The sequence below is a fragment of the Pleurodeles waltl genome, chromosome 1_1 (genome assembly GCF_031143425.1).
Source record: "Pleurodeles waltl isolate 20211129_DDA chromosome 1_1, aPleWal1.hap1.20221129, whole genome shotgun sequence".
NCBI classification, from domain to species: Eukaryota; Metazoa; Chordata; class Amphibia; order Caudata; family Salamandridae; genus Pleurodeles; species Pleurodeles waltl.
In genome coordinates this window covers 864,236,828-864,724,414 of record NC_090436.1, presented here as the reverse complement: position 1 = coordinate 864,724,414, position 487,587 = coordinate 864,236,828, and the positions used below count along the sequence as shown (strand labels likewise).

The 487,587-nt window shown below is 44.4% G+C and overlaps 1 protein-coding gene across 1 annotated transcript; it reads right to left on the bottom strand.

The window, feature by feature from the left end:
* Positions 1-9,050: 9,050 nt before the first annotated feature.
* SLC28A3 (solute carrier family 28 member 3) lies at positions 9,051-290,263 on the bottom strand. Its single transcript, XM_069229756.1, has 18 exons — positions 290,137-290,263; positions 215,569-215,649; positions 167,399-167,481; positions 136,685-136,776; positions 128,978-129,167; positions 127,060-127,204; positions 117,101-117,214; positions 101,166-101,243; positions 83,208-83,288; positions 69,972-70,052; positions 60,488-60,613; positions 55,196-55,326; positions 53,626-53,794; positions 43,006-43,203; positions 34,849-34,930; positions 29,144-29,242; positions 22,944-23,070; positions 9,051-10,454 (listed from the first exon to the last, which is right to left on the bottom strand). Exons 1-18 carry the CDS (start codon positions 290,200-290,202, stop codon positions 10,334-10,336), a joined length of 2,064 nt encoding a protein of 687 aa, XP_069085857.1. The 5' UTR covers positions 290,203-290,263; the 3' UTR covers positions 9,051-10,333.
* Positions 290,264-487,587: the final 197,324 nt, after the last annotated feature.

The window sequence follows — 487,587 nt, the reverse complement described above, 5'->3', positions numbered from 1 at the left end:
CATCCCACCTCGGAGAGCTTGGTGGTCCAAGCCTCTACTTCCCATGGTGCCTCCCCTTTTGCTTCCCCGGATAGGGAATTCAAGAGGCTGAAGATGTTTTCTTCCTCCAGCCTGGCATTGAGGTCCATAAACACCTCATGCCTATTGGGCTGTTTTCCCCCATACGTTATGAGATACGGTGGCGCAGGTGCTGCCTCAGGTCCTGGAGGGCGTACGGGGCACTCTCACATGCAGTCAAACATGGGAGAGATGCAGCCAAGTTTACGATCAGGTGTGGCTTGGACACGACGGACTCACTGGGAAGAGTGATTTCATCAACAGTGGCCCTGCCTGGCTTCGTACTGCTGGCTTTTCGGGGCATGTCCAGTCAAACCTTATGGACATGCCATTCGATGGGTCTCACCTTTTTGGTGAGAAGGCAGGCTCGGCGCTGGAGCGTTTCAAAGATTCTTGGGCTACGTCCAGGTCAGTGTGCCTCTCAGCGACCCCTCGTGAACAGTCTGCATTTTTACCCTTTTGAGGCTTCGGAAGGGGCACAGTACCATGCCACCCACAGACCAGCTACCGTCCGCCGTCAGGTCAGCATCCTCTGAGGGGACGAGATCGTGGTACCTTCAGATCCAGAGGGTCTGGCCAGAGGTTGACCACCAACCAGTCTCCTCCTCCACAGCGCCCAAGTCCTCCTAGTGTGATTCTGCAAGACCACACACATCCAGTTGGAGGGAGGGTTCAATTTCATCTCCCTCACTGGCAGTCCATAACATCGGACAATTTTTGCTCCGTGAGGAACTTACGGCTCTCTTGGCCAAGGGAGCTATAGAAAGGGTCCCGATGTCAGAAGTAGGCAGTGTTTGTTATTCCCGCTACTTTCTGATTCCCAAAAAGAACAACGTCTCCCAATTCTAGATTTGCAGTCGTCAATCTCTTCCTCAGAAAGGAGAAATTCAAGATGCTCACTCTGGCTCAGGTTTTGTCAGCTCTACATCAAGGAGACTGGGTGGTAGCGTTGGACTTACAAGGTGCATATTTTCACATCCCCATCCTGCCTGCCCACAGGTGCTACTTGCGGTTCAAGGGAGGCCACGAGCATTTTCAGTTTGCTCTGCTCCCTTTTGGCCTCACCAGTGCCCCTCTGGTGTTCACCAAAGTGATGGCAGTAGTAGCAGCTCATCTGCGCAGGTTAGGGGTTTCAGTTTTCCTCTACCTCGACGACTGGCTGTTGAAGGCTCCCTCACCCCAGGCTATTGTCACCCACCATCAGACTACGGTGAACCTCCTGCATTTCCTGGAGTTCACTATAAACGTGCTGAAGTCACACATGACTCCCTCTCAGAAGCTCCCTTTCATTGGAGCTGTTCTGGACACAGTGCAGTTTCAGGCTTATCCTCCCGAGCATCGAGTCCAGGATATTCAGGTTATGATACTGATGTTTCGACTTCTTTCCTGGATTTCGGTGAGACAGACTTTGAGGCTGTTGGGGCTCATGGCCTCCTGCAACCTGTTAGTTAATATGTCACCTGGCATATGAGGGCTCTGCAGTGGGACCTGAAGTTCCAATGGGCACAGCATCAGGGGAATCTCACCAACACGGTTCAGATCTCAGAGGGAACCGCAAAAGATCTGCACTGGTGGTTAGTGAACTGCGATTGGGTCAGAGACAGACTCCTCTTCCTTCCCCAACCAGATCTCACAGTAGTGACAGATGCATCACTTCTGGGATGGGGCGGCCATCTGGGAGAGGTGGAGTTCAGAGGCCTCTGGTCTCCTTCAGAATCCAGACTCCACTTATTGGAGCTTCAGGCGATCCATCTGTCATTGAAAGCATTTCTTCCTGTTGGAAAAGAGAAGATGGTGCAGGTGTTCATGGACAACACCACCGCACTGTGTTACTGCAACAAGGAGGCTGGTGTGGGGTCATGGACCCTTTATCAAGAAACCCAACATCTCTGGACATGGCTGGAACAACAGGGCATAACTCAGCCATTCAATGGCTAGTGGATCACACATTGGTGTCTCCATCCAGAGGAGGCACAAGGGCTCTTTCAGCAGTGGGGAGATCCTTGGTTAGATCTGTTCACCTCCGCAGAGAACACGCAATGTCAGCAGTAGTGTGCGTTGGAGTTTCCAAGGCGGCAATTGCTCAGCTACGCTTTTTTTCGCAAGAGGAGTTCAGGCCTCCTGTACACCTTTTCGCCCATACAACTTCTGCCCAGACTTCTCAAGAAGATCAAGAACGACCAGGCCAAATAATCCTGGTGACTCAGGACTGGGCACAGAGAGTCTGGTATCCCGAGCTTTGGAAAATGAGCATCGATCCTCCAATTAGGCAGCCTCTTCGGGAAGATCTCCTGTTGCAGCAGCAGGGGAAGATTCTCCACCCAAACCTGTCAACTCTGCTCCTTCATGCATGGAGATTGAGCGGCGACAGTTGACTGGTTTGAACTTACCTCCCGAAGTCGGTAAAGTTAAGCTGGCAGCCAGGCATCCCTCCTCTAAGACGGTATACGCCTGCCGTTGAAAGCGCTTTGTAAATTATTGTACAGAAAGAGCTATTGATCCACTTTCTGCTTCTCTTTCTGAGATCCTTCTCTTTATCTTATCTCTTGCCCAGCAGGGCTCTGCCTCGGGCACTCCCAAAGGCTATCTTTCCACTTTATCCGTGTTCCTTTGGCTGCCTGATCAGCTTTCATTATTCAAATCCCCAATTATAAATACATTTCTTAAAGGGCTTGTACATATGTTTCCTCCTACGCCCTTTGTTATGCCTCAGTGGGACTTGAATCTAGTCCTCACTTTTCTTGTGTGCTGCCTTTGAGCCACTGCAGAACTGTCCCCTCCTGCTGCTCACTATCAAAACAGTCTTTTTAGTGGCAACAACATCTGCCAGGAGGGTGAGTGAGATGCAAGCTCTTTCGTCCAAGCCGCTGTATCTCACCATGTTTCCAGACAAGGTAGTACTCAGAACTCGTGCTTCTTTCCTCCCCAAGGTAGTGACTCCATTTCCTCTGGGTCACAACATCACCCTACCCACCTTCTTTGCTCCCCCGCATCCCTCTAAAGAGGTAGAGAGACTCCACTGACTGGACCCAAAAAGAGCCTTGTCGTTCTACCTTGACCACACAAAAGGGTTCCGGATGGATAACCAACTCTTTGTGTGGTACGTGGGAGCAAAGAAGGGTCGGGCAGTGCAGAAACAAACCATTTCGCACTGGGTCATTCTCTGCATTAAGATCTGCTACACACTGACCAAGAAGCAGCCTCCCAAGGGCTCATTCCCCCAGGGGCAAGGCTCCTATCACTATGCCAGCATATCTGTTGAAATGCGGTCAAGGTCAGTAGAATGGGGTAGACACCATCAAAGGTGTGTTCTATGTGTTTGTGTCTGGGACAAAGATTTTCCTTCTAGCTTGCAGTTCCAAGCCAATGATGGGCAACATGCTTTTTTTGATTAAACATAGCTGGCCAAACTGGAGAAGGCAAAGATTTCCAAAAAGGCCATTGGTATGACCCTGCACGTCTCTCCTATTTACCTTACTTGAAACCAAAAGAGCCTGATGAAGATCACATCTGTCTGGACATGCCTCTTGTCTACAGGTCAACTACATAGGAGTTTCACAAAACACCTATTCCTAGTGACATCATTTTCATTTTGCCGATTGGCCGCCTACTTTCTAGGTTGAACTTTACACTGAGTTACCTTTTATTGCCCTTCACTCTTTGTCAATGTCTTGTACCACATTTGTAAACCTTGTAGGCCTGAGGCCATGTCAGATTGAAATTCAGTGTTCCATACATTGTGGAGATCTTCCAGAATGATGTGGATATTTGCCCCCATCCCCCCCGAGGGCAGAAAGACGTTCCCTTTTTTGGGGGATGGGGCATGGCCATGTCCATGATGGGCAGCCACCACCGATACAAATAAAAAAAAGTAATTCATGGTGTTTTGTGGGCTTCCCCAACTAATTAGCCCCATCTACCTCTCTCTAGGGGGGTAGAAAAACTGTTTCCCTATTTTGTTGGGGGCGTTGGCATAGGGGGCATGACTATCTCCATGCTGGGCAGTCCCCACTGGTACAAATACAAATAAAAGTAATCTTTGGTGTCCAGGGGGATGTCCGCCCCTTTGGGGGCCACATGGGGGTAACTGCCCTCATCTGACCCCGCCGGGGGGGGGGGCAGGCAGAATGTATATTTTTAGGGGGTGAGGGGGCATGGCCATGCCCATGCTGGGCAGCCCCCCAACCCTACAAATAAAAAAACAAGTAATCCCTGGTGCCTAGTGGTTTCCTGCCCTCATGGGGGGCAGATTAGTCTAAAAATAAGGCCAATCTGCCTCCAGGGAGGCAGAAAATGGCCAAAATAAATAATCACCCTATAATAGGAAGAAGGCCCTTGCCTAAGGGGCCACTCCCCAAATTATTTTTTTGAACTTTCTTGGTGTCTAGTGGTATTCTGCCCCCCTCCCCCGGGGGGTAGATTGGCCAACAAGTAAGAGCCACAATTAATTCCCAAATATTGGGAGCAGCCCTTCCCTAAGGGGCAACTCGGTCAGCTCCCCTTTCCCAAAAGGAATCCCTGGTGTCTAGTGAAGTGGATCTCTGCTTGGGGATCGCCATCCTTGGGTGATCCCCAAGCAGAAATCCACTTGGGACAGGTACTACTGGAAAGGGGAGATGCTCCCCTTTCCAACAATACCTCTCCCGTGTGCTTTGGTGCTCCGGGGGCTGAGATACCTTCGAGCACCAAAGCAGTGAAAGTGAATGAGCCAAGCAGCTCATTTCACTTTGACTTTCAATGTCATGATGTCAGCGCGCCATGCGCGTGATCTTCATTACACTGGGAAAAAAATGCCTCAGTGGGTGGGGAAGCTCTTCCTCAGCTCCTGAGGCAAAAAAAGGAAATCCCTCTGCTGTTTACAGCAGAGGGATTTTGCACTTGTGTGATGAGGATGGAATGGGTCCGTCCTCCGCACACAAGCACCAGTGCATGAAGGAACCATTCAGTCATGCGCACTGAAGGGGTTAAAACAGTAGGACCATCGTGCAATGCATTGTCATCAAAAGGAACTGGAGGCTGTGGTCACTCCTGCTTTGAAGTCCATTTACAGTAAAAAATAGTGACAAACAATTAATAGAAGCCATCCTGTCTGTAGAAAGCCCCATAGGCCTTTCAAAGGGTCCAGAGCACATGCAGTGGACAGGATGTGAGCATGATGGGGTCATCCCAACAAAAAACATTAATGTGTATCCATCTGTCAGAATAGAGAGTGCAGGAAAAAGGAGATTCCTCTTTCCTATGGAAACACAAACTGCTGGGAGTATGCAATGGTAGCAGATAAGAGGAGGCGCATCTTAGATCTAAGCTAAATAGATAATGTAATTTACAAATACATACTGTGCTGCATCTTGGTTTGGACAGTCGGCCAGCAGGATAATAATTAACCGAGCCATGTGAGGAGTGAGTGAGTGAGCTGACATGTCCTAGCAAGGGCCTCCAGCACATAAGTGGAATATGAAATCAACTCAGAAACAAACCACAGTCCCAGCGTTATCATGAGAAATTGGAGCAAGAAAAAAGAGCAAAGGGACCCTCACATTACCTGTTACATAAGGACAAAGTACATGTTAACATTCAAGATGTTTGTTTGTGTCCTTCACCTTTGACATACCTGGTAGACTTAACTGCATTCTCGTGTATGTTTTTCAAAGTTCTTACATGCAGCCCTCAAGGAACTTTGGGCCATCTGTATAAAACTTATTTGGAGGTCATAAACGACCCGATTTGCAGAATGGGGCGGTTTGTGACTGCAAAAAATATTTTGAAGTGGTCAAAAGACAAATTGTGAATCAGTAACTTCTTAGCGAATCGCAATTTGGTTTTGCAATTCGGTATGTAGAAGGGGCAAGTTTAAGACGTCCCTTCCAAATACTGAATCGCAGTGGTATGTCGCAAAACATCAAGGTCCATATTTAAAGGAAAATGATGGAGCACAAAGCTATGCCAAAATTAGCAGTGCTGTGCTCCGTCATTTTCACAACACAGGGATGCGCCGTATTTAATTGAATATGGTGCACCCCTGTGTTGTCCCCTGCCCTTGAGCTAAATTTAGCTGCCAGCGTCAACACATGCATACTTGCGCCATTGTGCAAGGATGTCTGTGTTGAGGGGTTTGATTGTTTATTTCTGGGAAGGTGTCCCTTCCTGCACATAAATAATCACTAATGGAGATTTGACACTTATGTGTGTGCTGCAGAATGCAGGACACACAGAAGTGCCAAAGCGTCATTTTGAAATGATTGTTTATGTGCAGGAAGGGACACCTTCCCACACATAAACAATCATGTCTGGCATTTTGCTCTTTCTATGCGTGCTGCAGAATGCAGCACACATAGAAAAAGCAAAAAACGAGGAGGAATAAAAGCATTCCTCCTCGTTGCGCCTTGCTAACCACACCAGGTAGGGTGGCGTTAGATTTTGGTGCTGCCTCAGGTTTATGAAAACTCATAAATCTGAGGCAGATTCAAAATGCAATGGGTGTTGCTGTGGCACACCCACAGCAACACCCATTGCATGCCCCTTCCACGCAAAGGGCTGCGTGTGACGGGGTCAGCCAGTGGTCCCACAACGAATGCCAACTCTTAAAAAAACAAAACTCAAATGTTGCAATTTTGGACTTTTGAAATGCATCCTGTAGAAAATGGGCTGCATTTGAAAAAGACATAATTGCTCTATGCAAGAGAAATCACAGAGGTGGTCTGCCGGCCTCCGCAGGCCACCATTCTTGTGATGGCTATCATGCCTAATGGCTTGCAAACAGCAACTTACCTCATTAATATTCATGAGGTAGGTAGATCTGCGATCCACTAGAAACCGCTAACTAAATATCTTAAGGTTTCTTACATTAGGAATTGCGACTTCTTATTTGTGATTCAGTAAGAATCAGAATTTGGGAATCGCAATTCCTAAATTTTGTACATCTGGCGTCTGGCCCCAAGTCATTTGTTCACAGATCCTGTTGTAATTTGCCTTACTCATATAACCACTGTACACATGGCTGGAGCAGGATTCAAGTGCCAACAAAAGAGTGCGTTTTCATTATTCTTTATTTTACAATATGTTCTGCTTCTCCGCATTGCTCAGTACTGCAAACATCCTGTCCTTAAGGCTACATTCAAAATGTTCAGCGCTGTCAGTGATTGATTGTGTGCTTTGAAATAAATTGCTCTCCTGTTTTACATAAACATATACATATTTCTACCTTCTTGACCATCACCACCATTTCCAAGTGTCATGTCAGCGTCCTGAACAATAATATACTTCATTCATTAACACTGATGAGACTGTGATTATTAAAATGATGGTATAGGTTTACTTTCACTCTACTATAATAGTTCCAGTTGGCGTTACACTGCTCGTTCACATGCGGACAACATTGGAAGCATAGGCAAGCTAGATTTAAAAAAAACAGAAACACAAATAATTACATTCTCCAAAGTGCTGTGGATTTCATAAGAAAATGCATAAAATTACTGTAACAAAGCTGTTTATAAGAGTTAAAACCATAATATTCAGATTCTGTTACTGACCTACAAAAACATCGACAACAGATAATCGACTACACTGTGTTGTCATTAAGGTAATAGTTAAAAGGTAAGTAAATATAGATTTACTAATCTTACCTCCATGTGTATTTAACTTGAGTACAATTGATTCATGGATCACGAAACATTACTGAGTGGTGCAAATACATGCCCTTGGTAGTAAGTATGGCAGCACTTGGTATAAACAATGTGGGGCGGTTGTGTTGCATTCGGTTTTTTAAAGTGTTGAATTTTGCTATGTTATGTTTTTTGTGTTGTTATTTCACTTTATATATTGTCATTGTCTTGTTTCTGTTGTTTACTTTGTTCGACAGGGAGCTGTATATGCAAGTTAAAGGCACTTAAAATTTGGGGGCTACCTGTGCCCAAAGTGTGGCAAACATGTATATGATGTTTTCAAGAAAAACACAAGTTCAATGCGTGTTTTCATACAGTGAGAACATACGCAATGGGTAGTGCACTTCATTTACTTTTTTTATCTGGAATGGATGAATAAATTCCCGAATTGCTATGATGGATTAATTTAAGTGACAGCAATCTCAAATTTACACCGAAAATCAACAAAAAACTAAAGGCCTCATTTACAAAAATCTGACGCATCAGCTCTGATGCGTCACATTACTTGCACTGCCCTGCACCCCTAATGACGCCGTGGATGCACTGTATTTCCAAAAGCTCAGAAATTCTGACGCATCAGTGGCACTAAAGCCACACATTGCAGGATTAGCGGAAAAAACATGACACTACACCAGCAACATCAGGAAGGCTCCCATGTTAAAAGCCCTGTGTCAGTTTAACGCCTGCTCCAAGTAGCATTAAAATTCAGCAGCAGTGAAGTCACAGAACAATGCAGTGAAATGTTGTAAATTTTACTGCGTCATTTCTGTGTCTTTTTACGTGGGAATGCCTACTTTGCATACATTTTACCTGGCGCAGGTATAATGTGGCGCAAGGCTTCACAAACTGGTGCAATGGTCCCATTGCATCAGTTTGTAAATGTGGTGCACTATAGGGGACTGCTTAGCATCACCGCTTTGTCAATAAAAATTATGCAAAGATGGCTTTAAGGGCTTGTAAATAAGCCCCTATGTTTTCGGACATTTGGATTATGAACATAGAAGACAAATTGGTGGTGGAATTATTTGTTAAATCAACTGCCTGAACACCCCAAGAGTTAAAAAGTAGGCACTGTAGGCACTGTTTCATATAGATATATATCTATATATTTAGAGCTATATATTTATATATCTAAATAAATATACATATATATATATGTATATATATGTATATATATATATATATATGTATATGTATATATGTATATATATATATATATATATGTATGTGTATGTATATATATATATATATATATATATATATATATATATATATATATATATATATATATATATATATATATATATAATAAAATAATAGAAAACAACAGACAGGCTTGTGTCTGGATCCCATTCATAAAGGTAAACTTAGGCCAGAAGTTTAGGTTTAGACATGAAGCTTAAGGGCCCAATTCACAAAAGTAAACTTAGGCCTGATGTCTGAGTTTACGTTTGTGAATTGGGCCCTTAGATTTCAGGTTTAAACTCAGACTTCAGGTCTAAGTTTACCTTTGAAAGACAATGTGGTAGTAACAGCTGCTCAGTCACAAGCCTGATAAGTGCCACATATATGGTTGCCAAAAACTCTAGCAAGACAGTCTGTTGTGATTTCAGTCTTCCTGACCTCCCTCGAGGGTGCAGTGTGTACTAGTTTTTCTCTGAGAATAGTTTGGGTGATTTCATGTACTCATTAGATGCATTTAGAATATGGAAGAGACCTAATAAAATTTCTGTTTCCATTATTCATGGGAGGTGGGGGAGTTGTAGTGTAAATCTATACATATATACAAAACATGTCAATATTAGTTAATATTCCACAGTTGATAATTTTTTAGGTCAATATTTATGATCTTGATATTCAGATATACAACCACCATGCAGCTTGTTTTATAGAGATTGGGCAAAAGAAAATCATCCAGTTTCTGAAGAAAGTGGTAAATCATGAAGAGATTCCACGTTTTCTCCTTCATCTCCCATCCTTGTGGTGAAGGTATTCAGCCCATGCATTTTCCTAATTGAAAACTTCTTCCAGTAACACCAATTGTCCATGAACATCAAACTCTAAATCAGGCCACTTTTAGGCAAAAGAGAAAATATTAGAGGTAGATCACAGTAGAGTGTTTGCACCATTAAGAAAATGGATTAGAAGGGGTAACAGAACCTCATTATATTATGAAAGGCATTCCTAAACGTTTCTTTGAAGACTCTCTTTTAGCCTAACATTCATCTCTTTGAAACAAGTCTCTGTCTCCCTGTCTGTCCGCTTCTCTTCCTCTCTGTCCGACACTCTGTCTCTTCCCATCTCTTGCTCTGTTGCCTAAATAATAATGCAGGATCCACAAGACGCAAAACTAACATTTTATGAAAAAAGTCAGTTTGAACATCCATCCACATAGTTCTTTATTTATTTCTGTGTCAAAGTTCTTCTTGATGCTGCTCTCCACCATGTGACGTAAGTAAGGCATAGCTCAGAAACAATTCCTTGAATGGCTACATTTTCTTTCTTTTAAAAAGGCTTGCATTCTAGTTCTGTGCTTTCTTTACAACAGTCCAGCTGCATGAAGTGAAAAAGACTGGGGCCGGCCATCTTGTTCCAACAAGTAATGCTCATAGAGTCTATACAGTGAACCAACTGCAGTTTAATGAAGGAGAAGGCACCATGAGGCAACATCCTGTTAGGGAGGCTGTGCTGTAGTTTCCTCCAAGAGTAAAGCTTGTTGGACTGCTTGCAACCGTGCTGTGGACGATATAAATGTAGTGCATTAGAACATAAATATGTGGATAAATAGATTGACAGATGAATTGGATCGATTAACTACAATTTGGGTCCAAGAAAGCCTAGTGTCTGGAATTGAACTGACTTTTTGATAACCCAGAATTCTTATTTTTTTGGTGAAAATGTAATGCTGGGCAGGCTGCCAAATCATGATGTCACACTCACCATTTTCTGTTTTTTCACAAGCATACCCATAAAGTTAAGGTTGTTCATGCAAAACAAAATACAAATGTCACTGATATGCAAGCAGTGTTTCTCTGTGCATGGGGCATTGTTTGCATTTTGGTAACTGTCTGTGGCTGACACTCCCTGCAGGGTGGTCCAGTACAAGTAAAAAAGAAGATATGCTCTAAATACCAATGATCTTCTTATGCTGAAATACCAGCAATCCTGTGGCAGATGGGTTCCCCATGGAAGATCCAGCTAAGGTTTCACCTATGGATTCCCAAAGCTTCCCCTGAGTATAAATGAAACAATTTATGGCAGATGCCTTATCCATCCATCATACTCTAAACTGAGTCCATTATTCTAGAATTCTGTTGTGGCCAAAGGTGATTTTCCCCCGCCTCCCCAACCTTATTTCCCACAGAATTACATTTGATTTCTTTAAAACATTTAACACCTTATCATTGTTTTTTGCATCATTGATTCAAATACTAGACAACTAGTAGTTTTGTTGTGTATACACCAATTGCACAGATGTGCAAAGGCACCCTTTGTGACAACTGTGTATGTCTGAGGAGTTCCCTTGTCGGCAGTAAGAACTCAGCTGCAGCCCAGATCAAGACTGTGACTATTTGCCTGAGCAGCCTTGTAGTGCTAAATCCCAACATATGGCTTTTAGCTGTGATGATTTGTACTAGTGTGTGTTAGCATCTATCACAACGTATTGGCAGTAGAGCCAGGGTATATGCCAATAGTTGAGTGTTACCAGTTTTTATTATTTGTGAGTTTGGAATTTTGAGCTTGAAATATTTGTGAAGGGAATGAATTCCTGGCTTAGTAGGTGAAAGGGGAGAGGAAGTTGAGAAACAACAGCATCAACAGGCCCTTAAACTGTCTTAAGAACAAAGACCTTCATAACTGGAAAAAGAAAACCTAGAAGAGCAGTCAACCCTTCTTTCTTGTCTGTATGCACAGTGGCATAGTGAATGGAGCTCTAGGCTCAACAGAACTGCTCTTCTCACATATGTGAAGTGGCAGTTATGTTACTTGTGAGGATATCTGCCTGTGTTTTAGGGCCACAGAGCTAAAGTTTCTTAAATATCAGGTGAAAAAGTAGTTTCGAGTTTGGTGATTCAGTGGGTAGTCAAGTTAAATGGATTGAGTTTTTGTTTTAGTTTGATCCACAGGCCTACTGACACTATATTAGCATGAAGTACATTCTGATATCAACGTTTAAGGGCACTTCTTAGTACTTATTCCCGATGTTTTAGAAGGGGACTTAACGTGACAGAGTCAAGACTAAGCAATGTTGTTGGAGAGTTCACCCAGCACTGTGTGAAGCCATGCCCCCTAAATTTCAGGAATCTGCTAGGGTGACATATCATTGGGTGTGCTCTATTGTTTACAAGGAAGCCCTTCTCAATGACATGCAGATAGATTTAGTGCAACCACTCAAAGGCTGAGAGTGATGGAGATAATGAATGGGCAGCCCCTGTGTACTCAAATTTAATTTAATGGGTTGGGTCCCACAGTACCTTGGCTGGTCAGGGAAATGTCCCTGCATGTGAAAGAATCCAGGAAAGAAGAGGTAGTGGGTCTGAAGAGAAACACGCCATGAGAAAGAGAATGAGAGCTGTCCTCGGGTGACACTTAAAAAAACATCCACTGAGATGCTGAGAATGTTAGCAGATTGATGTGCGCTCCAAAAGTGGCAGTTGGAAGGATAGTTTGCTCCCTAGTTTTCTCAACTGGGGTGAAATAGGGCCCTGATGTGACAGGAGAGGAGTTGAGTTTGCCAAGTGGGTGGGGTTGGAGTGAGTTGCAGAGGATGGGGTATTGTAGTCCATAATTTCCACAAGTGGTGAAGAGTGTGACACTGAAAGGTTGTGTTTGTGAGGGACTAGGACCCATCTCAGGTAAGGCCTGAGTGCACTTCCTTAGAGGGGAAGGTTCAGGGACCTCTGTAAAAAGTAAGATGTAGGATGACGTTGTTATCTGCGGTGGTGTAGTCAATGAAACTGATCTTACTTGCTCTACAGGAAAACGTATCTTGGGCCTGGAACTATAGGTGCTGGTTCTGTCTTGGAGCAGCTGTCTGGGTTGACTGGGGTGCATTTATCTGAATTTCCCAGCAGGGCAGACTTTTATAGAGCCCCAGCTGAATATATCACCCTAGAGTGTCCTGATAGAGATACCGCTGTGGAAAACGTAGCTGAGTAGGCAAGTTATTCAGCTTCATGGTGGTGTCCTTGAATTGCAGGTTAGTATCAGGGTCTGCCTTCTAACCTAAATGCCCTTAGGGTCACCTGAGGATCAATGAGACTTACAACCAAAGGACATGGTGATCTAATTTGAGTGTGGGATGATGACCAGTGACTGCTCTGTTCACAAAGGGAATTACCTATGATCCATCTCATGGTATAACCCCTGATATTGTTGTAGTGTAGATAGGTGTGCATGTACAAGTAGCATGCAGCTTAGGACATCGTCCAGAGACCATGATGAGACCTTTGGTGCCTCAGACATCTTCATAGTTACCTGATTGGGAGCAGTTGATCAGTCTCTAGTTTTGACTTAGGAGATGATGAAGATTAGACTAGGAGGAGGGTGCAATTAGCATGAGGCTTGGAATGCCCAACCAGATGTCACCCAGAGGCACCTGGCACCCCAGAAGTCTCTGAGAGGCTGGCAGCCTAGGAGAAGAAATGTTTCCATGGGTACATCTCCTCAGGTTATACATCTGTGAGTTATAGGAGGTTGTTAGCAGCTTAACACTGAAGATCCCCCTGCCAAGGTTGCCTGGACAAATGCAGTATTTCAGGATGGTTTTATGAAGGAAGGGGACTGAAGCATATCCTCAGACTAGGATTTCACAGTCTTCAGCATGACACTCAGAGTAGCAAGATGGTGAGCCTCTTGAGCTTCCCTGTTTTAGGTAGGGGGCACTAGGCCATGTCCTGTCTGAGTGGGTACCCCTCAGAAGATGCTAAATATTCTCCTTTGTGAATAAGTTAGCCCTTCAAACTCCAAAATGGCAGGGATATCACTTATCCTGTGTTCAGAGGAATGTTTTAAAACCCAGGGCATGCCCAAGACAGGACCTTTAGGATATAGTGATCTCACTTTTGAGAGTAATGATCGCATGGTAAACTGCACTTTCAGTGCCGAAGTGGAGGTTCCTGATGCAGCTGGTCCATGACTATGCTGTCAATATTCCTCTTATGAGATGGCAGTTATGAACAGTTTTATGTTCTAGGCTAAAGGAGTGGTCTTCAAAGGTGCTTTCTAGGTACAGTGACCCTGCCTGTGAGGTGTCACATACACCTGAGGGTAGACAGGTTCCGAGATTCCAACCTGTAGGATCCACCTGTGGCTCAAATTGTCAGAAGTGAAGGTGGGGAAATAGACTATGTGCCTGTCCCTTTACTGGTATCTTGTTACTGAGAAGTAGCGTACTCTTGTGCAAAGTGTACCTAAGGGGCCCACACTAGTCGTGGCATGGCACAAGTAATCCTTAGGTGACCCTTAACATACACAGAGAATGGAACTGGAGTCTAAGCAGTTTAGTGGCCATGAATGTTTACCAACAGGTGAGGGAACAGTGTCCTCATACCTGGATTAACTGATTTCAGATTGGATGTGAAGATATGGAGAAAGGCCACCAGCATGCCTCTGGAGAAGGGGACTGTGCCTTGAAATCTCTGTAGCAAGCTGTAGCTTGTTGATGCTTTCCTCACCACAAATGGCCATCATGTCTGTTTGCTCGAGGCACTTTTTGTAACTAGAATTGACTTTGATGGCAGTATAATGAAGACAGAAGGACTGGCCTTTTACCTGTTGCTTTCTAGGGAAGGTGGCGGTTGGTGCCTGCAACAAGTGGGGGGGCATAAGCCCATACATGATATTGCACTCAAGCAAGCTTAGTGAGTGTGACCAAACCTTTCAGAGCTAGCTGCTTTTGCCCCATTAGTCACAAATTGGAAGCACAGCAGGTGAACTTTGCCTTTCATCCTCCCAAGCTTAATACAATTAGAACTACTGCACCAGCCTATCTTTCAGACCTGGCTACAAGCAAATAGTGTGCCTGCTAGAGTTCCTTCACACATTGACCAACATTACCAGGCCTTGACCCACCAGTCCAATTACTTTCACCTATACACATTATTGATGCACACACACTCACCCACACTCAACAGTTCTCTCACCCTGACCCTGTTTCTTCCTTTACTTAACGACTCACATTCACACAACTACCTTATGCTTCCCACTGTATCTCACCCACATCAAATAACCAGTCACCCATAGTTATCCACTAACTTAGGAGCCCTCTCCAAACAGCACTTTTGGACAGAGCTGTCAGGTACTCTGACACAGAAAGATGTGCACACTTGGGAGGACTACATACTGGCCCTTTAACACCTGTCCTACTGGCAGTGCTTAATCTGTAAATAAAAAGGTGCTTGTGCTCAAAGCCCTCCTCTTCAACACGCGGCTCTTGCAATTAAATGTGTGAACATGGAATACTGAGGCGGCGTAATACTGAAGCCATCTCGGGCCTCTTCAATCCATTTAAAGCCACTCCCTGCCCCTGCTGCTCAGCCTTGCAGCTTTCTACTTTCTCCCACTGTGACGCATTTTCGTTTTTCCCTTCATTCGTTTTTCCCATATGTGTCTTTTGCTCGCAGCAAATGCTTGAGGCTGAAGAATAAGCTCCTGCCCTCAAAAATAAGTGCCGGTGCTCAGCACCGGAAACAACAAGCACAAATGAAGCACTGCCTACTGGCATTGGTAGAGTGCTTGGCAGATGGAGTGACTCGCCCATTTCCATAAAAACAAAAGAACTACATGTAGTGGTTTTGCTAATGCTGGTTTTATTTCCCTTCAAGACTGTATTTCCTTAATGTGAACGTGAAAAAAGTAGATGCCCCACCCTCCCATTAAAGAGCTATAATATGCGGGGGGAAACAAGCACCAGGAGACATAACTATTAAGCAATTTACACTCACCACATTGTAGATGGAGCGAGAATATGAAATAGTTATGGAAATGGGAGAGAACAGATTTAGAGTTTTGTTTCTCTACACGCGGACACTGAAAAATTCCAACTTACTTGTGATTTTCAGACTGTGCACTGCACGGTGTATTAATTGAAACTCTGAATGAGTTTCTTCTCAGCTGTTGCACGCACAAAAGAGAATATAACGGTGACCTCAGCGCCAGCTTTCCTATTTTATTAGAGAAAGGGGTTTGGTTAAATAATCTGGTTAAATAATCTTGCATTCCCACCCCATCCTCCGAAAGATGGTAAAGGTCGGTGGTAAAAAGGGCACAACATGCAGGATGAGTGGCATGTAGATTTCTCTAATACGGGCTTGAACGTAAAACGCCCAATGCTTTCTATTATTGGAGATGCAGGAGGGAGGAGGAGACTGACATGGGACATCACCACGCGCACTAGAAATACAAGGGCTGTGCATGGACGAGCCCTCTCAGTGCCGGAGCACTACGTTCAGACATGCGCAGTTTGAAAAGCTGTCAAACTCGCTCAGATCGACGGTCAGGCGTACTGAACATGTGCTCATTCTAATCTCACTTTGATTAAGTGAATGAAGCCACAAAATGCCAGGGGCTTGGCCCCAACACCCTAATGCAAAATCCGCCACTGGAAGGTGGCCTACCAGCCTCTCCTGTGTTTTTAAATTGACTTGCCTATTCCCTACAACAGGGCCTTTCACCAATCCATGTGGATCATGGATGTTGCATGTGTGTACATTACTTGTATTTGTAGAGAATGCTTGTAGCAAGTGATTTATTTGCCTGTAGGCACACTTGGTTGCATTTTGTGTTTACTACATTCTAGAGGTAAGTTTGAGATGCAGACGGAAAGCCCCGACAACAGAGCATTTTGAAATAATAAAGAATTTAGTCATAATGACATCTTTCTTTTGTTTCTTTTCAATAACAGTATCTTCAGACATTCAAGGTGCAATGATGGGTACCTGCTTCACTTCTGGCTATGCTTACTTGTTCATGTGCTGCTACGAGGAGTAGGTGGTAACTTCATGAACAATAGAGTGACAGCTACTGGCAAGACTTTATCCAATGCATTGTTCCGCAAAGCTATTGCAGGAAATAGTTTCCAGCATGCAATGAGTGATCATCCTAACAAGCTTAAGTTGGTATCCCTTATGGGGACCTCCTAAAGGCTAAGCATAGCTGCAGTGACACTAAAGATTTTGAACAAGAGCAGACCCCATGCTGGATAAGTTCAAAGAAAGGAGTTATCCAAAATCGGTCCTGGATAAAGCACAGAACAGGGTACAAATCTGGAAAATAATTGTAGAATTGATGTATGAAAAAAGCTTACAGGAGTAGAACAATGAATTTATATTCATTACTATAGATAATCATTGTTCCAATAATATAATGAGATGTTAGAAAACAATGGAACATTTTGTGATTAGATCTTATCATAGGTATCTGTATCAAGGAACAACCCAGAATTACATGTAGAATGAGCAGATCAGGCAATGTCCCAGAATTACATGTAGAAGGAGTAGATTACTTTTGACCAGTAATGAATTTCTTATTTTACTGGCCAAACGTAATGTAAGTAATACATTCTCTGTTAACAAATCCAAAACCATGGGCTTTTTCAGATGTAACAAATGCAAAGACTGTCACAGTAGTTCCACTATAAAAATGTACGAAGTACTGTGTGACTCCAAGCTAAAAGAGATGAGGAAATTCATCACATGGAACTCTGATTTTGTAGAGTACACAGTGGTCTGCCTATGCGATAGCACATGATGACAACCATTATCCTGTGGCAAGGCAGTTTAAAGAGGAGCATGCTGGCAACTTTGAACTTTTGAGATTTGATTTTATTCACAGGATCATACTCCAAATCAGAGGAGGGAATTGAGAGTTGTTCCTGTGATGCTTGGAATCACAGTATAGAATTACCAGCTAAGTTTTCAGGAGGCCTTAACATTGAAGAGATGAGTGTACACTTCACGTTGAATTGGTAATTCATGAGAAATAATATTTTTTCTTGCAGGCATCACATTGCAAAATAATATGGGAATGACAATCAATCAAATTTTGTTTTAGTGTGCTCTCCTGGGCCCTATAGAGATATATTGCCATGTACTGGAAATATCCACATTAGTAGAGTTGGGCCTGATTGGCAATGTATAATCTTCTATTTTTTATTACTATCAATGGCATTTTTCCGGTTACTTTATCTCTGCTTTTATTTATATTCCAATTGATTTGGTGATCTCTTTTGTTGGGTAGATAAAGCATAACGTTAGGTTTCAAGTTGTGATATTCTTTTGTGTCAACTGAGCTATGCTAATTAATGCGTTGCCTGCTGGTGACTTTTCGGTTGCATTTTTGCTATGTCTTTTAGTTAGAAATACTGTTTAAATACTATGCATATCATCTTCTTTATCCATGATCGAGGCCTGTGTGCTGAAACTTTTTGGGTAACGCATATCCTTCTGCCCCTTTTTGTATTTTATGCGTTTTTGCACTGTGAGTGACTCACCAGTGGTTCCTTTGCATACAAGTAAATGGGTCCTCACACGTGCTCTGGCACACTGTTGTGGGCCTTCTTTGTGAGGGGTGGAGTTTGGATCTATATGCACATACATGCGCCCAACCCTCTATGACGGCCAACCTCTGCCTGGCCTTCTGTATCCATGCTGCAACAGATGTTCAACCCTTGCTGTGTATGGCCTCTGGCCGTGAGCAGCAGAGCTGGATGCAGGGTTTGAGCCCCTGTTCCCTTGCTACCACAGGCATACAAACTGCTTCTGCACATGCCCTTCAGAGCCCGGTTCCAGATCTTCACTTTAAAGTACAACTCAAACCCACATGAGCGGGGTCTGGGTGTACTAACCCTGCCCCTTTTTGCGCCCTTTCAAAATTTGTATCCATGACATGGGAACCAAATCATGAAATAGCAGCCACAGCATTTCTTCTAATTTTGCAGTTAGCAAATCAGATCCTTTGAGATCCAAGGAATACATTTTGATCCACTGATTTGAAATGGCCAGTGGGAGAAAAGGCTTCCTCCTCCAATAAGATTTGAGCATTTTTTTAAATTTTGGATGTGAGGATATCCAAGGATCATTAACGGTCCCTGGCGCAGTGGGAGTATTCATTAGGTGAGGAATCCACAGGTAGTTGTATCCATCAGAAATCTAGACACTTTCCTAAAATGTAGCCTCTCTAATCCCAACCTGGGCCCCTCTTTAAATATGAATTCCTCAAAAACAGCAGAGCGGATTTACACCAATCCAAAAAAAGATGCACTTCCTCAAGTAAAGTTCTAACTTCAACTCAAATGTGTTGTATTTTCCTTCACTCATTTTTCTTTTTCAAAGAGAAAACCTTTCTATAGGAAGTAGCAGTGAAAGAAGAACTGGACGGTGATGATAATGAAGGTTCAAGATCACCCTCAGAATCTACTGTGTGGAAGCTTTTCTCTGCCTGCTGAAGAAAAACGATAAAACTCAGGAGGTGGCAAACAATTGAAAGATAGCTTCAGAACCCACTGATGACCAAGCATCTTCATGCATGGCATTAACAACTGTTCACTGTAGAAAAAATGAGTGAGTTTATGTGAGGCAGAGTGTGGCACATGGCACCACTGTTGGCAATATGAAAAAAACTTTATATTTTGCTGTGGGGTTCACAGATAGAATCGATATATGCTTTCACAATACACCATATGCACTACCAACCCAATACAACTGCAATATGTTGGTTGGAATGGAAGACAAAAGAGCAACAAAGCCAGTGGAAATCACCACTCTGACTCATCAGTTCTACTGGGCATGTACGTCAACCACTCGTAGTGCTTGTCTAAAATAGCTACGTCAATTAGTCCCCATGAATTATATTGCAGCCGACTCTCTTCCCTCTCTTGTTCTCCTTATATAAATTGTTTCCCCTTCTATCTATCTATCTATCTATCTATCTATCTATCTATCTATCTATCTATCTATCTATCTATCTATCTATCTGATTGTCTGTCTGTCCTCAGATTAGCTCTATAACTCGTGAAGTGGGATATCAGATCTTTCTGAAAACTGAAAACAAAATAACAGTTTAATGACCTAAGTATAATTTAGCCTATTGCTTGTGTCACTACTAATATAACAGCTACCTTTAATAGCAGCTACTCTTTCAACTCTTTATGCATGTAACATCAATTTTTGTTTAAGACTTATATGGAGTGAAATATAAAACATGAATCTGTATTGTATTATCTTGCTAGTTATAGTAATTACCATCCTTGAAATATCAATCCTTAAAAACAATAGACACATTGTAAAAAAATGCAAACGCCTTGAGCTTTAAGGATACTGGGCCAGATGTACAAAATAAGCAATTTGCGACTTGCAAATTGCGAGTCCCTGCGACTCGCAATTTGCAAGTCGCAAATTGCTATGCAGTACGGTGTCTCAGACACCGACTGCAACTCGCAATGGGGTCGCAATGACCCACCTCATGAATATTCATGAGGTGGGTCGCAAATTGCGGCCCCATTGCGAGTATAGGCACTCGCTAACATGGAGGCCTGCTGACGTCAGCAGGCCTCCATGTTAGCGACCTGCTGTTTAATAAAGCAGTTTTTTTTTTTTTAAGTGTAGCCCGTTTTCCCTAAGGGAAAACGAGCTGCACTACAAAAAAAACCGAAACCTTTAGTTTCGGATTTTTCAGGGCAGGGAGTGGTCCCTTGGACCACTCCCTGCCCTGAAAAAATAATATGGGGTCCAGTCACAAAGGGGAAGGGGTCCCATGGGGACCCCTTCCCGTTTGCGAGTGGGTTACCATCCACTTCAAGTGGATGGTAACTGCGACTCGATTTGCGACCGCATACGCGGTCGCAAATGGAGTCGCCTACCACTCCGACTCGCAAATAGGAAGGGAACACCCCTTCCTATTTGCGAGTTGCAAATGCATATTGCGAGTCGGTAACGACTCGCAATATGCATTTGTGCATTGCAAACCCACGTTTGCGAGTCGCAAACGGCGATTTTCGCCGTTTGCGACTCGCAAAAGGGTTGCTACATCTGGCCCACTGTCTGTTAACAGTTAGCTTTCCTCTAAGCCTAGATAGAGAGAATGGATATTAACTGCTGATGGCTTAGCAGTATTAACTATCTGAGAGCTGAAGGGAACAACTGGCAGTACAAAGGGCAGCTTTAATACATCCTTTTTTGATTTGGAGATGCCAGGAAGACATATTCAGTCCCAGGACCATCCCAGACAACCAGGCTCCAGCCACAGTAGAAGAGAAAACCCTGTCAAATAAGCAGAGAGTTCATCTAAATAGGAGACAGGCACAGGGGCTGAATCCAGGCAGCCCTTGTGGTAGCTAGGTTTTGCCTTCATAAAACAGGGACTCCTTGGCAATGTTATAGTTTATTAAATGGGATGTGCTACAAAAAGACGGGAAACTGAGAGAAAATAGTTAGGTGTGGGTGGGATCATTGCACTTCCACCACCACTTCCTCAGAACATTTCTGGACCTGGGAAGACTCCCCTAAAGAAAAAGGCCCTACTGGAAGAAGACTGGTGCTGGACGAATAAGGGGCTGAATTTCAGAAAGGTGGTGCTGCATCCAAAGCAGTGCCCCTTTTGTTGCACCTCTTAGCGCCCCCCTAGCGCCACCATGTGTGCACCGTATTTAACATACGGCGCACCATGCGGTACTTAGGGAACTAGTGTCAAAACTTTTGACACTAGTTTGGCGCTTTGCAGGATTAGCACCAAAAATTTTATTGCTAATCCTGCAAAGCATTGCGGCCCATTGAAAACAATGGTGTGCCTCCTTTCAATGCCTGCTATGTGCAGGCATTAAAAATGCAGCTAAAATAGCGCCAAGAAATATTTTTGATTTAATTGCGCCATTTTCTTGGCCGTCCTAATGGGGAAACGTCCCCCACTCTTGCATACATTATGCCTGGCGTAGGCATAATGTGGCACAAAGAGTTATAAAGTGGCGCAATGCATTCATTGCGCCACTTTGTAAATATGGCGCAGCGTTTTGCCAGAATATCGTTAATTAGCGTAAACAAATGACGCTAATGTGACAATATATAGTGGAAGGGGCTGTTAAATCCGCCCCAAGATTTACGCAAGGGCTCCTGAATCCTGCTGCCATTGCTCTCCAAGGGTCAATTGAGTGGCCTCCTGTTTGTCTGTTTCAGGGGCAAAAAATGCAGAACTCATTCCCAGAGGGCCCAGCTAACCACTGAGGACTGGATCCTGCAGGAGACCTGGTTGGACAAAAGTCCATAGGTAAAACCTTGGACCAGGGACACACTGCAAATCTATGCTACCCGTAAAGCGCACTAGGTGGCTACCAAAATACAGGTTTGTACTGCTTAGCGCTACTAGTGCGTAAACCAACAGCTTCACTAGGATCTAGATGATGATATATCTGACTTCAAGGGAGCCTTGCCGGCCTCAGCCTTGGACCTTGCTCCACTGGAACATTTCCCTTCCGTTTCAGAGACTAGGTCACAAGGAAAAAACTTTGACCAGGATGACCTGCTTGGTGTAGCCGACCTCTGCTATATTGTGGTCAGCCTGAAATCGTGCCTCTGTCATGATCAACCATGTAACTTTAGATTAGAGCTTTACTTTTTCTTGGTGCGTTTTTCCTTTAAACTTTAAAAATTCGTATCTCTAGGTTCCATCGATGTAATTTAATGATCCTGGTGTTTCCATACTTATTAAAATGTTCTCTATTTTTCAAAATTAGGTTGGGAATTTTATTGTGTTGCATACCTTACTTTAGAGTTGTTGGTACTGCTTGTCTTAAAGAATTATTTTCTAGGGATTGTGCTCTTTGTGCTGTAGCTACCTGGGTTTGTGCAAATATTCCCTCAAAATTGTGTTTTGACCTAATCAGAGTGGGTTTATTGATTTGGCAAAGGTACTCACTACCTACATTTATAAACCCATTCCTGACAAATAGAATATTACACTCTGTGCATCCGCATATACTACACTTATATAAGTATGCATTTTTATGAGGAGTTTGGAATGGAGTTATGAAGTAGGGGCTAACACAAATTGGGTTGTTGTATATTTCTGAAGAAAACAGAACAACACTGGTACGAATAGAAAGCAAAGGATTTTAAAGTTGTCCAGACAAGGCTTTGAGATTTCGACGGGCTGTAGAGTCAGTGTGAAAGTGTTGTGCTTCCATTACTGGAGCTCTCATATTGTGTGGCGAGGTTAAGAATGGAACACTTGTACCTGTTAAAAAGGTCCAAACAGCAGCCGACAAGTTCCGTAGAATTCAATGGCAAACTGGATATATTGAAGTCAATATTTCCCAACATGGTGTTGCATGCCTCCTCCACAACAGGCGGGGTCAATATGCCTAGAAAAGGAATGGACAATAATAAGGAAAATAGTGACAAGACTTTGATGTAGACATATTTATTAAGTCAAAATGCAATATTTATTTGTAAATTTGTTCAAGAGAGCTGAGTGATAGCTACACCTTCTTGGTGGGTTTTCAAATTCCCTTTCTGTGTTAGACACCCTTGAATTAGACAAATCAGGGGCATGTACCGAGGTCTGTGGATAACTTGTGTGTTTTCAGTCTGAGGCAGCCAAATCATAAACCAAACTCTCAGGGCACGAATCCAGGACAAATGAGAAATGGATGCAAAAATAGTAGTTGTCAATAAAAATGTTTTCTTTTTTACCACAGGCCTTCTTTTACTCTTTAAAAGAGAATTAGAACCTTTCTAGTCAGTAAAGCCAGGTAACATATATCAAATACTTCCCAGGGGGTGGCAGCTATTTCTACCTCCTCTGAATTGCACTGTAGAATCAGTGAAGCTGTGTAGATTATCAGATGAGACTTTAGTTCCAAGCAATTCATCAGCACCATCTGAATACTGTACGGCCATAGTGGCGCACTGGATATCTAGTGCCAGTGTAGCCATCACATCTGACCTTGTGGGCCCTTTGCACCGCTAGTTGGTGCACATTAGAATTTCAGCCGGATTTTAAGGCTGTAATAATTTTGGAGAGGGCTGTGGACGTACCATAAAAGAGGGTGGAGTCTGCTGCTTCCCCTTGTCCCTTGCGGATCACAAGATTTCTCTTCTGAATTTTGGGATATGGACATACCATAATGGAGTGTGGAGGCTGCTGCTGCTGGTATACCACTTCCTGAGCAGTTCTCATTTAGCAGGCATCACCTCACCAAGTTACACTTTCCTATGCACTTGCTTTAGTGGTATTGGGATTACACCTGAAGCAATGGTGAGCCATTGTGTGGGCCCGAAACCCTTATAAAATCACTGATTGACTTATTTTGAATTGAGACCTACGGCCTTTCATTTGCAAATTTGTCCTTAGGGCATTGTCAAAATATGTCAGAAAAGTCTGTTTATTTACACGAAATGTCAGTAACATGAGCTGTGACATTGCTTCAATTTAAGTCAGTAACTATATGCATCTATTTATATGAAAGCTTTCATAAAGTGTTGCATGATGTTTTTGGCTATCTTGCACTGCATTACAAGGAGTAATGTGCCACGTGTTCCTGGGCATTCTATGTGCTGCACGTAAATAGAGTAGTTTAGTGGTAAGCCTTCATAGAAGATTGTAACACACTATGGCCCAGATTTATGTGGGCCTAGCACCATTTCAACACCACATTACTGTCATTTTTTTTAAGCTAATGTGGAGTTGGAAGGCCAAAAACGCCACACCATATTTACAAAGTGGTTCAATGCTATGCAAGGGGGGCATTCCGGCGCTAGGTGGCCAAAAAATGGTGCAAAGAAATCTATGAGATTTCTTTGAATCATTTTTATTGGCATTTTTTAACATCTGCTAAGAGCAGGCATTAAGAAGAGGCTTCCATTGTGTTCAATGGGCCTCTGTGTGCTTTGCAGGAATAGTGTCATCATTTTTTATGCTAATCTTACAAAGCGTCAGTTTAATGACGTTAGTCCCCCTGACTACGTCCCTAGTGCGCCCTATTTTAAATATGGAGCACACATGGTGGTGTTGTGGGGGGTGCAAGAAAAGTGGCGCCGCACTAGGTGCAGCACCACTTTTCATAAATCTGCCCCATCTATCTACTGGACAGGAATGGTACAAATCTTATATTTGGTTAACATTATGTAACTACTATACTATGGCCAAATTATTTGAAGTTATCAATAACCAAAACACGAAGGTAATTATTTTATTACCATTTTACTGCTTGCAATAGGGAAATGCCTACATTAATGAAGGTTTATGTACATTGGAAAAGTATATAGTAAATTGAATTTGACCTACTTTCACTAGAGAAAGTAAACAATCAGTTGCTCTACTTTACAAAGGCAATACATGTAACTGGGTTTAAGACAAATTCAATTTGTTCTATCTCCCATTCTTAAAACACGGCATGATACCGGAATACCGTTAAATATTGTCTGATAAAAATAGTGTCTTATATAAGTAGTGCAAAATGTATATGATCAGTACCTAACCAATGGTGAAACATTGTGCAGTGCATCATAAGGGACCAATGAATACAACATAAATCAAATAAAACATAAAATTAAGGGAAAAGGAAAGGTATGCAGAGTCAAAAGTTAAAAAACATGCATAAACGGGCAACAACAAACAGCCTACAGAGAACGTCTTATACAGGGCGATGGCAAGGAAGGCTTGAGTAAAGAAGAATACTTTAGATACTTGCAAAACAGAAGCACTGTCAAGCCTAATATCTTAGAGCAGGGTATTCTAGAGGGGGTAAGAGGATAAAGAATAGGCCTCTACACCAAATGTAGATACTGGAATGATCTTATCATTGGCTAAGAATACATTAGCCATTTGCAAAGCTTGATGTGTCTATAAAAGGTCAAGCACCACCTCTTCTCAGTGCTCAAGACTTCACGACAGGAAGGACGAGGAAAATATTCTTTTATACTGCTGGGAAAAATATTTATGCCTAATTTGCTCTGTTGTTCCTCCGCCCCCCACCCCAATCGGAGATTGGCATGGAACAATCGGAGTTTTAGGTCTTCAATTTTTCCCTGTAATTTCTTACAGACCGAATCAGTTTCTTTTTTAGCAGGCATTTTAACACTGTGTTCCCCCCTCTACCTTAGCACCACTTTTTTGAGATATCCAGATGTCTTTGATCAAGACCATTCAAATTAAGGGGTATATTTATGAAACTGAAGTTAAGCGCATCAAGTCACTTTCCTGCGCTGCGTCACAGGGAAAGGCCAGGAATGCACTCTATATAAGGCAAGAGAGTGCATTGCTGTCCTATCCTCTGTCCTGCACTGAATGGGCTGCCTAGCACCAACGTATGCATCCTTGCACGGTGGTGCAAGGGTGCCTGCGTTCCATGCAGGATTGTTCCTGAGAGGCTTTAGCCTCTTTCTATGTGTGCTGCAGAATGTAGCACACATACAAAGAGGAAACAATGAGGAGAAATAAAGATATTTCTCCTTGTTATGCCTCACGTGGTGAGGCATAGGTTTTTGACTTATTTCCAGGTATACCACTTCTGGTAAATCTGAGAGGGTGTCAAAAACCATGGATTTTGTGTGGAAAAACCATGCAAACCCATGGAAACACCTCCCTGGGGCAGGATACTGCAATGCATTTTGTGCTGCGTTGCCTTACCTGAGATTTATGAAGCCACTCGGGACCATGCATGGTGGACTTGCGTGGCTTCATAAATCTCACTTAAGGTGGCAAACACGATGTATCATAAATATGGCCCTAAATTTGAAATTCCCCGGTTCCTTTTTCAGAAGTTCTTTGGTTTTGTCTATTTGTCTCTCATGTGTAGGAATATTTTCTAATATTTGAATCAGGAAACTCTGTAAATGCTGATCTCTGGGGTGACCTGATGGACCTTGAATGAGTCCCATTCGGTGTCAACAGAGTGCCGGACAGTCAGCAGGATCCTTCAAATACATAGCAGTAAATGGGGAAGGGATCCTGATGTCACCAACGGCCATGCACCACTTCCAGGAGAGTTAAAAGCAGTAGTAGGAGATTTTCAAACATTTAAATTATTGGGTAGTGGGCATGTGCTTTCCCTACTGTAGTTTCCTTACGAATAAATTGATCTAGAGAAATATTTTAGAAGCAAAAGTAAGAGGACTTTTTGGCTCTTATGAGTTATTAGAAGTGTTCAGTGGGTGATCATTTTATATAGTTTTTAATTGATTAACTCAATAGATGTTGCTACCCCCCTCCCCAGTATACCTTGCAACCATTTAGTTCCACTCATCTATATCTACACTTTGCGAACACTTTCTTGAAAATTGAAAATCTTGATGTGTTTAGCTAAACTCTCTTTTGCTAACTCTTTTAGTTTTCTTTTAACATGGTCTATAAAAAGAGTTACTATTTTTCAAATAACCTTTGTAGAACACACTGATTTCCAAAGTTTCACTTCACAGTATGAACAAGCAAAATAAAGAATAAAATAAATAAATTAGGAAGAACACAAAATGGCCAACAGCTAGAGGAACACTTAGGGAAATATTTACATTACGTGGCGCAGCGCAGCCGCTGCTCCAAAATTGGCAGCGGTGCGTCACTTCTAAGACGGTGCAAGAATGGCTGCTTTGTGGGGGAGCTTGTTTTGTGCAGGAAGGGACACCTTCCTGCACAAAAACAATCTTCAATGGCAATTTGCTCCTTCTATGTGTGCTGCACAATGCAGCACACATATAAAGAGCAAACAACGGGGAGAAATGAAAGCATTTCTCCTCGTTGCACCATACTAACACCACCCCTGGGGTGGTGTTAGACTTTGTGCTGCCTCAGGTTCATGAAATCTCATAAATCTGGGGCAGCGTCAAAATGCAATGGGTGTTGCTGTGGAACGCCCACAGCAAATCACATTGCATTCCCCTTCGACGCAAAGAGATGCATGTGAAGGGGTCGTATATATAAGGTGGCATTGAGCCACAAAAAGTGGCTTATTCGCCGCCTCGTAAATACGGCGCAGTGCACAGTGCCATCGGGCCATCCCAAAAAGTAACACTCTGGTGGTGCTAGGGATTTGTAAATATGCCCATTAACACATTATGAAGACAGTTGGAGCCAACCCCTTAGTATACATGTACAACAATATTACAAACTGGGAACTGGTATAGGTCTCTATTTTAAGAAATAAGCTGAAAAATAATCAATAATGGTATGTATATGCATGAAGTTGGATTTTAACATTTTGCATAATTACAACTTTAAATTAAAACAAGCATTGGCAAAGCCAACAGGTATCGCCTTGATTTTTTCTTTTGCATTTTATCTTACTAACTGGATCATAAATATTAGAAAAAGGTTATAATAATGTTAGTTTTAAATTTGATATACCATTAATAGTTGTTTATGTTGTGATGTATGTTGAATTAATATCCCAGGGTTCCAAACTCGCAACTTTTACATTATTTAACATGGCATTGTATTAGTGTATAGTAATGAGTAGTTAGAGTGCCACTGCTCCTGCTGCACCATTCAAATCATGCCCCTTAAACTGCAAGGTAACCGCAATTGTGACTGCCTGTTTAGTAGTAAAATGTAGCAATATTTGGTGTTTAGAGGAGTTATGACATTGTTTGGCCCCAGTGGCACTGCACTTGCTGCACCATTGAAATCATGATCTTAGTCCCTGCAAGATAACTGCACTTTTGACTGCCTGTTTAGTAGTAAAATATATCTCATCATGCGTTAAATCCGCTTTAGAGGTTTCCAGTGTGAATTGGCCGTAATAAACACTTTAAATTGCCGCAGAGCACCATATGCTAAAGTGACACATACATTCCAAAAGATGCTTTCCGATTTTGTTATTTGCTATTTAATAAATATTGACTAATGCTGCCTCCCAGAAAAAAAAAAACCAAGCTCAATTACTAGCTCAGCAGCTTGTCAAAACTCAAGCAGTCAACAAACGAGATGCATGACAAAGAACAGAGAAGATCGAATACACTAACAGGTAACCAATCACTAAAAACTGGAAGATGTACTTCAGCCATGCTCCATGAGACGGCCAAAGCAGAACATATAGCAGAGCAGAAGAGCAGGAAGTGACCTGCTAGCCAATAAAAAGCAAGTAAATTCAAGGGACGTTGAAGCGGCTTTGGAATGAACAAATGGGAAGTTCAGGTAAGTAAGGGGCGACCTGGGAGAGGATTGTAAGTCCTTTTAAAACATTTTTTTTTTTTAAAGAAAAGACTTCGGAAGCTCAGCACAAGCGATGTGCAAGCGAAACCTAAAATTAACTAACAAGCCAAATTTATGACAAGGCCTTGAATTCTGTCATCCACTTGCAAATTGGGGACAGGGCCTCCAAAGGATTAAGGCACAATGGAATTTAAGGATTATCTCAATCAACACTAATCACATTATTTGTTTTATCTAATGGTTCATCAACAAACAGAAAGAAAGAATTAGAAAGGTGTATACATTACCTGCTATACAGGCAGTCATAAAACAGGCAACAGTGCCAGCAATCATTGCACGGATAGCAGCACCGGCAATATCAGTTTTCCTACCAGGAGCCATAGATGCTGAAAAGTAAATGGGATATAGCAAAATAAGTATATTGATATAATTTTATTCCTAAAGTGCTACACATGCATGTCTAACCCTGCCTCAGATAGCCACCTATGACAGCTGCATAGACATCTAAATAAGCAAGCACGAATTTACAGCAAATACATGCACTCAAAGCAGGAGGTGGTTGCAAACTATTTGATCCCTAATTTACAAGATTTAGTAAACTATTGTGCTGCTTGATTTAGCAGTGTATTGGGCAGCAGTTGAGTAGATACCCACATCTGATTTTGTTTGCTTTTTATTTTCCAGTTATTTTTTACCTCCTTCTGGCCTAATAGGTAAGGTTGTGTTCTATGTCATACACCAATATGACATTTCGAGCATGACTCTCAAAAAGCCTGATAATATCATTACAGGCTTTCAACAAACTAGTATGAAGGGGGAAAAAGCAGCCATTAATTAACAAGCTCGGTAATTTGTTGCACTGGACCCCAGTGTAATTTACCAACATTGGGGCATAATTCAACAGTGGCTGCACGTTCTTTGCTTTCTGTGTGCAGTAGCCGTGCAGTCTGCCAGGAGGTTTTTTTATTTTCTGTTCCAGGACGGGCCCAAAACACAGGGGGAATTTAAAGGGCCATCAGCTCTCCTTTTGTTCAAATATAATCCTGGCTATAAGCTTTCTGCATTCTAGCACCTAGAGGCCAATGCAACGGGGAAACGAGCTACTTAACAAGTACTTAAGAGAAACTACGATTTGGAGGCAGCTTTTTGACTTTGTGCAACCTCAATATGTAAGAGATGTTAGCAGTTGCTAATTCCTTATTGTTTATTACTTCTATAGCACTACGAAGTCCCATTTTAGGTTATAAGAGCACTTTATATCACACACACTCATAATACGTTGACAATAATCATACAAGTGCGTAGTGTAAAATAAAGTACTGGATGTTACAGAAGAGAGATGGTATCAAGGTGTTGGAGTCATACATTGTCTTTACTGGTAGGGATTATATGCTAAATTGTACACCTAGGTGAAACACAAAGTCAAGATTTAACGAGCATTTACAATGCAACGGGTCTCGCGTTTGCTCATGTTAGAGCTGATCGCGTTGTAAACTCCTAACCCGACTTTTCACCTATCGGGCAAAAGTGCATTTATGTACACAACCCGAAAAAGTGAAATTAACTATGTAAAGCGCTCGACTTCTGCCAAGCGAGATCGCGCTCATAAATTAGAGAAAAATAAGTCTACGAGCCCGATGGAAAACAGCGAGCCTCGCATGTTTTCTGTACTTGGTCGCTGCGCTCGAGGAGGGCTAGCCACCGGAAAAGGCATGACGTATGCTTGCCTTCGACTAATGAAAGCAAGCAGATTTTATTAGGCAAGCCCACGAACCAATAAAAATACTGACGTGAAGTTGACAGGGCTCCGAGCCCTTTTCTAAATACAAAAGCGTCTCGCTGTGATACGCATGCGCGAGCGCATGCAACGCATGCTCGACCCTAAAAAGTACAGTACTGCAGTCCTTTGTTACTACCCAACCCTCCCTTTTTAGAAGCCTTTTAATAACAGTTTGAGGTAAAACAGTAACGATCTAAACCCATGCCTTTCAGTTTGCACGGAGGTGTTTGATGGCGGTTTAGATCTCACAGTGCTATATCAGAAGGATTGCAGTTTATGAACTGCAAGTAGTAAAAGGATCTGTGTCAAAAACAGTGCCCTACCTATCTGCATAACATAATAATCTGTCTTCTGCATGTTACCCGTTGTGCTTTGCAGGAGACACATTAACCGACTATGCTACTTTATGAGTCAAAACTATGACTAAACAAAGCACAGATCTCTCCAGCAAGTGCTTTAACCACCAGAGTTATCTCACTATTATTATCATTATTTCCTGAGATTTACTGGGAACACAAAGCTATCTTCACTAGGTGCTTTAACCACATAAGATATTTTAAAATGCAGACTTTACAACCAATTAAGCCAGAACTGATTTTCTGTTGTAGTTCTCTTGAGGTCAATTTCAGTGTTTTAAAAAATCTATTTTTTTAAAAGGCTGATATTTATGGCCTTTGTGAAGCAGGGCAGTGCAGCAAGTTGCTTTACTGTGCTGCCCTGCGTCACAGGGAAAGGGCAGAAATGCATTGTATCTATCCAATATGGCCCATCCCTTGCCCTTCCCCCTGCGCTGGCACCGTTTCAGCAGTCTAGCGCCAACCCAGGCACCCTTGTTCCACAGTGCAAAGCAGTGCTTAATTTGTGCTTGTTCTTTCCGGTGCTGAGCACCGGCACTTATTTGTGAGGGCCGGGGCTTATTCTTATGCCTCAAGCATTTGCTGCGAGCAAAAGACACATATGTGAAAGACGGAAAAAGGAAAAACTAAAAAGCATCATAAAGGGAGAAAGTAGAAAGTTGCATGATGAGCTGAAGGGGCAGGAGTGGCCGTAAATGGATTGAAAAGGCCCGATATGGCTTCAGGATTACACTGCCTCAGTATTCAGTGTTGGCAGATTTAATTACAGCAGCCTCGTGTTTAAGAGAAGGGCTTTCAGCACCGGCACCTCTTAATTTACAAATTAAGCACTGGTGCAAAGGTGTCTGCATTGCATGGTGCAAGGGTGCCAGCATTGCATGCAGGATTGTTTGTGTGCCGGAAAGGACACCTTCATGCACCAAACAATCCTGAGAGGCTTTTTCCTCTTTCTATGACTGCTGTGGAATGCAGCACACATAGAAAGGGGTAAAACCGAGGAGAAATAAACATATTTCTCCTTGTCATTCCTCTTTTGGGGAGGCATATTTTTTGGGCATATTCCCAGGTTTACAAGTTCTTATAAATTTGGGAATGTGTTAAAATCCATGCATGTTGTGTGGGATCACCCTGTCAATGTCCATGGAAATGCCTCCCTGGCGCAGAGTAATGTATTGAAGCGGTTTGCGCTGTTACATTACTCAAGATTCTTTAAGCCACGCAGGGCAATGCAAGGTCGCCTTGCATGGTTTAATAAATCTCAGTTAAGGTTTGTGCTGCTCTTGCACCAAGAGCAATGCAAACCAAGCCATACATTTGGCCCTAAATGTACAAGTTGACTGTCAGACTGCTTTTCATGACTCCACCCCACTTTTGTTGCCCAGAGTAAAGTTTTTCTAATTCCAGCACTGGTTGGCTGTATTTCTTGTATCTACACCCTGTCCCTCCCATTTTCCAGACAGTACATATCCTTGTGATTCTGACAATGGGTGTCTGAACATAAACGAGTGACAAAATGGTGCACCTCTGGAGAGTGATGTAAACCTCATTCTTCAGCTGTACCTCAAAGGAAGCCAAAATTGACAAAATGTGGTGAAATAAACAAAAATACTGAAATTCATATATGTCCATCTTCAGCAAGAACAAAAATGATCTGTTCCAGGTAGAATGTGCAGCCATGGGTGGCATCAATTGTGGAAACATCTTTGAATGCTTCCGTACAATTTACTATGATAATGCCTAATACTCTGGCAGCTGGTGCAGGCTGTGTTTGGGAAGAGTCAGGGGACACTTACCCTGCTCACCTCATTCATTCTGTAAAAAAATAAAATAATCATGGCTGTTTTTGCTGTAAACCAACTGGTTACCTTTGAAACTGATAACCACAGTTCCTACTGAGTGTGGCATAAGGTCCAAGCACTCCTTATTGCTTCTACAGGACTTTGTGTATGGAGCCAGATTTATATTTTTGAGTACACGCCTAATGCTGATATACCATATTATCTGATATGGCAATTCCTACAACAGTTCAAAACAGCAGCATCGCTAACATGAATGCCTTGAATCCAAATTATGTTAATTTCATACTCTTTGATAGTGTTAAAGCCACCAAGATGGCCAATGGAATTTTCCCTGCAAACGAAGGGTCATATTTATGAGCCCTTCTACGTCGCTCTTGGACCGCACAATGTGGTGCAAGAGCAATGCAAATGAAAAATAAGATTTATGAAGCCACGCAAAGCATCCTGTGTGGCCCTGCACGGCTTCATAAATCCTGAGTAATGTAACACAGCGGACATCGCTACACTGCATGGTTCTGCTCCAGGGAAGCATTTCCATGGGTTTTTGGGTAGGTGTCCCAAGCAACATCCATGGATTTTGACACTTTCCCAGAAGAACACATAACCTGGGAATGTGCCAAAAAGATAAGCGTGACCAGGTGAGGTGTAATGAGGAGAAATACCTTCATTTCTCCTTTCTTTTATCTCTTTGTATTTTCTGCAGCACACACAGAAAGAGGAAAAGGCCTCCCGGGATTGTTTTAGTGCAGAAAGAGGCACCTTCATGCACATAAACAATCCTGCATGCAGCACAGGCCTTTTTGCACCGTGTGCCTGTGTTGGCGCTTGGTGACGCATTGTGACCAGCACAGGATAGGAATGAGCCATATTGCCTTACATACAGTGCATTCCTGCACTTTCTCTGTCACACAGTGCAGCGCAGCGCAGCACAGTGACTTGCTGCACTGCAAAGCTTGACTTGGCCATAAATATGGCACAAAATGTGGTGCTCTGAAGTCATGAGTTCGAATCTTGACAAGGCTAGCTTATGCTTTCATCTTTGTGGGGTCAGTATATTGAGTACCATTTTTTGGTTAAGAATACCATCTGTTATCACAGCGTTTAGACATGGCTGAAGTACTGAACTAAGGGCTTGATTTATACTTTTTAGCGCCACATTTGCGTCATTGTTTGATGCAAAAGCTGCACAAACTTACAAAATGCAATTATATTTTGTAAGTTTGCACCGCTTGTGCGTCACAAAATGACGCAAATGCGGCGGTAAAAAAGTATAAATCAGGCCCTAAGTGCCATATAAAAACAAGTTGTTACAGAAGGACAGTTGCATCATTTGAATTTATGAATATTTGCAAGCTATGCTGAGTTTCCGTTATCCAAATGTTTTCGTGCTTACTTCAGTTTCTTTACACCGATATCTATTTGGAAGTGGTATTGGAACTGGAAGAGGTATTTTCATTGATATCCAAATTAGACTGTTTTATGGCGCTATAACAAAAAGGCAATGTCCACCCTCGTTAATATGCCATCCCTTGAATTATTTCAGGTTGAAAGCCCTTTTTTGACCTTTGCTGATCATTTACATTCTCGGCCTCCTAATTCATGCCAGGTAATCATTGCCAGTTTTCCCCCTATTCATCGCATGTAAAAGACATGACTGAAGCCAGCCCGACAATCCAGAAACCCAGGCCCTTTAAGTCAAGCTCTTGTGTGCTTCATTTGAGTGGCAATTGGTACTGAGCAGGTTTCAGTTTAAGATCAGGATTAGCATAAATCAAGAGACTTGACCCTCACTTCCAGAGGGCTTGGAGGTATGGAATAAAAACGCTGCTTATTAACCTCAAGAACCCACTATCACAATAATGCAATCTCAAGTCGTTCAATCACAAGGAAAGACGCGCTGCTCCCACCACCCTAAATACTCTCTCACAGTCTGCTGATGCTGGCTGTTAACTTGGAAAGTAGCAACATCTCTCATATGAAGTAAGTGGCAGAGAAAATTGCTTCGATACTTTACTTATACATAGGGTTAAGATGCAGGAGAATGATATAGGCCTTACTTAGTCCTCCTATTTGGATTCCGAGGGAGCCAAAGTTGGCAAATCCGCAGAGTGCATAGGTGGCAATGGTTTCAGAACGTACCTAAAAACATGAAAAGTTCAATCAGGTTACTAATTGTATTTAATTTTAATTTAAAAAAAAAAAAAAAGTTTTACATAGTCTGAAAAAAATCAGCTAGTCACATTTTTGTATCCATTGTGTGATCACTGTGTGTAGAGAGAGAGAGAGAGAGAGAGAGAGAGAGAGAGAGAATGAGAATGAGAATGAGAATGAGAATGAATGAGAGAATGAGAATGCGTGTGTTTTGAGAGCTGAGTGAGGATCTGTTGCCACAATATTTCTACACGTGCCTGAGTTTTTCTGTCATACTAGGGTAGCCACTGAAAACGAGCTGACTAAACTAAATTGCACTGAAAGAGAGAAAAATGGGAGAACGGCATAAGTAACGACTGGCAAGCAGCAGGGCATGGTGGATACAACTGAAGACAGAGGGACTGCCTGTTCACAAAGGAAGACTGTAGAGTCCTTTAGGTCTGATATTTAATAAAAAATATATTCTACTCTGCGCATACTCTAAGGAGCTTTGGATCACCCTTATTCAGCCACGGGTTTTTTTTGGCTCAGGAACTTCAGCCATTGGCTTGAGTCATTCTCCATCACATCTTTGATCAGCCCACAGGAGTATTGTACTCTCACTCTCTTTGTATTAGCTCTTTGGATGTGTGCTTCCGCCTCTATTGGAATGCACAAGGGACTATTTTACATAAGTGAACGCTCCCATTATGAACTGCTCATTCATATCATCGAACTAGCTAAAAAGATGCCCTATGTCTGATGTAACCCTTCACTTGAAATGTGTGCTCATAGCTCACATACATAGTGTACACGTTGCGGATATGGAAATGTACACAAAGGATCATGGGTATTCGGGTGTTCTCAGCTATGTGCAAAGGTTGTAGATCTATTGACAGCAGACAGGGGTCTTACTAGCTAGAGGTTATTTAAATACAAAAAATGATTCACCAATTGAATGGGGCCTGCATGTTCTCTTATTTAGACATAAAGAAAAGCTGCCACCAGCTGGAACTGGAGGAAGCGCTGTGCCACATAACAACCTTTATAACTCACTAAGGCTTGCCTTGGTGCAAGCGTCTCAGTTTTGATGTTTGCTCAGCAGCCAAGGTATTCTAAGAAGAATACAGCCGTTTTTCCAAGGCATAGTCAACTGATTGACCTAGAGTGATGATATATTAGCCTTAGTCTGCCGAGCCCTTCAGGATTATAGCCTCATGCTCAATAGAGCAAAATCCCACGTTGGGGCAATCGCACTGAAATTCTAGACCGCATTTTCTTTCAGAAAGAAATGCGTCCAGACCTGAATAAAGTCTCAGCCCTGGCCCTGCCTTGTCCACCTGCAAATGTCTCAGCTATTCACTCCTTTCTAAGTCTAGCCAGCCACAGTGCATGACTGACTGTGCATCATTCAGTACACCCTTGTGTGAACTCACAAAGAAGGGGAACGTCTTCAAATGCTTCTAGAAGTGCAAAGCAGCATTTAGGAATATACAGGTAAGAATGACCGAGGCAGGAAATGTAGTATATTTGACCCCTCCTCACACACTAGGTTGGTAACTGATGAGAGTTCTCCTAGATTAGGGGCAATTCTTGTTCGAAGATAGACTCTTAATGAGATGCCTGTAACAGCCTCACATGTTTAGAGACAGCCTACTCAAGGCAGAAAAGGGAAGCTTTGAGGTAGTGTAGACCTGTAAAGAATTATTGTCTGTTTATATTTGGTAAATCTTTCACAATCATCCCCAATCACCAATGACTATTCTCCATTTTTGGAAACTCCACGGTAAAGAAATACCACAAATAGAAAGAGGGGGACTTCGTCTTCAGGACTAAAAATTTTAAATACTACATTTTCTCAGCAAAGACAAAAACCTGCTGATTTTACCTCCAGATTTCCCATCATCATGCTAAAACTTGCTGCTTCCATGGCTAAAGAATACCTTCACTATGTCGAAAGACAGGCAGACGTTGGGTGGAAAGCAGAAATGGGAGTTCAACACTAAATGACCCACCATTATGTGCAGCAGCTGATCTCTCAGAGGTACAAAGGTGGAGAAACCTGTAGATGGTGGAAAGGGGGAGATGTATGAAAGGAGGTTCTTGTTGACTTCTTTGGACCAATTGCAACTGTCCAACACCTGCTCACAGTCAGTGATATATGTTCATGCTTCCCTGAGGTAGTAGCTGTGACTAGCACTGGTCCCGATTTAGTCATATCTGTGACAAACAAAATTATCTCCATATTTAACATTTCTGGGGTGATGAAGTCACATAATAGCACCCTTTCTGTAGAAGGTAATTCAAACAATTTGCTTCCAGAAAATAACACTGGCCAATAGCAATATTTTGACCTCATGTCAATGGAATTGTGAACACGTGCACCCTCAAAAATGGAGTGCAAGTTGCCAAGGTAAAACGCTGCTCAGTTTGTGAAATGCTTTGCCAAGTTCTACATTATTATAGAGATACTCCTCATAGTATGACAGGGTGTCTCCTTCTAAATTCATGTTTGGGAGAAACATTCACACCAATCTCCCTCACCTTCTTAAAGAATCTAACTCCAGACTACCCATGGGGTGCAATTCCGAGACGCTGCCCTGAAAGACAAAATTAAGTGCTATGGTCATGCGTCATGTCAAGCTGAGACTTTATGTCTCTTCCAAGGATTAATTGTGCTTCTCTTAGCAGAATAAAGTATACAAAAATAATGTATGTAATGCTTGAAATAATCTCAGCTCGTGGTAATGGCAGTTCGGGCTGGATTTCTCTCATTGGAACAGGACCAAGAAAAATCTGCTTAAGGCTGGGTCCAAACTGAGAAGACATGGGGGGTTATTCTAACTTTGGAGGAGTGTTAATCCGTCCCAAAAGTGAGGGTAAAGTGACGGATATACCACCAGCCGCATTACGAGTTCCATAGGATATAATGGACTCGTAATACGGCTGGTGGTAAATCCGTCACTTTTCCGTCACTTTTGGGACGGATTAACACCTCCTCCAAAGTTAGAATAACCCCCATGGTGTCCAAAATAACAATAGATTGGGAGCACAGTGTGATTACCAGTGGCTAAGAATAATTCAAGCATTCCATCCACCTTTTTGTACACCTTATTGCGTTCTCCTAAATAGGACGGTATGCCCAAATGTGGGTCCCATCGACCCTGGTTCACTGGAACCAAGCTCTTTCTGGCTGATGAACCATAACTAGGGTGAAAACGGTCCTAGGTTGCCTGTGTTTTGAATCAGGGAGGACTTGGCAGTTCAAGCTGGACTGTTTTCACTGGAGCAGGATTAGGATTTATTTGCATAAAGATGGGTCTAAACTGAGGTGACATGGTGTGCAAAATAACAATAGATTGGGATGTGACCCAGAGTGATTACCAGTGACTGAGATTAATTCAAGTTTTCCATTCATCACTATTTGTACACTTTAGTGTCTCTGAATATAAAGCATTCACAAAGATGACCCCTCATATGACTCACAAGTATGCATAATTGCCAACAATCAAAGGATAAAGTATCACTGCTTAGTGAGATGGTCACATTATTACTCGCAATTCCTCTTACTTTCGGGGTGTATGCTGTGACCCTTTTGCCCTGTTATCTACTGAAAAATTATAATTTCTCGGATAAAACTGCAAGGAGCAGACTGCTTTTGATATGATCTTTTCAAGCATGCCTGTTGGGAACTCCAGCAATCGAACACATAATTGTTTATCAATATCCTCGCCATCACATTTTGACCCTGACCTTTCTTCCCATCTTTCTTCCAACTCACCTTTTTTCTCTGAGTCTTGTTCCACCACTACCACTATACTTTGTCTTTAGAATTCCTTGCCCATCAAAGGAGATTCATCAAAGCCCCTGAACTACGTCATCACAATTATGGACTCACAAAAGTATGGGGATGCTCTGTGGGGGGATGTAGGGCCTTGGGCTCCTCGCCTAGCTGTTGCATCTCCTTACTCTTGCAAGGAGATGTGACTCTGGTCCATGCTGGAAAGGAGGCACACAGTGGGAGGCAATGAGACTGGCGAGGCAGAGCATGTAAAGCAGAGAAATGAGAAGATGCCACCATCTGTTCTTTCATTCTTAATGAAAAAGATGCAAATACAAATGTTGTAAATTACCTTTCGGATGAGATTACATATCCTATTACCCTTACTATTTTGACAGAGACAACTAGAAATGTAGTACTATTACTTGGTTTATATAATTATATTTAGTTTGGGTTGTTATTTATTGGTATGAATAATATGAGGTTGTAAGCATTGCATTTGGTATGAGAGTTATGACTTGTGCAATTTACTGCTTGTGGACCTAACCGTAAATTGTGAATTTCAGATTTTCTCTTGTTTAAATCATGATCATAACTGCACTTTGGATGAACTTTTGTGATACAAAGTACACCCAAATTGCAGTCATGGTTACCATATTTAGACTTGAACAGCGGGGGCTTGGTCACTGGCCTATCTGGTCTTGCACTCTGCTTAATTTTCTGTCTGCCAAATTTCATGCAGATTCATCAAACAGTGCCAAAGTTACTAGAGGTTTAAACATTTTTGTCCTGATAAATCTTTCCAATACTTTTTGGTGGATCCATTCAACAGAAAGCAAATTATGTTAAATGTCTCTCAAATTGTGTACATTTACTAAATAGTACCAAATAAATTAGCAAGGACACTTTTTTGACACACCATTTATTTTGCCAAATTTCATGCAATTTTGCTCAAACGGTGTGAGAAGTATTTGTAAATCAAACATACTTTAGCTCCACCTTTTACTTTGCTGCCCCCTTAGGATCTGCATGAAACATGAAAAACTGGCACTGGGTGTAACTTTCTATAGTCCTGTCACAATTGTTAAATCTTTATCAAACAGTGCTAACGTGTAAAAACAAATGAAAATGTTATTGCCACGCCAACATTTAAATTTATCCTTGCCTTACGGACTGGTACAAAACATTACATAAAAATAGAAAACCAATCCGTCCAAGCTTCTGCCAAATTTAGTGCCAAACATTGCAAATGTTATTAGCAAATTAACACCCCCCTTTTTATTTGCCTCCCCTTGATGAATCTGCACAAATTTCACAAGGAATAAATGTGCTAAGTCTACTAAATGTTGTACAGATTCATCAAATGGTGCCGGAGTTATTAAAGAAATAAAACAATTTGCAGATTCTTCAAACAGAAACAAAGTTATCATCAAATTCAAATTTTATAATCCTGCTCATTTAATTTTGCTCCACCCCCTTGATTGACTGCCACAAAATATGGCATGCCAATAGAAAATGATCTTTTCAAGTTCCTGATAATTGTTTTTGCCCATTCGTCATGCAGTGCCAAACAGATTTGCAGATGAACATTTTCTTCAGTCCCCCCCATCTTCACTACCTTACAGAACTACCCAACTTTGGAAATACCAACACCTTAAGGGGCGTATTCATGGGATTATGCAGGGCAGCACGGTCAATCACCGTTCTGCGCTGCCCTGTGTCAAAGTGAAAGGGCAGGAATGCTCCGTTTCTACAGTATAACGCTCATTCCTGTCCTCCTCCCCCTGTGCTGGTGCCCTTTTAGCTGCCTAGCACCAATGCATGCACCCTTGCACCATGGTGCAATGATGTCTGTGTTACATGCAAGACTGTATTTGTGCAGGAAGGGACACCTTCTTGCACAAACACAATCCTGGGATAAACTTTGCTATCTTTATGTGAGCGGAAGGGGCGCATAAATATGCCCCTAAGTGCTAGCCAAATTTCGTACAAATTAGCCATGGGGTGTACAAGTTATAAGCAAATAAAAAAGATGGCTTTTTAGCAGGCAAGATACACAAAAGTGTTACCCTTTGGAACTAACCCGGCACCTTTTTCAAATGCTGAAACCTCTAAAACTATTGAACTGATACCAAACCAACAAAGTCATTATTTCACTTTCCACTTGCATGAGACGTTTGGTGTAAATCTGTTCAGCTTTTCTGGATGTACATGTAGGCAAATTTTACCTCGTGAGTTCAAATGGGAAAATACGTCTTTTTTGATCCCCTGTATTAACTTTTATTTACTGTACACCAAACTTCACAAAACGTGGCATGCCGGTCCTTAGCTGATTATGCTAAATGAGTGCCAAGTTTGGTGGAGATCTGACCATAGGGGTTAAAGCTAAAATCAAAACAAACATGCCTTTTCAATGTGATGTGCGGCTGACCCAAAAGTAAGAGTACCACTGTATAATAAGTATATGCATGTGTAGAGTGTAGTATACTTTTGTTAACTTTGGTGAGTGAGAGAAAGGCCATGACTCATGAGAGCAAAGCCTCGAGTGGGTGATGATGATGTCACTCCTTACCCTCAACATCCATGTGCATCTGTAAATATGATTTATGCCATGGCATTTTTTATGTGTATTTGAAATAAAAATGGTATTTAACCAAAACCAGGATGCAAGAAGTTAAATGTATGCAATCAGGAACAATCACATTGAAGACACCTCCTGACTGTTAGGAGAGTTACTTCCAAGTGTGAAGTCATTGTAACATACGGAAGAAGATCTGATTAATGACTGACCTCTGTACTGATGCCTATTGGCCATCAGAAATGGGTTCCCTGCCAATACTATTAGCTTCAGCTACAAGTTTAAGAGCGAAAATTGACAATAACCTCTCTCTAAAATGCTAAATTTGTTCAGTAGTGTTCAACTGCATTACCAACAAAAAAATTATAAGAGAGATATCTGCATTTACAGCACTATTTGGCTGCAGAATGGATTATGCCAGTTTTTTTATACTTGGGAATTCCTAGATCTCCACTAAACAGGCTACCAGTTGTTTAAAACTCTGCAGCCCATCTCCTCATTAATGCTCCCAAAAGATCACACACAGCCTTTCCTTAAACAACTTCACTGGTTATCTATAAAACATAGAATTCAATCTAAGGTCCTTTGTATTACCTTTGAGGCGCTAATGGAACTGCCCCAGCCTTTATTGCAAAGTGTGTGAGCATATAACTTCCAAATCGTCAACTACACTTGTAGGGGTATAGCTTAGCCAGTGAGATTCGGGGGTGTGAAACTCAGATTCCCAACTAAAAAAAGCAATGGGCCACAAGGTGAATGTGTGAGGTGTCACTGTTTTGGTTGGATTGTACCCATGGTCAATACTGATTTGCATTGGGTGGGCCTCTGGTCCTGATTTAGAACATGGTGGACAGGTACTCTGTTGCAATGGTGACAAAGTAACCCATCCACCAAATTCAAGGTCTGCCTGCCCAATTTTGAATTGGGCAGACAGCAGGGCAGACAGCAAGTTTTACGCTGATGCAGTAACATTTGCAAATTTTCCCTGTCAGGGTAAAACTTCCTTTAACAGCCCGACTGAGTAGGGGCCATCGAAAGTAAGCCATCCGACCTTCGCCATAAGTAGAGCTTTTTTTCACACTCTGTCATCCCCAGGTGTAACCTGATGGTAAGAAACAGTAAAAAAATGAAAACTGACCTCTCTCCTTACCACAGGAGAAAGCTGTTGTGGGGGGCATTTATTTTTCAAAAACAAATTCCCAATTTGCGAGTTTGTTTTTGGAAAATAAAAAAGTTTGGAAAAGTTTGACAGCCAGCAGTCATGTTTTGCAGAGCCGCCTGCTGAACTATTCCTACATGAACAGCCAGGATGGCGGTTCTGGACAATGTATAAAGATCTCTACCGGACTGGCAGACATCTATTAATTTGGCATATGGAATTAAGGCAGTAAAGTCCTCCGCCATCCTGCCTACCTTTACTCCCTCTGCTATACCCTAAATCAGGCCCTCTGTCTATGGTGGCCAGAAGTGGAGCCTGCAGTTTTTCGGTTTGTGCCGTCAAACTCTGGGACACACTCCCAGCAGCCTTTCGAAGAGAGACAAATTTGCATTCCTTCAGACGTTGATTTAAATCTTTGCTTTTTAAACACATGTGTGTATGTGTAACGTTGATTTTGACTCACCCATCTTTTGTGCAAAAATATTTGAGTAATTATCAATTAAACATACATTTTGTATTCTAACGCACAAAACACTGGATAACATGTCTAAAAATGTGCTACTTACAGACATGTACTGTTTTATCCCATCAATGTACATTGGACCCCTGTGTTTTCGGTTTGTGATCAAAGCAGCAAGGTTTTCATAAGCAACAAACTCATTGAAGAAAGTTTTGTATCCTATTAGCTTTCCAACGATAAAGCTGTCTTCCCAGTCCACGCCCATCATAAAGGAAAATGGCATGAAAACATATGAACAAATGACCTGCATAATGGAAACAAATAGATTCCTGAATTAGAAAAATTATGTGTAACATACAAGATCTAATTCAAGTATAAAATATGTTGTAATAATAAGTACATGCCTTTCACTGAAGTGTTCTTGCTTGACAATAAGAAATACAACAAATATATGTGCAATATGGACAGTAAATCAGACTCATGGTGGAAACATATTGATACTGCCTTAAGACACCAATTGATACCGATTTTATAGTAGATCACATGATCCTGATTGAGTGATTAAAGGAAGTAGGAGTTCAAGGCAGGGCACTGGACTGGCCTTCTTCACTTGTAAAGAATAGAACTTTCCAAATTATAGAAAATTCATGCTTCTCTGATGTCATGTCTTCCAAGTGCGGTGTACAACACAGCTAAGCCCTTAGTCCCACTCTTTCTAGTATCTGAAATTTGTCCCCTGGCAGGTATCGTCAAGGAGTTTGGGAAGTCCATAAAGACTTATGCGGACAATACGCAACTAGTGGTCTCTTTGGCTAAGGGTTCGAACCTGGAACATCAACAATTAGCCCTGTGCCTGTAAAAAGTTGCTAGACGGATGGCATTTGTTGCCTAAAACTAAATGGCGACAAAACGAAGTTAATAATTCTGGGGAACAACCTAGTCCCGATGACGGGTATACGCTCACCAGACTGTCTGGAGAATCCTCCTGTCTCCAATTACCCTATAAAGCATGTGGGAATGTGACTAGTAAAGCTCTGATCATCAATGCCGAAACAAATAAATTGGCTTCCACTTGCTTTGGTCTATTAAGAATGATTTGTAAAATCCTGGGAATGCATCAAAATGCTGTGCCTTCCAAGTGAGGCATAACAATGGCAAATATCATCATTTCTTCTCGGTATTTCCTCTTTCTACGTTTTGCAGCACACTCAGAAAGAGGAAAATGCCTTCAAGGATTATTTTTGTGCGGGAATGGTGGCGCAAGGGTTTGCAAAGTTGCACAATGCATGCACTGCACCACTTTGCAAATCTGGCGTAGGGGAAAGGCCACCTTAGCGCTGCCTTAGCATAAAATAATTGAACTAAGGTAGCGCAACAGGCATGTAAATATGCCCCTAAGTGAGGAGGTGAAATTTTCAGTTGGATTGCCCTGGTTCCTGTATCTGACCAACACTCCATCCTGGTCAGCCTTAACTTTTGACTTTGACCTGGACTAGCGTGACCAGATTTCTGGAGCTAGAAACATCTAACACAGAAAAAATATATATCTATGGTTCCCTACATTTGATTCCATCACTTTGGTGTCTATTTTCTCATTAAATATGTCTCTATTTTTAAGTATTGAAGTGAGATTTTTATTGTGTTGTGTTCTCTACTTTTGAACTGTTTTGGTACTGCTGAATGCTTCACACTTTTCTCCTAAGTTACGCCTGTCTGCTCGGTACTACAGCTACTAAGGGTTGAGCTCAGATTTAAATTATTGATACCTAAATGGATCTAGTCAGTACTAGTGTCATTATTATTTGAAGAGTACTACCACCTACTAATAATCAACTTTATCACACACACTCTATGACCTACAACCACACATTCTCTGTACTATTCAAGATTGCCTACAATGGCATACAACAAGAGATTGTGATCATTGTTTAATTTGTGTATGGAATGCAAGCAATGCATGGCTTGCAACAATACAGTTCTTTTAACTCAGTCATGTCATTCTCCGTCTTGCAGTTCTTTGTTAATTTTGCAACAAGTAATCCAGATATACAATAAAAGGAACACGTAGCGGCCACAGTGTTAAAACAGAGCATTAACAACAACAAAAGGTACAAGTAAAGGGCACAGTGTAAAACGGAGCCTAAACAAAAAACATGTACTCCCAATGTACATTACTTTAGGTATGGTATGGATTGTGTTGGGTGGATATACTTGGTACAATCAGTACACTTTGTGCCACTAACATGCGACAAATATGATCTGTGGTCATCAGATCCTCAAGAATGGTCACCATAAGCACACGTTCAAACACCATAAAACAGGTAAATGTAAATCATTTTTATTGATGATTAATTTAAATCATTACACTATGAAAACCAACACTGAGTCATAATTTAAAGATAATTGTGCAAATTAATTTATCATTTTTAATGATAAAAGCCAACAACGATATAACTACATACAAAGAGCAAACGTGCAAGAGTTTTGTGCATGTCAATTTGTATTTCCCAATATTGGAATTGATGGGCATCAGTATTAGATTTTGAGTCTGTAACACTCTGGGACATTTGGATTGTGAGGTGATATTTCCTTATGGTCCTTGGTGCATCAGGTCAACAAGCACTTTTTGTCCAGACAGAAATATTTAGTCACCTGACTTGCCAGGACAATAGAGTCTTCACCGAGCCAACAAATATCAGCTTGCCTACAAGCGCCCACTTATTGTTGTAAGAATGCAAGTTTCAGTAGCTTTCTTCCTTGGTTTAACAGCGCTGAGCATGCACATATTATGTGAACTACAGTCTCTTGTACCCGCATAGGCGACAGCTTTAATTATCGGTCAGCTGTTCCAGGAAGGGATAAGATCTTTTGTTTCGAACTGACCAAAATGAAACATAAACTGGTGCTTTAATGTCGGTGAAAAATTGGTTGTTAGGTAAGCATGGGGCTTTAAATGCTGATCTGAGGAGATATGCGTGGTGTTTGACTGTTAATGACATAGCTTTGGCCGAGGTGTTGCTTATCAGTTTGAAGGATGCTCTTTTTATGATTAGGGCCCAGGCTTCCCTTAGTCCAACAGCGATAATTGACATCAACTGATACACTCCCGATAATTATTTAAGTTTTTGCTCATCTGAGACTCTATTTCCTGTCAGCACAAGTTGTTCAGGAAGCCTTTTTCAGAGGCACAGATGGTCCAGCATAGCTTTACGAAGGCACTCATTATTTGCAGTTCTTGGGTCATTAGGCCAAATTCCAGACATATGTGGGCTTGGGAAACCAGCCTTGGCAGGTGGAAGATGAGTTTATAAACATTTGTTTTAAGAAGGTTTAAAAAAAATGCTTCTTTTCCATGGGTGATTTCCAGGTCATATGAAACAGTTGGTAGAAGCTGTGCTGCCATTACTGTAAGCAGATTTTCATATGGTGGACAGCTTAGCTTCTTTTGCAGCTGACCAAATGTAAGAGTTAGGGTGTGTGTTTTGCCCTGCATTGTGGCAAGGTGCTGTATAAGGGTCAGATGGCACTCTATCACAGCTCCAAGGTATTTATAGCAACTTACAATGTCAATACAATTGCCCTTCACAAACGAGCTGGGAGATTTTTTTTGAGTCAACCAGGAGGATCACCGTTGTTTTTCCTAGATTCCGCTCAAGGCCTTGCTGCTCAATGTACCCAACCAATGCATAGATTAATCTCTGTTGGCTGGCAGGAGTCTGATTTAATACAGCTATGTTGTCAGCATATTGCACATGACCTATTGTGTCTGTTGCCAGTCTTGGTGGTAAACTCTTCTTTTGTGCCAAGTGTCAATCAAGGTTTGCTAAATAAGTTTAACTAAGCAGAGGGCCAAAACCCATCCCTCCTTGAGGCAGTTCTTGGTTTGGATCTTGGATGTGACCACGCTGCTGTTACCTACTTTAACCTGTATCCATGTATCGCTGTACATCGCAATGACTGAGTTTAACATTTTGTTAAGAAGGCCCCATTCTACAAGTTTTACCCAGAGGCGGGCTCAGGGAACTCTGCCAAAGGCTGATTTGAGGTTGACAAAGAATGAGCATAATTGCCCCCTTTGTTGTTTTGTCTTTTCAGCCAGGATGGTAACTACTGACAGATTTATTATTGTCCCCCTGCCCAACCTGAATCCTGTTTGAGGTTTTGGAATTAGCTAGTTCTCATTCAACCATGCCTGAAGTTCTTGGAGTACACAAGAGGCATATAATTTGGCTTCAACATCTGTTAAGACTATTAACCTGTAGTTCCATGGAGATGATTGACTGCCATTCTTATATTTTGCAGTAAGTATTCTCCTTCTCTATGCGGGTGGGATGGCATTGGAGCTATGAATCCTTTTGAATAGAGGTGTTAAATATTTAGCCCAGAAGTTAACGTCTCGCTTAAACAGGGTGTTGAGAAGGCCATTAAGGCCTGGTGCGTCTCCAGCCTTCAGTTTTTTAAATATCTGTACCAACTGATTTGCATCTGTTAGTGGTTCTTTGAGGTTGTCTAAATGATTAAAGCTATGTGACATTGACTGGATCCTTTGAATGGTCAAAATATTTGAACATTCAGTATACTGTGGGTGTAAGGAGATGTCTGCTGAACTCAACTGATGTTGGGATTGCCTTCCAATGATATCAACCCTTGATATCCCTACATTACTCGTGTTCAAACTTTTACCGCTGATGATTTCACTATCTGGGGGTGAGTACATGGCATGAATGTGGGACACCCAGGCATCCTCGGAGATCCTTGCATTGATGATTTTGTCCCATGGCCATCTTGTTTATCTCACCACAAAATTGTTTACTATTGGGTTACTATTGGGTTGCTTACTCTAAGAGCTTATTCCATATTCCTTCCTCACAATTTCTTTTTGCTTTCCATCTTGCTATTTTGTAGGTTGTTCTTAGCTGCCCCAATCGGGATTTATTTAGCACCTTGTCTTTTTTATCAGTCTGGGTTAGCCCACTTACTTTTCTATTCATATGTTCCTATTTTTCACGCAGCTGATTTGTATACAAAATCTGACTTTGAGGGCTTAAAGTAGCAAGATTTTCTTGTTGATTTGAGTTAACCATTGGGCAGGTGGGCAGTGCGATGAGTAAATTCCTTATTAACTCCTCCTATGTATGCTATACTGCTTCTGTCGTGTTTCTTGTACCCTGATTAGTATCTACTAGGGTATATATCAGTGACATGATTTGTTCCATAGCCATATCCCTCCATTTGAGTCTTCTCAGGTTTTGATAATAAGGATGTGAGTTTAAACCAGTCATTGCCATTGGTTGATGGGACACAAATTATATTTAAAATCTTGGGGAAGATGGTCTCTTTCAGGAGGGGGGTCAATTTGGAATGGCCTACCAAGGAAAATTAGTCAATGTTTATTAGTGTGTAATCAACAATTGAGCTGGTCTGACTACTGAGAAAAGTTGTTGCTGATGGCTTGTCTTCTTTGAAGTTGCTGTTCTGTATTTTTTTTAATGTTTTTCAAGCCTTTTGTGAACATTGAGGAATTGACTCATCTTGTGATTAGTCCTGAAATTTAGAATTTGACCATTCATGTTGGGTTTCTTACCTTGCTGTAAACTGAAGAGATTATCGATAGCTGAGCTTTGAAAGAGTCCGATATTGAAATCACCAGAAACTATTCGGTGCCAATTTTGATATACATTTTGGAGACTCATGATTGAAGTCACAAAGGTTGTGATCCTCGCTTTCTTATCTGAATTGTGTGACTGAATTTATAAGTTTAGGAGGATGAGGGCTTTGAGATAGCTTTGCTGGTCTTTGGTCTCTAGCCTGGTGGCCTTCAGCCACTCATCCCCCAGTTCAATATTTTCCTGTGACCCCCACTTTTTGCCAGATATCTGATGCTAACCTGACTGAGTGTGTGCTGGGATCCTGCTAACCAGGACCCAGCACCTGTGTTCTTTCCCTCAAACTGTACCATTGTTTCCTCAATTGGCATACCTCTGGCACACAGATAAGTCCCTTGTAAAAGGTACCAGTGATACCATGGCCCCTGTTGACAGAGAGGGTCACTAAGGGCTGCAGCATAGATGGTGCTCTCCTAAGGGATCCCTCACCAAACACATGCATACTGCCATTGCAGATTGTGTGTGCTGGTAGTGAGAAAAAGGTAAAGTCTGTGGCTTAGGCAAGTCACCCCTCTAACAGGCCTTACAGCCATAAGGCAGGATGCACTATACCACTGGTGAGGGCATAGCTCCCTTCTTAGACATTGGAAGTGCAGTGTGGCCATATTAAGGACATGGGCTGGGAGTTGGTCATTATTAACTCCACAGCTCCAGGAAAGCTTCACTGAAGAATGGAAAGTTTGGTATCAAACGTCTCAGCACATTGCATGTATTGTAAAATGCACACAGAAGGCATCTTTGAGATGCCCCCCATATTTTCCCAACCCTCTAGTGTAGGGCTGACTGGTCTGTGCCAGCCTGCCACTAAGAGACAAGTTTCTGACCCCATGGGGTGAGAGCCTTAGTGCTCTCTGGGGTCAAGAACAAAGCCTGCTCTGGGTGGAGGTGCTTCACCCCCGCATAAACTGCAACACTTGGTGGTGAGCCTCAAAGATCTCAGGCCTCCTGTTACAGTGCCCCAGGGCACTCCAGCTAGTGGAGATGCCTGTCCTCCCCCACCCTGGACCAAGCCCCACTTTTGGCAGCACGTCCGGTAGGAAAATCAGGTAAAAGAAGGAGAGTGACCACTGCAGCTAGGACCAACCCTAAGGAGTCCAGAGCTGAAGTGACCCCCTCCTTGTAGAATCCTCCATCTTGTTTTGGAAGAGAGAGACCAATAGTGATAGGAATGTGCCCCCCTCCCCAAAGGGAGTGGGCACAGGAAGGGTGTAGCCACCCTCAGGGACAGTAGCCATTCGCTTCCGCCTTCAGAGCCCTGTGACGCCCCTAAATCTAGTATTTAGGGGCACCTCGCACCTTTCTCACCAGATTCCTGGTGACCTCAAGAAAGAAGAAAGAAGAAGGACTGCAGAGCCGACCCCAGCAGTGAAGACTCCAGATGACAACTGACTTGGCCCCAGCCCTACCGACCTTTCTGCAGCTTCAAGACTACTGCTACAAAAAGGCTAAGCATCCTGCAGGACCAGCGACCTTGGCAAAGCCCCGGAGGACCTAGCACTCCAGAGGGCAGCAGCCCTATCCAGAAAAAAACTCCAGAACTGCACCGAATCCGCAAGCTCTGTCTACTCTGCACCCAACGCGCCACGGCCCGAGTCCAGGTGGCCCACCAGTCCAGAGAAGGTCCCCAGGCAATTCCAACCTCGAGTCCACCCTGGGGTGACACCTCCTGGCCAACACAACGATGCCTGCAGTCTGAATCCAGAGGTCCTCCTTGACCGCAACCAGATCTGACGAGGAATCCTGTCGTCTAAAGGTACCTCTGCACCCACAGCCCCCTGGCCTGGGGGAATCCCACCAATGGTCCAGCAACGTCCAGCGGGTGCCTCTCCTTCCTGTCCAGTCTTTTGCTCCTGGACGTAGCCTGCAACATATTTGTGACCAAAGGGTTCCCCCATTGAAAAGCATTGGGTGCCCAACGCTGTGTTTGCGCCCTGCACCCGGCTGCCCCTTTGCCACTGAGGGTGTATGTTTGGTGCTGACCTGTGCCCCCCCAGGTGCTGACCTAAACCCCCCCACGCCCTCTGTCCTGAAACCACAGGTACTTGCAATTGTGTTCTACCGAGCACCCCCAGTCCTCATAGTACCTCTGCACCCGGCCGGCCTGCATTGCTGGTGGTTCACTTTTGGGGGTAACCTTGAACTTTGACCTGTGGAAATCCTAACCCCTGAAGACTGGGATCGTAAGTCGAGTACTTAGATGTTAACTGTGCTAACACTTTTTCTCCCTTAGCACTGCATTGGTTTCTATGAGAAATTGCACTGTGTCAATGTTTGAAAATTGAAAAGTGAAACTTACTTGGAAACTGTCTTATCTGCAAAACCTAAACAAAGTAAATTTGATACATAAGCTTGATTCTTAGTTACAACTGTACTTACCTGCAACAAAGACCTTTTAGTTCTATTAATAAAGTAACAAAAATATATTTTTGCTATATAAAAACATTGGCCTGGAGTTAGTCATTGAGTGTGTGCCTCATTTTGTAACTGTGTGTGTACAACAAAATCTTTGCACTACCCTCTGATAAGCCTAACTGCTCGACCACACTACCACAAAACAGAGCATTAGTATTATCCACCTTAGCCTCTGTTAAGCCTCTGGGGAACCCCTGGACTCTGTGCACACTTCACTTCATTTTGGTATAGTAGGTACACAGCCAGCTTCCTACAGGGGCCCCTCGGCCCCTACTGATGTGAGTGTGGGGGGAGCTATAGCATATTTTGCAGAGGGGGCCCCCTCACAGTTTGTTATTGTTACGCCACTGATTATTGTGTTTTCTTCTCCAAGGGGTGAATAGTATGTTACCTTAGAGATCCTTTCTCAACAGATTTTACAATGGTTAGTTTAAGAAAATGGAAACAGGTGTACTGTGATGCAGCAGACATATAGGGTCATCTTTTGATCAGGAAAGACCACTGGGTTCCATAGTAAATGCAGGTCTTTGGCTCAAGTGTTTCCATCATCTGACAAAGTGTAGCCTCTTAATGCCCAGCTTGGCCACTTATACTAAAGCCTGGCCATCATATCCTGAGGTGTGGTCATATTATGCCTGAGTGAAACCATACGGCCTTCCTACAATCCACAACTGTTAGTTATAGCCCAAGGGAGTGTGACAAATCCCTGCTTAATCCCACACATTGTTTAAACAGTGAAAATGTTATCCTTGCCACAATACAGGAGAATCCTAAATTAACAATACTCAAGCAAAACCAGTTGGCTTAGAAAATATACAAAGCTCTCCATCTCTACAACATTTTTCCCTCAGTGATGTGAATCTCTCATGGCCTCATGAAATTCAAGGCCAACCCGAAAATACACCTTTTCACACACACCTCTTCTGGGCTGTGTCCCTCAACAATGTCTCAGTTAAATAACACTATAACACGTGTGCACTTGGTGTACTTCTGCCATGTAAATACTTTGCTTTCTGGATTGACGGAAACTCTACACTTCTGATCTGGGGTTTACATCATAAAACTGTGAGTAATTAATGCCCTCTTCTGCAGTGCAAGCTTACTGCAACCACAATCAGCCATCTTGCACTAATGTATTGCAAATGCCACCATGCTCTGTCTCCACCTGCTGTATAATGTCATGCTCATACAAATGTATATGTACTTTTACTTCTAAGCAAGGTCACTTTTTCCATCATCAGCCTCTTTGTACTACTGTAACAAGGATGTTATGTAGTACATCAAATTGAAGGTAGTGTGAGAAAATACTCTAGGAAAGGGAAATATTTACGTGGAAATGTAGAGAAAAAGAAAAAAATAAACTACAATATTTCACATTTCACACAGGAATACTAGAGGGAAAATTATAGAAATCATACTTCTCTGGTGTACAACTAGAGGGCACACCTGTGTTTGCTTGTTTCTAACTTCTTCAGGAATCCAGCCCTGTCACCGAAAATATAAACTGGTGGATGCCCTCACCACATAAAAAAAATTATGTTATTTTTTTGGGATGCTATACTGTCTGCTCATGTATTGTAATTTTGATTCATTTCAGCTTCTTTGAAACAATAAATAATCACGTGCCTGCTGGGAATCATTTACATTTATGATGCAGTGAATCACAAGAAAAACTAATAACTGATACACACTGGTACGACGTTTACATGAAACAGTTCCTTCCAAGAGTTTTGAGGTGGAGACCGAACTGAAAAATGCAAAGGACATTTCTAATTTTTTTGCCAGAAGCTGGATCCACTGCATCTATCCTACATCTACTTCACCTTCTTTACCTTTTTATCATTAGTTTGTTCTTCATTGTACTGACATGTTTTTCATTTATTATGCATAACCTAATAGTACCAATTAAATGCATTTGAATAATTTATGATTAATGAACTGTAATAAACTAGCTTTTAGATATTTTGATTCATTTTATCATTTATTTTATTACCTAAACCATAACATTTAAAGTGTGTACTTCATTTATAATTAATTTACATTATTAAAGTAAACCTAACTTTTGAATACATAATGAATTTAATATAAGAAACTAACTTTGAGCTTTAAATATGAATAAATATTTATTTTCGTTATTAAATGAACCCTAACGTTTAATTAACTTATAGCACTAATTCATGCTACGTTTTAAAAGTTATTTTGAACTAAGATAGACATAAAATACGTAAATAATATATCTGAGGGACAAACCCTCCAAAGTCCCCTATTTTTTATTTAACTTATAATTAATGTATTTATTAATAAAATTATATGTCATTGTTTTAATTGTTCAAAGACCCTTTACTTACAAGTTGTTTGTTACGCTGGTGACATAATGGCCAACAATTTGACCCTCACTGTAGTTGTCTTCATGATGTTGCTGAGTTTACATAGTTTACATAGTGATTTTGCCTGCTAGAAATGCTGACGTTGTGTCCAGACCCACTTTTATGCGCTATATGAACCCAGGAGCTTAACCCGAAAATGGATCAGCCCTCCAACAGTGGGAGAGACAATCTTAATTTAGCATCCCTTTTCCAAAGAAAACCACAAATATATACACATTATATCCACATAATATCCGTTCCTGGAAAACTATGATTTTTCACCTCAAAACTCAGTTGTGGATAGTCAAACATGTTTCCCAGCCAGGCCAGGACCGCATTGAAGAAGGCCAGCAGAGACAGGAAGGCCATCAGATTCACAGCAATGTTTGCCACAAGAGGAATTGAAGCAGAGGCTCCGAGACTGGCTGCTTCCAACAGGTTTCTTGCATCTCTTAGTGGAAAAAAAAATCACAATGACATTGAGGAAGCAACACTTGACTAGGCAGCCATTTGTTTTTCACTGACAATTTCTGCATATTTACATCATTTGGTGAATTTCGGGAGTGTCTATTAACAGGAACAATTGTTATTATGAAATATATTTTTAATATGCCAGTTACTCACAGACACGTTCACAATGCAACCTAAAATGTTGGGTTTTGCCCACGATAAACAAATATGGTAATTAGGACAGCATTAGGAGAAGTAGAAAGTATTAGTCACTTAATTAAAACTAGTCTAAACGTTACTGCTGAATCCCTTGCGGATCCTTCGCAGATAGTTATCTACAGTACTTCACAGAAAATAGGAGTATAAAGCAAATAATATCCTTTTGCAAAGCTGGGTCTAATTGAAGTACAATCAGACCAACCTTAATTTGTTACAGTAACACTACCGATCAGGTTTTTTGCGTTATTTTAGTTGAAATTATGCATCACACAGAAAACTACATGAAAATTACTCTTAGGAAAATATAACATCCAAATATGTCAGATAATGAGAAGCAAACACTTCAACAAAATTAATAAAGTTAAATGTTGCTGTTACTACTTGTTGCTGTGTTTACAGAAATGCAGAGCCTCCCATAAGTGTAAAGGGGTAGCTGTTACTCGTAAGTTAACATATAGCTATACAATTTAAGGTAAAAGGAATATCCTGAAGAAAGGTTCATCTCTCTGATATGGTCAAAGTATGAAGAAAGAACCTTAAGAACATTCAGTTTGTGAAGAGTATCTTCAGCTTAACTCGAACGTGGACTGATTATGTACAATCCTCAAAAAAAGCAGGGCTAACATAATTTCCTACATTAAATGCAATTTCCCGGAGAATTGATCTTTCCTCCTTAAGTGTAATTTTCTCCAGCGGAGAACCCTCCAGTGAAAATTACACTTATGGAGAAAATTATGCCCCAATTGCTTTACAGAGCCTCATGTGTTACCACCCTTCTGTAGATAAGGCCCTTGACTATGACTTCATCAGTGTTTGAAATCACACAGTGCAGGTCACTGGCTACCAAATACACCTATGAGGGTTTTGCCAGCAAGAACATTGTTAGGGATCCTTAATATAAGCCAGTTTATACATCTGTTTTTTTAAAATACCTCTAGGTGGCAGAGCTGGGCATACAAAAGCTCTGAAAGAGATTATATCCGACGGTACAAATGACTGCTAAATGAGTCTCACAGTAGCCAATTAAATAAAAGATCTTAAAACACGACAGATTTCTGGTGAAATCCCCACCAAGGACGCTAGTGACCGATCACACAAAGGCACTGTAGGCCACCACATTTACAACAGTGGAGATGGCGTAGAAGCAATGATCATCTCAAGAGTGTTTTTATTGTCTACTTACCCTTTTTCCAATTTCATGCCAGAGTGAAGAGTTACTTTGGTTGTTTGGGTTTCGGGCCAGAAGAGTTTAGAAACAGCTAATGCTGCTGGCGCTGACATCACTGATGCAGATAGTAAATGAGAAGAGGAAACCTGGAATTAACAAAGGGGGGAGTTGATCTTTATACTTTGCAAAAAGAACATTTTAAACCTATTTTTAGATCTGACCTTAGCTGTTTTACCTGACAATTTAAAAATGATATATGATATACTGTCTTTCATATCTTGCTTTAATCCATCAAATCATATAGCACTGGGCAATTGGCCAGTCCACTTCAGGTATTGGCTCTCCTTTGTGTGGGTGACTGCAATTTGTTTACGCACCATGTGTACTCACACCACATACATGTCCCCTTCATTGCTAGAGCTTGTGGGTCAATTTGTACTGTCTTTATAGACTATGTAAATTGAGTTCTCTCTTTAAGTATTTAAAATTGTTTTTTTACTTCCTCAAGTGCCCAACCCCTTTCCAAAAACTGCTACTTTCAAGAAGTTCACTTATGCATGCAGATGTACTGGCAGCTACCTTTGAATGTTTTTGCCATAAAATATAACCAGTAACATTGCAAGGTGGCTGCCCATGCATGTGAATGCGCAATAATGCATGGACGCCCATCTTGCAAAGTGTTTGTCATACTCATACTTCATCATTCTTTGTACCAAGATAGCAAACTTATTGCTTTCCTAACTTTCGTCCTCTTTGAAATTATAAGGTCATTATGAATCATATCAATGGAACCTATCTTTGGAAAAGCCAAAAAATCTGCAGTCAAGATCAGACCATTGGCGTTTCCTGTGGTTCTTATATGCTGTTTTAATGTATAGTTCAGGATGCTTGGTGAATCAAAGTCTGAATGTGCCTCTCCACAGTACAGCAACTTTGAATGATGCATTAATATTACAAAATGCTCTCATCCATTGTGGTCCCCTGCACACAGGTATAGAGGAGGCAACAACTTCAGCTTTCTTGCCCCATCCTTCCCTCTGCCTCTTACTAACTCCTCCCCCATAGCAGACTTCCAAGTGGGGCTCTGCTAGCACTATCCTCCTACCTTCTCCAAGATGAACTCCCTGGAAAATTACTTTATAAACAGACCCCTACCCCCATGATGTTCTAAACCACCTCTCCATGCACCATCCATCCCTATTTCTCCTGAGTTCTTATCCCCAGTGACTTTTCTTTCAAAAGAAATGGACACTTTGTCCCAAGAAATCTCTACTTCAGAGACCACATTCAACTGTGGTTACCACTATACCCCTCACATACTCTTCATTATCTGAGAAACAACTCATGTGGCGAAATTATACTTAAGAACAACCATGACACTAGACGCAACAGAACAAACCCTGCACTGGATGATAAAGTAAATCGAAAGCTATGCTAATTTAAACTTTGTCAACAAACAGCCATTACCGACTCCAGGATAGTTCCAGTATACCCATTATCCAGAACCACAGACCTCGCCTTCCATATCCTCCACCTAAGAAAAAGGGATCTACGGACCTGATTCAGATTCCAACTGATTGCCCAAACTGCACTACTTCCAAATCGACTCATTCAACTCTTACTTTGTATACTGTACTAGCACTCCTTCTCTCCCCTCATTTGTTCTATTCTGAGCTGTGGCCGTTAAATAAGAAATGGTGGTGATGGATCTCCAAATTACTTCAAATTACAAAATTTCACTTCTTCCAATACCTTTCTCTTGAAATTTGGAACAACAAGGCCTCTAGCCTCAGAATGAACATCTCCCTCCAGGAGAAAACAACACTTTTGTTGAGGAATGCTTGGAATTTATACCAGCAAAGCTTATTCACACACAGGCTCTTGTCTTCTCCGGGGGCTTCAATCTCCAACTGGTTGAAGATAATAAAAATGTGTTCTCTTCTTTTCTCTGTGAAAACGAACCTCAACCACACTGTCAGAAACCAACTCATTGCAAAGGTTCTATTTTGCACCTCATTTTATCCAAGGACACACTTTTGAACAGTCTTGACCCCATTCCAGTATACAATGAAATCCTTTGTCCAACAGAAAACATCAGGTCAATTTAAGAGAGAAAAATAAGGATTCTATGGCAACAAAAACACTGATACCAACAAATCTGACAACAATGCTTGAGATTTCCTTTGTCCCCCTCCCCCCCCCCAACTTTCTGAAGGGGACATTAATGCCACAGCAATGGGTTACAATCAATGCATAGAATACCTGATTAAATAATATGTTCTGCTGAAAAGCACAAGGAAAAGTCCTAAATCTTCTCTCCCCTAGTACTCAAAGAAAGTTTATGCTGAAAGAAAACATCTGACTTTTCTTGAGAAAAACTGACGACAAGCATCCTCTCCCTCTAGTCTCTCTGCTTCCAGGCTTGCCACAAGTAACTACACATCTAGCATCTGCAGAGCTAAATCTGATCACAATAAATCTATGCTTCAAGCTACTAAAATGTGTCCAAAGCTTTTCTTTGATATCATTGAGCAATTGCAATATTTGCTCTTCAGCAGCACGTCCTCCATACCAGCTACACAATGTGAAGAATTTCCAATCTGTTGCAGAGGGTGTAAAGACTAATGAGCAATGGCTTCCACCAAGTGCCACCATCCCACATGAATGTAAATAAATCACAAAGCCCAAAGGTCATGGCTGCACTTTGACACAGACTCCGAGTCAGAACTACTTAAAACATTTCCTCCAAGCAGAGAACTTCAGGTTTATCAAATTAATTTTCCTCCAGTTTCTTCACTTTGTATTCAAATAAAGTCAGTTCACTTCATGGTAGCGGATTGTGGATTCCACAATATACACAACAGTTTCCAATGTCCTCACAGTGCTTCTTCTGTAAACTGGGAATTCTTCCAGTAGCCAACAACCTTCTTCTACTCCAGAAACGTGACACTTCCTGGTTCCCCTGCAAACTGCAGGCTCCCATGGCAGACCAAGACTCCAAAGTCCCCAGGACTCTGTTCTTGAGACTATCTTTGGCAGTTATGGGCAAGTGACTTTGGTTGTAACGCAAGTGGATTTTAAAACACCTTTTCTTATATTTCCTCTTTTTCTCAGGGTTTCCACTTTGCCAAACTCTAAATGAGGGGTCTGCATAAATGCAAGTGACACCATACCTACTTAAATAAAACCTACATATCATTATCAAAAGGAAGTACTCTGAATGTGTATGTGTAGTTTAAAAATTAGGAAATTATTTTTGTCAGCATGCGTAATTAGCATTTCTCCTGCTTCAGATATACGCACATCATACTTTTAAGGTGATTCATTTAAGTACTTTTCTACGCTTCCTTTCTGAAATGTCTTGGTTACTCTACATCTCTGTTAATAGCTAAGAAGCTGCAAAACTCAATGAATCCCAAATCACTAAAGCATATTTAATTGTATATTGGAACGACAGGTTAATGAAATGTACTCATAAGTAAAAACAAATACTATGAAACAGAACCGGGCTAAAGGCAGGAAACAGTATATGAAATACCATGTTTTACTGCTTTGATATACACATTAATCTAGCTGTGACAACATCAAGAACCGAGAAGTTAAAAATGTTAAGTTCATATATACAGTGCAATGTAGTCATCCCAGTCAAGGCAGACCAAAGGAATTAAACACATTAGTCGAGGGATTAATGGATTAGGAAAAGCAGGACAACAGATGACTTTGTATGAAAAGACAAACAGCGCATTGTCTGACGGCTGGAACACCCCTTGTCACTTGCAACTTTCTTAGCAGTTTCATTAAAATGCCGGGACAACCGCAATGGAACTAGTTTGAACCTACATCATTGGTTGACTCAGTCTCTTTGTTATTGAGCAATTGTAAATAATCTGCGGTAGTTTGATAGAAAACTGCCATTTCACATCATCCTGTAAATCTCTCACAAATCAAGACTTTAGTAAAGTAATGGGCCTGATGTGGACAACTTTAAAATAGATTTAGAATGGTAGTCATATTTAAAAATGTGACCATACATTATAAGGGCTCACCAGTAAAAAGGCTTGGCATCTGTTTCCCGCAGGACCTCCCGGGATCAATCCTGTTACTGCATGGTGGCCGTATTGCCATGAGCAATTTTTGGCCTGCTCAATGCTTTCTTCATTGAAATGAGCAATATCACAGTTTTGTACTTACTGATGAGAAAAACCAAAATGTAATGTTGTTTGGACACTGTTTACCTGTGCAAATTCCTCTATGTAATACCCAAAAGGATTTGCAAATGGTAAATCTCAACTCCAAGATCAATTTGTGCCCAATTCAGAATCTGGAATTGGAAGTAAAAAACATTTGTACATGAATAAACATGCAGCATAGGAGTCAAAATGAGCCTGACTGGGAGGTTTTTGAGAAAATATGATGTTTATATCAACTGCACACTTGATAAAGAAGATTTGGGAAACATACAATTTAGAAACATTGGTCCTGATTCACACAAATAGCAACAAAAAAACGTACAGAGATTTCTTACCAACCTGAATGGATTTTCTTTTGGTTTAAGAAAACTCTCAAAAGGTATGCATGGAAAACTGTGCCAATTCGAGTTGTACTCTTGAGAAAGTCATGTCACTTTTTTGCCGTATCTTTGCCATAATGTGTAATTTTATGGTCTGTCAAATTCCGCTTAAAGGAACGAGAGCACTGCTGTACAATAGCACATTTTGTGTTTTTTCCTCCTTTGAGAAAACATTTGTATTTTGCCCTACACTCCAACAAAATCTGAGGATGTTCTCTTCTTTTCCCCTTCCCATCCTGGAAGGTGGGTTTGTTTAGCACGTCATTTGTGTAAACTGGTGATCATTTCCTTCGGAGTCAGAGAGAGTTTGTGGATGCTCACAAACAGACATATTTCTCTGTGTTTACATTCCTAAAAGGGAAATCACACCTAGATCCACCGACTCTCCACTCCTTCCATGTAATGTATTCCTGTGCAACATAACATGACTGTGAGGCTGTATCACAGAGGAGTAAATGAATCAATACCTGCAATGTCACCTTTTGTGAATGCCTTGCCACCACAGATCCAGTACTTGTAAATCATAGAAGTACTATTAGGATCGAAAAACCGCTTTGTGAATCTGGTCCAACGTAATTGAACCTTCATTACATGGAATGCTTCTCTTATGACGCATCACAACAGTAAGTTTGGTACACTACACACACAATTACTTGAATCAGCATAAATTATTACGAATTAATTTACGATATGTAGAAACACATTGGAGAATACAGACATATGTTTTCTGTGCTTACCCCGAAGGAAATATATGCTCCTAGCACACTTCCCGCGATAGTAGAGAATCCTGCTGTCATGACTGCATGTATTTCGGACTTTGTGAGATCGTTTAGATATGGACGAATCAAAAGAGGGGACTCAGTCTGAAAATGAAAAAAACACATATTAAAGCTTTTTCGACAACGTCTAGCAACCCCAATTGTTCAGAAAAGCAGTACCATTGATTGTATCAATTTGCCCGAAAGAATAGGACGAATCCGTCCACCCATCCGTTACCATTCATCAACCCGTTTATCTTTACTGCCATTAATGTATCTATTTACTTTATGGAATTATCTGACCATGTGACAAGATTTACTTTGGTAAAACGAACCTGGAGTTTGAAAAATTATTGGACAACACCAATCACAAATTCACTGCAAAATCATCACAGTTCCTATGCTCAACCGTTCCTTTTCTGAGCACTACTGTGAGGAGGAAATTAAGGCGCAATTAAGCTAAATCAACGAGGTGGAGACGTGAACAAATCGTTTCAGAAAAATGAAGATGGATTTATATCATGGTTCAAATCTACCACCAAGGCACTCAGTGAGACTTCCTGATCCCACAACGCAAGATGACAAGCAGTGATTTTATTTCTGCTCCACTGATTCTCTATATCCGACTACATATTAGAGCAACTAGAACGGTAACCATGACGGGTGAATGATGTCGATGGTTGATGGTGCTTTGTCACCGCCTACAGAGCTCTTGAAAGAGGCCTCTCAACCTCACTTCATAGAATCGTATTCACTCCAAGTGCACATATGAGGTGGACAAAAGGAATAGCTCATATCACCGGAAGAAAAGAAAGAGCCCGAGTTAAAATCCTATACGATGAAGGTGAAACGAATTGGCCAAACGCAGTTGGAATATATTGTGGCTCTCATTCACACTAGGAACACTGCCTAAGAATCTTAGATAATAGTTTTCTTCAGCTGTGACCACTGACGTGGCGAGAGCCCTCATGTTGTAGGCTTAGGGCCCGGTAGTCCATGACTGACAATATTCCTGTATTTTTTGGCTAAGGACAAAGTCAAAGATACATGCACCCAACAAAAGATACCATTTACATGCAGCCATTCCACTTTACGTGAAATTGGATTGTGCCAATCGTGCTGCACCATCTGTTGTACACATATTCTATTAATTTGTCATTCATATTGTGTCTCCAGAGAAACCAACATTTACCATTCAGTTCTGATCCTGGGGAGACTCTGCGGACTATATGCAGAGCTGAATCACATCAACTGCATTGCAGAGCCCAGGGGACAGAGAGCAAGGATACCATTGGACAATTTGGGGTTCAGTATGTACCCCTGACTGTAATAATCAAATAGAAAAAAAACATTACCAGCCACCCCCTATGTTTGGTGATCAAACTGACTGTTTTAAACCAATCAACGGTTTCATGAAAACTATGGCAAACTATTATCATACACATTGATATGCAAATATCCTTAAATTGTTTGAATCACCAAATGTACTATGATTTGCTCTAGAAGGGAGGTGAAACAGGCTACAGCATTTTCTCTGGCTCGTAATAGAGCCGGCGGAAATCTAGTAGCCTGCAGGGTGCACCAGCACCCTCGTAATGTTCACTGTCTGCAAAGCCCATCTAAACTGAATACCTCCATTAACAGATCGCTCATCAAAAAAATGTTGATCGATTAAATTTTGTCAAATGCAGAAGAATCTCCAAAGGCCAATCCCTTGGAAAGCGGATGGAAAGAGCTCTTTTCTCTGAGATCTCCTACTTTTAACAAGAAAATAATCTACCCTCTAATCGACAGTCTGGGTTTGACTCAGACACAGGATAAGCACTGATATTAATCTGGAATAATTTAACATTAACACTGGACAAAAATGGACATGCAGTTCTATTACACCTTGACACTGTCCTTCGTGAGATGCTAAGTAGACTAGAAGCTTGTTGCACAAGGAAATATCCCAAAATTGATTTTCTCCTATCTTACAGGTAGGCAATTCTGAGTAACACCTCTCCTCAGCTCCTCACAACTTTGGATGCAATGTCCAACAGGGCTTAGTTATTTCATTACTCCTGCTCAACCCCTAAATCACCACCTTACCTTACCGGAACTGATAAGCTCATTCAACCTCACATTTGACAGCTTATCATAAAACTTGAAAACCATTAGGACCTAGACAGCCTTCTATTGATCAATGGATGATGAGAAAGCATCTTAAACTAACCTAGAACCAATACTCATCGTTCCCATCCTTTTGGAAAAAGACTTTTGGTAGAACAGCATTTTAAGTATAGCGGCAAAACTTTGGAACTTCTTCCCAACCAAGATATAATTATACAAGAACAGCAGAAATTTCTGGAAGAAAGTGAAAATCTGTTCTTCCTGACAAAAAGATGCAGAACCAACCTGGAGGACAGGCATCAAAAACTAAGTGCAAAACAGAACACCCAGCCCAAAAGTCAACCAACCCCAATAATGCACTATACTAAGATCAGCTGTAATCGTTGCAGGATGAATGACCCTTATTATCTTTTGTGGACCTTGTTAAAACCTTTCTAGCCCAACTGATGGCTACCAGAACAGTCCAGTGCTTTGCTGTCTAAACCAGGCTTGTATCTCCATTATAATAGACAACCCACAGTCGGAAAACCATTAGCACACCTAGACTGGCAGGCAACAACCTTCAGTCCACCTAAACTAATGTCACTCAAAACAAAAAAGGGCAGACATTCAATGCACGAAGATGAGATCTGCAACAAACAGCTGACATCTCGAGAGTTTTTAACATAGTCCATCTCTGTAGGTCTTGCCCACTTTCCATATCATATTAAAAACTGAGCACCCAAAAGCATTAGAACCTATTAGAGAACTACAGAAGCTTGCATAAAGGATGACTGTAATTAGGTCCATCCGGGATCTCTGTCCTCCCTCTTCTCTCTAGACTACAGAGTGGATGTCCTCACTGGGGTACCCATAACAGGAGCCTATAGTACATCATCTAAAATAACAATGGTCTCAACATGGGACCTAAAGAGAAAATTATATCAGCCTGCTAAAATTATCTAACCTTGCTCTAGTTGCACTCATTCTTTTCTGTATCTTATTACTAAATAGTGCACCCCCCCTAAAAAACAGAACACCATTGCCGTAGCCACAAACATGACACGAATATGTTTGACCGCAAACAAAACACCCTTTCAACCAAGCACTCCTCCTAGGTGTTGTGCTGCATGTGCAGCAGTGCACTCCAGCACCTCACAATTTGGTATGAATTCCTGTGTAAATACAATTACAATTAGAGGATGCAATATTCCATGCAGCACACCTTAAGGATTCAACAGTTCACACTTTCAGTTTAACACTTACATGTCCCTTAGCTTAGATATTTGAACTTCTCAGTGTTCAAGTTAATTTGTAAACAAGAGATAGAAAGCTCTACACATTACCTGAGAATGAATCATGGTGAAAGGAATATGTTATAAAGGATCTACCTCAGGAGTGTTCAATGTTCATGGACAAGAATTGATTAGTTTTAGATTTTTGGGATAGCCACATTAGATACAAAATTTCATAGCCATTGCAGTACCACTACAGAAGGTCAAAGGTTTATGTTTTTATGTTTCGTGTACAGCACAGGCTTCACTACGGGTCCCAAATGAAAAAAAAAACATTAACAGATTAATTTCCTAAAGCCAATCATTACTAACATTAGCCCTATTGCTGGCATGGGTGGAATACTGTAATATATAGTCTATACCAGCTTCCTTGTCCCCATGTTAAAATATTAACTCCACTTCAGGAGAGCAGACTGCGCATGGAAAAAGAGAAGATCACACTAAGCCATCAGTAAAAGCCATTCACTGCACCCAGTGGCCCCCAAAAGTTAAAATTTAAATTATGAGTGTTAGACTTTTCATCCTTGGTGTGGTCTCCCTTAACTTTTTGCCTCTGTTTTCCAGGTTGTTGATGTGTGCAGGACTCTGATTTTGCTGTTTTTGTTACTCTGGGCACTTTACCACTGCTAACCAGTGCTAAAGTGCAAGTGCTCCTTTACAAAATGTGTATCGTAATTGGCTTATCCATGATTGGCATATTTGATTTATTAGTAAGTCCCTAGTACAGTGCACAAGAGGTGCCCAGGGCCTGTAAATCAAATGCTACTAGTGGGCCTGCAGCACTGGTTGTGCCACCCACATAAGCAGCTCTGTAAACGTGTCTCAGACCTGCCACTGCAGGGTCTGTGTGTGCAGTTTTAACTGTAAATTCGATTTGGCAAGTGTACCCACTTGCCAGGCCTAAACCTTCCCTTTTCTTACATGTAAGACACCCCTAAGGTAGGCCATAGGTAACCCCCAAGGGCAGGGTGCAGTGTATGGTTAAGGTACGACATATAATAATGTGTTTTATATGTCCTAACAGTGAAATATTGCTAAATTCATTTTTTCACTGTTGCAAGGCCTGTCCCTCTCATAGGTTAAAATGGGTGCTACCTTGAAATCTGATTACAGTGTAGATTCCCTTTGGGAGCGGATGGACATGTGGAGTTTGGGGTCTCTGAGCTCACAATTTAAAAATACATATTTTAGTAAAGTTGATTTTGAAATTGTGTGTTTGAAATTGCCACTTTTAGAAAGTGAGCATTTTCTTGCCTATACCATTTCTGTGACTCTGCCTGTTTGTGGATTCCCTGTCTGGGTCAGTTTGACAGTTGGGCTGGTTGCACCTCACACTAGACAGTGACACAAAGGGAGCAGGGGTGTAGTCTGCATTTCCTGATGAGCCATCTGTGCCAGGGGGGAGGGGAGAAGTGGTCACATACACCTGAAAGGGCTGTGCCTGTCCTCACACAATGCAGTCTCCAACCCCCTGGTGAGTGTCTGGGGTCTGGCCTGGGCAAGGCAGGATTTCACAATGAAGAGAGACTTTGCTTTGAAGTAGGCCTACTTCAAAGGAGAAAATAGGTGTAAGAAGGGCACCCAAAACCACAGACTTGAGAACACTTCTGGAAACCAAGAGGAACCTCTGCCTGGAGAAGAGCTGAAATGCTGAGGAAGAAGAGCTGCCCTGCCTGTGAATGGGCTTTGTGGAGCTATCCTGCAGTTGCTACTTCTGCCAGAGTAAGACAAAGACTGGACTTTGTGTGCCTTCAATCTTGTGAAGATCTCCAAGGGCTTGATTTAGAGCTTGCCTCCTGCTGTTTGAAGTCTCAGGGACAGCAAAGACTTCTCTCTGCCAGCACCTGGAGTCTCAGGAGAGACTTCTACTGTGCCCTGTAGTGCCTATCCAGTTCCTGGGACCCTGAAAAGGAGAAGCTGGCAGCCTAAGAGGATCGACGCGCCGCCGGCTTCGCGGCTGAAAATCAACACTTGCCTGCAACGCGACCAAAGAATTGATACACGAACCTGGAGAAACGACACGCAGCATTGCTGACGGAGGCTGGGGAGATCGCAACCTGTGCTGCGTGGTTTTCGTATCATTGTGTGGCTGGATTTCCAACGCAAACACTGCTGGGTGTGTAAAAACAACGCAAGGCCTGCCCTGACCCGAGAGTGCTGACCGGATCAACGCATTGCTCTCCTGCAGAGAGAAGAAACAACGCGCTCGACCCGACGAAAGGAGGAACGATGCAAGGTCTTGCTCGTGAGTGAAATCGATGCATCGCAAGCCTTTTTTGACGCACACTACCCGTGCTGGGTTATTTTTGACGCACCTAAGGTACATTTTCACTTTTGTTTAGATAAATATTTCCTATTTTTCTTAACTTGTGTTGTGTCATTTTGTAGTGTTTTCATTAAGTTACTGTGTGTGTTGGTACAAATACTTTACACCTATTACTCTGAAGCTAAGCCTACTGCTCGTGCCAAGCTACCAAGGGGGTAGGCAGGGGTTGGCTGAGGGTGATTCTCTTTTACCCTGACTAAAGTGAGGGTCATTGCTTGGATAGGGGGTAACCTGACTGCCAACCAAAGACACCATTTCTAACAATGAGCACTATGCACAAGGTTTAATAGAGTAGAGATGCTTCCTACCTCCAGAAAAAGGCACCCTACTATCGTTTAACCAAGGTGTTCAGATCATCAGCTTCCAAAGCGATCATCACAGTACGGCCACATTGGAAACCAAGATCAGCCTTTGGTTGGGGTCAAGGCAGTCAATTCAGCTCTGAAAGCAGCCCTTTACCCTGCGGTTTAACAGGGAAATGCCTGGGTTGAAGAATGACCAGTCCAGGCCAGCCTTACTCCAAGGTTTAAATGCCAAAAATATAGGCGGAGTCCCTTGATGTTCAAGGTGAAAGATTATGAAATACATTGAATCTGACAATGAAATGTGAACCCACCCACCTTTGATTAAGGAAGTTTTTACCACTTATTTAGGGATAATCTTGACACAGAAAAGGACAGTAACAGACCGAGCAAAGGCCACACCGTAACACTGAGCATGCAACCACAACAGAACGATCTAGCATCAAATCCACTGCTTAACAACAGCAAAGACCCAGGAAACACAATAAAAGAAATATTGTTTGAGTCTTTGACATCATGCAATGACAAATTAACACAAAATAGAGTAATGAGAAGAACACCAGTCTTGATTAAAATACCCCCATATTGTGAATGACCAAAGGTAATTTGTAGTACTCCTTGTTGCACGTTTGACTGCAACAGCACCGCATTACAACCAGCAGCCAGTGGCAATCCCTCTGGACATTGCTTATATGCCTCCTTGTCTGTGACTCCATACCTGAACTGCCGTCTGTTTCCATACTCTCCTTAAGCCTGCCTTTCTGACTACAAACAGGTCAGAAGCCTGGTTTGAGCATACTCCCTATTAGTCTTTAAAACGTGTTCCTACTCTGTTTCCCCACATTTGGCTGTGGTCACCTTTCTTCAAATGTTAGGCCAAGGAAGTAAGTAAGTAAGTAAAGTTCATTAATGCATAGTTCATTAAAACCATTAAATATTGCATATGCATAAAAGGAACTATTCTAATATTGGCATGCTTACAAGATATACCCACTGTAATATTTTGATAAATGTTTTAGCTAGACGATGGAAATAAGACCTCCTTAACAAGCGAGGCAAATCTAAAATTAAACACAGTGACCCAATGTATTAACGGACTAAACCTGAGCCTTTGGGAGACCATGCCTGTGCATGTTCAGGCTGAAAGGCAAGCAGCTTATTATAACTTGCACGAGTGGAGTACTCCGGTTTGTTATACTTGAGTTGGTTGAATTGAGCCAGAAGCACCAACACAAAATTGTGCTTTTATTCTAGTAAATCTAGAAGGAAAATACTCATTTAAAAGTGCCAGCTAAAACTTAGAATAAGGTGACCGGAGCTAGCCGGTCACTAAAGTGCTCAGGAGAGAAAAGTCTGTCATAATTGTTCAGTGCAAAGTCAAAATGCTCTCTATGGGTAAAAAAAACTCAATGTTAGCTCATTGGAGAGGAACGACTTGGTGAAGTCCCTCCTAGGTCTCTAATAATTGGGTGACCAACTCTTTAACATGCAATAAAAATTTGGCAGCTCTAGCCGCTAGCTGTATGTTATGCCCATTTAAGAGCATCATCACGGCTATGCAACAAAATCTAATACTTAGAGCTTTCAATGGGGGACATAATTTCTTTCTCATGGGCGTAACCACTGGACAAATACATAAAAAATGTAGAACACTTTCAATCGACAAACCACAAAGGTGGCAAGAAAGATCTGACCAAGTTTGCTTCCACAATGGGACCAGATGCTTAGATGGAAAAACTCCCATGTGGAATTGGAGAAGGAAATGTTGGATGGTGCCTGCAAGATGAGTCGTAAACTATGGCTGGGGGTTCCATGGAGTATACTGTATATTTGGGAAACAAACCAACCGTGGCATTGTCTCGTCATGTCTGCTTTATCTGGTGCCCAAGAATAGAGTTTAGAAGCCTTGTTAGTGATTTTTGTGAACAAAGGAAAATCTATATTGGTATCCCATATTTCATGTGAGTTTAATTTGGTCAAGTTTTGCCTAAGTACAGATAACCAATACGATCTATCATCTGGTTGCAAACCCATTTCTATCCAACATAAAGTGGCCAGCGAGTCAGCAGGAGCGGCTCTTTATTTCCAGCACATTTTTATAATTGCCCCCAACGAAACGGAGCTTGATGGAACAACCCAGATTCCAGCCTCACCTGAGCTTGTGATAAATGCTTTGGTAGATGGAAAATAGACTTAAACAGGACTGACTGAAGCCGATTAAGCAGATGGGCATCATGCCCTTTAAGTAACTTCAAGCCATAGGTGAGCTATGGGAGGAATTTCGCTCTGATAACCTACAAAAGATAACTCTGCGATGTGCCTGACTTCTTTTGTAACTGTAAAAAGGCAAAGCATAATTTGTGGGCCAACCCTCGTATTTGCAAAAGATGCTCTGTATATGATAGGTTCGTGTCCAGGGTTATTTCAAGATATTTATAGTACTTCATGTTCACCCTAGGCTCTAAGTACTGTAGGAACGTAGCTTTGACCTTACTTACCCTGTAGCCTGTCCCCGTCTAACAATCCCCCATCCGCCCTTGGCTGCAGCATTCACAGCAACACCGGTGGTAAAAGTTACTACCTGATTCAAGACCTCTTCTGCAGGATTACCCTTGCTCAAAACGTACTGCCCTTATCCTTTGGCTGAAGATAATGTCATCAGAAACCAAACACTCTTAAGTAGCTGCATGGTGGCATACAAAACTATACGTATACCAATGAACCAACATCCATCATCATACTAATCTATCGTCAATCATTGTCAACCATCGTGCGTCATCCATTTATCTTCCATTCCATGATTTGTATTGTGGACCTAAAGTGGGTCACAAACATACTTCATAATTTATTCTAAATTATCATAAGGCACTTCACCTGCACAGGCTAAATCTCCTGAAGGCACTTTGTTTTGTACACTTTGCCTATGAGTATTACTAGATTCTCGTTCTCACTGCACATAGGGTGATTCCTATAATCCTGACCATCAACGCCCACATGTGGCTAAATGGTTTCTGGTTAAGAGTAGAGAAATTAGGCTGATTCTAGAAAAGCATTCAGAACACTAGCACAACTCCATCTGGACGTTCATCTTTCCAATGTCGTTAGATTTATCACCATATTCAGTAAGAATAGATTGAGAATAGTTCAAGCACACAGAATTTCAGTGGTTGAAAAGTAATGATGCCAATCTGTGCTACTTAGTCACAAACTTCACCTGGCTCCAGTGTTTGGAATACAAATTTGGAGCTGAAACGTCAGGAAAATCTGAATGACAGGGAAAGTACTAAGCAGTTTTCAGTATGTGAACATGTGCTGTATTATATATGTATTTTAATTTTTACTTAAAGCATAATCGAGTAACGATCACTTAAGATATTCCAAATGATTACTTTATAACACTGTATGTAAGAGAAGTTGTAACAGATTATTGCACTATTCCCGTGACTTACCTGTCCCACAAATATGTTGCCTGACGCAACGAGAGACTCCGTCGGGGAGGTTCCCATGGTAACCTGCATTATCCAGCCAACCTTTGAAAACATGAAAACAAGTGATCCTTAATTTTGTAACCAAGTCACAAGCAGCAGTAGGCAACATTACAGACCTAAACTGAAAAAGTGCACAACTTCTCGCACCCTGACATTGTGCGATCTTAAATGATTCCTGTAAATACTATGAAAGAAGATTTTTCTGGGTTGAACTAGTCAGTACCTTGTTAGGATGTTAGTTGTAGTATGGGGCCCTAGGCCCTCATGCTGGGAAGTAACGTGACGCAGACACAGTGGTAGAGTATTACTAACTGGCCTCAGGCACGTGCGCCCGGCCCCTTTTATTGGCAGGGTCACCTGACTGGTGACGCCTGTGTTGGGTGGGTGTGGGGTGCACATGTAAGACCAGCCCTCAGCAGAGTGGCTGGCAGAAACACTAGAACGAGTCCAGCTGGACTCTACATCCCTCCCAAACTTTATTGAGGAACCAAACAGAAGTCCAACCTGTAAAAAAAACAATAACAAAGCACCACAATCAGTCTCTTGGCCTCGAAAAGGCAGACTGCAGAATTGCAGTGGACATGGTGCAGCTGAGAGCACCTGGACACCTCCGCACGAGTCCATAATTTAACCAGGTACAGCTGGGCACGAACACTGTGTGGATGAAGTCCAGATACTTCAGTCGCTTATCCACGACCTCACAGTTCGCTGGATATTGTTGATACGGTCCTGCCTGGGCTCATGTGGTCAAAGTCTATTTACAGTTTCTGATGCGGGTGCATCTGGGTCAGTGGGGAGTCCACTGTACACAGTTCTGGACGGCATTCTGACTCTGGAGATTGTCTACCTCCTAAGACTGCATATGACGTGATGGCCTGGGGCGCCTGGGAGTCCAGCGGCAGAGCAGCAGCAGTCTTCCCTCTTGGGCCAGACCTCCATCAAGCAGGAGTCTCCTCGAGGCCCTTTCGCGGGCTTCCACGGGACTGTGTGGACTGTGCTTGCCTATCTCAGGCCCAGCAAAGACATCTCAGAGGAACAGCCTACAGGACCACATCCTAGTCTCGCATGGAGCCACAAGGGTGGTTGATGCAGGGTCCGCTTGCTCGAGCCCTCTGGATTCAGGTGCTCTGGCCATAGTGCAAAGTTTTCAGGTGACCAGTCTCTCGATATGACACCTCCGTGCTTCCGGATGCCTGACGTGGAGCTGCCTCAGATGCATTCTCTATCAGCGAGATTCCGCTCTCACAGGAATTCGTTGGAGGCCCTTGTTCCTGGATTGCAGTGGGACTGCGTGGGCTGTGCAGGTCAACGTAGGCCACGCCAAAGGAGTCTCTCTGAACTCCCAACAGGGCCACGTCCAAGTCTTGTGCAACCCCAAGGGTGGGTGGTCCAAATGATCTGGTCTGCTCTCACCGGCAGGTGTCTGGTTCACGGGGCTCATGCCTTGTCAGCGTCGGTTCTTGTTGCTGACTGTCTCCACTCAGGTGGTGCTGTGCTCCTTCTATGATTGGGCGATGCACCTCCTCATGATGATGATGATGTTTTTTCATCCTTTTGCAGATCAAACAGGTGGCGGCGGCTTCATCGGCGGAAGGACCACTTGATGGACGTAGTGGCCACTGGCGGGTCTTGTGTGGCCTGTGCAGTCGGAGTTAGGGGTGTCATCGCAGCCAAGCAGCCGGTGACAGGTGACAGGACCGTCACACTGCGAAGCGTGGGGGACCACCCACATCGCTGTCTTCAGTGACGTCTGCTCACCCCGGTGACTGTCTTGTACTGATGGGTACCTTCTCATCTGCTTGCACGAGTCCTCAGTTGTGTCACTCTACTCCTTCTGCTTGCACACCTGTGATGGAGTTGATCTGTGGTGTGACCAGTCTGTCACACTCCTCTCCTCATTTCTTGTTGGCATCGTGCCACTCTCTCTTCTCCCTGGTGTGGTGTTGTGCCACAGGTCGCATGTTGCGGCACATGGACCTTGCACTGCACCTCTGCTGGTACATCTTCCTCTTTGTCCTCGACGTGGCGTCGTGCCACAGGTCTCATGCTACTTCACACGGACCTATCACTGCACCTTCGCTGGTGCATCTTCCTCTTCGTCCTCGATGTGGCATCGTGCCACAGGTCGCATGCTGCGTCACATGGACCTACCACTGCAACTCCTCTGGTGCATCTTGCTCGGTCGCAGCCTCTCACAGGCTGAGTCCTGCGAGTAGGACATGATCTGCTCTTCAGGCAGACCTCTCCCGGTCTGGTCCGTTCCCGGATCCTCTTGGTGGACCTCTCCGTGGCAGGAGGGTCCCCGCTCTCTTCCTCCTTCTCTTCACTAGAGGGCGCCACTCTTGCACCTCGAGGCTGTGCTGTTGCAGCGCTCACTCCTGCCATCTGCTCTGGCAGGGTCGGTCAGTTCAGATGACCTGCTCACTGATGGGCCAATGGTGGCCATCTTCCGTCGTTGTGCGGCCAGCTGACATGGCCTCTTGTCCCGTGCGTTACGTCACGCTCTCGGGTACTCTCTCCATCTTCACGGACTTTTACCCATGTCGTCACATTCTCTGGCGCAGCTCTCTGTGCATGCTGTGCACGTGACATAGTCTCTTTTTTTTTTCTCTGGGCGTCCTGTGGTAACACCTGCCATGTCCCTTTCTTGTCCTGCAGTGATGTCCATCATTGCTGGGGCATGTGGTGTTCTTTCGGCGGTGGCGGCGGACGGCCGCCAGGGGCTGCGCAGACCATGCGCGCTCTCTTCGTACCTCACGAGGCACTTACGTCCATTCCCCACCGTTGCAGCTTGGCTGGGACAGCTGCAGTCTTCTCCTTCCCTTTTGCAGCGTCGCCCGAGTCGCTTCCTTCTTCCACGCTGTTTTCGTCTTCTGCGCCGTTTCTGTCCACGGGCGCACTCTTGGTGTGGAGCAGTCACTTTCTGAAGGTGCCGCTGTAAACTTGCCTTCATCCAAGCTTGTTTTCCTTTAAAACAGAAATAGGTTGCAGTACCAACTTTGGCCACTGGATGCCAGTAGTGCACTTCTTTTCTAGGTTGAAGACAAGTCTTTCCTGTTACCGGCCTCATTTGTTTCAACAGATGTCGGTGAGGAGGGCATGCTGCTGGGAAGACTTTGTCATGCTGGTGGGGGCTGCAGGTAAGTGTCTTTTCCTTTCTTTTCCACTTTTCTATCTTCTTTTTTTTTTTCAAAAAGGTTTATTTTTTTTCTTTTAGCCGCGTTGAAAGAGGCAGTCAGACACTACGAAGTTCAGTGGGGGTTTTGGGGGCTCCGTTTTGCCAACATCTTGTTTGGGTGGGGGCGGCCCTGGGCATAACTTATTCAGTGCGCGACAGCACCATGAATTAAAAACGAAAACGGGAAAACGGCCCCCGTCGTTTTCTTTATTCCTGGTGCCCGATCGCACCATGTGCTTCACACGCGGCCGCAGCAGCATGACACACGCTGCGGACCGCGTTCTTTTCTTGGGGGCGACTGGCCCCGCCCATATTTTCGTACTTTCACTCTTCTTCGCGGCGCGCGACAGCGCCTTCAGCCCATATACTGCGTGGACCCAGCAGCCTTATCTCACGCTGTGGGCCGCGCTCTATCAGACTCTGGAGGGGGGGGCGGGCTCAGGGCATTTTTCCTCAGGGGCACGGGGGAAAAAGCAGCACTGCGCGCCTCGCAGCGCTTCAATTTTTTTCGGCGCCCGCAGCCGTTCTGGCTGTGCTGCGGACTCTCTGATCGGCAGCACTCACCCCCTCACTGTCACCGGTGGGGCTGGGGCTGCGACGGCCTTCCATCTCCTTCTTCCTCCACCGATTGCTGTGTCAGAGTTCATGTCTGCAACCACGTGGGGTTGCAGATCCTAACCTTGTCGCCAATGTAGTATGGGGCCCTAGGCCCTCATGCTGGGAAGTAACGTGACGCAGACACAGTGGTAGAGTATTACTAACTGGCCTCAGGCACGTGCGCCCGGCCCCTTTTATTGGCAGGGTCACCTGACTGGTGACGCCTGTGTTGGGTGGGTGTGGGGTGCACATGTAAGACCAGCCCTAGCAGAGTGGCTGGCAGAAACACTAGAACGAGTCCAGCTGGACTCTACATCAGTGGCCCGAGAAAGACACGTCTGGGAGCCTCTGAGAACAAGTTCAACTGTAATACCTATTTTCTGCGCAGTCGAACCCTCACGAGGCCAAACATTATTAAATATTCACATACAAATCATTCGGGTTGTTTAAAAGTTACAAAAATCAGCAACTTTAAAAACAAGAAATTCCATTGTGCTTTATTTCAGACTTCAATCAACACTGGGTGTCTCGAGAGAAACCTCTCCCTTCCTCCATGTTTTATCTTTGCAAATACGTAATCAACGGCTCAAAGAAGTGTAGTTAATTGATTTTTAGTTATTTCAGCTGCTTGTTCAAAACCCTCTAGGCCAATAGGGTGTATTTTCACATAAAAAACACCCACAGCAATTAGCAATTCCTTGCTCGGCTTTTAGTTATCAAAGATAAAACTGCATTAGTTTAATTGAAATTCAGCAATCATTCCGTTATGCTTTTTTTTTGCAGACAAAAAAACGCACCAATTAAAGATAGAAAACAGAAATGGCGGCATGGCGGCCTCTAGTGGATCTTTTGATTAGTTCGCTTTATCATATTTTCTCGTTTTTGTGTGCTATCAACAAACGGAAGCCCTGATTTAAGAAAAGTGGTACTGCACTACTTTTCTTTCGCCCCTTAGCGCCCCCCTAACACCACCACGTGTGTGCCGAATCTAAGATACGACGCACCATTGTGGAAGTTAGGGGAACTAGCGCAAAACTTTTGACCCTAGTTCAGAGCTTTGCAGGATTGGTGTGAAAAAATGTGACGTTAATCCTTCAAAGTCCATTGAAAACAATAACTTGCCTTCTTTTAACGCCTGCTCTGAGCAGGCGTTAAAAATGCCGAAATAAATGACGCAAAGAAAGAGATTTCTTCATGTCATTATTTCGGCCCCCCTAATGGGGGAACGCCCCCTTTGCATACATTATGCCTGGTGCAGGCATAATTATAGCGTAAAGGGTTACAAAGTGTTGCAATGCATACACTGCACCACTTTGTAAATGTGGCACAGCAATTTTGGACTCAGCCCACATTAGCGTAAAAAAAATGATGCTAATGTGGTGCAAGGAGGCACTAGGGGCTCTTAAGTCAGCCCACAAATGCACATATGGATGTCATTTAGGGGTCTGTCTTGCCTCTTGCGACCACTAGCACTGCGTTTGTGACCCCTGGTCTCAGAGGTAGCAAAATCAGTGCCAGTAATAGAGGGGCAGCTCGTCCTTAAGGACATTGGTTGGGGCTGCACCCTCCTTTTTTGTCAATTTATTATTATTCACTATTTGTGTAGTAAAAATGGAATACAATTAGCTGGAATGTGACCCTCCCTAGCAGTTGAGGTAAATAAAAAATGCTTTTAAAATTATGATGTGGCATGCCTGCTCGTAAGAAAGTGTTTATTTGAGAGTGTGTGTATGTGTGATTGTGTGTTTGTGTGTAAGCTAAGTTCAATGTAAAGAAAAACTGATAAGCCCAGTTATTTTCTCAGCCCCACAGAGTGTAGACTTTTCAATGCAAACATATGTTTACATTATTTTTGTCAGAGGTTATAGATGCAATAGATGGCGCCAGGCCGCTATCTTTGGTTTCTAACTTTGACTGGTGCATTTCTCGTGTACAAAATGCTCAGTGTGATGACTGCTGAATTCCATTTTAACTAACGCTGTTTTCTATTTGATAATTTAAAGCTGAGTAATTATTGTTAATTGCTATGGGTTTTATGAAAGGACCGTTTATTGACTTAGATGGGTTCGAAAGAGCAACTGCAGTATTTTAGATCAATTAACTAACAAATCAATCAACTAAGAGTTTCGATTTGAAATGTATATATAGTTGTTTGATCCATTGGTATGCTTAAGCGTTTGTTTCAGTAAAATACTAAGGAAGGAAGAGGTTTTCTCTCGAAACTCGCCCTGTTGATGTGAAATGGTCATTAACTGTTGCAAGATTTTCCCAGGACAGTATGTTGTTTTATCTTCGATCTCAGTCTTGCAGTACGAAATGACGCTAATCCAGCGTCATTTTCTGGGTGCAGATTAATGGAAATGTTGGACAACGTTCTCAAACATTGTTGAATCATATTTTAAACTTTTAGAAACATAAGTGTCCAAAAACATCTAGAAAAGGCTCAAGCTGCACAATTCGTGGGGACTGGGGCCCAGCTTATTGACACTTCCCATTACAAAGAAGTGGCCACCAGACCATCCCATCTCACTTAAATGGGTTCGAAAATAAAACATATAAACGTGGGGCATGCACCCCTTTCGAAGTATTCAGAGTACCTGACATCAAGTAGTCTATTAGCAGCTCCCACACTATCTCAATGCTGAGATATTCCCTCCTGACACTGGCCACTGTTTCCATAGCTAATATGTTCCAGAACTGTATGTCTCATTGCACAATTGTGTGGGGGGGCAATTTGTGAGTTTAGCTAGGTTTAGACAATCCCAGATCAGGGCTCGAATGCCCTTAGCATTTGGTCCGGGGGTCACAGCCCTATTATCAATACCTCTGAATTCTTTGGCAAGTGGTACCCTAGCACCTTCCTAATTGCCTCAGAATCTAGGGCCAGATTTAAGGGAAAATGATGATGCGTGGCACTGCGCCAAATTTGGCAGCGTCACTCACCGTAATTTTCACAACGAAGAGGTGCGATGTATTTAACGGAATACGGCGCACCCCTGTGTTGCCCCTTGTGCTGTCACTGAATTTAGCTGCCAACGTAGCAACCCTCGCACCATAGTGCACGGATATCTACGTTGAGGAGGAGTTTGTTTTTGTGCAGGAAGGAACACCATCCTGCACAAAAAAACAATCTTAAATGGTGAGCAAAATGCAGCACACATTGAAAGAGCAAAAAACGAGGAGAAATGAAAGCATTTTCCTCACTGCGCCACTCTAACGCCACTCCTGGGGTGGCGTTAGATTTTGGCACAGCCTCAGGTTTACGAAAACTTGTAAATATGGGTCAGCGTTAAAATGCAAAGGATGTTGCTGTTGCGCGGCCAGAGCAACACCCATTGCACGCCCCTTTCACGCAAAGGGCAGTGTGTGAAGGGGCCGTATTCACAAGGTGGCGTTAAGGCACAAAAAGTGGCTTATCGCCACCTTGTAAATACGGTGCAGTGCATAGCACCACTGGATAGTCACTTAAAGTAACGCTCCGGTGGCGTTAAGGGCTCTTAAATAAGTCCTCAAAGTATTCCATTTAAGGAACTTCCACCAGTTATGTGGTACGTCCCCACTACTTCCACGCTTCCTTGAACAGTTTGGGCTAGTATTTTGAGGAAATGGGATGTACCTTGTCCGGCATGTAGTAGCATCAACTATACATCAATTTGCAATTCCCACAATTTCCCTAATACTGACACAGATAGAGCTTTTGGGTGTGGCAGCCCATAGATGTTTCCACCTTTTGGGAGTGATATCCATCACTTGTGTGTTGCATGAGGGTACTAAGGAAGCCACTGCATCTGTGACGTGGTGTGGCTTGTTTTTTTTCTTAAAAGTTATACCAATTGTAAAAGTCCATCTGTATTGGATCTCCTCTTCAGAACCAGCTTATAAGAGAGACTTCTCTGGAGCGTGGAAATGGTATATATTGAAACAGGATGTACAAATAACCTTGGAAAATGAATAGTTCTAGTCTACTTCAATATTGCCTGCCTCTCAGGGTGGGGGTCCACAGCGCTCCGTCTAGCTAGCGCTAGGGCAGGCTGGCCGTACTCTTCAAGGTGAAGGAGAGTAGAACGGGGTTAGGGTCCGTGTAGACTTCCAGACGGGACACTGAACACTTGTGGCAGCAAAACTGTGTCCCTGGCTGGGGAATAACTCTCCTGATGCCGGTGAGCACTCAGTCTTGCTGTCAAGCCTGCCCCACTGTTCTTTACCCTTCGCCTAGCATTTATGGGTGCCTGCAAGTACTTCATTACTCGGGTGCAGGCGGCCCTCTCCTCCTGAATAACCGCAGCACTGAGCGCGACGCCAGGATATTCTCCTCCACCTGTGCTGTTTTATGGACTGGAGCTGTTCGTCATATTTTCTAGGGCCCCAAATAAAAGCACATAAACCTGCCTCAATCGCTGAAAAGGCGTGTTGGTTAATAAACAGGCACAAAATGAAACTGATACGGAGACTTTGGTAGTAAATTCATTTTCACCAAATTACCTCTGCCTACTATTGTAATGGGTAATCTGTCTTTTTGCCTCACTAGCCTTATTGAGCTCGCTAATCATGCGTTATAATTAATCTAAAACATTTTATGTATACTTGGACTAATATTGATCCCCATGTATTTGACCAATGGCTTGGCATTGTTGTGCAGATCATTTGTTGTTATCTTAGTTTTAGCAGGCTGAAGTGCCTAGACAAACTCTAATGCCATCTCCTCAACAGCTCGAATAGCCTTGTCACCATCTTTAGAAAATATTGCGATGTCGTCCGCGTAGGTAGCAACCTTCACACCGACTGCAGGGAGACACACTGCACCGATTTGCTGTTTGGTTTTCAGTAGTATTAAGGAGGGCTCTAGATATAAAGAGGGAGACATCCGACAATCTTGGCAGATTCCTCTCTGTATTGTCGTGCTTGCTGCAATGTCCCCATAATACTAAAGCTAGCTGTAGGTTGGTTGGTTTTGTAATTTTTGCTCTAAGGAAATTGATTTGGCGCAAAAATGCATCTGCCCTAATATTAACCACAGATACTCCCAGGAAACACAGTCAAATGCTTTCTCGGCATCTAGTCGGATGATACTGGCCTGTTGCCTTTGTACACTGACCCCAACAAGCACAGTTATTGCCATATTTGTATTTGTTGTGGTATTCCATTCCAGTATACATCCATGTTGTTCCACAGAAACCAGAGTTTGTATGACACATGATAATCATTTGGCAAGTTTGTATGACACATGATAATCATTTGGCTTATATTTTTTAATGTATTTTGGCAATTGAATTAATCAGGGAAATAAGCCAATAAGATCCTCTAGAATCTGCCAGTTTCTTTAAAAATATTGACATCATGGTTCCTTTGCAGACTAAAGTGACCGGATTACCACTGTATATTCTGTTAACAACCCAAGTGAGCAAAAGGAGTATTACAACCACAAATGTTTTATAAAACTCTGCAGGGATAGAGTCCAATCTAGCTGCCTTGCCAATAGCCAAGGTTAGTATGGCTTCGGTTCCCTCTTCTCTAGAGAATGGGGACTCAAGAGAATTGGGCTCCTGACAAGAGATTTGATTTAGAGGAATTTTTCCAAGAATGTAATAACATCAGATTTGGAGCACACCTCTTGCCATAAATATAATTGCGCATTAGGGTGATAAAATGAATCAACAATGGCATCCACCTCAGTCTCTAATACCACGCAATCTTTAAACTTAGGGGCAGATTTATATTTGTTTTGTGCCGAATTTGCGTCATTCTTTTTTTTATGCAATATCACAGCAAAACTAACTATATAATTATGCTTTGGTGCTAGACCCGTCTAGCACCAAAGTTATGGAGTTAAAGTCATTTTTTTGGATGTGGAAACCTACCTTGCATCAGTGAGATGCAATGTAGGCATTCCCGTGCAAAAAATGACTCTATGGCCTTAGCGCCATATTTAACCCTCCAGTGCTAAAATCACGCACAGGGGGATGAGGGGTCCAATAATGGTGCAAAGCCTGCTTTGCACCATTATTTAACGCCTGCGTCAGGGCAGGCATTAGGGGACCTGTGGGCCTATTTCCATGGTGGAACACCATGGAATAAGCCAACAGGTGCCCTCCTCAGGTCCCAGGGACACCACCACCCACACCAGAGGGACAGCGGAGGATGGAGAACAACATCCCAGGTAAGTACAGGTAAGTATTGTTTTTTCTAAAGTGCCATTGGGGGCTTTGGGGGCCCTGAAATGGGCCCCCCTACATAGCACTGGATGCAATGGCCATGCCCAGGGGACCCTGATTCACTGTGCTGGTCATTGGGGTGGTGGGCATGACACCTGTCTTTTCTAAGACAGGGGTCATGTGGTATGGATGGTTTTGCGTCAGAAAATGACGCTAGGCTGGTTAGAGTCATTTTTTTTACTATAACCTGCCTAACGTCATTTTTTGGTGCCTACCCTTTGCGCCGGCTTGCACCATTCCATAGATGTGGTGCCTGGCTGGTGCTCAAAAATGGTGCAAGCCGGTGCTAAACTTTTTGATGCAAAACTGCGTTAGTGCAGTTTTGCACCAAAAAGTATAAATATGCCCCTTAGTGATATAAGATCTTGCCTGTTTCTCCGTAGTGTGTAGCACAGGTATCAGCCCCACAGTTTCATTGTACTCGTACACTGACATGTGGTGTTGTAAAAACTGTTGAGCATTCTTCTCATTGAATGCTCTAGTTATTTGAGTCCTGGCCCAAAAAGTATTAAAATAGATATTTCTGCTATCTAAAGATTGACTGTGAATTGCTACCCTACGTTTTTGTTCAACCCCTCTGTCTTTTGTAGTAACTGTACGGCTTCATTTTCTTTGTTTTTTTTTCGTTCTACAACAATATTGCTAGTTATTTTCCCCAGCATTGCAGCATTGACAGCATCCAATACAATTATGGGTGAAGCAGAATATCTATTAAAAAGGATAAATTCAGTAATCATCCCATTCGTGTTCCTTAAAAACATTTCTTGGATATAAAAACTAAAGCTTCTTTAACTTCCTGAACCAGGGTATAGCTGCTGCTCTACAGAATCCTCAAATTCGGCTACTGTGCACTTTGGGCTTGCCCATCCAATGACTTGACTTCAGGGATTTGAGCCCGAATCTGCACCTTAGGTTGTGTTGCTGCGAAGGACATGTGGAGAGGCATTCTAAATGTATATCCAGATTTAGATTTGAAGCTACGTTTATCTCTGGCTATATTATTTATTTTTTCTTTTATGAGATATTCAGCGTAACAGAACAGTAGGAGGCTTAACAATTTGATGTGTAAAAAGTTAAGACAACATGAGTATTTCTGGAAATAAAGAACTGCCGTTTATTTCAAGTAGTACTTCTGGGATCCTTTGTGAATACTGTTAAAATCAGAAAATAACTCAAAGCATAGGAATAAGTCTACAATACACATTTCTGACTTTATCTTACTAGGATTTTGATCATTATTTCTTGTCCAGTTTTTAATAATTAGCCAAATTAACTAAGTGCTATCCTGTTTTTATCATAAATCATTTACTCTTGTATTTGCTGTTTCGACTTGTCAAAAGCAAACATTGATGGGGTCAACTCTGTTGAGTAAGTTGTTATGTGTGGAGCAACAGAAACTATTTTATATGTTGCAACAGCTGACAACGGTTTTATTCTTTTGTGCGTTTTCAAGTTTCATGTCAAAAACTTGTGTTTCCTGACAGGCTGCGAAAGAACAGGAACGGTGGTTCCATTGCCAGTGTCTGAGTGGTGCATTCCATACATCCACAATCTACATGACTGTTTAGAAAGCGTGGGAAGTCCCCAAAGGGGGCACAGAGAATTCCACATTTACCTTGCACACCTGCGGCTTTGACTTTGACTTAGCAGTACTCATAGCTTAAATGTGCCTGCCAAGAGTATGTGAATACCCACAAATTAAGAAATGTGTGGATATTCTCCTAATTAGACAACCTTGCCCTGTAAACTCGTAACCACCCTTTCAAAGCAGATTAGCTCACACTTAGGCCCATATTTATACTTTTTGATGCATATCTGCACGAGCGCAGATTTGCGTCAAAAAGTATATCGCCGGCTACCGCCATTCCAACGCGCCAGCCGGGCATCATATTTATGAAATAACGGTAGCCGGCACTGCGGCCTGGTTAGCGTCAAAATAAATGACTCTAACCGGGCAGCAGAGGCGTAGGGAAGACTGGGGGTTGTGCATCAAAGAATGGTGCAAGTCAGGTTAGAGTCCAAAATATTGACTCTAACCTGACTAGTGTCTTTTTTTGACGCACAACCCCCACGGAAATTACTCCTGTCTTAGGAAAGACAGAAGTCATGCCCCCCTGGCCAATGGCCTTGCCCAGGGGACTTCTGCCCCCTGTACTTCCCCTGGGCATGGCCATTGGGCACAGTGGCATGTAGGGGGGCCCAAGTTAGGCCCCCCCATGCCACTTCTACGTAAAAAAAAAATACTTACCTCTACTTACCTCTACTTACCGTAGATGGGTCCCCCCCATCCATGGGTGTCCTCCAGGGGTGGGTGAGGGTGGCAGGTGGTGTCCCTGGGGGCAGGGAAGGGCACCTGTGGACTGCTTTCATGGTCGGAGACCATGGAAATGAGCCCACAGGTCCCTTAACGCCTGCCCTGACCCAGGTGTTAAAAAATGACTCTAGACCGGTTTAGAGTAATTTTTTAAGGCCCTCCCTCTCCCGTGGGTCATTTTTGCACAGGAGTATAAATAAGGCACAAATGCCTTTGAGTCATTTTTTGCCCGGGAACGCCTACCTTGCATTTCATTAACGCAAGGTAGGTTTCCACGGTAAAAAAAATGACTCTCACTCCATAAATTTGGCCCTAGATGGGTCTAGCGCCAAAGTATAAATATGGCGTTAGGTTTGTGCAGAATTTGCGTTAAAAAAAATTACGCAAATCTGGCGCAAATGGAGTATAAAGATGCTCCTTAGAGCCTTATTTACAAGACCCTTGCATGGCCGGTGCGTCACTTTTCTCCATATGAAAAGTGACGCACCGGCATCGCAAGGGACTTGAAAATAAGCCCCTCAGTATTACACTGAACTGATCTAATATTATGCTTGAAGAAATGTGAATATCAAACATGGCTTTACAGTCACAAATATGAGTTTTGCACATCTAAGTTTTACTTAGATATATGATTAACTTTGTGACTTGGATGTTGAGAGATTACTTTACAATAGGGAATCTTCCTGTCCAAGGAAAGCATGTATCTCACATACATTTATTTGACAAACACTGTATTATGAATCTTTTCTCTTTTAGTGATGTACCTTGTTTACCTTGTCTAATAACTATTCTTCACTTTATTAAGGATGGGTGATGAGAGGTGCAATAAGCTAATAGCAACTGTAAGGCAAACATCAAAACCATGTTTTTATGTTGAAACTGAATTAGAGTCTTACCTTTTTAATGAGCCACTGCATAAATCCAGTGTAGTACATCATAGACATCACAGTACTGAAGAATACTACGATTGGCAAGACCTTGAAAGCAAACACAATGAATGATAATGAACTTATGTTTGTGTCAATAAAAATGTTATCAACCCCTATAATGACAGCAGTTTTCGTATTGCTGTTAGAGATCAGGGGAATTGTATTATTTTAAATAGTATTATTGTTTCCTTCTAAAAGCCCTCACTAAAATGTATTGGATTTCTAAGACTAATCATTCCCCTTTTATAGATGACAGATGCAGTGGAACACATGCAATTTTTTCCAGGTGTATCTCCTCCAACAAATTTCAGAATTCAATTGAAACTTTTCACATTCATGAATACATGTTTATTCTGATTAGCAGGAATATGTATTTACTTGTATCATCCAATGTGAACTTTGAAGCGAAAGAGCACAGTTAAAGTTTATGATTATCTCCTAGTTATGTTACTTAATATATTGACTGTTGTAAGGAATGTGAGTCATGCACAAGTAATAGGTCCACAATTACCACATCACTGTGTAACAAGAACCTCATTGTAGTGCTTGACTGTTTTGGGTTTGTGAAGCAGAACAGTCCAAGGTCTACTCAGGGGACCGGGTATAGGCTAGTAATCATCATTCTCCGGTGCACAGTAAAAGCACTCTATAAATGACTGGCCAGTCTGTACTTTTTCTTTAGCACATACACTACTAAAAACTCTGCATATATACATAATGTATGTGGAAATACCTTGGTGACATGCTGAAATCACGTTTGACCCGTAAGGGGTCATGACCCCCAAAAATCACAGTACCCTCCTTCCATACCATAAAGCACATTACCATTTGGGAGTGTGGCACTTTCAGTAAGAGAAGCCTCTTGGCCTTTTCACTCCTACCACATTAAAAGATTAGACTCAAAAGTTGAAAAAGACATCTTTCCATCACTGACATCTATAACCCTGTTTCACTGCAATTATTATTATCGATAAAGCAGTGCACTACTCATGAAAAATCACTGTCAGCAATACATTTATATATAAAGCATAACATGTGTCTGTGTCTTTCTTAAACCACTTTAGGCTGCAAAACATGCAGCCACAGGACTGACTACTAGGGTCACTACACTCCCAGGCTGTATAACAAATGTTCTAAACTAAGGCTGAAAACCAAAGTCCCTCTCTTTGGCTGGAATTCTCACACACCACTCCAGCAAGAACCATAAGCGTGCAGATCAAAGAGACATATACAAGTTGAGGATTGTGATGGTGATTTTGTGCCAGGCCAAATATGTCATCACACCTGGAGCTTGGAGGACAGGGACAGACATCTGGAGCCAAACTCGAGATCTTGAAAATAGAGATTTCTTTTAATGCTTGCTTGGAATAACTGGGGCAGTTGAGGATGGAGCTGAGATGTGGGGAAAGCTCTTCTCAGTGCACCGATGGTTCCACCATGATGGTTTCTGTGGTGAGAGGGAATGTGAGATTCTGTTCTACCTGAAAGCAGTTCATTACAACAAAAACTAGGCAACAGAGCTTAAAACATATGGAGGCAGGCGATAACCCTGGATTTGCAGTCCTACTTGCTGAAGGATCGTCATCAAATGTTTTTTTAATCTTTAAAATGCTCTGCTTGACCTACTCTCTGGGAGACCAGAATTGAACTTATGAAAAAAGATGCCTTTCCTGCAAGTTGTGCCTTTGAGTCCCTTCTTAATTGTCAAAGGATTGTTAAGAGAGTTGGCTTTGCCTTTATCTCTGCTTCAAGGAGGTTATTCAAAGAACTAGACACACTCGTGTTTTGCTGACCCACAGGTTTGTCAAAGTTAGAGTCCTGCCAGTGAATTCCGCAGGATCCTGTGGAATTGTGCCAGGAGAGTGTGAATAGAGGGAGCTAAGGCCTGCCTGGAAGAAAACCAGTGGACCAGTGACAGACTCTCATTTCATTTTTTATGCTTTTCCCTGTAGTTGTCTAAAGCTCAGTGAACAAACAAAGATGTTGCTGCTCCACTACAATCCTAAAGACTACTATAATTGTACTTTGTGATCTGTACTTTTACTGGAGCTGTGAGCAGGCCCTGCCACTGAAGCAGGGGTCAGGGGTCTGAGGAACCACAGCTGAAGATGAGAGAATTTTTCCACCAACAAACTAGTTCTACTAGACTTTCTGGACCCAAGCTTCATCGAAAAACACTCAAACTTGATGACTTAAAGTTGTTAGGTTTTCCTATTCAAAGCGCTTTGCCACGAAGTTCAAGGCTAAATGAGGATCATTCAACTGACTTATCTGACCTTGTGCAGTGCTCCATAGTTACAACTTCCAGTCATGTGCTGCTGAGGATTTCCAACCTTCAGACATCCCAACCAACCAACCAACCAACCTTTACCACCAACCTTTACCCATTTGCCGTCTCTCAGTTGTAGTCCTCAAGACTTGCCTAGGCCTCAGCCTATCCCAGCCTACCACTTTCAATTGATAACAGATTTTTGTTTCATGTTGTTTTGCATTGAATACTTATTGTTTTGCAATTCCTTTTAACCTCTACATTAGATTTGCTTTATTTTTGTGGTATATTACTCAGTAACTGTCTATATGTTTATCTAAATTGCCTTGGAACTTTTAGGGTCTTTATTGTTGTTATTATTTTGGTTAGTTGCTGACCAAGAACAACAGGCATTTCTGTCAAGGAAAGGTCTGCAGGCTGAGCCTGCCCGAGAGCAGTTACCATGGACAAGACAGAGATCCCACACACAAACCACGTTACATTTCGGGGTCAGGTTGCTCTGGCTTTGTGGACGCCCACTCACAGCTCACACCAAGACTATGGTCTCCCAACCCATCGCTAACCAATCTAATTCCCAGCAAGTGACACGTTTCTAAGGGTGTGTGTGCACAGAAGAAGGAAACAAGTGGAACTTCAGGGAAGCATTATCAATTTTGCAAGCCCCTTGAATCCAGTTTAGTGTTGAAGGTTTATTAGGAAAAATGTCTTATGAATATTAACTATTTTTGTAACACACATTACAAACTAAATGGCCTCCGAATTATCTCACTATTCTTCTGCTTAGGTGTCATTGATTTATCAACCTCACAAGGAAGAAAGTTTAATCTTCCCTAAAGGGACTTGAATCTCAGCTACTTTCGCTGTTGCAGAAAAGTTTTTTTTTTCTATTAACAGCGGGCCAATGGCAAAAAGTCCCTCTGTTAGAAACATCATCAGTTCTGCTAAGCTGCAGTATTAACTCCTGCAAAGATGGTGGCAGTTCATACCCCTATCTAGAGCTGCAGATCAGCAACATACTAGGCTGAATTAGAACTGTGAAAGATCCCTCCCACCTCCACCTCTTGCATTGGGAAGGCTAGACAACTTCCACGAAAAAGTGAGTTTAGTATCTGCCCATAACATACTGGGAATCCCCTCTTACCCAAGCATGTTAGAGACACAAGATATGTGGGCCCTGACACTATACCACCTGTTTGAGGTGTACTTCTCAATATCTATATTAAATATCTCAAATCCCACCGTCCTACCCAGACTCAGGTGAAATGTCATATAAGTGTGTCCACACAAGAAGTGCCAGGAATGGGAAAGCCACTTTGAAGGAGTAACTGCTACGCCTACTGTAACGAGCTCAGACTGCGTGGCTGTGGATATACATCCGCCATCCTGCTGGACGGAAATTCCACCAGAAAATCTCAGCCTCTGCTACTAAGTATGCTTTTGGCAATTGGTGAAAATAGCGGAGCTTTTTTTGACACTGTCATTCAAAGGTTTTGTTAAAATGTACATATATGCGTATGAAGATGTGTGAGGAAATGTGCAGACGACGGTTCAGGGAACAGCTGAACATGCATGTATGGATTTTATTTCTCTGTGTGGGGGCAAATGGAGCAGGAAGCATGAATTAGGCAGCTTTGTCTCCCTAGGTCTATCAGTTTCCCACAAGACAAATCAAAAGTCACATTAAATAGAAACATTGTTTGAAAATAATTATCAGTAGCACAGTAGGCAATGGTAAGGTAAACATTTTATTGTTTAGTTAATTAAAACCATAACAATTTTTAAAAATAAACGCCAGATAAATAGATTGGTAAACACTTCGGCAAACATTGCCCTATTGTATACATTGTTCTTATAGAAATGCACAAAACAATAGTACAATGTGCAAAGGGAGTGAGGTAAACTTCAGCTTTGTTTGTAAAGATTTCTGGAACATACAGAACCTTTGCCTAGGTAGATATGTCCTCCGTAAAATAGTACATAATACAAAGCTGCATAATAAACCCAGGGTGCATTGTGCTAGGTAGAAGTATCACGCAAGCGCCTTTCTTATATCACACCTTGGAGAGACTTAATATAAAAACGGTATCAAAATATCAAGCAACCAGGATGAATTCATACTTCATTCCTTAAAAGCATGGCTTGCAACATGCTGGCCAAAGATATCATACCAATTTCCTTTTTATGCTACGACACCTTGATCTATAAAACAGTTTCAATATAATAAACCCAAGCTGCATTCTTATACTGAGACATAGGTATTACTTCTTAATTTAATTCAATATAAGAGGAGAGGGCTTGCCACTCATTGCAATGTGAGGCGTAAAGTGCATTGTGCTGGTCTTTCCCACTATATTCTGGCAGCTGGCAGTTCATAACACAAGCTAAATATTATTAAAGTACAAAAATGTAAAAATGTGCTATATATCTTTTTAGAAGAACTCTGAAAATTAGAGATTTAAAAGTGACAAGGAATTCGAATTCAAAATTCTTGGAGTTAGCTGCAGATGTGTCTCACTTGAGCATGCAGCAACTGCATTTTGACAGTTCCTGATAACTAAAGTACAAAATACAGGAATCAACCAATAACGTCTCTAACCACACAAATCTTTGCATATACATACTATATGCGACAATGATTATAGTTTATGCTTGCATAGCTTACAATGTTCTGGCCTCAGAACTAGTCAGATGGCCATATTTGTAGACCTTTAGGGGTATGATTCTGCATCTTAACCTGATAAGGTCATTTTTCAAGCCCAGATTCAGATGAGAAGATAAATAAGAGGTTGTTTCATTACACTGATAGAAGGAAATACATAGATCAGTGTGGGCCTTTGTAGCCAAGTCTTGCATTTTTCATAAGCAACTTGGCACATAATCTTGGTGAAGGTTCAGTAATTTCATCAACACCCTTGGCATGGTTAGATTTTTTGGCATACGCATTCCATGCCAACTGACTATTCTGCTTGCTCGACCAAATCAGGCCCCTTAATGAGCAGGAGAAACTGCCTTAAGTGTGATACAATAGTTTAAAAATCTATTTTTCCCCATGATTGCTTACTTATTTAGATTAAATTCCAGTCAAATTTGTGAAGACAGGGTTTTATCCGGGAACTGTAACAAACTTCTATAACAGTGGAACTGGGCCTTATCTAGCCAGGGACGAAGGCTATCTTTAAAAATCACCCAACTATATGACAATGTTGGGATGAGCTTAGAGTCAATTACTCAACAAATTGCCATCAGATCTGGCCCTAACATTTGTTTCAACAATTTATTGAAACTGGTGATCATGGCTGCCGCCATTCCCTTAATAGCTTCAAGGTGTGCATGCTGTGAGCCACGTTGATTTAAGTAACGCCCAGGTATTTGACGCTAGATACCTGCTCAATATTGGCCTGATCCAAAGTAATCTTATTTTTTTTTGCTTTCTTTCACCCAAAGACCATCATTTTTGTCTTTGAGGCATTGATGGAGATCTTATTTTCATTGCAATAGTGAGACAAGGCATTCAACAACCTTTGCATGCCAACTGCAGTATGATCGATAGTATCATCTGCATATTGCAGACACTGCAGATGACAGCCCGCAAACATAGGTGGGAAGGCATTCACTCTAGGAAGAACATTATTTAGGTTGGCCAAATAAAGATTAAATGATAATGGAGCCAATATGCACCCCTATTTCAACTCTTGATTGGTCCAGATCTTTTGCATCATTCTATTCGCGGAGACCTCAACTCTCATCCAAGTTTTAACATACAAGCAAATGATGGCTCGCATAAACAAAGACAGGATACCCAAATTATGAAGCTTTCGCCAGAGCCTTAATCTATCCACTTTATCAAAAGCGGTAATATAGCCAATAAAGCTGGCATATAATGTTGGCCTTGCTTTTTATTTGCTGCCCCAATCAAAGAAAAAAGGATCATCAAATTATCCCCTGTCTGAACCCAAATTGTGTGATCGGTATTAGTGCATTTATTCAGGCCCATTCTTCAAGCTCTAAATTGAGGGCTTTTGCTTAGCATTTCCCATCTATGTCAAGAAGGGCTATTAATCTAAAATTAGCTGACTGATCACATGAACCTTTTTTGAGTATTGGGGATAATTTTGATCCACTCCAGCTATTTGGAATCTCGTTTGTGATTGAACATTTCTTGTATAATTGACATAAAAGATGCATCCAAGCTTCTTGTGCCACTTTGAATATTTTGGCTATAAGCCCATTGGGACCAGTGGCTCCTGCTGGTCGTAGAGAAGCTATAACTAATTGCAAATTATTCTTTTTATTCCACTTACTCTCCCCTTTAGTCCACTCATCTACGTTAGGCTCCGTGCCCAGAGACCAGGGCACATATTTAAACTTTTTGTGCAAAACTGATGCAGTTTTGCACCAAAAGGTTTAGCACCGGCTTGCGCCATTCCTGAACGCCAGCCGGGCGCCAAATTAATGTAATGGCACAAGCCGGAGCTAAGCTTGGGCTAGCGTCAACTAATATGACGCTACCCTGGTAGGGGTGGTGGGAGAGGAGATGGAGGTTGAGCGTAAAAAAATGATGCTAGGCTGGTTAGAGGTAAAAAAAGTGCCTCAAACCAACCTTGTGTCATTTCCTGATGCACAACCATCAATAAGAGATGACTCCTGTCTTATAAAAGACAACAGTCATGCCCACCACCCCAATGGCCAGCACAGGGGACCAGTGTCCCCTGGGCATGGCCATTGCACCCAGGGCCATGCAGGGGCCCCTTGTTAGAGCCCCTAATGGCACTTTAAAATAAAATAAAAAATACTTACCTATACTTACCCGGGATGGGGTCCTCATCCTCTGGTGTCCCTCTGGTGTGGGTTGGAGTGTTTCTGGGGCTTAGGGTGGATACCTGTGGACCCATTCCATGGCGTTTAAGCATGGAAATGGGTCCACAGGTCCCCTAGTCTGACCCAGTCATTAAATAATGGTGCAAAGCAAGCTTTGCACCATTATTTAGCCACTCCTCCCACCCATTTTTGCACGGGGGATAAATATGGGGCTATGGGGATAGCACAATTTTTTAGATGGGAACGCCTACCTTGCATCTCATTGACGCAAGGTAGGTTCACGCATCCAAAAAATAGTGCAAAATCCAATATTTTATGATAAACGTGTCTAGCGTCAAAATATAAATATGGAGTTGTTTGTGCCGAATTTGCGTAAAAAAATTATGCAAATTCGGTGCAAACAGAGTATAAACATGGTCCGAGCTCTCCTCCCACTTGTTGCCTCTGTTTGTACCTTGTAGGTTAGAGACAACATTCTCCCAGGTAACTGCTGATATAGAGGGATGCCCTTTCAGACAGATCCCACTTGACCTCTGCTGGACCAGTCTCCAAAATTTCCTTGAAACCTAATACAGCTCCGCCCACTGTTTTTCTTCTTTCTGTTTTGTCAGCATCCATAACTTTGCTTTGTATGTCTTCTTATTTTTCTTATCTCATCAATAAGTGCACTTGAGTTATTAATAGTCTAGCTCCTTCTCAGGCGATTGTTCAACTTCTGCTTGTGCATTCTTAATTATGTGGATGAATGCTAGAGCGGGCATGCCTTGGGTGAACATGGGGGCATATCTGCACTAAAGCAGCACTTTCCTTGCGCCTCTTAGCGCCCTCTACTGCCACCATGTGTGTGACATATCTAAGATACGTGCACCATGGTCCAGGGTAGGGGGCAAAAGCATCATTTGTATTGATGCTATTGATGTACTCCGCAGGAGTAGTGCCAAAATATTGGTGCTACTCCTGCAGAGTACATAGGGGCCCATTATAAGTAATGGAAGCTCCCCTTTAACGCCTGCTCTGAGCAGGCATTTAAAGTGCATAAAAAATGACGCAAGGAAATCTGTTAAATTTCCTTGCACCATATTTAGCACCCCTCCCCAATGGGGAACACCCCCTTTGCATACATTATGCCTGGTGCAGGTATAATGTAGCACAAGGGTTAGAAAGTGGTGCAATGCATGCATTGCGCCACTTTGTAAATATGGCGCGAGGATCTTTGCCTCTTTGGGCAACATTAGCGTAAAACAAATGGTGTTAATGTGGTGCATGGTATTGAGAGGGGCTTATAAATATGCCCCATAATGCTTTAGTAGATAGAGAGAATTGTTTTAACAATGCTGTAGTCAGAGTATGCCACTGTGATGAAGAAGCAACCCGACCTGTAGGGTCTGCCATGAGGAATTTCTTTAGTACTTCGACATTTTCAATTGGTATGTCGGTGCTCCACTTCATTCTGCACAGTGAGCTCACATCATCTTGAGCACCAACTACCTTACCAAGGGCCATCTAGGCATTCGCATCAAAAGGGAACAAACGAAGATAGCATGATCACTGATCAGGTCAAGGATCACCTCAAAGCCACTCACTTGGTTAAAGTGCTGGACCTAAACTCAAACATAACCTATTAATGATGAATTATTTAGCGGGGTGAACGTACAGGCTGGAAGAATATCAAGAGAACTTCTACCACTTAATGTCCTCAGACCTAGTTGATTAAGAAGAGTGGGGAACTTCTTCCCTGCGACATCATTCTTGATTGTACCTGATTTAATTTCGGGAATGGACCAGGCAACGTCATCCTCTTAGACCCAGATTGATGGCCCACCAGAATCAAGAAGAAACATGTTGAAGTCACCAGCAAGTACCCACATAGTCTCTAGATATGTCTCTCTTATGGTATTTGCCACTTCCACCCCAGCAGTTTTTTCCTTTGGTTGCTTTGGGTTGATATACATAACCATATGATGATATGTAGCAAGCCCCTAGGATTTTGTTTGATAGGTGACACTAGTTTTATAATTATATAAGCTCCAAGGCCATTGGGCAAAACCACTATGTTTGTTGGCAGAGTTGTTCTGAAGTAAGATTGAAACCCCACCTGAGGAGTGACCTCCCTTGGTGGATGGTTCAGCTGGTGCAAAGAATTTAAGTTGTCCAGCCACGCTGTTGGGGCTAACTGACAAGTTTCCTGAAAACAGATTATGTCCTTCTTCCTGATGTTCTGGAGTGAGTCATCATTGGCTGACAATGTCCTTAAGCCTCAAATGTTCCAGGAGCGAAACAGCAGTGTTGTTAGATGACTGGGCAGATAGTTATAAGAAACCCAAATTCTTTGGGAACCAGGTATTCAGTACAGGTGTTTTTCCATTCGGAATTCCCTTTTGTTACTGGAGAGATAATTTATGACCCTTAGTTGCTCCTCCGCCAGCCTTCTGTCTTCTGCGCCTTTTGAACAGCGAAAAACTGAACTCTTATGAGGCAAGCTGAGACAGGTTTTAACCAAGATCCAGGGGTACTTTAGAGGAAACGGTTTAGTAAATGAAATGCCCCATTGTGACAATACATTTGCATGCACCTCAATCTTTCTAAATGTCTCTGAATGGCCAAACTGAACTTTAGTGGCCTCTCTTGGGTTGTCCTGGGTGCCAAGAACAAAGGCAATATGCCTGATCTCTTTTGATTCAATCCTATCTATACCAGGGAGATATCGGAACGCGCGTCTCCACCCTGAGATTTCTATTGACCTTTTGCGTCCCTGAGAAGGGGACTACCACCTCCAAATGTAGCTACTGGATCCTCTTTTCCAATCCACCCCATCTCACTCTCCTTCAACCCTTCAGCTACATGGGGGGGGCAGACATTATTTAATTTAATTGTTTTGTTTAGTCTAAGTCCGGGAGAGCACGGGATGCTGGGGGCCCATCGAATGAAGTTTTTTGCCTTGTCATTTTGAGTCTGAGTTTGGCATTCTTTAGAAGATCTTAATGACTCAGATGCTTGCTTACCTCAAGGAGCACCATGAAAGCTTGAAGCACTCTCCACTGGGGACACCATGAACACCACAGACTCCCCAGGGCCTGGGTGTGGATACCGCACAGGTCTGTGTAGATCCGCAAATCCCAGTCTGAACTCCAAGCTCCGGCCTCTCTCCGCTCCGCGCAAGGCTCCGCTGCCACAGCCAATGAGCTAAGAAGCACAGTGTTTTTTCAAGGTGTGACTGGCTGCTTTGTGTTTAACTGTTTTATTAGGGCAGAAGTCAGAGCTTTTAACTACCTTGTTATCAAGTTTTTGTTTCTGTTCATGCAGACTATATTTAATAAATGCGCTCAACAATACGTGCAACATTTTGTTTTTGTTTGGCACATTTTGGCTTGATCTGGCAGTGGATGATGTACTGTTTACAGAAGGTTGTGTTTCGATGTGGCTTTCCCTGCATAGTAATTGAACACCTTGTATACTTGTTAGCACTCCAGTGCGATCAATATTTTCACATACACTGGCAATAATATCCTAAGGCTTCAAGTCGCACAAACTTGATTTTTACTCAGCCAAGAAGGTCATTTTGCTGTTTTCGTTCTTATGTTTGCTGCTGAATGCAAACTGCTGCTGTCCACCTGTCTATGTTATACAGACAAGACAGCTCATTAAACTGTGGAGTGAGAGAATCTTAGTAAATTAATACATCAGCACCGTGTGCAACCTGCACGTGCTAGCGCAGGAGTTTTAACAAGAAATATTAATGAATATTCAGGTATCCTGAGTATTGAATTGCATAGAAAATGTAATAACGTAGGGAAAATAATGCATGCATTTGAAAGTGTAACCACAAAGAGTGGCCGCTAGTGTTTACGTAGTGTACTTATTAAAGCCTCACATGTTTTAATAACGTAGTACTATGTCATATTTAGGGTTGTGCATTACGTATTAGCTTTATTATTTGAAAGCCTTGACTTAGCGGAGGTCTTGGCCTAGTAGCAGAGCCTCATGTCAAACTGCATTTCTTAAAAGCGTCTAAAATAATGTCTGCCTAAAAGAATTAAACTGTGATTTTTCACTGTGCTGTCATAATGTGTTCATAGCTGAAAGTTTTCTCATGAGAACTGCTTACGAGAAGATGTTGTTCCTGTTGCATGCAACAGTATAAATGTAACATGTTTAAGACTGACTTTCTCAGGAGAGAACAATAACCACACTGACTGGAGTATAAGCTGCAACAGTATTGTTACCTGATGAGCCGGATTATGAGGACATTGCTAAGGGGACCAATCGTCGACATGTGAACCTTGTGCTAACGGAACAGTAAAATTGGATGTTTTAATATTATTGGATAAAGTGTAAACGTCGAATCCCTGGACCAATAGGGAATAGGGAAGTAGTTTTAGGAAATCTAACTTAACAGGACTTCATGAAGGAAAGACCACCACTTTCCCATTCTGAGCATTTTCCTAGCTGCCGTGAGGCCAGTATATTTTGAGCGTCTTGACAAGAGACTTTGCTTAATTTTAATGCTTAAAGATTTTGCCTTTTTGGAACTTTGCCTGACGCTTTGCTGATCAAACTTATGTCCTGAGGACGAAGACTGACTCTGCTTGCTGATCCAACTGACGATTAGGTATTAGACAGTAAAACTTTTGTCATGTCTATTTGCTTTTCTTTCTAGGTACCAACCGCAATATTTTGATAGAGCCATAGTTAAATGTTTTCCAAATTTGTGTTGACTAAATTGTTTTGCATGTAGGCCAACATGCTGATGCTAATCCAATGTTAGCTGAGAAGTTCACTAATGAAACCTGCTATATGAAATAACAATTGAGATCTCTCCTTTGCTGAAACTAAATGTACGTGATATAATTTGCGCAGATATTCTTGCTATTAATTTGCACCATAATATAAGAATGTGTTGTAGCTCAAGCCTTGATTAGATTGCGTTTCTTTAGGCGCTTCGGACAGCCAGTGTTGTTTCCGTATGTTTATCACATGATTTTGAGATTAACTTACGTGACATTAGCATTGGTAATATAGGGAAATAAATATTCTAACTTTTACTGAAAGGTGTGGTTATTCATGAGTGAAAGGTCACTGTGCGTCAATTACTGACTCCTATTGATTACTAATGCTATTGATTACTGTTGATAAAGGATGTTAATAGTTGACAATTGATTTTTGATGTGTGATGGTACAGGACTTATATGGTGGGAACATCTCAAGTGTTGGTCAAAAGGTTCATCAACCTATTTATCCCCCCCAGTAAGTTTACTTATTAAGGTCTGACATGCTAACACACGTTACAAGTCTGAATGCTGACAGGCCCAGCTCCGCAATTAATTGCATAGAAGTCAATAAAATAGATCTCATTGAAGAGAGTAATTGTTCAATTTCATGAATGGGTTACATTGTTTGCTATCCTGCTTGTACTTGTAATGTGCAACTACTCACTCAATCAGTGATGAAAGGCACATATTCACTATTCTCTCCAGTCAGCACTTTGTTTAACCTAAACACTTAGCTCGCTGAACGCAAAGGAATGATGTTTACTATCTGAGACAATCTCTCCCAGAGACTAACATCCAGAGTGACATATTGTTTCCACTGATTACTTACTGGCAGGAAGTGGAATGATATTTTTCACCTGCTGTTACAGAAACGTTCAGCAAGCTGCACCTGTCTTAAAGTTTTGTGCCCAAACCAGAAAACAGTTTGGCTAGGTTCAATGAATGCAGAATATCACAAAGGCTTTGATGGGTTGAATTTTGGGCAATCTGTTTTGCCAACGCAAAACCACCAGCCTATCATATTCCAAATATGTGCTAAGTAAGAAAGCATCATGAGGCCTCTGCTTCCCGCCTGCCATGTCTGGGTTTGGTGTGGACTTTAAATCCGCCACAGGTCTCCACATAGCCATGGCTGCCTCCTCCACCCCAGGGTCAAGAGAGGCTGTTGTTTATACTTAAGCAAAGACATGGGCCCAATGCCAGACCAGGGCTCTCATTTGGAATTTTAGTGGTCAATTTCACTGACCACCAAAGCCCAATGCGCCGGATGACTGCCAGTGCTGGCGGTCAGCAGACTGCCATATTATGAGTGCTGGCTGCTTTCCGCCATTAGTAAGGCAGAAAGCGGGCAGCAGTTGGGCTGGTGGTTGGCGCTACAGAGGCGGTTTCCTCGCCAGCACCGCCACGCCAGCAGGACTCTGCCTGCCGTATTACAAGCCGTAATATGGCTTGGCAAAGTCCAGCTGGCATGGTGGTGGTGGTGGTGAGGGAAGACCGCCAGGACCCTTCCCCTCCCAGAAGTCCACCTCGACTAAGAAGGTAAGTGGGCATCCAAAAAGAGGGAAAGAGGTCTGTGTGTTTGGGTGCGTGCGTGTGTAGTTGCAGAGGGGGGGACTGAATGCGTGCATGTTTGCGAGTGAATGTGAATCTGTGTGTCCGTGTATGTGTGCGTGTATGGGGGTGTCTGTGTGGATAAATGCGAGTGAGTGGGGGTGTCTGTGTGGAAGAATGCGTGCGCTGCATGTGTGTGTATGTCAATGCATGCAAGCGTGAAGGGGTGGCGGCTTTGAGTGTGTGGATGAGTGGGGGGATTGTGTGGGGACATGGGTGTATGTGTGTGGCGGGTGCGTGACCACCAGGGTTTTCGTGGTGGGGTGACCGCCATGGAAAGCCTTGTGGTGTGCAACCTTGTAATCTGGACGGCAGGCTAAGGCCTGCCACAGGGTTTGGAGGTGCTCACCACCGGCCACGGCAGTGCGACTGCACTGGCGGGCCAGGCGGGGTTGTGGAGGCTTGGCATCTGCCAAGCATCACAACTCTTAATGTGGCAGTCTTTACCGTCTGCTCCACGGTGAAAGGACCGCCACATGACAGTCTTGTAATGAGGGCCCAAATCTGTTTTTCCAGTGTCTGTCCTTTCCTGAGAGTTTGGATACCTCCCTGAGAAGGTGGACCTGTCTTCCTGATTTTGCATAAAGAGAGGGTGAGCATTTATACCTAATACTTTGGAAGCTGACTTTTGTTCTTACGCTGCTGGCCACAGGCGTGCCCGTATAAACCTGTTTGTAGCATGATCAGCAGACCACTTTGATAAGCACACGTTTCTCATGAACTGGAAGTGGTCAGACTAGTTTTCACTTCTACATTTCATTCTGAAACAACACTTCATGTATTTATTTATTTTTAATTTGGTGTTTCATAAGAGCCAAACACACTGCCCCATGACCGCTTCACACCACACATTTGTCCATATGTGTATACGTGTATGGTAGGTCAGAAAGTTTTGGTGTTACCATCAGCGGACTCCAAAGTTAACATTTTAACATTGCCAGAGAGTCAGACTGGCCCCAAGAGAAATCAGGCAATGCCCCACAGGCTGGTCTGAGGTCTGCTGGGCAAGTTTTTACTGTTCATTACCCTGGTAATAAAACAAGCATTGCCTGTAGCAAGATGAAATCCATGCAGTCTTCCACACCTTGCCAAACACTTATACAGTGTGTCTTTACAAGTTCAAAATTACCCAATTTTCTAAACATAGGCCACTTTTTTTATCCCATCCAATTCTCTAACGAGGGGCACTTTTATTTTAGTGCCTGGGACTATTTTCTGTCCCCATCTGACCCTGGCCAGAGATAGGCTGCTAACATGGACATTGCCACAATCAAGTTAATGGTGCAAGTATATCTCCTGAGAACCCCCATTTAGGCCCGTTTTATCCTCACTATATAGATTCCCCTGCATACAATCACATACAGTTAGGAAAATGTGTGGATTTTTGTTTTCTTCTTTTTCTGGATCATGGCACCTAAGCAGGCATTACTGTTTCTGCTGGTATGCTCTTTCCCACATTTAACGAACTCTGATGGAAGATTTTGGCCCATATTTATACTTTTTGACGCTAAACTGCGCTAACGCAGTTTAGCGTCAAAAAGTTTTGCGCCGTCTAACGCCATTCTGAAGCGCCATGCGGGCGCCGTATTTATGGAATGGCGTTAGACGGCGCAATCAGACCGGCGCTGCCTGGTTTGCGTGGGAAGAAACCACGTAGACCAGACAGCGCCGGCGTAGGGGGAAAATGGCGCATGGGCGTCTTAAAATGGGGCAAGTCAGGTTACGTCGAAAAAATCGTCTTAACCCGACTTGCGCCATTTTTTAACGACGCCCATCCCCCATCAACATGACTCCTATCATTGGAAAGATAGGAGTCATGCCCCCTTGCCCAATGGCCATGCCCAGGGGACTTCTGTCCCCTGGGCATGGTCATTGGGCATAGTGGCATGTAGGGGGGCACAAATAAGGCCCCCCTATGCCACCAAAATAAAATATAAAAAATAAAAAATAAAACTTACCTGAACTTACCTGAATGTCCCTGGGGTGGGTCCCTCCATCCTTGGGGGTCCTCCTGGGGTGGGCAAGGGTGGCAGGGGGGGTCCCTGGGGGCATGGGAGGGCACCTGTGGGCTCATTTTGAGCCCACAGGCCCCTTAACGCCTGCCCTGAGCAGGCGTTAAAAAGTGGCGCAAATGCGCCGTTTTTAGCCACGCCAACTCCCGGGCGTCTCTTTTGCCCGGGAGTATAAATACCACGTAAAGGCCTGGGAGTCATTTTTTAGACGGGAACGCCTCCCTTGCATATCATTAACGCAAGGAAGGGGTTCACGCTAAAAAATGACGCACATTCCGGGAACTTTGGCGCTATTCGCCTCTAACGCCATAGTATAAATAGGGCGTTAGTTGGCGTTAGTTTTGCGTCGAAATTGCGTCAAAAAAAACGACGCAATTTTGGCGCAAACGGAGTATAAATATGGCCCTTTATGTGGAGTCTTGGTGAAAGGATGAAGTAAAGAAGTTTGGAAATTGCCCTCTCATATAACTGCAGTCAAAAGACAAATCCAAACACATGGGTAGTATGATCTTATGTACCCCCCCCCCCCCACTGCCACTCTGAATGACACATTCAGAACACATTTCCCTTGAATGAGCCTTGCTTAAGGACGGTGTCTGAGGAGCCCATTGTCGTATAGCAGGGGATTAGCCTTTGCACCAGCCTGCAGACCATAGACTGGGCATAGAGCTCTTGATTGTACAGGGCACAGACATTTGAGAGTGTAACCCTAAACCAATGGCACTGGTTTTTATACTCTGACTGTTGTTGGGCTATAGTTGTCCTTTCTAGTCTCATGTCACTATCCTTGGTTTTCGTACTGAATGTCTTTTTTAAACTTTATTTTTATCAATATTACAACATGGCATCCCGAGGCAGAAGGGCTGAAATGCTATGCAAATATTCCACCCACTGAGGGTGGAATGTTCTAAATTAAGGATAGAGTAACAGAAAGCCATGTGCCCTGAGGAATTCTGTTGTCTTCTATGACACGCTCAGCATTCCATTGTTCTAAAGAGCCTTGCAAACATCAAACACATTGTCAGAGGAAGCATAATGTATGCATAATGTTCTAAATAATGCCATTATAATCTCCTGGCCCTAATGCTTATTTTCAAGCGGATACTTTCTTTTGGGATCTGTCTCGGACATATTCATTTCAGATGTACACTGATAAGCAAACATTACGTAAAAAGCAACTCCCCATAACCAGTGGCGTAACAAAACTTGAGGAGGCCCCCCTTGCACAGTACATGGACGGCCCCCATTCTGGACTCATTCAGGACCTCTCAGGCCAAAGTATTGTGCTGAGGGGCTCCCTGGAGCTCAGGCCAGCCCCCCCACCACACCGCAGGGGCCTTTGTTACACCACTGCCCATTACGTGTATGGAAGTACTTTCTTGTTAAACCATGTATGTGCATGAACCCATCTCCAATGTGTCATCTGTAGTGAATTTCTGTCCTTTTGGATGCAAGTTTCATTAAAGCCCTCCTTGTGTACGGCATTTATGTGTCACACAACCTCTTGGTACCATTAAGTGACTTCTAAATCTAGGCTCTGATTGTACTTGTATGAATATCCTGATTTCAGTACTTATTGATTTGTACGTATTTCTACTTATAATTGCCCTGACTTCAAAGTCACAATAGTCAGTTTCTGCTTTTTGTGGGATCAAGGCTTGTGGTACTCAGTTTGAGAACCAAGACCACAACCAGTTGTAGATGACTTAAAAAGTTGTTAGCTTGCAAAGCACAGAGGCTGTGAAATGTTTCTCCATTCTTTCACCACTTGTAATTACAGTAGAAGTGCATTGTGTGCTCACTGTGTCTGTTCATCCTGGTGACCATCGTCTTTAAATGACCTACCATGTATTTGGTGTATTCTGTATTTGGTTCTTAATTGTAGAATACACCCCACATAACATTGAGGACTGAGTTTGATCATTTTAATGTTTGAATGGATCTTAAAACTCAACTGTTTTGAAAAGGGTGGGCATTCGTGATATTCATTTTCTCTTTTTCATAGAGTTGTCACATGACCCTCAAGATCAGTAAAGCGTCTCTGTGCTTTACTAAGTAAAGTTTTATTGCCCCTGAAGCAAATTAAGTTTAAAAATTGGTGATGCACAGATTAGTTTCAGTAGTCCACAATTCTTGTTATATATATTTAAGTAGAAAATATCATAGGTTAGACAACTAGCTGCTAATGAAGCTATCTATAAATGCCGATCCATAAATATTTACTGTGAATTTGCAGTTTCTACATTACTGAATCGAAGATCACCCACATCAATACATTCTCAAGGTTTATCACAAAATCTACTAGTTTTTTCATTGTATTGATATTCCAGGCTTCTACTTCTAAGAAAATAAAAAGATCTTCAATACATATGATTTCACCTTTGAACTTGAAACAAAACATTGCACGCTGATAACTGCAATCAATAACATTTTGTGTGGACCTTACCTTGAAGGCAAAAAAGTGATCCATATATTTGTCACCAAACACAAACTTGGCACCTGTGTCAGAATACTCCAGAAATGTCTGATGAAAAAACAGAAGAAATATAATTTGAGTTTCAAGTTTTTCTAGAAAAGAGGTCTACCAATGATTCTGGCAAAGTGTTAAACACAAGATTCCTCTCTATAAAAAATATGCTGTTTGCGAGGCAAAACAGATGTTTCCAAAAGACACCAGCACCCTACGTTCCCTATTTGGAGGAAAATTAATCCAAGAAAAGTCTTCACATGGTCAGAGCAAATAGAGACAAACTTCGAAAGTGCTACGTTAAGACAAGGCAACTCTTCTCCTCTAGGGCCGCCTGCTCACAGATAAACATTCAACCACATTCTCTGACAACGCTGACAGAAGCAATTGTTGTTGCAGTCAGAGTATGTTTAAAAATTACTACCTTTCCATTAGTTGTGTTATGAGCGTTACCATGTACACACATTTGTAAATTTTGCATGTATTGATATGATATTTGTTGCCTCTGAGCTGTAATGATTCTAGCCCTTCATTTCCTTCCTTGCTTGTGACATGATCCCATAGATAATGATGTTGCAAATGCTTTAGAAGTTCTATTGTAAACTTAGTGAACCACTTAAGCACAATGTCTTCAATAAAACAAATTCATGAGGTTAAGGGATGATAGGTCATCACATGCCCTTTTTGAACCTTAATTACCACAAACGTCTCTGGGTCTCTTTTACTGTGAGTGACTGCTAGGCCTGTCAACCTCAGGGTGGCCTTCCCTTAAACATTTTGCCTTATTCCTCTACTTTTACTGATCTCGTTTTTGTTGGCCTTAGGACTTTGCACACTTTACCACTGCTAACTAGTGTTAAAGGTCTTGTGTTATCTCCTCTAAACATGGTAAAATTGGCTTACACCCCATTGGCACATTTAATTTACATGAAAATCCCTAGTAAAATAGAACTTCATGTACCCTGAGCCTGCAAATTCAATGCCACTAGTGTGTTTGCATCACTGATTGTGCCACCCACTTGAATAAGCTTTAAACACGTTTCAGACCTGCAGCCTGTATGGGCAGTTTTGAAGTGCCATTTTGACCTGTGAAAACAAACCTTTGCCAGGCCTAACTCTTCCTTTTTAATACATAGTAGTCCCCCTAGGGTAGATCTAAACAGCCCATAGGGCATGGTGCAGTGTATTTGAAAAGTTCTTTTAAAGACACTTTAACACTTTTTACACTAAACTTTTAACTTTTTCAAGCCCTGTTAAGGAAAAACACTTATAAATTCGTTTTTCACTATTGCAAGGCCTGTCTCTCTCTTAGGATGACTTTGGGTTAACTTACAACATTTAAAAAAAGGGTTAATTGTCAATTGGGAACAGGTAGGAATCTCAAGGTTGGTGTCCAAAGAATCTTAATTTAAAGCCCATTTTAATTGTAGAGGCTTATTTTGAGTCACAGTTCTGAAAATACCACTTTTCGAAAGTTGCCATTTTGTTTTCCCAACCATTTGGTGCCTGCAGTCTGTATTTTGGGTAACATGCCTAGATATAGCTGACAGTTGGTCTTTGTGTATTGCTCCCAGGCAGTCGGACAGAGGGGGAATAGTTGTTGGCAGGATGGGCTAGCTCTGACTTGATGAGGAGGACTAGCTGTCACCTACCACACTTGTGCTTCACAAAGGCTTATCCAGCACACTCAGAAAGGATTTTGACAGTAGTCTTTTGTGTCCCCAGACAATCTGGGGCCAGGCAGAGAGGAACACAATTCCAAACACCTCTGGTTGGTAGAAATCTCCAGTAACTTCTCTAACCTGTGAAAGGCTCTGATGGCTTGCGGTCCAGCTCTGCAAGAGGGACTGCTATACTGCTCCACTGCTGCTCTGCTGCCCTACTACTTGAGTGACAAGGACCTGCATCTTGAACCCAGACTCACCAGAGTGAAGTCAAGGGTTACTTGACTGCCTGATCAGAGCCTCAGGGATAGAAAAGGCTCAAACCACCTTGAACCCAGCACCTGGACACTGTCTGCTGTGAGTCTTGCCTCCCCCAAGTGGTGCCATCCCAGTCCTTGAACCTTGGAAGTGGGCTTGAACATACTTTGCCAAATCAGCTGTGGTCCTGTGTGCAGAAACAATGCAGGGTGACCCATCTCCTGCCCGCTCTGCGTCTGGACCATGGTGGCGTGATACATCCCCACCGCTACACCTCACATTGCAGCTTGCAGTCTCCACTGAGCCACCGCTTTGTGATGCATCCTCAGTGCAGAGTTTTGAATTGCAAGCCGCTTGTCGACAGAATCCTTGATGATGACGCAGAACTTCACATCGCAGCCCCCAGCTTCTTCGGAACTGATGCTGCATGAAGCAACCTTGATGCTGTACTTGACTCACAAGCCCCTGTTGACATCCTCCTCGATGACAACGCAGGACTCCACACCTCAGCCCGCGGCTTCTCAGAACCACCACTGTGTGGCACACCATCAACACTGGATCTCGCAACACTCTGCAACCAGGATTTAAGGTACTTTGTTCAGCAGACCTAACTTGGTCCATGTACTTGGCCTGTGCTCCATCGCAGTCAGCCTGAACTTGCAACTTTGTTCACAGCTGCTTCATTTTGTTTCTAGGCACTATGTTTACTTAAGTCTTTAAAACTGTGTATCGCCACTTGAACTGATTGGATGTTTGTCATTTTGATCTCAAATTATTTATTAACGTTTTCTAAATTGGTTTTGGACTTTTTCTTGTGTTGTGTTTTTGCTTTATTATTGTTTGAAGTGCTCCAAATATACTTTACACATTGCCTCTAAGTTAAGCCTGACTGCTTGTGCCAAGCTACCAGAGGTATCACAGGCAAGCACAAGTCAATTTTGGGTTTACGTGTGACTTCACCCCGACAGAAATTGTGGTTGCTGCTTTGAGTAATGGTTCACTCCCCTCAACCAGTAACCTAATTTTCAACAGTGATGCTTTTTGTCTGATCACTTGTGCACACCCACCTGAAAAGTAGCATTCTATAATGCCCATACTCTTTTCCTTCCATTCTTTAGCCTTCGTATGAATAAGTCATCTTTGTGTACTTAAGCTCTGTCTTTAGGTTTAATCAATTCAAAGTCAAAAGTACTGTTCTTTGTGCCTAGAATCATTTTCTTGTGATGGATATTAAAACTAAAATGGATTTCTGGATTTTTTATGCCATCAATGCAGAAATGTGTACCTTTATTTGGCAAGGAAGAAACCATGGGTAAAGTTAACAACTCTCCTGTTAACACAGGAAGAAGGTGGTCTGACGCTCCCATGTTTAAATATAGCCGCTCTTTTGAACTGGCAGATATTTGCCTCCAAGTGACCTTTAGTGCGGATAATTACTATTTGAACAATATGTTAAAAATCATGGAGACAGACCCGCCTTCTTTTTACAGATCCCTAGATTACCAAAGAGAACTCGATAGAAGACCCCTATAGTTGTGACAGACCACTTTAATTTAATTTGGCAAGAATACAAACTCCCTAGATTGCACCCACAAATAAGGCTCGATGATTGTGCAAGGTTGGGGTTAAATCTTGGTCGTTCCCTGATAAATCGGTGGGCAGCAGCAGGTTGCGTCAGGCTTAAAGACTTTTTTTGCAATAACCAATTTATCTCATGGGCAACTTTAAGACAGGAGCATGTATTGGTAAGCCCCATACTTTTTTTGTTATTCCTAAATAAAGCATCTTTGCTCCAGTTATCCAGCGGGTTTCTCGTTTATCAGGAGTGGGGAACTGGTATCCAGTTCTACTCCAGAGCTTAGGCCCATGGCTAATCTCGATCCATTTGAGTAAAATAGCAGCTAGTTCAGGCCATAAATATCTCTACCTCAATGGAGCTATTGTAATCAGTATAGCGGTAAAGCCATTCTAGCAGCTAATTTGAAGAGAATGGCATTTTTTGTAAATGTATGATTTGTTATACCCCTGATAGAATTAAGCAGATGTATGGTGGTGCAGAAGCAACATGTTTCCGGTGTTGGAGGGAAATAGGGGATTGGTGTCATATGATATTCACTCATCCTAGATTGTCAGGATTGTGGATCAATATTTATAGAGAAATTAGGAAGTGGGTGGGGCAAGAAGTGGTTCCTGATCCATCCTGATCCAGAGCTTCTTTTTGGTATTACTTCCAGAGCAAACGGAATTTCCACTGAGCAAAACCAGTTTAGCTTCATAGCTATTCTAGTGGCAAAATCTCTTCTTCTAGCAAATTGGAAGTCGGCGGTTGTACCAACAGTCGCTCAGTGGTATAATAAGATGGATAGGGTAGAAAGTCATGAGTATTTATATGCAAAAAAAAGTAGGTGCTATTAAGTGGGTTAGGAAAATTTGGACGAACTGGGACTAAGGGGGCAATGGGGATATTAGTGGCAACTGGTACTCACACAGAGAAATAGCAAGTGTTAAGTATGGGTTTAGTAGATGGCAATATTAAGGGTATGAAATAGGCAAAACATAAACTATTGGGATTAATTATATATAAACTGATATGTTAATTGACTATATAAGATGTTCTGTTGCATTTTTTAATAATAAATACAATTTTAAAAAAGAAAGAGGAAAACACCTCCTGTGATTGTTTTTGTGCAGGAAGATGCCCCTTCCTGCACAAAAACAATTATCCCCACAACGCAGGCACCCTTTCACCATGGTGCAAGGATGCCTGCATTGGCGCACAGCAGCAATGTGTGCTCCAGTGCAGGGGGAGTGGACAGAAATGTGCCTTATCTTGTAGAAAGGGTGTATTTCTGCCCTTTCCTGGTGGCTCAGGGCAGCACAGCAAGGCACTTGTTGCATCACCCTGTGCCACGGGCCTTGTAAAAATGGCCCTGGGCCTGCAATAATTCTCAAACTAACACACACAAAAACACCTGGGTCTTAGAGAAGACAACCTAGCTGAAAGGGGATATTCCTTTTTAAGGACGATTTCCCTCACCCACCAGAGGTGGCATGCTTCATCATCGGGAATCTCCTCTCACAGTGACAGCTGATCACGGTGCTGGTTACAACTCTGTCACTGAGAAGTAGGATCTTTGTACTCTATTCTCACTATTTCTTCCTGTCCTACAGTGTGTCACCTATTGACATGTAGTGACCCTGCCTGTACTGTTTTTGGGGCATGAATTGTTATGCATGTTTACAACCAGGTGCTCGGGCTTTGGGTGCATTTTTTATCAATTACATATAATACGACGAACAGTGGCTATATAGTGAACACCGCACACTTAAACAATTGGAGTATCTTAAAAAAGTGTCATTATTACTCAGTGGTACTAGTTGATTAACCTCATATGGAGGAAAGGCTGAGTCAACATTGCTCTGATTCGAGTCTTGGACTTGCAGGTGTCTTGGGTAAAGTTCTGTTCAAAACGTATTATTTTATTATTCTGGACAGCCTTCAAACTGACTGAAGGACAATTTGGAGAACCACAAAGTGAACATGGCGTGTTTGCAGCAGGTGTAGAGACAGTTTATCCCTGTGGATGGTCAGTATTTTGGGACAGTCGGCTGAGACATAATGCAAATGCCTGCTGCTACGGATGTCATTTTTTTAAGCGTTTCCAGTATCTAATGAAGCCTGCTCTGCAGTGTGGTGTTTGAGGAAGCACATCTTAGAGTGGACCCTTAAAGGTTCTTCCCCAGACATTTATATTATGCTGGGTGGCTGTGGGAAGGGTGGCTCTGTTTGGTTAGCCAGCCTGTGACGTCTGGTAAACTCATGACCCCATCAGGTTGGAAACATTGAAGGGGCCTCACAAAGCACACTGCTGAGAGGATCCTAATCCACCCATTCTGTGAGTTTTAGGCAGAGGGTGAGGTGTATTTGACAAATATGTGCTCTCCAAAATTTCATGTGCGTCTTGGTTGGTAAGCTGTCATGAGTGTCTGTAAAGTAGTCAAAATGTGCACTATCAAGGCAACAACAATGTTGAATCTTCAAGAGTTGAGCACTCGGCAAAAGATTATCCAAATGACGCAAGTATAATAAAGCACATTACTAGTGCCATTGATAACCTGTGGTATCAAAGACAATTTGAATACAAAGTGACAATCCAGTCACAAGCAAACATTTGGAGATGGAATGAGGGCTCCTGAAGAGTGGCCATTAAAATGAAAATAAAGAGTGACATAGATTTTTTGAGGCACATCTATTTTTGATGTATCCAGTTTGGACATGTGGAGGCACTCCATGACTTGACAAAGATTGAATGGTTTGTGGCCACTCCTATTTGTTCTTGGATTGGTAGGTACCTATACTGAATTGCATGGTGAAGCTGTTGATGAATGTGAGGAACACTGTATAGCCAATCAAGACAGTTAATGATAGTACCAACCACTGTGGCAATCAGCAGGAGATGTTCATAAACCTGGAGGGTTAAAAAGCCATTTTGCCTGATGTTAGACAAGAAGGAGGTGATCCAGTTAAAAGTTATAGATCTGGGGGCATATTTGTCATTGAGTTGCATCACACCTGTGCCACGAAAGGGGCCCAAGGACACCCTACATGGCCCTGTAGGGCTTGATAAATCTAAAGTAACGCAACACAGTGCAAATTGATGTGTTGCGTTGGTCTACCCCAGGGAGGCCTTCCCTGGGTGGAGCTTGGACGTTCCTATGCATCCACCCATGGATTTTGGCCCATTCCCAGATTTTCCATTACTGGTAAGCCTGGCAATGTGCCAACATGTGATGCCTTCACAGGGGAGGCATTCTGCAACACACATAGAAAGAGGAAAATGCCTCTGAGGGTTGAACCTTCCTGCACAAAATCAATCCTGCCTACAATGCAGGCACCCTTGCACCATGGTGCAAGGGTGCCTGGGTTGGCGCTAGTCAGCCAAAGGTGCTCCAGTGCAAGGAAAGGACAGGAATGTGTTGGTTTGCTGCGCTGCATGAAAGTTTGATAAATCTGCCCCCTAATACCTCAGTATGTTGAGAGTCTTTCAAATAGCATTTTGCAGTCAATGGTGTTGAACCCAGGTGAAATGCCAAGAAAGATGTGTGTACATGCCTCACCCTGGATCAATACATTGAGCAAGTCTTCCCAGTGGATTTAATGGGCTCTTGGTCCAGTGCAAAGGATAAAACCAGACAGGAAGTTTTTGTGGGGAATGTTAAATTCAAGGCAATTAGAGACTTGAATGATTCCTCTAGTTTGAGTACTCTTCTGAAAAGAGAAACAAGAGGTTGGTTTATAGTTGGCCAAGAAGGCCAGTCTTGGGTTGGGCTTCTTCAGTAGTACGATTCGGTGTGCACGCTTGAGCTGCAGGGGTCTTTCCTTTTTTTGGGAGAGACACTGATTAACTTAGAATGAAATGTGTGAGGCTGGGTTGGCATGGATTAATAGCTTTTGTTTTACAGGTCTGGGCCAATGAGGCTGCTGGCTTTAATTCACAGATTATTGGGATTATTTCAACCTGTTGGACATCTGATGGATTGATGGACTGAAGAAGGCCAAATGCAGTGATTTGGCCTGGACTGTATTTATTTATTTTTTCTTACATTAAGCCACAATATAAATTCTGGGATGGTTGATGCCAGGTAGGATGATGACAATGACAGGGTTGTGGTCAGTTTGTGCTAAACCTTTAAGAGTAGATTTTGGAATTATAAATTGGAAGTAGGCTTTTTTATTAGTGAAGTGCAAGTTTGAGGCTGAGGTTCTGTTTATATATGAGCCGTTGTGATAGGACCTGGTAAGCAACCATACCAGTAATGCTGCTAAAGTGCTCGATGCAGCAGGTCTTCACCTGGTTGGGGAGCCCATCTCATCCGCGGTACTCCATCATGATGCACATGAAGACACATCTGATATCATTCAGAGTACCTCTCCCTCCTTTTAAGACAAACCTTTTTTGTGGTGATTGACATTTCTGCTGGTTTTGCCAATGAAAGTCACTTGTTTCTGAATGTGTATCCCAGTGGCATTTTACTGCTATCTTCTCATTGGGGATTTCAAGCTATTCTGGTTTAAATTTCTTTTTTACCAGGTATCTGTGTGACGTTTTCTATTTGAAGCTGTCTAGTGTGCAGGTTTTTGTATTACCACTCTCCTCTAAATCAGTTCTGGTATTTGTCTATGTAGTGTCCACTAAATACATGCACATATGTGTGACACATAGTATGGCACTATAATAAGCTACACTACCTACCTTCTTTATATGATGCTACAGTTTTCTGCTTGCACGTCTGCCACAGTGTTTACCTTGTGAATAGCAAAGAATCAGCATTCTGCGTTTGCTCCAAAATTCAGTATCGTTCCTACATCACTAAAAAGTGGCAGTTATATTAGGTAGACTTAATACTGGGCGTACTCTGTCTAAATGCTACCAAACATCACTTTCAGAATAACTGGGATGGCCCTGGCCTTCTGGATGGACACAGTCAAAAGAAACCATCTCGCTTTAAGATGCACAATATTTACAGCCTCCTAGCAGCTGCCTTCAGCTCCCCCCCGCCAGCTAGTACACAGCAGTAGAGATGGAGAGCAGCAGAGTCCCTACCAGTGTCACGTGCTACTGTTCACAAAACTTCTGTGTCATAATAAAATTAGGAGATGACAGTTTTGTTTATAAAAAGCTTGCTTAAGGTATTTAGGGTATTCATCCATTCCATGGTAGTCTCCACAGTCCAGCTAGCACACATAAAATGCCAAAAGCTTATGAAGATTGGGGGACTGATTTAGAACTCTGGAGGCAGCCAGACTGCCCACCAGGTCAACAGAGGTCAGGGGCCTCCTTTTCGTTGGTGGAAGACAGATCACCATATTTAAAAATCCCTGTCAGGCAGATGGAGATGTCAGTAGACCTGCCGCTATCCTCCATTGAAAACAATGACGCTTTAGAAAGTGGGCACCATGTTTAATGCATCCACTCTGCATAGTTGTATATTTTTCAGTAACAAACCTCAAAACCATGAGGCTTTTATTGAAAATTTAAAAAGTATGATCCTGTTGTGTTGGGAGTGTTCAACAGTGTGTGAGCGTATAATCCACTAGATGAATTTCCTCCAACATATTGATAGTATCAATGAAAGGATTCAAATAGTGGAGTCTTAGGGTTTCCTTCCAACATCTGAAAGAATTTCAATTTATTGAAGTCTATTTGAAACCCTAAATTCAACATGCAGACATCTTGAACAGTGATAAGCTCATGAACAGTGAGAAAATACCACTCATTAAATTCAAAGAGGTCCGCAAACAAACCTTCCCTGATGCTAATCTATGTTCCTAAATACGGTACTATATTTCAACCTTCATTAATGAGCAACTACCTCTTAAAAGCGTGGAAGAAACAGAAATCAGACCAAATAAGCAATGAGATTGTGAGGTGAACATGAGGATCTAGGTTCTTCAAGAAGGTTATGTAGCTTTTTTGAAGGACTGTCAGTTTAGGAGCAAGTTTCATATACAATTTAGTTTGTGGCTTCTCAGGATAGTTGAATGGAAATGAGTCATAGTGACGTATGACTGCATCGTTTCGCATGCACTTGCCGCCACCACCCTTTCACATGTGTATGCAGCATTGTTGTGGGACCAGAAACAGAAGCACTGCACAGACTGGGAAACTCACAAGAGCTGTTTGTCAGTGACAGTCCTGAGAAATTGTATCTGGACATGGCATCGCCCAATCACCTTCTTCTAGAGCAGTGGTTCCCAACCTGTGGTCCGGGGACCCCTGGGGGGCCACGAAGCCTCCTCAGGGGTTCCATGACTGCTTAGAAAATGAACTAATATTAACAAATTAGGTGCCCAGCTTTCAGTAATGACTCAGTGGAGGGGTCCCCGGTTCTAATAATGATTCGGTGGGGGTCCCTGGGTTCCAGTAATGATGGAGTGGGGGTCCACAGAAGTCAAAAGGTTGGGAACCACTGTTCTAGAGTTCTACAGGTCTCATCTGTCCCTCTCCCTCCCTTGATCCCTGACTGGTGCCCCATGGTGGACTCACTGAACAATGGTCTCAGAGCACAAATGCAAGAATTAATTTAATGCGGAATCCTTGGTCAGTCCTCTGCACATTTTGTCCTGTTAGATTCTTTCTGCCTCAGACAGGGATTATGTTTGAGGTGTGTCCAAGCAGTGGTCTCTCAGAGTCAGACGTTTTGCTGAAGTAGAATGCAGAGAGACTAAGGGGCATATTTTAAATTTTTTGATGCAGGGCAGCGCTGCAATCCCTCTTGCTGCACTGCCCTGAATCAAAGAAAGGGGAAGGAATGGGCCTTATCTACAAGATATGGCACGTTCTCGTCCCTTTCCCCTGCGCTGGTGCACAATGTGATGCCATATGCCAACTTAGGCACCCTTGCACCATGCTGCAAGGGTGTCTGCATTGCGGGGATGACTGTTTTTGTGCAGGAAGGGACACCTTCCTTCCCAAAAACAATCAAAATAGGCATTTCCTCTTTCTATGTGTGCTGCAAAATGCAGCACACATAGAAAAAGGAAAAAATGAGGAGAAATAAAGGTATTTCTCCTCGTTGCGCCTCCCTTAAGGTTTTCGATGCATTCCCAGGTTTACACATCCTTGTAAATGTAGGCATGGGCAAAAGTCCTTGGGTGCTGTGTGGGAACACATATCGCAACACCCATGGAATGCCTCTGACGCAGTCAGGCAACTCAGCGACTTGCGCTTTGTTGCCTTACTCCATATCTACAAGGTAATGTAAAGCCTCGCAACGAGACTTTGTGTGGCCTTGTAGATATGGGATTACAGCCTGCACTGTCGGTGCGTCAAAAAAGTGACAAACCAGGGGCGCAAGCCACTTGTAAATAAGGAGAGCCTTTCACAACCAGTGAAATCATTTTTCATCTTTCTAGCGGCATGCTTCAACGATGCAAACCGTATAACTAATGCAAGGTCAATCAAGGTGTGCATGTGTGGGAAATTTGTAATGATATCAATTAGCCATCAATGGGTTAACCTCTAATTTAAAAGTTTCAAAACTACAGAGGCCAACAAATGCAGTTAATTAATATGTGTTGCAACATCAGCTAGTAAAGGAGAAGAGAAAGACTCACAGTTTGATGTTTGTGCAGGAAGTTTTGTCTCAGCAGCAATATGTAATTCATTTTAATTACTGGGAAAGTCAGCAGGTGGGGCTGGAGCACGTTTAGAAGTTGGGATGTGGTTGTAAAGTCAGTGCACCCGCCCAGTTCACCAAGCCCTACTAATATTCATTCATTTTTTACAAAACGCCTTTTTATTTCATGAAGTCCCCAGAAAATGCTTTCTTTGTTAAATTGCAAGTATGTTATGCCACCTAATGGAAAAACTTTATAAGTATGCCTGCTTATGTAAATTTTGTCACAATGAGAATGTTACGTGTTTTAGAAATATCGATTCAACCTTTCATGGTTTGTAAAAGCAGCTCTGTAAGATTTCCTAAAAGAGAACACTTCTGCTTGGTACTGGAGAGCAAGGCCTGTGTACTCCCCTTCCTATTTCTTAACTCTCTTGTGGCTAACCCAACAGCAGGGTTGGCTGCCCGGCTGGGTCCCAGAGCCTGACGTCAGGGCAGGGTGGCATACTACACCACTGTTTAAGAAATGCCGCATACATCACCCAGAGAAAACAAGTGAGGAACAAAAAAAGTTTCTTCAGAGATGGACGTTTGAGAAAAAGTGATCACAAAGGTGAGAGATACTTTTAGACTAGTTGCTCCTTATTTCAAAGAGGACTCAAATCCTAAAAAGCGAAGGTAATTGAGACGATAAATGTTAAGTGTGCTATTAAAATGATCAAGGACTTAAAATAGAATTGTATTAAGATTGGTTAATAACATCATAGATTCATATGTGGTAAAGGTTCCACTAACTGTGTTTATGGCTTGCAAACAGTTTCGTTTGACTGGGCCAGCCTGTAGTGACATAAGCTAGTTAAATGTAAATATTAACCCTTTAAGATGGATACGAAATCTGCAGAAAAGCGTTGGAACCAGGCAACTAGGACAATACACCAGTCATATAAATTGCTTCTTGAATTTAAAAAGAACTGGTGTAGGTGCGATTGATGTCATGTTGATAACAACAAGCAGCAAAGACACTAGAATCTTCCAGAAGTCATTTCTTTGGTCTGACTGGGAATGGAATTAACGGCAGAGAGAGGAACATCATTCTGGAGAATTGGTGTGAGTATAGTAGTGATTTATTTAATGGCACAAAGATTGCACAAGAACTGCAGTAATCTTCAGATGAGCCAGCAACAAAGACAAATCTAGCATCCAGCTAGTGGGGAACAGACTATTCAATTGTCTCATAACCCAAGAGCTGCGGATCCATCTGGGAGAGAAAAACAGTTGTGTGGGTGTCCTGCCCTTATTACACATGCAGCACACTTTTCCTGTTTGTGTTATGGAACACCCTTAAATAGGCGCGGCATGCACAAGCAGGGAATGTGCGCCCTATTATAGGGAATGCACTTCCCTTTGGACAGCCACAAACTTGTGCTACCCTGGTGGCAGCTCGTTCAAGTGAAATACAGCGTGACTGCTTCAAAGCTGCTCCGGTTTCACTGTGCAGACAGCAGCCTGCCTGAGGTTTGAGGAGGAGTTAAAGATCCCCTTGCAGGCAGGTGTAGTGAATGACTGCACCTGCTTGCAAGTGGATGTCTGGCAGGCCCATGGGACCCCCTTTCAGTCTCCAGAGGCCTGCCATCAGTGGATTCAGTGACAGAGCCCCAGCCTTTTGTGGCTCACGTTCAGTGTGGCTCCTGACTGCTTCTTAACCTTTGCGCTGGTGCCCATAATACAGTGTGGGCACATAGGGAAAGAGGTTCCCCCATTTGCATGTTGCCATGCCCCCATGCAAATGAGTGAATGGAGTCTTGAGGTAGCGCTGGTGCCACATGTTTGCCAGCGCTATAACTCTTACAGAAGTGGCTGCACAAGCGTCTGAGGCCCCTTCTGCAATAGCAAAGTGCACTGCTACTTACACCACAAATTACAGCACTCATGACATCTTTGATAACATCAGTGATAATGTTACTGTAACGTTTGCAATAAAACTATTGAGGAGAAAACTGTGCATGAGGGGACACAAGTTATAGTTATCTCAGGGCGCTAGTTATAGTTCTTGAAGTAACTATAACTATAACAGGTGAATTTTTATTGAATATATATATATATGTGTGTGTGTGTGTATGTATTATATATGTTCTCCACCAAATGACGAGAAGTCCAACACGGCACTCACAGGAATCCTTTAGATTCTTCTTTATTCATTAAACAAAGATTGAGTTTACCCAACACCAATATATATATATTTTTTTTTTTTTACACCCACAATCAACAATGTTTTTGTATGTTCAAGGCCAAAATTACTGTCCACTAGATTTTTTCTTGATATTTTTGTCATTTCCATTATAAGTAGAGGAACACCATACTGCAACAAACATTAAAGACATTGGCAAAGCCAACAGCTCTTACATAGGAAGACATTGGCAAAACCAATAGCTCTTACATAGGCGCCTCCTATTTGCTTTGCCAATGCTTGGTGTCATTTGGTAACCCTGAGTATGAGTGTTTTTGAGTTCACGCAATAGCTATTAGCTATGCCAATTTCTTTGCTTAAGGGTGGGATACGAGTTGTAGCTTTGTATCAAGCCAGAAATAAAACTCCAGAGTAAAATGTTTACAGTGTCTAAAGGTGAAGTTAGCTAATTCATACAACTTGTCTGTCTAGGCCAACAAAATTGGCAAGCTATTATGCGACAAACACCACAAAACTTAAAATAGTTGATACCTGCCAGACAAACACATGCCATTTTTACATTTTTGAGCAATCTTCACTTTTAATCAACATCACTACACATTCTGGGACTTGTAGTTCCAAGTTTCCATGTTGTTTAGTCTCAAATTAAAAACTTAAAACATGCAAAGTGTCGAAGGAACTTGTCACATGAAAACAAACACTTGATAATGATTCAGCACACCAAATGCAAACATTAAATATAGAAGCTCATTAAAGGCACCGATTTTAAAATTAAAATGTGCTCATTCCTCAAAAGATTGTGGCCGCTTGTAATTGATTTTCCAGTATTCAGTGGTAAGAACCTGAAACCAATTCTTCTCAGACTCAGGTCAAATCTCGAGTAATTGGAAAGACGCTTCACATAAACACCATCTGATCTGTACACTTCAGTGAAACCAGTGCTGCTTTGTTAGAGGTCAACAACTGCCAAATCCTAATGCTGGCGCTGTGTGAAATTCAGCATCATAAATTATCGGGCAATGCACTGCGCTCAAGGGTGTAGCTCGGAGGTGGACGGCCTGATTTCAACCTCTTCTGTGCAAAAGGCCCTAACTAGGCCCTAGAAAAATAGTAGGAAAAAGTGCTATGACACAGCAAATGCTGATCGTGTCATAACTCTTTTTTTTCTCATGATGGGTGATGGGATTGGTGGGTCTAACTCAGACAACAGGAGAGCTGAAGGTGGGAAGGAAGAGCAAACAGTGGCAAGGGTCGGGGGTAGGAGGGTAAGAAGCAACACGGCCAAGGGTGAAGGGCGGGAGAGGAAGAAGCAAGCGAAGTGGTGGGAAAGGAAGAAGCAATGAGATTGGAGGGAAGAAGCATCAGGGGTGGGCAGGGAAGAAAAAATGGGGGAGTGAAAGGGGAAGAAGCAACTTAAGAAGCAACACAAACAGGAAGAATAAAGAAACTAGTACCTCAATCACAGTGAGCGGTGGATGGACAGTGAAAGGACACTAATCAAACTAAATCAATCAGTATTTGGTCCATGCTCCAAATGAAGGAACAGAAGTGCCTCAGCAAGCGCTTCCCATTTTCGAGTCAGCAAGTACGAGAGACAATAAAGCCAACAAATGGTAAGCATTGCCCGAGCTCCAAGCCCCTTATAGTAAACAGTAAACAATACATCTTACAAGTAACAGCTCACAAGCTATCTGCAGGTGAGACCTAAACAATCTGAGTACAAGAAAAGAAGGTGCGTGAGAGAGGCTGTGCTTCTGCAAGGAAGATGAGAGACATAGAACGTTGTGAAAGAGAATGGAGAGAATAGTTGCGGTAGGTAGCAAAGGCTCAGGCATGGTTATTCACAACCATGTTATAACAGCAGTGAAAACAAAAAACCTGCTTTTCCACTTCTGTTACACTACCAGGGCAAATGTTTGCTTGTCCTGTGTTCCCCAGTCTCGCCTGGGTACCCAATGACCCAGGAGAAGCATTGGAATGGCAGCAACCTCCATTTTCCTGCCTCTCTCAGGTCTTTAAAGAAATAAGGGAGGCAAGAGATTGTTAGTGGCACTAGTCTTTCCAACCACTGTCTGTATTGTCAGATATGATTTTGCCGAGATCATTAGCTGACATCGAAATTAAAACACACCTCCCAGATGGCCACTGCCAAAGTGGTTGTGGATGGGGAGGGTGGGGGACAGGCACAGAAGGTAGGACTGTAGGTGACAGGACACCAGGTAATTGATAGAATTTGGGCTGAGGAGAAGAGGACAATTCCTTGAGGCAATTTGAAATATTCGTGCAAAAGACTGAGGGGCATATTTAGGATTTTTATGGTTCAAAAGCAGAGCAGCAAGTCGGCTTGCTGCGCTGCCCTACGTTACAGGGAAAGGGCAGTAATGTGTCGCATTTATCCAATCCTGCACATTCCTGTCCTTTTTCCTTGTGCTGGAGCCATTTTTCCAGCCTATTGCCAACACAGGCACTCTTGCACCATGGTGCATGGTGCCTGTGTTGTGGTAGGATTGTTTTTGTCCAACAAATTTTCCACATTTTGACCAATTTGCAGCTGCATCCCTAGACAGAGTGAGTGGCACCATTATCCCCATTCTTTTACTGGCGAATGAGGGTCTATGGACATACTTGTCCATAGATGTCCTTTGACTTGACTTTGCTTGACATTTGTCTAATGAAAAACATACCTGAACTTGCATCCCGAGCCAATCAAAAGCATCAAATCCTGGCTTTGTTCTTAGAATGATGAGACCCAAAATGAACTGTAGTCCTATTCCCCAAAACACTGGTCTCCAAGTAACCTGTGCATGAAAATAAAACGGGTCATCAATTGCAAATGTGAAGTAAACTGATGTCAGCACACATTCTGATTAGTAGCAATAACCACCATTGAAGATACATGTTGGGAAACTCAAATAGTGTCTCTCTGCTTCATTATGAGATGGATATCATACTATGATGTGCACAGAGGGCCCAAATCACAATGCAAGTCCTAAGTCTATGGAAGTGTCAAAAGTATTTTGGCAATTTCTCACTGTTCAACTGACTTACAAAAGTCCCACACAGTTGCAATTGTAAACTCCAAACTTCAAAAGTTGTTCCCATGCGTGTTATTTACATAAATCCTGACATACTCCTCTTTCTCTAACTGTATACATACAAACTTCTGTACCATGGCTTACAGAATTAGACAGTTTTTTAAAACAATATTTTAGTTGTTTTTCTTTTCATGAAAACATTTTGTATGGGACTCGGGATCAGATTAGTGTCTGACATAAATATTGTGTACCACATAGTATCTACAAAAATATTGCCCCACCTACACCTCAAAATACGAAATATTTGTAAACAATACATAGGAAACAATATTTCTGCCAGGTGATATCAATCACAGCTGGCCCATGGTGATTTCTATACCTTCACAGGAATCGTTGTCATGGCAGTTCCTACATGCTACAAAAGTATGGTCCACTGCTGCGTCAGTTTTGATGGCTGTTGACCAAACTTTAACATAGGTTTTACTTTAACAAAGTTTTTGTTTTTCAAAAGCAAACTCCCAAAGTGGGAATTAAAAACAAATGACTAATGATCCCTACACCAATTGAGTTTTGTCTTTGGATGTAGAGGTCATTATTTTATTTCTCTTTCTCACCACCAGGTTTTACGTGGTGGTGATGAACATTTAAAAAGGACATCACAATGCGCACCCTAAATAGGGCAGGTGGTATAATGTCTTATCTCTGACGGTCCCTATTATGTTGGGAAGGCAGAGGAAGTTTTCAGCTGACCGTGCCAACAGGGTCTCTGTTGGCAGAAAACTGGTGGTCTGCCCAACTCTAAATGAAGTGGGCAGACCAAAAGTTTGGCAAACAGGGTAATCTGGCAAATTTGTGACACAGTACTGTTAGAGGATAATTATTAGCAGAGTTAAGTACATACCTACCACTAGCAATAATGCCTCCAAGACAATGTTAGGTCCAGTCAAGGTCTCAAAACATCAGCCACTGGCTCAACCCCTGGTAGCTTGGCAGTGAGCAGGCAGGCTCAACTTCGGAGACCAGTATGTAAAGTATTTAACTACACCAATACAGTAAATAAGTACACAACAGATAATACAAATTCCACACCAATTTATAAAAATAAGAAATATTGTCATCTTTAAAATGACACCAAAACTATAAAAATCCAAAATAGGGAACCAGATATATGATTTTTTAAAGATTAAAGGTGAAACTAGTGCTTAGAAACAAATGACGCTCAAAGGGTTAAAAAAAAAAGATTGCACTCGACTGGACACAGTCAAGAATTCCAGCCATCTGCAATGTAACACTTTTACACTTACTTCCAGAAGTGTTTCTTGATGCAGGAAAGTGGACCACAACCCCAATCCAAGGTTCCAGAATCTCGGAGTTTCTCCGTGGTACGTTGGGACTACAATTCCCACAATGTACCTTGCTGTAAAAGTCCACTGAACGCTGCCCGGCTGGGCTCTTCTGGCAGGAGTTGATGCAGGTGACTTTTGGTAGCTCCTTTATACCTGTCGCTTACAGGGAGTCCACTCGTGAATCCTTTAGAGGCCAGGCAAAGTCATCTTTCGTGAATCCCAGAGTGTGCAGCAGATGCAGTCCTTGTGCGTGCAGTCCTTTTTGGTACCCACCAGGGGTTCAGCAGGGCAGTCCTTCTCTTTCTTCTTGTTTCCAGGCAGGGATCTTTGGGCATCCACAACTCCAATCCAAGGGTCTAGAAGCTCTGAGCTGGTCTGTGGGATGTTGTAACAAAGTTTCCCAGAATGCAGTTTGTCAATTTCTCACTGGAGGCTGTACAGCTTGGGTCTTCTTGACAGAGATGGTGCAGGTAAAGCTCTGTTAATCTGTTGCTTTCAGGGAGTCCAAATTTGCTAGGGCTGTTGTTCCAGTGTGCAACAGGATCAGTACTTCGGAGTGCAGTCTTTGGGGATGCAGACCAGGGTTCCAACAGGGCAATCCTTCTTCTTGTTTTTTCAGGTGGCAGATCTGAGTTTCAATGGAGCTCAGATTCATTTAGTCAATCATCTTGGGGGACAAGCAGAGGGCATCCCAGTCCAATGCGCAGAGAGCCACCTAAAAGCATCACAACTTCCTCCAAACTGTGGCATTTTCTTGTCCCATAAAGCACTGCACTTTAAAATCCAAGATGGAAGATCTTCCTCCTGAGAAGCAAGACTTGGTTAAACCAACCTACTGGTGTGGCTCATTTCCATTAACACTCCCACTCCAGACCATCTGCATATTTCTTTCCTGGGCCTGCTATCTGTCTGTGGGGTACAGGGTGAGAGTGCAGGCTGTCCTGCTTCCTTTGAAACCCAGTTAGATCTACCCAGCCACCTTCCTGGCCTGGCCTCTACAGCTAAAGACCTCCTGCCATCAGATAACCTCTGCTCAATGCAGGCCTCTTGTCACCTCATCAAAGCAGCCTGGCTAATCTTGTTAAGACTGCCCAATCAGGAGATGTCACTAGCAGGCTGGATTTTGGCTTACAGAAAAGAACGTCTTATAACTTCCTCTATTAGTTATGATACATTCAACAGTGACAAGTTTTTAGATGTAACATTACCAACCCTTTGAGTCCTTTCATGATACATTCAGCTCCTTCCTAGCAATACTTATGCTTATGTGAAATAGTTGTATGTTATCCTATGGAGATATGTATCTACAGTTTATTTAGAGCACTGGCCCTGGCCTTGGTTAGCAGAGCCCAGGGCACAGTCTGGGTCAATTACCACTGGTATCAGTCAGACAACATGAGGGTGAACATGCTAAAAGGATTATTGCCTCACAAGTACCCTGTCAGCCAAAGCCTATATCTAGCTCCAAGTACTTGGAAATATCTACAAACGTATGACTATGTTGATGTTCATCTCATTTGGACTGCATGTGGTTTTACCCACCTTCAACAACCCCTGTGAAGGCTACATTAACTCATCTAGCTGGCACTTATGATTAAGAAGTTACATACATGGCTGGATTACTAAATACATTGTGATGATGTTGCAAGAAATGGTAGGAGAGAAGTTGTCATATTTTTGGGCTATTTGGTATCTATTGTTCTGACGAACAAAGGGCAACATGATGAACGTTTTTGCCATGGCCACTCTTTTTGAAAATGATGATATAAGATCCTTTGATAAAGTGATGGAGGAGAGCTGGTTTACCCTGTATACTCAGGGTTGGTATATTTGGGACTGTTTTCCTCCATATTTATACTCTGTTTGCACCGAATTAGTGTAATTTTTTTTACATCATGCATAATTAACTGTTAATACCATCTTAACCAAACTGATTATGAATAGGGGACTGGGATTCTGGTTTTGGAGAGCAAAATCACCTGAATGTAGTGGTGGAATAGTTAAGATGTACTACAATGCAACGAGGAAGAAGAAATGTGTAAAAATTAAGTCTGTTTATCTATTAGACCATTGATTTCCATTATATCATACAATAGACAAAGCTAACACCCTACAGAAGGCTCTAATTAGTGGAGTGGAAATAGCATCTTTCCCTATTTAGAAAACTTTGTGAACTTTATTAGACTATTGAGTAATACTATACTATGCTATGTCAATATAAAATCCTACAGATGGATTAGATGAGTACAATCGAAATTATGGGCCTGATTCTAACTTTGGAGGACGGTGTTAAACCGTCCCAAAAGTGGCGGATATACCACCTACCGTATTACGAGTCCATTATATCCTATGGAACTCGTAATACGGTAGGTGGTATATCCGCCACTTTTGGGACGGTTTAACACCGTCCTCCAAAGTTAGAATCAGGCCCTATGTCTTTCCTTTTTTAGATAACATTCTGCACTTTATTAGATAAAGGCACTTTATTTGTCCTCTTTCAGTTGAACTCCTCTTTTACATCAGTTTGTGGAGACCAGAGATTGTGTTCTCCTTTTTAAAAACTAGCAGTATGTAAAATTGCCTTTAAGCCCTACCCACTTGCCCACCCATATACATTAGTAGTATGCAACTTCTTTCCTCCCTTTCCCCATGATGATGGACAGCTTACTTGAAGGTCCCCCAATCGTGTCTTCCTCCATTTTTTGAGACACGTTATTGATGCAGAGGAATATGATCACGCCTGCACCAAACAAAGAAGCACTTACTTCTGTAAAGTACAAATCAATCAAGTGTGTTTTCTCTGCAGTTCACCTTAAAAAGTTATCTGATGAAGATGCTTGAGGAACAATCACGCTGGCAAAGTTACTGACACACAAGGTCACTGGAGACATTACCTTGGTATCCTTTACTCAGTTGTAGTGTAGGAGAAGAATCTATACATTTATCCAATGAGGTAACACTTACTGATTAGCCAGTAGAAAGTACTCCAGGTGGGTAAACATTCTGCAAAAAACGGTGGCCTCTTCTTGGATAAATATGCAGGGCAAGATTTATTCTGGCACGATGCTCATTTCAAAGAAATTAAACCTTAACGGGAAGCACTTGAAGATATAAACAAAGTAGGTGCCCAAGTTGAAGCTTGACTTCTGTAAAGTACTAATCACCCTATTTTTTTAAGCATGCCCAAGGCAAATCAAGTTTTTATTCTCCCCATTTCCACCTTGAAAAGTAATCTGTAAACCTTGATGGAGGTGTCTGCATTCCTGCTTTTTTCTAGTGCAATATCTCATGTAATGAATGTGACGAGTGAGTTCTTTTTTGTCATCTGCTGCTGAGACTAGAGATCGTGTTCTTTCTTTTAAAAACTACAAGTATAAAAAATGGCCTAGTAGCCCGCCCTTTTGGCCTCCCCCCATATACATTAGTGATATGCAACATCTTCCCATCATTTTCCCAGGATGATGGACAGCTTACTAAAAGTACCCCAGAGAGCGTTTCCTGACGATTTTGTAAACGCGATCATCAATAATTTGACTACAAATGTTATCGTGACATTATAAATGGTGTTATAAAAGATGTCATGAGTGCTGGGGTAAACAGCAGTGCCTGTTGAGGGAGCGTGTTATAGTTACCTTAGTGCACGAGTTATAGTTATTTGAATTAACTTTCCACATTTAAAATGTGAACCTAACTATAATGTCCTGTAACCTTTGTTTTTTTCAGTGAATTCCTAATTTCCTTTTGTAGTTCTGGGGAGGTGGCAGTTCCTGGGGACTGTTTTTCATTTTTTTTAAAATATTGCTGGCAACCAGGTTGCAGGGGTGCGCAGGGCCCCCCTCGATTAGATTATTGTAGATAGAGTCCTATGGAAGTGGTGGTCCCCAGGACTTCGTAAAACCCTAGGAGGGGGTCTTAATGTGCCTCCCTCCTATTTTGCAGCCCACATTGCCCTTGGGACCTGTTTCAGCCTGGCGCCATAGCATTAATAAATGCAGAAGACCGCATTATTTTTAATTCACTGTGAAATCCACAGATCCAGTCGCAGATTTAAAAAACCTTTAAAGTCTTCAGGGGGAGGGGTCACAGGGAAACCCCTGGACCAAGACTAGGGGGTTCTTAGGTATATATACCCTGCCCCTTTTTTTTAATCTGATTTTTTGGGGACTTGGCAGAAGGCAATCAGATCTCAGCAGATGATCTCTCTGGATCTGTGGCCCTAGATACATTTCCTTAGCCTTCAAAATTTCAAGAACTACTGAACAGATTTACACCAAATAAAAAAAGGTGATCTGCTGACCTTTTTGCCAAATTTGGTGTCATTTGGTGTCATTCTGCCTGGTGATTCGGGCTGCAGGTGTGTCAATAAAATATATGGGAACTAACATGGGAAACGCACTTTTTTTGACCCCCCCCCTTTTTTCTTGGCCCACACATTGCGAAACAAGACCGAACCTGACACTTTTTTGGAAAATTTGTGGCCAGTCCCTGCAGCCAACCCCCCTAACCACCCAATCCCACGCTGCGAACAGCCTTTGTCCATGCTCAGCGGGAGTTGGCCAAAGGGCCTGTTGTCTCTTTGGGTGTGAGAGAGTGTCTCTGGGCATGAAAGTGACTGTGACAGTGTCTGTCTGGGTGTGAGAATGGATGTGAGAGGGTCTATGTAGGTGTGAGAGTCAGTATGAGAGTGTCTGATTGCGCCCCAATATATGAAAGATGCATTCACCTCCACAGAGGACTTCAGATCATTTTTCAACATGGAATAGTGAGTAAACACACTTGTTTTGCCTTCGCCAAGCCCAGGAGTTAGGATTGTTTGTCCTTTCCAGAAATGAAGCTTCAACTGTGGCACCACTATGTTTATATTTGTAAGTGCTTGTTGCTGAGGTTTAATTTCTGTGAAATGATCATCATGGACAGAATGGAAGTTCAACTGCGTCTTTATCCAACAAGAGTCCACAGTTTTCACAAAATGTCCACCCAACTGGAGCAACTTCTACTGGTTAGTTATTAAAAGCCAAATTGTTGGGTAAATATGCAGTGTAGGAGAGGGAGGCCGCGCTCCTCCACTCTACCCACTGATTTTGGCCCTGCAGGCCCCATACCCTGGGGCCCTCTACAATTCCATGGGGTGGCTGCACTGCCTGGGCTAGGCCCAGGGGACCCCATCCCCTGGGGCCCAGCCTTCAATAATTAGAGGAGGGAGAACCCACATGCCCCCTCCCCTGGCCGATTTCAGCCTGAGGACCCCATCCCCCGGGGCCTGGCCTTAAGATTTTTTTAGGGATGGAGCGGGCCGTATGCCCCCCCTCCCCTGGCCGATCTTGGCCCTAAGGAATCGATCCCCCAGGACCCGGCCATCTCCCCTTGATGCACTCAAGGGCACCCAGTATGCAATGGGACGTCCCGCCTTGCAACTGTGTCCTCTGTTTCTCTGCCCACATCTCTGCAGGCAGGGAAAAAGGGGAAACCTGCACTTCCAGCAAGTCAAGCAAGAGGTGTTTGACAACTCTTGCTTGCTGGAACTGGAGTGTTATTCTCTGACTTGGCGGGAGCTGTCAAAGCTCCAGCCAAGTCAAAACAAACAGTTATGTCTTGAGGGTGGGCAACCCGGGACATAGCAGGAGCTGGCCCTGGTGGGTGGTGGTCCCCTGAGCCATCCATGGCTCTTCAAGGGGGACTGCGTGGCCCCCTCCAATATTAAAATTAGCTCTGGGGAGGTGGTGGTCCCCGTGGGTCTGCAGCGGACCCCCTTCATTATGTTATTTTTCAGCCCTGAGAAGGTGGCGGTGCTCGGGGCTTAGGGGGGCTGATCAGCCCCCCTTATTGTGAATAAATTGCCCTGGGGAGGTGGTAGTCTCTGTGGCTGCAGGGAGACTGTTAGACACCCGCATATAATTTACTGTTAGCCCTGGAGAATTGACGGTCCCCTCACATACTTTTTATTTAAGCCTCAGGTTGCTGTGCCTGGGACTTGGGGGATCCTTCGAACCACACCCCAGTATAATTAAGCAATTTTTCCTGGAGGAGTGGTGGTCACAGGGAGATAGGGGGCGACAGCCCACCGGCATGCTATTAATTTAAGCCCTGGGGAGGTGGTGGTCCCTGAGGCATAAATAAGCCCTAGGAGGAGGGCCCCGGGCACCCCCTCCATATTTTCGACATTCCCCTGGATCTGGCCCACCCGAGGCTTTCTTAAAACAAGTGCAGGTGCTTGTTTTATGAAAAATGTTTCACTGCAGATTCACGACCCGTCGCAAATTCACACCAATTTCTTCTTTTTAAAAAGCACTTTTTTGCCCTGGAGAGTCCTTCTGGGACCTGGGCACAAGAGCTAAGGGGTCAGGATGTCCCTACCCTGGCCCCTTTTCTTATTTTTTTCCTTTGGTGCTGGGACTTCGCAAGATGGCTTCCAACACTTCCTTGTTGATGTGTTGGCAGCCAATCAGATCTCTGCACAAGATCAGGAGGGTTCGCTGAGCCTTCGCACCCCTATACATACAAATTCGTTTTTTACTTAATGTTTCAAAAACTACTGAACGGATTTACACCAAATCACAAAAATGTTGCTTTCTGAGCCAAGCGTTAGCTTTCTGCCAAATCTGGTGTAAACCTGCCTAGTGGTTTGGCAGCTATTCCTGTTCAAAATCCTTATTGAAATTAACATGGAGAAAACATGTTTTGGCCCCCATCCTTTTTCTCTGCCCCCCGCTCAATGGATCACCCCAAAACTTTATAGAAAGCAGCTGACATGAGCGTCATATTTTTTGGGAAAATCTCGTAAAGATTTGTCACCGGGCACCAAAGATATAGGCAAGTAAAAATGCTTTTTCTAGAGGAACTAGCTCCCAACTATAACTACCTAGTGGCGACTGTCACTAGGCAATATATATATATATGTATAATAACTTTGGCGCCTTTGGATGACTTTGCAAAAGACCTTTCAAAAAAGGTTCATACACTTTGACTCCTTCATAGAAAGTCTTAAGCTCATCCATCAAGCAAGGGTTCAACTTCTCAAAGTGATCACAAACATGGTGGTCTACTGTCCCCAGCAGGTAACTATCTGTATGATGACAGAAAATTGTAGTAGGTTGCAATCCGCAACCTAGCTCATGAATATTCATAAGGAAGGTAGAGTATTGTCCGAACCATCCTACTGGCAAATAGGTGAGTTCACACATTATCACTAGCTTTGCAAAACGTCCACGCAAATGTTGCAACCCCTTTTTGTACATCTGACAGTAATACGTCTGGATGTAGATCCATAGAAACAACCTCCTGCTTTTTTTTTTTACATAAGCACACAGAGAAAAAGGAAACAAGCATTTGGAATGCAATGGGTCTCATATTTGTTTGACTTAGGGCTATTAGAGTTGTGAAGTCCTAACCGGACTTTTCTTACCACATAAATTGAAAATGAAAAGCAATACAGTTTTACATAAGCATTTAAAGCACTACGCCATGAGCGTGAAGAAGCACACAAAAGGAAAGAGAGGTTCGCTCACAGTCAAACGTATCAGCAGTTATGCAATTTTCTATGTAACAAGGTCGATGTCATGCAAAGTGCTCGACTACTGCTCAGTGAGATTGCACTGCGTAGGAAATAAAAAGAAAAAGTAGCCCAGAAGCCATGCGGAAAACATGGAGCCTTGTATGTTTTCAGTAGTTTACCAGTGCTCTCGAGGAGGGCTAAACACCGGAAAAGGCATGAGGTATACATGCCTTTCATAAATGAAATCAAGCAAATTTTAAAAGGCAAGCCCACGCACTAATGAAAGTGACAGGTGTGACATGGGCCTGGTTAAAAGCCCACAGAGAGATTGCAACAGGGGCCAGAGCGCTTGCGCCCCGACCCTAAAAAGGGGGCATGAAAGAAATACATAAAGGGCTGTCGGTAAAATTAACAACTTTTTGAAGAGTCCAAGGGAGGAATTTAGTGACAGGTAGTCAGTGGGAGGCATGTAAATCAGAGTGGAGTGTACATAACACCCACGTGCACACAAGGCCAAGCACAGGCACACACACACTGACAATGTGGTTGCAGAATAAAAATATACCTCTAATGCCAGGTAGCTCCTATTTTGTCGAGTAACTCTAGGGTAAGTAATAACGAGTTCTTATCATGTCGGGCACAATTGCTTTTTGTTTTAGACGTCTATCTTTCAAAGTATCGTAAGCCAGACAGTCTGAGAAGACAGCCTTTTTCTTAAGTACATTTTGCTAAGGACGAAGAATAAAACACATATTTGATAAGGTACTCACCCTGGCGGGATGCTTAGAAAACACCCACATTATTAAGACATACATCACAATGCCTCCAAATGATATCAGCTGATTAGCACCCATTCTGGCCGTATCGAAAATAAGCCAACATATCACTGCAGCTATCAATGCTATATAGATAATCCTAGAAAGAAGAAAATAAAGGAAATGCAGTTACAAAATAAAAATATTCGTTTCACGCTAATTCCTACAAATCCATACATGTATTTATCAGATATGGTTGAGAACAGTGAATGTCTTGACTGATTTGGTTCATAATATAACTTGTTTAGACACATACAACGATTGGTTCTGTAAATACTTATCTTCAATGGTGGTGAGATTTTCTATCGTGGGAATATGGGAAGCTGACCCAGATGGATTATAATAAATAGTACCTTTCCAGTTTCCAGGAGGGAAGAAGTTATCAATGCTTTATTGTCTGGATGCAGCATACTGGCAGTGTTGCCATGGACAGACAGCTATATTTTGACCAGTGGTGGCAGTGTCTGACCTCTCAGGCAGAGCACCTCTCCACAGACAACCCAGCCCCAAACTATCCCCATGTAGTTTTCAAGAGGTTCCCATCTAACCAAGGTACCAACAACTTGCTGCCATGCCAACACTGAATGGTGCTGGGTTGTGTGAGGTTAAACTGCCTGTGAGAAGCAAAGTGTAGGATATGTATGGGAAGCCTGGAAAAGATCTCAGTGGTGAACAACGCTGCAGTGTAATCATGCTGAACTTTCAATTTGTCCTTTTATGGGCAAAGCTATTTTGATTGTGAATCAGGGAGTGACTAACAATAACGATAAGGGCTAGCATTTCAATTATAAGAATTCTAAGCCTTTATCATGTAGATATTTGCTTCTGGAATTCCATCTATGTCTACTTTGTTCGGTACGTCAATGTCCCTGGACCATAAACATATTGTTGGGATATCAAACAGAGTTTCAAACCCCAGCTCCGGAATATTGTACCTCAAAAGGTTATTACTAATATTTTGTCTATCAAAAGCATGCCACTGGTGCATCACCTTTGTCAGAACTGTGTATGAGGATTGTGGTGAGTGGCAGACACCTATTTTAAACAACGTATACCTGTCCAGTTCAATACTAGACATTAAACTTTTTCTAAGTTCTCACAGTGTGTTCACATAAGGGAGCTGAAGCACCACAATGCATCACTTTTTAAAACTATGGCCCATATTTATGGGCGTTTGACACAGGGCAGTGCAGAATGTCACCTTGTTGCACTGTTCTGTGTCAAAGCTAAAGGGCAGAATGTGCTGTATCTATTCAATAGGGCTGTATGATCCTGTTTTGCAGCCTAGCACTAATGCAGGCACCCTTGTACCATGGTGCAAGGGTCTCTGCATTGTAGGTAGGATTGTGTTTGTGCAGAAAGAGCCACCAGAATGCAGCATACATAGAAAGAAGAAACCATGAGGAGAATGGAAGGCATAGGGTGTTGGTGCATCTCCAGGTTTAAGAGGTCTTGTAAATCTGGGATGTGTCAAAATCCATGGGTGTTGCAAGGGAGCGCCCACGGAATGCCAGTGGAACACCTCCCCAACACAGAGTAAGGCAACACAGCAATTTGTGCTGCCTTGCCTTACTAAATATATATGAGGCCATTCAAAGCCACGCTGAGTGGCTTTACATGGCCTCATTGATATGATTTCAAGGTTGGCACCGCTGTTATGTCACAAAATTGGCGCAACAACAGCAGATGGCCTTGCAAATATGCCCCTAAATGTCACGCTAAAACTGTCAAACAATGATATTCTATTTTTTTCATATAACAAATTAGGTGGGTCTGCACACTCTGGGTCAGATAAACTTTTTAAACATTTGTAATTTTGGGGGGATTTTATTCTTTGCCCAATCTTGAAGAAATTAATATTATTTTCACTTACCATTTTAGCCAAAACCAATGTTGTTTTAGGAATTTCCCACAGGGAGAAAAACACTTCACAATTCTTCTTTCATATTTGTCCATGAACCAGTCCCAGAAAATGAAGAACAAGGCCAGAAGAGTTAATATAAACAGAGCTATAGCTCGCCGGAAATTCAGGGCACATGCCGCAATCACCAGAGCAAAGAAACCTGCAAGAGACCAGAGAGATCTTGAGCACTTTAAAGAGGATATCGCTGTTGTACCAGTATTATTAGTCCGAAAGTTGCTATTATTTACACAGATGGGGCTATTCATTAATATAGGAGGCATATCATGATTTATTTCACATTTGTATGTGTCATGGTTCCACCAAGAAGAAGGTGTCACTGTGCTTTACAGAGAAAAAAATGGAAAATGAGACTCCTTACACTCGACAGAGCGGTAAGCTCTATGGAAAAAACACACAACAATAGTAAGACAAATTCAAACAAAATCACAGTCAGCACACTAAAGAGGGAGAACAAGTAGTGGTGAAGATGGACAAGATGGCAAATAGGAGTAGACAACGGGTCAAAGAAGTGTCTTAGCATCGGGAAACCTGATGTAAATGTATTAGGGCAAAGTGTCTTAAAGAATGATAGAGCAAAAACGAAGGAAGGACACTAAGGGGCATGTCTATTAAAGACTTGTTTCTCCCTTCCTCCACGCAATGGGGTGCAAGAGGGACACAACTGTTAAGTTAGATTTATCAAGTTATGCAAGGTCACTTTGCCTGACGTTGCCTGGCTTGATAAATCCAGAGTAATGCAACACAGTGCAAATCACTGGGTTTGTGTTACTCTGCCCTGGAAAGAAGTTTATAGAGTGGCATTTGGGTGTTCCCACGTTTTAATCTATGGATATGTAGTGCATTCGCTGGTTTACCATTAGTGGTAGACCTGGGAATGCATCAGAATCCTAAGCCTCCCCAGGTGAGATATCTTTATTTCTCCTTGTTACTTCCTCTTTCTATGTGAGCTGCATTCTGCAAGGAAGGTGCACCTTCCAGCACAAAAACAATCCTGCTTACAACGCAAGCACCTCTGCACAATGCTGCATGGGTGCCTGCTTTGGTGCTAGGCAGCACATTGAGAGTCTGTGCAGGGAAGACAGGAATGTGCCATCCAATGATACGTACAGTGCATTCCTGCCCTTTCCTTATCTCGTAGCGCAGTAAGGTGACTTTCTGCACTGCGTGATTTTTTAGTAACTATGCCCCAAAACACTGAAGGAAGCAGGGGACACTGCAAGAGAGGTCAATATAGTCCAACAGCCAGATCAAGGAAAAGAAAGGAAGTGATGGAAGATTAGATGGAAAGAAATTAGATTTCATGAATTCTCTTAGCTTCCTCTGATGTTTTACAATAAGTGACAACAAGACGAAATTAAGGTGAGAAACATAACATGCACTGGACAAATGTTCTCGCCTTTGGGACCTATTGGCTTTGACATTGACTTTTGTCGAGGCCAAAAGAAAAAATAAAGGTTGAGGATGTGATTGCTGAGGTGCCATGGTTTTGTATTTGGGCATATACAATGATGTGCAGGTGCATCACTAGGTGAGATTCAAGCATCATTTTTTTATTTACTGATCGGAGATGGACTGTTAAATTTAAAAAAATGAAATTGAAGTAGTGAAAGTTTTTCTTTTTTGAGGTGGTGGCGATGTTTGCAATTTGCTGCCTACCCCCTTAAAAAATAATAAAAGATCAAATAATAAAAACGACCATTCAGGTTGGGGAAATGTGGAGCAGGTAGCGGAGAAGCGATGAGGAAGAGCAATACAGACGGCTGGTTGAGAAGTCCATGTGTGAGAAAGCAGCATGGAGTGCATGGGAGTTAGGGAGTTTGATGAGGGGAAAATCACACAAAAAAGAGCTTGCAGCTCAAGGCAGACAGCAACATGGAGCATGGGGTGGTGGTATTTCATGGGTGGAGAAGCACATAAGAGAAAGACATGGAAAACACATACACTCTCATGGAGTGTTTAAGCAAAAATATAAAAAGTAGTTTCCTCAAAAATGAGCAGCTGAAGGAAACAGGTCAGCAGAGTCAAAGGGTAATATGGAGGATGTACTTTAGGGAAGAGACAAACACAGAATGGAATAAACAAGATGAAGAAGGAAGGGCATTGAATTAGGATTCTAAACTGTGTCTTTTTCGGATGCTTCCACTGACATTACAGAAAGAGCTCCAGAAATCAAGCATTTGTCATAAGTATTTGCAAAAACTCTGTAATCTGAAATGTTTGACAGGTAGGTGTCTGATATATAGACATCAGAGGCCTTATTAATATATGGCGCACTTCCCATGTTTGTGCCATGATGCACCTTTCAAACGATGCTCCGGGTGCAAACAGGGACAATGTGCCCTTTTACAAAGAATGCACTATCCCTAGGGAAACCACAAATTGGTGCTGCCCTGGGGTTAGCACATTCAAGTGAAATACGAAGCGGCCGCTCCAAAGACACTCTGGCCCATAATTATACTTTTTAAGTGCCGCATGTACATCATTTTTTGACGCCCATGCCCCAATGCAAACGAGGGAACCCCATCTCATGATAGCGCTGGCACTACATGTGCTCCAGCGCTATTAGTATTATAGTAGGAGATACAGCAGCGTCTGTGGACTTTTCTGTAATACCAGGGTGCCCCTGGAGTGCACAAATCAGGCACACATGCCTGTTGCACCCCCAGGGCACAATGTATAATATGGCCCCAGATGAGCACCAGAGAACTCTATACTTTCAGTGAATATAATGAATAACTGGAGAAGATCAATTTACTGAGTCAACAAATTGTGTTTTACAACAAAATACTCTAGGTTGTAAAGTGGAGTCTATATGGAGATGGTATTGACTGTGATTGTGAGAAAATATATTATTTACACTTTCAATGTAGCACTATTACAGACCTCCAAATTTGATAACACGATATTCAGTGGAGCAGTTAACTTACTAATCATGTGTGAAACCTGTTATTCCTACTTTAAAATGTCTAGTGGCTGTTCAGTATACAAAAATAGAACATGTGGTGCATTTGTTTCTTAAGTGCAGGTTTAGCTTGAGTGTCAGAGTTTTGGGTAGGCTTTGACATGAAAGGAATATACTTTATCCGCCAGTCAAAATGTCTGTCTCAAGGTAAACCTTTTCTTTGGCTTCTTGGAAGATTCTCCAAACCTTAGCATCTAGAAACATGATATCACTTACTCATAAATACTCATAAAGTTTATTGCTACATGATAAAAACATGTTTGTTTTAATCTAAATTCATTTTAACAACATTTTGGTAATAATATGGCAGCTTTGTGGCTTTGTCAGTGCTTGTTGTGTTTTATCCTGTTTTGCAAAAAATTGTTGTTGAAGAAGCAGCTATACCCTCTTCAATTACAAAAAATAGCAGTGGCAAAAAAAACGTTAAGTGTATTTGTTTTTTATTAAGCGCACATTGTCACGTTAGTCCAGGACACTGCAAGCAACTACTTTGTGTGTTGATGTACTCCTTGCAAAAGGGTAGAATGCCATAACTCACAGTGAAGTTAGAGGATGACTGAAGCAGACTTGCCCAGCGGCCAATGCTGTTGTGGGTCGAAGAAAAATGTGAATTACATAAAAGATCAATGCATCAGGATGGCTGGCTGAAAGCACCTAAATTATATTACGCATATACTTTTAGTAAAATCAAAAGATCATGGCCAACACAAGACCTAACAAGCATTTACAATGCAATAGGTCTCGCATTTGCTTGAGTCAGCGCTAGTGGCATTGTAAATTCATAATTGAACTTTTCCTGCCACATAAATTGGTAAACCCTGCTTCACAATTTGGTCTTTTTCTGCCACATAATTCCAGTGTCGCTGCATATAACTAAATCACTTCCATTTGCCTTCTTCCTCTATCTGTAGCAAAAAATGAAAATGTTGCCATTTAGCATCCCATTTTGAATCAGCTATGCTACTTCGTAAAAGTTCAAACCGAATTATAATCTTCCAGCCTTCATTTCTAAACATAAAGGGAATTATACTTTTGTGTATTTGATAACAAACACTAAAGCAGCAGCCAGGTTCCAGTAAGAAGATTAAAGAAGGATGAAAAAAACACGAAAAGATTAAAAAAATTGTTCCAAAGTAGGTCGTGGGTTGCCGGTGAAAGAACGTACTGACAGTTGGGTGCATGTTCTTTGGGAAGCCCCTTGCCTGAGGTGTCATAATCTGAAGTGATGTTGCAGGCAGCAGCTTGAAGCTGCCTGGAATGCAGATGTTAGCAGGCCTGTCACTAAGTTTCCTCAACACTTATTTATCTCAGTCTGTTTCAGAGCAGAAATGCAGGTGCTGAAGACGTGCTCGGGCTCTGACAACAGTGGTTTGCAGAGAGATAAAGATTGTACTTAGGAGATTCCTATTTTAGCCAGCACACAAACTTGCATGCCATCTCCTCATTTGACCTAGACACACGAAGGCCTGCTTTTTATTCACAACAAATGTGGTTTCATTTCAAATGGAAAGATTTTCCACAAACTGTAGTGTCTTTAAGATCACATGTTCAGAATCGCATGGATTTATATCAATTGCTATATCTATTAATACACCAAATTGTGTGTCTTATGCTGGATTTGCCGACTTTAAAAGTCCAACCTGCGAGTGTGTGTGCAGTTTTGTGCAAGCATCTGTGGTGGTCACCTGACATCGGATGCTCACGTGTGCAAAGTCCTAGTTCCCTACCGTTAATTCATAACAGGTTTGAACAAGTAATTAAATAAAAAATGGAGGCGGTAAACATAAAGCATGATGTGCCGCGCTTTAACAATGAAAGGAACTTGAATGCTTCATGAGCTCCACGGAAAGGTAGTAGACAGGGAGCAGTTGTGTCACACTGACTAGTGCTGTTGACTTTGGAACTGAGGACCTGGATTTGAGTCACAGCATTGGCTCAACATCACTTAATCTTGCCATGCCTGCAAAAATTGAATTTGCCCTTGAGTAATGTAGCTGGTACTTATGTAAAGCCTCCAATACGTCCAGGTGGAGTTTGGGTTACTTAGCAAACAAATAATTAATTAAAGACAGCTTGCAGGCCCACTTGGAAAACAGAGTCCAAACCAAGTAAGGGTGGAAGCCAGGCAGCTGAGAGAAAGCAGCGAAAGAGGGTGCAGAGTTAGGAAGAGAAAATGTCCCCTTTAAAGGGAGTATAGTTGTTTAACCAGCTATTTATGATTCCTCCAAATGCTATAGCTGGAGATCAGTAGGTACAAAGTGTAGGGCCCACCTATGTTTTTACAAATGAAACTAGCACTTTTTTAGCATGCTCTAACTTCGAGATAACAGCAATATTTCTTTATCACATGACAAAATGCCTTCTTACTTGCAGGGTGGCAGAGCTGCATCATGAGCACTGGATCATATTTCATACATATAACATGTAACATAGAATGAAATAGTCCATCAGTGGGTCAAAAAAAACATAGTGTTGCTGATCTGACTGATGGTAATGTAACTGAGGACAGTACTTGTCAAGCCCAATGTACAACATGCAGCACCCTGACACTATGAACTGTAATACATAGTAGAGATGTTCTAATTTCAGCAGAACAGGTGTGTCTTAAGGGTTATCCTGAATCCACTATAGTCGTTAACAGCTGCAAATAGAGCAGAAGTTTGTTCTAAATAGAAGGTGTGTTAATGTAACGAGAGCACCCACCATCTCAGGCTCACTGAAATCCATGGGACAGAGCATAAAAGAGAGGAGGCACTAAAAGGGTGTGGTTTAGAAACATAGGTAGACAATTATCTGTAACGCTGATGTCAGCCAGACATGTGAAATGCAGTATGCACTTATATTCTAGATGCTTGGTCATAGGAAGCCAGAGGAGTTTTTAGCGGGATTTGAAAACTCTATGAGATTTCATGAAGTTGTAAACTAGGAGCACTACCATATTCTACACTATCTGCAGATTCTGGAGAGAGCAGGTAGGAAGACACAAGAAACATGCATTAAACATGCATTGAATTTGATGCTGAGTTTGATTGACAGGTTTGCCCAATTTCCAGATTCAGTGAGTATTGTCATCATATGAAATCACCCCTGCCACATACGCCCTAATCATAGTAGCAGAACACTGCATATAAATATTTGAATAAAACAATATTGAAAAAAATTGATGCCTGCAGAATCCCACATATCACTGCTGAAGACTTTGACCAGAAGGGGGCAGAGCCAGAGATTGAGTTCTTTTGGAAATAAATTAGACAAACCATACCCCAGTTGACCCTTGTAGACCTATTGTCTCCAAGAATGAAAGGATCATCCTTATTGTAGGTGGCGGATATATCAAGTATAATAAGGCAAGTGTCAATGTCCTCCTCTACTCCCTTTCTGCAGTCATCCAGGACAGTGGTTAAAGTTGCTTCCATGCTCATTGTAAGGTGAAAACCCATATGGCTGGGGTCCAGAAAATGCTGCTCTTCCAAGTCAGAAGCCGGAATAGGATTCAAGGTACAGAGGTAGACCTTTTTTCTGTATTCTGATTTCTAATTAGGTAAGAGGGTGCATGATTGCCAAACACTGAAGGTCTATTATCTGGAATGCTGCACTACCGGATGCTAGTGCAGCATGTCAGAAATATATTGTGTCTGTGTGACACCGGCCTATAATAGCCCCCTCCTGGCACATGCACAAGACAGTCAGCTGAGCCCTTTTCTGCTGCTGTGTTTATATTACAGCTTTCCGCATTCAAACAAACAGTCTGTGATATCATTTGGTTTTTTTATATAAAAGCTGTAATATGCCAAGCAATTAGAAGAAGACCGAGGCAGTGGATTAAAACCATGGCGCCCTCTATGGGCGAGCAGCCTGATCGGCTTTCCGTAGGATCTTAAATAGAAAAATAAGCTGTTTCAATTGGATGCAGACACGGCTCGCGGGAGGGAAAAGGGGCGGGCGGCGGATGGCGGGGAGGCTGGGGGTAATCCAAAAAAATAAAAATAAAAGAAGAATAAAAATAAAACGTACCTTTTTCCCACGTCGCACTGCACCGCTCAGTCGCTGCAGGCACAGGCTCCCAGCCTGCCCTGTAGCCAATCCTGACACTGCTCAGAGCAGCGTCAGGATTGCCTAGGGACACACAGCCCGGGCGCTTTCAGGCAGACTGGGAGCCTGTGCATGCTCTCTCCAGCCCCGCACTGTGTTGCTGGGCTGGAGAGAGCCTACTGCGCATGTGTGTTTGGCGGGCTAAGCATACATACTGAGAGGGAGTGCTGTGCACCCCACCTCTGTCCCCGTCACGCCTGTGGCCCGTACACTTTTATAGTAAAAACATAAGACAGTAAGTCACTTCTGACAAAATACGTGAAAAAAACTTCTGCATATTTGTTTGTGAGTTATTAGTTGAGCAACATAGCCGCTAAAAGGAGTTACTGACTCTAATTAAATTGAGTTCCGTTTGTCATTTTTTCTCAAATGGAATACAGTACTACCAGAAGAACACAGAATAAGAGACTGAATAGCTCACCAGAGTCTGCTTTAGATTCCTACTCATCACTACCTTACCCGGGGTCAAGCCATTCTGTGAACCTCATTGGAAAGGTCGGTGCCAAATTCTGCAAAGTGTGAAACTCTGTACAAGGAAGGCATTAGGGAAAATAGACGATGCACAAGAGAAATACTTCTAGTCTCCTGTCTTGATAAAGTACCTGCTATCAAAATTGTATAGATAATTCGCCGGATGATGATTTTATGCTTCCGGAAGAAATCACACACTGCGTCATACTTCTGCTCCAGATACCTTTGGGAAACAAGAGAAAGAACCGTCACCAGGAGAAATAACTGATACCTGGAAAATCAATGGAAGGCAATGGAAGGTACATCAATCAAAGAAGGCAAACCTGTTCCTAGCATTATCGTCAAAAATACCAAATGAGACATTTCAGGGACAAACATTCCACCTCCCCTCCCGTCTTTGCACTGCTCGCATCTGCATTGTAAAGAGAAAGGCTGGAAGGTGGACGCCAGTGTGCGTGAGAATTCGCATTTGGAATGAGGAATGTTTCTCTGTATGAGGTATTTTACCAACAACAGTGAAAAAGATGACAGTAAATAGATACGCAAGGAGGAGGAGGACACTGTTTAATGGAAAAGCAACGTATGCCTAAAAGTCCCATAAGCAGGTAATAACTATTGACTGAAAGGTATCCTTGGAGACAGCGAGGCCTCTTCCTCTCCCACAATGCTGTTGGAACAGGCAGCACATGCTCTGTAAGTTTATAAACTAGGTTTCGACATAACTCACGTAATTCCATGAAATTATGCTTGAATTACGCAAGAAGAGTAATTCTGCGTTTAGTGCTATTTCTTAGCGCAAAAATGATCCACTCATGTTCAAAATGGACGCAAGGATGCATTTTGCACTAAGAAAGCGCTAAACGCAACAAAACACAAATAGCGAGTTAAATGTGCTCACGGGGTTGGATTTTCCCCCCAATTTAGTACCAACATTTAGTACTATTGTTTTAGAGCAAACTGCATTATTGCATCCAAAATGGACTAGAGGATGCATTTGTAACTTACAAAACAGCAGGAAACTCAATTACTCAAAATGACGCATAGGGGAGTAATCATGTAATTATCGGTAATTCTGCATCAAACAGTAACATGTTATTATGGACATTACTTCAATTACCCTGGCATAATTGAAAGACTGCCAAGACCTATGATAAACCGCACTAGGCTCTGACTTGCAGAGAAGATCCCATAGTTCCATAAGCTATTGAGGATAAGCAAGAGGACTGGAATATTTTAGACATTGGTATATTTGTCGATGTTTTCCTTCTGTCAAAATGGGTCGATCCCAAGGAGCAGTGGAAGGCAAATTAGATTCAAAACTAGGCCATAACTAATTTACCAAAAGGCTCTTCTTATCATTTATTCAGTGAATATAATTAAAATTACAACACTAATGTACCCAACGAAACACAATAGAGAAAATTACTTGTATGAAGACTGACCATGAACTGTCTAAAGAAGCAAAAGACATGCCAGATTAAAAAAAAAAAATCAAAACTTAGAGTTATTTTGAATAAGTAACAAAATGCTCTGCAAAAGAAAAATAATTCCTGCATAAAATGTTTATGTCGAGCAGACATGATAGAAATGTAAAATAAGGCGACCATGCAACTGTGCCGAGTAAGTTAAAGTGAGACTGCCAATAAGAGAGCTCAAAGCAATGATATGATTAAAAATGGGCTCTGGCAACAAAAGAGCAACTGTGATCTGAAAAGAACCCAAATGAACTGCCCAGCAAAAAGACCTGCAAAAAGAGAACAACAACTGACAATATTCCGAGTCCATTCATACCGTTTTACTCAATGCAGATCATACAGGCCAAATTTTGACATCTTTTAATACATAACATTCGGTACGCACGGACTGAGGAAACACGATGTTACATAAAATAAAAACACACTTCCTTTGCTTTTCATCCAGACATTTGCATTGTTAAAAATAAAATACTATAATAATCTGCAAGTATTTATTCACTTATGTAATTTTTTCATCAGAAGAAAAATAAATAATTTAAAGTACATTGCATAAATATATGCATTTTCACATCGTTCTTCTATACCTATCAGGATGAAAACATTCACATTGCCAACAAGGTACCTCCTTTGCCCTTCAAATGTTACATCTTATTAATAAAGGAAACATACGGAACCCAGTGTTGCAGTGTGTCTTTAAAAAACAATATTAACATGAAAAGCTTGCAAAATATTGTGTGATGAAGCTGCATAGAAAATGTCTTAACATTGAAAATAATGCACGCGTTTGAAATGTGCCCACGGGGAGTGGCTACCAATGTATACGAAGACTAATGGAAGCTGTTAATTCTGAATTAATTATGTACTAATGTTTTGAATTTGTATTAGCATATCATAATTAGAGTTATGTATTACAAGTTGCTTATTAATTAAAGGGCCTTAGATTAGCAAGGGTCTGGGCCTAGTTGCCTTGTCTCATATTAAACTGTATTTTTTCTAACGTGTAATGTGCTGTTTTCCTGAAGGACACCAAGCTGCACTTTTCCAGAAGTTATGTGTGTGTAGCCGTAGTAAATTCTTTCTCATGAGAACCGACTTGTTCAAGGAGACGTTCTTGCTGAATGCAACAGTGTAATTCGTAACATGTGCAACGTTAGCTGTAGTAGGAGAGAACAATGGAGACACTGACTGGAGGGCAAAGTGTAACTTTTCTTACCTGACATTCCAACCGATGAAGACGTCAATAACATAGACCAATCGCGACATGAGAACTGTGGTTTGTGGAAAATTCTGGCAAGATGCGTGAAGGATTATTGGACAGAGATAATGATGCACCAATTATTATCCAATCTGGAGTTAAGGGCTAATTAGGCAGTTTTGATTTAACGGAATGACCCAAGAAGCTTGGCGCGCTGAAACTTTGAGACTCCACTTACTTCACAGAGACTTTAACTCTTTTGCTTTGTCCTGATACTTTAAACCATCCTCTACCCGTTCTTACCTGATACTTACTTCACCTCCATATGAGGGAAGATCCTATTCCTTAGCTATGCTATATCGAGACTTTGCCCCGTCCTATCTCTGCTGATGGTGAACCGACTGATGTCCTGAGGACGAAGACTGACGCTGTTTGATGATCTGTTGGATTGGTAACTATCTGATGCAAAATTGTAATTGTCTGTTTGCCTTTTCTTTCTAGGTACCAACTGCTCTTTTGATAGAGGCCATAGTTTAGATGTTTTGCAAATTCATGTTTGCTAAAAATGTTTTGCATGAAGCCCAACATGCTAATGCTAATTTGAGGTTAGTTAAGGTGTTCACAAATATCCTACGCAAATTAGATAAGTGACTGAGTTCTTGCTTTGTTGAATCATGTAGTACTGAGACTTTTCTAAGTTGCTTCATATTAATGACGTGTTTAATACTGAATGAATATTCTTTATGCATTGATTAATTTGCGTTCTAATTGCAAATCTGAAGAGTTACTAATGAGATAAATTGCTAATGAGATTAACAGAAATGACATTAGATTGTAACTAATAGGGAATAAATATCCTAACACATAACTAAATTGGTGTGGTTATTCATAACTGAAAGGTCATGGTGTGTTCAACTTATTGATTCTTACTAAATGTTATTGATTGGGTTGCTTATTAGTCATTGAAATTATTGATTGGTTTATTGATCTATTGATTTGTGATGCCAAAAAGACATCTCATACTGGGAAGTCCCAGAACGTGGTCCAAAGGTTCGTTGACCTAAAGGCGTCTCCTTGTAAGTTTTCTTACTAAGGCTCTGACGTGCTATCAGTTTTTGGTAGCAGAGGTGATGGTTTGGCCCTTTGGGGCCCTAGTAAGAAGGATTGTGGGGTGTGATAATAGTTTTTGGCAGCAGTGCGGATGGTTTGGCCCTTTGGGGCCCCAGTGTGAGGGACTACGGCTTGATAGAGTTGATGGTTCAGTAGGTCTGGTAGAAATTGATGGGCGTGGTTTGGAAGTAAGCAAGGTGTATCGGAAAAATTGGGTTTGGGAAAATTATTCCTTTTTCAATAATGCAAATTGGAGAGATGAAGTCCCAAATGACTTTCTCGGAATCTCGGAGCTTGCTGAAGGAAGTTTGAATATTTTCTCGGCGTTCCAGTGATAGTGTGAATTAAGTAGGTTTTGCGTTTGCACAGCTTATGCATACCGCAGGTGAATTGTGAATTTTGTGAGGATTTTAGGCAAGATGATGATGTTTTAGTAGGAGTGTGCGTACTCCGCAGTATGAGAGTAGGGAAGTCAGCGAACTTCATGTGAGTGTGGCGCTTTGTGCTAAAAAATTGTCCACTTGGTTGTTGATGATGTACGGATCCTGCGTGGTCTAAGACTCGGGAGTATACTGATAAGTGTATGAGACACTTGGTTTATGATGTAAAGTTTATTGCGCGGTTTAATAGGTAGATGGTGAAATCGATGAGTCGAGTTTGAGTCAAGGTGAGTGAATGAAAACTTCGATGGAGATTTGGTGAGTGTAGGAGGCTGGACTGGCTTGTAGTGAGTACCAAGGGGTACTTGCACCTTGCACCAGGCCCAGTTATCCCTTATTAGTGTATAGGGTGTCTAGCAGCTTAGGCTGATAGATAATGGTAGCTTAGCAGAGCAGCTTAGGCTGAACTAGGAGACGTGTGAAGCTACTACAGTACCACTTAGTGTCATATGCACAATATCATAAGAAAACACAATACACAGTTATACTAAAAATAAAGGTACTTTATTTTTATGACAATATGCCAAAGTATCTTAGAGTGTACCCTCAGTGAGAGGATAGGAAATATACACAAGATATATATACACAATAGCAAAAATATGCAGTATAGTCTTAGAAAACAGTGCAAACAATGTATAGTTACAATAGGATGCAATGGGGAAACATAGGGATAGGGGCAACACAAACCATATACTCCAAAAGTGGAATGCGAACCACGAATGGACCCCAAACCTATGTGACCTTGTAGAGGGTCGCTGGGACTATTAGAAAATAGTGAGAGTTAGAAAAATAACCCTCCCCAAGACCCTGAAAAGTGAGTGCAAAGTGCACTAAAGTTCCCCTAAGGACAAAATAGTCGTGTTAGAGGAATAATGCAGGAAAGACACAAACCAGCAATGCAACAACTGTGGATTTCCAATCTAGGGTACCTGTGGAACAAGGGGACCAAGTCCAAAAGTCACAAGCAAGTCGGAGATGGGCAGATGCCCAGGAAATGCCAGCTGCGGGTGCAAAGAAGCTTCGACTGGACAGAAGAAGCTGAGGTTTCTGCAGGAACGAAAAGGGCTAGAGACTTCCCCTTTGGTGGACGGATCCCTCTCGCCTTGGAGAGTCGTGCAGAAGTGTTTTCCCGCCGGAAGGACGCCAACAAGCCTTGCTAGACGCAAATCGTGCGTTTGGCGTTTTTGGACGCTGCTGGGGCCCAGGAGGGACCAGGAGGTCGCAAATTGGACCTGAAGAGAGAGGGGACATCGAGCAAGACAAAGAGCCCTCACTGAAGCAGGTAGCACCCGGAGAAGTGCCAGAAACAGGCACTACGAGGATGCGTGAAACGGTGCTCGCCGAAGTTGCACAAAGGAGTCCCACGTCGCCGGAGACCAACTTAGAAAGTCGTGCAATGCAGGTTAGAGTGCCGTGGACCCAGGCTTGGCTGTGCACGAAGGATTTCCGCCGGAAGTGCACAGGGGCCGGAGTAGCTGCAAAGTCGCGGTTCCCAGCAATGCAGCCCAGCGAGGTGAGGCAAGGACTTACCTCCACCAAACTTGGGCTGAAGAGTCACTGGACTGTGGGGGTCACTTGGACAGAGTCGCTGGATTCGAGGGACCTCGCTCGTTGTGCTGAGAGGAGACCCAAGGGACCGGTAATGCAGCTTTTTGGTGCCTGCGGTTGCAGGGGGAAGATTCCGTCGACCCACGGGAGATTTCTTCGGAGCTTCTGGTGCAGAGAGGAGGCAGGCTACCCCCACAGCATGCACAAGCAGGAAAACAGTCGAGAAGACGGCAGGATCAGCGTTACAGAGTTGCAGTAGTCGTCTTTGCTACTATGTTGCAGGTTGGCAGGCTTCCAGCGCGGTCAGCGGTCGTTTCCTTATCAGAAGGTGAAGAGAGAGATGCAGAGGAACTCTGATGAGCTCTTGCATTCGTTATCTAAAGTTTCCCCAGAGACAGAGACCCTAAATAGCCAGAAAAGAGGGTTTGGCTACCTAGGAGAGAGGATAGGCTACTAACACCTGAAAGAGCCTATCAGCAGGAGTCTCTGACGTCACCTGGTGGCACTGGCCACTCAGAGCAGTCCAGTGTGCCAGCAGCACCTCTGTTTCCAAGATGGCAGAGGTCTGGAGCACACTGGAGGAGCTCTGGACACCTCCCAGGGGAGGTGCAGGTCAGGGGAGTGGTCACTCCCCTTTCCTTTGTCCAGTTTCGCGCCAGAGCAGGGGCTAAGGGGTCCCTGAACCGGTGTAGACTGGCTTATGCAGAATTGGGCACCTCTGTGCCCAACAAAGCATTTTCAGAGGCTGGGGGAGGCTACTCCTCCCCTGCCTTCACACCATTTTCCAAAGGGAGAGGGTGTCACACCCTCTCTCAGAGGAAGTTCTTTGTTCTGCCATCCTGGGCCAGGCCTGGCTGGACCCCAGGAGGGCAGCTGCCTGTCTGAGGGGTTGGCAGCAGCAGCAGCTGCAGTGAAACCCCAGGAAGGGCAGTTTGGCAGTACCAGGGTCTGTGCTACAGACCACTGGGATCATGGGATTGTGCCAACTATGCCAGGATGGTATAGAGGGGGCAATTCCATGATCATAGACATGTTACATGGCCATATTCGGAGTTACCATGGTGAAGCTACATATAGGTAGTGACCTATATGTAGTGCACGCGTGTAATGGTGTCCCCGCACTCACAAAGTTCAGGGAATTGGCTCTGAACAATGTGGGGGCACCTTGGCTAGTGCCAGGGTGCCCTCACACTAAGTAACTTTGCACCTAACCTTTACCAGGTAAAGGTTAGACATATAGGTGACTTATAAGTTACTTAAGTGCAGTGTAAAATGGCTGTGAAATAACGTGGACGTTATTTCACTCAGGCTGCAGTGGCAGGCCTGTGTAAGAATTGTCAGAGCTCCCTATGGGTGGCAAAAGAAATGCTGCAGCCCATAGGGATCTCCTGGAACCCCAATACCCTGGGTACCTCAGTACCATATACTAGGGAATTATAAGGGTGTTCCAGTAAGCCAATGTAAATTGGTAAAATTGGTCACTAGCCTGTTAGTGACAATTTAAAAGTAATGAGAGAGCATAACCACTGAGGTTCTGGTTAGCAGAGCCTCAGTGAGACAGTTAGGCACCACACAGGGAACATATACATGCACACCTATGAGCACTGGGGCCCTGTGTGACAGGGTCCCAGTGACACATACATATAGGCCACAAACCTATGAGCACTGGGGTCCTGACCAGCAGGATCCCAGTGACACATAACAAACATACTGAAAACATAGTGTTTTCACTATGAGCACTGAGGCCTGGCTATCAGGATCTCAGTGAGACAGTGAAAACAGTGACAAACATCCTGACATACACTCACAAACAGGCCAAAAGTGGGGGTAACAAGGCTAGAAAGAGGCTACTTTCTCACACAACCCCCCCCCCCAAACGAAGGACAATAAGGCTAACCTTGGCCAGTTGAGACTTTATTGTCTAAGTGGTGATAAGTAGAGAGTAGCTCTGCAATAGACTGGTTACTCCCTTTATCATCCACTATATGGTTACTTCCCTGTGGGGATGTAAACCACCCTGTTTGAAGTTTTTTAGCTAAGCAACAATGTGAAGATGTATTTTCAGAGTTTCTATCAGTAAGTTTTAGTTTAGAGCAGTGGGAATTGTCCACTGAACCTATTTGTAGTGATGGAAATGCCAGACAGGGATGCTGTCTCAGAAAAGCCATAGCTGGGCAAAAACTTTGTCCATATGGCTGGAAGAGAGAACAGGGATGCTGTTTCTCTTTGGTTGGAGCAGGGCAAGGATGCTGTCCTATGAGCTCCACACTAGGGCAGGGATGCTGTCCTAAGTGTTGTGAGGCAGTGCAGGGTTTCTGCACTAAAGTTTCTCTGGGAGGGTTGGAGGGATGCTCCATGTTAACTAAAATGGTGCTCTTTTTCTCACCAATGTTAGTTATCCCGCAGAGAGGTACTTCCACCTCAGGGAGTACAGCTTTGCCAGCTGATGATTCCCTTGGAACAGGTGCCACCCCAGGAGAGGTTTCTCCCACCACAGGAATGGTATCCTGAATGGTAGGGTGGTTAGGGGATACTGTGATACCCTTTTTACCTGTTGATGGAGAGGGATCCTGAGTTTTCAGGCCTTCTCTCCTTTGCTTTTTCATTTCACTTGAAATGAGAGGGAACAATTCCTCAGGGATGCCCAGCATGGCTGCATGGGCATAAAACTCTACATCAGCCCAACCTGAGGCCTCTAGGTCATTACCTAAGAGACAGTCTACAGGTAAGCTAGGTGATACCACCACCTGCTTAGGGCCAGTAACTCCACCCCAACTAAACTGAATTATAGCTAAGGGAAGAAACTTAGTGGAGTTATGGACATCAATAATTTTATACTGTTGTCCAATGATGTGTGGATCAGGGTGCACTAGGTTTTCAGTCACCAAAGTGAAACTGGCACCTGTGTCCCTGTAGGCCAAGGCCTCAACACCATTTATTGAAACTGTCTGCCTGTACTTATCCATTGTAAGGGGACAAGCAGCCAGTGTGGCAAGGCCAATGCCACTAGGTGTGACAGAAACTGTCTTGGGAGTGACTACTTCAGTTTCTACTATGGACCCAAAAGTGAACCCAACTACACCCTTAACTTGACTGTTGCCAGCAGTCCCACCACTAGTACCACTACTGCTAGGGGCACTAGAGCTTGATGTATTAGTGGTGGTAGGCTCAGGGGGTTTACCTGGACAGGACTTATCCCCTGGCATATGGCCTCTGTTTTTACACACAAAGCACCAAGGCTTTTTAATGTGTGCAGGTTGAGAAGAAGAGGAAGAATTAGTTTTATCCCACCCTCTGAAGAGTGTTTAAGATTTGAAGTGGGATCTTTGGTTTTACCCTTATCCCCATGCTTATCTTGAGATTTTTCACCATCTTTCTTCTTATTGCCATCTTTGTCACCCCCTGTATGAACTTTTCTGTTCACCCTTGTTCTGACCCATTTGTCTGCCTTCTTTCCCAATTCTTGGGGAGAGGTCAGATCAGAGTCTACCAGGTACTGGTGCAACAAATCAGACACACAATTATTAAGTATATGCTCTCTCAGGATTGTGTTATACAGGCTTTCATAATCAGTAACTTTACTGCCATGTAACCACCCCTCCAAGGCCTTCACTGAATGGTCAATGAAATCAACCCAGTCTTGTGAAGACTCCTTTTTGGTCTCTCTGAACTTTATCCTGTACTGTTCAGTGGTTAAGCCATAACCATCCAGGAGTGCATTCTTAAGAACTGTAAAATTATTGGCATCATTTTCTTTCACAGTAAGGAGCCTATCCCTACCTTTTCCACTAAATGATAGCCATAGGATAGCAGCCCACTGCCTTTGAGGGACATCCTGTACAACACAGGCCCTCTCAAGTGCAGCAAACCACTTGTTAATGTCATCCCCCTCCTTATAAGGGGGAACTATCTTGTGCAGATTCCTGGAATCATGCTCTTTTGCAGGATGACTATGGGGAATACTGCTGCTGCCACCATGGGTATCTAAACCCAACTTCTGTCTTTCCTTCTCTAATTCAAAAGACTGTCTATCCAAATCCAGCTGTTGCTTTTTAAGCTTCAGTCTGGTTTGTTCCACCCTCAACTTATTGAGTTCCCTCTCTAACATTCTGTCATCAGGGTTGGTGGGAGGGACATTTCTAGAAACAGAGCTATGATGGGAATGAACAGAAGGAGACCTGTCCCTTACAGAAGCCACCCTAACAGCTTGGTTTACAGAAACATTACTACCAGTATGGTGAGAATAAATGCTTTTGCTATGATGTGAGACAACACTATTTATATGGTGTGGCTCATCATCATTACCATCTATGCTAGATTGTCTAGTAATGGGCAGGCTAGGAAGTTTCTTTCCTGAATCTTTTCCTGGGGGAGTCCCTGAATCAGATTGAGAACTATTAGGTACTTTTTCAACAGATGGGGCACCTATGGCCTTATCCTGTTCTCTAAGCATGTTAAGTAACAGTTCCAAGGAAGGATTCTTCCCTACACTCAAACCTCTCTCTATACAGAGACTCCTTGCTCTTTTCCAGCTAAGGTTGTCATATGCAAGTTTGGACAGATCAACACTTTGGCCTGTGCCAGACATTTTTTAGAGAGAGTTAAAAGTGATAGAAAAAGAGAAAAAAGTTTTCAGAACTTTTTGGAAAGACAGAAAAAAACTTTTTAAACTTTTAAGAACTTTTTGAAAGTTTAGAGGTACTTTTCAGCACTTAGAAAAGAGTGAAAAGAGGAAATGCAAAACTTTTTGGCTATGTGTATATACACTGACCTTGTTTTGTATATTTTTCTCTTATGAAAAGTACAATGACAAGAGTGGTAAGTAGTCTCAAGCACTTATCCCACCACTGCACAACCAATGTAGGAGGCTGGACTGGCTTGTAGTGAGTACCAAGGGGTACTTGCACCTTGCACCAGGCCCAGTTATCCCTTATTAGTGTATAGGGTGTCTAGCAGCTTAGGCTGATAGATAATGGTAGCTTAGCAGAGCAGCTTAGGCTGAACTAGGAGACGTGTGAAGCTACTACAGTACCACTTAGTGTCATATGCACAATATCATAAGAAAACACAATACACAGTTATACTAAAAATAAAGGTACTTTATTTTTATGACAATATGCCAAAGTATCTTAGAGTGTACCCTCAGTGAGAGGATAGGAAATATACACAAGATATATATACACAATAGCAAAAATATGCAGTATAGTCTTAGAAAACAGTGCAAACAATGTATAGTTACAATAGGATGCAATGGGGAAACATAGGGATAGGGGCAACACAAACCATATACTCCAAAAGTGGAATGCGAACCACGAATGGACCCCAAACCTATGTGACCTTGTAGAGGGTCGCTGGGACTATTAGAAAATAGTGAGAGTTAGAAAAATAACCCTCCCCAAGACCCTGAAAAGTGAGTGCAAAGTGCACTAAAGTTCCCCTAAGGACAAAATAGTCGTGTTAGAGGAATAATGCAGGAAAGACACAAACCAGCAATGCAACAACTGTGGATCTCCAATCTAGGGTACCTGTGGAACAAGGGGACCAAGTCCAAAAGTCACAAGCAAGTCGGAGATGGGCAGATGCCCAGGAAATGCCAGCTGCGGGTGCAAAGAAGCTTCAACTGGACAGAAGAAGCTGAGGTTTCTGCAGGAACGAAAAGGGCTAGAGACTTCCCCTTTGGTGGACGGATCCCTCTCGCCTTGGAGAGTCGTGCAGAAGTGTTTTCCCGCCGGAAGGACGCCAACAAGCCTTGCTAGACGCAAATCGTGCGTTTGGCGTTTTTGGACGCTGCTGGGGCCCAGGAGGGACCAGGAGGTCGCAAATTGGACCTGAAGAGAGAGGGGACGTCGAGCAAGACAAAGAGCCCTCACTGAAGCAGGTAGCACCCGGAGAAGTGCCAGAAACAGGCACTACGAGGATGCGTGAAACGGTGCTCGCCGAAGTTGCACAAAGGAGTCCCACGTCGCCGGAGACCAACTTAGAAAGTCGTGCAATGCAGGTTAGAGTGCCGTGGATCCAGGCTTGGCTGTGCACGAAGGATTTCCGCCGGAAGTGCACAGGGGCCGGAGTAGCTGCAAAGTCGCGGTTCCCAGCAATGCAGCCCAGCGAGGTGAGGCAAGGACTTACCTCCACCAAACTTGGGCTGAAGAGTCACTGGACTGTGGGGGCCACTTGGACAGAGTCGCTGGATTCGAGGGACCTCGCTCGTCGTGCTGAGAGGAGACCCAAGGGACCGGTAATGCAGCTTTTTGGTGCCTGCGGTTGCAGGGGGAAGATTCCGTCGACCCACTGGAGATTTCTTCGGAGCTTCTGGTGCAGAGAGGAGGCAGGCTACCCCCACAGCATGCACAAGCAGGAAAACAGTCGAGAAGGCGGCAGGATCAGCGTTACAGAGTTGCAGTAGTCGTCTTTGCTACTATGTTGCAGGTTTGCAGGCTTCCAGCGCGGTCAGCGGTCGTTTCCTTATCAGAAGGTGAAGAGAGAGATGCAGAGGAACTCTGATGAGCTCTTGCATTCGTTATCTAAAGTTTCCCCAGAGACAGAGACCCTAAATAGCCAGAAAAGAGGGTTTGGCTACCTAGGAGAGAGGATAGGCTACTAACACCTGAAAGAGCCTATCAGCAGGAGTCTCTGACGTCACCTGGTGGCACTGGCCACTCAGAGCAGTCCAGTGTGCCAGCAGCACCTCTGTTTCCAAGATGGCAGAGGTCTGGAGCACACTGGAGGAGCTCTGGACACCTCCCAGGGGAGGTGCAGGTCAGGGGAGTGGTCACTCCCCTTTCCTTTGTCCAGTTTCGCGCCAGAGCAGGGGCTAAGGGGTCCCTGAACCGGTGTAGACTGGCTTATGCAGAATTGGGCACCTCTGTGCCCAACAAAGCATTTCCAGAGGCTGGGGGAGGCTACTCCTCCCCTGCCTTCACACCATTTTCCAAAGGGAGAGGGTGTCACACCCTCTCTCAGAGGAAGTTCTTTGTTCTGCCATCCTGGGCCAGGCCTGGCTGGACCCCAGGAGGGCAGCTGCCTGTCTGAGGGGTTGGCAGCAGCAGCAGCTGCAGTGAAACCCCAGGAAGGGCAGTTTGGCAGTACCAGGGTCTGTGCTACAGACCACTGGGATCATGGGATTGTGCCAACTATGCCAGGATGGTATAGAGGGGGCAATTCCATGATCATAGACATGTTACATGGCCATATTCGGAGTTACCATGGTGAAGCTACATATAGGTAGTGACCTATATGTAGTGCACGCGTGTAATGGTGTCCCCGCACTCACAAAGTTCAGGGAATTGGCTCTGAACAATGTGGGGGCACCTTGGCTAGTGCCAGGGTGCCCTCACACTAAGTAACTTTGCACCTAACCTTTACCAGGTAAAGGTTAGACATATAGGTGACTTATAAGTTACTTAAGTGCAGTGTAAAATGGCTGTGAAATAACGTGGACGTTATTTCACTCAGGCTGCAGTGGCAGGCCTGTGTAAGAATTGGCAGAGCTCCCTATGGGTGGCAAAAGAAATGCTGCAGCCCATAGGGATCTCCTGGAACCCCAATACCCTGGGTACCTCAGTACCATATACTAGGGAATTATAAGGGTGTTCCAGTAAGCCAATGTAAATTGGTAAAATTGGTCACTAGCCTGTTAGTGACAATTTAAAAGTAATGAGAGAGCATAACCACTGAGGTTCTGGTTAGCAGAGCCTCAGTGAGACAGTTAGGCACCACACAGGGAACATATACATGCACACCTATGAGCACTGGGGCCCTGTGTGACAGGGTCCCAGTGACACATACATATAGGCCACAAACCTATGAACACTGGGGTCCTGACCAGCAGGATCCCAGTGACACATAACAAACATACTGAAAACATAGTGTTTTCACTATGAGCACTGAGGCCTGGCTATCAGGATCTCAGTGAGACAGTGAAAACAGTGACAAACATCCTGACATACACTCACAAACAGGCCAAAAGTGGGGGTAACAAGGCTAGAAAGAGGCTACTTTCTCACAGTGAGTTCTAAAGTGCACTAGAACAATAATCCATTGACAAGTTGAGAGTAAAATTTGCGGGTCAAATTTTGCTTGCGAGTGCGGGATCTGAGAAGGAGAGAGTAGCGGCCACGGCTAAGCAAAATCTCTGTAAAGTTCTGAAGCAATTGTGTTACCCTTTTCTGTAGTAAACCGGCAAATTTGAGTTTGTTTTGATTGGTGCTCGCATTATATTGCATTCCTTTTGTGTGAATTTGAGAGTGGGAGGACAGGCCGCAAAACTTTGTCAGCCGCTGTGTGTGTGAGTGTGACGTTATTAGAGCCGCGCTGGGATAGGTTGGTTAGTGAGAAGGGTTGAGCATGGATTGACAGCCGTCCGTGAGAGGCAATTGGTTGAGAAGGTAGGCGAAGAGAGTTCTGGGAATTAAGGTCACTTCCTGATTCGATTGTGGACAAAGTAAAAAATGAAAATTTTCAAGGCTTTAAACAGCGCTTTGAGGGGAGACGTATATATCACCGCTAGTGTAGGGGAAGTTACACCACCAGAGGATACACCAGCTTGTGCTGTAATGAAGGAAAAGAGTGTCGTGCCATCTCTTTGGCTAAAGCAATGGTGCAAAGCTACAGAGAAAGAAGGGTGTTTGGCGTTTCCGGAGCACGGAACGTTCCATTTGAGGATTTTGGAAAATTTGCGGACGGTGCTAAATGAGCTAAAGCCACTTCCGAGGCCAGCACAGTTAGCGGCGTTAGTAATTTGGGAACTGAAGACAATACGACAACAGCAACAGAAATTTGAGAGGAGGATGAGGAAATTAGAAAAGACACTAGCGGAGGCTAGGTGGGATAGTGCACAGAGTTTGGAGGAGAGAAACAATAGACGGAGTCAGGCTGTTTCGAGCAATAGCTCAAGAAGGTCAAGACAAAGGGGGGAAAGCCACTTGTAAGACTGACAAAAGTCTTTCCAAAGACAAAGAGGCTAGGAAGCCCTGGTCAGAGGTAGATGACTCAGACGATGATGAGTTCCTTAATCAGTTACTGAATGATCGACCACCGCCATATGCAATAGATGGCAATAGACCGAGTACTAGTACATGTCCCGCAGGTTCGTCCCAAGAGAAGGTGACAATGAATCTGACACAGGTTAGTCCTGTCTCGACACCAGTTCCGGTGCAGAGTAGTTTTAGCATGTCCACAGCCCACAGTACGCAATCTCAGCTGCAACCACCACAGAGTCAGAAACTTTACCCCGATGTTCCAGTCTTAGAGACTACAACGAATCTGATGGTGCCGACAGAGCAAGTATATGGAGGACCAAAGTGGATTTAGACTTATCCCACTCTATCTTTACTGCCCCAGGTACAACAGCAAATGATTCTGAATTATACTTCGGTCACGGGACTGCAGTCAAACATGGCACCAGTGATGAACCAGAATATGGGAGTTAGTCCCCCACAGGGTTTGGGGAACAGGCAGACGCCGGCCGCCATATCTTTGCCCATTACAGTTGGTCCACCAGTACCATTGTATGTGCAGGCAAAGCCTAGTGTATGCGATCAAGGGGTAATGACTCAAGAGGTGACAAGAGGAGGGTTCGTAGGAAGCTCCCAAGGAACGACTCCAGTGAAACCGACATTTGAAGGATCTAGAACCCTGTTAGACTTCAGTCCGATTGGGGCTCCTCCAGAGGCCCTGAGACAGACAGGTTCGAGACTACTGACTCCACAGGTCTCGAGTGTGAATATACTGCAGACACCTTTAGCGCAGGCTGGGAATATCTCATTACAAGGTTTAACAGCCCAACAGCTGACCGACTGGCTAGACAAGCTTAATACTCCCCAGACTGCTCTTGTAGCTGCAGGGAGAGCGGAAGGAGAAGAACACCTGAATTTTGTGAGGTTGGCCATGGAAGCAAATGAACTTTTTGGTGGGAGCATGGGAGTGAACAGGTTAGAGTCATACACGGAAGCAGAATTGAGATACTTGTGTCCAAAGATAACTAGAGAAGTGAGCAGGGTGCACCAGAGGTTGGCAAACTTGGCAGATAACTATGGCATAGATTTAGAAAATACCAAACATCTGAAGAGGAGTTACAGGTTAGATTTTGAGCCTAAGGATTTTGAACACATGAGGTCTACTGGGATGAAGGCACACCTCAAAGAGATTCTGCAGAGCGCACAAGTTTGGGGAGCCTTAGAGAAGTGGGAAGGCAGATGGGCGAAGAAAAGAGACAAGAGGAAGAGTGACTGCTTGGAGCAGCCAGCAAAATCCTTACCGGATACCGGTACGGTAAAGATGTTACCAATGAGAGAGACTGCCGGAGGGGTTCTTGTCCATGTGCCGTGGACTAGAGGTGATATTCTGTCATTTACAAATGACTTTCCTAGGCTGAGGGAGAAGCCAATAGAGTGGCATCAGCAGACGGACAGGTTTGTGAAGCTTGCGAAATGCCTTTAAGAAGACCTGAATACTCTCTTTGAGATCATAGTTCCAGCTGATTAGTGGCTTGAGTGCAAGAGGGGCGTGGATTGGCCGACCGGGGAACCGGCAAGGGACAGAATCACAGGAGCACCGTCTTCTGAGGTGATGAAGTATTACTATAACGTGATTGAGTTTCTGAAATCAAGTTTCCCCGAAGAATATTGATTGGCAAAAGATTGATCGGACGGCTCAGGAAGCCAAGGAGTCGATACATGCCTAATGTGAGAGGTTGTTGAAGGCATTCAAGCACTACAGTGGTACAGAGGTTGTTGAGGCGAAGGACATGAATCACCTTGTGTTTAGATTTGTTGAAGGGTTGAGACCTGAGATTAGCCAGATGATTAAGAGTCACTTGATTTGCTAGCAAGCAAAGCCAATTGACGAGGTGTTGCAATATGCGAAGTACTGTAGTGATGAGATTGAGTTAAAGCAGAGAAGGTTGAAGGAGAAAGTGATGGTGATGCAAATTAAGGCAGCCCAGTCAGGGATGCAGGGAGTTTGTCTACAACAGATGGTGCAACAGCCGCAAGGAAACAGAATGTTTCAGCGCAAGTGAGAGGTAGAGGTCGAGAAGGTTTTGTGAACCGAAGTCCAGATTTGAACACTGTAGGAGTTCAAAACGATGTACAGGGAATGAAGAAGATGTTACCTTGTCATGCTTGTTTGGTCGTTGGACATTGGAAGCAGGAATGCTCGATGATGGTGCAGGAGGGTATTGTTCAACAAAGCAATGATGTCAGTCCATTCCAAAATGTGGAAGGACCAAGGCTGAGAGGTCCTAATATGAATTTTCAGAGTAATGCGAATCAAATGCAGGGTTTCCAATTTATGCAGCAATTACAAATGCCGCGTATACAGCCGATGCAGTTACAACAAATGCAACAGCAGGTTCCTATGGTACCTAGACAGCAAATGCAAGTGCCTTTAGGGCCAATGGAACAGCAACAGGTGATGCTTCCTCAACAGGTCACAGACCAAAGGATGAGTCAAAATAACACAGTGCAACAGTACCCATTGCATGGTGAGAATGGAATAAACGATGAATGGTCGGATGAGAGTTCAGATAGTGAGGAGTGTAGGCTTGCAGCGTCCTTAGAGGTAGGCCAGAAAGTGCCCTATGTTCAGGGGAAGGTAATGGGTCACAAGGTTTCATTCTTGGTTGCCGCAGGAGCTACACGCCCTACGGTCAGAAGTGCAGAGGTTCCGAAACTGCCCGTTTCTGGACATACAGTTAAGGTAGTGGGAGTAGCAAACCAACTCCTGACTAACACGATCACAGATCCTGTTCAGGTTGAGCATGGCACTTTCCAGGGATTGCACCGATTTGTGGTTTTCGATTCAAGTCCTGTGTCCCTACTGGGAAGAGACTTAGGGCCATATTTATACTTTTTGACGCACAACTGCGCCAACGCAGTTGTGCGTAAAAAATGTTAACGCCATTCCAAAGCGCCATGCGGGCGCCTTATTTATGGAATGACGTTAGCCGGCGCAGCTGACTGGTGTGCGTAAAAAAAAATGACCCACACCAGGCAGCGCCGACGTAGGGGAAAATGGAGCTTGGGCGTAAAAAAATGGGGCAAGTCAGGTCTGAGGCAAAATATTAGCCTCAACCCGATTTGCGCCATTTTTTTTTACTCCCAACCCCCATTGAAATGACTCCTGTCTTAGCACAGACAGGAGTCATGCCCCCTTGCCCAATGGCCATGCCCAGGGGACTTATGTCCCCTGGGCATGGTCATTGGGCATAGTGGCATGTAGGGGGGCACAAATCAGGCCCCCCATGCCACAAAAAAATAAAAAATAAAATACTTACCTGAACTTACCTTAAGTTCCCTGGGATGGGTCCCTCCATCCTTGGGCGTCCTCCTGGGGTGGGCAAGGATGGTAGGGGGTGTCCCTGGGGGCATGGGAGGGCACCTCTTGGCTCCTTCCGAGCCCACAGGTCCCTTAACGCCTGCCCTGACCAGGCGTTAAAAAATGACGCAAAAGCGGCTGGACGTCATTTTTTTTTACCCGCCCACTCCCGTGCGTCATTTTTGCACGGGAGTTTAAATAAGGCGCACATGCCTTGGAGTCATTTTTTAGACGGGAACGCCTACCTTGCATATCATTAACGCAAGGTAGGTGTCCACGCTAAAAAATGACGCAAACTCCAAGATCTTTGGCGCTAGACGGGTCTAACGCCAAAGTATAAATATGGAGTTAGCTTTGCGTAAAAAAAACGACGCAAATCCGGCGCAAACAGAGTATAAATATGCCCCTTACTGTGAAAGACAAGGTGTTCAATCACCTGTTCCAATGAGGGGATTTAGGTCCAGACAAACAGTGATGATGAAGGAGAAGAACAGGTTTCAGAGCCTGAAACTGAGACCACAGACGAGGAATATCCTCTGATTAAGTTCTTCCCGATGTTCACAGTGGCTGATCTCCCAGCAGACTTGCAGGGAACAGTCCAAGAGAAGGTGTGGGACTTGTCAGGGAAAGAAGTAGGACTGATAAAGGGAGTAGAACCAGTTAAAGTCAGTGTGAAGCCAAATGTTGCGTTTCCCCAGACACCGCAGTATCATATGGCGCAAGATGTCCTTTTAAAGGTTGCGCAATTAATTGCAGACTTTGTGAAACAGGGGGTCTTGAAAGAAGTGATGAGCAGTTCATGTAATTCACCGATAATGGGACTGAGAAAGCCTTGTGGGAAGGTTTGAATTGTCCAAGATTTGAGAAAGATCAATGACATAGTGGTGAAATGCTGCCCAGTGGTGCCAAATCTGGCTGTGATCATGTTTCAGTTTCAATGCATGCAGAATGGTTCACAGTAACTGATCTGTCCCAAGCGTTCTTTTCTGTGTCTCTTCATGAGGACAGCCAATTTCTCTTCAGTTTTAAATTCCTGGATAAGGTTTACAGTTGGTGTCATATTCCTCAAGGGTTTTCGGAATCACCTTCCATATTCAATCAAATATTGAAAAAGGATTTGGAGTCATTGGAGTTACCTTTTCAAACGACTCTAGTGCAGTACATTGATGATTTGCTGATCGCTTCCAAAACGAGGGATGAGTTCAAGTATGATTCGATTGCCTTACTGAATCACCTGGGAAAGAACAGACACAAGGTGTCCCCAAAGAAATTGCAATATTGCCAGAAAGAGGTGAAGTACTTGGGTCATCAAATTGAGAAAGGGTTGAGGAATTTATCCAGGGAAAGAGTGACTGCACTATTACAGATGAATCCCCCAACAACACGGAGAGATGTTAGGATGTTTCTAGGCATGGTGGGTTACTGTTGTCAATGGATCCAACATTTCTCAGTCATCTCCAAGCCATTGGTGAGACTGACAGTCAAAGAGGGGCCGGATGTGATAGTGTTGGGAGAGAAGGAAATGAAAGCGTTTACCGAGTTAAGGGAAAGCATGTGCAGGGCTCCAGCTTTAGGTATGCCTGATTACACGAAGCCTTTTGTTTTGTTTTGTCATGAACGTGATGCATGTTCTTTGTCTGTTCTGACACAGGTCCATGGAGGTGTAAACCGACCAGTAGCAGATTTTTCAGCTACGTTGGACCCAGTTGCAGCAGCCTTACCGGGTTGTCTGCGTGCAGTAGCAGCAGTTGGACAAAGCCTCACACAGTGTGAAGGCACATGAAGGCACAGTGATGGGACATCCTCTAACAGTCATGGTCCCTCAATCAGTTGAAATCCTGTTGACCTGTACCAAAACGCAGCACATGACAAATGCAAGACTGACTAAACATGAAACTATTATATTGGGGTCACCAAATGTAACGTTAAAAAGATGTAGTGTTGAACCCAGCAACTTTTCTTCCAAGTGAAAACACAGAGGTTGAAAATGTAGAAGATGTAGAACATGATTGTCTTGAGGTAACAGAAATGTGCACCAAACCGAGGCCTGATATTAAAGATACCCAATTGGAAGAAAATGACCAAATTATCTTTGTTGATGGCTCATGTTTGAGAGACTCAGTAGGAGTGCTGAGAACCGGGTATGCTGTATGTACGATTTCTGGTATCCTGGAAGCGTCTTGGCTTAAAGGAGTATATTCTGCTCAAGTAGCTGAACTGGTTGCTCTTACTATGCTTGCCATGCTTCTGCCCAGTTGAGAGTGACTATCTATACTGATAACAGGTACGGATTGGGAATTGTCCATGATTTTGGCTAACTGTGGTCACAAAGGGGTTTCTTGACCTCCTCTGGTTCGCCAGTGAAAAATGGTGAGAGAATTAAGGAGTTGTTGCACACGATTCAGTTACCTCATGAGATTGCCGTGGTGAAATGCAGTGCGCACCTGAAGTCACAAGTCTTTGTTTCAATGGGAAATGGATATGCGGATCAAGTTGCAAGGTTTTGCGCATTGAAATGTATATCGTTTAAGGATCAGTGGGAATTGTTGCCTGAAAAAGAAAATGAGAGATGTGCAGGTTACGCATTCAGGGTGATTGATACGTTAGAAGAGTTGAGATTGTTGCAGGGACGTGACAGCAAAGATGAGAAGCGTTCTTGGGTTAGGATGCAATGCGTACAAAGGCCAGATGATTTATGGGTCTCAGACGAAGGAAAAATGGTCTTGCCGAACAGTCTTTTGTCACAATTTGCAAGGTTTTACCATGGTCAACCACATATTGGGAGGGATGCCATGATCAGGTTGTTCAAAATTGACTGGTTTAACCCGAAGTTCAGACAAGCTACAGAAGTGATTTGCCATAGGTGTGTCATCTGCCAACAGATGAATGCGGGAAAAGGAACGGTGGTGAATTTGAGCCACATTGGGAGGGCTGGAGGTCCATTAAGCAGAATGCAATTGGATTTTATTGAGATGCCCGTGTGCGGAGGTTTGAGATATGTGTTGGTGATTGTGTGTATCTTTAGCCATTGGATTGAAGCGTACCCTACACGCAGGAATGACAGCCTCACAGTAGCGAAGCTGCTGCTTAGGCAATTGACATCACATTTCAGTTTTCCGATCTCTTTAGAATCAGATAGGGGAAGTCATTTCAACAACAAGGTGGTTAAGCTATTGTGTGCAGCATTGAACATTGAGCAAAAGTTGCATTGTAGTTACCACCCTGAAGCATCAGGACTAGTGGAGCAGATGAATGGTACCCTGAAGTCGAGAATGGCAAAAATGTGTGCAGCCACGAATTTGAAATGGCCCGATGCATTACCTTTGGTGTTAATGTCAATGAGAAATACACCTAACAAAAAAACAAGATTGTCCCCTCATGAGATTCTCATGGGCCGAGCTATGAGACTGCCCGCAGTGCCTGCGAATGCTCTTGTGAATATCACGAATGATATGGTGTTGGACTACTGCAAGGGTCTGGCTGATGTGGTCTGCTCTTTTTCTCACCAGGTGAAAGCTATCACCCTGCCACCGATAAATGATCCAGGACACAACCTGAGGGCTGGTGACTGGGTTGTCATCAAGAAACACGTAAGGAAGACGTGTTTGGAGCCACGTTGGAAGGGGCCATATCAAGTGATACTAACGATTACTACTGCTGTGAAGTGTGCAGGAATTCCGAACTGGATCCATGCCAGTCACCCGAAAAAGGTGACGTGTCCAACTGATGAGGAAGTTGAGTTGTTGAAAGTGCCAACAACAGAGAAGGAAGTCTCAGGGCCGGAGAGTGATAGAAGGGGAACTGAGACAGAAGGAGAGCCCATTGAGGACGGCTTGGTCACTCCAGTAAGAGACGAGGGAGAAGGGATCCAGAGGGGTGACGGTGAGCCTATCTCAACTGAGGCAGCAGGAGAGCCTAATCAGAGGGAGGTTCTCACAGAAGCAGACGGTTATGGGAATGAGCTAGAGCATTTGACAGACCAAGAAGGCGAAGGCGTTGAGGTGGAAGAGAGTCAGAGTATTCAAACTCCTCCTGAGCAGATTGCAGGTCCATCAAAAGAAAACACCATAGAGCCAAGAGAAGGCGAAGGGTTGCCACAGGAAAGATCAAAGGCCAGAGAGACACTGAAAGGAGACAAGTGGCAAGAATTGCAAGTGAAAAGGGGAGAAGTAGTTGTTCAAGATGCAATAGAGGAAGAAGTTGATACAAAAAGGAGAGAAGATCTAAGTGAAGGAGAGTTGCAAGGTGATCGCAAGTTGAAAAGAAAAAGAGTAGCAAACAGAAGGTACGCAGGTCCTGAATGGGCATATGCAACGACAGCTGAATGGCAACAAGAGTTCTTGGCGTTTTGCTTTGATCGAGAAATTCCAGGTCAATACTTTAGCACCTGAATCTGGCTGAAGAGACTGAATTGGTGTAAAGATCGAATTAAAGTTGAGAAAACGAGAGCGAGAATTTACCGGATGAGACTTTGAAAACCTGAATTGACTTTTGAAAAACGATTTTGACAAGGATTCTGGGAGTGAAAGCTGTAAATAATTGCTGACGGAAGATTTTCGCTTGTTTTGACTTTGCTGCGAGAAAAAAAAAAAAGGAAGGGGGAAAAAAAGAGAAAAAAATGTTTCAGTCTGACTATCCTTTTTTGTTTGAATTAACCATCCCTCACTTTCTGATTCTTTACAGCTCATGGCTAACACTAGGCAGGATAATAGAGGGAGTAGGCGTTGTAAATATTTGGGTGTTGGTTGGGGTGTTGTGTGTGTGATATTCATTATGGTTGTGGTTGTGGGTATGACATTAATGGATAAGAGTGGGACTAACAATGCTACAATTCCTGAAACTACCAATGCACTAACAGCTTGGGAGAAGTTTGAGTTGGATACGAAATATTTGCATGAGGAAACTAACGCAAAAGGGGAACTTTCTACTAACGTTTTCTATCGCTTTCTGAGTTAGTATGTTGACACAATGGATGCAAAGGATTGCTTTGTGTGCACACAGATTCCTGTTTCAGTACAAGAGGGGGTTACCTATCATAGTTTGCTACTAACTTATGGGATAAGTTGTAGTCTGTTACTAACAAGATTCTATAATCAGGAAGAGATTCAATACTTTTACTCAAACTATGACCTTGTGTTTTCTTATGTTCCTATAATAGAGGTTCTGAGTGGGGTAGCTAGGTACTATAGTATAAAGCTAGTTAAAGGATTCTTTGAGCCGACATTAGCGATTAGTACATCTTATGCACACCGTAATAATTTGACATGCTTGCTTACACCTGTAGAGAAAAGTTTTTTAGATCACACGGAAGATAGAAGTAGGGCATTAAAGGGTAAATTAGAGAAAGGATTGCAGCAGCGGGCTTTTGCTAGTAGTAAAGGTTGTGGTGCAATTAGAGAACAAGGGAAGTTAGCTTTAGATGCACTACATGTAGGGAAGCTTTGCATATCTAGGCCAAAATCATATTTTGACAATGTGTTTGTGGGAATGAGTGAATATAAGCATGTGTTTTTGTTGCAGAGTAAATGGACGTTCATGTTAAATGGACAGGATCCAGCGATCCCAGGGATCTATTACATATGTGGACTTAATGCTTTTTACCGTCTTCCAAAGGGATGGTATGAGACATGTTATTTGGGGATAGTTTTCCCAAAGATATATCAACTTGACGATTTGAAAAGGTTTCCGAAATTGTCTGAATTACATCGTACCAGGCAGAAGAGAGAAACTGCTGCTGATGTAGTAGGAGACATATTTGGGGTGATAATTCCCTCAGTGGGAGTTATCTTAAACTCCTTAAAGATTCTAAAGTTGTCTACTATTGTGGATAACATACTGACAAATTTTTCAGGGGCTATACTCCTGATGGATACTGAACTTGCTGCTGAGAGCGCTATGACTCTTTAAAACAGGCTTGCTTTAGACATTCTTTTAGCGAAAAATGGTGGAGTTTGTAGGATGCTTAATGAGCGTCATTGTTGTACATATATACCAGATAATAGTAATGAGATTAGAAGTATGCTTACTAATTTGACTAGGGATAGTACAGACTTGAAGGAATTGAAAGAACCAGGTGTTTGGGAAAAGGTTGGGAAAGGATTTGCTTCAGTGGGAAATTGGCTTAGTAACATTTGGCATGGGATATTGTCTAAAATAATACAGGGATTATTGATTGTTATAGTTTGCCTATTTGGATTGTGGGTGGCATGTAAAATTAGTAAAAGAATAAAATTGAAGATGGCGGCAAATAATAAGAGGAGGGAAGAAAAACAAAGGGAAAAATTGTATAGGGCAAAATCAAAGCGGAAGCCAATAAGGGAGGAAATTGAGCTGACAGAATTTTAGGATGTAAAATTTGTGGGGAATGTTTTTGTGATGACAAGAGTCATCAGAGGAGGGATTGTTGGAGTGTGTCTGTAAAATGCAATATTAACATGAAAAGCTTGCAAAATATTGTGTGATGAAGCTGCATAGAAAATGTGTTAACATAGAAAATAATGCACGCGTTTGAAATGTGCCCATGGGGAGTGGCTATCAATGTATACAAAGGCTAATGAAAGCTGTTAATTCTGAATGAATTATGTACTAATGTTTTGAATTTGTATTAGCATATCATAATTAGAGTTATGCATTACGAGTTGCTTATTAATTAAAGGGCCTTAGCTTAGCAAGGGTGTAGGAAGTTGGCTCTGTATGCACTATTTCAAAGTAAGGAATAGTATGCACAGAGTCCAAGGGTTCCCCTTAGAGGTAAGATAGTGGCAAAAAGAGATAATACTAATGCTCTATTTTGTGGTAGTGTGGTCGAGCAGTAGGCTTACCAAAGGAGTAGTGTTAAGCATTTGTTGTACACACACAGGCAATAAATGAGGAACACACACTCAGAGACAATTCCAGGCCAATAGGTTTTTGTATAGAAAAATATATTTTCTTAGTTTATTTTAAGAACCACAGGTTCAAATTTTACATGTAATACTTTAAATGAAAGGTATTGCAGGTAGGTACTTTAGGAACTTTGAATAATCACAATAGCATATATACTTTTCAAATAATTCGCATATAGCTATTTTAAAACTAGACACAGTGCAATTTTCACAGTTCCTAGGGGGAGTAAGAGTTTGTTAGTTCTTGCAGGTAAGTAAACCACCTACGGGGTTCAAGTTTGGGTCCAAGGTAGCCCACCGTTGGGGGTTCAGAGCAACCCCAAAGTTACCACACCAGCAGCTCAGGGCCAGTCAGGTGCAGAGTTCAAAGTGGTGCCCAAAACGCATAAGCTTCAATGGAGAAGGGGGTGCCCCGGTTCCAGTCTGCCAGCAGGTAAGTACCCACGTCTTCGGGGGCAGACCAGGGGAGTTTTGTAGGGCACCGGGGGGACACAAGTTAGCACAGAAAGTACACCCTCAGCAGCACGGGGGCGGCCGGGTGCAGTGTACAAACACACGTCGGGTTTCCAATGGAAATCAATGGGAGACCAAGGGGTCTCTTCAGCGATGCAGGCAGGCAAGGGGGGGGCTCCTCGGGGTAGCCACCACCTGGGCAAGGGAGAGAGCCTCCTGGGGGTCACTCCTGCACTGGAGTTCCGATCTTTCAGGTCCTGGGGGCTGCGGGTGCAGAGTCTTTTCCAGGCGTCGGGATCTGGGAGTCAGGCAGTCGCGGTCAGGGGGAGCCTCGGGATTCCCTCTGCAGGCGTCGCTGTGGGGGCTCCGGGGGGGCAACTCTGGCTACTCACAGTCTCGTAGTCGCCGGGGAGTCCTCCCTGAAGTGTTGTTTCTCCACAAGTCGAGCCGGGGGCGTCGGGTGCAGAGTTGCAAGTCTCACGCTTCTGGCGGGAAACGCAGTTGTCTTGAAGTTGCTTCTTTGGAAACAAAGTTGCAGTCTTGGATGAACAGAGCCGCTGTCCTCGGGAGTTTCTTGGTCCTTCTAGAACAGGGCAGTCCTCTGAGGATTCAGAGGTCGCTGGTCCTGGGGAAAGCGTCGCTGGAGCAGTGTCTTTTCGAAGTGGGGAGACAGGCCGGTAGAGCTGGGGCCAAAGCAGTTGGTGTCTCCGTCTTCTATGCAGGGTTTTTCAGCTCAGCAGTCCTCTTCTTCTTAGGTTGCAGGAATCTGAGTTCCTAGGTTCAGAATTTAGGGGTGTGTTTAGGTCAGGGAGGGCAGTAGCCAATGGCTACTAGCCCTGAGGGTGGCTACACCCTCTTTGTGCCTCCTCCCAAGGGGAGGGGCTCACATTCCTATCCCTATTGGGGGGCTCCTCCATCTGCAAGATGGAGGATTCCTAAAAGTCAGAGTCACTTCAGCTCAGGTTGCCTTAGGGGCTGTCCTGACTGGTCAGTGACTCCTCCTTGTTTTTCTCATTATCTCCTCCGGCCTTGCCACCAAAAGTGGGGCTGTGGCCGGAGGGGGCGGGCAAATCCACTAGCTGGAATGCCCTGTGGTGCTGTAACAAAGGGGGTGAGCCTTTGAGGCTCACCGCCAGGTGTTACAGCTCCTGCAAGGGGGAGGTGATAAGCATCCCCACCCAGTGCAGGCTTTGTTACTAGCCACAGAGTGACAAAGGCACTCTTCATGTGGCCAGCAACATGTCTCGAGTGTGGCAGGCTGCTAAAACCAGTCAGCCTACACGGGTAGTTGGTTAAGGTTTCAGGGGGCACCTCTAAGGTGCCCTCTGGGGTGTATGTTACAATAAAATGTACACTGGCATCAGTGTGCATTTATTGTGCTGAGAAGTTTGATAACAAACTTCCCAGTTTTCAGTGTAGCCATTATGGTGCTGTGGAGTTCGTGTTTGACAGACTCCCAGACCATATACTCTTATGGCTACCCTGCACTTACAATGTCTAAGGTTTTGCTTAGACACTGTAGGGGCACAGTGCTCATGCACTGGTGCCCTCACCTATGGTATAGTGCACCCTGCCTTAGGGCTGTAAGGCCTGCTAGAGGGGTGACTTATCTATACTGCATAGGCAGTGTGAGGTGGGCATGGCATCCTGAGGGGAGTGCCATGCCGACTTACTCGTTTTGTCCTCACCAGCACACACAAGCTGGCAAGCAGTGTGTCTGTGCTGAGTGAGGGGTCCCCAGGGTGGCATAAGATATGCTGCAGCCCTTAGAGACCTTCCCTGGCATCAGGGCCCTTGGTACCAGGGGTACCAGTTACAAGGGACTTACCTGGATGCCAGGGTGTGCCAATTGTGAAAACAAAGTACAGGTTAGGGAAAGAACACTGGTGCTGGGGCCTGGTTAGCAGGCCTCAGCACACTTTCAAATCAAAACTTAGCATCAGCAAAGGCAAAAAGTCAGGGGGTAACCATGCCAAGGAGGCATTTCCTTACAAAGGGTCTGGGCCTAGTTGGCTGGTCTCATATTAAACTGTATTTTTTCTAACGTGTAATATGCTGTTTTCCTGAAGGACACCAAGTTGTACTTTTCCAGAAGTTATGTGTGTGTAGTCGTAGTAAATTCTTTCTTAAGAGAACCGACTTGTTCAAGGAGACGTTCTTGCTGAATGCAACAGTGTAATTCGTAACAGGTGCAAGGTTAGCTGGAGTAGGAGAGAACAATGGAGACACTGACTGAAGCGCAAAGTGTAACTTTTCTTACCTGACATTCCAACTAATGAAGACGCCAATAACATGGACCAATCTGCGACATGAGAACTGTGGTTTGTGGAAAATTCTGGCAAGATGCGTGAAGGATTATTGGACAGAGATAACGATGCACCAATTATTATCCAATGAGGAGTTAAGAGCTAATTAGACAGTTTTGATTTAACGGAATGACCCAAGGAGCTTGGCGCGCAGAAACTTTGAGACTCCACTTACTTCACAGAGACTTTAACTCTTTTGCTTTGTCCTGATACTTTAAACCATCTTCTACCTGTTCTTACCTGATACTTACTTCTCCTCCATATGAGGGAAGATCCTATTCCTTAGCTATGCTATACCGAGACTTTGCCCCGTCCTATCTCTGCTGATGGTGAACCGACTGATGTCCTGAGGACGAAGACTGACGCTGTTTGCTGATCTGTTGAATTGGTAACTATCTGATGCAAAATTGTAATTGTCTGTTTGCCTTTTCTTTCTAGGTACCAACTTCTCTTTTGATAGAGGCCATAGTTTAGATGTTTTCCAAATTCATGTTTGCTAAAATGTTTTGCATGAAGCCCAACATGCTAATGCTAATTTGAGGTTAGTTAAGGTGTTCACAAATATCCTACGCAAATTAGATAAGTGACTGAGTTCTTGCTTTGTTGAATCATGTACTACTGAGACTTTGCTAAGTTGCTTCATAATAATGACGTGTTTAATACTGAATGAATATTCTCTATGCATTGATTATTTGCGTTCTAATTGCAAATCTGAAGAGTTACTACTGAGATGAATTGCTAATGAGTTTACCAGAAATGACATTAGATTGTAACTAATCGGGAATAAATATCCTAACACATAACTAAATTGGTGTGGTTATTCATGACTGAAAGGTCATGGTGTGTTCAAATTATTGATTCTTACTAAATGTTATTTATTGGGTTGCTTATTAGTCATTGAAATTATTGATTGGTTTATTGATCTATTGATTTGGGATGCCAAAAAGACATCTCGTACTGGGAAGTCCCCGAACGTGGTCCAAAGGTTTGTTGACCTATACGCGTCTCCTTGTAAGTTTACTTATTAAGGCTCTGACGCGCTATCGCCTGCAACAGTCAGGCAGATGAAAACGAATTCCCTCATAAGTGAGTTCAATGGCAGAATTAGAAAATCTATAAAGATTTATTACAAGAATTCAAGCGGTACAATACAAAATGTGTAAAGTGCAAATGCATAAAGTAATCGTCATGAAGACACCCAGCAATAGAGCAGTACTGAATAAAAAGCAAATCATAAATATTGTCAGTCCCAAAAGAGCCACAAAATCAGTAAGAAATCGTCTTCACTAGTAGCATCCGAAAAGTCTCTGGCTCACCCCCAAATTTGTTTTTGTTTTTAGTGAAATCTCCTAGAACATAATAGAAGCCTACAGAATCATTGTGATGTGAGAAAAAGAAATACATTCTCAGCAAATCAGAACATTGAATTAAAGATTGTCATACAACCTTACCACCCAAGTAGTATCCCACTTAATGAATATTGATTCTTCCCCCTCCATGCTTCAGTCATCTGGAGATTTCAGAAGAAACTAGCTACACAACAACAGTGAACTATTGGGAATGAATGCAATACTGCGAGCAAGAGGAAGAAACTTTAAGAAAAGTAACATTACTGTGCCCATGCTAGAAAATCTTCTTCAAGAACAGTGTCATTCAGAAATAAACAAACATGACTACGTACAGTCAAAATAGGAAACAGTGAACAAGCAGGATAAGACATCCATTTTGAACAACTTGGGGTTGAGGCCTTATTGAGCCATAGTTAACATAAGCCAAGAAAATGCACTTAACAAGTCACAACAAAATTGTTTCAAAGGCAATAGTACCATATGCAAATACATATGTGTCTTTGGGTATAGATTACTATTCTGCACATTGTTAATAAATATTAACCTCACAAAATCTTCTACACTCAGTAGTGTGCAAGTTCCAGTATATGGAGGAAGATGTGAAAAATCATAGTAGGCCAGGACAACCAAGGTCCGAACTACAGCGGGCCTAGGGTACTACGAAGGGAATCATTGGGGAGGGAAATCACAAGCTGAAGGGGCTAGTACTAAGGGTGAACTTTCAGAAAGGGAAACAATGTAGGTGTCAGCGCTCAACAAGGTAGGACATACCACTGCTAGGGAGATGACTGGTTAAGAGAGTGTACCTCCAAAAACCTAAAACAGGTACCTCCAAAAATAGCGGAAGGAAGGAGCGTGAAGGAATGGGTCACCAAGGGTTGAACCCTCCAATCATATGTGTACTTAAAACAGTCCTGGTATAAAAGTAGAGTAGGCAGAAGCAAATATAGCAATAGGCACATCAAAAGCAAATGGTTGAGTAAGGGGATTGAGGGGCTTGGCAATGGAAGGGGGTGACTTCAGACTGGGTTGGAAAAGCAGACCGAAGGTGAGGTGAGCAAAGAGGTGGGAGCTAGTTGTACCAAACAAGGAAGGGAGATGGAACCCCCTTCATAATGAGGTTGGCAATCAGTGAAACACGAGGGCAGATAAGTAGGTTGTTGCCCATGTGGACCGAGTATGATGCCGAGCCAGTTTCAAGATATGTGGCAATTCTGGAAACAATGGCCATCCTGGAAAGGCACATGACAGAAAAGAGGACACATTTTTTCAAAGGGAGAGATCTGGAGCAGAGGCTTCCATTTGGGGTTGCAGTGATGGAATATTTTTGAGCTGAATTGGAGCAATGTTACTGCTTCAGGGAGAGACTATGGTGCCCTTAACTAATGTACTGTTAGCTGTCATCTTGGCAAAAAGGCAGAGGTAATCTAGGCTACTTAGATTATTGTAATAATGAGAAGGGTAATTACTTTTTTCAAATTATCTGACCTACCTCTCTTGTACAAAGGGGTATTTTCTTTCAAGTCTTCCTTTGGCCTCTATGGGTGAAAAATGTTCGCATCCCAGTACAGTGAGACATACATCACAATGAGGCAATTTTCCAACCATTATGCGGACTTATAACAAAAGCATGAATGGACAGAGGAGGTAGGAAGGGCTGTACCATTATCGTTCTTTTAATATAAAACTAAGGTTTAACTCAAATAGCTATAACATAGTATAAATTATAACAATAATCTATCCTCCTATACGCCTTAAACTAAGCATTACCCTTTCTTGCGTTTGAGTTCCTCATCGTCATCTTCCAATTTACTTTTAGGGAGGTGATCCTCAATATAAGTCAGAGAAACTGGCTGCAAAAAATCCAACAGGAAATACAGTGAGCACAGTGTCACAACAGAGAAGGCATTGCACAATGTGGGTTTATATAGATACAACCACAATTCTTGCTACCAATGTTGCATAAAAATTACGTAAAGTGCAAAGTTGTTCAACAGCTGAAGTACTGCACTGGAAGAAAATGTCAAAATTATCAACAATGTTACTAATTTTAATATGAGAAGCATGCGTAATTCATTCTGAGAAGTAAGGTTCAACACCATCTGTAGTCTTGCTACTCACATAACTATTCACCAGACTAATCACCTTTGCAGCTTTCACCTCTGTAACCTTTTCTGAGGACCACACACTTTCTGTTACCATTTGAATACATCCTCTAGTTATCTTGGAAGGCACATGCTGCATAGCAGAGCACCCTTTTTGCTTGATGGCATTGTTCGCATACATAATGGATGCATGGGCGTAGGAAGTGTGGGGGACGCTGGGGATATGTCGCCCCCTAGATTTTGAAGTGGGGGGGACAAGGTGGAGGGGACGAGGGGAATCTTCACCCTTATAAGAGACACTCCCTCAATCCCTCTCTTATCACCACAGGGACATATGGTAATTGTTTTAAAGTAGTTTCAGAGGCTCCCCTGCTGTGCTGCAGTGTCTTAGTGAAGCAGCGCAGCAAGACATAAAGAGAGGCAAATCATCATCTGAAAAGGCCCTCAGCTGACACCCGAGTTCCTGAGATTTCCTCTTAGCTGCAAAACAACATTTTGAAAAGGAGAGGGGCTATATAATGAAAACAAGTATGCACTGTTTTCATTTAAATTGTAACAAAATTGGCAAACCTTTGATGCTATATCAACTTTTTATAAAAAAGTAATGGACATTTTTTGGGGGGGTTCCAGATTGTAGAAAAGGCAGTTGGTTTTATAGATCCTTGTGCCTTTCTTCACCAGCTTCCCTTCTGTCTAGGAGGCACATATTAAGTCCTAGTTTTATATTTTTCTTTGGGATCTTTGCAGCTCTATTTTAACTTTTCTAGAGGCAATAATATAAGTACCCGAATACAACCAAATTGCATATTGAGCTGGGCAGGTCACTAAAAGCTTGAGCCAGGTATGAGCCAAATGCCTGGCTGTGAATCAGCTCGAGGTCCTTTTGGAACCTCTAGCCCAAACCGAGCCGAGCTTTCACTTGAGATGATATGACCTCACAGCTACAACTGCTGACTATGTAACATGGGGAATGATGTTTGACTATTGGCCTCGGCTCCACATCCTGTGAACCCTGGCAAATATCACTGTGCTGAAAAAAATAAAACATGTTTCACTGTTTGTCTCTTGTGAAGAACTTGTCTGTCCTTGGGCAAAGTTTGCACTATCTAGAAATGTCCAAATTAAAATATGAAGTCTGTCTGCCTCCTGAGCTTTAATCTCATCCTGTAAGAATTACGTCCAAAGGATTACCCTTTGATGTCAGAAAGAGATACGCATCTAGTTCCTGAACTGCTCAGTGTAAAACTAATAAATCTGGGATCAAACCCAGCTTCCATAAATTCTATGATCCTAGGCAACTACTTTAGTTCACTAAATCTCCATTTTGTTCATTGTGCCCATTAGTGGATGCAAAATTGTAGTCCTACTTGTATGTTTGTCAAATGTCCCGGGTTTAGATTTTCAAGATGTGGTCACTTTAACCAACCTTTTTTTAACTGTCATAACCATGCTTTTTTGACTGTCTGACCAGGCACTAGTAATTTAACTGACTGTTCTGAAGTTCACTCTAGCCTTGAACCCTCTGCCTTTTTATTTAGACTCCAAGGCTTTGCACATTATTTGTGTGCCTGGTTGCCCACAGGATCACCATCCTGTGCCACTGAGGACAAAAGAGGAGGGCGCTGTTTGCTGTCTACTCTTTACTGTCTGCAGCCCGCCAATGACGAGACCTAGGACCTCCACTTGGATACCCCCCCACCTGGCAGAACCAGGCTCTGTTTCTCTAGTGCCACAGGCCCACCTCAGAAACAGCCCTACCAAGTTTCCTACATGCATGTGTTATAAGCTGCTTCAGCCTAGATTTTTTCTTTGAATTGTGAGACTTGTAGTCTTGCTTTTTAAATAATAAAACCAATGCTTTTAGTCCAAGAATTCAAATAAATAAATCCTGAATGGAGCAGTCATAATGCATGGGAAAGTTGGCAGCTATGTATCCTGACCTGCTTGATACTTCAAAGCCACGTTTCATACTGAGAAAGAGGACAGTGTGCTGCCCAGCCCAATACCTGCATACCACTGCCAGGTAACAGATTGTTAGAGTGTAACCATGCACACTCCAATGACATGTAAAGTTTAACAGAGACAGCAATGCAGTCCTTTTTATACTTTTCATTTTTCAGTGCATAAAAGCATGGGAACTATGATCCTGACTACAACGGAGATGGGTTCAGAGTTGTAGAAAAAAATAACATCATATCATTTCATCATTTTGACTTATAGATAACTTGTGAATATTTTATTTATAGACCCAGCTGCCTTGTTTCTTGTTTCTAGCTTAAACGGATTACAAGATACTAGAACTGCAGTCATACAAATCACCGCGCAGTGGAAAGCTGTTCGCAAGGTGACCTGTCAGCCTTTAGGTTGCATAGTCTTCTATTTGGCTATTAAACGGGTACTAAGGATGTCACACCTTTGTAAACATGTCAAAATAATGAAATCATACCATCACAAAATGTGCTGCACCATGCCTTATAATTTGCCTTTTATTGCTGAATAATTGAGTAAACCATGCCACAAAATGTGGTGCTCTCCACTACATAATACCAGTGGCTCTGACCATCGGTGATAACTGCATCTAAAACATAATGCAGACACCTGGAGTGAAAAATAAATACACGATCAAACAAAATGTGTAAAATGGATTGCTCTAGTAGGAAAGCTTAGGGACAGATTTACATAAAAGTGGCACAGCATGGTGCTGTGCCAAAATGGGCAGCGCCGGCCTGTGTCACTTTAGAAATGCAGGGATGCACCATATTTAAGGGAATACGGCGCACTCCTGCGTTTCCTCCTGCGCTGGCGCTAAATTTAGCTGTCAGTGCCAACGCAGGCATCCTTGTACCATCGTGCAAGGGTGTCTGTGTTGAGGGGTGTGATTGTTTATGTGTGGGAAGGTGTCCCTTCCTGCACATAAACAATCTCTAATGGCGCTTTGGCACTTCTGTGTGTGCTGCAGAATGCAGCACACACAGAAGTGCCAAAGCGGTATTTTCAAATGATTGTTTATGTGCAGGAAGGGACACCTTCCCGCACATAAACAATCATTCCTGGCACTTTGCTTTTTCTATGCATGCGGCAGAATTCAGCACGCATAGAAAAAACAAAAAACGAAGAGGAATAAAAGTATTCATCCTCATTGCGCCCTGCTAACGCCACCCCTGGGGGTGGGGTTAGATTTTGGCGCTGCCTCAGGTTTATGAGATTTGATAAATCTGAGACAGCATCAAAATGCAATGGGTGTTGCTGTGGCCTTAACACCCATTGCACACCCCTTCCATGTACAGTGCTCTGTGGGAAGGGACCATATTCACGGCAGCTTGTAAATACGGCGCTATGCTTAGCACCACAGGAGCATCGCTAAAAGTGACGCTCCTGTGGTGCTAGGGACCTATAAATATGGCCCTCAGTTGGTTAAAAAATGACTTTCGATAGCTGTGTGTATAACTGGCTGGTGCACTGGGGACTACTGAGGTGTGTATATAGACCTGTGAGGTCCCAGCCTGATAGAGAAAGCATTGTGAATATGTAGGTCAGTTAAAAATATATTAACTATAGCGTAAGATAGGCTCTACACGCTACCACAAAATGTGCAAAAAAGACTTAGGGGAAAATTTACTAAGGCCCATATTTATACGTTTTGCCACAAAACTGCGCAAACGCAGTTTTGCGGCAAAAAGTATAACACCGACTTGCGTCATTTCAAAGCGCCAGACGGGCACCACATTTATGGAATGCCGCAGGCCGGCAGTCAGGTTGGGCTAGCATCAGAAAAAAATTACGTTAGCTGGGTGGGAGTGGTGTGACGGGTGAAGGAGGGTTTTGCCTCAAAAAATGACACTGGACTGGTTAGAGGCAAAAAGAAATGCTGTTAACCAGCCTAGCATCATTTCCTGACGCAAAACCATCCATACAACATGACTCCTGTCTTATAAACGACAGGAGTCATGCCCACCAACCCAATGACCAGCCTTGGGGACCAGGGTCCCCTGGCCATGGCCATTGCACCCAGTGCCATGCAGGGGGGCCCATGTCAGGGCCCCCAATGGCACTTTTTTTTTTTTTTAAATACTTACCTATACTTACCCTGGTGTGGATGGGGGCGTACCTGGGGCTTGGGGTGGGCACATGTGGGCCCATTCCATGGTGTTTCACCATGGAAATGGGTCCACAGGTCCCCTAATGCCTGGTCTGACCCAGGCGTTAAATAATAATAATAATAATAAATAAAGCATGCTTTGCACCATTATTTAGCCTCGCCTCATTTTAGCATGGGAATAAATATGGGGCTATGGGGTTAGCACCATTTTTCAGATGGGAATGCCTACCTTGCATCTCATTGACGCAAGGTAGGTGCATGGATCAAAAAAATGGTGCTAACACCAATATCTTGATGCTAGATGTGTCTAGCATCAAAATATAAATATGGAGTTAAGTTTGTGCTGAATTTGCATTAAAAAAATTATGCTGCAGGATGGCGGACCCCATCCCAGGTAAGTAAGGTAAGTAGAGGTAAGTATTTTAAAAACTTTTTTAAAGTGCTATGGGATGCCCTGAAATGGGGCCCCTTACATGGCACTGGCTGCAATAGCCATGCCCAGGGAACCCTTGTCCCCTGTGCTGGCTACTGGGGTGGTGGGCATGTCTCCTGTCTTTTATGAGACTGGAGTCATGTGGTATAGATGGTTTTGTGTCAGAAAATTACGCTAGGCTGGTTAAAGACATTTTTTTTGCCTCTAACCGGCCCTGCATCATTTTTTGGTGCAAAACCCACTTCTCCCATACCTCCACCCGGCTAAAGTCATTTTTTTTACGCTAGCCCACCCTCTGCGCTGGCTTGCGGGATTCCATAAATTTGATATCTGGCTAGTGCTCTGGAATGATGTAAGCCGGTGCTATATTTTTTGCCACAAAACTGCGTTTGCACAGCTTTCCGCCAAAAAGTATATATACGGGCCTTAGCGTCTCCTACCTACGCCCTTAATTCCGCCAGTTTGACAAGCAGACAATCCCATTCTAGAAACCCATATTCAAATTAATCAATGTGTCCATTTGTAAAGTAGTCAAACACTGTATTAGTGGGGCAGTGGTGCCACCTTGTGCACACTCGAGTAAAGCGCTATTCGAAACCTTATTGCAGAACATACCACAGGCTCGGCTCATCAGAACTAACTCGAAGTCAAAATGTGTGCAGAACACAAGTTACTTAAAGCCTGCTGATTTCAAGAACATATGTTTTAAAAGAGGAAAGAACAATGTAACTATTTTGGTATGATAATGTATCAAATAATACCAGGGGACTGGGCTATGACGCACTATATGAAAGAAACATCGTGTGACATGACATCACATTGTAAGCACATGCACACTATTCACAAAGACTAAACTAGTCATAAATGCACTTTTACAACCCAGTTTACCTTACCTACACCTGCTAGGAATTCACAAAAGGATTCCAGTCAGGATTAGACACATTTACGTCTGCGCAGTTGTCAGGCACAAATGCAGCGCTCTCCACACAAGTAAATCCCACATAAGTGGCTATTCCAAAATGGAGTTGGAAAGGTATGGACACCCACAAATTTGGATTCTGGTCCACATTCTACTCCGCTTCGTCCCCATTCCGCCCTGAAAAAGATGGGAGATTTACTCCACGCAAGGGATGGCCTAACACAGATCATCTACACGCGCCCTCCATTTGCTGGAGTGTAGGGTGAGGGTTTCTGTGCAGAGAAAAACTTTTTGGGGGGCAGAAAAGGGTGTATTTGCACATAATAAACCGATTGCCTCTGTGTAGAGTTTTCTGCTCTGGAGAACTCTGCATAGCCGGCAGGGACCTTACTGCAGGCCCCTGCGGTGCAGGGGAGCCTCAAACCTGCCAGGGAACCCCAACACTTCAAAGGGGGGCCTACTCAGCCAAAGGCCAATGGATATCTCTAATGGACAGGAGACTCTGGGCCGTCATCATATCCTGCAGGTGACCCCGTCATTTCTGGCTATGGCACTGACAGCCAGAATAGGATCCTGCTAGAAATGTCACATGATTATTCCAGGAATAAGCATGGAAAACTGCACCTGTTAATATCCATGGTCCAACCTTTGTTAACTTGTTGTAGATGAACACTTATAGATGTACTACGGTGTTAATCGGTTTTTAAAAGCAGTATTATTTGTTAGACAGCAGTAGGGTGGTGGAAGTTGAATCAGGTGCTGCTTTGCTACTTGTAGAATGGTTAGGTACTCTGATGACGTCTGGTATTTCTTGAATTTATGTGTATGGTCTAATCACTTTCTTTCTTATCATTATCATTTTACATTATTACCACTTACTCCATATTCAATTACAAATGCGTTTCATTTTATTGATTGCTCTGAAGAACATTCCTGACGTAAGTTGTCAGCTGTGGTCTGGGACTGTGGTATGGCCCCGAGAGATAGTAAGCTCTGCTGTGGGGCGAGTGTTTCTTCAGTTAAGCCATCAATCAATGTCTCCAAGCATCCCACGAGTGCGACACATGCTTAGCTTTAACCCCCAGGAGTAGTGAGGTGCACCTGCACCCAGCAAAACAAAATAAATGCTTATTTTGGACTGGTGGTTTCAGGTGGCAGACTCTGGTTCTCTTGTTTGTGGACAGGACATTGATCCAGAGTAAGCAAAAGAAGGGGGGGGGGGAGAAAGAAGGAGGAAAATAAATATAGTAAACAGTGACAAATGGAGAAAGTAGGGATGAAAATTAACTCGCTCAAGAGTGAGATAAAGTGTCTAGAAGTGTTGGGTAGTAGAAAAAGAGGCATGAGGTAGAACTAAAACAAGACAGTCTTGGCTTTAAGGACACCCAAATGCTGTTCTTGGGTTTCTAGGAAAAACGGGGGGCTCCTGTATGTATTTTTTTCTTAATTTATTCATTGTACAAATTAAGAATTGTCTACACTTAACAGATGCTAATCACGAAGGTAAATTTGACCAAGTGTAACTCTACATGTGTAAAGTTACTTAAAAGTATGAGAGTAAACTTACATGTGTAGATTTACTCATGTGTCCCTTTGTGAATAGACCTCCCAAAGTTCAATGAGCCAACCTAAGGGATCAGCCTATAGGGATATGTATGTATTCTTTTCCATAATCCAAATACACACTAACTCTTACAATGGGGGTGCTCACAGCGGAAATAAAAAAAATGAGATTCCATTGGGGAGTGAACGGGGGGAACTCACTGTTAGTGGGAAATGACCTATATGACCTTAATGTTCTTGATAGGCTCCTAAATGTTCAACATATGCAGGAGAGTCCACTCTTCCCCATCTAAGCTAAGCCACATTCCTAGCAGCAGACTCCTTTGAATGGTTGCAGTGTCTGCCCAGTTCACCCATGATGGTGAAAGAGAGAGAGACTTTGTTGTTTTGTAAGAACATACTTGATATGGCCATCATGTTGACATTACGTTTCATGTTCCATTTTCTTTAGGCTCAGGCCTACATTACGAGTTCCATGAAGTGGTGCCCTTGTGGGGCAACACTGTTCTGGGCAACTCCAAGTGATCCGGTGTTTCTGGACCCACAATGTCTGTGGCAGAAAACATTGGGCTGGAGTTGTCGGGCAGAGGCACACCCTGCCATTAGCCTGCCTCCTTAAGCACTATGGTGGTAGCAGACAATACCCTCCCCAAAGAGCCTACAGTCTCCACCTCATCCATGCTACATCCACCACATCCATAACCCTCAAGGCCCCTCACCAATATTTACTACATACTAAGAGCAGTTCATAAATATCCACGATAAATTCCCCCGACTCGAGAAAAACATGGGTAGAAGGACCCAGTCGTTTCTGGGCCAGTAGGTTATTCCTTATTCCAGTGGATTTAATTTGTAATCCATGTTAATTCATGTGGAACTACAAGCCAGAATCATTAAATATGGTCCAGGTATCTCTCTGTGGAAATAATGAGGAATTCATCATGAACCCCTAAGAGTTCTGACTCTGATGACTGTACACCCACGTCTGCCAGTATCATGTTTTCTAGATCTGAAATCACTTTGGAAATGTTAAACAATAGAAACATTTTAGAGGTGTGTGCTGCAAATTAATTCTGACCATTTAGTCCACCAAGATTTTTCGCTTTTGATCACGATTTTTTTTGGTCCTTTACACTGGGTTTCACTCAGTGTAATTTCACGCAGTGGCGGCCGGCAGCTTTGGGAGGGGGGCGGGCGGGGCACACACACACACACACACAAACACACACACACAGACTCATTCTTTCACACACAGACACGCACGCACGCACGCTCATCCATTAACAACACTCATACCATTCAAACATGCACGCACGCACCAAACATTCATTTTACAAGATCACACACATTCATTCTTTCACACACACACACACTTACCTTTAGCCTCCAGGTCCCAGGAGGGTTGGGACTGCTGCCTTCCCTCATTGGCTGACCTTAGGTCAGCCAATGAGGGAAGGCAGCAGTCCCAGCCTTGTCACAGAGTGGGATGGGGTCAGTGAGACTGCTGACCCCACCCCACTCTGTGACGAAGTGTCACTGATTGACACTCGCCCTGGGCACTTCAGGGCTTAAACTGAAGAGCCCAGGGAGAGTGTCAATAGGTGACGCTTTCCTCGTCACCCATGGGAGGGCCTCGAGGCACCTTTGCTGGGCGAGGAGGTCACGCCCATAGGAGCTGTGATCTCCTCAGCCCAGCAAAGTTCAGCTCAGGCAGCCAGGAGTCTGCGCAAATCGCGCATGTCTGCTCCTGGCTGCCTGACCTGAGCATGAAGAGTGTCTGTCAGGCTGACCTTTGTTCAGCCTGACAGACACTCTTCATGGGGTGGGGGGGCGTGGCCCCTCCGCCCTAAAGGATGGGCTGCCACTGATTTCACTGTAATTGGACTGAGCCGGTTTACTGCCACTGTTCACCTTTTAAAATAAGGCTGCTTCAGGGCAGGTAGGTTAAGAGTCACTGTGCTGGTTACATGCCGAAACATGTGTAAACAAGTGTGCAGGCTGCACTTGTGAGACTACTGTCATGCGTAGCCTTGTAATTGCGCACATGTAGCCTGACACAGAAGGGACTCTGCAATAATAGGTACTGACCTAAGGTAGGCGTTATACTATTAGTGGGCATTTATAGAGTGATCAGTAAGGTTTACTGGAAAATCTGTAGTGCTTTCACTGTATTATACATATAGGTGAAAATTGGTCTTAAAGTGCAGTTTTTGCTCCATTTAGGCCTATACAGTTCAACAACATATAAAAAACTGGGGTAAAACATGCATGTCAAGAACTGTCATTTCTCTGGCTCAGCTCATATTCAGATATCAGGCCTTTTTCCCTCGTGCTGGGCCAAGTTAATTAGTCTGCTCTCCAGGAGATGGAACAAAAGCCTCCCCACAGGGGCAGATCTATTATGGGTCAGATGTGGTTTGTGATTTCCTAATAACGAATGTTTCTGATTCACGACACCTAGTGCAGCGCCACTTTCCTTGCGCTCCTTAGCGGCCCCCTACCGCCACTGTGTGTGCCGTATCTAGGATATGGCACACCCTGGCGCAGGGTAAGGGGCAATAGCACCATTGGCGCTACTCCTGTAGAGTACATAGGGGCCCATTATAAATAACGGAAGCCCCCTTTTAACGCCTACTCTGAGCAGGCGTTAAAAGTGCCCTAAAAAAAGATGAAAGGAAATCTGTTAGATTTCCTTGCACTATTTTTTCAGCCCCCTCTAACGGGGAAATATCCCCTTTGCATGCATTATGCCTGGCGCAGGCATAGTGTAGCGCAAAGGGTTACAAGGAGGCGCAATGCATGCATTGTACCACTTTGTAAATATGGAGAGAGGATTTCGGCCTCGTTGGGCCACATTAGCATAAATAAAAAATGACGCTAATGTGACGCAAGTTGGCACTCGGGCTTATAAATATGCCCTTCAATGACTTAACTCCAGACCAATTGTTTTTATATAACAAAAATAACTTTTGTTAATTTATTTCTAGAACCACAAGATTCAAGTAAGTACATAAATAAATGTTTCACACATGTATCAATACCATGTTAATTGGAAATGGAAAATTGTACAGTTTTTGAATAAATGGCAATAATCTGTTTAAAAAGTGGGAAGAAAAGTTAGTATGATTTGAAGGTAAGTACACGACTTACAGTTCTAGTCTCCGGGGGCTAGGAAGTCCACAGGTTGGGGTTCAAGTTAACCCCAAACACCCACCACCATCAACATACGGCTGGCCGGGTGCAGAGGTCAAGGATGAGGCAAATTTAATGTGGGCTCCTATGGAGACTGGGGGCACTCGGATTTAGGTCTGCCTGCAGGTAAGTTCCTGCGTCTTCGGATGGCAGACCTGAGGGGTTTAGATGAGCACGGGGAGGCCACAGGTTAGCCCCTAACACACACCCTCAGCAGCCCAGGGGTGGCCAGGTGCATGGTGCAAACACAGCATCGGGCTTTCAATGCTTTCCTATGAGGAGACCCCAGGGGTCACTTAAATGCTGCAGGCTGGGTCCAGGTGGTTGGTTTGGGAGAACCACAGACTGGACAAGTATGAGGGCCACCTGCTGAACATTTCTGCACCAGATGTCGCGTTCCCCAAGGCCAGGAGGCTGCGGGTGCAGTGTACCTTTTGGCGTCGGTATCTTTGTCCAGTGCTGTCGCGGTTAGGGGGAGGTCCTCTGGATTCACACTTCAGGCATGGTCATGGAGGACAGGAGAAGTCAATCCAGGGTAAACACTTGCTTGGAATTGCCTGGGGATCCTCTCTAGTTAGTTGGACCACCTGGACACGGACCGTGGGCGTCGGGTGCAGAGTGGTTAGGACTCACGGATCCAGCGAGGCTCTGGAGTCCTTGGATGTTGTTTCTTCTTGGAAATGGCCGCTGTCCACTGGAGTTCTTGGTCCTCTGTGAAGCAGGCAGTCCTCTGGAAGCTTGGCAGAGGTCACTGGACCTGCAGGACACATCGCCTTCTTTTGCAAGCTTTTGAAGCAGGAGACAGGCCAGGAGGACTGTGGCCAAGTCAGTTTTCATCTTCCTGTTTCTCTGCTGGGGTTTAAGCTCAGCAGTCCTTCTTCTTTCTTCTTGTGGGGTCACCAGGAATCTGATGAGTTGGGTTCAGACGAGCCCTTAAATCCTGGATTTATGTGGCTAATGGCTACTATCCCTGAGGGTGGCTACACCCTTCCTGTGTCCACGCCCATTGGAGAGGGAGATACAGACCGAACTCTATTGGTCCCTGTCCTACAAACTAGATGGAGGATTTTGCAAGGATGGGGTTCACCTCAGCTCTGGACACCTTAGAGGTGGTCCCAGCTGAGGTGGTCACTCCTCCCTGCTTTCCCTAATTTTCCCGCCGACTTGCCACCAAAAGTGGGGCTTTGTCTGGGGGGGGGGGCAGGCATCTCCACTAGCTGAAGTGCCATGGGGCACTGTAACAAGAGGCTTCAGCCTTTGAGGCTCACCACCAGATGTTACAGTTCCTGCAGGTGGGAGATGTGAAGCACCTCAAACCAGTGCAGGCTTTTTTTTCTGGTCACAGAGAGTACAAAGACTCTCACCCCATGAGGCCAGAAACTTGCCTCTTAGTGTCAGGCTGGCACAGACCAGTCAGTCCTGCACTAAAGGGTTGGTTAAAATACAAGGAGTATCTCTAAGATGCCCTCTGGCTGCATTGTTCAATAAAGCCCACATTGGCATCAGTGTGAGTTTATTGTGCTGAGAAGTTGATACCAAATTTCCCAGTATTCAGTGAAGCCATTATGGAGCTGTGGAGCTCGTAATGACAAACACCCAGGCCATACACTCAATATGGCTACACTGCACTTACAATGTCTCAGAACGGACTTAGACACTGTGGGGGCATATTGCTCATGCAGCTATGCCCTCACCTGTGATATAGTGTACCCTGCCTCAGGGCTGTAAGGCCTGCTAGAGGGGTGACTTACCTATGCCAAAGGCAGTAGTTGGTGGGCATGGCACCCTGAGTGGGGCGCCACGTTGACTTTGCCGTTTTCTCCCCATCAGCACACACAAGCTGCAAGGGCAGTGTGCATGTGCTTGGTGAGGGGTCCCCCAGGGTGGCATCATAAATGCTGCAGCCCTTGGGGACCTTCCCTGACCACTGGCCCCTTGGTAACATGGGTACCTTATACAAGGGACTTACCTGGGTGCCAAGGTTGTGCCAATTGTGTAAACAAAGGCACAGATTGTGGGAAATAACACTGGCGCTGGGGTCTGGGTAGCAGGATCCCAGCACACTCTCTATCAAAGTGGCATCAATATTAGGCAAAAAGTGTGGGGGGGAGGTAACCATGCCAACAAGGGCACTTTCTGACAGCCACCATGTATGCTCCGTATTTAAAATATGGCGCACCATGGCGGCAGTCGGGGGACTAGCGTCACAGTTTTTTTACGCTAGTCTGGTACTTTCCAGGATTAGAATAAAAAATTATGATGCTAATAATGCGAAGCACTCAGAGGCCCATTGTAACCAATGGGAAGGTGTTAAGAAATGCTGATAAAAATGACGCAAAGGAATCTCATGGATTAATTTGTGCCATTTTTATGGTCCCCCTACTGCCGGAAAGACCCCCTTGCATCCATTATACCTGGCGCAGGCATGATGTGGCGCAAGGGGTTATAAAAAGTGACGCAGTGCAAACAGTGTGTGACTTTGTGAATATGGCGCAAGGTTTTTGCCCTTCCAACGCCACGTTAGTGTAAAAAAAATGACGTTAATGTGGTTTAGGAATGGCGCAAGGCCACCATAAATCTGGGCCCTAGTTGCCATATCCCAGTGAAGGACTGCCAAAAATGTATTCTTTTCAGCGAAGACAAGGTCTCCCATTTATGCATGCGATTAAGCAGTTGGGTAATATTTCTACCTGCCAAAAAAGATGACGCAGCCTACATGATTTCTACCATTTCACTACTAAACCCAATGCTGTTTGCTATTAACACACTGTCAGATAAGATGAGAGCGAAATGCCCAAAAATAACCGGGTCCATTTACAAAGGAAATGGAATCTCCAGTAATAAAGTCTAGTACACAAATACAACTTGACCAAGTGGTAAATATTGACCACCTCAGTAGAACTGTTGTGACTAATCTGACACTTTATAAATCTATAAAAAGCAAGAGGAAGTGAGATGAATGTAAGTCTACAGTTGATCCTTCTTAAACCTATGGTAGAAAAAAGAATGTTGTACATCTCTAATGCAAACAAACACAAATGATGGTTGGAATGCGGAACCAATCAAACATTCACTCACAGTCACAGATCTGGGTTTAATCTATCAATTATTTTGCTCACCATGCCACCCCAGTTTGGACCCAGCCATATGCAAATCAGTCTTGACCCTGTTCCCCATGGGAACAGTCCAGCCCAAACTGCCAGGCCAGGTCTTCCCTGGACTGGAAACAAGCATCCTGGGACCAGTTTCAGGGTATCACCCTTCATCAGCCAGTGGCATAGTGAGCCCAGGGCCCACGTCTGAGCATACCTGGTGCACTTAGGGGGACAACATTTGTCGCACTAAGAAGATCTCAAATGGGCACAGAATATTGTGGTTCACCAAGGTCTTTTTTAAATGGAGACCAAAAAAGCACTCATAGTAAAGGGTGTGTTTCATCTTAGAGCATGTTCCTCACCAAGACCCAATGTCTGAGGGAGGATCATGATGTGCTCCTCTGATTTTGTTGAATTAGTGTGAGCTGACTGGGGGTTCACAGCCACTAAGGTGCCAAAGTGAAATACAGCTCCCCAGAATGTGCTAGTGGTCATTTGAAGAGGCCAGAGACTAAAACTGTGTAGTGATAGGTGAAATAATCTTTATTGTAACAGCAGTAACACAAGGTCAAAAACCATGAGGGCTAATAAAGACCCTCTATTCCATAGTAATACAGTATACATTTTTAATGCTCTAACAGCTGCATCTGAAGATAATGGACATAACTCTGGAATAGGCACTATGGGCCACATTTACAAAGTTTTTGCACTAGGTTTGCATCACAAAAGTGACGCCAACCTGCACAAAACATCTTTTGTTGAATTTACTTTCCAGCTCAATGCTTGTTTGCATTGAAAAGTTCCCTAAAGGTAATGCAAGGCAGCACAAAGCACTGCTTTGTGTTACTCTATGTGAGAGAGGTGTTATATGGGTGGTACATTGGCATTCCTGTGCTACTACCCATGCTTTTTTAAGCAAAACACTATCTACTAACAATAGTATACTGGGGTTTACACCAAAAAATAATGCCACTTGAAGCAGGCGTTAAAAGGAGGAAAACGTTTATTTCTACTTTCTTTTCTGACTTTCAATGTTTGCTTATCTATACAACATGCTACTAAGTAAGAAATGTTTTACAGTTTATTTAAGCATAATATTTTGTACTGGAAGGGTACCTATCTTGTAAAAAACCTATGCTAGACTGTTGCAGACACCCTTGGACTATGATGCAAAGGTGTGTGCGTGGTGCTCGGCAGCATGATTGTGTGCTGGCTCTAGACAGAGAGCCATATTGTTGTAGATATGGCACTTTCCTTCTCTCTCCGTCAAGTAGTGCAACTTAGCAACTTTGGGTGCTGCGCCATGTTGTGTGACAGGATCATAAATCTGGCCCCATGTACTTTTTAACCTACCCACGCTAACGTAATAGACATATTGATCAGGTTTTGTGAAGAACACAAACAAAATGAAATGTTGCCAAAGTAAACATATATAATGCTACACCCTTGGCAAATTAACCTGTAAGAAAACTTAAAGGTACAATTAATTGACAATTTGGATTAGTAGGGATCTTTGAATCCAGTGGAAATAGTTTCAGGGCTAATCATAACATTTCTATAGTAATGAACAATTATTATGATAACTTTGTATAAGGTCTGGTCATGTGACAGTGTTTGAACCATATTTTGTCTCACTGCATTATGGTTTTGTGGAAGAGATAGAGAAGGACCCTTTGGCCAAAATACTTCGGGCAAAAGTGAACTAAAAACTCTCATACAAAAAAGATAGATACTGCAGTTGGGTGTGGCTATAATTACATCTGTCCCCACTTGAGTTCATCATTCAAACCAGTCAGGTGTGTATATAATTTAAATATCATTGTTGTTCTTTAGTAAACAAATTGTGAGTTGTTGAGGACTCACCCATCCTTCCTTTAGCGAGGTAATTTCCATACACTCTTGCAAAAAGAGTGCCCTTTTTTAATTACTCAATAAGCACCACTACTGTAGGCAGCAGCATGTCTTTGGATTCTGGAATACCATTTAGGAAGAAACCACACACAGTACTTACCTATATCTGGTGTTGTTTTACTGAACACCACATGTTGATGCTTCATAGGGTACGTATGGTATGTGTGCATGAGTGTGTGTGATCAGCTAAGTTGATCAGGGTTTCCTGCACTAGGAGGGATACTGGCAATCTTTAGCATGATCAATGGTTATTAATATGGAAACGGTTTACCTACCTCTCTAGCCTGGGAACTAGGTCAACTGGATTCAAAATCTCCAAATAACCCACAGTGTTGATTGATTAACTGTACTTTATTTTTTCTTCCTGACTAATCAGCAAATACAGGAACAATATGCCTGTTTACTTTGACAACAAGCATATTCAATTTACTTAATTTGGTTTGCCTCATTTAATGGCCAATACATTTTACCTCCAAGAAGGCCCTGCAAATAGCACACTAGCCGTTTGAAATCTCTGTGTGCCAGAAAGGACAACGGCCAGTCCTAACAGAAGCAAATATCAAAGCAGGGGAAATCATGTAAGTATCCCTGGAAGCAAGTTACATTAAAACAAAAAAGTTAGGATTGTGTTGATACGAGCAACTATACTATCATGGATAAACTAGTTGAAGTTGTCTTGATTTGGGGTTGCCAACATAGTGCATTGCTCAATTACCAGGGGGTTGGAGAGGGCGCCAAGAAGCTTTTAGAGACTATAGTCCCTGGACATGCATCCTCAGCACGAGGATTCTGCTTAGCTACAAATAGGAAAGAAATGTAATTCTGAGTACTGTCGAAAGCATACATAGTTGTCTGAGAAAGGAGGATGTTCCAAATGTCCATCCTTTTGCCTCTGTGGTGTGCACCACCTGAGCCCCAAGAGTTAAAAGGATAACATTGGTGAACACTTAATGGCTATCAGTTAAATTTCAGAACGTTCTAAAGGCTGAGCTCTTCTACCTCGTTCCGACTCAAAGGCCCATATTTATACTCTGTTTGCGCCAGATTTGTGTCATTTTTTTACGCAAATTCGGCGCAAACTTAACTCCATATTTATACTTTGGCGCTAGACCCGTCCAGCGCCAAAGTTATGGAGTTTGAGTCATTTTTAGTACGTGAAAACCTACCTTGCGCTAATGACATGCAAGGTAGACGTTCCCGTACAAAAAATTACTTCAAGGTATGTACGCCTTATTTATCCTCCTGTGTCATTTTGAAGCACAGGAGGAGGCGGGCCTTAAAAAATGGCACCTAGCCGGATTTGCAACGTTTTTTAATGCCTGGGTCAGGGCAGACGTTAAGGGATCTGTGGGCTAATTTTCATGGTGTCTGACCATGGAAGTGGTCCACAGTTGCCCTTCCCTGCCCCCAGGGACACCCCCTGCCACCCTCATCCACCCCTGGAGGACACCCATGGATGGGGGGACCCATCTACGGTAGGTAGAGGGAAGCAATTTTTTTTAATTTTTTTTAGGTGCCATGGGTGGCCTAACTTGGGCCCCCTGCATGTCACTGTGCCCAATGGCCATACCCAGGAGAGGGGACAGAAGTCCCCTGGAGATGGCCATTGGGCAGGGGTGCATGACTCCTGTCTTTGCTATGACAGGAGTCATTTCCATGAGGGTTGTGCATCAAAAAATGATGCTAGTCAGGTTAGAGTCTTTTTTTTTTACTCTAACCAGACTTGCACCATTCTTTGACGCACCACCCCCAGTCCTCCCTACGCCTCCGCTGCCTGGTTAGAGTAATTTATTTTGACACTAACCAGGCCGCAGAGCCGGCTACCGTCATTCCTTAAATATGACGCCCGGCTGGTGCGTTGGAATGGCTGTAGCCTGTGTTAAACTTTTTGACGCAAAGCTGCACTGGCGCAGGTTTGCGTCAAAAAGTATAAACATGGGCCAAACTCCATAACTTTGGCGCTGGACAGGTCTAGCGACAAAGTATAAATATGGAGTTAAGTTTGCGCCGAATTTGCGTAAAAAAATGACACAAATTCGGCTTAAACAGAGTATAAATATGGGCCTCAGAGTGGCAGTCATCAAGCAATACCACATCAACTGAGCCATCAGCTACACTGTGGAAGAAAAGGTCAGAGAGAGAGTCATTCTTTTCTTCCTGTCCCATATCAGTTGCCATGAGCAGAGTCATTCAAATCTGACCTTTCAAAATAGGGTTTAAGGTAGTTCACATGAAGCACCCTGTGGGGGCTTCTGGGAGTGCCAATGTTGACCAAATTGGTAACCTCACCATTTTTCTCTACAATTGTGTGGGGCCCACTCCACTTGTCCTGGAGTGCCCTGAGAGCCACAGGCTCTAGGACCCACACTTTCTGTACTGGCTGGTAGACAGTTAAAACAGCCTTCTGGTCATGCCATTGTTTCTGTAACTCTTGGCTGGCCTGAACATCTTTACTAGCCCTCTTCATGTACTCAGCCATCCTTGATCTGAGGCCAAGCACATAATCCACAATGTCTTGTTTAGGGGGCTTGAGAGTATGCTCCCAGCCTTCTCTAACCAGAGTAAGGGGTGTTGAAAAAACGCCAACAACCCTTGGCAAAGGCAAAAATTGCAGAAGAAGAGTTGCAGAGCTGCTGGGGACCAGGGAGGTTTGAGGGGACTCAACCCAAAGAGGGGAGTCCCAGGTGACCCTCAGCAGTGAGAAGAGACAGACATCGAGGATGCAACCCCCAGAGGCAACTCACACGCAGCAGGTACAAGAGCTACAGTGAGGCCCACTCAGCACACTTGGAAAAGAGTACCACGTTGCTGGAGCAGCAAGCAGGAGCCTGCGCATTGTAGAGAAGAGTATTGGAGGCTGGGGCTACATGGAGTCTGAAGGTTCCTTGGAAGGAGAGCCAACAAGCCATGGTAGTTACAAGAGTCAGAGTGCACTTGGGTACTGTCCTGCAAGGATAGGCAAAGACTCACTATTTCCCAAGTTGGACAGCCGGTAGAGGGGACTGAGGGGACCTATCAAGACTACCACTTGTGTTACAGGATCCACACAGAGTTGCAGGTGAGAGGATCCATGCTGCTGGTTGTCGATGAAGTTGGTGCCTGCAGATGCAGAGGAGTGATTTGTTCACTCCAAGGGAGATTCCATTTTGCTTCCACATGCATACTGAAGGCTTGCCACCCTCAGAGCATGAACAGCCAGGGAAATGTTGCAGTTCCTGGAAGGAGCCGGAGAAACAATGTTGCAGAGCGAAGTCATAGCTGGAGCTGCAGATTGTAGGTTCCTGTGAAGTCCAGTTATGGTTCGAGTGGCCAGAAGTTGAAGTACACATTGCAGAGGAGTCCTGCTGGAATCTTGCACATCGAATCTGAGGACCCATGCAAGAGGGAGACCCTATAGAGCCCTAAAAGTGGAATTGGTCACCTAGCAGGGTGACCACCTATCAGGAGAGGGCTATGATGTCACCTGCCTGACCTGGCCACTCAGATGCTCCAAGGTGCATCTGTCCACCTTGGATTCAAGATGGCAGAATTAAATGGCCACCTAGAGGAGTTCTGGGCACCACCCCTGGGGTGGTGATGGACAGGGGAGTTGTAACTCTCATTTCTATTGTCCAGTTTCACGTCAGAGCAGGGACTGGGGGTCCCTGGACTGAGCAAGGAGGGCACCAAATGTGCCATTCAAAGTATACCAGTGGCTTGGGGAAACTACCCCTCCCAAGCCAGGTAACACCTATTTCCAAATGGAGAGGGTGTTGCCTCCCTCTCCCAAAGGAAATCCTTTTTTCTTTCTTCCTGGTCTTGAGCTGTTCAAGCAGCAGGAGGGCAGAAACCTGCCTGCAGGATGGCAGCAGCATGGGCTGCCCGGAAAAAACATGCACACTGGTAGGAGCAAAGCTGGGGGTCCTCTAAAGATCCCCCAGAGTGCCTGGAATCACACAACCAATACTTGCAACAGTATTGGGGTATGATTCCGACATGTTTATACCAAACATGCCTAGGTTTGGTGTTACCATTGTGTAGCTCGCCATAGGTAGTGACCTATGTCCAGTACACAGGTAAAATGGCGTATCCGCACTCACGAAGCCCAGGAAAATGGAGCTGGAGTTTTTGAGTGCACCTTTGCTCTTGCAGGGGTGCCCTCAAACACATGCACTTGTACCCTGTCCCCTGGGTTAGGAGGGCCTGCCATAGGGGTGACTTATAGTGATCTGGTTCAGTGGCTTGTAGAGAAAGGGTTAATGCACTTTTTCACACAGGCTGCAATGGTAGGCCTCCAGACACATTTTGCATGGGCTCCCTTATGTGGCAAAATACATGTTGCATCTCCTGGGGAATCTCTGGTGCCCCAATGTCCTGGGTACTTAGGTACCATAAAATAGGGACTTACATGGGGGCACTAGTAAGCCAATTGTGGGGTGCAGAAAGTCAAGGACAACTACATTTAGAGAAAGAGAGCACAGTCACTAAGATCCTGGTTATCATGATCCCAGTGAACACAGTCAAAACACACTGACAAAAAGTACGGGTAACCATGCCAAAAAGAGGGTACTTTCCTACACATAGGCTTTTCGTGCATTCCCAGGTCTACAACTTTTAGTAAATCTGGGAATGCATCAAAATCCATGAATGTTGTGGGGAAACACCCATGCATTGCCCATGGAAACGTCTCCTTATTGCAGAGTAATCCAACGCAGTGATTTGCGCTGCATTGCATTACTCGAGATTGATGAAGCCACTAAAGGGCACGCAAGGTGGCCTTGCGAGGCTTGATAAATCTCACTTTCAGTTGGGTCACTCATGCACCACATTGCATGGTGCAAGAGGGAGGCAAAGGGCTCATAAATATGCCTCTATGTGATGCCAAGGAGGGAGCTTCAAAATCTATGAGCTTCTTAAAACATACCAACCCCAGGTTTTGAAACCTCCCAAAATACCATTTCTATTCAGTGCTTCTAACAGCCTTGTGTAATTTTAGGTTAGCTGATAGCGATTTCAATTCAGTTACACCCATCCAGTGGAAGTTTGCTAATATATAACCAGACTATTTACCTCCTTATCAACAAAGCTAGTAAATAGAGATCCTGGTAAGGGTTGTTTGACTTTCTCTAAACAATTCAAAAATGACCTGAGTGGTCAAGAAGTCTTTGCTGATTCTGATCCAGCCGTCAGATCACAGGCCAAAGGCATAACTACATAAGCATACCAGGACAACCAGAAGAGGAAAGAGGCCACACAAATGTTGAAGGCTACATAATAGAAACAATCATCAGCAAATCAAAGAGGTCTAGATATTTGCATGGTAAAATTGATCCTTCATTGATTGGCAAGCTTTTGTAAGTGTTTGAGTGGATAAATGAGTGAATGTGAGACTGCATAAATGTATTGGTGACAATCATTATGCCATGAATGTTCACATTATGTCTGTAGAGAGTAGTACCTACCCCATTATCTGCTACATTCAACACCACATGCATGCAAATAAGGAAGTGTGGCCCATGAGAAACACACAGGCGGCCCAAATGACAATAACATTAACTTTCTATTACAAACATGAATACACAATTGCTAGTTGTCCTCATGCCTAAATCAAACTCATGACACTACCTTTCATCACAGATGTTCTGATGTATTATGTTTTGGATTTCATGATATTCTATTGATCTTTGTCTAACACTTCCCATACACTTCACAGGCCTGAAGCGCTAATGCCTTTTAAGAATGCCAAAAAAGTCCCCGTTGAAGGCCTAACAAAATGTAACTATACACTGTCACACAATACAACAACATAGAAGCACCACAGCAAATCGCACCACAACAGAAATGCAGCAACACAATTATTATACAAACCGACAAAGCTCAAGAACGCAATGCATCCAAGCACAACACAAATACAAAACACACATGCATTGTTGTGTTGTTATGTGGTTGTTGTATTGTGTTGTATTGTCCGTTGTGTTGTTCTACTGTTTTGCTTTTGCATTATTTTTGCAAAAGTGTGCTGTGTTATTGTGGCAAGGTGTTTTGTTGGTGTCTTGCTGTTATTGTGTTGTATTGTTGTTGGATATTATGTTAGTGTGATTTGATGATGTGTTACAGTTTTCCATTGTGATGTTGTTCAAGTGGTTGTATATTTCTGTTTGTAGTGTTGAGTTGCTACTATGTGGTTTGGTTATCCTATTATCGTTATGTATTGTCTGTTGTCATGTTTGATGTGTTGTAACGTTCAGCTATTACAGTTGTGTTGTGTGTGTTGATGTCTTCTTGTGTTGCGCTATGTTATTGTTGTGTTTTTAGTTTTCTTTTGGGTGGTGTGATTTGGTGACTGTGTGCAGTGTCCGTGATATGAGAAGGTTGTACAGTGCTCAGGGAGTAAAGTGGTAGTGTAGTGAATGGGTGGTGGAAGATAGCAAGACACTTTCAGATGAAAGTCTAAGCACATTGTACAGTAATTGTTATGTTGCCATGGGTTTTGATGTTTTGTTGGGCTGTCATTATAGTTTTGTGTGTTTCTGTTTTCTTGAATTGTGTGTTGTTGCTTTGTAATATTTGTATTGCTATGTTCTTATTGTGGTCTATTGGTTGTTGTATGAGTGTTGCATTGTCAGGTTCGTGTGTTTCAGTTTTGAATCTTCTTGTGCTCTTGGTTTGTTTTTTTGTGCTGCTTGTTGTCTTGTGTCTAGTTTCTTTATTATGTGGTTGTGTTGTTGTACTTTTTGTGTTGCTGGCATTGTGTTGATTTATTATGGTATTGTGCTCATATAAAAGTGTATGACCTTTGCCATTGCTGTACCCCAACTGCAATTCACCTGTAGTGTGGGTTTGCAGCACAGTGTTGGGGTGGTACAGCACGGGTAGGGTAGTTGGGTGACTATGATTGGGCATGCAGTGTAAAGCATAGTAGGAATGTGGTGTAAGTGGTTTGTTGGTGGGAGTTCCTAAAATAGTGCTGTTGCGTAATAGTGCATTAGAGAGGCTGGGGGTGTAATGGTGGAAGTTTGGTGCAAAGTGGAAGACTTTGGCAATGTGATATTGGTGGATAGTACTACAGTTCTGTTGTGTGGTAAATTATTGGCAGAGTTGCAGTGCAGTGACACCTTAAGGTTGTGACCTCCTGGATCAGAGAAGTTTTGTAATGGTGAATGGTGCATGGTGTATGTGTTTGGTAGTGTGCAGTTTCAGTGCTGTGAGGTGGTGTATTAGCTGGGGTGTACTTGTGTGATTGCTATAGGTGGTGACAATATACTTTCAGGTGATAGTGAAGCATGAGAATGACACTACAGTAGTGGTGTATGACAGTGTGAGGGTCCTGGGTGGTAGTGTGTGGCTGTGATGTCCTTCTTTATGATGGGGAAATGATAGTATACTGGTGAGTTTTTGTCTGATCTTAGGGGTGTGGGAGTAGGTCAGTGCTGAGGTGGTGGTTTGGTAATGATGAGTTGGTAGTGCGGTACTAATGAATGGAATTGTGATGCCTTTGGTTGGTAACACAGAGCAAAGTTGGTAATGACATGGCGGGGTTGGTAATCCTTTGAGATGCAGTGATTATATGCTGGCCTGTATGTGACCAAAAGTATGATGATTCATTTCAGTTTTTAGATTTAATATAGTCCCTGTTTATGGCTTATTCATTGTAATGAAAACACCCCAGACAGAGCTATACACCTAAAAGTCAATAGAAAATGTTGAGAAGGAAATACTCATATGAATCACCCTTGTACAACTCTGACAAGCTCTCAGCAGGCAGACCGCTAAATGAATAACATTTCCTAGCATCAATCACACAAACGTTGATGGGAGGAATGCTTGAAAAAGTCCAACCACTGGCGATCTCTTGTTTGTCGCTCAATGTGCCACTCTTGACTCCCTGCAGAGTCTTGATCCTGGTAGGAAAAGGACTGAGAAGGTAGTATCAGGCCACACCATCCTCAAAACCATCTGCATTATTTACAAAACCACATTGGCCTGGGCCCAAGCCTCTAGTTGACAACCTCTCCCATGGCTTTGCAGCCACACCATAAGAGTGGGGACAAAGGGGTTTTCAAAAGAAAAAACAAGACTTCATGCCTTCCCCATCGATGGACCCAGGATCTTAAATAACATCCCTGTATCCATCTGGAACACGCCAAACATTTTCTAATTTAGGAAAGAGCTGAAGACACACTTTTCTTTAAACAGCACCATGATGCAGTAACAGGTCACAAAGCAACTTACCCTTAAATTACTACTTCTTGTGTCTTTGCCTTGGCCCTTTACAGCATTGCACTGCCATTGACTAGGTTCATGCTATACCAATATCATATACAAACATAGAAACATCATGTCATTTTTTAAAAAGGGGGGGGGTCATTTACCACAGGCCTGCCATTATATGACGTATGGATTGTACCCCTGACGTGATGTACATCTCTTGGCATGTCCTGCACAGCCATGTCCTGCACAGGTCATTCTGGGGTCAGGAGCCTTCATGCATGACACAGTTCACCAGATATAGACTGCTATGCATTTAGATGAACATTAACGAAGTCCCTACGTGCTGTTCAGTAACGGGGGAGAAAATGAAGTGTAGAAAATTAAATACACGTTATCAGACTAAGCAGATTTCAACTTTCACAGGAGTGGTGGGGAGGTGAAGGGAGTCCTGTGCACACCACGCCATTTGACAGGTGCATCAACTATAAATATTGATCGTCATTGCTGTAATCTGAGCAATCCCTCCACAAAAAACAAGCGAAGTATGTCTGTGCAGCTGTATAGTCTGACTGCAATTACAAGTAATGCCTTTACGACCACTCTGGAACCAAGACAGAGACTTTACAATGAAAGTCTCTGAAAATCATCATTTTACAGAGGGTATGCCTTTATCCCGAATGCCTTTACTACAAAAATGTAAGTATGTTACAGGTAAGTATAGTAAGTATAAACCCTTTTTTAAAAATATATAATGGGTTTATACTTACTTATAAAATACTTACATTTCAGTTGTAAAAGGATGCATGCTAAAGGCATACGCATGATAAAAATGTATAAAACTCTATTAACCCACAACCCCTAAACCCTAAAAATACCCTTGCCATTCCAAGACATATACCCACCCTAAAGCATAGAAACACCCTTCCCACCCAAAAACCCATATCAACCCTAAATCCTAAAAAATGACCCTTATTAACCCAAAACCTAATCTTACCCTAAACCATAAAAATACAGTTGCCATCCAAAAATCTGTACTCACCCTAATATATATATTACATATATATATATACAAACACGCACATATACACTTAATACTTTCCTGTAAAATACTTACAAAAATACATGTATATTTCATACCACGAGTATGCCTTTACCATTCGCGTCTTTACTTCGAAATTCTGTAAAGGCATCCGTGGTAAAGGCTCACGTCGAAAAAAAAAAATTGTTGTAAAAACAGTTGTTGTAAAGACTATTTCGTTGTAAAGCCTTCGGAGGTGTAGGAAAGTACCATCTTGCCTGGCATGTTACCCCCATTTTTCACTGTATATATGTTGTTTTAGTTGTATGTGTCACTGGGACCCTGCTAGTCAGGGCCCCAGTGCTCATAAGTGTGCCTGAATGTGTTACCTGTGTTATGACTAACTGTCTCACTGAGGCTCTGCTAATCAGAACCTCAGTGGTTATGCTCTCTCATTTCTTTCAAATTGTCACTAACAGGCTAGTGACCAATTTTACCAATTTACATTGGCTTACTGGAACACCCTTATAATTCCCTAGTATATGGTACTGAGGTACCCAGGGTATTGGGGTTCCAGGAGATCCCTATGGGCTGCAGCATTTCTTTTGCCACCCATAGGGAGCTCTGACAATTCTTACACAGGCCTGTCACTGCAGCCTGAGTGAAATAACGTCCACGTTATTTCACAGCCATTTTACACTGCACTTAAGTAACTTATAAGTCACCTATATGTCTAACCTTTACCTGGTAAAGGTTGGGTGCTAAGTTACTTAGTGTGTGGGCACCCTGGCACTAGCCAAGGTGCCCCCACATTGTTCAGGGCCAATTCCCCGGACTTTGTGAGTGCGGGGACACCATTACACGCGTGCACTACATATAGGTCACTACCTATATGTAGCTTCACAATGGTAACTCCGAATATGGCCATGTAATATGTCTATGATCATGGAATTGCCCCCTCTATACCATCCTGGCATAGTTGGCACAATCCCATGATCCCAGTGGTCTGTAGCACAGACCCTGGTACTGCCAAACTGCCTTTCCTGGGGTTTCACTGCAGCTGCTGCTGCTGCCAACCCCTCAGACAGGCATCTGCCCTCCTGGGGTCCAGCCAGGCCTGGCCCAGGATGGCAGAACAAAGGACTTCCTCTGAGAGAGGGTGTTACACCCTCTCCCTTTGGAAAATGGTGTGAAGGCAGGGGAGGAGTAGCCTCCCCCAGCCTCTGGAAATGCTTTCATGGGCACTTTTGGTGCCCATTTCTGCATAAGCCAGTCTACACCGGTTCAGGGACCCCTCAGCCCTGCTCTGGCGCGAAACTGGACAAAGGAAAGGGGAGTGACCACTCCCCTGACCTGTACCTCCCCTGGGAGGTGCCCAGAGCTCCTCCACTGTGCTCCAGACCTCTGCCATCTTGGAAATAGAGGTGCTGCTGGCACCCTGGACTGCTCTGAGTGGCCAGTGCCATCAGGTGACGTCAGAGACTCCTCCTGATATGCTCCTTCAGGTGTTGCTAGCCTATCCTCTCTCCTAGGTAGCCAAACCCTCTTTTCTGGCTATTTAGGGTCTCTGTCTCTTGGGATTCCTTAGATAACGAATGCAAGAGCTCATCCGAGTTCCTCTGCATCTCTCTCTTCACCTTCTGCCAAGGAATCGACTGCTGACCGCGCTGGAAGCCTGCAAAACTGCAACATAGTAGCAAAGACGACTACTGCAACTCTGTAACGCTGATCCAGCCGCCTTCTCGACTGCTTTCCTGGTGGTGCATGCTGTGGGGGTAGTCTGCCTCCTCTCTGCACTAGAAGCTCCGAAGAAATCTCCCGTGGGTCGACGGAATCGTCCCCCTGCAACCGCAGGCACCAAAGAACTGCATCACCGGTACCTTGGGTCTCCTCTCAGCACGACGAGCGAGGTCCCTTGAATCCAGCAACTCTGTCCAAGTGTCTCCCACAGTCCAGTGACTCTTCAGTCCAAGTTTGGTGGAGGTAAGTCCTTGCCTCCCCACGCCAGACTGCATTGCTGGGAACCGCGACTTCTGCAGCTACTCCGGCCTCCGTGCACTTCCAGCGGAAATCCTTTGTGCACAGTCCAGCCTGAGTCCACGGCACTCTAACCTGCATTGCACGACCTCCTAAGTTGTTCTCCGGCGACGTGGGACTCCTTTGTGTGACTTCGGGTGAGCACCATTTCACGCATCCTCGTAGTGCCTGTTTCTGGCACTTCTGCGGGTGCTGTCTGCTGCTGAGAGGGCTCCTTGTCTTGCTCGACGCCCCCTCTGTCCCCTGCCGCAATTGGCGACATCCTGGTCCCTCCTGGGCCACAGCAGCATCCAAAAACACTAACCGCACGATTTGCAACTAGCAAGGCTTGTTGGCGGTCTTTTGGCGGGAAAACACTTCTGCACGACTCTCCATGGCGTGAGGGATCAGTCCTCCAAAGGGGAAGTTTCTAGCCCTTGTCGTTCTTGCAGAAACCTATGCTTCTACTGTCCAGTAGCAGCATCTTTGCACCCACAGCTGGCATTTCCTGGGCATCTGCCCATCTCCGACTTGCTTGCGACTTTTGGACTTGGTCCCCTTGTTCCACAGGTACCTTCGACTGGAAATCCATTGTTGTTGCATTGCTGGTTTGTGTCTTTCCTGCAGAATTCCCCTATCATGACTTCTATGTCCTTTGGGGAACTTTAGTGCACTTTGCACTCACTTTTCAGGGTCTTGGGGTGGGCTATTTTTCTAACCCTTACTATTTTCTAATAGTCCCAGCGACCCTCTACAAGGTCACATAGGTTTGGGGTCCATTCGTGGTTCGTATTCCACTTTTGGAGTATATGGTTTGTGTTGCCCCTATCCCTATGTGTCTCTATTGCATCCTATTGTAACTATACATTGTTTGCACTGTTTTCTAATACTATTACTGCATATTTTGGTATTGTGTACATATATCTTGTGTATATTTGCTATCCTCATACTGAGGGTACTCACTGAGATACTTTTGGCATATTGTCATAAAAATAAAGTACCTTTATTTTTAGTATATCTGTGTATTGTGTTTTCTTATGATATTGTGCATATGACACTTGTGGTACTGTAGGAGCTTCACTCGTCTCCTAGTTCAGCCTAAGCTGCTCTGCTAAGCTACCATTATCTATCAGCCTATGCTGCTAGACACCCTATACACTAATAAGGGATAACTGGGCCTGGTGCAAGGTGTCAGTACCCCTTGGTACTCACTACAAGCCAGTCCAGCCGCCTACATTGGTTGTGCAGCGGTGGGATAAGTGCTTTGAGACTACTTACCACTCTTGTCATTGTACTTTTCATAAGAGAAAAATATACAAAACAAGTTCAGTGTATGTACACATAACCAAAACGTTTTGCATTTCCTCTTTTCACTCTTTTCTAAAGTGCTGAAAAGTACTTCTAAACTTTCTAAAAGTTCTTAAAAGTTTACAAAGTTTTTTTTTCTGTCTTTTTAAAAGCTCTAAAAACTTTTTCTCACTTTTTCTGTCACTTAAACTCTTTCTAAAATGTCTGGCACAGGCCAAAATGTTGATCTGTCCAAACTTGCATATGACCACCTTAGCTGGAAAGGAGCAAGGAGTCTCTGTATAGAAAGAGGTTTGAGTGTAGGGAATAATCCTTCCTTGGAGTTATTGCTTAACATGCTTAGAGAACAAGATAAGGCCACAAGGGCCCCATCTGTTGAAAAAGTAGCTAATGGTTCCCAATCTGATCCAGGGACTCCCCTAGAAAAAGATTCAGGAAAGAAAATTCCTAGCCTGCCCATTACTAGACAGTCTAGCATAGTTGGTACTGATGTTGAGTCACACCATACAGATAGTGTTGTCTCACATCATAGCAAGAGCATTCATTCTCACCACAGTAGAACTGATGTTTCTGTTAACCAAGCTGTTAGGGTGCCCTCTGTAAGGGACAGGTCTCCTTCTGTCCATTCTCACCATACTTCTGTTTCAAGACATGTCCCTCCCACCTACCCTGATGACAGATTGTTAGAAAGGGAGCTCAATAGATTGAGAGTGGAACAAACCAGACTGAAGCTCAAGAAGCAACAGCTGGATTTGGATAGACAGTCCTTAGAAGTAGAGAAGGAGAGGCAGAAACTGGGTTTAGAAACCCATGGTGGCAGCAGCAGTATTCCCAATAGTCATCCTGCAAAAGAGCATGATTCTAGGAATCTGCACAAGATAGTTCCCCCTTATAAGGAGGGGAATGACATTAACAAGTGGTTTGCTGCACTTGAGAGGGCCTGTGTTGTACAGGATGTCCCTCAAAGGTAGTGGGCTGCTATCCTATGGCTATCATTTAGTGGAAAGGGTAGGGATAGGCTCCATACTGTGAAAGAAAGTGATGCCAATAATTTTACAGTTCTTAAGAATGCACTCCTGGATGGTTATGGCTTAACCACTGAACAATACAGGATAAAGTTCAGAGAGACCAAAAAGGAGTCTTCACAAGACTGTGTTGATTTCATTGACCATTCAGTGAAGGCCTTGGAGGGGTGGTTACATGGCAGTAAAGTTACTGATTATGACAGCCTGTATAACTTGATCCTGAGAGAGCATATTCTTAATAATTGTGTGTCTGATTTGTTGCACCAGTACTTGGTGGACTCTGATCTGACCTCTCCCCAAGAATTGGGAAAAAAGGCAGACAAATGGGTCAGAACAAGGGTGAACAGAAAAGTTCATACAGGGGGTGACAAAGATGGCAACAAGAAGAAGGATGGTAAGTCTTCTGACAATTGTGGGGACAAATCTAAAAATGAGTCTTCATCAGGCCCACAAAAACACTCTGGTGGGGGTGGTGGGCCCAAATCCTCTTCAAATCAAAACAAAGAAAATAAACCATGGTGCTATTTATGTAAAATAAAAGGCCATTGGACAACAGATCCCAGTTGTCCAAAGAAAAGCACCAAGCCTCCTACCACTACAACCCCTACTGCTACACCTAGTGTCCCTACTAATAGCATTGGTGGTGGGAGCAAACCTACTAATAGCCAATCCAAGGGAGTAGCTGGGCTCACTTTTGGTAACTTAGTTGGGGTTGGTCTGATTAGGGAGACCACAGAGGCTGTGTTAGTCTCTGAGGGGGCTATTGATTTAGCCACCTTGGTTGCTTGTCCCCTTAACATGGATAAGTACAAGCAACTACCCCTAATAAATGGTGTTGAGGTTCAGGCCTACAGGGACACTGGAGCCAGTGTGACTATGGTCATAGAGAAACTGGTCCACCCTGAACAACACCTACTTGGTCACCAGTACCAAGTAACCGATGCTCACAACAACACACTTAGCCACCCCATGGCTGTTGTAAATCTCAACTGGGGGGGGGGTTACTGGTCCAAAGAAAGTTGTGGTAGCTTCAGATTTACCTGTAGACTGTCTATTAGGGAATGATTTGGAGACATCAGCTTGGTCAGATGTGGAGTTGGAGGCCTATGCAGCAATGCTGGGCATCCCAGGGCATATTTTTGCTTTAACAAGGGCTCAGGCCAAAAAGCAAAAAGGACAGGGAAGCTTGGATCCTGGAACAATGGACCAAGTGCTCCCTAAAGCTAGGGCTAGTAGAAGTAAAACACTTCCTACTATCCCTCCCTCTACAGTGGATTCTACTTCTGAGGAAGAAGAATTTCCACCCTGTGCAGAACCTACACCAGAGGAGCTTGAAGCAGACACTGCTGAGCTTTTGGGTGAAGGGGGGCCTGCCAGGGAGGAGCTGAGTGTGGCACAGCATACCTGTCCCACACTAGAGGGTCTAAGACAGCAAGCTGTCAAACAGGCTAATGGGGATGTCAGTGACTCTCACAGAGTTTACTGGGAGGACAACCTCTTGTACACTGAAGCAAGGGATCCTAAACCTGGAACTGCCAGGAGGTTAGTGATTCCTCAGGAGTACAGAAAGTTCCTCCTAACTCTAGCCCACGACATTCCCCTAGCTGGACATCTGGGACAAATGAAAACTTGGGACAGGCTTGTTCCCTTGTTTCATTGGCCTAGAATGTCTGAGGACACAAAAGAGTTTTGTAAGACCTTTGAAACCTGTCAAGCCAGTGGCAAGACAGGTCGCACCCCAAAGGCACCCCTTATTCCACTGCCTGTGGTTGGGGTTCCCTTTGAAAGGGTAGGGGTTGACATAGTTCGCCCCCTTGACCCTCCTACTGCTTCAGGCAATAGGTTTATCTTGGTGGTAGTGGACCATGCCACAAGATATCCTGAAGCAATTCCTTTAAGGACCACTACAGCACCTGCAGTGGCAAAGGCCCTCCTGGGAATATTTTCTAGGGTGGGCTTCCCAAAGGAAGTAGTATCAGACAGGGGACGCAATTTCATGTCTGCTTACTTAAAGGCCACGTGGAAGGAGTGTGGTGTAACTTACAAGTTCACTACACCCTATCATCCACAAACAAATGGACTGGTGGAGAGATTTAACAAAACTCTCAAAGGCATGATTATGGGACTCCCAGAAAAACTCCGCAGGAGATGGGATATCCTTTTACCATGCCACCTTTTTGCCTACAGGGAGGTACCCCAGAAAGGAGTGGGCTTCAGCCCCTTTGAACTCCTCTTTGGACACCCTGTTAGGAGTCCACTAACACTTGTCAAGGAGGGTTGGGAACAACCTTTAAAAGCTCCAAAACAAGATATTGTGGATTATGTACTTGGCCTCAGATCAAGGATGGCTGAGTATATGAAAAAGGCCAGTAAAAACCTTCAGGCCAGCCAAGAGCTCCAAAAGCAATGGCATGATCAGAAGGCTGTTTTGGTTCAGTACCAACCAGGGCAGAAAGTGTGGGTCTTGGAGCCTGTGGCCCCAAGAGCACTCCAAGATAAATGGAGTGGACCCCACATAATTGTTGAAAAGAAGGGTGAAGTCACTTACTTAGTTGACTTAGGCACTGCCAGGAGTCCCCTTAGGGTGCTCCATGTCAATCGCCTGAAACCCTACTATGACAGGGCTGATCTCACCCTGCTCATGGCAACTGATGAGGGACAGGAAGAAGACAGTGATCCTCTACCTGATCTCTTCTCTTCCACAGAACAAGATGCTCTAGTGGAAGGTGTAGTTTTGGCTGATTGTCTTACTGCTGAGCAGAAAGACCATTGCATAAATCTCCTGGGTCAGTTTTCTGAACTCTTCTCTACTGTCCCAGGTACCACTTCTTGGTGTGAGCACACTATAGATACTGGAGACAGCTTGCCTGTCAAAAGTAAGTTCTATAGGCAGCCTGACCATGTCAGAGACAGCATAAAGCAAGAGGTGCAGAAAATGTTAGAACTGGGAGTGGCTGAGCACTCTGAAAGTCCATGGGCTTCTCCTGTGGTACTTGTACCAAAACCTCATTCCAAGGATGGAAAGAAGGAAATGCGGTTTTGTGTAGATTATAGAGGTCTCAACCAGGTAACCAAAACTGATGCTCACCCTATACCCAGGGCAGATGAGCTCATAGATACACTGGCATCTGCCAAGTATCTAAGCACTTTTGATTTGACTGCAGGGTATTGGCAGATCAAATTATCAGAAGATGCTAAACCTAAAACTGCATTTCAACCATTGGAGGCCATTACCAATTCACAGTAATGCCTTTTGGATTGAAAAATGCACCTGCCACTTTTCAGAGGTTGGTGAACACAGTCCTGCAAGGGCTGGAAGCTTTTAGTGCAGCATATTTGGACGATATAGCTGTCTTTAGCTCCAGTTGGGATGATCACCTGGTCCACCTATGGAAAGTTTTAGAGGCCCTGCAAAAGGCAGGCCTCACTATCAAGGCTTCAAAGTGCCAGATAGGGCAGGGGAAGGTGGTTTATCTGGGACACCTTGTTGGTGGGGAACAGATTGCACCACTTCAGGGGAAAATCCAAACTATTATAGATTGGGTTCCCCCTACTACTCAGACTCAGGTGAGAGCCTTCCTAGGCCTCACTGGGTATTACAGGAGGTTCATTAAGAACTATGGCTCCATTGCAGCCCCTCTTAATGACCTCACATCCAAAAAGATGCCTAAAAAGGTATTGTGGACAGCTAGCTGTCAGAAAGCTTTTGAGGAGCTGAAGCAGGCCATGTGCTCTGCACCTGTCCTGAAAAGCCCTTGTTACTCTAAAAAATTCTATGTCCAAACTGATGCATCTGAATTAGGAGTAGGGGCAGTCCTATCACAACTTAATTCTGAGGGCCAGGATCAACCTGTTGCTTTTATTAGTAGGAGGTTGACCCCTAGAGAAAAGCGTTGGTCTGCCATTGAGAGGGAGGCCTTTGCTGTGGTCTGGGCACTGAAGAAGTTGAGGCCATACCTGTTTGGCACTCACTTCATTGTTCAGACAGACCACAAACCTCTACTTTGGCTAAAACAAATGAAAGGTGAAAATCCTAAATTGTTGAGGTGGTCCATATCCCTACAGGGAATGGACTATACAGTGGAACATAGACCTGGGAGTAGCCACTCCAATGCAGATGGACTCTCCAGATATTTCCACTTAGACAATGAAGACTCATCAGGTCATGGCTAGTCTTATTGTCCTTCGTTTGGGGGGGGGGGGTTGTGTAGGAAAGTACCATCTTGCCTGGCATGTTACCCCCATTTTTCACTGTATATATGTTGTTTTAGTTGTATGTGTCACTGTGACCCTTCTAGTCAGGGCCCCAGTGCTCATAAGTGTGCCTGAATGTGTTACCTGTGTTATGACTAACTGTCTCACTGAGGCTCTGCTAATCAGAACCTCAGTGGTTATGCTCTCTCATTTCTTTCAAATTGTCACTAACAGGCTAGTGACCAATTTTACCAATTTACATTGGCTTACTGGAACACCCTTATAATTCCCTAGTATATGGTACTGAGGTACCCAGGGTATTGGGGTTCCAGGAGATCCCTATGGGCTGCAGCATTTCTTTTGCCACCCATAGGGAGCTCTGACAATTCTTACACAGGCCTGCCACTGCAGCCTGAGTGAAATAACGTCCACGTTATTTCACAGCCATTTTACACTGCACTTAAGTAACTTATAAGTCACCTATATGTCTAACCTTTACCTGGTAAAGGTTGGGTGCTAAGTTACTTAGTGTGTGGGCACCCTGGCACTAGCCAAGGTGCCCCCACATTGTTCAGGGCTAATTCCCCGGACTTTGTGAGTGCGGGGACACCATTACACGCGTGCACTACATATAGGTCACTACCTATATGTAGCTTCACAATGGTAACTCCGAATATGGCCATTTAATATGTCTATGATCATGGAATTGCCCCCTCTATACCATCCTGGCATAGTTGGCACAATCCCATGATCCCAGTGATCTGTAGCACAGACCCTGGTACTGCCAAACTGCCTTTCCCGGGGTTTCACTGCAGCTGCTGCTGCTGCCAACCCCTCAGATAGGCATCTGCCCTCCTGGGGTCCAGCCAGGCCTGGCCCAGGATGGCAGAAGAAAGGACTTCCTCTGAGAGAGGGTGTTACACCCTCTCCCTTTGGGAAATGGTGTGAAGGCAGGGGAGGAGTAGCCTCCCCCAGCCTCTGGAAATGCTTTAATGGGCACATTTGGTGCCCATTTCTGCATAAGCCAGTCTACACCGGTTCAGGGACCCCTTAGCCCTGCTCTGGCGCGAAACTGGACAAAGGAAAGGGGAGTGACCACTCCCCTGACCTGTACCTCCCCTGGGAGGTGCCCAGAGCTCCTCCAGTGTGCTCCAGACCTCTGCCATCTTGGAAACAGAGGTGCTGCTGGCACCCTGGACTGCTCTGAGTGGCCAGTACCATCAGGTGACGTCAGAGACTCCTCCTGATAGGCTCCTTCAGGTGTTGCTAGCCTATCCTCTCTCCTAGGTAGCCAAACCCTCTTTTCTGGCTATTTAGGGTCTCTGTCTCTTGGGATTCCTTAGATAACGAATGCAAGAGCTCATCCGAGTTCCTCTGCATCTCTCTCTTCACCTTCTGCCAAGGAATCGACTGCTGACCGCGCTGGAAGCCTGCAAAACTGCAACATAGTAGCAAAGACGACTACTGCAACTCTGTAACGCTGATCCAGCCGCCTTCTCGACTGCTTTCCTGGTGGTGCATGCTGTGGGGGTAGTCTGCCTCCTCTCTGCACTAGAAGCTCTGAAGAAATCTCCTGTGGGTCGACGGAATCGTCCCCCTGCAACCGCAGGCACCAAAGAACTGCATCACCGGTACCTTGGGTCTCCTCTCAGCACGACGAGCGAGGTCCCTTGAATCCAGAAACTCTGTCCAAGTGACTCCCACAGTCCAGTGACTCTTCAGTCCAAGTTTGGTGGAGGTACGTCCTTGCCTCCCCACGCCAGACTGCATTGCTGGGAACTGCGACTTTTGCAGCTACTCCGGCCTCCGTGCACTTCCGGCGGAAATCTTTTGTGCACATTCCAGCCTGAGTCCACGGCACTCTAACCTGCATTGCACGACCTCCTAAGTTGTTCTCCGGCGACGTGGGACTCCTTTGTGCGACTTCGGGTGAGCACTGTTTCACGCATCCTCGTAGTGCCTGTTTCTGGCACTTCTGCGGGTGCTGCCTGCTGCTGAGAGGGCTCCATGTCTTGCTCGACGCCCCCTCTGTCCCCTGACGCAATTGGCGACATCCTGGTCCCTCCTGGGCCACAGCAGCATCCAAAAACACTAACTGCACGATTTGCAGCTAGCAAGGCTTGTTGGCGGTCTTTTGGCGGGAAAACACTTCTGCACAACTCTCCACCGCGTGAGGGATCCGTCCTCCAAAGGGGAAGATTCTAGCCCTTGTCGTTCTTGCAGAAACCTACGCTTCTTCTGTCCAGTAGCAGCATCTTTGCACCCACAGCTGGCATTTCCTGGGCATCTGCCCATTTCCGACTTGCTTGTGACTTTTGGACTTGGTCCCCTTGTTCCACAGGTACCCTCGACTGGAAATCCATCGTTGTTGCATTGCTGGTTTGTGTCTTTCCTGCAGAATTCCCCTATCATGACTTCTATGTCCTTTGGGGAACTTTAGTGCACTTTGCACTCACTTTTCAGGGTCTTGGGGTGGGCTATTTTTCTAACCCTTACTATTTTCTAATAGTCCCAGCGACCCTCTACAAGGTCACATAGGTTTGGGGTCCATTCGTGGTTCGCATTCCACTTTTGGAGTATATGGTTTGTGTTGCCCCTATCCCTATGTGTCTCCATTGCATCCTATTGTAACTATACATTGTTTGCACTGTTTTCTAATACTATTACTGCATATTTTGGTATTGTGTACATATATCTTGTGTATATTTGCTATCCTCATACTGAGGGTACTCACTGAGATACTTTTGGCATATTGTCATAAAAATAAAGTACCTTTATTTTTAGTATATCTGTGTATTGTGTTTTCTTATGATATTGTGCATATGACACTTGTGGTACTGTAGGAGCTTCACTCGTCTCCTAGTTAAGCCTAAGCTGCTCTGCTAAGCTACCATTATCTATCAGCCTATGCTGCTAGACACCCTATACACTAATAAGGGATAACTGGGCCTGGTGCAAGGTGTAAGTACCCCTTGGTACTCACTACAAGCCAGTCCAGCCTCCTACAGGAGGCTTCCGTGGTTTCCCTGGCGTTATTAAGTCTGTTTCTCGCTCAATTGCACAGAAGCCAAGCCAATCTTTTTCCTGTGTGGTAAGCCCAAATATTGTTAGTTGCTGAACTCACCCTAAATTTTGGAATATTTATTTATATACGTTGCACTCACACTGCGAAATGGCATTCATAGGAAATTAAGAGTTGTCATGAGATCCTAATAAATCCCATTGAAGTCCTGCCCCACGGCGAGCGCCTTGGAGTGCTCTTGGGACAGAAGTGCGATTGTCGTATGATGCATGAGGCCAGCATGTAAACGTGGAAACGAATGCAGGTTTCGCCCTGATGAGAGGAGCCTGACGTAGGTGATTTAGGCCTCCTCAGACAGCCCGTCAAGTGCTCCAGACTGATAAATCCTGGACTCTGGAGGGCTACAGGAGGAGCGTCGGTCTGCGGCTGGCTGTGAGGTCGGTTCTGCGCGCTACCCCATTGACAGACAAAGTAGCTGCTCATTTGCAAACATTTTGGTACAAAACAGGAAATGTTAAGAGAAAGAACAAAACACCACCTGGCAGACTCTTTGGCCTGAAACTACTATAACAGGAACAGAAGCAAAGTAGCCCTTGGCTTCGTATTCAGTCAGAAATACAGACAGTTTTGCCGCCTCTGCTCCATGCAAGACAGGGCACGAAAGCTCCCTTTTATATTTAGGGTTACCTCTGATTTCTGTAGGTTTAGCTAAGGAGGTATTGTAGAAATAAAACGTATTTTCGAAAAAGCTCTTAACTCGGGATGTCAATGAAACGAGTCAAACAGAGGCCTTATTTTAGCTTGAAGAAAACCAGATGTGACACAGCGGGTACAGTGTCTAGAAGTAGGCGCTACCCACCCATGAGAGTCTTTGCAGTATATAAAATTCCCCATGAAAAGGTGAAGGCGCCATTTATCTACCAGTTAATTCGTTCACTATGAAATATTCATTATTTCGCTTTTAAATGTCATTTTAAATGGAAAAGTGTTATATTTCATTATGAATATGGCATGAAAGCTCTGTTTAATGTGTTTCCTTAAAGGGTGTTAATAAAAGGGATGAAACACTTGAAAAACCTATTTGGGGAAATTTAAAAGAATGGCATCCAACGGATGCAAAATGTAATCATTAAATTGAAAACAATTGTTCAACCCTCCTAACTCTTGTAGCAAATCTGTTTTAGCAAATAGCACAATGCAGATTTGAGCAGTGCTTAGTTTCTAAATGGAACAGTGCCAGTTCCCAGCCCTGGTCAGAAGTCCCGGCGGTGCAATTAAATGTCAGCGCCCCAAATAACAAATGAGTTCACCTCAGGCCTCTTTTCTACTAATCCACTCTCCTCCTTTATTTCACTCTTGCACTCCTGTTTCCTCCCTTTGTAGTGGAGTTTCCGTCTTTCTCCTCCTCCTCTTTCATTGCAAGTTTCTCCTTATCTTACTATTATTAAATATCTGATGCAGAAAAAATAAGTGCCGAACCCCAAAAATAAGTGCCGGTGCCCCCACCGGCAACCACCACCTCAAACTAAGCACTGGATTTTAACCCTATTCAAGACAACATCCACGTCATGTATTCTCGAATAAAAACTTTCTATGTTGTAACAGCCTCTCTGTGGTGAAAAACTGCTTTGCCCACTCTAGGATGCGTGTGCAAGGGAACTCAAGAGTACCATGGAGGTGGGTCTCTATAAAGATATAAAGCGCCAAGAAATCAACATGCAGACAGGTTATTTTAGGGAGGTATCAAAAATTCACCTTCTATGTACGTACACATAGGTTCTCGACACCCATGTGTACAGTGAGGTTTGATGGTGTTAGTGACCCTCCAACCTTCTCCTCCTAGGGGCAATGTGGGCATTTCATTTCTAATCCTTGCAAAGAAGAACAAAATACAAGTAATATTCTCTTGTTCAGAAAATGAGCGCCCGTGTATTAGGCAGAAATAAAAACCATCTAGGTCAGAAAATACCCTTGCCTGATTTTGATTTACTCCATCACCTGATGATGCAGGTCTGCCAATGCGTAGAGGAGGGCAATCTCTGGGGAACGTGCAAATCAACACTAAATTGGGGAACAGCAGCACATGGTTCGACTGCACCCTGACACCATCTTCCAGGTGTTGAGACACAATACCGGAACGAAAAGTATTGCAGGACTAAATATTGTGTCAACAATATTTAAGGCAAAAGTATTGTGAAGGTAAGTTTCTATAGATATGCAAAGTTTTACTGTATACAGCTCCACATATATGTTCATTGACAATATATGTATCTTCAAGGTGCGTGGATGTGGAGTTAGGAATAGTAAATCTATACTCACCTTCATAATATTTTTGTCCTCGATATTTTTGACATGATATCCTACCCACACATATTTTTGGTTCCGATCAGTGCTTAATTTGTAAATAAAGAGGTGCTGGTGCTCAAAGCCCTTCTGTTAAACACATGAAATCTGCCAGCACTGAATACTGAGGGTGCGTAATCCTGAAGCCATCTCGGGCCTCTTCAATCCATTTATGGCCACCGCTGCCCCTTCAGCTCATCCTGCAACTTTCTACTTTCTCCCTTTATGACGCTTTCTAGTTTTTCCTTCTTCCGTCTTTCTCATATGTGTCTTTTGCTCGCAGCAAAGGCTTGAGGCTGAAGAATAAGCCCCGGTCCTCACAAATAAGTGCCGGTGCTCAGCACCGGAAGCAACAAGAACAAATTAAGCACTGGTTCCGATTTTTTGTCAGTGCTCCTTCAAAGGGCATGCGACTCATCTGTGCACACAGTCTATGTTGAGACCCAGCAGAGTAACCGAGCGAGGCCCGTTTAGGGTTATACAATTTGATCATGTTTTCCCATCTTACTCTGTACATTACCCATGCAAGTCCAAATAATAATTTGGAAATTAGTGATAAAATGTTAACCCTCTAAAACTATAATTGATCATCCCCCAAGCATTAAGACAGGTATAAAAACTAAGGAGGGGGGATAGGCTCATCCCCCACCCTGAATCTAGCTTCGAGTCAGACTGAAAGCAGTGGGGAACAAAAAGAAAAGCCGAAAGTACCAATCTACTGCAGGAATGCTTCATCCAACCCCAGAGGTATGACAGCTCCTTCGCCTCAAAACCCAAACCACAGCGAGCAGAATGATTAAGACTTTGAGCTGCTACACAGTAACGCAAAATTATACAAAAGTCTTGAAAGGGTATTTATTTTGCAGATACTTTCATGTACTAGAAAAATGTTCTTTTTAAGCGCAAAATAAACTTTGTTTTGCTTTATATCACTTTGCTTTAAAGGAGTGTTATGTGGGTGGTACTGCCAGACTGGGATTTGCGTTAAAAAAAACGCATCCCTGAGGCAGGCACAAATTTGAGCTATATATTAATTTTTCTAACCAGTTAACACACTACATACGCGCTGCACTGTGCAGCGCACATCCGGAGTATGAGTTGGTTTAAAAATTGTCTCGCCATAGGTTTTGTACTGGGAGAGTGTAATTCGAGTACCAAACTGATGCTAGACGTAATACAATAGTGCAAAGGTGTGCGTGTGGTGTCAGGCAGCCTGTCCGTGCGCCAGTGCGGGGGGGGGGGGGGGGGGGGGGAAGCAGCAACAGGTTATATTTAGTAAATATGGCTCTGAGCTGCTCTGTCCCCGTTGCACAGCACAGAGCAGCACATTTGGTTGCTTAGCTGCGTTGCGCTATACTTAAGTACATCTGCTCCTAGGTGTTGACTATAAAAGATCCGATAGCCATCCAAAACCTCTTGTAGGTGACACTGCACCGAATGCCACGAAGTCACAGCGACGAACCACCATGTGCTGATGGGCGTGGGTCTAAATCAACTAAACTGTAAGAGGGTTTGGAAACCACAAAACGACACGGATTACTAACAGTGGGTGTGTTTGTCTGTATAGATCAATGTAGGAAATCAGTTCAATGTTTGTCACAAAGACAAACAGTGAAAGGTGCATTGGCAGAGAGCAATGAAGCCATTTTTTTGCACTTTGTGTGCAGCTTTGTTGCTTTAAGGCAGCCATGTGAACAAAGCGAGAACAGTCTAATCTAAAACACACACACATTCGTTTAACCCAACCTTTGTTCCGTTTGTTGATTTAAACGAGGAGAGAGTGGATATAACTAGAAAAACCACCGGCACTCGACTCTGATCAATAATTAGCCTAGCTAAAAATCAATTTTTAAATAACAAAAGTTCCTGGTAGTGGACACTCCCTACCACGCTGCACTCAATCATCATTTGTGGGAAAAGTTACACGTAATAGTTCTGGTAAAAAAAAACAAAAAAACAAAAAAAACTGTCTGATTGACTAATAACCTTTCCCAAACAAGGTCTGTATTCCTTTCCCTCATCAACCAAATTTTACTACCAGGGCATCATTTTCTTAGAGGTTAAGGAATGGAGGTGGTAGAGGGCAGGGAAGGGCGCGGGAGCATCAGCCGGCATCACAGCACTGATAGGTTGCTGGGATATTTTCGACTGTGACGAAGGACCTCACCCAGCAAGCCAGCACAGTAATGGACCCCTTGCCGTGGATGTGGACCGCCCACTGAGGCACAAGTGAGGCACCAATGACTGACTAGGCCTTTACCACAGTACTCAAGCACCCCAAGCTAGCCCAGACACAGACCACGGACCATGGGCTCACCTCCGCATCACGAGGTATAATTTGTGAGTACTGGGATACGCACGTAATTCCATTCCAGGAATGTGGAAAGCTTGAATTCTCAAATGCTGAAGAAAGGCACTCCGCCAGCAGGTGAAGAAAAAAGGAAAAGTGAAAAAAGCACAAAGAGAGGAAGCTCAAGTTTAAGTGAAAGCGGGCCAGTGTAACCCCTTCTGTTCAACAAACCTGATATTATAATTATGAGTAATAACAAATCAATTATGTGTGGATTCTTGCCTAAAAAGCATCACTACAATCCTTAATGATGACAAGAGTGCCCACACAGTACAAGCTGATAGAAACAAAAGCGGCATGAAACAGTCCGTCTTTAGATGTGACCTGCTTTTTTGATAAAATCTCTGTAAGAAATTGGGTTATTAGTCGAGAAGGGTGAAAGCCCCATTCAAATAATAAACTCAATCCTCCTGAGGGTGCACCAAAAAAGTCACAAAATAAATCTGGGTTTATCTATGCTTGTCACAAAATCAGTCATGCTTGCCTTACAGGCAATGTGTAAAGTATTTATGCAGCACTCAAACAGTAATAAAGTCAAAAGGCAACGCATGAAAAATCCAAAACCATTTTAGAAACAGACAATTCCAATTTAATAAATGAAATGATACCAAATAACAGAAATTCAGCCAGTACACCCGAAGATATGATTTTTAAAAGTTTTAGGTGAAAATAGCACCAAAAAGCACAAAGCACCACTCACGGTCAACTGGTTGCACAGAACTGGGGCAAAGCCACAAATTCAGGCCAAACCGATTTGGAATGCAGGCCAGATGCAGGGACCAAGTTCGTTCCTCTGGAGAGTTAAATTCTGAAGTATGGACGAGGAGGTGGTGTTTGTTTTTGCAGGGGTTGCAAGGAGCACATTGGGCGTAGCTTGCGGCTGCTGCTTCAGCGTGAAAAGCCATTCAATGCTGTAGCTTGGCACTGGCGGTAGACGTAGGCTGTGTCTATAAAGTGCAGGTCTCGCAGGAGTCTTGCATTGGTGCTTGTCATGATGGCTGCTTTTGGCACAAAGTGCAGGTACCGCTGGAGTTTTGTGTTTGTTGGCAATTTTGGTGTGAAGAGGTCACTTTTAGGTCGTAAGGAGCCCACAACGTCTGTCTCTTCACCTTTTTTTTATGATGAGTGTACTCTGAGGCTTTCAAAGGTTCCAAGTCCTGGGTGGCACCTCTTCCGAATTCAAAGACACTCCAGCAGAGGCAGCAGCAAGGCTCAGGCAGGCCCAGGTAGGTCCAGCTGGAGGGAGGCCTCTTGAAGCGTGTTATATCCCTGTAACTCAAACAGGAGGCCAACCAACTGACCCTTGGAGTTGCTTCTGGGAGGTCTTGATTCAAGGCAAGCAGGTCCAATCGTCCTTCTTCAGACAGCAGGACAGTCCGAATCCTCCACAGGTCCATGGCTGTTTTGATAAGAGGTTCTGAAGGTGCTACTTTTATCGGTAGTACCAGACTGGTGGTTGAGGATGTCTGCTTTGTCTAATATTCCTCTTTGCTGACTTTGGTTCTAAACTTTCTAGGATAACAAAGGTCAGGCAGGCCTGGGTGTGAGCAGTATTATCAAATACATCACAAATGCACAAGTTTCTTTACATTTTAGGGCGTAAACACAGATGATTCATGCATTTCATGCGTAATTCTCTACTTTAAAATGAGCATGGCAAACATGGTGCCACAAGGCATTGTGTAATAAAGTGCAACAAAGTGGATAAAGTTCCACTGCATTTAAAAACCGGGCAGAAAAATAGAAAGTCTAATATGGTATGGCAATCATCAGTACTGCTTTTCTTGTTGGTCCACTTAGCACAATAGGTTATAATAGAGAGACTCTGGTACTTGAATTGGAGGAAGAGTTTCCAGGCTAAAGGGGGTGGTGATCTCATCAATCGTCATCTGGTATTTTGGCATGATTCTAAAATTCATAAACTCCAGGATAAGGGAGCCCTCGCTACTCTGAACCAATTCTGCATCAACATACTTCTAGTATGCTGATTTGATCAACATTCTGGAGATGGAGCCAATTTCCTCTGATGTCACCCAAAACCTCTCCATCCCCAGCTTCCTAAGCCTAGCCCTAACATGCTCAAACCATGGAATGTCCTGGGTCCTAGGTAAGGCCAGGAGGTCCCGTCGGGGTTCCCTGTATGCTCCTAGGGCAGGAGAGGTTCATTTCCTGTACAATAAAGTAAAGGTCTAAGCTCAGCTTTCAGAGAGATTTTCTTGAAAGCCAGATCATGTTATAGTGGGATCATTGGTGTGCCCTTTGGGAAAGAAAAAAGGGACGTAATGAATCTGTTTTCTGCTGATGGTAAAATGCTACATTTTGCATGGCCCCAGATTTTAGCACCATACAAAACGGCTCCTGGTGCTTTTACGTTATTGATTTCTATCACTGGTGCAGCCTTCTTAGAAAGAGTTCTAATAAAATCTTTGTTACTTTTGTCGAGCAGTGGGCCAGCAAACAGGCCGATTTTTGCACCTGCATGGACCATTCTAAATCTGATGTCAGCCTTCACCCTCAAAGCATCAAGATTTGAGACCTGCTCAATTAGGTATGCATCCAAGTGCAGTTAGCATTTATACTTCTTACTTCTAGCATGATTAAAGGTCATACATTTTGTTTTGGAACCATTAAGTTCCAACCCAAGCTCATTACAAAAAATGTTAAAATCATCCACAACTTGCTGGAGTCCCTTGCGTGATTTGGAGATCAAGAGAGTGTCATCCGGGAAAAAGCAAGACAGGCACTCTCCTGCCTCCCACCTTGGGGGCATCACAACTATCTCTGTTCAGCTGATTCACTACTACATTACTATACAGTGAAAACAGAGTGGGGCTAGGACCCATCTCTGCCAAACACCCTTCTGGATGCTTATGGGAGAGGTCTTCTGCCCCATATCCCCCCACCTGACTCTTGCTTAATTATCTTCATGCCAAGATTGCAAGTAGGTTGGGCAGAATTCCCATCTTATCTTACATGGACCATACCAAAGACCTGGGGATCAAGTCGAAGGCTGTACATAGGTCAACAAAGGTAACAAAGAGAGGACCCATGTTGACCGTTGCAGTCTTCCAAATAGAAAACTGAAAGGGAAGATTTGATCAATCATACTGGTACCACTTCTGAACCCTGTCTAAAATTCGGATAATACATTTTTTAATTTGATCCAGCCTAGACAATGTGCCAGAGCTTACCTACAAAAAAATCTTCTGTGAGGTGTCTATTAAACTAATTGGTCGGTAATCGCTTAGGCTGCTATACTTTCCCTTCTGATAAATGAAGATGATCTCTGTGGTGTACCAGGTTTCAGGGATCTGCAGGCCATTCAGAATGGCATTAGGAAGATAGTTCATGCAAGGACACCAAATTTCAAGATTGGATTTAAAAAGCTCATTTAGGATCCAATCGGCACCCGGTGCTTTTTTCAATAAACTGGACCTTATTGCCTCTTCAGTCTCTCCCAAATCAAACACTAGAGTATTAGGTTCTTTTAGTTTAATAACCAATTAGGGATCAATGCCTGTCCGTGATACACCAGCCTCAAAACCATATAGATTGCTGAAATGGAGTACCCAATCCTGGGGTCGCACATGGTACCCAACAGACTTTTTATCACCATTGACCTTTTCTGCAAGGGATGCCCAAAAGCTAGCATTATCCCTTGCCATAATGGCTTGAGACAGCCCATCCCAAAGTGCATCTTCTCAAGCTTTTTTTGCAATCTTCAGTTCCTTTTTGTAATGGGCCCTTCACTGCACCAAGTGTGGCCTATTCTTAGATCTGGCTGCTGCAAGTAAATGTGATTTGTCCATTCTGCCGTCTTTGGAATACCAAGGGGCCTCGCTCTGTTTTTTATGCCTCCGCTTAACATCTTGCGCCAGGAGGTCCCTTATAGTAGTGGAAAATGACTCATGAGCCTTTGCCAGGAGACAGCCTCTATCCTCTAGGGCCAGATTATTCAAGGCTAAAACCATCTCTTTGGCTGTAGTAGTCACTATCTCCAGGGTCTCCAGATGTTTTTCAACCCATCCCCATGTAAAGCTTTTTCCATTGTTAGAGAGTTCAATGTCCCCGACTTGTCAAGATCCCTGGATTGGTGAAACATTACCAAAGGTGCCCAATAATGACAGACTAGGGGCATTATGATCACTGTCTGTCCTCTCAGTGACCACCATGTCCAGCTCGACAAACCAGCCTTTAAATTAATTAAGAAATAATCAATGCAATTAGTATGGCTAGGCCCATTGAAAATGCATTTGCCTTCAACATCAGATTTAGGGCCTGATTTAAACTTTTTTAGCGCTGCATTTGTGTCATTTTTTTATGCAAAAGCGGCGTAAACGTACAAAATTCAATTAGATTTTGTACGTTTGTGCCGCTTTTGCGTAAAAAAATGAAGCAAATGCAGCGCAAAAAAAGTACAAATCTGGCCCTTAGTTCTGACATTTGCTGCTCTCAAATCAAAGTTTATAACGCAAGCAGCTGTGCAGCCCTCAAAGACCATTTTACAGATGGCAGATCTCTTAGGAGGGACTCCCCATTTTGTGTCTTCTTCAGCTAACATATCCTGATAGAATGGTATAAGGGGTTCGAAGGTGGAATTCATGTCACCTGCCACTATCATCTCCCCATTACCCTTATAAACTGAAAGCAAATCCTCTAAAACGCTTATGGCTTGGAACTCTTCTTTTTCCCATTGACTCGATTAAACACATTGATCAACACTAAGGAGTTGCCACTGCAAAAGTCTACCCTTACAGCAAGCACATCCTATGAATTAGTTGGTAAAACTCTTACTGTACACTGTAGTTCTGTCCTCACCCATGTCTTCAATTCCCCCAAAGGTCTTCCCTTAAGTGACCCTATTGCATTAATACAGAATGAGGTATACACATTCCTAATCATAGGTACAACACTCCATGTCACCTGAAAGAGGCAGATGACATTTTGATCTATTAGCTGCCCCCTGTCTGTGTCCCCCCAGTTTGTTACATATTTCAGCCACATTCCATGACAGGATTTTTGATGGTTTAGTAACATACTCAACGAAAACTTCCTTGTCGCAAGGGACATGAACCCCTTCCTGTGCAGGAGGCCTGTTTAGGCCTTTGGGGGCCATCAAGAGAACGGTTCCCCCATTCGACTCCAAGGAATTCGATATCCTGATGCCAGTGTCAGGGCTCCCTTCTCCCATCACCCCCAGGCTTGGCTTTCCCTTGGGCTCTAAGTCCAAGGCCCATGCCCACCCTGGGCTTTACCTGGGAAATCTGCAATGGAATTGTGTAGGAAATCTACATCTCCCAGCCTGCTGTGCTAACCTGAACCAACGCCTTTGAATCTGAGGATGTGCTGCATTACAGGATCAAGTCTGTTTCTAATTTGGATTTGAGTATTAGCCCTACAAATCCTACAAGCATCCGTAGTAAAAAAGCCATCAACCACATTCTGGTCCCTCAAGACCACTCTCACTACATCATAGGGGAGACCAGAGATCACAATCCGCTCAACTCTTAAGATGCCACTCTTAATAATTGAATGACGCCCCTTTACTTGCCTAAATGAATGGGTGACTTTATTGGTTAGAGAGTCCTTATCTTCCTAGTATCCCTCACTACCCTTAGGAACTTGATGCAGGAACATCTGACACTGTTCTGAGTGGTGTGACCTATATACATGATCCCCCAAGTCACCTGACCCTTTCCCTAGGTGACAAATTGAGTGATATGGTTGGCGAAAGTTATGGTAGTCTTTGGACTCCCATCATTGTTCCTTCCTGTACATTTCTAGGTTTGTCAAGCGGCACCTCGTGCTACTTTTCTCCATCAATCAATCTCCTCCCTCCATGTTCATGCCACTGCATTTGTAATAGCTCACCAGGTCAATAATTTGAATTCTTTAGTTGGGTAGGCAGAGCCATAAGAGCCCTTATTTCATTAGCAGCTTGGGAATTTTGTGTTATTTCCGAGTGCACTTAAGGAGGTGGGGGTCTAATGCAAGGATGTGTCCCCCCTCCCCTCTGAGTCTTAATAGACATGTGGGTCTTTAGGACCCCCTTAGGAGAATTAGCCTAATCTATTTTCCCTCCTAGGATCTTAATAACCAACCTCAGGTCTCAGACCTCGTCCCTCAACCCCTCAATTGCCTCAATTAGTTTTGCTATGTCTGGGGAGACATTATAAGATGGGACATGCAGAGAACAGCAAACCTATTTTCACAAGGAATGTCTGGGTTAACCAGAGTCACTACATTCTCTTCAAAGTTCTTGGTTTCATTGCTACAGGGCTGGTCAGGACCCAGAGAGTTAACAGTAAGGGGGGAGGTCTGAGTCAAGGCCTTCTTCTTTCTGAACATGTCAGGAACACTCCTTTTCAGCCTTTTGCCCTTTGCCATGGGGTGGTGGGTTTGTGTGAGGCAACTTTGGCTGAGTCATCTGGGGGATTAAGAATCTCTTTGACTTCAACTAAAAGGCTATCAAATCTATCCATAACACAGTTTGCTCCACTGAGCTGAGGCCTTTGTTTGCAGTCGGGGGGCCATTTACTGACTCTACATCCTTTCTCTTCCCCACCACAACATATATTATAAGCTAGATAAGTAGTCAAATGCCCAGTAAAAGAACAGTACCTTGGACACGAAGTTAAAGGGGTGGCCCAGCACAGCCTCCTCTTTGTGATGGAGTAACTTGTCTGCCAAATTTTAAATCAGGTCCTTAACCAGGAGCGGTGCAAAAGTAAGTTGCTCTATCTCACAACAAAATTTTTGAGCAGTCAGGCCCAAAACATTTGAAAAGAACTGCCTTTCAATCAGGAGCCTGTGAGGTTTATAATGCCAATCGGAAACATGATGAGGCTCCTGCAGACTGAAAACATGGCCCGGTTCTTAAGCAGCAGTGAGGCTGGGGCGCTACGACAGACCCGGCAGTCCGCTTAGCCTATTCTGCTTCTAGTAGCCATGGAGTGCTGATACTGAAGCCGTGAAGAATGCAGATACTTGGAAGTAAAGGGAGGTTTTCTTGTAATTTCTGGTTCCAATACATACATGGCTAATTGCCTGGTCTGTAATTTGGTAATCTGTATTTGTTAAAACAATATATAAACATGTTGTTTTTGTTTTGTAAAATAACCAAAATTCCAAATCTTGAAACAGAAAGCCAGTCCTACCTTATCATTCGTCACCGCAGCACCATTTTCATGGGTCCTGTTTCGAAATGCATTGTGTTTCTCCAAACTTCCATCATCATTCTGAAAGATATCCAAAGAAAAAAAGTCAGGTCAGAACTAGGAGCTCTGTCTACAAATTAGGGCCCTGATTTATAGTTTTTTTGCGCTGCATTAGCGTCATTTTTTTATGCAAAAGCGGCGCAAACGTACAAATTACAATTGGGCCTGATTTATGAAAAGTTTGTGCCGCCTCAGCGTTATTTTTTGATGTAAAAGCGGTGCATATTTACAAAATATTGTATTTTGTAAGTTTGTGCCGCTTTTGCATAAAAAAAATGCTGCTAAGGCCGCGCAAACTTTTCATAAATCAGACACAATTATATTTTGTAAGTTTACACCGTTTTTGCGTAAACAAATGACGCAAATGTGGTGGAAAAAATTGTACAATTGTATTTTGTAAGTTTATGCTGTTTTTGCGTCAAAAATGACGCAAAGGCGGTGCAAAAAAGGTATAAATCAGGGCCTTGGATTGAGTTAGTGGACCTTATTTTCCTTTAAAACACTACTGTTTAATGAGAAAATTAAGCTTGAAATAACAGAACTCTCAAGCCTGCAGGCCCATGCAACTACATAGCTATCTTTTCACCAGTCATAACCCTTTATGGTGTACTCTTATGTTCCTGGTTAAGGCTCCCATACTTATGTGGTCACACGGTGCTAGGTCATCTCTCATACCACACGCCGCTAATTGTGTCACAAGTAAAAAAAGTCACAAATCAAGTGGCAAAATTCAAATAGCAAAGGTATGTTACTTTGTAATCACTGACGAAAGAGCAATAACATTTGTTCAACATATGAGTCCTACTTCTTTGTCAAGGACATACAAAAACAACATTAAACAAAAACCTGCCTATTAATGGTATTTCTGTGAATGTTTGGTCTTTCTCCTGGCCTAGGTGTGAATTGCTTCAGACCTATTCTGTCACTAAAATGTTTATGACTCAGGCCCGAGAGTAAGCATTACCTACTCCTGGAAATCCATGAGACACCAGGATTTCTGAAGTAACTCTGTCAAGAGTAATACCAAGCCACTTCCTTTTCAAGCTTTGATCAGAAATGAGCATCTCAGGTTCACATAAGAGACTCTCTCCCATTGTGGTGATAATGTTTCCAAAAAGATGAACATAGTCATCGAACAAGATGTAGAGCAGTAATCATTGCAGGGGAGATGAAGTGTGAGGCAAAGATCAAGTTCAAAGAGTTATAATAAGTGGTTGTGTCTTATTCTGACATTTAGGGACATATTTATACTCTGTTTGCGCTGAATTAGCGTCATATTTTTTTACGCAAATTCAGTGAAAACTTAACTCCATATTTATATTTTGACGTTAGACACAGCTTATGCCAAAATATAGGACTTTGCACCATTTTTTGAATGTGTTAACCTAGCTTGCGTCAATGAGATTCAAGGTAGCCGTTCCCATCCCAAAAATGGTGCTAACACCATAGCTCCATATTTATCCCCGTGCTAAAATGAAGCACGGGTGGGAGGCGAGGCTAAATAATGATGCTAAGCTTGCTTAGCACCATTATTTAACGTCTGGGTCATACCAGGCGTTAAGGGACCTGTGGAGCCATTTCCACGGTCAGACACCATGGAATGGGTCCACAGGTGCCCACCCCACATCCCAGGAACACCCCCGCCCACACCAGAGGGACACCACAGGATGGGGGACCCCATTCCAGGTAAGTAGGGTAAGTATGGGTAAGTATGCTTTCAGTAGTTTTTAAAGTGTCATTGGGCCCTAACTTGGGGCCCTCTGCATGGCACAGGCTGCAATGGCCATGCCCAGGGGACACTTGTCCCCTGTGCTGGCCATTGGGGTGGTGGTCATGACTCCTGTCTTTCCTAAGACAGGAGTCATGTTTTTGGTGGTTGTGCGCCAGGAAATGGAGCTAGTCTGGTCAGAGGCATTTTTTTGCCTCTAACCAGGCCAACCTCAGTTTTTTAAGGCACAACCTCCTCCTTCCCTACCACCACTCCCACCCGCTAGCGTCGTTTTTCAAGACACTGACCAGGCCTTACAGGCGGCTTGCACCATTCAATAAATATGACGCCGGCATGGCATGCGTCTGAGAATGACGCAAGCTGGCGGTAAAGTTTTTGACACAAAACTGCGCTAGTGAAGTTTTGCACCAAAAACTATAAATCTGGGCCTAAGTGTGAATTACTCACCTAGAAACCATGGCGCTGGTTCTCGTACCTCTCTCCTTCAGTAAGCATATCTTAACCTTGGAAATTCATGACGTGTGGACAGTAAGACTGAACTACTTACAGAAAAGGCTTTGTGATGCATTTTGAGACGGTGGATTCAAAATGTCAACAATGATTGCAGCCTATACAGTTAATTCCCCTGATGCCCTTGAGGTTATGTGATTGAAATATGATGGTAAAGGAGTCAATAATGACTCATTCCACTGGCAGCTCAAGAAGAGCAGAATTGTTTGGTTTGTTTGTCAGCAAGATCAAGAGTTTGTCTCAAATATTCAGACCTGCCAATTCAATGTTATGGAAGAGTCAAAAAGATTTAATGTGGAATGGAAGAGTCAAAAATATTTAATGTGCAACTTACCTACACCATTACACACTCATTGGAGACTATACCTATTGTCTCCATAATATTCATCAAATGAGTACAAACTTAATTTCCGATCTAATGACGCAAATTTGTTGATTAGAGAAAATTGTTCAACCATTGCTGCTCCCAATGTTTCAAAACACTGTATGTATATTTGATATGCATCTCATGAGTGGGATCCTGAGGGATTAGCTGAGTGCCTATAGCCTGCACTGCAGCATTCTGGAGCACCCCCCATGTTTAATACCAGAATGCGCCCTCCAAAACACCCAACATTTTCCACTGACTCAGCCTTGAGTCCAGCCCCGAGCCCCACATGGTACTATTGTTGGAATCTTAGCACGATGAAATCCAATTGGGACGCAATACCAGAATATTGAAAGAAAATAGACATGTGGGACACGACACCCACTGCCGAAATCTTTGTGCATCCTGAAGGCCACAGGTTAGTTCTCCAGCAGGTCCATTGAGCCTCTCATCCTTCTGAGGGCGATAAATAACATTGACTTGTGTAGCAGCAGGTTCCATTAGAGCGCTTTAAGGTGTAAATGATAAAGCATTTCATTAGCAGCACGTTTTTATTAGTTGATTTTAAGCTAACCCGACATTTTACTCTTTTCAAAAGCTTTGTGACAGTGTTTTCTAAGCTTTTCAAATGTACAAACGCCAGTTAGCTCCTGAATTGTTCATGTATCATGACACTCCCACTCTCTAGGTCGCTGTCGACACTGGCTTCATTCAGTGCACACGCTATGTTTAGGCTCCAACTAGCAACCCATTCCTTCAGTTCCCTCTCATCACCTACATTATATCAGCATAGACCAACGTTTACCAAAATGCCAAGGGTAGCCAAACTTAATTCATGTTACCCCTTCTCCAGATTACTTCACTAGGATAATCCTTGCCCCACCATTAGCATCTCAAAATCCTGCTCCTTCCTGCTAAGTCAAAGGAAGGACATGAAATACACATTACAGAGTTATAAACAGTTTTGTCAGAGATGCATCTTGTCTGGCCAGTGCTTTCTTGAGTTCTGCGACTAGGGGTAGCCAGACTAAGCCCAGCGGTTCCAAGGAGCAGGAAGGTGGAAGCAGCGGCTACCACTGGCTAATTGTAATTGACATCCATGCCTCTTAGCACTTAACTGCTCCACATCCCTCCAATCACAGATTACCAACTACCATTCACAGGCTGTCCCAGCTCCACATCACCAATGACACTATGTAGTCTAAAGAGAAGCGAACAGAAGAGCTACAGATCTATATGTAGGCCCATCATGACTACAGATGTCACCAGGGGCTGTTCCTCCAGTATCGGATAAACTGCTTCTCCAGAGGCTCGTTCACTGTTGGAAAGGTTACTTACCCTTAGGCCACTCATTGAAGGCTTAGAATGCTGCTCCTCTAGCCATGACCGTCCACTGCTTTGATGAGCTAAGACTGTTGTCTCAAAATCTGCTCAATTAGCTTAATTCATCAGCTGATAGTGTGGAACCCTGCAGGCGTCGGAGAGCTATACAGCTCCAAACAGTTGAAAAAAATATTATAATCTGCCTAATTCCAATCTCTAAATTTATTCAGGGATTAGTCAAACTTCTATTGAATTCAACAACCTGCTGGAGATTTTTAACACAACTGACCATCAATCAAGATTTTCTCTCCATCTTCACACTACTCCTGGGTTTAGCGGGAAACATCCTGGAAAGGTTCACCTGAATCAATGGCCGATCAGCATCGGCCTGTCCAGATGAGTTGTCAAATATTCTTCCACTTAATAATCACATAAAGCATACCACAAAGTTCCAACCCCTTTCCAGTGATATTCATTATCAGCGGTAGACCTTTAAAGCACACTGAGGATTCAAGGAATTTCACATTCATGAGTACACCATTTATAATCAGGTCGACCTACAGGTATGACTAGTAGATGATACTCACTATCTCAAGGCTTGCCTCTCGCTTGTCCAAACAGGGATATATCTGTATGAGCTAGGCCAGACATAAAATTGATCACAAGGCTCCATACTGGCACAATTCAAAACAACCAAATAATTTAAAAGAACGACTGAGGGATATGGCAAACGACAATCTCCTAATGCAGTCTTATTTAAAGACAACTCCCCTAGAATATTGAGATCTATGATACACAACAGTGGGCTATATATTTAGGGCCCAGTTAACACATGCAAATTTTGACCCAAAGTCTACGTTTAGATTAGAAGTCTAAGGGCCCAATTCACAAAGGTAAACGTAGATCTGAAGTCTCAATTTACCTTTCTGAAATAGGCACTTAGACTTCAGGTCTAAACCTGGATTTCAGGTCTAAGTGTATATTCGCGAATTGGGCCCATAATGTACATATATGGAGCTCATGCCTTAGAAAACTGTATTGCAGTATATTTGTTGAATTGATGACTGAAGGCTTGTGCCTTAGATCATTATGTATTGTTTCATGATTGATGTCTTGGCACCCAAAACTAAGCAGAGCTCTGACACCTTGACATGGTCTTGGAAATAAACAAATTACACTCAAAGAAAGCAAGGGGAAAAGAGAAAGAAAAGAGTACTTTGAGGAAAGGGAAAAAATCAGCGATGCAGAGCAGGTCTTGCTGTTGCTCCGGCTATGAGGAAATCTGAAAACTGGGAAAGTAGTAGATTGTGGATAGACAGATGACAGGAAAAGTGATAGTAGTTCAGGAAATAGATGGTGTTTCTTAAAATCAAAATACAAATGGATGACCAGAAGGACAAACATTACCAGGTGGGTGCAACATTGTTCTGGTTCTGCTCCGCAAACAAATTTGTGTTTTTCACAGTAGCAGTTTTCTTCCAGTGAATGGGACTCATTTGTGTGTTTTCCAAAAGATGGTCTGCTGTGGCAAGTATAATGACGCTGCATGTAACTAGATGAAGCGTGTGACAGATTGTTAGGAGTTTGTCTGCACTGTGTGCAGATTCTTTGACTTTAGAAAAATACAGCTGCTAAACTAATTTTTGGAGAGGTGGGTTGACAAGCGGATACGCTCAGAAAAGCATTTTTTTAAAATTGGTGATGACTGCCCAATGAGCACAAAGGGTGTGGATCATAGTTCTTGAGCACTTATATAAAATTAGTGTGCTTTCTTTGAAGTGGCAACATGATTAATTCCCCCACTGACTTTATATGTTATCCCTGTGAACGCTCCACCCTTTTCCCACTTTTTTACAAATGGAACAAGAAATTTCCCATCTAAAGGACCATCCAACACACAGGCAGTTTCTCCTTGCCTTTTTTTGTGAAGGTGAAGAATGCTCAGCTATATATTATGTTTTCAAAAACATTTAGTCATAGCTATACCAAGGCTTGGTGAGCAAAATCATTGCCCATCGAAATATAGAAGCAATAGATGGGACCTCGTTAAGACAGGATAGATAGAAGTTCAAGATTTATACTGAGAATAGGTACATATGGAATAGGCTTCCTATAGATGTGATCCTTACCCCTATTCTGAAATCAACACACAGTAAATTCTGAATTGGGGAAGGTAGCCATATTTTTAAAACTTTTTTCCTTTGTGGGAATATCTTTTCTCCATGGAGACACCCCTTCCCGCCCAGGAAGTTTGGGAGTGTTCGGTCTTTCTTCTTACCCTTTAGGAGGATTTACTCCAGCCTTTTGAAGGAGGCACTCTCTGGCCATTTCTAGGGCAGCAAAGTAGTAGACAGGAGTTTAGTCTGTGATAGCCCAAAAAACACACTCAGGAGTTTGTGGGCATTCACAGATTTACAAAGCAAAACGTTTGTTGATTCGCTCACTTTGCACCCCTTCAGGAGGATTTTCTATTGCATAATTGTAGAAGGGTACAAAAGTGTACACTAATACAGTAGTAGGTTTATTTACACCCAATAGGTATCCTATTATGAACACGTGACAGTCATAAATCTAGCTATAATAGGCTCTAAATGTACCGTTACGATTGAAAACGGCTTGGTGAATATCGCCCCAAGAGTTTTGCCATCTTGCCTTTCCAGCAACAATAAACTAAGCTAGCTCCAGCTGGCATTTATTTGGATGAAAAACACAGGGGGAAGCACTGAGGGCCTCATTTATAAGAATGTGACGCATCATCATCATCGTTGTCAGATTTCTTGCGCCTACGGCACATTCCTTAGCAACATCATCAATGCGTTGTATTTACAATACAGAGCTCCATGGCGCACGTTTTCACTGATGCGTCAGAATTTCCGACGTATCTGTTGTCGCTAAATCGACATATTGCCGGGGTTGTGTCAGTCAACTGATGCAACTCCAGCAATACCAGGAGAGTCCCACAGGAAAAAGCCCTGCATCAATTTAATGCCTGCTCTGAGCAGGAGGTAACAATTTGATGCAGTGAAGTCATAGAGTGACGCAGTGAAAAGTTGTAAATTTCACTGTGTCTGCTCTACATGGCTTTTTCTGTGGGAATGCCTACCCTGCATACATTAAACCTGGCGCAGGTAAAATGTGACACAGGGCTTTACAAACTGACACATTGGGCCAAATGCATCAGTTTGTAAATACGGAGAAGTGTAGTGCAGTGCTAGCTCCACCGCTGTGTCAAAAGAAATGACACAGAGGTGGCGCAAAGGGCTTGTAAATGAGGACCTGTGTTTTTTTTTATCACAGGCTGTCGTTCGTAATGGTACCAAACTTTTATAGGCTTGTAGTTTTCTCATGACATGTTTCCGAAAAACTCAAAAGCATGATAAAAGTATTTTTTAATTAAAATATAAGAAACATGTTTTTTCTTGTAAAAGGAACATGAAAATTCGAAAATCTAAAATAATCTTAAGTTCTGTAACTGGAGCTCAATGTCTCACTGGAACTGCTTGCATATCCCTTTAGCTATTGATCAAAATATTAAAACCAGATACAAGAATTTGTAGTACTATACTTTTCTATAATAAGGAAATGGTCAACAGGCTATTTTTCCCAAGTCCCCCTTCCATAAAAACAATGGGAAATTATTTTCAATATAATGCCATTTTAAATGTGATAGATTTTTTTTAACATGGTATGTTCCACCCCACCCCCCCCCCCCACTAATGTCTCTCTATAAAAGCACTAAGGGCCCAATGTACGAAGGTGCTTATGTGTAATAAACATACAAGTGCAGAGTCTTCGCACCTGGGGGCGGAATCTCTGCATGGTGCAACAGTGCACTGTGCGTAGACTCTGCCACGAGTGTGGAAACTCCTCACTAGCGTAACTTTACTACATGTAAGTACCTTTGTGAATCGGGCCATGTGTGTGTGTGTGTGTGTTTTCTTAAAATGCTTCTGATCATTAGAAGCTGATTTCTACAGTTTGTCTCAGAAATGTTCACTTCTGCGTGCTAATAGTGCTAGGTTTCATGCATATTTTCATTCCTTCTTTCCTTTGTGTTTAAAAACATGCATTTAATAATAAATAAACACTGTCTTCCTAATGCTTACAATAGAGAGTGAGTTTAGTGATGGATCACAAATCTACCATAGGATCCCCAGTTGTTTTTTTTGTAACTTTAGAGTTTGACCTTTCTTCTGTTCTGAGGTCTACCATCTAATCAAGAGGCCTCGGTCACTGCAAGTTCAGTTAAAATGCAATTTCATCTAGGGAGGTCTTTGTTAATGCTGCCTGTCCTGACATAGTGTCGGGGCTTTAAAACAACACGTGGGTGTGAGTAATATTAATAATTGCAAATGTGTAAGGTAAGTGCAAACATACAGACTGTACTGTAAAATTACATATATGATCACATAGTAATTTGTGAGATACAGTATTTGGGGAGTTATTTAGAGTTTGGTGGATATAGAATAGCCACTAACAATTGGCAGAGTTCCAGTGTGCCCTATTTGAGCGCATACATGGGTATACAATTGGTGGTGTATACATGGGTACAAAGACAAGTGTTTATCCCTTCTTCCTTAAAACCTCTTGCCAAGCCTTAGACCCCACTTTTATTGCATATAGGTCAACCCTTATGTAGGCCCTATGTAGCCCATAGGGCAAGGTGCCATGTAAGTGAAAGGCAGGACATGTACTTTTAAGATTTACATGTCCTGGTAGTGAAAGACTCCCCAAATCGTTTTTCACCACTGTGAGGACTACTACCTTCATAGGCCAGCACTGGGAATTCCTTAATATACTTTTAAGCTGCGATTCCTGATCAGACCTGATCAGAAGGTAGTAGCCACATCATGTTTCATATCATTGGAATGGTAATGATAAATTCTCTTTACTGGTAAAGTCAGATGTAACATTACTATTTTAGAAATACCATTTTTAGAATGTGGGCATTTTACTGCTCTTACTGCTCTGTGTGCCTTGCAGCCTGCCTCTGATACACGTCTGGGCTAGGTGGCATCGACACTTTGTGATTCCCTCTACACAGCCACAAACACAGGAAGAGTGGGTGTGACAAAGGACTCATCTACATTTATCTGCATTCTAATGGGCCTTCCTGGGCTGAAAGTGTGGAGGGGAGCTAACACACTCCAATAGGGAAGTACCTGTTACCACACAAAGGGCTAATTACCCCCTCCTGGCTGTGTGGAGCCAGAACTAGAAAGAAAGAATCTCTGTGCACTTCAAAGACCCTCCTTTGAAGTCCCACCACTTCAAAGGCACCTTTGGGTATACGTGCAGGGTCTCTGACCATATCCAATCAGTACACTGCTGGACTTGAGAAGAGCTCTGCTGAAGTAAAGACTGCTGTGCTGTAAGGATGCCCCTTTGCCTGGATTGACTGTTCAAAGGAACTGTGTCTCTGCTTTGCTGAGCTGCCCTGTTGCCTGCTGATCTCTGCCCTGTGGGCAAGGACTGGGCTCATCTTGCTGAACTCAGAGAGAATCCAAGGGCTTGCTGGCTTTCCCCCTTTTCTTCTGTAGTCTCAGGGACATCAAAGACTGCTGCAACTCTCCTAGTGGTGCTGGACATTGCCATTTGCGAGCCACCTAAGGTGTCTGTTCTAGACCTGGGCCTCGGAAGTGGGTTATGCAGCTAATTCATGCAAAAAAACAATGCATCATCACCATCGCACCGGTTGGTACCAATGCATTGCCCCTTCGACGCAGAGGCTGTTTGATGGCAGCGGATTCACAGCCTGCATGGCCTAATGACATTTCTTTGTGCGGCTTAAAAACAGTGCATCATATTCACTTCAACGTAGTTCAACGCTGATGCGGGACCCAACTGTAATGTTGAACAATGCATCTATCCAACCTCACTGAGCGGAACCAGTGCTTCCTGCCCTCTGCGCTTTGCTCTATCAAAGATACTTTTTCAGTGGACCCTGCGTGAGTTCTGTAGCTGGCCTACCCTCCATTGCTGTTGGCTGGAACTTTGAATTTGCACCAGTCCCTCATGACATGAAGTAACATTTTGACCGCTAGAGACTTCTAAGCACCATTTTAAGTTTAGTCTTTAAAAGTTCACATCTCAATTTCCACTGATTTGTTTTGGTCTTGTTTTACTCATATAAATATTCTCTATTTTTCTAAACCTGTGTGAAGTCTTTTTGTGGTATTTTCATTGTGTTACTGTATGTGTGTGTGTGTGTGTGTGTGTGTGTTGCACAAATCCTTTACACGTTAACTCTTAAGTTAAGCCTGACTGCTCTGTGCCAACTCTGTGAGCACAGGTTCATTTGGAGATTGTAACTGACTAACTATGACTAGGATTATGGCCTGTACTAAGGCATGGTGCATACCTCTGCAAACTAGAGACCCAATTTCTAACAGCAGCACAGATAGAAAGAGGAAGAAACAAGGAGAAATAAAGATATGTCTCCTCATTACATCTCACCTGAGGAGGCATATATTTTGGGCGCATTCCCAAGTTTACCTGTTCTTGTAAATGTGGGAATGCATCAAAACCCATGGATATTGTGTGGGAGCACCCACGCAACACCCATGGAAATGCCTCCCTGGTGCAGAGTAATGTAACACAGAGATTTGCGCTGGGTTACAGTACTCAAGATTTATGAAGTCACGCAGGGCCACACAAGGTGGTCTTGCATGGCTTCATAAATGTCATTTTTCATTTGCATTGCTCTTGCGCCACGTTGCATGGTGCAAGAGCGATGCAAAGAGGCTCATAAAGATGCCTATGTGTCTTAGTGACCTATAGATACACTGCATGCCTTTTAGTCACTAATAGTGTGCTCCACTATGCCAAAAAATAAATTGAACTTTAAAACTCTTTGTTTTTACTGAAAACTGTTATTTTGCGGCAGACTAATCAACAAATCAAACAACTACAAGCAGAGGTGTCAACTCGGACTAACTTCAGTTCCCATTCACACCCCCTCCAAGTGCCCTTCTTGTTGTCTTAGACATCACATTTCTATGCATACGCCGCCTCCTGAAGAACAGCTCCCTCCCAGTGCTTTCCTTTCCAGCTATAGGCACATCAAATTGTTTATGGTATACATATTCTAACATTATATGAGTAGTTGAAGGGTTTGCAATTTGGATGGACCAGATTGTTGAACATCTATTCAAGATAGGTATTTTGTCAGTGGGGACCGTGTGGTTACAAATTTCCTGTCTGTGTTCTTGAGGTCATGTGTTAGTTTCTCATAGGGTAGGGGTTGCCATAGTTTTCAAAATAATTGCATCAGAATGGCCGTGGTTGTTTCTTCCAGTAGGGAGCTGGTAGAGTTCTAGCAGTTCCCAGTTAGTGCCACTAAAGGATTTCATTATAGTAAAGGTGAATCCAAATTGTTTCACCTGAGGGCTTAGAAGAGCCACCTCTTGGTCACCTGGCACCGCTCTCCTCATAACTGCTTTAATAAAGCTCAGAATTTCTCTTCCAACAAGATTTTATACCCCAACACACTAACAGGATATGCAGCAGAGTCCAGTGGCCCTGACTGCAATATCAGCAGGAATCCAGGTATTAGACCTGACACACACGGCTGGTAGTCCCCCCATACTTTTTGCCTTCACTGCACCTATCCTGCTGAACTTGTTTTTATTGTCTTTAGGACTCTGTGCACTTTATCACTGCTAACCAGTGCTAAAGTGCTTCTGTCTTCTAGTTAAAACATGGTACAATTGGCCTACACCTAATTAGCACATTTACTTTATTTGTAAGCCCCTGATAAATAGTACTACACGTACCCTAGACCTGTACCTTAAATGCTACTAGTGGGCCTGCACCACTCATTGTGCCACCCGCCAAAGTAGCACTTGAAAACAAGTCTCAGTCCTGCCATTGCAGGATATAGTTTATTGTTAAAGGAGCCATTTTCAACTGGCAAAATAAACTTTTTGCAAGGCCTAGACCTTTCTTCTTAATATGTAAAAATCATGTCTAAGGTAGACCCTAATAGCTCCTAGGGAAAGATGCTTTATATTTAAAATAAAGGGCATGTGTACTTATATTTTACATGTCCTGGCAATGAAAAAGTCCTAAAATTGTTTCACTGTGGTAAGGTCCATCTCTCCTTTTGACTAATACTTGGTTACCCTATGACATTTAAAAGGTGCCAGCTTTGGATTAGGAGCAGCTAGAGATATGCGGCTTTGACTCACATTGTAATTTACAATCCTTTTAATTTGGAAAAGTCGGATTTTAGGTCACAGTTCTGAGAATGCAACTTTTAGAAAGTTGGCCTTTCTTGTCTCAGCCATTGGTACCTTCTGTCAGTAACCTGGGTCACATGACTGTAAATGGCTCTGCTGTTATGGTTTGTGTATTCCTCCCAGACAGTGACACAAAGGAGATTAAGGCCCATATTTATAAAATGTTTGTGCTAACTTAACTCCTTATTTATAGTTTGACGCTAGATCTGTCTAACGTAAAAATATTGGAGTTAGCACCATTTTAGGGAGCACCAAACCACCTTGTGTATCATTGCGACAATGAGATGCAAGGTAGGCGTTCCCTTCATAAAAATGACGCTAGCCCTCCAGCGCCATATTAAACTACCTACGCTAAAACCACGCACACCTAGAAAGCGGACCCCAAATAATTATGCTAAGGCCGATTAGCGCTATTATTTAATGCCTGGTCAGACCTTGCGTTAATGTGCAGGTAGCCCATTTTCTTAGGGAAACACCCTGGATTTCACCATTGTGTCCCTATTTTGGGCACATAGATGCCCACGCCAACCCCTAGCATCACCCACACCCCAGTGACAATACAGTTGGAGGGAGCCCATCCCAGGTAAGTTAAGGTCAGTATATATGTCTTAATATTATGTGCCACTGGGGCTCACTTACATGTGTCCCCTTGGCTGGCACTGTGTATGTTGGGGTTGTCTTGGGGACACTAGTCCCTAGAGGTGGGCATTGGGGTTATGGTAATGACACCTGTCTATACTTAGACAGGAATAATTTCTTGGCTCCTTGTGTGTGAAAAAACAGATCCTAGGCTGACTAGCGGCTGATATTTTCCTGCTAATCTTCTTAACACCATCATATTTCATGCCGCTAGCCATTCCTTAGTGCCATTGTGCATCATTTTATAAACATGGTGAACAGTTGACTCTAAGGAATGGCGTTAGCTCACGCTAAAATTGTTGGCGCACAACTGCACTAGTGCAGTTGTGAACCATTTTTCATAAATATGGGCCTAAATGCAGGCAGTATGGGCCATCCTGCAGGTAGCTGGGAGCGGAGCTGTATCATGCCCCATTTAAACTTCAAAGGCCTTTGCCTTCAGCACACAAAGGAACCTGACACCAGCCTTTTGTTACCCCAGACAGTTTGGAGCTTTGAAATGGCAATGGAAGAACATTGCAGAAACAGATGTGGAACACAAAGATTGGCACCAGAAATACATGTTGGACCACCAGAACCCTCCTTCAGATCATTTTTGGACCTGTGAAGACTCAGAAGAAGGGCTGCTCTTCTGCTGAAAGGACTGCCCGGCTGTCCTGCTTCTGGGACGACCAGCCTACTGCCCTGCTGCCCAGCTGCCTGCGAAAGGAAGACTGGACCTGCTCCTTGAACCCAGGACCTCCAGAGTGACTCCAAGGGCTAGATGGTAGGCCTCCTGTGTGAGCTAGAGGGACATAACTGACTTCAACCTAGCTGCCTGCTGCTGTTGTGGCTACCGAAGTGAGCAATAGCTCCCAAGAGGTATGTCCAAAGGTCCTGGACCCTTGGTGTAGTTCTAAGGTGGCCTTCTCCTACCAAAATCTAAAAACTGGGACTCAAAAGGATTTTCAGCAAAAACTGCTCCGAGAAACGACAGGAGACCGGGACCTAACTGCAAGCCAATTAGACTAAGGTGCATCGCCAGTGGGATTGACTTTGCCACAGCTTCTGCTATGTTCTTCTCCACAGCAACAAATCCTCTTCAGTGGGACCACCCAGCAGCGGTATCCAGATTTATGGAGCCCTCTTTGGCTACAGCCTGCAATCTTGTCTCACTGCGTGAATTCCAACTCCAGAAAAACGTCAAAGTCTGAAGGTAGAAATTCATCACGCTCAGCAATGACCAGTACCCCATAAGCGAATATGACATCCTCAGCATGGAACTCTAGATTCTCCCACTCTAAGCTTTTCCTACCTTTGTCACTGGCTTCACTGCAATCTCATCTAGTGGCTTCCTGTTGTCGACAATTGTCCTCTGGTACAGCCTGATGCCTTGCCCCACTGAAACTCTACCTTCTCAAGAATGTATTCATTAATTTTGTCTAAGTCCAAAAGTGAGCTGATACAGGGCCCACTCCACCCCTTGAATCAGACTTGTGCTCCATTGTAGTCAGTCTCATCTTTTGACTTTGACCTGGTCTTGCACAACAGGATGCCCGCGGTTGGCGCTTTGATCTTTTAGGCACTGAATTTCACTAAAAACTTTAAAAAATAATTACTTATTTTCTACTGATTAGATTTAGGGGGTCATTCTGACCTCCCCGGGCGGCGGAAGCCGCCCGCCTGGCGGGAACCGCCAGAAGACCGTACCGCGGTCGAAAGACCGCGGCGGTCATTCTGAGTTTCCCGCTGGGCTGGCGGGCGACCGCCAGAAGGCCGCCAGCCCAGCGGGAAACCCCCTTCAATGAGGATGCCGGCTCCGAATGGAGCCGGTGGAGTGGAAGGGGTGCGACGGGTGCAGTTGCACCCGTCACGATTTTCAGTGTCTGCTTGGCAGACACTGAAAATCTTGGTGGGGCCCTTTTCCCACACCTCCAGTGCTGTTTTGATGGGAGTGGACAAATATGCTTGGCTTGATCTATGGTGTTTCACCAGCCACAGGCGATCCCAGACAAAATCTTTCTGCCGCTGCCCTGTCCATGAATGCCCATTTGTTTCCACCTCTACCGCCATCCATTCTACAATAATTCTTAGGTGGGCTGCTCCCTAGTATGTGATAATGTCAGGGCATTGAAGGCTGCCCACAGTTTGTGGGGATTTAAGAACCTTGATGCCCACTCTGGCTCTTTTATCTTCCCATAATAAGCTGATAAGGTCTCACTGGAGACAAAAACTGTTTCCCCGGAAAGGGAACTGGTAGCGATTGAAATAAGTTTAGTCCTCATTTGTTAGTTAGCTCCACACCATTTCTCCACTGTCTTAGTATTGCTAAGGCCTAAGTAGCTAATGGAACTAGGCGCCCATTGAAACAGACAGCTCACCATCATCCAGTCTGCTCTCTCCATGCAGAATCAGATATAAAACTTCAGATTTCCCCCTATTTACCTTGAAGCCTGAGAATTCATAAAAATAAGCCAAAATAGACAGCACAGGATCGGTAAGTGTCAACAGGACATCATCAGCAAATAAAGTGACCTTACATTGCTAACCTCTAAAGGTTATCCCCCTGACTCTCTCAGCTCTCCTAAGGGCAATCACTAATGGAGAGGACAAGGAACAACCCTGTCTTGTATCTCTCTCCAGAACAAAAAGCTGTGAGGGGATGCCGTTAACTAGTGTCCTCATTTGAGGTGTTTTGTAATTGGCTTGAATTCAGGCCGTAACCTTAGAGCAAAGTTTAATCAAGAACAGAGCTTCTAAATATTGTCAATTGACCTTAACAGTTGTGTAATGATCGTACTGGTCTCTGTGGTGCTGCACAATCTACCCTAGGTATCATTGGCAGGGAGATAAAATCCAGCATCAGGACCTCTCTAGCCTCTTTGCCTGAGGTCCCTATAGAGTGCATATGAGAAGGGGCACATTTTAGTCATCAAAGCACCACCCCAGCATTCAAGTGTTTTCAAGGTTGTGTCAGAGTGAATACCAGCCTCCATTCATCACCAGGACTGCCTCTTGGTGCTATCCTATACAAGGCTTGGGGTGGCCAGTACCACGTACATGCATTTCAGAATTACCGCCAATACCTCACCAGCTCGTAGAGGCTTGGTGTCCCCTACCCCCCATAGAGGCTTCATGTTTATGTGGGGTGGGCTTGTGCCATGGCTGTCAACTGCTGTCCAGTGTACAGGGTCAGGAGGATCTCACACTCTACCCATCGCTCTTTTCCTCTGCTGGTCAAAGTCGGTCATCATGCATCTCTGGGCTCACCACTTCCTGAACTTCTCCAAGAAGGCTCACAGTGCCTGGGGTTAAGCTCTACCCCTTGAAGGCCACCATTCCATGTGCAGTAATGAGAATCTGCTTGAGGCTCTGGTTGGGAGCTATGGTCATAGGACCAGACGGGCCACTTACACCCCCTCAGGTTACACACATTCATGGCACCAGAACGGAGAGCTCCCAAACTCACCTCTGACTCCTGGTTTCCTTGTTTTGCTCACGGGTGCTCTGCACTCCTCTACAGTGCAGGCTTCATGTAGCATCTTAAATAGCTCCCTCTTGGCTGCGAATGGGGCAAGTGGTGTCTGTCACTCAACTGGGGGTTTGGCAGCTTCATAGTGCCCCACGTCTTTGCCAGGCAAGAAGGAGCAGACTCCCAGGCCTAGGGCACGGACCCACAGAGCTCTGCACCCCTCTACCCTGCCATCTTGTCTCCTCCCCCAAAACTCAAAACGTTTAAAAGGTGGCAGCAATTATTGTCATTTGTGACTTTAGCACATTGGTAGTTTTGCCTGAACAGCATAAATCCTAAAATAGCATAGGAATATCTCCTTTACTTTTAAACATAGGGAACTTTAAAGATGTAGGCCCTTATTTATGAGCTGTTGATGCAGGGCAGCACAGCAAGTCACCTTGATGCGCTGACCTGTGTCAAAGGGAAAGGGCAGGAATGAGCGGTATTTAAGCAATGCAACACATTCCTATACTTTCCCCCTTTGCAGGCGCTGTTTTGGCAACCTAGCATGAATGCAGTCACCTTTGCACCATCATGCAAGAGTGTCTGCATTGCATGCAGGATTGTTTTTGTGCATCAGGGGCACCTTCCTGTACAAAAACAATCCTGGGAGGCTTTTTCCTCTTGCTATGTGTGCTGCAGAATGCAGCACACAAAGAGGAAAAAACAAGGAGAAATATTGATATCCCTCCCTTGGGGAGGCGTAAGGTTTTGGTGTATCCCCAGATTTACAAGGTCTTGTAAATCTTGGGATACGTCAAAATCCATGGGTGTTATGTGCGGTTACCCAATGCAACGCCCTTGGAACGCCTCCATGGAGATTTGCGCTGTCTTGCCTTACTCCATATTTAGGCCATTCAAAGCCGCGAAAAGTGGCTTTGTGTGGCTTCATAAATATAACTTAGTGGTTTGAACCGCCGTTGCGTCACAAAAGTGATGCAACAGTGGCACAAGGGCCTTGTTATTATGGGCCCTAATATCATTCTCTGCAAGAGATGTATCGCCGGAATAATTGCATCTTGACGACTAAGCGTTACCACAGCTTGTATCAATATCCACACTGTGAGGTCTGTCAGCTCCAGGGTTCAAAGCATTACCAGGACAAAAGGGAAAGAAGAAAGGGTCCAGCTATTTGGAGTTAAATTGCTTTAACTGCATACCTGTGAATGGGCAATTCGTTCACATTCTGTTCACTAAAGAGCCCATGCCATCCTCATTGACTCCATTGATTTTCAGAGGCCTGCTGTTATGAAAGTACAGAGATACAACAAATAATGTCTTCTCTGTGGATGGAGTGAGAGGAAGGTTCAGGCTTGGGAGAGTTCTTTTGAGAAAATGATGCCCTCCATCATTTGTATCTGTCCCAGACACCATCTCAGAGCATGCTCTGAAAGCAAATGTCATTAGACCTCATTTGGGTACGTTTGGGAACGAATGTAGTATAGAATGGAAAGTCTTAGGCAATGGCATTGTAGGATTTAGAGGTGAACCTGAACGGAAGAATGTTCTGGCATTGTCTCCCCTATCTACCACCTTCCTACTTTTTACTAGTATTTATTCTCTTGGTGGCTTGTTTCAAATGGAGAAATTAGTTGACTGATTTGGCTACCAGCAATGTGTTGTTTGAGTCTGCTGTTGATAGTCTGCTTTACCTGCTGGAAAACTAGCCCCTGGAATCTTTTTTGCTTGAGAGGTCCTGGGAACGCAGATGGAGCTTCTTGAATGTACAAGTAGAAAATGACTGTGTCTGGTCTGCTAAGCTAGTCTGCTGTGGACTGCTGGGCCCTACTGGGGAATTGATTTTCCTAAGACATTAGTTGATGGAGATTGGAGAAGATACTGAAACAGATGAAGCCTGAGACCACTCGGTTTACTGTTAAGATGGGATGACTTCTATGAAATTGATTACAATGAAGGAACACCCCAACAATTCTTCATTCAGAAACGTTGGCTCACTGGGATCCTGTCCTGTTTCTTTAGTTATGTTTGAGATGAAATGCCATTACTGTATTTAAAATTTTTAACAAGGTTTTCGAACAGAAGCCTTTCTTGAAATGCACATACATAACCTTCTTAGACATATGACCACTGGAAATGCTTTGGTCTACGCTTTAGGAAGCCTGCAATAAGTGCTAACCAAGATCTCCCACAAAACCAGTTCTATCTCATTGAGACCACACTTGGTGCCACTATTGATTTTCTAGAAAAAAAAACAGAGGGAAGCTCAGCTCTTCAAGCCTTGTACATTCATGAGCTGGCCTTTTCTGTCACCTTGCCCCGCAAACCGATGTCCATAACTAGCCAAAGAAGATTGTAGGATGCTTGCAACCAGTCAGTAACCTTCCTTAGATATAGCCTCCATGTTGATCCCTCCAAGGTAAGTAGGACAGGCCCAATACATTTCCCTCCTTCCTTTTACTCCCTGGTGCAACCACTACCCTATGCAGATGCCTTCTCTTGTCCCACTGTCCTGCTCAAATGTAATCTTCTTGAATCCTTGTTGGCTCCTCTCTACCTGTCTGGACATCAAAAACGTGCACAACTGTGCCAGCCCCACAACTGCCAGATCACAATGATGTTACAACAATTATGCGCCAAGCCCAAAGCAAGCTGGCATAGTGAACAGAAAGGGCCTCATTACAACTTCGGCGGTCCTTTCACAGGACTGCCAAAACCGCTGCAGGCAAAAGACCACCAGTAATGGGGATCTTTTGCCTGTCATATTAGGAGTGTTCCACTGGTCCAGCGGAACACTCACCACAATATTGACGCCGGCAACCGCACCAGTCACACCAGCACCAGTCGCACATTTCAGTGCCCGTAATTCGGGAAGTGAGATGCAGGATGGGGCTGTGCATGGGGGCTCCTGATGCCCACAATCTGGTAGCCTTTCCACCATGGAAAGGCTGGAGATGTGAACTCGTAATCCCCCAGCCTCATAATGAGGCCCAAAATCTAGATGTAGTCATAGCGTTTCTACCCTTACCAGGCCCTGACATCCCTATCTGAAGTACCACCAAATAAAAAGGGGGTAAGAAAAACTAAAAGATTCAAGTCATCATTCTATTTACAAGTCATCGAAGATCAGGACATCTGTGATTTGTCTAAGGTGCCGGCTGTCAAACTTCCACTGTGAGGTGATGTTATATATATTTATATATTGCTATCTATCTATATCTATATCTATATCTATCTATCTATCTATCTATCTATCTATCTATCTATCTATCTATCTATCTATCTATCTATCTATCTATCTATCTATCTGTAAAGAAATGGCTCCCTGTTGCAGTTACCCCCCACTTTTTGCCTGATACTGATGCTGACTTGACTGAGAAGTGTGCTGGGACCCTGCTAACCAGGCCCCAGCACCAGTGTTCTTTCACCTAAAATGTACCATTGTTTCCACAATTGGCACAACCCTGGCACCTAGGTAAGTCCCTTGTAACTGGTACCCCTGGTACCAAGGGCCCTGATGCCAGGGAAGGTCTCTAAGGGCTGCAGCATGTCTTATGCCACCCTAGGGACCCCTCACTCAGCACAGACACACTGCTTGCCAGCTTGTGTGTGCTGGTGGGGAGAAAATGACTAAGTCGACATGGCACTCCCCTCAGGGTGCCATGCCAACCTCCCACTGCCTGTGGCATAGGTAAGTCACCCCTCTAGTAGGCCTTACAGCCCTAAGGCAGGGTGCACTATACCACAGGTGAGGGCATATGTGCATGAGCACTATGCCCCTACAGTGTCTAAGCAAAACCTTAGACATTGTAAGTGCAGGGTAGCCATAAGAGTATATGGGCTGGGAGTCTGTCAAAAACTAACTCCACAGCTCCATAATGGCTACACTGAATACTGGGAAGTTTGGTATCAAACTTCTCAGAATAATAAACCCACACTGATGCCAGTGTTGGATTTATTAAAAAATGCACACAGAGAGCATCTTAGAGATGCCCCCTGTATTTTACCCAATTGTTCAGTGTAGGCTGACTGGTTCCAGCAGCCTGCCACAACCGAGACATGTTGCTGGCCCCATGGGGAGAGTGCCTTTGTCACTCTGAGGCCAGTAACAAAGCCTGCACTGGGTGGAGATGCTAACACCTCCCCCAGGCAGGAGCTATAACACCTGGCGGTGAGCCTCAAAGGCTCACCCCTTTGTTCCAGCACCGCAGGACACTCCAGCTAGTGGAGTTGCCCGCCCCCTCCGGCCACGGCCCCCACTTTTGGCGGCAAGGCCGGAGAAAATAATGAGAATAACAAGGAGGAGTCACTGGCCAGTCAGGACAGCCCCTAAGGTGTCCTGAGCTGAAGTGACTCTAACTTTTAGAAATCCTCCATCTTGCAGATGGAGGATTCTCCAATAGGATTAGGGATGTGACCCCCTCCCCTTGGGAGGAGGCACAAAGAGGGTGTACCCACCCTCAGGGCTAGTAGCCACTGGCTACTAACCCCCCAGACCTAAACACGCCCTTAAATTTAGTATTTAAGGGCTCCCCTGGACCTAAGAATTTAGATTCCTGAAACTACAAGAAGAAGAAGACTGCTGAGCTGAAAAACCCCTGCAGAGGAAGAACAGAAGACACCAACTGCTTTGGCCCCAGTCCTACCGGCCTGTCTCCTGCCTTCCAAAGAACCCTGCTCCAGCGACGCTTTCCAAGGGACCAGCGACCTCTGAATCCTCTGAGGACTGCCCTGCTTCAAGAAAGACAAGAAACTCCCGAGGACAGCGGCACTGCTCCAAAAGAACTGCAACTTTGTTTCAAGGAGCAGACTTAAAGACCCCTGCAACTCCCCGCAAGAAGCGTGAGACTTGCAACACTGCACCCGGCGACCCCGACTCGACTGGTGGAGAACCAACACCTCAGGGAGGACCCTCCGGCGACTCCGAGACCGTGAGTAACCAAAGCTGTCCCCCCTGAGCCCCCACAGCGACGCCTGCAGAGGGAATCCCGAGGCTCCCCCTGCCCGCGACTGCCTGAACTCCATTTCCCGACGGCTGGAAAAGACCCTGCACCCGCAGCCCCCAGCACCTAAAGGAACGGAACTCCTGTGCAGGAGTGACCCCCAGGAGGCCCTCTCCCTTGCCCAGGTGGTGGCTACCCCGAGGAGCCCCCCCCTTGCCTGCCTGCGACGCTGAAGAGATCCCTTGGTCTCTCATTGAAAACCATTGTAAACCCGACGCGTGTTTGCACACTGCACCCGGCCGCCCCCGCGCTGCTGAGGGTGTACTTTTTGTGCTGACTTGTGTCCCCCACGGTGCCCTACAAAACCCCCCTGGTCTGCCCTCCGAAGACGCGGGTACTTACCTGCTGGCAGACCGGAACCGGGGCACCCCCTTCTCTCCATTGCAGCCTATGCGTTTTGGGCACCTCTTTGACCTCTGCACCTGACCGGCCCTGAGCTGCTGGTGTGGTAACTTTGGGGTTGCTCTGAACCCCCAACGGTGGGCTACCTTTGACCCACACCTGAGACTTGTAAGTGATTTACTTACCTGACAAAACTAACAAAAACTTACCTCCCCCAGGAACTGTGAAAATTGCTCTGTGTCCACTTTTAAAACAGCTTCTTGGGTTTTATGTAAAAAGTATACATGCTAATGTAATGATTCAAAGTTCCTAAAGTACTTACCTGCAATACCTTTCAAATGAGATATTACATGTAGAATTTGAACCTGTGGTTCTTAAAATAAACTAAGAAAATATATTTTTCTATAACAAAACCTATTGGCTGGATTTGTCTCTGAGTGTGTGTTCCTCATTTATTGCCTGTGTGTATGTACAACAAATGCTTAACACTACTCCTTTGATAAGCCTACTGCTCGACCACACTACCACAAAATAGAGCATTAGTATTATCTCTTTTTGCCACTATCTTACCTCTAAGGGGAACCCATGGACTCTGTGCATGCTATTCCTTACTTTGAAATAGCACATACAGAGCCAACTTCCTACACTATCTATCTATCTATCTATCTATCTATCTATCTATCTATCTATCTATCTATCTATCTATCTATCTATCTATCTATCTATCTATCTATATATATATATATATATATATATATATATATATATATATATATATATATATATCATTGTCTGACGTTGTTCCCATCCCATCCAGAGACAAATATTCCTTGTTTGGATGTTTGGACTATAAAGTGTGGTACTGTCTCTGGCTATGATGGTATGGAACAGCAGTTATTACTCTCCTATAACTAAAACGAGGATTAGGAATGTTGGTGTGATCATAACATCAAGCTTGGAGTACTCATTGCAGGCAAACTTATCAAGAGTGATCAATGAATGACTGAATGCATCAATCAGTACTTCTATCGCACAGCTAGTCACCCATGGGGTCTCAAGGCGCTGTTTGAGGGTGTGCTGGTTAACAGAAAAGCCTGGTCTTGAGTTCCTTCTTGAACTGCTTCAGTGATGCCATCTGTCTGAGTTTGAGAGGTAGCGTATTCCATGTCCGGGCTGTGAGGTAGAAGAAGGATCTTCCTTCTGCTTTTTCGGATCTTGGGAATGGCTGCGAGGGCAAGCTGGGAAGAATGGAGTTGTCTGTTGGGTACGTAGGAGGTGAAGCGGTGGTTGAGGTAGGCTGGTCCTATGTTGTGTAGTGCCTTGTAGGTGTGTATCAGAAGTTTGCAGGTGATGCGCTTGTTGACTGGGAGTCTCTGTAGGTCTTTGAGGTGGGAGGAGATGTGGTTGTGTCAGGGTATGTCCAGGATGAGCCTGATTGCTGCATTCTGGATTTGTTATAGTCTTGATTGCAGTTTCTCTGTGATGCTGGCATAGAGGGGCATATTTAAGAGCCCCTAGTGCCACCAGAGCGTCACTTTTCATGATGCTCTGGTGGCGATATGCCCTGCTCCGTATTTATAAGGTGGCGTTAAGCCACTTTCTGTGGCTTAAGGCCACCTTGTAAATACGGCCCTTCACACACAGCACTTTGTGTGGAAGGGGCGTGCAATGGGTGTTGCTGTGGGTGTGCCACAGCAACATCCTTTGCATTTTGACAATGCCTCAGATTTATGAGTTTTTGTAACCCTGAGGCAGCACCAGAATCTAACACCATCCCAGGTGTGGCATCAGGGTGGCACAATGAGGAGAAATGCTTTCATTTCTCCTCTTTTTAGCTCTTTCTTTATGTGCTGCATTTTGCAGCACACAGAGAGAGAGCAAATCGCCATTTAAGATTGTTTTTGAGGAGGAAGGTGTTTCTTTCTGCAAACAACAATCTCCCCCTCAATGCAGCCATGCTTGCACTATGATGCAAGGGTGGCTAAATTGGCGCATGGCAGCAAATTTAGCCTAGGCGCAGAGGGAAGCACAGGGATCACCATATTCGAGTAAATATGGCACATCCCTGCGTTTCGAAAATGGTGCATGACGCAGCGCCGCCCACTATTATTTCCGTTGCTGTAGTCTAGTTTGCTACTGATGTGTGTGTGGGTGACTGCCCTCCTCATCTCAATGGGGATCCACTTGAAGATCTTTCAGAGAAGTTGAAAGGTGTGGAAGCATGACGATTAGACGGCGTTGACTTGGTGGGTCATGGACAGAGAGGAGTCCAGGATGATGCCCAGATTGCGTGCATGGTTGGTGGAATCGGGAGTGTTTCCCAGTGCAGCCACCAGGATTTGTTCCAGGTGGAAAGGGTGGAGTCCATTATGAGGACCTCCGTCATGTTTGAGTTGAGTTTGAGGCACCTGGCTTCCATCCAAGCTGCGACTACTCTCATCCCGTTGTGGAAATTTCTCTTGGCCTTTGCTGGGTTGTCGGTCAGGGAGAACATCAGTTGCGCATTTTCCGCATAGGAGACAATATTTAGGCACTGTTGTTTGATGATCTTCATGAGTGGGGCATGTAAAATTTAAAGATTGTCGGGCTGAGTGAGGATCCTTGTGATACCCCGCAGCATGTTTCTTTGTGTTCCGATGTGAACGGTGCTAGTCTGACACTCTGTGTTCTCCTGGTGAGAAAGGATCTGATCCATTTCAGTGATTTGTAGTGGATGCCGGCTTAATGGAGTCTGGCACAGAGGATGGGGTGGGAGGTGGTGTCAAATGTGGTGGACAGGTCAAGGAGGATGAGTGTGGCTGTGTCTTCGTGGTCCAGTATGGCACATATGTTCTCAGTGGCTGCTAGGAGTACTGTTTCGGTACAGTGGTTGCTCCTAAATCCAGATTGGGGTGGGTCTAGGATGTGTTGTTTATCTAGGAATTCGGTGAGTTGATGATTAATGGCCTTTTCCGTTACTTTGGCTAGGAAAGTGAGCAGAGAGATGGGTCTGTAGTTCTTCAGCTCCATGGGTCGGCAGTGGGTTTCTTGAGTAGCGGGTTGATCTGGGAGTGCTTCCAGTCAGATGGGATGGTGGAAGTCTCAAAGGATCTGTTGATAGTCTGGTAGAGTTCTGTTGGTGCTGACCAGGTTGCAAATGTGATGTGGGCACGGATCCGAGAGTGCTCCCGAGTGGATGGAGTTCATGAGTTTCTGAGTTTCCTCTGTTGTGATGGGGGCTGGGGAGTTCAAGATCTGGCGTGATGAGGGGGCTGTGGTGGTGTTTGTGGGGGGTGCGGGCTAGTTTTAGTTCTTGAAGACTTTGTAAATGTCCTGGACTTTCCGGGGGAAGCAGATGGCGAGGTTGTCGCAGAGGTCTTGAGAGGGATGGCTGAGGTGTCTGTCCTAGGGTTCGTGAACTCTTTGACAATGATGAAGAGCTCCTTACTCTTGTGAGTGCTGAGGCGTTCTTGAACGGCGGCTTTCTTAGCAGCTCTTATGTTCTGGTAGTGCGCGTTGATTGCCTTCTTGTAGGCTATGCGGTCTTCAGTTGATTTGCTGCTCCTCTATTTCCATTCCAGTCGAATGCAGGAGTGTTTGGACTCTTGTATGTCTATTGTGAACCATCTAGGTGTTTTGCTTTGTTGGTTTCCTGAGGGGAGCTACACTGTTTGCGCATTCCGAGATCCAGCAGTATAGGCTACATGCAGACTCATTAGAATTTGCTGCATCCGGTGGGTAGGAGTTGCTGAGTGTGTCGGTGAGGTGCCCTTCTGTGACTTTGCCCGAGCATTAGCTGGGGGTGTGGGCGGCATAGTGGCATGCAGTGTTCTTCGTGAAGTTGAAGTGGACGCATCTGTGGTCAGTACAATGGTGTTTGGAGGTGTGGGAGATGGTGATGTGGTTCCCTGCTGAGAAGACGAGATAGAGGATGTACCCAGCTCTGTGAGTGGGGACATTGACAAATTGTTTGAGGCCAAGTGTTGTGAGGTTGTCCAAGCGGCTTGTGGTATTCGGTTAATTGTGTATATCAAGGTGGAAGTTGAGGTCGCTGAGTAGGATGTGGTCGGTAAAGGTGTGCGCTTGGGGGGCTCAACGAGGTCAGCGATGGCTTCGCTAAATTGAGGTTGGGGTCCGGGTGGTCTGTAGACGAGCGTGCCACGGAGGGAGGAGTTGGGGTTGGTCTGAATCTGGAAGTGTAGGTATTCAATGGTTGGCTGATTCTATGACTGCTTGGTGGTTGTGAGGTTGAGGGTGTCCTTGTAGACTATGTTGATACCTCCTCCTGGATGGTTGCCACTGTCCTTGTGGATGATTTTGGAGTTGTCTGGAATGGCGGTAGCGATGTCCAGGGTCGAGGTGGGAGTGATCCAGGTCTCTGTGAGGAAAGCAACATCTGGGGCAGTCGAGTCAAGGAGGTCCCAGACTTCTACTGCATGCTTCACGAGGGAGCGTGTGTTGAGGAGTATGCACTCAAGGTGGGCATCTGGGCTTGGTGCGAGATCGTGGGTGGTCAGTGGAGGGTGCATGAGCATGAGTGGCACGAGAAGGGTCCATGAGGGTTCCTCATGTCAGGTAGGTGGCAGGCTGATGATCTTCCAGGGTTGAGGGCGTGTAGAGTGTTGGAGTCGAACTGATTGATGGAGGGAGGACCAGGGTTCATGGTGGTGGCTGTGGGCCAGGTGCGGATGGATGCAGATGGGCTTGCCTTTGGCACACCTTTGGTGCGCCAGTGGTGCAGCTGCGCAGCAGCCACCCTTAAGAAGGGGAGGGAGGTGGGACGGTGTGCACAGTTGGGAGGTGGGAGGGCAGGAAAAACACTTCGCAGGCAGGGGCAGGCCACAGGGGCAGCAGCGGGAGGGAGGGAAGCGTGGAAAGCGGAAATGGGGAAGGCACTGAAAAGCAGCAAAAGTGAAACAATAGAAAGAGTGAAAAACAGAGAAAAGCAGCAAAAGGCAGAAAGCAGACAGAGGCAGATGTCCACTAGGCCACCAGGGATGAGGTGCAGGCAGGTGCCTGCGGGTGGATGCAAGCCTCGATCTCAGACCCGGCAGGCTCTTGAGGTGATCGGTTGCAACAGCAGGTGGAGCCAAGCAGGAGGGTGTGACAAACGCTGACCAGAAAGGTCAGCGGAAGACCATTTTGAACAAATGGGCTGCCTTTGGCTTTACTCATTGAAAATGAAGTCCTTCCTCCCCAAATTGAGCTTTGTCTTTGATAATATCCCTTTGCACATTTACATGAAGGAAACAAAAAAAATGTAGGTGCTAATTGATAGCTTTGCAGTAGAAACACATAGTACCACCTGGCATAGAAGAAGGTATCAATGTCACATAAAAAAGGGGGCTGGGCTCTACCCAACACTCACTGTGAATATAGGCCAATTTATGCTAAACAAGTCAGATATCTCCTAGTATTTAGAGCTGGGGCGAAGACCTCAGATTAGCTTTTAGCCATGACTGTGTACAAAATCAAACAGAGATCTTGGTATGGTTTATGCTGTTGCAAGAAAAAGAAGAAGACAGAACAATTGTTAACCACTGCTGGAGGAAGAAACCATGTGGACATTATCTAGAAATGCATAACATAAAAAAATGTAAACAGTGAACCTAAAAAAGAACTGCTATTCTATTTGCTGTTTACCCTGCTATCAGGAATGGGCACAATAGTTGTTTGGTGTGGCAGTAATTAATCAAATAAGAAACTTTGATAGCCCTCATGTATGCTGGACACCAGTCTATAGATGGAATACATTCTGGAGCACGTTGCAGAGTTTGAAATTCTGGTATGCACAGTCTGGAACATGTTTTGAAGTCCACACAATTTAATTTGAAGCTATTTGCCTGCAATGTTCTATACAGAGTTTCAATGCCATAAACTGGTCAACAAATACTGCTGAGTATTGTTTTTTATATTGGCAAATGGCTCATGGGCATTTAATGCAGGGGCAAATACATACCACCCAGCTTGGAATTCTATTTTGGACGCAAACAAAAGTTTCTACCTGAAACGGGATTAGGCCCTTAGTGGTAGTCTAAGCCTTAGGGCCATATATAGGCATAGTTTGCATCACTCTTGCACCATGCAACCTGGTGGTGCAAGAGCGATGCAAAGCTTAAGTTAGATTTATGAAACCACGCAAGGGTACCTTGATTGGCCCTGAGTGCCTTCATAAATCTCGAGTAATGTAACGCATCACAAATCACTGCATTACATTACTCTGCACCAGGGAGGTGTTCCATGGGTGTTGCATGGGTGTTCCCATTCAACATCCATGAATTTTGACACATTCACAGATTTGCAAGAACTTGTAAACCTGGGAATGCACCAAAAAGATACACCTCTCCAGGAGATGGGGTAACAAGAAGAAATATGTTTATTTCTCCTTGTTTCTTCCTTTTTTTTATGTGTGCTCCATTCTGCAGCACACATAAAAATAGGAAAAAGCCTCCTTCCTCCACAGCAACAATCCTCCATGGTACACCGGTGCCTGCGTTGGCAGTAGGCAGTCAAAAGGGCACCAGCAAAGAGGGAAAGGACACGAATGTGCCGTATTGGATAAATATGGTGCATCCCTGCTCTTTTCCTGTATCTCAAGGCAGTGCAGCAGGGTGACTTGCTGCGCAGCCCTGAGCCACAAAGCCCATAAATATGGTCCTTAGTCTTCAGAAAATAGTAAATGATATGTCATTCTACATTTTACCTTGCCAATGCTGGATGAGCTACATTTACAAAAAAATGGTTAGGCCAAGTACGGCCTCATGGCATATGTGTTTTTGCCCCACTCTAAGGCTTCAGTACCAAATTCTCAGAATCAAGCCACTTTTTTTTATTCTCCAGCGGAACAAGTCTCTCATCCATGTCTGTGAGGCCAAGCAAAGACACTTTACATGACTTTTTCATGGCCTCACAGCTACGGAGTAAAGCAAGGCAGCGCAAGTTGCAGCATTGCTTTACTCTGTGCCAGGGGGGCGTTCCCTGGCATTGTGGTAGGCTTTCCCATGCAACACCCATTGATTTTGATGCTGCCCCAAATTAACTTAATGACATAAACCTGGGGCAAGGCCAAAACCTTACGCATCCCCAGGGGTGGGGTAACGAGAAGAGATATTTGTATTTCCTCCTTCCATGATGTAGTGCATTCTGCAGCACACAGAGAAAAAGGAAAACGCCTCTCTGGATTGTTTTTGCCCAGGAAGGTGCCCCATCCTGCGCAAAAACAATTCTGCATGTAACACAGACACCCTTGCATCATGGTGCAAGGGTGCCTGCATTGGCACTAGGCAGCAAATTGTGCTCTGGCGCAGGGGACAAGGACAGAAATGCACTGTTTTTTATAAATATGGTGCATTCCTGCCCTTTCACATTGGCATAGGGCAGCGCAACAAGAAGACTTGCAGCACTACCCTACACCAATTGCCTATAAATATGGGCCCAAATGCTTTAAGAAGGTAAATACCCTGACTATATTTTCTCTGCCGTGATTGTGGACCTGGCAGACAAACGTTGTCATTCGATTTACAGGGACTTGGTATGCAGTATGTGAGTTTGTGTCTGTGCCATAAACACACATATCCATGTTTTCTTAGCTATTATTTGAGTTTAGTCGCCTCCGTCCTCTTGGCAACCCTGGACTTCCCTCACCCTTGTGGAGGAATGCGTATTATGTTAACACTGCACTCAAATTGAATGGCATTTTTTTTTAATATAAAGAGATGTATTAGCAACATGTCAGATCTTGAACTGCAAGGTGCATAAATTACATTTTGCCCTGGAGCAAAAACAGGTGTCAGAGAACATTATCAAGGGTGGAGAGACAGCGAGCATTGTTCAGGCTCAATGGAGTAACCGTTTGCCACATTATGCAATACTATTGGCTTCCGCCTATGTTACACCTATACTTATGTCTTTGGCAACCACAGGCAGAATACAGAAAAGTCTGTGATGTTTCTATTGTCTGTGGGTGCTCTTAGAGGATGGATGGAAATTACTTGCTCAACTGCTAACTCGTGAAACAGTAGTTTAACATACCACAGTTGAGCTAAGTGACCCACTCGTGTCCTGACTCCTGTTCCTCAGACCCCGGGGTAGGGTGACAGTCCTGGTGACTACACAGTTTCAGAAAGAGACCTCTACCCACCATCCCTACACGTGCATTAGACAAGCCCAGGGTCGTGCATTCATTATAACGTGTGGTCTAATTATTTTTACAATCAAGCTTTTCTGACGCATGCGACATAAATGAAGGTATATATAAATAATTTAAATATTCTTAGTTCTTAAGTCTCCCGTGTCCATCCTGAGTAGCACATAAAGTCTAGTTTTGTTTCTATTAAATGTAATACGTAAACTCCTGTTCAGTCCCCGCAAAGAGGAAACTGGCCTGTGTGAGCTATTCACACATACACTTGAAAAACTTAAAGGTTCTATTTCACCTTTTCCCAATACTGTGAAAGAAAACCAGCTCGACAACTGTGTAAGCATTTGGATGTGCACACATTAAAAATAAATAAATAGCCAAAATATAAAAAGCATGAAAATAAATGAGTAGCACAGAAGTCCAGGCAAACCGGACATGGCAGGGAAATGTACCTCTTTTCAGGCAGCTGTGCACATGTGGTAAGGAAAAATGCCCTCAGTCACCATGCAAGACAGACAATGGATGAAGTGGACTCAGGCTGGAAGCCATGGAGGGCAGAATCAAAATGTGCATGCCACTTGAATATTAATTTTTCTGGAAAAAGTTAGTCTGTTGAGATAGATAACGCATTCTGTAGGACAGATTTAAATAAAACAGTACTAAACATGCAGTGACATTGTAAGGTATTTTGTGGGCTCCTGTTCGCAACAGCTTTAAATTTATGATTCAGTTTAATTTCTTTCATGCCCTCTTTGGCCAGGTCACTGACAGTGCACGGGCACACTTGTCCAAATTATAAACGTGTTTAAATCTAATATCCAGGGATAGTGACGTGCGTTTTCAATACTGTGACACAGCATCAACTCACTAATATCACTGCAAATAATCTCTGTGACAATCTCTCATTTCTCTTATGTTCTGTTTTGACCTAAACGAAACTTTTCATAAGGATGTTGCATTAAACATAAATGCAACGTTTTTCTGCATAATTCCTGTAATGGACTCTCATACATCACCCACGTTAAAAATAAATGTACGGAAAACTGTATTTAAAACAATCCTTTCAGAATCATTCAAGGCCATCAGGACCAGCCTCTCTTCAGAACATAGCTGGCTCTATAAGGTGGGGCTCTGAAAGGTTGGGGCTCTTTGCCACGCTCACCTTGCCCATGCCTTAAAACGTCTCTGTACACATGCACCCCCAGCATTTGTTAAACTGCAAGGGACACCTATGAGAAAGCAAAGCTGCACACTTTCCGGGCATTTCCGAGGATTTCTTTCTTTGTGCGCTCCTCTTAATTTTAGGTGTTGAAACGCCTATTATCTTTTTTGAAAGTTCCAAGTATGTACCCTTTGCCACTATTTCAAAACAAAACTTTAGCTGCAGTTAATTATTGGTCCTCTGCTGGTGTCTTGTTTTTACACAGGTGTATGATTGTTCAACTTCTCTTCTAGAAAGGAATCATTCTCTGAGTCCTGTCAAATTCCAAGAATCTCATGTAGCTTTGTCCAAATATCTTGAAAAGTAACTAATTCGCAGCAGGAGTGGAAAACATCTGATAACCACAGGATAAGGGGTCAGCTTTGTCTTCAGTCCTATGTACATAGTATCAAACATAACATACTATTAGAAGGCTTGAATGTTAGTCAGAAGAGCACAAAAGGGATGGGTACTATGCTTTAATTACCCTCAGGATTGGAAATCATTCGGGGCCGTATTCCAGTCCATTGTGTTTTTTTCTCACAGAACCACTACAGACACCCGTATGCAAATCAGCTTTGTCTTGTTCCAGTAACAACAATCCAGCCTGAACTGCCAGACCACATTCCCTACTCATGGGAAGAAAAGCAACCACAGAGTGGTGTAACCCTGTGTGGCCTCGTCAGTGAGGTGTAGGTTGCATCCTAGGCACATTGAGTTTCAGGTCCCACTGCGCCTGTTCTACCTAGGTTGTTACACTGAGAAAATAAACAAAGCCAGCTGATGAAAACGCAAATATTATTGGCGCTTTGGTTTTGATTGTGCTCTGAACATCTTGCTAGTGATTTTGTACCACCCCAAAATAAAATAGAAAACCCAACCACAACGCGATGATACTTGCTACACCCCAATTAATCCAAAACAAAATCCTCTAAATACTTTGGTTTGTTAATCATTCTTTTAGATTTTTGTAACTTGTCAGGAGACTTTTCTTGTACAGCATACTGATTCTCACCCACCCTGGCTGTCTCCCTTTGGACATGGTTCAGACTTTTCTCATGCTCGATGACATTGATATCATCCATCTCTTTAGTCTGGTTCAGACTTTCCTCTTGCTCATTGACATTAATCTCATCCATTTCTATAGTCTCACCATCAACCACTTCACTGGCACAACCACTCTTAGCACAGCTTCCATCAAAAAATGTCACACTGTCGTCCAATCTGCTTTCCCTCCTCTGACCTACTGTAACATCTCCTTTATCCTTACACCGTAACTGGCCTCCTTGTGCTCCAACTTCTTTGCCCAATCTAGCTACTGTCCTTTTACTCCACCACTTGCCCCCTTCCACTTTAACTGAATGTCTGGTTACTTGAACAACTTTTGTTTCTTGAAAGTACTTAGAACCTTTCACTTTGTAAGGTCTTCTTATTCTTACTCAATCCCTAATCCTGAAATCTGCCTCCCTCACTTTTTAAAGATCATCATATCTGCTCTTGGCCTTGGTCTAGGAAACTTCCACCTTGTGTTTTATCGACTCAAAATTAAGGATATTCTTGTCCGGATCAGACTTCTTAATCACCCACTTAGGTGATAACTGGTTAAAGGAGTATCTTCCTCTCAATAATGCAAAAGGAGTTACGCCAGTCGTAGAATTGGGAGTGTTATGATAGCACCAAATTCTATCCCCAACCGCTTCTTGAACCGACCCACCAGCTTCCATAGCCATTTGTATCGTTTCTTTCATCATGCGATTAACTTTCTACCATGCCATTACCTTGGGGACTATAAAGCGCAGTCGTAAAATGTTTAATCCCCAAGTTGGTCAGAAACATTTTCATATTATGCAAAACAAACTGTACACCATTATCCGTGACCACAAAGGCAGGAACCCTTTCTGATTGAAACAGTTTCCTTAAAAATGTTATTACACAAGAGGTGTTAGGTTCTCTCAAAAATGTATACAACGCCCATTTGCAGTGGTAGTCCACAACGATCATCACAAATCTCTTCCCTTCATTCAATCCACCAATAGGTCCAATAAAATCCATGCCAACTTTCTTTCTCAGCCACGCAAGGAAACCCACTGGGCACAATGGTGTGTTTTTTACACTTATAGTCTTCTCAGCTTGCAAACACACTCCACAACTGTCAACCATCACCTCCACATTTGTGCCCATTCCAGGCCACCAATAATACATATTTAATTTCTTCCTAGTGCCTGTAATAACTGCATGCCCCTTGTGAGCCAATTTGACTAAACCACTCCTCAGTTCAGTTGGAGGAATCAATTTGGTGCCTCTCATAACCAAATTCTTTTCCATGCTCAATTCCTCCTTTACTTTCGGAATGGTTTTAAATCTTCCACCACTTGACCTTCTTTTGGCCACCCACTCCTTATGTAACTTTTCAAATTTTTTTAAGTTTGATCACCTTCTTCTTTATTCTCCCAACACTCCCTAGAAATAACACCTTCCGATGCAACAAGACCATCAATCATACCAATCACTATTTCCTTTTCCTCTTCACCAATATTCCTAGGATCTTCATTCTCACTCATTGGACACCTAGACAGAAAATCAGCCCTGCAATTCTCCCCTCTTTGAATGTGTTTCCTTTTGAAATTAAAAAAATGCATTTTTGACAACAATCGAATCAACCTAGGACTAGCGTTACTCATCCCCTTTTCATTCCACATATACGTCAAAGGTTTATGATCAGTGACCACCACAAATTCTCTACCCCATAAATAAGTAGAAAAATGATGAACACACCATACACAAGCTAAACCTTCCTTCTCAATTGTACTGTAATTGTCCTCAGATGTTGTCAGTCTTTGAGATGCAAAAGCCACAGTAGATTCTTGTCCTTTATGCAGTTGAGTAAGCACAGCTCCAATTCTTGAGTTACTAGTATCTACAGTTACCACAGATGTACCTTTATCATTAAATGGTTGTATAGCTGGTGTCTCAATAATGAACCTCTTCCAGGCATTGAACGTCTCCATTTGTTCTTGTTCTCACACAAATTTCACATTTTTCTGTAAACGTTTTTGCAAAGTTTCACTCTATAAAGCAACATTTTGCACAAACCTGGAATAGTATTCACACAACCCCAGAAAAGATCTTAACTGATCTTTATTACTCGGTTGTGAACACTTTTCTATTGCCGCTAACAGGTCATTTTTTGGTTTAATTCCATCCTAACTTATCTTGTGACCTAAATATTCTACCTCTCTCAACATAAATTTACATTTTTGTTTTGAAACTGTCATCCCATGATCCTCCAGTATATTTAAGACTCTGTCTAGTTTGCTTTAGATGAGATTGTATTGGGTCTGAGCATATCACAATATCATCTTGATATGTCAACACCTTTTTTTCCTCTCCAAATAGTTGATACATCAGTTTCTGGAAAACAGAAAACGCTGATGCCAGGCCAAATGGCATGCTCAAGAATCGAAAAGCACCAAACGGTGTATTGAACGCTATTAAGTCTCTACAATCAGGGTTAAGTTCAACCTGATGATAAGCAGCCCTTAGATCAATTACGGAAGAAATCTTCGTACCACCAAGTTGTGCCAGCATGTCCTGAATTTTCAGCAAAGGAAAACAATCCGCTTGGATGTTTTTATTTAATGATCTCGGGTCAGCACAAAGTCTCAAGTCTCCTGACTTTTTAATAGCTACCACTAGGGGAGAAATCCATTGTGAGGATTCAATTGGCTCAATCATCCCATCTGCACACAACTGTGTTAAGTGATCCTTGACTTCTGTGTAATGCACAATGGAACATTTCTACCTCTGTGGACAACAGGAACGGCATTCGGCTTCAGAATGATTTTATGGTCAAACCCTTTAACAACTCCCAACTTGTCTTAAAAAACTCCCTGGTGTTTTAACAAGACATCTTTCAAAGAGTTAACGTGTTCCTCAATATCATTAAAGGAGGAAATTGGTTGTGCATTACCAGACCTGAGAACCATCCCAAATGTTCCCTGGTCCTTCCATCCCAATATATTATATCCTCGTTTAGCCACATAGACTTTGGAATAAATGTATCTGTCCTTATAATGCAAATTCTCCAAGAAATATCCACACAAACCAATTTCTTAACCACTAAGAGCAATTGTGTGTATATCTAGAGGATATAGCTTCAATCCATGCCATCTTTCCATAAATAGTTTATCGGAAATGATAGTAATGGGTGATCCTGAATTAATAGTAATTTGGATACAACTATTACCCATTTTTACCTCACAAACTGGATCTCCACTCCTGTGGACTTTGTCAGCATCGGTATCAATCATCTTGATCAATAACACCACCCTTGTGTTAAATTCCTCCTCACTTCTACTCAGAGAAATCCCCTGTACATCTGTATTATCAACCAGCATTATCCCAGACGAATTCCTACACACTCGTGCAAAATGTCCCAATTTTTTTGCACTTAAAGCATGATTTGCCAATTGCAAGACAATTGGTAGCATTGGCCAAATGATTTTTTGACCCACATCTAAAACATACACTGCTTTATCATGTTTTTTCCTTCAATCTTATTTTGTAATGTAGGTTTAATTTTACATGAAATAGAATTAACACTCCCACAAGGAGACATCTTGTTTAAGTTTAGCTCCTTTGAAGCCAAAAGAGACCGCTCAATCTCTTAGCTATTTCTAATGTTTCTGCTAACGTAGGATTCCTACTGCATAAAAATCTCTTGTGCACCTTGTGATCAAAACAATTCACCACTAACTGATCCCTTAAATATTGTTCAATTGGACCTGCAAATTCACACGAAGAAGCTAAAATTCTTAGTTCAGCTATAAAATCATCAATTGTTTCCTGTTCATGTTGCTTACGTGTAAAGAATTTATGTCTCTCAACAATTGTACTGGGTTCCTTTTTCAAAATGTTTCTCTAATCTCAGGATTGCTTCAGTGTACTCATCCATTTCTGTGGTTGATTGTAACCCAAACTCTGGTAAATCATCAAAGATTCTCTTCCCTTCCATTCCTAAACAATTATATAATATGGCTTTCTTCCTTGCAGCTGGAAGACCCATCCCATCAATGGCAACCAAATAACTGTTAAACGACCTGTGCCATTGGCTCCATCTAGCATTAGGCACCCCTGGTTCTATGTCAGGACCGGAGGCTTCGGATTATGCTTTCTCTAACTTTACCGATAAACACAGCAGCCAATAAAAACAAAAAAAATTTCAAAACTACAAGTCCCATGAGCCTTAGCCCACCAATCATAGCACGAGCACTGTCCATAAATATCCAGAACTCTATAGTCCTTCCTCTTTCTTTGCTGCTCCAGCAGCCAGTTAAGTCACGCGCGAAATGCTCGAATAATTTTGTTGTATTATGATAGTATTTCGTTGTAAAGCAGCGCGTTTAGCAATATCGCGCTCTATTCTCTTGTGTTAATGATCCGGAGCGTCGCTCCGCCGTAGTGCCATAAGCGAGTGTGTATTGTTTATTATTGGCAGCGCGAACGTCGGAATTTGTTCTTGTTTAATTCAGGGGTATTCCGGAGCCTTTAATCCATTTCTTCAGTGCCCCCTCAACTTTTTTACCCCACCGATGTGGAGCGGGAGCAGGCCGTGAGAACGAGCGCTCGCTCGTTCAGAGGACGCAGTCCTCTTTTGTTGGCCATGCATGCGCACGCGCATTGAACCGATCGGAGGCTTCCGACCGGCTTCTTTGCGGCGTGAACACGCGAGCAACATCTCCCCACTGCAATCGGCCTCAGAGCGCCCGTAGGGGCTGAAATAATACTTACAGAGCTTGGCTCAGGGGGCATATACATATATTTTCAATTGGGCAGGTGGCTCCCTCCACTTGAAAGCTCTTTCCAGATAAAATTGCATACCTGCTCAGGGTTTGGCCCCCCCCCTGTCAGCTCCTCCTATCAAAGACTTGCTCACTTATTTTATGATGGCGTACTACGCCAATGAGGAAGAGCAGTATGACGAACTGCAAGAGGCACCCTCAGAACATAATTTGGAGGAAAGATTGGTGGAAGCACTGGGTTACCATGTGCAAGATTCCGTGAATTGGGCGCTTATCCAGGCCCTCAAGCCATTTACCCAACCTCTGTCCAACTTCGCTAGAAGAGAACTTTTGGGCGAGAGTAGTCAGCAACCTCGCTCGCAAACCGGGGATTCCGGCGACGTGTTGGGTCTTAAACTGCAGCGCTCAGGTGGCACCTCTTCTGCAGAGATTTGGTCACAAATGGCAACCTCCGTGTTGCGTGACCATGCATATGGAGGATTTCTTCCCCCTCAAACTTCGCCTTCCAATCCTGTGCAACCATCTTCCCAACAAACCAGTTACCACGACCCCTCTTCTTCAAAATCAGATTCGGATGAATCACAAGCGGATCCTCAACCGCGCAAAAAGCAGCGCAAGGCGAAGCATACTACACCCAATGATGACATCCCGCAAGGCAAGAACCTCTTATTCTCTCCAGAGGATATCATTCACCCTCGCTCTACTGAGTGGGTTCCTCAACAGGAGGTGGCAAATTACGTCCAAGACAGGCTGCGCAGAAGCTTTGAGAAGGAGGTACGCAACACTCTTAGATCAGAGTGTCCCCGCCCCTCCCTCCTAGGCAAGGTAGCGGACACACCAGAACTGGATCCTAACATGGCGACCTTTCTCCGTAAATTCGCCAAGGACCCAAAAAAGGGTTTAGACCGTGCCTGGAAAGGTTGCCAGGACAAATTATTAGACATGTCCGGCCCGCTAACAAAAATTTTGGATTTAGCTGTAGAATCCAAAGAAACGGAAACCCCCTTGGATACGGAAGCAATTCTTCAATGGACCCAGAGAGCAATCTGCCTCCTGGGGAACGCAAACTGCGCCATGTCAACGGAACGCAGACGATCCTTCCTCATGCGTTTAGACCCAAAGCTCGCTGAGTTGGCCATTAACGAAGCCGGTCCAGCGGCTAACGGAATGCTCTTCGGCGATAAATTTATTTCAAATTTGAACAAATACGTAGCTACATTCACAGCCCTCGATAAAGCCCAATCTAACATCAAAAAAGTCTTCAATAATGCTCTTTTTATACGGGCCGGACGCTTCAGGGGTCGAGCGCCAGGCCGAAGATATCAGGCCCTGAGATATGCATCCCAAGGCAACAGAGGAAACTATTCAAACCAAGGCAATTTCTATCCCAATCGTTATAGAGGGCGAGGTAGAAACTCAAGAGGATATCGTGGAGGCAACTCCATTCAAGACAGCTCAAATTCAGGTGAGAATTATTCTTCCCTCAGAAGTAACACTGGGGGGCAGGATTCAACTGTTTCTCCCGGCTTGGGAGTCCATTACTCAGGACCCTTGGGTTCTCCAGTCAGTTCAGGGTTTTCAACTAGAATTTTACGCCCCCCCCAAGGCAAACGAGTCCTCCTATGCCTCTCACTTTTTCCCGCGCAGATCACAATTTCATAAAAGAAGAGATTATCTCTCTCATTCAAAAAGGGGCAGTGGTGGAAACCTCACCTCACCCTCGGGGTTTCGCCAGCACTATCTTCTTGGTTCAAAAGAAGGGCGGCGGATCCAGACTGGTCCTAAACCTAAAACATTTCAATTCCTGGATGGTGTATCGCCACTTCAAGATGGAGGGCATTCACCTTCTCAGGGATCTTTTAAGGGACAAGGACTGGATGGTAAGGCTAGATCTCAAAGACGCCTATCTCTCAGTCCCGATTTTTGCACCTCACAGACGGTTCCTACAATTCCAATGGGATTCCCAGTGGTTCGAATTCAAGGTGCTCCCTTTCGGCCTCTCCTCAGCAACCTGGTGTTTCACCAAACTCCTTCGCCCAGTGGTACAATATTTAAGAGAACGAGGGGTGCGCCTAATTATTTACCTGGACGATATTCTCATCATGGCCCAGGACAGAGATCTGGTGCTGACTCACCTCAATTGGACAATAAAATTGCTCCAGGACCTCGGTTTTATCCTAAATTCGGAGAAGTCCAACCTGATTCCTTCACAGAGTATGGATTTTCTGGGGTTTCAGATAGATTCTCTAGCATCATTATTAATTCTCCCGATCACCAAACGGAATCTAATCAAGAAAGAATTGAGGAGAGCGCTTGCCTCTCCGACTATATCGTTGAGGACACTAGCCCGACTTGTCGGCCTTTTAGCTTCATCCATTCAGGCAATCTTCCCGGGGCCTCTTCACTACAGAGCCCTTCAGAGATTGAAGATTCTTCACCTCCAAAAAGGTCTTCAATATTCAGAGCTAGTTCCCCTCTCGGAGGAAGCCAGGACGGAGATAACATGGTGGTTAGATCACATGGATGCTTGGAATGGCAGAGGGTTTTTCCCTTCCAACCCGGATGTAGTGATCGAATCGGATGCCAGCCGTTGGGGCTGGGGGGCTCGTTGCGGTCCAGTGGAGACTGGAGGCCGTTGGTCCCCGGGGGAACTATCTTATCACATCAACTGCCTGGAACTCCTGGCAGGATCGTTCGCCATCAAATCTTTGGCTCCCCGCAAGGCTCATTGCTGCATTCTCCTGCGGATGGACAATGTCTCCGCAGTCAGATACATCAATCGCCTAGGAGGGACCAGATCTCATCTCCTGGCGGGGAGATAGCGAAAGAATTCTGGCACTTTTGCCTCAATCAGAAAATTTCGGTAATAGCGGAATACATTCCGGGCATTACCAATACAACAGCAGACTGGAACTCTCGTTTCCTTCGGGATGGCAGCGACTGGAGGCTCAAACTGAACATTTTCCAAGCTCTCCAACTTCGGTGGGGGACATGTCAGATAGATTTATTTGCATCCCGTTTGAACAGCCAGGTTCCTTGCTTCTTCAGTTGGAGGCCGGACCCTCAAGCGAAGGGGACGGACGCGTTCATGCAGTTATGGCCGAAAGACCTTCTTTATGCCTTCCCTCCTTTTGTGATGATTCCTCGCGTCCTGGCACAAGTGCGTCGCCAACGCTCGGAAATCATTCTAGTGACCCCGTGGTGGAGTGCTCAACCATGGTTCCCTTCCGCAATGAACCAGTCATGCGACTTTCCGGTGAGGATCCCGTGGTCGGTGGACCTTCTTCTAGATCCATCGAACAGTTCTCACCCTCTGATCCTTCAGGGGCTGTTAACTCTGATGGCATGGAGACTTTCAGGAGATGATGGCAAGTGCCTGGAGTTTCGGATTCAGCATTGTTTTTCTTATCCCAATCTTGGGCCCCCTCCACTCAGAAGAGATACGAACAGGCCTGGAGGAAGTGGATACGTTGGTGCGACACAAGGAGTGTGGATCCCTTGGGGTCAGAGATTCATGTCATAGCCAATTTTTTGTCTGAATTGGCCTCTCAGGGTTTAGCTTATAGGACAATTAACAATTGTCGTTCAGCTCTGTCAGCAGGACATCCCCAGATTCAGGGGAGACCGGTAGGAGAACATCCCTTGATTTGCAAGTTGCTTAGAGGCATTCGCATGGTAAAACCCCCTCAACCAAAGTATACCTCCTTATGGGATGTTAACATTATTTTACGTTTCCTTAGAAATTGGCCGGATAATGACGGACTATCTCGCAAACAGTTATCCGCAAAGTTGACTATGCTGTTATGCTTACTCTCCTGCAGAAGGGTCTCAGATGTTAAAGCTCTGGATTTATCAGGTAGAGTATTCACTCCTAACGGAGTATCTTTTTCCATTTCTAGACGTACAAAAACTGCATCCAAATGTATTTCATATCCATCTTTTCCGCATAACAAGAAATTATGCGTGGTTCAATGCTTGAAGAGTTATGAGGATGTCACTCGAGAATTCAGGCAGAATGTTTCGGGTCAGTTGCTGATTTCCTTACAAAAACCGTTTAATCCGGTCACTGCAGCAACCTTGGCCCGTTGGGTCAAATGGTTATTAGCCGAATCCGGCATTGACATAAGTGTTTTTGGGGCTCATTCGGTTAGAGGAGCTATGGCCTCCAAAGCTTTTGCGACAGGAGCCAGACTTGAAGACATTATGGCTGCAGCTGATTGGTCAAACGATTCCACTTTTAAAGTTTTCTACCACAAACCTATTGTGGACGTTGTGTCGGAAGTAGTTAATAGACTTTGAACTAGCATAATCCGAAGCCTCCGGTCCTGACATAGAATTAAAAAATTTCTAGCTATCGCGTCAAGAATTTTAGATTCTATTAAGGACACGGAGGCGAGGATTATCCCACCCAGTTGTACATTTATATCATTAGTGTGATAAAGGATGTATTGTAATTTTATGTCATTTATATGGTAATTGATTAAAATTGGTTTAACTTAAAACGGGAATTATGTACACTCCCATGATATCCGATATTAGTTGATTGTTTTGTTTTCACTCAGGGACACCCAGCACGACATCATGAAGGACTTCAACGAAGCATCGTTAATGCAGTTATCTTTCAACGTTGGGAGTTATTTACAGAGATCTGGCAAGAATTTCGTTATCAAGTTCCGCAAGTTTACGCATGTTTGGTCTGTTTTCCCGCAAAGAAAGAGGAAGGACTATAGAGTTCTGGATATTTATGGACAGTGCTCGTGCTATGATTGGTGGGCTAAGGCTCATGGGACTTGTAGTTTTGAAAAAATTGTTGTTTTTATTGGCTGCTGTGTTTATCAGTAAAGTTAGAGAAAGCATAATCCTCGCCTCCGTGTCCTTAATAGAATCTAAAATTCTTGACGCGATAGCTAGAAAAATTTTAATTCCTTCAAAAATGCTCTAGGCAAACTACCTAGTCCTTATAAGAAGTGCCAAACTCAAACACTGAGTGTTAAAATTACTACTTTGTAAAATGCTTACATAAGCTAAATATGCATTTCAATGACCAACAAAGATGTATAAGCAGAAACCACACCGCCCTCCAATTACCTATGTTGCAGAAAACCCTATGTAAATTCTCATTAAAATGTATATGGTTACTCAATAAATCTTAAATGTACACTTCAGTTCAGTTCCTGTGGTCTATAAAGATGTGCACACAGTACTTATCTCCATGAGATGTATGTATCACCAATAACGTAAATCAGTTGATGTGGTGTGCACATAACTGCATTCTCACAAGGTGTGCACACAGATCGTGTATTAAAGGTATCACCGTCGATTCACCACAATCAAAAAGCATGCAAATTCTCAGCTTGCTCCCTTTGTTGCGAAGTACACACTGTGCCTGCCCCTTTAATTCCAGCAACAATGAGCATTAAAGGCGTGCTGATCCTTTCCAGCTCTAATCACCATTAAAAGCGTGCCGATCCTTTCACCCAAGCTGTGACTGCCCCTTTAATTCTTAAACGTTCACCAGTAGTTTCACTTTAACCAGGAAGCATGAGCTCCTATCTACGGAGATAATCACCAACAAACGCCTTTCTCCGATAAACTTTCCCAGGGGAGAACGTTGAGGAGCCCGTAATAACTCATCTCCTTGTTAATTTCCATAAACACGGCCCGCTCCAATAAATATGTTAACATCAGTACTTATGGAAAATAACCGCTTTAGCTGCGATGATGAGGAACACATCACTTGATGAAAATAGTAGTGTGAAAAGGGTTCTCCCTACCGTAGCTCGTAGCCAGTTTATGTTAAGTTGTATGTTAATGAACTGCACTCCACGAACGATGTGTATTTATGACGTTTATTGTTAAATCACAGAAAAGTGTGTCCCTCGGCGACCAGCATCCAAGAAGCGCAGCAACACCTGACATTCTCAGAATGTCACCTCAGACATATAAAACAAAACATTCTATATCATGCTCACGAGCAGAGCCCTGGTTACACAAGCGCACACGAGCACACCCCTTGGTTGCTATAACATTAAAGAAAACTCACCACATATAACAGCTTTGTCAACTAGTAAATGTGAAGTCTTGATGTGGCCAAGAAGAAGATTGGATGCTGATGTTGATAATTCTCTACTTCAAGAGGACCTACTCCACTGCTAAATCCTGCATAATTCTTTAAAAGATAAAGCTATTGCAAAGTCTTGCATTTGCTGCCGTCATCGGCACATCTCTTTCAGTGCAGTCTGACATATACCAGGATCCACTCCAGTTCCACAGGGTTATAATACTCACCCTGAAATACCATCTCATTGTATTCCTACTGAGGTTGTTCCAATGTCAGTCACAGAGACGCCGCACAATTCGGTCATTTCTATGGTAGTTGGCAAACATAGATCAAGGTGGTTGTAAACATTAGCCTTCCTGTCCAAAATAGTTTGGGGACATAGCACCGTTATTCACCTCTTGAGTGAATGGAAGTGCATTTTTTGTTTCAGCATTATAATTTCCCTAACTGAACCATGTTTTGTAACTGAACACAAGTATTTCTCCACCTTTACTTTGAGCTTGTCATGTCAAAGAGTGTAAGGTATCTTGGACATTTTGTTATGTTACAGTAGCTATTTGAAAATGTCAGTATGCCATTGAGATGGACATAGTAATCTATCTCTATGCCAATATATGGCCGCTGCATTGTGCACTGTAAAATGTGGGTGCCCCAGTGGCTGGCTTGGGGTGATAGAATATGTAGGGAAATTGTTTTGAAACACTACACAGTTTGGGCATGGACGTCATTTAGGGTTTGCCAGGGGTCGCAGCTGCGACCCCTGGCTTGCCTCTTGCAAACCCTGGCCCTGCCTTTACGACCCCTGGCCTCAGGCAGAGGTGACAAAGTAAGTGCCAGGAACAGGGGGTCAGCTCAACTCTCCTTGTTTTTTTATTTTTTTTATTACACTAATAGTGTAAATAAATGGAGTACAATTTGCTGCAATATAACCCTCCCTGTCAGCTGAGGTAAGACATCATTTTAAATGTATGTAGTGTGTGTACTTGTGGGTAAGAGTGTTTTTATGTGAGAGCGAGTGTGTGTATGTGTGAATAAGTGTGTACATATAAGCAGGTGTGTGTGAGTGAAGGTAAACATCAAATGGTGTATGATGTCACTTCCGCTGCCCCTGGCATTTTGGTGAATTGACATTCATGAGATTGGGCCTTTCTGTTCTGCTGCTCGTGTGGGCCACTGAACATGCACATTTGTTCTGCAACTGAGTATGCCTTGTTGGTTTGTGGCTCTCTTGCCCATGCATGGAGTCATGAGTGTAGCTCTGTCCAGTGATGTGAGAGCGTGGTCAGAAATGGGAGTTCTTAAAGATATGGCCCGAGCTCAATGATGTGTGGTCTTTCTTGGGTTGTCATTAACACCGACTTTCAATTTAAAAAAAAGTCATCTCACACCACACAGGCACTAAAAAAATTTTTTACCTGTTGCAAGGCAGCCAAACGTGTGTCATGGCAGGGGAAGAGAGAAACAGCACCAAATCTTAGTAGATATGGCACTAGTCTGCTTCCTCTCTTTGATGCAATACAGTGCAGGATTTGGTTGCTGCTCTACATTGCATCAGTTCTTAGTAAATTTGCCCAAAAGCACAGACAAGGAACAAATGAAAGATAGAATGAGGTTAATGTGGAAGGTAAATGGCTCCCGCACTATCTTGTCTGCATTCCAAGGTTTTTTGGTGCACTTTCATGCACAGTGTTAGCTAAAGAATCTATGGGTTCTCCTTTCTTCAAGGTGCTTGTTTACCATGTATGAGGTACGCCCTGAGATTAACAGTGTCTTGGGACCCCTGTACTTCCACAAGCCACGGTTGATTCCTGGCCACTGGAAGGGAACCGATACAGCGGCATGGTGGAGCTTCGTCTCAAGTTATTCTGGGGCCCTGGGCATCTCAAGTTATTCTGGGGCCCTGGATCAAACATATTTTTGGACCCCAATTAAGAAAAAAATTGAATTGTATTGCCTGTTTTCTGCCAATTTAAGCCAGAATGAAAAAGCAATATAGAAACATTGAGAAAGGTGAGGCTGAGTGATAAACAAATCACATTACAAACAGACCCCTTGGAAGGAGGGGCCCCTGGGCAATTGCATACTTTGTCCATGCCTTAAAAAAGCTCTGGAAGAGCTTGCACTGAAATGCTGGTGTATGCAATCACTGTGCCGTCTTTCATGATCTGCTGTGTAGGCTTGGGGAAGGGGGTGCCTTCGCCTACGTCTAAATTAGGGGAACAGTTGCAGCAGATAAACATTTAGGGCCTTATTTACGAGGCCCTAGCACCACACTGCGCTACCGGAACATCATTTTAATGCTCCGGTGGTGCAGTGTGCCAGTCCATGTTTACATGGCCATACAAAGCCACCTTGCGCGGCTTTCCATGGCCTTCGAAATATGGACCCCTTTCACGCATAACTCTGCCTGAAAGGGGAGTTCCATGGGTGTTGCTTGGGTGTTCCCATACAACACTCATGGAATCCGAAGGAATCTGATGCATTCTAACATTTAGAAGTGTGGGAATACATCAGATTCCTACGCCACCTCAGGGTTACCTAAGAGTAACCCAATGGAAGGAAATATCTTTATTTCTCCTCGTTTTTTCCTCATTCTATGTGTGCTTGATTGTGCAGCACACATGCAAAGAGGAAAACACCTCTTGTGATTGTTTTTGTGCAGGAAGGTGGTCCTTCCTGAACAAAAACAATCACCCCCACAATGCAGGCACCCTTGCACCATGGTGCAAGAGGGCCTGCACTGTCGCATGGCAGCAATTTCAGCACCAGTGCAGGGGGAGAGGACAGAAATGTGCAGTATCTTATAGATATGGAGCATTTCTGCCCTTTCCTGGTGGCGCAGGGAAGTCCAGCAAGGCACCTGCTGTGCCGTCCTGCTCCACAGGCCTTGTAAATGATGCCCTCAGTGAGACAGGCCCTATGAGTTTCATTTCTATGGACACATTTTAGGATATCCAGCAGTTCCTGAGTAAAGAGCTTAAAGAGGATTAACCATTTGGGACACAAGGACCAGCTTCGCTGCTGTTTCGGATCCCTTCAAGGGACCGACATGCTACTCGTAGGAGAATATACATCATAGCAGTTCAAACATCTCATTATAAAAAAACGAGGGGTTACATTTTACTACTATTTAATCAGAGATATCAAGAATAATTAAACATTTCAAGAAAGAAGGACCATGATTTTTCTTTATTTAAACACACTCCATGAAGTGTTACTCCAAAAACAGAGCTCTAGCGGAAATAAAATCACCCTTTTCAATACAGTACCAAAGAGCTATCAACCCCCTCTCTCATACTCTTGATGATGTCAAGGGCGCAAGATGGATATATTACAATAGATATATTTGGTAGCATGCAGCACATGTTTTTGAAAAGATCAAATGAATTCAGAAAGATATCCATTGAAAAATACAATTTCTAGGATGCCAATAAAGGGTTTTCATAGAATATTTTGTTAGACTAAGCCATTTAAGACGTGCCTTGATGCTATGGGATGTACAGATGCTTCTGCCTGCTTTCTTGACAAGTTTGTCTCGCTGTGTATAGTTGGCAAAGAAAGAAGAACCTTTCTACTTTTCTGCTTCGTGGTGCCATGTTCCTGCAAAAGCGCATGCGCATAGACATTTGCAGGCACCTCTAAACACAAAATGAATTACTGCCAGGTGCTGATATAGATACAGTAAGAGACACAAGGACACGGGTTCTGGTGCCCAGATAGGCTGCAACTAGACCAGATGCAGTAACCCGTACGCATACATGAAAATTAAAAGCTAATACTTTAAAATATCTACTGGCATGCATCATTTGATTTATTCGCTCATCTTAACTCAAGTTGTTCATTAGGTCTGTAGTTTAATAGCAAAACTGTCAAACAGACCTAATACTAACCATAAGGAAAGATTGGGCACAGGCTTTTTTGGCCGGCCTCTTCCTTCTATTGGCTTGAGGCTTTGTCACTGCTTGAGACTTTGTCAATCACATCTCGAATGTTTGCCTTGAACTGCATGACTAACTACTTTACAAACATTGCCCTTTTGTCTGCTCCTGCAGGCTCTCTCCTGTGTGTTTTCATCTAAAGTGCTAACGTTGGATGCATTATTGAGTTAAAATCACAACTATGAGATTTGCCAATGCTTGTTTTACTATTGCTTACCGATCCTTCCACAATGTTGACATCTGCCTCACCCAGGGTTTATATATCTTTTGTCTCATACTTCTTTACTTGACTTCCACTTTACTGAAGCACTCTTAAGACTCCTTATTCTCATCCCTGACGCATGGAGTCTTCTACCTGACTGCTTAACTCAGAGAACTACCCTCATAATGAACCTGAACCAAGGCTAGTACTTTCATCTAGTGGAGCCCAGAAACAACCTCAAGGGTGGTGTTGCAGGAGCCACCATAGCACCACAACTAGGGCTCATATTTATACCTTTTAGCACTGCATTTGCATCATTTTTTTACGCAAAAGCGGCGCAAACTTACAAAATACAATTGGATTTTGTACGTTTGCGCCGCTTTTGCATAAAAAAATGATGCAAATGCGGTGCTAAAAAAGTATAAATACGGGCCTAGGTTTATCCACTTTCTCGAATTATTGTCATATGATTCAGATGAAGAAGAATACAAGTGGGTCTTTGTAAGAAAGATTATGATGAAAGAGATGTGGGAAATAAAAATAGTATTGAGGAAGAAAAAGAAGGAGAGGCTGTGGCAGTCCTTTAGTGAGGGCATCAGCGCTCTGCCCTCCCACCTTTTAAGTGCATTAGGCGTGGCTGTCTGACTGAACAAAGGACAAACTGACTGCTCTGAAACAGTATTGCCATGCATTAACCCATATGCAAAGTGGGGATAAAGTGATAGGATCAGCACAAACACCCTTATATTTCCAAGCAATGACAAATTAGCTAAGTAGTGAGACTTGACTTTGTATGAAATTCTAAAATGTGATTAAGTCAGGTGCAAGCATAGGGCAAGCTGACTAATGCATAATATTTCCACATGTAACATAGCTAGTATGCTCAAAGTCACGCATTCCACAAAGTTTACCCTTATGGAGTTGTCTTTCTATATGAATTTGCACTACAGGATGTGCCAAATACTCTCAGTAAATAAGGTGCCTGTCAATATCCCTCCACTTGCAATGTGCACTGCTGTACATCTGACCAAAGTATTTAAGGGAGAATACAGACATATCTGCCAGATAGAATATTTTGCTCCTCTGCGAGAAAGCCACTGATTGCGTATTCAAATTAAGAAGTCTACTACTGGCGCTAGTGTTTTTCATACCACTGACACAGACTCAAATACACAGTCAATGCAGTCCTATATCCTCCATAGCTGAACAGTGGCAAACCAGCAGGCAAACAAAGCATAGCTGATGCACAGCAAAAAGGGCTTAGGAGGCCTGTACGTACGCCACCAACAAACCTGTTTGTATTCAAAAACAGGCACCGGCATACCAAAGGTTATTCTCAAAACCTTTATTTCGTTTCCAACAAGCAATGCAGCTGTGATAAAGTGTTTAGACTCAAGCAGGAGGTTGGCATGTATAAATAAAAGACATAGGGCCATATTTATGACCCTAATTGCGTTACTCTTGCACCACTTAATGTGATGTATGTGCAACACAACTCTTAAGGCAGATTTATGAAGCCACACAAGGTCACCTTAATCTGGTTGAATTACTCTACCCTGAGAAGGCCTTCCATAAAGCGACGCATCCTCTTCATTTTCCATCCCATGATTTCCACCATCTCCCTTAAATCTTGTTATGCTTCTGTGGACATCCCCTCACCTTGTAAATTGGTTGCTCCTGGCGAGTACACCAGTCCACCTCTTCCTCCATTCCCCCAGGCAGGGGGGCTCCCGGGACCCATGTGTGTGTTATGTCCTGTTTGGCTACCAGTGTAGTCCCCCCTATAAAGATTCACTCCATCCTCCTGCCCTGACCCTCCTTCAGGAGGCACAGCAGTGCAATCTTAGGAGTGAGTGTAAGTGGGCGCTCTAGGACTGTGGATAGCTCTCTTCCAATCCCTTCCCAATATTGAACAGAGATCAGGCAGGCCCTAACCATGTGGAAAAAATCTGCTTGCAGCAAGAAACATTATACGCAGTGAGCTTGAGGGTCCTTGCCTAATCGGTATAGTCAGCTAGGAGTCAGGTAGGTGAGGTGTAAATAGTTAAGTTGGATAATGCAGAGTCAGGCAGGGATGGCCATGCTGGCTTCCTGCCAGTCATCATTGTCAAGTTCTCCCACCCATCGCTCCCATCTCATGCTCAGATCCATAAAGCAGTCCAGCACTTTAATAATCAGAGAGCGGCATAATCTGCAGATGGCCTCTTTGCCCAATTGCCCCATTAAGGTTTTTGCTTTAAGGGAATTGCACTTATGGATGGGTGTCCCAGTGGATATGTGTTCCGCTAACGCATGTCTCATTTGCAGATTACAGAAGAATTGTGTATGGGAGAGCTGATATTATTCCTGTAGTTCCTGAAATGATAGTGAGGCGGCCTCTTGGCAGGCATGCCCCAGGTGAGTAATCCCTATCCGGCCTCACTGTAATAAGCCCTGTAGTTTTGCTGTACAGCTCAGTCATGTACCCCTACACATTGGTGTCAGCCCATTAGTTTTACAATCCCATTTAATGAAGAAGAGTGGCACACTCCAACAGAGTAGGGTCACTCACATACAGTCAGGGAGTGACAGAGGGACGTAGGTCCCATATAGAATGTCCATCAGACCGCAAAGGTCCAAGAGATTCAATTCTGCTCAATAGGCAGGGTTGTCCCATCCCAGGCTGAGCCAGTCATTTACCATCACAGTCTGGGCAGCCAGATAGTAGGCATAGAGATCTGCCATCCCCAGTCCTAGGGTGAATGTCGGCTGCTGACAAAGGTCACTGGATAACGGCCCCCTGCCCAAAGAAAGGAAGTCATTTTCGACGTCAGTGTTTTAAACCATCATCTGTGAATCGGATGAGGAAAGTTCACAAAGGTATACAGCAAACGTGGGAGACACATAATTTTAAACAATGTGGGCATCCCTGAGGATTTAAGGGTAGTCAGCTACCTCTCTACCGATCCCTATTCAACCCTGTAAAGATGGGTTGTAGATTAAGATTCCATGCCAGTAACAGAGGGTGTGAAATGTCGATGCCCACATACTTAAAGGGAGGAAGACGCAGTGGGATCCTGGGGCACTTGGAATACCCACCTGCATCACCTGATACCAATACCAACAGGGATTTATCCTTGTCGATACGAAAGCCAGAAGTTTCCTCATACAGGCAAATAATCTCCAGATGTCTTGGGAGATCATCAGTATGCAGGGCTATACGTTCCTCTAGCCCTCCGTCCCATGACCACCCCCATATGCGAGCATCGCATCTGGTGAGGCGGGCCAGAAGTTAAATCACCAGTGAGAAAAAGACGTGGAGAAAGGGGGCAGCCTTGACCGGTGCCTCTGCAAATCGTAAAGGGGGCAATAGCGTGTCATTAGACCCGAACCTGGGCAGGGGGCAGGCCCACAAACTTACAAAAAAGGGGCCTGAAGCCCACCCTCTGTAGCACTGCCTCCAAGCAGGGCCCATGCCACAGTATCAAAGGCTTTCTCAAAGTTCACCAGGAGCAAAGCCATTTCATCTCTAATATAATGTGCCTGGGACAAGGCGAACTGGACCCTGCGGATGCAGTGACGAGCGCTATGGGGTATAAAGCCACATTGGTGTGGATGGATCAAGTGTGTGAGGGCTTGACCCAGTTAGAGTGCCAAGACCTTTGCATATACTTTAATATCAGCATTAATAAGGAAGATGGGCTTGCACAGGGAACTTGTCAGGTGGTTAGACTGCTTTAGATATTGCTATGACAGTGACACTGTCCAAATCGTGGGAAAACAATCAGTTGTCTGACACTTCTGTGTAAAGCACCAGAAGATGGGGAATCAACAGGGACCAAAACCTTTTAAGTAACTCATCCGGGAACCCATCAGGTCCCAGCATCGTAATCACACATTTACCAGAACTGATAAACCTGGGAATGCGCCAAAATGCTATGTCTTCCCGGGGAGGCATAATGAGGAGAAATATCTTTATTTCTCCTTGTTACTTCCTCTTTCTCTGTGTGCTGCATTTTGCAGCACACATAGAAAGAGAAATATGTCTCAGGGGATTGTTTTTCTGCAGGAAGGTCCACCTTCCTGCACAAAAACAATCCTCCTTCCAATGTCGGCACCCTTGCACCATGATGCAAGGGTGCCTGTGTTTGTGTTAGGCTGCCAAAACAGCACCAGCGCAGGGAGAAAGGCAGGAATGCACCGCATTATTTTAAATATGGTGTATTTCTGCCCTTCCCTTGTCACACAGCCCGGCACAGCAAGAAGACTTGTTGTGCTGCGCTGTGCGACTTGGCCATAAATATGGCCCATAATATGTAGAAGGTCCACGGATTCACAGTCCTATTTTGGGGTATGATGCTGTCCTATATTATTGTAAACTGTCTCTATGCTGCAGCATAGTTAATTTCAAATTGTGCGGATTGCCTAATAAGCAGGACGGGGAAGAATGTAAGTGGGTATGAGACTGTCAAAAAACAGGACTGATACTACCTCAACTGCTTAATGTGTCCCTAAAAACCAATATAATTGTGCTGATATATTTGGCAAAATATGTTTTAAAGGCGCAACTGTTACAATCTTCTGCAATGTTTGAAATTTTTGATAAGGTACAGTAAAAAAAAAAAAAAAATTTACAACACATCTAAGTTTTAGCAAAAATCATGAATGGTATTTCTCCCCTCTGCTAGGCATGGGCGGAGCTCACGGAGTTCCATTCTGCGGAATTGCACGGAGTTGATACAAAACTGGTTAGCCAGGCCTGACCCTGCTTAGCGCTTCTGAGATCGGGTGCATTCAGGAGAGAGCCGTAGGCAGTTAAAGCTGCTCTTTCGGCCAGTCAGGCCAATGCACAAGAGGCCTGAAACTGCAGCTTTCTTTCGCTGCCCATGACCCAGGCCTGAATTCAGGCCAGGGCTGTAGGTAGTGAAAGCTGCAGTTTTAGGCCTTTTGTGCACAAGCGTGTAGAAACAAAAACCCGAGGCACTCACCTGGGTCCTCGTTGGTAGCAGCCTGGCGCTCTGCCTCCTGATCCTAGGCCCGGCCCCGCTGCTGGAGGCCTAGATGATCGGAGCAGGTGCCGGCTGCAGCTCCATCCTGCTGCGCCAAAGTCGGTGGGCAGAGAGTGTACACTGCAGCCCAGTTATGGGCTACACAGCGCAAGCGCAGACTGTCTGCACTTGAGCTTTGTGGCCCATAACTGGGCTGCAGTGTGTACACAGCAAGCTCTGCTCTGCTGGCGGGCCTAGCAGAGTTTTTGGGCAAACTCCGCGTTCCAAACTCGCCGCCCACCCCTACACTCTGCCATTTCCCTTGCACCCACTCCTATCCTCTCAAACCCCTTTAGTAATAATCTGCTTACTCTCTCAAAAAAAGTTTTGTGTTTGTCAGATTTGCAGCAAGAACACTGTAAATGCTGAACATTATTCATGTCAAAACATTTTTGGAAGGTATTCACGCTACAGCCCTCAAGGAAACTTTAGCTAACTTTGCAATGTTTTTAATTTTACATATTGGATTTTGTTTGCAAGAAAATAAACACCTCGATGAAATTCGATTTTGGAGAACATCCCTTGAAGGCCATCCTCCTTAAAAAGTGTTAGCTGGTTCATTAACAATATTTTATATTTTACCTATGACAGGGTGTGGTGCTGACCCAATTTGCTTCACTCCGGGACAGGTCGGGAGTCTAGCCCTCTGTGCACCCCTGCATTTTCATGCCCTCCTCGAAGCGCAGGGTGTCATAAAATACGTCCTACTGCCATATATACTGGTGGGATTTACAATCCCCAAAGTAATGCAATGCAGCGCAGTGTGCTGCATTGTGTTACTCTGCATCAAAGGGGTGTTCCATGGATGGTGCTTAGTGTTCAGATGTAAACACCCTTGGATTGTGACACAAATCCTGATCTACAAAGATCTGTAGACACAGATTTGTGCCCAAATCCTGCATCTCCCTGAGGCAGGCATAAAGAGGAGAAATCTTTTCATTTCTCCTCCTTCCCTTTGCACGTGTGCTGCATTCTACAGCACACATACATAAAGAGAAACACTTTAAAGTATAGTTTTCATAGAGGAAAGGACCCGTTCCACAAAAACTATACTTACCACAACACAGACACCCTTGCATTATGGCACAAGGGTGTCTATGTTGGTACATGTCAACCAAAAGTGGGCCAGCACAGGGAGAGGGCAGAACAGCCCCACATTTTAGAAGATATGGGGCCTCATTTACAAGAAACTGACACTTCGGCCTGATGTGTCAGATTTCCTGCGCTGCCTAATGATTCCCTAATAACACCATGGATGCACTGTATTCACTATGCAGAGCTCCATGGTGCACGTTTTCACAGATGCGTCAGAACTTTTGATGCATCTGTGGTGCAAAACTGACGCATTGCTGGACTAGCGTAAAAAAAATGATGATACTCCAGCAATGCGTGCAAGGCTCCCATAGGAAAAAGCCCTGCATCAGTTGAATGCCTGGACTGAGCAGTCGTTAAATTTTTGACACAGTGAAGTTGCAGAACGATGCTGTGAAATGTAAATTTCACTGCGTCCGTTCTACGTGGCTTTTTGCGTGGGAACGCCTACCTTGCATACATTATACCTGATGCAGTTATAATGGGGTGCAAGGCTTTACAAACTGACGCATTGGGCCCAATGCGTCAGTTTGTAAATATGGAGCAGTGTCAAGCACTGCTTAGCGCCACTGCTGTGTCAAAAAAAATTATGCAACGGTAGCACAAAGGCCTTGTAAATGAGGCCCATGGTGCTTTTCTGCTCTCTCTCCCATTGAATCAATGCAGTGCAGCAACTTTACTTGCTGCACTGCATTGTGTAATTTCTATGTAAATTTGGACCTATATTTTTTGAAATATTCAAATTTTGGTGTCTTCTCTTGAAAGAATAGGGAAGCGTAGAAATACAGCCTCATGCCATAATTTGAGGGCTAGCCATATTTTTACACCTCCTCTTGAAAGAAAGGCAGCCTAAATATGCCAGACCACGATAATTGTCAGTAATGTTTTTGTCCACACTGACATGTATCCCAGCTAGTAAGTAGACGCGGGAGAGCCACTGAAAGCTCGAGCCAGATGCTGGGCTCTGGTTCAGCTCGAGGTCCTGTGGCCCCTTCATGTGGCTTCGGTATGCACCCCACGCCCTGCACCAAAAATGAAAGACAAATAATTGAAAAGTGATTTAAAACAGGGAAACGTTTCTACGTTTATGTTTAAAAACGATTACTTTAGTACAGTATGATTCAAACTGATCTACTAAGGTGAAATGCTAACACATGTTATTGGAATACACTTTAAAAAATGTTTAAAGTAGATTTATCACAGTTTTTCATGGCGTTTGTTGCACAATTCACAAGGCAAACACTTTCAGGGTTTGGCTCGTTCATGGACCCTTAAAGCCGAGCCAAAGGCTCCTTGGCTCGACCCTGTCTCGTCTCACTTTGTTAATTTGTTGGCTCGTCCACTTCTAATAGTAAGTATGCTAAAAAATGCTTTATACGCTTTCATGTGGTTTGGGCAGCACTTTACAGCTTGCTGCCAGTTAAAATGATGCCAGCGTATTGCTCTTCGGGCCCAGCACTGCTGTTTACAGAGTTCAACTATTGCCTGAGGTCAATAGTGACAGCAAGCCTGAAAGCAACGCAGTGGTAGCCAGTCACTGCTTCTACACTCATTGTTGAGACAAATCTTTACCACTTCGACTATGCCGGGAATGACATAGATGTCAACAAGGCAAACTCTGCGCTATTGACTGTTTTTTAACATGGCACTTTCGAACTAATTCATTTAGTGTTTCTTTAAGCGAACAGTTTATTGTGGCTTCACTGTTCACACCCTTGTGTGTTTGTGGTGCTAAACAATGAAGCTTTATTTCCGCTGCTTACTTGGTGATCTAATTAGTGGGATGGCAGTCTAGCAGCTCAACTGTGTTTACTCCCGATAGCTGCATTCACACTTCAGCCAAGAGGTAGGCTAATTTGTGATCTCCGAGTAGCTAAGTTACTTGTGGAGATGGGAACATTTACAGCTTTGAGAAGCACACCTGAAGGACAAGTTCCGTGAGAAACGGTTTTAGGTGAGTAACTCCCCTGCAGGTTTTGCTAGGATTTTCACCTGCAAACCACTATTTTTTGTGTTGTTTTCCTCACCTGAGTGTTCCATAATTGCATGCGCCCTTACAATCATTAAGGTACCAAAGTTTTCAAATGTTTTCCCAAAAACAACATACTCTAAGATGGCCAGTTTCACAGACCATAGTGGTTGCATTCCTAAAAAGACACACGATTTTGAAAGGGTATACATAATCTGCCTCTCTAATGAAGGCAGACCAAGAACACAAAACATAATTTTTCTGAAATTGATTTCCGTGTCCAATTGGAAAAGCACAACTGGGTTATCTAATTCGTGAGTTCAGGAAACCTTCCTTAAACGTGATACTAATTTCAGCATACACCCCAAAAAGCTGCAGAATACCTTGAACTCCAGTGCTTTTCGTTCTGATATATCCTCCATCTCTATAGCAACTGAATTATGAACATCCCAGTCTTGCCCCAGAGTATTTGAATTCCAATTTTCTTCGATCAAACATGTTCTCTAACTTCTACGTAGTAGGGCAAAAACTTCCCTACCTAACCTCAAACTACCTGAACTCAACTACTCATGATCAAACATACTCTCCATTTCATATCTAATGGTGCACAAGCACTTCTGTCTGACCCCAGCGTATCTTTAATGACACCATTCTTCAACCTAAACATGCTTTCCAATTCCTCCCAACCAATGCATGAACTTCCAAATACTTGCTTGAATTCTACTTCTCTTGGCTAACATATGTTCCTCAGCTTATACCTAATAGTGCATTTAAATATGTCTCCAAGAACACCTGAAATATCCTGCGCTTTGGCCAAAACATTCCATCCATCTCATACCAACCAATGGGCGAACATCCACATCTGGCATCAGAGTACTAAGACTTCCCCTTCGTCCTAAATATGTTCTCCATTGTATACCACCCAATACTTGAGCAAGCCCACTCGAGAACAAAATGCTTTGCGTAAGATTCATAGAGCTTCACAAGGCCCGCTGTGTTCGCTGTCGCCTCGGCCTTCATAGACATCCTTTAGGGAGCATCTAAATACGGAATTAACAGTGGCTAATGGAGATGAATACATGCCCTTCTGCCTTTACAATGGCCCAAAATCTCGGCATCCACCTGGACTCAAACTTACTGTTCAGTCCTAATGCAAACAAAACCGCTGGTACCTCCTTTTTCACCACAAAACTGTCAGCAACATCGTTCCTTATTTGGAGAGATAGCATCAGAGTGTGATAGTCAATGCAATCATTCAATCATTCTGACTTATACAGAATGTTCTCCAGTGCAGGAGACTCATGCCAAGACCCCAGGACAGTAGTTCTACATGTATCAGATGTTGTTCATCAGAGAGCTAGACTTTGTTCAGTGATGGAGTGGACCCAAAGTTGTACTTCTTTCATCAAGAGCCACTATGTTTGCCATAACCAGGCCATGGCACAACTAATGATTTGTGCAAGGTGATAAACAGTCATAGAGTGCAGGTTTTTCCATGCACCTCAGTGGGGATACTGCCTATCATCCTTCCCTGTGGAAATCTGTGTAGACTGTAACAATTGGGCTCCGTACCTCCCCTTGAGTGTCTGCAGCATATATGAGTAGTTCCTAGATAAATGATGCCTATAGTTGCATTCCCCACACATGTAAGTTGTTAGACCTGGCATCTTTGGCGTGGTCTCCCCTGTCTTTTTTGCCTCTGCCTCCCATGTTTTAATTGTGTGCTGGACTCCGTTTTTGCTGTTTTTGGTACTTTGGGCACTTTACCACTGCTGACCAGTGCTAAAGTTCTAATGCTCCTGTGTAAAATGTATGTGTAATTGGCTTTTTCATGATTGGCACATTTCATTTGATTTACTAGTAAGTCCCCAGTAAAGTGCACTAGAGGTGGCCAGGACCTGTAAATCAAATGCTACTAGTGGGACTGCGGCACTGGCTGCACCACCCACATTAATAGCCCTTTAAACATGGCTCAGACCTGCCACTGCAGTGTCTGTGTGGGGGCTTTTAAATTTAAAGTTCGACATGGCATGTGTACCAACTTGCCAGGCCTAAACCTTTTCTTTTTATACATGTAAGGCACCCCTAAGGTACTCCCCAGCTAGCACCATGGGCAGGGTGCAGTGTATGTTAAAGGTGGGATGTGTACTGATGTGTTTTACATGTCCTAACAGTGAAATACTGCTAAACTCAGTTTTCACGGTTTCAAGGCCTATCTATCTCACAGGTTAGCATGGGGGCTGCCTTTAAATTTCCTTAAAGTGCAGCTTCACTTTGAGAGCAGATAGGAATACAGAGTTGGGGTCTCTGAACTCACAATTTAAAAATGCATATGTTAGTGAAGTTGGTTGTTGGATTGCTAGTTTGAAAATGTCACTTTTAGAAAGTAGGCATTTTCTTGCATAAACCATTCTGTGACTCTGCCTGTTTGTGGAATTCCTGTCTGTGTCAGACTGACAGTTGGGCTGTTTGTGAATCTCCTCTAGACAGTGGCACAAAGGGAGCTGTGGTGTATCCTGCATATCCTTATGAGCCATCTGAGCTTGAGTGGAGGGAGGAGTGGTCACTTACACCTGAATGGGCTGTGCCTGCCCTCACACAATGCAGTCCCCAACCCCCTGGTGTGTGTCAGGGGCCTGGCCTGGGCAAGACAGGATCTTGTGAACAACAGAGACTTTCCTTTGAAGTTTGCCTACTTCAAAGACAGAACGGGGTATAAGTAGTGAACCATAAACCCCAAACTTTAGATCACTTCTGGAACCAAGAGGCACCTCTGCCAAGGAGAAGAGCTGAAGAGCTGAGGAGAAGTGCTGTTCCAGCCTGTGACTGTGCTTTGTTGGGCTATCCTGCAGTTGCTGATTCTGCCTGTGAAAGGAGACAAAGACTGGACTTTGTTGTGCATTCCTGCTTGAGAAGAATCACCAAGGGCTTGAACTTGCCTCCTGTTTTGAAGTCCTAGGGCAATCAAAGACTTCCTCTGCCAGCATCTGGACTGTCTGCTGAGACTCCTGCCTTGCCAAGTGGTGTCCTATCCAGTTCCTTGGCCCTTGAAAGTTGAAGTTGGCAGAACAAGACCTGAAATCCACACACAGAACGCCATGCGGGGTAATTTTGACTCACCATCTGCCACATGGCTAATAAATGACACACCACCCACTTTGTGGCTGAAATTGGCAATCCACCTGCATCGTGGCTGGGAGATCGAGATATCGCTGCTGGAGAAAACAACGCAACACCTACTTGCAGTTGCTGATAACAACACAAACTCCATGCAGGGCGGTTTTCCAACAACGTGTGACCAGATTTCTCATGCATCGTCCCTCGGCATCAAAGTCATCATGAACCTGTGCGGATCCGAGGTTTCCAGTCTGGAAATCGATGCATCGCTCTCTTGCGAGGGAGAAAAATGACGCATTGTCGACCAGACCGGAGAAGAAAACGAGGCACGGCCTCACTTGCAAGTAAGGAATAGACGCATTGCTGACTTTTCCGATGCACGCTTGCCCGTGCGGCTTTATTTTTTAAGCAAACCAGGTACTTTGTGTAAAATCAACATTTCCATTGTTTTCTAAGGAGTAAGACTCCTATTCTTTTGAAAATTCATTTTTTTACTTGTGTTTGTTTGATTTAGATAAATATTGCCTATTTTTTAAAAACTGGTGTGGTGTCCATTTTGTAGTGTTCTCACTGTATTACTGTGAGCGTTGGTACAAATACTTTACACATTGCTTCTGGGTTAAGCCTTTCTGCTCTTGCCAAGCTACCAAGGGGGCAAGTGGGGGTTAACCAGGTGTGATTCTCCTTTGCCCTGACTAGAGGGAGGGTCCTTGCTTGGACAGGGGGTAACCTGACTGCCAACCAAAGACCCCACTTCTAACATACGTATGCATGTATGCTATAAGGTTTTGGGGTGATTCATAAGATTTACTGGTAGGGGCGTAACTCGGTCAGTAAGATTGAGGGGGGGGGGCGTGTGAGCTTCAGATTTTCCAACCATCGGACTGGCATATAATGTAAAAATACATTATACGGCAAGTAGAGTGCATTGGAGGGGCCTAAGAGGCAGTGGAGAGAGAGAGAGGAATGCAAATTGGTGAAATTACAAATATTTTTGATGACTTTTAAAACTGAGAGGGAGAGAGTGTGTGTGCGTTTTTGTCTGAACGAATCTAAAAATTCTTGGTGAAATCCGTCAGACATCTCCCCATACCCAACTGAAAGCATCTGTAACCAACTATTTATCAATTTATTTATTAGGGGGTTGTACCACCCTACATTCCTCCCTGAAGTAGTTAAGCCCCTGTTTATTGGTAGTCCAGGCCACTCTCTCTCTCTCCTACCCCCTGTCTATTTTGCTGAAGTGCACCTCTTTTACTGCTTTCTGCAGGAACCACTGCCAAACCCAGGTTGGTAATCACATAACCATGAATGGAGCAGAAGGAACCATTTGTGTGCACCCCCAGACTAAGACTAGTGCAGAAGGTCATACTATAGATTGAAAGGTCCAACATCTGGACAAATGTCTGTATCCAAGGGCTCGGCCAGAACCACAGACTTAAACGAAAGAGATGGGCTTCCTGCCCATCCCCGCATCCTGTGTCCTAAGCCACTGGAGAAGCAAGAATGAAGCAACAGCTTTAATTTGCCAGAGGGCTGTCTGGTTCCAACCTACAAAATACAATAGACCTTAAGGGATGTCTGGTATTCTCAAGGAATTCCAGAGTGACAGTGCACATTTTGTTAACTGGTTGTCATTGTAAAACATGTAAGTAAAGTTTTACATGATTGGGGGCACTAGGGTGCCTAGACCCAAGATTGCCGCCACTCGGTGAGGCTCTGCCGACCGGAGGATGTTATCCGGCATTATCCTGCTCCACAGGTGGCGGCCTGCACCCGCAGCTGACTGCTTAGACTGGCCGGACTCCACTGCCTTGAGGGAGCCCCTTTCTGTGTGTGCAGCAGAGGGGATCACACTTGCAGTTGCTGCGGTGCCTGGTGCGGCCCAGAATGACCTGAGGAGGTGGGGACTGGACACCTTGCAGGCTGCGTTTTGAGGGTTCGGGACAGCATGGACCGCACTGCGGCATACTGCTGAAAGACACCCCCTGATTGGTCACCACTTCGGGCTGAGGCCAGTGCCCGTTGATGGCTGCAGACAAACGTGGGGGCTCCACTGCCCTGCGGGAGCCCGCTCCAAAGGATGCAGCTGCAGCGGCTTTACCCGAGGCTGCCGTTATCCTTGGAGTGGCCAGGTGAGGCGTGAGGTGGCCGAAGTCGGCTGATCTTCGGGCCACGGCTTGGGGCACTGTGGACTGCACCACAACAATTCTACTCAGGAGCTCTCAACCTGGCCGAAGCATGATCATTACGAGTAGCACGCGCCCAGCTACTTGGATGTGCGGAAATCATCGACCGCCTTTGGCAACAGGCGCAAAACTTTGAATATTCCATGCAGGTAAAACCACATATCTTACTCAGCCAAAGGCGACCGCCAAGCTGGTTAAAGGTCTCTCCCTGACACTGCCGGGATTGCAGGCCAGGTCTAATGCCACTGACAATGGCCATCTCAGCAAGAATGACTAGGCTATATGACACACTGGATACTGCCCACTCTGCCATTGCTGCCTCAAGCTATCTTGCAGCTGTTGTCCACATGGTCCTATGCTGCTCTTAGTTTTAAGTACTTCAGCTCTGCTCTTAGCTGCTCTTCAGTCAATTTGCTGGCAGATGGGTGTAGCCCGGCTGCCTCTTTACCCTTCAGTCATCCAGCTCTTCCATAGCTGGGAGGGTGACGGAACTCTAAATTGCCCCCTCTGAGATTTCCCCGACTGTACACTATGGTTGACACTTGTTGGTTTAATTGGGTTGGGCGGGCAGCATTCAGTCTGATTCAGGGGCCAAAGTGGGCAGTTGGTGGGTTGGAGACTGGGTTTTTGTTTCTATTTGTGATGAGTTTGCATTCCTTTTTTCCCTTGTTCTGCCTCTACCTCCCCACCTTTGCTCGGAGTGCACACATTATCTCTACCTTATTAGCTTGCCCTCCCCTACGACTCATCGCTTTACCTAATGCTGTCCACGAATGACTTGATATGGCACCTCTTATGTGTGTGACATGGAATGTGAGAGGCTTGAATGATAGGCACAAAGCTCACCTGGTGCTGGAATACTTACAGCACAAACAACAGATGATGGACGGAATGCAGAGCAAATCAAACACTCACCCCCAGTCACAGATCTGGGTTTAATCCATCAGTTCTTTTGCTTGCCATGCCATTCCAGTTTGGACACAGCCGTATGCAAATCAGTCTTGACCCTGTTCCCTATGGAAACAGTCCAGCCCGAACTGCCAGGCCAAGTCCTCCCTGAACCAGAAACATGCATCCTGGGCTCAGTTTCAGGGTATCACCATTCATCAGCCAGGCTAGCTTGAATCTGGTGGCATAGCAAGCATGGGACCCACGTCTGGGCATAGCCTTCCCACTTGGGGTGACAAATGCAAAAACAACAGATGACAGACAGAATGCAGAACAAATCAAGCATTCACCCCCAGTCACAGATCTGGGTTTAATCCATCAGTTTTTTTGCTTGCCATGCCATTCCAGTTTGGACCCAGCAATATGCAAATCAGTTTTGACCCTGTTCCCCATGGGAACAGTCCAGCCCGAACTGCCAGGCCAGGTCCTCCCTGAACCAGAAACAAACATCCTGGGACTGGTTTCAGGGTATCACCCTTCATCAGCTAGGCTACCTTGAATCTGATGACATAGCAAGCACGAGACCCACGTCTGGGCATACCCTTCCTACTTGGGGCAACAAATGCAAAAACAGCAGTTGATGAACAGAATGCAGAACAAATCAATCATTCACCCACAGTCACAGATATGGGTTAAATCCTTAAATTTTTTTGCTAGCCATGCCCTTCCAGTTTGGACCCAGCCATATGCAAATCAATCTTCACCCTGTTCCCCCAAGGGAACAGTCCAGCCCAAACTGCCAGGCCAGATCCTCCCTGAACCAGAAACAAGCATCCTGGGACCGGTTTCAGGGTATCATTCATCATCCTCCAAGCTAGCTTGAATCTGGTGGCATAGCAAGCACGGGACCCACGTCTGGGCATACCCTTCCCACTTGGGGCGACAAATGCAAAAATAACAGATAATGGACGGAATGCAGAGCAAATCAAACATTTAACCCAGTCACAGATCTGGGTTTAATCCATCAGTTTTTTTCATGCCCTGCCATTCCAATTTGAACCCAGCCATATGCAAATCAGTCTTGACCCTGTTCCCCATTGGAACAGTCCAGCCTGAACTGCCAGGCCAGGTCCTCCCTGAACCAGAAACAAGCATCCTGGGACCGGTTTCAAAGGTATCACCCTTCATCAGCCAGGCTAGCTTGAATCTGGTGGCATAGCAAGCACGGAACCCACGTCTGGGCATACCCTTCCCACAAATGCAAAAACAGCAGATAATGGACGGAATGCAGAGGAAATCAAGCATTCACCCCCAGTCACAGATGTGGGTTTAATCCATCAGTTTGGGTTTAATCCATCAGCAGCATAGCGTAGATGTTAGGCCTGTCAGTTCTTTCAGTGGTTTCACCTGTCTTTTTGGCTTCTAACCAGTGCCGGCTTTAGCGGTGGTGACGCTCTGTGCGACAATCTTTTTTGGTGCGCGACAATCTTTTTTGGTGCCCCCCACCCCATGACCACCTCCTTGGATTCACTCACTACCACCCGGCAAATGTGCCTCTCATCTCTCCATAGCCCAGTGTCGTAAAAAAGGCCCCTCATCTCCTGTAGTGCAGGGGGGCCCCTCTCATCATAGTACACAGTGCAGGGGCGGCAGGCCCCTGACTGGGTCCAGGGAGGAGGGAGCCCCCTACAGGAACTTTGCAGTGAGAGGTCCTTCCGTTTCATTAGGCCACTGCCTTAGCCCCCCTTTCGCATACATTCATTTTTTTTACAGGACCTGTAAATGCTAGCTTTACTAATCCACTCAGCTATCCACATAAAATATAGTTCTGTTCTTTGCAGCAGGCATATTAACCCTGTGCGCCACTTTATGGTAAGTCAAAGCTGCACTAGACAAAACTCCCATCTCTCTCCCTAGTAGGAACATTAATCACAAAATGTTTCTTAACATTTTAATTGTTTCCTAAATGCTGGATGGATAAGAAACTTTTCAGCTGGTGCTTTTAAATTGCAAGTTTCTTATGTTATTGCTAAACATTGCCCCCTGAGGTCAGCTCCCTGTGCGGCCGCACTGCTCGCAGCACCGTAGAGCTGGCCCTGCTTCTAACCTCCATTTATGATCCTGTGCTGAACTTCGATTTTGCTGGCTTTAGAACTCTGGGTACTTTACCATTGTTGACCGGTGCTAAAGTGCAAGTGCTCTCTCTACTAACTTGGGTTGGTGATTGGTTTTCTCCATGATTGGCGTATTTGATTTACTAGTAAGTCCCTAGTAAAGTTCACTAGATGTGCCCTGGGCCTGTAAATCAAATGTCACTAGTGGGCCTGCAGCACTGATCGTGTCACCCACATGAATAGCCCTGTAAACATGTCTCAGACCTGCCACTGCAGTGTCTGTGTGTGCAGTTTTAAACTGCCAGTTCGACCTGGCAAGAGCACCCGCTTGTCGGCCCAAGCCCTCCCTTTTACGACATGTAGGTCACCCATAAGGTAGGCCCGTGGCAGCCCCATGGGGAGGGTGCAGTGTATTTAAAAGGTAAGGTATGCATTAGTGTTTTTTACATGCCCTGATAGTGAAATACTTCTAAATTTGTTTTTCATTATTGCAGGGCCTATCTCTCCCATAGCGCAACATGGTTATTGCCTTGAAATATCTCTTATGTGCAGTTTCCCATTGGGAGCAGATAGAGGTTTAGTGGTTGTGGTCTCTGAACTCACAATTTAAAAATACATCTTTTAGTGAAGTTGTATTTTAGATTGTAAGTTAGAAGATCCCACTTTTAGAAAGTGGGCATTTTCTTGCTTAACCATTCTGTGCCTGTGCCTGGCAGTGGAATACATCTCTGAGCAGACTGACAGTTGGGCTGTTTGTGAATTCACTCTAGACGGTCACATAAAGGGAACTGAGGTATGTCCTGCATATCTTGATGGATCTTCCTGGGCTAGAGTGGAGAGAGAAGCTGACACTTGCACCTGAACAGGGCTGTGCCTGTCCTTACACAAAGCAGTCTCCAACCCCCTAGAGTTGGCCTGTGGCCAGGACAGAGAGCGGCAGGGTCTTGTGCACTACAAAGACTTTCCTTTGACGTTTGTCTACTTCAAAGGCAGAAATGAGTATAAGTATTGGACAGCTGACCCCCCAACTTCAGAACACTTCTGGACTGAGGACATTCTGCCAGAGAGAAGAGCTGGATGCTTGAGAAGGACCTGCCACTCTGCCTGTTGCTTTGCTGTGCTGGCCTGCTGCTGCTACTTCCGTCATGGGAGTTAAAAAACTGGACTTTGCTTTCTACATCCTGCTTTCCAAGGTCCTCTAAAGGCTTGAACTGAGCTGGCATCCTGTTGTGAAGTCCCAGGGACATCAAAGATTTCTTCCAGTGTCTGCACTCTTCTGCTGAGAGTCCTGACTTTCCAAGGCGTGCCAAATCCAGTCCCTGGGCCCCTGGAAGTGGAAGCTGTTGACCTAAAGAAAAATCCACACAACGCGGCCATTGCAGCAGAAAAATGTATGCAGCACCTGCACCCCAGCTGAAAATCGACGCAGCACCGGTAAAATCAATGTATCGCCTGCTTCAGTGTGGATCCATCATTGCCATGTATTTGGATTTTCTATGCATCGTCTGTAGGCGTCAAATCTTCAACATCAGCGCAAGGAATTGAGGCTGCGTGGACGAAAATCAAAACATCATTGTCCTGCGGGTAAATAATTGATGCATCACCTATCCGGCGGGGAAATAATCAACGCATGTCCTCACCTGTGAGTAAGGAACCAAGGTACTGCTATGTTTTCTGATGCATTACCTCTACTGTGGCTTTATTTTTGACGCATACCAGATACTTTGTACTAAAAATGCATCAATTGATTCCTATGGGCTAACACACATTTAACTTTAAAAATTGACATATTTTCTTGTGAATGTTGGCTTTTTGTTGTTTTCTTCTTGTTTTACTCAGATAAATATTGGCTCTTTTTCTAAACTGGTGTGGATTCTTTTTGTGGTGTTCTCAGTGTGTTACTGTGTGTGTGTGTGTGTGTGTGTGTGTATATACAAATACTTTACACATTGCCTCTGAGATAAGCCTGGCTGCTCATGCCAAGTTACCAAGGGGGTGATCAGGGGTTATTTTAGGAGTGTCATCCCCTTACCATGACTACAGGGAGGGTCCCTACTTGGACAGGGTGTAAACTGACTGCCATCTAGAGACCCCATTTATAAAAGCAGATATCAGTTTTTTATGAGAACTATACCTGACGGAACATACACTAGGTTGTCTGAGGGTGCTTTAGATTGGTGAACAGTACATAGCACACTACTCTAATTATGCCTAGGGAGTTGCAATATTCCTCTATAGGGGCCTCCCCAGGCATATCAGCCAGTCCCTTTGTGACAAGCATGTTCGGTATGTGATTCTATCCGGCATGCTCCAGGGTCATCCGCTTAAACGTCTTTCTGTCTACGCCCCCAAAGTGGATGATCTGAATTTTTTGCTGAGGTGTGGCTCCCTTAGGCCTGGAGCTGTACTGTTATGGGGGTTAACGGGGACTTTAATGTAGTTCTCGACCCCCAGGTGGATCGATCCAGCACCACTAGGCGCCCCCACCCTGGAGCTGCTTACTTACTGTATACTATTATGGTTGATAATAATCTAGTGACCCTGCGGAGACTTCGCCATGTCAGCGGTCAGGAAGGTACGTGCATAACGTCTGCCCAGCAGGCCTGGTCACGTATTGACTTCCGGCTGGTCTTCCCGGCACTTGGTGACGTGGACTGATGAAGTGCTACATATGCCCTGCACGTTGTCCAATCACGCTTTGGTTCTGCTCAGGTTTTCCCCTCATAGCTTCGAGCCTTGTGCCTTCCCATGGCATTTCCCGGCTGGAGCATTGCACGACCTGGTGATCTGAGAAGAGTTTAGGGTGTTGATTGTGGAGTTTTTCACTCTCAACACCAGCTCCGTTGAGTCCAGCTCTACTTTTTAGGAAGCTTTCAAGATAGTCATCCGCAGGCGTGAATCTCAAAGCAGGCCAGAGTGCTATGCGCCTTCTTCGGTGACCTGGCGCACCTTGATTGGAGATGCAGGCTCTTGGGCTCCAGATCTACATGACTCTTGCTGATAACTCCAAGCAAGCTGAATGACTTTGAGGAAGCCGTGCACAGGGAGGTGCATTACCTGGGCAGAGAAGCTCGGGCTCGGCATTATAGGGAGGGTGACAGAAAGGGCAGGATTCTTGCCAATATACTTCGTAAGCCCTGGGCTAATGATTATATTGTTGAGCTGAGGAATGAGAGAAACAGGGTTGTGAAGGGAAGGAGGTGGTTCAATCAAAAATGGCTAATTTTTATACTGCATTATATCAGATGACCCAGGAAACTGCCCCTCCGGCCCTAACCTCCTTTTCGACTCATTGCAATTGCTGTGGCTCAGTGATGCACAACATCAGTTCTTCGATGAGCCATTTACAGCTGAAGACATCATCCAGGTGATAGGCGCAATGCCGGCCAACAAGGCCTGGTTCGGATGGACTTCATGCTGCATTCTACAAGGAGTTTGCTCCGCTTCTGACCCTGCACCTTTTGACCATGTATGAGGAGTCCTTGGAGAGAGGGATGCTGCCTCCCTCTCTCTTTGAGGCACTCAATATTACCATCCTAAAACCTGATAAAGACCTGCAGAAATGCAACTCCTACAGACCGTTATCCATGATCAACGTGGATAACAAAATCCTTGCCTAATTGATTGCCTCCAGACTTCTGCCACAGCTGCCGCATTTAGCCCGACCATATCAGTCTGGCTTTGTCCATGGACGCTCCACCTCCCACAATCTCAGAACCATTTATGCTCTGCAGCACACCATCGAGCCCTGCCTCAGTGTGGCTGAGATCCTCCTGGATGCCACTAATGCATTTGATTCACTTGGATGGCTGTACCTATTTGCTCTGCTATCCCGACTGGGCCTCAGTCTTAAGTTTGTTAAACTTATTCATCTCCTGAATACCGAACCGGTGGCCTGCCTTTGTATAAATGGTCTGATCACCCCTCCTTTTTCGGTATGTCCTGGCACTGGACAGGGTTGCCCCCGTCACCCATCCTGTTTGCCATTGCGATGGAACGCTTGCTGCTCACCTCCGGAACATCACTCTCAGCACGGATTGGCCTTTACACCCTGAGTGCTGCTGGTTTCTATGTACGCTGATGATGTCACTTTATACGTAGAACAATCCCATGTCAATTTAGATCCCATGATCTGGAACTGTATCCGATATGGCGGTCTTTCCAGAATTCGTATTAACTGGATAAAGCTGGTTATCTTTCTTCTTACAGCAGCTACCCAAGAGGTGACCTCAGCTTTCCCCCTAAGATGGGTAACTGCACCAGTTAAGTATCTTGAGTTTAGCTCAGCCATGACCTGGACATACTGTGAAGTCTCAATTACGGTCGTCTGATGAACTGGCTAAAGAAGCGGTGGAGGCCTGGTAACGACACCCTCTCTCTATGGCCAGCAGACTGGCCCGTGCCAAGATGCTGATTTTCCCTAAATGTCTTTATCTGTTCATTAATCTACCATTTCCATTAGAATTATACTTCCTGCGCTGGCTCCGCTCTCTCTTGGTGACATTGGCATGGGCCCAGAGACAACCCAGCATTGCTTGGGAAATGTTCTCCCTTCCATTTGCCAGCACCGGACATGAACTTTTATTACTTGAGCACACAAGTGCACTTCGCTCATTATTGGCTGTACCCAGTTCATGGTGCAGACAGTGCCCGAACATGATCGTGCCTCCCCATGGTGCCTTAGTGTAGGGATGATCCAATCCTGAAACGTTCCAGGGCTGAGATGCACACAATGGGCTGCACGGTGTGGGCATGGGATAAGCTGAGGGAGAGAGTTCAACTTGATGTTCTCTTCTGCCCCTCTGCCCCTCTGATAGGTCACCATGTGATTCCCATTACACAGGATGCTGGCACCAGAACTAGATTATACAAATTACATCTTCGGACCATGGGGGACATCTAGCCGGATGGTTTCTTTATCACTCCAAAACAGGCCCTCCAGGGACCTGACTTCTCCACACCAGACATGTTTACTTACTTATAGCTGCGAGCTTCCATCCGGGAATTGCACAAATCATTTCCCACTACACCTCCCACCTTCAATGCTCTAGAGGCCTTTATGATGAATCTATTCGCGAGAAGACTCTTACTAGAATATATACTGAAATGCAGGGGACAGCCTCGGTGCAAACACCCTGTACCCGTCAGGTGTGGTCTGATGTGCTTGACGCCCCCATTTCCGAGGAGCAATGGAACTTTTGCTGCGCCTAAACAAGGGCGCTCTTCACTAATTATCACCTGTGCTTGGCCCACTTCAAATAACTCTACATGTTATATCGAACTCCAGAACGCCTGCATAAGATGGGGCTCCTGGATGAGGTGTGCTGCATATGGTGCTCAGCGCCTTGCGCTGATTTCCTACACTGCTTCGGATTGCCCGGATGTGAAGAAGTTTTGGAATTTGTTTTTTTACGCTATTGATGAGATGATTGATTTGCAAATGGAGCACACACCCCTACTTCCCTTGTTGGGTCATGGCAAAGATATCCCCCCGAGTGTCACAAACTAACTGCCCTCCTGCTGCTGTTGGCTAAGAGGCAGGTGGCAATGCACTGGGGGCACCACCCTGTGTCACTGAAAGACACATGGTTTAAAGATGTGGTGTACTGTCAAGACAATTTACCGACTTGTTGGGAATTAATGCCGATGAGATCGCGCCCTATGACATTTGGGGCCAGATGTAGCAAAGGGTTTTTCCCATTCTATGTCAATGGGAAAATGTGTTCGTACATATGGCCCTTGGTCCCCTTTGGTGGGATACCTCGCCTGGGTTGATAGTGATGGAGAAGACAAGGCCTCTGCAGGCCGGGAGTCGTAATTGTATCCGATGTGTGTTGGAATCCGCTGAGTCATTGTCGGTCCCACTATAGTCTGCACATATGTTGACTGTCTCATATGACAATATTGACAATACTGCAGTTCCTATAATGGCTGTTCTCTGAACCACTTTGCGCTTTGAGATACCCCTCCCCCTCTGTTTCCTACTGCTTTCCTTCTACCTTTGCTGTGATTGTATTGGGCAAGTTATGGCATTTTGCTGCAGGTTTTTTTCCTGACTGCACTACATGACTGGATGTCCTAATTGTATAATGTGTTGCCTATATACCTCCCTGTGTAACCTTCTTCCAAACTTCAATAAAAAAAATGTTTTTAAAAATGTTTAAATTGATGGGTTAACTCCAACACATTGTGCACAACCTTAATTCCTTAATTCTGTGTAGACCAGCTGCCATTGTTAATGAACATAGGCGGACCGCTTTGCCTCTTTATTTGGAAGAGCTCTGTGTAGCTGCACAGTTATATACAGAGAAATGCTAGATAACACAAAAATGAGCATAGCGTGGCTGTCTTCCTTGAGAAATTGAAAGTAGATTCCAAGATTGAGGAAGAGTTTATGTCTGCTGAATCATGAAGAAGAGAAGACAGTGGCATGTTGAGGATCTGATTGATGTCACTTACTTCATCCCAGAACAGGCGTTCATCTGTCCACTGCGCTGATTGTAGGAACTTTGGGCCAGATGTACGAACACATTTTCCCATTGACACAGAATGGGAAAAACCCTTTGCTACATCTGGCCCTTTATGTTCAAAAGAGACTGCACAGTCTGTGAGCCTGCAATTGCTGTCCAAACCGCGTGATGTCATGACATTGAGTGTTCTTTGGGATATATGGAGTGAGAAAAGCAACCACTGCTAAACCACTAGCAAGAAGTGGATTTCTCTCGGTCTAAACCCCATAGGTATCTTTCACCAGCCTCATGTCTGGTGCCAAACCTTTGAATGAGGGAATGGGAGTTGTTGTTCCGCCACACCTACTGCCCATCATCGAGACCCTGGCATCCCATACAATTCACAATGTATATCACAGCACTCCTCTTCTATGATCATAATCCTTTTCCAAGTTGATAAGAGTCATGTCACAATGAAGACACAAACACATATTGGAAATAGCGTGGAGAAAATAATAAAGGTGGGGAAACGATAAATCTCAAAGTACAACTGAACTCAATTAAATAGTAGTGCAGCACATCGTTTGACAGACACCTGGGAAGGTATTGTGCTGTCTAAGCCACTGACATCCCGCCACGGCCAAGGCTCAGTGTACAAGCCACAAGAGCCCTGTGAAACTGGCAGCCTTTGTGCCAGACTACACCCACAAGGGCCTGTATAGTACAGAAGAGAAAACCTCAGCTGAAAACTCTCAAGGCACTTGATACAACAGACAGCACAGATTGAGCACAGCCAGAGTAGCGCTGCTCCTATCTCTGATCTATGGACTGAACTGCGTGTAAATATTCTACCTCACACAACCCTCCATGATTAAGCCTTTGGTGTCTGAACCCGCTACCCTCTAAAGATCATGCCCTAAAAAGAAGGCACCTTTCAATTCCGTGAGCTCCTATTTCTGTATTTTAGCACCTCTAGTGCTTTTGCAACTTTGTGCAGCCCTACAATGAGGGGACCAGGGGGAGCAAAGGTGAAGCCAGTCTCCCCCCGGGTCTTTACATGGAGTGGATCACGGCAAGTAAGATTTAGGTGATAGGACAGGGACAGGAGAATAGGTGGGCGTTTAGGGAAAGTTATATATTAGGGTAGGTCAGGAGTTCAGCCTCTTTGACTGACTCCTTCACCAAGGCAGGGTTAGAAGAGCATTAACCACCCACCCTACATACTTTGAGGTTAGTTTGGAATTTCTCAAGCTACGCCACAGTAGGACAAGGGTTGTGCAACTATGGAGGTCATGGTGTAATTTTGAGGGGGGTGGCGAGTCAGATGCAGGCATATCCACCCTTCGGGGGAGAGGAGTGGAGCACAGAGAATGGAAAGACAGAGTGTAGGGTTTTTGAAACAGGACAAGGAGGCTCTATTGGAGGATGTGCGGTAGGGTAGAGAGAGAGAATAGGTGAATGCAACAGGATGGTGAATGAAAGATGAAAGAATGAAGTCGTAGTATGGGGACTTGGGGGACATTTGATACATCTTGGGAATGGTGTGGGGAAAAGGGGTAGGTCATTAATTTGAGGTTATTTACAAAAGTTTATGTCACATTAAAGTTGATTTCCAGCTGATAACCAATGACCTGAACCTGTCCTAATAAAGTGATCTTTTACGCTTCATCGTGGGTCTGGTGTGTGACGAGACTAAATCAGCTCAGAATCAGCTCTTTTCATGCAGGCAGCAAGAGAGCAACAGCTGAGGGCGAGGCAGGCGGTAGAAGCTGAGGCGGTTGGACTGTTTCTTTAATGGACGTCTACGGCTTTCCTTTTACATTGTTCTAGCTACAGCAGTGGGTGTTGCACAGCACTGGGCCGTAGACCAGGGACCTGGGCTGAATAGGAAGAAGAAAGGGGTATTGCCTGGGATGTCGGTTCTTTAGCGACAATCACTGGGTCTCAGAGGAAACAGCACGTGCAACCAGAAAGACAACATTGAATTGTTTCACTTTGAAAATTAACAATTAGGAGGCCCTTGTCTGCTTGGCATGCAACATAATGTTTTTTTTTTCATTTTCAGTCAAATGTCTGATAGTTTCTTCTGATCAGCTACTGATAAATCTTTTAACTCAGGATCTGATTACGGGTAGCTCCTATCGCATGTGAGAATTATAGCACTTAAAAAAAATCCTACCCGAGGAGTTATGAATGTGTAGGAAGCGATAATCATCGCCTATACCTACTTTTTGGGGAATAACGGATTTTAGAAAACAGTATATTTTGGTGTGGTAAAATCTCAGTAAATACCAATCTTTTTCCCTATGTTAATTTCCAGCAAGTTTCACTTGTCGAAATGTAATGACGGGAGTGAACTTTGCTGCACCGAGCAGGTACAAGATACCGTAAACATTGCATCACTTCTACTTGTGATTCCCTGAGCGAGCAGGTGTTTGCACCCGCATCTTTATTCATTAGGTTGCTGTAGTCGTGACTTGACCGCAGTGACACTCTTCTCGGGAGATAGGAGTGTGCGCGAGGAGAAGGCTGCAGTATGGCAATGTTTTATCAGCCGCATGTAAATAATAACTTCTGCGTTGTTAGCAAACTGACCTTTTCAAATATTTGAAGAAACTCAGCACTGCTGAAATACGGTGGGACCCATTATGAGACCCACAGTATGTGAGGCGTCAGTACCATATCCAGTAAATACAGCTGCGGTGCAGTATGTAACAGATGTGGTGGAACTGATGTCTGTTCCTGGGAGTGACAGATATCATGATAACAGCACTTTTTCAATTATTCTGATCTCTAAATATCGGGATTTTCTGGCATTTCCACATAGCAATTCTGCCAGGACAAATTTTGGGCTGATAAAAAGCCTGTTTTTTGTGCAAGCTAGAATCCTGACCCAAGTGCAGATGTCAGGACATAACCTGCACTCCACATTTTAGTCATAAATTTGTTAACGTGCTCCAAAAACACCACTGAATCTCACACTAGTCTTACTTGCACTAAACAGGAACCCTCATTAAGGACGCTTGGGCCGTCATTATTAATGGCCCTTTAAAGTGCCTATTGTTTCCCCATCCTAGAATTACGGATCCTGGTAGTTCTGGCCGCATGAACGAAAAAACATAGGACGTCAAGATTTCGGGAATTGCAAGCAGGTTTCCTTTATGTTTGTCCATCTCCATGTGAAACACAATAATTTATAATCCTGAAGCGCCCAGTACCGGCACTCGGCCAATCAGAATGTATGGACTATTCATAATGAGATCCCTGCTGTTTAATTAATCTTGTGAGCTTTGACGTCCTATACAGTGAGTTGTTGCCGCTGGTCAGCACCCCCACTCTCAAAACTGCTCCACTCCCACTGGCTGGAGCACTTGTCTGGTGGCTCACACAGTGTGGAAACGACATCATGTATTTGAATTTAGTAATAATAAAACTAACCGCAGTGGAGTTGGCTTCGTTGTCACTGGTGCACAACTCCAGCAGATTCCAGCACCTCCCTGGCTCGTCATGGCCACGCGCCCTTCTCATGTGCCAAGAGCACCAACTGAGCGCTTAATTTGTAAAAGGAAGTGCCGGTGCCAAAGCTCTGATCAGAAGAAAGAGGCCGGTTCAATTAAACGTAGGTGCGTCGAATAGCAAGTCTGCTAGTTTTAAATTCAGCTCATGCCTCTTTAATCCATTCTAAGACACTGACTGCCCATTTATTTAAATTTTGAAGGTTCCTGCTTTCCCTTTGAGACGCATTCGCCGTCTTTCTCTTCTTTCGTCTTTCCGATTTGTATGTGTTTTCTCTCTCGCGCGCTCCAAAAATATCTGTTGAGGAAAAAAAGGGCCGGTGCCCAAAATAAGTGCCGGTGCCCCCACTGGCATCACAGTCCCAAATTAAGCCACTGTGCCAAATCATTCTCTTCAGTTAGATCCTTAGATGCTTTTAGCAGTTTCTGGCACGTACCACTGTTACAAAAGATGATGGTTATATGGTTGTGGGAGTATTAGAAGCGTGTCTTGGCTTATGGCTCAACCTCCTGTCTGTGGTTAGTAAAGCCATGTACAAAGTGAGTGTCGGAAGCAGTCTTTACTGCACACAGGAGAGGAGATGAACTTGCAGTGAAGGGTCGGGGGCACACATCCAGCGCCCACTCACCTTTCCCTTCGGTGGTCTGTTTGACGGCTCCACTAAGAAGCATTTAATTCATCCATCGCTTGCAATGTAAGTCCCTTTGCACTTCCTCTCTCAGTGCGTCGACAGGTATGCATATTGTGCAAGAGATGTTTGAACGGAAACAAGGCGTTTCAGTGTAAACATGCATAGTGTATTGTAATAGTATTTATATAGCGCTTACCACCCCTGACAAGGCGTCGGAGCGCTTTTTGGGGAGGAGCACGCTACTCCGGAATTCAAGAGTGGTGCATTAGTAAAGGAAAATAGGAGTACAGTTTTAGTATTATTGTGAGTTAATTTGCGCAGAGGATATGTGAGTTTGCTAGTATGTTCTCAAAGTTATGATTACTTGCCAACTCGTCCGAACTTGGTGGTCGACATCAGACAGTTTAAGGGAAAAGGGCGTTATTTGAGATTTCTTCCTCTTAAAACTTCCCCCACTTTAGTGCAATGTATTAATAGAGTGATTACATTCCCCAATATGATCGTCTAAATCTCCCTCTGATCTATTCCTAATTAAATCTATGTGCAGCATGCATTCACTGCAAGGGACAACACAGTCACTCAGGTCTCACCTGAAATGCAGTATTGGAGATGCCACCGGCCCAAGGGCCAGGGGTGGATTCCTCTTTCAACTCCATGATGCCTGGCTCGGCGGGTGTGTCTCTCCCGACTCAAGCGCCAGCGCTGTCGCAACCTGTATCAATTGCCTCGCGCCTTCCCAATTCAACAGGTTTATATATGCAGGAAGCCACGCCCGCACTGCACCTCGGTGTAGTCGCTCAGGTGTAAACATTTCCAAATCGGATTCACCCCGGGACACGCAGTGACAAGAGACTCTATGCAGCGGGTTCTTAAAAACACACATGCTACGTACATGGCGTAGCTTGGTCAGTAAATGTGTGTGTGTGCGCGAGCGGGTGGGTGTGTGTGTTGGGGGGTGGAAGGGTCTCAAGATTTCTCGACAATCACACTGGCGTATGATGTGAAAATATATTTGACAGATAAGTAATGTGCTCTGTGCTACCCAATCAGTCTGCTTCTATTTGGCTTCACAAATATTTCTTTTTCATTAAAGGTTTGCTTGGGTGAGATGCTGTGAAAAAACAGGTACAGTTTCTTCGTCAATCGTTAAGCTATTGAGTGCAGTAGATGTTTACATTGGTGAATGGATGATGATTGGGCACTCCCCCAGAGATTCACTAGGACACCCAGGACGCATACTTCTTTGCCACTGTATTTTTCAATGCCCTTCCATTCATCCCACTGAGCAAACCAATCCACTTAAAACAAAATGCCCTTTCAGCCCTAGCCACTAAAGAATGCTTACCTTTCTTATTATCTCGCAGAGAGAAAGAATGGCTTGGGAAACAAGTAAAGAAAAGCCTGTTAATGATGGGTGCCTGACGTGCGCCTGCAAGAAGTCAATGTTCCTCCTTGCTAAATATTTAGCAAACACGTCCTCCATTTTCACTGATTTCATAAACCTTTCCTTCGACGGTGATGTCCGGGCTAGAAGCGCTCAATGGGCAAAGGTCTTGAATACATAAACAATTACGAAAACGGTAATGCCGTTCTGCCAAATTATACAGGTCATAGACTGTATCCAAAAGTCGTGGGCAGATGTGCTAAGGTTTTTGGCATTTGCAAAAGGTCAGATTCACAGAATCGGGCTATTTGCGCCACAAAAAGGCATTTCTGTGTGTAGCAAATGCAAATTGCGAGAATCACAAGCTGTGTTTACCCCTACACACTGAATCGATATTTTGGAAGGGGCACGTTTAGGGCGTCCCTTCCAAATACTGATTCAGAATTTTAACGTTTTGCAACTGAAATCCGGCCACAAAACATTAATGCCAACCACACAAAGGTACTGGTAATCCATCTTGCAAACATAAAGAGGTCCACAAGGGGTTCCTTTTGTGAATGTTGTCATAACAATTTTAGTGTTCAGCCGACTATTAAAAAATTAGTTAAATATTTTTTTTTATAAATCACATTCTGTTTTTCTTTAAGGTGAACAGGATGCATTTGAAATAAGCATTTGCAATGCAATGGGTCTCGTGTTTACTTGAGTTAAAGTTATTAGCGGTGTAAACTCCTAACCAGACTTTTCTTGCCACAACAACACAAAAGTAAAACAGTTTCACATAAGCGAGCTGACGGCCGCCATGAGCGCAAAGCAAACACACAAAAGGAAACAGAAGTTGGCTTGCAGTGAAACGTATTGGAAAAAGTGCAATTATCCATGTAACCAGCAAAAGAGCAATTATCCATGTAACAGGGTCGATGTAATGCAAAGCACTCTACTACTACCTACGAAATAAAGAGAACAAATAGTGCAGAAACCATACGGAAAACATGGAGCCTCATATGTTTTCAGTAGTTGGCCGGTGCGCTCGATGCAGGCTAAACACCGGAAAAGGCATGCCTTTCACTAATGAAATCAAGCTAAATTTAAAAGGCAAGCCCACAAACCAATCAAACTGATGGGCATGACATGGGTGTGGTTAAAAGTCCACAGAGAGATTACACCAGAGATGGAGAGCTTTGCCCGCAACCCTAAAAATTGTGAACATGACAGCATAGTTTTTTACATAGATTGAGTGAAAATCCAGAGTTTCTATATGTGCGCTATTGAAACATTCTAATAATTTTATGTTGTGTGCGATGCATAACTATCCCTCCCCAAGAGGTGTTTCAAATATAGTGGCAACACAGCAAGTTTTGTGGTAAAATGTCCATAAAAATTCACTAAAGGACAATATGTTGTTCAGACAGATAATAACATAGGGGGTCATTCCAACCTTGGCGGTAAAAGCCGCTTACCGCTGTCAGAAGACCGCCAACATACCGCCGCGGTAAACCGCCACGGTCATTCTGACCCACAACAGGCAAACCGCCAAAATACAGACATCCACAAAAGTCCGCCACACCAAAGGCCAGCGAGAAACTGGCGATGACCAAACCTCCACCGTCACGCCAACAGAAATACGCCCACACTATCACGACACACGAATCCACGCAGCGGTCTCTCAACCGCGGTAATCCATTGGCGGTACACACCGCCGCACTCAAAATACACACACACTTACAAAACACAACCACATTGGACAATTCAAAATACACGCACCTGATACACATACAAACACCACTCCCACACACCCAACACAATATAAAACACACACCCACATCACCCACAAACCCCCACTCCTACAGAATCGGGACCACGCACTGAGAAAAAGAGAACTGAGCACCCAGACGCGCATTTTACTTTCACCCAGCAATATTTCCACGCACTTCACACAACACACCAATACACATCACCACACAATCCACCCCATACATCATCCACACCACCCCATGGCACCGCAAAGACACCCCAGGTTCTCTGAGGATGAACTCAGGGTCATGGTGGAGGAAATTGTACGGGTAGAGCCACAGCTCTTCGGGACACAGGTGCAGCACACCACCATTGCCAGGAAGATGGAGCAATGGAGCAGAATAGTCGATAGGGTCAACGCTGTGGGACAGCACCCAAGAAATAGGGACGACATCAGGAAGCGGTGGAACGACCTACGGGGGAAGGTGCGTTCAATGGTATCCAGGCACAACATCGCGGTGCAGCGGACTGGCGGCAGACCCCCACCTCCTCCCCCAGAATTTACAACATGGGAGGAGCAAGTCTTGGCGATCCTGCATCCTGAGGGCCTCGCAGGAGTATCTGGAGGAATGGACTCTGGTAAGTCAAATCATCACTACTTCATCATCCCCACCCCACCAGCATACCAACTCATACCCCCACCCTCACCCTCACCCCCATCACATCCTGCTCCTTGCAAATGTCTCACCATCACAGCCCACCCATCCCAACACCAATCCCTGCATGCGACCACAAAGCATGGACACCCATCACCAAAGCATGCCCACTGCACATACCCATCCCCCACCAAATCACCGTCACAAAAGCCCCCACAGGGGAATGCCAGCACTGGGGTACAAGGGCACCCACCCATTACACGCTATGGCACACACAAATGCAATAACCATACTTTTATTCCCCTGCAGGACCCACAAATGTCCACTCCACCCCCAGAAGAGGCCCACAGTGAGGACAGCACCTCTGTCGACCTGGATCTAGATGACCAGCCCGGCCCATCGGGGACCTCGGGACAGTCGGTTCCCCTCAGACAGCCACAGGCCACAGCAGACCTTCCCCCCTCTGGGAACACCAGCACAGCACCCACCCAGCGGGCCCATCCCTCTGTCCCCAGGACACGTCAATCAGCGGTGTGTCCACCACTACAGGGCACCCAGGTTAACCCACCACCCCAACAACAACAGGGACCTGGGGGCAGTGGTAGTGGGCACACGGTCCAGGGGACAGAGGCCCAGGGAAACAGGGGAACTGGGAGGGCTGCTGTGCGACAGGGGGGGGACAGGCCCAGGGAACCCACTCTCCACGAGGCCCTCTCCTCCATCATGGGAGCCTACCACCACTCCCAGGAGACAATGGCGACGGTCCTGGCCAGGTTTCAGGAGATCCAGCTTCTGCAGGAGGAACAGTATTTGGGGTTCAGGGAGGAACTACGAAACATCAGTTCCGCCCTGGCCACCATTGTAGGGGCTCTGAATCAGGTAGTCACCACATTGCGGGACACTGTGGCAGGACAAAGGGCCCCTGACACTGCCATGGACCAAGAACTGCCTACCACCTCTGCCGGCGCTAGTGGACAGGAGGCCCCGCCACAGGACCAACAGGCCACCAGCACCCCACCCCCTGCAGAAGGAGAACCACCCCGCAAGCGGGCCCTGAGATCCAGGAAGAAGACAGAGTAAGATGCCAAGACCCCCGCCAGGAAAGGATACCTCCCTGATTGTCATCCCACATTGACACCCTGTCCATTCTTATACTGCCCATGCTCCACTTTCCACAGGCATTTGGACAATGCACCTGTGATACTAATAGTCTGGACTCTGCCATGGACAATCCTCCACCATCATCCCTCACCGATTTGCAATCACCCACCAATATAGAGCACTGAAATAAACACAGTTATTGCACAAAACAATCAGGAGTCTGGCTGTGATTTTGTACTAATGTATTAGACATTACCGTCCCAAAATGCATATATACATTGTGATGCCAACATACCACTGTCACACAGCTGTAGTCCATGGGGAAACAAAGCAGATGTCACGCATTATGGCCCACATCTCTGAAATTGGAAGGGAAAGTCACAACTCAGTTACCATACACTGGGGGAAAAGGTCAGACAGTAGAGAGGTAGTAGGGGTTAAGTATATGTAATATGCCGGGTTGGAATCTTACCTGTGTGTCATTGAAAATACTGCTGTATTACTGTGTTCCTGTTGTCTATGTCGTCCTCTTCGGCTTCCTCGTCTTCACTCTCCACAGGCTCCACAGCTGCTGCAACACCACCATCTGGACCATCCTCCTGCAGAAAAGGCACCTGGCGTCGCAAAGCCAGGTTGTGAAGCATGCAGTAGGCCACGATGATCTGGCACACCTTCTTTGGTGAGTACAATAGGGATCCACCTGTCATATGGAGGCACCTGAACCTAGCCTTCAGGAGGCCGAAGGTCCACTCAATCACCCTCCTAGTTCTCCCATGGGCCTCATTGTACCGTTCCTCTGCCCTTGTCCTGGGATTCCTCACTGGGGTCAGTAGCCATGACAGGTTGGGGTAACCAGAGTCACCAATTAGCCACACACAGTGCCTCTGGAGTTGACCCATCACGTAAGGGATGCTGCTATTCCGCATGATGTACGCGTCATGCACTGAGCCAGGGAACTTGGCATTAACATGGGAGATGTACTGGTCTGCTAAACACACCATCTGTACATTCATCGAATGATAACTCTTTCTGTTTCTGTACACTTGTGCACTCCTGCTGGGGGGTACTAAAGCCACATGGGTCCCATCAGTGGCACCTATGATGTTGGGGATATGTCCAAGGGCATAGAAATCACCTTTCACTGTAGGCAAATCCCCCACCTCAGGGAAAACAATGTAGCTCTGCATGTGTTTCAGAAGGGCAGACAACACTCTGGACAACACCTTGGAAAACATAGGCTGGGACATCCCTGATGATATGGCCACTGTTGTTTGAAATGACCCACTTGCAAAGAAATGGAGTACTGACAGCACCTGCACTAGAGGTGGGATCCCTGTGGGTTGGCGGATGGGTGACATCAGGTCTGGCTCCAGCTGGGCACACAGTTCATGAATAGTGGCTCGGTCAAGCCTGTATGTCAGTATGACATGTCTTTCCTCCATTGTCGACAGGTCTACCAGCGGTCTGTACACAGGAAGATTCCTCCATCTCCTCGCATGTCCCAGCGGACGGTGCCTATGAAGGACAACAGCGAGCACAGAATCAATCAACCCACAGGTACGTAACCACAGTTTGCACAAAACACGATTCCCAATGCATTGAATGGTTTGTATGAGTGTTGATGCAAGGCCTAGGTATGTGTGACGCAGTTAAAAGTAAGCCATGTGGGCCCTTGAAATGGCGGCTGCCTGACCTGTGAAGTGTGACAATGGGATGTGAGGTAAATGCGCTGGCGTGGCACACCGTGGCGGTAGGCGGTCGAAGACCGCGGCGCAAAGCAGCATTGGTTAACATTGAACCCTATGGGTCTCAGGAGCCAATGACGATGTGCGCCGGCGGTCGCGGTACGCACCGCCGCGGGCGTGACCGTCATTTTCTATCTGCTTAATCACTCGATACCTGATCTTCGACAGGAGAGGACCTACACTGCAAGTGCTGCTGTGACCTCGGTCTGGAAGAGAAAATGGCTCATGCGACTGGGGAAAGGGCCCCTGCCTTCACTGCTCAGGAATTGGAGAAACTCGTGGATGGGGTCCTCCCCCAGTATGCGCTACTTTACGGTCCTCCAGACCAACAGGTAAGGACACTGGGACCATGCTTTGTGGCCAATGCCTGTGTTGAGTCGGGTGGATGAAAGATGGTGGGGAGGAGAGCGAATGAGGCATGCATCAAACGACGGATGACAGGATGTGCCACATGGCAAGGGTAAGGATGGGGGGCCACTCACATTGAGGGTGCAGAAGGTGATGACTCTTTTTCTCCCCCTGTATATTTCACATAGGTCAGCGCCCACCAGAAGATAGACATTTGGCGTGCCATCGCCAAGGACGTCCGGGCCCTGGGGGTCCACCACAGACGGGGCACCCACTGCCAGAAGAGATGGGAGGACATCCGACGCTGGAGCAGGAAGACGGCAGAGGCTCAGCTGGGGATGGCCTCCCAACGTGGGAGGGGTGCCAGTTGGACTTTGACCCCCCTGATGTCCCGGATCCTGGCGGTGGCCTACCCCGATTTGGATGGGCGCGTGAGGACATCACAGCAGACACAAGGGGGTGAGTACACTCTCATTCTGGTGACTTTGCGCGCAGTGGAGGTGTCTGGGTGGGGGAGGAGGGCTGTGGGTATCCCTAGGCCAGGGCGATTTCTGTAGGGTAGGTCCCTCCGTAAGGCATGGCCCGGTGCCCCCGCCCCCCACCTCTGTAGGGTGCCAAGTACAGCTATTCATGGCCCTGTGTCATCTATGTGTGCAGATGTCGTCCATAGGCTTGTAGGCCATGTCACACGGATTGAGTAGTGGACCCCAAGTTCATGTGTGCATTAGCATCATCAGGCGGAGGAGAAGTGGCATCGGAGCCCGAGGGAGCTGCATCCTACATGGCCCTGGAGGGCCATGCAACGGATTCCGAATACACCAGTGGGACGGAGGGCGAGGGGAGCTCCACAGCGGGGACTCGGGCAGACATAAGTGACACGGACTCGTCCTCTGAAGGGAGCTCCCTTGTGGTGGCGGCAACATCCGTGCCCCCCGCAACAACAGGTACAGCCGCCACCCAGCGCACCAGCGCCGCCCTCCCAGCAGCCCCTCAGTGTTTGCCCCATGCCCGCTCACCCAGGAAGGTGGGCATCTCCTTCGCCCCAGGCCCCTCAGGCCCTGCCCCAGTCACCCCTGCTGCCCTCAGTGAGGAGATCATTGACCTCCTGAGGACGCTCACTGTTGGGCAGTCTACCATTTTGAATGCCATCCAGGGTGTCGAAAGAGAGGTGCACCAGAGTAATGCATACCTGGAGGGCATTCATTCTGGTCAGGCTGCCCTTCAGCGATCGTTCAACACTCTGGCCTCAGCACTGATGGCAGCAATTGTCCCTGTCTCTAGCCTCCCCCCTCCAACTTCCTTCACCCATACCCTATCACCTGTACCTCTGCCTATCCCAGACACACCATCAGACCAGCCTGCACACACCTCAACACCCAAGAGAAGCTCATCCAGACATAAGCACCACACATCACACAAGCATTCACACAAGCAACATCCACACACAGACATACCAACACCCACTGCCTCCACTGTGTCCCCCTCCTCCTCGTCTCCCTCCTCCCTCCCTGTCATGTCTCCACTCACACTTGCATGCACAACATCTTCAGCCACTACGTCCATCACCAGCACACACTCCAGAAGCCCCCTCACACGTGCAGTCACCACCCCCACTACCATTTACACATCCCCTGTGTCCTCTCCCAGGGTGTCTGTCACCCCCTCTTCCAAGATACACAAACGCAGGCAGCCACCCACCCAACAGCCATCCACCTCACGACAGCCTCCAGCCCAAGCACCTGCACCCAAAGACACCAGACTTAAGACTCCTACAACCACAACCTCTTCCTCCACTACCATACCCACTACACCTACCCGTCCCACTGATCCTAAAATGCTATTCCTGTCCAAACTTAACCTCTTTCCTACAACTCCCCCACCCCGTCCATCTCATAGGACTCCAGTCAGCACCTCAGCCACCACAAAACCGGGCCCTGTGATGACAGTCTGCCATAGACTGTGGAGTCCCCCACCCTCAAGGGCAGCCAGTTCAGTACGGAGCCAAGGCACGGGCAGCCCACCCTCGGAGAAACACCCGAAGATAGTCAGCGGCCGGCGCGAGAGGGTGAAAACACCAGGCACTAAAATCCCTACCATGGCTCCGGCACGAAGTGTGGAGACAGGTGGCACACCGCCCAAGGTGGGGATGGGCCACAGGCGAACAGGGAAGGCTGGGAAGGTCAGCACGCCCGAGGAGAGCGCCATCAGCCCAGTTGGCCAGGAGGGCCCTGCCAGACCCATCCCAGGTGGGAAGGAGGACACCAACAGGCCCGGTACTGCAGACCAGGAAGGCCCCGCCAGCCACCCGACAGATGGGCAGGAAGGCCCCGCCAGCCACAGGACAGGTGGCAAATGACCTGCACGCCATGGCCGGATCCGCTGAACTGGGCCCTTCATCTCAAGCACCGCTGCACTGGGCACCGCCGTCTCAAGCACTGCTGAACTGGGCACCGCCGTCTCAAGCACCGCTGCACTGGGCACCGCCGTCTCAAGCACCGCTGAACTGGGCCCTTCATCTCAAGCACCGCTGAACTGGGCCCTTCATCTCAAACACCGCTGAACTGGGCACCACCGTCTCAAGCACCGCTGAACTGGGCACCGCCGTCTCAAGCACTGCTGAACTGGGCACCGCCGTCTCAAGCACCGCTGCACTGGGCACCACCGTCTCAAGCACCGCTGCACTGGGCACCGCCGTCTCAAGCATCACTGAACTGGGCACCGCCGTCTCAAGCACCGCTGCACTGGGCACCGCCGTCTCAAGCGCCGCTGAACTGGGCCCTTCATCTCAAGCACCGCTGAACTGGGTCCTTCATCTCAAGCACCGCTGAACTGGGCACCGCCCTCTCAAGCACCGCTGAACTGGGCACCGCCGTCTCAAGCACCGCTGAACTGGGCACCGCCGTCTCAAGCACCGCTGAACTGGGCCCTTCATCTCAAGCACCGCTGCACTGGGCACCGCCGTCTCAAGCACCGCTGAACTGGGCACCGCCGTCTCAAGCACCGCTGCACTGGGCACCGCCGTCTCAAGCACCGCTGAACTGGGCCCTTCCTCTCAAGCACCGCTGAACTGGGCACCGCCGTCTCAAGCACCGCTGAACTGGGCACCGCCGTCTCAAGCACCACTGAACTGGGCACCGCCGTCTCAAGTACCGCTGAACTGGGCACCGCCGTCTCAAGCACAGCTGAACTGGGCACCGCCGTCTCAAGCACCGCTGAACTGGGCACCGCCGTCTCAAGCACCGCTGGCCCATTAGCGGCAGGGGCAGGCCCGCATCTGTGTCGGGCAGGGCTGCACGAAGCACTCTGGGCACCAGTCCCCCTCCAGAACCAGTGGAGACTGTCATCCACTTGAGAGACTGTGGCTTTGCTCTCCCAGGATGGCACAGTGGGCAACCCACCCAATGCAGAGACTTGAGAGACTGTGGCTTTGCACTCCCCAGGATGGCACAGTGGGCAAGCCACCCACTGCAGAGACTTGAGAGACTGTGGCTTTGCACTCCCCAGGATTGAACAGTGGGCAACCCACCCACTGCAGGACTTGAGAGACTGTGGCTTTGCATTCCCCAGGATGGCACAGTGGTCAACCCACCCACTACAGAGACTTGAGAGACTGTGGCTTTGCACTCCCCAGGATGGCACAGTGGGCAACCCACCCACTGCAGAGACTTGAGAGACTGTGGCTTTGCACTCCCCAGGATTGAACAGTGGCCATGGAGGCCCCTCGTGGATCTGGCGTCGTGCACTCATCTGGCTGAGGTGCCCCCCTTCCCTTCCCCTTGAGGTGCCTGTAGTTTTCCTATCTGATGCCCCTGCAGTGTTCTCTCCGTTGGAGTCAGGTATCCTGTGTGGGCTTTGCCCATGTGATTTGGGCCCAGTGGTCCACGGACAATGCCTGCTACAATGCTCGGACTTGTACATATATGTATATAAGTGTTTTTGATGTGTAGATATATATATATATATATATATATACATATATATATATATATATATATATAATTCAGCCAGTAATACAATATATTCCAATGTTTAGAATCATTTCCTTTTGTCTTTGCATTCTTCCAGGGGGTTTGGAGGGGGGTAACTGTGATGTATTACTGTGCATTGATGTGTGTGTTGTAGTGGGTGAGGGTGGGGGTGGGTGTGTCGCGTATGTGTGTCCCCGTAATATTTTCTCCTCCCCCCTCCCCTGTGTCGTAGGTGCAGTACTCACCGTTGTCTTCTGCGCCGGCGTTCGTGCTCCTGGTAGAGGAGCAGGAAGACAATCGCTGGGAGGATGTGGAGTTCGGGTTCCATGCTGTCCAGATTCCTCGTGGGGTGTATGGAGGTGAGCGTTTTCCGTTTGAAATGGCTGTTTCCACCGTGTTTTTATCGGCGGGGCTACCGCCCCGGAAAAGGTGGCGGATTGGTATGTTGTGATAGGGTGGGCGGTACATTGACTCCCGCCTGTCTGTTGGCGGTGACCGCTGCGCTGTTTGTTTGTCCCGCCGTGGCGGCCGGTGTGTTGATGTGGCGGTCTCTGTTGGCGGTTTCCGCCAGGGTCGGAATTCCATTTTTTTTACCGGCAGCCTGTTGGCGGTTTAGCCGCAGGTTTAACACTGACCGCCAGGGTTGGAATGACCACCATAATGCCATTATGCAGTTTCACATGGCCGATCGTTTATCAAATGCATGTATGCATTTCATTTTCCATCCTTCCCATTCATGCATATTCCAAGAATCACTGGGAAAGGGGAGGGTTGAGAAATCAAAAGGTATATCAATCTCACAAACATGTGCTTTGACAGCAGAACTAGATTTATTCCAGGACTTACACTGCAGTGTTTCTACTCACACAGAGCTTCCAGGATCAAAGAATATAACTGTTACACTGTTGTGCAGCCATTTTAGTTATAGCTTCATACACGTTATTTTAGCAAACTTGGCCTGCAGCTGTGCACTTTAACCTAGATATATTTTATTCAGCTTGTTAATTATTTTAACAATAGCCACATTTGCATATTTCTCTCTATCTAGCTGTTCTTTGCCTAGGTCAGCACTGCATTTGTAAACAAGACATTTCTTTCACTCTGTGCTTTTCTCAAGGCTGCAGTAAGGTAGGTTGACGGTAAACATTGTAATGCTTTGTCTCTAGTGTTCATAGAAATATACACATCCTTATGTAGGGACATTTTCTCAGAACATCAGCTGTTTTATTATAAAAACACTTCTTTGTCCCATACACGTTAGAGGGAGATTCCAGCCAGATGACCACGACTGTATGCAGATTGCTGAACGCTTCGGTACAGCTGCTTCTGTAGACTATGTGCCTCTTGCTCAGGTATGAGGGATGATGTCTTCCCAGGGGAACCTGAAGGGCAGAACTAGAGCTTAACATGCTGTGCTCTAATATAGCCTAGGTAGGAATTATTTGAATGATTCCAGTGACAATATAGTAGCGCTATTTTTATGCTTTTCTTTCCTGGTCACAATTTTAATCCTGTTATGCTTTATCGTCCTGGTTTTTGCAGTACATGCTTTATTATCTAAGATACAGTTGCTTCATTTACATTTTATTGAAATATATACTGCCTCTGATTGTCCTTGTATCTGTGAGACTAATGTAAATGAGAGAAACGGATGCGATCTGAGTGACCACGATTTCCCTGAGGAATCAATTGTGTCATGCGCTCGGCTGCCCAATCATCCCTGCCCTTCGGTAGAGATGAGGCACTGCTAGTTAGACGGAGCAAAACCCGGACTAGGCTGACAGGTGTCACCTGAAGTGGGTTAGACTCAGTCCCACACAGTGCAAGTGATTCTGCTGCCCAAATCCAGTAGTCTCATTAGAATAATGAGAGTCTATACGACAACACTGGTCTTAAATGTTCAGGCCCTGACAGCAGTATGTAGGAGGCTGACCTGGTTTTTAGTGGGCACCAAAGGTATTTTCACCTTAAACCAGGTCGAGTTATCCCTTATTAGTGAAATGTAGTCAGTGTCTAGAATCCAGGCTCACTAGGGGTAGTGTGGATGAGAAGCCAAGGCCTAACTGGGAGACCTACAAAGCTCATGCAATACTACTGTAGTCACACTGTACTCACATAGATGAAAGAAAATACTCAGTGTTACAAAAATAAAGATACTTACTTTTGGTGACACAAATGCCAAAAATACATTAGAGACTATACTCCCTCATGAGGTAAGTAATATACACAGTATATATACTAGAATGCAGAAATAGCTGTAAAAACAGAAAACAATGTAAATAGTGAAAAATCACAATAGTTAGAATTGGGCTTAGGGGAAACACAAACCATATAGTAAAATAATGGAATGCGAACGTCGGTTTCCCACCTAGGCAAGTGTAGTGTGTTGAGGGGCGCTGGGAGTGTAAGAAAACACCAAAGGTAATTAATAGAACCCACCCCAGAGCCCAGGAAAGCAGGAGTAAATCACAGTAACTTTCCCAGAACACACACGAAAAAGTGATAGAAGATTTTGCAAGAACCAGAAGAGACTGTAAGACACCAACAATGGATTCCTGGACCTGAAGACCTGCAGAAGAAGGGGACCAAGTCCAAGAAGCACGGAAGAGTCCAGGGAGAACAGGAACCTCTGCTACCCCGGATGAAGGTGCAAAAGAAGAACCACCAGTGAAGAAGAACAGTCAGTACTGCACCCAAGAAGGCGGATGCGGGTTCCTGGTTGGTGCAGATGATGTCCCACACCAGATGGATGATTGCAGTCTGGTTTGCGTTGCTAGATTCCACCAACAAGCCTTGCCACACACAAATCTTGCCGTTAGCAGAAAATGGCACTGCTCCGGACCAGGAGGGACCTGGTGGACTCTACCCAGGAGAGAAGTCAGAGGGTGCTCTCAGCAACTCAGAGAGCCCTCAGAGGATCAGGCAGTATGCATAGGACTCCCACAGCACAAGGACAAAGGTGCAAAAGAAGGCCCATGCAGCACTACACAAAGGAATCCCTGCCGCCGAGAACCATGCAGGAAGCTGTGTGTCACAGGAAGGAGTGCTGGGGGCCGGAGTTGCACGGTCCACAAAGAACTTTGTGGAAGAATGCCAACAAGCCCTGGCAACTGCAAAACACGCAGTGCACGGGGGTACTGTCTTGCGTGGGATGGCAAGCCTTACCTCCACCAAAGTTGGACAGCTGGACTTCAGGACCGTCTGGACCACTTCAGTTCACCACCTGTGTTTCTTGATCCACGCACGTCTTCAGGAGAGGGGACCCAAGCCACTGGTCGTCGCTGCAGAGAGGTGCCTCCTGAAGCAGGGATGTGACTCCTTCACTTCAAGGGAGATTCCTTTGTTCTTCTGGTGCAGGCTGAAAACTGGCTGTCCTCTGAGGATGCACGACCGGGAAACAGTTGCAGTTGCTGGGAGGAGCTGAAGTTACCAAGTTGCAAAAGTAATTTTTGTTTCTTTGTTGCAATTGTAGAGTTCCTGGAGGGTCCAGATGCAGTTTCTTTGGTAAGAAGGTGAAGTAAAGGATGCAGGGGATTCCTGCTGGAGTCTTGCAATCCGAATCTGAAGAACCAGCCAAAAGAGGGACCCTAAATAGTCCTGAAAGGGGGATTGGTCAGCTAACAGGTAAGCACCCATCAAGAGAGGGCTCTGACGTCACCTGCTGGCACTGGCCACTCAGATACTCCCAGAATGCCCTGCCAACTTGGAATCCAAGAAGGCAAAACCCAGGGACACTCTGGAGGAGCTCTGGGCACCACCCCTGGGGTGGTGATGGACAGGGGAGTGGTCACTCCCCTTTTCTTTGTCCAGTTTCATACCCTGAACTGGTGTCGACTGGATTATGCAAGAAGGGCACCATCTATACCCTTCAAAGCATTTCCAGAGGCTCTGGGAGGCTACCCCTCCCATGCCTGTAACACCTATTTCAAAGGAAATCCTTTGTTCTGCCTCCTGGGCTTGAGCTGCTCAAGCAACAGGAGGACAGAAACCTGTCTGTGAGGTGACAACTGCTGGGGCTGCCTGGAAAACCTCAGAAGGCTGTTATGACAGTACTGAGGGTCCTCTAAGGAGCCCCCAGAGTGCATGGAATCATACAACCAATGCTTGCAAAAGCATTGGGGCATGATTCCAACATGTTTGATACCAAACATGGCCATATTCGGAGTTACCATGTCCAGTGCAAAAATGGCGTCCCGCACTTACGAAGTCTGGGAAAATGATCCTGATGACGTGGGGGCCCCTCTGCTATTGCAGGAGTGCCCTCGCACACAGGTACTCTGCACCCAGCCTTCAGGGTTGGAAGGCCGGGTATATTGGTAACTTATAAGTGGCCTGGTACAGTGTAAATGGCTGTGAAATGGTGGATGCACAATTTCACACAGGCTGCAATGGCAGTCCCGTAGAAGCCTTTGCATGGGCTCCCTATGGGTAGCAAAAGAAATGCTGCAGCCCATAGGTATCCCCTGGAACCCCAGTCTCCTGGGTACTTAGGCACCATATACTAGGGACTTATAAGGGGGCACCAGTATGCCAATTATGAGTGGAATACTGTGTTAGCAGTTTCCAACAACCACATTTAAAGGGGAAAGAGCATAAGCACTGGGGTCCTGGTTAGCAGGATCCCAGTGACACAGTCAAACACACTGACAAACAGGCCAAAAATGCAGGTAACCATGCTAGAAAGAGTCTACTTTCTCACACAGTAGTTCTATCACAGGATGGTTTCCCACAGTGAAGATGAAATGTATTCACATAACTTATGAAACCGCAGCTATATTAGCAAGTGCCATTTGGCACGAAGCAATCAAAATAAGCAGTATGTCTCCTAAATTATGCATACATTTCAAACCCAAGTTGCAGACAGCAACCACAACCTTGACCTCGTTGTACATAAAGTTTAGATACACTTGGATGCCCTCACTAAATATACACTCAGCCGCCAACTACAACACAGATGTTGGCAGTGTTTGTTGCTAAGAGTTACAACCCATAAACACACACAGATAATTGGCACACTTGCTGACAGTGTGCACTTGGACTGAGACACAATTTATATACAGAGTGCATTCTTAAAACAATACAAATGGCTCACAAAAGTTAAACAGAAATGGCTATTGTTCTCAGTGTACACCCCTACAATTCAGTTTATCCATCAGTCGTAAGAATAAAGTTCAGAAACACGCCGTTGCAGATTCTTGTCAAGAGCTCGAGGGCGCACCTCCCTTTTTCTTCTGTTTTGCCCTACATTCTGCATCTTGTCTCTGAGTCCTGATGCTGTGCATTGTTTAATTTAGCAGCATTCATGAAAGCACAACTTTTGTGTTTTCAGAGAAGAATGCCAGTGCACCAGGTCCCCAATGACAGGAGTATGAGGGGGCTAAGGCACGATCCAGCTACAGAGCGCTGTTAAAACACAATACTATGTACGTTGGTTTTTGGATTGGATGTTTGAGGTTCATAGTTCATCTACGGTCCCCTCAAACAGGGACAATCCATTTTATTTAGCAGATATACTGCGCAAGTCTCAGGAAGCACAGTACAACTGCTAAAATGTGGCTGTCAGGGCGCATGTCAGTGAGGCCAATGAGAAGCCACACGCAGCAGCAGGGGCAGGATCAACATCTCTGTCCCAGCTTCCTATAGAGCTGTGCTTCCAGTCCTATCAAGAAAGTGGAAGGAGATTGAGGTGGATTTTCTTCTTTTCAAACCTGCCCTTGCTGCCTTGGCTGACTCCTTGTTGGGAATTATGGCTTGCTGGTCCCAATATCCAGCATCAGATTCCTGCTCTGATGCAGAAGAAGCAAGGTAAGTTCTGTGTTCATATATGTATGTGTTTTCAAGTGTGCTTGTGAGTGATTGAAAGTGAATGCGATTGAGTGAAAATGTGTGTGTGTGTTTGTGTCAATGAGAGTAAAAGTGAGTGAGAATCCGCGTTTGAGTGTATGAATAAGTGAAAGTGAGTGCAAAGGAGTGAGTGTAGGAGAGTGAGTACATTAGAAGGAGTGAGTGATTAGGATTGTGAGCAGGAGTGGAAGTGAGTCAGAGGGTGTACCTAGCATTGGTGCAGTAGATGCAGCTGCATCAGGGCCCGGGGTCAGTGAGTATGAGAGGTTGAGTGTGTCTAAGAGTGTATGTAAGTGAGAACGATAACCAGTGAGTATGAGTATGTTTATCTGTGATCAATAGTGAATGGGAGCAGGGGCGTAGCTTGGTTTGTAAGACTTGGGGATGAGCTTCAGATTTCTAAAAAATGACGCTGCCATCAGGTGCAGCTCCTCCACTATGGAGGAGGAGCATCGCCCCCCACCAGCAGCAGGAGCTGCAAAATGAAAAATGAAAATGATAATAAATAGTGTTTATTATCGTTTTTATTTTTCAGGGGGCAGGGCCATGGGTGATGACAGGGACGGAGGGTAGGCTGTCTGTCTAGGGACGGCCAAACACAAATGCACACTGGGCTCTGTCCAACTTCCTTTATGTCGTTGTCGTTGTGCCCCCGCCCCGCAGCTTTGCCCCTACAGGAGCCGCCCCTGCCTGGCTGGCATATATTGTTAAAATACATATGACAAGCAGATCGCATGAGAGTGGCTTAAGCAGCAGTGGAAAGAGAGAGCAGTGCAGATTGGTATGATTATTAAGTGAGAGGAACATAATATTTTGTAAAATAATTAACTTATTTTGGGCTTTCAAAACAAGGATGAGAGAGAGTGTGTGTGCTCTGTCAGTGTGTGCGTGCATAAGTCCCAGGTGAAACCAGACAAACAACTCACCATACCCAACTGAAAGCACCTGTATCTAAAAATTCATCAGAATATACATTTATTAGTGTGGGTGTAACACCCTAAATACCCCCCGAAGCTACGCCCCTGAGTGGGAGTGAGGTGGAGTAAGTGAGAGAATGTGAGTTACAGTGAGTGAGGGAGGTACCCGGTAAGTTAGAACTGCAGAAAGACAGGAAGTGAAGAAGTAAACACAGCAGAAGCAGGTCTAGAACATGCAGGACACATTTTTAGTGTTCTACCGAAAAAAAGGCAAAGAGTAAAACAAAGCGGCATCTACCAAAATATCAAAGGGGCTGGTCCACCAAAAACCAATAGCATGCCTGTGTACATGGACAAAGAACAGGGAAATACTCAATAAAAATCCTGAAATGCTAGACTTCTTAGAGGGTATACAATATAAAGAAAGCATTTCTTTGCCTTGGCACAGAATGGTTTAACTTAAGAATGGATGTAGGAAAATGAACCGCTTGGTGTCCCTGCCGCTTGAGAATGCTACAGTCATGTCTATGCCTGGGCCTGGCTGGGACTAATGGACAGGGCAGGCCCATACATAGTAAAGACCAATAGGACCACCATGGGACAGAGTGGAAGAATCCTGCTCCTTCAAAATATGGACTGGTGGGCCAATGTAACCACTTGGTTAAGGAAAGGGTACTGTATGTTCATAAAGATAGGGTGGTGCATAGCTATAAAGTAAGGTTTCATTTTAAAGTGTTGGTTAGCATAGGGTAGGTTCACTTACTCTTGAAACTATTTTACTCAATGTAGTGGTAATCTCAATAGTGGTAATCTCTGTAGTGGTAATCTCAGTAGTAGTAATTACAGTAGTGGTAATCTCAGCAGTGGTAATCCCTGCAGGGGTAATCTCAGAGGTAGTAATCACAGTAGTGTTAATCCTTGGAGTGGTTCTCTCAGAGGTAGCAATCAGAGTAGTGGTAATTCAGCAGTGGCAATCTCAGAGATAGTAATCACAGTAGTGGTAATCTCAGCAGTGGTAATTACTGCAGTGGTAATTTCAAAGGTGGTAATCTCAACAGAGGTAATCTTTGCACTGGTAATCTCAGAGGTAGTAATCACAGTAGTGATAACCTCAGGAATGGTAATCCCTGCAGTGGTAATCTCAGAGGAGCTCATTTCAATGTGGACTCCCTTGTATTCTAGGTGGTGATATAAACCCTTCATGCTCACAGACGCTGGGTGCTGGGTCCTAGGGTCTGATATGTTCATTGCATTTGCGTGTGAATGACGCTCAAACATTTTCTGTTTATAATGCGCTTCCCTGAAGAACATGTTTTAAACCACTTCGAAAAGAACCTCTGAACTGAGAACAGCACAGCGCCTTCCTGAGGGGCACTATCCTCATCTAATGCGCCTTCCTGAGGGGCACCATCGTCATCTAAAGGTAAACATCTCTATTCGTTTAGTTTTTACTCCGCAGACTAGGGCCTTATATAACAATGGGACTCAGATAGAATAAATTTCACAAGCATTTACAATGCAATGGGTCTCGTGTTTACTCGAGTTAGGGGTATTAACGTTGTAAACTCCTAATCAGACTTTTCTTGTCACACAAACTGAAAAGTAAAACAGTTTCACATAAACGAGTAGATGGCTGCCATGAGTGCAAAGGAAACAGAAGTTCGCTCGCAGTGAAACCTAACGGCAAAAGTGCAATTATCCATGTAACCGGCAAAAGTGCAATTATCCATGTAAAAGGGTCAATGTCATGCAAAGCGCTCTTCTACTGCCCAACGCGATTGCGCTGCCTACGAAGTAAAGAGAAGAAATAGTGCAGAAACCATACGGGAAACATGAAGCCTCGTATGTTTTAGGTAGTTGGCCGGTGCGCTCGAGCCGGGCTAAACACCGGAAAAGGCATGACGTTTTCATGCCTTTCACTAATTAAATCAAGCTAATTTTAAAAGACAAGCCCACGAACCAACCAAACTGATGGGCTTGACATGGGCGTGGTTAAAAGCCCGTAGACGGATAACAACAGGGACGTAGCGCTTTGCACTAGACCCTAAAAATGGTTTATTTAACATCAAACACAGACATGGTGGTTGGCTGACCTCAGCAGGCACCATCCCTGTGATGGCTATGATTCATAGTGGGTTGCAATTTGGGTAATGTTCATGAGGTAGATTGAATTGAGACCCACTATAAATTGGGTTTCTGTGAACTGGCCTATTAGTACAGATGTCGGTTTGCAAAAACAGAATGGATTCAGTAAACGTTGGTGCACAATTTGCAACCACTTTTACCAAATCCATTCTTAGTATATCTGGCCCTTGGGCCCTTATTCTCTCCCCTGCTCAAATCGTTGTACTAGGAGCCACTATATGCTGAACAATTGTTTACTCCTATTCTGTTTTGCATTAAAAATGTATACTTATATCAACTGAGATGTCGTTTTTTTAAGGAATCTGGTTGCAAAATATTGCTCTGGTATATCTCATACAGTAGGCAGTAGTACGAGAAATGGGCTGAAGAGGTAATAACTTAGGTACGTAAAGGTTTGCGGTTACCAAATAGCGAATTTTTGCGATTTACTCTTTGCTAATCACGAACACAAACGTGTCTTTGACACATTTTGCGATTCTCGGTGGGCCGCAAATAGACCTACCTCATGAATATTAATGAGGTAGGTCTCAGATTGTGGCCCATCGGGAATCGCTAAAATCACAGGGATGGTGGCCTGCTGGGGTCAGCAGACAGCTATATCTGTGACTGCTTTTAAATAAAGCAACCTTTTTTTTTAATGCAGCACATTTTCCTGAAAGGAAAACAGGATACATTTAAAAAAAATGTAAAGAGACCACTGCCTACTCCTAAAAAATGTTTTTAGAAACATCCACAAATGGGAATACATATTCCCATTTGTGAATGGGTTACCACCAACTGGAAGTTGGTGGTAAATTGCTAATGTTTTTCAGTTGCAAAACATTCAAACATATCACTGCGATTCAACATAAGAAAGGGACGTCCCTTCCTAATACAGAATCCGAAACTTAATTTGTGATTCAGTAATGGGTTACCGAATTGGAAATAGGGCTTTGTACATCCCAAAAAGCCTTTTTGTGTTCACAAACAGGCCAATTCTACGAATCAGCCAATTTGCAACCAGAAAAAAAGCTTTGTACAGGTGGCCTTCAGTTACGGTAATCTTCAATACTTCATATATATTTTTCTCATACCAGTACTTACATCCCTCCCTTCCTGTTCCCATTTTTCATAACCTACATTCCCTTACTTCTCGGGTTGAGAAGTGTGATGGGTTCCTTCCCTCTTTATTGCTGGTAGCGTAGGAACAGCATTAAAGGAGAGACAGAGGGTAGGGATTTTTGGGCTGTTTTGATTGGCCTATCTGGGTCATGTGATGCTTTGATGGAAGTAGAACACCTCAGATAGTAAGTATTGGTACATGAAATGGATATTCTCTCCAGGGCCATATCACTTTAGGAGCAGTAAGGGAGTTTGATCACAGAATGTTCAAAACAAACACAATCATAGATGGCACACATATCAAAAACCCATTTGTGCAAACTGAAGAATGGGGCTTATGGAGACATGCCTAGTATATAAGTGGAACACATGTGAACTGCAATGCACGTACACAAATAGACGTGTAACTGGTTCATACAGTATTTGATAACCAAAGATGTTGAGGTGTGTCTTGAGTTGAGTATTATCCAATGGCCATTAACACTTAAAAATATGCTTACATCATTCAATGATGTTGTATTCTCAGTAGTAGCATTATCAGGAGTGGTAATTTAAATATATTTGCATCTATGTAATGGTACATAGATGTAGTAGATTCTCAGTAGTGGGTGACACCATGCTGTGATGATACACTCCTGTGGCCTTTTAGCTGCCAAGCCTAAAACTCCCTTTAAAATACATATAAGTCACCCCTACGGTGGGTCCTAAGCAGCCCATAGGAGGGTGTATTGTATTTACAAAGTTGGACATGTACTTTTAAATTTTACATGTCCTGGTAATGAAAAACTCACAAATGTGTTTATCTCTGCTGTGGGCCTACCCCTTCCATAGGATACATTTAATAAGGGATAGCATTTGTTTTGGAACAGGTAGAAATATCATCTTTGGTGTTTAAGCACTTGTAATTTAAAATCCCCTTTATTGGTAATGTCGGATTTTAAGTCACAATTCTGAAAATGCAATTTTTAGAAAGTTGGCATTTTCTTGTGTTGACCACTTGGTGCTTGAAGTCTGTCTGCTGGGTAACATGACTAGGTGTAGTTGGCAGTTGGCCTTTGTGTATTCCTCCCAGGCAGCCACACAATAGGGGTATTGAGTGTTGGGAGGATGGGCAATCTTAGCAGGATGGAGGGCGGAGCTGTGGACTGCCCCACTAACACTCCAGTGCCTTACCGCACAAAGAACCTCATACTAGACGTTTGCTACCTCAGACCGAGTGGACCAAGGGCAGGGAGGCAGTGAATTCCAGACACTTCTGTGGGTTGAATACTCCAGAAGTTTATTCCCAACAAACTGGCACCAGATAAAAAACCATGACCCTCAGACCCACTCCTGGATCTGAGGAAAATGCAGAAGGACTGCCTGTTGCCCTGCTGCCACAATGACTGTCCTGTTGCTTGAAGGACTGACTTGCAGCCCTACTGATGGAAAAGGACTGATTCGCTTCTTGGAACCAGGACCACCAGAGTGACTCCAAGGGCTAGTTGGTTGACTTTCTGTTCTGAGCTTGAGGGAGATAACAAGCTCCACTGCTTTTGAACCCAGCACCTGGACTCTGGCTGCAGTGAGTCCTGACCACCCAAGTGTTGCCCCTCATTCCTTGACCCTTGGAAGTGGGCTAAATATGCTGTACCACCATAACTGTGGGCTCCATCAAAACCAACACAGCAGGATTCAACTCAGCACAAGACTTCACATTGCAGCCCTTACAGCTCCTCATCGGAACCGATGCAGCATGACTCAAATGATACAGGACCTCACGTTTCAACCCTCATAGCGCCTCATCAGAACTGACACTGCACAAGGCAATGCTCAGTTTCAAGGACATAAGGTAGAATTCTCAGTGGGACTAACTTGGTCCCTCTATTCAGCCCATACTCCATCGCAGTCGACCTGAACTTGTGACTATGTCCTAGTGCAGTGCGATCAGATGACCACAGTAGGCACATTATTCTTTTTGGAGCTATTTTTCACTCAAAGCTTTAAAAATTAATAACTCCAATAACTGTGTTGTTGTCAATTTAGTCTCAAATAATTTCTCAATTTTCACAGTTTTTCAAAATTTGTGTCAGATTTTTTTATGTTGTGTTTTCACTTTATTACTGTTTGTGTGCTGCATAAATACATTACACATTGCCTCTAAGTTAAGCTTGACTTTTTATGCCAAGCCACCAGAGTGGTAAGCATAGGTTAATTTGGTGGCTTTTGTGGTTCACCCTGCCAAGGACTGTGACTGATGCTCGAGTATGGTTCACACCCTCCTAAACCAATAGTCCAATTTCTCACAGTAGGCCAAATGTAGGTTTATGGTGAAGGTAAGTAATACAGTTTGACGTAAGTTAAAGCTCTACCCTTGTAATTGTACCCAGGAATCTGCACTAAGGGATAGCTATTATTAGTACCACTAAAAATTATTTAATATCTATAATTCTATGTGAAGGTTTTTGTTTGCAAAAGGTGTGTTTTTTGCACACAGTCAAACTAGGAAATCAAACGTTTTGTCAAAATAAAATGTTAATGGCAAATGTTTCACCATCCTGCATTCCCACACATACCCAGATAAAAATGGTTTCTAAAATGTGTGGATGAGTTTGTCATTTGGAACAAGAAAGGGTCAAAACCACAACCACACTAAATGATCATTTTAAGAAAAATATTGTAGACAATACTAGTCAATACCCTTAGGCGATGTTTGAAGTATTTGGGTCTGAGGTTGACTGTCGCCAAGGTAACCATAACATTCCTAGGCGTCTATTAAATCTAGAATCCCATGGTAATCCAAACAGGTGTGGTTTACACGGAGACCACCATTTTCATAACTAAACTACCATACAAAGGTCAAAATGTGGTTTCAAGTACCAGGTGTATTGAGGTCCCGTCATCGTTTGATCTAGTCCAAAGAAATTAGTGGTGCAACACTATCCCAGGAGAGGCTGCCCTCCTGCTCTATATGAATTTATAGCAGCAAAAATTCCCTAGTGTCTATTGGGCTTTTAATTCCCTGGTGTAACCCCCAAATCAGCCCTCTTAGAGGACCTGAAAGGCCTTCTGGGAACAGAAGATGGGAGTATGAAGTCAAAGAGGGGATTGTCCCACTTCATTCAATGTTCTACTTCTTAATTTACCACGTACATTGTGTGTAAGAAAGGTCTCCGTCCTGACTCAAGCAACTGCTGCGTTTTTGTCCTTTTTTATGTGTGCCCCCTTTCACATCTGGCAACAGAGAACTTTATCTATCTGCGAGAACTCATGTCATCAATCATCAAAAAATACATGGAGAAGGGTTTTAGTCAGCCTTTTCAGCCACTGGTTTGCATTCGTCAGCCACTTCAGTCATTGCCTGAAGAAAGTGTCATTCTCATTTTGAATCAGGACAGAGGAATATTTCAGTCTCACACTTCGCTATTGTCAGTTAGTTCTGTTGGTCAGTCTGCCTACAGGGTGTTTGCCATTGCAGTGCATGGAAGGTGAACAGAAGTGTCCCTGCACTGCAGCAGAGTTGCTTTTCTAGTCATAAAAGTGTTTCACCACTGTAGATGTGCACGAAGGGTAATTTTGGGTAATGTGATTTTGCTCGTTAATGAGATTTTGCAGCTAAATGGGATACCACAATGCTGTTTAATTTGCATCAACGAGGACTTTGCAAGTGATTTTACACATAATTATGAGTTGTGCTCCAAAACGTTCATCACACTTATGATGATATTGCAGCTACCGTGGTTTTTGCTCATGTATGTGTTTTGCACCTGAAGGTGTCTCCACACTCCTATTGTTGTTGAATCAAGAGTGATTTCCAATCAAAAGTGATTTTGCACAAAATATGTTTTAGTTTAGATTTTTTTGCATCAAAAGTGTAACCACACTGCTGCTGATGTTGTGCAAAGGGTGATTTTTCACATAAAGTGGTTACACATCTTTTGAGTATTTTCATGCTGATATTGATGTTTCACCACAGGTGATTTTGCACCAAAATGTGATTTTGCTTGTGAAAGAAATACAGTGGGGCTGCTTACTTTGCCCTAATGGTTATTTGATTCCTGCAAAGGTGATTTTACTCATAAATGTGATTTGGGCCCCTTAAAAATGTTCACGCTCACTCATGTTGTACTGTGATTTTGTACCCCAACATGCTGTCAAGGAAATGTGATGTGGGGGACTTGTCCCTTTCAGCAGAGCCACCCCCAACATTTTTTTATCTTCACCCTTCTGTTTTCTGCACCTGTTTTTGTTTACTTTTAGAAATATATCTCTCCGGCTCTACTGATTGATTTTTTGTCATTTTGGTTGTGATTTATTTATTAAATTCGACTTTATTTTCCTAAACTGGTGTGGGATTTTTCTTGTGTTGTGTTTTCATTTTATCACTGTTTAAAATGCTTCATAAGTACCAGTCACGGCTTGCTGCGCGGCGAAGGGGCAGGGCACGAAGGGTGTTGTGGTGGAACTCAAAATAAACATGTAATTAAAAATAAAAAACTTACCTGTCTCGCTGCAGCGCCGCTCCTCTTTACTGGTCACTAGAGGCACAAGCTTCCAGCCTGCCCTGTGGCCAATCCAAACGCTGCATGAATGAAGCGTTAGGATTGTCTGGAACACCATAGCTGGGCACTCCAAGGCAAACTGGGAGCCTGTGCCTACTCTGTCTGGAGAGAACACAGTATGCAGGGATGTTTGGCCGGCCCGAGACGACCGGACAAACATACATGAGCCCTGAGGGGGAGTGCTGTGCACTCCCCCTTTGTCCCTGTCATCCCTCATGGCCCTGCCCCTTTAACAATAAAACGATAATAAACACAGTTTATTATTGTTTTATTGTTAAAGGTTTGCAGCTGTCACTGCTCAGGGGGGCGATGCTCCTCTGCCATAGCGGAGGATCCACCGCAGATAAATACTTTACACATTGCCTCTAAACTAAGCCTGACTGCTCTGTGCCAAGCAAGCTACTAGAGGGCTGGGCACAGTTTAATTTGGGGTTTGATTGTGTCTCACCCTGACAAGGATTGTAGTTGCTGCTGAAGTAGGGTTGCCCCCAGTCACTAACCCGATTTCTCACATGATGTTATACCGATGCACACCTTTATATCTAATGTGACATGTTACTACTACAGTTTCTCCCTGCAGTGAATGATTTTGCACACACATGTCTCTGACAGACTGACTTTGCAGGAAGAGTGATTTAGCAGTTGTGATTGTCACACTTCACTTAACTTGCCTCTCCAGAGGAGCCCTCCATGCACATCAACCTCAGTGCTATGGGCCACATGCACCTGAATTTTTACTGCTGCACTACGGTGGCCTTGTAACCGCCCTGTGTTTCCAAAGCTTAAACAGATTCATTGATCAAGAAGCACAAACAACCTTGTGAGAATCACCTCATCTCATCCCAGCAACCTATCTCTTACACATCACATCTAAGTTGACTTCCTGAACTGTAGGACTGTGGTCATTAATGTAACTCCCATATCTTTCCCATTATGAGATTATGATCCTAGTTCGCTCATCTTCAATAGCACCTGCTTATCACTAGGACATAGCACCCACCATCTCAATAAAGTAGAAGAAACTTGTTGGCGGGGGCAGGAAGATTTTTATTGATGGATGCCTTGAATACGATACAGATTAACTTACTTCCTCTTGTGATCAGATTATTGTAAGAAATTGGGCTATTGGTTGATGGGAGGTGAAACCGTTCTCAATCAGCAACCACAATTCATCTCAGGGTCAAGTCACAAGCAATCCCTAAATTAACCTATTCTCAACCCTCGGGTAGCTTGGCACAGAGCAGTCAAGCTTAACTCAGAGGTAATGTTTAAAGTATTTGTGCAACATTTCAAACAATAGTAAAGTGAAGAATACTACACAAAAGGATCGCACACCAAGTTAGAAAAAAGGAAAATGTAATAAATAAAACAAGGCCAAAATGACAAAAATCAAATCAGTAGAACTGGAGATATGAATTTTTAAAGAATTTAGTGAAAATAGTGGCAAAAAGCACAAAGTGCCAATTTAGGTAATCTAGTTGCGCTGGCCTGGGTCAAAGTCACACTTTCTGACTGAACCTGACGGAGCACAGGTTTGATACAGTCACCAGGTTAGGCCCTCTGAATTTTATCTTATCAAGTTCGTGCCAAGAGTCCCTTTAGTGCCAAAGAGTATTGAGGGAAGCTGTCAGCATAGTGTGAAGAGAAGACTGGTCTCACGGGCAAGCGTTGCTGGAGCCTCATATTAGTAGTCCCCATCAGCGGTTGATGCTGGGGCATGAAGAACTGGGCTGACAGATCTTCATGCTGAATCGTGGTGCATGCGGCAAGGTCCCAGTGCAAACAGGCCCGTTCACAGTTGTGAAGAGCCCAAATGTTTGATTTTGGCACCCTTGAGTCACATTAAGGGTCCAGGTACCACTTGGGGTATTAGGAACTCACGTAAGCTAGGTCCAGAGGCTTGTGCAGGATTTGGGGAGCCTTTTATGTCCCTGAGGCTCAGATCAAGAGGCCAGCAGACTAGACCTTGAAGCCACTCTGTGGTCCTGGGTTCAAGATGGAGTTGCATGTCCAGTTCTTCTTCCCCAGGCAAGAGGGCAGCAGGCAGCAGATGATCAGCACAGGAGAGAAGCAGTTCCTTCAGAGCAGTATTCCAGCAGTGTGGCAGTATTTTCAGAAGCACAGTAGCTCTTCTTCCTGGCAGAGTATCCACAGATCCAGAAGTGTTCTGAAGAGTTGCTGTCTGAGGTCCTCTTTTTATACCCTGGTGCCCTAGATCTGGAAAGGTGGAGAAGCTTCTAGACAGTGGCTTGAAGCACATGGAATTCCCTCCCTCCCCTGCCGTGGCTCCAAGCTGGCTCCAGTAACAATGTGGGGTCATAAGGCCCTTTGTGTGAAGGCAGAGCACAGGCAATGCAGTTGTACATGGGGCCGTGCTCAGCTCAGCCCCCATCATGTTGGTAAATGGCCCATCCAGGCACACCAAATCCCTCTATTGTGTCTAGGAGGAATCCACAAAGTCTAACTGGCAGCTACATCCAGTTATGTGACCAGAGACAGTCTACAGGCACTGAATGGCTAAGGCGGAAAATGCCAGCTTTCTAAAAGTGGCATTATAAGAATTGTAATTTAATATCCGGCTTCCCTAAAAGTTAAGATTTTAGATTAGAATTCCGGAGACACCAACCATGAGCTGGTCACCTATTCCCATTTAGAAATTACATTTGTAAAACACAATAAGGTAACTCCGATGTTATCTTATGGGAGAAGTAGGCTTCACTACCAGGACATGCAAAACGTAAAAACACATATCCTACTTTTTAAATATATTGCGCCCTGCCCTCTGGGCTGTCCAGGGACCGCCCTATGAGTGACTTATATGTATTTAAAAGGAAGGTTGGGGCCTAGCAAAAGGTTTACTTTGCCAGGTCAAAATGGCAGTTTTAAAGTACCAACACAGGTTGCAATGGCAGGCCTAAAACATGTTTAGAGGGCACAATCAGTGCAGCAGGCCCACTAGTAGCATTTAATTCCCAGGCTCAGGTTACATGTAGTACCAATTTACTAGGGACATATTAAGTGTAAGCCAAATATACCATGTTTTGAGGAGAGAGCACACACACTATAGCACTGATTAGCAGTGGTAAAGTCCATAGAGTTCTAAGGCCAGAAAAAAGAAGTTCAGCAAAAAGTGAAAGGTAAAGGCAAAAGGTTTGTAGGTGACCCTGTGGAGAGGGCCAGGTCCAACAACTATTCTCAAAGATTTTAACCTCCTTTGGCATATAGATGAAGATAGTGACACAAACCATCCTTAAATCATTCCTATTAGACAGCAACATACTACAATAGTGCACATTCCCCAGTCACAACAAGAGGTTGATCCTATCCAGGATCTGAAGTTTCTAAACAAACACCAAGTAAACATCTCTAACCCTATAAGATTGAATTGGTAAAAACAATTCTTCATTCCTTTCAAAATCCAAACCTTAATCCGTACTCCCACCCTCCCCATGCTACACAGGAGACATAAATGGTAATATCTATTGAATCATATTGACAAGGAGCATTAGTAAAGCTATTATGCTGACCTTTAATCTGATCATGCAGGGAAACACAGGCATGCATAAATGGGGAGGGACTACCTCTGCTGCTGTGTCTTAATCCCTAAACTTGAAATGCATATGCTGTGCAGCACCATGTGGTTAAGGAATGAAAACCTGGGAACAGACATAGGAGGCACCGAAAAATGCAGGTTAAACAGAAGTCTTGCAAAATAATCTATACACATTTATCCATAATTGTGTTTGTTTATGTTGCTGTGTCTATTGGGCCTTTTATCCCCTGAGGTGGGTTTATTTTGCAAAAACTGTGCAATCTAGGGAACTGAAAAGCAGGGAATGCTTGCAGGGTGGGACAACCTTGCCCCACAATTACTTGGGCGTGTACCATGTAACAGACACACTATCTCTGTTTGTTCCATGAAGCATAACTAAGCAGGTACTCTGGATGGAAACAGGGACAGTGCGCCCTATTACTGATAATGCGCTAACCCCAGGGCAGACTTGAACAGCTAACTAATATCAGAGTAGCTTATTATTGAGATATGAGACAGCTGCTTAAAGCAGTTGTTCCGTCTTTTACTGTGGATACAGCACCCTTTAGACTGGTGCAGTGAGTCACTGCACGTACCTTAAGGGAAATATATAGGGAGTCCATAGGACCATTTTTCCCACCATATAGAGGGGTACCCTCTTGCACTGACCACCTCTTTGTGGCGCACAATAAGTGCACCTCCTGGCAGTCTTTTTGCCTTTGCATCCATGTTCATTATACTGCATAAGCACAGAGGCAAAGTGGGTTCCTCATTTGCATGGTGCCACACCCTATGTGAATGAGGGATCTCACCCTTTTTAAAGCAACTGCACCATCTGTATTACAAAAGGGGAGCCCAAACATCTGCAGCCGCTTCTGTACCACATCAGTGCACAGGGGGCACAGAAAAAGGCAGACACGCCACTTTAACCTGGGGGTACTACATGTTACATGGCCACTGGTGGTCTGTGAAGAAGTTCCCACTGTTGGATCACTGTCTCTGGCGTTCCTCAAGTAACATTCCACTGGAATCTCTCTGGTCACAAGGGGGCATTGGGAAGGAACTCTTCATCCCAGAATGTATCTGCTCCCATCAGATGCTTGTGTTTAATGGCTCTAACAACTTCCTGGGCCCATTCCAATGACATCAGCATGTTATATGCTGTAGAAGTCATTGATGCTAATACAACCAGTGTTGCTCCATAAACCTACCCTTGTATATGTAGTAGTGTAAGCAATTGTGGTATTTTCAGTAATGAAACATACGCTAATGATATTCTCAATATTAGTATTCTCAGTAAATGGGAATTTCAATGTATTAGATGTAATGGTATCTCAACCTATCTGTGCATGAAGTAGCGTCATACAGTCCTCTGCACACAGCATGACAGGTTTCATCATATAAATAGCACTTGCCATTGTGAAATCTATGGGGCATATTTATGTGCCCCTTGCACCATTGTTGCATCACATTTTGTGATGCAACAGCGGCGCAAACTTTGACCTCATATATATGAGGCCACGCAGAGCCATTTTGCATGCTTTCAATGGCCTCATAGATATGAGGTAACTCAAAGCAGCACGTTGCCTTACTCTGCACAAGAGAGGCGTTCCATAGGGGTTGCGTTGGATGTTCCCATGCAACACCCATGGATTTCGAGGCATCCCCAGATTTACAAGACTTTGCAAACCTGGGGGTGCACCAAAACCTTACGCCTCCCCAGGGGAAGCACAACGAGGAGAAATATCACTATTTCACCTCGTTTTTCCCTCTCTCTGAAAGAGGAAAAAGCCTCACAGGATTGTTGTTGCACAGCAAAGTGCACCTTCCTGCACAAAAGCAATCCTGCATGCAATGCAGGCATCTTTGCACCAATGGTGCAATCCCAGTGGAAAAGGACAGGAATTCGCCGTATGCCATAGATATGGCACATTTCTGCCCTTGCCCTTTGATGCAGGGCAGCTTGCTGCACTGCCCTGCCTCAAAAGCCCATAAATATGTGCCTTAGTGCTTTAGAGTCCCATACCAATAGTTTGAATAAAGAGATTGAACACAGAAGTTTGAAATGAAAGTGACTGTAGATAGGTAATTTGTTGAGAGGAAACAATATGGAGGTCTCCATGGAAATTCCACTCCACTGTCACATTTTGTGCGCACTTAATAGGGTAAGTCTTGCCAGATGATTACCTTCTCCAGTCTTTTCCTACACCTGGAAGGTATATAACCATGCGGAACGCCCCATCACTCTCTTTTTTGGTGGCAATGCACAAAAAAACAAATTATCTATTTATTAGAAGCTATCTTATTTATACCTGATGCTGTTCAAAAAACACCTTTGATATACAGCATGCAATTCATTTTTCGGCGGTCAGTATTTGGCACAATGAATGTGAATAGGATAGATGGGAGGTGGGCAAGATAACTAGGGAGGATTGGCAACGTAGTCAATAGACTATAGCATAGAGTTTTACTTAAAACGTCACCAAAACATAAGCATGTGTTCACACAGCTCTATGAATGATTGCGTAATCAGATGGGCTAAGGAGATGGGAGGCGTTTGATACTCCACATTCCTGAGATGTTCTTTTAAGGCTGCATTGAAAATGAGTATACAGGGATGAGGCACCTAGGTGCTGTCAGCATTTGGAAATTGGATTATTGATTGACTGGGTGTGAACCCTGGTCAAGCAAAAGCCACAATCCCTTGCAGGGTGAACCAAAAAAAGTCACTAAATTAACCAGTGCTTAACCCTCAGTAGCTTGGCATAAAATTCAGTCAGGCTTAACTTAAAGGAATGTGTAAATTATTTATGCAACACACAAACAGTAATAAAGAGAAAATACAACACAAAAAAATCCCAAACCAATTTTGAAAAATACATTTTAATAACTGATTTGACACTAAAACAACAAAAATCCAATCAGAAGAACAGGAGCTATGAATTTTTTTAATTTTAAGTGAAATCTAGCACCTAAACGATGAAAGCGCCAACCACGGACATCTAGTCGTACGGAGTCGGGTCAATTCAAATGTTAAGGCTACCCGCGATGGATCGTGGTTCGAATGAACGAAGTGGATTGTGCCCACTCAGCAGCTACCTTCGGACTTAGAAACATTTCTGAAGAAAAACATCTGAGAAGGTGAAGTTCAGCAGGGTAAGGCTGCAGGAGTTGTTTGAGGATGGATTGTTGCCATTGGATAGTCACGGGTTGAAGCCATGTGAAGATTTCTACACTTGGACTTAGTCACCGAAATGGCAAGCAAAAAACTCTGGCAGGACAAAGTAGAGGGCTGTAGCTGAAGACAGTTCAATGCTGTCAGGTACCCCTTTGGTGAAGGACAGCCCAAATGAATTTGCTGCTGCAGAGAAGAAAGTAGCAGGAGAAACCACAAAGTCTATCCAACCGGCAATGCACCTTGGGCAGATAGGCGGGAAGGTTGGTCCCGTTCTCCTCCAGGTTCTCAAAGCACTTTTTGACAAAAATGTTTCTAAGCCCTCTGTTTAGGAAAATGAACACCTGGGCACCATGAGTTACATACCCAAGGGTTCAAGACTGGTGAGATACCTGTTGGGGGTTCAGGACTTACTCAGGCTGGGTTCAGGTGTGGTTTCAAGATGGTTGAAGCCTTTTATGTCAGTGTGGCTCTCAAAAGGAGGTCAGCAAACTAGTCCTTGGAGTCACTTCTGGTAGTCCTGGGTATAGGTATAGATGCAGGGCTCAATAGCAGGGCTGGCCTCTGATAGTTCAAGACAGGCTCCAGATATCAAATCAGCAGTCCTTCCAGGTATAGCAGCAGTTTGGGAGAGTGCACAGCAGGTCACAACGTCAGGTGGTCCACTAGGCTTCCTTCTGCAGGTTCAGTAGTGAGCTGAGGTTTGGGTCTGAAGGTCCTATTTTTATACACTGGTACCCTTCTGAAATAAAGGTGAGAGAAGCTTCTGGAAAGGTTTTTGAAGTGCTTGGAATTTCCTCACTCCCCTGCCATGGCTCCAAGCTGGCTGAGGTGACAATACACAGTTGTTAGGCCTTTTGTGTGAAAGTAGAGAACAGGCTATTCAGGGGTACATGGGGCTGTGCTCAGCTCCACTGCCATCCTGCAAGCAGAAGGCCAAATCGGGTACACCTAGTCCCTCTGTTGTGTTACTATCTGGGAGGAATTCACAAAGTCTGTCAGCTACACACAGTCATGTGCCCCAAGACAGGCTACAGGCACAAAGGGTTAGGGGCAGGAAAATGTAACTTTCTAAAAGTGTCATTTTCAAAGTTGTAATGAAACATCCGACTTTACCATTAGAGAGGATTTATCAATACAATTTCATAGGTAACAAACATGACCTTTCTGCCTCCTCTAATTAGGAATTACAGCTTAATACATTTAATAGTGAATCCCTAATGTTGTCCTATGGGAGGGGTAGACCTCACAGCAGTGGAAAATAATTTGGGAGTTTTTCACTATCATGACATGTAAAACCTAAAAGTGCATGTCCAACCTTTAAATCACTCAGCAATCTGCCCTATGGGCTAGGCCAACCTTAAGGGTGGCCTATATATAATAAAAGGGGAGTTTAAGGCTTACTAAGGGGGTTTATCTGTCAAGTCAACATGACAATGTGACACTGCATTCGGTCTGCGATGGTAGGCCTGGGACAAGTTTTAGAGTGCTGCTTAGGTGGGTTGCACAATAAGTGCTTAAGCCCACTGGTAGTATTTAATTTACAGGCCGTGGGTATACGGTATACCAACCTACAAGGGACTTATAAGTAAATTAAGTAGGCCAAATAAGTATATGCTTGTGACACCATGTCTGGGGGAGTGAGCACAAGCACTTTAGCTCTGGTTAGCTGCGATAAAGTGCACAGAGTCTTAAGGCCAACAAAAGCGAGAATGCAGCAAAAAATGGAGGTAAGAAGGTAAAAAGTTTAGAGAAGGAACATCCTAAAGCTGACAGGTCTAACAGTGTTGATCTAAATAGGAGCCTTGTTATTGAATGCTTTAATGACTTGGGTTCATAGTTTAAAATACTACTGGGAGATAACCTGTATGCTTTAATTGTATGTGGAGGCGGTTTGTTGACGAAGAAGGGGAAAATAACTCTGGTTGCAAGGGAAGAGTAAAACGAATGCTCATTGCAAATTTCATATCTTTGTCAATGAGAGTGAAACCATATTTGGGGAGAACCAGGAGTAAGGCACCACAACAGTCTAAGTTACTCATCACTAGTAGATTTGTGACTTTTTATGCAGTGTTGAAAACAAGGTGATGCAGATTTTTCACATGTTAAGTAGCTGGCATCAGATTGCTGAGGTTTTTCAATAATTATAGTCTAGCTTCATTTTGAAATGAAAAAGCAATAAAATGGTTCTGGCTAGTGGAAGGAAAATATCTTCCTACAGAAAAAGAGATGAGGTTGGAGAGAGGGGAGTTGTAGGAATTAAGGCCCATATTTATACTTTTTTGCACCCCATTTGCATCCTTTTTTGATGCACAAGCGGCGCAAACTTACAAAAAAGAATTGTATTTTGTAGGTTTGCGCCGCTTTTGCATCCAAAAATGACGCAAATGCAGCGCAAAAAAAGTAGAAGTATGGACCTAAGTGCAGACGTTTGAAAGATCTTTAAAAGTTTTCTTTGGTGAGTCTGGTCTTGCAGCCATAGCTCCTCAAGGCAGGTATCTAAGCTCTGGTCTGTCTTCAGCCAGGTCTCCTGCAGAGTTCATTCATCTGTGTCCTTTTGCAAATCAGGAGCCCTTCTAATTTTTCTGTCCTTGAAGCAGGCAAACAGGTGACCAACCTCTTGACCATTGGAGAGCAAGTGGATTCTCCGTATGATCGCATGGTTCAGAAGCCCTTGTGTCCTTCAGTGAGTCTTCTAGGACAAGTTAGGAGTCAGGCGCCGTTTTCAAGCAGGTCCTTATTCTTAAGGTAGAGCATTCCAGGTTCAGGAATGTTTTAAGGAGGTGGTGGTTGAGGTGCCAGCTTTAACCTGTGCATTATCCAGTCATTGAAGGACCACTGCAACCTAATCCTAACTATTTTCTCACAGTTTTCACACCTTTTGTTTCCAGCACTTCCTTTTTGCATTACTGTAAAATTACTGAGGAACCTCTGTTTCAAGATGGCAGAACCTAGCTACATCAGGTAGACCTCTCTTCAGTTCCTTAGTCACTACCTTATATAGATGAGTTCTCCTACCACCTGTCAGCAGAGCCTGGGTATCTGGGAGGGTCCTGGAATTAATCAGAGAAGTCCTCCGTGGAATCTCCAGGTCAAAAAAGATAGTACTAAACCTGACATTTGATTGTGACAACTCTTTCTGTTTATGTCCAGCTGCCTAATCCTTGCCAATTGGTGAACAATTAACATCCATTAGCTCCTCCTTGGCTCAGAGGCAGGATACAGTCCTCTGAGCCACAGTTGTTATCCCACCCAGCCAGGAATGTGTATTCTAACTATGGATGTGTGATGAGTGGTAGAACCCGTTTTAGGCCAGTTTTGGCTCAGTTATCCTATAGTATAGTATTACAAAGTTACTTTTCTGCCTAGGGTATCAAATATTTTACTTCACTTTTTACTTCACCATTACATTTTAAACAAAAAAGGAAATATATCTGAAACATTTTCCAGGATTTCCCCAATTGAAGTTAGGACATAATGGTTTAAATTCTATCTATGCCAGTGCTGTATCTAACCAGGCCTATAGAATGAAATACTCACTTCAATATGTAGTATGCCCTATTTTGTATAAATCAGCACCCTTCCATGTGGGCTTCCAATCACATTTTATGGGGACCTTTGAATATATAAAAATAGGCTTTTCCTACATTGCCAAGGCACTTTCTTAAGAGATGTCACAGGAAAACATTTAGGGCCTGACCCACAAAGTTAAACCTACATGTTTATGTATAGTGTTATATTTTTTCAATATTCACACAACTGCATTTTAATAGTACGTTTACTATTGCAGGGACTACACAGTCAGGGCGGAGAACTCTGCACATAAAAAGATAGGACAGGCCTACTTTTTATGCACGGAGATCTCCTCTCAAACTGCAGGGTCTCTGCACAAGTAAACTTACTATTAAAATGCAGTTTTGTGAATGCTAAAGTATGAAACATACACAAATGTTTAAGTTTTCCTTTGTGAATCAAGCCCTTAAACTGCAGTCCAGCCACAGCACAGTTATGCTCCTGGCAAACATATACGTTTTAATATATGTGAATTTTGTAAATACTCACTGCAGCTCACATATGACAGTTACCATATCATTTCCCTGCTGCATTTTACACATCACTTACAAAGGACCTATAGGACAATTTATAGTCAAACCATGGAGTGCCAGTGCACAAGACATTTTTTGAGGGGACGCACAGCCACTTTACCACTGTTTACCAGTGGTAAAGCACATGGAGCCCCAGAACCAACAGAATTACACAGGAAAAATGGGGGACCATGACAAAAAAGCGGTAATTTCTCACACAGACATTGAACAATACTCTCTGAATCAAGGTACGGGGTGAGGAATACGAACACCATTACCCAGGTGAAAGGCAATACATCCTCTCCCCATTATAGAAGAACAAGAAACCAGGAGTAATACTGTAGAAAATATTTTAAATATTCATTGGATTGAGAGCAGACTCCAGTTTCATCTATGAGATAATATATACATGGCTATGGTACAAAGGTGAGTGGGATTCCAACCAGTTAGCCTTTATGAATACTACGTATATGTCTCCAAAAGGATCATGTTGCGCTCGAACTATAACACTCTCAAATCTCAATCCTTCAATATAGTTTTTAATTTGTTTACATTAAAATCATTACTCTCCATATGTATGTTTTTTTTCTTCTTTTAAGAAAGTTTATAAGTTAATTTGTTGTACCGTGTATATATTCATCTCACATGTTTCAGATTTAAGTAATGCTCAATGCATCTAAAGGTCATCAGGAGATATCCAAATTTCATCCTCATTTTCTCTAAAAAGCAGACAAACTAAAACTTGAAAAATGTGTACTTCAAATTATTCTTAGCTATGCATTTCTGAAATTCATTATACTCTTTAAAATTGTCAACATAAGATCAAACCTGTCATCTTCAATCTTTCTTATATTACCCTTGAGGCAATTTCAATATTTTGTATATGAGCAACTCCTGCTCTCCAGAAACGGCAAATCAGTATTTTCTCGCAAGCAAAATTTCTTCTTCGTAAAGCAGAGCTCTAACCCATCAACTAAATCGATTCCTACACCAATGGATTCATTTACGAGGCCCTGGCCACACACTGCGCCACTGGAGGGTTGTTTTTTTTGGATGCTCCGGTGGCGCTGTGTGCCGGCCCATATTTACAACGCCGTGCAAAGTCACCTTGTGTGGCTTTTCATCACCTTGTAAATATGGCCCTCTTTCACGCCTAACTCTGTGTGAATTGGGTGTTCCATTGGTGTTGCTGTGGGTTAGGCTTGGAATTGCAGTGCAACATGAAAGCTTGCTTGTGGGTGTCATAGGACGATTTCACCACGCTGTCCTACTCAAGGCTGAACAATGTCTGACCCCCAAAAGGCATTTGAGATAACATTTTCTTTTGTGGATTCAGACTTCCACTCACAGACCCACAAATTCCTGTAAGTTTCCAGTAAGGGATCTCCTCAGAAAACCACAGCATGAATAGAGGGAAATACTAAAGCCAGATAAGCAAATGAATATCCACATGGAGAAACAGGTTGGAGTCAGCATAAGACTTCTTCATGGCTGCCTCCACATTGAAGTCAACATGATCCCTAAGAAACATAGCATCTGCAGACACAGCCAGCCAGCCAGCCTGCTTGAATATCTTAGCATCCACATGAACCCTGAATTGTGCCACATTTGTTTAATTTTCCCTAGCATTGAACAGGAGACTATTTGATTGAAGGAAACACTACTGAGCCTGATCCTGTAGTATAAAGAGACCCATGGAGAAGTAGGTGAAAGAATGTGAGTTCTATTTGAGAGGAGAAGATGAAAAACGCAAGAAAACCCAGGAAAGCAAATTCAACCTGATGGGGTTGTGAGCAGGTTAGAAAAATGGCCATCTGAACACTCACTTGCCCCGCACTGCTGTAGGTCCCAGTCTAGTCTTATCAATTGCAGAGTGGAAATTGGCTGTTTGGGTGTGCAGTGGGCTACCACACATTACCGGATGTCTATGGTGAATTCTTACATCTACTGACAGGGCTTTCCATTGGGAGCCTCCTAGCACTGGGAGATCGCATGGTTGAGCCACCTTGACATAACATTGTAATTATAATTATATAGCACTTATTACCCCTGACAAGGCATTGAAGCACTTTTTGGCAAGTGACACGCTACTCTAGAACCCCAAAAGGATTAGTGGTGGATTAGCATACTGAAATATGAGTTAATTTGAGTGGTGTACATGCAAGTCTATTAGTTGGATTGAGTAGATAATGGTGGGCTAGAAGAGAAAAGAGTCTAGAAAGTGTTACTTGGGCGATCATAGTAGAAAGATGTTTGGGATGAATCAGAGGAGAAATGGAGGCTGGAAGAGTCACTAGAAATGGATTAGGGAGATCATAAGAGTAAAACGAGGTTTCGGATGAGTCAAAGGAGGAATACACAAGGGAAGAATTTAGAAAGGGTTGTTTGGGAGATCACAGTAGTAAAATGAGGTTTAGGGTGATCTAAGGAGGCATAGAGGAGGGAAGAGTTTAGAAAGGGTTATATTGGAGATCTTAGTAGTAGAATGAGGTTTGGGATGAGTCAGAGAGAGGCGTGAGACATAGAGTAGTGCATTGGAGAGAGTCATATATTTATTTTTCTTCTTCAATAGGTGTAATTAATAAATATATAGATACATAAGTATATAGAGAGGGTATACATGTGTAAGGATGATAATATATTGAGATTTAAACATTTTATTTTATTAACTCAGACTTTCAAGTGTTGCTGTACTTTAAGGTAAGTTATTTGTGCATTTCCTTAAATAAATATTTTTTATTTTATTTTAATTTGATATTTTCCTCAATATTTCAATAGTAAACCACTTGTAGATAAAATAGTTTTGATATTATTGACATATTGTGATATATAGAGAAAACAGAGATCTGTAAGCATCTATTCACATAACAAATGAAAATTATGAAATGACCTATATACATGTTAAGCACAGAATAATATGTGCTTAACATGTATATGGGTTGCATTTATATATATATATAAATATATATATACTTCAAAATGGTGAGACCCGCTCACCAAACAGCTGCACTGTATCACAATGTACCATCAGCAAAAGGAACGAAGAAAGAAAAGTTCTTCCATATAGTTTGTCTGCTTTATTGTAAATGCATTGTAAAGGAAAACGCTGTCACCCAACAAAAATGTCAACCCGTTTCGGCAAACGCCTTCAACCGGACATATTTGCCCCCTCAAAGCCCACACTATAAATATACCACTTGTGAGCCCTCATCTATTTTCCTTATCACCTGGTGTTTGTGAAGACGACGGCCATATTTGAATGAACATATTGTTCGATCTTCAACCATGACATACAATCATAATATTCTCATCTGTGATATAAAGTGCAATATTTATACATATGCGCATGTCAATCCAACTGTATTCTCAATTTACAACCCAAAGATAGTAATATTATGCATATATTAAAATACATATTATTAACAATTATCAAAAGAGGGCTTCAAAGGTTGATTTACACAATAAAATAAAAAACCTCCTGTTTGGTCTTTAGAAAATACCCATCAATGATCGTCATAAGCACCTAATTGGTCAATTATAATGAAAAGATCTCAATGCATTAGCATTGACATGAATGTACAACATTAAGCCCCTAAATATAACTTGAATTCATAAGATATCATCTCTTATTTATAGGAATGGAGGAAGACCACACACTGGTTTCTAAAAAAGCTCATGGGCATATCCCTAAAGTGTCTAGTGCAAAAAAGTGCTTATCTTTAATGGATAATAAAAACAATTATTACATCAAATGTGTGTGTCCAACAAAAATAAAAGCAACCTTAATTGAAAATCTAGATAATTATACAGCAGCACCAATATGTTCATGGCAGAAGCACCTACTCAGTTATATGTTAACCATAGATTTCAGTAATTTCAGTAATGGACAACAAAAGCATGCCAAAAATGATGTTCTTATATCACATCATAGATGGACATACAATTCTGCATCAAGATTGTGTCCCCACGGATTTTCTGAACCCAGTAATAAGATCATCTTGGATTCCATTTGTCTTAATTCTGATAATCTATTACCTGCTCTAGGGCCCAGTTTGATAGATTTAATCCCATAAAAGCATAACGTGCTAAAATCACCTCCATGTACCTCCCAGAAATGTTTGGCCAATGGATAGGTTCTATCCTGATTCCTGATGGCTCTGAAGTGTTGTAAAAATCTAATTTTGAGTTTATGAATGGTACTGCCCACATATTTTTTTGGCAGCCACATTCAATCACATATATGACATATTGAGTGTCACAAGTGATCCGTTCTTTAATATCACATTTCCTTCCATCAAATGTTTGATACTCCTGTGTATTGCGTACATAATTACATGCCTTGCAATGGCCACACTTAAAGAATCTTACACTTTTCTTGGTCAACCACGACCTGTTGTCATTGGTAGAGAATAGACTTCTTGTCAGATAGTCTCCCAGTGAATTGGTCTTACGATAAGTAATCTGGGGATGTTGGCCAATACTGTCCTTAATGTGAGGATCCTGTTGTAAGATATGCCAGTTACGTTGTAAAATGTTTTTCAGAGTCATATGTTGCTGGTTGAATTCCAGAAACAGTCTCGGTGGAGATTGATTGAAATCAGGATTGTCCAACATAGATTGATTTTTGAAAAGCAATTCATCTCTATTTTAATTTTTGACCCTGTTGTGAGCATCAACAAGAATTTTAAGGGGATAACCCCTCTTCAGAAATCTTTGGGTCATATCTTCCATAGCTAGCCCAAAGCCAGCATCTTCCAAGCATATCCTGCGTACCCGCAGGAATTGGCTGTAAGGTATGCTCCATTTTAGAGCTTTCGGATGACCACTGTTTCCATGCAGTATGGAGTTACATGCCGTAGGTTTACGATACACAGTGGTTTCCAATTTATCATTTTTAATGAGAAGTTGGACATCCAAGAATTCAATGGACTCTCTGCTCCAGACTGTCTCAAGACGGATATTCAACATGTTGTCGTTAAGCACCTGAATATATTCATGTAGAGATTCTTCCTGACCATCCCATATTAAAAATAGGTAATCAACATAGCGTACCCACAGTACTATATTATCCATGAAATTGTTGTGTGCATCTGACCAAGCTATCTCTTTCTCCCACCATCCCATATAGAGATTTGCATATGTGGGAGCAAACAATGCACCCATTGCTATACCCTGTTTCTGAAGATAGTACTCATTATTAAATAGAAAGACATTGTGTGTCAAACAGAATGATAGCATGGACATGAGCATATCACTATGTTGTAAAAATTCCATGGGGTGTGTTTTCAGAAAGTATCTACAGGCTTCCATGCCATATTCGTGCTTTATCGAAGTATAGAGAGAAGCAACGTCCATTGTGACCATTAGATAACTTTACTGCCATGGAATGTTGTGTATTTTGGATAAAAAATCATTAATATCACATAAGTATGATGGTAATTCAGTTGCCAATGGACATAGAAAAAGATCCAGATATCTCGAAGTGTTCTCTAGAAGAGACAGGTTCATGCTCACAATAGGTCACCCTGGAGGACGTTGTACATTTTTGTGAATTTCCGACAAGATATCGATGCATGGAGTTTTGGGAAAATCAATTTTCAGATATAAATACTCATTATGATCGATCAGTTCATCAGCAAACCAACGTTCTAACAGTTCATGCTAAATTCTCTGGTATTTCCCAACAGGGTTTGTACCTAGCTTCTCATAATGACTCTCATTAGTTAGTTGGTGCTGCGCCTCATGTATGTAGCCCTCCATATTCATAATGACAATGTTACCTTCCTTGTCAGAGAGTTTGATGATAATGGAGTTATTTGTTTTTAAGGAATTCAAATCCCTCCAATCTCTAGATGTAAAATTGCTAGGGATATCTCTGTTAGATCCCTCATTGTTAATTTTGCAATTTGTCTGAAATGTATCTATATCACCAACTTCAAGCTCATGAAATACATCAATCAGATTCCCACTGGGTAATTGGGGATTAAATCTACTACAAGGTCTTAACATGCTATCTCCAGTCAGATTAGTGGTAAAGCCCATGGTTTTAAGAGTGACTCCATCCGTACGTTTTGTATTGCATACCATTGGGTTATCTGTTGCTTCTTCAGCTAGGTCATTAATCAAAACTAAGGCAAAAGTGTCTTCAATGGGGAATCCTGAGAATTCAGGGCTCTCAGTATCCAAATTGGAAATGGGAATTGTGATTTTACTTGAAAAATGTTTCATCAAACGTAATTTGCGAACAAATTTATATAGTTCAATACGTTTTTTCACATAATCCCAATTTGTTGTTGAACAGAAACTAAGTCCTAAATTCAAAATGTGTTGTTGATTTGTAGTATATATATATATATATATATATATATATATATATATATATATATATATATATACACACACAATAAGTAATGTATACATTTACTAAGCAGACCTAAAGAACAGCTATATATTTTTTTAAAAACATAGGGCCAGATGTAGCAAGTCGGCAATTTGCGACTTGCAAATTGCGAGTCCCTGCGACTCGCAATTTGCAAGTCGCAAATTGCTATGCAGTACGGTGTCTCAGACACCGACTGCGACTCGCAATGGGGTCGCAATGACCCACCTCATGAATATTCATGAGGTGGGTCGCAAATTGCGGCCCCATTGCGAGTATAGGCACTCGCTAACATGGAGGCCTGCTGTCGTCAGCAGGCCTCCATGTTCGCGACCTGCTTTTCAATAAAGCAGTTTTTGTTTTTTTGAAGTGTAGCCCGTTTTCCTAACAGGAAAACGAGCTGCACTTAAAAAAAACCGAAACCTTTAGTTTTGGTTTTTTTTCAGGGCAGGGAGTGGTCCCTTGGACCACTCCCTGCCCTGAAAAAATAATTTGGGGTCCAGTCACAAACTGGAAGGGGTCCCATGGGGACCCCTTCCAATTTGCGAGTGGGTTACCATCCACTTGAAGTGGATGGTAACTGCGACTCCATTTGCGACCGCGTACGCGGTCGCAAATGGAATTGCATCCCACTGCGAGCCGCAAATAGGAAGGGAACACCCCTTCCTATTTGCGAGTCGGAAATGCATTTTGCGAGTCGGAGCCGACTCGCAAAATGCATTTCTGAATGGCAAAGTGGCTTTTGCGCCTCGCAAACGGCGATTTTCGCCGTTTGCGAGGCGCAAACACTTTGCTACATCTGGCCCATAGTTATTATAATTATACATATTTGTACAAAGAAATACATATACCCAGATACATACATATAATCAATTATATATGTTTACATATGCAGGCATATGCTGTAGATTAATGTTTGAGTATGATGGTTATATAGGAAAGAACCAACTCTTGAGTGGTCTTCCAAAGATAAGATAGTTATCCATGGATCTTATGTTTGGGGGTAATGATTTCCATAGTTTGACTCGTTGAACAGAGAAAGTTTTGTCACTTGTTTCTTTCTTATAAGTGAGATTTTAGGTGAGATGATAATCTGCAGTGAAGGTTCCTTTGTTGAATGTATTTGATGATTTTATTCTTGATGAAAAGTGATCCATCCTGTTCCATGCATTGCTTTGTGGGTGACACTAAGCAGCTTGAAGGTGGATCTTCTAGCAACTGGTAACCAATGTAGGGCCTTCGAGGTAGGGGAGATTTGGGCTTGTGGTTTCACATGTAGGAGTAGTCTGGCAGCAGAGTTCTGAATCTATTGTAGTCTTTTCATAGTTGATAAAGGTGATCTGTGGTAGAGTCCATTGGTGTAATCAGGTTTAGACAGTACAAGATATATAGTAGTGTTGAAGTTGCATGGAAATGCTGGGTGGGGGAAGATGCATTGCAGAGTTTTCATAGTAATGAAGCTCCATATTGCTAATTTGTTCACTTGGGCATCCATTGTAAACGTGGAGCCCATGGTAATTCCAAGGTCTCTTACTTCCTTAGATAATTTAGGAGGTGTTTCCAGAATGTCATGCCAGGTGTAGAGTGGAGCATAAGTTTTGCAATCACCACATATGTATTTCAGTTTTGGAAGCATTCATTTTGAGTTGGCTTTATGTTGTCCATTGATAAATGGTTCTGAGGCTACTGAATTAAAAAAATTAATCACCACTTATCAAGTTTTGTTCCTCTGGAAGAACTGCACGTTTTCAAAAATGGACTACATTGTACAGAATACACTGAGGGGCTACTAAGTGTTGTTTTGCTTGAAAGTGAAGACGGAAGGCTATTTGTAAGTGTCAGTCCTGTTTGAAGTATGGTCAGATAAAGGCTGTTAGGCCCAATGATACATAGTGGGAGTTTGGAGACATGGTACCCTATGTGATTTACAGAGAGACAAGGGTTCTCTACACAGCCATGTATTCTGATTTCCCACTGCACCACAGCTTAATTGACTTTATCATGTTTCCCTTCACTAGGGAAGCAACACTCGGTCTCCTGAAATTATGACTGACTCCATATCTTATACCTGTTGATGTTGCAAATGAATGTGTCACTTATTAAGGGACCAGGGGACCTGAAGACGTACCTGGTTCACATACTATATTGATGGTCTTGGGTATTATATAGAATTGTTTTTTATATGAGTGCAAAATTACTGGCAAAATGCCCAAGAAGGTCCAATGTATCTTGGGGTAAATTCACCAGGGCTGCTTGAAGGTCAAATCAGCCCCTTGCACTGAGTAACATGTATCCAAGCTTGCCAATGACAATAGGACTGAAGTCTGATGACACGTTCCCGGACCGATTTGGCTGTGTTGAAAGCTTCAAGCACATAGTTGTTCATAAGAATGATGCACTATCGACCAAACACAAAGCAATAATGTACTCTTAGGTATTTTGAAGGAATGACAATTTTAAATGTAACAAATGTTATACAAGGATTGTGCCACACAACTTGCCAATTCCTCACTTTAGATTTATACTGCAGTGATTATTCCAAATAAATAAGGAGAGCTATGTTTGTTTCCTGACCTAGAGTTCATCAACAAGAATATTTTAGGTTTCACCCCTTTCCTAAAAGAAAGAAAACAATAACCTGATTTGTGGTGCTCTCCCACAATATTGAGGTTTAAATCTTGTCCAACCAAAATATTGTATCACGAACATTGACAACCACACCAATAATGGTTGGCATCCATTTGTAAGCACAGATCTAGCATTCTTAATGATGACATTTATTAACCTTGATAATATCTTTCTATTTATGTATCTTCAGTGCTTTCCACATTTTTGGTAACCACATCCATCACTCTGCTTTTGTGCAAGTGGTGGAATATGTGGATCTTGAACAAAGTTTCTCTCAGATAAATAAGTATCACTTCAGAATTAGCAAAACCTTTATTGTGCTATTGAAATAAACATGTTTTGGCTTTCACAAAGCCTTTCTCAATAATATGAGTTTCCACAAAAACTTTCTCAAGAATTTCAACTTCTCAAGAGAAGGGCTTTGTGGAAGATGAAATGCATTGATACACTCAGACATCAAATGTATACTTACATATATATGCCCACCTTCAAGCTATTGTGGTCATCAATACTCTGGATATGATGCTGCTGGAACACAACTTTGTTAGGGTGAAGTATTTTCACCACAAAATCTTCAAGTTTCATATAATCAAGTCAAATGCACACCTGGGTCTAGATAGCTTACTTTGTTTGTAACTCCAATTAAGGGCCTGATTTAGATCTAGGTGGTATTACTACTATCCTGCCATGACAGCAGACCTAAGTATTCCATCAAGTCGATGGAGTTCTGACTGCCGTATTTAGATGTAATGCGGCTCAACCACCGAACACCTCAACAGAGTGCTCTTCCTAGCCATCAAGGTGGCGATCTACCGCAGACCAAATTTAGATGTTACAGTCCTGCGGGCATTGTTCTGGCCATGGATTTCTGACGGTGGAGTCCATCACAGGAGCCAATATACATGGTATAATGGCAGTGGCCAGGGTAACAAGGCAAGTCACACTCACCCCATGGAAAGTAGCCATATATGTCCACCTACATTACACAACACACTACATACACACCATGATCCTTTGGCATTCCACAACAACCCAGCACGTAAATGCAGAAAACACACAATTCAATACATCTTAAAACACAACATACACACACTACAACACAGCCACACCTACCAACACAATGGCACACTTATCTACACAAATAAACTGACACAAAAGCACATCTACACACATCACTACAACAACAACACAACAACAAAGCTCACCTTAATGTTGTACACAATATCACAACACACAACCAAACATACACAACAAACACCAGACCCACATGCAAGTGGCACCCGTACAAACACAACCCACTCCAGCTCCCTCTGCCTCAACCAGCCAATCCACTCACCCATACACACACACACATACACGTACTGACTCACGTAGACAACTGGAAGCACAATGTGACACTTACAGGTCTGACTGCAAGGAGCACACAGGACATAGTTTATAATTGCGACACTCATTTTATTTTGGGGCAAGCATTCTTCGGTAATGAATACTTACCCCAAAATATTAATTGTGTATGTCATTTATTTGTGACATATACAGGTGTGTCTCCATTATTGTTTGTCATAGATGTTTTCCAGACATATGCATGTCACAAGTTTTTTTTTAATTTTACTGTGACATGTATATTTCTGCAGTGGTCCTGCACTAATGTGAAGTGACTTACCAACATACACAAGTAATGCGGAATGCTTACTTTTGTGTCCGACGATGATGGGGTTTGTGTGTCCTCTGTGGTCCACTAGCAGCAGCAAGGGCAGGTCTTGTTCAGTCTAAGACGGAAGTGAAAATCTGAAAAAAGGGACATTTTTTTCTGATTTCGCTGCCAATCTGTCCAACTCGGTGTGGAGGTAACACTGTCACAATTGCCTTGGTAGGAAGGCACATAGTGATTGGCTCGGCAGGAACAGTGGCTGGGGTCTTGCCACCAGCCACTATTTCCAATGGTGCCATTGATGTGGGTTGAGATTCCTGGCAGAGTCTGATTGACTCAGTGGTCTTTTGTCTTTGGTCCTGTCAAAAACTAAATAGGGCGGGCTGACCGCCAAGGTCGCAGGCGGGTTTTCCAACAGAAAACGGACTTTGGGATTGTTACCATCAAGATCTAAATCAGGCCCTTAGTTTTATAATACAACTGGTTGCCATTTTGACGTGTACAGCTTTCTCTGTATCGAAAGAAATTAAGACACTTTGGGCCAGATGTAGGAAGCACTTTGCGAGTCGCAAACGGCAAAATTTGCCGTTTGCGACTCGCAAATGCGTGTTTCCTATGCAGAAATGCATTTTGCGAGTCGTTACCGACTCGCAAAATGCATTTCTGAATCGCAAATAGGAAGGGGTGTTCCCTTCCTATTTGCGATTCGCAATGGGATGCAATTCCATTTGTGACCGCTTATGCGGTCGCAAATGGAGTCGCAGTTACCATCCACTTGAAGTGGATGGTAACCCATTCGCAAACGGGAAGGGGTCCCCATGGGACCCCTTCCCCTTTGTGAATGGACCCCAAAATATTTTTTCAGGGCAGGGAGTGGTCCAAGGGACCACTCCCTGCCCTGAAAAAACCGAAACAAAAGGTTTCGGATTTTTTGAAATGCAGCTCGTTTTCCCTTAGGGAAAACGGGCTACATTTAAAAAAAAAAAAAAACTGCTTTATTGAAAAGCAGGTCGCTAACATGGAGGCCTGCTGACTACAGCAGGCCTCCATGTTAGCGAGTGCCTATACTCGCTATGGGGCCGCAATTTGCGACCCACCTCATGAATATTCATGAGGTGGGTCATTGCGACCCCATAGCGAGTTGCAGTCGGTGTCTGAGACACCGTACTGCATAGCAATTTGCGAGTTGCAAATTGCGAGTCGGAAGGACTCGCAATTTGCAACTCGCAAATTGCTTCCTTCCTACATCTGGCCCTATGTTCCATAAAACCAGAAGGGTTAGTGTGCTTTATGAAATCTGGTCTTTGTAAAGTTAGAGGCAGCTCATAATCTCATCAAGAAGGGCTTCTTGTACACACCAAGAAAGCAATGAATGACACTGAGGCATAACAAATGCGAATTCCTTGCCACTGACGTCCAACAGGAATGCGCTGACATACGATGAAATCAAACCAAATCCATTTTAGTTAAAGCAATTATAAAGGCCCCTCGCAGTTCTCATCCTTTTTGGGGCTCTATTCATACTGCTCTTGAACTACACACCCTAAGTAGTCTGTGATTATTTGGGCAGATTTTCGGTAATGGTCACAGCAGCAATAAAAAGATGAGCGTGTGAAGGAAGCCGTTATGGATGCTGCTGCTTTAAAGGTGCCCTTGAATTGGTCAGTGGGTTACAACAGTAGACTCAAGGGCTGTGGGAACTGATGCAGACTTAGACAGATGCAGAGAATATGATTACAGACTTTAAAAGAAGTGGAGAAGGATTTTTCTATGATTGAAAAAGAAAAACATCTTAAGCCTAAGGGCCTGATTATGACCTTGGCAGATGGGATACTCCGTCACAAACGTGACAGATATCCCATCCTCCATAGTACCAGTTCCATTATATCCTAAGGAACTTGTAAAACGGGAGTAGGATACACTTCACATTTGTGACGTAGTATCCCATCCGCCAAGGTCATAATAAGGCCCTAAATGTGGCCGTTGCGCACGTTAACATGTTTTTATTAGGAAGTGTATGTGTTTAGCAGACCGAAACACATGAGTGCAGAGTTGGAACACAGAAGGTCACATGACCCTGCATCATGTAGTCTGAATAATAAAATTATTTATGTGTTTGTGTTTAGCAGACATAAACACATGAGTGCAGAGTTGGAGCACAGAAGGTCACATAACCCTTCACAATGTAGTCTGAATAATAAAATTATTTATACGAACAGAGGACAAAAGTGGGTTTCCAAGCGGGATCTCGATTTTTGAGGTAGTCCACAGACAGCATCAGAAGTGCTTATAGCAATGTTGGAGCATTTCTCTATACTGTCATTCATATTCAATTAACATATAATAAAAATACAATTTTGCTGGACCACACAGCAGTTGATTTACAGCAGCTGCCATTTACTCAGCTTTAGTATCTTTGTAATGATTACAATGTAAGCATGCAGCGGTGGCTCCTCCAGTATGGCGGAGGAGCATCGCACCCTCCCCCCCCCACCCATCCAATTTATTATCATTTTATTTTTTGTAGGGTACTAGAGCCCACTGAGACTAGGGCAGGGACATAATGGCAGCAGGGGGAGGCGAAGATGTGTGCACAGTAAGTGTGGATGTCGGTTTGGCCGAGTGGCCAAGCCAGGCCAAACTGACGTGCATTTTGATCTCTCCACCTGGCTGTGCTGCAACAGCCGGGTGGAGAAGAGGGACAGGCTCTTAGGCACTGAGCAAGTGCTTACCCAGCACACTACTTTCATGACTATAAACAATATTGCCAGCCTGAGGACAGTGTCTTGATTGGCGGTGGGAGCCTGCGCAGTGTACACCAGCCCCTGCGGAATTGGGACTGGAGCAAAAGACAGATGGCGTCCGGCACATAAGTACCATTTAATTTTATTTAACCCCTGCCCCCCATCTCTGTACCCTCTTCCCCATCTCCCACTTATTATAAATAGCAGCCGCTGCTGTAAGCAGAGCTACAGCTAGAGTCCTCATTTGGTCATAAGCATGCCTCATTTTGTTGACTCCTGGATTCCCAATAAAAAGGCAATTTACTAGTGCATAATTACCTGTTTTCAGACAGGAAGATTGTCCAACCAAAAGTCCCATTTAACGTACTTAGACCCATATTTATACTTTTTTAGCGCTGCATTTGCGTCGTTTTTTGACGCACAATTGGCGCAAACTTACAAAATACAATTGTATTTCGAACGTTTGCGCTGGTTTTGCGTCAAAAAATCACGCAAATGCAGCGCTAAAAAAGTATAAATATGGGCCTTAAAATCTAGATCGAGTGCATTGTTCAAAGTCCAGATACAATTGAGGCCCGTATTTATACTTTTTGACGCTAAACTGCGCTAACGCAGTTTAGCGTCAAAAATTTTTGCGCCGGCTAACGCCATTCTGAAGCGCCATGCGGGCGCCGTATTTATTGAATGGCGTTAGCCGGCGCAAGCAGACCGGCGCTGCCTGGTGTGCGTGGAAAAAAACCACGTACACCAGGCAGCGCCGGCGTAGGGAAAAATGGCGTTAGAGCGTCTTAAAAATGGTGCAAGTCAGGTTGACGCTAAAAAATCGCCTCCACCCGATTTGCGCCATTTTTAACGACGCCCAGACGCCATTTACATGACTCCTGTCTTAGTAAAGACAGGAGTCATGCCCCCTTGCCCAATGGCCATGCCCAGGGGACTTATGTCCCCTGGGCATGGTCATTGGGCATTGTGGCATGTAGGGGGGCACAAATCAGGCCCCCCTATGCCACAAAAAAAATATAAAAATAAAAATATTTATACTTACCTGAACTTACCTGAATGTCCCTGGGGTGGGTCCCTCCATCCTTGGGTGTCCTCCTGGGGTGGGCAAGGGTGGCAGGGGGGGTCCCTGGGGGCATGGGAGGGCAGCTGTGGGCTCATTTTGAGCCCACAGGTCCCTTAACGCCTGCCCTGACCCAGGCGTTAAAAAGCAGCGCAAATGCGTTTTTTTTTGACCCGCCCACTCCCGGGCGTGATTTTTGCCCGGGAGTATAAATACGACGCATTTGCGTCGCAGTCATTTTTTTGGACGGGAACGCCTACCTTGCATCTCATTAACGCAAGGAAGGCGTTCACGCAAAAAAATTACGCTCTTTACTCCTACTTTGGCGCTAGACGCGTCTAACGCCAAAGTCTAAATATGGCGTTAATTTTGCGCCGAATTTGCGTCGAAAAAAACGACGCAAATTTGGCGCAAACGGAGTATAAATATGCCCCTGAATATCTTTTTACTGAGTCAAACTGTGGTACGGTTAATAAATTATATCAGCACAAAGTTTTTTACTTATATGGGAGCATGTTTTAGAAATGTACTCGCGTTGGGGGAACTAATGCTTGTCCCTTTTTACGCCACTCAGTAAGGTGAGAAGTTTTTGGGAGTTCTCATTATATCATATCGCTGATAACACCCTCTTTAATTATGCCAGGACACATATCAGGGTTTGGGTTCTAGGAAGGTGAGATGTTGCCACATTTCCGCCGATCTACATACAGGACCTGCACTTAGGCAGGAAGCAGCAGAGCCAGGTTAGATTGTCCCATGAGACTGCGCACAACCACAAACATACATGTTTAAGGCTATTCACCATCTCCTCTTCTTCAACTTTTTCCACACAAGAAAAGGTGTGGAAGTTTACTCAGGACACGTGTAACAGTAAATTTGTTTCCAGGGAGAGACAAAGGGAGGAATGGAAAATTAGTTTGCAAGTCCTTAGAAGATTTTTCAATTAGCAAATATACAAGTGTATATTTCTATTCTGATTTAAAATCGCATGGCTGCCCCACTGGAGTTTCCCACTGCTAATTAAGTTGCCAGCACTTAAAAAGGAAAACTAAAATAGCCAGATTTTCAATAGCTTTCTATACTTCAGAAACGAGGTGCAAACACAGAGCTTCTGGGATGGCAGGAGGGGCATTCCACAGATTGGGGCCCAGAAAAAATGCAATAGGCCTCCCTTTTTGCCTCACCAGTTTTACTCGGGTCATACTGCCTGCTGAAGAGTACGGTTGGTGATGTAAAGCAGAACAGCTGACCTTAAAGAGGTAGGTTCACAACCGAAAATAGCTTTGTGCCTATAGCACGGGGCTTTAAAGTAAATTAGTTTATTAATAGGGATGCAGTGAAACATCTTTCAATGAGAGGAAACCGAGACAGATTTAGGAATAAGACATACTGTACAGCAGCAGCATTCTGCACAATCTGAAGACTGTACTCAATGCCTTTGTTTGCCCTTGAGAGAGCGTAGTTTAAATATTACATATTAGATGTGAAATGCTTATACTTAACAACGCTGCATACAAAATGATCGCAAAATATTATTCGCTTGAATGTATTCTTAACGCAATTATAAGTGAACTTTCTGTTGTACACATATACTAATGTTGACTATAAGAAATAATTGTTTGCATTTACTAAGATTGCATTTATTAGAATCCATAAGTCTTAAGTTAGCATGAGTCGAAGAATTAGCTGTGTAGCTCTCATATTAAAGCATATTTATTCTGCTTCTCCAGTGTGCTGACTCGCAAAAGGCCATGACCCAGTATGTGTTCTTTTCTTTGTTTTATGTAGCAAGTCATGCACCGTTCTCATCCGCTTGCTAGCTGCTTTAGTATAAGTTTTATACATTTTTGCAACATTTACTGAAACATTCAAGGACATTCAACCATGGAAAAGAGAACTTTTGACCCGAAGAATGTGCCAGAGAATGAAGTAACCCCGGATGTGCCACCTACGAAAAACGTCAATTATGAAGACCAATCAAAGTGTTATGAATTATCATGAGATGACAAGTGCATTACTTAATGTATAATTTGATAGATTAAAGATAGTGGGGTGTAGTGACTATCCAATAGAATTTTGGGGGGAGGTATTACGAAAAGGGGATAAAAACCCATGACACAGGAGACTCGAGAGAACTAGGTAGGGAATGATATCGAATGCATCCAGAAACTCTGTCACTCTGCTTGGTGACTTGAGACTTCATAAAACCATCCTCCCCCTTAGTTTGCCCCATTACACTTTTCCTCCTTATGAGGGAAGTGTCCCCAGCCTTTAGATGAGATAGACTGATGATGATCTGACTGCTATCCTGAAGACGAAGATTGATCCTGTATGCTGACTCATTCCGAGGAGGGTAAATATGACAATTGCTCTCGTAATTAATTCATTTGCTTTTCCTTTCTAGGTACCAACTGCTGCATATATATTTTGGTTAGAGACCTTAGTTAGATGTTTTCCAAATTGGTGTTCTAAATTGTTTTGCATGAAGTCCAACATGCTGATGCTAATAAGTGGATAGGTTAGGGTTCACCTTGACTGACGCAACAAACGTGACTGATATTGTGCTATGCTGAACTGAGACGTATGCTGTTCTATGTACTCTGATTTGTGTATATCTTATACTGGTGTTTTGATGTTTGTCATCTTCGCATTGTCAAAATCTTATCACAGTGTCATATCGTGACTATGCTCTTTTGCTTCCTGGTTTTGAGATTAATTCATTTGCTATTAGATTGTAATCAATAGGGAATAAAAGTCACAAAACTCCAATAAAGGTGTGGTTATTCATGACTGAAAGGTCATGGTTGCGCCGACGGTTTAACTAATGTCTAAAGTGAAATATATTGTGGTGATATATGTTGATAATATTATTGATATATTGCTTGACATATTGACCAGTTACCTCTTCTTACGGTGTCTCACCACTGGGTCAAAAGATTCATCGGCCTAAAACGAGTCCTAATGTGTATAAATTAACATAGAAGGACGCGTTAACTCCCTCAAGTAAATACCATTGCTGTAATCTTATCTGGAGAAAATCAAGGCATGCACAATTGTCTTTTGAGTAGAGGGAGATAAAAGCCATAATATTTTCCTCAAACATCTAAGAAGACTAAAGCGACTGGCAGCCCCCTTGCTTATTTGGTGGTCCATGGTGAGTTTTGTATCCAGCCAGAAGTCCAGCATTTTGACCACCTTGCTAAGGTTAAGAAAATATACCAGTTCACCTGGCTAACGTTACAGGCCCCATACTTGAGGCTGATTGCCAACAAATGAAACATTTGTCTTATTTCCATTCAATTTTAGACAATTATTTTTCATCCACCCTGCAACCGCCACAAACAGGAGCTAATATTAGATGGATTTGTATAATCCTTGGCAAAGAGAGACGATAATCTGTGTGTCATTGCGTAGGACAACAAAGTCAGAGACGAACCCCTGGGATACCCCATACTGCAGCATAAAACCGAAGACTCATGGGGCTCTAAAGCAACTTGGAATGTCTGATCCTACAGAAAAAAATAAAACCGTGATATGGTCGTGTCCTGCATGCCATTATCTGCCAAACTCTGGATAAATACAGATAGGAGACTTTGTTGAACGCCATGCTCAGATGTAGCAGGATGAGAGCTGCAGTTCCTACACAATCCCACCTAAGGTGCTCAGTAACACCTAGCAATGCAGTTTCTGTGCTAAAACCTAGATGGAAACCCAAGTGTGATATATGCAACAGATTGTGGGCTTCAAGAAATGCAGACAATTGGTGATTGAAATGTTTTTCCAAGGTCATATGGCTTTGTCTTTCCCCACCTGCACAGCCACTGGTCTGCCCTGGCTATTGTCAAGTAGGAGATATGATGGTAACTTGACATATTCTAAAACTCTTAAGGCCCAGCATCTGGCACACCTTTCAGGAATTGCCTGCTGTCTTGTACAGGACGTATTGGTCACCACTGACAGCTCTCGGCTGGTTAGGGTGGAATCCATCATCATAGCACATCTGAGTTTCTTGTCTACACGTTCTCCGTGTTCTTTGGCTGCTATCTGTTTCTACTAAGCCGTAATATTTTTCTTTACAGTTTTTATTATTTACCCGATTGTTACTTGTGAGAGTGCACTTAACTACATGACAGCAGGTGATGTTTTGTTATTGCACTTTGGCTTCAGAAAAAGCTCCTATCTTCCTTGAAAGAGGTGTGATTTCGTTATTCTTGTGCAAATATAATGTTTTTTTCACTCATAGATTGGCAGTGCAGGAGTGTATTTTAATGTAGTGTAACAACGTCAACACGTTTCAGCTGCTTCTCTTTGCACGAAAATTGTCACACTGGCTACCGGATAAATGGTAAATCACCCAGTAGAATTATCGATACCGTACTACATAGGACACACCCACTGCAACACAGCAGTTTTCAGGACCGGGTACAGCACAGGACAGACATATTGATGTCAGAGCAAGATAATGCACAGACATGCCGTGGTAAAGTAGAGCATTAAACACACATGATCATGTCAAAATTATGTGTAACATGGAGCGCACCCACTGATAACATGATAAGGTACTCTACTGCACAAAATGTTCTTGACATGATAGGTTACAGCATTTGGCACAGGGCCAGTTTCAGTATTGGTGGCGCCCAGTGCTGCAATTATTGTTGTCACCTACCTAGTCCCTGGTGATATCCTTCCCCACAGATTCACTCACTACCTCCCTCCAATGGTGTCCCTCATCTCGCCTTATCCCCTCTCTCACATCTATTAAATTTATTTCATAGCACTCCTGAAACCAATGTATGATGTCAGAACACTTTATCACACATACATATTATTCAGAGACAACGAATGAATGTATAAGACAATGTATTCAAAATGTTACATAAGGCAATGCGGGCCACAAGGTCTAGAATTCACATGTCAACCATACTGGTGGGCATCAAATGTTAAGAATGTTTCATCTGGAGAAACGAAGGGGCAGATTTACTTAAGGCCTGATTTAGATATTGGGAAGCGAGTTACTCTGTTACATCGGTGATGGATATCCCATCTGCTGAAATCTGAGGGCCATATTTATACTTTTTGACGCACAACTGCTCCAACGCAGTTGTGCGTCAAAAATTTCACCGCCGGCCAACGCCATTCCAACGCACCATGCGGGCGCATTATTTATGGAATGACGTTAGCCAGCGCTGCGGACTGGTCTGAGTAAAAAAAAATGACTCTCACCAGGCAGCGCCGGCGTATGGGAAAATGGGTGTTGTGCGTCAAAAAATGGTGCAAGTCAGGTCTGAGGCAAAAATCAGGCCTCAAACCGGACTTGCGCCATTTGTTTTGACGCACAATCCCCATTGACATGACTCCTGTCTTAGCAAAGACAAGAGTCATGCCCCCTTGCCCAATGGCCATGCCCAGGGGACCTATGTCCCCTGGGCATGGTCATTGGGCATAGTCGCATGTAGGGGGCCCCAAATCAGGCCCCCCTATGCCACTTAAAAAAAACATTAAAAAATACGTACCTGAACTTACCTCTACTTCCCTGGGATGGGTCCCCCCATCCATGGGTGTCCTCCAGGGGTGGGCGAGGGTGGCAGGGGGTGTCCCTGGGGGCAGGGGAGGGCACCTCTGGACTCCTTCCAAGCCCACAGATCCCTTAACGCCAGCCATGACCCAGGTGTTAAAAAAAGGCGCACATCAGGCTGTGCGCCATTTTTTAAGGCCCACCCCCTCCTGTGCGTCAAAATGACGCTGGGGGATAAATAAGGCGCACAGGCCTTAAAGTCATTTTTTGTAAGGGAACGCCTACCTTGCATATCATTAATGCAAGGCAGTTTCCCGCTTCCAAAAAATGAAGCACATGGTGGAATTTTGACGTCCGCGGGGTCGGGCGTCAAAGTATAAATATGGGGCACGGTTTGTCCGAATGTGTGTCAAAATGTTTGACGCACATTCGGCGCAAACAGAGTATAAATATGCCCCTGAAGCCCATAAAATATAATGGGATTTAGATTTCGGCGGATGGGATATCTGTCACCTTTGTAACGGAGTAACCCATTCATCGATATCTAAATCAGGCCCTAAGTTTCATGCAACACACCAAAGTGACCAAAATTGCTGTGCTGTCTTGTTTGACAAGAAGGGAGAACAATAGAGCCATTTCTTCAAGATATGGCACTGTTGCTCTTTCCCCTAGCACGGGGTTACCTTAAACTGCCTTATACCAATGCACACTCCCTTGCACCATGGTGCAGTGGTGTGTATGTGATGCCAATGGTAGGTTTTGTACTTGAAAGTTACCCTTCAGTTTTGTACTGGTAAGGTAATCTTCTGGTACAAAATTCAATGTTTTAACAAGATTTAACAGTTTACCACATTGTATGTGTGTTGAACAGTTATACCTCCTTCGAGGAGGTATCATTTTTTACACAAATACTTTTCTACCATTCATTGTAGATAGGGATTGGCATCAAAATCCATGGTTGGTTACTGGAAACATCCATGTGTAACCCATGATATGTCTCCTTGACACAAAGTAGCAAAAGTAGAGCATAGTGCTACTTCATGTTACATTAGAGCTATTTTCCTATATAACTCAAGATATCGGTTAATACATATACCAAGGAAAATGGAGAAAAGAGCTTCTGCCCAGCACTAGGTGCTCTCTAAATGATAGCTACAGCAGCTGAAATCTCCCGGTAAAATTAAATGCATCTGTAGTGTGCCTTTGGATCTCTTAATTCTAGTCTCTGCATGGTTGCTATCAATATTTGTGTATCCATGGATGCCTACATTTATGGTGGCATATCTGTATGGGTGTCTGTAGAGATGTTGATTTGTGTGTGATTAGACAATTGTAGATTTTTTGTTTTGTGTTCGGATTGGAATATGTAGGTGTGGTATGTGTGTATGCATGCTTGTTGTTTGTTTGTGTTTGAACTACACAAAATGCAGGCATATTTACTTTGCCAATGGTTGTAATCACTTGCTTTGCCGCTGGTGCCTTCCTATGATTGGTCTTGGGCTGTCCTTGATCGTATTCTTGTTCGACCTGTCATGCTTGGTTTTCACCCTAACGTTTTGCCTTCAACCCTCCTCTTTCACTGACTTAATATTTGATGGCCTAAGGACTCAGCACACGTTACCACTACTAGCCAGTGCTAAAGTGGTTGTTCCCTATCCTTAAAACATGGTAGAATTACTTTTAAGTTCTACATGTCCTGGTAGTGCAAAACTCTTAAATTTGTTTTCCACTACTGCAAGGCCTACCTCTCCCATTGGATAACACTGGATAATCCAAATTACATTTAATAAACCATAACTTCCAAATGGGAACAGGTAGCCAGTTCATGTTTGATGTATTTGGGATTGTAATGAAAAATCCTCTCTTATGGTAAAGTCAGATTTTAATTTACAATTTTGAAAATGCCACTTTTAGGACTAAAAAAGATGAAATGTGGATTTTTTCACTTTTTGGATTAAAAAAGTTGAAATTTATTTTAAGTGCCCACTCAAAATGGATTTTTTTTCAATTTTTAGAAGAAAAAAATTGAAATTTGATTTTTTCACTTTTGGGACTAAAAAAGATGAAATTTTGATTTTTTCACTTTTTTGGTTAAAAAAGTTGAAATTTTTTCCAATTGCCCACTCAGAATGGGACTTTGTCACTTTTTTGACAAAAACTATGAATTTGCACTTTTTCACTATTTGGATCAAAAAAGTTTATCTTTACTTCCAATAAGTCAAAATGTCCCATTCTGACATGTGAAGCGGCACACATGTCAACTTAGACAAAAGTTGAATATTTTTCTAAGTCCCATCTCATAATGAGATGGGACTTAGAAAAAAATTCAACTTTTGTGAAAAGTCAAAAGAGCTTCCAAGTCCCTTGTCAGAATGGGAATTTCTTACTTCTTTGAAGAAGAAAATTAAATTTGGATGTTTTCACTTTTTGGACGATAAAGGTTGACATTTTTTCTAAGTACCCATTCATTTTCCTGCCTTAGCTATTTAGTGGCTGCTAAAAATGGGGTATTTGGTTGGCAGTCAGGTTGCCCTCTGTCCAAGCAAGGACCCTCACTCTAGTCAGGGCAATGTAGAAACACACTTATATAACCCCGGCTTACCCCTTGGTAGCTTGGCACAAGCAGTCAGGCTTATCTCAGGAGTAATGTGCAAAGTATTTGTACCCACACACACAGAAGTACAGTGAAACACTACAAAATGGACACCACACCAGTTTAGAAAAATAGGCAATATTTATCTAAATCAAACAAGACCAAAATGACAAAAATCCAACATATAAAAATTAAAATATGATTTTTCAAAAGAATGAGAGTCTTACTCCATAAAAAATAATGGAAACGGTGATTTTGCACAAAGTACCTGGTTAGCGTAAAAAATAAAGCCACACTGGCGAGTGTGCATTGGAAAAGGCAGCAATGTGTTGATTCCTTCCTAACGAGGGAGGCCGTGCATTGTTTCTTCTCAAGTCGGGTCGGCAATGCATCGTTTTTCTCACAAGAGAGCATTGTGTTTATTTCCAGATGGGGCACCTCGGATCCGCACAGACTCTGGTTGACTTTGACGCCCAGGGATGATGCGTGGAAAATCCTGTTGCACAGTTTTAGAAAAACGCGCTGCATGGGGTTTGCATCATTATTAGCAGCCACAAGCAGGTGTTGCACATCGTTTTCCAGACACGATGTGTCAATCTCCCAGCCGCGATGCAGGTGGAGTGTTGATTTTAGCTACGAGGCCGGCGGCACTTCGTTTATCGGCAGCGTTGCGGATGGTGCGTTGAAAATTTCCCCACATGGCATTCTGTGCGTGGATTTTCAGCTCTTGTCTGCCAACTTCACCTTTCAAGTGCCCAGGGACTGGATAGGACACTACTTGGCACGGCAGGAGTCTCAGCAGAAAGTTCAGATGTTAGCAGAAGAAGTCTTTGATAGCAGTGAGACTTCAAAACAGGGGGCAAGCTCAGTTCAAGCCTTTGAAGATTCTTCACAAGCAGGAATATACCACAAAGTCCAGTCTTTGTCCCCTTTCACAGGCAGAAGCAGCAACTGAAGGATAGCCTAACAAAGCACAGTTACAGACAGGGGCAGCATTCCTCCTCAGCTCTTCTCCTTGGCAGAGATTCCTCTTAGTTCCAGAAGTGACCTAATTTTCAGGCGTTTTGGATCTAATACATATACCCCTTTCTGCCTTTGAAGTAGGCATACTTCAAAGGAAAGTCTCTGTTGTTCATAAGATCCTGCCTTGCCCAGGCCAGGCCCCAGACACACACCAGGGAGTTGGAGACTGCATTGTGAGAGGGCATGCACAGCCCATTCAGGTGTAAGTGACCACTCCTCCCTCCACTCTAGCACAGATGGCTCATCAGGATATGCAGGTTACACCCCAGCTGCCTTTGTTCCACTGTCTAGAGGGGATTCAGAAACAGCCCAACTGTCAAACTGACCCAGACATGGAATCCACAAACAGGCAGAGTCACAGAAGGGTTCAAGCAAGAAAATGCCTACTTTCTAAAAGTGGCATTTTCAAACTAACAATCTACAAAAAAACTTCACTAAAAGATGTATTTTCAAGTTGTGAGTTCAGCGACCCCAAACTCCGTAGTTCCATCTGCTCTCAAAGGGAATTTGCACTTGAATAATATTTAAAGGCAGCCTCCATGTTAACCTATGAGAGAGATAGGCCTTGCAACACTGAAAACTGAAGTTAGCAGTATTTCACTGTTGCGACATGTAACACACATCAGTACATGTCCCACCTCTAACATACACTGCACCCTGCCAATGAGGTTACCTTGGGCCTACCTTAGGAGTGCCTTACATGTATAAAAAGGGAAGGTTTAGGGCTGGCAAGTGGGTACACTTGCCAAGTCGAATTGGCAGTTTAAAACTGCACACACAGACCCAGCAGTGGCAGGTCTGAGCCATGTTTACAGGGGTACTCATGTGGGTGGCACAACCAGTCCTGCAGTCCCACTAGTAGCATTTGATTTACAGGCCCTGGCCACCTCTAGTGTACTGTACTAGGGACTTGTTTTCTCTGTTTTATATGTCTTATTAGTGACAATCAAACTATTGTGTTTTTCACTACTGTGAATGCTGCTCCTCTAATAGGTGTGCATTGGGAATTACCTTATATATGTACACGTAGTAATTTCTATTCTGCAAGGAGTAGCGTAGACCAGGTTGATATATGTGGAATGGTAGTGAGAAATCCTGTTTATTGGTGTAGGTGGATTTTACATTACTATTTTAGAAATGCCACTTTTAGAAAGTGGGCATTTCGCTCTGCTTCTAACTCTAGCGCTTAACAGCCTGACTCCAATCCATGCCTGGGCAGAGTGGCAGCTCCACGTTGTGCATACTCTCCAGACACCCATCAATCAGGGAGGGTTAGGTGTGACAGGGTTACATCTGCCTTCGTCTACATACTGATGGTTTTCCTGGGGTGGAGAGAGGGAGGCGGAGCACACTTTACACTTGTATACACTGTATCCTGCCCTCACACAAAGGGTTCATTTACCCTCTACTGATGTCTGGAGCCGAAGTAGGAGAGGAAGGAAATTCCTGGAACTGGCCAGACCTTGCTGGAAACTTCTCCCACCTTCTCAAGACAAAACACTGTGGGTATAAGTACAAGGCTCTAACCCTATGATTCTTAGAGCACTTTTGGAACTGGGACTGAACCTCCACCAGAAGGACTGCTGAACTGCAAAAGGACTCATCTTGGCTGCTCCTCTGTGGTTGCCCTGCTACCTGCTGCTGATGCTGGGTGGCATAAAGGACTAACTGGATGGCTTTTCTGCTTGTTGCTCTGCTGCCAGCGGCTCCCTGACTTGGATTCACTAAGGCACTGCTGTGTTGCCAGGGGAGACCACCATTTGTCCACTAGCATTGATGTGCTGGCCTGCTTACCTGCTTTGTACCCTCACCAGTGTTCTCAGCGCTTGGTGAGCGCGTTGTTATTCCAAGGGCAGGCTTGTTCAGTGGCCAGCAGCAAAGTGCATACTGAGCTCTTCAACTTTTATTTCAAGCTTGTGCCCATCATCAGTCACTGTGCCAACTGGAGGAGAACCTGCCAGTGCAAATCCTGCCCAGAAGAGCTGTACCGGCCCTTCGGTTTGAGCACTTGAACCCTGCTGTGTGGAGATGCTGCAGCCGTGAGGGAAACCCCAGGGAGGAGACCAGCATGACTGCTCTACCAGGGACAGGGTAATCCCTTCATTTGGATGTGCTGGGCGCTGACCATGCTTCAAGTGAGGCATTGCGGTCCTCCCACCGGAGTTGCTTGGGGGGTCCCTGAGCCTCCTTCCAGAAAGTGCTTACTGAAGATCGGCTACAGTAAGCCCTGGTGGGACCGTAAAACCCTAAGTAGACGTGCACCTCAGTGCGAAGGAGATCTACATTAGGGTGTGCAAGGAAGACAGCTGCTTTATTGTTTCGGTCTGCTGCAGCAGTGGTAAACCCTCAATGAACTCCTTTCGGATCCAAGCAGTCCCCACAGCAGTACATGGCGCACCTTGCATTTCCCAAGGTCAACTAGTAGAGATCACAGGAGGCCTCCCCACCCACAGTTCGGCCGTTATCCCCGCAACTCCAGCAGCTGCCCTGCATACTCATGATAAACTGCAGTGACAAACTTACAACCTGTGTATTTCCAGTGAATGTGCCCCCCATCCCCTCACTGTGCTTTTGCCATACATTGGGCACTAGAGACACATCTGGGTCTGGTGGATACATGATGGATGAGTCCTTGATGGAGGATACCCATGTAATTATTTCAGGAAACAGGCACTACCATTGTCCATGTAAAAAGCATCCAGTGGCTTCTGTGCCCTACATGGTATAATGGGTACCGTAACGGGCTCGATAGAAGTGAGAGGGTGCTGCGGCCTGTGTGTTCATAGGGAAAGGCTTTATGGTTCACATGCACTTGCTCCCTAAACTGCTGCATTGTGTGCCCTGATACTATGATGCATATTATTTTTTGACTCTTGTTTATTCTGGATAACGAGTATCCTTTCAAGTCCTGCATGGTAGGCAGAGTACTAATGATACCTGGTGATTCATTCCAACTGTTGCATTTTATGCCCTGATGTTTTTATAGGTAAATGTTTTTATATATGTTTTTCTCTTGTTAAGGTTTTTAGTGGATAGGGGGTTGATGTTTAGTATGAGTTAAACAAAATATTTAAAAAATACAGAAAAATATATATTTGTTTAGGTTTAAATGTGAAGTGAGTCTATGTCAAGGTGTGGTTGATGTTTGTATTGTGCCAATCTTTGTGTGTCAAGGAGGGTGTTTTAAAAAAAAGATATTTGTGTTTAGTGTTTAATATAGGTTAGGATAGGTTAAGTTAGTATAAGGTAGTGCTAAGGTCAGTTATAGTAGATGCAGGTAGTTAGGTAGCATAAGGTATTGTTTAGGTTAGTTAGTGTAGGTTAGTAAGTTGTAGTTTGTTTAAGTAGATTTGTCATTAGTGAAAACGTTTTATACTTTCACAACATCGTAATCTTTGCATCACTGGGAGTATATAACATTCGGTATATTGAGCTAAGCACATGATGTTGCTATTTCCCTGCATTCTTCAAAGGCATATGCTGTTTTGTCATAGGTCTATGGTCAACAGTTATTGTATCTTACATTTGAGTCACTTAAGAACTACTTCACATTTTTAATGCATTATCGGTGGTGGTCTTAATGTGATTTGGCACACAGCCCAACCCAGATAGTCACCTACTGTAGCACTGTGTTTGATAGACATACAAAATGTATCATTTGGATCGTTTTGTCACAAAGGAATACCGATTCGGGCTGTGCTGGGACACACAATGGTGCCTTCCATTAACGCACACACCCTTGCACCATTGTGCAAGTAGATCATTGTTGTTAGCTGAATGTGGCCCCCATCTGCCCAGAAAACCTCAATCATCCTTGGCATTGAGTACTTTCTAAGTTTGGTACTACATACATGAAACTTTGTGCATCTACTTGCAAAGTTTGAAAACCATAAGTCTCCCATTTCCTACTACAGTGGGGAGGTGTTGCTTTGGTCCTGGGTCTGTGCTACCAATGAGTAATATGTGTGTATATTGTACAATTGATGTCATGTGTGGTTACACTCACACTCAATACATGTGAAACCTCTCGGGGGCAGAGGAACACATTTACACTACGTATCCTAGTGTACCTTTCAACATCATTTATCATTTGAAACAGGACCCCAAAAATAATTAGCTGCATTTCATGCATGCTGACATCCAAGGTGTTGGACTAACCTTGTTTATCCTTGTGCAACATGCGTATAATGCTCATTCAGAAGGAGTTTGGGCATTTGTATCTGCATATATTCAGTGCAGGTATGAGTTAGGTTCTTTAGGGCCTCTTCAGTATAAGCATTGAGGCTATCATATGTGCTTGATCACGTTGTCATGTTCACTAAGCTAGAAATATGTGGATGAGTGAAACAGTTTTATTAACTCACATGCCTCACAGGCCCCGTTTTGAGTATTTAAGCATTTGTGTGTTTAGTAATGCCTTTTCACTGTGTGCCACTCAAGTAACTGAAGCTTGTTTTCACACTACAACATTCAATTGGTAGACAAGACATTCTGCATAATGCCATGGCAATGTATTACATGGTGTTTGGGCATATACAACAAGAACAGGTGATAATGACTTTAGCTCAATCTACTTGAGATGCTAAGAAGTGGGTTTTGTATATACACATCAACCATGGTATAAGTAGTCCTTTCTGCAACAGACATACAACATTCAGGGTTATAACAGTGAATTTATTTATAAGTGTGGGCTGCATTGTTTGGGGCAACAACACCGAAACGTAAAGTAAGCAAAGGATGTTCGAACAAAGTCCATTTGGGAGACATGTAGAGATGATTAGAATTTCAGTGAGGAGATACAAATTATGTTAGGGAAGGTAGGCTGCTTCAATAAGTGGATAGTATTAACAGATGCACAAACAAAAAGGGAAAGTACTAAGTAAAAAATGAGGTGGCATGATTATAGACAGAGGACCACCAGGGGTCTGTCCAGGGGACACAGACAAGTGTTACCTGGCAATTCTCCAGTGGAAATTGGAAAAGTCCACATCTTCCTCCTCTGATGGGTGTAGTGCCTCATCTGCAGTTGGTGGTGTTTGTGTGGGAGGCATATGAGGCACACTCACACCAGGGACCAAAAATGTGTCTGCCCTGTACCCAGCAGCATTTGTCTGTACCAGAAAGGAAGGCAGCACAGCACTGACAAGGGTCTGATGGCTTCTCAGCAATACAACAATGCCTCTATGGAGGACACCCATTGTTGCTATGTAGAAGTCAAACTTGTGCCCCATAGATGCCATGATGTTATTGATGGTCCCTAGCTTGGTAGCAAAGTCAATGGTGTTAGATGTTGAGGCAAATTGTTCTTGCCTCTGCCTCCTTACCCCAGCAATGCCAGCCTGGGACTCACTAATATTATGGAGACAAGTGTATGTGCCTTTGATTGTCTCCGGTGTCTCCTTATTGGGACTGAGGCACCTACTGGCTCATTTTAGGGTGCCTGCTATGGTCTCCATCCCCTCCTGCATCTCATCAGCCATCTGCTGCGGGATTCCTACCACTCGCTATTGAAAGGCAACTCGGAGGTCCTCGGAGACCACAGCTAGGGTTGAACTGGCAGATGGGGCATGTTCTGTGGATAGTGGTTCCTCTAAAGACCTGGCAACGCTGTTAGCCCTTGCCATGTCCAGAGAAGGAGATTCTATGGCATCCAGAAGTTGCTGGAAGGTGTCACCGTCCATGGGGGGGGGGGGAGGGCAGGATGTTATCACAACAGGTTGGTCATTCAGGACCAGATGATGGACAGGAGGTGTTGTTTATCTATCTGCAATGAAATTAATGATGATGATAAGTGCTGGAAACAGTCATTCTTCTGACAAAGACTTTATTCTCATTCACTTTATGTTACACATAGTTGTGTTGAACATGTGTTACTAAGAGTAAATGAGGGCAAGTTACGCAATTTTTGCTTTCCAAATGGCAATATCTGCACACTGTTCACACACCCACCGTGTGACAAGGGGACCATTTTTGCGTCAAAGCACACACTGCAAGGCCATTACACATCTTGATGGCCTGTCCTGGCTGAAAGGGTGAGTGCATGTCAGGGCCACATTTACCATGGTGGTGGACTTTTTTTAATGCCTTGGCTACATTGATGTAAAGTTCACTTATTGACACTACTACTGAGAACATTGCACCATGTCACCATGGCGCCTGCATAACCTCTAGCCATTACTTACCCCACACCTCCTGAAAAGGTGATGCTAGTTTCATCATCTATTTGTTTTACTCCATCACTCTGCCTTTCACACAGTAAACCACACCAATTAGCTTTGCAGTGCTGTATTGCATACAAATTTGTACATTCATGTGGCCAAGAACTTATACTTGAAACACATTCACACAATTCTACACAGCAAGCAGCCTTGCTACACTGCAGGAATGGGTAAGGACATGCACTTACCATGGTTTACTTATTTTCGTGTCCTCCTGTGATTTTCGAGCACACACAGTCATACCCAGAGTCCAGACAAATAGGCACTGTGAACCATCTATGAAGGAGATAAGCACCATCACACTTAGAAATATGCAACCACTGATGCTTACCCTATTTTGTCATTACCCAAGTTGGCTCACAGCAAAGTATCACAGATCTCTTCACTCAGTCCTGCCCACTTATACCTGTATATGACTCCTCTGTCAATCATTATTTTGGCCCAGGGCCAAGACTTACTCTCAAACACTAATGACACCCCGATAATACATTCTCACTCATATTAAACATTAGACTGCAAGTTGCAGTATTCAAATGACAACCTAGACTGGGGTGGCACAGCAAGTAATGACATGAGAAACTTCGAAGAGCTGTACTGCTCTGGACAATTTTCTCTGGGCAAGCACCTAACATTTATGTGTTGTATGGGTTAACATGTTAGACTTTCCGGCCCTTTTTCTTGCACACAGTGCAGTACAGCAAAATGTTTTGCTGCACTGCACTGCATGGCATGTTCAACCATATTGGCCCTTGATGATATTTACCATGTAAATCTTCCTTGTCCTCAACCCCAACACTGTCTTGTCTGGCAACGCCTGCCACCATCCCAGTTGGGATGAGTGATGCCACCTGCTTCTCCAATGGGTCCAACACCTCCTGGTCCTCTGGTCCTTCTCCATTCTGCATGGCTGCCCTCAGGCTCTTGGCCAGGTTCTCCTTGGTCCAGCGCTTATAGTTATTCCACCTTTTTTTCAACTCCAGCACTGTCCTTTTTGCTTGGCCAACACGTTTAATTTTATCCACTATGGATTGCCAAATGGCTTCCTTCCTCCCTAATGGCAATTTTGAGGTGACAAAGAGAAGCTGTTCATTTTATGTCACCTCAGCTATTAATATTTGATTCTCCTCCTCACTGAAATTGCTTTTTCTCCTCTTCTAGCATGCGGTCTGGTCATCTTGGCTGGGTTTGGGATTGATGCCCTCCTGACTTGTAAATGTTGTTGCCTCCATTTTGTGCGTTTGTTGTGGATTGCAGTTCAGACTTTTGAAATGCATAATTTTTTTATGCATCCCGTGATGCAATGCACTCCTTCGTGTCGCAATGCTGATTTACAGCACTTTCAAGTGCTTTATGACAAGAAATGTAGCTTTGCGTTATATAAGGGATAGCTGCCTTATACCACATTGCATCATTATTGTTGGATGCATCAACATTTTTGATGTAGCTCTAGACCTTACGACATGGTGGGCCGTTCCATAGATATGGCACATCCATGTTGCAAGGAAATGTCACACGAAAGGGCAAGTTTTTTTTACACAATGCTGCCGCAATGCAGCTTTGTGTCACTTCTCCTAAATTTGACCCTTAGAGCCAGATTTACTAACATTTTGCCTCTTGGTTGCACCACTTTTGTGGTGCATCCACAACTCAAAACACTAGTAGATAATTATTTCACAATTTACATAATTAATAATCAATTGAGTAAATACAAATAAATTCATAATTAATTGTTAATTAATTATTACTTAATTAACGCCAGCAAACTCAGCAACCTGCTACAACACTATAAATTCTATTACTCTGTACAGGAGCTAGTCTCCACCTTAATTTGAGAACTACCCAGAGTATTGTTTTGACTTATGCTCCCTTGTGCCTGGAAAAAGCAAAACATCTCTGAAGAACTATAATGATAGACAAACACATATCAGGGGTTGCTTTTATTTATTCCAGGCTGACTTGGATGGTATTTTACCAATTCAAGGCTATAATACTGTGCCTGTAGTGGTAGGGAGGCTTTTATCATTTTACAGCTCAGCGTGGATGCATTGTGCTGATACTATGCTTACAAATTTTGCTGTATAAATGACAAAATGACTTTGGGCCAGACGTACAGAGCCCTTTTGCATATCTTAACTGTCCGAATTTGTATTTTGGGTTCTTAAGAAATGCAAAATGGGCTTTTCTTATGTATGTAGGAATCGTAAATTTCGATTTCTACCCTGTAGAGATCGCAATTTGCAATTCCCAGAATAGGAATCACAAATAGGGATTTCCTATTTGCGATTCCTGTTCTGATGTACAATGTATTTCCTAAATGTGACTTGGACATTTAGGAGATGCAATTACCATCGACTTCAAGTCGATGGTAACCGGGTGCAATTTAAAAAAAGCACCCCTGAGTGCTTTTTAAAAATTTCAATTGGGCATACGTGTGCTCTACAGAGGCACTCCTATTTTTGGGGTGCACCAAAGGGGCCCTTTTGCCCATTGCCATCCTTGGTTTTAAATTTCCTAAATAGCGATTTTCTAACAAGAAATCGCTATTTGGGAATTCCAAAACCAGTCCATTGACTCGAATCCAATGGGATTTCTCAATAGCGATTTCCTAATAGCGATTCCTACGTTTTGCGAATCACTATTAGAAAATCGGTATCTTTGTACATTGCATTTTGCATTTCTTAAACATTGATTTTGAAGAAGTCGCTATTTAAGAAATGCAAAATTGCATTTTCATACATCTGTCCCTTTGCGCCTTTTTAACTCGGTGTGAATGGCACTTTGCGTTGAGCAATTTTAGAGTGTGTTTGGTGGTGTAGATAGTTATATTTAGGACCTAATTTTTCATCGGGAAAGCAATTTTTGTTTTGCCAATAAGTTTAGGGCAATTTGATGAATCCTCACTTAATTGTCAAAACTAGTTTGCCACTCACTTCAGCTGCTGTCTTGAAAGTTTCGGGTGCTTTGTCAAGCGGGGGATGAGAAAAAGGAGCGAGGTCCCAAAACACATTTTCCTTCTGCAATTTCCCATAGGGATTTTGAAAATGACTACAGCCCAAACCACTGGACAGAATTACACCAAATTTGGAGGAAAAGTAGCCGTTGGTCCAAAAAGCGTGCTTTTTGTTATTTGTTATTTAGTGTAAATCTGTTCAGTAGTTTTAGAGTAATGTAAGAAAAAACACATTTGTATATCTAGGGATGCAGGGCCTCTGCGAATCTCAGAGATCTCATGCTGAGATCTCACGAGAAACATGTACAGGACTCGTGGACTTAGTCCTCTGTCGTGAAGTGGTTGAAAAAATATATATGTGGGCAAGGTAGGGATATCCTGACCCCCTATGCCCCATGGGGGGACGGGGAGGGCAGAAGAAACATCCCTGGGGTCAACAATTGAAAAAAAGTGACAAAACATACCATGATCCTGCAAGACTCTCACAGTATAGAAAAAAAACCAAAGTAGTGGCAGGCCGCATTTACCCATTATAAGCCCTGGGGAGCCTACCCCTAGGGCCAAAAACTATTTTTATGGGGAGAAGGGATGCATGACTCCCTTCCCCAAGCCTGGGGAGGCCCCTAAGAGCCCACTCCTGGAGCTGAGATTAATTCTTATGGGAAGGAGGACACACAGCCTCCCTCACTGAGCCTTGAGAGGCCTCGGGAAATCCACACCCTGGGAAAATATTGAATTTTATAGAGAGGACGGCAACATGGCCCACCTCCCTGGGCCTCTAAAGGTCCCAGGGAACCCACCTCTGGGGCAGTATTTGCACAATATAGGGATAGGGGCCACGCACCTCCCCCGAGCTTGAAAAGGTCCTGGGAATCTCACCCCAGGGGCCACTTCTGTTAAGGGAGAGGGGCCACCTAGTCCTCCTCACTGAGCCATTAATGGCTATGGGACTTAGCCTGTGAGCCAGCCCTATGATGATGTCACCAGGGCCAGCTCTCAGGCTATGTCCTACATAGTGGTTTCCCTACCCGCAGCTGTGCGGGCAGGGAATCCTGTGTTTGCTCTTGCTTGGGGGGTGGGGGCAGAAGAACATCCCTGGGGTCAAAAATGGAAAAAAGTGGCAAAACATACCGTGGTCCTGCAAGACTCTCACGGTATATAAAATAAAATAAAATTGGTGGCAGGCCGCATTTTTTCAATTTTTAAACTCTTGGGAACCTACCGCTAAGGACAAAACCAATTTTTATGGGGAGAAGGGAGGTGCGACCTCCTTCCCCATGCTTGGAGAGGCCCCTGAGAGCCCACTCTCAGAGCTGAGATTATTTTTGAGGGGGAAGAGGACCACGCAGCCCCCCTCACTGAGCCTTGAGAGGCCCGGGGAATCCACACCCAGGGAAAATATTGAATTTTATAGAGAGGGGGGCAACATGGCCCACCTCCCCGAGCATCTAAGAGTCCCGGGAGCCCACCTTTGGGGCAATATTTGCACAATATGGGGATAGGAGCCACGCACCTCCCCCGAGCTTGAAAAGTTCCCAGGAATATCACCATAGGGGTCACTTCCATTAAGGGAGGGGGCCACGCAGTCCCTCTCCCTGAGCCATTAATGGCCCTTAGCCTGTGAGCTGGCTCATTGGACGAGGTCCCCAGGGCCGGCTCACAGGCTATGTCTTGTGGTGCCCATCCCTAAGACATAGCGGTTTCCCTGCACGCAGCTGTGCAGGCAGGGAATCCTGTGTTTGCTCTCACTTGGCGGGTGCATTTTTTATCTTCTGTCAAGCCAGAGAAAATACTAAGGGCCTCATTTACAAGAATCTGATACATTGCCATCAATGTGTCAGATTTCTTACTTACCGCACATCCCCTAATGATGCCATGTATGCGCTGTATTTGCAATACAGAGCTCCTTGCGCATGTTTTCGAAGATGCATCAGAAATTCTGACCCATCTGTTGGCGCTAAACTCACGCCTTGCTGGTGTAACATTGTTAAACTAATGCAACTTCAGCAATGCAAGGAGTCTCCCATAGGAAAAAAGCCATGTGTCAATTTTACGCCTACTCTGAGCAGGCGGTAAAATTCTGAACCAGTGAAGTTGCAGAATGACGCAGTGAAATGACACAGTAAATTTCACTTCATCAGATCTGCGTGTTTTTCCATGGTAATGCCTACCCTGCATGCATTATAATTGACACAGGTGTAATGTGATGCAGGGCTTTAGCAATCTGGCGCATTCGTCCCAATGTGTCAGTTTCTAAATATGGAACAGTGTAGTGCACTGCTAGCGCCATCACTGCATCAAAGAAAAATGATGCAGCGGTGGGGCAAAAGGTTTGCAAATGTGGCCCCAATTCTGCTCAAAGTCTCATGTCTGCTTGGAGTGGATTTTGGTTCTGTTTCCTTGCCAGCAGGAGCAATGTCAACTCTCACTGGATGTGGGAGCCAACTGGGACCGCAGGGGACCTGGGGCTCCCCCCACAGCCCTCAACTGCGAAATGATGGGTTCTGTGGATGGGTACCAGGACACCCACCTTTTCATGCACCAGTGTCTAGGGGATGGGGTTCTGTGAGCCAAAATAGCCCGGGGAGAGGGTTGCTTGCCCCCGACCTCTTCTGGATCTCAGGGATAGGGTCCGTGCTGGCCAAAATCGGTCCCGGAAAGGGGGCTGAATGCCTCCATTAAATTGCAGCTGGGCCCCAAGGGATGGGTTCCTGAGGCTGAAATCAGCCAGGGATGGGGGTTGTATGTCCCCCTCCTCCTTCAAAATGCAGCCAATCCCCAGGATTGGGGCTCCCAGGGCCTCAGTGTTTGGGGGAGGAGACAGCACGCCCCCTTCCACTTCAAAATAGATATGGTCTCTGGAGGATGGGCCCTTCCCGGGCCAAAATTGGCTTAGGGAGGGGCTGTTTGAAGGCCCTCTCCCTACAAATAACAACAGTTTCAGAAGGATGGATTCCCCAAGGCCGAACTCAGCCTGGGGAGTTGGCCATGTGCCCCCCTCTCCTTACAAATATCGCCACGTCCTGGGAGATGGGGCCCCAGGGCCGAAATCGGCCAGGGGAGGAGGTTTTGGGGCGGTGTTGGGTTCCGCCCAAATCAAATAATCAGGATAACTGTGTATCTTTATACACAGTTTTGCACATGAGTGCCAGAGTAGAGAAAGCAAGCAAAAAAAATAAAAGTACAATTCCTTCCCTACATGGGTAGTGGCAGGCCAACAGAGTCATTATAAAGAGGGCACTGGTCTGCAGTGGTGTAACAAATGCCCCTGCAGCTCCCACGATGCAGTGGGGGCAAGCTCCAAAGGGCCTCCTTTGCACAGTACCTTGGCCTGAGAGCTCATTAGTGAGTCTGAGGGGGCAGGGCCTTCCATGTACTTTGTATGGGGCCCCTTCAAGATTCGTTACGCCACTACAACTCTCATTAATCCGATTGTATTGGTTATTCTGCCCCTTCAATATGCATCCTGATACCAACCTGGATTGTTTCCCCTGACATTTTTAACATTCTGGTTTGAAATGTCGTGAACCTTGGCCTGTCACTGTCTGCATTTTGTCTTCAAAATTTGAGATGGACTGCTTTGGCCGTCATTCTTAGTTGCAAACTTCCTTTTTTTGTGCCCAAAATGGGATTTCAACTCAGGATGCAAATTCCAGTGTCTGGTACCGCTATTTGTGGCAGGTTAAACCTGATGCAAACTGCAGGAGTGAAATGTGTACATGCCCTTTTTTTCAAACACATCATGTGTGTTGTACTTTCCACATTCAAATATGTCCAGTAAGTAATAAGACATCTGGGGCCAGATGTAGGAAACAAATTGCGACTCGCAAATGGCAAAATTTGCCGTTTGCGACTCGCAAATGTGTGTTTCCTATGCAGAAATGCATTTTGCGAGTCGGGACCGACTCGCAAAATGCATTTCCGAATCGAAAATAGGAAGGGGTGTTCCCTTCCTATTTGCGATTCGCAGTGGTGTGCAATACCATTTGCGACCGCATATGCAGTCGCAAATGGTGTCGCAGTTACCATCCACTTGATGTGGATGGTAACCCACTCGCAAATGGGAAGGGGTCCCCATGGGACCCCTTCCCCTTTGTGAATGGACCACAAATAATTTTTTCAGGGCACGTAGTGGTCCAAGGGACCACTACCTGCCCTGAAAAAATACCGAAACTAAAGGTTGCAGATTTTTTTTAAAGTGCTGCTCGTTTTCCTTTAAGGAAAACGGGCTACACTTAAAAAAAAAAAACTGCTTTATTTAAAAGCAGTCACGAACATGGAGGTCTGCTGACTACAGCAGGCCTCCATGTTTGCAAGTGCCCATAGTCGCTATGGGGCCGCAATTTGCCACCCACCTCATTAATATTAATGAGGTGGGTCTTTGCGACCCCATACCGACTTGCAGACGGTGTCTGAGACACCGTTCTGCATACCAATTTGCGAGTTGAAATTGCGAGTCGGAAGGACTCGCAATTTGCAACTCGCAAATTGGATTTTTGCTACATCTGGCCCCTGCTTTTTAAGAAAATTGCACAATCTCATATTATCAGGTGCACATTTTGCATCCGAATTCTGCAGGTCACTCATGATCAAGCCCTCCGTTTGTTCTGCACTTCTGCCACCAGCCACTGTGGACATATGTCACTGTGAACCTTCAGCTACCACCATTTACCCTCAGCATTTCGAAGGGCTCATTGGGGCATCTTGGCTGTTGCTCAGTATTGCAAAATATGGATCTCAACTTCCTTATCACTGGCTTTTATGTGAGCTGACTAAAGACCTAAATTCCTTCCATTTCTGTTGACTTCGGAATAACTTGTATTTCCTGTTCTGTGTAACAATATACAGGGGCTTCTTATCTTAACAAGGCTTTTTAAGTCACAATGAAAGTTAATTAATTCCCATCATTGTTAACAAGTTATAAAGTACGTACTAATTTATTTTTTTGTTTTGGTAACCTTTATCGTTTTTCTTTAAGCCTCTGGGCCAATTTCAGGCTTGATTTTGAACTCGCCAGATGAGTTATTCCATCACAATGGTGACGGATATCCCGGATTGTCGAATTCTAAACCCCATAGGACGTAATGGGATTTAGATTTTGGCAGATTGGGCATCAGTCTCTGTTGTGATGGAGTAACCTGTCCGCCAAGTTCTAAATCAGGGCCTTGGTCCCCTTTTAGCTGTGAAGGGTTATTCAGTTTAGGTCTTTTCCTTCAATTGCACAATGTGTGGGGCTTGTCCCAATGAACCTAACATCTATGAATGTAAAACGTGAAAAATCACACATGTATGACTATTAACGGTTTCCAAACAGTAAAATGTTTAGAGTCTGATTTAGATTTCGGCAAACAGGTTACTCCCTCATAACGGTGATGGATAATCCATCCTCTGAAATCTAGATCAGGCCCTTATTTAGAGTAAAATGTCTTAGTTAAAGAGTTATCATTTATGACTGAAAGGTCTACGATACGCCGAACCTTAGCCTTCAGAATTTCACTTGGATACATAGAACAGGGCGGTCTCGGGGGAGTGTCAGGAAAGTGTTGGTGAAATGCAAAGCATGTGAGCTGTACACCCATACAGATATATCCAGGGGTGTATCTTAGTCATCTAGATTCATGGGGTGTGAAACAAAGATTTCCCAACCATCACTTGCATTGCAGTGGCAGTGAAATAGCTTTGAGGGATGATGCATTTGTGTGTCTAGTTGTGTGTGTGACTTCAATGTTGTGGCTTTCATATTCAGCGTACTAACATTTAATAGGGCCGGCCGCAAGTTTCTAAGCACAGCTTTGGGCACCAGCACTCATTCTTTTACAAATTAAGTACTACCGACCACACACACTGCTAGCTACACTGGAGACTCCCTGACCTAACTACCCACAACGGAAACTATATGTTAGGGGAATGTCACACCCTATTGCCCCCCCTCCATTTTGGCACTATCCCTGAACAGTACATAGGGGCTTGTTGTAAACAATGGTGTGCCCCCTTTTAACTCCTTCTCTGAGCAGGTGTTAAAAATACCAAACAAAATGACGCAGAGAAATCTCTTAGATTTCTTTGTGCCATTTTCTCGCCCCCCCAATGGAAGAACACCCCCCATTGCATACATTATGCCTGGTGCAGGCATAATGTGGCACAAAGGGTTACAAAGTGATGCAATGCATGCATTGAGCCACTTTGTAAATATGGTGTAGTGTTTCTGGCCATCGAATTCCACATTTGCATAAGAAAATGACGATAATGTGTTGTTAGATGGCACTAGGCCTTCTTAAATCTGAGCCTAACTTCTTTCAAGAAGCATCTGCATTTTTATATCCCACCAACATTAATTATAGGATCCCGCCCGAGGCATACAACATTTTAATGAAAGTATTTGTTTAGTCAATTAGGATATCATTTACAATTTCCAATTCAAAATTCATAAATCTACTCACTGTGAGATTTCGCCTTTAAACGGGCCGAACCCAATTATCACAAAAATACACAGAATCCATGCATGAGAATATCTGAAAATTGTATATTTTCCTGGTAGTGACTAAGGGGGTCATTACAACAATGGTGGTAAAAGCCGCTTACCGCCGTGCAGAAGACCGCCAACACACTGCAGCGGCCGCGGAATTCCACATCGGTCATTATGATCCACATGTCGGAATCCGCCAAAATTTAGACACCCACACAAGTCCGCCACACCAAAGGTCAGTGATAAACTGGTGAAAACAAAGCCTCCACCGTCACACCAACAGGAATACGCCCACAGTATCACGACCCACGAATCCACGCAGCGGTCTTTCAACCGCGGTATTCCATTGACGGTACACACTGCCGCGCTCAAAATACACACACACTTACAAAACACATCCACATTGGACAATTCGAAATACACACACCTGATACACATACACACACCACTCCCACACACCCAATACAATATAAAACACACACCCACATCACCCACAAACCCCTACGACAACAACTGCGACTGAAGGCCACAGAGAGACACCACCATCTACAAACGAGCATCCACAGGCACTCGACACCATCACCCACATAACATCCACGCACCTCACACAACACACCACTAAATATCACCCCACACATCACAACACACACCAACCCACACATCACCCACACCACCCCATGACACGGCAAAAACACCCCAGGTTCTCTGAGGAGGAGCTCAGGGTCATGGCGGAGGAAATCATCTGGGTAGAGCCACAGCTATTCGGATCACATGCGCAGCACACCTCCATGGCTAGGAAGATGGAGCTATGCCGAAGAATCGTGACAGGGTCAACGCAGTGGGTCAGCACCCAAGAAATAGGGATGACATCAGGAAGAGGTGGAACAACCTACGGGGGAAGGTGCATTCCGTGGTCTCAAGACACCACCTTGCGGTACAGAGGACTGGCGGCGGACCCCCACCTCCTCCCCCCCAACTAACAACATGGGAGGAGCAGATCTTGGCTATTCTGCATATTGAGGGCCTCGCAGGAGTAGCCTGAGGAATGGGATCTGGTAAGGCAAATCTTTACTACTATATCCCCCACCCTACCTGCATGCCATCACATACCCCCACCCTCGCCCTCACCCCCATCTCTCCTACTCCCACAAATATCCCAATATCACAAACCACCCATCCCAGCACCAAGCCCTGCATGCAACAACAAAGCATGGACACCCATCACCAAAACATGGCCACTGCACATACCCATACACCCCCCTAAACCATCATCACACAAGGTCCCACACAGGAATGCAAGCACTGGGGTACACGGTCACCCACCCATTGCACACCATGGCACACACAGATGCAATAATCATGCTTTTACACCCCTGCAGGACCCCTACCCAACGTCACCGGACAGGAGGGTCCATACATGTCCACACCACCCACAGAAGAGGCCCACAGTGATGACAGCAGCTCTGTCCAACTGGATTTAGATGACCAGCCCGGCCCATCTGGGACCTCGGGACAGTTGGTTCCCCTGACACAGTCACAGGCCACCACAGAGCTTCCCCCCTCTGGAAACACCAGCACAGCAACCACCCAGCGGGCCCATACCTCTGTCCCCAGGACACGTCAATCAGCAGTGTGTCCACCACTACAGGGAACCAAGGCTAACCCACCACCCCAACAACAACAGGGACCTGGGGGCAGTGGTAGTGGGCACACGGTTCCGGGGACAGAGGCCCAGGGGAACTGGGAGGGCTGCTGTGCGACAGGGGGAGGACAGGCCCAGGGAACCCACTCTCCATGAGGCCCTCTCCAACATCATGGGAGCTTACCATCATTTCCAGGAGACAATGGCAACAGTACTGGCCAGGTTTCAGGAGACCCAGTGGCTGCAGGACGAACAGTATTTGGGCTTCAGGGAGGAACTCAAATCCATCAATTCCAACCTGGGCACCATCATAGGGGTGCTGAAGGAAGTACTCAACACCAGGAGGGACACTGTGGCACAACAAGGGGCCCCTGACACTAGCCTGGACGATGAACTGCCCACCACCTCCGCCGGCGCTAGTGGACAGGAGGCACCGCCACAGGACCACCACACCAGCACCCCACCCCCTGCAGAGGGAGAAACCACCCCACAAAGAGCCCCTGAGATCCAGGACAAAGACAGAGAACGATGTCAAGACCCCCGCCAAGAAATAATACCACCCTGATTGTCATCTTTTTGTCCCACCTTGTCACCCTGTCCATCCTCAAACTGCCCTAGCGCCACTTCCTATGCCCCTTTGGACAATGCACCTGTGAGACTAATAGCTTGGACTCTGCCATGGACATTCCTCCACCATCACCCCTCACCATTTTACAACCCCCTCCAATATTGAGCACTTAAATAAACACCCTTAAAGCACAAAACAATCTGGAGTCTGTCTGTGATTTCGAATTAGTGTATTAGCAATTAAAGTGAAAAAATGCTCTTTCAAATGTAATGTCAACATACCTATGTCACACAGCTCTAGTCCATGAGGAAACAAAGCAGATGTCACACAGTGGGACTCACATCTGTAAAATCGTAAGGGAAAGTGACAACTCAGTGACTATTCACTGGGTGAAAAGGACAGACATTATAGAGGTAGTAGTTTTAAAGTACATGTAGCAGACAGGTTTGTCTTCTTACCTGCGTCTCACTGGAAGTATTTCAGGATCACCGAGTTCCTGTTGTCAATGTCCTTTTCTTCTGCTTCCTCGTCTTCACTGTCCACAGGCTCCACAGCTGCCACAAGACCTCCATCTGGACCATCCTCCTGCAGAAAAGGCACCTGTCGTTGCAAAGCCAAGTTGTGAAGCATACAGCAGGCCACGATGATCTGGCACACCTTCTTTGGTGAGTAGAATAGGGAACCACTTGTCATATGGAGGCACCTGAACCTGGCCTTCAGGAGGCCGAAGGTCCGCTCTATAATCCTCCTAGTTCGCCCATGGGCCTCATTGTGGCGTTCCTCTGCCCTTGTCCTGGGATTCCTCACTGGGGTCAGTAGCCATGACAGGTTGGGGTAACAAGAGTCACCTGCAAATAGCGAGGGACAACTGTTAGACACACAATAACCCTTAGGGACATCCCCAGAACCAGACAACTATTCCCACTGATTTGGGTCCAGGTGCTCACCTAATAGCCACACCAGGTGACTCTGTGGTTGCCCCATCACATAAGGGATGCTGCTCTTCCGCAGGATGTAAGCGTCATGCACTGAGCCAGGGAATTTTGCATTAACATGGGAGATGTACTGGTCTGCCAAACACACCATCTGCACATTCATCGAATGGTAACTCTTCCGGTTTCTGTACACCTGTTCACTCCTGCGGGGGGACCAAGGCCACATGTGTCCCATCAATGGCACCTATGATGTTGGGGATATGTCCCAGGGCATAGAAGTCACCTTTCACTGTAGGCAAATCCTCCACCTGAGGGAAAACGATGTAGCTCTTCATGTGTTTCAGCAGGGCAGACAACACTCTGGACAACACGTTGGAAAACATAGGCTGGGACATCCCTGATGCTATGGCCACTGTTGTTTGAAAAGACCCACTTTCAAGGAAATGGAGTACTGACAGCATCTGCACTTGAGGGGGGATTCCTGTGGGATGGCGGATAGCTGACATCAGGTCTGGCTCCAACTGGGCACACAGTTCCAGGATTGTGGCACGATCAAGTCTGCAGGTGATGATCACGTGTTTCCTTCATTGTCGACAGGTCCACCAGCAGTCTGTACACCGGAGGATGCCACCATCTCCTCACATGCCCCAGCGGAGGATAGCGAGCACAGAGCCAACCAACTCTTAGCCAATGAAGATGTACGCCGGCGGTGATGGTACGCACCGCCGTGGACGTGACCACCATTTTCTCACTGTTCAATCACTCGATACCTCATCTTCGACAGGAGAGGACCTACACTGCAAGTGATGCTGTGACCTCAGTCTGGAAGAGACAACGGCTCGTGCATCTGGGGAAAGGGCCCCTGCCTTCAGCACGGAGAAGTTGGAGAAACTCGTGGATGGGGTCCTCCCCCAGTACACGCTACTCTACGGTCCTCCAGACAAACAGGTAAGTACAATGTGAGCATGCTGTATGGGCAATGCCTGCGTGGAGTCGGGTGGATGAAAGATGGGGGGGGGGAATGAGGCGTGCATGAAACAACGGTGAGTGCATGTGCCACATGGGAAGGGTAGGGATGCAGGCCAATGACTGTGATGGTGCAGTTGGTAATTACTTCTCTTTTTCCCCAGTAAAATTCCTGTAGGTCAGCGCCCACCAGAAGAAGGATATTTGGCATGCCATCGCCAAGGAAGTCCGGACCCTGGGGGTCTACCACAGACGGAGCACCCACTGCCGTAAAAGATGGGAGGACATTCGCCGCTGGAGCAAGAAGAGGGCGGAGGCCGAGCTGGGGATGGCCTCCCAACGTGGGAGGGGTGCCTGTCGCACCATGACCCACCTGATGTTCAGGATCCTGGCGGTGGCGCACCCGGAGTTGGATGGGCGCTTGAGGGCATCACAGCAGCAACAAGGGGGTGAGTTACACTCTCATTCTGCTGATTCAGCGCTCATTGTAGGTGTCTGGGTGGGGGAGGTGGGCTGTGGGTTCCCCTAGGCCAAGGTGAGTTTGCTAGTTAAGTCCCCTTTTTCAGGCAGTCCCTGTGGCACCCCACCCCACCTAGGTACAGTGCCAAATACACCTAGTCAGGCTCCTGTGACATCCATGTGTGCAGAAATCGGCCATAGCCTTGTAAGCCATGTCCTGGGGATTGAATAGTGGACCCCAAGTGCGCGGCGGAGTGCAGGGGGCTTCTGCGTCTGTCGTGTCCGCCAACGGTAGCGGTATTGCATGGACTCAACATGTCTTTCTTCTGTCTCCCCCCCCTTTTTGTGGTCTCCCTGTACTTGTGTGCATTAGCATTGTCGCGTGGGCTCTCATTATCCTAAATGAGACTACTGGGATTCTAGGCAGCAGGATCGATAACGGTGTGGGGGACTGAGTCTGACCCACGTGTAAAGAACTCTGTCACCCTAAATCCGTTTTTTGCTCCGGCTAACTAGCAGTGCCTCATTTCTCCCATGGGGAAGAAATGATTGGGCAGCCGAGCGCATGACATCTTTGGAACTTCTCAGGGAAGTCGTGGTCACTCAGATCCAAACCAACTCTCTCATTTACAATATGATCTCATATACAACTGACAAAGACAGTATAAGTTTTATATAATGTTTTAATAAAACAACTGTATTTTAGATAATAAGGCGTGAGCCGCAATAACCAGAACAATACAACACAGTAGGATTGAAATAGTCACCAGGAGAGTAAAACATAAGAACAAAGCTATCATAGTGCCTAACAGTTTCTACTCGCCCTCTGCTTGTTCTATTTAGAGCACAGCATGTTAAGCTTCTAGCTTGCCTTTCCGAATCACTGGGGAGACATCAGCCCTCATACCTGAGCAAAGGCCTGTGATCTGGTTCAGCATCTGCAACGAGGCAGTCAGCGTCTAGTTGTGGTTCCCTGGTCGGAATCTCCCTCTTGCGTGTAGTGGGACAAGGAAGTGATTTTATAACTAACATGTCAGCGTGATCACAAAATGTCCCTACGCAGGAATGCCAAGTCTAAACTCCTACCACGTCTATCGGCAATGTACCAGACAGTATCCTTGACTGAAGCACAGAGTGAATGTGTTATGGAGAACTCCAGTGCTGAAGTAGGCAAAACAGTGTGATATGAATAAAAAACAAAACCGTAGAACTGGCTATTTGAAAAATAACAGTACGAAGCCTAATAAAAAGCATTTAGAGCAAAGTGCATAGAGGCTCTAAGCTGCCAGCAAATGAATAAAATACATCCAGGGCAAAGTGCACAAAGGCCTAAAGCCTGAAGCTAACGCGCAAAGGATATGTAAAACCAACCACACTACAGCATCATCAGGCGGAGGAGCAGTGGCACCGGAGCAGGAGGGAGCTGCATCCCACATGGCCCTGGAGGGCGAGACTACGGACTCCGAATTCACCAGTGGGACGGAAGGCGAGGGTAGCTCCACGGCGGGGACAGAAGCTGACACCAGCGATACGGACTCCTCCTCTGATGGGAGCTCCCTTCCGGTGGTGGCCCCATCTGTGCCCCCGCATCTACAGGTACAGCCGCCACCCCCCCTACCAGCAGCACCCTCCCAGCAGCCCCTCAGCCTTTGCCCCGTGCCCGCTCACCCAGGAGGGTGGGCATCACCTTCTCCCCAGGCACCTCAGCCCCTGCCCCTGTGACCCCTGCTGCCCTCAGTGATGAGGCCATTGACCTCCTCAGGTCCCTCACTGTTGGGCAGTCTACCATTTTGAATGCCATCCAGGGTGTAGAGAGGCAGTTGCAACAAACCAATGCAGTCCTGGAGGGCATTCATTCTGGTCAGGCAGCCCTTCAGCGAGCTTTCAGACTCTGGCCTCAGCACTGATGGCAGCCATTGTCCCTATCTCTAGCCTCCCCCCTCCAACTTCCTCCACCCAAACCCACACCCCTGTACCTCAGCCTATCCCAAGCACACCATCAGACCAGCATGCACACACCTCAACACACAAAGGAAGCTCTGGCAAACATAAGCACCACACATCCAACAGGCACTCAATCAATTTAACTTCAATAACCACACCAGTTTATTAAGAAGTTAATGATTTAGTTCCCTATATTAACAACGCTAAAGTCACGAAAATAATTCTCAAACACAAATTATACATATAGAGAAACAACAAAGGCTGATTCGATCGCCGCATATATATCTAAGTTTAATCAATGCAAAAAGACAAATTATTTCAATGCTTATTACACAAAACCATAGCAACAGAATCTGAGCAAGAGAAATTGAATACATCTGATAATGATAAGACAAAAATGTCAATGACAATTCATGAGCATGTGAGTAACTCCTCACTAACCACTAATTAGCATCAACATGTTGGGCTTCATGTAAAAGTTTTAGTATCGCAAATTTAGAAGACATCTAATATGGTGCTCTCAAAAATAAGCAGTAGTAAATAAACAATTGCAGCTGGTACCTGAAAAGCAAAAGACAAATAAAATTTCACAGCTCATAAATTTACCAAATCACTACAGTAATCAGCAACAACGTCTACTTTGTCATTGGGACAGCAACATCAGGCACCAGCATCAGGACAGGACAAGGAACAAGGGTAGGGGTTGATTGTTTAGAATTATGGACTATAAGATACGCTAAACCATCTAAGGGAAAACATGACATGTGAAAGTAACAGATCATAAAGTAAATCTCTAGAACTCAGGATACACGAAAATCCCAAAGAAGAATGACCCACGATCAATGGTGACTGAACATTATATTAAACTTGATAAAGTAAAACAATTGGATAAATCATGAGGTGAGAAAGTTATGACCAATCAGACCATTAACAGATATCAAAATTACACAATTAGTTTACTCTAAGCTCTTCTATTTGCTGTTATTTCATTGACAAACTCTAAACTAATACATTTGTATCCTGTATTTCCTCTTCTCCAGCTTCTTCTGTGGATTCATTGTTTTCACTCCACTGGAATGCGAAGTCACAGGAAAACAATTACAAAATATCTTACCACACCATATCTTTTTCCTCGAGGAAAGTCATACAAGTTAGAAACATAACTACAAACAATAAAGTCAGTCAAACTACGGAACAAACTGTAAACATTTTATACAGTTTGCATTGCACAGTGACCTTTCATCTGCTTCTGCTTCAGTCCAGCAGAGGCCACTAAATACACGTTTACTTCTGACATTTATTTTAATTAAGAAACACATTCTCTTGTGAAGACAAAGGGGGTGATTTTAACCCTGGCGGTCGGTGATAAAGCGGCGGCCAACCCGCCAACAGGCCGGCGGTCCAAAAAATGGAATTCTGACCCTGGCGGGAACCGCCAACACAGCCCGCCAACTTAACACTCCGACCGCCACGGCGGGACCGACAAACAGCGCTGCGGTCACCGCCAACAGCCAGGCGGCAGACAATGTTCCACCCACACTATCATGACCGGCCAATCCGCACCTTTTCCGGGGCGGGAGCACCGCCGATAAAAACACGGCGGAAACAGACTACGAATGGGAAAACGCGCACCTCTACGCACTCCACGAGGAAGGAGGACAGCATGGAACCCGAATTAAACATCCTACCTGCTCTCGTCTACCTGCTCATCTACCACGAGTACGAACGCCGGCGCAGACGACAACGGTGAGTACTGCACCTACGACACAGGGGAGGAGGAAAGGTCACGTGCACACACATACGCGATACACCCACCCCCAAACCATGTACACACCAATGCAGAGCAACAAGTCACAGTGAAACCACCCAAACCCCCGTAAAGAAAACAAGGACATAATTAAATAGTGACTCGAAATTTATGGGAAATAAAAACCACTGATAAGTCACGGTCAAATAGCAATAACAACTCAAAAATCCAAAATCAATATCCAGTGCATACGAAAAACCGAGGCAATAAGTCCTGCACAACTAACGAGATTCAAAGTGTCTGTGGGCCAAAGTGTAGCAACACAAGGGCAAAGCCCACACAGGAGACCTGAGTCCTTTGGAGAGAACACTGCAGGGAAGGGGGGGGCACCACAGCCACATGATTCCACGACGCCAGATCCACGAAGGGGCCACCATGCCCACTCGGCCATCCTGGGGAGTGCAAAGCCACAGTCTCTCAAGTCTCTACAGTGGGTGGGATGCCCACTCGGCCATCCTGGGGAGTGCAAAGCCACAGTCTCTCAAGTCTCTACAGTGGGTGGCTTGCCCACTGTTCCATCCTGGGAAGTGCAAAGCCACAGTCCATCAGGTGGATTACAGTCTCCACTGGTCAAGGAGGAGGCATGGTGGGCACAGTGAACCGTTAACAGTGCATGACAGGAAGGGCCCAGCGGAGCGGTGCTTGAGATGGCGGGGCCCAGCGGAGCGGTGCTTGAGATGGCGGGGCCCAGCGGAGTGGTGCTTGACAGGAAGGGCCCAGCGGAGCGGTGCTTGAGATGAAGGGCCCAGCGGAGCGGTGCTTGAGACGGCGGGGCCCAGCGGAGCGGTGCTTGAGATGAAGGGCCCAGCGGAGCGGTGCTTGAGACGGCGGTGCCCAGCGGAGCGGTGCTTGGGATGAAGGGCCCAGCGGAGCGGAGCGGGGCTTGAGATGGCGGGGCCCTGTTCAGCGGTGCTCTTCTGCACGGCGGGGCCCTCTTCAGCGGTGCTCTTCTGCACGGCGGGGCCCTGTTCAGCGGTGCTCTTCTGCACGGCGGGGCCCTGTTCAGCGGTGCTCTTCTGCACGGCGGGGCCCTCTTCAGCGGTGCTCGTCCAGTAGGTCAAGGGAGCCAGACCTGGCCTGGACTCCCTGCTCACTCGCCCTCCGACCGTGCTGTTGCTGGACCCTTCGGTGACGGAGTCCTGGGCCCTTTGGTGTCCTTCCTAACACCCGGGATGGGGCTTGTGGGCCCCTCCTGCTCTGCGCTCCTGCTGGCTGACTTTTCCGCCCTGCTGCCCTTTCGCTCATTAGATGGGGCTCTCGGGCCCTTGCCTCCCCTAGCTGTTGTGGCTGGTGATGTGGGAGAACTTGGCTCCTTGGGGGCAGCCGTGTCAGTCCTCTCACGGTGGCCCTTTACCTTCCTGGTCTTCTTGCCTGGTGGGGGGCTGGCTGTCCCCTTGCTGCTGATTGAGGTGTCACTGCTGGCAAAGGGTGGGCTCCAGAACCCATGCACCACAGTGACACTCGAAGCTGGGCTGGTGGTGGCTGAGGTGCTCTTGGGACTCTTTGCAGATGGAGGGGGTGGGTCAGTGGAGGGAAAGAGGTCAAGATTAGCAAGGAAAACTTTCTTAGGACCAAGGTAAAAGGTAGGAGAAGTGGAGATGGAAGTTGAGGAAGAGGATGTGGTTGTAGGAGAGTCAGGTGTGCTGTCTTTGGGTGCAGGTGCATGTGCTGGAGGCTGTCGTGAGGTGGATGGCTGTTGGGTGGGTGGCTGCCTGCGTTTGTGTGTCTTGGAAGAGGGGGTGACAGACACAGTGGGAGAGGACACAGGGGACGTGTAAATGGTAGTGGGGGCGGTGACTGCACGTGTGCGGACTGGACTGGAGGGTGTGCTGGTGATGGAAGCACTGGCTGATGGTGGTGTGCATGCAGGTGTGAGTGTAGACGTCACAGGGAGGGAGGAGGGAGACGAGGAGGAGGGGGACACAGAGGTGGTAGTGACTGTTGGAATGTCTGCATCTGGGTGTTGCTTGCGTGAATGCTTGTGGCTTCTGTGGTGCCTGTGTCTGGATGAGCTGCCCTTGGGTGTTGAGGTGTGTGCAAGCTGGTCTGATGGTGTGGATGGGATAGGCTGAGGAACAGGAGACAGAGACAGGCTGGAGGCAGTCAGAAGAGGGAGGCTGGAAACAGGGACAATGGCTGCCGTCAGTGCTGAGGCCAGAGCATTGAACGATCGTTGATGGGCAGCCTGACCCGAATGAATGCCCTCCAGGTAGGCATTGCTCCGATGCACCTCCCTTTCTACCCCCTGGATGGCATTCAAAAGGGTAGTCTGCCCAACAATGAGTGTCCTGAGGAGATCAATGACCTCCTCACTGAGGGCAGCAGGGGTAACAGGGGCAGGGGCTGAGGTGCCTGGGGCGAAGGAGACGCCCGCCTTCCTGGGCGAGTGGGCACGGAGCGTAGGCTGAGGGGCTGCTGGGAGGGCGGGGCTGGTGCGCTGGGTGGCGGCTGTACCTGTAGAGGCAGGGGGCCCGGATGTTGCCGCCACCGCTAGGGAGCTCCCATCCGAGGACGTGTCGCTGTCGCTGGTGTCACCACCGGTCCCCGTTGTGGTGCTCCCCTCGCCCTCCGGATCACTGGTGCCCTCGGTGTCTGTTCCTGGTCCCACCGGGGCCTTGTGACTTGCAGCTCCCTCGTGCTCCGATGCCAATTCTCCTCCGCCTGATGATGCTAATGCACAGATGCACAAGAAGACGAAGAAGAAGGGTGGGGGGAGAAAAACGAAGTCCAGGTTGAGTGCATGCAATGTCAACACCGTTGGCGGAGAGGACAGACACAGGAGCCTCATGCACTAAGCCGCGCATTCGGGGTACACTACTCAGTACTTCTGACTAGGACTACAGGTCTAGAGACGACAAAGGCGCACATGTGTGATGCTGGACCATCGATAGCTGTACTTGTCACCCTACAGAGGTGGGGTCCGGGAGCACAGGGCCATGCCTAAAGGAGCGGACTACACAACAGAAAGCGCCCTGGCCTAATGTCACCCCCAACCCTCCTCCCCCAGCCAGACGCCTCCACTGCGCAGAGAGATAGCAGAATGTGCTGATACTCACCCCCTTGTGTCTGCTGTGATGTCCTCAAGCGCCCATCCAAATCAGGGTAGGCCACCGCCAGGATCCGGGACATCAGGGGGGTCAGGGTACGACTGGCACCCCTCCTAGGTTGGGAGGCCATCCCCAGCAGTGACTCGGCGGTCTTCCTGGTCCCGCGGCGGATGTCCTCCCACCTCTTGCGGCAGTGGGTGCCCCGTCTGACGTGGACCCCCAGGGCCCGGACTTCCTTGGCGATGGCACGCCATATGTCCACTTTCTGATGGGCACTGACCTATTTGACATGTACAGGGTGGGAAGGAGAAATAATCATATTCCTGCATGTTAGATGCGATTGGCCCCTCCTCCCCAACCTTGCCATATGGCACATGCTCTCATCTGTCGTGCGTTGCACTCCTCATTCGCCCCCACCCCACCAACTTAGCATCCACCCCACTCCACACAGGCATAGCCCATTCAATGTGCACCCAGTGTACTTACCTGTTGGTCTGGAGGACCGTAGAGTAACGCATACTGGGGGAGGACCCCGTTCACGAGCTTCTCCAACTCTTCGGAACTGAAGGCGGGGGCCCTTTCCCCAGTCGCAGCAGCCATTGTCACTTCCAGACCGAGGTCACAGCAGCACTTGCAGTATAGGTCCTCTCCTGTGGAAGATCAGGTCTCGAGTGATTAAGCAGATAGAAAATGGCGGTCACGCCCGCGGCGGTGCGTACCGCGGCGGTGCGTACCGCGACCGCCGGCGCACCTCATTATTGGCTCCTGAAACCCATAGGCTTCAATGTTAGCCAATGCGGCTTCGTATAGCGGTCTTTGACCGCCTACCGCCACGGTGTGCCACGCCAGCGCATTGACCTCACATCCCATTGTCCCACTTCACAGGTCAGGCAGCCGCCATTTCAAGGGCCCACATGGCATTATTTGTACTGCGTCACACAGGCCTAGGCCTTGCATTGCCACACATACACGCCTTTCAATACATAGATAATCGTGTGCTATGCATGCAGTGGTGAACGTACCTGTGACTTGCTTGACTCTGTGCTCCATGTTTTCCTTCCTAGGCACCGTCCGCTGGGACTTGCGAGGAGAAGGATGAATCCTCGCGTGTTCTGCCCGCTGGTGGACCTGTCGACAATGGAAGAACACCACATCATACTACGATACCGACTTGACCGAGCCACTATACATGAACTGTGTGCCCAGCTGGAGCCAGCCCTGATGTCCCCCATCCGCCAACCCACAGGAATTCCCCCTCTAGTGCAGGTTCTGTCAGTCCTCCATTTTCTGGCAAGTGGCTCATTCCAGACAACAGTGGCCATGTCATCTGGAATGTCTCAGCCTATGTTTTCAAAAATCTTGTCTAGAGTGTTGTCTGCCCTGACGAAACACATGCGGCGCTACATTGTATTCCCTGAGGAGGTAGATTTGGCCACTGTGAAGGGTGATTTTTATGCCCTTGGACATATTCCCAACATAATTGGTGCCATTGATGGGACCCTTGTGGCTTTAGTACCCCCAAAAGACGATGAGCAGGTGTACAGAAACAGGAAAAGTTACCATTCGATGAACGTTCAGGTGGTCTGTTTGGCTGACCAGTACATCTCCCATGTGAATGCCATGTTCCCTGGGTCAGTGCATGACGCGTATGTGATGCGAAATAGCAGCATCCCTTATGTGATGGAACAGCTACAGAGACAACGTGTGTGGCTAATTGGTGACTCTGGTTACCCCAACCTGCCTTGGCTATTGACCCCAGTGAGGAATCCCCGGACCAGGGCAGAGGAACGGTACAATGAGGCCCAGGGGCGAACTAGGAGGGTCATTAAAAGAACCTTTGGCCTCCTGAAGGCCAGGTTTAGGTGCCTACATATGACAGGGGGATCCCTGATGTACTCACCAAAGAAGGTGTGCCAGATCATCGTGGCCTGCTGTATGCTTCACAATCTGGCATTGCGACGTCAGGTGCCCTTCCTGCAGGAGGATGGTCCAGATGGTGGGGTTGAAGCAGCTGTGGAGCCTGCGGAGAGTGAAGAGGAGGAAGACGAAGAGGACGACCCAGACAACAGGGACAGAGTTATCCAACACTATTTTCAGTAGCACACAGGTAGGAATCACCCACGCCATTTAACATTTACTGAATGCCCCCTGCATCTTTACTTTGTGTATTTCCCCCCAGTTCTTTTAAACTGAAGTTTACTTTTCCCTTCCCTTTTCAGTGCTGTATGACCCACTGCGTGACTTCTGCTTGGTTAGCCCATGGACTAATGCTTATTGACATCGGTATGTTGTCCACACATAAATAACAGAACATTATTGATAAGTAATGTGTTATACATTTGTAATTAATACAGGCTGACTCCAGAATGATTTATGTGCAATGAGTGATTTATTTTTAGTGCTATATTTTGGTACATGATATTAAAACGGTGAAGGGTGAGGGTGGAGTTATGTCCATGGCAGAGTCCAGTTCTCGGTCGCACAGGTGCATTGTTCATATGGCTGTGGAAGGATGGAGCAGGGGCAGTTCAAGGTTGGACAGGGTGACACTGTGGGACAGTGGAATGACATCCGGGGGGATATTAGGCTGGCGGGGGTCTTGGCATCCTACTCTGTCTTCCTTTGAGATCTCAGGTTCCTCTTGCGGGGTGGTTGTTCTTCAGCAGGAGGTGGGGTTCTGGTGGCCCGTCGTTCTGTGGGGGCCTCCTGACCACTAGCGCCGGCGGAGGTGGTAGGCTGTTCCTGGCTAGTGACAGGGGCCCTTTGCGGTGCCACATGGTCCCGCAATGTGGTTTCTATCCGGTTGAGGGCCTGGACTATGGTCCCCATTGCGGTAGCGATGCTCCGGAGTTCATTGCTGAACCGCATGTACCGTTCCTCCTGCTGTGCCTGGATCTCGGTGAACCTGGCCAGTACCGTCGCCATCGTCTCCTGGGAGTGATGGTATGCTCCCATGATGGTGGTGAGGGCCTCTTGGAGAGTCGGTTCCCTGGGCCTGTCCTCCCCCCCCTGTCGCACAGCAGCCCTCCCAGTTGCCCTGTTTCCCCGGGCCTCTGTCCCCTGGACGGTGTGCCCACTACCACTGCCCCCAGGTCCCTGTTGTTGTTGGGGTGTTGGGTCAGCCTGGGTGCCCTGTAGTGGCGGACACACCGCTGATTGACGCGTCCGCGGGACAGAGGCATGGGCCCGCTGGGTGGGAGCTGTGCTGGTGTTCCCAGAGGGGTTTGGGTCTGCTGTGGCCTGTGTCTGTGTGTGGGGAACCGACTGTCCAGAGGTCCCCGATGGTCCGGGCTGGTCGTCAGGTTCTAGGTCGACAGAGCTGCTGTCCTCGCTGGGGGCCTGTTCTGGGGGTGGGATGGACATCTCTGGACCCTCCGTGGCGGTGTGTTGGAGTTCGGGCCCTGCAGGGGTGAAGGAGTATGGTTATTGTTTCTGTGTGTGCCATGGCGTGCATTTTGGGTGCCCTTGTCCCCCAGTGCTGGCATTCCCTTGTGGGAGGTGTTGTGAGGGTTTGGGGGGGGTGTATGGGTATGTGCAATGGTCATGCTTTGGTGGTGGCTGTCTATGGTTTGTGTTGGCATTCAGGGGTTGGTGTTGTTTAGGGTGGGTTGTGCTGGTGAGACATTGGCAGGGAGGTTATGTGCTGGGGGGTGATATTGGGGGTGAGGGGGGGGGGTTGGCATGCTGGTGGTTGGGGGGGGTGAAGTAGTTGAGATTCGACTTACCAGAGTCCATTCCTCCGTGTACTCCAGCGAGGCCATCAGGATGCAGGATGTTTACCACCTCTTGCTCCCATGCTGTGAATTGGGGTGGGGTGGGTGGGGATCCGCCGCCAGTCTTCTGCACAGCGATGTTGTGCCTGGAGATCATCGAGCGCACCTTCCCCCGTAGGTCGTTCCATCGCTTTCTGATATCTTCCCGATTTCTGGGATGCTGTCCCACAGCGTTGACCCTGTCTACGATCCTTTGCCATAGCTCAGCCTTCCTTGCTATGGTGGTGTGCTGCACCTGTGTGCCGAAGAGCTGGGGCTCAACCCTCATGATTTCCTCCACCATGACCCGGAGTTCTTGGTCCGAAAACCTTGGGTGTCTTTGGGGTGCCATGGGGTGGTGTGGATGAGGTGTGGGGTGGTGTTTGTGGTGATGTGCGTGGTGATATGTGGTGATGTGTGCGTAGATGTGGTGTGGGTGATGAAGTTGTGTTCCTGTGTGTGTTGGGGTTTTCTATTGCTGTGCTCGCTATCTCTATCTCTCTCGCTCTCGCCTTCGCTCCGATTTCCAACTAGTGGGGGTTTGTGGGTGATGTGGGTGTGTGTTTTATAGTTGATTGGATGTGTGGGAGCGTTGTTTGTATGTGTCTCAGGTGTGCATATTTCAAAATGTCCAATGTGGCAGTGTTTTGGAGCTGTGTGTGTATTTTGACCGCGGCGGTGTGTACCGCCAATGGAATACCGCGGTTGAAAGACCGCCACGTGGATTTGTGGGTCAGAATGGCATGGGCGTGTTTGTGTTGGCGTGACGGTGGAGGTTTGGTCATCTCCAGTTTTCCGCGGCCCGCTGATGTGGCGGCCTTCCTTGGATGTCGGATTTTTGGCGGTTTCACAGTTGGTGGTCAGAATGACCGTGGCGGTCTACCGCGGCCGCGGCGGTAGAATGGCGGACTTCTGACCGGCGGTAAGGGCCTTTTACCGCCGAGGTCAGAATGACCCCCAAAATCATTTAGTCAGATAAGTTAGCATGGACAAAATATAGACCTTTTATAAGATGGTGGCCATTTAGTTAGTAACTTGTAAACAAAATATTATTATTAAATTAATTCACACAATAATCTGTAAGTCTGATTACCTAAAGACTAAACATTTGATCAAGAAAATCTCAGCTCTCACAATCCCTCCTCTGATGAGTATATGTCATCACACAAAAAACCCAAAATAAATGTATTTATTTCATTTCATAATTTAGAATCTTGATTCATTCACCTTTTTATACATTTTCTTTCTCCTTGAATTTCTCCAATAAAATCTTTCCATTTGAACATCTACCCTCCTCTGATTCTTTCCAAAATCTAATAATCTAAACCCATTTGACAAATTTTAATATAATACCTTTTCCCAGTTCCCAAACTAATTTCCCACTGAAGCAATTCCTTTGCCAGCTTTTTCACAAATAGTAGTTTCAGTTAATTCCATTAGTTCAGTTTTATCTTTTGGTAAATTGTTAATCAATCCTCTAACTAATTTACTATTGCCCGGTATGTTTGAACAACAGTGACGCATACCAAGTAATTTGCAAACTCCGCCCTCTTTTGCTAAAAGAATGTCTAACACAAGGCGGTTCTGAAGAGCCATAGCTCTTGCAGCAGACATTTCAGTATCTAAGAGGAGAATAGCCATGTGCCATACTATCCTCTAGGAAGATGCTAAGCATTCTTCCCACAAATATAATATGCTCCAGGCACTGGAGGATCCTGACTATTTAACATGAAATTCCATTTAATCTGAAACAAAAACACATATCTACATTCACTCGTACCCACATATATTCTATCAAAATAACTTTGCGGCCTATATATATAAAGCTTTCGTATATGTTGTGCATCTAATGCTAACTTCCCTTGTTTAGTGATGTCAGTGTGACCATGATCAATCCCAGGTCAAAGGTGAACTACTCCCTTATCTATCTTAGCTTTGATTGCTCTTCTCCTGCCTTCTGTGTTATCAATAAACTTCTTTTCTACAGGTGAAAGTAAACAGGTAAGGTTGTTGAGATGCACAAACAATGTTCCAAATGTTAATGTAGGTTCAAAGATACCCCTTACTAAAACTATGTTGTTATCCTTTGCTACTCTACTTAAATATCTAATTATAGGTACAAAAAAAAATACTATATCATAGTTAGAAAATAAATATTGAATATATTCCTGGTTATAGAATCATGTTAGTAAAAGATTACAACTTATGGCATAAGTAAGCGGTAGACTATGATAAGCAATTCCCTCCCCAACTGAGGCTGGAATCTGCGTACGGAGATAACAATCTTTTGCATCCATTATGTCAACATACTCACAAAAAAAATGACATTAGATGAAAGTTCTTTCTCCTCGTGTAAGTATTTATTATCTATTTTAAACCTATCAATTGCAAAAGAGTAGTAGTAAACTCTAAAGGACTAAGGGGGTGATTCTAAGCTTGGCGGGCGGCGGGAGCCGCCCGCCAAGCGGGAACCGCCAGAAGACCGTACCGCGGTCAAAAGACCGCGGCGGTCATTCTGGGTTTCCCACTGGGCTGGCGGGCGACCGCCGAAAGTCCGCCCGCCAGCCCAGCGGGAAACACCCTTCCCACGAGGACGCCGGCTCAGAATGGAGCCGGCGGAGTGGGAAGGTGCGACGGGTGCAGTTGCACCCGTCGCGAATTTCAGTGTCTGCAAAGCAGACACTGAAATTCTTTGTGGGGCCCTCTTACGGGGGCCCCTGCAGTGCCCATGCCATTGGCATGGGCACTGCAGGGGCCCCCAGGGGCCCCACGGCACCCCATACCGCCATCCTGTTCCCGGCAGGCGAACCGCCAGGAACAGGATGGCGGTATGCGGTGTCAGAATCCCCATGGTGGCGCAGCAAGCTGCGCCGCCATGGCGGATTCCCATGGGCAGCGGAAAGTCGGCGGTACACCGCCGGCTTTCCGCTTCTGGCCGCGGCTCTACCGCCGCGGTCAGAATGCCCGGCGGTGCACCGCCAGCCTGGTGGCGGTGCTACCGCCGACCTCCGCCCTGGCGGTAATTACCGCCAGGGTCAGAATGACCCCCTAACAGTTGTGGGTGTTTCTATAGTATGGTTGGCTCCATTTATCTCAAAAGCAATCACACCCACAATCAATAACACACATACTATTACACAAACAATTGCCAAACCAATACTTATACATTTGCACTGACTATTTTTAGTGTGTTGATTACTAAAGTTTCCCATCGTCTGTAAAGAATCAAAAAGTAGAAGTAAACAAAAATATGGCTTTGCAGCAAAAATGAAAAGCAAACAAAGAAAATAGCCAAATATTTCAAAAATCTTCAATTTTCAATCTATATTCTTCAGTCCCTCCTAATTTATGTGTTTTTTCCCCTCAAAAGTTCATTCACACTATCAGGATTCTTCTTGTCAAAATTCAGTAAAAAATTGCAAACCAGTGTAGCAGCTTGTCAAGTCAGGTTATCAAAGTCTCTTTAGGTACAACTTCTTCAAAGTCTTTTCATTCAATTTAAAAAAAATCAGCATCAGTTTTTTCTTTTCTCTTCACGTACCAAAATATAAACTCGGAATGTCTCAGTCAAAACAAAAATTAAAAAATTCTTCTTGCCATTCATTTGTAGTTACATATGCCCATTCAGGACCAGAGTATCTTCGATTTGCAACTCTCTTTCTTTTCACTTTTCGACTACTACCAGCTTCTTCTTCACTAAAATCTTCTCCTTCGTTTAACTGGTTTTCTTCTTGAATTGGTGAAACACGTTTATCGTCCCCAATTCTGAGCTTTTCTCTGGCCAGTTGTCACATTTCAAAGGTCTTCTTGTTAATACTCTTTTCAGAATTGAACTTGAACTCTTCTCATTTGATGTTCCTGCAGCTGGTTCAGGAGGGGTCAAACCCTCTTGGCTTGGATCTGTCTCAACTCCCTTTCCATTGGGGTCAGTCACTTGTTCAGTCTGGTTTGTCACAACACCTGCTTCTGAGGACACCCTCCTCTGAGCAGTATTTCTCTCAACCAGTAATCTCTCTTGTTCTCCTTGGACCGGTTCTTTTACTATTTCATTTATTCACCTTCCTCTTCCAGGATACTCTCCACTTTGTCTGATACAGAAGTAGGTAAATCAATTGGAATGTTTCCAGGTACGATTTCCAGTTCTTCACTTTCTCTTGCCCTGGAATATGTTTAGCTTAAGGTAATCTCAACAGCTCTTCTTCCTTCTCTTTTGGATTGTTCACTTTCCTAGTGTGGCTTGCATGCACCCAGTTCTCAAGTCCTGCACAATTCACATCTGTAGTCGAGATTAATATCACCTGGTAGGGTCCTTTCCACCTTGGCTCCAAGCACGACTTCCTCACATGCTTACGAATGACGACCCAATCATCAGCCTTCAGGTTCTGTCCTTGGCCTTGAGATTGTTGAAGTGTGGTTGCTTCCACCTGATGAGAAAAAGATCGAACCACATCAGCTAGGCCTCTGCAGTAGTCTAACACCATGTCATCTGTAATATTTATAAGAGCATTTGCAGGTACTGCTGTTAGTCTCATAGCTCTAACCATGAGGATTTCATGTGGTGACAATCCTGTTTTCTTGTCACTGTACTTCTCATTGACATTAGAAACAACAGCAAATCATCTGGCCATTTCAAGTTCGTGGATGCACACATCTTTGCCAGTTTGGACTTAAGAATTCCATTCATCTGCTCTAAGAGTCCTGAATCTTCTGGGTGGTAACTACAATGGGCTTTCTGCTCAATGTTTAAAGCTGAACATAGCAACTTTATCACTTTATTGCTGATTACAAAGAGATTGGGGAACCGAAACATGGAATTAACTCCCTGTGCAGTAATTTTGCTACTGTGAGACTATAATTTTTCATTGTAGGGTAAGCCTCGATCCAGTGACTGAAAATGCACATAATCAAGAACATATACTTCAAACCAGCACATGCAGGCATCTCAATGAAGTCCATTTGATTTGTGCTAAATGGTCCTCCTGCCATGCCAATATGTCCCATATTTACTACTGTTCCTTTGCCAACGTTCATCTGTTGACAGGCGATGCATATATGGCAAACTGCTTCGGCAACTTGTCTAAATTTTGGATTAAACCAGTGTTGCTTAAAACTTTGAACCATTGCATCTCTCCGTATATATGTTTGACCATGATAATATCTAGTCATTTGAGTCAGTAGACTATATGGCAGAACTACCTTCCCTTCTCCTGGCACCTAAACATCATCCTCTCTCTGGACACATTTAAGTTTGAGCCAATCCTTGCGCTCTTCTTTAGAAACATTATTTTGTAGAGCCTTCCAGTCTTCCAAAGTATCAATAATTGGCATAGTAAAATTCATACACACTTCATCATTTTCAGGTAACAATTCCCAAATTCCTTTGAAAGATATGCCATTCAAGGCTCAAAACGTTGCTACCTGATCTGCATATGCATTTCCCAATGACACGTAATCTTGTGATCTCTGATGTGCACTGCGTTTCACCACAGCAATTTTCTCTGGCTTTTGAACAGCTTGTAACAACTAATGAATTTTCTCACCGTTCCTTACTGGTGAACCAGAAGAAGTTAAGAAACCTCTCTGTGACCATATTTGGCCAAAGTCATGCACAATGCCAACTCCATATCGACTATCAGCGTAGATTGTCACTTCATCTGACTCGAAATTTGGCATGCTCTAGTACGAGCTACCAATTTTGCTACTTGTGCAGAAAACACTCCCCGAAGCCATGTAGCTTCCAGTATGTCAGTGACAGTAAATACTGCATATCCTGCTCTCAAAGTGCCCACATTATCTCTCAAGCAGGAACTATCAACAAAAATAATGTGACCATTGTCTTCCAGACAGGTGTCTCTAATATCTGCTCTGGGTTTTGTGCATAACTCTGTAATTTCCAAACAGTCATTTTCAGTATCATCCAATTTCTCTGAACCAACATTTTCAATCGAAAGTAAAGTTGCTGGGTTAAGCACTGTACATCTCTTTATCGTCACATCTGCGGTTTCATATCTGGTCAATCTCCTAGTTCCTTTCTCAATTAGATGACCCAAATATTTCACTTCTCTGTGTCAATATTGCAATTTACCAGGGGACACTTTATGACCATTGTCTCCCAGGAAATTCTACAATGCAATCATATCATATTTACACCCTTCCTTTTTCTTTGATGCAATCAATAGATCATCATTGTATTGCACCAATGTTGATTGGTAAGGCATTACCAATGACTCTAGATTCTTTTTTAAGATCTGGTTGAAAATAGATGGTGACTTGAAATCCCTGTGTAATTCTACACCAACAGTAGACTTTACTCAAACATTTAAAAGAAAAGAGGTATCCACTGTCCTCATGAAAAGACATGGAGAAAAAGTTTGACACAGGTCTAACACAGTAAACCTTTCAGCATCACATGGGATCTGAAACATAATCACAGCCGGATTTGGCACAATTGAACAACACTTAATCACATTGTGGTTTATTTTCCTCAGATCCTGACAAATTTTCTCACATGGTTTTCTCAAACCCATAACTGGTGAATTACATGGGCTACTGAACACCGCTTTCAAAATTCCTTTTTCTACAAACTGCTCTATCAAAGGTCTTACACCCTTGATTGCTTCAATTGTCATTGGATATTATGGAGTCTGAGGGAAAACCACATTAGGCTTCACTGCAACCCTAACTGGTTCTACTCCTTTGATTAAACCAATATCCTTTCCTGAAAGATCCCAAACTTTAGACTTATCAGTCTTCTGAAAATCAACCGGAAGATCTTTTATTTAAAAAACTGAAAAAGAAACGAATGAAAGGTGCTTCTTTAACCTCTGGCTCATTGAAATTATCAAAGGAAATTCCCTAGATACCGACTCATTGTTGACAGTTAGTGCCGGATCTTCATTATCACTGTTTGTCTGAATCTCAATTCCCTCATCGATGCAAGTAATTGAACATCTTGTTTTATACAATAGAGCTTTTCCCAGGAGTGACACTGGACTTGAGTCACAAATCACAAATTTGTGCAAACCCTTAAAATTACCAATCTTAACTACAACTGATTCTGTAATAGGATTTGTCAAATGTTTGTTTGCAACTCCCACAATCCGAACTGTCGTCTCCCTGAGAAGGGTAAATCTGGAACTCCTGCAGGTCTCACTGTTGAGCATGTAGCTCCAGTATCAACCAGAAAAGAAACTTTGTGACCATGCACGTTCCCTTCAACATAAGGAACTTTCTGATCCACTTCTAAAAATGCAGCCATCACATCCTCCTCCTCATCTGAACTATCCAACAGCCATACATCATTTATTTCATTCTCACTATGTAAAGGAAATTGATGTACTGACAATGAAAGAGGGTGAGACATAGAATGAATGAAAGGCGCTTCTACTCACAAAATAAATTCTCCTATCTAATACACAAACAGTGCCAAAAACTAGGGTTTCACCCCCAAAAAAACCCTAACGATAACTCAAAATGTTATCCAAACATCACAATATGTAATGGCACACATTTAAATTAAAAAAATGAATACATACGACATCAAAATAACTTATAATGAAACCAATTCAAGTCCATAAAGTGTCCTTCCTTAAATTTTGACAAAAGTTTATTCCAGATGCATTCAAACATTCCAAATTATGGGGGTCATTACAACATTGGCGGTATAAGGCGCGGCCGTGGAATTCCGCCACAGCTATTATGACCCACATCACGGAATCCGCTGAAATTCAGACACCCACACAATACCGCCACACCAAAGGTCAGCGATAAACATGCGGAAACAAATCCTCCACCTCCACGCCAACAGAAACATGCCCATGCTATTACGACCCACGAATCCACACGGTGGTCTTTCAAACGTGGTATTCCATTGGCGGTACACACCGCCGCGCTCAAAATACACACACATCTCCAAAACACCGCCACATTGGACAATTCCAAATACACACACCTGATACACATACAAACACTCCCACACACCCAACACAATATAAAACACACACCCACATCACCCACAAACCCCGACGACCAGAATTTCCGAGAGAAGGCCAGAGAGAGACAGCACAGAATAGAGAACCCCATCACACAGAGGCACACTACACCATCACCCACACAACATCCACACACAAATCACCATATACCACTACACTCACCACACTCATCAACACATACACCACCTCACACATCACACACACCACCCCATGGCACGCCAAAGACACCCCCGCTTCTCCGAGGAGGAGCTCCGGATCATGGTGGAGGAAATCATCCGGGTAGAGCCACAGCTATTTGGCTCACAGGGACAGCACACATCCATAGCCAGGAAGATGGAGCCATGGCAAAGAATAGTCGACAGGGTCAACGCAGTGGGACAGCACCCAAGAAATAGGGAGGACATCAGGAAGAGGTGGAACGACCTACGGGGGAAGGTGCATTCCACGGTATCCAGGCACCACATCGCGGTACAGCGGACTGGCAGCGGACCCCCACCTCCTCCCCCACAACTAACAACATGGGAGGAGCAAGTCTTGTCCATCTTGCATCCTGAGGGCCTCGCAGGAGTCGTTGGAGGAACGGACACTGGTAAGTCAAATCTTAACTATCATATCCCCCACCTTACCTGCACGCTATCACACCCCCCCACCCTCACACCCTCACCTATCACCCCAAATCCTCACTAATCTACCCATGACACCAACCACCCATCCCAACCCCAAGACCTGCATGACATAACTAAGCTTGGATACCCATCACTAAAGCATGCCCACTGCACAGACCCACAACACCCCCCAACCATCAGCACACAAGCCCCCACACAGGAATGCCATGCACTGTTGTTGCAATAATCATGTACTCATACCCCCGCAGGAACCCGAAGGAACATCACCACACCAGAGGGTCCAGACAACACCACCCCACCCCCAGAAGAGGCCCACAGTGACGACAGCAGCTCTGCCCCACTGGATCTTGATGACCAGCCCGGACCATCGTGGGCCTCAGGACAGTCGGTTCCCCTTGCCCAGCCACAGCCCAACACCGAACTTCCACCCACTGGGAACACCAGCACAGCACCCACCCAGCGGGCCCATACCTCCCTACCCAGGACAGGCCAATCAGCGGTGTGTCCACCACTACAGGGCACCCGGGCAAACCCAACACCCCAACAACAACAGGGACGTGGGGGCAGTGGTAGTGGGCACACGGTCCAGGGGACAGAGGCACAGGAACACAGGGGAACTGGGAGGGCTGCTGTGCGACAGGGGGAGGACAGGCCAAGGGAACCTACTCTCCACGAGGCCCTCTCCTCCATCATGGGAGCATACCACCACTCCCAGGAGACGATGGCAACGGAACTGGGCAAGTTGCAGGAGACCCTGCGTCTGCAGGAGGAGCAGTATTTGGAGTTCAGGGAGGAGCTCAGGACCATCGGCTCCGCCCTGGGCACCATCGTAGGGGTGCTGACGGACATTCAAAAGACCTTGAGGGACACCGTGGCACTCCAAGGGGCCGCTGACACTAGCCAGGACGATGAAATGCCCACCACCTCTGCCGGCGCTAGTTAACAGGACGCCCTGCCACAGGACCAACACACCAGCACCCCACCCCCTGCAGACGGACAACCACCACGAAAGCGGTCACTGAGATCCAGGAACAGGACAGAGCAAGATGGCAAGACCCCCGCCAGGAAATAAGACCACCCTGATTGTCCCCCCACTGTACCACTTTGTTACCCTGTCCAAATCGGAACTGCCCCAGCTCCACTTCCAATGGGCAGATGTGCAATGTACCTGTGAGACTAATAGACTGGACTCTGCCATGGACATTCTTCCACCATAACCCATCCCCATTTCAGAACCCCCCTTCATTGTTATGCACTTAAATAAACACTCTTGAAACAGTAATAAAACTTGAGTCAGTCAATGATTTTGAACTTTGTATTGTCAATTACAGTGTCAAAAATGGTTACCCATTGGAAGGCCAACATACCAATGTCACACCAATGTCACACATCACAAGCCTTTCAAGGGTGCAAGCTGTTGACACGTAGGTTACCACATTAGTGAAACTGAAATGGAAGGGGACAACTCAGTTAACAAATAGTCAGTGAAATGTAGGTACAGGATAGAGGTAGACGTGTGAAAGTTAATATTATGTTAAACATGAAAATGTACTCACCTGTGTCTCACTGGAAATATTGCTGTATGACTGACTCCCTGTTGTCGTTTTCTTCTTCATCAGCTTCATCCTCATCACTGTCCACAGGCTCCACAGCTGCTACAACACCGTCATCTGGATCATCCTCCTGCAAAAAAGGCACCTGCAGTCGCAATGCCAAATTATGGAGCATGGAGCAGGCGATGATGATGTCGCACACCTTCTTCGGTGAGTAGAATAGGGACCCACCTGTCATATGGAGGCACCTGAACCTCGCCTTCAGGAGGCCAAAGGTGCGTTCGATCACCCTCCTAGTCCGCCCATGGGCCTCATTGTACCGTTCCTCTGCCCTGGCCCTGGGATTCCTCACTGGGGTCAATAGCCAGGACAGGTTGGGGTAACCAGAGTCCCCCAATAGCCATACACGTTGCCTCTAGAGTTGACCCATCATATCAGGGATGCTGCTATTCCGCAGGATGTAGGCGTCATGCACTGAGCCAGGGAACATAGCATTTACCTGCAAGATGTACTGGTCTGCCAAACAGACCATCTGGACATTCATGGAATGATAACTCTTCCTGTTCCTGTACACCTGTTCACTCCTGCGGGGGGGGACCAGAGCTACATGGGTCCCATCAATGGCACCTATGACGTTGGGGATATGTCCAAGGGCATAGAAGTCACCTTTCACTGTAGGTAAATCCTCCACCTGAGGGAATATGATGTATCTCCTTACGTGTTTCAGCAGGGCAGACAACACTCTGGACAAGACGTTGGAAAACATAGGCTGGGACATCCCTGATGCCATGGCCCCAGTTGTCTGAAAAGAGCCACTTGCAAGGAAATGGAGCACTGACAGCACCTGCACGTCAGGGGGGATTCCAGTCGGATGGCGGATTGGTGACATCAGGTCTGGCTCCAACTGGGTACATAGTTCCTGGATTTTGGCACGGTCGAACCGGTAGGTCACGATCAAATGTCTCTCTTCCATTGTCAACAGGTCCACCAGCGGTCGGTACACCGGCGGATTCTGCCATCTTCCAATATGTGCCAACTGTCGGTGCCTAAGAAGGACAACAGCGAATAAACTGTCAGCATTCCTCCAGGTATGTAACCACAGTCACACACAAGACTACAACAGACAATTAACCCATTTGGAGTGTAGGCCTCAGTATGTGTGACGCAGTAGTAAATGAAGCCATGTGGGCCCCTGAAATGGCGGCTGCCTGACCTCTAAACTGGGACAATGGAATTGTGGGGTAACTGCGCTGGCGTTGGACACCGTCGCAGTAGGCGGTCGTAGAGCGCGGCGCAATGCTGCATTGGTTAACATTGGACCCTATGGGTCCCAGGAGCCAATGAACAGGTGCGCTGGCGGTGATGATGCGCCCCGCCGCGGATGTCACCACCATTTTCTATCTCTTCAATCACTAGATACCTGACCTTCGACTGGAGAGGACCTACACTGCTAGTGCTGCAGTGATGGGGTCCTCCCCCAGTACACGCTACTCTACGGTCCTCCAGACCAACAGGTTAGTACTGAGGGAGCACGTTGTATGGGCTAGGTCTGGGTGGAGAGGGCTGGGTGGAAGAGGGAAGGGGGCAGAGTACATAGAACAGTTATGCATGGGGATGCATGGGCCACATGGACAGAGTTGGGAGGGGGCCACTCACATTGATGGTGCAGTAGGTAATGACTGTTCCTCTTTCCTTGTGCATGTCATGTAGGTCAGCGCCCACCAGAAGAGGGACATTTGGCGTGCCATCGCCAAGGAAGTCCGGACCCTGGGGGCCCACCAGAGATGGGGCACCCACTGCCGTAAGAGATGGGAGGACATTCGCCGCTGCAGCAAGAAGACGGCGGAGGCTCAGCTGGGGATGGCCTCCCAACGTGGGAGGGGTGCCCGTCGCACCATGACCCCCCTGATGTTCCGGATCCTGGCGGTGGCCTACCCGGAGTTGGATGGGCGCTTAAGGACATCACAGCAGACACAAGGGGGTGAGTACAACCTCATTCTGTGGACTTTGCGTGCAGTGGAGGTGTCTGGGTGGGGGAGGTGGGCTGTGGGTGTCCCTAGGCCAGGGCGAGTTAGGTAGGCAAGGCCCCTCCGTAATGTAGGCCATGTGGGACTCTACCCCAGATCAGAACAGAGGCAAGTTGATGTATAGTTGCCCCTTTGCCATCCATGTGCGCTGATTTCTACCATTGCCATGTAGGCCATATCCCAGAAATTGCATGTGCAGAGGGCAGGAGCACGGCGTAATGCATGGGGCTGCTGCGTCTGTCTTGTCCGCCAGCGGTAGCGGTATGCCATGTACTAAAACTCTCTTTCTTCTGTCTCCCCCCCTTTTCCTGCTCTCCCTGTCCTTTTGTACATCAGCATCATCAGGCGGCAGTACAGAGGCACCGGAGCACGAGGGAGCTGCATTCCACATGGCCATGGAGGGCCACACCACAGACTCTGAATGCACCAGTGGGACGGAGGGCGAGGGGAGCTTCACGTCGGCCACAGGATCACCAACCAGCGACACGGAATCGTCCGCCGATGGGAGCTCCCCTGTGGTGGAGGCACCATCTGTGCGCCCCACTTCTACAGGTACAGCCGCCACCTCCCCTACCAGCACCGCCCTTCCAGCAGCCCCTCAGCGTTCGCCCCGTGCCCGCTCACCCAGGAGGGTGGGCATCACCTTCGCCCCAGGCACCTCAGGCCCTGCCCCAGTCACCCCTGCTGCCCTCAGTGAGTCGGCCATTGACCTCCTCAGGTCACTCACTGTTGGGCAGTCTACCATTGTGAATGCCATCCAGGGTGTAGAAAGGGCGTTGCAACATGGTAATGAATTCCTGGAAGGCATTCATTCTGGTCAGGCTGTCCTTCAGCGAACCCTGCAACCTCTGGCCTCAGCACTGATGGCAGCCATTGTCCCTTTGTCCAGCCTCCCCCTCCAACTTCCTCCACCCAGACCCAATCCCATGTACCCCAGCCCATCCCAAGCACACCTACAGACCAGCAGGCACACCAGTCAACACCCAAAAGTAGCTAAAGCAAACATAAGCACCACACACACCACAGGCACTCACACAAGCATCACACCCATACAGACACAGCAACATCCACTGTCTCCACTGTGTCCCCCTCCTCCTCTTCTACCTCCTCCCTCCCAGTGTCGTCTACACACACACCTGCATGCACCACATCTACAGGCACTAGGACTCGCACCAGGACACCCAGCACCACAAGCCGCTCACCTGCACTCACCACCTCCACTGCCATTTACACGTCCCCTGTGTCCTCTCCCAGTGTGTCGGTGACGCCCCTTCCCAAAGTACCCAAACGCCGGCAATCACTCACCCAACATCCATCCACCTCATGACAGCCTCCAGTACCTGCACCTGCACCCAAAACTGCTAAAGTGACACCTCCTACAACCACCTCTTCTACCTCCACTCCCAGACCCCCTCCAGCTACCCATCCCAGTGTCCGTCAGAAACTGTCCCTCTGTCAAATTGACCTGTTTGACCCCACCCCCCCTCCAGTTCATCAGTCTCGTCGTAGCGCCTCAGCCAAAAAGCCTCCAGTGCCAGTGGTGCGTGTTCCAGGTTTTTGGAGTGCACCGTCCACCAGGGCAGGCAGTAGGACCCGGAGCCAAGGCACTGGCAGCCCACCCCCTGTAAAGGCTCCGTAATTGGAGAGTGGACGACGGGACCGTGTCAAGACTCCTGGTGGTACAACAACTGAAAAGGGATCGAAGGCGATTGGTGAGTCAGCTGTAACTCCAAAAAAGGTGGGGAAGGTCCCGAGGAAGTCTGCCCAGCCTGTTGTGAGTGTCACGGCGGAGAAGTGCGCCATCATTTCCGGCGGTCCAGACACAACCGCCAGCACCGTCGTTACTGGTCCGGAGACCACCGCCAGAGTCATTGCCCAGGAGGGCCCAAGTATCGTTACTGGTCCGGAGACCACCGCCAGAGTCAGTGCCCAGGAGGGCCCAAGTATCGTTACTGGTCAGGAGACCACCGCCAGAGTCAGTGCCCAGGAGGGCCCAAGTATTGTTACTGGTCAGGAGACCACCGCCAGAGTCATTGCCCAGGAGGGCCCAAGTATTGTTACTGGTCAGGAGACCACTGCCAGAGTCAGTGCCCAGGAGGCCCCAAGTATTGTTACTGGTCAGGAGACCACCGCCAGAGTCATTGCCCAGGAGGGCCCAAGTATCGTTACTGGTCAGGAGACCACCGCCGGAGTCAGTGCCCAGGAGGGACCAGGATCCCACAGCCCCGCTGGCCGATGATGGAACGTCATGCCACACACCAATGTCCAGTGTGGAGTTTGTCATGCCACACACCAATGTCCAGTGTGGAGTTCGTCATGCCACACACCAATGTCCAGTGTGGAGTTCGTCATGCCACACACCAATGTCAGTATCCGAAGCGCCATGTCAGAGCACCGCTGAACAGGGCAAAGACCGCCATGTCAAAGCACCGCTGAACAAGGCCAAGACCGCCATGGTGAAGACCGCTGAACAGGGCAAAGACTGCCATGGCTAAGCACCGCTGAACAGGGCAAAGACCGCTATGGTGAAGACCGCTGAACAGGGCAAAGACTGCCATGGCTATGCACCGCTGAACAGGGCAAAGACCGCCATGGTGAAGACCGCTGAACAAGGCAAAGACTGCCATGGCTAAGCACCGCTGAACAGGGCAAAGACCGCTATGGTGAAGACAGCTGAACAGGGCAAAGACTGCCATGGCTAAGCACCGCTGAACAGGTCAAAGACCGCCATGGTGAAGACCGCTGAACAGGGCAAAGACTGCCATGGCTAAGCACCGCTGAACAGGGCAAAGACCGCCATGGTGAAGACCGCTGAACAGGGCAAACACCGTGTGGGTATGAATAGGCCGCCACATCAGCCATCCTTATCCCATGTGCAGCTGGGACAGTGACAGGACAGGAACTTTCACGGGGAGACTCATCCAGTCTGGGCACCAGTCCCACCCAGTACCAGTTGAGAACTGCATCTACTTGCGATAATGTGGCTTTGCACGCCCCAGGATGGTACAGTGGGCAAACCACCCACTGTAAAGACTTTTGAGACTGTGGCTTTGCACTCCCCAGGATGGTACAGTGGGCAACCCACCCATTGTACAGACTTGTGAGACTGTGGCTTTGCACTCCCCAGGATGGTACAGTGGGCAACCCACACATTGTAGAGACTTTTGAGACTGTGGCTTTGCACTCCCCAGGATGGTACAGTGGGCAACCCACCCATTGTAGAGACTTTTGAGACTGTGGCTTTGCACTCCCCAGGATGGTACAGTGGGCAAATCACCCACTGTAAAGACTTGTGAGACTGTGGCTTTGCACTCCCCAGGATACATCAATGGGCATGGAGCCCCGTCGTGGATCTGGCTTTGCATTCATCCGGCTGAGGTGCCCCCCCCTTCCCTTCCCCCTGAGGTGCCTGTAGTGCTTCTATCTGATGCCCCGGCAGTGTTCTCTCGGATTTTGGTCAGGTATCTATTGTGGGCCTCGCCCATGCATTTTTGGACTGTTGGTGCACGGACATTGTTGTGTACATATCTGCACTACTTCTTGTATTGTATATATAATTATGACAGATTTCTAGATATTATTCTGTATATTTTTATATGACATGTATATTGGCACATTACAATGTTTGACCGCAATTCGCTTTGTCTTTGCATTCTTCCGGAGGAATTGTGGGTTGTTCATGTGATATTTTTGACTGCATTGGTGTGTATGTTGTGATATGCGAGGGTGGGGGTGTTTAGTGGGTGTCCCCCTAACTTTTGCCTTCCCCCTCCTCCGTGTCGTAGATGCAGTACTCACCGGTATGTTCTGCGCCTACGTCGCTGTTGGTCGTAGAGGAGCAGAAAGACAAGGGCAGGTAGGATTTGGAGTTCTGGCTCCATGGAGTCGTCGTTCCTCGTGGAGTGTGTTCAGGTGAGCGTTTTCCCATAGCAAAAGCTGTTTCTGCCGTGTTTTTATCCACAGTGAATCCGCCCCGGAAAAGGTGGCGGATTGGTAGGTTGTGATACTGTGGGCGGTACATTGTCTTCCACCTGTCTGTTGGCGGTGACCGCCGCACTGCTTGTCTGTACCGCCGTGGCGGGCGGTGTGTTAAAGTGGCTGTCTTTGTTGGCGGTTTCCGCCAGGGTCGTAATTCCATTTGTTTTTCGCCGGCCTGTTTGCGGTATTTCCGCAGCTTTAACACCATCCGCCAGGGTTGTAATGACCCCCTATGTGTCTTTGTCTGCAATTTCCAAATGAGGTATAATCCTACTTCAGATTTCCAAATGAGGTAAAATCCTCCTTCAAAAATAATCTATAATCCAAATTTCTCGAACAGTCTCATATTCCACTAAATGTACAAAGCAAATTCACGTTGGCAATTTCCCAAAGCAATGTTTCAATATTTCAACTTGCTTGTCCGTCAACACGTGTTTCGTCCAGGGAGTGCCCCAGGACTTCTTCAGGACCTCCTAAAACAGTATTTTCATGAAAAACATATCAGTATACAATCCATATAATACAATTTCTGATCCCACCCTTAGTGGTGAATATATATATCTATGCTAATAAAGTGGAAACCATGCACAAATTAATTGATTATTCATCCATAGCGTTTAGTACTATCCTATATTTGTGAAATTGATGTACTGTATTGTCACTCTGATTTAATTTCTGACCTGTGACCACCTGAGAAAGCACCACCTGTTGCTGATCAATAGGGCTCTGTGGTATTTGCAATTGTCTAGGCATTTGAATTTGTTGTGCAGGCACCATCTGCACTTGTGGCTTTATCTGCTGTACATAGGCCATTTGTAGCTGTTGTACCTGCAGTTGTACATTTTGCACATACTGCATTGGTTGGAAGGGTTGAAAACCCTACATTGGATTTACATCATTCTGAAAATTTTGAATTTTACCTCTCGTTCTTGGTCCTCTCATGCTCAGAAAAGTATTGATACCATTTGTCTGTTGAACAACACCTCCCTGATTTAGCATTAGGCACTGCTGTTTCCAATGTCCAATTGCCCTGCAAACGTGACAAGGTAACATTCTTGTTCCCTGCTGCTCTCCTTGCATCATCACAGAATTCAAATCCACACTTTGATTAACAACCCGAAGTGTCATTCCACCACGTCTTCTACCTCTGCCCTGATTCTGAAACACAGCAACAGGTGATGCTTTCTCAGGTGGTCACAGGTCAGAAATTAAATCAGAGTGACAATACAGTACATCAATTTCCTTTACATAGTGAGAATGAAATAAACGATGTATGGCTGTTGGATAATTCCAAGCTGCTGCTGCTGAAAATGTCCTTGAATCCCTGTCTGTGCAGCTTTATTCTGCATCACCATTGCTTTCTCTTTCAACTTTCTGTGTTTCAATTCAATCTCATCAATACAACATTTTGCATACTGCAACACCTCATCAATCGGTTTTGCATGCCAACAAATCAAATTACTCTAAATCATCAGGCTAGTCTCTGGCCTCAATCCTTCGACAAACCTGAACACAAAATGAATCATGTCTTTCGGCTCGATTGTTTCTGTACCACTATAATGTTTAAACACTTTTAACAACCTTTCATAGTTCGCATTAATCAATTCTTTCCCTTCCAGAGCTGCTCTATCTATGCGTTGCCAATCAATGTTTTTCTGCGACATTCTTGTCTTCAGGAACTCAATGACCTTATAGTAATATTTCATTACTTCAGGAATTGGTGCACCTGTTTTCTGATCTCTTTGCTGTTCACTTGTAGGCCAATCTACACTCCTTTTAAACTCAGTCCACAAATCTGCCAGAACAACAATCTCAAAAAAGTATTCAAGTCCTCCCAGAGGCATTTCACAAGTTTCACAAAGCTATTTGCTTGCTGATACTATTCCACTGGTTTCTCTCTCAACCTGGGGTAATCATTTGTAAATGACAAAATATCACTTCTGCTCCAAGGTACATGTACAAAATTCCCTCCCGGAGTGTCTCTCATGGCAATTGTTTTCCTGATTCTTTAGTTTGCGTTATATCTACAAGGGGAGTATCTGAACCTTTCCTCTGTCTTTCTCTTTTCTTGGCCTATCTGTCTCCTATTTTTCTAATGCTTTCTAGATTTGCACTCTTTCAATTAACTCTCTAAGATGTGTTTTCATCCCTGCAGACCTCATGTGTTCAAAATCTTCATTCTCAAAATTGAATCTATAACTTCTCTTCAGGTTCTTTGTTCTTGTAAGATCTATGTCGTATTTGTCTGTTAATTCCTGCAATTGCTGATGCACTTAAGCTGCTCCCTCTGTAATTAATTGACACAAATATTTCAACTGAGATTCAGGATGTGATTCAAGCCTATTTATTCCCATTGTCCCTTCAAGAAGCTCTCCTGCTTCCAATGACAATCTTGTTTTGTTTAAAAACTTAATTTCCTTTACTTTGTTTTTCTGGGACTTTTGAAATACTCAAATCTTCTAACCATTTTTTTATTTTCTGTGCAGTCAGACCCTTTAATAAAATATTATCAGGCTGAACACTCGGCGACTGCTGCTCAATTGAACTCCCACACTGGGGAGTTAATAATCTCCTCTCCTGGCCACTCCATGATCCAGTTATTTCAGAATTTCTAACAGGAGTCAAATCTATTAAAGATCTTGACTTATTTAGAGTCTGTCCTATAGATGGCATTAACCAAATGTTTCCATTCTGACTTTGAACTCCTTGATTCTCTATACCCCTGTTGCCCTGGACATATAAAGGCATAGGTGGGCCAAAAGTAATTGGTACTGAAATTGCATCTGCGCTCCTGGTTTCTACATTCTGAGACTACATTATTCCTGTATTCTGCATCTGTGGTCATAACATTGGAGTAGGCTCTTTCTGAATCAATCTCAGATCCTGTGCATTCTGACCCGAAGATAATACCAAATTAGTAGTTGTTTTCACAATCGGAGCATCTGGATAAATCGTAGGAACATTAATCTCTGGTAGCTGGCTATTGTCTGTTGACTGATTAAAACTACTCTGCATCAGTATTTTCACTGAAGGACTAGTCTGTCCTGATCTCTGTGAACTGTGTCCTTAACTCTGGTTCACATTAGGATTAACCTGTACAGAACTCTCAGTTGTGTTCTGGTCTCTCTGAACTGAACTCTGTGTCACTACAACTGGTATCGGTGCAGTAGAATTTATACCACTGATACTTGAACCTTCTTGAGCCACATATGGTGGTGGACTATTTCTCAAAATCTGTGCAATGAACTCATCAACATCTGATTCATCATCATTAAACAAAACTTTGATGTCTGCTCTTCAACTGCTGAAGAACTTTTTTTAGACTTATTTTAAATTGTATTTATCTTTTTTTCATTGTCTTTCGACATTGCCGGAAACAATCTAACACCTTGTAAGGTATCAAGTCTCCACTGTCTCTGCTCACTGTCCCATTTAACTTCCTGTAGTGACTTTTCTGCCCTTCTCATTCTTCTCTCAAATTTAAAAAATTGTTGTTGTCTAGCTACTAACTCCCAGATCACTAAGGCTTCGAACTGAGCTGGTCTTGGTGGAGGTCTCAAACCATACATATTCTGTCTCATATTCTCCAAAATTCTCAAATTAAATTTACTATTTTCAGGGAAAGCTTAACAACCTTCCTTTTTTTGTGATCCTAATCCAGTGTTTTAACCTAAGACATGCTCCTTTCTCCTCAATGCTGGAGTACCTTCTGGAGGACAAATTTCTCCTTTACTTGCCAGAATATCCTCATCTCCTCTAAGAGAACTTTTGAAAGCTTTGAAAAACTTCATTTTTCACAATTGTTATTCCACAAATCGATAATCAGGAAGTGACTACAATCCCACAATCCTCTTCAACACCCTTCTTGCCCAATTACGCTTCACGATTGTCCACCAATCCATGCGCGACCCTTCTCATTGACCAACCTATCCCAGCGCGACACAAAAACTGACGTCACACTTACACACAGCGGCTGACAAAGTCTTTCGGCTTGCCTCCTAAACTCATAAACACTCAATGCAAAAAAATTAATCGCAAGTACTTTGTTTCTTTACTACAGGTAGAGTAACACAATTGCTTCAGGGACCTTTTAAATGTCACTGTCGGCTTTCGCTCTTGCAGTTATTCTTTTTCTTCAGTTCACCAGATTCGCGGGCAAAATTGGACCTGCAAATTTCACCCTCAACTGACCAATGTAGTCCGTTCTGGTGCATATAGAATTTGCCAATTCACAGTAGAAAATTCCCAGATACTCAATTTAACTTGCAAACTCGCCTTACCACCCACGCCCGATCGGTCTACTAAATAGACAATTACAACAAAAAACAAGTGTCTCATCACACTTTTCAAAATACTCCGGAGTCTTAGACTTCTCCTGTTAGGTCCGTCTTATCAACAACCACGTGGACAATTTTTCTGAGCACCAAGCGCCACATACATGAGAAGTTCGCTGACTTCCCTACTCACATACTTCAGATTACGCCAACTCTCTTTTTAACATTATTTTATTCTTCTGGAGTACGCCAACTTCCCTAAAAACTCACAAATAACTCAGTCAAATGCAAATTAGCTAAAGCTGTGCAAGCACATATTCTACTCACTCAATCTAACAACGATACGCTGAGAATCATAGGAACAATACGCTGAGAGCATTCCCTGTTAACCTAGAGAACCTCCAAGATCCGGGGAAAGTCACTTTGGGCATTTAGCAACTAATTTTATCAAATTTGAACAACATTCAAAAATAATAATGAAAATACACCAATTAACTTTCACAATTTATGACGCAAGCAATGACATCATCCAAAAAGATACGTAACCGAACTGTGCTATCAAAACTGTTGACGCAGAGAAAGCCTAACTATAATTTAGTCACAAAGGACTAGATAGTGGAATTTACACACTAGGTTGATGAACCGAACCGAATCTGCTTTGGAGAAAATGTTATTCGAAGTATGTCATAGACATCACATATAACATATGATAATCAACTCAACTTCAATAACCACACCTGTTTATTAAGAAGTTCATTATTTATTTCCCTATATTAACATGTCTAAAGTCACGAAAATAATTCTCAAACACAAATGATCCATCTAGAGAAACAACAAAAGATGATTTGAACGCCGGATATCTCTAAGTTTAATCAATGCAAAAAGACAAATTATTTCAATGGTTATTACACAAAACCATAGCAACAGAATCTGAGCAAGAGAAATTGAATACATCTGATAATGATAAGGCAAAAATGTCAATGACAATTCATGAGCATGTGAGTAACACCTCACTAACCACTAATTAGCATCAACATGTTAGGCTTCATGTAAAAGTTTTAGTATCACAAATTTGGAAGACATCTAATATGGTGCTATTAAAAATAAGCAGCAGTAAATAGACAATTGTAGACAATTGTAGCTGGTACCTGAAAAGCAAAAGACAAATACAATGTCACAGCTCATACATTTACCAAATCACTACAGTAATCAGCAACAACGTCTACTTCGTCATTGGGACAGCAACATCAGGCACCAACATCAGGACAGGAACAAGGGTAGGGGTTGATGGTTTAGAATTATGGACTATAAGATACACTAAACCATCTAAGGGAAAACATGACATGTCAAAGTGGAAGATCATAAAGTAAATCTCTAGAACTCAGGATACACGAAAATCCAAAAGAAGAATGACCCATGATCAATGGTGACTGAACATTAAATTAAACTTGTTAAAGGAAAATGATTGGATAGAGCATGAGGTAAGAAAGTTATGACTAATCAGAACATTAACAGATATCAAAATTATACAATTAGTTTACTCAAAGCTCTTCTATTTGCTGTTATTTCATTGATGAAATCTAAACTAATACATTTGTATCCTGCATTTCCTCTTCTCCAGCTTCATCTGTGGATCCATTGTTTTCACTCCACTGGAATAGAAGTCACAGGAAAGCGATTAAAACAATATGTTACCACACCATTTCTTTCCCCGTTGAGGAAAGACACACAAGTTGGAAACATAACTACAAACAATGAAGTCAGTCAAACTACGGAACACACTGTAAACATTTTATACATTTTGCATTGCACTATGACCTTGCATCTGCTTCTACTTCAGTCCAGTCCAGCAGAGGCCACTTAATACAAGTTTAATTCTGACATTTATTTTAGTTGAGACACACACTCTCTTGTAAAGACAAAATAATTTTATCACCTTAAGTTAGCATGGACAAAATATAGGTCTTACATAACATGGTGGCCATTTAGTTAGTCATAATTCTCGTAAACACAATATTATTATTAAATTAATTCACACATTAATCTGTAAGTCTGATTACGTAAAAACATTTTATCAAGACAATCTCAGCTCTCACAGATGTCACAACCAGGTAATCTGATGCGTGCTTATCACAGGGTTGCTGTGTGCATTGTGTGTGGATGTATTTTAATTGTCTGCACTGGAATGGAAGTGTTTCTCTTCCCAAGCCCCTCTGTATTCTCAACACCCTAATCTTTCCAGTAAGGAGCGTTATGCGATTACCTCTCACGCACAGATCTTGAGCGAGTGTAAAATCGGAAACACATCAAGTCCAACTTTTATTTTTTTTAGACAGAGTGTTGCTGCTGAGAAGCCCAGGGTCAAGTGTGACAACTTCAACCTGTCCTTTTCTCTTATTCAAAATCACTGCATTCTCTAGCTTTCAGTCAGTACTCAGAATGAGAATCCGAGACTACAAGTCCCAAGGTGCAAAGTATGTTTGGCCAGAGAGCCGGAAAATGTTAAAGTAGTTAAATGTGCAATGGGGTCATGTGCTAACTGTAGCTTGAGAGGCTCAATTTTTTTACCAGCATCAAGGCATATTGCTGTTGTGGCAGATTGCCAGTCTAATACCCAAAGAGAACTGAAACTAAGTTATAATTCATATAAGCTTCAACACTAAAAGAAATGTAATGTATACATGGGAAGAACATTGTAGAGTCGGCGATGCACTCTACTGAAGACGTGGAGACTGAGGTGAGTTTAAACCTTTTATACTTTATTTTCATATGACCCTCAGTCTCGGTGCATGCGCTTTCTCTCTCCTGCGGTTCTTCCTCTCTTTATTCCCTCTCTATACGTCACATTCCCCACACCACTAGCCTGACATGGTGATGGGTGTGACCTTGACTGCCCATGTCCGGGAGCGTAATATTGGGTTTGCCCGGAAATGGTGAACACTACAAACATCTACCAAAATCATGCTTCATTTCCAAACATACCACTCTGCAAGCTGGGGCTTAAAATGGGTATATACAAGTATCTAATGCTCTCACTTCCCCTCCCTTGCTCTCTCCCTTCTTTTTCTTTCACTCACTTTCTTCTCATGAAATCGTATTCACGTTCTTCCTTCCCCTTTGTTCGCTTTCCTGCTCTTTCTGCCCATTAGGATGATTAGACAATAAATGAGACAGTCCACAGCATTCTAAATGGTGTCTGGCTGACAAGGAATGCAGATGGATGCATCTGAAAAGTAGTCATTTATCCAGGACTACCCCTATGTCTAGGCAGTGTAGTTGAGTTTTCAGGAATAAAGAAGTGACACAACTCTGGTAGCAATATAGAATTTATCAAAAAATAATACGGCTGTGATCATAGCTCAGTTCTGTAACAGAAACCACACTCAACTCAGCTTTTACAAACAGCGTCTTTTATAGGTTTAATTTGTATATACTTCCTTATTATTTTTCCAATTAACACAGTAGCTCAATATAATGCTATCTACCTTCATTCTTGGCACAAGCAATAATTCTCAAAAACCGCATCTGACTACTGTCACTAAAAATGCAGCTGGAGCGTATATAATATACGTATGCGTCCTCTAACGAGCACAGTTTCATTTGATCCCACCCTTGGAATTCTATCTGTGTTTTCTCCCTACCCTGCTCCCATATGCTGAATTTTTACGACCTATCCTCCTCTCTCTACCAACCTTGACACTCACAAGAATCCCGTGCTTTCTTTCAGGTCTACCATGATGTACCCCTCCTCCTAACACTCGTACCAAGAAGTGGCTCAGGCTCTTGTATGTGCTGGCTTCTAAATTATCTGTGGTATGTGACGACCGGCTCCAACTGCTTTGCCCTGCACCTGGCCTGTTCCTTCGTTTTCCTTTCTGCCCCTGTACTCCATTGTAACATGGTACCCTTGTCTCGCACTGTGTATGTTCCTGCACGTTTCTCCTTTAAGCCATGTGTTGACCAGAGTGGGTCTTCTTTCTTTCTTTTGAGGCCTATTACAGCAGCAAGTTGCCTAAATAAATTCTCCACACTGGCTCAACATCCTGTGATTCTGGGCAAATCACTTCATCATCCTGTGCCTAAAAAATGAACTTGGTTAAGCACCATCCTGTCAAACTGTCACCTAGCATTGTTTGAACAAAAAGGATTTATGCAACCATTTGCCTTTGGTGACAAATACGAAGGTGCACTTTTGGGGAGACTGAAATACTAGAATGCAGCTGCGGCCTGCAATTCTCTCACTTCCTGTGGCTGCTGTCTTGTCACGGAATATCCCAACTTCTGCACCTGGGGGAAAGATATGAAACTGCTTTTCTACACATTTCAAAAATTGTCAATGATTGCTTGAATGAATGTTTTCTTTATAAATCCATAATATGACTGTCTTTTGGTTCATTTAGCAGAGAAATAGTGCTTAAAATCACATCAAAACACACAGATTTAAAAAAAATTATCTGTAGGGTGAACCACCCTTAAAAACAAATCCACCTTTAAAAATATCCACTTCGCTTGCTTGCGTGCAAAATTCATTGACTACTCTCACGCCGCAACAATCTTTAATTTCTCCAGCCGCTGCTGAATTATACAGTAATAAATTGTGGTTTGGCCAGATAAGAATAGCGTCATTCAGTCAACAGTCAACGAATGCGTTTGTGGTATAAATCTTGTTGAACGAGGAATGTGTAAAAAGGCCTTGACGCCATCATCACCCAGGAGCAAAGTGGAGCTTATTTGTAAGTATCTCTCCTTAAGCATTATACTTTTCACCAAAAAGGACCAAAAACGAGTGCCCATGGTTGAAAAGCAAATGTATGAAACATTACTAAAATAATAAATGACAAGGTACAGCCAACACTGCCACCTTGAGTTGCACAGCAATACAAAGATTTCATTGCCTCTTTGTTGAAACTGGGAGACGCGCAGATACTCTGATTTAATCTCTCAGTTTCTCTTCCTTTTGAAACCATTTCGAATCTTGTACCTCTGTTTTAATGAAGGATTGTTGACAACGCCTCAGTTCGTCACACTGTGTGCAATTCTCCTTTACGCGTTTGATGGTCTAATACTTTCAGGCAGCAAGTCCAAACACAACATTTTGCAACTTCTCAACTCCCTTTCTTGCTCACCAGTGATACAGTTGGCGGGTGACTCATAGCCTATGAAGACATCCAAGGGTCAGGTAAGTGCAGATGGCATGGAAATAAGTCAGACAAGTTCTGATAAAACTGCCAGGCGAGCAGATGGATTTTGGTTTCACTGTTTCTTTGAAGTAACACTCTTTACCATCGCTTTTGTACAAGATACAGAAGAAACTCTTTACAGGGAAGGATAACAACAGTTTCTTTTTCAAGATGTCAATGAAAACCACACTTCTATTAGAAATGAAGAGGAATTACTATATTCAAGCAATAATTAAAAAAATATTTTCATACATGTGTTTTTAAAAATAAAAGAATAAATCAAACTCCTCACCTTTTCTGTTGTAATAATGTTACAGAAACATCCACACAACCGATCTCCACAAGGCCTGGTTACAAACTGACGGTTGTGCACGGTTTTAATTTAAAGGTGTGTGATAAACATTACCGACTTGCCTCGGAGTAAAATATCGTAATTTACAAGCGTAATCTAGTTTTAGCTATACATGTCTCTTCTTCCTCTCTATCGTTACATGTGAGGTGGCCCACCTTCCTGCAGTCAACCTCCGAGTACCATAAAAATAGAAGGTGGAAACCTAAACCCTACCTTGGCAACCTATATAAAATAGAACTAAGCCCACCCTACATCCTATTTTCTGTCTGCTTTGCAGACTTTCCGTTTACAATAATTTTCTTTATGGGCCCAAGCTGCAGCAACCCATTAGAGTAGGCTGCTGCCTGCTTTGGATCCCACTACCACACATGTCAACGTTTTAGACCAGAAAAATGGGAGTGTTAGCGTGTCGGTCCTTAATAAGTAAACTTACAAGGGGACGTGTATAGGTCGATGAACCTTTTGATTCGTTTAAAGTGCTCTTACTATAGTTCCAGTACAGAGACAATAATCAGTGCACAATAATCAATAATCGTTAGTCAAATCAATAATCAATGGAGTCAGCAATTTTCACACACCATGACTTTGCAGCCTTTAGTAAAAGTTTAGTAAGTTTATTTCTCTTATATTAACAATACTAAAGTCATGAATCTTAATCACTAACTCAAATCAAACTAAGTTAATAATGCTTGTTAATCACAAGTAGCAAGAAACATGATCCAATCAAGGCTTGAATCAAAAGACATTCCAAAGCTTCAACACAAATCATTCGTAAAACTAATTTCGCAAAGCTATAATATCCACAAAGCTCAGCAAAATAGCCCATATATCATTTGTCTTTGCAATTCGTCAGTCGTCATGTGAATAACCTCAACTAACCCCGATTAGTATTAGCATGTAGGGCTTCATGCAAAACAATTTAGAACACAAATTTGGAAAACATCTACCTAAAGAAAGAAAAGGCATACACATGCAATTCAGTCATTGTTATATCTACCTATCCAAGGTATGGGTCAGCAAGCAGAATCAGTCTTCATCCTCAGGTCATCAATCAATCAGCAAAGCATCAGGCTCTCAGTCAGAGAGTAGGAGCCCAATGACAGAATCTTGAATCTCCTTTCAGGGCCAGATGTAGTAACCGTTTTGCATGGCGCAAACTGTGAAAATCACAGTTTGCGCCATGCAAAACGGCCATCGCGATGCACATTCCCATTTTGCGAGTCGGTACCGACTCGCAAAATGGGAATGCGACTCGCAAATAGGAAGGGGTGTTTCCTTCCTATTTGTGACTCGCACCGCAATGCAGAATTGTTTTGTGACCGCGATAGCGGTCGCAAGCAATTCGCAGTTAGCACCCACTTGAAGTGGGTGCTAACTCATTCGCATTTCCCTTTGTGAATGTCGCTATAAATATTTTTGCAAAAAATGAAACCAAATGGTTTCATTTTTTCGTTTGTATTGCAACTCGTTTTTCTTTAAGGAAAACGGGCTGCAATACAAAAAAAAAAATGCTTTATTGAAAAAGCAGTCACAGACATGGAGGTCTGCTGTCTCCAGCAGGCCACCATCCCTGTGAGTGCAGGGAATCTCAAGGGGATCGCAAATTGAGACCCACCTCATTAATATTAATGAGGTTGGTCTTTGCGACCCCCTTGAGATTTGCAGAAGGTGTCTGAGACACCATTCTGCATACGGTTTTGCGAATCGGACATTGCGAGTCGCACCGACTCGCAATTTCCGATTCGCAAAATCGCATTTTGCTACATCTGGCCCCAAGTCTCTTCCTCACCGTCACTCTAGATCTCTAGTCTCGCAATCTCAATCTCAATCTGTCTAAATTCCCTCTGTCATGTTGTCATATCAAAGTTCCCCAAACTATCCCCCTATTTCCAATTGGTCAATTAATCGTGCTTTATTACTCTGTCCAATGGTTTTCATATACCAAATCTGTGAACTCTAATTTTTCACAGTTCACATGTCATTGATTGGTCCACTTTATGATGTTCTTATCATTCAGCTCGTCAGGTATCGAATTTGTTGCATCTTCATTGCCAGTCAGTGTCTTCATTGTTTGCGTCCTGGGAAAGAACCCTTTGCACATTTTACACACAAATTGTGAGAGACCTCATCTCCTGTCCATCGGTTCCCATAAAAGCTTCTGCTAAGCATTTTATTAAAACAATGAGCATTTCACAGTTAGTTCACTCTGACAGCATTTTTCATTGAATGCTAAGCTTCTGCATGAGGCTTGGTAGCTAGGCCAAGACACTCGCCAAGACACTCGCTAAGGTAAGGCCTCCATTTAGTAAGCAAGAACATAATTCATAACCCTTAGTATGACATATTACTACATTCATCTAATACATTTTTCAATATTTTATATGAATTAATCATAATTTAGTTCAATTCGTGAATACTGGTGGCCATTCTCCGAGGTCACATTTTCAAACATGCACATTATTGTTCTACGTTATTCATTTTTCTACATAAGTCATTATTCAAAATACGTAAACATTCGTTAAAAAATTTCTAATTAAGACATCTGCTTCAGCAGGAGATTTTGAAAAAGTAATGCTAGGCCGACTCTTACACCACATTCTTACCAGACATCAGGTGAGACAACTTCCTTCAAACTCAGTTGAGTCAGTTTAGTCTACCTCCTCCTGCATCATAGTGTATGGTTCCAGTCATCAAGAATTCCATTTTACAAGAATAGAAGAAGATGGGAAATTTCAGATACCTCTGTTTTTTAAACAGGATGTATCAAGTGAGAGATCCAGATATTCTTTCTGTGTATGTCGATCACATGCTTCTGAATTTGGCAGACATCTTCACAGTGTATGCAGAGGACTATTAACCTTAAAATGTGATGGATACAAAATGTGCATGGGTCCCCATGTAAGGTATATTTGTGTCTCAAACTCCTTATGAGGACATCAATTTACCCGTCAGATGCTTTCCAGAGTTTGGTTCGTGACTTTTAAGCACTATACACAGCTATACCTGAGCGTAAAAACTGAGCGAAACTTCTTGCCAGGATAGCTTTACATGCTGAATTTTTGGCAGGTACTTCTTTTGACATTCTAAAAGCTATAGAAGTTTCCTCTGGAGCAGTTGTTGCTTTTCAATGCCATGTCAGCACCCTTGATTGGAGGGCAGAGGATTTTCCGAAATCTCTTCCTTCTCTGTTCTTTCTTAAATGGGCTTTGTTTGCCCCTAAATTCAATGATATCCTTCATAAATTTCAAGAACAGAAATCATCCCTTACCCTTTACGTCTAGTAAAGATTGTTCGAGATACTCTTATAAATCCAAAGCATACCTCCATTGCCAACATCGCTCTGCCCAAAGTCAATTAAGGTATGGTGCTAGTAATTTCAGAGACAAGAATTGGGCATCTCCAATTAAGACCTCTTCTGATCTTTCGACAAGCCTCAATGCTCCACACAATTACATTATTTATGCTTTAGGCCCCATATCTCAGGTGAGGAGAAGGTTCAGATCCTTCTTGGACATTTGGAAGTAAATAATCTCAGACTCTTCACCGCTAGATATTGTTTGAGACAAGTACAAAATTGAGTTTGCCACTGTGCCTCCAGATTCAGGGATATGATAACTCCTTGCCCTCAATCACTGGAAAAATAGGAAGCTGTAATGAAAGCAATCCCAAAACTCTTGGATAAGCATGTCAATGCGTCTGTTCCCAGGCAGGAGCAGAGAAAATATATATATGCTCATGTTTTTCTACCCCTAACCAGATGGGTTTGTCTCATTCACAATCTGAAAAGGGTAATGGCTTGATTTAGGTCTTGGCGGAGGGCAATACCCTGTCACAAACGTGACTGATTTCTCTTCTGCTTTTTTATGATCCGATGATATCCCATGGAGATCGTGAAAAGGAGGACAGGATATCCGTCATGCTTGTGGTGGAGTGTTGTAGGAGGCTGGACTGGCTTGTAGTGAGTACCAAGGGGTACTTGCACCTTGCACCAGGCCCAGTTATCCCTTATTAGTGTATAGGGTGTCTAGCAGCTTAGGCTGATAGATAATGGTAGCTTAGCAGAGCAGCTTAGGCTGAACTAGGAGACGTGTGAAGCTACTACAGTACCACTTAGTGTCATATGCACAATATCATAAGAAAACACAATACACAGTTATACTAAAAATAAAGGTACTTTATTTTTATGACAATATGCCAAAGTATCTTAGAGTGTACCCTCAGTGAGAGGATAGGAAATATACACAAGATATATATACACAATAGCAAAAATATGCAGTATAGTCTTAGAAAACAGTGCAAACAATGTATAGTTACAATAGGATGCAATGGGGAAACATAGGGATAGGGGCAACACAAACCATATACTCCAAAAGTGGAATGCGAACCACGAATGGACCCCAAACCTATGTGACCTTGTAGAGGGTCGCTGGGACTATTAGAAAATAGTGAGAGTTAGAAAAATAACCCTCCCCAAGACCCTGAAAAGTGAGTGCAAAGTGCACTAAAGTTCCCCTAAGGACAAAATAGTAGTGTTAGAGGAATAATGCAGGAAAGACACAAACCAGCAATGCAACAACTGTGGATTTCCAATCTAGGGTACCTGTGGAACAAGGGGACCAAGTCCAAAAGTCACAAGCAAGTCGGAGATGGGCAGATGCCCAGGAAATGCCAGCTGCGGGTGCAAAGAAGCTTCAACTGGACAGAAGAAGCTGAGGTTTTTGCAGGAACGAAAAGGGCTAGAGACTTCCCCTTTGGTGGACGGATCCCTCTCGCCTTGGAGAGTCGTGCAGAAGTGTTTTCCCGCCGGAAGGACGCCAACAAACCTTGCTACACGCAAATTGTGCGTTTGGCGTTTTTGGAGGCTGCTGGGGCCCAGGAGGGACCAGGAGGTCACAAATTGGACCTGCAGAGAGAAAGGACGTCGAGCAAGACAAAGAGCCCTCACTGAAGCAGGTAGCACCCGGAGAAGTGCCAGAAACAGGCACTACGAGGATGCGTGAAACGGTGCTCGCCGAAGTTGCACAAAGGAGTCCCACGTCGCCGGAGACCAACTTAGAAAGTCGTGCAATGCAGGTTAGAGTGCCGTGGACCCAGGCTTGGCTGTGCACGAAGGATTTCCGCCGGAAGTGCACAGGGGCCGGAGTAGCTGCAAAGTCGTGGTTCCCAGCAATGCAGCCCAGCGAGGTGAGGCAAGGACTTACCTCCACCAAACTTGGGCTGAAGAGTCACTGGACTGTGGGGGTCACTTGGACAGCATCGCTGGATTCGAGGGACCTCGCTCGTCGTGCTGAGAGGAGACCCAAGGGACCGGTAATGCAGCTTTTTGGTGCCTGCGGTTGCAGGGGGAAGATTCCGTCGACCCACGGGAGATTTCTTCGGAGCTTCTGGTGCAGAGAGGAGGCAGGCTACCCCCACAGCATGCACAAGCAGGAAAACAGTCGAGAAGGCGGCAGGATCAGCGTTACAGAGTTGCAGTAGTCGTCTTTGCTACTATGTTGCAGGTTTGCAGGCTTCCAGCGCGGTCAGCGGTCGTTTCCTTATCAGAAGGTGAAGAGAGAGATGCAGAGGAACTCGGCTGAGCTCATGCATTCGTTATCTAAAGTTTCCCCAGAGACAGAGACCCTAAATAGCCAGAAAAGAGGGTTTGGCTACCTAGGAGAGAGGAAAGGCTACTAACACCTGAAGGAGCCTATCAGCAGGAGTCTCTGACGTCACCTGGTGGCACTGGCCACTCAGAGCAGTCCAGTGTGCCAGCAGCACCTCTGTTTCCAAGATGGCAGAGGTCTGGAGCACACTGGAGGAGCTCTGGACACCTCCCAGGGGAGGTGCAGGTCAGGGGAGTGGTCACTCCCCTTTCCTTTGTCCAGTTTCGCGCCAGAGCAGGGGCTAAGGGGTCCCTGAACCGGTGTAGACTGGCTTATGCAGAATTGGGCACCTCTGTGCCCAACAAAGCATTTCCAGAGGCTGGGGGAGGCTACTCCTCCCCTGCCTTCACACCATTTTCCAAAGGGAGAGGGTGTCACACCCTCTCTCAGAGGAAGTTCTTTGTTCTGCCATCCTGGGCCAGGCCTGGCTGGACCCCAGGAGGGCAGCTGCCTGTCTGAGGGGTTGGCAGCAGCAGCAGCTGCAGTGAAACCCCAGGAAGGGCAGTTTGGCAGTACCAGGGTCTGTGCTACAGACCACTGGGATCATGGAATTGTACCAACAATGCCAGGATGGCATAGAGGGGGCAATTCCATGATCATAGACATGTTACATGGCCATATTCGGAGTTACCATGGTGAAGCTACATATAGGTAGTGACCTATATGTAGTGCACGCGTGTAATGGTGTCCCCGCACTCACAAAGTTCAGGGAATTGGCTCTGAACAATGTGGGGGCACCTTGGCTAGTGCCAGGGTGCCCTCACACTAAGTAACTTTGCACCTAACCTTTACCAGGTAAAGGTTAGACATATAGGTGACTTATAAGTTACTTAAGTGCAGTGAAAAATGGCTGTGAAATAACGTGGACGTTATTTCACTCAGGCTGCAGTGGCAGGCCTGTGTAAGAATTGTCAGAGCTCCCTATGGGTGGCAAAAGAAATGCTGCAGCCCATAGGGATCTCCTGGAACCCCAATACCCTGGGTACCTCAGTACCATATACTAGGGAATTATAAGGGTGTTCCAGTAAGCCAATGTAAATTGGTAAAAATGGTCACTAGCCTGTCAGTGACAATTTGAAAGTAATGAGAGAGCATAACCACTGAGGTTCTGATTAGCAGAGCCTCAGTGAGACAGTTAGGCACCACACAGGGAACATATACATGCACACCTATGAGCACTGGGGCCCTGTGTGACAGGGTCCCAGTGACACATACATATAGGCCACAAACCTATGAGCACTGGGGTCCTGACCAGCAGGATCCCAGTGACACATAACAACCATACTGAAAACATGGTGTTTTCACTATGAGCACTGAGGCCTGGCTATCAGGATCCCAGTGAGACAGTGAAAACAGTGACAAACACCCTGACATACACTCACAAACAGGCCAAAAGTGGAGGTAACAAGGCTAGAAAGAGGCTACCTTCTCACACAACCCCCCCCCAAACGAAGGACAATAAGGCTAACCTTGGCCAGTTGAGACTTTATTGTCTAAGTGGTGATAAGTAGAGAGTAGCTCTGCAATAGACTAGTTACTCCCTTTATCATCCACTATATGGTTACTTCCCTGTGGGGATGTAAACCACCCTGTTTGAAGTTTTTTAGCTAAGCAACAATGTGAAGATGTATTTTCAGAGTTTCTATCAGTAGGTTTTAGTTTAGAGCAGTGGGAATTGTCCACTGAACCTATTTGTAGTGATGGAAATGCCAGACAGGGATGCTGTCTCAGAAAAGCCATAGCTGGGCAAAAACTTTGTCCATCTGGCTGGAAGAGAGAACAGGGATGCTGTTTCTCTTGAGTTGGAGCAGGGCAGGGATGCTGTCCTATGAGCTCCACACTAGGGCAGGGACGCTGTCCTAAGTGTTGTGAGGTAGTGCAGGGTTTCTGCACTAAAGTTTCTCTGGGAGGGTTGGAGGGATGCTCCATGTTAACTAAAATGGTGCTGTTTTTCTCACCAATGTTAGTTATCCCACAGAGAGGTACTTCCACCTCAGGGAGTCCAGCTTTGCCAGCTGATGATTCCCTTGGAACAGGTGCCACCCCAGGAGAGGTTTCTCCCACCACAGGAATAGTATCCTGAATGGTAGGGTGGTTAGGGGATACTGTGATACCCTTTTTACCTGTTGATGGAGAGGGATCCTGAGTTTTCAGGCCTTCTCTCCTTTGCTTTTTCATTTCAGTAGAAATGAGAGGGAACAATTCCTCAGGGATGCCCAGCATGGCTGCATGGGCATAAAACTCTACATCAGCCCAACCTGAGGCCTCTAGGTCATTACCTAAGAGACAGTCTACAGGTAAGCTAGGTGATACCACCACCTGCTTAGGGCCAGTAACTCCACCCCAACTAAACTGAATTATAGCTAAGGGAAGAAACTTAGTGGAGTTATGGACATCAATAATCTTATACTGTTGTCCAATGATGTGTTGTTCAGGAGGCACTAGGTTTTCAGTCACCAAAGTGAAACTGGCACCTGTGTCCCTGTAGGCCAAGGCCTCAACACCATTTATTGAAACTGTCTGCCTGTACTTATCCATTGTAAGGGGACAAGCAGCCAGTGTGGCAAGGCCAATGCCACTAGGTGTGACAGGAACTGTCTTGGGACTGATTACATCAGTTTCCACTATGGACCCATAAGTGAACCCAACTACACCCTTTGCTTGACTGTTGCCAGCAGTCCCACCACTAGTACCACTACTGCTAGGGGCACTAGAGCTTGATGTATTAGTGGTGGTAGGCTCAGGGGGTTTACCTGGACAGGACTTATCCCCTGGCCTATGGCCTCTGTTTTTACACACAAATCACCAAGGCTTTTTAATGTGTGCAGGTTGGGAAGAAGAGGAAGAATTTGTTTTATCCCCACCCTCTGAAGAGTGTTTAAGATTTGAAGTGGGATCTTTGGTTTTACCCTTATCCCCATGCTTATCTTGAGATTTTTCACCATCTTTCTTCTTATTGCCATCTTTGTCACCCCCTGTATGAACTTTTCTGTTCACCCTTGTTCTGACCCATTTGTCTGCCTTCTTTCCCAATTCTTGGGGAGAGGTCAGATCAGAGTCTACCAGGTACTGGTGCAACAAATCAGACACACAATTATTAAGTATATGCTCTCTCAGGATTGTGTTATACAGGCTTTCATAATCAGTAACTTTACTGCCATGTAACCACCCCTCCAAGGCCTTCACTGAATGGTCAATGAAATCAACCCAGTCTTGTGAAGACTCCTTTTTGGTCTCTCTGAACTTTATCCTGTACTGTTCAGTGGTTAAGCCATAACCATCCAGGAGTGCATTCATAAGAACTTGGAAATTATTGGCATCATTTTCTTTCACTGTAAGGAGCCTATCCCTACCTTTTCCACTAAATGATAGCCATAGGATAGCAGCCCACTGCCTTTGAGGGACATCCTGTACAACACAGGCCCTCTCAAGTGCAGCAAACCACTTGTTAATGTCATCCCCCTCCTTATAAGGGGGAACTATCTTGTGCAGATTCCTGGAATCATGCTCTTTTGCAGGATGACTATGGGGAATACTGCTGCTGCCACCATGGGTATCTAAACCCAACTTCTGTCTTTCCTTCTCTAATTCTAAAGACTGTCTATCCAAATCCAGCTGTTGCTTCTTGAGCTTCAGTCTGGTTTGTTCCACTCTCAATCTATTGAGTTCCCTTTCTAACAATCTGTCATCAGGGTGGGTGGGAGGGACATTTCTAGATACAGAGGTATGATGGGAATGAACAGAAGGAGACCTGTCCCTTACAGAGGGCACCCTAACAGCTTGGCTACCAGCATAATGTGAGAGCACACCATCAGTATGGTGTGATTCAATTTCTGTACCAACTATGCTAGACTGTCTAGTAATGGGCAGGCTGAGAAGTTTCTTTCCTGAACCTTTTCCTGGGGGAGTCCCTGGATCAGATTGAGAACCATTAGCTACTTTTTCACCAGATTGGGCACTTATGGCCTTATCCTGTACTCTAAGCATATTAATTAACAGTTCTAAGGAAGGATTCTTCCCTACACTCAAACCTCTCTCTATGCAGAGACTCCTTGCTCCTTTCCAGCTAAGGTGATCATATGCAATTTTGGACAGTTCAACATTTTGGCCTGTACCAGACATTTTTTAGAGAGAGTTAAAGTGATAGAAAAAGAGAAAAAAGTTTTCAGAACTTTTTGGAAAGACAGAAAAAAACTTTTTAAACTTTTAAGAACTTTTTGAAAGTTTAGGAGTACTTTTCAGCACTTAGAAAAGAGTGAAAAGAGGAAATGCAAAACTTTTTGGCTATGTGTATATACACTGACCTTGTTTTGTATATTTTTCTCTTATGAAAAGTACAATGACAAGAGTGGTAAGTAGTCTCAAGCACTTATCCCACCACTGCACAACCAATGTAGGAGGCTGGACTGGCTTGTAGTGAGTACCAAGGGGTACTTGCACCTTGCACCAGGCCCAGTTATCCCTTATTAGTGTATAGGGTGTCTAGCAGCTTAGGCTGATAGATAATGGTAGCTTAGCAGAGCAGCTTAGGCTGAACTAGGAGACGTGTGAAGCTACTACAGTACCACTTAGTGTCATATGCACAATATCATAAGAAAACACAATACACAGTTATACTAAAAATAAAGGTACTTTATTTTTATGACAATATGCCAAAGTATCTTAGAGTGTACCCTCAGTGAGAGGATAGGAAATATACACAAGATATATATACACAATAGCAAAAATATGCAGTATAGTCTTAGAAAACAGTGCAAACAATGTATAGTTACAATAGGATGCAATGGGGAAACATAGGGATAGGGGCAACACAAACCATATACTCCAAAAGTGGAATGCGAACCACGAATGGACCCCAAACCTATGTGACCTTGTAGAGGGTCGCTGGGACTATTAGAAAATAGTGAGAGTTAGAAAAATAACCCTCCCCAAGACCCTGAAAAGTGAGTGCAAAGTGCACTAAAGTTCCCCTAAGGACAAAATAGTCGTGTTAGAGGAATAATGCAGGAAAGACACAAACCAGCAATGCAACAACTGTGGATTTCCAATCTAGGGTACCTGTGGAACAAGGGGACCAAGTCCAAAAGTCACAAGCAAGTCGGAGATGGGCAGATGCCCAGGAAATGCCAGCTGCGGGTGCAAAGAAGCTTTGACTGGAAAGAAGAAGCTGAGGTTTCTGCAAGAACGAAAAGGGCTAGAGACTTCCCCTTTGGTGGACGGATCCCTCTCGCCTTGGAGAGTCGTGCAGAAGTGTTTTCCCGCCGAAAGGACGCCAACAAGCCTTGCTACACGCAAATCGTGCGTTTGGCGTTTTTGGACGCTGCTGGGGCTCAGGAGGGACCAGGAGGTCGCAAATTGGACCTGCAGAGAGAGGGGACGTCGCGCAAGACAAAGAGCCCTCACTGAAGCAGGTAGCACCCGGAGAAGTGCCAGAAACAGGCACTACGAGGATGCGTGAAACGGTGCTCGCCGAAGTTGCACAAAGGAGTCCCACGTCGCCGGAGACCAACTTAGAAAGTCGTGCAATGCAGGTTAGAGTGCCGTGGACCCAGGCTTGGCTGTGCACGAAGGATTTCCGCCGGAAGTGCACAGGGGCCGGAGTAGCTGCAAAGTTGCGGTTCCCAGCAATGCAGCCCAGCGAGGTGAGCCAAGGACTTACCTCCACCAAACTTGGGCTGAAGAGTCACTGGACTGTGGGGGTCACTTGGACAGCGTCGCTGGATTCGAGGGACCTCGCTCGTCGTGCTGAGAGGAGACCCAAGGGACCGGTAATGCAGCTTTTTGGTGCCTGCGGTTGCAGGGGGAAGATTCCGTCGACCCACGGGAGATTTCTTCGGAGCTTCTGGTGCAGAGAGGAGGCAGGCTACCCCCACAGCATGCACAAGCAGGAAAACAGTCGAGAAGGCGGCAGGATCAGCGTTACAGAGTTGCAGTAGTCGTCTTTGCTACTATGTTGCAGGTTTGCAGGCTTCCAGCGCGGTCAGCGGTCGTTTCCTTATCAGAAGGTGAAGAGAGAGATGCAGAGGAACTCGGCTGAGCTCATGCATTCGTTATCTAAAGTTTCCCCAGAGACAGAGACCCTAAATAGCCAGAAAAGAGGGTTTGGCTACCTAGGAGAGAGGAAAGGCTACTAACACCTGAAGGAGCCTATCAGCAGGAGTCTCTGACGTCACCTGGTGGCACTGGCCACTCAGAGCAGTCCAGTGTGCCAGCAGCACCTCTGTTTCCAAGATGGCAGAGGTCTGGAGCACACTGGAGGAGCTCTGGACACCTCCCAGGGGAGGTGCAGGTCAGGGGAGTGGTCACTCCCCTTTCCTTTGTCCAGTTTCGCGCCAGAGCAGGGGCTAAGGGGTCCCTGAACCGGTGTAGACTGGCTTATGCAGAATTGGGCACCTCTGTGCCCAACAAAGCATTTCCAGAGGCTGGGGGAGGCTACTCCTCCCCTGCCTTCACACCATTTTCCAAAGGGAGAGGGTGTCACACCCTCTCTCAGAGGAAGTTCTTTGTTCTGCCATCCTGGGCCAGGCCTGGCTGGACCCCAGGAGGGCAGCTGCCTGTCTGAGGGGTTGGCAGCAGCAGCAGCTGCAGTGAAACCCCAGGAAGAGCAGTTTGGCAGTACCAGGGTCTGTGCTACAGACCACTGGGATCATGGAATTGTACCAACAATGCCAGGATGGCATAGAGGGGGCAATTCCATGATCATAGACATGTTACATGGCCATATTCGGAGTTACCATGGTGAAGCTACATATAGGTAGTGACCTATATGTAGTGCACGCGTGTAATGGTGTCCCCGCACTCACAAAGTTCAGGGAATTGGCTCTGAACAATGTGGGGGCACCTTGGCTAGTGCCAGGGTGCCCTCACACTAAGTAACTTTGCACCTAACCTTTACCAGGTAAAGGTTAGACATATAGGTGACTTATAAGTTACTTAAGTGCAGTGAAAAATGGCTGTGAAATAACGTGGACGTTATTTCACTCAGGCTGCAGTGGCAGGCCTGTGTAAGAATTGTCAGAGCTCCCTATGGGTGGCAAAAGAAATGCTGCAGCCCATAGGGATCTCCTGGAACCCCAATACCCTGGGTACCTCAGTACCATATACTAGGGAATTATAAGGGTGTTCCAGTAAGCCAATGTAAATTGGTAAAAATGGTCACTAGCCTGTCAGTGACAATTTGAAAGTAATGAGAGAGCATAACCACTGAGGTTCTGATTAGCAGAGCCTCAGTGAGACAGTTAGGCACCACACAGGGAACATATACATGCACACCTATGAGCACTGGGGCCCTGTGTGACAGGGTCCCAGTGACACATACATATAGGCCACAAACCTATGAGCACTGGGGTCCTGACCAGCAGGATCCCAGTGACACATAACAACCATACTGAAAACATGGTGTTTTCACTATGAGCACTGAGGCCTGGCTATCAGGATCCCAGTGAGACAGTGAAAACAGTGACAAACACCCTGACATACACTCACAAACAGGCCAAAAGTGGAGGTAACAAGGCTAGAAAGAGGCTACCTTCTCACAAGTGTTCCCTCCACCAGGACCTAAATCAGGCCCTAAATATGTTTGTGAGATAGATTTGCTCCCAGACGGGTTCTGTTAATGCAGTTATTCTCCTCATCCTGCAGGGATGAAGTTTGGCTGCACTAGGCCAGGATGATACCTAATTCCAAATCCAAACAACAAAGTACACTGTTCCGAAATAAATAGTCCTTGCAAGGCCCATTGGGCATTGCAGCGCTGGCCTGATGAGGAGCAGGCCCAATTATGAAGCATGCCACCTATTGGTGGGTGAGGGCTCTTGGTTCTAAGCAATGAAGTGCCTGGATGACCTGGTAGTTCTGCCTTAGACGGGTTTGAGTAGGACTATTTATTTCAGAACAGTGTACTTTGTTGTTTGGATTATGAATTGGGAGATTGCACAATGGACTGGTCTGTTCCCCCAGTCCCTCTATTGATTATAGTTACAGGATGATAGCTATGCTTCCTTTATGCTTAAGGGTGGCACAATAGGTTTTTAAGCTTCTAGCCCCAGTGGTCATGAAAAGTACAATCCCTTCATTCATAAGTAGATGACTGGCTAGTGCATGTATCTTCAAAGAACCAGCCTCTGGCAGATGTTGAGTCATTCCTCAAGTTGTTGACATCTCTGGGTTTCTTGATCAACCTGAAGAAATCCAGACTGAAATCCACCCAGGAGTTTCAGTTTGTAGGTGCTCATTTCCAGACAGATGTAAGAGCAGTATCCTTGCCCCAGGAGCATGCAGTCTCAATCTGTACTTGATGTCTTTGCTGGCCCAATGGTCATCTCCAGCCTGGAGTTGGCTCTATATCCACGGGGAGATGGCAAGTACTCTACCTTCTTCAGGGGGTAATGTTTGGTGACTTCCTTTGAAGATCTTACATTTTGACAACTCATCTTGTTTTGTGCTTCCCTATAGGCATCCACAGTCTTTGTCATTCCACAAGCAAAAATCCACTTGGTTTCTGTGTTAGTACACAGCCTCATTTGGTGGATTTAAATGTATTGCATTTATGATCTCAGAATTCCAGTGACAGAGGAGATTGATCAGGAACTACTTTGATGGTTTATCTGGTGTCACCTGGAAAGGGGCTTTCCATATTGTATCACCATAGCTGGTCAGTTCGATTAAGGAGGCCTCGGGCCTGGGATGGGAAATAGCCACCTGCAATCCTTATGACCTTATATATGTTTGTCAACTTGATTCAGGACAACTCTGTGGCAACTTCTAGGGACAGACAGCATAACAACCAAGAACTATGTGAACTGTTGGTGTGCAATTGATGCAGAATTCTAGTGAGGTGGTAGTTCAGACTCTCTGGTGGACAGAGAAGCATCTGTTAGCCCTGTCAGCAGTCTATGTCACAACGGTGGACAAGGTGAAGGTAGAATCTCTGTGTCAAGTGTGTCCCCGTCTTAGGAGCTTTGTCTGTCTCTGGAAGTGTTTCTCCAGATTTGCAAAATTATGGCAACCCTGTAGAAGATTTGTTCACTACCAAGTTCAGTGCCCTTCTTCCAGTAGACTGCTCCTGATTCCTGTAGGTGGATGCCTGAGGTGTGAATGCCCTCATTTGCCTAAGGCAGAGGTTCTCCTGTTTGCCTTTCCCCCTTCCTTACCACGTCAAAGCTGCTGAATCATCATCTGAGGTGCTGTTGGAGGATCATCCTTGTGTTACTTTTCTGGCCCCAGGAATCTTGGTTCCAGCCTTTCAGAAAGTGTCTACTAAAAAAACATATACCCATCATTGGGCCTCATAGCAGAAACAGTGTATGGATAAAGGGTTGCCCCCGCCCCCCCGGGAATGTGACCCTTTCTTGATCCTTCAGTTAACGTAGGGGGGATTTGCCTCTTTCCACCATGAAAACCTGTGGGTAAATACTAGCGTAGTTTGCAATCTCTGCAAGTTTTTGAGTCTTGTATTCTTAGGGTTTTTTCACTGGCCTTTTCCCTAGGTAGAGGGGTTGCTCCTCCCTCAGTGCTTCTTGTAATCCACTCTGACCTTCAAGTAACTCCCTTTGAACCTTTGACTGAGGTTTCCAAAAATGTAGTGTCCTTCTAACTTTTCTTTGGTTGCCATCACCTCAGACAGACTGGCAGGGGAATTAAAATCACTACACTAACAGGGAAACTGAATTTTTCTTTTGATGTGCGTTCCTGACCTGTTATATCTGTAAAAGACAGCCTTGCATAGTCCGAATGATTGTAGATCTGTACCTATTTATTTCAGTGAGTCCTCTTCCTTTCTACAATGTTGCAACCTAGTGGTGAACTTTGGTCCTTTGTATAGGGGCTAGCTCCATCTTTCTCTACTTTGAGCCAATGGGCTCGTTTAACAACTTATTGTTCTTCTGATCATTCAGGTAAAGAGTTACGTGAACATATTCAAGGGTGTTCTACCAGAGGCGTAGCAGCCTTATGGGCAGATACACAGGGTGTCTCTCTCACAGGCATTTGTTTAACCAGCACTTGGGCTGTGCCTTGTACTTGTGTTACTCAGTATTAATTGGAGTGTCATGTTCAGAATCCTGCTTTATTTGGCACTTAGTTTCTGTCTGCTGTCTCTGGATGATATTTGTTCTTGAGGTTTTATAAAACATTCACAAGAGTGTTACATTGTAGTTTATGCATCTTTGTGTTCTCTTCCAAAGTTCCCATTTGCTGGAGATGTTAGAAATTGTGTTTGTGGTTGGCAGAGGTATGCACTCTGTCCAAGCGGAACCACAATCCTAGTCAGAGTAAGACAGATATACACCATACATTAACCTGTGCTCACCTTCTGGTAGCTTGGCACAGGGCAGGTAGGCTTAACTTAAGAGGCAATGTGTATAGTATTTGTGCAGCACTTCAAACAGTAAAACAGTGACAAAACCACAGAAAAGAAAGCAAAGCAGGTTAGAAAAATAGGTCTTAATTTAATGAATAAAACAAGGCCAACATGTAAAATGTACAATATGTAGAAGGCAATATGAATTTTTAAAGAATAAACTTAGTTGTAGTGCTTAGAAGAATAGAGTGCCAACCAGGGCTCTCCATTTGCACTAGACCGGGTCAAATCTAAAAAGTCAGGCTGACCGCGATGGAGTGTGGGTCGCATACAGGGACCAGCCTTGGTCCGCTGAAAACATTACCTTAATTTGGGGTTGTGTCAAGGCTGAGAACAAGATGTGAATAGCAAAGGTGGCAATGTGTTGAAATAGACCCCCAAAATGTAGTCGATGCGTCGGCTCTGAGCCGCACAAAGTTGAAGATGCATTGAGAATGGGGATGATGCGTCATGCAGTTGGCAACACGTTGCTTCAGATTGTCGCAGCAGTGGTGATGCGCTGGTGTCAATAACGATGCAGTATTCTGGATCTTTGCAGCAGCGGTGATGTGCCGGCGTTGATGAAGATGCACTGGTTACGATAGGTAAACCTGTTGATGCACAAGTTCTGGCAATTGCAGCACTTTATACCCACTCCCAAGGGCCCAGAACTGGACTGGCAACATTTGGCAGGGCAAGACTTGTAGGAAGCAAAGTCCAGGTGCTGTTGCAGGATGAAAAGAAGTCGTTGATGTCCCTGAGACCTCAGAAGAACGGGAGGCAGGCTCGCAAGCCCTTCGAGTTACTTTGGTTCTGGGTTGGAGAGGATTTAGGTCCAGGCCTTCTCACCGTCAGGCGAGGAGGGCAGCAGGTCAGCACAGCAGAGCAGGAGTTCAGTAGAGTCCAGCAGAGTAATAGTCCTTTCAGCAGCACATCAGTCCTTCTTTCTGGCAGAGTATCCACAGGTCCAAAAGTGTACTGAGTTTGTGGCATCCAAGGCCCAGTTCTCATGCACAGTGGTGCCTTTGAAGTGGGGGAAACTTCAAAGAGAGGCTTCTGAAGTGCACAGAGTCTCTGCCATTTCTCTTCCCAACCCTTTGTGTGGGATCAGGACACAGACCATTGAGGTATAAGTGTCAGCTCCTCCTTCCCATCCTCCCCAGGATGGCCCATCAGGCTGTAGATGGCCCACAAATCACACTAAAGCTCCCTTTGTTTGTAGCTGTCTGGAGGGAATACACAAGAGCCCTGCTGTGACCCATCCAGGCGCGTATTCAGAGATAAACAGAAGACACCAGATGGTTAAAGTAAGAAAATGCCAACTTTCTAAGAGTGTCATTTTCAGAATTACAATTTAAAATCCAACTTCAACATAAGAGGCGATTTTAACTTGTGATTCCAGAGATACCAAACTTGGGGGTTCTATCTTTTCCCAATTGTAAATTACACCTATACAATGTAATAAGGTGATCCCAATGTTATTCTATGGCAGCGTTAGGCCCTGCAGTAGTGAAAAACAAATGTAATAGTTTTTCACTACTAGGACATGTACAACGTAAACGTTCATATCCTACTTTTTAAATGTACTGCACCCTGCCTTAGGGCTGTCTAGGGCCTACATTAGGGGTGACTTACATGTATTAAACAGAAAGCGTTGGGCCTGGCAAGAGGGTTAACTTGCCAGGTTGACATGGCAGTTTAAGACTGCACACACAGGCTGTGCAATGATCGGCCTGTAGTTGATGTAGTCATGTTTGAAGGGCTACTGACGTGTGTGGCACAATCAGTGTTGCAGGGCCACTAGTAGAATCAAATGTACAGGCCCTGGGCACATGTAGTGCACCTTACCAGGGATTTATAAGTAAATTAAATATGCCAATTGTGGATAAGCTAGTTACCTTGTTTGAAGCAGAGAACACATGCCCTTTAGCACTGGTTAGCAGTGGTAAAGTGTCCAGAGTCCTTAAGTTAGCAAAAACGAGGGCAGCAAAACAGAAGATCTGAAGGCAAAAACATTTAGAGGAAACCACACCAAGGATGGCAGGTCTAACAGGAAAGATAAAAAGAGGATATGTTCAGATTACTTAACAGTAATTCCATTTCTCTTGCTTGTCCAGGCTTTATTTCCTCCCTCTCTTCCATGCCCAGCTTTGGCATTATGCCTGGGCAATTATTCCAGGATGTGACATGGGATGTCTACTCTTATACAGAGGGCTAAGGGAGAATGTGAATGTCTCTTTGCCATGTTTACTGGTACTTGGAGGATGTCTGAAAAGGGGGAGACTTCTTCACCTGTCAAGCTAGGGATGATGAAGAAAAAATCGGACTATTAAGATTACTCGTAAGAAATCTAACATTCACATACGTTGATCACTTATGTCTGTTTTGATAAACGTGTGTCTAATCTATGCATTAAAAAGAACCATTAAATAAATAAATTATTATAAAATAAGGTAATGGTGATATTGAATTTTTGTGTAGTTTACCGTAAAGTGATCTCCGTTCTGGTGATGAAGAATTCTACCTACGAGTGCAAAGTTTCTAGTAGTAGTTATTATCCTAACTTTGAACTAAATATATAAAAAAAATTCTAAATTAAAATTCAGTTTTTAAGATTTGTGAAAAAATTATTCCTAAAGTAAAATGTTTGTATTTACCTATTATCTAATGAAAATTACAAAAATGTATGATTAGAATGCCTTTAAATTAATGTAATTATTTTTAAACAATGATAGTTATATTTAATTTTTAATTTGAAAAGGTTAATACAACATTTTATCATAAAATAATATTGTTTGTATTTATATATTTGTTAACGTTAAATTATATGCATATATATTTACAAAAAAGTCTAAGGGCCATATTTACAAGCGGCTTGTGCCACCGGTGAGTCACTTTTTTGGGCGCAGGCCGAAGACCCATATCTATAAGGCTAAGCAAAGCCACTCTGCGTGGCTTTACATGGCCTTGTAGATATGGAGCAAAGCAACACAGCACAAGTCGCTGAAGTGCCTTACTCTGTGTCAAAGAGGCATTCCATGGGTGTTGCCGGACCAGTGTCAGAGGTCCCCAACAGCTGAATGGAAATGTGACTGCGTTTCACTCCAAGGTGGTGGGTGCCTGTCTTTACTTCTCATACATTTTGTGCTGTGACTACAATAGTCTTTTAATACAGGAGTATTGCATGTTTATGGGCAGGCAGAGCCTCCTCGAGTTTTTAGTATTGTTTAACTCACCAGGATGTAATCCAGGAGCCATCCTTCATTGAGTTACCAGTTTCGGGATGATCCTTACACGGGTGAGATGACCTCCATTTCTGAAGCCAAAAGGAAGGAACTGGCAAATAAACTTTCCTTCACAGAAATTACTAAACAAACTGACAATGGGAATACCAGCCAGGACATATTGATGAAATGGATGAAATATGACAAGCTGGAAAAACTATGCAAGAAAGAATTAGCTAAGTGGTGGGAAGCAGAGTTGTTACAGAAGAATACTGACGTGGGGGGGGTCCCAAGAGGACTGAGAATTTTCACTATTCCTACTTATGAAGACTCTGACCCAGAAATGTTACAAGAATGGGCGGATAATACAAAAATTGCTCAATGATTATGGGTGTTGTTATCCTAAATAAATCGTTGGCTACTGTATTGGGCTGTGGCTGTTCTTTTGTTCAGTGGTAGATTGGTGCTTCACAGGCCCACCACGGAACACCACTGACAGAGGCCAGAGGGTCTGGAGCTTGTGTTCGTTTGGTATGTATGTACATACACACTAAACGAACACAAGCCCCAGCTTTTGAAGCACCAATCTACATACATATATATGTACACACATATGCATACATACACACATTTATATATATATATATATATATATATATTATGAAAATTACACTGGTTCCATACAAGGGTTCAGAAAGTTAACTATAGTGTCCGGTGTTATGGGAGAAAAACTTAGGACCAGATTATGAGTCTGGTGGTCAGACCACCATACCGCCAAACCGCCTTGGGAGTGGTCAGGAGGACGCTGCCAAGCTGGCTGCCACCTGACTGCTGCATCATGACATCCTTGCGGGGCTGGGGTGCATTCATTGCAGCCGGCATTGGCTCCGGCTGTCAGAGCGTGCTGACACCAATGCCAGCTGCACTGACTGCACAGCCAGCAAGCCGGGCGCACTGTCTGCCATGCACCATGTTGTGCATGGCCAGCAGTACGCCCACCGAAAATGCTGGCAGGGGGCCAGGAAGATGCCCAGGACATGGGCATTTTTGTCCTGGGGCCCCACCAGAGGCCCTTTTTCCTGCTTTTCTGCCAATCTTTTCATTGCGGTGTTGTCACCATGAAAAGGTTGGTGGAAAGGTTGGTCGAAATATGGCCCCTGGCGGCACCACCATGCTGATCATGACTCGACTTTCTGTCAGCCTTTCGATGCCGGTTGCACCTCCATGGCAAGGCTGTCAGAAAGCCAGTGTTTGGGGCCACAGAGGGGCCCCTGCCAGCACATTCGGAAAGCGCACTGTCTGCTCTGCAGACAGTGTGCATTCCAAGGGTGCTGGTGGGCAATGCCGCCGCACTGTTTTGGCTGGGCTGACTGACGGAAACATCGTCATACGACGTTTCCGCCGGACAGCCTGGTAGAAACATCATAATATGATGGGGGATAGGCTGTGGGCTTGATGGGACCACCAAAGTCGTAATCGGCCCTTAGTGTTGAATCCCTCTGCCAGTCCAGGTTTTCCCATCACTAACCTGCAACAGCAAGTGCTTGTATGTTCTCTTTTTCCCTTTTACATTTTTCCCTGACTTTTCTTGTGACATATTACATAATTCTCCACCTTCAGAAAGAGTTGGGGACAGCAGGAACCATCAGTAGATTCATGTCTTTAGTTGTAGATTGACAGTTTACCAGGCTGCTTTTTGTTATAGATCCTGTTTAGAGTCCAATTTAGGAAACAGTGAAAGCCATTGTTAACATGTAGGTTGAACTTGTGATAGCTAGTCAGGAAAAAACTTTTTTTACTCAACTGTGTTTCTTTGTCTTTGCCTCGCTTGAAGCTTGAATTCCTTAACTGAGTCTTTCTTGGTTCCAGCAACTTTGGGGAAAGTAGTCATCCTATGGGGCTCACAGTGAAAGTGACTCCAGATTTACCTTCATCTGACTAGTCCCACATCAGATGTATTCTGGAAGCCCTTCAACATTTCAGTCTTTTTTGGTGCAATGCCAGTTACATTTTATATCCAGACCCCAGTATTCTTTGAGTGATACAGCTAAAGTTACCTTTATTTTATCTTACCTTATTAAGGCAATAATGGTGTGAGCTTCCCCACTGATAATTAATGACTCTCCAACTGTGATCAAATTACAACTCAATTTAATGCAATATTTGAACAGAAGACAATTCAGATGGCTCATATTGGGCTGCTTACTTTGTAAAAGGGCAGTTGACATTTAGGGCCTGAATTAAAGTTTGGCAGATGGTTGAATCCATCAGAAATGTGACAGATAGACCACCTGCTGTATTACAAGTGCATTAGATACTATGCCACTTGTAATAAGGTGGACGGGGTATCCGCCATGTTTATGACAGATTAATTTGTCTATTAACCTCTAGATTAGGACCTCAGTCTTCTACATATGCCAGTTCCTGGCTACTGGCTAAGATGGCTAAGATGGGGCTTTGACTGTGGCCTCTAACACAGGTCTGTGAGAGAAGTTAAATGATAATCTTTCATTGATGGTGAACTGATCATATACTATGGTAGCTCCTAGATTTAACTAGCAGCAACAATAAAGAAATTAATAAAAGAGAGGGGGTCTCATGTCAGATCTGGTATGCTCCCAAAACAGAAAGTAATTGAAAGGAGATAGAAACAGAGGACATATGCCTTTTGGGAGCTTAGGACATGCTGTATAACTGCCTGTTTTAGCTCATGTGAAATTGTTTTTATACCTGCTGAAAGTACAACCAAAGAATTGCAGTACTGCACATTAACACACATTTTAAACGTACAGCCATTCTGCATTTCAGAGTTTTCCTGATGCTTCAAGTAAGCATGGTCTCAGTTTGAAGGTGGCATAGCCAAGGGAGAACAACAAAAGTAACTGCCAACTTTCTACCCTTCCCGCACCATATCTCCCTGGTGAGATCTTCTCACATTCTGTCCCTGAGAAGAATTAGGCCCCTGCGTGTTAGTGTCTGTCTTGCTATTCGGTTAAATCACATGTTCTTTTCTCCACTTATTGCATTGAATAAAATGTATAAAAGTAGAATAAAAATGTACTGAATTTATTGTTATGTACTCCACAGTTTGAAACGGCGAAGTGGTGGCCCATTGACATTGTGAATCACACTTGGAATATTTTCCAAGTTGCTAGCTATATTTCTCTTTATTTAGTGTCTGTTTTCTTTCATAGAGCATCAGGAGAACGTTCATTGTGAACAAAAAGGAAGCATTGCAGAAAAACTATTTATGCCTCATTGTGGAAGCTCTCCCACTATATATGACAATGTTTCAATCTATCAGTAAAATGGGTCTGCTCATCCCTAGAAGACAGGCCTAGGGCGGGCCACCAAACTGTCTAGCCTAGACAAATCACATAGCTTCTTTCAAGTCTTGATTTCCTTGCCAGGCGGGCCAGTAACTCTCCATACTTTATTGTATTCAGGAGCATCTTTGTGCTTTATGAATCATGCATTCCAGTTAATATTATAAACTCTACAAATGCTCCCATGATACTTAGAAGTACCATGTTGAGAAGCCATAATTCTGTTGTAGAGCAGTAGATTCCTTCTATTTCCTTTTGTTCCCCTGACTATGCAAAGAAATGTTTTCACATTTAAAATAATATCCAGACTCAGGAGCTGAAATGCTTTGTGATCCAAAAACCAATGTCACCAACAAAGAATGTGTGTAAGATTTCAAGTGAACAAATTCCAGACTCTTTTATGAACTTGTTGATGAATTCAGTAAAAAAGGAGTCAACACCTTACCTCATTATGAATATCATAGTGCCACAGCTCTGGTATAGAATGCTAAGGTTCACCATAGCAGAATTTACTCTTTGGTTGTTAAAGAAGACAGAGTATTGAAATACTATCTCCATGAAAATCTTAACAATGGGGTTACCAGATAATCAAGATAATTAACATTGTCATCCTGAAACTTCATCTTTTTTACATCAAAACCAATCGGGGAGTACAGACTGTGTCTAAAGTAGCATTAGTTGAATGCTTTTATCATCCCAAACACTACCTTTCCCTTCTCATATCAGTACTCTTGGATCAAGTAAAATTATAAAAAATAATATCTAAGCTTTATCTAGGAGGAAATAAGAACCTAGTGAGGATTGGAGAATGTGAATAACAGAAGGCTGCATTCAACCCATATAATAGGCATTATCAGTAGCCTGTGAAATTCCAGCATTTTTTGAATGAGTTTTAGAGATATAGTGGACATTTTCACAGTATTCTATCATGATGACATCTTGATTTATTCCTAAAGTGTTCTACAACATCAGGAGTATGTTCAAGAGGGGTTATCCATTTAAGAATACATTCTCTGTATGCTAAAATAGACTAGTACCAGTTCAAAGTACCCAACTTTGTTTTGTTGGGTTTTCAGATCTCAGACTTTGGAATGAGCAATTCTAATGTACAATGTGTCCTAGACAGGGCTCAACCCATCAATGTCTTGGACATCCAAATATGTGAGGATTTTGCTTACGTCCACTGCCATTGTTTGCAATTTGATTAAACCTTAGTAGCGTATTTTGCTTCGGTGAAAACCAGGAAAACACCTATGTTAGATTCAAAAGAGCCTTCATGACAGCACCCATTCTCTGACATCTGTATGTACATCTTCCTTTTATGTTAGAAACAGATTCTTCCCCATTTGCAATACAGGCAGTTTATCCAAAAGACATTCGGAAACTGAAGCCCTACTCCCTGCTGCATATTACTCTAGGACTCTGTCTAGTAGAGAAAGAAACGATACAAGCCACAAGCTAGATTTGGGGCTATTTTGGAACTATTAGCCATAAGGAAAACATTTTCACATTGGAGACTGTAGCTACAGTGTCCTAATCATAAGATTACAGTGTGGACTATCCATAAAACCTCCCATACTAAATATCAATGAGGGGTCATCTATTTTTCCTGCTTTCATTATGACATCATATATTCTCCCAGCCCCCAGTCATTGGCATGGAAAATCAGATTATTTGCACATACAAGTGGAAGAAGAAGAAAAAAAAATCTCCTAATATATTATCAATTACTTCAAGACAAAAGGAAGATTGTTTTGTTCCTATCAGACTTTATTGAGGCACAACAATCAGTTAATAGCTTGCAGTGGTAGAATCAGGTGTATATAAGATAACTAAGGGAAAACCTGTGAATCTTTGTACCTGCCTTGTAAATAATATCAAGATTGTGCTCTTAGGTGGGATCATGAATCACCAGTAATAGGATATCCAGGATAGCGAAAAATGATAGAGCTACTCAGTCACCATTTCTGGTGGCTGAAATAGATGGACACTCTCAAGAACTTTGTACATTTATGTGCAATCTGTGCTCAAGCCAAGCTCTGAAACATGAAACTTGCATTGTTATTGCAACCTTTACCCAATACTTAAAAACCATGGTCCGCTATTTGACTAGATGTCATTGTATAGTTGCCCCCTCCCAAGGTTATACCATCATTCTTGATTTATAGACTGTGGAGCATATTTATAAGCACCTTGCACCACCGTTGCATTACTTTTTGTGATGCAGTGGTAGGGCAAACCTTTAACTCATATCTATGAGGCCTTGCAAAGTGTTTTGCCCTGCCTTGCACTACTCAGAGCAAGGGAGGCATTCCATGGACATTGTGGTGGGTGTTCCCATGTGACACCCATGGATTTTGATGCATGCCCAGATTTTTAAGACCTTGTAAATCTGGGGTTTCGCCAAAACCTTACACCACCCCAGGGGAGGCACAAAAAAGTGAAATATATTTTCCTCTTTTTACGTGTGCTGCACTTTATGTGTACGCTTGCCAGCATTGTTTTTGTGCAGAAAGGTGCCCCTACCTGCACACAACATCCTGCCTAAAATGTAGACTCCCATGCACCTTGGTGCAAGGGTGCCTGCATTGGTGCTAGGCCGCCAAAATGGCTCCAGCACAGTGGAAAATGACAGGAATTCCCAGTATGCTATAGAGCCCAGCACATTCCTGCCCTTTCCCTTTGACGCAGGACAGTACAACAAGGTGACTTGCTGAGCTGCCCTGTACAAAAAGCCCATGAATATGGGTCTTTGTTGTAAAATTGGGTCACTTCATCCTTTTAAGACATTTACCTACTGCTGTAGAAATATCTCAGGTCTTCATAGGCAATATTTCATCTTTATAGTGTCCCAGAAACAATAATTTCTGATAGAAAGTCCCAATTCACTGCCATAGTTTGGACTGAACTGATTAAAAGAATAGGTATCCAGAATTTCAAATTAGCCATCTATCACCTGCAAAAAGAGGGACAGACAGGGAGGGTTATTCAGGCAGCTGAACAATATCTTAGATCTTTCCTCGTGAATCTTCAGTCAGATTGGTTTAAGTGGTTATGTGGGGTAGAATGTGTACACTGTAACGCACTATACAGCTCTTTGGGTACTTTTCAGTCCTTTTGTGCTTATGCTTTACATCACTACATGCTGCTCATCACCTTTTCTTTTTCTCATTCACTACATCACGTACAGGATATTGGGAAACCTGTGCAGCAACGTCTAGAGGAAGAGAAGGCTGATTCTAAAGTAATGCTGACCATCACTCCAGCTCTTTCATACCATCTTGGGGACAAGGTATGGGTGACTCCTAGATTTCTTCCAATTTTGGGGCCTCAACCAAAATTTGCATCTAAATTTGTTGGCCTGTTGAAACACTCAGGATTGGTAAGGGAATCAGCAGTGGAACTGTTTCTACCAGGGAAATGGAGGACACAGCCAGTAGGTCACATTTACAGCATTAAATGTGATAACACAGAAGCAGGGATTCCTTTTCCTCTTGCATCTTTGGTAGATGGGACTTTAACAATATGAGGAAGGGGTATGCTTCTGAAATATCATGGGAAACTGCTTCCTTGTGCAAGCACCCTGTTTGGTAAGAGAGTTTCATTTGCATTTTCTTAACAAACCTTGTAGACTAGAATAATTCCAGGGGAAGATTTTTCAGGGGCATACTGTCAAGAGTTTAGGGGTAGAACACCAACATATGGGCCTGGAGTCTGTACATTTGGCCCCTCATAAAATTTCAGACTCACTAAACCCTAACAGAGTAGAGATTTAATGTTGTGAAAGATGAGTCATTGGAAACTTGGATCACTAAACCGCTAACAGACATAGGAGGATAATTTCAGGTTGCAGTTCACTTCGGCCTGATAAAGGCAGAATGGTATTTGACAGCTTTACTCTCTAGTTTGTTCACATGATAAAAACTTGTACCTGCATCTGCACTTCTCTTTATTTTTGCCCTTCCACAGTTCCCTAAGAAATCCTTCCCTGCTACCCTTGTGATTTTTGTGTTTGTGCTGTAGACTGTGCCAGGAGTTTGACCATCTGCAGGTACTCTGTGGTCTCCAATGTCTGGGCATCCTGGGGAGCATCAAAGGTATTCAGGTTGATGCCTGCTCCCATGACCACTGCACCTGCCTTGGATTTGGGTAAGCTTGTTTGTGAGGCTAAGGTGTTCTGTGAAATTGCAATTAATTTGCTTACTAACTTCTATATCTTTACCACAGTTATTAAGCTCACTCTTCACATACAAGACTATTGCCCTCATTATAACATTGGCGGTAAAAACCACCTACCGCCATGGCAACGGCTGCCAAAAGACTGTCGCCGCGGCTACCAGCCATCTGCCGGATTATGACCATAGCCGGATTTCTGCCAGAAGGATGGCGGAAATCCGGCTGTGGCCATGCCAGTAGATGACGGTAAGGTGGCACTGCTGCCAGCAGTAGCGCCACACCAGTAGACCGCCACCAGCCGTATTATGACAATAATACGGCCTGGCGGTGTTCTGATGGAGGACGCTGCTACTGGCAGGAGTGCCCTGTCCCGTCTCCTGCCGGAGGACCCCTGACGACAGGTGAGTCGGGTGCTCTGACAGGGGAGGTGAGTATTGTGTGTGTGTTTGGGGGGGGGGTGTATGTCTGAGCGTGCGTGTATGCAGGTGTGTGCTGCATGTAGTGTGTGTGTGCATGTATGGATGTGTGAGTGTGTGTATGTTGAGTTGTGTGAATGTGTGTGTGTGTGTGTTTATGTATGTAAGTGTGTGCGGGGGAGTGTGTGAATCGATGTATGCATGCGTGGATGAATATTGGAATAGGTGTGTGTATGAAGGGAGGGGCATGTAGGGGATGGGGGTCTGGAATGTAAGGGGGCAGGGGGGGAAAACAGGGGAGGAAGAGGGGGCGGGTAAGAACCCTATCAGTGACAGGGAAGGAATTCTCTATCACTGATAGTGCCTACCGCCATGGTTTTCGTGGCGGTAAGGATGCCATGAAAACCATGGCAGTAGGCGGGGTCATAATCCCGCAGGCAGCCAAGTGACGGGTGCCGGGCTGGTACATAGGCGAACCAATGTCTTAATATGGAGAAAAGTACCGCTAGCCTGTTGGCAGTATTTTCCTCCATATATACGCCGACCGCCGGGGTCATAATGACCCCCTAAGTGTTGGATCCATTCACCAGCTGCTGCCACTGCAGTTCAAGTTTTGCCGTTACTATCCTGCTACCACAATTGTTTAAATGTTCTCAACCCTTCTCTATTTTTTCTTTCATTCTCTTTTGAGATATTATGTTATTCGCTACAGCCAGAGAGTGTTGGGGCAACCAGAACTCTGAGCTGATTCACGTGTTAAAAGTTTTTTTAAGTGCACAGTTTTCCATGACAAATTATTTTGAATATTAATGATAGGTATGATGAATTCTCTTTATAAATTCTAAACATAATACCATTGCACTTAAAATCATTTTAATTTGACATTTAGAAGAGTGTTAATTAATGGGATTTGTTTGTGCCACATTTTCACAAAGACATCATTTTATTAATATGGATGTTCTGATGTTCTGTTCATCTTGCTCTTGCTCATTTGCTCTCTGAATCAATGTCCCGCAGCATGTCTTCTCTCCCCACAATCTTCGCAGAGCACATGGTAATGTGACGTAATTCATTATTTTCCTTAGAGTGCATGTATTGTGAATGAAACTTTCTTCCTGTTTTAAATATTGCAATCCCAAGGACATTTCCGACACAGTTCTGATGTAGGCCTGGCAGAACAATCTAGTGTATAAGTTATTGTTTGAAAAATGTTTCATATTGTGTTGTGCATCTCTGGACAGCAACAGCGCAGAAGCTGCTGGAGTTTTCCTTAAAAATGGGTTAGTGTTATAAAATTACTTGTGACTCTTTAACTTCGGATTTGTTCAATATGTGTTATTATCATTCATGCTATGATGAATTTGCAGTCTTTGTTTATTACCTGTTCATAAAATGGGTATAAAAAAAAAAACCTTGATTCGGGGTGTGAGAAAGATTTTTGATTTACCTCTAGGGATGGTGTCTGTTCCTCTTTTGATTTTAGATGTTTATTGGGGCTTGATATTCTGATTTCTTGAATATGTACTCGGTATTTGAGCCTTCATGGCAAATATTTTGCATTTATCTGTACCACTTAATTGAGATTTTGTAATAAAACCCTTTAGCTTTTTCCCTCATTTAGAACACAGTTATTGAGTGGTCCTAGTTACTTAGTTTTATTACTCTGATAAACTAATATTGGTTCTGGTTGAGAAAGGTTTTCTTTATTGCAAGATCAAGGGAGAAGAACTTTGAAGGTAAATTTGGGGAATTATTTTTTTTTGGGTGCATTTGGGATTTGGAGTTCTGCTCCCACTACATTTTCGGCTGAAGCCTGCGAAGACGTTTGTCCCACTCTATAAAGGTATATCATAATGCCCTATCCTAGAAACAAATTTATATTAGGGTGCTACACAGCATAGTATGTGTGTCTTTTCCCAGTACACTTCCCCCGTGCTTTTTGGAATGTCATCTGTTTGTCTTCACAGAGAACTAGGTGGGTGAGACACAGCAGAATTGAGGTCCTGAAAAACCCCCAGTGGAACGTGAATCTGATATTATGCGATTGCAAATCTTCTATGTATCTCTGCCTGGAAACTCACACTTCATTTTGTTCTTCTTTGAAGCCTTCTAAGCCTGAAGCTTTAAGGAAAACACCAAACAGTTGGATTGTACGGGATACAGCTTGAGTGTTTGTGATTAACTCGTGGTAATTTTAATGAAAAAAGCAGACTTAGAGGCTTGCATACAAAGCAAGGCTTCACTAGATGGTGTTGGCAGACGGTGCTGGGATCCCTTTGAAATGGATTGATGGTAGTAAATTTGGCTGTAGGAGAAAGATTTATCTCCTTAGCACCAGAGGATTATCCTGTGGTGTTGGAGTTTTCAACAAAAACATCACTTGGAGAATGTGAAGCCTCTGAGCACATAAACAATCATTTTGAAGCCTAATACAGTGTGGGGCTATTTGGGATCATTTTAAAGACTGTTTCACAGTTACCCACTGGTGTTATGCTATTTCCCTTTCTGAGAACCCCTGACACCTCAGAACCTGCTTTGAGTGCAAAAAAAGATGTAGACAACAACATATCCATGACTGTTGCCACAGGAATATCTACTGTCTTCCAGGTAAACATTGTTTGTTCCTTTGTCTTACTTAACTGTCTAGTTCCCCAAAGTGACCATAACTGGAATATCCACTTTCTTGTCCTGGTCCTCCACAAAACAATGGACATATCCATGATAATGATGTCACTGTGCAAAAGTGACTGCTTTAAGGAACTGTGGCCTGGAAATCTGCAAAAGTACATTACCCAACTAGGAACTTAGCCAGGCCACTCACTTTAGATACATATAACCAGTCCATATTGGCAAAAACAGCCCCCACTAGCATTTTGAACTCTCTCTCTTTTGGCATTTTTGTATTGCCAAATAGGCCATTCTGAGTTTTCTTTGACCACATTACTTAGCTTCTCCTCTGAGAATTAGGCACAATCCTATCTTTTTATGTGCAGAGCTCTCGCAGTCATAAAAGTAGCATTACTCATAGTTTGTGAAAAACAAAAAATAGTACATTTGCACAAAAGTGTATGTATACCTTTGTGAATGAGGACCCATGTGGTTCATTTGAGACTGAATTGTCAATATCCATCTGAAACTAAGCACGGACAAAACTGAGACTGCTGCTCTGAATAACAGAGAGGACTTATAGAACCATCTATATTGGCCAGCAGAGATTGGTGTTTCACCTACACCAAGCACATCCACAAAAAGTATTGAAAATTGTGGATAGCAACCTCCCCGCAAAATCCCAAATTGGGCAGGGGTCAAGAAACATATATTACTGCTGAAAATTATTAGGAAGCCAGTGCCCCTTCTTTCTTTGGATGCTCAAAAAAGGTTATTTAAGCCCTTCTTTACCTCAAGGTTAGATTATGCAAATTCTATCTACATGGGTCTCCCCAACAACACTTTACTTAGGCTTCAAGTGGTTCAAAGTGAGGCTGCATGCCTCATATATAAACCTCCAAGGAGCGCCCATGTGACCACACTGTTAAAGCAGCTTCAGCAGTTGTAAAAAAACTCAATTCAAAACGTGCTGCCTATCTTTAAAGGCACAGCATGGAATGGCTCCTCATTTTGTGGATAGCAATACACTTCACCGCATATTCTAATTATCTAATCAAACAAAGATATTTCTTGCAAAGTAAGGGAGGTTGAAGTTTTTTATCCTTTGCAGGAATCAATGCTCATTGGGGCCAATGGATCTTGGGACTCGAATGTGGTAGAACCATAGTACAAAATGTCAATGTAAATCAACTACATTAAACAGTATGACTAATATGCCCATACATAGAAAACTCCAGTCAGGAAAAAGTCACGTAGACAAGTCTCAAGACAAAGTTCTAAAGATACAATATCACCAAGGCAAAGAAATAAGTTCAGGCGAACTAACATTAGGAGAAATAGGCATGCAACAAAGACACTACAGAACAGCTATAAGATAATTTGATGTACAGAGAATAAATGTTGCTCAGTTTTAATAAGCATTAAGGCATTTCAAATCATCAGAGTTCAATTTGGCTGGGCATTGAGAAACCCTACTGCATAGCCAATCAGGGGAGAACGTGTATGGGGCGGAAAACATACGTGCAAAAGAACAAAAAGGACAAAAAGAATTTGTAAAAAGGTCATCTTGGGCAACAAGTTGCAAACTAAGGTAGGCAAAATATAGGCAAAAAGGGAAAGCGTCAGCATATTAGAAGCTCAGTCAAGTGTCTTCTCTAAGGGTTTAGATGAAAATCTCTAATTCTAAGCACGACATTTCAAAGGGTAAAAGGCAGAAAGGAAGATACCTCTTGAAGGGACTCAGCATGTGGGGTTCTGCATCTTAAGAGTTCTGCAAAGCATCTGTCTGGGTTCTGATGGGAATCTGTCCAAAGTCCTGCTGGGTGTCAACATAATAAAGTACATAAGGCAAGCTAATTCATCAGTTCATTTGACACTGAAGGGGCATTTATCCAATAGCAATCAATCATATGACTCCAACTTGAAACAACTTCATATTTTCCCAAGTCTGTCATGAGCACAGCATGCAACTGTGCAGCTCCACATGAGATCGAAACAATGCCCATATTCATACTTTTTTAGTGCCGCATTTGCACCGCTTTTAATGCAAAAGCAGTGCAAACTTACAAAATACAATTGTATTTTGTAAGTGTGTGCTGCTTTTGCATCAAAAAATGACACAAATGCTGTGCTAAAAAAGTATAAATATGGGCCCAAATGGTTAAATTGCTAGTCCACAGTCCAGGATGTTCTACATCCAAGATTAAATACTTATGTGTAAATTAATAGACATCTATTACCAAAATAGTCTTCTCATGGGAACAAACTCTGAAAGAAAAGTACATGTTAGCAAAATGACTGAACATTTTCTGCACAGCCACAAAATACAGGGCCTAGCAGGCCTCACTTAGGCTAATGTAAATTAATTAATACAGCATATTATTCAAACAAAATAAAACACATTTAATATGCAAACTATACATTTATCATTAATAATTCTTAATTTGTATTCAGGTTACAGTAACATTAAGCAAAATGACTTAATCAATACATTTCTATTAGTATAGCGCAGAACTGCATTTCTGTATCTTTGCACACATATTTTAAACACTAAGGCCCTCATTACAACCCTGGCGGTCGGTGGTAAAGTGGTGGTAATACCGCCAACAGGCCAGCGGTAACTACCTCCAAATTATGACCATGGCGGAAAGAGCTCAGATACACAGCTACTCTGACTGCCAGGGCGGAAACAACAGGCACCACGGCGATAGCCACATATAGCCAGTCGGAAGTTAATGTTCCGCCCGCCTTATTAAGACCCTGTAATCTGCCACCTTTACCGGGGCAGTACCAACGACATCAGAAGCCTGGCGGAAACACTGCACAGAAGGGAAACGACTCACCTTTGGAGACACAGGGAACAACCACTCCGTCATAGAGCCTGAGCTGCAGATCTTCCCAATGATCTTCTACGTCCTGCTCCACCACGAACACCAACGACGGCAAAGACGACCACGGTCAGTACAGCCGCCTAGCACAAAGCGGAGGGGGGAGGAAAAAGAGAGTGACACACACACAACACATACACCCCAAACACCATACACACAATCAGATGCACAAGAAAACATATTTACCCCGTACCCCTCAGGAATAATGCAAGGACAACACGAATAGATGAAAGTGAGTGTAATAATATACATCCATCAAAAATATGTACATCAAATCTAAAATTATATACATATAAACAAATCAAGGGGCACAAGGCCACATCACAAAATCCAAGGCCCCACTTGTCTCCTGCAACAACATGGAGGGAACACTGCAGGGGCTTCAGTTCGAAAATAGACAGGCACCTCAGGGGGATGGGGAACAGGGGACACCTCAGCCGGCAGATGGAACAACACCACTGGTGCTGGGGAGTGCAAGGCCACAGTCTCTCTAATGGGTGACTTGCCACATTCTCTTGACGGGGGCAACATGCCCTGTGTTGGGTCCTGGGGAGTGCAAGGCCACAGTCTCTCGAGTGGGTGACTTGCCCACTTGTTCTGGAGGGGGCATTGTGCCCTGTGATCTTCATCCTGGGGAGGATGGGGTGAGTGGGTGGCTTCCACACTGGTTCTGGAGGGGCATCGTGCCCTGTGATCTTCATCCTGTGGAGGATGGGGTGAGTGGGTGGCTTCCCCACTGGTTCAGAGGGGGCATCCTGCCCTGTGATCTTCATCCTGGGGAGGATGGGGTGAGTGGGTGCCATACCCACTGGTTCTGGAGGGGGCATTGTGACCTGTGATCTTCATCCTGGGGAGGATGGGTGAGTGGGCGGCTTCCCCACTGGTTCTGGAGGGGTCATCGTGCCCTGTGATCTTCATCCTGGGGAGGATGGGGTGAGTGGGAGCCACGCCCACTGGTTCTGGAGGGGCATCATGCCCTGAGCTTTTGATCCTGGGGAGTGCAAGGTCACAGTCTCTCAGCTGGGTGTCATACCCACAGGATTAGCAGGGGGCAGGCCACACAACAGCCCATGGATGCAGGTCTAATGAATGTCCACGGGCAGTGATGGTTGCTCAGTGGTGGCAGTGGTGCTGCTGGTGCTGCTGGTGGTGGTTGTGGGGGGAGGCTCCAGCCCATCCCCTGCAGCCTAGGACGGCTGCCCACTGCTGGTGGCGCTGCTGCTGCTGCTGGTGGTGGTTGTGGGGGGAAGCTCCAGCCCATCCCTGCAGCCTCGGAAGGCTGCACAACCATGGGTGGTGGTGGGGGCCCCGACGGAGTCCCTGCACCAGGCCCCTTCTCCTTCCTGCTTGCTGGTGCAAGCCCCTTGCCCTTCCTGGAAGCTGCTGGGGATGGCTCATTGCCCTTCCTGGCAGCAGCTGGGGAGGGCTCCTTGCTCTTCAGGGCAGCAGCTGGTGCAGGCCCCTTGCCCTTCCAGGCAGCATCTGGAGATGGCTCCTTGCCCTTCCTGGTAGCAGATGGGGATGGCTCCTTGCTCTTCAGGGCAGCAGCTGGTGCAGGCCCCTTGCCCTTCCTGGCAGCAGCTGGGGATGGCTCCTTGCCCTTCCTGGCAGCAGCTGGGGATGGCTCCTTGCTCTTCAGGGCAGCAGCTGGTGCAGGCCCCTTGCCCTTCCTGGCAGCAGCTGGGGATGGCTCCTTGCCCTTCCTGGGAGCATTCAGGACAGGCACCCTTTCCGTGAGGCTGGCTGGTGGTCTGGATCCTTTACCACCACAAGTTGCTGTGGACACTACTGGGCCCGTGGACTGGGTGGCTGAGGTGCTTGCCTGGGTTTTACCCACCCGGGCCAGATGTGAAGGACGGGGGACAGAGGGGTAGGGAAGAGGTCAATGGTGAAGAGGAAACACTTCTTAGGGACATTGGGGCGGGAAGAGGGAGAAGGTTTGGGAATGGAGGAAGAGGGAGTGGTTGTGGGAGGCGTCTGTTTGCTGTGTTTGGGTGCAGGTGCATGGGCTGGATGCTGTTGTGAGGTGGATGGCTGTTGGGTGTCTGAATTCTTGCGTATGTGTACCTTGGGGGGGCACAGACACAGTGGAAAGGGCACATGGGACGTGTGCATGGCTGTTGGGATGGTGTCTGCCAGTGAGGTGTGTGTTATCCTAGGTGTGCTGGTGATGGCGGTAATGGCTGAGGATATTGTGCATGCAGGTGTGAGTGTAGATGGAACTGGGAGGGAGGTGGTGGAGGAGGGGGACACAGTGAAGGCAGTAGATGTTGGTATGTCTGCATCTTAATGGTGTTTGTGTGAGTGCCTGTGGGATGAAGTGTGGTGCTTGTGTTTGCCTGAACCACTCTTGTGTGTTGTCTTGTGTGCATGCTGGTCTGCCTGTTTGTTTGGGATAGGTAGGGGTTGAGGGGAATGGGATGTACTTGTAGCTGGGGTGGGAACAGAGGTGTCCGCCACCACCAGGGAGCTTCCATCGGAGGAGGTATCTGTGTCCAACCGGTCCCCTCCAGTCTCTGCCGTGGTGCTCCCCTCGCCCTCCATCTCATTGGTGCCCTCACCGTCAGTGGACTCTGCCTCCTGGGTCCTGTGGAATGCAGCTCCCTCAGTCACCAGTGCATCCGCTCCTCCGCTCCTCCGCCAGATGATGCTAATGCACATAAGGACAGGGTGACAAAACAAAAAGGGGGGGAAGAGACAAAGGAAACACTTGGTCAATGGCTGCACCAACACCACCGTTGGCATACATAGCAACCTCACACACAGTGAACAGCCCCACCAACTATGCTGTGCACTACCAGCGACAATGATAGTCACCAGGGCATGGGGAAGGACGCATACCGCCAACTGTAGCATACCTGAGACCCACACAGCCCTGCCCAGTAGTGGATGCCTACAAGCTAGGTAGGAGGAATATCACATCTGAACCCTGCCCAACTTGGGACCTACTCTGCGATGTCAGGCCTGGCCTAGGGCACCCACAGAGACACATCCCCCTCCCGGATAACACCCTTCCACGCATAAGTTGTAATGATGAGTACTGTACTCACCCCCTTGTGGCTTCTGTGATGCCCTCAAGGTCCCATCCAGCTCTGGGTAGGCCACCGTCAGAATGCGGTCCATCAGGAGGGGTCAGGGTTCGACGGGCACCCCTTCCTCATTGCTCAGCGTCTCAGGTCCTCCCACTGTTTCCGACAGTGGGTGCTCCGCCTGTCATAGACCCCCAGGGTCCGCACGTCCTGGGTGATGGCATGCCATATACCCTTCTTTTGATGGGCGCTGACCTGCAGAGAAAATACACACAGGGAAAGGTATTACTCAGACCGTCCTGCCTGTTACACTCATGGCCCACCATACCCCTTCCCATCCCCATTTGTACAGATGTGGCCTAGCACACAAGCTGCACGTCACCCAGGGGACATCCACCAACCCCCCCACACGAGGCCTTCACACACACCACTCTATGCATTCATGTCCCATGCATCGTGCTCACAGTGTACTCACCTGTTGGTCTGGAGGCCCATAAGCAGTCGGGACTGGGGTAGGACCCCATCCACCAGTCGCTCCAACTCTGCTGAGGTGAAGGCAGAGGCCCTTTCCCCAGTCACACGAGCCATGGTAGGTTCCAGACACAGGTCACAGCAGCACATGTAGCGTAGGTCCTCTCCTGTTGCAGGTCAGGTAGCAAGTGAGTGAACAGATAGAAAATGGCGGTGATGTCCGTGGTGGTGCATACTGTCACCGCCGACATACATCACCATTGGCCACTGTACCCTATAGGGGCCAATATTATCCAATGAGGCATTGCATGGCGGTTCATGACCACCTCCCGCAACGGCGCACAACGTCAGCGGAATTACCTCACTTCCACCTGTCTATTCACACAGGACAGGTGGATTTCATTTCGGGGGGAGGGGTAGGCCTTGGATTACAACTGTATCACAGTCCACAATTGTACAATATGGACAAATGCAATATATACATTTCAAAATTACATCATGCATTGTACTGTTGTGGCTACAATGTACAGTTTATGACCGCCTCCTCACTCTTTTGCCCCCTAGATTGTGGTGTGTTTATGAGTGTCAGGTGTGTGTTGTTTGAATTGTCCAATGTGGTGCTCTTTGTTTGTGTGTGTATTTTGAGCAGGGCAGTATGTACCGCCAATGGTTTACCCCCCGCTGAATGTCTGCCGTGGTGATTCGTGGGTCATAATGTGGTGGCCGTAGTTCTGTTTGCGTAACGGTGTGGGTTTTGATTCCACCAGTTTATCACTGACTTGTGTCTGTGGCTAAATAGTGACGAATTGGTGTGTGTGTCATAATATGGTGAAAGGATATCCGCCCCGGCGGCGGTATGTTGGCAGCAGTCAGCATGGCGGTAAGTGGGATTTACCGCCAATGTCATAATGAGAGCTTAAGTATTAGAAATTCAAAATTATTTCAATAAAAGACTATTGGTTTAGAGTCTAAAATATAACATAATATCAGTTTAATCCTTCAAACATTTGATTTAGTCTTGATACCACAGGGGTTTAGAAGTCTAGTCTAGAGTGAATGCACACAAGCAAGACTTCTCAGTGCATCACTTCACAAGCAAACCATTAGTACTTTGATTACCATGATGCATAAGGTGTCACGTTTAGATGATCACTGTGACAAGAGAGACAATACTAAATATTTTGACTACATCATCCCAAATAGAGCTCCCTTCTGGATCATCTATGCCTCAAAACAGAATTCAGGCTTTTCATGAAAAACCTGGTAACTTGTTCTGACAAGCTTTGCACTGCTGATGTAGATTTATCACTTACTGACATTGTCACTGTACTCACTCAGCTTTACTCAGCGACAAGAGACCTTCAGTGAACGTGCACTTTATCAAGACAATATAACATAACCACAGTGGCAAAATTGCCATGTGGCCCTGTACATACTGCAAACTCCTAGCCTCTTTCAACACACACAGACTGCGCTATTGACTGAACCAAATACTCAATGTCATCCTTCTGTTACCATTACTTGCTCTATCATCTTCAGGTATGCACAGTTACATATTGGGTTGTTTACTTTCTAATATGGCACACTAATCTTCCTACATTCCAGAATGACTCCATCACAAGTATGAATGCTGTCTATTTCCATGGTCTGAATTCATTAACCTATGATAGAAAACAGACAATATAATGCTATGCTTGCAGAGCAGCTCCCTGACAGCACAAAAAACTGAAGTTGTTGTTTTTATTGTTTTTGTAACGTGTGCTGCTATCCACACACTTTAGCTGGAGCAAAGGAACAGCTTTTTATAATATATTCAGTAGCACACTGAGATCCTGATTCATAAAGGTAAACTTACACGTTTCTGTATGTGCACCCTTTTTCGGTATTCAGAGAACTGCAATTTAATTGTAAATTTATGACTGCGGGGACTCCGTGGTTGGGACAAAGAACGCTGCACATAACAAGATAGGCCTGTCCTATCTTATAATGGCAAAGCTCTGATGGTCTCTTAGTGTAAAGTTATTAGTAACAAGGATTTCCAGTGAGGTGCAATGGGGCTGAACAAAGACGTAGGTCCCTCACAGAAGGAGCAGAAGTGGAACAGAGGCCTTGCTCTCCTTTAGACACACTTACAAGAGATTTACAATGGCCAGAGATGCAACAGGTTGGCAAAATGACTAGCAATGCAGATTTTCCTAGCTTTTATGATGGAAAGCCTAATTTTATTGAATGCTTCCTTCTTGCTTTTAAGTGTAATACAGCCATAAATTAACATAGCATCGAAGATCCACAAATCCCAGCATGCCTGCTTCAAAACAACAAACCAGCAAACTTTGGAGGCCATTTTTCAATCTAGCTGAAGGAGCACTAAAACAAGAAATGCCAATGTGGCCCAGACGCATGACAGTTTTAATTCATCTTGCAAGAGTAGGGGAAGACACTGGACCACAGAGTTTCTGAAAAACTATAATGAGTTGGAAGAGATGATGTTCCTAAAGATTACTTTATTGATTCAGGCTCCTTTAAAAGCACACGACTTTTAGTGAGAAAGCAATCTTAGATAGCCCACCATTTTTATCAGTGTATTATTTCTGGAAACATATTTCAACAGCAGAAACTATCTGCTTGTTATATCCAATGCGTTGATATCCGAAACCTTTGGAAGGAAATTAGGCATGGTAAAGTATTCAAGTTTGGCAGAGAGTAGCTTTTGATAAAAAATAATCGTTATCATCCCATGTTAAGACCAACTGGGTGACATCCAATAAGGTAGACTATTTAGGACAGCAGATTTGTACAATCTGATACATTTTAGTGGGCAACAGACTGAGGTTTGTACTCCAAAAGGCATGCTATTTACCATTGATCAAATTATGATGATCAGAAATGGCAAAAAATGTGATTTATGCCGCAGGAGAATTTACAAGGCCAAATATGTCTGGTAATTGACAGCCAGTGAAACATCGGCAAAAAAGGAGTTGATGTTTGATTCCAGACTCCAGCCGGTAAGACCATGCAGACTTATATGTGTTAGGGGGTTTCTGGAGGCTAAGCTTTCTTGACAAATGGGATAATGCCTGGGAGGTGATGCCTGGGCAGAGGGAAGATGGCTACTCTCTAAGCATCTGTGCCAGCTGGCACCTATTTCAGGATATGTAGCCCATGAAATAGGGCTTCACTACAATGTTGAAAGTGTGGAGACAACAGAGACCGGAATTGTGCAAGGGGATGCTCTCTCTGTGCAACAGGGTTCTGATCTCTGGCTGCGATCTAACAACCCCTTCTTCCCCACCTACGTTATGGAAAACACAGACCATTGAACTGCCATGGCTGTCATGCTATGATCAGACTTGCATTCCCCCTACCTCAGCTAGAGAAAGAGGTGATGTCCTAGGCAGGTTTGAGGGCTGCAGCGATACTCCTGGCCACTACAGGTGGATCGGAGACAGTGGCCTAGACACTGAGGCCCATATTTACAAGCACACTGCGCCACTGATGCATCACTTTTTGTGATGCATCGGCTGCACAGGCTGCACACCCAAATCTACAAGGCCACATAAAGCCACTTTGTGTGGCTTTACGTTCCCTTGTAGATATGGAGTATGGCAACGCAACACAAGTTGCTGTGTTGCCTTACTTTGTGCCACGGAGGAGTTTCCATGGGTGTTGCATGGCTATTCCCATGCAACACCCATGGATTTCGATGTGTTCCCAGATTTACAAGGTTTCGTAAACCTGGGAATGTGTCAAAAACGTGTGCCTCCCGAAGGATGGTGTAAGAGTGGCGCAACTGGGAGAAATACCATTATTTCTCCTTGCTCTTTCCTCTTTCTATATGTGATGCATTCTGCAGCACACATAGAAGGAGAAAATCACCTCCATTGACTTCTTTTGTGCAAGCAGTCCTGTTGTTTTGTCCTAAACAAAAACAATCATCCCCACAACGCAGGCACCCTTGCACCATGTTGTAAGGGTGCCTGCGTTGGCGCATGGCAGCAATTTGTTGTCAGCGCAGGGGGAGAGGACAGAAATGGGCAGTATCTAGTAGATGCAGAGGATTTATGCCCTTTCCCAGTGGTGCAGAGCAGCGCAGCAAGGCACTTGCTACTCCGCCCTGCACAATGGGCCTTGTAAATATATCCCTGAGGGCCATTTGATGCTTTGGACGTATTCCCAGGTTCACAAAACCTTGTAAATCAGGGAATGTGTCAAAAGCCATGGTTGTTGCATAGGAACAGCCATGCAACACACATGGAAATGCCTTCCCACAGCACAAATTAAGTCAGTGCAGTGACTTGCGCTGTGTTGCCTTACTCCATATCTACAAGGCCATTTAAAGCCCTGCAAAGTGGCTTTGATTGGGCTTGTAGATATGGGTGTGCAGTGTATGCGTCACAAAAAGTGACGCACCGGCGGCACAGGCTGCTTGTAAATATGGGCCTAAGGTTGCCGTATAGAGGTGGACAAGGTTGCAGCAGACAGTGGCGAGGGAACAAGACCAGAAATCGGGGTTCAATAAAGATGCGGGCCCTTTGGAGCCTCACACTGCACCACTCACTCTGTAAAGCTTGTCTTGGTCAGGAATCTTATGACACAGAACTAAGCTGATTCCCAGTGGAAGCAGTCAAGGTAATTCACTACAAGTGTAGTTTTACGTGTAGTATCTTTTTGACTGTAGAGAACTCCACACATAAAAAGACAGGACAGTCTCTACAGTCTTAAAGATACAACACGTAAAACTACTCTTGGACGTTGTGAATAGCCAAAAAATATTAGATTTACACCAAAAGTGTAAGTTTACTTTTGTGAATAAGGCACAACACATTTGCCGTTCCAGTTGATTTTTTCTATTACCAGCAGTGTATCGTTATTAACTAATAAACCTATCACCTCTTCACCCAGACAAAAGCCCAGCACTTGCCGCCATCTTAAACTTGCCTCTCCCTATAAAACCACAGTAACTGCCTACAAGGTGAAGTTACTGCAGCAATGTAACATCTAATCTGTGTTGTTGGATCATTTTAAATACAAACATTTTGACCTCATTGCCCTGCCTGCTAGCATTTCATGCCAGGATGTTAAGCCCACCTTCCATGTTTCTCCTGTATTCTTTCACTGTGCTCAGTAGCCCATGCTCGACCACATTTCCAGGTGGCTGCCAGTTCTCCCTTCTGGCCCTCTGCTGCACACTGTCAGCTCTGCTTTTGAGACATTCAGGATCCCATACACTGGATGCCAATTTCTAGCATTCCAATACACTGTTGTCTTGGTCTCATCCGATATCCGAAGGTGGAATTTGCCATATACCTCAAGACTTTTCAAAGAAGCTTAATTTTGAATGGAAAGCTTATAGAATTTTCATTTTCCCTGTATATGGTTTACATTCTTTCATTATAATATCACTGATTTGTTTTTTATATTAAAGTCTATAAATATCCTGCTGGTGATGATCTTGATTGGTTCAGGCCAAGTTGCAAGAAACTCAAATGTTCCTCAACATTTTCTAATAAACGTATAAACACACAAATTAATTAGCAAATTTTCAGCTGTGTGGATGAACTACTGTTTGACCCTTCTGTACTTCAACACCCTCATTCTGGTGAATGTTGTAGGCTGGAACATGTGCCTGAGTATGTCCACGCATATAAGAGAATCTATTGGAAAGAAAATGTCCCTGACTGACCATTCTGTATTCTGTACTTTCTACCCTAGCAACTGATCCAAACTTGATTACTTTTTTCCCAAAGTATCTAAAGGACTCTAAAAAGAGGCACAGCCTTGTCAGAATTCAAACATAGGGTTTGCTGTGGTTCGAATAATCATAATCTTTGAAATGTCTGAGAACAGCTCTTCCCTTATCGATCATGCAGAACTCCCCATCTGAACCCTGAAAGCTAGATGTTTCGTGGATAACGTGAATAGTGTCATCTTGCAAATTTGGTGATCTGGCATCCTCTGAACCAGAGCCATTGGCTAAGGAGCTTTTTTATGGAGAAAATTTTTTCAGGGAACTGTCAAAATGTGATATAGACATCACAGCCAGAAATGATGGAAGCAGGGACTGCCGTCCCAGCCACTTCAGACCAAGACAGTCTGTTCCATACTTTGTCAGAGGGCTAACAGGAGGCTATTTCTACCAATGTCCCACTTTCTTCTGTGGAAAAAGACATCCATTCATATTACAATTCAACAATTCTCCTATTAGTGGGTGGAAGAATAGAACTCTTTTTACACAACTAGCCAAAGCTTCCATAGGGCCAATGGTGCTACACAATTCAAAGTTTTCAAATAAAATTATTTTCCATTCCAATACAGGTTTCTCTCCCTTGCCCCCTTTTCACTTTTGCTCTACAAGAAGACTCTCTTCTAATCTCGGAGAATTTCAAGATCTTCTCTCCAGAGGTGCAGTGGAACAGTGGAACTCTATTTTCCACATTCTCATATTTTTTAAGCAATATTTTCTTTGTAAAAAAGGAAAAACAAAATACATAGAACAGTGATCAATCTTCGTAATTTAGTTTTGACTTTTACTGATACTTCAAGATTGGAATGTCTTCAATGTGAAGGACACCCTGCAACCGAGTTATGGGTTGATGAGATTAGATCTAAAAGATGTCTATCAGTTCCAGTGCATTCAGTGCACAGGAGTTCCTAACAAATCTTCTGGGAGGGCACTTAATGCCAAATTTCTTCTCACCTTTTTGAGTTTCTGGTGTTTTACCAAATTAGTAAAACTTTTAGTGCTTTTCTCAGACCAGCAAATGTTTGTCTTTTGGTTTATATAGATGATATTCGCTTAATGGCCCAAGATCCACAAACTTTTAAATATCGGCTCAACTTATTTCTCTCCTGCAAGGTCTATTCTAGGCTTTATAATGAACTTAGAAAAGTTCAACCTTTTACACACAATGAAATTCGAATTTCTAAGTTTCAGGATAGATTTTTCTCATGGTATCTACATCTTTTAATTTCCAAATGTTAGAAATGGGGTCTTTGGTTGACAGTCCCTGTTCAAGCAAGCACCCTCACTCTAGTCAGGGTAAAAGAGAATCGCCCTCAGCTAACTCCTGCTTACCCCCTTGGTAGCTTGGCAGAGCAGTAGGCTTAACTTCAGAGTGCTAGGTGTAAAGTATTTGTACCAACACACACAGTAACTTAATGAAAACACTACAAAATGACACAACACCGGGTTAGAACAATAGGAAATATTTATCTAAACAAAACAAGACCAAAACGACAAAAATCCGACATACACAAGTCAAGTTATGAATTTTTAAAGATTAAACTAAAAAATAGCGCTTAGAAACAAAAATGCTTCGATGAGATGTTAAGACGGCGTTGTGACGGGCTCGTTCCCAACAAGCCGACACCAGTGGCGCCGGACACGGAGTCGTGTAGACCCCCAAGTACAGTACCTTTGGTGAAGAGTGAAAACCAGCCGATGCGCGAAGTCGGGGATTGTGGCGTCTGTGCGCAACGTTGAATCCACGCGCTTCGAGCGGCGTCGGTCACAACGGGGTGCGGTGACTTCCACGGAGCCGCAGACCTCAGCGGGGCTGCAGCGGTGTCGGGCCTGCGAAGAGCGTCGTGTTCCAGCGAAGGTCACGGCGTCTGGTGCAGGCGGAGTTACCGGATTCAGCAGCGGCGTCGATCCGGAGTCGTCCAAAGTCAATTTCCTTGGATTTCCACCAGCTTTCCTTTCAAGGGCCCAGGGACTGGATAGGGCACCACTTGTCAGAGCAGGAGTCTCTCTAGAGACTCCAGGTGCTGGCAGAGAGAAGTGTTTGCTGTCCCTGAGACTTCAAACAACAGGAGGCAAGTTCTAAATCAAGCCCCTGGAGATTTCTTCACAAGATGGAAGGCACACAAAGTCCAGTCTTTGCCCGCTTACTCTCGCAGAAGCAGCACTGCAGGAAAGCTCCACAAAGCACAGTCACAGGCAGGGCAGCACTTCTTCCTCAGCTATCACCTCTTCTCCAGGCAGAGGTTCCTCTTGGTTCCAGAAGTGTTTCTCAAGTCTGTAGATTTGGGTGCCCTTCTTATACCCATTTTAGTCTTTGAAGTCACCTTTCTTCAAAGGGGACTCACACCTACTTGTGAAATCCTGCCTTGCCCAGGCAAGGCCTCAGACACACACCAGGGGGTTGGAGTCTGCATTGTCAGAGGCAGGCACAGTCCTTTCAGATGAGAGTGACCACTCCACCCGTCCCTCCTAGCAGAGATGTCTAATCAGGAAATGCAGGTTACACCCCAGCTCCCTTTGTGTCACTGTCTAGTGTGAGGTGAAAAACAACCCAACTGTCAAACTGACCCAGACAGGGAATCCACAAACAATGCATAGTCACAGAATGGTTTAAGCAAGAAAATGCTCACTTTCTAAAAGTGGCATTTTCAAACGCACAATCTTAAAATCAACTTTACTAAAAGATGTATTTTTAAATTGTGAGTTCAGGGACCCCAAACTCCACATGTCCATCTACTCTCTAGGGGAATCTATGCTTTAATCATATTTAAAGGTAGCCCCCATATTATCCTATGAGAGAGACAGGCCTTGCAACAGTGAAAAACGAAATTGGCAGTATTTCACTGTCAGGACATATAAACCACATTACTATATGTCCTACCTTATCCATACACTGCACCCTGCCCTTGGGGCTACCTAGGGCCTACCTTGGGTGTGTCTCACATGTAAGAAAAGGGAAGGTTTAGGCCTGGCAAGTGGGTACACTTGCCAAGTCGAATTTACAGTGTAAAAATACACATACAGACACTGCAGTGACAGGTCTGAGACATGATTACAGGGTTACTTGTGTGGGTGGCACAATCAGTGCTGCAGGCCCACTAGTAACATTTGATTTACAGGCCCTGGGCACCTCTAGTGCACTTTACTAGGGACTTAACAGTAAAACAAATATGCCAATCATGGAGAACCAATTACGTACACATTTTAAACAGGAGCACTTGCACTTTAGCACTGGTTAGCAGTGGTAAAGTGCCCAGAGTAGCAAAAACAGTAAAATCAGAGTCCAGCACACATCAACAACCTGGGGAACAGAGGCAAAAAGTTAAGGGAGACCACGCCAAGGATGAAAAGTCTAACACCAAAGTAGTCTTAATCCAAAAAGACCTCAACTATAATCTTCCCCCAAACCCAAATCTCTAAGGCAGTTAACAGAAATTGTAGGGTTATTAGCATATACTCCATTCAGGCTGTCCCCCAGGGCCCCAATATTGCAGAGGTTTCTAACAACTAAAGATCAAACCTTTGTGCAAATGTCTATCAGAGGATATCAGTCCTCTGGGTAGAGAAATAAAAAAAGATGCACTCTCGTGGATGGATCACTAACAATGTACTACGAAGGAGTAGGCATGCCAGGAAGGATGGCGGGCTCGCTACGGCCAAATCTCAATTCGAGGAAAATGATCAAAAGTAATTGCTGCATACAATATGTTCATAGCTTCTTACAGGCATCTTTACTATCAAGGCATTTGCAGAACACAAGGCACACTGTATCATTCTCCTCAGCATGGGAAACATTACAGTGGAGTGTTTTACCTAGAAAGAAAATGGTGCAGAAATTGCCAAACAGATTTGGCAATTCTGCTTCTATCACTGCATATCAGCAAGGACAAAATAATGTCTAGGAATTCACAATGCATTGAAAGATTGTCATGCTCATCACCCAATGGACTAAAGCAATTGGCATCTCTGTGTTCCTGTGTTTCAAACATTAATTACATTTGGGGCCCTCTCCATTTGGATCATTTTGCATTTCACATCAGCGTCTAGCTTCCCATGTTCTTCAGATAAAAAACAGATCTGACGGCTAGGACAATGGTTGCTTTTCTCCAGAATTGAAGTCTCAGTTTTTCCTCTATTTACCACAACATCCATGTCATGTCAGGCAATTACAGACATCTAGGATCATGCTTCCTTCCTTCTGGGAGTTCCAAGGCTCCATGAACACCCGCAAATGAGAATACATTTCCAAATTCATCTTTCCAGTCAACCTGTTTTTCTAACAGATCTACATCTAGGTCAGTAATACAAATTTCTACTATAAGCCACTTTAAACACCTTGGCCTGTAAGGTTTCGAGACTCAGGGGGTCATTCCGAGTTTGGCAGGTGGCGGAGGCCTCCCGCCAAACCCAACCCGCCACCTGACCGCTGGTGCTGTCAGGACACCGCCGGCCCTATTCCAACTTCACCCCAGGGCCGATGGGTAGAAACAGTGTTTACACCTGTCATGTTAGAGAATAGAGAATAGACGTTATTGAAAGATATTACTAAATCTGTGTGGACATCTACCCAACCCAACTTTCAGGTGCAGGATGAAGAACAGCAATCACCAGAAAAGAATCTTAAACAACAGTAATCCAGGCAGAAATACAGTGTGCCTCAGATGGGAAGTGAATTCAGAGACATCCCAAGCTCAAGGTAAAATAGACAATACCCCAATGGGGGAACAGTCTACAGAATAGGCAAACAACAGCCCGAATGAATGCCCATGTACAGAATGCAAGCACAATAACCCTAGAAGAATCAAACACATACCAAAGTATGTCATCCCACAGCATGCAGGCGGCTCACAGACAAGTGGACAATATGGGCCCCTAACATTGTTAATCTAGGTGACATACTAAAGTACAGGTTCCCAGATTTGTTAAAAAATGTCCAATTGATCATGAACCTTGTACACAAGGCATTTGCCTTGTGCTACCTTAAACACCTCCTATATCCATTCACTCTGGGTAAAATATGCCATTCCCTGCTATTGTGGAAGAATGCCAATCTTGGCAATTGCTGGTGGAGACAAACCAGGGGTGTCCCTTAGCAGGAAACAGTCAAACTATTTAAAACTAACTTGCAAACTGACTGTGGCTAACGAGAAAGACCAGTTTCAATCAGGCAACCACTGGAAGGTAGATAATAGTAAACAAAAAAGGTAGACAACCAGCATTGTAGATCTGTCTGTGGAATGAAATTTTGTGCAAGCAGTGAAGTGTTAATATATGAGATGCATGCATGCTGGACTCCAACACACCTCTCTAGCGTAAGCGACAGAACACCATGGGGCATATTTTACGGAAAGTGGTGCTGCACATAGTGCAGCACCACTTTCCTTGCAACCCTTAGCATCCCACTATCGCCTCAACGTGTGCGCTGTATCTAAGATACGGCGCACTATGGCGCAGGGTAGGGGGCAATAGCGTAATTTTTCATGACGCTATTGATGTACTCTGCAGGAGTAGCACCAGAATATTGGCGCTACTCTTGCACAGTACATAGGGGTACATAGGGGCCCATTATAAATAATGGAAGACCCTTTTTATGCCTGCTCTGAGCAGGTATTAAAAGTGCAGTACAAAATGATGCAAGGAAATCTGTTAGGTTTCCTTGTGCCATTTTTTCACCCACCCCCCCCCCCCAACTGGGGAATGGCCCGTTTTCCCCCTTTGCATACATTAAGCCTGGCGCAGGGGTTCCAGAGGGTTCCAGAGTGGAGCAATGCATGCATTGCACCACTTTGTAAGTATGGCGTGAGGATTTTGATCCTAATGTGGTGCAAAGTGGCACTAAGGGGTTATAAATATGCCCCCAGATGTCATAATATCAGCTATAGCCCCCACAACAACAATAAACACAGACCCTCATTCACATCAGACTTCAGTGTAAAACAGAGACACAGCAGACAACAAGATCCCCTCAACACTTTAGACAAAAAGATAGAGTCATACAACAGTTGCTCAGTCCAGCTATCAGTTTGACACTAGATTGGTGCCTGTGGCACCTTTCAGTGATGATCTTAACTTGTGCCTTTCTTTGAAGAGAACTCCTATGATCTGGTTGAGGCCTTTCATGTCAGTCCTGAGGAAGTGTTCTACTAAATCAACAGAGTCTGCACTGGATCTGCTGATGTGATTCGCTGTGCCTCTCTCTCAGGTGATCCTGGTGGTCCATTGCGACATCAATGGGATTGGAGTATAGAGAGTCTTGCTCTGTATACTCTGTAGTTTTTTTTATCAATGTTTATATCAGATCTGGATCAAGGAGATCAAATTTGACATCCCATTAATGCAGTCAAGTAAAAGGTGACGGTCCAAGACCTTTCATCATATTGAGTTAAGGCCTGTCAAGAAGTCAGCGACAGTAGGTATAAAGTACCCACCAATGAGAAAGGAGGCCATATTCTTCTTTTCTGCCAGGAGCATTATGCAAGTATCCTGGTATCTGAGGAAGTAGGCAACAGGGGGCAGGACTCCTAGCAACCTGAGGTCTGATTCGGTGTACCTTGTGGAATTCAAATGGCTCTTTGAATTAGACGTATGTCATCTCAGTGAATAGTTTTGTGACTTCCAGTTCCACCTTTCTCAGTGATTCCCAAATCAATGTTGTGTCCTTCAGGGAGGGAGACACTATTGTGTCTGGCTTTTTCAATTCTGTCATTTTAGCCAATGATTTGAAGCTCTTCAGGACTTCCCTGAAGAGCAACTGATTAGTCGGATGAGCAGGAGACATGTAGAGCTCTCAAGGAGGTAGTGAAGAGGAGACATCTAGTGTCACATGTGCATCCATTGCAATGCAGCAAAGTGTGGAAGAGTGTTCACAGTTCCAGAGCTGTTATGTATTTTCTCAGGCCACCGGGATCAAAGGCGATTAGGTGTTGTTTCTCCAGATGAGACCTCACTGATGGGCATTACTGAAGGAGTACAGGGGAACTAATAGCTACATCACTGTGGTCAATGTTCTTACATCTCAAAACAGGTTCACTGTGTCAGAGGATCTAATAATACCCCAACCCAGAGGCCAGTATCCATCTAAAGATCATAAGCAGTCCTAGCTCCAAAGGTATTCATCTGTGACATTGAGCATTTGTCTTTCTAGTTACTGTTATAGTGCATTTCAGTAAGTACTATTATGTAGCATTAACTGTGAAGCGAATGATGAGTAAATATTGGTTTTGTGAGAGCTGAGATTTTCTTGATAATTTGTTTAGTCTTTACGTAATTATACTAACAGATTAATGTGTGAATTAATCTAATTATAATATTGTGTTTACCAGAATTGTGACTAAATAAATGGCCATCATCTTATATGGGGGCTATATTTTGTCCATGCTAACTTAAGCTGATGAAGTTATTTTGTCTTTACAGGAGAGTGTGTTTCTTAATTAAAATAAATGTCAGAATTAAACGTGTATATAGTGGTCTCTGCTGGACTGAAGTAGAAGCAGATGCAAGGTCAATGTGCAATGTAAGCCGCATAAAATGCTTCTAGTGTGTTCTGTTTCCTGATTAAATTTTTCAGCAGTCTAACTGACTTCATTGTTTGTAGTTATGTTTCTAACTTGTATGTCTTACATATTTTGTAATTGTTTTCCTGTGACTTCGTATTCCGGTGCAGTGAAAACAAAGGATCCACAGATGAAACTGGAAAAGAGGAAACACAAGATACAATGTCAATGAAATAACAGCAAATAGACGAGCTTAGAGTAAACAAATTATATAATTTTGATATCTGTTAATGTTCTGATTGGTCATATCTTTCTCACCTCATGCTTTATCCAATCATTTTCATTTAACAAGTTTAATTTAATGATCAGTCACCATTGATCGTGGCTCATTCTTCCTTGGGATTTTCGTGTATCGTGAGTTCCAGAGACCTACTTTCATACTTTATGATCTGTCACTTTGAAATTTCATGTTTTCCAGATAGTCTATTGACATTCTGGTACTTTATTAGTTTATGTCTGTTCAATATTGAATTTATGCTTAGGTAGTTTAGTGTGACTTATAGTCCCAGTCCTAAACCTTCATCCCTACTCTTATTCCTGATGCTACCTCTTCCTGTCCTGATATTGGTGCCTGATGTTGCTGTCCCACTGACGAACTAGACGTTGTTGCTGATTACCGTAGTGATTTGGTAAATGCATGAGCTGTGAATTGTTATTTGTCTTTTGTTTTTCAGGTGCCAGCTGCAAATGTTTATTTACTGCTGCTTTTTTTTTTATAGCGCCATAGTTAGATGTTTTCTAAATTTGTGTTACTATAACTTTTACATGAAGCCCAATAGGTTGATGCTAATTAGTGGCTAGTGAGGCGATATTCTCATGCTCATGAATAGTTATTGATATTTTGTCTTATCGTTAACAGATGTATTCAATTTCTCTTGCTCAGATTCTGTTGCTATGGTTTTGTGTGATAACCATTGAGAGTTTTTGTCTTTTTGCATTGATTAAACTTAGATATATCTGGCGTTCGAATCAGCCTATATTGTTTCTCTATATGTATCATTTGTGTTTAAGAATAATTTTTATGACTTTAGCATTGTTAATATATGGAAATAAATCATTAACTTCTTAATAAACTGGTGTGGTTATTGAAGTTGAGTTGATTATCATATGACATACGTGATGTCTGTGACGTAATTCTAATGACCTTTTCTCTTAAGCAGATTTGGTTCGGTTCATCGACTTAGTAGGTGAAATCCACCATCTAGTCTCTTGTGACTAAAATATAGGCAGGGTTTCGCCTGGTCAACAGTTTTGGTAGCAGAATTCGGTTAGTACCTGTTTAAATGATGTCATTGCTTGCGTCATAAATTGTGAAAATTAATTGGTGTCTTTTGATTAATATTTTTGAAAATGTTGTTCAAATTTGATAAAATGATTTGCTAAATGCCTATAGTGATTTTCCCCGGTCGTTGGAGGTTCCTTAGGTTTGTAAGGTATGTTATCAGCATATTGTTTTCAATGCTCTCAGCGAGCATTTTGTTGTTAGATTGAGAGAGTAGAATATGTGCTTGCAGAGCTTCAGCTAATTTGCAGTCGATTGAGTTGGTTGTGAGTTTTTAGGGGAGTTGGCATACTCCAGAAGAAGAAATAATGTTAAAAAGAGAGTTGGTGTACCTGAAGTATGTGGGTAGGGAAGTTGGCGAACTTCACATGTGTGTGGCGCATGGTGCTCAAACAAAAAAATTGTCCACATGGTTGTTGATAAGACGGACCTAACAGAAGAGGTCTAAGACTCCGGAGTATATTGAAAAGTGTAATGATAAACTTGCTTTTTATTGTAATTTGTCTATTTAGTAGACCAATCGGGCGTGGTTGGTTAGTCGAGTTTGGGAATTTTTCGACTGAGATTTGGCGAGTTATATGTGCACCAGAACTGTCTCCATGGATCAGTTGAGGGTGAAATTTGTGGGTTGAATTTTGCTTGTGAATCCGAGGAACTGAGAAAAAGAATAACTGCAAGAGCGAAAGCCGACAGTGAATTTTAGAAGGTTCCTGAAGCGAATGTGTTACCTTACCTGTAGTAAATAGACAAAAGTGCTTGCGATTAATGTTTGCATTAAGTTTGAATGTTTCTGAGTTTAGGAGGACAAGCTGCAAGACTTTGTCAGCCACTGTGTGTAAGTGTGACTTCAGGTTTTGTGCCGCGCAGGGATAGGTTGGTTAGTGAGAAGGGTCATGAACGGATTGGTGGACAACCATGAAGCGTAATTGGACGAGAAGGGAGTTGAAGAGGATTGTGGGATTCTAGTCACTTCCTGAATAGCGATTTTTTGAAATAAAAATTGTGGAAAATGAAGTTTTTCAAAGCTTTAAAAAGTGCTTTTAGAGGAGATGAGTATATTCCATCAAGGGAAGGAGAAATTTGTCTGCCAGAAGGTACTCTGGCATATATCATAATTGAGGAGAAAGGTACGGGAGCATCTGTTTGGTTTAACTGGATTAAGATCACAAAGAAGGAAGGTTGTTTAGCTTTTCCTGAAAATGGTACATTTAATTTGAGAATTTTGGAGAATTTGAGACAGAAGATGTATGGTCTAAGACCTCCACCAAGACCAGCTCAGTTCGAAGCTTTAGCGATCTGGGAGTTAGTAGCTAGATATCAGCAATCTTTGAAATTCAAGAGAAGAATGAGAAGGGCAGAAAAGTCACTAGCAGAAGCTGGATGGGACAATGAGCAGAGAGAGTGGAGACTCGATACCTTACAAGGTATTGGATTGTTTCCAGCAATGTCAAAAGAAAATGAAAAAGAGACAAACAAGATTTTTAAAAAAGTCTAAAAAGAGTTCTTTAGCAGTCGAAGAGCAGACATCAAAAGAACCTAAAAGGGTTTTATTAAATGATGATGAATTAGATGTTGATTAATTTAATACACAGATTTTGAGAAATCGTCCACTACCATATGTGGCTCAAGAAGGTTCAACTATCAGTGGTATAAATCCTACTGCACCGATACCAGTTGTAGTGACACAGAGTTCAGTTCAGAGAGACCAGAACACAACTGAGAGTTCTGTACAGGTTGATCCTAATGTGAACCAGAGTTAAGGACACAGTTCACAGAGATCAGGACAGACTAGTCCTTCAGTGCAAATACTGATGCAGAGTAGTTTTAATCAGTCAACAGACAATAGACAGCTACCAGTGATTATTGTTCCTGCAATTTATCCAGATGTTCCAAATGTGAAAACAACTACTAATTTGGTATTATCTTTGGGCCAGAATCCACAGGAGCTAAGATTGATTCAGAAAGAGCCTACTCCGATATTATTACCACAAATGCAGAATATGGGAATAATGCAGGCTCAGAATGTATAATCCAGGAGCCTAGATGTGATTTCAGTACCAATTACATTTGGTTCACCTATGCCTTTATGTGTTCAGGGCAATAGGGGTGTACAGATTCAAGGAGTTCAAATCAGAATGGGAACATTGGGTTAATGTCATCCATAGACCAGACTTTAAACAAGTTGAGATCTTTAATAGATTTGACTCCCATTGGAAATTCTAAAACAACGGGATCATGTTTTGGCCAGGAGAGATTATTAACTCCCCAATGTGTGAGTCCAGTGCAGCAGCAGACACCGAGTGTTCAGCTTGATAATATTTTATTAAAGGGTCTGACTGCACAGGAAATATGGTTAGAAGATTTGAGTGTTTCAAAATTCTCAGAGAATCAAAGTAAGGGAAATTACGTTTTAAACAAAACAAGATTGTCAATGGAAGCAGGTGAACTTCTTGAAGGGACAATGGGAGTAAATAGACTTGAATTATATACTGAAGCTCAGTTGAGATATTTGTGTCAATTAGTTACAGATGGAGCAGCTGAAGTGCATCAGCAATTACAAGAATTAGCAGACAAATACAAAATAGATCTTACAAAAACAAAGAACCCGAAGAAAAGTTATAGATTACATTTTGAGACTGAAGATTTTGAACACATGAGGTCTGCAGGGATAAGAACACATCTTGAAGAATTACTTGAAAGAGTGCAAATCTGGAGAGCATTAGAAAAATAGGAAGGCAGATGGATTAAGAAAAGAGAAAGGCTGAAGAAAGGTTCAGATACTCCTCTTGTAGATATAATGCAAACAAGAGAACCAGTAAAAATCTTGCCAAAAGAGAGAGACTCCAGGAGGGAATTTTGTACATGTACCTTGGAGCAGAAGGGACATTTTGTCATTTACAAATGATTATCCCAGATCGAGGGAAAAACCAGTGGAATGGTACCAGCAGACAGATAGGTTTGTGAAACTTTCAAAATGCCTGTGGGAGGACTTGAATACTCTTTTTGCAATAATTATTCCAGCAGATTTGTGGACTGGATGTAAAAGTTTAGATTGGCCTACAAGTGAACCGCAAAGAGATCAGAAAATGGATGCACCATCTCCTGAAGTAATGAAATATTACCATAGGGTCATTGAGTTTCTGAAGACAAGAATTTTGCAGAAAAACATTAATTGGCAATGCATAGATAGAAGAGCTCAGGAAGGGAAAGAATCGATTCATGCATACTATGAAAGGTTGTTAAAGGCGTTTAAACATTACAGTGGTACAGAAATAATTGAGCTGAAAGACATGATTCATTTTGTGTTCAAGTTTGTCAAAGGATTCAGACCAGAGGTTAGCCAGATGGTTAAGAGTAATTTGATTTGCTGGCAAGCAAAACCAATTGACGAGGTGTTGCACTATGCAAAATACTGTAGTGATCAGATTGAATTGAAACAAAGAAAGTTGAAAGAGAAAGCGATGGTGATGCAGATTAAAGCTGCACAGACAGGGATTCAATGACATTTTCAGCAGCAGCAGCCGCAGGGAAATGGTATGTTTCAGAATCGAGGCAGAGGTAGAGGACATGGTGGAATGACACTTCCGGTTAATAATCGAAGTGTGGATTCTGTGATGATGCAAGGAGAGCAGCAGGGAAAGAGAATGTTACCGTGTCATGTTTGCGTAGCAATTGGACATTGGAAACAGCAGTGTCCAATGCTAAATCAGGGAGGGGTTGTTCAACCGGCAAATTATGTCAATGCTTTTCAGAGGATGAGAGGACCAAGAATGCAAGATCAAATTCAAAATTTCCAGAATTATATAAATCCAATGCAGGGTTTCAAACCCTTACAACCAATGCAGCATGCGCAAAATGTACAACCACAGATACAACACTTACAAATGCCCCAAGTACAGCAGATACAGCTGCAAGTGCAGATGGTACCTGCACAACAAATTCAAATGCCTAGACAATTGCAAATACCGCAGAGCCCTCTAGATCAGCAACAGGTGATGCTTTCTCAGGTGGTCACAAATCAGAAATTAAACCAGAGTGACAATACAGTGAATCAATTTCCTTTACATAGTGAGAATGAAATAAATGATGTAAGGCTGTCAGATAGTTCAGATGAGGAGGAGTGCGTGATGCTGCATTATTAGAAGTGGATCAGAAAGGATCTTATGTTGAAGGAAAAATGCATGGTCACAAAGTTTCTTTTCTGGTTGATATTGGAGCTAAACGCTCAACAGTGAGATCTGCAGAAGTTCCGGCTTTACCTTTGTCAGGGAAAACAGTTCAGATTTTGGGAGGTGCAAACAAACATTTGACAAATCCTATAACAGAACTAGTTATAGTTAAGTTTGGTAATTTTAAGGGTTTGCACAAATTTGTGGTTTGTGACTCAAGTCCAGTGTCACTCCTGGGAAGAGATCTGTTGTGCAAAACAAGATGTTGAATTATCCATATAGGTGAGGGAATTGGGATTCAGACAAATAGTGAAGATGAAGATCCGACACTAACTGTTAACAATGAGTCGGTATCTGAGGAATTTCCCTTGATTAGTTTCAATGAGTCAGAGGTTGAGGAAGCACCTTTGATTAGTTTCTTTCCAGTGTTTGAAATAAAAGATCTTCCGGTTGATTTGCAGAAGACTGCTAGGTCTAAAGTTTGAGATCTTTCAGGAAAGGATAGTGGGTTAATCACAGGAGTAGAAATAGTTAGAGTTGCAGGGAAGCCTAATGTGGTTTTCCCTCAGACTCTACAATATCCGATGATAATTGAAGAAATCAAGGGTGTAAGAACTTTGACAGAGCAGTTTGTGGAGAAAGGAATTTTGAAGGAGGTGTTGAGTAGCCCATGCAATTCACCAATAATGGGTTTGAGAAAACTATGTGGGAACATTCGTCTTGTACAAGATCTGAGGAAAATAAATGACATTGTGATTAAGGGGGTTATTCTAACTTTGGAGGAGTGTTAATCCGTCCCAAAAGTGACGGTAAAGTGACGGATATACCACCAGCCGTATTACGAGTTCCATAGGATATAATGGACTCGTAATACGGCTGGTGGTAAATCCGTCACTTTTCCGTCACTTTTGGGACGGATTAACATCTCCTCCAAAGTTAGAATAACCCCCTAAGTGTTGTCCACTTGTGCCAAATCCAGCTGTGATTATGTTTCAGATCCCATGTGATGCTGAATGGTTTACTGTGTTAGACCTGTGTCAAGCATTCTTCTCTGTGCCTCTGCATGAGGACAGTAGATATCTCTTTTGTTTTAAATTCTTGAGCAAAGTCTACTGTTGGTGTACAATTCCACGGGGGTTTTCAGAGTCACCATCAATTTTCAACCAGATCTTGAAAAATAATCTAGAGCCACTGGTAATTCCTTACCAATTGACATTGGTGCAAGACATTAATGATCTATTGATCGCATCAAGGACAAATGAAGGGTGCAAATATGATACAATTGCTTTGTTGAATTTCCTGGGAGACAATGGTCATAAAGTTCCTTCTACTAAATTGCAGTATTGTCAGAGAGAGGTGAAATATTTGAGTCACCTAATGGAGAAAGGAGCTAGTAGGATTTCAAGAGAGAGAGTTGCGACAATTTTGCAGATGAAAGTACCGAATAAGTAGGAGGATGTGAGGATGTTTTTGGGAATGGTTGGTTATTGTCGCCAGTGGATTCCGAATTGTTTAGTTCTTTCAAAGCCCTCACATAGGCTGACTCATAAAGATGTTTCCAATCCTATAACGTTTGGATTTGACTTGTATGAACGCATTGACTTATCTGAAAGAGAGTTTATGTCAAGCTCCAGCTTTCGGTATGCATGATTACACAAACAGTTTTCTGTTGTTTTTTCATGAATGTGATACATGTTCTTTGTCAGTTTTAACTCAGACACATGGTGGCGTCAATCGTCCAGTAGCATATTTTTCAGCTACTTTGGATCCAGTCGCAGCAGCTTTACCAGGATGCTTGTGGTCCGTTGCAGCAGTAGAGCAGAGCATTGCTCAAAGCGAAAATATTGTGATGGGTTACCCTCTTACTGTGATGGTTCCCCATTCAATAGAAATATTGCTCACTCGTTCAAAGACTCAGGGGGTCATTCTGACCCTGGCGGCCGGTGGCCGCCAGGGCCACCGACCACGGGAGCACCGCCAACAGGCTGGCGGTGCTCCCACGAGCATTCTGACCGCGGCAGTTCAGCCGCGGTCAGAAGCGGAAAGTCGGCGTCTCCCGCCGACTTCCCGCTGCTCGGGGGAATCCTCCATGGCGGCGGAGCGCGCTCCGCTGCCATGGGGATTCTGACACCCCCTACCGCCATCCTGTTCCTGGCGGGTCTCCCGCCAGGAACAGGAAGGCGGTAGGGGGTGCCGCAGGGGCCCCCGTAAGAGGGCCCCACTGTGTATTTCAGTGTCTGCAATGCAGACACTGAAATACGCGACGGGTGCAAACTGCACCCGTCGCACCCCTGCAACTACGCCGGCTCAATTCTGAGCCGGCGTCCTCGTTGCAGGGACATTTCCTCTGGGCCGGCGGGCGCTCTTTTGGAGAGCGCCCGCCGGCCCAGAGGAAATGTCTGAATGGCCGCCGCGGTCTTTTGACCGCGGTGCGGTCATTTGGCGGCTCCCTCCAGGCGGGCGGCTCCCGCCGCCCGCCGGGCTCAGAATGAGCCCCTCAGTATCTGGAAAGTTCAAGGCTGACCAGATATGAGACCGCAATCTTGTGATCTCCAAATGTTACGATCAAGAGATGTACAGATAAATTGGATGATACTGAACATGACTGTTTGGAAATTACAGAGTTATACACAAAACCCAGAGCAGATATTAGAGACACCTGCCTGGAAAACAATGATCACATTATTTTTGTTGATGGTTCCTGCTTGAGAGTTAATGTGGGCACTTTGAGAGCAGGATATGCAGTATGTACTATCTCTGGCATACTGGAAGCTTCATGGCTTCGGGAGTGTTTTCTGCACAAGTAGCAGAATTGGTGGCTCTTACTAGAGAATGCCATATTTCGAGTCAGATGAAAGTGACAATCTACACAGATAGTAAACATGGATTCGGCATTGTGCATGACTTTGGCCAAATATGGTCTCAGAGAGGTTTCTTAACTTCTTCTGGTTCACCAGTAAGAAATGGTGAGAAAATTCATGAGTTGTTATAAGCTGTTCAAAAACCAGAGAAAATTGCTGTGATAAAATGCAGTGCACATCAGAGATCACAAGATTACGTGTCATTGGAAAATGCATATGCAGATCAAGTTGCAAGATTTTGTGTCTTGAATGACATATCTTTCAAAGGAAATTGGGAATTGTTACCTGAAAATGATGAAGTGCATACAGATTTTACTATGCAAATTATTGATACTTTGGAAGAGCTGAAGGCTCTTCAAGATAATGTTTCTAAAGAAGAGTGCAAGGATTGAATCAAGTTTAAATGTGTCCAGAGGGAGGATGATGTTTGGGCAACAGGAGAAGGGAAGGTAGTTCTGCCAAATAGTCTGCTGACTCAAATGGCTAGATATTATCACTGTCAAGCACATATAGGGAGAGATGCAATGGTTCGATGTTTTAAGCAACACTGGTTTAATCCAAAGTTTAGACAGGTTGCCGAAGCAGTTTGCTATAGGTGCATTGTTTGTCAGCAAATGAGCGTCGGCAAAGAAGCGGTGGTAAATATGGGACATATTGGCATGGCAGGAGGAGCATTTAGCAGAATGCAAATGGATTTCATTGAGATGCCTGCATGTGCTGGTTTGAAGTATGTGTTGGTGATTGTGTACATTTTCAGTCATTGGATCTAGGCTTACCCTACAAGAGAAATGATACTCTCACAGTAGCAAAATTACTGCTTAGAGAGTTAATTCCATGTTTTGGTTTCCCGGTCTCTTTGGAATCAGATAGAGGAAGCAACTTCAACAAGTGAAGTGATAAAGTTGCTATGTTCAGCTTTAAACATTGAGCAGAAACTCCATTGTAGTTACCACCCAGAAGCTTCGGGACTCGTAGAGCAGATGAATGGAACTCTTAAGTCTAGACTGGTAAAGATGTGTGCATCCATGAACCTGAAATAGCCAGATCTTTGGTTCTAATGTCAATGAGAAGTACCCCTGACAAGAAAACAGGATTGTCGCCCCATGAAATCCTCATGGGTGGAGCTACGAGACTACCAGCAGTACCTGTAAATGCTCTTATAAATATTACAGATGACATGGTGTTAGACTACTGCAAAGGTCTAGCTGATGTTGTTCGATCTTTTTCTCATCAGGTGAAAGCAAACACACTTCAACAATCTCAAGTCCAAGGACACAACCTGAAGGCTGGTGAATGGGTCGCTATTTGTAAGCATGCGAGGAAGTCATGTTTGGAACCAAGCTGGAAAGGACCCTACCAGGTGTTATTAATCACAACTACAGCCGTGAAGTGTGCAGGACTTGCAAACAGGGTACATGCACTCAGAAAGTGAACAATCCTACAGAGTAAGATGAAGAACTGTTGAGATTACTTGCAGCTAAACATATTCCAGGGCAAGAGAGAGAAAGAGAAGAACTGGAGACTGTACCTGAAAGAGTTCCAATTAATTTACTCACTCCTGCATCATACAAAGTGGAGAGTATCCTGGAAGAGGAGAGTGAATCTTCAACAAATGAAGTATTAAAAGAACCGGTCGAAGGAGAACAAGAGAGTACCGGCTGAGAGAAACACTGCTCAGAGGAAACAGGTGGTCTGACAAACCAGACTGAACAAGTGACTGACCCCCAATGGAAAGGGAGTTGAGACAGATCCAAGCCAAGAGGGTTTGATTCCTCCTGCGCCAGTTGGGAGAACGTCAAAGGAGAAGAGTTTGAGTTCAATTCTGAAAAGAGTATAAACAAGAAGACCTTGAAAGATGACAACAGGCCAGAGAAAAGCTCAGAAATAATGAAGATAAACGTGGTTCCACCAATTCAGGATGAAAAAGAGTTAAACAAAGAAATTTCAGTGAAGAAGATACTGGTAGTAGTTGAAAAGTAAAAAGGAAGAGAGTTGCAAATCGAAGATACTCTGGTCCCGAATGGGTATATGTAACTACAAATGAATGCCAAGAAGAATTCATGAGTTTTTATTTTGACAGAGAGTGTTAGACCTAACAGCCTTAGGATGGTCACCCTCAACTTTTCACCTGCCTCTTTTGAAGAGCTCAGATCCCACCTGCAGATGTTAGGTTTGCGTGAATGGGTCCGCATGACCACACCGTCCATGGCTGCCCAGGAAGGGAGTCAAAGGCATCTGGAGCCTGGAACAATAGCCCAGATGCTGCACAGAGAAAGGGCAAGGGGCGTGGGAAACTGGCACCAGATATTCCTGCGGTGGTTGACGGGGTCCCAGAAGAGGAGGCCCCTGAGCCAACTGGGGAGGATATTGCCGCCCTGGGTAACCTGCTTGAGCTTGCTGGCTGGCAAGTGGAGGGTGGGCTAACCAGGGAGGAATTCTGCAAAGTGCAGAAGGAGTGCCCCACTCCTGAGGGTCTGAGGCAACAGGCCGCAGCCCAAGCAGCAGGTGAAGCCTCTGGCGATCACCACATATATTGGGAGAATTATCTCCTCTACAGTTAGCTGAAGGTACCAGCGGTTGGGGCAGCACATTTGCTGGTGGTCCTCCAGTGTTATTGGGCCTTCTTACTAGGCCTGGCTCACAACATCCCCCTGCAGGACATTTGGGGCAAGACAAGACCTTTGTCAGGCTTGTCACCCACCTTTATTGGCCACAAAAGGGGGTAGCCTTAGATGCTTTCTGCAGGTCCTGCCCAAACTGCCAGGCTAGTGGGAAAACAGGGAAAAGGCTCAAGGTTACCCTGATCCCACTCCCCGTCATTGGCATCCCCTTTGAAAGGGTGGGCATCATCGTCATTGGTCCCTTGGGCCCCAAAACCGCCCTAGGCAACAGGTTTAACCTGGTTTTGGTGGACTAAACCACCCGCTATCCACAGGCAATCCCTCTAAGGACAGTGACTGCTCCGGTGGTAACCAGAGCTCTAATGGGGATATTTACCCATGTCAGGTTCCCAAAGGAGGTTGTGTCTTACAGAGGCACAAACTTCATGTCAGCGTACATGAAGTCCATGTGGGGTGAGTGTGAGGTAACCTACCGGTTTACCACCCCTTACCATCCTCAAGCCAATGGCCTTGTTGAAAGGTTCAACAAGACCCTGAAAGGCATGATCACTGACCTGCTGAGGCCATGAGGCATAAGTGGGACGTCCTCTTGCCATGCCTTCTCTTTGCTTATAGAGAGGTGCCCCAGAAAGGAGTGGGGTTCAGCCCCTTTGAACTTCTCTATGTATACCGTGTCAGGGGACCTCTAAGCATAGTCAAGGAGGGGTGAGAGAAAGGTCCCAAGAAACCTCCCCAGGATGTGGTCAGTTACATGCTGGCCACCCATAACCAGGTGCAGCATTTCTGGAAATAGTCCAAGAGCGACCTCAAGGCTAGTCAAGAGGTGATGAAGGAATGGTATGACCAGAAGGCCACCCTGGTAGAATTCTCACCTGGAGACAAAGTATGGGTGATGGAGCCAGTAGAGCCTAGTACTCTCCAGGACCACTGGACGGGCCCATTCAAAGTCAAGGAGTGAAAGGGGGAGGCCACTTACCTAGTGGACCTCACGACCCCCAGAAATCCCCTAAGGGTTCTCCACCACAACAGACTGAAGCCTCATTTTGAGAGGTATGAGGTCAGCATGCTTCTTGTGACAGATGAGGGCATGGAAGAGAAGAGTGAGCCTCTCCCTGATCTCCTCTCTGCCCAGGAAGGTGATGGGTCAGTGGAGGGTGTTAATCTCTCTGACTCCCTGACTCTAGATCAAAGAGGAGACGGCTATGAGTTGTTAGAGCAGTTCTCTTCCCTGTTTTCCCTCACACCTGGGCTCACACACTTGTGTGTCCACGATACTGACAAAGGAGACAGTCCACCTGTAAAGAATACAATTTACAGGGTGTCAGATAAAGTGAGGTCCAGCATCAAGGATGAAGTTGCCAAGATGCAGGCCTTTGGGGTGATAGAGAAGTCCAGCAGTCCCTAGTCTAGAACAGTGGTGTTGGTTCCCAAGGCTGCTCTTCCTGGTGCCAAGTCAGAACTTAGGTTCAGTGTGGACTACCGGGGTCTCAACTCTGTCACAAATACAGATGCTCACCCCATCCCCCAAGCTCATGAGCTGGTAGACAGGCTAGGCACTGCCAAGTTCCTTAGTACCTTTGACCTCACATCAGGGTACTGGCAGATCTCCTTGACTAAAGGGGCTCAGCAGAGATCTGCTTTTTCTACTCCTGAGGGCCATTACCAGTTCAGAGCAATGCCCTTTGGATTGAAAAATGACCCCGCTACTTTCCAATGGTTGGTTAACAGGGTCCTGGTTGGCAAGGATGCCTTCTGCGCAGCCTACCTATACGACATCACTGACTATAGTTCCAGCTGGGAGGAACACCTGCTCCACCTCAAGGAGGTGCTTCAGGTCTTGCAATAGGCAGGCCTGACCATCAAGGCCAGTAAGTGCCAGATTGGGCAGGGTTCCGTGGTGTACTTGGGACACCTAGGAAGTGGTGGCAAGGTGCAGCCCCTCCAGGCCAAGATTGAAACCATTAAGGCCTGGCAACCACCTAGAACTCAAACAAAGGTGAGGGACTTCTTAGGGCTCACTGGATATTACCACAGATTTGTTAAGGGATATGGCACCATAGTAGCCCCTTTAACAGAACTGGCATCCAAGAAACAACCTAGATTGATGAATTGGACAGAGGCTTGTCAGAAAGCCTTTTACTCCCTGAAGGAAGCCATGTGTACGGCCCATGTGCTCCAGGCACCTGACTACTCCAGAGAATTCATCATGCAGACCGACGCTTCAGAGCATGGCATAGGGGTAGTCCTAGCACAGCTGAATGATGAGGGCCTAGACCAACCAGTAGTCTTTATTAGCAGAAGAATATTACCACAGGAACAGAGGTGGAGTACTATTGAGAGAGAAGCATTTGCTGTGGTCTGGGCACTGAAGAACCTGAGACCATACCTGTTTGGGACTCACTTATGGGTTCAGACAGACCACAGGCACCTCGGATGGCTCATGCAAATGAGGGCCAAAAATCCTAAATTGTTGAGGTGGTCCGTTTCCCTACAGGGGATGGACTCTACGGTGGAGCATTGCCAGGGGATTGACCACGCCAACGCTGATCGTCTTTACAGATACTACCGCCTTAGCGATGAGAGCTCCCAGGAGGTTGGATAGCTCTCCCCACTTTCAGCTAGAGGGGATACATGTTAGACCTGGTAGCCTTTTGGTGGTCACCATCAACTTTTTGTCTGCTCCCTTCCACTTTTTGCTGGTTTTAGGACTCTGCACACTTTACCACTGCTAACCAGTGCTAAAGTGCATATGCTCTCTCCCTTAAAACATGGTGACATTGGCTCATACCCAATTGGCTTGTTTAATTTACTTAGAAGTCCCTAGTAAAGTGCACTACATGTGCCCAGGGCCTGCAGATTAATTGTTACTAGTGGGCCTGCAGCACTGATTGTGCCACCCACATAAGTAGCTCCTTAACCATGTCTCAGGCCTGCCATTCCAAGGCCTTTGTGTGCAGTTTCACTGCCAATTCGACTTGGCATTTAAAAGTACTTGCCAAGCCTCAAACTCCCCTTTTTCTACAAATAATTCACCTCTAAGGTAGGCCCTAGGCAGCCCATAGGGCAGGGTGCTCGGTAGATAAAAAGCAGGACTTATACCTGTGTAGTTTATATGTCCTGGGAGTGTAAAACTCCTAAATTAGTTTTTTCACTTCTGAGAGGCCTGCTCCTTTCATATGATAACATTAGGGCTATCCTCATACACTGTTTGACTCGTAGATTCTGACCTGAAAGGAGTAACAGGGTTATATTTAGAATGGCCAGAATGGTAATACAAAATCCTGCTGACTGGTGAAGTTGGATTTGATATTACTGTTTTAGAAATGCCACTTTTAGAAAGTGAGCATTTCTCTGCACTTAAATCCTTCTGTGCCTTACAATCTACATATGGCTGGGTTAGTTGACAGCTCCCTTGTGCATTTCACTCAGGCAACACCAAACACAGGATGCTCAGTCACACCTGCACATATCTGCATACTGAATGGGGCTTCCTGGGCTATTTTAGGGGGTGAAGGGCCCGACACTTACATTTGAAAGGACAGTGGTCTGCTCTCACACAATGGACTGCCAAGCCCCCTGCTGGGACCCTGGCAGACAGGATGGAGCTGAAAGGGGACCTTGTGCACTTCTAAGCCACTCTTTGAAGTCTCCCCATCTTCAAAGGCAGATTTGGGTATTTAAACGGGGCCTCTGACCCTACCGACTCAGGCACTTCTTGACAAGATACCTATTGGGAACTCTGAACCAGAACCTGCAACCTGCTAAGAGAAGCTGCCTGGCTGCCCAAAGGACTCACCTGACTTCTTTTCTGCAAAGGGCTGCTGCCCTGCTGTTGCCCTGCTGCCTTGCTGCCCTCTGGCTCTGCTGAGAAGTGCTCTCCAAGAGCTTGGATGAAGCTTGCTTCCTTTTTCTGAAGTCTCAGGGCCAAAAAGACTTCATCTCTGCAAAGAACTCTTTGTGCAGTGAAAATCGAGGCACAGCCTGCTGGAATCGATGCACAGCCTGCATCGCGGTGAGAAAATCACTGCACGCCGAACCAGAACGACACTGCCCGGCTCCCTGAGTGGAGATCGATGCAGCACCAGAGTTGCAACCGGAAGTTCGACGCACAGCCCACTGGACTGACGCATGGCCGAGCCAGAATGACACAGCTGACTTCCTGCGTGAAGAATCAATGCAGTGCCTGCCTTGCAACAGACATTTCCCTGCATCGCCGACTAGATTGATGCAGCTCCTTTGACTTCGCCCTGCATGCCCAGGATTTCTCCGCATAGTCCCCCAGACTTCCAAACACCCCGCAACCTGAAGAGGATTCAAGCCTGTGCACCGGAAACCGATGCCAAGCCCTTGTTGCGTGGAAAAACATCGACGTATCATCTGTGTGCGCCTGGAGAAACCGATGCACACCTCCTCGTTTTCCACGCATCTCCTTCTCTGCGGTTCTGTGCGGATAATTTAGACGCAAACCAGGTACTTTATGCATGCAAGAGACACTTATTGCTTTTTAAGAACTTAAGACTCTTTTTATTATTTTCTAAAGTGATAATTCAATGTGTACTTTTTGACCTGCATTTAATCCAATAAATATCTTATATTTTTCTAAAACCTGTGTGGTGTATTTTTTTGGTGTTTATATTGTGTTATTGCATGATTTATTGCACAAATACTTTACACATTGCGTGGATAATTTGGATTGTGTGTGACATACCCTGACTAGAGAGAAGGTCCTTGCTTTGACCGGGGGTAACTTGACTGCCAACCAAAGACGCCATTTCTAACAGAGACATTCTGAGTTTATATTTTGGTAGGGGAAGTGGAAAGAAAAAAACTGATGAACAATTGTTGGGAAGTTGAATTTTTGAAAATTAAATGGAAAGACTTGATGAAGTCGTACCTAATGAGACTTTGATAATCTACCTTGACAAGCTGCTAAACTAATTTGACATATTTTTACCAAATTGTGACAAAGAATGCTGATAGTGTGAATGAACGTTTGAAAGAAAGCACAAATTAGGAGGGATTGAAGATTGAAGATTGAAAGTTGAAGATTTTTGAAATTTGAAATTTTTGTCCTTTGTTTTTGTTTAGTTTTTTTGCCACATAGCCATAATTTTGTTTTACTTCTACTTTTTGATTCTTTACAGACCATGTGAAACTTTAGTAATCAACATACTAAGAATAGTGGGTGTAAATGTAGAGGTATTGGTTTGGCAATTGTTTGTATGATAGTATGTTTGTTTTTGATTGTGAGTGTGATTGTTTTTTATACGAATGGAGCCAACCATACTATAGAAACGCTCTCAACTGTTAGTCCTTTAGAGTCCACTACAACTCTTTCAGCAACAGATAGGTTTAAAATAGATGACAAATACTTACACGAAGAGAAAGAACTTTCTTCTAATGTCTTCTATCGGTTATTTTGTGAGTATGTCGATGTAATGGATGTGAAAGATTGTTATGTCTGTACGCATATTCCAGCCTCTGTTGAGGAGGAAATTGCTTATCATAGTTTACCACTTACTTATGCAATAAGTTGTAGTATTTTACTAACACGATTCTATAACCAGGAATACATTCAATATTTCTTTTCAAACAATGTGTAGTGTTTTCTTTTGTACCTATAATTAGATATTTGAGTAGAATAGCAAAAGATAATGACATAGTTTTAGTGAGAGTTTTTTTTAACCTACATTGATCTTTGGAATGGCGTTCGCACACCGCTATAACTTTACCTGTTTACTTTCACCTGTAGAAAAGAAATGTATAGATAACACAGAAGATAGGAGAATAACAACAAAAGCTAAGATAGATAAGGGAGTAGTTCACCGTAGACCTAGGATTGATCATGCTTACACTGACATCACTAAACAAGGGAAGTCAGCATTAGATGCACAACATGCAGGAAAGCTTTGTATATATAGGCCGCAAAGTTACTTTGATAGAATATATGTGGGTATGAGTGAATGTAGACATGTGTTTTTGTTTCAGAATAAATGGAATTTCATGATAAATTGTCAGGATCCTCCAGTGCCTGGAGTATATTATATTTGTGGGAAGACTGCTTATTATTGTTTTCCTGGAGGATGGTATGGCACATGTTATTTGGGAATAGTCTTTCTGAAAATGAATCAGCCGGAAGTCTTGAGTAAGTTTCGAAAATTTACTGAAATTCAAATGAGACGCAAGCGAGAATCATTTTCTAGCATTGTGGGAAACAAATTTGGAGCAATACTCCCTTCAGTGGGAGTTGTTCTGAATTCAATAAAAATACAAAAGTTGTCTACATTTGTGGATAACATGTTGACAGATTATTCAGGAGCTATTCTCCTCTTAGATACTGAAAGGCCTGCTACAAGAGCTATGGCTCTTCAGAACCGCTTTGAGTTAAACATTCTTTTAGCGAAAAAGGGGGGAGTTTGCAAATTATTTGGGCCGCATCACTGTTGTTCATACATAGCGGACAATAGTAAATTAGTTAGAGGTTTGATTAACAATTTAACAAAACATAAAACAGAACTAAAAGAATTAACAGAAACCACTATATGGGGAAAAGCTGGCAAAGGAATTGCTTCAGTGGGAAATTGGCTTGGCAACTTAGGAGAAGTCACTACATTAAAATTATCCAAGTCGATTTTGATTATTGTGTTTTGTCTAATTGGAATTTGGGGAATATATAAAATATTTCAAATGATTAAAAGAAAAAGATTTGAAACGAATCAGAGGAGGGTAGATGTTCAAATGGAAAGATTTTATGAGAGAAATTCAAGAAGAAAGAAAATTTATAAAAAGGCGAATGAATCAAGAATCTGAATTATGAAAGGAAATAAATACATTTATTTTGGTTTTGTGTGTGATGACATACATAGTCATCAGAGGAGGGATTGTGAGAGCTGAGATTTTCTTGATAATTTTTTTAGTCTTTACGTAATTATACTTAAAGATTCATGTGTGAATTAATCTAATTATTATAATGTTGTGTTTACGAGAATTGTGACTAACTAAATGGCCAGCATCTTATGTAGGGCCTATATTTTGTCCATGCTAACTTAAGCTGATTAAATTATTTTGTCTTTACAAGAGAGTGTGTATCTTAATTAAAATAAATGTCAGGATTTAAACGTGTATTTAGTGGCCTCTGCTGGACTGAAGTAGAAGGAGATGCAATGTCACTGTGCAATGTAAGCTGTATAAAATGTTTCAAGTGTGTTCTGTTTCCTGATTACGTTTTTCAACAGTCTAACTGACTTCATTGCTTGTAGTTATGTTTCTATTTGTATTTATTTCCTCGAGGGAAAAGAAATGGTGTGGTGACATATTTTGTAATCGTTTTCCTGTGACTTCGTATTTCAGTGGAGTGAAAACAAATGATCCACATGTGAAACTAGAGAAGAGGAAACGCAAGATACAAATGTATTAGTTTCATTTTCATCAATGAAATAACAACAAATTGAAGAGCTTGTAGTAAACAAATGATTTAATTTTGATATCTTTTAATCTTCTGATTGGCCATAACTTTCTCACCCCATGCTTTATCCAATCATTTTCATACAACAAGTTTCATTTAATGATCAACACAAAAGGATTATGGTCAGAGTGCTGAACAATGCAAACACTCACCCCCAATCACAGATCTGGGTTCAATCCATCATTCTATTGCTCATCATATCACCCCAGTGTGGACCCAGCCATATGGAAATCAATCTTGACCCTGTTGTTTTTGGAAACAGTCCAGCTTAGACTGCCAAGCCAGATCCTCAATAGACTGGAAACAAACATCCTTGGACTGGTTTCAGGGTTTCACCCTTCCTCAACCAGGCTAGCTGAAATCCAGTGGCACAGTGAGCAAGGGACCCACGTCTGGGCATACCCTTCTCACTTAGGGCAACTTTAGCAACACAAAAGGATGATGGACGGAGTGCTGAACAATGCAAACACTCACCCTCAATCACAGATCTGGATTTAACCCATCGTACTTTTGTTCACCATGCCACCCAACTTTGGAATCAGCCATATGCAAATCAGTCTTGTACCTGTTCCTTATGGGAACAGTCCAGACCGAACTGCCAAGCCAGGTCCTCACTGGACCGTAAACAAGTGGGAAGGGTATGTCCATACATGGGTCCCTTGCTTACTGTGCCACTGAATTCAAGCTTGATACCCTGAAACTGGTCCCAGAATGCTTGTTTCTGGTTCAGGGAGGACCAGGCTTGGCAGTTTGGGATGGACTGTTCCTATGAGTAACAGGGTCAAGATTGATTTGCATATGGCTGGGGCCAAACTGGGGTGGCATGGTGAGTAAAAGAACAATGGATTAAACCCAGATCTGTGACTGGGGTGAGTGTTTGCATTGTTCAGCACTTCATCCATCATCCTTTTGTGTTGCTAAAGTTGCCCTATGTGGGAAGGGTATGCCCAGACATGGGTCCCTTGCTAACTGTGCCACTGAATTTAATAGCCTGACGAAGTAGATGCTGTTGCTGATTACAGTAGTGATTTGGTAAATGCATGAGCTGTGAATTGTTATTTGTCTTTTGTTTTTCAGGTGCAAATGTTTGTTTACTGCTGCTTATTTTTTTTGATGGCGCCATAGTTAGAGGTTTTCTAAATTTGTGTTACTAAAACTTTTACAGGAAGCCGAACAAGTTGATGCTAATTAGTGGCTAGTGAGGCGATATTCTCATGCTCATGAATAGTTATTGATATTTTGTCTTATCATTAACAGATGTATTCAATTTCTCTTGCATAGATTTATATGGTTTTCTGTGATAACCATTGAGATAATTTGTCTTTTTGCATTGATTAAACTTAGATATACCCGGCGTTCGAATCAGCCTATATTGTTTCTCTATATGTCTCATTTGTGTTTGAGAATTCTTTTCGTGACTTTAGCATTGATAATATAGGGAAATAAATCATTAACTTATTAATAAACTGGTGTGGTTATTGAAGTTGAATTGATTATCATATGATATATGTGATCTCTTTGACGTATTTCGAATGACATTTTCTCTAAAGCAGATTTGATTAGTTCATAAACCAAGTGTGTTAAATCCACTGTCTAGTCTCTTGTGCCTAAAATATAGGTAGGGTTTCTCCACGTCAACAGTTTTGTCCATGTAGCTCCCACAGCAATTCCAACAAAGGTGCTTGATAAGACAGCGATATTGTTGCTGGACACACTGCTAGTTACCCCAATTCTCAGGGGAGCCTGCAATCAACTGATAGGTATGGGAAAGCATTGAAGATCTTCAAGAATGATTACACATGGGGAAGATTAGAGGTTTAATGATTTAATAAAGCTTTGAGCCTTACTGATGTTTAGAGGCCTAGACATGCGGGACAAATTCAGTACTCAATTTCAGGAGCATAGAGGTTGCAACTAGGGCTAGACTACTTTTTGTATTATAGTAACCTTGCACTCTTAAATTAGGCTCCACCCCCTGAATTCAAAGGGTGAAGACATGTAAGTCCACACATTGTAGTAACTTTACACTTGAAAATGGTGAATAGCCAAAAGTAGTAAAGATACCACAAAGTATAAAAGTAAATTTACACATGTACACTTACATACATGTAAATGTACCTTTGTGAATAGGGCCCATTGTGTGCCCAGTAGGAAGGTATTGGGCCCTTCTCTCAATAATGCCATCTGAACATGTTGAACTTCAATACTACGTTAATTCCCATGGGCTCCCTTTCCTCCGTGAAGTTAGAGATGCTATAGTAGATTTGAAGCACAGATGACATTACCTGACCCAGCAAAAGAGCCAAAGATGACTTGAGCTTGTGGGTCAATTTTCTGCAGTAATATGTAGTGTAATTTAGGCCAAGATACAGTACCATGATAATGCAGCATTGATGTACTGAGTAAGAGTAATTTGAAACCAATCTAGTCACCTGGCTACACCACGTTTTCAGACCATTGATTGGAACCTATTAGCTGCTTTCTGGGCAAAGACCTAATCTGGCAGGCATATTTGTGACATATTGAGGCGTCTATGCCAGTCTCCATAAATAGGAGATCCTAGAGAGGTGGAGGACTGAGACAGAATGGTAGCCAACCAGATAGAAGAGAGAGCACCTGCTGCTCTAATCCAAACTATGGCCCTCATTATGAACTCGGCGGTACACACCGCCGTGTTTATGCTGGCGGTCTTTTTAGTGACCGCCAGCCCCCCGGAACCCTGCCGGCCGTATTATGAACAGTCTGCTGGGCCGGCTTTCCGCCCGCCGGCCCAGCAGAATGCCGGGCTGCGACATTGCCGGTGGCTCCACATGGAGCCACCGTCAATGCCTCTGTGTGGCGGGTGCAGCTGCACCTGTCTCGCAGATCACTGCCTGTAAATCGGGCAGTGACCTGCGCGATGGGGCACCGCACAGGGGCCCCTGCACTGCTCATGCCATGTGCATGGGCAGTGCAGGGGCCCCGGAGCACCCCTTCCGCCAGCCTTTCCCTGGCAGGGGAATCCGCCAGGGAAAGGCTAGTGGAAATGGGATCATTATCTGAGGGGCAGCCTGGCGGTGGAGGAGGACCACCATGATCATAGTGAGGGCCTACATCTTGAACGGGATCCCATCTTGGCACAGTTAAAAAGAAATTAACTCTGCTACTGGCTTTCACCAGCCTTGTAAACCCTCTTATTTTTAAAGAGCACCCTCATAGGTACTGAATTAATGTTGCTTGTTGAAATGTTTAACCCAATGTATGGGCAGTTATTTTGAGACTGGTTTAAAGTTTGGACAATTGGCCACAGAACCACCACTTCCACTCTCCATGAGGAACGGTTGCTCGATAGTTCTATCATCAAGAACACCACGATCCACTATCTATTAAACAGTCTGGTGAAATGAAGAAAATGTAGGATGGGGAATCATTTGCCGGATGTTCTGTTGCCAACGTCCTCTCCGCAATACCTGTTATGTCTCCAATTATTGCATATTAGAACATTAGAATATGGGAGCTCCATCGAAGACAATGGAGTGCTCCGGGCTTCTAATGGCCGGTAGAAGCCCGGAGCTCCAACACTCCATTGTTTGCCTCACAGCAACAGCTGTGAACAAAGGCCCCACGGAGCCCAAGGAGATTTCAATCCCCAGGGGCTCTGTGAGGCCTTTGTTTTATTTATTAGAAGATTCTGCCCTCTGGTGCGGCATGTTCTAATAGCCGTATAGCCCACCGTAGCTGGGCTATACTTGCCATTAAAAGCCCGCTCCCTTGTTAAAGGCCAGGGGAGCAGGCCTTTAATAGCCGGTATAGCCCGCTACAGTGGGCTATAAGGCAAAATGTTAGATAATGATGTGACCATATGCAATGTGAGGACCGCCTGGCTCCTGCAGGCCTGTTTCTTCTCCGAGCACTCTGACAGAGGTACATTGGAGGGGTTACTGCTTGCATTTCCAGCCTCTTGGTACTGGGAACAGCAGTAGAAGAATAGCTGGGAGATGGGGCACACAGCAAAAGCTTTGTTGTTAGAGGAGTTTGCAGCTGTTGGACATGTTAGGGTGCTTCAAAAAAGTAACTTTAACATGGAAGCTTACTGATGAAAGGCTGGATACTTGGTTAGTGCCATAGGTGATGTTCGTAGTTTCAGAGCACATCTTGGATCAGTTCCGTTCTTCAGATAAGAAGTGAAGATATCAACTGAGTTAGGCCTTCCCATTGTCTCCTATTAGCTCCATTTTTGGTGGCATTTAAAGGAGTGCCATTCTGAAGTGGATAGCATAGCTTACTTGGTTGAACACTGGCTGCACTTGTGTCTGTAGTCTGCATGCCATAGGCTTATAAGTGTCATAAAATCATTATCATTCATTTGAATGTTTATAATACCGATTATTAAAGTTACAGATGACCATTCAGCTTGTGTTCTGCATTATATCAACTCTGCATTAATCTACCTTTAGCTATTTAGTATACTTGTGTATAATGGAGACTATTTATGGCAGTGTGAATTTGTTGATAGAGAACCTTCTAATGCACATATAATGCTGTGGACAATTAAGCTATGTCACCTAAATGCATAGCATACATTTTAAAGACCACCAAAGCATAACCGGTTCAATTAGTTCACCGGGATTGCAACATGTGTGGTGAATGTTAATATTGATGTCACTTGCAAAATCTAGAGACTAAAAGCTGTCACTCTCATTTCCTTGTTTCCTATTGGTCTGCTCTCTTCCTGCTTCTTCCTGGGGCTTCACATGTTTATCTCTGCGGTGGAGCATGAACCAAGTACAGCTTCCTGTCTGTGACTAATGTCCTTCCACTGTGCAAGGCAAACAGTGAACATTGCGACAGGGATGGCCGGGGGGCCCTGCACTGCCCATGCCAAGTGCATGGGCAGTGCGGGACCCCCCCCCGAGGCACCCTGCACCCCGTGTCCACCAGCCTTTTCATGGCAGGGTTACCGCCATGAAACCACTGTCGGAGGATGGAGTCGTAATCCCCAGGGAGGTGCTGCTTGCAGCGCTGCCCTGGTGGATTAGGACCGCCAGCACCGCTAGCACCGCCAGTCTGTTGTGTAGATGACAAACCGGTGGTGCTGGTGGTCTGACGGCGGCGTTACCGCTGTAGTTCTATTGTGGCGGTCTGACCACCACCGTGACTCTGGAGGTCATTAGACCGCCAGGATCGTAATGAGTCCCTTAGTGTTTCAGATGAAAATGATCTGTATATATTACAAGTATTGAAGAACTTTTAGTGACACAGAATGCTAGACCCTGACAATGGAGGAACACATACAATGTTAGCAGTCTTGTTGCTTTGTATAAATGAATCTCTGTGCCACAAGACAAATGATTGCTATTTATTCAATTGGTCATTTATCAGAGAACCATGGTGAAATTTCAGGTTGACTAATAGCAGAAATCTGGCCAAATGGCCAGAGCCACTGGCTTTGAAAGAGAGAACTCTCTGACTTTGTTGAACATCCTTTGACTCTGGGCAAATCACTTAATCTACCTCTGTAAAAAAACACAGGTAAACCCAATAGATTTCACCTATATGAGATCTATTGGATGTGCCAATGTTTTATTTAGACATATTGCACAGCACCACAGGCTGCTGGGCAACATGACTTAAAGTAAAAGAAATGGCACTATGATGCAGTGATCATTGAACATATCATAGCATTTATTTTTGTTTGCTTTTATCCATATTGCACAGTAACTTGCACTGCTGGGCAACATTTTTGAAAACACATTGACAAGGCTATAGACCTTGCATAGGCAAAATCTTTTGGCTTTGCCAATGCTTTCTTTTTAATCTTATGAATCCTTACATAATAATTTTTCTTAATTTGCCTCTAGCAAGAATATATTTATAGAATTATCTGAGGTCATTGGCATTCACCGTCATTGTGTGCACTAGTATTTGGTTAGGGACATGTAGCTCCAATGGCGGAGTATTATCTGCTGGTAATAGCCTCCAGAATATTCTTTAATTCTACGGCAGGTTTCTGGATCAGGCTGGTCAGTTTCAACAAAGCTTCAATGCCTGGGTTGCCATTCATTTAGGCAATTCCCCAGCAATTGATCTCAAAGCACTTTAACAATGTTCATTCATGTACAATTTCCTGGCGACAGTATCATAACAGTTTTAAACTTAGTAAAATAGATCCAGTTAGGTGTGCTGCAAAAGTACTTTCGTGTACTGAGGCATTTTTCTGAAATCTTGTTAAAGAATTGACATGTGTTTTTAATTTGTTCTTCTTCGATTTTATTTGAATGTCTCACAATTAAATGATTGATTAAATCATTATCATAATGTAAAAAAACATGCTTTTTGCAGGTTTCCCCCAAATTTTTGGGCTACTAATATCTTTCCTCTTTTACAATGGCATGTTTAATTGGGCAACCCCAACTGACATGTGCTGACTTACTTATAAGGCCCTAGTTTATGGTGCCCAAGTACCAATGGCATGTAAGGCTTGCTGTCCACACAAGAGCTGAAGCACTGATTGTGCCACTCTGTGTGTGATAAGATGAAAACACGACTTTCAGCTGCCATTGCAGATTGAAGAGGCTGTGCACGCACTGCACACACGACTTTGCCATTACCACTAATGGCAAAGTACACTAGTCCTCTATATAAGTCTCCTCTAAGGCAGGCCTAAGGCAGGCCTAAGCAGCCCTATGACAAGGAGCTGTATATTGTTAAGACAGACATGTATTTTCTGATGTCTATACAGCAAACCCTCAAAGTGTTGGTGTTTGCTGAGAACAGTTAAGTAGCCTTGTGTGTTCATTGCAGAGTTAACTGTTGGCACTCCAATGGGTCTAACATCTGACAGAGGCAACCTAAACTATGGTGGTCATTCTGACCTCGGCGGTAAAAGGCGCTTACCGCCGGTCAGAAGACAGCCATAACACCGCCGCGGTCGCGGTAAACCGCCACGGTCATTCTGACCCGCAACTGGCAAACCGCCAAAAACCCGACATCAACAAAAGTCCGCCACAGCAACGGCCAGCGAAAAACTGGCGATGACCAAACCTCCACCGTCACGCCAACAGAAATACACCCATGCCATTCCGACCCACAAATCCCCGCAGCGGTCTTTCAACCGCGGTATTCCATTGGCGGTACACACCGCCGCGGTCAAAATACACACACCTTTACAAAACACTACCACATTGGACAATTCAAAATACACACACCTGAGACACATACACACACCACTCCCACACACCCAATTAAATATAAAACAGACACCCACATCACCCACAAACCCTCACGACCACAATTGCGACTGAAGGACAGAGAGAGACAGCACAGCATAGAGTAGACCATCACACAGAGGCAAATCACAACATCACCCACACAATTTCCACGCACAAAACACCATACACCACCACACTCACCACACTCTACAACACATACACCACCCCTCACCCCATCCACACCACCCCATGGCACCCCAAAGACACCCCAGGTTCTCTGACGCAGAACTCAGGGTCATGGTGGAGGAAATAGTTCGGGTAGAGCCCCAGCTCTTCGGGGCACAGGTGCAGCACACCACCATTGCCAGGAAGATGGAGCTATGGAGCAGAATAGTGGACAGGGTCAACGCTGTGGGACAGCATCCACGAAATTGGGACGACATCAGGAAGCGGTGGAACGACCTACGGGGGAAGGTGCGTTCCATGGTATCAAGGCACAACATCGCGGTACAGCGGACTGGCGGCGGACCCCCACCTACTCCCCCAGAATTCACAGCATGGGAGGAGGAAGTCTTGCACATCCTGCATCCTGAGGGCCTCGCAGGAGTAGGCGGAGGAATGGACTCCGGTAAGTCAAATCTTCAGTACTTCATTCCCCCCACCTGCATGCCAAATCATACCCCCACCCTCACCCCCACCCCCATCACACCAACTCCTTGCAAATGGCTCACCATCACAACCCACCCATCCCAAAACCTAGCCCTGCATGCCTCCCCAAAGCATGGATACCCATCACCAAAGCATGCCCACTGCACATACCCATCTCCCCCACAAGCCACCGTCACAAAAGCCCCCACAAGGGAATGCCAGCACTGGGGTACACGGCCACCCACCCATTACACGAAATGGCACACACAGAAGCAATAACCATACTCTTATACCCCTGCAGGACCCGAATGCCACCACACCGCCCAGGATGGTCCAGAGATGTCCATCCCACCCCCAGAAGAGGCCCCCAGTGATGACAGCAGCTCTGTCTACCTGGACCCAGATGACCAGCCCGGCCCATCGGGGACCTCGGGACAGTCGGTTCCCCACAGACAGCCACAGGCTACAGCAGACCTAACCCCCTCTGGGAACACCAGCACAGCTCCCACCCAGCGGGCCCATGCCTCTGTCTCCAGGACACGTCAATCAGCGGTGTGTCCACCACTACAGGGCACCCAGGTTGACCCACCACCCCAACAACAACAGGGACCTGGGGGCAGTGGTAGTGGGCACACGGTCCAGGGGACAGAGGCCGAGGGAAACAGGGGAACTGGGAGGGCTGCTGTGCGACAGGGGGGGGACAGGCCTAGGGAACCGACTCTCCAAGAGGCCCTCTCCTCCATCATGGGAGCATACCACCGCTCCCAGGAGACGATGGCTACGGTACTGGCCAGGTTCCAGGAGATCCAGGTACTGCAGGAGGAACAGTACATGGGGTTCAGAGAGGAACTGAGAAACATTAGTTCCGCAATGGGGACCATCGTCGTGGCCCTTAACCAGATAGTCACCACATTGCGGGACCATGTGGCACCACAAAGGGCCCCTGTCACTAGCATGGACCAGGAACAGCCTACCACCTCCGCCGGCGCTAGTGGACAGGAGGCCCCCACACAACGACAGGCCACCAGAACCCCACCTCCTGCAGAAGAAGAACCACCCCGCAAGCGGTACCTGAGATCTCACAAGAAGACAGAGTAGGATGCCAAGACCCCCGCCAGCAAACGATACCCCCTGATGTCATCCCACTGTCCCACATTGTCACCCTGTCCAAACTTAAACTGCCCCTGCTCCATCCTTCCACAGGCATATGGACAATGCACCTGTGAGACTGAAAACTGGACTCTGCCATGGACATTACTCCACCATCACCCATCACCGTTTTACAATCATGTCCCTAAATTTAGCACTGTAATAAAATCACTTATTGCACTTAAAAAATCTGGAGTCTGCTTGTATTTTGAATAAATGTATTAGACATAACGTTGCCAAAATGTTCAGTTACATTGTGATGACAACATACCACTGTCACACAGCTGTAGTCCATGGGCAAACAAAGCAGAGGTCACGCAGTGGGGCCCACAGCTCTGAAAACGGAAGGGAAAGTCACAACTCAGTTAACAGGAACTGGGGGGAAACACAGACAGTAGAGAGGCAGGAGACTTTAAGTAAATGTAAAATGGCGGGGTTGATTCGTACCTGTGTGCTACTGAAAATACTGTTGTATCACTGTGTCCCTGTTAACTGTGTCGTCCCCGTCGTCTTCCTCCTCTTCACTCTCCACAGGCTCCACAGCTGCTACAACACCACCCTCTGGACCATCCTCCTGCAGGAAAGGCACCTGGCGTCGCAAAGCCAGGTTGTGAAGCATACAGCAGGCCACGATGATATGGCACACCTTCTTTGGTGAGTACATTAGGGATCCACCTGTCATATGCAGGCACCTAAACCTGGCCTTCAGGAGGCCGAAAGTCCGCTCGATCACCCTCCTAGTACGCCCATGGGCCTCATTGTACCGTTCCTCTGCCCTTGTCCTGGGATTCCTCACTGGGGTCAGTAGCCACGACAGGTTGGGGTAACCAGAGTCACCAATTAGCCACACACGGTGTCTCTGTAGCTGTTCCATCACGTAAGGGATGCTGCTATTTCGCATGATGTACGCGTCATGCACTGACCCAGGGAACTTTGCATTTACATGGGAGATGTACTGGTCAGCCAAACAGACCACCTGGACATTCATCGAATGATAACTTTTTCTGTTCCTGTACACCTGCTCACTTCCACTGGGGGGAACCAAAGCCACATGGGTCCAATCAATGGCACCAATGATGTTGGGGATATGGCCAAGGGCATAGAAATCACCCTTCACTGTAGCCAAATCGCCCACCTCAGGGAAAACAATGTATCTCCGCATGTATTTCATCAGGGCAGACAACACTCTGGACAAAACCTTAGAAAACATAGGCTGAGACATCCCTGATGATATGGCCACTGTTGTTTGGAATGATCCACTTGCCAAAAAATGGAGTACTGACAGAACCTGCACCAGAGGGGGAATCCCTGTGAGTTGGCGAATGGGGGACATCAGGTCTGGCTCCAGCTGGGCACACAGTTCCTGTATAGTGGCTCGGTCAAGTCTGTATGTTAGTATGACATGTCTTTCTTCCATTGTCGACAGGTCCACCAGCGGTCTGTACACGGGAACATTCCTCCATCTCCTCGCAAGTCCCAGCGGACGGTGCCTAGGAAGGACAACATGGAGCACAGAGTCAAGCAACCCACAGGTACGTAACCACAGCTTGCACACAACACGATTCGCTATGCATTGAATGGCTTGTATGAGTGGCAATGCAAGGCCTAGGCCTGTGTGACGCAGTACAAATTAAGCCATGTGGGCCCTTGAAATGGCGGCTGCCTGACCTGTGAAGTGTGACAATGGGATGTGAGGTCAATGCGCTGGCGTGGCACACCGTGGCGGTAGGCGGTCGAAGACCGCGGCGCAAAGCAGCATTGGTTAACATTGAACCCTATGGGTCTCAGGAGCCAATGACGATGTGCGCCGGCGGTCGCGGTACGCACCGCCGCGGTACGCACCGCCGCGGGCGTGACCGCCATCTTCTATCTGCTTAATCACTCGAGACCTGATCATCCACAGGAGAGGACCTATACTGCAAGTGCTGCTGTGACCTCGGTCTGGAAGATACAATGGCTGCTGCGACTGGGGAAAGGGCCCCTGCCTTCACATCTGAGGAATTGGAGAAACTTGTTGATGGGGTCCTACCCCAGCATGCGCTACTCTACGGTCCTCCAGACCAACAGGTAAGTACACTGGGACCATGCTTTGTGGGCAATGCCTGTGTTGAGTCGGGTGGATGAAAGATGGTGGGGAGGGGAGCGAATGAGGCATGCATCGCACGACAGATGAGAGCATGTGCCATATGGCAAAGTTGGGGAGGGGGGCCACTCACATCGACCATGCAGAAAATGATGATATTTTTTTCCCCACCCTGTCCATGTCACATAGGTCAGCGCCCATCAGAAGACCGACATTTGGCGTGCCATCGCCAAGGACGTCCGGACCCTGGGGGTCTACAACAGACGGGGCACCCACTGCCGCAAGAGGTGGGAGGACATCCGCCGCGGGAGCAGGAAGACCGCAGAGGCTCTGCTGGGGATGGCCTCCCAACGTAGGAGGGTCAATTGACCCCCCTGATGTCCCGGATCCTGGCGGTGGCCTACCCCGAATTGGATGGGCGCGTGAGGACATCACAGCAGACACAGGGGGGTGAGTACCAGCACATTCTGCTATGTTAGCGCACAGTGGAGGTGTCTGGGTGGGGGAGGAGGGCTGTGGGTATCTCTAGGCCAGGGCGACTTCTGTAGGCTGGTCCCCTCCGTAAGGCATGGCCCTGTGCCCCCACCCCCCACCTCTGTAGGGTGCTAAGTACAGCTATCCATGGCGCTGGGTCACCTATGTGTGCAGTTGTCGTCCATAGGCTTGTAGGCCAAGTCACAATCATTGAGTAGTGTACACCGAGTGCGCGGTGTAGTGCAGGGGGCTTCGGTGTCTGTCCTCTCCGCCAACGGTGTCGCCAATGCATGCACTCAACATGTCATTTTTTCTCCCCCCCCCTTATTTGTGGTCTTCCTGTTCATGTGTGCATTAGCATCATCAGGCGGAGGAGAAATGGCATCGGAGCACGAGGGAGCTGCATCTCACATGGCCCCGGAGGGCCATGCAACCGACTCCGAGTTCACCAGTGAGACGGAGGGCGAGGGGAGCTCCACAACGGGGACCCGTGGAGACGTCAGCGACACAGACACGTCCTCTGAAGGGAGCTCCCTTGTGGTGGCGGCAACATCCGTGCCCACCGCTACAACAGGTACAGCCGCCACCCCGCGCACCAGCTCCGCCCTCCAAGCAGCCCCTCAGCGTTCGCCCCGTGCCCGCTCGGCCAGGAAGGTGGGCATCTCCTTCGCCCCAGGCACCTCAGGCCCTGCTCCAGTTACCCTTGCTGCCCTCAGTGAGGAGATCATTGACCTCCTCCAGACGCTCATTGTTGGGCAGTCTACCCTTTTGAATGCCATCCAGGGTGTAGAAAGGGAGGTGCACCGGAGCAATGCATACCTGGAGGGCATTCATTCGGGTCAGGCTGCCCATCAGCGATCGTTCAACGCTCTGGCCTCAGCACTGACGGCAGCCATTGTCCCTGTCTCCTGCCTCCCACCTCCAATTTCCTCATCCCAGTCCCACTCCCCTGTTCCTCTGCCTATCCCAGCCACACCTACAGACCAGCCTGCACACACATCAACACCCAAGGGCAGCTCATCCAGACATAAGCACCACAGATCACACAAGCATTCACACATGCAACATCCACATGCAGACATGCCAACAGCCACTGCCTCCTCTGTGTCCCCCTCCTCCTCGTCTCCCTCCTCCCTCCCTGTGACGTCTCCACTCACACCTGCATGCACACCACCATCAGCCAGTACGTCCATCACCAGCACACCCACCAGAACACTCCGCACACGTGCAGTCACCACCCCCACTGCCATTTACACGTCCCCTGTGTCCTCTCCCAGTGTGTCTGTCACCCCCTCTTCCAAACCACACAAACATAGGCAGCCACCCACCCAACAGCCATCCACCTCACGACAGCCTCCGTCACAAGCACCTGCACCGAAAGACAGCACACTTGACTCTCCTACAACCACATCCTCTTCCTCCACTCCCATACCCACTGCACCTACCCTTCCCACTGCTCCTAAAAAGTTTTTCCTCTCCAAAATTAACCTCTTTGCATCACCTGACCCACCCCCTCCATCTCGTAAGAGTCCAAACAGCACCTCAGCCACCACAAGCCCTGCACCTACAAGGACCATAGTCCAGGGCTATTGGAGTCCACCAGCTTCTAGGGCAGCAACATCGGCCAGCAGAAAGGGGACAGCCAGCCCACCCCCTGGGAAAAAAACTAAAAAAGGGAAGAGCCGGCGCGAGAGGCCAGAGACGACAGCCCCCAAAGGCAATACCCTGGAACCGTCACCTGGCACATCCACAAAGGGAGGCAAGGGTCCCAGAGAATTGGCGAAGGAGGGCAAGGGCAGCAGGGCAGACATTTCCGGCAGCAGGCGAGCTGCCCAGGAGGGCCCCACCAGCCCCATTTCGGGTGTGAAGGAGGACACCCACGGGCCCAGGACTCCAGCACAGGAGGGCCCCGCAAGCGAAAGGTCGGATGGCGACTGAGCGGAAAATATTGGCCCGATCTGGTTCCCTGGGAACACATGTCAAGCACCGCTGAACAGGGCCCCGCCGTGGCAAGCACCGCTGAACAGGGCCCCGCCGTGACAAGCACCGCTGAGCAGGGCCCCGCCGTGACAAGC

What these genes read in the sequence shown, in the direction of transcription:
- SLC28A3 (XM_069229756.1), bottom strand. Translation starts at nt 290,202, where the DNA reads ATGGAGTTGAAAGAGGAATCCACCCCTGGCCCTTGGGCCGGTGGCATC. An exon ending in ATCACTTTTTTGCCTTCAAG is followed by an intron (nt 83,289 to 101,165) that starts GTAAGGTCCACA and finishes TTTGCTTTCAAG; the next exon opens with GTCTTGCCAATCGTAGTATT. An exon ending in GGCATGAAATTGGAAAAAGG is followed by an intron (nt 53,795 to 55,195) that starts GTAAGTAGACAA and finishes TTTTCCACTAAG; the next exon opens with AGATGCAAGAAACCTGTTGG.